This window comes from Phascolarctos cinereus, unplaced genomic scaffold, assembly GCF_003287225.1.
Source record: "Phascolarctos cinereus isolate Bilbo 61053 unplaced genomic scaffold, phaCin_HiC Scaffold_5;HRSCAF=322, whole genome shotgun sequence".
Lineage (NCBI taxonomy): Eukaryota > Metazoa > Chordata > Mammalia > Diprotodontia > Phascolarctidae > Phascolarctos > Phascolarctos cinereus.
In genome coordinates, this window is record NW_027555958.1 from 269,081,630 (window position 1) to 269,603,332 (window position 521,703).

At 38.9% G+C, this 521,703-nt stretch overlaps 6 protein-coding genes, 1 long non-coding RNA gene and 1 pseudogene across 16 annotated transcripts; 5 read left to right on the forward strand and 3 right to left on the reverse strand.

The window, feature by feature from the left end:
* Positions 1–8,202: 8,202 nt before the first annotated feature.
* Positions 8,203–33,039, reverse strand: EIF4A3 (eukaryotic translation initiation factor 4A3). The gene is made up of 12 exons (XM_021000786.2): positions 32,698–33,039; positions 19,599–19,671; positions 19,015–19,081; positions 18,614–18,676; positions 16,149–16,281; positions 14,113–14,193; positions 11,902–12,043; positions 11,342–11,480; positions 10,497–10,612; positions 9,000–9,107; positions 8,783–8,910; positions 8,203–8,620 (listed from the first exon to the last, which is right to left on the reverse strand). The coding sequence occupies exons 1-12, from the start codon at positions 32,864–32,866 to the stop codon at positions 8,604–8,606; spliced, it is 1,236 nt and encodes a 411-aa protein (XP_020856445.1). The 5' UTR covers positions 32,867–33,039; the 3' UTR covers positions 8,203–8,603.
* Positions 33,040–35,435: 2,396 nt separating this feature from the next.
* LOC144457722 (uncharacterized) lies at positions 35,436–87,730 on the reverse strand. Its single transcript, XR_013487157.1, has 4 exons — positions 87,643–87,730; positions 57,038–57,167; positions 42,904–42,931; positions 35,436–35,998 (listed from the first exon to the last, which is right to left on the reverse strand). It is a non-coding gene; the product is annotated as an uncharacterized LOC144457722 (long non-coding RNA).
* Positions 80,729–81,800, forward strand: LOC110218217 (very long chain fatty acid elongase 6-like; annotated as a pseudogene).
* On the forward strand, positions 85,750–137,864 carry CARD14 (caspase recruitment domain family member 14). The gene is made up of 20 exons (XM_021000782.2): positions 85,750–85,963; positions 87,708–87,845; positions 103,177–103,502; positions 106,446–106,598; positions 107,903–108,022; positions 108,489–108,614; positions 109,255–109,404; positions 109,979–110,089; positions 110,854–110,990; positions 111,568–111,662; positions 113,768–113,831; positions 114,094–114,286; positions 118,044–118,170; positions 119,141–119,378; positions 122,093–122,156; positions 123,147–123,258; positions 123,521–123,694; positions 129,283–129,404; positions 129,918–130,033; positions 132,105–137,864. Exons 1-20 carry the CDS (start codon positions 85,753–85,755, stop codon positions 132,310–132,312), a joined length of 2,985 nt encoding a protein of 994 aa, XP_020856441.1. The 5' UTR covers positions 85,750–85,752; the 3' UTR covers positions 132,313–137,864.
* SGSH (N-sulfoglucosamine sulfohydrolase) lies at positions 137,856–148,841 on the reverse strand. The gene is made up of 8 exons (XM_021000773.2): positions 148,745–148,841; positions 146,054–146,214; positions 145,307–145,412; positions 143,485–143,635; positions 142,480–142,636; positions 141,900–141,981; positions 140,267–140,470; positions 137,856–139,062 (listed from the first exon to the last, which is right to left on the reverse strand). The coding sequence occupies exons 1-8, from the start codon at positions 148,839–148,841 to the stop codon at positions 138,503–138,505; spliced, it is 1,518 nt and encodes a 505-aa protein (XP_020856432.1). The 3' UTR covers positions 137,856–138,502.
* A 187-nt stretch (positions 148,842–149,028) lies between these two features.
* On the forward strand, positions 149,029–193,590 carry SLC26A11 (solute carrier family 26 member 11). Its single transcript, XM_078155846.1, has 18 exons — positions 149,029–149,118; positions 149,522–149,651; positions 152,779–153,008; positions 154,408–154,600; positions 156,026–156,111; positions 157,406–157,485; positions 158,770–158,900; positions 161,466–161,653; positions 162,561–162,633; positions 162,830–162,880; positions 166,385–166,445; positions 168,057–168,112; positions 170,923–171,063; positions 175,176–175,303; positions 184,680–184,779; positions 185,553–185,686; positions 187,771–187,843; positions 188,556–193,590. The coding sequence occupies exons 3-18, from the start codon at positions 152,826–152,828 to the stop codon at positions 188,576–188,578; spliced, it is 1,701 nt and encodes a 566-aa protein (XP_078011972.1). The 5' UTR covers positions 149,029–149,118; positions 149,522–149,651; positions 152,779–152,825; the 3' UTR covers positions 188,579–193,590.
* A 31,273-nt stretch (positions 193,591–224,863) lies between these two features.
* On the forward strand, positions 224,864–395,552 carry RNF213 (ring finger protein 213). Its single transcript, XM_078155847.1, is given in 71 exon segments — positions 224,864–224,978; positions 226,200–226,335; positions 231,669–231,826; positions 252,320–252,976; positions 253,136–253,237; positions 254,931–255,118; positions 255,988–256,146; positions 259,073–259,272; positions 267,942–268,228; positions 270,951–271,189; positions 274,270–274,470; positions 281,647–281,866; positions 282,381–282,436; positions 285,691–285,841; positions 287,915–288,079; positions 289,620–289,718; positions 293,027–293,134; positions 295,619–295,799; positions 312,737–312,910; positions 313,647–313,796; positions 314,108–314,697; positions 316,212–316,374; positions 319,707–319,924; positions 320,548–320,688; positions 322,029–322,193; positions 322,949–323,108; positions 323,111–324,106; positions 325,103–325,296; positions 328,052–328,207; positions 330,773–332,143; positions 332,145–333,014; positions 333,016–334,374; positions 334,921–335,057; positions 335,380–335,475; positions 335,738–335,856; positions 342,892–343,011; positions 343,565–343,701; positions 344,750–344,903; positions 345,790–345,928; positions 351,703–351,894; positions 352,082–352,227; positions 354,965–355,119; positions 355,401–355,613; positions 356,172–356,353; positions 362,034–362,154; positions 365,504–365,604; positions 365,723–365,905; positions 367,051–367,217; positions 367,311–367,416; positions 369,902–370,013; positions 370,663–370,882; positions 371,129–371,319; positions 372,392–372,514; positions 373,368–373,478; positions 374,104–374,346; positions 375,209–375,290; positions 376,082–376,116; positions 377,586–377,680; positions 378,723–378,882; positions 379,733–379,913; positions 382,128–382,219; positions 383,633–383,884; positions 385,030–385,165; positions 385,535–385,618; positions 386,295–386,475; positions 386,782–386,983; positions 387,364–387,441; positions 388,337–388,531; positions 390,079–390,168; positions 390,288–390,469; positions 393,618–395,552. Coding segments are annotated over 70 exon segments (15,642 nt in total). The 5' UTR covers positions 224,864–224,978; positions 226,200–226,238; the 3' UTR covers positions 393,772–395,552.
* An 8,548-nt stretch (positions 395,553–404,100) lies between these two features.
* On the forward strand, positions 404,101–468,641 carry ENDOV (endonuclease V). Of its 10 annotated transcripts, XR_013487163.1 has the most exons (14): positions 404,101–404,258; positions 406,869–407,040; positions 422,386–422,520; positions 423,437–423,476; positions 427,373–427,485; positions 429,709–429,777; positions 430,426–430,554; positions 451,208–451,281; positions 461,675–461,763; positions 462,392–462,498; positions 462,866–462,925; positions 465,070–465,200; positions 466,957–467,184; positions 468,153–468,641. XR_013487163.1 is itself a non-coding variant. In XM_021000874.2 (9 exons), exons 1-9 carry the CDS (start codon positions 404,203–404,205, stop codon positions 457,636–457,638), a joined length of 906 nt encoding a protein of 301 aa, XP_020856533.1. In that variant the 5' UTR covers positions 404,101–404,202; the 3' UTR covers positions 457,639–462,329. The 10 variants fall into 10 exon arrangements, 2 of the variants coding, with proteins under 2 accessions (XP_020856533.1, XP_078011974.1); XR_013487158.1 differs by lacking the exon at positions 462,392–462,498 and having other exon boundaries at positions 457,521–461,763; XR_013487165.1 differs by lacking the exon at positions 465,070–465,200.
* Positions 468,642–521,703: the final 53,062 nt, after the last annotated feature.

Sequence of the window (521,703 nt, forward strand, 5' to 3'; positions counted from 1 at the left end):
AGACGCAGAGAAAATTTATATCTCAGCTTTGTGAACTTGGTAAATTACTTTTATGTTTCTGGGCCTCAGGTTTCCTCAGCTATAAAAATTAAGGGATTGCATTAGACTTTCTAGCTCTATGATCATATAGGACTAAAACCCAGTTAAAAATCCAATCAAAGAACTCTCTCTCTTTGTCCATCTTGGAAATCAGTCATAAAAGGCCTCTGTTGTTTCCATCAGGCATCTTTTGGAGCATCTCATTCAATAGCAGATTTAATCCCTATGAAAGAGATACTGATGGCAGATAGGGATTGCCTCACTCTACATCTATGTGGATTGGGGTCAAATCATGTGGGTCCATATTCACCAACAAATGTATTAGTTAGCTTTTTATTCACCTACACATTTATAAACTGGTTCTGGAGTACCTGCTTGTAATTATACAAACTCTGCTCTTGTGACTACCTTCTGAGAAAGCTGGGAGTTTGAATCATTTGAGCAAAGTTAAAAAAATCAGTTCAAATCCCATTTTATGCAGGAGGCATACCAGCCCCCCTTAGCTCCTAGTGCCTTCTGTCTGCCCTGTTGTTGTTTGTCCTGCATTCTCAAAGAGGACCATGATGTCAGGGAGGTGATACTGGCAAGTGAATTGGATTTAAGTGAGGGAGGGCTATACAAAGTCACCAGCCTCACTTTCTCCTCTGGAGGCATCTGGGTCAGTGGCGAGGTATAGATCAGGACGACTGGAGATGGTCCTGGATGCAGTGGAAGACCCTGGCCTTTTTAAAGCTAAGATCTTTAACATGTCTCAGTTTGACTGAGGCAACACCCGTTCAGTGAGTAAGACTAGGTAAGAAATGAGACAGAGAATGGCCTCTTTACCTCTATCTTATATGTACATAGTTATTTACATGTTATCTCCCTCATTAGAATGTGAGCTCCTTGAGGGCAGGCACAGTGTTTTTTGTTGTTGTTGTTTTTCACTTTCTTTGTATCCTTAGTGCTGAGCACAGAGCTGCTATTTGCTTCTGAACCTGTTCCTTGCTCAGCACACAGCTAGGGCCCATGACCATGACTGCTCCTCCCTGCCACCTGTAGCTATAAGTCCCATCCTCCATCTGCCCTGGATTCATGATCTGGAACTGGATAGTGAGTGACAGAAGTGCCAGAAAGCACCCATTTCTGCCCCATGTACTAGTTTAGAGATCACCTGAAACTTCGTCCTGTCCATATGCTTCCTGCCAGGTGCCTCTTATCGTCCCTGGGCGCTAGAATGCTCCAAATGCCTAGAGCTTCTGCCCAGACCCTGTCCCTACTGTCCATGACCTCTTTTGTCTCCTTAAGCCAATGTGGGCTGAAAATATAGATTTTTTTTTTCTTTTTTGGATCAGAATTTGTGGAGGAGAAGGTATGGGAGAAGTGGGGCTGTACTTCCTTCTACTTTCTACCATCTTGATTCCCTCTGAATCTAAATTGCTTTAGCTCTTAACTGCCAAACATACCTCCATCCTGCCTGTTTATCCTTGAACTCATTCTTTCCCATTTTCTTGATCAGACTTCATTTCTCTTGTTAGGCAGAGAAGTATTTCCTTTTAATTTCTTTTTAAAAAGAAGTATTTCCTTCTCATTTTTCTCAGTTGCTATTCATAGTTCTAAAATTTGAGGTCACCTTCTTCCCAACACCACCAACTCAGAGGTTGCTGCTTATGAATGACAATCAGAAGAAAACAAAATCCTCTCCCCACACACATTTTTTTTTGGGGGGGAGGGCCCCTACAAAACATTTCTAAGGTTTCTATGTTACCATGGAAATTGCTTCCCTGTGGCAGGTGAGATATGGAGAAGGCTGAATGGGAGCTTGTTAGATGTTATATCAAGCAATAGTTGTACTGGCATATGGGGACGTCAGAGAATCATAGTTGAGGAAACTGAGGTACAAGGAAACACAGATAGTATGTGGCAGGGCCAGGATTTGATCCCAGGTCCTCTGACTCCAAAATCCCCCCAGCACCCTTTCCATGGTATCATACTGCCTCATCAAGCCTACTTTGTTTGATTCCCAGGATCCCATGTGTGGGATCCCATGCTCTGGCATTCCAGGAGTTGGCTGAACCATAGAACCACAGATCTAGACCTGGAAGATCTCAGAGGCCACCTGGTCCAAACCACTTATTTTCCAGATGAGGAAACTGAGGCCTTAGCTACTCCCTCTCCACCTATGTACCAGAGAAGGCAGAATAGCAGGGAAGGAGGTATAGGGCCAAATGAGCTGAGTGACAACTCTTGGGATGATGGTAGCTGCTGATTTATTCTCTTAGGAAGGGTGAGGGCAGGACTGACCCTAAGCAAAGCTTTTGAAGTAGGTGAAGACTATAGCCTCCCATTTCCCTGTCTATGCTTAGCACCTAAAAGGTGGCCATTACCTATATGTTCCTCAATATGATGCCTATCGATTATAACATCATATGCTCCAAAATTACTTTTATTCATCCTTTATTTTCACATCCCATTAAATTAAAAAGAGGCTGAAACCTCTTCTTCTTCCATCAGCCCATGAAGCATCAATTTTTACTTTTCTGCCTAGCCCTAGGTTCCTGCTTTTCCCTTTCTCACTTCTTGGCCTCCTCCTTCTTTTCTTCCTTACTGGACTCATCTGCAGTTTTCACCTCTACTGGTAATCAAAGAATTAACCCTTTCATGATGCTCAAATCCCCAAGTCAAGAAGTCAGGAAAACCCTGCTTCAACATCAGCCCCAATTACATACTAGGTATGTGACCACAGGCAATTTTCTTAACCCCTGTCTGCCTCAGTTTCCTCATCTGAAAAAACAGGAATAGCAATACCTGTCACCCAGCTTTGTTGTGAGGATCAAATGAGATAATATTTATAAAGTGCTTTGCCAATTTAAAGTGCTACATAAATGCTAGCTATTATTAAACTACAGAGATAGTGCCTGGATGTCCACTGTGATTTCAGTAGTGGAGGGAACCCTTGGCTGAGGAAATTCCCTCTATCAATACAGGTTGACACCTTTTCTACATTTTTAAAATCTAGGATTGTCAATGGCACTAAGTGATTAAGAAACTTACTCAGGGTGCCAAGACCATATCTCAGAATGGGACTTGGACCCATGTCTTTCTTGCCCTTGAGGCTGGTTCTCTATCTCTATGCTATGCTGCTTCTTCATTGAAATATGAGTAACAACCTAATGTAATTTGGTCTATTTCTGTAAATTCAAGATTAAAAGAAAAATATGTCCTGAGGGCTTTTCCTTGTGAATAGAAAATAGATATGCACCTCCCCCACCAACTTCCCTTTCCTTCAATACTTAATTTGATAAAAGTAATTTATACCAGGATGAGAAAAACTAAAGCTGCCTTCTTCCAAACTGCAAAGAACCCATAACTGGTAGAATTTCACATAGCATAATTTTTCTGTAAGGGGATTTTCCTAGTGCCCCTTAAAGAACATTATTCTTCTCTTACAAGTAAGCCTTAAAAATATACCTAGGTGGGTGGTGTATTTGTGGCTTCACTCCCATGAGTTTCCTGGCTGGGGTCTCAGATCTAATCTGTCATAACCTGTATCCTTCACAGAATGGAGGTGATTCTCATAGCAGAGGGGCAGATACTGACCTCTTCCTTAAAAATGTTAATAACTACAAGATTTCAGAGTTTTATAGATAGATAGATAATAACAAGCATTTACATAGCCTTTGAAGCAGGGGCCATTATTATCCTCATTTTGCAGATGAAGAAACTGAGACTTGTCTGGGGCCACACAGTTAAGTGTCTGAGGCAGGATTTAAACTCTGTCCTTCCTGACTCCAAGTCCAGCACCATGCCACTCAGCTGCCTAAGGAAATAAATAAAACCACTAATTTAGAGGTATGGACTTCGGGTTTTAACTTCTCCCTTAAAGAATAGGGAGGTCCGAGTCAATGTGGGTTATAGATCTGAGAGTAACTAAGTTGGGAGGGAGCTGGGATTTAAAATAGCTTCCTGTGTTTTTGCTTGCTTCATAGAATTTAGGGATAGGATCTTGGAGATCCTCTAGTTAAGTCACCTAGTCCTCTTTTTCTACTCTGAGATAACCAGCAATACTTTCTAGATTCCTAGAATCTTTTACTGTCTGGGGGACTGTAATGTGATGACAAATTTGCCCAGTCTACTGCCTAGTATAAAGCCCTGAGACCTTCCCTTGGCCTCCTATTCTGTTAAAGACACCTTGGGCCCTAGTCCTACACAAAGAATTCAAAGCCCATCAGATGAAACAGGGTTGGCTTCTTGGTAGTTGGGATGTGATTGGAGGGCTTAGGACACCAGCATAGCAGAAATCACCTCTGTTCACACATATTCAATATTGATAGTTTATTGTTCATTTGGTATGGTCACCTGCTCACAAATTAGAGAGATGGTGTTTAAATTATAATCTTTCTAGGTTACAAGCAAAAATGTCTGCAAATGACAACAGGAAGCCAAGAAAGTCTACCTGATAGAGGCTTTACTTCTGGTGAACTAGGTTTCCAGACTGAAATTTAAAAAAGAAAAAACTCCAAAAGCAATTTTGTACTCCCTTAATTAAAACCAGGCCACTCTTCTAGGCCAGGAAGATCATAGTGTGAGATTAAGCAACTGTATCAAATTAAAGATGAATTACATTTGTAGGCCCATTCTATTGCTGACCATTTCCCCTTCCCATTTTAGTCTTCTTTCTTTTTACAGAAACCTGTTTCCCACTTACTAGTTGTATGACCCAGGGCAAGTCACTTAACCCTGATTGCCTCACCAAAACTAAAAAAAAAACCCAGATCTTCCAAGATACTGCATGCCCTCTTTCTTCAGCCCCTGGACACAATGGACCAGGAGGAAGTCATGCTTCTGCCTTCTCACTGCCACTTCAGATCCTCCTTCAGCAATCTTTCCTCCTCTGAAGTTGTTACCATCTATCCACATCACCCTATTCAGTCATCTACCAGCTTCTAGGTCATTTTTTTTTCTTTAGAGTTCAGTATTTGACCTTCCTTTCTACTCCAACCTCTACCTTTTTACTTAGACCCTGGCATACAGTAAAGCACTTAAATATTTGTTGACTGAAGACTTAAATATACATGCTGATTAATGTCCCTTCAAACACTCTGGTCTCTCAGTTCATCAACCTCTACTCCCATCACTTTTATTCCATCTAAGCCACAAATTCAGACCCTAGGTGGTGAAATGGAGATAGGGTGATGAATTTGGGGACAGGAAGATCTGAGTTCAAATCTGGCCTCAGACTTACTGGCAAGTTACTTAATCTCTCAAATTGTTTCCCATTTGTAAAATAGGGCTATCAATAGCACTTACCTCTTAGAGTTGTTTTAAGGACCGAATGAGGTAACAAATGCTTTGTAAACTTTAAAGTGCTAAATAATTGCTATTGTCATTACTACCCTTGATCTTACCATCATCATTGGCTAACTTCCACGATCAAAACCTATCCTTTCTGTCTTACACCTAAACACATTCTTCATCCTTATTATGACCTCCGGTTGCTTTATACAGCCCCTTTATCCTAGGCTTGGCTCTTACTTTTTTCATGACTCTATTTAGTCAACCACTTTGATCACACACCATTCTCAGCTCTCAAATCCCTTGCCCTGTTGCTGCTTGTCTCTTGCTTAGGGCTCATTCCAGCTCAAGGGAGGTATCTGACAGTTATAGCTTGAAGTTGTAATTGCAGCCTTTATTGAGTACAGCTCAGTGGGAAAGTTGGAGGAGCAGTCCCAAGCAAAAGTAGATGTGGTGACCTGCAGGCCTACCCACAACAGGATGGAGCAGGTGGAGGAGAGGGATTTTTTGGAGGACTGTTTTTTTTTTGCTTTTTTGGTGAGGCAGTCAGGGTTGTGATTTGCCCAGGGTTACACAGTTAGTGTCCAGTGTCCAAGGCTGGATTTGAACTTAGGTCCTCCTCCTGACTCCAAGGCCAGAGTTCTATCCACTGTGCCGCCTAGCTGCCCCAGGGATTTTTTTTTTTGGCCGAGGCAATCGGGGTTAAGTGACTTGCCTGGAATCACATAGCTAGTGTCAAATGTCTTGAGGCCAGATTTGAACTCAGGTCCCTCTGACTCCAAGGCCGAAGCTCTATTCACTGTACCACCTAGCTCCCCTGACAACTGCTCTTGAAGAAGCCAGGTCTGGTTTAAGACAAGCACTAAAAAGGGTTCCTAGGGGACTTCCCTTTATGAGTGGGTTTATGGACTTGCAGACTTGTGGTGGAAATTAAGGAAAGCTCTCGAAATCTCTTTGCATAATTATAGCTCAGGTGGGATGTTTGGTGCTTCGGTACCCTTGGGGGCGGAGTGGATGGGATGGGGGAGTGCTTGAACCACTCTATAAGGGTTTATCTGTATTAAGTAATTGCTCATCCCAATCCTAGGTTATCCCCATTACCCCAGTCTCTCAAAGCACTAGAGGCAACTGTTTCCTTTGATGGATCGTTATCCACGGCCCACCCCCATGAATGTTAGCCTATTAGGAACGTCTGGGAGGCCTTCTTTTCTCATGAGGTGTTATGGGCTTAGTTATCATCTCTATGCAGTAAATGCACGAGTTCATTCTTTTCAGTCAGATTCCTATCCCTTCTCCCCCTTATCCACACTCCACTCACATTCTTACCTTTATCTGTTGAGGGCAACATAATCCATCCAATCACCCAAGTCTATGACCTTAGAATCATCCTCAACTCTTACCTCTTACCCACCTCTCATATCCAGTAAGTCGCCGTCTTGTTGATTCTACCCTTCACATCTTTCACACCCATTTTCTCACCTCCACAACCACCCTAGTATTTCGGGTCTTCATCATATCCTCTCAGCCTGGTCCCTGCAGGTATCTTACATGGGAACAAACCCTGGATAACAGGTCCAACATCCTTACCCTCAGTGGGCAATCAAACTTCAGAGCCCTGGGAGTAGCAATACCACCATGCCCCACCCCAGACCAACTGTACTCCCAGGCTGGCCCTCAAAGCCACCATCCAGGTGAGTAACCCTTGTGAGGCTGGGACTTATGAACTGTTTCTATGTAGCTGCTGCAATACCCCCTTTTCAGCAGCCACAGCTATCAAAGAACTAGACAAGAAAGTTCTCACCACAAAGTTCTTGGCACTGTCAAACGTTTAACATCAGAAACTGATAGGATTGTCCATGAAAGTGACACTGAAGATGCATCAGTATCTGCTTTGCTGCTGCCCTCTAAAGACTACTCGATTTTTCCATCAGACTTTCAGACTAACACCCCTTTTACATGTCTTCCCTATTAGAATGGAAGCTCCTATGTGGACTAAGCTTTTTTTTCCCCCTATTTCTGTCCCCAGCACTTAATATAGACCTTTGAACATATTAAGCACTTAACATATTTAAAAAGGTCATTCATCATCTTTTCCTCGGAATATAACATAATTACTCTCTCTGCATCTAGTTTCTCTGATCTTCAATCTAGACTCTAAAGAGTTGCCCAAGTGACATCCCTTAAAGCACGTTTAATTATATCACTTCATTCTCAAGAAGCTCCTATGACTTCCTCCCTTCTCTAGGATGAAATATAAACTCTTTTATTTGGCTTTTAAAGTCTTTAACAATCTTGCTCAAGTCTACTTCTCCAGGATTATTTCACATTATTTTTCTTTAGAAACTAAATGTTCTAGCTAACCTGGCTTATTTGCTATTAAGAAGGACTGGGTTTAAGTTCTGCCTCTGAAACACACAGAAATCATTTAACCATTCAATGTCCCAGGCAACACTCCAAGATCATAGAGCTGATCACGATGATCTAGTAGAGGGAGTTACCTCCTAAGAATTTCCTATACTGGTCTGGTCCAAGTATATATGTGATACTTGAGCAAGACACTGGATAAAGACCAAAATGAACAATTTTTATGCTTAAGGAATTTTTACTGGTTATTAGGGAAGTTCCTTGTCTGGTTGAGGAATTGAGATTCTTCTCAGCAGAGAAGCCTTCGAGCCATGACAGGACCCAGGGCTAGAGTCATGGGGCACACCAGTGGAGATTAGAGGACCTTAAGAGAGAGAGAACTCTGAGGTGAAGAGGTGGGACAATTATATTGTCATCTTTATGATAATATGATCATCTCCATGAGCTACATGGGAAAACTCAGATCTAGAAAAGTTAAACCTTGCCTGAAATTACAAAGACTGCAAGTTAATGGAAAGACCAATCCTAGCTCCATGTTCTTTTTATTACTACACCAAGCAGAAAAGTAGAATTCCATACTATGTGAAGCAACCAAAGGAAAAGGTACAATGTGTATTTTTATAATACATTTTCTCTACTACAGTAATTGCTACAACCTTAAAAGAAGTGAAGTCAATTGGAATTTATGTGAAAATTTCTCATTTTTTAATAAAAAAAAAAAGACAATGCATAATTTACACGCAGGCAGGCAGAAATCCCACAAAGAGCAGCTTGTGGGGCAGGAGTTGGGTAAAGAGCATTTAACACAAATAAACCCTCTTATTAAATAAAAGTTGTACTTATATGGCATACAGTAAGCTCTTCAACTTCCAAATGTAGTATAAAACTAGGGAAATAGGTTCCAACTGGTCTTCAAAGTTGTTTCCTCAGATAAGATCAGCAACTAAAATAGAAATGAGGTATAAATGAAATAAGGCTATAAAAAAGCGAACAGAATATATAATAATTAGACAATAACACTGCAATTTTCTAAAAATCTCAAAAAAATCCTATACCATAGATCAGGGATATAAAATTTTTGAGGCTGACCTCCTGATATACCTACCATTCATGGGCATTTCATCAATCTGAGTTGAGTAGTACTGTTCAATATCTCTGAGAATACGGATGTCATCATTTTTTACAAAATTAATCGCAACACCTTTTCGGCCATATCGACCTGATCTCCCAATTCTTTAAGAAGAAAACAAAAAAGATTTAGTTATAATTATTCAGTAAACATATCAATAAGAAAATAATAAGAAAAAAACACATTCAAGTACCTGTGTATGTATAATTCTCTGTTATTTGGTAAGTCATAGTTAATGATAAGAGAGACTTGAGGAACATCTAATCCTCTGGCCCAGACATCTGTAGAAATAAGTACTCGGCTGAAAAAAAGAAAAAATAATTTAGTTGTATAAAATATGAGCCTTAACATAAATCTTGGTTGGCTTACACTACTTTTAAAAGAGCAGGGCAGATAGCTTAAAAAAAATAATTCTTGATCTAGTAGAGACAAGAAAACTGAAAGCATGTTTTAGAAGAATTAGGGGGAAAGCTGTGCTGTGACAAGTTTTTTTCCTATGCCTCTAGAACATCACCTAAGAAACTTTATTTGCCTATTCCTGTTCTGTACGACATAAGATTCCTTTTAAATGTGGCTATTCAGTACTAGTCTCCTTTCATTTCCTGAGCCACTGCTTTACCAAACAATGGAAAAACAGCACTTTATTTTATTATTCTCAATCCATCACCTATGTATATAATTAACTAACCAGGTAGACATGTAGTTCCAGTTTCTTTGAAATTCAAACCCACCTTATCCCTTCATATTCTTTTCTGTCTACATAACTTTAGTTTGAAGGAAAAGGGAAAAATAACTTCTAAAATAAAAGTATAGAAGTTGAGAATTAAAATATAGAGAATATAGACGATAAAGGAAAAAAAACTAATACGGGCTGGTCCTAAGCATAATTATCATCATCTTCATCATCATCATGCTTTTAAGGTTTACAGAGAGCTTTATAAACATTTCATTTGACCTTCTCACAACCCTGGGAGGTAGATGCTATTATTACTCTCATTTTACAGATGAGGAAAGTGAGGCAAAGAGAATAATTGACTTGCCCAAAGTCACACAGCTATTAAGTGTCTGACACTAGATATGAATTCAGGTCTTCCTGACACCAGGTGAAATTGTGAAGTCTGACATTCTTTTATCTCTTCTTTTTGTACCCCTACACCATACTAAGGCTTTATGCTGTCCTCTAGTATGCCAAGGACTTCTTATTGCAAAGTTTCCACCTATATTAGCTTTGGGCCTAACCTCACCCTCAAATTATTAAATCCATGTTTCCCACAGGGACTTGTACGTTATCTTGTTAGTCTCTGACTGGTTTTGATCTTGTAGATTTTATTTCTCATTTCACATCCAGACTCTTTCATGTTGCTATCTCTAGTGTCCTAAAATAGGGCCTTATTTATAGTATGCACTTAGAAGTTTACTGAACAATCTAGGATACAGCATGAATAAATTTGTTTGTTTATTCATCCTTATTGCTGGAGGGCATCTTAAAAAAAATTCCTGGACACATCAATGCTTTAGTCCAAAAGACAAAGCAAAGATCTCCTGAAGGGAAAATAGGCACTGTGATACTCTGAAACGATAAGAGCCTCTCAGGAGGTGCCTCAAGTCACATTACATAAGCAATCCCATCGTACCCTACACTACTCTTTAAAGTTGTCGGATCGTAGCATTTCTGTTGAATTATGCTAACCTTGCACCAGATCTAAACTCTTTCATGATAGACTCTCTCTCTTTTTGAGGCATGTCTCCGTGCATTGATGAAACAGTGAAATTGGCTTCTCTCATCTTCTCAGTCAGCCAGTCTACCTATAAGCAAAATAACCAGAACCAAGGTTAAGCTCATAGATATATGGTTTAACCAAACCTGAGGATTTTAATTCAGTGTTAGCTTGGCAACCAGTAGAGTCAATAAAAGAATGGTAGAAAAGTAACCTTTCTTCATAAAATAAAAACTGTATTGAATTTAATTGGGGGTTTTAGAAAATGTAATTGTGCCCAGCTGCTGCCAATCAGAATATTATTTTGTGAGACCTGCGAGCTCATGTAAGCTCCACACAATTTTGTGGTTGGATAATTATTTTTATGGAAAAATGAAACTATTGCCACTTGGCATTTTCCTTATTCTGAAATGAACTGGAATATAGTTCATGTCATTAAAAGGTCTCATGAATATTTCCAATACTACAGAGTCTTAAAAAATGAGTTGATTTTATAATCCACAGAAATCACAACCAACCCTCACCAGGAGAAGGAGATAGAAGTCACCTACCATACACCCCACATAGCAAAAGTTAATGGATTTTTCTTTAGAAAGTACTGGCACTGCAACACTGCTTTTGGGTAAATACTGAGTTCCCATACCTCAAAGTTAGAGAAGATTAAATGAGTTTTTTGGAAGCAGATAAAATTGGGCATGTCTTATAAGGGCAAATTAAGAAATGACTACTTTCTTGTGTCCCTAAACATCATAATTAAAGTTAACAATGGAACCTGCCCCCAATTTTTTCCCAATTAGGCAAAAAATGAATAGTATACCTTCCTCTTGGTATTACAAAAGATGACTGCTTGAGTGATGGTCAAGGTATCATAAAGATCACACAAAGTGTCAAATTTCCATTCTTCCCTTTCCACTGCCACAAAAAACTGTTTGATTCCTTCGAGAGTCAATTCATCACTTAAAAAAGAGTTAAAAAAATTACACAAAACTCGTGAATGCTGATCAAATTTTAAGGAACTGTAATCCCTGCAAAATCTCTTACCAACACAACACCAATTCAACTTGAGATAATTTGGCACATTACCAACTGACCTTCACCAGAAATGTCACTAAATAATAAAAGCTTAAAACTTTCCAGCATAACAAATATTTCAACATTATACAAGCTTTACAACTGTGTATTGTCACCACATATAAATGTGCAATATTAAGTATTTTACATTAGAACTGGGTTAGATGAACAACCAAGAGAGTTCTCCTAACTTAAGAAAACAAACCTGAATATTACATAGTTAACATTAATAATTATAAATGGTCCAAATCATTAATGAGTTAGATACTATACTAACCAGGGAAAATTAATTCCAAGGTCACTTACCGTTTTACCAAGATGCGAATTGGATCAGTCATGAATTTATTGGTCATTTCTAAGATCTCATGAGGCAATGTGGCACTGATCAAAACTACCTGGGTAGCTGGAGGCAGGTATCTGTACACATCATAAATTTGTTCCTTGAACCCTAGTAAGAAAAATCAAATCATTCAGGAATGATATTCCTTCTAATTTTTCCAATGTACTGTGGGTGTAATGGTTTTGTATTCTTTATTTATCACATGCTAGCTGTGTGTGACCTCTCTAAGACTCTTCAGTTCCAGATGAATTGATCTGCATTCTAAGATTTCCCCAAACTCATAAAATCACACATACAGATCAAAAACTTTGTGAGCAGATGACCTTGAGTAATACACCTAACAGAATGTGCATAAATGAACATGCATTAGTTTTGTAATACAAATGGAACAAATTAAAATATGTAAATAGGCATCATAATTATTACTGTGCTTCACGGTGCATCTATTTAGAGCTGAAAGGGACTCAGTGGACTTCTAGGCCTATTCCCTTATTTTAAAGATGAGGAAACTGAGAACCAGGGAGGGTTAAGTGACTTACCCAAGGTAAGCACAGTAAGTAGTAGGCATAAACGAGTTAACTTCTGGGGTCTCTTCAAATCAGAAAGCTAAAACAAATTTTTACAGCTTTAATTTCTGATAAATCTATATGATTTGTAGAAGGGCTATAAGAGATTATCTGGGACAAGTCTCTCAAGGCAGACTGGGGTAAGGAAAAAGCATTTAGACCCAGGTTATAGTCTTTAATTTGATAGCGTAACTACCAACAATTCACATAATCTTCTGGGGCCTACCTTTTCTCAGCTGTAGAATGACCTTTATGCATACATTTTGAACTGGAAGGGACCAAAAATGCTATCTAGTCTAAGGTAAATAAATGACTTGTCTAAGTGGACCCAGATAGTTAAGTGGCTGAGCTCAGATTTGAATCCAAATACCCTAAATTCCTATTTAGCATTCTCTCCAAAATACCACATGTAACCTACCTAAGACCTAGGGAGATTAAGTGGCTTTCAAGGTGACAAAGACACTCAGTGGCACTACCTAGACAAGAACACCTTGGCGTGCCCCCCCCCTTCAAATCTAGTACTTAAAATTTTTCTCAACCACGTGTATAGCTGAATCTTTAACCAAAGAGGCAGACAGACAGACACACACCCATTTACCCAAGGATCCCACATCTGACTCTTAGAACCAAGGTTAACAAAGGCATTTAAAGGCAACAAAGGTCTAGGGGCACTGGTTATAGGGCTGAATGATTGGGTCCACCACTAATTTATGCTATTTAACTTCAGATGGGTTCTTAGTGACACTTCTTTAGTACCTTCCCCACTATGGTGCATCCAATCTTTTTCCACAAACCCAAAGCCCACAACTCTATACTGCCTTCACTCTCAGATTAATGTTTCTTCCTACAAGCCTTCCTAAGAGAAGGAAGTATCTCTCTTCTTTGCTAAAACTATGATTCTGATCCATCTCCTTTCGCTACTGAGATTTATCAATTATTCTTCCTTTCTCTTGCATAATGGCTCACACACAATTTACCTTTAGCCAGGTACAAATAAATAGAACAGAATCATAAGAAATATTTTTGTCCTCTGAGGTTAAGTAAAGAGACAGAGTTTATTGGGAACAATGCTAAATAGATGAATTTGCAAACAAGAAGCTAAAATAGATACACAAAAATATCTAAATATGGATTTTACTACATCCCACCATGGTATATCAAGGAAAATAAAAATGTGTTGTCCTTCACAGGGAATATGTTGACTTGTTCTTCCAACATTTATACCAATCCATATATACTCCAAAGCCCAGTGCCTCTTTTTGAACAATATTAGTTATTTACAGAATAGCTAGCTGGCATTAGCTGGATATGATGTACAGGCAAGAAAAAAATAATGCAACTAGTGTAAATCAGACTTAAACCGAAAGCCTTGGTCTCATCCTAATCTATGTTTTTAGCCAATTGTGGTAACAAAACTAGCAATACTAAATCTGACCAAATAGGACCATATACTTTCTGACCATGATAGTCTCAACCTGTTCCATGTAAATATGAACATAACCCATAGGTTTATGTCCCTAATTACCCCAAACTATTTTTCAAGTTATTAAATACATTCACAAATTTAGGAGGGTACAAAAAGCATTATTCTTTACCCTTAGCCAAGCATACCTTTATTAAGCATTTCATCGGCTTCATCCAAAACCAACATCTTGATAGCACGGGTTCTTAAACTTCTGCGACGAATCATATCTACCAAATCAGCATAAAAAAGATAATACTGAGAAATACTTTTGTCCTTGTTATTCCATGTTAAACCAGATAAAAACCTAAGATGTTAGCTGATTAACCAATGACTTGAAATATCATTTAAGTTCATCTGTGAAATACCATTACCAATTTATTAATAAATACTTATTAATGGCCTATTATGTGACAGGCACTGCGGATACAAAAATAGGAAATCGTCTGTCCTAACAGGCTTACAATCTGTCGTGGAAGACAACATATAAAACACACACACACACACGCACACACACATGCACAAATACATATATGAGAGTGAGAGAGGAGAGAAATGTTTTTAGGAGAACACAGCAGCTTAAAGAAAAACAGGAAAGGATTCTTATAGAAGTGCTTGAGCTGAACTTTGAAGGAAACCAGGGATTCTAACAGGTAGAGGTGAAGAATGTGTGCATGCCAGGTAAATGGGGGACAGTCTGTATAAAGGCATGGAGAGAGGAGATGGAGTTGCCACAGGTGAGAAATGGCAGTAAGGTCAATTTAGCTGGACTGAATAGTGCTTGAAGGAAAGTAACCTATAATAAGGCTGAAAGTTAAGTTGAAGCTGTGAAAGGCTTTAAATGTCAAACAAAAATCATATCAGTAGCTGTATAGTAAAAAAGGGAAAAACATGAAGCAGGACAACCAATTAAGAAGCTATTACAGGTGATGAGAATCTGAAGCAGAGTAATGGCTAAGCATGAAAAGAAAAGAGCTATATTTGAGAATGTTGTGGGAGTGGATAGATTTGTTAACTGACAATTATGTGGGGTAAAGGATGATGAGCTGAGAATAATTCTGAAAGCTATGAACTTGGGTGACTGAAAGGACAGTAGGTTTGGAGGGAAAAAGGAATTCTCTTTTGGGCATGGTGATGTAAGAATGAATCAATGAGTGTGTGTGTGTGTGTGTGTGTGTGTGTGTGTGTACACATATATGTCTGTGTAGTGAGTTCCCTCGACTTTCACTCCTTAGCTCCACAGTATAATGCCCTATCCTTTCCATTTCCTTCTTCACCTAAGACCATCAAAACAGAATAAAACCACCACCACATTCTCTGCCTATCTTATTTAATTTTCTCTAGGGTCAAGGGATATGAATAGTTTCTAAAATAAGAGTTTTACGCTATTAATAACTCTATGAACGCAAATGTAAATGTAAATAAAAATTGAGCCTTTAATTCACATCAGGCAAATTGGCCAAGATGACAAAAAACAGGAATAGTCAATGTCGGAGGGGCTATGGAAAGACAGGCACACTAATATACTCTTAGTGGAGCAATAATTTGAGCCAAGTCTTCTAGAAAGCAATCTGAAATTGTGCTAAAAGTGACTAAAATGTCCATCTGAGATCCCATTGCTAGGCATATATCCCAAAGAGGTCAAAGACAGAAAGGCTTTATATATATCAAAATATTTTTATTACCACTTTTTGTAACAGCACTTGAAACAAAGCAGATGCCCACTGACTGGAATTCAAACAAATTATGAATGGTTTTTTCTTTTTACAATGATTTATCAAAAATTTGCACTGTAATTTAAAACAATAAATAAAGAATTTAGAAAAAACATAGGAAAATATGAAATGACAAAAAAAATGTAAATGGAAGACAGAAAAAAATCTGGTAAAATGAACAATGTATAAAACCAAAATATTACTAAAATTATTTTAAAAACAGATCATTGATAACTTTAGAGAAAGCAGCTTCAGTTTTCTGATGAGTTGGGAAGTCAAGAGTTTTCAAAGGTGATATGAGTGAAAAGAAGAGAAGAGAGGCAACAAAAGTAGAAAGTTTTTTTCTAGTAGTTTGGCTGTGACAGGAAGGACAAAATAGTATGACAGTTTGAATGGATGGTAGGATCAAGAGAAGATTTAAAAAACAAAACATAACATGGAAGAAAGTTGGCATGGTGCGACATGCTTACCAAATACACGACCTGGTGTACCAGCCACAACATGCTGCCCATAATCCAATTTCCTGATATCTTCACCAACATTTGTCCCCCCAATACAGGCATGACATTGGACATTCATGTAATCACCAAGAGCAAGAAGACCCTGAATACAAGGGGAAAAAAATTAACTTATTGCTTTATATTCCTAAAAATTCTCTACAAAGGCAGACTTTTAAGTTTACTGAATTTAAAAATAGACTGCTCCTTTTCTAGAAGAAAAATAGAGCTGGAAGGAACCTTAGAAATCATCTAGTACAATTCTTTCATTTTACTAAAGAGGAAATTGAGGCCCAGAGACATTAGGAGACTTGTCCAAGATCACACAGTAGCACAGTCAAGATTCAAACTCAAATCCCATGACTTCAAGTTCAGCAGTCTTTCCAGTATACCACACTGCCTTGAAATTATTCCCTTATTGGACTGTGAGCTCCTTGAGAGCAGAGACCTTTTTTTTTTTTTTGCCTTTCTTTGTATCTCAAACACTTAGCATAGTGCCTGGCACATAGTAAGCACTATAATAAATGCTAGCTGAGTGCCTGTACAATGATGGCTATTTTATCTTTATGATACAGCCATCATTATAGAATCTCATAGGCCACCTAGTCCAACGCCATACCTAAACGAGAATCAACTCGACAACGTATCCAGTAAGAGGTTATCCAACCTTTGAAGACTTCTAGTAAGAAAAAATCCACTGCCTCAGCAGAAATCTCACTATACTTTTGGGTGGTCCTAATAGTTAGGAAGGTTTTTCCCCCTTACATCAAACCTAAACACAGTACTTTAAAACTTCTACCCATTGCTCCTACTTTTGTCCTCTGAGGTCAACAGAATAAACCTAATCCTCTTTTCAAATGACAACTTTTCAAATACTTTAAGACAACTATTGCTACTCCTTCCCCAACCCCAGGTAATCTTAATTTTCTTTAACCCATCTTCATATAGCATCTGAAGACAGCAGTCCTGGAGTCAAATCCTTGCTTTACTGCTACATGCCCTATTTGTGTGGCCTTGGGCAAGTTACTTAATATCTTTGGGCCTCTATTCTGGGCCTCTATTTCCTCACCTGTAAAATAAGATGGTTGGACTAAATCTAATGATTTCATGCCCTGGTGAGTGGCCTCTAGACATTCTCGTTATTAATGTGCTTCCTAAAATATGATATCCAGAAATGAAAACACTCCAGATGTTGTCTGACCAGAGAGAGTAGCTCTCCTAGTCTTAGACTCCATATTACTCTTGATGCAGCCTACAATTACAATAGCTTTTTTTTTTACTGCTTATCAATTTGATTTTGCAGTCCAATGAAACCTCCATATCTTTTCCCAGAAGAACTGTTATCAAACCACACCTCCTTCACCTTGCATTTATGAAATTGCTTAACTCATGTGTAAGACACTTATCCCAATTAATTAATTATCACATCTTATTACATTTGGAGGAGAATGTCAAGACCTTTTATTATCTTGACTCTGTCATCTAATAATTAGCTATATCTTCTACTCTGGCATTAACCTACACATTTAATATGCAAGCTACCTATGCTTTTATCTAAGTCATTAATTAAAAAAATATTAATAGATCCATGGGGCATTTCACTAAAGACTTCTTTCTAAGGTAACAAGAAATCAGTAATTGCTATTCTTTGGAGGCAGTCATTCAACCAGTCCAAATTTACATAGCTATACAAGCTCAAATCACATTTCTCTATCTTTACTATAAGATTAGCAGGAGACTCTGTCAAATGTTTTGCTAAATTTTAGGCAAACTAAATGCATAACAGTCCCCCTCACCCTCTAGTTTAATAGACCTATCAAAAAGAAATGGTTGGTCTGGCACAAACCCTTCATATTCACTAACAACTGCTTTAATTATAAGTTCTAGTATTTTTTCCAGAAATTAAAGTCAAACACACTGGCCTATAGCTTGCAGACTATATTCTTCTCTGTTTTGAAAGTTCTATTTATTTGCCCTTCTCTAGTCCAGTAGCATCTCACTGTCTAAGATATTTCAAAGATTGTGGACAATTCAGTAAATTCCATCCACAAAAAGCAAAATTTTCATTTGCTTTTCAAAGTTCAGCTTTAAAAGCTATAAATAGTATGGTGTTATGCTAAGTATGTACGCATAGCTATTTTAAGACAAATATAACACATTTTTAGTTTAATCACCATTTGACTTTTCTTTCTCCATCTTCATTTTTTAATGGAAAAAAAAAAGAACAAGTCATTTTACAAACCAGTAATATAAAATTACAGACTTATTAATAAATATGTAATAATGTATAGCAACTAACAGGAATCATTAAAGGATCACATTCTTTTTTAGGGGAAAGAAAAATGCAATCAGAAGATAAACACTCCAGCAGCTGTATTTCTAATTAGAATTACAAAAACAATAATTGCTAATTTACTGACTTTTCTCAGTGTTCTCACCTTTTGAATCTGTACAGCCAATTCCCTGGTCGGGGCTAAGATCAAAGCCTGAGTTTCTCGCACCTATTGAAACAAAATTTAACTTAGAAAACACCACAGAGCCCTCAGTACCTTTAGCAAAGGTTCTAGAATATCAAAACTCAGATGTCAATATTTTAGCTATATGAATTTATATTTTATTTCCAAAGGAGACAAATTTTACAAATATAGATACCACATCACAAACATTTTAATTCCAATGACCTAAAACAGAACAAGAATTTTCTTTTTAAAAGCTTCTTGTTCTTTTACTGGAAAACTGTAAATTCATTGAGGAAAAAAGAGTACTTAATTTCTAAGACTGAAAATGTTTTGTTACACATTAGTAGATAATAGTATATATTTAAAAGGTGATGATCTACCTGAATATCCAAACACTGGAGAACTGAAATGCTAAATGTTGCTGTTTTGCCTGTACCAGATTGAGACCTGTAGAAGCAGTAAAATGAGTTTTTTGAGCATGAGAAAATCCTCAATTATTTCAATGATATTCCAATAACTAAAAATACAATCTCAAATTCTCGCTTTTAAATGATTTCTATATTTAAAGAATCACTAAATTTAAAAGTTAGAAGGGACCTCAGTGACCATTTATTTCAATCCACACCCTAAACGAATTATTATGATAACCCAATTCTATATTGGATAATAAGTGTTATATTTTCCAAAGGACAAAGGAATTTTCAATTCCTAGACACTGCTTCCCCAACTTCATCATTTCAAACTTCTAATAGTCACTTTCCTAAAAGAGATACCAAAGAAATAGGTACTTTTTAGCCACCCACACATAACAGAATTGGCAAAATAATCACATATAAGACCAAAAAGACTTTCACCAGACAGCAACGACAAAAGTAAAAGAAATCTGCAGTTAAATTAAAAAGAGAAAGCTGGTTAAAATTTTATCAAAATTGAGTAAAATTATTAACCACATAAATTAACTTACTGTGCAATGACATCTCTTCCTTTAATAATTTGTTTGATAGCACGCTGTTGGATAGCTGACGGTTTCTCAAAACCTGTAAAATGAAATATTTAAAAATGCTTCTGACTTTGCCTCCATCTGAAATGCTTTCTTTCTGTCTTCCATGGCTACATTTTCTTAAAAAAGCTAAATTTTTATTTGTACCTTCTATTTTTATATCACAATAATTTCAGAAAACACTACCTCTCCTCTCCCATCCCAATCAAACCATCCCTTGTATAAAAATGACAAAAACAGTTGTCAGGCTCTTCAAATATTTATATTTCTTGTCTTTGGCCACTTGGCTACTTATTAAGATTTCTATTTGTCAATTTTTGATGTTGCTACAATTTAATTCAGAAAAAATTTCAATTATCTTCCATTAATGAGCAATGAATTATCGAGGATAAGTGAATTTTCTAGATTAATGAAGGTTATAATTACCTTTAAATATCAACATTTAATTTTACTATTTTGATAGAAAACTTTTCTTTTAAATAGTATTTTATTTTTTCCAATTACAGGTAAAGACAATTTTAAACATTCATTTTTTAATAAAATTTTGAGTTCCAAATTTTCTCCCCTCATTAGACAATAAGCAATTTGATATATGTGCAGTCATGTAAAACATTACCATGTCGTCATATCGTGAATGAATAAACAGAACAAAAGGAAAAAACCATGAAAAAATAAAGTGAAAACAATGTTTCAATCTGCATTCAGACTCCATCAGTTCTTTCTCTGGATGGTGGATAGCATTTTCCATCATGAGTCTTTTGAAATTGTCTTGGATCACTGTAATGCTGAAAAGAGCTAAGTCAATTACAGCTGATCATCCTATAATGTTGCTGTTACTATATACAATGTTCTCCTGGTTCTGCTCACTTTACTTCACATCAGTTCATGTAAGTCTCAATGGAAAACTTTCTAAAGTATGTTAGATACTTCCCTGTCTTAGTAAACAGAGTATATTAGGAAACTTTTAATTGTTTTCTTGATGGTTCAAGGATACTGTCATGAACTTTCATATTGGACTGTAATATTGAGATTATCTAATTAGTTATCACTGTAATTCAGTGATGACTATTAAGAAGTATAAGACTGTCTGTCCCTGTGCTACAGGGTCATATTTCCAGACTACTGTGTTTTTTCTACCTTTTAGCCCTCCCTTGCTGTCATTTTCAGGAACCAAATCTACTATTAGCTACAAACCAGAAAAAAACTGATAGCTGTCAGAGGAAAGCTAAGATTTAAAAACCTAATTTTATACAGAATACTTCTGGTCTGGACCTGTGATTTCACTGGTAGATGGAACTCCATTTTGAGGTATTCTCTCTAGTCATTATACAGAAAAACTAAGGCAATAAAATGATTTTGGTCCATGGTAGCCGAACTCTTTTCTGGGAGTGAAAGCTCACAGATTTATTTTGATGACAATTTTCTCTGTTCTGCTAAAGGCCTTTTCACTTATTGTTCTTCCAAGTTCAAGGCCATGTATAGACTACTGAGTATCCAGATGTCAGAAATCTGACTACTGGATAAACTGGGGATCGAATAAAACTATGCATGACATTTTTGGCTTCAATAAGATATCTTTGCTCATGCTAATTCCCTCCTTGAAATGTGCTGAAGCCCTTCCCTCTACCTATTTTAATTCTACCTTCAAGGCATTCTATTACTACTTCAGCTCTAACTAATCTCTCTTCTGAACTTCACTAGCAAGCCAGATATGCTGTTTAAAATCTATTGCTCATTTAATCATGAGCTGAATTGAATGCTAATTATCTTGCATACTTTAGTTTCTCTTCTTTGAGTTAGTAACTATGCCTAACATTTCTATATTTCCCATATAAGAGTCAACAAATCCTTGCTGAGTAAAAGGGAATCAATCCTAGACACAACTGTCCATGAAAATAAAATGGGTAAAATGGGATAAAATTAGCTACTGGTTCTGTCCTAAACCCAAATCATTTCAGGGAGGGGAATCATAAAGAGTGCAAAAAGAGCCACACTGCAAGCTGAGGGACTAGAAAGGAATGAAATGATAAATCCTCTTGCTGGGGAGGGGAAAGACGCAGGACCACATGGAAATAAAAAGTTAAAGGTGAGGAGAAGAGAAGGGCCAGCCTAACAAAGTTTGTCTAGGCTCTAGAATCTTTCTTTCCTACATCCTTTAGGTACCAAATATCTTCATATTATCCTTTACTTGGTTGTCCAACTCTGTTCCTTCTTGATGCATCCCATAATCTAAAATTCAAGCTAGGCAAGGCCTAAAATGGCCTCTGGATAGAGCAAGGTATCTTGCATATTTATTTCTTTAATTAGTATCTACTGAATATGTACTATTATGGGCCTAGTGCTACAGGACCACCTTGAATTTATTCTATTACTGACTCAAACACCAGGTTTGACTAAGGAATGATCTAGGAAGAAATTATCTAGAGTTGCTCTGTCCATAATTAGCCCTGCTCTAGTTTCCATCTGTAACTCTGAGGATGGAACACAACAAAGCAAACTCCCAGAGTTAACGATCTCAGCTAGCTACATTTTCTCTACTATTGTTACATGAGCAAGATTACTCTATCATATTCAAATACCATGGAAATCTCCTGGGAAATATAGTTCGCTATCACTGTAGGCCTTCAAACAGAATCTGGATAACAAATAACTAAGAATATATAGGCCCTAGAATCTGGGACCACCCTTTCCCCACTGTTTCAACCTTCCCATTTAGCCTCCTATATACAAACTCAGGGCTACACTGCTTCTTTGCTTCTCAACAAAAGATAACCATTCCAACACTGCCAATACAGACAGGTCTTCAAAACTACTAACAACAGTTGGTATTTACACAGCATCAGGTCAGTCATGACTCTCAACTTCTTAGGGGGAAACATCAACCAGGAGCTTAAAACATCTTAAATAAAACATCTATACCAGAGACATCTCTTAACAGAAAACAGATAGAATTGGGGTCCACTGAGTTATAGATTTGGAGATCTTTTAACCCATCTTAGAAATGCTTGCTTTGTCCACTAAAAAAACCAACCAAACAAAACACACTACACATGTGAGCTGCCTCTAACATACTCGTTATCGGTAAACAATTATAATTATACATACATATAAAATTAAATGCAACATTATTAAATTTATTATTAAATCAAATACAGTATTAAATCTTGTCCATGTACAGTCTTTAGCCATTTATAATTTTACCTAAGTTCAAGTTATATTTCTACTATATCTGAAACCACTTTTTTCATTTCCTCCCAATTGTCCTCTTCCTTCTCACTTCATTGTATGTATCAGTGACACCATCATTTACTCAAGTCTCCTTATATTCAAAATCTTGGTGTTATCTGATACCAGCAAAGACCTACCAGTTACCATCTCCTATCGATTCTATTGCCACAACTTTTCCTGCATCCACTTTGATCTCTCTACTACTACAATCTCAATGCTACCACTATATTACAAAAGATATTACTATCATACAGACTCCTTTTTCCCACCTCCAAACCATCCTTTTTGCAAGAATTATATTGCGTAAGTCTATATTTGCCATGTTTTTTTGCTTAAAACCCTTCTTATTAAATACCACGTAAGGTTTAAATTCTTTAAAATTTGGCATTCAATGTCCTCTCCACAATCTGGTTTTCACCCAACTTTTCCAAGTATATCTCCTACTACTGGTTTCCATTCTCAACACTCCAGCAAAAACTGACTATTTGCCATCATCTAGACACCCTGTGCTTTCTTCCTTGGGTCTTCCTTTGTTCATGCTGTTCCTTATACCTGGACTTCTATCCTTTCCCTCTACCTGCTCAATTACTACTAAGTCTTTCAAGCCCTCCTTTCCCAAGTAGCTACTCTGCTTATAACGCTCATGTACTTGTGAAAAATTACAATAGTCACCTTACAGGTTTCCTGCTTCTAATCTTTTTCCAATCCAATCCCTTCTTCATATTGCTTCCAGAATAATTTTTACTATGAACAGTGACTAATCACATTGACTCTTCTCTCAAAACCTTCAGTGCCCTGTGTCTCCCAAGTTCAAAATTCTCTGCCTGACATTAATGTCCTCTACTATCTGGTTCCACTTATCTTTCTAGTCTTCTATTAATCAATCATCCAGCAAATATTTATTCAGCATCCACTCTGTGACAGGTGCTGAGGACATAAAATAATTCTTACTTAGAAGGAGCTTACATTCTAATAGGCGAAGAAAGTATATATAAAAATATATACAAAAATTAAATGCAACGTGGTTGTGGATGAAGGAAGACCAGCAGTTGATAGCATCCAGATAAAATTCATGTAGAAAAAAAAATTGTGAATTCAATTCTGAATGATTTAGCTATTCTCAGCAACACAATGATCCAAGACAATTCTGAAGGACTTATGATGAAAAAATCTATCTCCCCCAAACCCCTGCAAATACTCATAAAAAATGGCTCTAAACAAATTCTGAGCAGCAGAACCCACAAAAAGACAGAGTGAAACAAATTTCCAGCCCAAGACAACCTGGATGATGGACCAGAAAGGTGTATCGCGCCGGGCTGGGAGTGCAGCGCAGCGTGGTGTGGGCGCACAGGCCGCAGTGAACCTGGAGCAGGCTTCAGAGGACTGAATCTTGGCCAGCTGTGGCAGTTTCCAGATTCCTCAATCCACAAATGCCAAAGACAACTTAGAAGGTCAGTGGGAAAAGTCTGTTTCTGCAGTGCTCAGAGAGGAAGGCGGGGTTTCAGCTCCATTCCCCAAGAGCCTGGTCCTGGAGGGAGGGCAGCTGCTTCCCGAGCTTCTGGCCCACATACTGAGGGGGAATCCAGTGGCTGATCAGAGAGAGACGGCAGGGATCTCTTTGCCAGTGCTGAGGCAGGAATCTCTTGCTTTGCCCATGTTTGGATCTGGGCCACAGTTCTGGGCAGTGGTGCTGGGGTGAGGAGGAGTGCTGTCATGGAGGAGCTTGTAGTGGCTGTGCAGAGGAGCCCCTCCTCACAGTTACAGGACAGAAAGGAGTACTTGTGGTCACAGGCCAGGAAAGGAGTAAACACCTAGCCCCTTATCATACCACCTTGGAAGAACTGAAAATTTACAGGTCCCTACAAGTATCTCTGAAAACAGCTATACAAACCCCTGAAGCTTGGGACGATACACTCTCCACACTGGAAACCTTAACAAAGAGTGTGAAACTCAAGTAATTGGCCAGGATCATGAGCAAGCAGCTCAAAAAGAGTCAGACTGTATTATCTTACTTTGGTGAAAAAGAAGATCAAAATATACAACCAGAAGAAGACAACAAAGTCAAAGCTCCTACATCCAAAGCCTCCAAGAAAAATATGAATCAGTCCCAGGCCTTGGAAGAGCTCAAAAGGGATTTTGAGAAGCAAGTAAGGGAAGTAGAGGAAAAACTGGGAAGAGAAATGAGAGCGATGCAAGAATATCATGAAAAACAAGCCAACAGCTTGCTAAAGGAGACCCCAAAAAATACTGAAGAAAATAACACCTTAAAAAACAGCCTAACCCAAATGGTAAAAGAGGTCCAAAAAGCCAATGAGGAGAAAAATGCCCTAAAAAGAAAAATTGGCCAAATGGAAAAGAAAGTCCAAAAGATTACTGAAGAAAATACTTCCTTAAAAATTAGAATAGAGCAATTGGAAGACAGTGACTTTATGAGAAATCAAGACACTGTAAAACAAATCCAAAAGAATGAAAAATTAGAAAACAATGTGAAATATCTCATTGGAAAAACAACTGACCTGGAAAATAGATCCAGGAGAGAATTTAAAAATTATTGGACTATCTGAAAGCCATGATCAAAAAAAGAGCCTAGACATCATCTTTCAAGAAATTATCAAGGAAAACTGCCCTGATATATTAGAACCAGAGGGCAAAATAGAAATGAAAGAATCCACAGATCTCCTCCTGAAAGAGATCCCCAAGGAAAACTATTATATTATAGCCAAATTCCAGAGTTCCCAGGTCAAGGAAAAATATTACAAGCTGCCAGAAGGAAACAATTCAAGTACTGTGGAAACACAATCAGGATAACACAAGATTTAGCAGCTTCTACATTAAAGGACCAGGGCATGGAATATAATATTCTGGAGGGCAAAGGAGATAGGATTACAACCAAGAATCACCTACCCAGCAAAACTGAGTATAATCCTTCAGGGGAAAAAATGGTCATTCAGTGAAATAGAGGACTTTCAAGCATTCCTGATGAAAAGACCAGAGCTGAACAGAAAATTTGACTTTCAAATACAGGACTCCAGTGGAACATGAAGAGGTAAACAGGAAAGAGAAATCATAAGAGACTTATTAAGATTGAACTGTTTACATTCCTGCATGGAAAGATGATATTTATAACTCATGAGACCTTTGTCAGTATTAGGGTAGTTGAAGGAAAAAAATATGTATGTATATATAGATAGATAGAGGGCACAGGGTGAGTTGAAGATTAAGGGGTCATATCTGGAGAATAAAATTAAGGGATGAGAGAGGATATACTGGAGAAGAAAGGGAGAGGTAGAATGGGGTAAATTATCTCACAAAAAAAAACACAAAAGAAAAGTCTCTTACAGTGGAGGGGAAACAGGGGAAGGTGAGAGGGAATGAGTGAATCTTATTCTCATAGGATTTGGCTTAAGGGGAATAACATACACATTCAATTGGGTATGGAAATCTGTCTTACCCTACAGGAAAATAGGGGAGAAGGGGACAAGAGAGCAGGGGATGATAGAGAGGAGGGCAGATTGGGAAAGGGGTAATCAGAAGAAATACTTCTGAGGAGGGACAGGGTCAAAAGAAAGAATAGAATAAATGGGAGGGCAGGATAGGACTAAGGGAAAGAGTTAGTTTTTCACAGCATGTCTACTATGGAAGTGTTTGCATAACTGCACATGTATAAACTATATTGAGTTGTTTGCCTTTTCAATGAGGATGGGTAGGGAGGGAGGAAGAGAGAAAATTTGAAACCCAAAGTTTTAAAAACGTATGTTTTAAAAAAAATGTTCTCACATGCTACTGGGAAATAAGAAATACAGGAGATGGGGTATAGAAGTCTATCCTGCCCTACAGGAAAATAGAAGGGGAAGGGGATAAGAGAAGGGGAGAGAGATAGAAGAGAGGACAGACTAGGGGAAGGGATATTCAGAATGCATGACATCTTGGGGTGGGGGGAGATGGGGTGAAAATTTGGAACTCAAAAACTTGTGGAAGTGAATGTTGAAAACTAAAAATAAATAAATTTATATATATATAAAAAGAAATGTCAGCTGGAAGAGCGACTAGCCTTATTCAGTTTGGCCACAGAGCAGAACCAGGAACAATGGATAGGGCTTACAAAGAGTAAAATTCAGGCTTGATGTCAGGGAAAATTTTCCAAATATCAGTGCTACTGAACAGTGGAAAGGGCACTGAGAGGTAGTACTCCTCTTCACTGGAGATCTTCAAGTAGAGGCTGGGTGATCACTTGTCAGATATAGTGGGGGTTCTTTTGGTTATGAGTTGAACTAGATGACTAGTGAGGTCCCTTCTCTCAAATTCTGTGATTCAAACTGGCTGGAACACCAGTGTTCACACATCTGAAAGGGAACGATATGAAATAAGTCTGAAAGGTGAACTGGAGTGAGATAGTGGAGGCCTTTCATTCCACAATGCTTTGAACAAGTTGAGGAAGCAGTGAAGAACTACTCAAGATTTCTGGGCAGATGATGTATATTAGTCAACAAGCATTAACTAAGTGCTTACTAAGTGCCAAGCTGTTCACAACAGTGTGAACAGTGATACACTGGGGGACAAAATGAGGATAGGAAGGACAATTAGAAGGAAATTACATAGAATGGATGAGAGAGGATACAGATCTGAATGGAGGAGGGTCAATGGGAATGGATGGAAAAGGGGATAATTCGAGAAATATTACAGACCACAGGATTCACAGATTTGCTGGGTAGAGGCAACAAGGGAGAAGGTAGAATCAAAGATAACTAAGAGGATGATAAGGTCTTTAGCTTGCAGGGCATATGCTTAAAAGACAGTAATTCAAAATGCTAATAGCAACAGAAAAATGCAAGAAGCTAAAGAAAATCCCTTTCCTAGCACAGGAAAGGGTAATTGCTAGTTGCATATAGAGAAGAGTCATATTCAGTTGTGGGTTGGACTACTCAGTCTGGGAAGTATCTTCCAACTCTGAATTTATGCCTGTGTCTCCCCTCCAGGGCCTAGTAGTGTTTTGTACATAGTAACTGCTTAACAGATGTCTGTTATTGTGTATTATAATCATCTGTGTATGACTCATGTCTGCCCAACTGGACTAAACCTCATGAAGAGACTTTGTTTCACTCAAACTCCTCTCTCTGTGCATCTAGCAGTGCTCTGCATGTAGTAGGTGTGTAATAAATATTTGTTGAAATGAACTGGTACAATGGAAAGAGCAGTCTAAGGATTATCAGAAGCCCTAAGTTTTATTCTTAGCTTTGCCACTACTTTGTTGTGTGACTTTACCTAACAGGTACACAACTGGATAATTTGAGGGAGAGAACACTGAAAACTAGAGGAACCTTAAGAAATGAGGTGACCCTTGAGCTGAGCTATGAATGAATCTAAGGGCTTTAAGAGGCAAAGATAAAAAGAGGGAGCAGACATCCAAGTATGGGGAAGGAGTATGTGTGAATTCATGGAGATGGGAAATGGAGCATTATTTTGGGAAATCTAGATGAGTCTGGTTGGAAATGTAGACTTTCATAAAGAAGAGTGATGTAAAATGTGTCAGGCTAAGGAGTATTTATTTTATGGGGGGGGGAGTAGGAAAGTGGCAGTTTTGGCAGCTGTGCGGAAGCTGGTTTGGATAAAAGATAGACTGAAAACAAGAAAACCAATTAGGAGGCTTTATAATAGTCCAAATGGGAGGGTAATAAGAGCCTGATTTACTGCAGTGGTTTTGAATGGCAGAAAGGGACAAATGTGAGATACTGAGGAGATAAAAATATATTTTCATTTAAATGAAATTGCTTAAAAACAAGAAATTTATATATCCTGTGTTCATAATTATTCATTGAGAAAATGAAAAAAAGTCAGAAGTTAAAAACTCTTAGCTTACCGCACTGATAAATATACCATCTATTTCTGACAGTAGAAACTGATAACACTGAATGTTTGGGGAAAAAATTATGGATGCTGAAAGAACAAATGACTCTTCAGGGATTACCCCATGTCCACACTTTTGCACAATCCTAATCCAAATAAGAGTTTATATGAGGGGCCCCAAAACAGTGCCATATCATAGCAGATGCTGTAAGTCAGAAGTTCAAATCAAAGGCTAGGAGAATTGAAGAACCCTGAGCCATCATGATACCTCAACTAGGCATTAGATCTGCCTAAGTTTCAATGAAGCATGAAATTCTTAAACGAACTGTCAGCTTTAGAAAGACTAAAGTTCATAATTTAACTTTTTCTGAAAATGATTCTTTGGTAAAATTTCAACAATCCTTCACTTCTAGACCTAAGTTTTCCTCATATTCATGATCCTCTCACTACCATGAATATTACAGCCTCCCTTTTCCTCCTCACCTACATTATGTAGCTCACATAATATAAATATTCTTTACACAGATATAAGTTCTTTACTTATTACATGTATTCTATTTCTCAACTAGACATTAAATATTTTAAGGTCAGGGACCACATCACTCCTTTGATATCCTCCCACAGCCTGGTAGAGGAAACTGTATAAGTTAGAGTTGACTAACAATGATAATGGATGACGTTTACATAGTGTTTTAAAATTTACACAGCACTTTGCATATATGATTTCATCTAAATCCAACAAAAATCCTGAGGTAGGTATTACAGGTATTCTTATAACACTAAAGATTAAGAAAGATTCAGGGACTTGTCCATGGTTAGACAGCTTGTTTTAATTGGGCTTCAAACTCAAGTTTTGTTGGATCTCAAGTCTATCAGTCTTCCCACCATATAACATGCTCAGAGCGAAAGAATGCTGGACTAAACTTACCACTGAGTCTTAGGATGACTGAGACAATTCACATAGGCACACAATTGTGCGATGGGTACTAGTAGCAGGGACTATACCTTTGGTTTGCAAATGTTCACTAATTTGAATTCCAATAAGCTATCATTTGTAATTCAATCAATATACGTTTAAGTACATGTGTACCAGGCACTTTTTGGGAGATCCATAGTCAAAAATTAATACATAAACATTTATTAAATACCCAGTATGTGATAGACATGGTGCTAAGCACTTACAAAAAGGGGCAAATGACAGTCCAGCCCTCAAGGAACTCAAAATCTAATGGGCGAGACAATATACAAACAAATATATATAAAGCGAGCTATAGATAGGATAAATAGGCAGTGACTCATGGAACTGCAAGGAGGCTAGTGTCACTGGATTGAAAAGTAGGTGTAGGGAATGAGGTGTGAGAAGACTGGAGAGGTAGGAGGGAGATAGGTTATGATAGACTTCAAATACTAAAAGAGAGCATCTTTTATTTGCTCTGGGAGGCAATCTGGAGCCACTGGAAGTTTATTGCTCAGAAGTGTGGTGGTGGTTTGGGGGGGGGGTGTGATATGGTCACACCTTTGATAATCACTTTAGTGGTTGAATGGAGACTAGATTGAAGCAGAGAGAGACTTAAGGCAGGCAGATCTGACTGAAGTCCAGGCAGGAGGTGATGAGGGCCTGCACTAGAGCAGTAGTAGTTTTAAAAGAGGGTGTATTCCAGAGATGTTGCAGTTGTAAAGGTGGCAATGGCAGCAACAGATTAAATATGGGGGGTGGGAGAGCGAATGAGGAATTCAAGATGACTCCAAAGTTGTGAGCCTGTGGGAGTAGGAGGATGGAGAAGGTAGGAGGGTTGAGGGTTTAGGCCCTAATTTTAGGAGAAAAAATAAGTTCCATTTTGGATATGTTGAATTTAAGATGTCTACTGGATATCCAGTTCAAGATGTCTTATAGGCAACTGAAGACGTGAGACTAGAAGTCAGCAAGAGTTCTGGGCATGAAAAGGTGGATTTAAGTCATCAGTACAGAAAGGGTAAAAATCCATGGGACCTGCTGAGGATAACCAAGTGAACAAAAACAAAATTGTTCCAGTCCTCCAAGATATTACATTTTATTAGGTGAAAACATGTACACATATAAGCATGTATAAAATATACACTATACAAAGTATTGGGGGGAAGGTGTTAAACACTAGCAGCTTAGCTTAACTAGATTGAGAGAAGTCTCCTGGAGGAGGTGGTGTCTGAGATGAGCTCTAAAGAAAACAAGAGAATCTAAGGGGCAGAGGTGAAGAGGGAGTACTTTCCAAACACGGGGGACAAACCTATGCAAAAGCACGGAGAAAGAGGATGGACTGTCTCATGTAAGAATCAGCATAAGTCAGTCTGCCTGGATCACAGTGTGGGTATGTGAATAGGAGTAAATATGATTTTTTTTTCAGGCAACTGGGGTTAAATGACTTGCCCAGGGTCACACAGCTAGTAAATGTCAAGTGTTTGGTCTGAGGCCGCATTTGAACTCAGGTCCTCCTGACTCCAGGGCCAGTGCTCTATCCATGCGCCACCTAGCTGCCCCAGGAGTAAGTATGATAAAGACAGAAGGTGTTCAGTCTATTAGAGCTAGCTTGTGAAGAAGTTTTAAATGCCAACCTGAAGTTCATACTATTTATTGAATACAAAATTCAAAATATTTTTCCTTATGAATTTTCAAAGTCTTTTGAATCACTTAGCATCTACACTAAAATCAGTAACTTTCTCATGTTAAGATAGTGAGGATTTTTTCCACTTCAAATCTGTCCTCAAACACTTACTGGTTGTGTGTGGGCAAGGCATTTAACTCCTGTTTGCCTCAATTTACTCAACTTTAAAAAAGAGATAATAGTTGTACCTACTTCACAGGATTTCTATGAGGATATAATGAGATAGTATTTGTAAAGTACCTACATAATGTCTGGCACACAGAAGGTGTTTAATAAACGTATGCTCCACCCTCCCTTATATATTTCACTTAAACAAATATTTATTAATTACTAGTATCTGCTTCTTTATGACCTTGCAGCAGGAGCACTGAACTTGGGAGTTCAAAGACCAGGATTTGACCCAACGTTAGAGCCAAGAGACTGAGCAAAAAGAAACTCTAAGTCTCAGTATATCTTTAACTGTAAAATAGGAATAATAATATTTGTACTATTAACCTTGTGCGGATACTGTGAGGAAAAACCTTTGTAAAGTGAACTTTATATAAACTATGATTATTATATTGAAAATTTTATGTAAATTTTCCCCATCACCCTAACCTCACTATACTTTTATAGTGAGTTTATAGGTGGTTTACAGAACTGTAAAGTAGAAACGATTTATAATGTTGGTATTCTAGCTAAAGTAGATTGTGTCACTTACCTCTCTGAGCTACCTAACTTTCAGTGTTAAAACATTCCCAAGAAAACTTTTGTTAAAGTCACATTTCCTCATTTGTAAAATGAGGGGAGTTGGACTAGGAATCGATCATCTCCCAAAGAAATAAAGATACAATGCAGAATGATCTTAGGATGGAGGGAAGAAATTTTAATTGGTGGAAAGATGTCATTAGTCTAGGGAGCTTAAAACAGTTAAGAGCCATTAACTGGCTGTGGGACTTCTAGAGCCTCAGTTTTCCTTGTCTGAGAGATGGGAGAGTTAAACTAAAACCTAGTTACTAGATGGTTTCTCCAACTCCCCTATTCCGCTGATGGGGGTCTGGGAAGCGTGCTCCCCGTCTCCCTCCCAGGGCTCAGTAGCACGCTCAGGCAGGAAGCTCGAGGACTCCGCGAGGGAAGCTCCCAGGCAGGCCTGCCAATGAGGTCACCACGGGGCGGGGCTGGAAGCTACTTAGGCTGCCCGTTGCCCGAAGGCCTACAACGACACCCGACCTAACCGACGAGTACCTCGTTCTACCGGCCCCGAACACACTCTACCCTTCTCTCCCAGGCCCGTGCCTCCTTCCCTCCCAGCCGCGCGCCCGCCTCGGCCGGCCGGCCCCCTACAGCCCCGTCAGCCCCCGCGCCCTGCTCACCGTAGGCGTAGATGCCTCGCAGCAGGTCCTCCCGCAAACCCATCGTGTCGAAGGTGGGCGTCACGTCCACCTCTTCACTGGTCTCGAATTCCACTTTGGTCATGTCTTCTTCCTTCAGCAGCCGCTTCCGCGCAGAACCTGAAGTAGCCATCGTGGCTGTGCCAGCCATACTGCCCGGGAAGCCGGAAAGGGGGTGGGGGAAGGGAACTGCGCGCGCGCGCGCACGCCTAGGCCCTAGAAACACTCGCAGAGAAAGAGCTAATAGGCTGCGCCGTCATTCACCACCCATCGCCGTAGGAAAGGTCAGGGGTGGGGGGGTGTGCTTCCGAACGTGCGCAAGCCCGTACGCGCAGGGCCGTACGCGCAGGAACGTGCGCCCGGGTGGAGCTGACGGTTCGTTGTCCTCTCCAAGTCACGTGACCGGGGAAGGCGCCGTTCGCTTTCCGTTGGAGTGGGGCGGGGAGTGGAGGGGGAAGTAACCTTAGGCCCCGGGCCTCAGTAGCGTCAGCCTCCTATGGGTTCTTTGAAGCTGAGCGTGAACCCCTGAGTATGAGAGAGAATGTGAGGAGGAAACTGTTTCAGTACAGGACTGGGCTGGGGAAGAAGTCGCGGCCTTGGTTCATAGTAATTGTTTGAGGGCTTTAAGACCCGGAGTTGGATGTTTGGGTTCGGGTTTGCTTTGTGGGAACGCCAAGGATCCTCCCTACTCCCTTAGGGACCTGCACCTGGCAGCACCTGCCCCTAGGGGAGCGTCTGGTCCGAGAATTGAGGGTGTCCGTTCTAGGCACAGCAGAGGGGGCATTTGTATAGAAAGACACTCACTTGAAGGCGGAACAGGGCGGCTGCTGCTGAGAAGGGCTGTGGAATCAAGATTCTCTTGGACTCTGGCAGTCAAGAGTCTAACTAGGGAGAGGAGCAGACCCTCTTTACTCGGCCGAGCAATCCTCCTGGCTGAAACATTGCACTGAGGGGTGGATCTCAGGTTCCCGAAGGAGAGAGGACTTATAGGCTCTGGAATTCTGAGTTACTTTGTCCACATATGGACCTGATAACCATTGTACTATTAATTGTATGTCAGCTCTCATATTGGACATTGTGGGAGAGTATATTCTAATTTTAGAGGAGGAATTTTTGTAGTTACTGTTTTTACTATGCCGTATTAGTAAATGCCTTTGCTAAGAACTAATTTTGTCTACTGGTTGTTAACCATTAGTGGGGGCTTGCAAGCTTGTTAGGAGTGGGTACCTACTGGATACCTTCCTAGAACTTCTTGGTGGCAGCTGTTTTCTCAGGATCCAACCCATGAGTGCAAGTGCAAGTTGAGGGAGCAGCCCAGGATGGATGTTACATATGTATTTGGTAGAAAGGAATTATTCATTTAATAATTCCTCCTCAAATTAAAGAAGTGTAGCACTTGCTGTTATGTAATTCTAAAGGGCAAAACCAACTTCTTATACATAAGAAAGGAATATAGAACTTCAGAGACCAAACATGAAAAATATTACATAAGTTAGGAGGTTTTATGGACCTTGCTATGCTTCACCGTAGTCACATAGCCATTATGTGTTTGAGAGATGTCTAAGTCTTCCTTCATCTTGCCACATTGCTTCTCATAGGTAACATGTATGAAATAAACATTTTATTTCAGGTAAAAGACTGATATATGTGATTGTGTGTATTTATGTAAATCAAAAGACATCACCCACACCATTTTACCATTTTTACCTATTTCAAAGTCCTGTGGCAACAGGTAAGTGACAAAACAGCAGGTGCTGTTTAACTTCTGGTGTGAGGAAGGGGCTAGAAAAGGTGCCCTAAAAATTGTCTGCTTTACCCAAGCCTGGCCTGCTTATTGTGGCAGACAGGGATCCTACCCTGTGGTTAAAAAGACCTGAAAGAGAATAGTTCTTGTTTAGAGAAAACTTAGCAGTTATCACGTAAGGCACAAAATTTAGAGACACCTTTACTACAAATTTGTACCTGACCTGTGGTAAAGTGTTTGAAGTTTCTATTGATCTGATTAGCCACAGTTGGACACCCTGTACATTGATTCCAATAGAGTGATGTCATTTTGGTCCTCTTTGAGAACAGACAACAACCATTAATTTGTATGAACATATAGAAGATTGTGAAAGGTCGGGCTGGGTGATCACTTGTCTCGGTAACATCTGAGGTCTCTTCCAGCCTTGAGATTTTATATTACCTCTGGCCGAAGTTTTACTGGATCTGGCAAACAAATGGTTATTATACGCAAGGCACTGCATTCTCAGCCTAGTGCTGGAATAATTGTTTACTGTGACTATATATCTTCTCTACTACTTTTACATGCTGCTAAACACAAATGGAAGACATCATAAAATCTTGTTGACTGGGTCTACTGTAAGTTTGTGTTATCTTGTCTCAACTGGTCCCTCACTGCTGAGCTCTCAATCTTTTTATTCTACCTGATGAACTCTATCACAGTCTTGAGAGTCTGTTCCAAAGTATATCTTCTTTCCTCAAGCTGTGCATACCCATACCCATACCTTCCCTATTCTGTCTTAGCAGAGAGCCTTGTCTAATACTTTACCAAAAAAGTCAAGGCTAGCTTTCAGGAACTCCTTTTCTACTTATATTCCACACTTCAAATCACCTCAGCATCATCTTCCTTTCGATCTTTCTTTGCTCCACTTCCAAATGATACAGTGCCCCTTTATGGCAGCTGTAGGTGACATGACTGAGGAAACAAAGACTTGGGCTTCTGAGCATTTCAATTTATTAAGCAAAGCATGCTAATTGTCTAACAAATTGGGACCAATCACCTTCCTCAATTTTGGTACTGGACCCCAAATACAGATGGAGACACATTTTTGTACATTAAAAACAATCAAATAAGACCAATTAATTAAAAGGAAACAACCAGGATATAACATTAGGTAATCTGACTTCTAATTGGAGGAAAGATCAGGGACTTTTCAGGTTGGGAAGAGGAGAGCAAACAGGTGGAATTCTCTGAAATAAAAAAAAAGAGATATTCCACTCCCCCCACATATCTGTGAAAAATCAATGGACCATGGAAACAATAACTGTTTGATCAGTATGGGGCCAGTTTTCAGATAAGATATTGCTTGAGATGTATAATTGTGAGAAAAATCCTTGCATGAATTTTTTGGTCTGACTGGGTTTCTGGTCAGCATAATCCAGTCATTAGTTAAGGGTCTCTAAACAGCAGGTAAAGGTGGTCCAGCTTTCCAGCCAAGCAGGGCTAGGTTCAAACAAAGCAATAGAGTTTTCTCCCAATTCCTGCAACTGAAAAGTTTTCCTACAAGACAGAAATTGGAATAGACCCATAACTGAATAGAAAGGGAATTGAGCTGGCTGCAGAATTGATTCACAAGATGGAGTTAGTGTGGTTTACTCAGTTCCCACAATTAACCACTTGCTGTCCTTGTCCCCTCAATTCCTTCAATTTCCCCCTTTTCATTCATAAGGGAGTGGTAGTCCATTTCCCCATGGACCACTTATCCATAAGCCAAATCCGTAAGGTTTTTCATATATTCATAATCAGAATTACGTAAGTCAGGTTACAGATCATGCTAATTAGAGGGCTTACAATGGACTAATTTTTGAGATTTACATTTCACCAAGGTAACCATGAAAACTTAAATATAAACACCGTGAAACAAAAGGCTAAAGCAATACAATAATGATCATCAATATTATCTAAAATCGAGTCTCCTTGTATCCCTGGTAGCCCATTCCTAATGTTCATTTAATCAGCACATTTTGAGTACCAGATGTCTCTTGTCTGATCCCTGGATATCTTCTCTTGGATATTCTGGAATACCACCTCATTCTCAGAGCAGCTCTAAAGGGTACAACTTCTCTGGTTCCAAATAACTTTTAAAGGTTCCTAGATAATTCTGATAAAATCTGGTAGTAATAAGACTTCATGTAATTTAATAAATATCTTAAATTTGGTTTTCCAATCCTGAAACTTGAGAGAATTTCAGTTTTTATGTACCACTCGTCATTTTTATCTTTACATAAACCTTGTACCTCATATAAGAAGCTTTAAAAATTTATAAGGGTCTAACTTGTTTTTTTCTTTTTTCTTTTGCTCTTAATAGTATTTTGTTTTTTCAATTACATATAAAGATAGTTTTCAACATTCATTTTTGTAAGATTTTGAGTTCCAAATTTTTCTCTGTCCCTCTCTTCCCTCCCCCCTCCCCAAGACAGCCAAGCATTCTGATATAGTTTATACATATACAATCATGTTAAGCATATTTCCACATTAGTCATGTTGTGAAACAATAATCAGAACAAAAGATAAAAACCATGAGAAAGAAAAAGAAAAAAAGTGAAAATAGTATGCTTCAATCTGCATTCAGACTCCATAGTTCTTTCTCTGGATGTGAATAGCATTTTCCATCACAAGTCTTTTGGAATTATCTTGGATCATTGTATTGCTGAGAAAAGCTAAGTCTGTCATAGTTGATCATTGCATAATGTTGTAGTTGCTATGTACAATGTTCTTCTGGCACTTGCTTACTTCACTCAGCATCAGTTCCTGGCATAGAACACTCCATGCTTTTGCACTGGCTTTCTCCCGTGCCTGGAATACCCTCTGTCTTCACCCCTACCTTTTAGCTTTCTTGGCTTCTTTCAAGATTCAGCTCAAACCCTATCTTCTGGTTCCTCCAACCTTCCCCTCTGAGATTAATTTATAACCTTTGTATATATCATGTATGTACTTAGTAATTTACATGTTGTCTCCCTCATTATAACGCAAGCTCTCGGAGAGCAAGGACTATTTTTTAACCTTTCTTTGTATCCTCAGCAATTGCACAGTACTAGATACATAGTAAGCTCTTAATATGTTGCTCTTGACTGACTCTGTGCTCCTGACAAATTGACCTGCTTGCTACACTTAACATTGTTATCTCCGTTCTTATTTTTGCACAAGATATCATACATACATAGACACTATATAGTGTGATATATGCATGTATACCTGTATATGTGTATACAGGTATGTATATACATATATATGTATGTAATGTATGTATGCACACACATATGTAATACACACAGCTGTCCCAGTAAGCTCCTTAAGGGAAGGAACTGTTCCACTTTTGTATTTGTATCACCAGCACTTTATTATTATTTTTCACTGATGTTAACAGTCACTAGCTAAAGTATTTCCACATATACAGTAGGAAAAAAATGACAAAAAAAGATTATATATGAAACTGCAAATCTCCATCCTGTAGAGCTTACTTTTCTTTTTAAGTATATAATAAATTTAACATTTAACTTTTAAAGCTGTTTTTATTCGTTATTCCTTCTGTTCTCCTGTGCATTGTAAAAAGTGATTGAATGACCCTCTTTTCTTTTTTCTGTTTTTTCTCTTTTTTTTTTGTAATCTTATGTCTTGCTTCATTTTTTCTCCCAATTCTTCTCCTCCCTAATGGAAAAAACAAACCCAACCCTTCATAACCAATGTGCATAATCAAAACAAACTCCCACATTGGCTGTGTCAAGCAATGTATATCTCATCTTGTATCTTCCATTAGACTGTAAGCTCCTTGAGAGTAGGGTCTGTCTTGCCTTTCACTTTATCTCCAATTTAGCACAGTGCCTGGAGCATAGAAAATGCTTAAAAAAATTTAGTTGATTGATTGACATCTTCTCTATCAGGAGTTGGGGTAGCATCATTGAATTCTTCTGAAATCATTGAATTGATCGGAATTCTTACAGCTTTAAAAGTTGTTTGTCTTGGAGGCGGAGCCAAGATGGTGAAGTAAAAGCAGTGACTTGCTTGAGCTCTCCCCCAAACCCCTGCAAATACTCATAAAAAATGGCTCTAAACAAATTCTGAAGCAGCAGAACCCACAAAAAAACAGAGTGAAACAAATTTCCAGCCCAAGACAACCTGGATGATTGAACAGAAAGGTGTATCGCCACAGCGCAGCGTGGCGGCTGAATCTCAGGCAGCTGTGGCGGTTTCCAGACTCCTCAATCAACCAATGCCAAAGACAACTTAGAAGGTCAGTGGGAAAAGTCTGTTTCTGTCGGTGCTGAGAAAGGAAGGTGGGGTTTCAGCTCCATTCCCCAAGAGCGAGGTGCTGGGGGGGCAGCTGCTTCCTGAGCTTCTTCTGGCCCACAAACTGAGGGGGAATCCAGTGGCTGATCAGAGAGGGACTGCAGGAATCTCTTGCTTTGCCCATGTTTGGATCTGGGCCACAGTTCTGGGCAGCGGTGCTGGCGTGAGGAGGAGCGCTGGCTTGGTGGAGCTTGTAGTGATTGTGGAGAGGAGCCCGTCCTCACAGTTACAGGACAGAAAGGAGTACTTGTAGTCGCAGGCCAGGAAAGGAGTAAACACCTCACCCCTTATCATACCACCTTGGAAGAACTGAAAATTTACAGGGCCCTACAAGTATCTCTGAAAACAGCTGTACAAACCCCCCCAAGCTTGGGACAGTACATTCTCCACACTGGAAGCAGATTTGTACCTTAATAAAGAGTGTAAAACTCAAGTAATTGGCCAGGATCATGAGCAAGCAGCTCAAAAAGAGTCAGACTGTATTATCTTACTTTGGTGAAAAAGAAGATCAAAATATACAACCAGAAGACGACAAAGCCAAAGCTCCTACATCCAAAGCCTCCAAGAAAAATATGAATCAGTCCCAGGCCTTGGAAGAGCTCAAAAGGGATTTTGAGAAGCAAGTAAGGGAAGTAGAGGAAAAACTGGGAAGAGAAATGAGAGTGATGCAAGAAAATCATGAAAAACAAGTCAACAGCTTGCTAAAGGAGACCCCAAAAAATACTGAAGAAAATAACACCTTAAAAAAGCCTAACCCAAATGGCAAAAGAGGTCCAAAAAGCCAATGAGGAGAAAATGCCCTAAAAAGAAAAATTGGCCAAATGGAAAAGGAAGTCCAAAAGATTACTGAAGAAAATACTTCCTTAAAAATTAGAATAGAGCAATTGGAAGATAGTGACTTTGTGAGAAATCATGACACAGTAGAACAAATCCAAAAGAATGAAAAATTAGAAAACAATGTGAAATATCTCATTGGAAAAACAACTGACCTGGAAAATAGATCCAGGAGAGATCATTTAAAAATTATTGGACTATCTGAAAGCCATGATCAAAAAAGAGCCTAGACATCATCTTTCAAGAAATTATCAAGGAAAACTGCCCTGATATATTAGAACCAGAGGGCAAAATAGAAATTGAAAGAATCCACAGATCTCCTCCTGAAAGAGATCCCCAAAGGAAAACTCCTAATATTATAGCCAAATTCCAGAGTTCCCAGGTCAAGGAAAAATATTACAAGCTGCCAGAAGGAAACAGTTCAAGTACTGTGGAAACACAATCAGGATAACACAAGATTTAGCAGCTTCTACATTAAAGGACCACAGGGCATGGAATATAATATTCCGGAGGGCAAAGGAGATAGGATTACAACCAAGAATCACCTACCCAGCAAAACTGAGTATAATCCTTCAGGGGAAAAATGGTCATTCAGTGAAATAGAGGACTTTCAAGCATTCCTGATGAAAAGACCAGAGCTGAATAGAAAATTTGACTTTCAAATACAGACTCAGTGGAACATGAAGAGGTAAACAGGAAAGAGAAATCATAAGAGACTTATTAAGATTGAACTGTTTACATTCCTGCATGGAAAGATGATATTTATAACTCATGAGACCTTTGTCAGTATCAGGGTAGTTGGAAGAAAAAAATTATATGTATGTATATGTAGATAGATAGATAGAGGGCACAGGGTGAGTGAAGATTAAGGGGTCATATCTGGAGAATAAAATTAAGGGATGAGAGAGATTACTCAGAGAAGAAGAAAGGGAGAGGTAGAATGGGGTAAATTAATCTCACAGAAAAGAAAAGTCTCTTACAGTGGGGGAAACAGGGAAGGTGAGAGGGAATGAGTGAATCTTATTCTCATAGGATTTGGCTTAAGGAGGGAATAACATACACATTCAATTGGGTATGGAAATCTGTCTTACCCTACAGGAAAATAGGGGGAGAAGGGGACAAGAGAGCAGGGGGATGATAGAGAGGAGGGCAGATTGGGAAAGGGGGTAATCAGAAGTAAATACTTCTGAGGAGGGACAGGGTCAAAAGAAAGAATAAAATAAATGGGAGGGCAGGATAGGATTAAGGGAAATAGAGTTAGTTTTTCACAACGTGTCTACTATGGATGTGTTTTGCATAACTGCACACGTACAACCTGTATTGAGTTGCTTGCCTTTTCAGTTAGGGTGGGTATGGAGGGAGGAAGACAGAATATTTGAAACCTAAAGTTTTAAAAACATATGTTTTAAAAAAAATGTTTTCACATGCTACTGGAAAATAAGAAATATAGGAAATGGGGTACCAGAAGTCTGTTCTGCCCTACAGGAAAATAGAAGGGGAAGGGGATAAGAGAAGGGGAGAGAGATAGAAGAGAGGACAGACTAGGGGAAGGGATATTCAGAATGCATGAAATCTTGGGGTGGGGGGAGATGGGGCAAAAATTTGGAACTCAAAAACTTGTGGAAGTGAATGTTGAAAACTAAAAATAAACAAATTTATATTTAAAAAAAGTTCTTTGTCTTTACAGTGTTACTGTGTGAATCATTCTCCTGGTTTTGCTCACTTCACTCTGTATCAGTTCATATAAGTCTTTCCAGGTTTCTCAGAAACTATCTATTTCTTTAAAATTTCTTACTGTGCAATAATTTGTTTATCCTTTCCCCAATTGATGGGCTCACCTTTAGATTCCAGATCTTTGCTGTAATAAAAAGAGCTGCCACAAATATTTTTGTACTTATTAGTCCTTTTTCTCTTTTTTTTTTGAGCTTTTTGAGGGTATAGACCCAGTAGTTGTATTGTTTGGGTGATAGTAGTATGGACAGTTTAGTGACTTTTTAGGCATAATTCCAAATTGTTTTACATTTATGAGTCTTATATATTTTAAACATATCTTTTTGTGATAGAAGAAATAAGTAACTATTCTATAGCTGTGTACTACTCTGTACAGTGAGTAATTTTCTTAAAGGGATCCTATTAATCACTTTTAAGGGAGACCCTAGACATGAGCCATATCTAAGTATTGTTATGGAGATTTCCCTTACAATTTCAGGGTAGGGGCATAACAGTCAGAGACTGCAAAGAAAGCCTGACTACCCTCTGTTTGTAGTTGGACTATGTCAGAACTGAACTTCGTCTAAATGAGTCCAGAGCTGTGACCCTTTTGTGGGAAGGGACCTCTAGATAATAATAATAATAATAATAATAATAATAATAATAATAATAGGCACTCTTTTCAGAAGAGATGTATTGTGATGTTATTGATATTGATCTGGTGTATATAGCACCTTGCCTTATAATAGTATTTCAGTGATTAGAAGATCCAGTGATGCAGGTGTGGATAGTCCCTGTACAAACCCAAATTGCAACCCACTAGGATTTGGCAGAAGGTCTTTAAGAGTTGTTATAGCTGTTGTTATACTATAGTTCAGCAGTAGTAAGACTCTCCACTTTGCTAGGGGTGGTTTTCATATGACAGATATGCAAGGCAGGGAAAAGATCCATTACTGGCAAAAGAATAACAATGATGAATTATAGTTCACAAAATCAAAGATTTCTTGTCAACTAGCCTGGTATTCTAGCTCCCATCTTGAAGAATGAGTCCAGTACTGCTAGGGCCTACCATAAGGGAAAAAAGTCCTGGTGCCCTCTCATTTCCTTTCCCCTTCTTCCTCAGAGGTCTAGCAAACTCCTGGTGGCGTAGGAGCCGAACTCTCTAGGTAGCATATTACCTAGACTTTCCCTTCCCACACTGGACTTCCAGTGCTGGACTTCTCTCTCTACCCTCCCCCTATAAAAACTTGCTATATATTTCTTTCTACAGGAAGTTGCTCTCAGCTGTTACTTGGACAGGATCTGATAAACTTATTCATGTTAAGGTTTTAATAAATGATGTGTTTCCCTTTATATCCTACAATTACTCATTGTTTGTATATCTATCATATCTACATTTGTGGAACCTCTGTTTTAACTATCTCACAGAGACTACTGATACTATTATAGTAGCTTTAAGAGCTCAAATGGAAAATTGAGGAAAGCAGTTCATGCTGATCATTTAGGAGAGTCACTTGAGGAAACAGTTTAATGTGATTTTCCCCTATGGAATTACAGAGAAAGATGTGTCTTACCTATGATCCATGAGGATATATGAAGAATCTATAAATAAAACAGGATAGAAACAAGGTGAGGAAAAACTTCTTCCTTGTTGAAGCTATTTTAACCAAGGTATTATAAAGTTTATAAAAAGAATTTTATGAAGAACCTCTGAGGAACTGATAAATATATTGTATTTTTGAAAAACTTTCTATAATTTATGAGAAGATAATGAAAAAAGGGATAAATTTTGAGGAGAAATATTAAGAAGTTGTTTAAGAAACTGTAATCACTATCTGGAGTGAACTGAATGGAGTAAGACTGAGTTTCCAGACAAGTAGAGAGGACTCAATTACTGTTACATTAAATGCATGAAATGACTTGGGCTGTGATTTGGGTCATAGCCAAAATGTAAACATTTAGATATATCTTTATGTTTAGTATTGCTTTCATTCCTTAAATTACAATGACTGTCTATATTCAGCAACTTTAAAATTTATCTCATTTTAGATAAGAGTAATTATTATTAGGAAAAGTTTCTCCATTTCATTAAATATTTACTATGTAATGAACTAGAGTGGAGGCTATAGCTACTTAATTAGTGAAAAAAGATCTCAAGTTTATTTATGAAAAACAAGTTATCATAACAAACCTCTATATTATTATATAGCTCAGGAAGATAAAATTAAACATATAGCAATGAGTCAAGTATAAGGCTGAATTTGAGTAGCAAAAGAGAATGAAGTGAGTGCCTCAGATTCATCACTACAACCTTGGGATAGATGGTTTGTTCTGGGGAATAGAGGGAAATAAAGATTAAAAGGTAGATTGATGTTAGCTTGTGGAGAACCTTGAGCATTAGGCTAAGGAGTTTGGTCATCATCTTCTAGACAATGGGAAGTCAATGAAGGTTTTAAAGCAGAGGAATGGCATAATCAAAATGTAAGTAAGTAAGATTAGTAAGATTAGTTTGGTGAAAGTATGTAGGATGAATTAAAAAGGTTTGATGTAGGAAGACCACTTAAGTGGCTCTTGTAATTGTCTGTACATAAATTGATAAGTACTTGAACTATGGTGATAATATTGAGAATAGAAAGGAGGAGATAAATACCAGGGATGTTGGTGTAGAAACAATCAACAGGACTTGCACTGATTAGATATGAAGGGTGGAGTGAGAGAAGAAGGAAGAGTAAATGATGACCTCAATAAGTAAATAATTATTGGGCACTTACTATAATGTATCTAATACAGTTTGTGGCATAGTGGAAAGACCAGGAGTCTGGAAATCAAAAGACTTGGTTTCTAGTTCTCTTTTGTTCATCAGTTATGTGATTTTGGACCAACAACTTAAGCATCAGTGTTCTCATCTATATGTAACCCCTGTCTCAAAGCTCATTGGTATGGGACTCCTTTCTTTTGGTGAGGATGAAGGCCCTACCCTGCATGAGGCGATAGAGAGCTTAGGCTCTTTTTTTAATTTATTAATTAATTAATTAATTTTGATTTAGCAACAATCACTTCCGTATGCTTTTGAGTTTAAAAATTTTCTCCCCTTTCCTCCCCACCACTCTCCCCAAGATGGTGCCCAATCTGATAGAGAATGTATATATATATATATATGTATGTATATATATATGTATATATGTATATATATATATATGTATGTATATATGTATATATGTATATATATATATATATACATTCTGATTAAGCATATTTTCAGATTAGTGATGTTGTAAGTAAAAATTAGAACCAATAGAAAGAACCACCAGAAAGAGGAAACAAAACTCAACAGAAGAGAAAAAAAAATAGCAAATAGTATGCTTCTTTGGATGTGGATAGCATTTTCCATCACAAGACCTTTGGAGATGTCTTAGATCCTTGTATTGCTGGGAAGGATTAAGTTTATTGATATTAGTCATCACACAACATGGCTGTTATTGTGTACAACATTCTCTTAGTTCTGCTCACTTCACTCAGCATCAGACCATACAAGTCTTTCCAGGTTTTTCTGAAGTCAGCCTGTTCATCATTTCTTTTAGCACAATAGTATTCCATTACACTCATATGCCACAACTTGCTCAGCCATTCCCCAATTGATGGGCATCCTCTCAATTTCCAATTCTTTGCCACCACAAAAAGAGCTGCTATGAATATTTTTGTACATGTGGGTCCTTTTCCCATTTGTATGATCTTTTTGGGATATAGCCCTAGAAATGCTATTGCTGGGTCAAAGGATATGCACATTTTGATAGCCCTTTGGGCATAGTTCCAAATTGGAGAGCTTTGGTTCTCAACCAGTCCCCTTTCTGGACTCTTCAAGGTGAGTACCCTTTAGGTACTTATCAGATTTCAGGTCTTCAAGTTGTTGTTGTTCATTCTTCTTTCTCGAAGAGAACCAATGACATCTGGAGGGTGATGTCTTGGTCACCCTTGGATTTAAGTGGGGCAGAGTGGAAGCTTCCAGTCCCAGCCTCCTGCCTCCCCTCCTACAAGGTGTAGACATCAGTGTCCTCACCTCACTATACATATAGGGCCCTCTCTTGTTACATATACAAAGTGGGGATAATAATAATTTCTCTGCCTTCCTGTAAGATTTATTGTAAAAAAACAGGATTATGTTTGTGTAAAGAATACATTTTAGCACAGACTTCACTTTCCCCAATACTTGGGACTAAGTGATCTTTACTACCAGGTGATGTCATCATTCAAGGGGCTTAAACACAGCTTTCTGGGAAATGTAGCCCAGAGAATTTCCCCTCCTTCCAGTAAGTAAGGTTCTCATCTTCAGGCTTTGTCCATGAAACATCATCTGTATTTGTGAAAATTCACGCAAACTTTAAATACTATATAAATAAAAGGGATGCTGCTGCTGCTAAGGGATGTGGCCCCTTACTTAGAGAAAGACTCTTTCGCCACTTTTCTGCTTTTGCTTCTCTTGTGCCTCTTAATGTGCCTTCTTAATTCCAGACTGTCAGTGTGGTAAGGAACTGTCAGTGCCAGAATTAGGTATTCCTGCTTTCGTTGTAATAACAGTTTTTGTAACCTCTCCTTCCTTTCTTCTCCACACTTCCCTGCCCATCATATCTTAATGCTGGAACAATGTCTTTGAATCTCCATTGAAACAGAACGTCACAAAGAATTGGAAACAGAGTAGATGCCCATAAATTAAGGGATGATTAAAAATAAGCCAGGTACCTGAATTTAATGGAATATTTCAATAAGAAATTATGAATATGAAGATTACAGAGAACACACATGAACTGATTCAGAGTGAAGTGGACAGAAAAATACCTACAATAACTAGAACAATACAAATGAAAAATACCTCAGCTGCTTCCCAGAAAACCCTGAAATTGTGAATGCTGAGTAATTATAATTACCAAGCTCAGCTTCAAAAAATCAATAAGAAAATGGATCTCCTTCCCATCTTTGCAAAGATGGGGTACTATGGTTATAGAATATTTCATATGCTGTCAGATTTGGTTAATGTGTTGGTTAGTTTTGCTGAACTGAATTTTTTTCCTCTTTTTTTTTTCTTTTTTAATGAGGAATGGTCCTAAGAGAAATGCAAATCTTTTACCTGGTACCCTGCAAATTGGCAAAGGTGACAAAAGATGAGAATAGTCAATATTGGAGGAGTTGTGGGAAGAGAGGCACACCAGTATATTATTGGTAGAGTTGTGAATCAGTACAACCATTTTGGAAAGTAATTTGGAATTATACATATAAAGTGGCTAAAACATCTATATCTTTTGACCAAGAATTTCTTCTACTAGGCTTATACCATAAGGAGGTTATTGATAAGAAGAAAATCCTCTTTTATACCAAAATATATATATTTGTGATAGCAAAGAGTTAGATATTATGTAAATACCCATCACCTGGAGAAGGGCTAAACAAATTGTGGTACATGAATATAATTGAATATTACTGTGTGCTAAGAAATGACAAATAAGATAAATACAGAAAAGCATAGAAAGATCTATATGAATGGATGCAGAGTAACGTAAGCAGAGTAAGATAAGCAATATGCATTATGACTGTAACATAAATGTAAAGAACTGCATAAAAATCAAAATTCAATGTTTCAAATTAAAAAAAAAAAGCATAGCTCAAAGGAAGAGATATGAGAGGACACCCCTAAAGCACCTCTTTGCAGAGGTGGGAAGTTCACAAGTGGTTGCATGTTGCACATATTTTCAGACTTTTTTCAATGTACTGATCAACTATGCTGAAATCCCCCCTTTTAAAAAATTATTAAAAGTATTAAATAAAATAATAAAGCAATAACTTTTCTTATAATATTACATGAAGATAAAATAATAAAATTATTAAATAAAAAATCAAATTAAAATCCCCTTTTGGAAGAGAAGGAGGAAGGTTACTGGGATAAATTATGGTGATTTTTAAAAAATCAAAAAAATATTTTTACAAAAAAACCCAACCAAACAATGGTGCTCTGGGTAAGGAAGAGGGGAAGGGTTTTACTTGTAAATGAAGGTGCCATAAAAACAAAAGACAGCCAAAAAGATTTTTTTTAATTGTGAAGAAAGAACTTCAATATGGGCTAGAAATGGAGAATGGTAATAACTTTTATGGCTCTCTTACATACTCTTTACCAGTAGGTCCTTGCTACAGATGACATCTGCCATGCTAACCATGTTGCCCTTAGAAACCTCTTTCTCAGACTTCCAGATCAGTAGTTAAGAATCTATTCTGAGTTTCCAGTGAGGGAATTGAGAGGATTAGTACAGCAAGTGCTTAATTATGGGAGTTGAGTGAACCATACTGACTCCATATTGTGACTCAATTCTGGAGCTAGTTCAGTTCCCTTTCTATTCAATTATGGGTTTACTCCAACTTCTGTATAGTAAGAAAACTTTATTCAATTGTGGGAATTGGGAGAAAACCTTATTATATTATTTGAACCTAGCCTGGCATAGCTGGGATGCTGGACCACCTCTACCTGCTACTTAGAGACCCTTAACTAAGGACCTAGGCTATGCTGACCAGAAACCCAGTCAGGACCAAAGATTGATGCAAAGAGTTTTCTCACAGTTATGTATTTCAAGCAATCCATATGTCTTATTTGAAAACTGGCCTCATATGGATTAATTGGTTATCATTTCCACGTTCCTTTGATTGTATACAGACATGTGGGGGGAATGGGACATTTCTTTTTCTGATTTCAGGGAATTGCTCCTATTTGCTCTCCTACTTCCAACTTGGAAAGTCCCTAATCTTTCCTCCAATTAGAAATCAGATTACCTAATATTGTATTGTTTCCTTTTAATTAATTGGTCTTATTTGATTGTTTTTAATGTATAAAAATCTTTCTCCCTGTGTATGTGGGGTCCAGGCCTAAGCTGAGAAGGTCTGGTCCTGGTTTGTTGAGCAATTAGTATGCATTGCTTAATAAAATGAAATGCTTAGAAGCTCAGTTTCCTCATTCATTTTTCACTTGCCTCATCAAAAAGGATGGCGAGACATCTCCATTATTATAATTTTCTGTGAAATGAAATAAAGGCTGTCCCAAAACCCAATTTGCATTCACTACCTTAAATGCTTATACAGGATCTGGGGACCTTGCTACCCACATCTAGAGACACTGAGATATGAATTCTACCATTTGTATATTGGAGATTTTTCTATAGTAACTCCAAGTGGGGACAAGAAGCCAAAGAGAGAAAATGACCATCATTGAATCAGTCCCTGTGAGCTAATATTCGGCAACTATGGGCCATGAGCTGTGAATATACGTGTGTGTGTGTGTGTGTGTGTGTGTGTGTGTGTGTGTGTGTGTAATTTACTAATCTGTGTACATGTTTCTCCCAAGTGTAATGTATGCTCCTTGAGGACAGGGACTATTTTGTTTCTGTCTTTGTATGTCCAATGCTTAGCATTGGAACATTCCCAGTAAGTGTTCAATAAGTGCTTGTTGAATTGAATTGACTTGCATGTGACTTTATTAGTCAGCTATAATCACAGAAACCCTCCATTGCTCCCCCTCACTGAATCCAATACAACTTTCCCCCAACATTTGAATTAAGCCTTTTCCAGTTTCTCCAAACTAGTGGAGAATCCTGAATCTTTCCTTCAAATTAACTTTAGTCACTTAATTGTGTATTACCTCTGTTCTATTTTCCCTCAAGTCCCCACTTCTGACTTTAGGAATAATTCCTTGAGTGGGATGATAACCTGAGTGGCCAAGGTAAGTTGGCTCTAAGCTTCATCGTCTGTTCATCTGGTTCTTAGGCTTCCCCTGCTTTTGGCTGATGCACTGATTTACTTTGATTTACTCATTTCACCCTTCTTATCTTGCCTTGCTGATTCAGGAGTCTGGCTTCAGGCCCAGAGCAGCTGAAGAAAGTGGATTCTTGGTTAGCCCAAAGATTTGGGGATATAGAGAATTGTTTGATTAATGTCTTGGTCCATTGCCTTGTGGGAACTGGGATCAGCTTAATTTTCTCTCTGATGCTTCTTGATAAATCTGCAAAATGGGAACCTGATATAAATCCCCTTCTCTTCTAGACTGGGTGGGAAAAACACCAATGTTTATTCAATATCACTTAACTCCTAACTGCCTGATTTATTTTAACTGGATCAAACAGAGGTGTTTATATTCTTCTCATGTTTGATTTTGACCTCAGAAGGACCTCAGAATTTATTCCAGTCTCATTAACATCTGGGAGACAACTTCAAACTGATCTGTTAACAGTCTCATGGTTGTTCGGGTACTAGCGTGCCAGCTTTTCTTACTGTTCCCTTCATATGATTGTCCTCAGTTAGCAGCCCACAAACAAGCTCCCATGGCCCATAGACAAGACAACCTGTGCCAGTGTTTTGGGATTCTGTCAGGAGATCCTCTGCCCTAGCTTTCCTGGAAACAAAGCTGATATGCCTGTCAAACCTGCTTTTCCACAGCTGTCTGGGCAACACTCTCGTCCCAGATCTCATTCATGTTCATCTCTTCAGTACAAGGAGGAAAACAAATGTCCAGAACCTGTGCCTTTAAGAACAGGTAGTGCAACTGAGGGTCGTGGGGAAGTGGTGGGGATTAGGAGGAGAATGATGGTGGGGGTAGTGGAGGAATATTTTTCAGGGCAGGGAGGTAACAGGGTCTCTAAGTGAGGAATTCTCCTCCTCTTGGAGGATTGACGGCTTTGTATCCTGGGAAAGGAGACAACAGCCAGATCCCAATCCTCTTTTGTTTGTACCTGTGTGAGTAGAGGGAACATAGATAGCTCTGAGTGCTGGAGTTGTTAAGAGGGTATTATAAGCCAGGTAAGAGTGAATAACTTTTTTTAAAGTCTTATCTTTGAGTTAAGTGAAAAGTACTCTGATATGAAGAGTAAAACAAACTTCCTTCATATTACTTCTCCATGCCTTTGTACAATTTCCCTCTCATGTTTGGAATCTTCTCCCTCCTTTCATCTGTCTCTTAAAATCCCTAGTTTCTTTCAAATCTCAACTCAGACGATCCTCCCAGCTGCAATTGCTTCCCCTGACCCAATGCCAAATTATCTTGGATTTTTTTTTTTTGGTATATGTTTTGTGCAAGGTTATATGAGTATATGCTATCTCTCTATGAATAGAATCTGAGTGCAAAAGACTTTGATTTTTGTGTGAATATCCCCAGATAGAGGTACCTGAGATATAATAGGTACTTAATAAATTCTTGTGGCTTGATTGATTAATCTATAGTTTCTCAGTAACTTCCAAAGAAGGGAATAAAAGGGAGAGTTTTCAGATCCAATTCAAGCCAAGTATTTATTAAGCATCTACTATGTGCTAGGCACCTGGTTAAAACAAACAGTAGCTCTTTCCCTCCAAGAAGCTCACAATCTAATGGGGGACACAACCCATAAAGAATATATACAAATGACATATACAAGATAAATTGGAGATAATCTCGGAGAGAAGACACTAGCTTTAAGTGGGACTAGGAAAAACTTTTTTAAATTAAATTTTCTTAAGATAAAAAAGATTCACCTTCCCTCCTTCCCACCTCCCCCACCCCACCCCAATTTAGAAATCAAGAAAACCGAAACCTCTGTTAAAGCATGTATAGTTAAGCAAAACAAATTCCTGCATTGGCCATGTCCAGAAAAATATATCTTAATCTTCTTTCTGAGTCCATCAACTCTCTATCAAAAAGTGAGCAGCATTTTTCATTATGAGTCCTTTGGAATTGTGGTTTGATATTTTATTGATCAAAGTTTCCAAATCTTTCAAACTTGGTTATCTTTATAATGTTGTTGTGATTGTATAAATTGTCCTCTTGTCTCTGCTCACCTCACTCTGCATCAGTTTATACAAATCTTCCCAGTTTTCGTTGAAACTGTGGAAAAGGCTTCTTGTAAAAGGTGGGATTTTAGCTGACAATTGAAGGAAGCCAGGGAAGCCAGAAAGTGGAAATAAGGAGGGAGAGAATTTCTTCCATTTCTCCCAGGTAAAAATGCCTAGAATTGGGAGATGGAGTGTCTTGTAGGAGGAAGACCAGAGTCACTGGGTTATAGAGTTCATGGAAAGGAGCAAGATGTAAGAAGATTGGAAAGTTAGGAAGGGGCCAGGTTATGGGGAACTTTAAAAGCCAAACAGTGGAGTTTATATTTAATCCTGAAGGTAATAGGGAGGAACTGGAATTTATTCAACAGTGAGGTAGCATAGACCTATACTCTAGGGAGTGGAGAATGGACTGAAGAAGGGAATGATTTGAAGTAGGGAGACTACCCATCAGGATTCTGCAGTATATTGAGACATGAGGTGTCACAGGAAAGAGTTGGGCATATATGAGAGATGTTGCAAAGTAGAACTGACAATTTTAGGCAGCATATTGGATATAGGGGGGTCATAGTGAGACATTAAGAATGATACCAAGGTTGTGAACCTATGGGACTAGTGTGCTCAGCAATAATAGGGAAATTAAGAAGAGGAGATATGTATAAGGGAGAGATAATGAGTTCAGTTTTACATATGTTGAGTTTAAGTTTTCCACAAGACATCTAGTTTGAAGTATGAAGGTAGGTGTGTAGTAAATGTTTATCTAATGATTAAAAAGGTCATTAGATTAGGCAAATAAGAGATTATTGATTAATTTATAGAGACCAGTTACAGTTAAATGATGAGGTCAGAAGCCAGACAGCAGAGAGTTAAGAATTGAGTGAGAGGAAAGGAAATTAAAGCATTTGTAAATGACAGCAGATGATTCAGAATTGCTAGGATGGGCTATGGCCTGGAAAGGAGTTCAGACAGGTTGTCATTGTGCCCAGGGGTCCAGGCTAGAGGATGAACTGAGAGTGGAGAGCGAACAGTGAGGCTGAGTCTTCTCATAATGTGGAGGTTACAGGCAGAGACCACCAGTCACTGAGGGGCTTCAGTATGGAGTCTTTACAGGGCCCTGGAAGTGGGTGTGTCACTGAAAAAGGTGGAGTAGGTGGTGATAAGTCAAACAAGGGGTGTGCTATAACTGTAGTAAGCTAGTAGGCTTGGAAAGTTGACGAAATAGCTTATTCAGATAAGAACCTCACAACTGAGAAGGGGAGTGATATAGTCAGATCTGTAACACCATTACAATAATTAGCTTGTTTTTAACCCTAGCAATAATATAATGGCATCTAAGGTCCATGGCTATCTACGCTGTTGTATTAGCAATTGTTTTTCTGATTAAAAGTTAGAAGTATACTCACAATCACTCCAAGCTTTCAGCTAGGAAAATTCCTAACATTTAGGTAGAGGTTTGGTTCTCTGCTTTAATTTACATTTATCTCTAGTTAACCCCCTTTGTGGTTGAGGCAAAATTCAGGTTACTAGAAATGTTTGGAGCAGTAGATAATAATTAATAGTGTCTATTGATAGGCACAACCAGGGGAAGCTGGTGAAAGAGCAGACCTCTTTCTTGGAAAAGGTCTTCAGGTCCTCAGGCCTAGAGTTGGTGGTTACAATGGGTGGCAATCCTACAGTCTTCTGATCTGAATATCTGTAAGGCCAATGACCTTCCTTGATAATCTCCCTTCTTTGCCACAGCTCAAGACTACATTTTATTTTATTTTTCTTTTCACTGTCTACCCCTGAGCAGTCAGTTCTTTCTAGCTTAGTTATGGATATTCTCTTTCCTCAGAATCTCTCTGATAGCTCTTCGTTTATTTTATACAGGTTCTTTACCCAATGCCTTTGATTGATCCAAAGGAGTGTACAGGCCTTGTTCACAACCAGTTCTGATTGATAAATTCAATGAATAAGTGTTCTTACCTTACCTAGGTAATTACTTCTAAGTAGGGTAGAATTATCACTCTTGTATATATGCGAGGAAAACTACTTTGGCAGCAGTAGACTGGCAGACTGAGGGAGTAGGGAGACCAAGTAGGAGGCTGTTGCAACAATCTGTTGCAGTGGCTAGGCTATATAGTGGGTAGAGCACCCGGGCCTGGATTTAGGAAGATCCATCTTCCTGAGTTCAAATCTGTCCTTAGACACTTACTAGCCATATGACCCTGCAGAAGTCATTTAACCCTGTTTGCCTCAGGTTCTTCATCTGTTAAATGAGGTGGAGAAAGAAATGGTAAACTCATTCGGTATCTTTGCCAAGAAAACCCCAAATGGAGTCACAAAGAATCGTATAGGACTGAACAGCAACAAACAACAGGTAGAGCCAAGATGGTAGAGTAGAGGCCAGGATCCAACATTTCCCTTCCAAACAACTTTAAAATAGCCTCAAAACAAATTTTAGAGCAGCAGAACCAACAAAAGGTCGGAGGGAGACATTTTTCCAGCCAAAGACAACTTAGGAGGTCCTCAGGAGAGGTCTATAACACTGGGGTGGGTGTAGGCCCAGAAAAAGACATCAACCACCAGTGGTGGAATTACAGGCAGCCACAGCAGCAGGAGCAGCAGCTTTGGGAGTTCTCAGCCCAGAGACAGTAAGGGGGTCAGACAACTGGTCAGAAAGAGATTATAGGAGACCCTTTGCTGGCACCGGGTACAGCTGATTGGTAACTGTTGCCGATAAGCAGTTCTGGATCACAGTTCTAGGATGGAGAGGAACACTGGTGATCGGTCATAAGGAAGCAGGGGCCCTAGTCTCAGTTCTTAGGCAAATAAGAGTGCTAGCACTTGCAGCTACAGGAGAGCAAGGGACCTGGTCATAGTTCCAGGGCCAAGAGGAGCACTAGTACTTGTGGCTACAGAGGGGCAGGAGTACTTCCTGGATAAAGACTAGAACACAGACCAGAGAGCGGTGACTGTACCCCTCCTAGAATAACACTACCTTGGAGGCACTGAAAACTTGCAGACCCTCAGAATTAGCTCTGAAAATAGCAGCATGAAAAACCCTGAAGCTTGTCACAGTACCTCCCCACCCCCAAGTGAGAAAAGCCCAACTTTAACATAAAATTCACAGTGAAGAAATAGGCTGGGAAGATGAGCAAACAACAGAAAAAGAACTTGCCTATAAAAGCTACTACTGTGGCAAGGAAGATCAAGACATAAACTTAGATGACAACAATGTGAAAACAGCTATTTAAAAAAGTGCCAAAGAAAAATGCTAAATTGGACCCAAGCCTAAAAAGATTTCTTGGAAGGTGAACTCAAAGAAATAAAAGTAGTAGAGGAAAAAATGGGGAAAGAAATGAGGGTAATGAAAGAGAGTTATGAGGAGAATTAGCAGCTTGGTAAAAGAGGCACAAAAAATACTGAAGAAAATGTCACCTTGAAAAACAATTGGTCTAATGGTAGAAGAGGCACAGCAATTCACTGAAAAAGAGAACTCCTTAAAAAGCAGAATAGGCCAAATGGAAAAGGAAGTGCAAAAATTCATTGAAGAAAAGAACTCCTTAAAAATTAGAATTGAGTAAATGGAAAAAGAGGTACAAAAGCTCACTAAAGAAAATAATTCTTTAAAAATTAGAATTGGACAGATGGAAGCTAATGACTCCATGAGGCTTTAAGAAACAATAAAACAAAGTCAAAAGAAGAAAAAGAAGAAGAAAATGTGAACTATCTCATCAGAAAAACAACTGACCTGGAAAATAGATCAAGGAGAGATAAACGAAGACTTATTGGACTGCCTGAGAGCTATGGTCAAAAAAAGAGCCTAGACACTATTTTCAAGAAGTTATCAAGGAAAACAGCCCTGATATACTAGAACCAGAGGGTAAGGTAGACATTGAAAGAATCTACCAATCACCCCCTGAAAGAGATTCCAAAATGAAAACTCCCAGGTATATTATAGCCAAATTCCAGAGCTCCCAGATCAAAGAGAAAATATTGCAAGCAGACAGAAACAATTTAAGTATCATGGAGCCACAGTCAGGATCACATGAGATTTAGTAGCTTCCACATTAAAGGATTGGAAGACTTGGAATATAATATTCTGCAGGGCAAAAGAGCTAGGATTACAACCAAGAATAATCTACCCAGCAAAACTGAATATAATCCTTCAGGTGAAAAAATGAATATATAACAAAATAGAGGACTTCCAAGCATTCTTGTTGAAAAAGCCAGAGCTGAATAGAAGCATAAAAAGGTAAACATGAAAGAGTAATTATAAGGGACTCAATGGAGTTAAACTGTTAAACATTCCTATATGGGAAGAGAATACATGTAACTCCTAAGAACTTTATCATTATTACAGTAGCTAGAATGTATCTGCATAGACAGAGGGCATGGGTATGAGTCAATTATATTGGGATGATCTCTAAGAAAGAGAATGTAGGAGTGAGAAAGAGGAATGCCTTGGGAGAAGGGGGAAGGAAGAGGTAAAGTGGGGCAAATTTTCTCACCTCATAAAAGAGGTATACAAGGAAGAACTTTTATAGTGGAGGACAAAATGGGGGTGTGTGGGCAATGCTTAAACTTCACTCTTATTGAAATTGGTTCAAAAAGGGAAACACACACAAACACACACTCAATCGGGAATAGAAATCTATCTTACTCAATAGGGTCCTCTAGTCTTTGCTAACTTTCAAGCACTACATAAATGTCAATATTGTCAGTAGCAGTAATAAAATAACAATAATGACAATATTAACATTTATGTAGTGCTTGAAAGTTAGCAAAGACTAGAGAACCCTATTGGGTAAAATAGATTTGGTCCCTACCCTTCGTGAAATATCAGCACAGGAATTAACCATAAGCCCTTAATACCTAAGCTTCCCTCATCTTCATGCTACCAGCAGAGGGCAACATTTATTTCCTTCTTTGATTGATTGAATTAATTTTAAATATAATTATTTGGTTCAATTCCATGAATTTGGCTCTATGGAGAAGGGAAGGAAAGGAGGGCTTAGTTGTAGAACTGTGACCCAAGAATTGATCAATCAACCAACAATCATTTATTAAGTACTTGGTGCTGTGCCAGCTGACATACAAAGAAAAAAAATGCTGCAGTTAAACCTTGAAGGAAATTAGGGATTCTAGGGCAGCTAGGTGGAACAGTGGATAAAGCTCTGGCATTGGAGTCAGTAGGACCTGAGTTCCAATCCAGCCTCAGACGCTTGACACTTACTAGCTGTGTGACCTTGGGCACAGGTTTGTGACCCTGATTGCCTCACCAAAAAATAAAATAATAACAATAAAACATTTATCAATTCATTTAAAATAACAATAATAGATTCATTACATGCTAACATAAATAACAATTATATGAAAAATAGCTATATTTGGGGCAGCTAGGTGGCATAGTGGATAGAGCACTGGCCCTGAAGTCAGGAGGACCTGAGTTCAAATCTGGCCTCAGACCAAACACTTGACACTTACTAGCTGTGTGACCCTGGTCAAGTCACTTAACCCCAATTGCCTAAAAATATTTTTCAAAAAAAGCAATTAGGGATTCTAAGAAGTGGAGGTGTCTAGGGAGTACATTGCAGGCATGGAGGGACAGCTAGTACAAAGAGTACATTAAGTCAGGAAGTGCAATGCTGTATATAAAGAACATTTGGAAGAGTAGATTTGTTAGATTTGTTAGTGAGAAGATTGCATGGAGGGGAGATATGTAGAAACATGGAAAGGTATGTTGGGGAAGGATGGTAGCTCTCTCAATAGAAGTAGTGTAATTTTGATGAGGAATGAGTTCAGAGGAATAGGGTCATCTGAAGAGCACTGGAGTTAGGAAGCAAATAGCTAGCTGCCCCTGAATGAGACTATGTAAGTAAAACAATTCGCTGTTACCTGACCAGGTTTTCTTTCCGTTTCCTCCTTCCATTTTGGACATGTTGTATTTGAGATGCCTATGAGACATGCTAATGTAGAGATGTTCACGTGATGGGCAAGGGGGAACTCCCTGGAGAGTCCTGTATACCTAGGAAAACAATTTTCAGGTTATCACAGGTGTCAGTTATAGAGAACAAAACTAACTTGGTCAGGAAGTGGTTTTTTTTAAGTTGTATAGCTTTATTGTTGCAAAGTATATTACATACATTATCTCATTTGATCCTCACAAAAACCCTATGAGATTGGGAATACAACTTTTATTATCCCAGTTTTGTCAACTGAAAAAATTGATCCTCAAAGAGTCAACTTGCCTATGGTCACATCTCTCCTGACTTTAAGTTCTGAAAGTGTTTTTTGGAATAAGGAACTAACTGGCAGCAATGAAAATTAGGAGGCTGTGGACAAACAGTGATGTCTCAAATTCAGGAATATCCTGCTACTTACCCAAACCTGGTAGGATATAATACAAACATTTCCATGGATTCCATATCATTTAGAAGACTGGACACTGTTCTAGATGCCATTTTTTAGCAGCTAAACTGTGAATCTTGTAGCTATTGGTCCCTAAGTTCTTGAAGAAAGGCAGTACTCTGCACAATAATCAACATAATCAGTTTCCTAAAGTAAAGGTCCTGGCATTCCAATCCAATCATCTACAAAGACTATACTATTCCTCACTGCCTAGAATTACCCTTCCTCTCCTTAGCCCCCCATCACCGGTAACAATAACAAGAATAGCTAGTGTTTATATAGTTAGCTTTAAGGTTTACAAAGCACCTTGTAAGTATTATGTCATTTGATCTTCACTACAACCCTGAAAGGTGGATGCTGTTGTTATCCTTATTTTACAAATAAGGAAACTGATGCAGGTAATGGTTAAGTAGCTTGCCCAGAGCCACACAGCTAGCAAATGTCTACTTCTGGGGTGGAATCTGAATTCAGATCTTAATCTTACTACTCTTTCATCTCAAAAGTATTCATATTTTCCATGAGGACTGAAAGGATATGGAAAAACCTAATGGAAAGCAAAGGAATGAATTTCTGAAAGTAGGTTTCAGGTATAAGTGAAATCTTGTATTCTTTACATTTTTCAGTGATTTAAAAATGTAGTTCACTGCCGAAGATCATCTATTTTCTTCCTCATAATCTTTGATTCATGTATAGATAACTTTTATAGAGATTTTGTAAAAATGGAAGAGTATGTATGTAAGTTGGAAATTATTGATATTCTCTTGATCTTTTTTACTTTTGGTATTAATAATGTCTTAGATTATCTGCCACCCCCTCCCCCATACCATTTCTTTAGTGCTTTTCTCTCCCTCAGAGAGGTGCTATAATCCCTCAATGCCTTCACATTTGTGTCACCAGCACTTCTGTCCTCTTTGTACACTTGGTCCTGTTTGGCTGCTTTTCCTGTCTTTGTTCTCTTTAGTGTCATTTCTACCTCCCTCTAGGACTGTGATATTAAGTTCAGTCAGGGGTTTGCTGAAGCCAGCTCAAACTGACTCTCAAGAGCCCGCTGTTAACATTTTAAGAGTCAGTATTTACACCGTGAAAATCTACAAATAGTACAAATCAGTGTTTAATTTATTGTTTGTTGATTGTTTAGATTTAAGAAAGTAATTGAGAAAATGTTAATAATTCAGATTAAACTTGAAAGTGTGTTGTGGGTACATTTTTTTTTTTTGGTCAGAGAATTGGTTGTTAAATATTTACCAGCATTCTCCTGAATTCAGGTTTGGTGTTTCCACTGTCCTTGATGGAGAAAACAATTTGCTAAAAATAAATTTTACAAATCTTTGTATTTTTCTTCTGTTTGTTTTCCTCTATCCATTTTCTTCCTTGAATGCCTTTATGATGACTTTGCTTAGTTGGATTTTTTGACAAGCTTTCTTTAAACTAGTTTTAGTCTTCACTACTTTTCCACTACTTCTTTCTACTTTGAGATGCTGATACTCAGAAATCAGCCATCCTCCTTTTTTCATGTTGTAGTCTCCATGTTGTAGTAATTAGCTAAATTAAACTTCATCATAAAATTGGTGTAATAAAATTATATTTGGCATCAGTCATTATGTTGTCAATTTCCCATTTTTTACTGCCAATAGCTTGCTTTTTAAATGAAATTTTATTTTTTTCAATCAATGAAAATCTACCTTCTCTCTCCCAGCCAAGAAAGAAAGAAAAACAAAGCCCATGTATAGTTGAGTGTTGGCTGTGTGGCTCTAAAACCAGCATTCTTTTAGTTCAGCTTCTATTTGGGACAAAATGAGGAGCTAGGAAGTCTTTGAATCATAGGCAAAAAAAGAGATTTACTTTGCCCTAACATAGGAAAGATATTCAACAAAAAATACATTGGCATTTATAAGCTTCCAAACATCAATTCATCAGGATATGGTGATTTGAGGGGCTGTGGGCACTACCCAAATCTGAGAGGCTTTGACTACTTGGCTGGTAATTTTTATGTCATTGAATGACCAGGAAGCTGGAAAGCAAGGCCGGTTAGGTCACAGGAGCAGGTTTGTCCTGAGCTTACCCCATGTAGGCTGGGGATTATGATGTGGGAGCAGACAAGCAGCTGTGTCAGGGAAGCCAGGGTGGCAGGGAAGGAGCAGCTCTGTCTTTTTTTAGATAAAGGCTTCCCATGTTGTAGGTAGGAGGAAAGAAGTTTCATCAGACAAACACTGGCCCTATCACATCAAACAAAACAAATTCCTGCATTGACTCTATCCAAAAAAAAAAATGTCTTGATCTATACTCTGAGTACATCGTCTTTTTATCAGGAAGTGGGCAATATGTTTCAGTATGAGTCCTCTAGAATGGTCAGTTATTGAATTGATCAGAATTCCTATGTCTTTCAAAGTTGTCCATAATAGTGTTATTGTATAATTGTTCTCCTGGTTCTGCTCACCTCACTGTGCACCAGTTCATGCAAGTCTTCCTAGGTTTTTCTGAAACCATTCCCTTTATCATTTCTTACAGCACAATAGAATTCCATTACATTCATGTACCATAATTTGTTTAGCCATTCCCCAAATGGTAGGCACCATCTCAGTTTTCATTTCCTTGACACCACAAAGAGATGCTACGAATGTGTGTGTGTGTGTATGTGTGTGTGTGTGTGTGTGTATCCTTAGAGTTTGTTTTGCTTGGGATTAACCCCTTTCTTAATCTATCCTCTCCTTTATTTCCCTTTCTTCTTTCTTTTCTTTCCCTCCTATTTCCCTATTGAGTAAAATGTATTTCTATTCCTGACTTTATGTGTGTGTAGTCATCTCTCCTTTGATTTCAAATGAGAATGAGGTTCATGTGTTATCTACTCCCCCCCATCCCTTCCTCCTAGTTTGTATAAACTTCAACTTGTGTATCCTGATTATGTGAGATGATTTCCCCCATTTTTCCTCCTTTCTTCCCCACTAGTGTATTCCTTTTCATCTCCCTATCCTTTCTTCTTTTAAGATCATCAAAACATAACAGAATTACTTCCAGGCTCTCTAATAAGACTCCTTCTATGACCCCCTTAAGATGATAGGACTCTCAGGAGACATTGTAGGCATTAACAGTAACATTGTGCAATGATCAACTATTATTAACTTAGCTCTTCTCAGCAATATAATGATCCAAGATAATTCCTAAAGACTCATGATGGAGAATGCTATCCACATCTAGAGAAAGAACTGATGTAGTGTGAATGCAGATTGAAGCATACTATATTCACTTACTTTGTTTTTTGTGTTTTTTGTTTTGTTTTGTTTTTTCTTTCACAACTTGACTAATGTGGAAATATATTTTACATGATTGCACATATATAGCCTATATCAGATTGCTTGCCATCTCGGGGAGAGGGGAGGGGAGAGAGGGAGAAAGAAAAATTTGGAACTCAAAATCTTATAAAAACTGATTGTTGAAAGTTGTCTTTACATGTAATTGGGAAAAATAAAATACTATTTACATTAAAAAAAAAACCCTAGAAACCAAAGTAAAAAATACTATAGGGAACTAGTAGCATCTTTCTATAGTTTTACTTCAACATATCATGAGTTCCCTTGTATTCCATTATAATCTTTATGAGGATGATGATTTCCAGATCCATATATCCAGTGCTAGTTTCTGTCCTGAGCTCCAGTCTCACATCACCAACTACTTTTTGGACATCTTGAACCAGATGTTCCATAGATACATAACGCCTAAAGAAGAAATCATTATCTTTGCTTCCCTTTCTTTACCAACGCTAAACCCTTCCCTTTCTCAACTTTTCTATTACCATCAAGAGCACCATGATTTTTCCAGTCACCCAGGGCTTGCAAATTCAGTATCATATTCAACATTTCACTGGCATTTACTCCACATATCTGATATGTTGATGACTTGTTATTTCTACCTTTATAATATCTCCTTTATGTGCCCCTGAATTCTACTGACACAGCTACCATCCTTGTTCAGATGCTCATCACCTCATAACCGGACTATTGCCACTGCATTTTAGTTGGTCTCCCTGTCTCAGATCTCTCCCCATTCTAATCCACTATTCACTCAGCTGCTGACGTGATTTTACTAAACTATGGGTCTGACCAAGTCACACCCCCATCCCAAACACATCACTTGATAAACTCCAGTGACTCCCTTATTATTTTCAGTATTAAATATAAAATCATTTTCTTGGCATTTAAAGCCATTCACGATCTCTCCCTTCCTCCCTTTCCAGTCTTCTTATACTTTACTCCTCACCATTAGTCTACAGTTCAGCATCTTCTTGCCACTCCTCAAATGTGACTCTCTATGTGTACCATTTTACTGTCTCCTCCATGCTTGAAATGTTTTCCCTTCTCACCTCAGCAGTTAATATCTTCCCTCTGAGATTAACTTCTATTTACACTGAATATATTTTGAATGTATGATTTTTCCGTGTTGTCTGACCCCCCATTAGAATTGAGCTCCTTGAGGTCAAGGAACGTAAGTTTCCTTTCTTTGTATCCCCAGGGCTTAGCATAGCATCTGTCATGTGGTCAGCTTGTTGACTGACTTTTGACTAGTAATTAGCCCTGGCAATTAAGAGTAGGGTTGTGGAAAGGAGCAGGCCCCAACAGTTCAGCTAAAAAACCCAGCAGAAACATTTCTCATATCTCTTTTCAGGATCCAAGCTTGTTCTTTATACTTTTGCAACATTCACTTTTGTGGTTATTCATTCAATTTATATTGTTGCAGTAACTGTGTGTATTATTTTCCTTGCTTTTCTTACTTCACTTTGCATCAGTTCATGTAAATCTTTCCATGCTTCTCTATGTTCATCATATTTGTTGTTTCTTACGGCAAAGTAATATTCCATTGCATTCAAACAACTTGTTTAGCCATTCAAATGTTTCTAACATGTCTCATCTCATAGAATTTGCTAGATTCTGTTTCAGTAATGAAAAACGGGAAGATTAATGTTTTTGTAAGCCACTGAACGAAAGATCTGTATTAAAGAACAGTACTTCTTTAGTCAAAGCAATCTGGAAAAGTTGCTTAAATGCAGTGGCTACTTTGAATGGAATAAAAGGATTCCAGGATAAGGTTACAGAGATAGCACCATAAATCAACTTCATTCACAAGAGTAAGCTATTTGCAGTAGAGAAATTTAAGCTAGAAGTACTCAGAGTGCTACAGGATGTTTTTGATGTGGTTTACTTTATAAAAAAAAAACCAAAACAAAACAAACAAAAAACCCAAGTCCTTTCAATAACAGAATCTTTTCAATACTTTGCAGTGAGGTAGGGAGTGACTTTCAGCTTTTGTATCACACTGAGATTTGCTGATTATCTCGTGGGAAAAACTTAAAGTTTTAAAGAACTTAAAGATAAGTATCATGATTTAGTAAGCACAGCTAACAAAGTTACACTTTCTTCCAAAGGTATGTGGATCCATATATCTCTGTCAGTTATCTTTTTAGGTTATGATAGTCATTAAAATCAAGCAACTAAAACGAACTTGGAACCAAATCTCCAAATTTCCATGTTGCACAAAGTATTATGTCAAGATTTTCAAAACTTGAGAAGTATATCCAAATGCATTGTATCACTTATAAACTTCATTAAAAATATTTCATCTTTGCCTTTTATTTATTTATTTATATTTTGGCTAGGCAATGGGGTTAAGTGACTTGTCCAGGGTCACAGAGCTAGTAAGTGTTATGTGTCTGAGGCCAGATTTGAACTCAGGTCCTCCTGAATCCAGGGCCGGTGTTCTATCCACTGCGCCACTTAGCTGCCCCATCTTTGCCTTTTAAAGTTTATATTTTATAATCTTAATAATCGTTACATAAACACCAGCCGTAATTTATAAATAAATAGATATAACTTAAATTTATAAAAGTAAATATGTATATGCTAGAGGTGCCTGCATGAACTCTTCTTACTGATAGGGGTGAGCAATCAAAACAAAATTGGCAGATACTGGTGTAGAGGATAGATTGAAGAGAAGAGAGACTAGATTCAAGAAGACTAATTAGGAAGCCATTGAAGTAATCCAGAATAAGAGATGATGAGGGCCTGAATTAAGATGGTGGCTATGTGAGTGGAGAGAAGGGAATAGATGTGAGCATTGCTGAGGAAGTGGAACTGATAGTTCTTAGTAATTGATTGGGTATGAGAGATGAGTGAGAGTCTAGTTGAGGTTATAAACCTGAATGACTGGGAACAATGATGGTTTCCTCTGTAGAAAGAGGGGAGTTACTAGGCCTGATGGGTTTAGAAAGAAAGACAATGAGTTCAATGATGTTGAGTTTGAGATGCCTATGGGGCATCCAGGTAGAAATGTCAAGCAGGTATTTGAACATGTGTGGGCCTAGAATTCAGGAGAGAGATGAGGGTCTGTTGTATATTTAAGTTTTATAGTCATCTACATAGAGATGATAATTGGACACATAGGATCTGGTAAGATGACCAAGAGTGAGTATGGAAAGAAGAGGAGGGTAGGACAGGGCCTTGGGGTTTACCCCTGGAGAGAGAGAGAGATGCTGCTGCTATGAAGGAGACTGAGAAGGAAAAGAATTAGAACACCATCAAAGAAGCCATTATGTGTTTGTGATACAGCTTTTATAATACAAACATACTGATAGAGTGTGTGTATGTGTGTGACTTGTATATGTTACCTGAGGACTAGCTAAGCTAAGTGTGGAGAGGCTCAGCCTCAGACTAGCTGTGAGGGGAATTTTCTGGCCATAGCAAACTTCACATACTATTTTCCAAGGGAAAGAGATTGCAGCCTCTTTCCACCCTGCCTCCCATGTATGCAATCAGAAGTGATCATTAGTCAGCAATCTCCTGATGCAAAAATTGCCATAAATAGATTTCACACTTCAAAAACTCTTAACAGCTTCCAATCTCTTACTGTTTCTTGCTTTCTCTCCCTCTACTGGATCAGGTAGTAGCATGTTTCTTGTGTCTTCAGTGTGCCCCTCAGGTGAATAATTGTATATTCATAGAATTTAGAAGCTAGAAAGGAACTTATATCATCTCTAGATCTAGAATTTTATTGATGGAGACTCTGAGACTCAAGGAAATAATACCAAGATACCAGAACACTGTTGACCCTTCAGTTGTTAATTGTACCCCATAATTCACAACTTTCCCAAAAAGTTTTAAAGAAAGTTCATCTGATATTTCTATAGTCATAACACCCAAGGAAATTTCAATGAGTCCAAAGGCCTTTCAACTCATTTCCTGGTTAGAGTTTTTTTTTTCCCCTGTGCTTTAAAGTTCTGTGGCTGCTGGACTTTGAAACTTGGAGAAAGTCCCAAGAACTGAAATATCTGTGTCAGTTCATCACAGTGTCACAGAAGATTCCAACAAACCACCTGGTGCTCTAGCATTTGTTTTCCCACCACCATCTTGCATTGAGCAGCTTGTAGGGGAAAAAAATAAACAGCCCCAGTTACAAAGCTACTTCCATTCTCTCACTGGGAAGAGGTCAACCTCTGCTGTTCTAGTAGGACATTGTACTACATCCCTCTGCAAGGAGCTGCTGCTTAGACCAATCTGAACTTCTGCCAGGTGAGTGCCTTTCAAGGATTCAGGACCCTTGGACAAACTACATGGGGTCAGGAAGGAGGGAATGTTCTCCAGACAATTTATTTCCCTTTCCTCCTAAATAGCATTATAGGATGTAGAACTGCCAGGGAACTTACATGTCATCTTATTCAATTCTCATTTGATAGATGAGGAAACAGAGGTTCAGAGAAACTTTGACTTACCCGAGACACAGGTCAGTCACAATCAGTTAAGAAGCATGTATTAAGGTCTTACTCTGTTCCTGGCATTGTGTCAATCACTGAACAGGCCCTTTCCCCAAGTAGCTCATATTTTAGTAGGGAAGACAATATGCAAACAATTAGATATTTATAAGGTCTATACGGAATAGATGGAAGGTAATCTCAGAGAGGAAGATATTAGCAGCTGGAGTGAATAGAAAGGCCTTTGCAGAAGGTAGGATTTGACCTCATTCTTGATAAAAGCCAGGAAACTCAATAGGTGGAGGTGAGGAGGATATGTATTCCAGGTTTGGGGAGCAGCAATTACTAAGGTACTAAGATAGGAGGAGTGTCCTGTGTGAAACAGATCAGTCTAAATGCTGGATATGGAGAAGAGAGTAAAGATTAAGAAGACTGGAAAGGTAGGAAGGGAACAGGTCAAATAAAGGAATATATTTGATCCTGGAAGTAATAGGGAGCCACTGAAGTTTATTGAGTTGGGGTTATATGTGCATTGATTCATAACAACATTGCTTTTTCTGATACAGTGCTTTTCAAACAAAAATAGTTGGTTAATAGATCAGTAGATTCCACAGGGAAGCAGAAGGTGCTGTGGATTACCTATTTGCCATATCTACTTCTGCTTATCTTGCTTCCACCACCAAAATCACCATAATTAATTAGTGTAATGATGACAGGCCAGTGGAGGGGAGAATTTTCAGCAAGGATAAAGTACAAGCTCCAGTTTTCTCTCTTGTCTCCATATGGAAACAGATCTGAACAGAGAAGGGTGGGGTGTGTACTCACAGGGCAAGGGGACATTCTGGTAAGTGTGAAGGGCACAGTAACTTTATGGGCTATCTTTTATGCCTTTGGGTGACGTGAAAGCCTTGTCAATGGCTCAAATCTTAGTCCCTAGAACCAAGTAAGTCTTGAGGAAGGTTTAAATGCATTTTTTAAAAATAAATTTTTATTCATATTTTCTGTTTCTTATATCACCCTATATTAGTCAGGCACTGTGCTTTCCAAATATTATTTGATACTCACAATGACCCTGAGAGGTAGGTGCTCTTATTATCCCCATTTTGCAGATTAAGAAACTGAGGCAAACAGAGGTTAAGTGACTTGCTCTGAGTCACACAGGTGGTAAGCATCTGAGGCAGAATTTGAAGTCAGATCTTTCCGACTCCAGGCCAGGTGTTCTATCCACAGCACCACCAAGCTGCCCCTAAATTTGTAGTACATTAACTTGTAATATCCCTTTTTGGAGCTACTCTTCATTGAGTAGCTACTACCTTGAGATTCAAAGGGTACCCTGTGAGTACCTACTCCTAATACTATAGCACATCATCCTCCTACTAGTTTGCTTCCCATTAGCAGTCAGCTAGCAGACACAATTGAGTCTTATCAAAGACATTTACTAAGGTGGCATAGTATCGAAACATTTCCTGACACAAATCTGACTCTCTCACATATACAGTGTCCATTGGAATAGTAGGCACAAACTTAGAATACAATGGTAGTGAGACATTCATCTAGGGAACCCAAGTGGCCAAAGCAGCTGACAACTCCATAACATCAGGGTTGCAATGTTCTTTCTTTACTGATAGTGTCATCACAAAACTTCCAGGGCTAACTCTTTCTTGGGTCCATAGCTGACTCTCTTCTTTGCTGCCAGAGGTCACTCTCCTTGAAGCTACTTCCTGTCTAGAATGATTACCATTTTTTAATCTGTCTGTCTGGAGCATGCATCTCTGTTCCCTCAACTGTGCCTTAAACTCTTTTTAACTGATTCTCCAGCTGCTGTATGGAGTATCTCCCTTGGAGGGAGTAGCTCTGTTATTAGAGGGTAAGCTAGGAGAAAAAAAATGCATTCCTCTCTCTTTTTCTAAGAGGTGAAGAATTGGGTTCTTCCCTGACTTCTGAATTCTGCTTCACTATCTCTATCCAATTGACTTATACTGACTAGACTGACCAGACTTTTTTAAAGTCACCTGGGCATGTGGCCAATAATTGTCATTAAAGTCCTATTATCTCTGATTATATCTTGTGGCTACATCAACTGAGCATGGAGGAAAGGGGAAGATACCAAATCTTTCTCCCTTACATATTAGAGTCTCCATTTTATGATGAAAAACTAAGGCTTATTGATAGGTTGAGTGACTTGTTCACAATCATATAGCTATTAAGTGGTAGAAGGGGGACTCAGTTCAGTTCAATTTCTGATGGTCATTTACTTGTTCTTCAAGCTCTTTAGAGGCGATTATACAATCTCCTTAAATAATATTTCCCAAAGCCTAACAATAATAATTCATGTTTATATAGTGCTATGAGGTTTTCAAAGCCCTTTTCTCATAACAACTGATTGATACAAATAGAGTGAGAGATGTGATTTGTACTGTAAAGCTTAGGAAACCAAAGCTGTGATATAAAATGACTTTTCCATAGTCATACAACTACTAAAGGTTAGAGTCAGGTTTTGAGATGAGATCTGACTCCAAATCTAGTGAGCTTTCTACTACACTACATTGCCTTCCAACAACAGAGAATCTAGATTTTCTATTGTCCTTGGGAGAGCAAACAGAAAAAAGGCAATTATCTCTATTTTCTTTGTTTTTTTTAAAATTACCACAGCAAACAATATGTTGTCTGTAACTTAAAGTCTTAGAGCAAGGATTCTGAACTTTTTTTTGTGTCATGAACCCCTTTAGAAGTCAGGTGGAATCTATGGACCCCTTCTCATAAAATGAAATATAGAAGATGAGAAAGGAAACCAGTTACATTAAAATACAGTTATCAAAATATTTTTCAAAATGAGTTCATAAATCCTGGATAAGAACTCCTGTCTTGAGGGTTGCCAGGGATGCCAGGAGACCCCTGTGAACCTGTCAGAGGCAGAACTTGAACCCAGGTCTTCCTAACCGGAAAATTGTCCTGCTATTTACTAGATATGCTGACTCTCATCCTTATTAGACAAGTGAGAGTTGCTGAGCAGCCACAAATGCAAAAATAAATCCAGTGTTTATCCATAAATCCTTGAACCAGTTTTTCATGCACTGACTGCACATTCCGGAGAAGTAAGAAATGATTAAATAATTTAAGTGGGAAACTCAAACTAATTTGACCAGACATATAGTTTTGCTTTTGTGGAGATCAGTAAAGTAGGCATGGGGCTCTTGATCGGTACTTCTGAGTTATAGTTGTTTTTAGAGTAGGATGCATGGTCTAAGCCTAACAAATGGTCTGTGTACTGACTTACTCAAGTGGCTCCAACAGGATGTTTTTAATGTCATGTTTAGTTGACACCACTTTAAGTCTTATTGATTCTTTACTAGGACTTTTTCTTATGAAACATAGTTCTTCAGTTTTTGTTTTGCTTATAACTCCTAATCAGAAGCAAGGTATGGTTATTAGTTACCCATGTAATGATACTATACCATACCATCATTGGTATAAGAAATTATTAAGTAAATCAGCATATAGAGAAAATGTACTCACAGATTCTAGCTTTTTTCAGTGTGAGAAATTAGTCTTAGAGATTGCTTTGGAGGAATTTATCCAAATACTCAAGTCTAGCCTCTTCCTGGCTTAAGTCCTTTTCTGTTAGGCTATTTGCAAGGAGAATTTTCTTAATTCCATCCTATTTCTACTCTAAGTCCAAACCAAATTTCCCTCAAATTCCTTTGTCACCCAAGACAATAGGTTCCTTCTTACCCATGTGATCTTTTCCCTCACCAACATTTAAGTAGAATGATTTCCCAGGTGTGATTCTCTGGGGACTCTAAAACACCACCCTATACTAATCCATAACTTTGGCAGAAGACTTCCTTAACTTCTAATTTCTCACTAATATTCTCACTCTCCTAATTTCTCATTAACTTATGCCTGTGCAACAGTGGGGCTCCACTGATTATCACATCACACTTAAAAGAAACTTTTAAGTAGGATTTTAAACAGGGACTGTATGTCTCCTTGAATCAATCAAAGCCACCATGTGAGAGAGTTGATGAGTTCCTAAAGAATATGTATAAAAGGCAGGAGCTATAGCAAAACTAGATAAGAGGTAAACAGAGAAAAAAAAAAGGTCATACAGAGCTGAGACAGAAAGAACTCGTCAGCAACCAATGGAAGAAAAAAGAGAAGGTAGGACCTAATTGTGGCAGAAAATTGAGGATGTCCATTGGCTTTATAGGCATCTCAGTTCAGAAGACTAGGGTGCCACCGGTGCACCCACCAGCTCAGGAAATGAAAGCAGTCTCAAGAGAAGGTCTACTCTTTCCCCCATTTCCCCTCTTGGTGCCTGTCTATAAGTAGACACCGTAATATAATCTACTGATTGATTACCAACATGTTTCAAGTAAACTGAATTTTGATGCAATTACAAAGAAGCCAGAGCTTAACTAAAGATAAAAATAAATATAAACTAAGGAAGAGAGCCAAACCTTTCCCTAAATGTTAGGAATTTTCCTAACTAGGGGCTAGGAGCAATTGTGCTTAAGTTTATAACTCTTTACCTAAATTAGAATAAACTCTTTAAAGCCATAAAGGAGGGAATCATATGAAACTTTGGGCTATGATATTTTACTCCTAGGCTTAAAACAAGTTAATTATTGTAATAAGGTGTAGCAACTGCTTCTGCAGGTCTGGTGAAAAGAGTGTTGTAATCAGAGAATTGGACTCAGTGTTTGTCACTTGCTACTCAGTACCTCTCTGAATTTGGACAAATTACTTGACCTTTCTGGCCTCAGTTTCCCCATTTAGAGAGAGAATTGGATTAGTTGATGACTGAGGTCTCTTCTAGGTCTAAATCTTCTGAATACCAATTTTTAATTTTCTTCTTGTTCTGATCTTTTTATTTTTAAATAAGTATTTATTAAGTACTTACTATGTGTCAGACAATGCACTGAGAGTTTAGTATACAAAGAAAAGTACAAACAATCCCTCCTTTCAAGGAGCATACATTCTAATGGGGAAGACAACATGTACATAAATAAACACATACATGATACATATAGAGCATGTATCTGATTCTTTTTTTCTTTCTTTTAAAAGTTTTTATTAATATATTTTGTTTTCTCATTACCTTCATTTTAAAAATATGGTGCTACCACTGCCTAATCCATAGAGCCGTTCCTTGTAACAAGAATAATAAAGGGGAAAAAAGCATTCAAATAAAACTTCCAACATATTAATCATCTTTGATACACAATATTCCACAAATAGCCTTTTGCATGTACTTCAGTTCCTACTCTGAAGCCAATCAAAAGTTTGTTTGTTTTTTTCACTGTATAACAAATGATCAGGAAACAGGTACAACACATCTGCAATTGCTCTAAGGTAAGAATAGAGCCCTCCATTCTGCAGTTATCAAAGCAGTTTCATCAAAACTTCACTCAAAATGACAGCAGTCAGAGTATATCGCACATGCCCCGAGGATGGAGCCCCCTAGTGGTCATTCATCTACACTTAATTTTTCTCAGCCTCAATTGAATCAGCTGGAAAGTGAGAGGAGTGGACTTGTCTCCTAGATTCCTTCTAACTCTAAATCTATGCTCCTATAATACTCTGGAAATGACAAAATTATATCAACAGATGCAGAAGAAACTTTTGACAAGATACAATGCCTATATATATTAAAAAATTTAAAAATCAGAGGAATAATTGGAACTTTCCTTAATATGGTAAATAGTATTTCTATAAAATCAAGGACTAGTATATTTGTAATGTAGAAATACTAGAGGTCTTTCCAATAGGATCAGAGGTAAAGCAATTACTAAGATTATTGTTGGTAATCATTCTTACCATTCATGTTTAATATTATTTTAGAAATGCTAACTCTAACAAAAAGACAAGAAAAAAAGTGAATACAATTAGCATAAAATGATCACTTTTTCAGCTAATTTGATGGCTTAATTAGAGAACCCTAAAGATTCAATTCAAAATTAATTTTTTAAAAAATCTAAGCAAAGTAGCAGGATATGTAATTACCCCACAAAACCATCAGCTTTTCCACTAATGAAATCAATAGTTAGAATTAGAAGAGAAACAATTAATCAGGGGAAAAAAATCTTTGCAGCCAGTTTCTCTGAAAGGGTCTCATTTCCAAGATATCTAGATAATTGGTATGGATATATAAAAACAGAAGCTATTCCCCAATAGATAAATGGTCAAAAGATATGAAAGGGCAATTCTCTCTTTCAAAAATTTTTTTCTTTCAAAAATAATTTATTTTCTTTTGAGTTTAAGAAATAAAACAAGCATTTTCATAACAAAGTGGGATAGAAAAACAGAATTGCACCTGAAATTGCAGATCCGTTATGTATAACTTGCTATTCATTTCAAATATATAACAAAATTATCCTGTGACTTTCTTTTTTTTCCCCTTCTTCCCCCTCTCCAAACTTTGAAATGACTACCATTAGAAATAAATCTGTATATGTATACAGACATATTCATATATGTACATACACACACATACATAATGTCAATTCTTTTTCTGGATTCAAACAGCATCTTGCTTCAATCTTTGCAGTTAATTTTACAGCAGTATTTTAATAGTCAGAATGACTTGGTTGCTCAAAATTGTTCTTAAAACAGTACTGCTGTTATTGTATATAATGTTCTCTTGGTTCTGCTTATTTCACTTCTCATTATTACGTAGAGGTCTCCATGCTTTTCTAAAATTAGTGTGTTCTTCATTTCTAACAGCAGAGTAATATTCCACCATAAACATATACCACAATTTGTTTAGCCATTCTCCAATTGATGGGCATCCCTACAATTTCTAGTTCTTTGCCACCACAAATAAAGCTGCTATAAATACTTTAGAACATGTAGGTCCTTTTCCATTTTCCCTAATCATCTTGAGAAACAGATCTAATAGTGGTATTGCTGCATCAAAAGGCATAGGTAGTTTAATAACTCTTTGAGTGTAATTCCAAATCTCTGTCCAACATGGTTGGATCAGCTTACAGATCCCGCAATGAATTAAGGACCAATTTTGCCACATCCTCACCAACATTTGTCACTTTCTCCTTTTATCATTTTAACCAATCTGATAGATATAAATGATATCTCAAGGTTGTTTTAATTTGAATTTCTCTAATCAATAATGATTAGAAAATTTTTTCATATGACTATAAATTGTTTTGATTTCTTCATCGGAAAACTGCCTGCTCATGTTCTTTGACCATTTATCAATTGTGGAATGACTCACATTCTTATAGATTTGACAAAGTTCTTTATATATTTGAGATATAAGACCTTTTTCTGAGAACTGTCTATAAATTTCCCCCCCCAATTTTCTGCTTTCCTTCTGATCTTGCTGCATTTGTTCTATTTTGACAAAAACTGTAATTTAATGTGATCAAAATTATCCATTTTATATCTCACAACACTCTCTATCTCTTGTTTGTTCATAAATTGTTCACCTATACATATGTCTGCTAGGTAATATGTTCCATGTTCTTCAAATTTTCTTGTAATATCTCCTTTTATATCCAGGTCATGTATCCATTTTGGTAAATGGTGTAAGATATTGGTCTATGCCCAATTTCTGCCATACTGTTTCTAGATTTCCCAACAATTTTTACCAAATAAAGAATTCTTAACCCTAAAACTAAAGTCTTTACATTTGTCAAACACTGGGTTACTATATTCATTTGCTGCTGTTGATTGTCTGCTCTGTTTCATTGATCTACCTTTCCATTTCTCAGCCAGTACCAGACGGTTTTGACAATTACTGCCTTATAGTTTAAGATCTGGTACTGCTAACCCTCTTTTTTTTACATTTTTTTCCCATTAGTTTCTTTGATATTCTGTACCTTTGTTCTTCCAAATGAATTGTGTTATTATTTTTTCAAGCTCTGTAAAATAACATTTTTGGTAATTTAATTGGGATGGCATTGAATATATAGATAAATATTGGTAAAAATTGTCATTTTTATTATATTGGCACTGCCTGCCGATGAACAATTAATATTTCTCCATTAATTTAAATCTGATTTTATTGGTGCATAAAGTTTTTTATGTTGTTTTTTTTCATTTTTCTATGTAACAAAGTTTTTTCGTTCATATAGATCCTGGGCTTGTTTTGGTAGGTGTATTCCCAGGTATTTTATATTATCTAGAGTTATTTTAAATGAGGTATCTCTAGCTATCTCTTCCTGCAGGATCCTGTTGGTGACATATAGGAATATTGATGGTTTATATGGGTTTACTTTATATCCTCCTACTTTGCTAAACTTGTTAATTATTTCAATTAACTTTTTAGTTGAGTCTTTAGGGTTTTCCAAGTATATCATCATATCATCTGCAAAAAGAAATAGTTTTATTATGTCATTCCCTTTTCTATTCCTTCTATTTCTTTTTTTTCTCTTACTGCTATTGCTGGGATTTCCAATACAGCATTGAATAACATTGGTGACAGTGGGCACCCTTGTTTCATACCTGACCTTACTGGGAAGGCTTCTATCTTATCCCCACTATAAATAATGCTTGCTAATTGTTTTAGGTAAATGCTTCTTATCAATTCAAGGAAAAGTGCATTTATGCCTAAACTTTCAAGTGTTTTTTAATAGAAATGAGTGTTATATTTTATCAAATGCCTTTTCTGCATCTATTGATATTATCATATGATTTTTGTTACTTTTATTATTGATATAATCAATTATGTTAAACCATCCCTGCATTCCTGGTACAAATCTTGCTTGGTCATAATGTATAATCTTTGTAATGTATTGCTGTAATCTTTTAGCTAGTATTTTATTTAGGATTTTTGCATCCATATTCATTAATTAAATTGGTCTATAATTTTCCTTCTCTGTTTTTACTTTTCCTGGTTAAGGTATCAGTATCATATTTGTTTTATAAAAGGAGTTTGGTAAGACCCCTTCTTTGCCTATTATTCCAAATAATTTATTTAATATTGGCATTAGTTGGTCTTTAAATGTTTGATAGGATAATTTTTTTTAATGAACAAAAATCAACTTTCTCTTCCTCTTACTTCCATCCCCCAAGGGGGAAGAATCAATAAAACTTTTGTAACAAATATAATCAAGCAAAACAAATTCCTGCATTCACCATGTCTAAAAAAATATGTATCTCAATCTGCCATCCTAAGTACATCACCTCTCTGTCAGGAAGTGGTAGGATGTTTTGTCATTCATCTTTTGGAATCAGGGTTGGTCATTGTGCTGATTAGAGTTCTTAATTTTTTTCAAAATTGCTTTGTCTTTACAATATTATTATCATATAATTTGTTTTTCTGGTTCTCTTACTTAAATCTGCATTAGTTCATACAAATCTCAGGTTTCTCTAAAACTATCTCCTTCCTCATGTCTTATGTTGCAATAGTATTTCATTATATTCATAGACCATGATTTGTTTAGCTATTCTCCACAAGATGGATACCTTTTTAAATTTGAGTTTTTTGCTAGTGCAAAAAGAACTGCTATAAATATTTTGTACATATGTATCTTTTACCTCTCTTGTCAGCCTCTTTGGGATTAGTAGTGGTATCACTGGGCCAAAGAATATGAACAGTTTACTGACTTTTTGGACATAGTTCCAAATTGCTTTCTAGAATGGCTGTACTAATTCTCAGCTCCAACAGCTCATTAGTATGTGTGTTTTCCTGAAGCCCTTCCAACATTTGTCATTTTCCTCTTTGCCAAGGTGTGAGGTGGAACTTCAGAGTTGCCTTATTTTGTATTTCTCTAAATTTAGTGATTTGGAACATTGTTTCATATTGCTATTGACAGCTTGGATTCCTTCCTTAGAAAACTGCTTTGAACACACAATTCTCAAAGCAAGAAATCTAAGCTATCAGAGCCATATGAAACAATGCTGTAAATCATTAAATATAAGATAATGCAAATTATAGCAACTCATATTCTTCTTCATACTCATACGATTGGCAAAAATGACAAGGGAGGAAAATAATTTTTGGAGGGACTGTGAGAGGACACTAATGCACTGTTATTATAACTATGAATTCACCTAACTATTCTGAAAGCATTTTGAAGCTATACCCCCAAAGTTACTAAATTCTGCATGCCCTTTGGCCTAGTAATAAAACCACCAGGCATGTACCTCAAAGATACCAAAGACAAAGTGAAAGGACTCATTTGTAGAAAAATAATTATAGCAAATTATAGCAAAGTACTGGAAACAAAGTGGGTGCCTAGCATCTGGGAAATGGATGGACAAATTATGGCATTTTAATGTAATGGAATATTATTATACCATAATGATAAAATGGAGAAATTCAGGGAAGACTTATATGAACTGATTCAAACCAAAGTGAACAGAACCAGGAGAACAGGGGCAGTGAGGGGGCGCTGTGGATAGAGCACTAGCCCTGAAGTCAGGAGGACCTGAGTTCAAATCAGACCTCAGACACTTGACAATTGCCTAACAACAACAAAAAAAGAACCAGGAGAACAATTCATACAATGACTATAAGAATGTAGAGGGAAATAAATGTGAAAGACTTAAGAACTCTGCTCAATGCAATGACCAATCTTGACTTCAGAAAATTAATGATAAAGCATGTCTCCCACCTCTTGGTGGAGAGATGATGGACTAGAAATGCAGAATGAGACATTTATTTTCATACATGGTCAATTCATGAGCTTGTTTTGGTTGGCTATTCTTATTTCTTACAACTGAGGACTTCTAAAGATGGTGGTGGTGGTGGTGGTGGTGAGCATTCAAGGCAAAGAGAGGGTGGAGAAAGAAAAGAAAAAGAAAAGAGCTTCAAAGAATACACAGAAGGAAAAAGAAATTCAAAGCAGGACACAGATAAGCAGACAGTATTGGTACTATTGTGTTACATAAAAAGATCATGCTGAGTGGCAGCTAGGTGGTGCAGTGGATAGAACACTGGCCCTGGAGTCAGGAGGACCTGAGTTCAAATCTGGTCTCAGACACTTGACACTTATTAGCTGTGTGACCCTGGGCAAGTCACTTAACCCCGATTGCCTCCCCCAAAAAGCAAAAAAAAAAAACCAACCAAAACAACAACAACAACAAAAGCCATACTGAATGTGATAAAGACTCAGTTTCATATACAATTCCTTTTTTCTGTTCTTTATATATAGAAATATTAATTTCTTGATGTTTAAGTTCATAAATTTTAAAAATAAAACAAAAACAATGCAAAGCATTAGAAATAATTTCCTTTTGTTTTTAAAATGCACTGTCATTCATTTTTGGAAGCTGTTAACCTTCCTGGAAAATGTTGAGTTAATTTTAAAAATCAGTATATACTCTTTGAGTACATATTGGCTGATTGATGAAGGGAGACATCTGGGATGGTGCTAGGAAAGTTGTTGGATCAAAAATTTTCAGAAGAGTGTAATTATAATTACCAAGCTCTGGAGAAGACTTGTGAAAGTTCACCTCCCTCTGTCCTTTATAGAGGCAGGGAATTCTGGGTGTGGAGTATGGCATATAGTCAGACTCAGTTGCTACCTTGGTTAGTGTTGCTGAACTTTTTTTTCTTAATTTATTATTCTTTGTTATCTCTTTAGAACCCTCAGGGTAGGGGTGAGGACTATACTGAAAATGAATGGAATTGAGATTGTTGGCTCCCATTCCAAGGTGATGGTGAAGGTGGAGCTCTTGCCTCTAGCACTAGCAGTTTAACCCTTCTGGTATCAATGTGACTCACATGAAAACTTTGGTAATTAATGAGTTAAGTCAAGGTCATGGAAAATATGACCCTCCTCTTGGTCAGGGCTTAGATATTAGCTCTAATGTTTTCATTGGCAGAAGGGTGTCTTGTAGCTAGTGGAAAAGGGCTCAATGAGAACAGGTTGAGGTGGCTATGCATGTCTTAAAGAGTGGTTGTGACAGGCTGGACTTCTAACAAAGGAGTAGGTGAGGTGGCCAATTTTGCTGCTTTTTCATTTGTGCCTGCCATATTAGCAACTCCATTAGGAGCTTTTGTGTGTGTGTGTGTGTTCTTATAAGTGCCATTCTTTCATCATGTTTTTCTAGCTTTAATGGTTTTTTGTCTTTGATATTAATTTTTGTGATCGAACCATAATGTGAATAGACTTGTTTACATAGCAATTTGCTGTTATTGGAATATTTTCAGTCTCTTGTAGTAAGAGCCTGGGAACTGCTGCCAAAATAATTTTTTAATTTTTGGCTGGGAAGCCTATGCTGAGGCCCCTGCTAAACTGGATAAATCATAATAATAGCTAACATTTATGTAGTGGTTACTCTATGTTAGGTGCTAAGTGCTTTACAATTATTATCTCATTTCATCTCCACAATAACCCTGAGAGGTACATGCTATTGTTATTGCAATTTTACAGATGAGGCAACTGATTCTGCCTCATACTCTGGGTAAGTATAAAAATCAGTGATTTAAACAGAGTCCTGGATATATTTAATCCATTCATAGTGACTCCAATATATTACATATTCTTTACTATGTCTGTTTTAACTTGTTTAGCTGTCCTTTTCTTAGAGTGCCAAAACATACCTGTTAACAGCACTACTGAGACTTCAAGTGGTTTCCTTACAATCATTGTAGGAATCTTTTTTTTTAAATATATCAACAATGATGTGAGTTTTGGTCTAACAAGTTTTAGTCTAGTGTACTGTGTATCCTTCCCCCCAAAAAAACCCAAAAAGGTAATGACTATCTGTCCAACTTGTATGAACGTTTTATTAGTAATGAAGGAAGCTTAAGCTGCAGAAGTGAATAGCAAACTAGTGAAAACATCTTTAGAAGAAATGTAAATCTAACATCTATTTTGACAGTAGATCGTATTTTTAAAGGGATTATTCTGTAATTCTGTTTTTATTCTATCCAAATTTACTAGTGATCTCTAAGTTGCCAAACTAAGAGGCATTTTCTCAATCTTGTCCTTGACTTCTATATAGCCTTTGGTGCCATCAATCACCCCCTTCTCATTGATACTTTTTCCTCTCTAGTTTTTCTCAACACTATTCTAGTTCTTCTGTCTATCTGACTGTTCTTCTCTGTCTTCTTTGCTAGATCTTCATCGGGGTAGAGCCAATTAACTATGGGTGTCTCTCAAGGGTCTTTCTTGGGCTCCTTTCTCTTTATTCAGAGCAACCCAAGAATCTTGCTGCAGTTTTAAATTTTAGTAAACTTTCAATTTCCTTAGTGAACTCATCAGCTTCCACAGATTTGTTTACCATCTCTAGTCAAATGATTCTTGGATTCATTTATTTAGCCCTAATTTCTCTAATGACATTTAGTCTCACATCTCTAGTTGCCTATTGCATATCTCAAACTAGATGTCCTAATAGACATCTTAAACTCAACACATCCCAAATGGAACTCATGCTTTTTCTACTCAAGCCCTGCTCTCTTCCTAACATTCCTCATCACTGTCCTCTCAGTCTCCCAGGTTCCCAAGCTTGGTGTCATTCTCATCTTCTCCCACTCTCTCATACTTCATATCTGATCAGTTACCAAGTCCTTTCCCTTTCCCCTTGGCAACATCTCATGTATAAACCTCTTCTCTCCTCTGACACTGTTACTCTCCTGGTATAAGCCCTTATCACCTCATTCCTGGACTATTGCAATAAGTTTCATGTTGGTCTTCCTGCCTCAATCTCTCCTCACTACAGCCCATCCTCCACTCAGATATTAAAGTGATCTTCCCAAAGTGAAAATCTGACCATGTAATTTCCCTATTCAGTAAGTTCTAGAGGCTTCCTTTTACCTTCAGGATCAAATATAAAATCCTCTGTTTTGCTTTAAAAGACGCCCTTGATAACCTGGCCCCTTCCTATCTTTCCAGTCTTGTGCCCTTCCATGTATTGTATGATCCAATGACCCTGGCCTCCTTGCTGTCCTTCAATAAGATACTCCTCTCAACTCTGTGCATTTTCTCTGGTTGGCTACTCCCTATGCTTGAAATCCTCTCCTCTTTTGTCTCTGCCTCCTTGCTTCCCTGGTTTTCTTCAAGTCTCAGCAAAAATCCTACCTTGTATAATACATATACACATAAATTTATGTATATACCACACACACACACACACACATAATTTGAACATAGTTGTTTGCTTGTTGTCTCCAATAGATTGTGAGCTCATTGAGAGCAGGGATTGTTTTTGCCTTTCTCTGTATTTGCAGCACTTAGCATAAGGCCTAGAACACAGTGGGAATTTAATAAATGATTATAGACTTGACTTTTGCTGTAAAATTTTTGTTGTTGTTTAGTCGTATCTAACCCTTAGTGACCCCATTGGGAGTTTTCTTGGCAAAGATAACTGGAGTGGTTTGCCATTTCCTTCTCCAGCAGATCCATTTTGTCAGGCACTTGGAGATTAAGTGACTTGCCTAGAGTTGCACAGCTAGGAGGTATCTGAGTCTGGATTTGAACTCAGGTCTTCCTGACTCTAGGCCCAGTGTTGTCTCTGCTGAGCCACCAAGCTCTTGCTGTAAAATTAGATTGTCTGAGAATAGAAATTGTTGTTTTAAATGCTATATTTTTTGAAACGAATTTTAAAATGATTTCAGTTGTTTAGACCAAGAACAATAATGATTTTACTTTTCTTATTGGTTTAATTGGTTTTGGTTACATTAGCACTGTATAATTGTATAATTATTTTAAATTTAAATTTAATTTATTTAATTGTAAATATTAATTATTTTAAATGTTGAATCTTTAATCCTTATTACACTATTTTAATTATAAAAATGAAATGCTTTATATTCTTTGAAAAAAGAAAGTAGGGGACAGCTTAGTGGCATAGTAGATAGAGCACCGGCCCTGAAGTCAGGAGGACCTGAATTCAAATCTGGACTGACACATAACACTCACTAGCTGTGTGACCCTGGGCAAGTCACTTAACCCTAATTGCCTAAAAAGTAAAAAAAAAATATATATATATATGTATATATATATATATATATATATATGAAAAAAGAAAGTAATAAAGGTGATATAAAAACAAAAAATAAGATTAAAATATTGCAGATAACACACAGTAGATCATGTGTGTATAGCTATTTAAAGGTTGGTTATATTTTTATGCTCTTAGACAATTAAGTAATTTTTAAATATTTAAGAGGTCTTGAAGAATGTAAAGAGAGAATATATAGAGATACTTTGCCAACTCTCTCTTTAAAGGAAAGTCATGAAGTTAAGTCCCCTTGGCTCAGGGTAGATCCATGACCAGTCCAGGCAGAGGAGTTCTATACCATTCTAAAAGACATGCAGTCAGATGCAGAAGGAAAATAGGAAGGAGGAAAAAGCAATGATAAATCAAAGACAATTAAGAGAGGAAGAATGAGAGAGACTGAGCAGGGAGAGAGACTGAACATAGGAGACTATGCTAGAGAAGGACCAGAGAGAATAGTAGAAAGGATTAAAAAATGCTTTTTACATGTTTTCATATAAAATACACAGGGACTCAGAAAAGCAATTCCAATGACTATGTCAGTGTTGACTTTGCAAGGATGTAAATTTGAAAAGCAACTCAAAAAGAATTCAAGAAGTCATCCCCATGGATGCAAAAGAATTAGGAGAAATCATTCTTGTTTTTAGCTCTGTAAAGTGACTTTATATTCAGTGATTAGCACCAAAGAAGCAAAGTTTGAACTGAGGAAGCTACTTGTGCTCTGGTCCCTGAGCCTTGTGGTTTTCAGTATATTCATTGTGCTTTGCACTGGTGTTTATATCATCTATATTTTGGTGAACAAAAGCCTGAGTCAGTTTGTGATCAGAATTTTTACAGTGGACCTGCCAACCAATTTTGGGTTTATGCATTTGTGCTAAGCAAAGCACCCAAACCAGGAGATATGTATTTATTATTCTTAGGAAATAGGAACTTGTCTTCTTGCAATTGTACCATCATATTTCTGTGCTTCTCTACTCTTGGTACTTTTCTGAGGATAAAGGTGCTAGAGGTGACTTATAAGAACATAATCACCAGAGTTTGGCTCATGACTGTGAACAATGAGAGCATGTAATGAAGTGCTCCTACTATGCCTTGCAGGTAGCAGGCTTCAGGATCTTGTGGAAGTTTGCCATGTTCATCACCTCGTTCCGTAACTCTCAGATGGGGATGGATAGATAATTAAAGATTGCTAGGTAGCACAGTGTATTAGAGCACTGGACCTGTTGTTAGGAAGAACTGAGTTCAAATCTCTCCTCAGACACTAGATGTGTAACTCTGGGCAATGTATTTAACCTCCGTTTGCCTCAGTTTCCTCCCCTATAAAATCAGGATAATAATAGCATCATCTCTGAGTATTGTTTTGAGGACAAATTGAGATATTTGTAAACTGTGTGGCAAAACTTAAAGCATTATATAAATGCTAGCTATTATTATTATTGTTAATAATTATTATTTGGTCTTTTACTGGATGCAGGAAGACCAATGCCATTCTCACATTCAGAACATCATCTGCTCCTCACTCATGTGCCTCAGCTACTTTTCTGTCATTTCTTCTTTGAGGCCTACACCAACAAAATGAGGAAAGCAAATAAGGCTGAATAGTATCAGAAGTGAGAAGGAAACTATAACTCAGGATCATCAAGAAAAAACAGACAAAAGTAAAAGGCACAAGAATCATAAGATAGTGCAGCTAAAAATAATAATTAAAAAAGAAAACTTGGCAGTTTAGGGATAATTAGGCTGATATAACTCAGTAACTTTGTGATCTTTATTTTGGTGAGCATCTAGAGCTCAGCACTGATTTTTTCCCCACTAGACTGCAAGCTCCTTGAGAGCAGGGACTGTCTTTTGTGTTCTATATCCTTAGTACAATGCCTGGCACATAGATGATGCTTAATAATCTTTTATTGACTGACTGACTAATTCAACTCCATCACAAAGGATTGCTGCTGAGAGACTTTATCCCTCTTGTACCTGTCAACTTTAGAAAGAAAGAAAGAAAGAAAGAAAGAAAGAAAGAAAGAAAGAAAGAAAGAAAGAAAGAAAGAAAATTTTTACAGAGATCTGTTAAGAAAGAAAGAAAGAAAGAAAGAAAGAAAGAAAGAAAGAATATTTTTACAGAGATCTGTTAAGAAAGAAAGAAAGAAAGAAAGAAAGAATATTTTTACAGAGATCTGTTAATAAAGAAAGAAAAAGAAAGAAAGAAAGAAAGAAAAAAGAAAAAGAAAAAGAAAGGAAGGAAAAGCAAATGAAAATTATTAACAAATTTCTATAAAAATGTTCTATATTTCCGTAAGGACAAAAGACTTTTATTAAAAACAAAACAAAAAAGCAAGCTAACTTATTTCTATATCCTTTCTAACCTTTTTTGACATCAATCTTCAGTCAACAAAAGAGTCAAAAATGGAGATGTAGTGGGTATGTCTATAGAACTAGTGCTTTCACAGAAATGAAAAACTTCCTTGGGAGAGGTTGATAGTTTTAGTCCAAATGAGAAAGATATCTTGAAGGCCTCTAAAAATATCTCTAAGTAGAGCAGCTAGGTGGCACAGTGGATACAGCACCGGCCCTGAAGTCAGGAGGACCTGAGTTCAAATGTGGCCTCAGACCAAACACTTCATACTTACTAGCTGTGTGACTCTCAGCAAGTCACTTAACCCCAATTGCCTAAAAAAAAAAAAACCACCAAAAAAAAAGTCTCTAAGCTATGACTTGATGAGTAAGAGAAAAGTTTGATGTTTCCCACTGTAAGCTAGAAATTGTGTGTAACCCTTTGGACAGTGAGTGTGAAAAAATCAGCTGGGGTATGATACTTTGACCAGATTTTTAATGTGAGGAATGAAAGACAGCTACCAAGTTCCAAATGGGAAAGAATTTGTCCAAGTGCATTTCCAATAGAAGTTCAGCACTTTCTACTATTGCATAATATATAAAGGGTTAATCTTTATTCTCTTCCCTGAGCCTTTTTAAAAAAAAACTTGGGAGGGAAGCAGGAAGGAGTGAAAAAGGGAAAACCACAACTGGAAAATCTGAAAACTGGTCCTCTACTGGCTAGAAAATGGCTAGAAGAAAAAGAAAGTAATTCTGAGGAAAAGAAAAATAAAAACAAAATTACATAGGTATAAGCAATATCTATATTCTGTTCTATTTCTTTCACATACAGAGCAAGCCTGTGATATGGCACACATTTTATATTTTTACATTATATTTTTTAATTTTTTATTATTTACTTTCAAGAAGAATAAATAACTATACGACCATAGTGAGTATCGTGTTATCACTGTTTCTACACCTGCCACACCTGCTTCTTAAGCAGTGTAGAGTTGCTTAAAGCGCCCTCTTCTGGTCAAATGGAGAGACTACAAGGAAACAAATTTGGCCTTGACAATAGAAATCCAAGGCCCAGGAATATTTAATCTCTGGAATTTAGAAATCCATAAAATGGCAACCAGTCCACTGATCACATACAAATCAGTGTCAGGAAAAAAAAAGGGCGGGGGCATCTACTCTGGAACCCAGAGAATCATTTCTGAAGAGCCATATGCCTCGAAGTACATCATAATATTTCAGTCCTCTTCAAGCCAAATATGTCAGTCAGTCAAGTAGTATTTATTAAGCACCTACTATGTGCCTGGCAAAGCTAAGCGCTAAGTGCCTGGGAACATAAAGAAAGGGAAAAGACAGGCTCTGTTCTCAAGGAGCTCACATGTGGAGACCACGTGTAAGCAATTATGTACAAATTAGATATATACAGGATAAATTAGGGGTAGTCTCAGGGGAAAGGCACTAAGATTAAGGAGAATTGGGTAAGGCTGAAGGTGGGACTTTAGCTGGGATGTGAAGGAAGCCATGTGTAAAAATTCTTGCCATTTCTAAGGAGCAGTTAAGTAAAGCCATCTTGTGATGCTACAGTGCTCTAAACTCCATTGGTCAAGTACTTTAACAATTAGAAAAAATGAATAGATTAAGAGATTATATCCTATAGAATACACACACACACATACACACACACACACACACACACACACGCATGCACACGCTCACACTGTTATGGTTGCACAAAACTAGACTGCAAAGTCCAATAGAGTAGACACATCTTGGCTATTAGATGTGACTATTTTTTATGTGACTGTATTTCCTCATTTTGCTGGTATAGGCCTCAAAGAAGAAGATTAGGCTATTCTTGGCTATTAGAAAAGATTGTCATTTATCTTCTTGCTTTATTTAAAGGTATATTGTAGGAAGGATTTTTCAAATCTAAAATAACACATAGCAAATCATGCTTCAGAAAGCAGAACAGGAAGACTAGTGGTAGATGTTAAGACTCTCTAAGAGGGAAAGTGTGTATAGTAAGGCTATGGGGATGAATAGACAAAAGAAAACTAAAGGGGACACAGAGAGTGATTGATGAGTTGTTATGGGCATTTTGTGCATTGAAATTGATTTGGTGGAATGTAAGTAGTTATAAAGTGTATTGAAATTTGTTTTGTTGATGTTTGCTGTTACATTTAATTCATAATAAACATTATTCAAAGGGGCAGGAAGCTTGAGAGCTGCCCTTCCCAAAGAGGCCATCTTTAACCAATCCTCCTTCAAAACAGAGCTATACAACAGGAGGTCAGTCAATCAGCGCGTATGAAGTACTTGCTATGTTGCATGGCATTTGATATGAATGGTTTTTAACCAATTAAATAACAAAAAAGATATCCAGAATATGAAATTTAAAAAGAAGAATAAAGTCACATGCATTCCATGCAAGTTGTTTTTTCCAATTAAAAAAAAAACCAAGAAGAAAAGACATCCAGAAAAGGAAAGTATACAACCTCTCTCCCTCAGTCATTCAATTGGACCTCCAGCCTATTTCTTCTTGTCCTAGGTAGAGGAGACCTTTATAAAGACTGTATGAAATTGCCTCACTCTCATCATCTTCATCAAAATTAGTGACACAGAGGTGAACATAGAAATCCATCTTTATTGCACATTACTCCTCATTGGGCACAAACCAAAGAGGACTTTTCTTTCTGTTCCACACACAAGACATTCCAACTCTTATCCCTCTTCCTTTTCACAGTATGTGGAATGCACTCTCCTAATCTTTGCCTCCTAGAATTCCTAGCTTCCTTTCAAAGTTCACTTCAATGAATGCACGCGACCTAAGGCCTTTCCTAATTCCCTCCCCCTTTCCTAGCTGCTAGTAACTCCCCCTGACAATATTAATTTTTATTTACTTTGTATTTTTTTGTCTATACTTATTCATGTACATGTTTTCTCCTTTGATAGAATGTAAGCTCCTTGAGGGCAGGAACTATTTTGTTTTTTGTCTTTGTCTCCCTAGTGGCTAGCACAGAAAGTATAAATGTCACCAATTGTAACCCTTGGCCCCTGCATCAGTCCTTTCCTTTTCTATTTCAGAAATGCAGAGGAAGAATTTGAATAGCATGGACTGTAATTGTACAACCGTCCTACTTCCTTAATGTTGTTTTATTGATGCTGGATCTCCTATTTTTACTTCTTACTCTTGTGTTCCTTTGTTGTTTTTTTTTAGCTTCCAGCAATGGCAGGCCTGTGCCCCACAGACTGTGAGCTAACAACCCTGGATGAGGAGAACTTGTGGGAGATAATGGAGAACCACCGATTTAAGATTGTCCGCAATGTCTGCCCCAGTCGACTAACTCCCTACCTCCGACAAGCCAAGGTGCTGGATCAGCTGGATGAGGAAGAAATTCTGCACAGTCCCAAGTTCACTAACAATGCCATGAGAGTAGGTGAGAGTCTGGGACTGGGATCCTTCTCACAAGCCAGGTCAAGCCCATGAGTATTTATTTTGTCTTTTGTGTGCCTAGCATTGGGCTCCACAATTCAGGTCAGTTCATGAAACTGTTATCATTCCAGGCCCGGCATTGTAGCATCTGGACATGATAGTGTGGAAGGGAATGGAATTTTGTGTACAAGACTTCTGGGGACATGGCTTCTAGGAATTGGTAGCATATTTTGCTTTAGATTCTACATTAAGGCTACAAATGTGGCAGCTGCCCATTGCTACTTTGTATTCCATCTCCCTGAAATAGTCTATCTAGGCAAATACCCTTGGAGGTATTTCAGCTATGCCTAGAGAATTCTCTGTATGCCTAGGTCAGTGGCATAAGCAGATAATGATACATTAGGGAGTGGACACTATTTACTTTTGGGAGGTGCATTTAGACATGTTGTAAATAGAATGTCTATGTTCTTTCTTCTAAGTCCTTGTGTGTGTTTAACATGAAAATTACAATATTTTCTCCTCTTAAAATTTGAAGATGCAGCTCTTGGCATTATTTAACATATATTTTCACGTTTATTATAGTATAATTTTGCAGAGAACCTAAATGTATGCTGAATAAGATTGATTAAGGAGGCAAGTAGGTGGTGCAGTGGATAGCGCACCAACCCTGGATTCAGGAGGACCTCAGTTCAAAGCCGGTATCAGACTTACTAGCTGTGTGACCCTGGGCAAGTCACTTAACCCCATTGCCTAGCCAAAAAAAAAAAAAAAGATTGAATAAGCAATAGGATCTACAGTGATTGGATCCAGGTCTGATACTGAGAGTCACCTGCGGATCTGAAATATTTCCATGAACTTATAGTTTGAAGTGAAGATCCTAAAATGCTGAAGCAAATGAGGAAATGTTGCAAACCTGTTTACTCTAGACTGGAGGTTCATCTCTAGTAGGTTAGGAAATCAAAGAATCTGGGTCAGAGTTCTCTTATTAGTAAAAAATGGGGTTTTGAGAAAAAGGTACTGCCCAGTGCAATGCAGAAAAAAGAGGGTTTGATTTGGAATAAGAAGTCCTGGGTTTGAATCCCAGCTTTGCTACCTATTACCTTTATGAATTTGGGACCATCACTTAACCTCTCCCAGGCTCAGTTTCCTCATCTGTAAACTAAGGAGAGAAGGAGTGGATTATATGACCCTTGGGCCCTTTCAGCAATTAAAACTATAATCCTAAATATATAATATATTAATATAATATATATATAACATATATAATTAATATAAATATATATAATATAATCCTAAAATCCTAGGATTATTCCTTGGGGATTAAGAATGATACCCTTCTGTATGGTATGGGAAAGCAAACATGTATCTGATACAATTCAAAACCCAAGCATTTACCAAGATAGTACTGTACATATAAGTATAGCAAATATGAAAGTATAAGTAAGTATAGTGAGAAAAGTAGCTATAAAACAATTCCCGTGATAAACCTAGGGTGAACTGTCTCGCAGATACACAGCACCCTTTCTGCCCCTTATTTTCTCTGGTTACATCAGCTTGCTGGGGAGGGTAGACCAAATCCTGACCCTCCCTTATACAAGAATAATAAGGGGACAGTATGGTCCCCTTCCAGGGACCCTTCCAGATCCATCCCTTTCACCCCCATCAAAGACAAGGTTCTCTTACCTTATTCATTCTGTAGTGAGACTAGTCCATGCTCCTGCCTATAAAATGGTCCTTCTGTTTCGTAGGATACTTGCTAGATGTGCTGAAGACTCGAGGAAAAACTGGGGCCATTGCCTTTCTGGAGAGCTTGAAGTTTCATAATCCTGACATTTACACCCTGATCACTGGACAAGAGCCCTCTGTTGACTCTGACAGTTTCCGTGGTAAGATCTGGGGCTTTTCTCAGGGATCCATACTTGAGAGGAACTTCCTAGAAATGGATTAGATGTAAGTTACATCCCCTCCTCCCAATCATGACAATGGCAAAAATACCCTTTGGGGAAGTCCTATTCTGTCAATGAACCATTCTAAGCTTCATAGATAGGATCACAGGTTTAGAGCTGGAAGGAGCTCAGAGACCATCTGTTCTACCTTGCTAAATTTACAAATGAAGAAAATGAGGCCCGGAGAAGTTGAGTGATTTGCCCAAGATCACCTAGGTAGTAAGTTGCAGACCTGGCATTTGAACACATGTTGTCTGACTCCAAATTGAATGCTGAGAGGCTGTTAGGTGGCCAAGTAGATTGCATGAGGGACTTGGAATCAGGAAGACCTGAGTTCAAATTTAGCCTCAGATCCTACCTTTGTGACCCTGGACAGGTCAATTAACCTCTGTCTGTCTCTGTTGTCTCATCTGTAAAATGGGTATAAAAATATTATCTCCCTCCCAGGGTTGTTGTGACGAACAAATGTGAAAATACTTGTTTTGCACGCCTTGAGTCTCTATATAAATACTAGCTATTACTATCCTTATTATTTCCACCAGATGCTGATTTTGCTTTTCTTTAAACCAAGGAATCTGCACCTGCAATAATTTTATTTTGCTCCTTCTATTTTTCAATAGTCTAGAAGTAAACCACCCTAAAGGAAGAACATGGGAGAAAATATTTGCAGCAGCAAGTCAGTCAACATTATCCTTTGTACATTCACTCTGTGCAGGGTCCTCTACCAGGGACATAGAAAGAAAAGGAGAAGCTCAGCCCTTGCTTTTGAGTCATTTAGCATAGCTGCCACGAGGAAGGGAGGGACAACATAGTCCCAGGCATCCAGGGAGAGACACTGTTTAAGGGCCATGAGGGTTGGTGTTCCCCCCAAAAATAGAAAAAGAGATTACAAACCAGATCCTACAGCTTTGCAAATAACTCTTTATTCTTTTGCTCACCCAAGTCAAGTTTAATTTAGATGTAGTTAATACAAAAGAAGTTTTACTAATTTTTGTGCCTGTTGGCTGGCAAAACATTTGAGCCATTTCAATGATCATTTAGATAGTCATCTCTCAGTTATCCTTGTTAATAAAGAGGAGCAAGGCCTAGCTAATTCTAGATAGTGGGTAGTATGAAATCCTTTTTAATTTGACTTTGCAGAATATATATATATATATATCTCCTTATGTTACAATAAATTTGCATTCTCTGAATATGCACCAGTTGATGACAGGAGACAATGACCTGGAAATGTGGTGGGCATCAGTGGGAAACCAGCCAGAGACTGACAATTTTTTTGTAGATTATCCATAGCATGGATAATCTACAAATAAAGGAAGATCGACTATAATTTTTTAACTAAACTTCGCAGTTATGGAGGGTAGGCTGTTCCTTTTGCATTTTCTTGACCTTAATGAAATTTAACACAATTTATTCAGTATATACAGTATGCAACACATTATGCTAAGCCTGGAGATACAAAGGTAAAAATCAATACAGTCCTTGCCTTCAAGAAGTATCCAATATTATAGTCAACATTAGATATAGGCGTACATAGCTTCAAGATAGAATATGACAAAAGTAAAGGAAGAGAATGGATAAACTGCTGTAAGAAACATTTGTCATAGAAAAAAAATCTAACAACTCACTAAATTTAGAGTACATGTCAGATAAAGAAGCTCTATTTTTTTTTTGCAAGCCATGGAAGGGAGAAGCACCAGTTGATTGGCAGTTTCCTTTGTCAGCCAATATAAAAGCCCCTTTCTACTAGTATTTATGAATGTATGTTTTATACACACACACATATATACACATATATGCATATATACATATATGAATATATATTATATGTAATCAAATGAAGAATAAAATTGGGCAAAAATTAGTATGTATGATAAACTATATACAACTGTCATTGGAAGCAGAATAGAACACTTTGTTTCTGTCAAGGAAAGAACAATTTGTTTAGTAAATTGTTAGCAAATTGTTGGTCTCAAGGGCAAGGATCAAGGCAACTGCTTTTGTTTTGTTGTTGTTGTTTTCTATCATGGTCTTTCAAGTGGATTGAAATGAGGGCAAACTCAAATACAAAGAAATGTCTGCTCATTTTTGACTGAAATAGAGGTTAATCTCAAGGAAGAGTCCTTCACATCAACAGAAGAGGAAATGAGGTCTTTCTTTTTGAGCTTCCACACTTTCTACTTTGAAATGTTAATACTTTACTCAATGACATCCGTTTTTGATAGCTCTATAAATATAGCATATATAGTCTTTGGAACAGCAGTTAGGGGAGTAACTGGATGGTGCCGACAGCCTTGAGATGGCAGAGAGCTCTGGTCACATACCTCAGATATGGATCCACACATCACATTACAAAGCAATCCAACACTTCTTTCTGGAGGACATTGGAGACTTGTAAGATAAAGGGAAAAAAAGCAAAAAGCACAAATGAATATAGAGATTAACACTTGGATGAAGTTGCAGACCCAGGACTAGATGTCTAAATTATAGCTTTTGTCTTTCGTTGTTATGTGACTTAGGGGGTGGAAGACTAAAGCAAGCAATGTGTCCATTCTGAATTTGTTTTCCCTTTGTTCTAATGGAGTACATTGGTGCAGGATAGGAGACAGAGGTATCTGATTGCTTTGTAGTGTGATGTGTGGATCCATATCTAAGGTACATGTCTAATGGACTTGACAGTAGGTAGTAATTTTATTGGTATTGGTGGGTCCTGAGATCCAGCAAGGCTAAAGTGTATTTTTCCCATTGATGGGCTTTCATGTAGACCTGGTCTCCTGGCAAAAATTTTGATAACTGTTAGTGAATAGACTTAATACATTTCATTAATGCCTGACCATGATTCTTCTCTCATCTGTTCATTGGAGATCTGTTTGGTATGGGGTAACTGGAGGTCAAGGTGTCATTTGCATCCGATTCATCATGAAAATTTCATGTGGCACTAGGCTCTGCTTTATGTTTGCCGATTTCCCCATACACATTGGAGTCATGTGAAGAGCATCTGGTCACTTAAATCCAGGGTCAGCACAAATCAAACCTCTTAAGAATTTTGTTTTGTCATCCAATTGCTCCCTGTAGACTCAGAGTATAGAGGACAATGAAAATGCTGTTGGATCTTCAAAGCCTTGAATATTTCCTTTGAAATTTGTCCCATAAAATGGGCAGCTCTGTCACGACTGATAGAAAGATAACAAATCAAAAAATAAATTCTTTTAGTAACAGCATAGTTTTCTTCTAAAGGAAAGCTTCAAACCATCCTGAATATAATCAAACGATTACAAATAAATATTCAAAGGACCACCATTTTACAAAAGGTTTCTATGGTGGGAGATGCGCTGCTTGTGTCACTTCTGCAGGCTTCTCAGTGTTAGTTGCCTAGCACACAGGGACAGCTCAAGCAATAATATTAAATTTCGAAAGGAAATTTGAAGCCGCTAATGTTTTCTAACTGTTTCAATCACAAGTATTCCCCCTTTGCTCATGGTGCACCTAAGTATGGCTCTGAGAGGGAGGATGGAGCAAAGAGGTCCTTGAATCAGTACATGTCTTTAAGGTCCTCTGAGATGGGTTCATGGACCAAGATTCACCTGCTGTTTTTCTTAAATAAACTTCATGCTATGGTGCAGCTAGATGGCACAGTGCATACAGTATCAGCCCTGAATTCAGGAGGACCTGAGTTCAAATCCAGCCTCAGACACATAATACTCCCTAGCTGTGTTACCCTGGGCAAGTCACTTAACCCCATTGCCTAAACCAAAAAAATAAAAATAAACTTCATGCCTGTCACCAGCATTTTTGAGGTTACTAAAATGTGGGCACAAACAATAATTAGAAAATTGAGACAGCTAGGTGGTGCAGTGGATAGAGCGCTAGACCTCAGATACTTACTAGCTGTGTGATCCTGGGCAAGTCACTTAACTTCTCTTTGCCTCAATTTCCTCACCTGTAAAATGGTGATAATAATATCAACTACCTTTCAGGGTTTTTGTGAGTATCAAATGAGATGATAGTCATAAAGCACCCAGCACGGTGCCTGATGCATAGTAAATGCTATACAAATGTTAGTTTTTTTTTAATGGCTAATTCCTTTAAGAAAGTTATTCCACTCCTGTATTCTCATCATTGTATATTTAGATATACATAGTAAAACAGAAAGTTATTGTAAAGTGTATGGGATGTTTCCCATAATATAGGAATATACTGAAAGAAGGGGAAGGAGAATATTTTTGTAATTAAATCAGTTTGATCAAGTCTGCATCTACAAGTTATAGATTAACCTTTTTTATCTATGTAGGGATAAGCCTGTCTCAGCTGTTTGATCTAGGGTGAAGGTCAGAAATATTTTTGGAATAGCTGATTGATGAATCATAACTCCACACTATACAAGGGGTTTAATAACCAGACCCAGAGGTTAACAGATGGGAAATGTTTCCATTCAAAGACTAGCAGAACCATGGGGAAATATGTCAGCGAATCTCACCACTGTCTTTGTGATACTATCACCCCAAGCTTTCATCAAGTTAAACCTACCCAGGATTGAGTGAACATGGGGACACGCAAGGCAGCACCCCCTGTAGACTACTGTTAGCATCTTCCTTTGCTTGGTGGATTGTTGATGTATCAGCATAAATGCTTGTACCAGTATCAGAGTGAAATTATAATAATTGTGAATTATTATAATAATATATAATTATAATATGTTATCTATAGTTCCAACGTATTCTACCTTACACATTAAGTTCTACTGTTAACAATTTAGAATTGAGTTGTTACTCTTTTAATGTTAGTAGTACAAGATGTTCGCCTTTTTTTTTCAGCTGAAGCAAAATCATAATAATGTAACATTAAAAACTTCTATTCTTTGTACCAATCAAGTCCTTGTAAGATGGTTCAAAATGCTAACTCCTTTCTTCCCAGTCTATTAACTCTATCTTGCATACATATATTAACAGATCATTCTACTCATAATACATTTCAAAACAAAGGTCAATGAGAAACATTAGCAGACATAAAGTTAAAATGATGATGTGAGATCTTACAAAAAAGATGATAGGGCTCACCATAAACCAGAAAATAGCTTGTTTATCATCTTTTTAAAATTTAATGTTTATTATGAATTTTACAAACACCAACAAATATGAGCACTTCCATATACAAAGAATAGCAGAGTATTATATATAAATGATACCATAAATTTCTATTACACATAACTTTTTGAAAAAAAGGATACATCCAACTTAACATGGTATTTTCAGCACTGTGCTGCTTGTCTGTATCCCCTTCTGAATTTCTTCTACTCTCTTCTGTTTTTTCTGATTCTTTGCTTTTTTTTCCTTTCATTTCTTCATTTTTTTTTTCATATCAATACCTCTACCCCCAGCCTCCCACCTCCCACTGGTATCTAACTCCTCCTCAACCTTCCAAAGTCATCCCTAATAACAAATAACAAATAGTCAAGGAAAACAAATACACACATTGGTCATTCAAAAAATGCCTTATGCTGAATTTTGAATCACCTTTCTGCCAAGAAGGGAAGAGCATGAATCATCTGGCTCAGTGACTGATTATTGCCTCAGAGTTCTTAAGTCTTTCACAATTACTTTCTCTCACAATGTTGTAGTCATCATCTATATTATTTTCATGGTTCTACTTAACCCACCCTGCATTATTCCATACAGGTCTTTCCAAGCCTTCTCTAAATTTGTTGCCTTCATCATTTCTTACAGTACAATAATATTCCATCACATTCCTATGCCATGATTTATTTAATCATCCCCAAAAGGTAAGCTCTCTCTTAGTTTCCAGTTCTTTGCCAACACAAAAAGAGCTGCTGTAAATATTTTTGTACATATACATCCTTTTCCTCTTTGTATCTCTTTGGAGTAGAGATCTAGCGGTAACATGGCTGAGTTAAACAGTACGCGTGCTCCGAAATGGCTGTACCAACCCATAGTTCCACCAATAGTGCAGTGATATGCCTGTTTTTCTGTAGATACTCCAACATTTGTTATTTTCCCTATTTGTCAGCTTTGCATATGGGGTGACTATGAGGTGGAACCTTTCAGTTGTTTTAATTTGCATTTCTTTAATTGGTAATGATTTGGGACATTTTTCATGTACCTATTGATAAGTTGGATTCCTTCCTCAGAAAACTACCTGTTCATATTCTTTCAATATTTATCAATTGGGAATTGGTTCTTGTTCTTATGAATTTGAATCATTTCTCTACATATCTTAGAAATGATATCTTTATTGGAAAAAACTTTCTGCAAAGATTTTTTCCCATTACTTGCTTCTCTTTTAATTTTAACTTACATTAGTTTTGTTTATGCAAAAGCTTTTTAATTTTATGTAATCAAAATTATTCATTTTACCTTCTGTGATCTTCTCTAACTCTTGTTTTGTTACAAGCTATTCCCCTATACATAGATCTGGCAGGTAATTTCTTCTTTGCTCTTCTAATTTGTTTATGATGTACCCATTTGGAGTTTATCTTGGCATACTGTGTGAGATGTTGGTCTATACTTACTTTTGCCTGACTACTTTCCAGTTTTCCCAGAAGTTTTTGTTAAATAATTTTTACTCTGGTGGCTGGGATCTTTGGATTCATCAAATAGTAGTACTATTTTGCTGTACTACTTTGCTTTTGTATATTGTTACATTTTATTTTTCTAATGCATTTTCTCATTTTGGATACTTCCAGATTGATCAAGGATGTAGGCACAAAACTTCATTAATTAGGACCCATACTTAATAGTAAATAGTCAATAGTCAGTAACTATTAAGTGCCTGCTATGTGCCTGGCAATGTGCTGAGCCCTGAGTATGCAAATCCAAAAAAAAGAAAGAGTTCTTGCCCTCGAGGAGCTTATAATCTAATGGGGGAAGACAACACTCAAAAGGAAGCTTGAGAAGCAGCAACTGGGTTGTTGGGAGAGGAAGTAAGGAATCAGATGCTGGGGCGCTATGGAGAAGTTAGAGAAATACCAGAACAGTGCAACCAGGTAAGAAATGAGGAGATGTCTGAGTTGAGCTCTTTTTTTTGGGGGGGGGGTGGCAATTGGGGTTAAGTGATTTGCCCGGGGTCACACAGCCAGTAAGTGTTAGGTGTCTGAGGATGGATTTGAACTCAAGTACTCCTGAGTCTAGGGCTGGTGCCACCTAGCTGCCCCAAGCTCCCTTTTTAAATACAGATTTTGGAGTTTATAACTCCTCTTTCCAATCAGAGGGGCAAAGGGTGGTGATGAATTGGAGTACCAAGACTGATGGTATCTTGCAGGAAACAGAGAGAGAGAGAGAGAGAGAGAGAGAGAACATATACATATATATGGTCTATATCATATGCAATTTACTACCACAATTATGGCCTAATATAGTCTACAGATTTATCATCTTATGTTTTAGAACAGCAACATTGAATGTAAACTCTGATTACCTTTATCTAAAATTCTATTTAGGCTGTTAAGAGGGTGAAATTGAAAAGTCAGTCATAATTTACCACTATTTTTCTGTAAAGTCTGATATGTTAATGAAAAGATTTGCAGTTCCACTTTATGGATATGCCTAGACAACAAAGACAATTTGTTTTTGGAGGTTTAATTTCATATTGTATAGCAGATTAAATTGACATTAAGTAGCTCTGTTGTATATTAATTTTGAGTTTTACTCCTTAATCTGTTTTCTCCAACATTTTTGACATATTTATATCACAATTCATAAATTCCAATCCTTTAAAAATCAAGGCAGTAAAATACAATCTAGGACTCATATAGCAGCTTTGTTTTAAATATTTCTGAAAATCAGATTTTTGTTGAAGAAACTCCTAACAGAATGTAGATGAAGCCAAGCATATATATGGCTTGAGTGAGCAATCAGACTTAGCAACTTGAATAGTAAAGATATTTGACAGAGTACATACTATGTAGCCTGCACAGACTGACTCAGCATTGTCTTTCTGATGGGACCCATCAACAAACAGAAAAAGGTCCACTAGGTTTGTCAAAGGGGAGTTTTTGAAATTAATGAAATTTTTTTCATAGATCTGTGCGTTAACAAAAATGTGTTTGCATGAATAGGTGGTGGCTGTAGAATTCTGATTCTAGGCAACAAATCACCAAATTAATCATTTATATACTATGTAAACAACTTATTTACATTTTAATAAGTATTCCTAATTCTAATGAACACCTTTTTCAAAGGTGGCACTATCTAATGATTAGTTTAAGAAAAATCAACAATAATAATAATAGCGCTTTTTAAGATTTGCAAAGCACTTTACTAATATCATCTCATTTTACCCTCACAATAACCCTGGGACATAGGTGCTATCACTTTCCTTGTTTTACAGATGAAATTGAGGCACAAAGCGATTTGCCCAGGATCATACAGCTAGTAAGAGTCTAAGGCTGGATTTGAACTCAGAACTTCCTAACTCCAAATCCAATGCTCTAGCTGCCTAGACAATTTGAATGAATTTAGGAAGAAAATAATTCTCAGTAACTGCTATAAATTACTATCTTTCCATATGTGGTGGGAAGGGAGAAAAGTCCTTAAATATCTTTTGTATAGAGGGAAATTGTCTAATCAGAGATGCTCATATCTATATTGTCGTTTAAAAAACCCCCCAAAAGACCCACTGTTCTAAGTTTGGGTTACATGTTAGAATTTAAAACAATAAAAACAATTATTTATTGATGTTATAAGCCATGGCAAAGCAAGGAGAAGTCAGTTTGCCCTAGAAAAAGTCTCAATGGAGAAAGTGGATTCTGACTACAAGATACTTCCTCAATCAAATATACAAAATAAAATGAAAAAAGCAAAGGCAAGTTGCCAGATAATAAACCTACTAAGATAATGTTTCATTGAAAGAGAGATAGAACCAAATATACAGCTCTCAGATAGTTTTTGTGAAATCTTGAAACCTTATTCATTGTAGTGAAAAGAAGGATGCTGGTGGTGATGAAAACATTTTAAAAGGATTTAAAAATTAGGAAGGGAAGAAAAACAGACTAAGAGTAGGCAGTGTTGCTAAATCTATACTGAAATGGAGGCTGGGTCTAAAATTGTTACCTTGGTTCAAAGAGGCAACTCTCTTTATCTCCATTGTTAGACATAAAAACTGGAAAGATTCAGATAGCCTTTGACAATCTAAAATTTTAGAATATAAAACCAATTTTCTAATGACCATTTTTAGAGGATCATGAATTTCCATAAGAACATAGGGTCATTCATGATTTCAATTTGCTTTTCAGTTTAAGATACTTGAGGTTTCCTTAAGGTTTCTTTCTTAAGGTTTTCTCAAAGACTTTTTGATAGACAAAAAATAAGATTTCTGACTTCCCAATGTCTCTTGTGTTTTTGTTAGGACTGGATAATAAAGCCAAAATAACTCTAGAAATACCATGTTGTGCACATGGAAATATTAGACAATTATTTCCCAAAGTGGATGAATGTTGCCTTTTTTTCTGCTTGACAGCACTAACATTTATGAGATTCAGCATAAATGCTTAGAAGTTTTATTAATTTTGGGGTATTGGAGGATATTGGTTCAAAGTAAAGTTCCCAATACATTGTTGCAAAAAATAGGATTTTGTGTACCTGAAAACAGAAGAAAGTTTCAAGCTGGAATGTACATTTTGAAAATGTAACATAAATCAGTATGATTAGATATATAGCATAGTAGAGAGGTAACTTAAGAAGCTTCTAGTAATGTTTGGGGGTAGTAAAACTATAAAAAAGTGACTAACAAAATAGTTTTTATTTCTAAGGATCAGCCCTTACCAGGTTGGCTGAAAATATTTACGTTTCTTAATTCCTAACTAACAATAATAAATAATATAATATATATTAATAATATATAATAATAATATATAATAATAATAAAACCAGAAAACTTCATTTAATCTTTATTCTCATTTTAATTTTCACATTTGTATTCCAAAGCTCATGCCTGTTGGTTTTTTTTTTTTACCTCTTGTGGAGTTTTGAATTTGGCCTCATCTTATCTTCAATAAATTTCAGGAATGACAGAGAAGTTTTCTCTTTGTTTATTTCCCATTATCCTTTTTTACTTTGACGAGCCATATCATAATGAAAAGAATAAATTAAATTTCTCAAAATTGGACTCAAATACCAGCCAGTTTGGAATCATAAAAGCTTCCTACTAAAAGTTATTTTTCATTATAAAACTGGCTCAAACTAAATTTAATATAATTTTTTGTCCTGACTGAACCAATCCTTCCATGTACAAACAGACATTTAAATAACACTTCAAGGTTTGCAAAATGCTTTACAAATATGATTTCATTATATACTTCCAACAACTCTGAACTAGGAGCTTTTATTATTCTCATTTTACAGATGAGGAAAAAGAGGCAGACAGAGGTTAAGTGGTTTGCCCGGAATCATATAGCTAGCAAATGTCTGAATCAGGATTTGAATTCAGATCTTCCTGACTCCAGGCCAAATGTTCTATCCATTCCACCATCTTGCTGATTTATAGGTAAAAGCAAGAAAAATGAAAATTTTTGTTGGCATTTATAAATTTTCACATTTAAAAGCAGAGACTGAAGAAAAAAATAGAGGTGCCGTTGCAAGGCGTAGTGTGTCATTCGAAGAAAGCTTCCCATTTTTGTTTTCGCTTAGCACTGTGTGTTGTAAGCATTTATGTTTCCTTTTTGTTAAATATTGAGATCAAATGTTACTCCTTCAAGGAAATTATCTAGTGGGAGGTTACCCCTTTGCTTGTCCATAAAATAAGTCTTAAGAGAATAAGGAATCACAAAGACAATGGAGATTCCTTAGAGGAAACTGTAACTCACTTAAAAATAAGACTTGTCCCTGTCACATATCTATGGGAAAACAGGGGAAGGCTTATTCAAATACTTCTTTCACTTACAGCTCAGCCCATGGCCATAATAGCTGCCAAGGTGGCCCTCTGCCTTCAGGAGGATCCTGCTGAGGTGGAAGTTAGAGTTCTGCTCTTAGCTCACCACCCACGCTGGTGAAGAGAGAGGCTTAGCCTCTGCCCCTACACAGGCTCTTGGAAGGTGGGAGTCAGAGTTGCAATAGATGACTCATAAAACACCTCAAGAAAGGAGGATAAAGTGCCACAGAGGAGTATACTAATCTGCAACACTTATACCTTCTGAGTCATTAATACAAGACTGTGATGCGTTCACAGCAGGCAGCCTGGTGGCTAATGATTGCCCCCAGGGTTGAGTCTGTGGAAGCTTCAAAACCTTCTGCAGATCCCCTTAAAGGGACATACACACTTGGTCTGGAATAGGCAAATAACGCAGGTCATGCCTTGCACAACAACAATCTATACTTCTAAACCTGGCATATTGTTTTGAGTGCAGGTGATTTAAACAAGATTCTTCCTCCCATATTCCACTTCCAGGAACCTGCCCAGACAGAAGACAAAAACAAGGCTCCAGTAAGAATTCAGCTGGCACAAAACACAGCAGAATGGGATTCTAATTCTGGGACCCAGCCAATCCAAAACAGAAACAGCCCTGAACAGAATTAGAAGTAAAGGGTCTTACCTGTTTAAAAAAAAAAGAAGAAACAAATGAGAGATCTAGATGCCTCAGACAAAGTGCTAAGCTCATGACATCTCACAGCTTGTGTTTTAGAATCTCTTAGGTAATGAACTATGGAAAAAACTCCCCAGCTCTCAAAGTTTAGAGAATATAAAGAAGCTTTATTGTTACTGAGCAGTGGTAGGAGGAGGCATCTGCTGACTGACAGTTTTCTTTGACAATATCCTTTGTTAACCAAGCAGGCTCCGATTACAAGCCATTTCCTACTCGTGTTTATAAGTGTAAAATAAAAAAGAAAAATAGCAGACAGTCAGGCAGGATTATAAACTTCTTGCAGCTGTCCTTGGAAGCAGAACAAAGCAGTTTGTATCTTTCAAGGAGAGGATAGAAGCTTGATAATTTGTAAGTGGCCTGTGAAATTGGAAAAGAGTAACTTTGCTGCTCTCTGTGGCGGGTCTTGAGAGTGAACTGGGATTGAGATAGACCCAGATATGAGGAACTGAATGTGTCTAGTCATTCTATCTAGGCTGATTTCAAGATTGAGCCACTCTAAGAAATAAAAGAGATATCTCTATATCCCTCTATTTGATCCTGCCCATATTCCAGTCCATCATAGAATCTGAGATGATAATGAAATGGATCAATAATGCTGATCACAATCTATTTAAAATTGCCCATCTCCAGTGACTTTTGTCTGTTTCCTTACAAGTTCCAGGGACTCCACCTAACATGGTGGAGGCCTTCCTCAGTTTCTCTTAACATCACTAGGATATCAACACTACACTCGGGTTTTCCATCTGTTATCCCTTACTCTCTTTGTTGTAAATGTTTTTTAAATGGTATTTTCTTTCATCTTTTATGCTGTTTCTCCTGCATAATTCCTTGTAAGAAATATTAGATGGGAAAAATTACTTTTAGCTAGGGGCTCAGGCATCAAATAACTAGTATTGTTTCCATCACTGAGTCAGTAAATAAGCATTTATTAAGCCCTTACTATGTGCCAGGGCTGAGCACTAGGCACTGTATGAAACACTAGGGATACGAAATAAGGTGAAAACAACCCCTGCCCTTCTAATGAGAGAGTGGATAGAGTGCTGGATCTCAGGAAGACCTGAGTCTCAAATCTGACTTTATATTCTTGCTAACTGTGTGATCTTGGGCAAATTACTTAATGGCTCTCTCCCTCAGTTTTCTTAACTGTGAAATAGGATAATATGTTTACTTCCCAGGGTTGTGAGGATCAAATGAGGTAACATTTGTAAAATACTTAGCACATTAGTGGTAAAGTGTTTGACACAGTAGGCACTTTATAAATGCTTATTTCTTTCCTTCCTATGAATATAGAGAAAGAGATATATATGAGAGATATTGTAAAGGTAGAAATAACAAGAGTTAAGGGGTCATTGGATCATAGAATGTAAAGAAGTGTAAAAAGACCTGGGAAAGGTAGGAAGAGGCCACATAATGAAAAGTTTAAATGCTAAATAGAGGGCTTTATTTTTGATTCTGAAGGTAACAGGGGGCTACTGGAGTTTGTTGAGGAGGAGAGATGACATGGGTAGGCCTATGCTTTTGGAAAATCACTTTGGTAAATGATTGGAGGATGCACTGCAGTGGGGAGAAACTTGAGGCAGGGAGACTAATTAATAGGTTGTTGCAATAGTCCAGGTAAGAATCAATACGGGCCTGAACCAGGACTGGAGCCCTGTGAGTGAAGAAAGAGGAACATATGTAAGAGATGTTGTGAAGGTAAAAACAAGATTTAGCAACAGACTGGATATATAAGGTGAGTGAGAATGAGGAGTTAAGGATGAATGAGTTTGTGAGCCTAGGTGACTTTGAGATTGATGGTACTCTCAACAATAATAGCAAAGTTGGAAAGAGGGGAAAGAAAGATAACAAATTCTGTTTTGGGCATATGTTTGAGATTCAGTTTGAAATGTTCAATGGGCAGTTGATTTTGTGGGACTGGAGCTCAGGAGAGAGACTACTAGGACTAGATAAGTAGATGTAGGAATCATCTAGATAGAGGTGGTGATTGAACCCATGGGAGCTGATAAGGTCGCCAAATGAGAGAATAGAGAGATAAGAGAATAGGGCGCAGGGCAGAGCCTTAGGGATGCCCATGGTTAGGGAACAAGACATGGATGAATAACCAACAAAGGCGACAGTGAAACAGATTGACATGAGGAGAACCAGGAGAAGTAGCATCATGTATAACTTGAGTTTCAAAGCCCTTTGCTATGGGACCCTCATCTATTGGTAGAGATCAATGCCCCATGTCTGCTTGAGGGGAGGAAAAAGATGGAGAGATCAAGAGAGGTCAAAGGAGATCCTGGGTTCTTCTAGCTTCCAGCTTGGAAGATACACAATGCCAACCTCTCTGCAGGTCTCTGAAGAGAGAAACTCTGGGAAGAAGATGATGTGACAGGAGCTGGCAGTCTCCATCATATCCCTATCCTCAGATTGCTACACTAGAGATTTCAGAGAATTTTACCCTTGAGTGAGCTCAGGGACACTCTCTCTCTTTGTTCAGCTAAGATGTCTCACTCCCAGTGGGAGAACTCCTTCACTTTGTATGTTTTGGTAGGATAAAGAAATCGAGGAATTACGTCCAGGCAACAATTTATTTAGCAATGCATGTGGTTGCAAAACAAACCAGGTCCAAGGGTCTTAGTAGCCAAGGACCCAGAAACTTGGTTTCTCATAGTTAATATATAATTTGGAGGGAAAAACAGGAGACATAAGGTTATATAGATTGAGACATTTGGTTTTTCACAGATGGAAAAGGGGTTGGGAGATACCACAGTGAGAGGAAGAGGGGTATTCTTGTGACATTCTTTAAGTCAGATGCCTCTTGTGAAACCTCCTAAATCAGGTGACTTACATGGAGTTGAAACTTAACTTCACAAAATGGTAGATAAAAACAAAATGGAGTCATTAATACTAATTTTTAATGCAGCATGTACATATTCTCATACATACACTTTTTGATTTCTGTTTTACTATCAACTTGGATAAATGGGTTTCTTTGCTATTTGTGCTCATCGTGTTACTGGTATCTGGTGGAGTCAGGCCTTGGATGTAAAACTTGGACCTTTCCTTTCAATCAGTTTAGCTTGAACCTAAAAATGGTATCCCCTTGCCTAATACTATTTAAAAGAACAGAAAGATATAATTTTATCCCAGTACCCTCTCACTGAGGAGAGCAAAGCCTACCTTTAGCCCCAACCTCCTCTTTTCCCTCTGGGCAGTAATTAAAGTCTCCCTTGGAGAAGGGTAAAGGGAAAAGACACTAGAGATGTCTATTCTTGTCTCCCTAAGAGCCACATTGAAAACAAAAAGAAAGGAACCCAGGCAAGCACATCCTAAGGGAATGCAGAGTGGGCTTAGTAGTAGAGAGGCATTCCAGGGAAGAAGGCATCACAGATAACAAGATAGGAGTGTGGTCTAGTGACCTGCTCTAGCTCTAGACTTATTGTCCAGAGATCCCATGAGAGAGTGAACATAGCTAAGAATAACAACTGGCATGGAAGGTGGTAGGGTGGGGATGGAGGATCAGGGGAGAAAGGGAATTGATCACTTGGGCTGAAGCCCTGGTTTATATAGGGGAGTAGCCAGAGATGAGGTTGAAGAAGGAAGTAGGCAGAGGCCAGATTATAGAGGGAATTGCACGGGAATCCCAAAGTCAGGTAAGAAGGCCTCCTTCCCACTCAATGACTTTTCCCTTAGGCCTCATTGATACTTCCAAGCTGACTGAATGCCTGGCTGGAGCCATCAACAGCCTCCAGCAGGAGCTGTCACAGGAGAAGATGAAAAGCCAGGAACTGCAGCAGCATTGCCATAAGCTAAAGGAACAACTGTGTAAACTGGGGACCCAGAATAAGAGCCTAAGGGACATGGAAGCCGAGCACAACCGCATGAAGAGGGAAGTCAGCACCCAGTTCCACCAGGTGCTGAAGCTGAAGGATGAGATGTACAACTTGTCCATGAGGTACACCAATGCTCTGCAGGACAAGGACCTGGCCATCTCCCGCTGCCAGAGTCTGCAGGAAGAGGTGAGGAAGAGAGAGTTCACACCAACTCTTATCTTGTGGTTTGTTGGTTTGTGGGGGTTTTTTTGTTTGTTTGTTTTTGTTTTTTGTGAGGCAATCGGGATTAAGTGACTTACCCAGGGTCACACAGCTCGTAAGTGTCAAGTGTCTGAGGCCAGATTTGAACGTAGGTCCTCCTGATTCCAAGACTGGAGCCCTATCCACTGTGCCACCTACCTGCCCTGTTTGTGTGTTTTTACAAAATGTTATTGTTCTCTCTTCTGTGACCTTTGTCATCTAAGGATATGTTCACAACTCCATTTTCCTGGACTCACCCACTAAGGGCATCAGATCTCTTACCCTAGGCATAAGCCATCAGCATGGCTCAGATAATTAAATACTAGCCACAGATCATGCCATCTCTCAATTCTATGGGCAAAGGGAGGGGAAAAGGTATAGATAATACAAAATAATGGAAAATAAAGAAAGACTTGATAATGAGCTTAGAATATATTCAAAGTCATGCATTTACCTACATAGTCAGTCTGCTCCAAGACTTTTCTTCCCAAGTCTATCAACCAGCCTTTTGAATATCTGAGTACAGGGACTCTTACTTAAGGGTATAGAGTAAGGTAGATCCAGTTTCTGGTTTCAAGAGCCTTATCCCATATGACAATTCCAAAGGACTCATAATGAAAAATGCTATCCACCTCCAGAAAGAGAACTAATGAATTCTAAGTGCAAATTGAAGCATTTTTAAAACTTTCTTTATTTTTCTTGGTTTTCCCCCAACATGGCTAATACGGAAATATATTTTTATTACTTCATATGTGTAATGGGTATCATATTTCTTGACTTCTCAATGGGTGGAGAAGGAGGTGCAGGGGGAGAATTTGGAACTGACAATAAAATTAAGAAAAAACTTTAATAAGGGGAGACAAAACAGATAATACAATAATTATGGTAGCTTTGGGAGAAGATGAAATCAAGTTAGAGAAGAGACTGAATTAATAAAGGCCAACTTTAAGCTGTAAAATAAAATTTAATTAAATTCAAAAAGCATTTATTAAGTATCTACTGTATGAAAAGAGACTCGAGTTTTGGTGGATTGGACAAGTTTCGTCTTGATATAGAGCTGCTTGATCTCCTCCTATTTGCTAGGTATCAGAAAGGTTACCTGTCATTTTTCATTTTACAAGAATGGAATCATTGAAGTGAGGTGTGACTAAAAGAATCTGTGCCTGAAAGGGATTCCTTCTCCTGTCCCCCTACACACATTGTCTCTTTCTTCATTTCCTACTGCATAAATTAATCACCTACCTCTACGACTCCTAGTTTCTGCTGCAGTCAACACAAAAGGCCCTTTACTGCTAATTGACCCCACCAAGACATTAATAGCTGTGATCCGCTCTTGTTCCACATTCTTGCAAACCCTATCATGGATCCCTCATACTCAGATATTTCATTTCCTGGAAGCTTGACAGTGCAAGAATCTGCCCAACTTGCTTAGAAGTAGCCACACCCTCATCTTAAAAGAATGCCAGGACACCAAACTGACCTCTACAAATTAGGTGGTGTAAATTTCCATTGGATTATCCTTGGTTCCTTCCTGCTCAAAGTACAGAGGGTACAGGTTAATCTACAGACCAATGGATAAATGCTTCAGTAGTCTTACCTTGCACAGGTTGATAATCAGGGCACCCAAGAAAAGAAATGAGTTAATTAGGATCAAATAATATCTGAGATTATAGCTTAAAGTCCCTCAGTTTCCAAGTATGATTTAGCCCCCCCCCCCCAGCCTAGAGATATTTACTGGAAGGACAGATCTGTTATTGTAAGAAAGAGTACAAGGTGTAGTCTCTTGGCTTGGTCCCAAGAGCAAACTCATGGACTCTGCCCATAAATATACAGGCACTTGCTTCATGCCTCACTGGAACAATTTTCCTTTTTCTCTCAGTTGCACCACATCCATTGGTAGTATAGAAGCATCCCAGGGAAGAAGGCATCACAGATAAGAAGGCAGCAGCGTGGTCTAGAGATCTGGAGCCACTGAGAAGCTGTCATCTCCTCGAGGTCACACAGCCAGTATTTGTCAGAAGCAGGACTTAAATTCAAGTGTTCTTGACTCTGGGGCCATCCTGTCTCTAAAGCCATAAGCATTCACATATAACTTATTTCCAATATGTTTGAATTAAGTAGGCAGTATATTATCAGTTCAAATTTTGAGTTCAAATCCAGCCTCAGACACTTACTAGCTGTGTGACCCTGGGCAAGTCACTTAACCTCTGTGTACCTTAATCCACTGAGAAGCAAATGGCAAGCCACTCCAATATCTTTGCCAAGAAAACTCCATGGACAGTGTGGTCCATAGGCTCACAAAGAATCAGACACAACTGAGTATCTGAACAACAATGTATTATCAGAGGTGGCTCTCAAGTTAATGCACTATTCTGATCCCCTTTCAAATCATTTCTTGACATTTTCATGATTCCATAATTCCTTGTATTACAAACCTTGGGAGCTACTAGGTGATGTCTAACATCATTTATCATAACAATGCTGGTTGGTAACCAATGGGTAAGTGAGTAGAAGGAATCGAGTTGTTCATCAGGACTCATGGATTGCATTAACAGTGGTCTCAAGTCCAATTGCATAATATTTGTGCTTCACTTACAAGACAAAGCAAAGAATATCTTGCCCTTGTCACGGGGAATTGAGACTATTCATTAGTTGACACCCCTAAAAAGATTCATATCTATGATGGGAAGGCTCCTGAATTTTATAACTATCATTATTAAAGGAGAATAAACAATACAAATGATTTCTGGTCTAGTTGAAAAACTTTTTTTTTCAAGGTGAGTGGAAAGAGCTCTATTCTTCAGGGCTGGCCAAGTGATTGTTTATAACCAACTGCATTCTATCATGGAGGCCAAGGTTTTGATCTCTATACTTCTCTATCTTGGACAGTTGTATCTAATGAAGCAGGAGCTACAGCGGGTCCAGATGACTTCCTGCTGTGAGCGTGAGTCTAGAGACAGATTTAACCTGGAACTCCAAGAAGGAGAGGTCAATAGGCTCAAGGAGGAGAATGAGAAACTTAGGTCTCTGACTTTCAGCCAGGTGAGTAGACCCCAACCATCAGGGTTGGACTGGTTAAATATTGTCATGGGTGGCCTAGAACATGGAACATGCTGGGGCACGGAACTCTTGGCATATGGGAACATATTGTGTAGTATCCCTACATGACACATGATGGAGAAGGTTGAAACTGCTATTCTTTACTTGGTAATATGAGAATGGTTAAGTTCAATAGATTCCAACATCGTTCTTGATCTGTGTCCCTTGGACCATAAAAAATTGAGCCTGAGGTGTTTGTTAGCTGTGTGTGTGTGTGTGTGTGTGTGTAGGACTTGCATCTCATTGGCGTGGGAATTTGCTCTACTGAGAGAAATTGCATGAGAGAAACCTATCCATAACTTCCACAAGAGAAAACTCAAATGTATTGGAAAGAGCTCTGGCTCTGGAGTCAGAAGAGCTAGATTCAAATCTTACCTCTTGAACTTACTTATCTATATAACCTTAGGCAAGTCAATTAATGGCTCTGAGCCTCAGTTTCCTTGATTGTAAAATGTGGTGGCTAGACTAGATGTTTTCTAAGGTCCCTTCCAGTTCTAGATCAATGATCCTTTCTGAGGTCATTGTTGTTGTCCCGTCATTTTTAGTTATGATCAACTCTTTGTGACCCCATTTGGGGTTTTCTTGGCAAAGAATGATTTGCTGTTTCCTTCTCCAGCTCATTTTACAGATGAGGAAACTGAGGCAAACAGAATTAAGTGACTTTCCCAGGGTCACAAAGATAGTATATGTCTGAGGCTAGATTTGAACTCAGGTCTTCCTGACTCCAGGCCTAGCTCTCTATCCACTGTACCACCTAGCTGCCTAATATATACATATATGTATATGTACAACCAAATTTGTAATCTTACAGAGTCAATGAAGGCTCAGAAAGGTTAAATGAAAGCCACATGGAAGCCACATGGTTACACAGCTTGTAAGTGTTAGATATAAGATCTGAACTCAGGTCAAGTGCAACATTTTATAAACTATACCTGTCTCTCTCTCTCTCTCTCTCTCTCTCTCTCTCTCTCTCTCTCTCACACACACACACACACACACACACACACACACACACACACACGCATGCGCGTGCACACAACCTTCCCATAGCTTATTTCCTTTTAAATTTTGGGCTGTAAGCTTATACTAATTTACATGATATTATTTCTTTTTCTGCCCTGAATGAAATAATGACATTCTTAGGACTTTACTATTGGCAATATTCCCTGCTCCCTAGGGAGGTAGGCTTTGGGCAAGGTGGGGGTCATTGGGCTGCAGTACTCCGCGCTGACCTCTCCATGTCCCAGGTAGAGAAGGACATCTTGGAACAGAATCTGGATGAGGCACTGGATAGCAAGCAGGAACTGGTGGATCGCATCCACTCCCTGAGGGAAAGAGCAGTCACTGCTGAGAAGCAGCGCAAACAGGTAACTGACATCCTCTCTATCTTCTACCACCTTTGCCCTTCCCGAAGATATGCCCACATTGGTAAGTATGGAAGCAGGACTTTCTGGGTAGTCAAGCTATTTGTATGTAGGTGGAAGCCAACTAATTCTTTGTTGGGCTGGGTTTGCTTACCTTGAATCAGTGACTTTAACAAGGAAGGGAAACTTCCTTCCTGAGAAGAAAGAGGCTGGGGAATTTTGGGGGGAAAGGCAAGAAAAGTTTTATATTTTGAGATATTAAATAAACATGATGCAAATACATAGAAATTAACCACCTCATGTAAATGTGTAAGGAAAAGAGAAGCCATTAGCAACTTCGACATTTTAAAAATTGAATAGTAATACTATGTAAGATTCTACTTTCATTTAACCTCCTCTATCTACCCCTGTCCCCCACCCAGACCCCTGCTGATATCAGTAACTTGTCTGTTTTCTTACTCTGGATCAGTACTTGGAAGAAAAAGAGCAGACCCTCTTTCAGTTCCAAAAAATCAAGGTGGATTTTGAACTCTACAAGGAGAAGATGAATGCCCTGCAAAGTCAGGTGGTAGAACTCCGGAAGGAGCGAGACCAGGTATCCCCTGGGAATGAAAGAAAATGTTTGTACTGGAATTCATCAGTTTTCAGCTCATCTGGTTTCATTTCTAGAACCTAGATGGGCTAGAAAAAGAAATGTAATTAGCTTACTGCTTTTCTTCCTGGGGGACATGGAGGGAGGGAGACCACCCAATGTACCCCCACTTTTGTAAAACTTGCCACTCTAATCTTGGCTCCAGCTTGCTCCTGATTTGGAGAAGCTGATAAAGGAAGTCACCCCCAAAGGAGCTATGGAACAGTTTTTCTCAGGAAGGAAGAGGGTATTTTCAAGCTCTTTCTCCCATCAACCACTGTTATACCCTGACTCCTCTGCCCTTCTTTATGCCTTAATATTTTGTTGAAAATCTGTTCCATATTTCAAGTGATTTGATTGAAACTGAAATAGGTAGCACTGAATTATTTTAAACTTCTAGACTTAGAGTTAAAAGTTCTTTGATTCCAAAATGCAAATGATGGTACAAATTAATTAAATTCCAGAATATCCAAGGCCATTAATTATTATACAAAGCCATTAATTCCTATGGAGTTGCTCCAAGCTTTAGCTGTCTTTTCTATGCCTGCCCCATGGGCAGAGGACGCTGCTTCTGGGTGATGCCTGATCTCTTGGGTTCCCATAGGCATACAGTGCAAGGGATCTGGCCCAGATGGACATTTCGCACAGCTTGACAGAAAAAGACTCCCTCCGAAGAAAAGTGTTTGAGCTAACCGAAGAGGTCTGTGAACTGCGAAAACAACTCCAAAAGGTACAGGCAGAACCAATGAGTGAGGTAAGGAAGGCGGTGCCTGTGGTGAGGAACAGGAAGAGGGTTGGAATGCTAAGAGGGAGGGAGGTCACTGTACTTACCTTGGCTTGGGAAAGATGAGGATGGGGAAGAGCCAAATCTGAGGCTGGATACGTGTGTCCAACAAATAATTTTTCCAATCTGAACTATGGCTCCCATTTTGACCTTTAATAATAAATACCATGTGAATTATATGCAAATCACATATAGATGAATAATTTACTACTTTAGTCTGTATCTGAGGTGCCATTTCTATCACATGATCTAGAAGAGCTAGGTTAGAGAAAAGCATAAGATTTTGATTCTTTCCCGCTCCCTCCCAAAGGAAATAAAATCTAGGAATCCAGTTGCAAACCAGTCTCTGGTTGTCTCAGGGGTGGGGATGTGCCAGGGCCTCATTGATTGTGTCCAAGGAGGACTCTCAGGATATGAGAAGAAAGAACTGGTGTTTCCAGGAAGGGGGTGAGAGAACAGCTTGGGGTAGTTTGACTAGAAGTACAAGAGCATCCAAGATAAACACCCTGAAACCAATGAGCTTGTCTATTCCATTCTTTGGCAGACCAAAGAGAATGCTGGAGAACCTTCAAAGTGGGGGAAACAGAGGCTCATAAGGATGCACGCCATCAATCCTCAGGAGGACAGTGACTTCAGCTGTGTAAGCTCCACAGAGGTACTAGGATCCTCCCTCATTCTCCTGCTTTCTCAGAGACTGAGTTTGCTTCTAGTTAGAGGGCATTAAAAGCCCATCCATCCCTGACTTCATTGGTGGACAATGTAGGATAATTTTCACCAAACAATTTAGGTGAGTGCTTGGAATAATAGGCTTCTGGGAAGTTTACAGGACCTCAAGCCACTAATGATTTCCCCTCCTGTATCACTGGTAAACATTTGCTTTCTTTGGTAGTCCAATTCTGTTAGGTTATAATGGTGTCCAGGAATTCAGAGAGACAGGGATTAGGGAAAGCATTGCCGTGAGACCCTATCAAGGGGTGAGGAGAGGCAGTACTTGTGTTTGGGGCACATGAAACTGCTACTAAAGTTAACATCCTTCCAAAGAACTGTCCTTTAGCCTCCTTCTACCTCATCTTGGTCTAGGAGGGAGGGGAGAATGGAGGAAGGACATTACATGGTCTTGCTTGAGAGACAGGGTGTTTGGGGAAAGGTATATTTATATTGTGTGTGTGGTTCTTAAGTGCATGTGTGCATCTATATGCAAATGTACAGAACTCAGAGTACATGAGATATCCACAATTCAAGGACAGGTTTAATTTCTAATGTAGCTGTTACTTGAGCATAGATGAGTACAAATGTGACTATCAATGTAATTTGATATTTAAGTATAACCTGAGTACATGTGCAATAGGAAGGTAAGTATTTCTTGACATGTGCAGAGACACCACTGATCTTTACCCTCTGCCATGCTTACCTGGGTAGCACTGGCCAGATCTGAGCGCTGCCTCAAACCAGGGGCTGATGGGAAGCTTCTGTTCCAGCAGCCCCGTCCCTCCTTGCAAGCAATCTCTCCATAAGCGAGTCACTGAGGACTTCCAGGAAGACCCCATTTCTCTAAGGTATGTGGCTGAGGAAGGCTAGGGGTCACTATGTCATGTCTTTTTTGGGTTGTTTATGGCAGATTGTAGGTGTGATGGAACACAGCTACAAGAAAGTGTGCAGAGGGAGACTACCAACCTCACGGGGTTGTGAATAAAATACTTTGTAAGCTGTAAAATATTAGACAAATGTAATGTAATCCCATTCTTATCTTTTTCAATGGACTTCAGCTAGAAATGCTTCTGGAACAAGTCACTGTCTTTCTATTATTCTTTTATATTTAATGTTGTTTGGACAGTTATAAAGTGGACAAAATAGTGATGTTTTTGTAACTAAATCAAAATATATAGACATAAACTCATCTTCTATAGACTCACTGAAAGCATCTTTGGGACCTCTATGGTAGAAGGCAGGATCACAGGGATGATATGTAACTCATACTGTTAGCACATTATTTTGACTACCTCTGTTAGATCTCTATAGTTTGAAAACCTTTCATGTTGTGTAGATGATAATAATAATGATGATAATGATAATAATAAACCTCTCTGGTTTGGGGAGAAGTACTCTGAAATCCCAATTCCTTTTTCTCTGTAGCAGCTCCCAGGAGTTTCTCCATAAAGATTTTGGCATCTCTTCAGGAGAGAAGATAGATGACATAGAACTGGACTATGAGGTGGTAGACATGGGAGGTAGGTAAAACCATTGTTGGATAATCTCCCCCAGTTAGCCAGGCAATTTCCCATGATGCCAGATCATTTTTGGATTAAGAGAGTAATGAGAAGGGACTTTCAGGGACATGGTCCCTGTGGCTGCCCTCCCCACCCTTGACCTAGAAGAGTTTAACTTAAATCACAGTAGCAAAGATTTCAATCTAGGAGTGACTCTAAGTGATTTGCCCAAAGTCAAACAGATAGTAAGTAGCAAAGTTGGGATTTGAATTCAAGCCCCCTGACTCCAAACCCAGCACTCTTTCCATTGCAGTACTTCTGGTATGTCATCTATGTTAAAATTCATTTTCATGTAGTATGATTCTGTTTACTGGCCTTTCTTTTTCTTTTCTTTTCTTTCTTTCTTCCTTCCTTCCTTCCTTCCTTCCTTCCTTCCTTCCTTCCTTCCTTCCTTCCTTCCTTCCTTCCTTCCTTCCTTCCTTCCTTCCTTCCTTCCCTCCTTCCTTCCTTCCTTTCTCTTCCTTCCTTTCTCTCTCTTTCTTTCTTTCTCTTCACTGGCAGGCTGAGAAATCTGTACACAGATAGCACAAGTTCTATTCTCTTTGTCTCTGTTTCTGTCCCTGAAATAAACTGGAGTCAGACAATCTTGATTTAAACCCCGACCCTACCAATTACCAACCATGTGACTTTGGTGAGTTACTTCCCATTTCTAGCCCACAGCTTCCTCATCTGTAAAGTGAAGGGTTTGGCTATGTGGCTACATAGTTTCTGAGGTTCCCTTTGGTTCTAGCATTCTGTGCCACTGATATCTTCTCTCTGGCTCTGGAAAAACTTGTCCTTCCGCTCTTTGAAGGAGGGCAATAAGCTTGAGTCCTCAGCAGGACATGGGAAATTCAGGACATAAGACATAATAATAATTGTTTACATTTCTATGGTAGTTTGCACACAGTATCATTAGGAGGCCTGGAGAGAGTATTTAGCTTGAAGGGCTGAACTTGACAGTAGCAGACATGAGTTCAAATCTCAACTCAGTCGCCTATGTGGCCTTGGGTAAGTCACAATCTCTGGGTCTCAGCTTTCTCATTTGCAAAATGAGTGTGTTGGACTAATCTTATGGCTTGTGGTCCCTTCTCAGATCCTATGACCCCTATAGCACCCCTGTGATTTAAAGGGTAACGTGTAAGACAGCATGATAGTTTCCTCTAATGATCTAAGGGCAGTGGTGTGCTGAATTCCACTCCTACCAGAGACAGACAACCAATTGTTAAATTTTCAGTGTGAGCATTTACACCTTAGAAATCAGCAAATGCTCCAATCAGGACTTAATTTATTATTTAATTGACTGTCTATATTCAAGAAATCAGTGGAGAAAATGTTAATAGTGCAGATTAAACTTTAATAGTACATATTTCTTGATTGTATTGGGGACAAGGGAGTTAGGGAGATGATTGTTAAATATTTAACAGCACACCACTGTCTAAGGCCAACCAAGGTATAACTGCTGTGAGGTGGAAAGATCATCACATTTCTGGTATTCTTCCCCAGCACCTGCCTATCAGGGATTCATCCTTATGGCCACGAGGTGGTGCTAGTGCACCATCAAATTAGTAAGCCCCATTGACCAGAGAAACTGGACTTTTAAGGATGCTAGAAGCTTTGTGAGAAAACCATAGATCACTGAATTTTAAAGCTAGGAGGTTCCTTAAACATCATTAAGCCCATTTTACAGGAGAGGAAATAGAGATATAAATAGGCTAAGTGATTTAATCAAAATAACAAAGCTGGTTAGTGGTATGACTGGGATTAGAACTCATTTCTTTTGGCTTCCTGGCCACGTTGTCCAATGTCTTAGGGAGACAGGGGAAGGACCTGCACCATTTTCATTTCTCCAGGGTGGTATGGATCAGCAGTTGTTCTAAGCCATAAGAAGTTCTTCCTAGTGTTTTGGCATCCTATGGGAGAAGGCAGATTGGGTGAGCTACAGAAGACAGAAAAGAGGACTTGGTGGAGTTGGACTCTGGGGTCCCATCCAATGTTAGTTATATAATCCTATGATCTTTTTTCAGGTATGATTGTCTCCATCTTGGTCTAGTCTGGTCTTTATTCACTTGTTCTATATTTCTTAGTAGGTCTTCCTGGAATGGAGAGTGTCCCAAAGGTATTTCCCCCAAGTCCCTGCCCCCCAGAAAGGTGAGTTTCTAGGACTCTTATTGTCATGGAGTTGAGGAGGCAGGATAAAGGGAAGAACTCCCGATTGTATTCTCTATATAGGTAGGGCAAGTGAGATGATAGACTCTTTAAGGCAGGCTTGTATTTCAGGCTACCTGGTAGGTCACTGGAGGTAGAAATTGCAGAATCCTAAAGCCAGCAGGCCCCTGAAGAGACCAACTTGATTTGCATCTAGGCAGGGCTTGTACCAAGGAAGAAAAATCCTTTTTTTTTTTTCATTCAGCAATGTTCTAGTGCGTCGACGTCCTGCCCGGAAGATCCTGAGTCAGGTAACAGCCCTGGCCTTCCAGGGTGACTCCTTGTTGGATCAAATCAGCATCATTGGTGGAAATCACACAGGCATCTTCATTCACCGTGTCACCACCGGCTCTACAGCAGATGAGATGGCTTTGCGTTCTGGCACCCAGATCATGATGGTATGTATGTCTGTCATCTGATCTCTGGCTGTGTGAATAACCTGATTTTCTGATGTATGGAGAGGAAATAGTACTGTAGATAACCCAAAACATTAGATAATATTTAAGTCTCTTTTATTTGGTTTTATATCTGTCAATCTACTTGCCTATCTAGCTATCTAAATAGCTAGGCATATGGGCATATGTAGATTTATATAGAGAGTACATCAAGTGTGTAATGCTAGTGTGAGGCTGTCCTTATGGATCAGGTTCAATCTTGGGATCCTCTTTTGAATAATAATTTCTATGGCTCATTTCATCTCCTCCTGCGTTTCTCCTGGGAACATAAGAATATTTCTCTGAAAGGGCCCTTTCGGGTCTTCTGCAGACATTGAGTTAATAAGGAACTTGAACATAAGACAAGTTTATTTAAGAGATGATGATGAACAGAAAATCCTTAACAAAGCAATCAGAAGAGCTCTTTCCTCTGCCTCTTAAGCTGTCATCCTGGGTCTCATGACCAGTTTAGTCTATTCTCTGGCACTCATGCTCTTCTTCCTTGGATCTGTGTGCTTTGGTGTCCCCTAGGTCTCTGATGGTTCTGTATGGATCTGGTTGTTGTCAAGAACCCCATGGGGCATCCCTCATTGTAGTACCAGCAATCTGTGTCATCTACTCACTTTGTTCCATGCTCAGCCTCACTCCTCTACTCCTTTACATGACACCTCTCCTCTGCTGTTGGACATACTTATTTCTTGTATGAAGTCTCAAGCTGTTCCTTCCCAAGTGGTTGCTGATTTAGAAGTTTTTGGTGCTTTCTAAGCATTAGGATCTTCCTCTTTTTCTATAAAAGATCTGAGTGGGGAAGAAGGAGCACGCTATTTTCTTTTTTCATGGAACTTTTTTTTTGTCCATTAATTTATTTATTTCTAGTTTTCAACATTCACTTCCACAAGATTTTGAGTTCCATATTTTCTCCCCATCTCGTCCCTCACCCAACCCCAAGACAGTGTGCATTCTGAATACCTTTTCCCCTAATCTGCCCTCCCTTCTATCTCCCCCCCCCATCCACTTCCTCTTCTATTTTCCCACAGGGCAGGATAGATTTCTATACCGCATTGCCTGTATATTTTATTTCCCAGTTGCATGTGAAAACAATTTTTAAACATTTGTTTTTAAAACTTTGGGTTCCAAATTTTCTGCCTCCCTCCCTACCCAACCACCCCCGTTGAGGAGGCAAGCAACTCGATACAGGTTATTGTATGGTATATGTGTAGTCATGCAAAACACTTCCATAGTAGTCATTGTGAAAAACTAACTATATTTCCCTTCATCCTATCCCCCCCCATTTATTCTATTCTCTCTTTTGACCCTGTCCCTCCTCAGAAGTGTTTGCTTCTGATTACCCCCTCCCCCAATCTGCTCTCCCCTCTATCATCTCCCCCCCTGCTCTCTTATCCCCTTCCCTCCTATTTTCCTGTAGGGTAAGATACCTTTCCATACCCAGTTGAGCGTATATGTTATTCCCTCCTTAAGCCAAATCCAATGAGAATAAGATTCACTCATTCCCTCTCACCTTCCCCTACTTCCCCTCCACTGTAAAAGCCTTTTCTTGTCTGTTTTATGTGAGATAATTTACCCCATTCTACCTCTCCCTTTCTCCTTTTCCTAGTATTATCCTATCTCACCACTTAATTTTATTCTCCAGATATCACCCATTCGTCTTCAACTCACCCTATGCCCTCTATCTATCAATCTATCTATACATTTAATTTTTCCCCTCCAACTGCCCTAATACTAACAAAGGTCTCATGAATTACAAATATCATCTTTCCATGTAGGAATTTAAACAGTTCAACCTTAATAAGTCCCTTATGATTTCTCTTTCCTGTTTACCTCTTCATGCTTCTCTTGAGTCTTGTATTTGGAAGTCGATTTTCTATTCAGCTCTTGGTCTTTTCATCAAGAATGCTTTAAAGTCCTTTATTTCACTGAATACGCATTTCCCCTCTCTCCCCCCCCCTGAGGATTATACTCAGTTTTGCTGGGTAGGTGATTCTTGGCTGTAATCCTATCTCCTTTGCCCTCCAGAATATCATATTCCAAGCCCTCTGGTCCCTTAATGTAGAAGCTGCTAAATCCTGTGTTATCCTGATTGTGTTTCCACAATACTTGAATTGTTAGCATGCTATTTTCTGATTGGCACATTCCCTCTGCGTGTGTGTGTGTGTGTGTGTGTGTGTGTGTGTGTGCGCGAGCGTGCGCCTATTTGTCTTTCTTCAGACTTACAGAGGTGGGTTCCCGTTGAAAGAGAAGTTATAATTGAATTATAAAATTTATGTTTAAAGACATCCGTGCATAGATTAGTTTTGTTGTTGTTTAATCATGTCTGACACTTCTTGACCCTATTTGGGGTCTTCTTGGCAAAAATACTGGAGTGGCTTGCCATTTCCTTTGCCCATTTTTACAAATGAGGAAGCAAACAAACAGTGTTAAGTAACTTGCCCAGGGTCACACAGACCTGAGGCCCTATTTGAACTCAGGTCTTCCTGACTCCAGGCTCAGTACTCTATCCACTGGGTCACCTAGCTGCCCGTATAGATTATTACTTACTTCCATTTCTGTTACTTCTTCTGATGAACACTGTGAGTCTGAGAGATTTTTGAATTAAGTAAGGCTGGAATGGGAGACAGCTGTGGGACAAGCTGTGGCAGGGGTTAGCTTTGCTTTGAAAATAATGGCAAGGAAGTTGGATTTTGTCACATCAGGAAGAATAGCTAGTTTTATACTGGAGCAGCTAAGTTGCTGCCAAGGGTCTGAATGAAGAACAGAGTTATCCCCTGTCCCTGATAGATATACTTCTACCAGTCTTGGTCCTTTATCCTAAAATTTCAGATGAAATGAATTTCATCATTGCCTCCATTTTGCCCTTTCTCTCATTACTATAACCATTGAGACAGGGCAATTAAACTATGAGGTTAGAAGATAGCAGCTGTTTCTAGTGGTCTATAGAAGGATATCAGCTTTTCTCCTATTCTGCAGGCAGTAGATAAAAGCACTGGACTGGTGTTTGCTAAAGGATGGTCCATTATGCTGAAATTGACAGCTAGTTATTTGAGAAGAAAAGCAAGAGAGGGGCCTAATGAGACCTTTAGGTGACAGAGCAATATGGCTCCAGGGGTCTATCGTTCTTTAGCATCTTTCTCTGGACATGCCTGTTTTTTCCTTTGGAAACTGCAGTGTGTGGGTTGTCCTGTGAACTGCCTGAGTTTCTGGTTTTATAGAATGCCAATGAGTTTGAGTGATGATGGCTCTGAGTCACAAAGTCAACAGCAGTAGTGTTATTGAAAATAGCATCTAAGCTCTTCACTGTTCTCTTGGACATGCTTGTGTTAGAGACTCGAGAATGATTGCAGTCAGAAGTCTTAGGCCCCTGCTATTTCTTACCCTGCGAAGAGCATAACAAAGGTATGGTTCATGTTTGAGTTCTGCTATGGCTAAGGATGTGTGAACAGCTGGGCAGACAGGCTGCCTTTTTTTAACAGGCCATCATCTCTGAATCACCCCTGAATCAGGGAGTTGGTAGAAGCCAACATCAAAGGACCCTTAGAGGACAACAATAGCAACAAAACACCTTTCATTTTTGTACTAGTAATGGTTAATAGTGCAAAACCTCACACATAGTAGGCACTTAGATATTTGCTGAATTACATTTAGTAAATTCTCTTGCACACTTGAGCTGTCTTCTTAGGTTAAGTGTTGCTGGCTTCATCCATAGGTGGATTATGACTCGAAGGAGATCACATTCAAGGCTATTCTGGAGGACACAACCCTGGAGCAGGCAATAGGGCTTCTCAAGAGGGTGAATGGCTTCTGCTGCCTATCTGTGAAGGTCAACATGGAGGGTATATATTCCTTTCAATCCCTTATTTCCCTCCCAAAGTTTTACCACACTCCTATTTCCTACCCTTTACCTTCCAGATATTATTCTTCATAAGATTCTGTTCCTTTGGTCATTGCACACTCACTACTCCCCACTCAACTTTAGAGTCAGAAACAGAATTTAGAGCATGCCAAGATTTAGTCCACATAGGCAATCAAGGTTGCTAGAAATCCTTTTTCTATTGTTTAGTCTTTTTCAGCTATGTCCAATTCTTTGGGACCCCTTTTGGGGTTCTCTTGGTGAAAATACTGGAGTGGTTGGCCACTTCCTTCTCCAGCACATTTTATAGATGAGGAAACTGAGGCAAACAGAGTTAAGTGACTTAGGGTCACACAGCTAGTAAGTATCTGAGACCAAATTTGAACTCAGGACTTCCCGACTCCAGGCTCACCACTCTATCCAATGTGGCACCTAGCTGCCCATTTCAGTAGAAATCCTTCTACTGATCCCAACTCTAATGAACAGGAGAAAGAATATTGGTTCTAGAATGAAAGGACTTTGGTTCAAAACCCACCTCTGATACTAAATGTGTGACTGGGCAAGTCATTTAATTTCTCTGTACCTCACTTTTGTTATCTGAAAAATGAAGGGTTTGGACTATACAGTCTCTATGGTCCTTTCTATCCCTAAAGCTATGATTCATACTATGATTATGTGAGATGCTCAAGTTTAGAAACATCCCCACTCCAAATGATCACATGGACTATTTGTGACTGACCTGTGGTAGAGCCTTCTGAGCTCATCTTGGTCTGATCAATCACAGTCAGACACATTTTGGTCCTCTCTGAGCACAAAGGAAAACAACTATAACCATCTTTTTCTCTGGAGTGTTGAGTTCTCTTCAGTTTCTCTAGCATCTCTAGCCTCCAGTCTACAGTGTCACTGCTCTTTCACATTTTTATTGTTCTTTCTTCTCTTACCATTATTGCCAGGTTACAAGAAACTGGTCCAGGACATAGAAAACAAAGTGACCACTTCTGGGGATTCATTCTATATCCGGGTCAACTTGGCCATGGAGGGAAAAGCAGGTGGAGAGCTACAGGTGCAGTGTAATGACATCCTGCATGTCACTGACACCATGTACCAAGGCCAAAGTTGTTGGCATGCCCATCGAGTCCATTTGTATAGCATGAAGGACACAGATCATGGCACCATCCCCAACTACTCACAGTGAGTTGCTTGTCCAAAAGTATGTGCCACTCATTCATTCATTCATTCAATAAAAATTGATTGGCTGCCTACTATATCAGTTCAGGAGAATGGCATAAGTGTGGTGCATCCCTGAAGAGTATTTTCTGGGCTTAATTTTGCATAACTTTGCCCAGAATGTGCTATGTTACACACCAAGGTCTCTTTAGGATGATACAAGGTTTCCCTTTCCTATCATAGTCTAGCTAACTCTAGGCTATAAGCTAATGAGGAGTGATGAATTATCACAAAGGATTAAAACAACTTTCTCCATAAAGGATTTTTTGTTAGACTTGTTACCTATAAGTACCTGTTAGTAATAACTTTCTCCCTTAGACCTCACAGGGTACTTTTTGGGGCACCTTTGTAATGCATTTATCCTATATTATTGTATAGTATAATTATTTGTGTATGTATTGTAAGCTTCTATAGCCTTCAGTTCCATAATGTCAGGGCAGATATAAATTCTGTATCTTCCCTAGCAGCTAGTAGGCTAACAGGAGACATTTCATGATTTTTGTTGTTGAATTCTTATGAGTCTTTCACATAGAAAGATCTGTCATAATAGAATCATAATAGATTCTGTTGAGAATGCATTTCTAAACTAAAATCACTCTATATTACTATGTTTAAGGATACTCAAGTAAAAGGTCAAACACTACAATGCCGTATGTCTGTTCTAGAACAAGAAACAGCAATTTTCTGAAGCAGTGGACCATGAGACTTTTAATGCTGTATACATTTATAGCAAGGGTTGCAACCCATGGAATATGAATGGGGATGGACCTATAGGGGCTAGACTAGGTGCAAAATCTCTACTGACAATTTCCAGGAAAATGAGTGGTTTAAAAGGCTTGGCACTTTGAAATGATGAACAATTCCCTTCTTGTCCACTAAGAAAAGCCACTGACTCAGTAGACCTTTAATAAGGCATGATCCTCAGTCCCTTTCTCTCTTTCAATCTGCTGAGTGAATCAGTACTATTTGAGCCTCTCTCTGGAAGGCTGAAAACAGGATCAGGGCCCTTCCCTCTACCCCCACTCCTGAAGCATGTCAACTGCTCCCATGCAGCATCTAGAACAGTGGCTCATTTAAATAATCTTGAACCTAGACTTTTAGCTGTCTTTTTTTGCTTTATGTTTCTTTCCCAAACTGAAATAAGTAACCAGACAGTGATTCCAAGATGGACATTCCCAGTGTTGGAGATAGCCTAGTGAGTTCAAGAAATTGGAGCTCCTGAGTCCTTCAGTCAGGGCTGTGTGGCAGCAGGTAAGTGTTCTGCACTCCAGTACTTTTTGGAAAACATGACCACTAGCAAGAGGATGGGCCCTGTACTTGGTCTGGTTTGCTAGAAAACACAAACCTGTAGGGAATTATTTGGATGGTGAAAAGCCCCTATGAAATCTGAAGTGATGATTTAGCAATCCCACAAATTGTTTCACATCCTGATAATTTTAAGTAACCTCCCTAGAGAGTACAGCAGTAGTTGTTGGACTGCTACTGCCTGTTTAATTTTTTTATGTTGATGCAGGCTTGTATGTCTTGTGTGTATTAAGCATTTCTTTTGTGTAGAGGAAATAAATAGCTGTACTATACTTGATACATACTGAACACTGAATACCTTTCTACTCCCCATTTTGGGGAAGCCCAAGACAAGAGGTGAACTTAAGCTTTAAGTAATATTTCCTGGGGCTCCAAAGTGGGGTCGTATAGAGCCAGATATAAGAAGTGAAGAGGAAGAGGATGAGCACCTCAGCCCTTGGATAGATCCTGCCCTCTGAAGAGAGTCAGGTTCTTTTGTCTTGTTGTGTCTAGCTCTTTACAACCCTGAGGAAAACTATCAAGACATGAAGTAGTCTGCAGCATTGCTAAATAGTTATTTTAAATTTCACCTCAGCTTTGTGCGGTCCAAACAATTCTATCCAGGTCTCTGTTTTATGTAAATCCTGACCAGGCATTGGGCTCATATTCCTGCTGGTGATCATCTTCTCCAAAAAACACCAGAGTTACAGAATATTCACTTGCTACCTGACAACTCTGACTGAGGGACCCAGGAGCTCCAACTTATTGAACTCACTAGGCTGGAAATGTTCATCTCAACATCACTAGTCAGTCACCTAATTCAGCTGAGGAAAGAAAAAGGAGATAAAAAGATAGAGCGGAAAAGGCAGCCAGAGACCAGGTTCAAGCTCACTTAGCTCACCTACCAAATCAGTCACCACACAGGAGTAGTTGCTATTCCTCAGGGGTAGGGATAGCGTAGTACTGATCCACTCAGCATGTTGGAAGAGAGAAGGGGACTGAGGTCAGGATCGTGCCTTATTAAAGGTCCTCTGAGTCAATGGTTTTTCTTACTCAGTGAACAATAAGGGAATTGTTCATCATTTCCAAACGCCAAGCTCTTTAAGCCACACATGTCCCTGAAAGTTGCCAGGGGAGCTCCTACACATTATCCATGTTATGGTCTTTATAAGCCCACTCCCATGCATGCTAAATGACATGTAACTCCTGCTACACAGGGGTGTGCTATACCTCACTATGTTTTAGAGTAGACTGGATAATACCCCATCCTCTTATGTGCCAGTCTTTTTCCCTCAACAGGTTCTTTTTACAGCTCCCCATTGAGAGTGGTTACAACAACACCAGAGTTCCTGATGGACCAGTCACCAACTCACTCTCTTCCGTTTTTGTGGCAGGGCTCAGCAGCAACTCATCACCCTCATCCAGGACATGACTCAGCAGAGCACAGTCACCCGTAAGGTGAGGAAAGCCAGAGGGTCAAGAACATTTAAGCTAACTTTGGCTGTCCCTGTTCCCAGGTGGCAAAAAAAATCTATAGGTACAGATTTGGGACACAAGGCCCAACTTTCCCTTGGGGCCCTTTCCTCTTGTCCTACAGTTATTCTGCTCCTGATCCATTTGCTGATCTAATCTGAAATGGGGTACTGGAGTGGTGGAGGCAAAAATCAGACCCACAATATTTTCCCTTTAAGTGGGTTCCTAGGGTGGAGCTTGGAGCTTTCTGTAGCATAGCCTTTATGTGAAGAGGATAAAATTGCCATCCTAAATGACGGTTTATGTAAGCTCCTACACTCTGCCCTTCTGTATCTTTTCATAGCTGTTATTTTCTGGTTCCAGAGCTGGTCTCCTGAGTCCTGACAGTGACTACCTGCATAGATATACAAACATTATTCACTGACTCAACTCAATGCATCTGCATATAACACAGTCTTTAATGCTATCATTTCCTGGTTTTGTTTGCCCTCAGTTCACCATTCTCTAGCTACTCTTCCACTCTATTTTTATTTCATTTGTTTTTGTTTTTTCTCTCTCAACCCTTCCAAATCTATACATAAGCTCTTTGAGGGGAAGGACTGTTTTTTTATTCTATTTTTGCATCACTAGCACCTAACACAATGCTTTGTACCTAGAAGGCACTTTTTAAATGTTTGTTGGATTGGATTGGAGGCAGTCAACCTGTGAGGCTTCCCTCCTGCCACCTCTCTTTGAAGCCCTTTTCCTGTAGATCCTCGTACTCCTATCCTTATACCCACCCCGTGATAGTGTGGAGACTTTCAGGTGACCTGTGGGATGGGGAGGGAGGGGAACACAGGAAACTAATTCAGTGGAAGGTTGGCCTTTACTCTCCTCGTAGGTTTTCTAGAGACAAAACTTTGGGACCCCTCAACTCTCTGGAACTTTAACCTCCCTCTCTTCCTTTTCTTTCTCTCCCACTCACCACTTTTGCAGTCATCTGGAGGACAACAGAAATTAGTGCGCATAGTCAGCATGGACAAGACCAAGGCCAACCCACTGTGTTCCTCCTTTGATGGGAGCCAGGCTGAGCCCAGCAAGTTGGAAGGTGTGGCCAGGGTTCATCAATGGCAGAGGGAGGCCCGGGGAGGGTGGCTCTAGGGTAAGCAAGGGATCATTACCAAAAGTAAATCTTATCATGGAGGCACCATTCCCCTGTGACCAACTCTGTGTCATAGAGAGGACCATGAAAAACAGAATAATAGAGTTAACTAAAGAAACTGGAAAACAGGATTAAGATGAGAAAAGCTTTGGGGAGGGATGATGGAGTCTTGGGGACCAGTTTTACCCACTATTTTTTCCTTACACAGATTCATCTCTGGTATGTTTTTGGGCAGAGAGCTGTTTTACACTAGTGCCTTACACACTGGTAAAACCCTACAGACCAATCAAGCCTCGACCTGTGCTCTTTGTGCCTACGGTGGTTGGGAGAATCCTGAGCGAGAAGCTGAACCTTCTCAAGGACTTTGAGAAATGTCCAATAGGTATGTCCCCCTTCTTAGCATCTGCCTTCTTAGCTAGGTGACAGGGCAGTGCCAAATATAATTTCCTGGGATTTAGGCCACTGTTGCTACCTCAGTGCCTCTCTAATGTGAAGAAAATACATGTTACAAGGGGCCAGTGAATACATGTCTAATTGGGGAAGTCCTACTTCTGAATAGGATTAGACAGATACCTGCCAATTAATCAATCAATCAATTAACTAGTCAACAAGCCTTTATTAAGCACCTGCTATATGCTAGACACTAGGAATACAAAGACAAAAATGAAATCATCCCTGCTTTTAAAGAGCTTACATTCCAACAGGGGAGACACAATGCACCCATATAGTTTTATACACAATATATGCAAAATAGATAGATGATAATTTTAGAAAGCAAGTTATTTGCATCTGGAGGGAATGGAAAAGGCCTCCTGCGGAGGTTACCCTTCAGCTGAGCCTCAAAGAAATCCAGAGATTCTAAGAGGCAAAGTTGAGGAAGAGCATTCCAGGAATAGGGGAGGAGATGTATATTGGAACAGATGATAATCATAGATGATAATAGATGGAGTACTGAGTGTGAGAAACAGGAAGTAAGACAGTATGACTAGATCATAGAATGTGTGACTCTAAATGTAGATAGTTTTTTCAAGGAGTTTAGATATGAAAGGAAGAAGAGATAAAGGAAAGTAATGAGGTTAGTAGCATCCCATAAAGGTTTTTTAAGGATGGGGAAGAAATGGTATTGTTTGTAGACAGCAAGAAAGGAAACAGTAGATAAGGAAAGCTTGAAGATCAGAGGGAGAGGTCATAGTAGGGGCAATATACTGGAGAAGATGGGAGGCAGTGGAAGCAGAAATATATGTAGTAGCATTGGCTTTGGTTGGGAAAAAATTCACATCTTCTTTAGGGATTGCAGTAAAGAAGGAGATTGTGGAGCATGATGGCAGGAGATGCATGATGAGGAGAGAGGGGGAAGAAAGATCTCATGGAAAATGGCCTTAATTTTCTCTGTGAAGTATGAGGTAAGGCCCTTGACTGAGTGAGCAGGGGAGTACTACGGGATACTCAAGAAGAGAAGAGGTTTGGAATTGCCATGGGGTGAGTAGGACAGAGAATCAATTAAGGAGGAATAAATGATTTGCCTTACCACAATGAGGGCCACTTGAGATTAGATAACAAATTTGTTGTGGACCCAACCACCACAGCTGCACTATTTTTCTCAATTCCCTTCATTAATATGCAAATATGGGTGAAGAAGGCAGGTGATAAGAATACTTCACGGTTAGGATTTGGTAAGATGTGAGCAGCAATAGGACAAGAGAACAATGGATTCAAAAGGCTTGAATTGCATAGAGTTGAACTGGATCATTAAAGGATTGAATTTGTGAAGGAAGGAAGTATAGCCAGAGCAAGGGTGATGGCCTGGGAAAGTACTGAGGGACATAGAGATTGGAGGGCATAATGAGGACAAAGAATAGTTTTTGGGAGAAGTAAGGAATAGGAAGAGAAGGAATGATAGGAGACTGTGATTAGGTAAAAAGAATTTCAGAATTCTTGTTCATGGAAGTGGAACACTTGTAAGTGATGACAAAATCACCATCTTTTTGTGTAAGTGAGGTGGGAGTGGAGAAGTAAGTCATGTGAAATGAGCAGACTGAGGACCTGGGGGTGGGGGAAGGGTTAGGGTGTTTGAAAGAACATTGGCATGTTTGCTAAAGTCCCCTAGTATAAGGGTAGGACATGACAGGAGAGGAGGAGTGAGATTACAAGCCAAGAACTGGACTCATTAAGAAAGGTGGGAGAACGTCAGATAGACACTGGAATTTGAATTGGATGATAAAGAAGGAGAGGTTGCTGAGTGCTGGTGGTAGATAGAGAGTCCAGAAATAGAAATCAGCACAAGAGATTTGTTTAGCCCTTCCCATGACCAGTAATTGGTGGGGGGAAAGTATAAAAGAAGCCAGGGTGATGTACCATGAAGATTTTGTGTACCCTAAGACCACTTTGGTAGCAATGAAAGCTTGACAGGAGCCTGGAATGTCAGCTACTCCATTGGCTCAGGTAGTACTACTGATTGGGTTATCACCCCAGCCACTGGGATGCAAGTGGTCCTATGAATTTAAGAAATAGAGGGGAAAGCATATAATTGTGTGCCGACCATCCTCAAAATCACCTTGTAGTGATTAGTTTGACACAGAGGACAGCAAAGTGAGTAGCCCTCCATGTTTTGGTATCCCAAGAAGGCAAAATACATTTAAATGAATCAGAAATATCAATAATGCTTCAATGCAGATTTTATTGACCACTAAAGTGGACAAACCACAAGGGCACATGAAACATGAAGGTATGAATGTTTTTGTTATGTGTCAATATTACATGAAAAGCAAATGGGACATCATGTTCTCTCTTTGTTAACAAATATCCTTAGCTTCAGTTTGGAATGATGCAAATAAAGTGACTAAAATATCTGTACCCTTTGAGTCAAAATGTCCAATACTAGTCATACCCCAAGGAGGCCACTGATAAGAAGAAAGTTCCCATAGAAATATAGCAAAATATCAGCACTTTTTGTGATAGTAAAGAATTGGAAACAAAGAAATGCCCATCGACAGGGGAATAGCTAAACAAACAGTAGTACATGAATGTAATGGAATATTACTGTGGTATAAAAAATAAAGAGTGTGATGAATGCTGAGAAGCATGGGAAGATCCACATGAACTGATGCAGAGGGAAGTTAACAGAAGAAAACAATACCCACAATATGACAATGTAAATGGAAAGAACAACCACACACACATACACACATACACATGCACGTGTACTTATGTATATACACAAATCAGAAGTGATTGTTGTAAAATTATAAAGAATGAACAGATTTTGAAAGAGATGTGGGAAAACGCTCCTACCTTGCCCCTTGGCAGAGGTGGGAGGTCCACAAGTGTTAAATTTTACTTATACTTTCATTTTTTTGATGTATTGATTAGTTATGCTGCTTTTCCCCCTTTCCCCCCTTGTTTTTGTCCTTATAAAAATACTCTTTGGAGTATAGGTCTATGGGAGGAAGAGGGAGAAAGATAGTTGGGGAAACTATGATGATGTACAAAAACCATAATAACTCTTTTTTTTTTTTTGGCGAGGCAATTGGGGTTAAGTGACTTACCCAGGGTCACACAGCTAGTAAATGTCAAGATCTGAGACCAGATTTGAATTCAGGTCCTCCTGACTCCAGGGCTGGTACTCTATCCACTGTGACACCTAGCTGCCCCCAAAATCATAATAACTCTTATTAAATTAAATTAAAATTAAAGATTTATATATTAATTAAAAGAACTAGGTGAAAATATAGGAGGAAATGTTATTACTAATCTAAAGAAGAAAAAACAAAAGAACCTGAAGGCATTGAAACTCTATATTTAACACAAACCTTAGAAATATTACCCAATAACGAAACAGATGGCAAAAATAACATTGATGTTTGGAATGATTTTGAAAAGGAGAGGAGTGCACTTACACTGGAATTTCAAAAGCCCTTTTTGAGTGTAATGATACAAATCAAATTAATAGACTGATCATACCAAAACAGAGTAATTTTTAAAAATCTGGTTATCAACCATAGCATTCTCCCACAACATTTGGCAGAAAAGATAAAAACATGTCAAGATCTGTACACAACAGTATATGCTGTAGTCATTGCCATGAGAAGGGATCAACAAATGGTAAAAGAGAAAAAAAGTAGCCAGGGATACAGTAGGAGCAAGTTCAGCTACTTGAAACGCCTGCAGAAGCTACCACATTACCAAGGTCAGCATGCTGCTGGGGTAGAGAAGGCCAATCCTTACCCAGCCCCTCACTGGAAGTCTCATGTTTACATGATGTCACTTGGAGTATGGAAGCCAGTTACATGTATAATTGGTGCTATCCCACGGACCATGGCCACAATTGCCCTTCTATTTTCTAGCTCAAACATGTGAGGGCTTTGGGGCCTGCTTCTGGCCATATATGCCTCAGAGTTGAAAACTTTGTACTTTTAAATGATAAAGAGTAGCTTTATTGGCTGCTGGGCTGGAACAGCGGATTACTCAGTGCATGTTGAAAAGGGAACCAGACACAGAGCTCTACTTGCCACATGGGAGAGTTGAAGCAAGGAACAGGAAGCTGTCTCTTCTTTTAACTAACACAACACCTTCATCATGCCCCACCCCACCAACCTGCTGTTAATAGTGGGGGAATATCAAAGGACCACTAGTGGTTTGCCATGTCATACTAAAATGCCCATTTAATTTTGGGTCAAGAATAGAGAAGACTACCCTTATTTCCTTTTTGGACAGGATTGTTAAAATAATAGATCGGAGGAATGATGTATTAGTTGTTAATGGTCCCATGTCAACTTGACAGGAGGTATCCACTGGAGTGCCTTGGAGATCTGTTCTTGACCCTGTGCCGTTTAACATTTTTCTCAATGACTTGGATAAAGGCATGGATGCTTTTCAAATTTGCAGATGATGTGAAACTAGGTTGTTATTGATCAGTCATCTTAGTGGTGTCCAACTCTTTGATCCCATTCAGGGTTTTCTCAGCAGAGACAGTGGAGTGGTTTCCCATTTCCTTCTCCAACTCATTTTACAGATGAGGAAACTGAAGCAAACAGAGTCAAATGACTTGCCCAGGGTCATGCAGCTAGATTTGAGCTCAGGAAGATGTGTCTTCCTGATTCAAGGCCTGGCATTCTATCGACAATGCCACCTAGCAGCAAAGCTGGAAGGGGTGGCTAACACACTAGATGCCAGGTCCACAAAGTTCTCCAGGCTACAGCAATAGAATGAAGAGAAGACTCATCTTAAACAAAGCATAATGATGGCAGTACCTCTACAACTATTCCACGTTCCTCCCATCTGGCTAAAATTCATTTCAAAGTCAAGTGGAAATTATTTTTGCATTATTTGTTACTTGAGATTATTTGTACTTCTGCTCTCCTCCACTTGTATAGATAATTTAGCATTCACAGCTCTGTGGTATCAAGCTTCAGGCTATTTCCTATCTTGGAGCAGAGCCCAATTTATGAAAGTGGCATATGGAGAGAAAGATCTTTGCAAACTGAGGAGCTTTCTGTGAACAGACTCTTCCCTGAGGGATAAACTCAGTCACAAAGAGGAAATTTTGCATCTGCAGAACTGGTTCAGTCAAGGCAATGTGGACTTTTCCTTCAGGGAATTCCCCCCAATGCCCTCACAAGATTTGGAGTGGGGATTGGGCAGTAGGTAAGGCTAAGGAGAGACACACAACAGAGCAGTTGGGAGTAGCAACCCAGGAGTGGTCCAGAGGAGGATCAAAATGTGAAGTGGGTTGTGGGATCTCTGAGGCAAAGACCTCATCACTCCAGACTACTTAAAGCTCTGCCTGAAGCTGTGTGTATAATACTCTCTCCTAGGTTATAACTACACTGGATATTGTCCCATCTGGGAAGGTCCCTCATGCATTCCTTGGCCTACTTACATTTTTATGTGTCCCATTAATACAGGCCCCTTTTGTACAAAATTCCTACATTTATATGGCCCTTTCTTTCCCATTCCTTTTTACCTCCTCAGAGTATCTGAGTCAAGAAGAGTATGAAGCACGGAGACAGAGAGGACACATAATCTATGAGAAGGAGGAGCCCAGCCACCACAATTATGTAACCTACCAAGCAGTAGAGTCCTTGATGCATAAGGTAAAGGAGAACTGTTCTATATGGCAAGAGGGAGAGTGGAGAGAAAGGCCACTGGATAAGTGAGTGCAGAAGGTCTTTGCGCACAGTAACACACCAAGAGGATTGAGTTGAAGACCCTTCGAAACCTAACTCCCTAGAAAAGCTTGGCTATTTGGCAACTAATTTCCTCATTGCAAATGGCCGCATCAGTGGCCAAATGAAATCCATACAGGTGATAGCTTTGTGCAGGTGATAGCATCTTTCCCTTTGGAGTTGAATTATATTTCTCCAATTCCTTTCTGTTGTGTCCTTTCCTAAGGAGTCTGAGTCAAGATCCGTTATCTGCCCTTCACAGGGTTGGTTCAATTAAAGCCAATAAATATTTATTAAAGGTTTACTGTGGGCAAGACCTTATGTGAGGCACTGGAAATACAAAGATACCATCTCAATCTTTAAGAAGTCCATGATGGTCCTGAAAGTTCCAGTCATTTTTCCCCTGATGCCAATAGTCTTAATTTTCTACATTTTCTACAGAATATACACTGCCTCTTGGACATCAGGCTGAACTGTGTGCAAGCCCTGCACAGGACTGAGATCTTCCCTATCATTGTCCACATCCCTGTCACTGAGAAGAATGCCAAGAAACTCAAGTATGTACACAGCTCTGGGCATGGGAGGGGGTAGTAACTTTACCCAGAACTGGAGCCCCTTAAGATTTCCCATAGCATGTATTTCAATGATTCCTAGGGGAACATATAAGAATTCAGATTCCTTTTGCTTCTTCTTCACACACACACACACACACACACACACACACACACACACAAAAGAAAAACAGTACAGATTCTTTAACCATTTGCAAAGGGCAGATCTTCCAAGAGGGCAGTTCTGGGTAACATCATAACTAGGGCAGGGAGATCAGGGCTTTGCCACAGGGCGCTGAAATTTAAAGAATGATGTTTGCACTTATACTTTTAGCATTGTAAAGACAACTAAATTTAGTGCCCAATTACTGAGAATAACTAGCTAAGTTAAGAAGTTAGCAGTTGTCATGCCTCTTCTCCAGCTGAGCTCCTCCTTCCCTTGGCCTTGCTCCCTCTGCTTAAATGGTAGCCTGCCCAGTAGCAGTATTATGATGTCCTGTGTCCTAGGCTTTCTCTCACCATGGGGCCTTATATACTGTCTTTCTTCCTGCCCCTCAACTGAAGTTGTCTTAAGAATTTGATTTTGTGCTGTTTGTCCTAGGTATAGGACAAAGAATCCTAGATTTTAGGTTAGAAGATCTCAGCTCCACCACTTACAACCTATGTGAACATGGTTAAGTTGCTTAATTTCTATGAGTCTGTTTCCTCATCTTGAAAATATAGGGAAGGGTGATTGAGGACCTCTAAGGTCTCTTCCCATCTGTAGATCTATGATCCTATGAGTCTTGTGAAGCTTGAACCAGGTGCTAAATTTTTTAGTTATGGCTCTGGTTTTTACCCTGCAACCCCAGAGAACAACTGTGAAAGAGGAATCTATCTTAGACCTGTCATCTCTATACCAAAGACATTTCTTGGTCACTGTTTTTCACTCAATTTGTCACTGTGACATAATGGATAAAAAGCTGGCTTCAGATCCACAAAGACCTGATTACAAATCTCCATTCTGACAAAAACCAGCTGTGTGACCCTGGACAAGTCACTTAATCTTTCTTTTTTTTTCCTCACTTAATTGTTCTTTAGTGTCTGTAGGCAACTTTCTAAGACTCTAAGATGCAGATTTATAGAGAGAATTTACTTGTCTGTGATTTCCCTTTACCAGTGAAATCACAGATCTGGTCCCTATTCCTATCCCCATCTTGGTTAACATGGATAGTCTAAATTAACTCGATACAAGAATAGAACAAATATTAGAAACTTTTATTTTAGCCCACAATATTGGGGGTATGGTGATTTCCTGTCACCAATCTCTATTTTAAGACAATAAACTTGATCCCTCCCCTAAAATTTCACTGGAGAAATCATCTGGGGCCCAGGTTCAGTCTGAGATAAATTTCTATTCCATAGTTCCATAGGGAAGCAATTAGATGGTGCAGTAGATAGAGCACTAGACCTGGAGTCAGGAAGCCTGAGTTCAAATCTGACCCCAGATACTAACTAGCTGTGTGACCCTGGGCAAGTCATTTAACCTCTGCCTCAGCTTCTCCAGCTGTAAAATGAGGATCATAATAACAGCTACCTCCCAGGATTGTTGTGAGGGATCAGATGAGATAATATTTATAAGGTTTTTAGCACAATTCTTGAAATAAAGTAGGCTCTATATAAATGCTATTAAATTTAAAAATTAAACAGCCTTCATCATATGAAGCACCCTTTCCCTATAGAAAACACAATTTAATGAGTGACACCTCTGTCTGTTCTGTTTGTATTTTTTTCCTGGGGGCCCAGAGGAGCCCTTGAACACTTTGCCCAGTATCCCAGAATGCTGGTTCACTTATCCAAGATGCTTTAGGAAGAACATCTGAGCTTGATCTATGGAGACCTTTAGATTTGGGCATCCTCCAAATGAGTGGTGAGATGATACCCATATCTTAGGAAGTGATTTATGTCACTTATGTGAAATGATTCCAAATGTGCAAGTCCCCCTCCCCCTCCCACCCCAATCCCCTGCCCCATTTAGTGTTCTAGGGGTCTTATGGCTCTATCTGGGTCCATCCTGTTCTCTATTTTATTAAAACAGAAAGGCCCTGCAGAGACTTGGAACTACAGAAGAACAGATCCTGGAAAAAGTCAAGCGTGAGGAGGCTGAACTGGACAAGGTCCCTTGTTTATACACCAGCCTAGCTCCTGATTGCTGGAGTGATGTGGACTCTCTTGTCAATTGTACCCGCTTGGCCATCACTGATGAGCAGAAGAAATTTGTATGGATAGAACAAAGCCCACGATAACCTTCCCATTATGGGCTTCTTCCCCATTCCTCCATGAGAGATGGCAGGACCCTCTACATTTCCTACTCCAATGAATATTTTTTGCAAGTTTTTTTCAGCCTTTAACTTACTTTCAAATCAGGATTCTGGGTTGGAAACAATGAAAGGAAGGAGAAACAAATGGAGATTTGCAATGAGATTCAAGTGGGTTTGCGGCTGTTCTATCTCTATTCTGCCTTTGGTGGGTATTTGAACAATCAATGCAAATTCATTTATTTTACCTTTCTTTTTGTGCAAACTAACATATAAGGCAACTTCACTAACTCTTTCATCAAGACTTTGGAATTATCTACATGATAGACTCTGAAATCTCAGTTTTAAAATCTACTACCAGGGGCAGAGCCAAGATGGCAGAGAGAAGAAGGTAGGGACTCACCTGAGCTCCCTGCCAAACCCCTCCAAAGACCTTTAATAATGCCCTGAAACAAAGCCTGGAGTGGCAGAACCCACAAAAAAATGGGGGTGAAACAATTTTCCAGCCCAAGACAACTTAAAAGTTTGGCGGAAAATGTCTGTCGCACTGGGGTGAGAGTGTAGTGCAGTCCAGTGCAGACCAGGCCTCAGCAAACCAGGAACAGGCTTTGGTGTAAATGAATAAGTAGCTGCAGTGGCCGCTTCCAGAGCTCTCATTCCACAGATGGGAAGAGGATCAAACAACTGGTCAGAAGGAGATTACAGGAGTCTCTTTGCTGGCACTGGGGGCAGGACTCTATGGCTTTGCCCATATTCAGATCCATGTTGCAGTCCTAGGTGGCAGTCCCAGGATGAGGAGGAGCACTAGCACATCAGACTTTGCAGCTGTCGTAGAACAGGGACCCTCATCACAGTTCCAGGTCAGAAAAGAGTACTTGTAGTCACTCATAGACCAGAGCACAGGTCAGAAGAGTAGTAAACACACTTCTCCCTACTTAGATCATACCACCTTAGAAAAACTGAAAACTTGCAGATCACTAAGTATCTCTGAAAACAGCTGCACAAACCCCCCTAAAGTTTGGGATAGTGCACCCTCCACCCTGGAAGCAGAGCCCCACTTTAGCAAAGAAGTTAAAAGTCAAGAAATAGGCTAGGAAAATGAACAAATAACAGAAAAAAATTCTGGTCATAGGAAGATCGAAAAACCTACTCAGAAAAAGACAGTCAAAATTCCTACATCTAAAGCCTCCATGAAAAATATGAATTGGCCTCAGGCCAGGGAAGAGCTCAGAAGGGATTTTAAAAATCAAGTAAGAGAGGTAGAGCAAAAATTGGGAAGAGAAATTGAGAATGATACAAGAAAATTATGAAAAAAGAATCAACTGCTTAAGGAGGCACAAAATAAGCCAAATGGTAAAAGAAGTACAAATGAGGAGAAGAATGCCTTGAAAAGCAGAATTGGCCAAGTGAAAAATGTGGTACAAAACCTCACTGAAGAAAGTAATTCTTTAAAAATTAGAATTAAGCAAGTGGAAGCTAATGACTCTATGAGACATCAAGAAACAATAAAACAAAACCAAAAGAATGAACAAATAGAAGACAATGTGAAATGTCTTATTAGAAAAACACTGACCTGGAAAACAGATACAGGAGAGATAATTTAAAAATTATTAGACTTCCTGAAAGTCATGATCAAAAAAAGAGGCTAGACAGCATCGTTCAAGAGAATATCAAGGAAAAACTGCCCTGATATTCTAGAACCAGAGCATAAAATAGAAATTGAAAGAATCCACTGATCACTTCCTGAAAGAGATCTCAAAATGAAAACTCCCAGGAATATTATAGCCAAATTCCAAAGCTCCCAAGTTAAGGAGAAAATATCACAAGCAGCCGGAAAAAAACAGTTCAAGTATTGTGAAACCATGGTCAGGATAACACAAGATTTAGCAGCTTCTACATTATAAGATCAGTGGGCTTGGAATTTGATAATCTAGAGGTTAAAGAAGCTAGGATTACAATAAAGAATCACCTACCCAGCAAAACTGAGTATAATCCTTCAGGGGAAAAACGGACATGTAATGAAACAGAGGACTTTCAAGCATTCTTAATGAAAAGATTAGTGCTGAATAGAAAATTTACCTTCTGTATACAAGACTCAAGTGAAGCATAAAAAGATAAACAGGAAAGGGAAATCATAAGAAGTTTAATAAGGTTAAACTGTTTACATTCCTACATGGGAAGATGGTACTTGTAACTCATAAAAACTTTCTCGTTATTAGTGTTGTTAGAGGGAGTATATATAGACAGAAGGCACAGGTGTAAGTTGAATATGATGGGATGATATCTTTAAAAATAAAATTAAGTGGTGAGAAAGGGGAATGCACTGGGAGAAAGGGAAAGGGAGAGGTAGAATGGGGTAAATTGTCTCACATAAAAGGGGCAAGAGAGAGTGAAGGGGAAGATGGGGAGGTGGCGGGGAACATTTGAACCTTGCTCTCATCAGAATTGCTCAAAGGGAATAACATGCATACGTAATTGGGCATAGAAATCTATCTTACCCTACAGGAAAGTAGGAGGGGAAGGGGATAAGAGAAGTAGGAGACAGTGATAAAAAGGAGAGCAGACTGGAGGAGGAGGTAGCAGAAGCAAAACACTTTTGAGGAGGGACAAGGTGAAAGGAGAGAGAAAGAATGGAATAAATGGAGGAAATAGGATGGAAATACATACCTGTGAAAACCATTTTGAAGCCGGTTTCTCTGATAAAAGCCTCATCTCTCAAATATATAGAGAAATGAGTCAAATTTATTAAAAAAATGATCCATTCCCCAATTGACAAATGATCAAAAATATGAACAGTTTTCAGATAAAGTAATCAAAGCTACATATAGCCATATGAAAAAATGCTCTAAATCACTACTGATTAGATAAATGCAAATTAAAACAATACTGAGGTACTACCTCACACCTATTAGATTGGCTAATAGGACAGAAAAGGAGAATGATAAATGTTGGAGGAGACATAATAAAATTAAGACAGTAATGCACCATTTCTGGAGTTGTGAACTAATTCAACCATTATGTAGAGCAATTTGGAACTATGCCCAAATATTTATAGCAGCTCTTTTCTGGTGGCAAGCAATTGGAAATTGAGGGGAAATTGGGGAATGACGGAACAATTTATGATTGTGATGGAAAACTATTGCAATATAAGAAATGGTGAGGTTGATGCTCTCAGAAAAACCTGGAGAGACTTACATGAACTGATGCAAAGTGAAATGAGCAGAACCAGGAGAACATTGTACATAGTAACAACAATATTGTAAGATGACCAATTGTGAATGAGGTAGCTATTCTAAGCAATACAGTGATCCACGACAACTCTGAAGGACTTATCATGAAAAATGTTATCCATCCCCAGAAAAAGAACTGATGGAATCTGAATACAGATTGAAGCATTTTTTTTACTTCCTTTATTTTTCTTGAGTTTTTATTTGGCCTAATGTTTTCTTTTACAACATGACTAATATGGAAATATGTTTTGCATGATTACACATGTATAACCTATATCAAATTGCTTGCCTTCTCAATGAGGGGGGCAGAGAGAGAGGGAGAGAATTTGAAACTGTTTTAAAAATGAATAATGAAAATTGGTTTTACATGTGATTGGGGAAAAATAAAATATTAAATTTAAAAAGGAATTTTTTTAATTTCAAAATTTACTCCCCATGTGACCTTTAATTTTTCTGGGTCTCAGTTTCCAAATTTCTAAAATCATGATCTGAGGCCCCTTCCAGCTTTCTTATCTATGATATGATTCTATATTGGGGAATCCTTAACAGAAAGAACCAAACAGAGATGATAGTAAAACAGAGTTTGATGCCAAAACAGAGTTTAGCAGACATGATATATAAGATTGTGAGGAAGGTCTCTTAGAACCACCGCCAAAACAGAGAGACCTATGCCTATTATTCAACATAAATCTATTGCATGGAGATGGGGACAAATACATGGGAGCTGATAGGAAGGAAGGCTTTAATGGAGACTTCTGTGTCTCCATTCTGTATCATTACTCCCACCCTATACCAGTGAATACTAGATACAAGTGCAAGAGACATGCCTATGGTCGTACAAATAATTGAAGGCAAAGACAGAAGTAGAACCCAGGTCTACTGACTACCAGTTTTATATACTTACTTTTTTCTTGGTGGGTTTTTTTTTCCCTCAAACACCGTAATCATTTGCCTCTCCCACTGAACCCTCCTTTGTAATAAAGAAAAACAATTAGGTATAATTGCCCAACAAAGCAACAAAGTTTGAAAACATATGTACCATTTCATATCCATTCACTTGTCTGTGAAGAAGAGTGATGTATTTTTACGACACCACAGCATATAAAAATTTCCACTGCTCCATTGAGGATCTGTGGGGTAGGTAGTAGGTTCTTCCTGTTTACTAAGATGGGGATGTGGAGTAAGGAACGACCTTCTGGAGCTTAGTTTCTCCTTTTCCCTACCTCCTAGAACCATTGTGGCAGGAAACAACAACCTTGCTTCCCAGGGGAGTAGGAAGAAGGCAACTCTTGGTAATTGTCACAATGGATTTTAAAGACTGAATTTCTGTAAATTTTGCTAAATTAGAGCAAACTTTTTATAAATAATTCATCTTTGGACCTGTGGTACCCATGGTATGAGGCTTGACCTTTCCCCTCCCATTCCATTTGAGTCTTGGACTCCTGCTTTAGGAGAGAGAGGAAGCAACATTGGATGGATATAAATTCACTGTAGCTCTAGATCAGGAGTTCTTAACTTGGGTCCATGAACTTTAAATCACACACACACACACACACACACACACACACACGCACATATATATGACTACATTTTAAAATAATTTCCTTTTCAACCTTAAGTATTTTATGTATTTAAAAACATTATTCTAAGGAGTCCCTAGGCTTCACCAGACTGCCAAAAGGATCCATGACACCAAAAAGTTAAGGACTGATATTCTAGATTTCTACCCCCAACCCCCCAGGATCTTTAGGAGTACTTCTCTGTGGATCAGGGGAAGCATAGGTCAACTCATGTCATAGATGTTCATCCTGATGTTTATCCAAATAAATTAAACGATGTCAGAGGTAAGGAAATTTTCATCTCCGAATGGTGGTGTCTTTGAGTATTTCTTAAAAAGGCAGGATTTTGCATATATTTTGTATTTTCTTACCTGTGTACATGTTATTTGCCTCCAGTATTTGAGAGATGAGGCCTTTATCAGAGAAACTGGCTTCAAAATGGTTTTCACAGTTATGTATTTTCATCCTATTTCCCCATTTATTCTATTCTCTTTCTCCTGAAGGGTAGGGATTGATTCACTTTTGTCTTTATATCCTCATCACCCAGCACCATGTCTGGCACACAGAAGGAGTTTAATACATGCTTGCTGAATTAAACTGAATGCCTTTACAATAAAGATAAACTACTGAAAACAGAGAGCCTAAAAGAAATCTCTGCTAGGGGTGATGAATTTGACAGTGGGGAAAAATATGGGAAATGCTATCAAGCTCATGCTCACGCAGCTCACAATAAAAATCCAAGTTATCTCTATCTGAGAGTTTATTGAAATTAATACATCATCTTCTCACCCTGAGAAAGTTTTATGTGAACCACCACAACAGGCAGATGCAAAGACCTGAGTCCTCTCAAATTCCTTCATCCTGTAGAAGCCTGTGAGTGGGTGGGTGGCTACCTCTTAGGCATACCAAGGGTAACAGAGCCTTGATTCCCTTTTTCTTTTTTATTTACTAGATTTCCTCAAAATTTCTTATAAGAGAGGCTCTGTCTAGAGACGTAAGGTTCCTCCAAACTTTAAGACCTAGGACCACAGGAAAAAATAGGACCATTTTGACCTATAATCTGACTTTCACCATGGCTGCTAGTAACCCTGCTTCCTGCTAGGGCCTCTGTTTAACACCCTCACCTTACAGTTCACTTGTGTCCAAGTCAGGTACATTGGCAGTGGAGCCTCAACCATATCCCTATGGTGACTATGGGACAACTTAAAGGGTCAGTACAGGGAATGAGACTTGTACCTCGCTTGTCTGACCCCATAATAATGCTCAGTCAGAGATAGAAATGAGGATTTAGCGGGGCTTATTCTTCTTAGGACAAAAAGATGCTCTCCCTCGGTCCCGCTCAATCATCAGCAAGGCAGGACATTTTGGGAGAAGATGGGCATTAAAGGCTCATAGTTCATTATGGAGTGGCTGACACTGGGGAGAGAGCTTCTCTTCCAAGACACCATCTGGAGCACATACCCAGGGGTCATTAGTCTCCCACTGCCACTTGGTCAGCTGAACTTTCAGCATCTCCAGCACCTCCACATAGTTGGGGTCAGTGGCTAAGTTCTGGGTCTCCCAGGGGTCTTGTTTCCTGTCATAGAGTTCCCATCGATCGCGGTAATAATAGTGGTGGAGGTCCTTATACCAGTTTGTGTGCTGGCCAGACCTGGTGCGATTAAGCAAGTCCTGGAAGGTAGGGGAAACGTAGAAATCCTGATCGATAGGGAAGGGCATCTTGAAGTTGAGGTTGTGAACTAGATGGAAATTCTGATGGAGCACAGAGCGCATGGGGTAGTACATTGTGACTTCATGGTGACTGTGGCTACTGAAGACTGTGGCCCAGGGTGGCTCTGCTAGTAGTGCAGGCAAGAGAGAGTGACCAGTGAGATGGACTGTCTTGGTACCAAAGATGCGATAGCTGGGGTATGGTATGGAGAACCAATCCAAGATGGTGGGCACGAGGTCTTAAAAATAATAATGATATTAGTTGACATTTGCACAAACTTTCATGGTTGCAAAGCACTTTACATACATCAGAATTGATTCTCACTACAACCCTAGTAGGTAGGTAAAAGTAGAATAACAAGAGAATGCTAGAGTTGGAGTCAGGAAAAACCTGGGTTAGACTCATGCTTCTTGCCACTTATTAGATGCGTTACCCAGGGCAAGTCTCTTGGCCTCACTCTATTTCCTGTATTTCTCTTGCGAGGATCCAATGAGTTGATGCCTAGAAAGAACTTCGCACATCCTAAGTGTGTGAAAGGAAGCAAAATGACTTCTCCAAGGCCACAAAGCTAGAAAGACTCCAACCCAGGTCTTCTGACACCAGTGCAACCTCTGGAAAGGAACCAGAGGTAACAATGTCCAGTGGAAAGGCACTGGATTTGAAGTCAAAAGACCTGGGTTTGAACTAGATAAGATTCTTAACCTCTCTGGGTCTCAGTCTCCTTGTCTCTGTAATAAGGGAGTAGAATTAGGCCTCTTAGGCCTCTTCCAGTTTGAAACTATGACCCTATGAATTCAGTCTGGCAAAGACCTAAACAAGTTACCAGGAGCAACTTTCTACTACCTTCATGTGATATTGAATTAAAACTATACCAGAGAAGTAGATGCCTCTGGATTGGGGACACATCTCACAGTTTCTTAGAACCTACCTTAGTGCTCAATAATTTTCATTTTCAGGAAGCTATCCCTCCTGCCTTACCTAGATCCCCATGCTACAGCTGAAGCCTGTCTCTTTGTCCATTTGTCATGTTACTTTCTCCTCAGACTCTAAAAAAAAAAAATCTCTTGGGTGGCAGGTGGGTGTGAGCCAAGAAGCCACAGAGAAGAGCCCTATTCTCTGAACACATTGCCTGGGACCCAGTTGGTTCTTAATAAGAACTTCATGCTTGACTCATGAGAATATCTCTTACCCAGAAGCTGTAAGAAGAGAAAAGAACTGCTCTTCTCTCCCTAAAAGGCAGGGATCGATCTGGGAACCAGGCAAGCAGAATTTTACTCTCCTTTCTCCATCATGAGTTACTACAAGACTTTTTGATCAATCCCAGTTTTCCCAACTATTATAAAATTAAAAGGCATCTCAAGGTCTACTTAAAGGTAAGTGCATGCCTTCAGATTCCTTTGCAACAAGGAGGCAGATGGAGAGACAGTCAAATGTGGCCTTACCCAAGAGGCTGACAAAGGCCTCGCTGACTTGGCCCCAACGGTTTCGGTGCTCTGGAGAAGACACCAACATGGGCTCGGCTATGCCTGACCAGTATAGGTTGGTTCTGCCACTAGGGAAGGGGATGCCATTGTCTGAAGTGAAGATCACCAGGGTGTCATTCAGGAAGCCAGCTTTATTCAGTTCTTCCAGCACCAGTCCAATCCCTGTAGGAAAAGTCAAGAGTGAAGAGAATAGGCAGCACAGTGACTTGTAGAATTCTCCCCCTCTTCCCGAGCCCACCTTGTTGCCACTTGTGAGCCACTATCAACACTCCTACCCTCACCACTCCCTTCTTTCAATGCAGACCTTTTCACCCATTTAAAATCCATCTCTTTCAGAAAGTCTTCCATGATTGACACTACTAGCTTTGATTCATCACTCTGGCCTTGCCTTGGCATTTTTGTGTACCTCCCTGTACGACTAGATTCTCTATGACTTTGGGCATCTGTCTTCTGTGGGTGCTCAAAGGGCCAGACTTTGAGGCTAAATGATATGGCTACCTCTTTCTCCCTTCCATCACCCATCCCAGGATTTGTAAAATGAGCCAGAGAAGGAAATGGCCAACCGTGTCAGGATCTTTGCCAAGAAAACCTCAAATGGGATCACGGAGAGTCAGACACAATGGAAATGACTGAACAACAAAAAATCGTCAGAGCAGGCGCTACAACCTGACTCCTAAGCCAGCATTTTTTCAGATAAAGTGTTGAAATATGGCCTCCTTTGAGACAACAGGGGCACCACCTCATTGAGACCAGTGGCCCAAGGACAAGCCTGAGTAAAAAAGGGTGGTCCTTTAGTCATTTCAGGTCCCTCCCACTCTGACCCCGGCCAGATGCCTTTCCCGTGAAGGTTTGGGCTGCTTGGAAGGTGAGATGTCTGGGATAAGGAAGATGGAGGCATCTTTAGGAAGGACGGTCCTGCAGCTGCGTTACTGTTTCTGTTCCCTCACCTAAAGGTGAGTGGTGGGAAGGGGTCCTGCTTCCCTTCCTCACGCTGCCCCCTTCCCTGGAGTGACAAAATGGCCCTAGAGGGCCAATGCTGTTCATATTAAAGGCACCAATTTGTCAGGCTTCCCGTCCTATTCTTAGGCTAGGCCAATTTGCAGGTCCCAACTATTATGGGCTCTCCCCTTTCTCATCTCTCAGCTGAGGAACCTGATTAAAGAATAGAACATCTTCCCCAGCTTCTAACCATTTCTCATGCTCTAACCTTGCCTCTCACCTTTTTCCTTACAAGAATACAAGCACTCCACCCCCTCTTTTTAAATTTCCCATCCTGGGGCAAAGCTGGAGTCACCTCACCCTAACTATAGTTTTGGTTCCAACATCACTGTGAGAATGGGAGCTGCCTAGGACAGGCAATCATGTTTTGCAATTTTTTTCCTTCTGGATCCCGCCCTGGCAGGGTCTAATACAGAGGTGTATACAGATGGGGAACTCAGTCCATGGTGGTGATTCACACTCTCTGTCTGAGCTAGGCTGCAGTTGCGCTCGCAGGGAAGTCTGGACCTAGATGGTGCTTGGGGTAACCCCTCCCTGTCTGAGACAAAGCAGAGAGCCCGGTTAGGTTCCTAGGCCCTGTTCTTCCTCATACCTTGGTCCATTCGGCCAATAGTGGTGTACTGAGCAGCCAAGTCAGCTCGGGCTGCTGGGGTGTCAGGGATGAAGTAAGGGACCTAGGAAAGACAGGTAGGTGATAGGTCATAGACAGAATTGGGAGGGTTGGAAGAGACACAGACTAAAGTCTAAACTGGTGCTATGAACAGGAGGAATGGGTACAACTGAACTTTTCTAGAGAACTTAGACTGATAGGGATATTATTGAGGATTCTTAACTGAATATGGGTTGAACTAGATGACTTCTGAAGTTCCTTCCAATTATGAAATCCCATGATTCTATGTTTTATTCTTTATGCACATTGGTCTTAAAGGTTTATTGTCTTATATGAATAAACCGTCCTATTTCCTTAGTCCTTTTATTACCATTAATAAGAGTATAGACCCAGGAGGCAAGGGTTAACTTGGTCCTTGGGTCCAAATTCCTCTGGCACGGGAGCTCTTCTGGGCTAACCACACACCTGCTTGGAGCATGGGTCGCAGGCTCACAAGGAGGGTCTGAGTCCGATGGAATCCCTAGAGGTAAAAGGAGTTGAGATAAAGGAGGTCCTATATTACCTGTACATCCTCTGGGGCATAAGTTTGGGGCACCCAGTCAGGGATCCACCCCATCCCACTCTCTCCATTGCCAAACTTCTCACAGAAGGGTCCATACATTGGCTGAGAATGTCCACACCGGTGGGGATCATGGAAAGCAACATAGAGGAAGAAGGGCCTGAGAAGTGGAAGGAATGAATCAAAACCAGGGTCAGGACAAGGATCCTCACAGGCTCCTCACAGCCCTTTCCACCCAGCTATGTCAATGTTCCTGACTCTTAACCTAGGTCACTCTGTTATGCCAGCTTGGGTCCCCCTCATAGCACTGCCTACACCCCTCTACTCAACACCCCTCCAGTGTTAGAGCCTCCCTATGCCCCAGTTTCTAACTGGGACCTTATATAATACATATAACATTTATCAAACACTTAACACGTGTTAGGTATTATGTCAAGTGCTGGGGAAGATTTAAAATTTAGATAAATCTTTGCTTGGCTTATTGATTAATTGCATGCAGTCCAGGAAGGGATTAAGACACACATACCAATATGTATATTACAAAACCAGTGCATGGTAAGTGCATCAGTCAAGTCAACAAGCATTTGGTAACCACCTACTATGTGCCAAGCACTGTGCTAAATACCGGACAAGAAGTGGAGGGAGGAAAAGAAATAAATACTTGTTGATTAATGAGTTGCAAAGCAAAGTTCTATGTTAAATTAGGGGAACAAAGTAGTTACCTACTAGGGGAAATTAGGAAAGACTTTTGAGAAGAGGAAGCATTTGAATTGGACTTTAAAAGATGGACATAGATGGGGAGTAGAAACTTTCCAGACACAGATAAACACCTGAACATAGATACTTGAGCATGACAACATAGTGTATGCTCGCACACACCTCCTCTCCCTCCTCCAAACCCAAGCAGAGGTAATCTAGTAATATAGATTTATAAGAATGAATCTCAGTGAAAGTTCTGGAGTGACAAGCTAGGAGTCTGAGGGCTGGTGGAGGGACAAAGGCTCCTACCTGTCATCCTGGGTTTCCAGGAATTTTCGGACCAGCAGCTTTATGCGGGTGATGTTTCTCCCCACCTGAAGGATGGAGCCATTCTCCTCTGTGTAGGCAAAGTCAAATGGGTATACTGGCTCTGGTCCAACATGCTTCTTCCCAATGATGCCTGGAAAAGACAGCCCAACAAGCCCACAGTCAGGAGAAAGAGCAGAAAGGGAGAACCTGGGGTGCCTCACTTTCCTTACCTAAAAAGTGAGAAAGTTGGACTAAGTCATTTCTTCCAACTCTAGACCTATGATCCCATGATCCATGTGATCTCTCTTCTCCCTTAAGCCTGCTGCCTTCTAATTACTGCTGCTGTGCCAGGAGTCAGCCAGGAAGCTGTGTACACAGCCACATACACAGAGGGAAAGCCTTCACTGAGAGCAGACATTGAAGAGTGTGTGCCAAAAACCTAATGTGATTTTTGACATGTTAAGAATATAAAAAAAGTAAGGGACAGTTCTCCTGCGCTCTGTCCTGTTTGTACCACATCTAGAAAACTGAGTTAAGTTCTGGGTGCCACATTTTATTTTATTTATTTATTTATTTACTTTGGCTAGGCAATAGGGTTAAGTGACTTGCCCAGGGTCACACAGCTAGTGTCAAGTGTTTGGTTGAGGCCGAATTTGAACTCAGGTCCTCCTGACTTCAGGGCTGGTGCTCTATCCACTGTGCCACCTAGCTGCCTGGCTGCCACATTTTAGAAAGAATATTGATAAGCAGGAGGGCATTCAGAGGAGGGGCAGCTAGGTGGTGCGGTGGATATAGCTCTGGGTCTGGAGTCAGAAAGACTCATCTTCCTAGGTTGAAATCTGGCCTCAGACCAGTTGGGTCTGTTGGGAAGGTGGGTGACCCTGGGAAAGTCACAAGTCTGTTTGCCTTGGTTTTCTCATCTGGCAAATGAGCTGGAGAAGGAAATGGCAAACCACTCCAGTATCTCTGCCAAGAAAACCCCAAATGGGGTCATGAAGAGACAGACATCACTGTAACGACTGAACAATAATAATCCAGAGGAGGGTTATCAGGACAGTGAGGGGCTTGGAAATCAAATAATATGAGGATAAATTCAAGGAAATTGTAGGATCATAGATTTGAGACCTAGAAAGGACCTCTGAGGCCATATTCATTCTTCTCCAGGCTGTACTCTGGAACTGGTTGGTTGGATCCTTCCAGAATACCCATTTAAGGAGGGCACCTATTGCCAATTATGTCTCATCCTGTTCCAGATGACAAGCTGAATCAGAAGCAAGGTCTCTATACCTAGAGCTCTTCAAATGGAAACGGCATGATCATTTGTGGAGGACGTTATAAAGGACAGTGCTACTTAAATGTGATTACGCCTGGATATCCTCTGAAGTTAATTCCAAAACTGAAATTCTATAGTTCTCTGTTGTGTTTGGCAGGCAGATTAGTGTAGTGGACAGAGGAGATGGCTTTAAAGTCAAGAAGAAAGCTTCAAGTCAAGCCCATGAGACATACTAGTTGTGTCATCCCAGGTAAGTCACTAAACCTCTCATTGTCCCAGGTGACTCCAATACCACAAGCTGAAACACAGGTGCCAATTTACCTTGCCAGAGGGAGTTTCTCCCCCAGGAGTTCTGTAAACCAATCAAGTCACAGGTCCAGACCCAAGGACTTTGGTAAGTGGAGGCAGAGTAATTATCTGTGTGACCTCGGACAACAGTTTAACCCCCTTGGTCCTCAGTCTCTCCCTCTGTGAAGTGGGAGGAATCTCAGGAACTATGAGAAGCAGGAAGTAACTACTTCTTCCCCCAAACCCACCCAAGCTCCTAACCTGTGCGGATGTTAGCCTGGCTGAGAAGCAGAGGCAGACTTCGCACCTTGTTGAAGGAGTTGAAATGATGGTCATTCTGATGTAAGCCATACATTCCATTCTGATGCTGTAAGGAAAGCTATTATGAGCCTGAGGGGGCCAGGACTCTCAACCAAGCTGTCTCCATCACTCAGATCAACTATAGTATCCCTCTTCCTAGTTCCCTGACTTGAATTAGAACTTAGCTTGCCAGTGCATATGAAAGTTCTGTGTTTGTACCTTTCCTTCCTCCCTCTCCCACCCGCATCTCGTTTGTCCTGGTCCAGAAGACTTTCATTAGCATGGAAGCACTATATTAACAAACCTCTCTAACCCAGCCTCCCCAGATGGCAATGATCAAGACACAAAACTCTTCCGTATGGCTAACTTAAATGTGGAATCTGACAGTTTTCTGTTCAAAATTATAAAGAATTACAATGAAGACTTACAAAGAAGTAGTTCTGGTGAAGGATAGATATGGGAAGATGAAAGGGTCAGGGAGATTCTCAGAGAAGGTAGCAGGGCATGGGCTTGTTAGGATAGACTGTATTATTAGCACTTTTTTGATGAAAGGGGGGAGCCAACAGCCTATTCACTCCAAGATACTGCCTATATGCCCAGAATCCCAACAGTATACACTGCTCAAAAGATTCTCCTATCTTCTCCCTTCTACTGTTCTCTTTTTCACCACCCCATTCTTCTTCTCCCGTAGCACGGGCATCTGCTTACCTGCGGTAAGCCAGTCAGGAGGCTAGCACGACTAGGGGAGCAGCTGCTGACTGAGGTGAAGGCATTATGGAAGATCAGGCTCCTTTTTGCCAAGGCATCCAGGTGTGGGGTTGAGATTGCACTGTTGTTGTATGTACCACTCTCAAAGCCTCCATCATCCGCTGCCAATGGGAAGAGAAAGAGGGAAGGCACTGTGAGCTAAGGGATGTGAGAGAAATAAAGCTGAGTATGAGGATTCACTATGGAGCTCAAGGATACTGGCATTTGGTATCCTACTGAATTGTAGGCAGATTTGGTGGAGGAATTCTGAGTAAAGCTGGGACTGGGGCTCTGATGTATGGTGTAAGGCATTGTAGGAAAAACTCACATTCAGGTAACGGGGAGATTCTGCGCAATTCAGGGTCTCTGAATGGAGGAGCCAGAGCTCAAATGAGCACTCCCAGAGCCAGTGTTAACCCTGGCTCATCCAGTGGACAGCATATTAGTCTAGGAATCAGGAAAATTTGTGTTCTAATTCCACTTTCATCACTTAATTAGCTGTTTTAGTTTCAGCAGGCCATTTGATCTCTGTCAGCCTTGGTTTCCTCATCTATAAAGTAGGAATAATACCTACAGTATTTATCTCACAGAGCTGTCATAAGGCTCAAATGAGATAATGTATATAAAGCACATTGCAAACTTTAAAATGATACACAAATGCCAGCTATAATAATTGTAGTGATTTCACTAAATATTTTGATTATTAATTATAAATTAATATTTAATTTATTATTATTATGGGCACCTGGCCTTAATGCTAAGTGTTGATCCCATTGGCCATCAGGTCTCAGTCCCTTTGTCATCTACACACCTACTTTATGAGTCCCAGTACTGCTATTTACTATTAACTGGGATTCTTTGAGCAAGACACAATTTTTTTGAATCTTAGGTTTCCTCAACTACAAAATGGAGGTGATTCTTGCACTCTCTATCTCAGAGAAGTACTGTAAGGAAAATTCTTTGTAAACCTTAAAGGGTTAAATAAACACGAGTTATTGTCATATTTACCCTGGTGGGGCAGCTGAAGCTGGGGGGTGGGAATGGTGTGTTGTAAGCAGAAATATCTATTCTAGGTCTTCTGGAAGAATGGCTATGAGTTTTTCTCTACAGCTGGCCTTCCTACCCAAGGTGAGAATGAAGGAGGAGGGAATAGCTTAAAGCCATCTTTACATAGCCTCTTGTCTATCCCAAGTTGTGACATTTTAACTGATGGTTTTTGTCCTTTACTCCCCCCAGGTTCTGAAAAGCAGGTGATTATGATAGAGATTTGGGGTATAGATGCCATAGTGGTTCATAGGAGCCACCCTTGAAAAAAACCTACTTGTCTATGGAGGTGGGGTATGGGGGACTGAAGAACTGTTTTGCAATGAACCGAAAAAGTCTGTCTGGAGGCTCAGAATATGTATTTGTGACACTGATTTAACAGTAGGGATGAGGACTGGCAAGGGGCCAGGCCCAGAAATAAGCTGTTTTGTGGTTTGATTTATCACAAGGACAGAGCCCTCACCACCAAAACAGGAAGTCCCTGAAAAATACATATCTTCGGTAGAATTTCAGATTTTCGGTGGGGAGGAGAAAGAGAGAGAGAGAGAGAGAGAGAGAGAGAGAGAGAGAGAGAGAGAGAGAGAGAGAGAGAGAGAGAGAGAGAGAGAGAGAGAGAGAGAGAGAGAGAGAGAGAGAGAGAGAGAGAGAGAGAGAGAGAGAGAGAGAGAGAGAGAAAGTACATGTTCACCTGTAAGTGTACCCTTTCCCCCCGACCCTCCAAGAAAAAAAGGAAATGAGAAAAGGAGATTCATGCCCAACAGCAGATTCCTCCGTGCTCATGTTTGGACAGATCTCTCACCCAACTCTGTTATCTCTATGTCATTATCCTGCTATCAGAACCCAGAAACCCAAGTGGAGTGAAAAGAGCGTAGGCAAGCAAGAGCTCCACTTTCAAACATCACCCTAACTTGGGGGTTCAGTTAGGATAAGGTGAGTGGGGCTGCAGGATGTGTCTGGAGACACTCTCCACCCCGAATATCACGTGTGGGGCTTACAGCCAGAAAGCTGCTTACTGTGGGTGTGACAGGGTGGAGAAGACATCTGAGAGGAGAGGAAGAGAGGGGAAAGAAGGAGAAAAGGGTGAGAAGAGGGGAGAAGTGGGAGCATGGGGGAGATTCAGTGCAGTACAGAGGTGAACCGTGATACTGAGGCTCAGATGTGCCCTGGAATAGGAACTCACAGGGAGGAGGGGAGGGGAGAGGAGAAGAGGAAGAAGACAAAAGGAGATGAGGAGAGGTGAAGGAGGCACCGAGTTCTTAGTGGGGGCCCCCAGACGTGGAAGAAATGGCGTCAGGTACCGCCACATTCCAAGCAGTCATTAATGACCTTTGTGCTAGCAGGGACAGGAGCGGTGTTGTGTGTGTGGAGGGGGAAGGGGAAGAGATTGGGGAATGGGCAGCGACATTACCGAGGTAGTAGGTCTGACCCCAGCGTAGCTGCTAGGATTGCACGCTTCCGGGGTTGCGTTACAGGCCCGATACAGGAGGTGACCTTGGAATGAAGGCATGCCCTGCCCCTGCCTGGGTAGCTAAGAGATGCCCGAGGCATCCCTGGGATTGCCAGGTTTGCACTGAGGAAGGGTCAGTGGGCCGCCAGACCGTTACTCACCCAGGATAAGCAACACGTTGCGGTGGCTTTGTTGCAGCCCCAGGCATATGCCGAGAGCTAAGAGAAAGAAGCAGCCGCCAAGCTCGGACCGGGGCATGGCGAAGACCCCAGGGACCGCATAGGCAGCTCCAGCTCCTCCTTCCAGCCCCAGCCACGGCCCTCTCCGTGCTAGCCTCGGGAGATGGGAGTGAGTTTTGTCTCCAGGCCCAGCTCCTCCTCCTCCCGCGATCACATGAGCAGGGCCCAAATCATCCAGTCAAGTCCACTCTCGGCACTTCTTTGTCCCTTCCTCCCCCCTCCCTTCCACCTCCGTTTCCCAGAGCTGAATCCTCTGAGCCGTAGACTGAGGCTGAGAGCTCCTGGAGGGGCGCAAGGTGAGTCCCCTACCTGGCAGTCCCCGATCTTACGGAGAGGGGGCAGAAGGGACTTGGCAGAGAAGTGGGGACGGGACTGAAAGAGTTTGAGGACTTGGAGCCTGGCAACCCACGGGAAATGTGGTGTTCACCTGGAGGGGTTAAAGTAGAGTCCATTCTCAAAAGCCTCTTTCCCCCTTCCCGTGGATAAAGTGCTGGACATGGAGACAGAAAAGCCTGGGTAGGCATTCTGCATGGTAGTGACTAGCTGTGTGAGCATGGGCACTAAACCTCTCCGACCTTTGTCTATAAAATGAGGATACTAATACCTTGTAGGACCTGCCTCTTTGGGTTGTTTTAAGGGTCATATGGATAATGCGAAGCAAATTCTCAAGTGCTATGTTATTATTATTAATTGTTCTAGTAACTCTAAAGAGATCCTGCCGTTGCCGAATGAAGTGTACCTGCCAGAGCTGCCCCAAAGTGCTGGAACCTGGGGGCTCCTGGACTGGAGTGGAAGTAAATTCTTTGGACTGCTGGGGAGAAGCCTCAGAGTGAGTACAAAGTCCATTGATGGATTTACCATGTTTAAATATTGACCACAGCCCTAAATTTGGACTACATACTTCATGTGTACAACACTATATATGTATGTATGTATGTATATATGTATGTATTTATGCAACACATTTCATTAGGGCATGCATCCAGGGAATTTAAAATTTTTTAGGTGAATATTTATTCAATAGTCATAAAAGACATAATTTGTATTATCAAACTAATGTAAGTTAAAACTTAACTTAAAAAAATTAAATAAACTTTACTTTTAAAAGACGCAGCATGGTGGAAAAAAAAGGTTGTTTTTTTTTAAAAGGCTTTGGAGACAGGAAGACCTGAGTTCAAGACCCACCTCTGACCCATAAAGCCTGTGTGACAGTTGGCAAATCACTTAGTTGCAGAGGAAGTGCTGACTGCTGTGGTAGTGGGACTTTCTGCATCCAGGAATTATTCATATTAGTAAAATCGCAGCTCCAGTTCCTGTCCCTTACTTTAAAAATATAAGCAATAGGAGCAACTAGATGATACTCTTGCAAAAAAAAATACATATATATGTATATACACATATACATATGTAAACAATAAAACAGAAAGTGCCAAAAGGGAAAAGGACCCACATATATAAAAATTTTTAAAGCAGTTCTTTTTGTGGTGGCAAAGGATTGGAAATTGAGGGGATGCGCATCAATTGGGGAATGGCTGAACAAGTTGTGGTATATGAATGTAATGGAATACTATTGTGCTATAAGAAATGATGAGCAGGTGGATTTCAGAAAAACCTGAAAAGACTTCCATGAACTGATGCTGAGTGAAGTGATCAAACCAGGAGAACATTGTACACGGTAACAGCAGCATTGTACGATGATCAGCTTTGATAGACTTAGCTCTTCTCAGCAACACAATGATCTAAGACAATTCCAAAAGACTCATGATGGAAAATGCTATCCACATCCAGAGAAAGAACTATTAAGTCTGATGCAGATTGAAGCATACTGTTTTCTCTTTTTTCTTGTTTTTTTCTTTCTCATGGATATTCCCTTTTGTTCCAATTCTTCTTTCACAACATGACTAATGTGGAAATATGTTTAATATAATTGTACATGTATGACCTATATCAGATTGCTTGCCATCTTGGGGAGGGGAGAAGAGAGGGAAGGAGAAAAAAATTTGTAACTCAAAATCTTATAAAAGTGAATGTTGAAAACTTTCTTTACATGTAATTGGAGAAAATAAAATAATTAATAGGGGGAAAAAATGCCAAGGTTTTGAAAACAAGGTATGCCTGAACACACCCAGGATACTCTGTATTCACACCTATGATATCCATCCATTCACTCATCCATCCATCCATTCATCTATCCATCCATCCATCCATATATCCAGACATTGGTCTATCCATCCATTTGTTGTTATTCAGTCATTTCAGTCATGTCCACCTCTTCATGACCCCATTTGGGGTTTTCTTGGCAAAGATACTGGAATGGTTTGCCATTTCTTTCTCTAGATCATTTTACAGACGAGGAAACTGAAACAGAGTTAAGTGACTTGTCCAGGGTAACACAGCTAGTAAGTATCTGAGGCCAGATTCGAACTCTGAAAGATGAGTCTTCTTGCCTCTATGTCTGGCACTCTATCCACTGTGCCACCTATCTGCCATCTATCCATAGATACACACATATGTACACAACAGGATCCCACATACATATGAAAGGCAGTATAGTATGTAATTGAAAAGCTGACTTTAGAGTCAGGAAACTGGGTTTACTCTTCACTCTTGACACATACTCGCTATGTGACTCTGGGCAAATCACTTAACCTCTGAGAGTTCCGGGAAACTAATTATAAGTTGCAGAACAGTTGCTGGTCTGCATTAGTGGAGGGACTCTTCCTCACCAGTAGTTCTCTGCATTTTTGAAATCACAGGTTCAGTAAAGAAAGAAAATATATATGTGTATATGTATGTATTAATGTATACCTACACTGAAAAATAACACTGAGACCCTACTCAGGTTTAATACCAACCAAATTTAGGTGGAGAGATTTGGCCTCTATTAGGATCAATATGGTAAACTGCTTTCCTCCTGAGACCAAAGCTAAAGCTTCTTAGAGAAGAAGGGGCCCTATATTTGGTATCACATTATTTAGGATCAAATCCTGGCGCACATGTCGCTTCCTAACTCTGTGACTTTGGGCAAATCTCAGGCCTCATTCTCATTCGTGAATTTAGGAAGTTTGATCAAATAGCCTTTAAGACTCATTCTACTCTTAAAAATTTTACAATTCTGATCCCATGGTGTCATTAATGGGTAATGGGGAAGGCAGTAAGGAAACAAAACTACAGGGGCAGGTGACAGAAGCGGGAGATAGGATGACTTTCCAAAAGCAAACCTGAGGGGTTGGATGTCAGGGGACTAGGGAGAATGATTAGGGAACTCAGGCCTCCAGTTTTCTTCTTCTAGGACTGACCTTTTGTACAGGGAGGAATGAGTGATTTAAAGGAAAGATGCCATTGAGGTCAACCCCTCATGTTATAGATGAGGAAACTGAGGCACAGAGAGGTGAAATAACCTGGCCAGGGTCACATAGCTAGTAATTATCTGAGGTAGGATTTGAACCCAGCACTTCCTAACTTTAAGTTCAATGCTCTATCCACTATGTCATGTTGATTGGGGAAACACCAGTGAAAGAAAGAAAAAGTTGATAGTGTGGAAGGCAGGTTTGTCTACTTCATAGCTTTTGCCTAGTACCAGTGTTTCCTCTCAGCCTTTGCCCCTACCCCCACCTCTCCAGCCTGGACAAATGCAAGTGATTTTTGTTAGGCCCCCCAGATATATATATGAAATACTACTGAGGTGAAAGGTGTAGCCTACTTACCTGTGTTATATAGGACACATTCTTTAAGGGCTTATAACCTCTAGGAGGCTCATAGTTTCTAGAGACCTTTTTGTTTCCCCTTAAACTGTAAATCTGGACCTAATAGTACTTGGATGACAGAGGAGCTAGAGTGAGGTAGCAGGGATAGCAGGCCTACCTGATTTCCAAAATCACTAGTAGTAAAGACCCCACTGGAGGTCCCTTTTGCTGCAGTTCCTCTGACTGTTTGTCTGTGTTTGTGTTATACAGGACTGTCCACTGTCCTCAGAGCCTAGGTGAGATCATCAGACTTCAGCATGACAGAGAGAACCTGGTGCTGCTCTCTAGGAATAGTTCAGAAGAGGCTTCCTATCCTGGGATGGCTTCCCCACTACTCCCTGAAGTGGTTACAACTGGACAGCATCGCTGGGTTAACTGTGGGGCTGACTGTTGTGCCCCAGGCTCTGGCCTATGCTGAGGTGGCTGGGCTACCTGTCCAGGTGAGATATCTGAGCTCAGGCAATAATAATCCATTCCATCCAGTACTGTGGCACCCCTCACACACAACCCATTTCTGTTGTGGCCTTCAATCCATATTTATCCAGCAACAGGAGCAGAAATATGTGGAAATAACCCTAGACATAGAAGTATACTTGCATACACATGATAACATGAACTGACACATGTATGTACATATATACACATATATATGCATATACATATACAATGCCCATCTGTACATTTGTGATTATGTATAAAAACAGTACATGTGTATATATACATATATAATATAAATACTGTATGTCTTGGTCAAGGGTTTTTAACTTTTTTTGGTTCATTACATCCCTTTGGCAGTCTGGTGAAGCCTATGGACCACTTCTCAGAATAATACTTTTAAGTGCATAAAACAAAATATGTAGAATTGCAAAGGAAACCAATTATATTAAAATAAATTTATTGACAATTTTTTTTAAAGTTCATAGATCCCAGGTTAAGAACTTCTAATATAGATAGTTATACACACACACATACACAAATACACACACACACACACACACACACACGTAGTTATAGGTATATAACTATATAAAACTGTCTGGCTATTTGTAACTATAAAGAGATATGAAACTATGTAGCTAGCTAGGTAACTGTCTCTCTAAATATGAGTATAGAGAGGCAGCCTCAGAGTCAAGAAGACCTGGATTGAAGTCCCACTTCTGATAAATACTGTATAATCTTGGGCAAATCATTTAACTTCTTATTAATTTCCTCAGGGTACTTTTTAAGACCATAGATTGTAGAGAGGGTGCTAACGTGTACTAGTAAAGGGCATCTGCTCATCTTGGAGATCCCTATACCAATGAAATCACAAGTCTAAGACCTCTCTGTCTCTGTATGTATAGTTGGACAGATAGATAGCTAGATAACTCCTAACTTTAAGTTTTAAAAGAGGGAAACAAAGGCACAGGAAATCCAAAATCATGTGTAGTAACTAGTCTTTGGACTGCAGTCAGGGACACACACAAACATACCTACACACAGATTCACTTTCCTTCTTCCATATTCAACGCCAATTCTAATTGGTTCTGCCGTACTATTAGCTTTCTTAGCCCCAGCAGGATGCTGGTGAGGGGGGAACCCTCATCCCTGCCAATCACTCTAAGTAATGTACTTGTGGACACCCGGGAGCTATCTGTGCATATTATGCCCCATGTGTGGCTGTCTGTATTGATGGCACACAATAGGTGTTTAATAAATGTGTGTTCCCTTGGTCATCGCAACTACATGTGCTCAGATATCAAGTACTGTTCACGTATGTAGGTACACATGCCTTAGTCACTGGCTGATGGTTTTGACCACTTATTCTTCTTGTAATCCTGTCTCTGTTTCTCTGAGCAGTATGGCCTCTACTCCTCCTTCATGGGATGTTTTGTGTATTTTTTCCTGGGCACCTCCCGGGATGTGACCTTGGGCCCCACAGCCATCATGTCCTTGCTGGTTTCCTTCTACGCCTTACACCAGCCTGTCTATGCCGTGCTCCTGGCTTTCCTCTCTGGCTGTATCCAGTTAGCCATGGGGATCCTGCACTTGGGTAAGATATCTAGAACTTCCTTCCTGGACTCTCTGGATATGTTTGGAAAAAATGGTTACAACTTTTCATCCCTATCTCATTAGCTTCTGCCTTCTGTACTCAATGGTCCCCGCCTCTATCTTCTCCAAAAGGATGGAGCAATCTCTTCCAAGTCAGGTCACTGGGCTGGATATTCAGAAGCTCAAGACACCTTTCTATCTCTTAAAGGCAGTTAGGTGACACAGTGGATAGACTGTTGGAGTCAGAAGATGTGATTTCACACATTTACAAGGTATTTGACCCTAGGCAAGTCATTTAATCTCTGTCTGCCTGATTCTGCATCTGCAAATTGGAGATAATAATAGCACCTGCCTCTTAGGGTTGTTGTGAGGAAAGAATGAGAAAATATTTGTAAAGCACTTTGTAAATTTTGTTGTTGTTGTTGTTGTTGTTGTTTATCCTTCATTCCGAAGAGGACCATGACATCAGGGAGGTGATGCCATGCAAGTGAATTGGATTTAAGTGAGGGAGGTCTGTGCAAGATCATCAGCCTCACTTTCTCCTCCAGAGCCATCTGGGTCCAGTAGCCAGATATGGATCAGGACAACTGGAGATGGCCCAGGATGCAATGGGAGACAGTGGCCTTTGCAGGCTAAGGGCTTTAACAAGTCTCAATTTGACTGAGGCAACACCCATTCAATGATTAAGATTAGGTAAGAAATGAGGCCTCTTTATGTAGTAAAAAAAAAAAATCCATCTGGGAGGGGAAGACCCTCAGGGTTTCTGGCCATAACAGAAGCAATTGATATTTATATTCATCCTGAGCCAATCAGGACCCAAACAATGACCAAATAAGGCTTGGCCTAGGACGCATTTTCAGGCAATCCAAGGGAATGGGTTAGAGTTTTAGAAAGAAAAAAAAGTTTCTGAGATTAAAATTTGCATTCCCTTTGGGCAGAGCATCCACTGGTAGGGCATGATACTCTATGTGTACTGGGGGAAGGGAAAGAAAGAAAGAGGGGGCAGCTAGGTGGCGCAGTGAATAGAGCACCGGGAAGTGCTGAAGTCAGGCGGACCTGACTTCAAATACGACCTCAGACCAAACACTTGACACTTACTAGCTGTGTGACTTAACCCCAATTGCCTGAAAAAAAGAAAGGAAATTTTGAAGCAGTTATTGAAGTTTAAAGTACTTTGTAGCTAGCGTTTATTATAATAACAAACTACGTAGCTACTGGCTATAATAATTATTTCTTTCTCCTTTTCCAGAAGCACTATAAAAAAATTCAGGATAACTCCATTCTTTTCTATAACTCTACCCATTACTTCCTCACCCTTTGCCCCCACCCCTGCTACTTGCCACACCTCCACTTTCTGACATCTCCTGGGAACCAGAAACTGCTTAATTTAAGATGTCACTCCATGACTTTCTTTTGTGTTGGCCAGGGTTCTTGTTGGACTTCATTTCCTACCCTGTTATTAAAGGCTTCACGTCAGCTGCTTCGATCACCATTGGGTTTGGCCAGATCAAGGTAGGAATATCATCCTTCATGGTGCTGCTACCCACTGTTAGATGGTTTCTATGGGGTACCTGGTGAGCAAGAAGCCCAGGTATCTGAAGGGCAGTAAATCCCCAGATCTGGTAATAGTAACATGCCAAGTTAAAGCAAGCTTTTTTTCCTAGGAACTCAAAGCACTTGACAATTATGGTTTCACTTGGCCTCAACAAATAAGGACATAGCTAAGAGGGGGCTCTCACCAACCTCTGTCTTACAGAGGGGACACAGGGAGACATAGGTTAAGAACTCCTGGCCTAGAGCCTTTTGTCCCTCTTCTAGAATGGTGCTTGGATGATTGGTCCTAGGGAAAAGTCTAAAAATCTTCTGAGTTTTCTTTTTACTGGAATTAAGAAAAATTCAGAAAATTAACTTGCAATAAACTTTGAGAAGGATCTTTGCCTCTGAGGGAAGTTGAGAGACTGTTTCTGGAATTCCTAGGAGCAAGAAGTGTGTCTTATTTGGCTGGGATAGTTTCCAGTGGTTCTGAAGGGACAGAGAAAAATGAGCTGACCTCTTAAGCTCCCTTCTGATCCTGGGGTTCTGCAGCACACTCATATTTAATACATTTTGGGGGGCCAATTTGCCTTGGAGATTTCCAGTCAGTTGATAGGAGGCAGAATAGCACCCAGCAGGGTGCCAAGGTCTCTCTGCTTGTGCTGTCATCTGGCCCCAACCCCTTACCTCTTGGAAGGCACTACTCTATGTGTGTGAATTGGGGGGGGGTGGATGAGGAGGAGATTTGGAGGAAGCAGACATAGTGGGAGGAGATGTCAATGAAAGGATGGACAATAGGTCTGTTCTTTTAATCCCTGCCCTTGATAGGGGAGAGCTCTGGTGCCTCTGAGATAAAATGCAAACACACCCCTTTGCTTGGCAATTAAAGCCCTTCACAACCTGGCTGCCACCTCCCTTTCAGAATTACTTCGTGTAACTCACCTTCACAGACTCCACAATCCATCCAAACTGGCCTGTGTGTGCTGTTTTCTGGAAGTGACATTTCCACCTCCCACCTATGTACCTTTACACAGGCTGTTCATAGATGCACTCCCTTCTCACCACTTAGAATCCCTAATGTCCTTCAAAGCTCAGCTCAGGTGTTAGCTCCTATGTGAGGCCTTTCCTCATTCCTCCCCCAGCCGCTAGTACCCCCCTCGCCCTTGAAATTACTTTGTAGTTACTTATAACAGGTGTTTAATAAATATTACTTTGTTAACATTTCATTATTTACTTAATTATTTGTTTTGTTAAAACATTGGACTTTGCACAGAACCTCCTGGGTCTGCATGACATCCCTCAGCAGTTTTTCCTTCAGGTGTATTATACCTTCCTCAGAGTTGGGCAGACCAGGTAAGCCACTGGTCTCCTGCTTTTTATTTGCTATTGGGAAGAGAGGGAGGGAGGGAGGGAGAGAAGGTTCTTCATCCCCAGAAGAAACACTGTTCAGAGGCTCATAGACTTAGAGCTGTAAGAGACCTAAGGGGCCATCTGGTCCAACCTCTTCACTTTACAAATGAAGAAACTGAGGCCCAGAGAGATGAGTTAGCTTGCCCAAGGTCACTCATTCAGTAAGTGGCAGAGCTGGGATTTGATTCTGGGTCCTGTAACTCCAAATCTGCTTCTCTTTTCACTGTAACATGTTGTTTCCCAATTGTTTGCTGTTGCAGTTTCCATCTTGGGCCCCGATCCAGGATAGATTCCAGCCCTTAGAGCAACTGAGAAGTCAATCACCACCTATGGTTAATCACCAATGTCATGTCATTGTTTTTGTTCAGTCATGTCTGACTCTTTGTGACCCCATTTGGTGATTTCTTGGCAAAGATACTGGAGTGGTTTGCCATTTCCTTCTCTAGCTCATTTTACAGATGAGGAGACTGAGACAGCATTAAGTAATTTGCCCAGGGTCACACAGCTAGTAAGTATCTGAGGCCCGATTTGAACTCAGATCTTTCTGACTCAAGGCCCAGTACTCTATGCACTCTGCCACCTAGCTGCCTCAATATCATTGCTCAATATTGGGCACTTAGAGGAGTGGGTGAGCACTGGGCATTGGAGGAGGGTGATAATGATAAAAGAGGAGAAAGAGGTAGCCCCTGTCCTCAAGGAGGCTAGGGAGACAGAACATGCATGTGCAGAATAACTGAAGAATACAGCAGCATGCCAAAAAGTAAAGATGAAAATAATACACAAAGAATGTACCCTACCTACTCTACCTCTGGTAGAGATGAGTGATCAGAGATAGATTGAACTAATCAAAGAAGGCTTAGAGCTATAGATGGTTAGAGCAGAAAGAGCCCTTTGGGAGCTAGCCCCTCTCATTTCACAGAAGGGCAAACTCAGACCTAGGGAGGTAACTTACCCAAGTCACCCAAGTCACAAAGACAGGTGATACCTTAGGTAGGACTAGAACTCAGGGCTTGTGACACTCATTCCAGTGTTCTTCTCACTATACTTCTGCTTCACTTTGGAAAAGGTTATGAAGGGAGGCCAGGGAGGAGCGAGGCAAGGGTTGATAAAGATGAGGGAGGGTGCATTCCGTCTAAGGAGAATGACACACTTTAGATGCGGGAAGGAGTAAGTCAGGCAGCTCTAAACATGGTGTCTCACACTGCCCTTACAGTTTGATTCTCACAGGGTAGGAGATGCTGTCTTAGGGTTGGTCTGCATGGTGCTCCTCCTGCTGCTGAAGGTGATGAAGGACCAGGTGCCACCCCTCCACCAGCAGATGCCATGTTGTGTCCAGCTTAGCCACCTGCTGGTCTGGACCAATTGGAACAGGTGAGCTAGCCCCCCAGAGGGAACTGACTATGGCGAAAAATAAACTGAAAAAACCCTCAGCTCCTGATTGCATCCAGAAGCACCAGGCCATCATCTTATCATATGGACTTGCCAAAAGGATAGAATTAAACGGACTGACTTAGAAGTAATAAGGAACTTAGGAAAATGAATGTGTAATGAGGGCAATTCTGGGCAGCTAGGTGATGCAGTGTATAGAGTGCCAGGCCTAGAACCAGGAAGACCTGGGTTCAAATTTGACCTCAGACACTAATTAGCTGTGTGACACTAGACAAATCATTTAATCCTGTTAGCCTCAGTTTCCTCATCTATAAAATGAACTGGAGAAGGAAATGGCAAACCACTCCACTATCCTTGCCAAGAAAACCCCAAATGGAGTCACAAAGAGTCAGAAACAACTGAACAGCAACAACACTGAGGGCAATTAGCTAGTTGTATAGTGTCTGCAGAAAAGTGGAAACTTTTGGTTCCACTCTGAAGAAACAGTAAATTTCATTGTTGAGGTTTTTTTCTGGTTAGTGACATGCAAAGATCTTAAAAATACATATTTCTATAGCACGATGTGATTTATAAACTCTTTCCTCATAACAATCCTGTGAAATAGGTGATATAATTATTTCCATTTTTATAGCCACTCTTGATACTTAAGATTTGTTTTTTTAATGTCACACAGTTGAGCAGGGACAAGACTTGAACCCAGGTCTTTTGTCTAATTTTAAGGCTCTTTCCATTGTATTCTGTTGCCATTCACTTCTGAGTCAACCAACCAGCTGAGCTCCACCCAAGGGTACATGGGATAAGATGGTAGCCTGGTGGGATCCACCCTGTACTTGAGCGAGGGGTGGGGAAGAAGGTAGAGATGAGAAGGGGAAGGGAGAGGGAAGATTGATCTAGCTCTCACTGTCATTCCCAATTGATCTGGGAATTATTCTGTTGCTACCTCTGTCTGTGACTTGTTGTCTAGAATCAATGAATCTTAGAGACCAGATGTCTAATCCAGTCCCTCCTCTAAAATATTAGTTACAGAGTAGTATAGGAGAAAGAATACTCAAGGCACAGGACTGAATTTTAATTTCAGCATTGCCCCTCATTAGTTGTCTGACCTTGAGCAAGTTGCTTCATTCCTTCAGGCCTCAGTTTCCTCATTTGTAAAATGTGGGAGGTCCCTTCCAACTCTAGATTTTTGATTCCTACAATATCTCCAACAAGTGGTCCCAGTAAGTGGTACAATATCACCATCCAGAGTTGGGAAGTTTTCACTAGTTTACTTACCTTATATTGAGTAAATCCAGCACTCTCAAATTCAGTGCTTGCTTTCCCAAAGAATGGACTACAGGCTGATTTTAAATAGTGAGCTCTCCTTGTGCATTTAAAGTATGATTCAGCTTTTGTAGGAAGCTCAGTGGTCTGTTCCTGATTCCTGCTCCCCATATCCCTAAGTCTCCAGTCTCCATATTGCAGACTTAAAGTGATGGACCTGGGCTAGTGGATGGTGTCCCTCCTCCCTAAAACATGTAACATTATCATCAGTGAATAGAATTACCGAGCACCTCCAAGGGATATGGCCTCATTTTAGATATGAATGAAATGAGTGGAAATGTCCCTGCTTTCTTAAAGCTTACAGTTCAAAGCAGATGGTCATATAGCCAAGACAAAATCCAGAGAGGCATATCTCTCTATAGTCATGTTAGTGAACTTTGTTTTCTGTGGGATTTCTGTCTGTTTCTTGGGTCATTCAGTATCCTCTTGTTTCTTTACAAAACAATTTCTAGTAGGGAACTCAGAAGTCCACAGTTCGGACACAGTGTTTAAGATAAACTCTGATTTTAAAGCTTTTTTTGTAATTTTTAATATGTCTTGAGATATATTTTCATATGGAGGGTGGAGGTTTCAGGGGAGGGAGGAGTAGCTCTGTCCCTGTGCATGTTCTTTCTTTTATTTATTTAGATGGCCACCAATTTATTTATTTGCTTATTCATTTATTTTTGACATTCATTTTAAAAAATTTTGAGTTCCATATTCTCTCCCTCCTTCCAGACCTTTCCCCCCACATTGAGAAGACAAACAATGTGATGTCAGTTACATATGTGAAGTCATTCGAAAGGCCGCATTTGAGGGCTTAGAGGGCCTCAAGGCTGCAGGTTCCCTATCCTTGGTCTGATCCATCCCGTTTGTTTTACAGATGAGGAAACTGAAACCCAGAGAGGAAGAAATCAACATATTTAAAGTCATACAGCTTATAAGTAGTAGGGCTGAGGCTAGAACTCATGTCTCCAGCCTGCTAATCCAGATCTTTTCTCACTATACCACGATTCACACATGGGTGTAACACACATGGATTCATGATGTACACACAATAGCATGATGCACATGTATATGTTGAACATCCAGTGGGTATGTGTTGAATCATGGAAAAGCAGCAGTAAGCTGATTGATGTCTCTGGCAATAACACAGGGAAAACAAGACTGACTTTGTTCTCTCTTTGCATGCTAATTCTTTTTGTCTGGAGTAAAGTTTAACTGCTGCCGTTTCCCCTGTGTTCTAGCCCGCAATGCTCTAGTGATACTGTTTGCTGGCCTGATTGCCTACTCCTTCCAGGTGATGGGATCTCAGCCATTCCTTCTGACTGGGAAAACTGCAGAAGGTCTACCTCCATTCCAGCTTCCTCCCTTCTCTGTGGCCACCCCCAATGGGACTGTGCCCTTTAACCAAATAGTGCAGGTGGGTAGACATTATGACCATCCTAGGCTACCATGACTTCTGTGTCTGCTGCCCCCTGGTGGATGCAAGAACCCCAGTGGGTCCTAATGCTGTTGTTTGGTGATGAGGTCCAAGTTCCTGCTGAAATTTCTGAATTGTTAGCAAGAAGGTGGAGATAAGGCATTGCTTTTTGGAGAAAAGATATTGGTAAGAGAATTCCAGGCTGAAAAAGAGTCTGGTGAAGTGGTTCTTTTGCCTCTAAGCAGGAAGATACCAAAGAGCTATTACTTCTTTAAAGACCTTCAGAGAAAAAAGATTCAACATCCCTCCCAGTCATTCCTTCAGAATTCTTCAATTTTGGCACATGGGGAAAACAAAATAAATTGACTCTCAAATAAATTTTGTAATTTGTAATATGAAAAATAATATAAAAAGCAATTAAATCATATTCACTCAAGCAGGGAGAATGAATTATTATAGATTTTTAAATTTGGGTGTTAATAAATACCATTTAATAAACTATGTCACCTGCTAGCTTCCTATTTTAACTAATTATTCTTGCCAAATAGGTGCCTAGCTCAGCTGATGCTAAACTACTAAAAGAAGGCATGTTTTAAATTTTTGCACTCTATATTTTGGTATCCTGGATCAAAGCTCCAATCCGTCTGCCCCAGGCTCCACTTGTCCCACAAGTTATCTCACAACTCTCAGTATCAAAAAATCCTTCATTCATCTTTAACTTAAGTCTTATATCATGATATGGTTAAAATGTGTTTCCCTCTTCTCTGAAGGATAGCCCTTGTTTAGCTGTCTGAGTCAGCCCTTCCTCATGGGATGTTAGGAAGCAGTGGATCCTCTAAGCTATAAAGATATGGGTCCCTAAGGCCTAGTTGGTGAAAATATTCACATTTTCCTTCTCTTCTCCCAGGATATGGGTGCTGGGCTGGCTGTGGTGCCCCTAATGGCCCTGTTGGAAAGCATCACTATTGCCAAAACCTTTGGTAAGGTCTGCTTGCTAAAAACACCCTTTCCTTGGCATGTCCCTGAATCCAGGCCTCCCTCTGTTTGGGATTCGTCTTTATAATTCCTCTAATGCCCTGGCCTACCCTTTACCCCTTCACTGGGACACATTGGTTGGAGGGGGTTCCAAGGACTCATTCACATTAATAACTGTTTTTTTCTCTTTGTTTTCTTTAGCATCTCAGAACAACTACCACATTGATTCCAACCAAGAGCTGCTGGCCATTGGTAAGACTTTAGCCACAGATTTCCATAGATGGTCTTGTTGAGTTGTTGAATTAAAGGAATCTTCTAACTTAGGCTGGACCAAGAATGGGACTTATGTAAACCAGGAACGCACAAGCATTTATTAAGTGCTTCCTATATGCCAAGTACTGCGCTAACATTTGATTCTCACAACAAACCTGGGAAGTAGGTGCTAACATCCTGATTTTACAGTTGAAGAAACTGAGGCAGATTGAGTGCTTTGCCCACTGTCACACAGCTAATAAGTATCTCAGTTTGGATTTGAACTCAAAACTCAGCTCCTTCCGACTCTAGGCCCAGTGCGTTATATACAGTGCCACCTAGCTGCCTAGGAGGAGATTAAAGAATATATTCTTACCACATTAACATAATTTTAATTAGATTTTTATGAGTTCATTTTAAACATGGAACAGCCTTGAACCTTATGGACTTGGCCAAGTTTAGGCTTAGCCCATGACATTTGGCCTATGAGCAGAAGTGAGATTTTTTTTGGGGGGGGAGCGGTCTGTTTTTTATGCTTGTTGTCGCTATTGTTTGTTTTTATGATGGCTCCCTGGTTAAATTAATTATTTAAATGAGGAACAGGTTAAATTCTATTTTTTTAAATGGAAAAAAGCAAACACTAAGTAATGGGGTGGTTGGAAACATTGTTGTTCTTTTTTCGCAGTTGTAAAAACTTCGATTAAAATATATGGAGGAACAGAAAGAAAGTTTCTTCTGATCCATTGAGATTATTGAGGTATCTTGTAAAAGACAGTAGCACCAGAAATGCCAAAAGTACTAGCTGGCTTGTTCTCAATGGAAAAGCAAAGAGAACGTAAGTTGTCTTTAACGATCAGGCAGTTAGAGGGCAGAAGCAAATCAGCTTTAAATTGCTGGGCTGGTTTTCTTGTTTGTTTGTTTGTTTTCTTTTGGTTAGCCAATGGGGTTAAGTTATTTGCCCAGGTTCACACAGCTAGTAAGTGTTGTGTGTCTGAGACCAAATCTGAACTCAGGTCCTCCTGAATCCAGGGCCAGTGCTCTATCCACTGTACCACTTAGGCTGCCTCAGTTTTTTTTTTTAAACATGCACTGAAGTTGGAGGACCATTTAATTGATATGTTGATTACTAAGGTGAAGAAGTCAATGTTAATGAAGTTTGGCACTAATCAGCTATAGGAGAAAAGTATACTTTTTGATCCAGAGGTGTTTTGGGGGCATGCCTTGGACCCTAAGGAGTTGAGGGTTATAAATGGTTAAGAGTGGTTGTAGGGTTAAGAGTGATTAAGAATTAGAGAAAGTTCTTTTAAAAAAACCCTCAAGTTTAACCTATTACTACCCTGAGGAATGCTACTTTCCAAGGAGCAGCTTCTAGCATAGGTAAATAAGACAGTATTCTGGACTTTTAAGGAATATGGATGGTTGTAAGAGAAGACTGGGAGAGTTTACAGACGATTTACTTTTGCAAAATCAAATCAATCGGTTGCTGGATACCAGAGCAGATAGAGTGCTGGATCTGGAGTCAGAAAGACCTGAGTTCAAATGCAGCCTCAGGTACTTGCTAGCTGTGTGACCCTGGGCAAGTCATTTAACTTCTGTCTACTTTAGCTTCCTCATCTGTAAAATGGGGATGATAATAATAGCACCTAACTCCAGAGGTTAATGGACCAAATGAGATAACATTTGTAAAGTGCTTTGCACACCTTAAAGTGCTGTATAAATTCCAGCTATCATCATCATCATCATCATCTTTGGTTCTAAGTTTAGTTCTTTTTAATTAGTAATTTATCATAATTGTCCCCATTCACTTCTAAAGAGCCAGTGGTAAGCAAATCACCACCTGCTGCATGGGATTATTGCACATGAGCCTAAGTTGAGGCATCTTGGCACCTGTGTGAGTTTGTTCCACTGGTGCCAATAAGTCCCAGCATGGACCTTGATTCTTATAGAGACTGGATAGCTTCATGAAGAAGTTCTGTGTCTCTAGATCACCGTCCTTGCAAATATAGGCATTGGCTCCAAAAGAGACCAGAGGAGAGAACATGGCTGGCTCAGTGCAGCCCATTCTTACATCTCAAGAGTACAGCATTCTGGTGGACTTGATGGTGGGTCAGGAGTGCCATCTTTGTATATGAAAATGTGAATTCACTAAGATTTCAGCATGAAGTTATACATAGATAAGGCAATACATACAGGATAGAGAGAGAGGTCAGAAGTAAGAGCAGGCAGGGAACAAATAGAGACTGTGAAACTTAGAAAACCAGAGATAGAAATATTTGGAATGAAGGACTAGTAACTCACCTAACTGGAACAATTAGTTTTTTGTAACTAAAGCAAAGGAGTGGCATCAACAGTTTTGAATGGAAATGCCCGCATTTGGAACTGACACAATCAGTCTGTGTGGATTCAAATCTCCATCATTAATGTCCTAACACATAGACTGTAACAATGTCTTCCTGAGAGATCAAAGCTGGAGTTATTCCTTTGTTGACCTTATTCTATTTCTCATGTTTCTCCATCTTGGCTTCTTCTTGGTGTGGAGTTTGGGGCAGATTAAATGCTGGCCCACTTGATCTAGCTGTGCCGTGGGTATGGAGCTTTGTCTCATGCTGAGCTATATCCTAAGCAGGACACAAAAGGATTACATTGTATGTGTGATCATGTGTGGCTGTGGCAGCTGGGAGGGGTTTGTAGTTTGAAAACTGGATCCTAGTTTGGGCCAGGTTGAGGTTATTAAAAGTCAGACCTGCAGTTGGTTAGAACCTGTGGCCCAAATTATAGATCTGTACAGGTCAGGTATCTTTGCATATAGAAAAACTCCATCTTAGTAATAGGTGTTATATCCTTGATCTTGGACAGGGAAGTTACTAGAATATAATTACCATGAAAACAGGAACCATTTGTGAATCCTTATTTTCAAGGATTTTGAATTCACTTCAAGGTGATCTTGACAGTAAGTGGCTGTTAAGTCTGTTGACACTTGTGATTATCCCTGTCTTAGCTGTCAGAGAGGCAGTGTACCATAATGGATAGTGTTAGTCTTGGAGTCAGGCAGACCTGAGTTCAAAGTTTGCTTTTGATACTAATTGTGTGGCCATAGATAATGCACTGAACTCACCTGAGCCTCAGTTTCCTCATTTGTTAAAGGAGAGGCTTGGATTAGATGGAGATGGCCTCTTGGGTCTTTTCCATCTCGAAATCTTTTATTTAGTCTTTCTATTTCCCCCAATGCTCAGCACAGTGTTTGTTTAATGAGGGTCTGAATCGGGAGGCCAGACATCTTGTAATTGTGCATTCTTGGACACAAAGAGAACCATGTAAGACTAGAAGATGCAGCTCATTTCCAAAACAGTTTATATTTGTCACATACACATTTGTATCAATCAGTCCTTATTACATTTCTGATTAATGCTCCTTGGCCAGCCACAGTTAGTTCCCTACTCTACCTCTACCTCTGGAGATGCTCCTTACTCTCACTAACCAGATTCTCTCCCTTTTTTCTTTTAGGCCTCACCAATTTACTGGGCTCCTTTGTTTCCTCCTACCCTGTCACAGGCAGCTTTGGACGGTGAGTAATCAGATTCCTACTTTTCCTTTGGCTCCCAGTGTCCTGCATCCCTAGTCTCTGCCCAAGCAGAGGACTCCATGGCCTGAAGACAAGCAATCCACACTCTTGTCCTCTGCAGCCTAGGGAATTACCTCCCAGCTCTTAAGACGGGTAGAAGCCTTGTCACTTAGGCCTGCCAAGCCCTTGGCCAAGATTTTGGTATTTTCAGAAATGATACATGGTAGGGACAGAGAAATGGCCAGGGCCTTGTTGTAGAGTCTGAGTTGGGAGACATAACCTAGTCCCTCACAGATGCTTTTGTGCACACTTTCTCTGGGATGTCATCCTCTGTCCTTTCCTCTTTTAGTTTTTTTGGATATCCAAATGCTACCCAGCCCCTCCCAAGATCATCATAAATCCCAACTTCTTTAGAAAGCCTCCTCAGACCTTCTAGCCCACATTGATTTCTCCTGCCTCTGAACTCTTGCCCTCATTATCTGAATGTTCCCTTTGCCAATTAATCTTGCAATTCTTTGTAATATCATTCTTATTATCATATATTATTACTTAAATCTTATATTGTTGCTTCATTTTTAACAAAATAAATATATCATTGTCTCTCCTGTGTGGTTCACAGCACATAGCAGGTGTTTATTACAGGGGTGAGAAACCTGCAGCCTCAAGGCCCCATGTGGCTCTCAAAGTCCTTCAGAAGTTTGGATTCAGGCAAATGGCCACCCTTGAGGACCTAGAGGACCACATGTGGCCTCAAGGCTGCAGGTTCCCCACCTGGTTTATTAGATTCTTCAAATTTCATTCATATAATAGAGAGACTGGTTTTAAAGCTTCTTCTCTTCCTCATTTTCTTTCCTTGGAACTTAAGTATCCTGATTTCTAGGCCCTCTACTCTAATATACCAACGTACTGCTGCTCTAGGATCCCAGTTTGGATTCTGCTTTTGTTGACAGCCTAGGAGAGTTACTCCAAGGGTCAAAGGTCTTGGGTTTTATTTCACTAAGTCTTTTCATCTTCTCCCTACTCCCAGAATTCCTTAGACCCTCTCCCCTTCTCCCCATTCTATCCTATATATGTTGGTAGATTGTCTCTCCCTAGTTATAAGCTTAGCTTCTTTGGGTCAAGGACTTTCTCGCTTTTGTATACATTTTCTCAGTGCTTAGCACAATATGACAAATAATAAGATCTTAATAAGTGGTTTTTCATTCATTCATTCCCAGAGCTCTGAATCTAGCTTTTTTTTTTCTGCCTCTTAGTCCTTGGCCACCAAATGAATTTTTCTCTTTAATAAAAAAATAGCACTTAGGGGCAGCTAGGTGGCACAGTAGATAGAGCTCTGGCCTTGTAGTCAGGAGGGCCTGAGTTCAAATTCAGCCTTGGACACTTGATACTTACTAGCTGTGTGACCCTGGGCAAGTCACGTAACCCCAAATACCTCACCAAAAAAGAAAAAAGCAAAAAAAAATTTTTTTTAAAGATAGCACTTAGCTTGACTCAGATCAATAAGCATTTAACTAGCTGGAGAAATAACCTTCAGTTTAGAATTCCTAGTCTGTACCCCACCTCCAAGCATCCTCCAACATTCTGTAGGGATTAAGCATTTGAATTGCCTTTCAGGACAGCAGTGAATGCCCAAACAGGGGTATGTACTCCAGCAGGAGGACTGGTGACAGGTAAGGAAGTCTCCTGGCAGGGATGCTTCTTCCATCATTGCATTGGTAAGCAAGTATGACTTGAGGGAAGGGAAAATTTTGCGGGGCATCCAAGAGATACTTTTGTTATTGACTAAGCCTGACTCAGGCTGGTTTGATAGCTCAGGATCAAGATTGAAACAAAATGAGGAACTTAGGGAACATTTTTAGAAATTATTTTTTAAAATAAGTTTTTATTGGTAACATTTGTTTTTATATTGGCCATATTCTCACTGTAGCTCTCCTCCCACTTCCCAGAGAGCCATCACATATAACAGATTGTATTTTTTAAAGAAAAAGAGGAAGAAAGAAAAAAAAACAGCAAAATTTATCAATACATCTAAAAAGCCCTGAAAATATATGCAGTGTTCCACATTTGTTGACTTCCCACCTTTCTCCTTTGCAGCTGTGTTTGTTGCCTGTAACTTTGTAACATTCATTTTTCTTTTTTTTTGTTTTTGTGGTTATGCTCATGAAACACTTAAAGGAGGTTTACTTAGCCATTGTGGGAAAGGGATACCTAGCAAGAACATAGTGCTTGACTTAGGTAGATGTGGCCTCCCACATCTCTGTACAGAAATTCACCTGGTCTGCAGGGGAGAGAGTGATGCCTCTTAAAGCTACACGAATTCCCTTAAGTCTGAAGGTCTCTGACTCCTCTCTTAGGCTGGCCTCTTTTATGCCTTTTTGGCAATCTGGAAGTGTCAATGACTTGAACCTTAACCCCTAGAACCAATCAGGTCTTAAGAACAAATTTAAAAAAAATTTTTTTTGGGGGGGAAGAGAAATGGAGGACCCTAACCTAGTCTTCCTGATGCGGACCCTGGTAGATAGTGCATATTACACCCTTCCATAATATATCCAACTAGTTGTTATATAGTAATAGCTAATAATAGCTAACATTTACATAGCTTTTACTATGTGCCAGCAACTGCACTAAGCACTTTACAATTATTAATTTATTTGATCCTCACAACAACCTGGGAAGGTAAGTGCTATTATTATCCCCATTTTTCAGATGAAGAAACTAAGCAAACAGGGTTAAAGGACTTGCCCAGGACCACACAACTAGGAAGTGTCTGAGGCTAGATTTGAACTCAGGTCTTCCTCAGTCCAAGCCCAACACTCTATCCACTGAAATATCTATATGGTCTCTACTTGAAAACTTCTAATGATTAGAAATGCTCCCTATCTTTCAAGGTGACATTTTTCAACTTGACGCAATTCTAATTATTAGGAAGTTCTTTCTTATACTGAAATGAAATTTTGCCTCTAAAATATCCAACAATTTTTTTTTAGTTCCGCCAAAAGAAATTCATTGCTACTTTCTCTTTGCCAAAATTTTGTTTAACATTTTTGAATTAATATTTATTTGTGATATTGGTTTATAGTTCTCTTTCTTTGCTTAATCTTTTCCTAGTTTGAGTATTAGGATTATATTTGTCTCATAAGTGGAAGTTGATAATGTTTTTTCTTTTTCAATTTTTGAAAATAATTAATATAGTGTAGGTAATAGGAGGACTACAGACAAAAGAAAAATGGAAAAGATTTGCAAAAAACATTTCAACAAACTTTATTTCCATCAAAGATAACACATACTTGGACCCTAACATCACAGTCCCTGACATATGTGTATGCATGTGTGTGCATGTATATATACATATGCATATTTACAAATATACATATATGTCATCCTCATAAAAATTTTGAATAGATAAGGCAGTAGGCACATAGGTTGCTTGTGATTTCTCTTGGTTACCTTCATATGTATGTATGTATGCATATGATACACACATATGTATATATATATACATATATATGTATACGGAGTTCTAGATGAAGACTACACTAGTGATTTTCCTCCTGGTTAACATTGGTCCATTAATCAACACTAAGACCAGATTTTCAACCAATTCCAAATCTAGTTAACTGTACCATCTTTTTTCCTTGTTAATCACTTACAGTTTTATCATCAGAATTTTATTTCTGAGAACTTTCCATCCCTTCTTTTTCTATGATCTCTTTCTGAATCTCAGGCCATTGGATTCTATCTCTTTGTTGTATAAATGCATGGTCCATGGGGTCACAAAGAGGCAGACGTATCTGATTAGCTCAACAACAACAACAACAACATAGAAACATCCTATTGGTGTTGTCCAAAAATAGAACGAGGGGCAGCTAGGTGGCGCATTGGATAGAACACTGGCCCTGGGTTCAGGAAGACCTCAGTCACATAACAGTCACTACCGGTGTGACTCTGGGCAAGTCACTTAACCCCAATTGCCTCACCAAAACAAACCAAAACAAAACAAAACAAAAACCAAAAATAGAACGAGCTACCTTCAGAGATGGAGGGTTCCCTCTTCTTGAAAGTCTTCAAGCAGAGGCTGGCTAACCCCTTTTCAGGTGTGTTATAGTAGAAATTCCTTTGGTGTACATGGATTGGACTAATTGGCCTCCAAGGTCCCTTCCAACACTCAGATTCTGTGATTCTGGGCCCGAGCTTCTGGAATCTTCGCCTGTTAACTTAGAATCACGTGTATTTTGTCTCCCCTATTTCTTTTTTTGTTTGTTTGTTTGTTTGTTTGTTTTGTTTTTGGCTAGGCAATGGGGTTAAGTGACTTGCCCAGAGTCACACAGCTAGTAAGTGTTATGTGTCTGAGGCCGGATTTGAGCTCAGGTCCTCCTGAATTCAGGGCCAGTGCTCTATCCACTGTGCCACCTAGCTGCCCCTTCCCCTATTTCATAGTGGTCATTCATCCTGTTTTATTTTTGCTCTCTTGTCTCCCTAGGAGTCCTGGTAATGCTATCTCTCGCTTACTTGACTCCACTTTTCTACTATATTCCCAAGGCTGCTCTGGCGGCTGTCATCATTACAGCTGTTGCCCCCCTGTTTGATGCGAAAATCTTATGGACGGTCTGGCGTGTGAAAAGTATGTATTTCCACTCTTTTTACCAAATCAGTTCTAGGTATTGAGATCAAGATTAAATTGGAGTTTGTACTAGATCAAGACTGGGGCCTGGTGGTTCACAGTTCCAGGGGGTCATCAGGAAGGTGTTGTAAGCAGGGAATTTGTTTGGGGAAGGGATTTGCATGATAGAGTCCTACAGGGAAATAGTAAGAGGAGAGCTCCACATTCCATGGGTGTGACCCACTCTCAAGGGATCCCTGGGTAAATCCGCCAGCTCTTGACCCTTCAAAGTATTCTCTTCTACTCCTTCCATCCCTCTCCTGCCATGCCTTTAAGCCAAAGGCCCCTACCTATGGGCCAGTACTTATAAGCATTCTTCTGAAGGCCCAGGCCCATATCTCAAAGAGATAAGATCAAGAAAAGAATTCACATGTATAAAATTCACAGCAGCTATCTTTGTAGCAGCAAAAAACTGGAAACTAAGGGAACTGGGAAACAGTTGGATAAATTATGGTAAATGTAGTGGAATATTATTGTGCTATAAGAAATGGCAAAAGCAAAGGGTTTAGAGAAACCTGGGAAGACTTGTATAAAGTGGTCCAGAGTGATGTGAGAGGGACCAAGAGAACAATTTATTTAATAACTACATCATAAAGACAACTTAGAAAGACTTAAGAACTCTAATCAGGGGGGCAGCTAAGTGGCACAGTGGGTAGAGCACTGACCCTGAAGTCAGGAGGATCTAAGTTCAAATCCAGACTCAGACACTTACTAGCTGTGTGACCTTGGGCAAGTCACTTAATCCCAATTTCCACCCCCCCCCCAAAAAAAAGGAAATCTGATCAGTACATGACCGGGGGATCCATGAACCATGCTACCCACCCCATAACAGAGAGGTGATGAACTCAAGTTGCACATTGAGACATAAGAAGAGAAAAAGAATGCACACCAGGGGAGGAGAAGGAGGGGGAGAAAAAATTTAAAACTCAAAATCTTATGGAACTGAATGTTGAAAACTAAAAATAAATAAAGTAATTATTTAAAAAAGAAAAGGAAAGGAAAATTGCTCCCTTATAATCAATTTACATAATGGCTATGTCTGAAAATATATGTTTCACTCTGTACATCTAGGTCATCTTCTGTGGAAAGTATGACTCACCATCAGTCATCTGGCGTCATGACTAGTCACTATGACGATCATAGGTCTTAAGTCTTTCACTGGTGTTTTCCTTCACAGTGTTGTAGTCATTACGTGAATTGTTCTCTGCATCATTTTATACAAGTCCGCTAAGGTATACCTGAATCCATCCCTTATGACATTTCATATATTGCCTTAATATTCCGTTATATTCATTTACCATGATTTGTTCAGCCATTTCCCAATTTATGGGCACCAACTTTATGTTGTGGTAAAGAGCTGCACACAGAGAGCTGCTATAAATATTTTTATATATGTGGGTCCTTTTGCTCTGTCTTTGATCTTTTTCAGGATATAAGCCTAGTTTATTGTATTTTGGGGATCTAGTTCCAAATTGCTTTCCAGAATGATTGGAACATTTAACAGCTCCACAAACCATGAATGAAGATGCGATAATCCATGGCAACTGGCTCTGTCCCTGCTTTTGTTGTGATAGGCCGGTGTTGGGAATCTGGCTTAGGGTCCCTGATTATTAGAGTTTGCAATGACTTATGGATCCTCCCCCTCTCTTCTGTGTGTTTTCCGCCACCTCCACCCCTCACCACTTCCTCAGACCCCTGGGTGGTTGGTTTCATTTTTGTTGGCCGAAGCTCAAACTTGCTTCCCTGGTGTAGTTCTCTCCATATTTTTCTCTGATTTCCACTTGGATTAGCTGAGTTCACACTGGCTTCTCTGGGTGTGACCCTTCTCTTCACTGCTACTGGCCTCCCCATTTACCTGTATGCATGTTGGTTTCCCTGGAAGATAACTTTAGCTACTTGTACCAATTTCGGGGGGGGGGTGTTTTAGAATTCATAGAATCTTTAACAGAGTAATGCCTGGGACAAGGAAAAGGAAAAGAATTAGGATGCAAGATATTTAAATTTCATTTTAATTTAACTGAAACTCCTTTATGACCTAGAAAACAAGCATTGACTAAACAGAAATTTTAAATTATCTTTTTTTTAATTTCATTTCCATTTCTGTACATACCCCTCCCTGCTTCCCATCCCTGTGAGCCAACCCTTGTGTAACAGGATATTTAACACCCCTGTTGGTGGGGCTGAGATGGTGCTAAAGAACAAATGAGGCGAGGAATTTGCCAGCTAAGTATTCTAGGAAGTTGAGTCCGGTACCTCAAGAAACAGCATGATCTCCAGGGCCTAGGAGAGAGACATCAGGACATTACATTCACTCAAAGAGGTTTGAACTAGTCTATAACAGGAGTCAGGGGAGACATATGGACAGATAGATGGCAGAGACAGAGAATAGTTTTGAGCATGTCCAGGTTCCACCAGGGAGGCCAGAGTTTTCATCTACTGGAGACAGGCAGGACAGCAGTGACTGACATGAGAGGCAAGCCCAGTCATTAATGCACTTTTCCCTGACCAAGAATCTAACTGGCTGGGAGAATGTCTTCTCCCTTCCATTTTCTTTTCCCCTTTCTTTTCTCAATCCAAAGCAGGCAAAAGTTTAGATCCAAAGCTCCTAGTTTCTTTTCAGGCCGATTCCTACTGTCTCCATGGTACTTTAAATCTGTCTTTCTCTAGACAGTGGATGGAATAGATGTCAATTATTTTATATGTACATCTTTAACTGTATTCACAGTGTGTAAACAGGAAGAACTGATTGTTAGATGATCTAGATCTTAACAGGCTAGGAAGCTTCCTTTATAACATAGAGCAGAGATCCTGATCTCTGGCTAGTTGTTAGAAGATCCCTAATTGGGTGCACAATGAGCTATTATTGCATTTTATTAACTATACTAATTTATAATTCTATAAACTTCTCTAGACAGAGTTTTAAAACTGAATCTAGGGCTATTGCCTGTAGATTACTGAGTCTGATGTGTGATCTGGGTGTGGCTTATTAAATTAAATTAAATTAAATTGAGGTTAACAACCAGAATAAGGTGGAAGGGGGAAGAAGAAAGTCGGTCAGTGAGGCAAACTGTATCTCCTTCACCTCTTCCCTCACCAGAAGGGAGGGAGAGATCAAGAATAAATAGATACAAGAAGGGAAGATCTTGCCTTTGTGGTGGCCAATGATTAAAAATAGTCTCAGTCTGAGAGGATTCCATTCTGCCCTTTTCCCTTGAGGGAAGTGGAAAGAATGAATGAGCTAACCTGGCTCTCCACAGCACCATGTACTGGTTACCCTTGTAACAAAAAAATAGAAAAGGAAGGTTAAAAAAAAAAGCAGTTTAGCAAATCCAACCTTAGTCTGACAGTATATGTAAAGATCTCCTCTCTAGCTCTGCAAAGAAGGGAGGGAAGTACATTTTCTCACATCTTTTCTGGAGCTTTACACAGTATTAAGCTTCAGGTTTTTGTTCTTTTCCTTTTAAATCGTTGTAGTTAATGGGGATGGGGCAGCTAGATGACTCAGTGGATAGAGTGCTAGGCCCAGAGTCAAGAACAGCTGAGTTCAAATCTGGCCTCAGACACTTACTAGCTATGTGACCCTGGACAAGTCACTTAACCTCTGTTTGCCTTACTCCACTGCAGAAGGAAATGGCAAGCCACTCTAGTATTTTCCCCCATGGACAGTATGGTCCACCAGGTCACAAAGAGTAGGACATGACTGAACAACTGAACAATGACAAAAATCACTGTGAATATCATTTTCGTGGTTTGGCTTATTTTGCTCTGTATCAGTTTATATGTCTTCCCATACTTCTCTGAATTATTCCTATTTCTCATTTCTTATGAGTACTTCAGTTGGAATTGACTTTCAAAACCACCATGGTAAACACTTGGGGTGGAGATGAATCTATTTTTCTAATATGTCAGAGGCAGCGATGGAATTTTGGTGGCTAGCAAGGGAATGGACTAGTTCTAGGATCAGAAAAAAACTATCATCCTATCTGACTCAGGCATTAGGTGTGGGGCAGACTAAAACCAGTGATATTCTCCCAGTACCCACTCAGCTGATCATTTGCATCTCTCTTTTCCAGGGCTGGATTTGGTGCCATTGTGTGTAACTTTCTTGCTCTGTTTTTGGGAAGTGCAGTATGGCATCCTGGCTGGGATCCTGGTGTCTGGAATACTCATACTTTACCATGTAGCCAGACCCCAGATTCAGGTAATGACCCTAACCAAGAAGTAGGATGGTTTTTCCTCCTAAGCTTCTTTCTCTTCTCTACCTCCCATCGCCTTAGACATTAATAAGATGGAGGTGTTCCTGTAGGAGGCAATTAAAGTAAGTGTTGCTGGTAGGGAAGGCAAGTATCAATGAAGCAAATCTATGTACATAAAACCTTGCCCTTGTAAGTTTCTGTTATATCTGCATCTCTCCAAAATTATGCTAAAATGGATTATCACTGTTGTCCCTCAGGGAAATAGACAACCTTGAAAGGGATTGTAGATTATCTATATTAATAACATTTGTTTTAAAAAAATAATAATAGCAGCAGCTGCTAGGTGGCACAGTGGATAGAGCACCAGCCCTGAAGTCAGGAGGACCTGAGTTCAAATCTGGCCTCAGACCAATCACTTAGCACTTACTAGCGGGGTGACCCTGGGCGCATCACTTACCCCCAATTGCCTAAAAATGAAAAAAAAACCTAGAATATGTGTATACCTACATATATATATATATATATATATATATATATATATATACATACACATCTGTATGTACATATTTACTGTATATATACATATGTATGTATATACACATTCTGTAACAGTTAAAATTAAGGTAGACTGAGGCACAAAGTTCTAAGCACAATTTATTAGTAAAGCATATATTTACCAATAAATAGAATCTCAGCTTCCCCAGCAAAACCAAGACCCCAAATGAAGGTCTTTTATAGCTCTCTTTTATGAGCTTTCTTTTATATTTGAGGAGTACAGAAAATAGCAAGGCTAGCACCATAGATGGAAGAAAAAATGATTGGATAAAAATTGGGAATGAGGGCTAGAAACAACTCCCTCCTTCTTTCCTGTGACTAAGAAATGCTCATTGTTTGAGTTCAGCTACATTGGCAAGCACAGAGATAACAAACAAACCAGACTTCTTGAAGAATAGCTTGGTGCTCTAAAGATACTAGACCAGACTCCCTATTGTCCACCTGCATCCTTTAAGGGTAACAGATTTCCTTGACACAAGAATAGAACAGTGATTAACAGGCAAACTGGATTTCTAAACTTAACTCATTACAGGATGACTGAATTTCTAAACTAAGTTCATGATTTCATAAATTAAGTTCATAAGTTCTAAATTAAGAATCATGACTTAGGCAGTTACAGGACAAAATCAATTAACTACAAATAGAATCAATAAAAAGACACAGAATCAATCTGATAATTTCTTTTTATTTATTTACTTACTTATATATTTGTTTGTTTGTTTGTTTTTTGCTCTCAGCATTCACTTCCATAAGATTCTGAGTTCCAAATTTTCTCCCCATCCCTCCCCTCCCCCTACTCCAACATGGCATGCAATTTGAGACAGGCTATCATATACATTCATATTAAACCTATTTTCACATTAGTCATGTTGTAAAGAAGAAATCGATCCAGTAGGAAGAACCATGAGAAAGAAGAAACAAATGAAAAAAAAAAGAGAGAGAGCAAATAATTTGCTTTGATCTGCATTCAGGCTCCATAGTTCTTTTTTTGGATGTGGACAGCATTTTTCATCATGAGTCTTTGGGAGTTTTCTTAGATCCCTGCATTGCTAAGAAGAGATAGGTATATCAAAGTTCAATCTGATTATTTTAATTCTATACATATATTCATATATATGGTCATATATACACACACATTTATGTGTATGTGTTATACATAATACTTATATATAATATATTACATATACTATATGTATAATGTTTTATACACATACACATATATCTAAGGTTTGCAAAACACTATACATGTTGTCTCATTTGACCTTCACAGCTGTGTGAAGGGGTTTTATTATTATTCTCATTTTACAGATGAGGAAACTTCAGGGTCACACAGCTAATAAGTGTCTAAGCTACTTCTTTTTTTGTCTAATTAATGTCTTTTGTTTTTGTATTACTTTTATTTCCAAATATATCTCTCCCCACCCCTGCGTACCCAGGAAGCCATCCCTTCTGACAAAGAATAGAGAGAAAAAGAGAAATTTAGCAAAATGAACACATCAGCCAAAGTCTGACGGGATATGCATTATTCTATACCTATCGTCCCCCACTTCTGCAAAGAAGAGAAAGAAGTGAATTTTCTCATCTTCCTCAGATCCAAGCTTGGTCATTATAATTACAGTGTTCAGTTTCATCATCATCATCATCATCATTAGTGTCGTCATAGTAGACCAATTACTTATAAGAAAATGTGCTCAGTTTGGTACTATCTTAACCCCTTGTGGTGGTGACAGCTCTTGGTACTGATGGACCCACCATCACAGTAGACAGGAGGAAATACAAAGAAGGGATTGGACGTGAATGGGGGGGGGCAGTTAATGTTAAGCCATGTTGCTTATCTGTCTTCTTCTAGCTCAGAGTTTTCCAAACTAATTTGTCAATGGAACACTTTAAGGCTTGAAATTTGCCACAAGGTACCTAAACAATGGCCTTAGAGGCCTGGGATTATAAAATTCTCCTAGGATAAATAGGGTTTGAGGGACATTTTGGAGCAACATAGGAGAAATTGTTTACCTTCATACTGAGAAATTGTTGCACATAAATATTTTGGACCCATACACAATTGTATATTTCATATTTTTCCATTTTAATGGTTTTTATTTTAGGTCTATTTTCAAAATTATATATGGAGATTTCATTATCCATTGTTGAAATGCATTTATACAGCATAGATTCAGACCCAGATGAACCATTATAGACTATGCTTTCTAAAGCCAGTATTCCATCACTATTTTATGGGCTTTTGAAACCTCAGTTTTAAAATTAAGTGACTCTATTCCAAGTGTATAGTTGTAGACAAATATTGTATACACTTGTAGATGGTTTTTTTCCCCCAAAATTAACACAGCAAATCTGAACAGTGACACGCCTTATATAAGAGCTGTACTGAGAATAGGCTAGAAAATGGTCATTAACAGATTTAAAAATACAGTAGAACCAATACAGTTTTCTCTCAAGGAAGGGAATAATAAAACCTAGGGATAATCCTTTTGTAGACTTTGGTAATATTTCATTCCCTGTGAAAGCCCTGTTATTTATCTATTTGCTTCTACCTCAGTATTTCCCTTTTTAAAAAGCTAATTTGATATGTTTAATAAGAATGTATGTAGAGCCTATATCAGATTGGACACCATCTTGGAGAAGGAGAAGGGGAGGGAGGGGGAGAAAATTTAAAACTCAAGAGCTTATGGAGGTGAATGTTGAAAACTAAAAATAAATTAATTAATTTTAAAAAGAAAGCTAATATGAAATTCTAATCAGTTCCATATAAAAGTCCTGTGTATCAATGCCATTCATAATAGCTAATCACTTTAAGATTTGCAAAGTATTTTACAAATATTATCTCATTTGACTCTCAACAACAGCTCTGAGAGGTAAGTGCTATTATTATTATTATTATTCCAATTTTACAGATAAAGAAACTGAGTCACAAAGACATTAAATGATTTTCCCAGAGTCACACAGCTAATAAGTATATGAAGTAGGATTTGAACACAGGTCTTCCTAACTCCAATGCTAGCCCTCTATCCATTCTGTCACCTAGCTGCCTTCTTTTTGTAAGCAGGGGAAGCAAAATAGGGATGAGGTTTGGACCAGTGATTTCATTGTTTTGAGAAGTGCCTTGTAGTGAAGCTGCCTTCACTGATGCAGGTAAATGACTCATCTGTAACATATAATGAAAGAGAGTTGCTCAGGGCATTGAAAGATGAAGTGAGTTACTCATGATAACGCATGTCAAAGCCAGGACTTTATTTAGTGCATTTCTTCCTCACTCTAAGATTGTCCCACTGTATCATACTGCTTCTCTCATGGGAATTCTCATGGTTCCAACTTAAATGTTTTATTTCAAGGAGGAACAGTTCTGGAGATGTAAGAAATCTTTTGGAGAGGATAAATAGATGTGTTAGCTGTTTTAAAACAGTTAAATTTTGGAAACGCTTTTTTGTATTTATCAGAACTGGGATCCGCTTTTAAAAGTGCCCATCCAACAGAAAAGAAACTACAACTTGTTTTGCTCTTGAGGAACTCACTACTTTCATTTCTTAGACTACCCCATTACATGAACCCTCTTTTTCACTTGTTAAATATAACAACAGTTTTTTTTTCAATATTTTCACTTCCAGAGAAACAAAAGACAGAATGTCCTAAAAGTCAGCACAGTTTTAAGCCCTATAAATGAAAATACTGACAAAGTTCTAGTGTTAAATTTAGCAAGCATAAGCTTTCATAACTTACAACCACACTAAGACTTTTGGGACACCCTGTGTTTTTTGTCCCTGACTTTCCGTGTCTATGTCATGCATTGCCATGAACAAGCACACTAGGCCAACAGCTTTCAAGAGGCATAGCTCTGTTGTGATGCAATAACAGAACAGTTACCTCATGACCAGAGAAATTCCCTCTTTGTACCACAGAAGAGAATAGCTATAATGCGTGAGCAATACACCAAATTGTTTGCACTAGAGATTTTCCAAATTTCCACTTAGTAGAGATACCCAATGCATTATCACTAAAACTTCTCATTTTAGTCATTGTGAAAAAAACTCCCCAAACCCATGTTCCCAGTTAAAGCCCCCAGATGATAACCAACTAGTTTCTACCATTCCATTTTCCTCACCCTTTGAAAAAATGAAGCATTTAAAGTGGAAACATGTAAGAAGCCTTTGATTTAAACTCAGACACTTTGAATTTCCTGAAATTGCATAGCTCCTTCTCCAAAATTCCCATTTATAAGCTTGCTTTCAGATTCACACTCTGATACACACTCACACATGTACATGCTCACTCAAGTGGGATACTTTTTGTTTGTTTATAAATTATGAGGAGGGCAGCTAGGTGGCGCAGTGGATAGAGCACCAGCCTTGGATTCAGGAGGACCTGAGTTCAAATCGGCCTTAGACAAATAACACTTACTAGCTGTGTGACCCTGGGCAAGTCACTTAACCCCATTGCCTAGCCAAAAAAAAAAATTATGAGGAAAATTATGAATTAATTGTATACAGATTAATCAGATGTTTCCATAATAATGTTTGTATGATAACCCCTCTGGGATTCTCTTCCCAACTTATACTAGAATTCATGAGTTGAGTCTCTAGAGTGTAGCTGCTACTTCTGGCATGAGGGGTAGGAATACTCCATGGGCGGCTATTTCTACTAGTATAAGTCATGAGCCCTCAACAGTTCCTTATCATTACAAGTGAGCCAGTAGACCAAACTGGTGCTTAGCAAAAGCATTTACTGATAAAGCAAAGTAAAATCAGTAACTAAAAAATTCTCCTCCCCAGTTAAACCTTGGCAAATGTGCCCAGTAATACACACAAAGTCTATGGGAAAAGTGGTCATTAACTCAGGATACAGTGGTAGTAGGGCACACATGTAGGAAACATGTGGTCAAGGCTACCCACTTCTTGTACTACATGGCCTCAAAATCCTCTCTCTCTGTATGCAGTCCTCTCTGTATCTCAATTGCCAGGGCTAGCTCTCTCTTGAATCCATAGCCAGCTCCTTTCACTGATGCCGAAAGTCCCAATCCTAGAAGCTTCTTTGAGTGACTACCTCTCCATAGCTGTGTATATCTAGAGCAGCTATTCTTAATATTTTTTGTGACATGGATCCCTTTGGCAGTATAGTGAAGTCTATGGACTCCTAAGAATAATGTTTTAAAATACATAAAACAAAATATATAGGATTATAAAGGAAACCAATTATATTGAAATAAAATTATCAAAATGTTTTTTAAAATAAATGCACAGACTCCAGAATAAGAACCATCATCTTAGGAGAGTTGCTCACATAACTCTGTCAGAGGCAGGACTTGAACTTAAGTCTTCCTGACCTGGAAAACTGTCCTGCTGTTTACTAGCCCACACTGTCTTTCATCCTTATTATACAAGTGAGAAAACTGAGGCAGAGTGAGAAGTAACTTGGCTATGTTCCCACTTGAGTAAGATACAATTCAGTATTGGGACTAAAGAATCTTTGACTATTAGAGCTGGACTCAGCACCCTTTACTTTTTCCTTTTCTGATTACATGTAAAAATAACTTTTAACATTTTAAAAAAATGTTTGAGTTCCAAATTCTCTCCCTCCCTTCTTTACCCTCCTTCCTCATTGAGAAGGCAAACAGTTTGAAATAGGTTATATATGTTCAGTCATGTAAAACATTTTCATAGTAGTCATGTTGTGAAAGAAAACACAGAACCACCCTCCAAAAATGAGGAAAAAAAGTAAAAAATAGTATGTTTCTATGAGTTCTTTCTCTGGAGGTGGCTAGCATTTTTCATCATGGGTCTTTTGGAATTGTCTTGAATCTTTGTCTTAGTCACAGTAGCTAAGTCTTTCACAGATAATCATCCTTACAGTATTGCTATTACTGCGCACAATGTTCTTCTGGTTCTCCTCATTTCACTTTGCATGACTTCATAAAAGTCTTCCCAGGTTTTTCTGAGAGCATCCTGCTCATCATTTCTTATAGCACAATAATATTCCATCACAATCATATACCATAACTTATTCAGCTGTTCCCCAATTAATGGACATCCCCTCAATTTCCAGTTCTTTGCCTCCACTAAAAGAGCTGCTATAAATATTTTTGTATATATAGGTCCTTGTCCTTTTCCTTTTTTAAAAAAAAATCTCTTTGGGATATAGACCTAGTCCAGCATCCTTTTCCAAAAACAATAGGTCTGTATTAGAGATCAAGAAGTCCATGTCTACTCCATTAATCTACAGAGAAGCAAAACCGTACAGATGGTCAGGTGGTTTGAGTATTTCTACCTTCCTCTCAAATACCCTTCCAGTGAGTGAAAAATGGATATAAGGATTATTAGATGAATATTAAATTTTTTTGGTATTTGTAGCTTTATAGGTACTGTCAGGCTATGCCTTGACTATCTCAAAAGGGAGCTATCTTTTGATAAGATACTAACCTCAGAGATCAAGTGGAATTTGCACTTTTCTACTTGGGGAGAAAATAGTAGTTGTCTGAGCCCCTGGATATTCTTCTTAGAGGCCTGGCTGCCTTCAGATTGTACCAGGATTAAGGGTTTGAAAAGATTGTTTCATCCAACTGGCTTAATGAACATGGATGAATGAACAATAATAGCCTTGGTCCAGGATGCCCTGAAGAATGTGATGTTTACTTTGGGAGAGTCTGTGGAAGAGAGAAGAGCAGAAAGGACCGAGCTTTGGAGATTGGTCCCTGTTAGGAGAAAGGAGGAAACAGGTCTCCAGAGAAAGGAGACACTGAAAGGGTAGACAGAGGATGGGGTCCCTATCACTTCCTGGATCAAATATAAAAGCCTCTCTTTGGTGTTCAATACTCTTAATAGAAAGAAAGAAAGAAAGAAAGAAAGAAAGAAAGAAAGAAAGAAAGAAAGAAAGAAAGAAAGAAAGAAAGAAAGAAAGAAAGAAAGAAAAAAGAAAAGCTTCATAACTTCCTACCTTTCCAGTCTTTTTACATTTGAACTCTTCCACATACTCTTCAATCCAGTGACACTGGCCACCTTGCTGTTCCTTGAATTAGACACTAGATCTAGTGTCTAGAAAAAAAGCTCTGCATTTTTATTGGTTGTCTTCCATGCCTGAAAATCTCTCTCTTCTTATCTCTGCCTCCTAATTTCCCTAGCTTCAAGTCTCAGCTAAATATTACCTTCTGCAAGTTTTTCTTGATCCCCCTTAATTTTAGAGGGTATTGAGGAAATTAAAGAAGAAAAACAGAAGACTTGAGGTTGGACTGATTCTGTTTTGAGGTTTTGAAGAGGATAAAGAGAAGGGAATAAAAAAGAAGGAATATACCCATGTAGAAAAGAGGAAGAAAGGAGTTGAATTTGCTCTTTTGCATAACTGGAATTCATGAGAGTATACAAACATGAAGAATGATATAGGGGGAGTGGGTAACAGATGAAATTTCTATCTGAAATGTACAAAGGAAGATTTCAACACAAACATATATGTACACACTTAGTTCATACATAATAACAATCCTCATTTTCTTTTCATGTTTGATCATGGTTGTCAAGTTCAAAATAACAAAATTTTCCTTTTTTTTTTTTAAAGGAAGCACTGGGTTTGAAGTCCATAGGTGCTGGTTTCAAATTATAATTTTGCCATTTACTATCCATGTGATTGGACTTAAGCTGCTCAGTCATTTTTCAATCATGTCTGACTCTTTGTGACCCCATTTGGGGTTTTCTTGGTAAAGAGACTGGAGTGGTTTGCCATTTCCTTCTCCAGCTAGTTTTACAGATGAGGAAACTGAGGCAAACAGTGTTAAGTGACTTGTCCATTGTCACACAGTTAGTATTATCTGAGGCCAGATTTAAACTCTTGAAGATGAGTCTTCCAGGCCTGGCATTATCTACTGCACCACCCAGCTGCTCTCTGTGACTAGACTAGTGATCACAACTTCACTGGGCCTCATTTTCTTTATCTATAAAATGGGAATGATAATAATAGCACCTATGTCTTAGGGTTGTGAGGTCCAAATGAGATAATAATTATAAGGAGATTGTCACCATGCCTGGCACATAGTAAGCTCTATATAAATGTTAGCTATTATTACTACCTATGTGATTGGACTAGTGGTCACTTAACTTCATTGGACCTCAGTTTCTTCATCTGTAAAATGAAGGAGCTGGATAAGATGACTTCTAAGATCCCTTCCAACTCTCAATCTATTATCTCTAAGGTTCTATTTAGCTCCAGCATCCTACGGCTGAGAGACAGTATAGTGTAATAATAGAGTTGAATTTGAAGTGAGGAAAATCCTGCTTTTGCTACTTACCAGGTGGGTTGTGGTGAGACCAAAATAACATGTTATAGGTAAAGAACTTTGCAGAACTTAAAAGTGCTCGATACACATACATATACATATATACATACATGTATATATGCATGTACACAATATACATATATACCTATATACTTGTATTATATACTATGTATTATATACACATACTATGTATTATGTACATATATACTATTATATGTACTATGTATTATATGCATATATAATATGTACACATATATGTACATGTAAAATATATACGCAAAATATACACACACATATAAACATATACTATGTATTATATATAAACATACTATATACACATACATATACCACATATACTGTATACATATATGCATGCATACATACATACATACATACATTATATATTTATACACACACTATTGTTATTATGGTTCTGTGATGGGATGAGCATACTTGGTGTGCTCATCAGAACCCAAGACAAGAACAGAAAGAACCTAGGACTCTTATCTTCCCCCATCCCCTCACCCCTTGGTCTCTCTTCTCCTGTCCATCAGCAGGTATCAAAAGGCCCCGTGCTTATCCTGCAGCCCATTAGTGGCCTTCACTTTCCAGCAGTTGAAGCTCTTCGGGAGACTATATATAGCCAGGCTTTCTCAGGTAAGGCTCTAGAGACTGTGGGTTGGTGTGGGGAGTGGAACCAGTTCCCTACATTCCTGTTGCTTCCTTCCATCTATCTCCTCTCCTCCTTCAAGGAGGCTATATGCTAGAACCTGAGAATCTAGGCAACTAATTCTCTTCAGGTAAGTTCATCTGGGTCTCTGATGTAGAAATTTCTACTGTATACCAAAGTACAAATACTTACCTTACCTCCATGTGTGCATTTCTACTGCAAAGGCTCCACCAGTGGTTCCCAAGTGGTTTCATTCCATTTTATCCCACTTTCTAGATTTTTTTTGGGGGGGTGGCTAGGCAATGGGGTTAAGTCACACAGCTAGTAAGTGTTGTGTCTGAGGCCAAATTTGAACTCAGGTCCTCCTGATTCCAGGGCCGGTGCTCTATCCACTGTGCCACCTAGCTGCCCCTACTTTCTAGAACCTTCCCAGGAATTGAAACCAAGCTTACTAGCTTGTGGTTTGCAAGCACTGTTCTCTTCCCTTATTTAAAAATTGGAACATTTGCCCTTCTCTAATCTGTCACACTTCTTCCATTTTTTGTGATCTTTCAAATATCACTACTCAGTAAACATATCTGCTGGTTCTTTCAGTACTGGTAGGGGTAGTTCATCAGGGTCAGATGACTTGAATTCCACAAATGCAGCAGTCAGGTGCTACTTAGCACCTTAGGGAGGGATTGGTTAGGCATTCCTGAGGCTTAGAAAATGTTTGTTGAATGAATACTAACCAAAACTCTTTCTTGATTGTTCACTCCAGCATCACCCCCATGTTGTACCATCTTGGACTGTACCCATGTCAGCAACATTGATTATACAGTGGTGACAGGACTTGGGGAATTGCTAGAGGAGTTTGGAAATCGTGGGGCCTCCTTAGTTTTTGTCAAGTTACAGGTATGTTTTTCATGGGGAGGCCAGGGGTCATCCCACAGAGGGGACTGAGGCTATGTGTACAACATAATCAGTAATCAGCAATCCTAAAAAAAATTCATGATAAACTGAATGACTGCTGACAAAACAAGCAATGACATATTAATAATTGTTAAATATTTAATTAATATTCATGAAATAAGGAATATAATTTTACATAAAACTCTGGGCATTTAACAAGATTTGTTGTTCAGTCATGTCCAACTCTTTGTGATTCCATTTGGGGTTTTCTTGGTAAAGATACTGAAGTGGTTTGCCATTTCCTTCTCTGGCTCTTTGTACAAATGAGGAAACTGAGGCAGCCAGTGTTAAATGACTTGCCAAGGTCACTTAACTGGTAAGTGTGATTTGAACTCATGAAGATGAGTCTTTCTGATTCCAAGCCCAATGCTCTATCCATTGTGCCACCTAACTGCTTTTGAACAAGGTAGAAATGAATGAGTTGAAGAACTCTTCTAATGGAAAGAGTTCTGGATTTGAGAGTCAGAAGATGTAGGCTGAGATTTCAGCTCTGCTGCTTATTATCTGTGTGACCTTGGGCAAGTCACTAAAGTTCTCATAGGTAAAAATGGTGGGGAGAGAATGCAAGGGATTATCCTACGTGACCTCTAAGATCTTTTCTAGCTCTAGGTCCTGATTTATGAACAATAAATTGTTAACAAAATATATTTGCTCCATGTCTCCTTCCAGTTCTGTTTGACCTTCATTATCTCTGACTTTCTTTCCTTTCCCTTTCTTTTCAGGGTAGTCAGTGTGTATGGACTTTAGGTTCTGCTGATCTCACTTTTCATTACTTCATATGGATCTTAACGTATTTCCTTGAGTACTTCAAAGTTAACCTTTTTATATTACCCCAATATTTAATTACATTTATATTAATAACAATAAGTTTACTTTTTCAGCCATTCTCCAATTTTGGGGTCATAAAAGTTACTTATAATTTTTTTTTAGAGGCAACTAGGTGGGTAAGAGTTCTGGACTTAGAGTAAGGAAGACCTGAGTTCAAATCCTGTCTCAGACACTTAATAGCTGTATGATTCTGGGCAAGTTATTTAACCTCTGTTTGCCCCAATTTCCTCATTTGTAAAATGGGGATAATAATAACTCCTACCTCTCGGAGTTGTTGGGAGCATTAAATGATATAATATGAGATAAGTGCTTTGCAAAACTAAAATGCTTATTTTGTTGTATTACAAATATGGCACCTATAAATAAGATCGATTATAGGATCGCAGAAGTAGAATTGAAAAATTGCTTAGATGTCATGTAGCTCATTTCTTCATTTTGAAAATAAAGAAACATTGTTTGGGGGCAGCTGGGTGGCCACAGTGGATAGAGCACCGGCCCTGAAGTCAGGAGGACCTGAGTTCAAATGTGGCCTCAGACCAAACACTTGACATTTACTACCTGTGTGACTCCCTGGGCAAGTCACTTAACCCCAATTGCCTAAAAATAAAAAAAATTTTTTTAAAAAGAAACATTGTTTGTACAGGTACAATTCAACAGGCCTTTATTTAACATCTGTATCAAGGAAAGTACTGGAATAAAAAGACAAAACTGACATGGTCCAGGCTTTCAGCTCCAGTGCCTCCCTATTACCTCTAAGATCAAATATAAAATCCTTGTTTGGAGTTGCTGAAGCTACTTTCTTTATGGCCCCAGCACTTGAGACAATGCCTAGCACATAGTAGGGCTTAATCAATGCTTCTTTCTTGCTTGCTTTTTTTCTGCTGTGGATGGGGAGAATACTACATGTACATGGATAAGTAAGAATTTTAGTAGAGAAAGGGTACTAAGATCTTGGAGGGCTGATGGTCAGAAAAGGCTCCATTAGGAGGTAAGGCTTGAAAAAAGCTGGAGAGGTCACAGAGCTAAGAAATGTCAGACACAGAATGTTAATCCAGTTCTTCCTGAATCTAAGTCCAGTACTTTTTCCATGATACCTCACTACCTTTTAGAAGTAGTAGTTAAATCCAGCTCTCTGCCTTACTTTATGGATGAAAGAATTAACTACATTCCTCAACTCCTGGCCTTCATCTCTTCCTTAGGCTCCTGTTCTTTCTGACCTTCTGTCTGCTGACCTGAAAGGATTCCAACATTTCTCCACCCTTGAAGAAGCAGGTTGGTGTGATTCAGCCCAACGCTACATCAATGTACTGGCTCTCTCTTCCATTCTCAGTGCAAGCAGAATAAATTAAAATAGGTGTACAATACATTGGGGCAGATTTAAATTAGACAATAAAATGGATTACTGAGTAGCAGAACGAATTGCCATGGGAGGGCTTAAAATCTCCTGCTCCAAGGTTTTTTAATGTAAGATGTATACATGCCTTTGTAAGATGTGTAAATCCACATGAGATGTCTAAATGGATAAGTAAATAGTTTGAGGGGAGGCATTGGTAGATGTCTCTATAATCTTGTCTTCTGTTCTCCAAGAGAGACTATGATTCCAGGCCATGAATCTGGCTACTCAGTTTCCCTTGGAGAGAGGGATAGTAAACTAGAATTATATCCACATGAGCCTCCCTAAATATTGATGACGTAGGGGCATAATTGGTTCAGAACAAATCCACTAGAGTCCCTGGTTGCTATTCCTTAAATAAGTGGGGAGGGTAGCCCTTACCTTATACTCACCAGTTCAACTTCTTCCCAGTCTAGAGGCTTTTTTTCTGAACCAATTGTACCTCTAGATCTTGGAGGCCCCTCAGCGCCAGGCAAAGGAGTCAAAATCCTTTTCAGCATGAAGACCCCAAGAGAGCCATCTTATCTAATTGAGTGCCTTGACCTTCCTCTATTCTCCCCAAATCCCTGTGATCTGTTGTCTTCCTTTCAGAGAAATACCTGAGTGAAGAGTGAATGTCAATGAAGACTCCACCAGAACCAGATTGTCCCACTAATGCTAACCAATTGGCCTTATTCTATGGCAAGAGATGATGAAAAGACCTCTCTATCAGCATATGCCATTGATCTGTGAGCTTTTCTTGTGATGTCTTTTGGACTGGTGTACCCAAAGAAAACCCCAGTAGGTGGTGCTATGGAGAAATGATGGAAGAAAAACCTATTTATCTTAAAATGGACTAGGACCTTTGGGGAGCAGCACTTGGAGCATCTGGCTAGGATGAGTGATAATTTCTAATTGAAAATGGTTCTTGTTCCTCTTCTCACTTCCTTGACCCACTCCTTTTACCACTCGTCCACATTTAGATTACCTATTGCAACCAGCAAGAGAGCTTCCTATCAAATCTCAAGCAATACAAGGGCCTTCCCTTAAGCTTTGCCCTCAGAATCGAGTCATGTAGATATAAAGAGATCCCTTAACCTAGGGCTTTGGTTGGGTTTTGGACCTTGGAAGCTGTATTGAGAAGGGAACGAGCATGGGAGTGAAGGCAGGAGCAGACTCCATCAGGGATGATTCCCTGAGTCTATTATTCTAGCATTAGAGGGAGGATAATGACTCTCCTTGATAATAAAATCAGAACTGGAAAGGACCTAAGCAAATGTCTAGCCTGTCCCTCTCACTTTACAGGTGAGGAAAGTGAGGACCAGAGAAGTTAAGGAGTGACCCATCCATGTGACTTTGGATAGTAATTATCAGAGCTGGGATTAGAGCTCAGATCATGGCACAATGGATAGAGTACCGGACCTGAAATTAGAAAGACTAATCTTCCTGAATTCAAATCTGGCCTCAGATACTTCTAGTTGTGTGACCCTGGGCAAGTCACTTAACCCTGTCTGCAACAGTTTCCTCATCTGTAAAATGAGTTAGAGAAGGAAATGGCAAACCACTCCAGTATCTCTGCCAAGAAGATACCAAATGAGGTCATGGAGAGTCAGACATGACTGAAAAGACTCAACAGTAACAATAACAACCTCTTACTCAAAACCCAGTGCTTCTACAACTGGTACCATGCAGCCTTCCATAATTAACTGCTATGAAAAAGTGAAGCTTTTCTTTTTTCTTTCGTTTTGCCTTCTGTTCGGGGCAGACCTGACTTAGTCCAGCATGCTACTAGTTTAAGTTCAGTAAGTTATTGCACAGTTAACAAAAAGAGGTTTATTTAGCCCTGACATAGAAATGATATTCAACAAGGATAATGTAGCACTTTGCACTAGTAAATGTGACCTCCCTGTCCCCTCCCCCCCATCTCTTTATGGTCAGCTGGTCACAGTGTGATGGCTCCCCCAGACCTTAGACATCTACCAACTCTGAAAGGCCATTCTTGGTGCGCTTCTCGGGTGAGCTGTTTTATGCCTTTAGGTGACCAGGAAAACACATTGATACAGCCAGAGGCTACCAGGAGGCTGCTCGAGGGAGGCACAGCTTGCACTTTGCCCCAGCCCAAGTCCTGGCTTTGGGCTCTTTTATGGAAAAGCTGGCCTAGTCATATTGGGGAATAGGGAACCCTTGTAAAACACTGGTCCTTTGGACTGATGCACCTTCTGTCTTACTATATCCCACTGTCAAGGGCTGTTCCAAAGCTCCCCCTTAATCCCCCAGCCCCACTTCCCACTCACAGGTTTGGATATTCCCTTCTCACCAGCAAACTGCTGCTGTTTCTTATCCCCCTACTTCCTCATCCTGTCCTGGCAGGAGGAATCTCTGATGTAAAGAAACAGCAGGTGACACAGTGGGGTAAGAGCAGTGGACCAGGAGTCAGGAAGACCTAGGTTCAAATCTAGCTTCAGACACTAACTGTGACTCTGAGCAAGTCACTTCACCTCTACCTCAACTTTCTTATCTGTAAAAGGCAATAATAATAGCAGCTTCTATCTCCCAGGGTTGTTGTGAGGAAAAAATGAGATAATATTTGTAAAGCACTTTGCAAACCTTAAAGCTCTATATAAATGCTAGCTATTGTTATTCTTTGATGCTTGGTTGAAGGATTTAATCCAATTGCCTTCTTTGCTCTGATGAAAGTACTTAGATTGGGGAGGGCACAGCAGTGAGGAAAGACCACGTGTGGCCCTTAATAAAAGGATTTGTTCTGTAAAACTTGAACTGAGGTCAAAAGGCCACACCCAAGGACCTAGAAGGCCAGATGTAGCCTCCAGGCCACAAGTTCCCCACGCCTGTAGACTAGAGTATTAAAGCCTAATAATAGTACACAGGAGAGAAATCACCACTGTGAGGATCTAAAGTCATAATGTGAATATGAGGAGTGGGGAGGGGAAAGTTGAGCTGCTGAATTCTCATTTCCTGCCCAAGAGGGACAAATATCCTATTATTATAACAAACTTTCCCTCCTTCCTCATACAATGGAGTCATTAGGAAAAATGACTTTATTAGGAAGAGAAAATGGTGGAACACACTTTCCTTCTTCTAAGCCAGTTCCTCACATCTCTCCCCTTTTTTCTATCTTCCCAGTTTCTGTAAGGCTTTGGGGGTGGGGATGACTAGAATGGGAATCTGCTGCCTGTCTCCATGCTCACAGGCCCCTGTATATGTTTGATAGGTTTCAAACCTCCTTGGAACAATAAAGATTCCCCCACTTTTTCCCCCTTGCTTTCTTGCAAAGTGTTAGGTGGGTGGTTTGAGGGCAGGATTTCACAGAATTATGAAACTTATGTTGCTTGGCCCCAGCAATGAAAGTGAAAGCAAAGCTTGAAGTGAAATGTCATGCCATTAAAGGTGTCAACCATTTATCAAAAGTTTGGTCCAAAGAAACAAACAGAATCAGTTTTCCCCTTAACCAAAGGTTTGTCCTAAGAACAAACAGAATGGAGTTCCCCCTACTGAAAGTTTGTTCAAGAACAAACAGAATGGGGTTCACCTTACCAAAGGTTTGAACAACGTACAAACAGAATCAGGCTGTACATGTGCTATAATGTACTTGTTTGTTCTCATTAAGCCAGAGAATCATGCATGATGGAGTCAGAAAATAATTCTGAACTCAGAGGTAAACAAACTGAAGGAGATCTTTTGTACACTTAGAGCAATCCCAACTCAGGAAGCCTGTCAACCAAAATTATAGCCTCCATATGTGTAAAGGAAATTTGAGAAAGAAGATTTCTTAATAGAATAGGTTATAAATACAGTAAGATACCAGAACTGTCAAGGTGTCAATTGAATTACAGATCCAGGATGTGTGTTTCTTTTATCATTAACATGACATAATATGATGTAAGAAAAGTCCCATTATTCAAAGATAGCATCCGGTTCAAGGTGCCTTTTCCTGGACAGTCATAAATAGAAGAATACTCCTGATCAGCTTCATCCAACCTTGTAATTGCTGACACAGGAAGGGGAATTTTGGGTTCACTCAGAGAGCAAAGCAAAGCATGTCTGTTATGCCAGAGCACAGAAAGCATTATGGTGCAAAAATGTCTTTCTCCTGATTAGCCAATCCAGGTTTTAGGCCTTTCTCAGGTGAGCTCATAATGGTTCACAAAGGCAACGATCATGTTTTGCCTACTTTGTTTAAGACTCTTAGGGGAGAAAAGGAAGATGCTTCTATCACAGACTACTAACTGATCCAATAGGAAGGAATGTTGTAGGAACCTGATTTGATCCATTTCTTCCCTTACAGGATTCTTCTGTAGATATTGGATATATGGGTGTCATACTCAGATAAACCTATGAAATTATTGATTGCACTCCCCTCTCCTCCCTGCCCAGCTTCGTTTCAATAGCTGGAGCTTTGATAATAAAACCATAGAATATTAGAATTGGAGGACTCGGGGATTACTGGAAAGGTGAGGAAGTGAGGCCTAGAACATCCCACTGAATGATTGTGCCGACTCAAAAAGAAGCTGCCAGGATAGGATCTCAACATTTCTAAGGCTTGGCGTTCCTGTATTTCTGAACCCTCTATCTCAGGCTCCATCTCAGCATGTGGTACCTCATCTCTAATATCAGTTTCCCCTATTTCCAGAGACAGGCATGATGAGATAGTGGAAGAAGCACCAGAATCTCAGAGTGGAAAGAAATCTCAGGGTTTATCTGATCTAACCTTTACCTGGAGAAGAATCTGTCCTGGGATGTACCTGCCAACTAGCCATCCTGTCTCTGCTTGAATCTATTTCCTCCAAAGGCAGCTCAGGACACTTTGGGGACAGCTCTAATTGTGAAGAAGTTATTCAAATATCAAGCCACATTTACCTCTTTGCAATTCTTGCCTATTGTTTGTAGTTCTGCCCTTTGTAACCAGGCAAGAAAGTCTAATTCTCTCTTCCTATGATAGCGTTTCAAATATTGGAAGATTGTTATCCCCACCCCCACTCCGAAGTCCTCTCTTCTCCAGGATAAATGTCTCTACTTCCTTCCAAACAAATCTGTATTCAATGTGATCTTGAGGCCTCTCACCATTCTGTACACTGTCCTCTAGGCACAGCCCAGTCTTTCCTAAAATGTGGCTTCTCCTCATCTCTAACTCCGGACTTCCTGGATTCCTTCAAGTGCCAGCTAAAATCTTAACTTCTTTAGGAAGTCTTGGGGCAGCTAGGTGAAGCCGTGGATAGAGCACTGGCCCTGGAGTCAGGAGGACTTGAGTTCAAATCTGGTCTCAGACCAGGTACTTGACACTTACTAGCTGTGTGACCCTGGGCAAGACGCACTTAACTGCAATTACCTCGCCAAAAAACAAACAAACAAGCAAACAAACCAAAAAAAAACCAAACTTAAAAACAAAAGAAGTCTTTCCAAATCCACCTGAATGCTAATGTCTTCCCTGTGCTGTAATCTCCAATTTATCTTGTCTCTGTCTTGTTTGTACACAGTTGTTTTCATGCAATCTCTCTATTAGACTGTGAACTTGAGAGCTTTCTATATGGAACTATCTTTCACCTTTTTTTGTAGTCCCAGAACATAGCACAATGTCTGGCATGTGATAAGCACTTAATAAATACTTATTGGCTGGCTGACTGACCGACCACTGGGCTTCTTGATTTCTTGAAAAGGCAATTTATTTCAAAGCTTTACCACATAGGTTCTTCTATTAGAGATAATATAAAAAAACAGGCACTCCAAACTTCCTTACAACAAAGAATCGACACAGAATCTGAGTTTAAACAGCTACTTCCTGTTAAGGGTTTCTAAAAGATTTAAAGCCTCAAAGGCTGATTTGTACAAATAAATAAACTTACATAGTGATCTGATTCTTTTGGAGCCATACAGTAATTACAGCAACTGTTTCATTACATTACAAACTAGTGATATAGCATCAGAAAGGGAAACAACTTTAAAAATAAATTAAATGAAAGGCACATTCCAAAGCAAAGTATACAAAAAGTTCATTTTTTTGGTTTTGTTTTCTGAGGTAGGAGGAAGGGAGATGGCCATAAAGTCTTTCCAAATGAAACTGTTTCTATCAGGCAAAGTGGAGAGTTTAAATTGGCTTCATTTCTTTCCTTGGCTTTTGGAAATGTGATTAGTTCTTCAAGTGGAAATGATATACCAGCGTCTGGGACAAGCAGTTGATAAAATGGAACTCGGCTTCTGACAAAAACTGTTGGGAAAACTGGAAAGCAGTTTGGCAGAAACTAGGTTATAGACCAACAGCTCATGTCATACACCAAGATAATGTCAAAATAGGGTGATATTTTATTTTTTAGGCTTTTATTTAGTAATTTATTTTCCCCCAGTTACGTGTAAAACAAATTTTAACATTTGTTTTTAAAACTTTGAGTTCCAAATTCTCTCTCTTCTCCCTCCCAACCCCCCCAATTGAGAAGGCAAGCAATTTGACATAGGTTATACATATGTAGTCATGCAAAACATATTCATAATAGTCATGCTGTGAAAGAAAATATAGACAAGAAAAAAACTCAAGAAAAATAAAGTAAAAAAAAAGTATGCTTCAATCTATATTCAGACAGCAACAGTTCTTTCTCTGGGAATAGAGAGCATTTTTCATCATAAGTCCTTCAGAGTTGTCTTGGATCATTGTATTGATGACAATAGCTAAGTCATTCACGGCTGATCATCTTACAATATTGCTGTTACTTTGTACACAGTACATTTCACTTTGCATCAGCTCATGCAAGTCTTTCCAGGTTTTTCTGAGAGTATCCTGCTCATCATTTTTTATAGTACAATAGTATTCTATCATAATCACATACTACAACTTGTTCAGCCATTCCCCAATTGATGGGCATCCCCTTAACTTCTAATTTTTAACACCAGAAAAGAGCTGCCATAAATATTTTTGTACATATAAGTCCTTTTCCTTTTTGTCTCTTTTGGGATACAGACCTCGTAGTGGTATTGCTAGGTCAGTCAAAGGGTATGCATGGTTTTATAACCCTTTGGGCATAAATCCAAATTGTTCTACAGAATTGTTTGAATCAGTTCACAACTCTACCAACAATGCATTAAACTCTCATTTTTCCCATATCCCCTCCAATATTTCTCATTTATCTCCTCTGTCCTATTAGCCAATCTAAAACAAATGAGGTAGTAGCTCAGAATTGTTTTAATTTGCATTCCTCCAATCAATAAATAGTGAGAGTAATTTTTTCATATGGCTATAGATAGCTTTGATTACTTCATCTGAAAACTGATCATATCTTTTGATCACTTATCAATTAGGGAATGGCTTTTATTTTATAAATTTGACTCAGTTCTCTATATGTTTGAGAAATGAGGCCCTTATTAGAGAAACTTGCTTCTAAATTTTTTTCACAGTTACTATTGCTAATTATATTTCCCTCCCTCCTATCCCCCCATTATTCTATTCTCTCTCTCCTTTCACTCTGTCCCTCCTCAAAAATGTTTTGATTCTGACTATCATCTCCCCCAATCTGCCTTCCCTTCTATCACTCCCCTCCCTCTTTCTCTTATCCCTTTCCTCTCCTACTTTCCTTTAGGGTAAGATAGATTTCTATACCCAAATGAGTATGTGTGTTATTCCCTCTTTGAGCCAGTTCTGATGAGCCAATTCACTTCCCCTCACCTCCCTCTTCTTCCCCTCCACTGCAAAAGCTTTTACTTGTCTCTTTTACATGAGATAATTTACCTAATTCTACCTCTCCCTTTCTATTTCTCCCAGTAGATTTCTCTCATCCCTTAATTTTATTTTTAGATACCATCCCTTCATATTCAACTCACATCTGCGCCCTCTATCTATATATGTTCCTTCTAACTACCCTAATAATGATAAAGGTCTTATGAGTTACAAACATCATCTTCCCATGCAGGAATGTAAACAGTTTAAACTTATTAAGTCTCTTATGATTCTCCTTTCCTGTTTATCTTTTTATACCCCTTTTAAGTCTTGTATTTGAAAGTCAAATTTTCTATTCAGCTCTGGTCTTTTCATCAAGTACTCTATCTCTTTGAATATCCATTTTACCCCCTGAAAAAGTATACTCAGTTTGGCTGGGTAGGTGATTCTTGGTTGTAATCCTAGTTCCTTTGCCCTTTGGCATATCATATTCCAAGCCCTCCAGTCCTTTAATGTAGAAACTGCTAAATCTTGTGTTATCCTGACTGTGGCTCCATGATACTTGAATTGTTTCTTTCTGGCTGCTTGCAGTATTTTCTCTTTTATCTGGGAACTTTGGAATTTGACTACAATATTTTTGGGAGTTTTCATTTTGGCATCTCTTTCAGGAGGTGATTGTTGATTCTTTCAATTTCTATTTTATCCTCTGGTTCTAGAATATCAGGGCAGTTTTCCTTGATAATTTCTTAAATGATATCTTGCCTCCTTGTTTTGATCATGGCTTTGTGCAGCTGTTTTCAGAGATACTTCTAGGAAACAGTAAATCTTCAGTTCTTCCAAGGTGGTATGATCTAAGGAGAAGTGTTTACTACTCTCCTGGCCTATGCTTTGGTCTGTGAGAGATCACAAGTACTCTTTTCTGCCCTGGAACTATGAGGAAGGTCTCCCTTCCACTGCGGCTGCACACTGTGCTATTCTAGTGCTCCTCACCACCTCAGGACTGCTACCTAGGACCCATATCTAAGTATGGGCAAAGCAACAGAGTCTTGCCTCAGTGCTAGCAAAAAGATCCCTGTAATCTCCTTTTGACCAGTTGTTTGACCCTCTTACCATTTGTGGGCTGAGAGCTCTGGAAACAGTCACTGCTCCTGCTGCTGCTGTTTCAGTCACTCCCAAGGCCTGCTCCCGGTTTGCAGGGGCCAGGGCTGTGTTGGTGCCACCTGTGCTAGACTGTGTTGCACTCACCTAGGCATGAGGGACCTTTCCTGCTGAACTTCTGAGTTGTCTGTGGTATCTGTGGGCTAAGAGGTCTGGAAACTGCCACTGCTGTGAGTGATTTAGTCACCCCAAGGCCTGCTCTGGCTTTGCTGGGGCCTAGTCTGCACTGACATGGCCTGCGCTAGACTGTGTTCCTCTCTCACCATGGCGCAACAGACCTTTCTTGCAGACCTTTCAAGTTGTCTTGGGCAGGAAATTTGTTTCTCTCCATCTTTTTGTGAGCTCTGCTGCTCTAGAATTTGTTTAGAGCAATTTTTAAAAGGTATTTGGAGGGTTCGGGGGAGAGCTCAAGTGAGTCCCTGCCTTTACTCTGCCATCTTGGCTCTGCTAATTTAAGCAAATTAGTAGATCATGGAATAGTTTACCTGTCAGATCTATGGATAAGGGAAGAATTTATGATCAAGCAAAAGATAGAGAGCATTATGGGATGTAAAAAGGATAATTTTGGTTACATTGAATTAAAAAGGTTTTGCAAAAACAAAACCAATGCAGCCAAGATGAGAAGGAAGGCACAAAATCAGGGGGAAATTTTTACAATAAATTTCTCTAATAAAGGCCTTATTTCTCAAATATATAGAGAACTGAGTTAAATTTATAAGAATATGAGTCATTCTCCAATTGATAAATGGTCAAAGGATATGAACAGGCAGTTTTCAGATGAAAAAAAATCAAACCTTTCCATAGCCATATGAAAAAATGCTTTAAATCACTATTGATTAGAGAAATGCCAATTAGAGCAACTCTGAGTTACCATCTCACACCCATCACATTGGTTAACATGACAAAAAAGGAAAATGAAAAATGTTGGAGAGGAACTGGGAAATTTGGGACACTAATGCACTGTTGGTGGAATTGTGAATGATCCAACCATTCTGGAGAGCAATTTGCAACTATGTCCAAAGGGCTATAAAACTATGCATACCCTTTGAACCACTACTAGATCTGTGTATCAAAGAGATTTAAAAAATGACTTACATGTACAAAAATATTTATGGCAGCTCTTCTTGTGATGGCAAAGAATTGGAAATTGAGGAGATGCCCATCAATTAGGGAATGGTTGAACAAATTGTGATATATGATTTTGTTGTAATATTCTTGTGTTATAAAAATGATGAGTAGGATGCTTTCAGAAAAATCTGGGAAGACTTACATGAACTGATGCAAAGTGATGTGAGAAGAACCAGGAGGACAATTTACACAGTAACAACAATATTGTATGATGATCACCTGTGAATGACTTAGCTATTCTCAGCAATACAAAGATCCAAGACAATTTTAGAGGACTTATGATTAAAAATGCTACCCACTTCCAGAGAAAGAACTGATGGAGTCTAAATGAAGACTGAAGTACTTTTTTTTTTTTGCTTTTTTTGGCAAGGTGATCGGGGTTAAGTGACTTGCCTGGGGTCACACAGCTAGTGAGGGTTAAGTGTCTGAGACTGGATTCCTCCTGGCTCCAAGGCCAGAGCTCTATTTACTGCACCACTTAGCTGCACCAATGCCTACTTTTTAAACTCCTTTTTATGGTTTGTTTGTTTTTTTGGTTCTGTGTTTTCTTTAACAACATGACTAATATGGAAATATGTTTTGCATGACTGCACATATATAACCTATATCAAATTGCTTGCTGTCTTAGGAAGGGGGAGAGGTAACAGGGAGGGAGAAAATTTGGAACTCAAAATTTTAAAAAATGAATGCTAAAAATTGTCTTTACATGTAATTAAAAAAATAAAAATCTTTTAAAAATGAGAGCAGTAGAGAGAAAACATGGGAAAAACAAAAGCTAGGGAAGAAAGCTATGAAAAGAAAATTAACAGTTTGAGAAAAGAGATACAAAATCTTACTAAAGAAATTAACTTCATGAAAATTGGAATTGGCCAAATGGAAATTAATGACATGATGGTACATCAAGAAATAATAAAACAAAATCAAAAGACTGAAAAAAATAGAAGAAAGTTTGAAATATTTCATAGGAAAAACAACTGACCTGGAAAATAGATAAATAAGAGATATTTTAAGCAGCATTAGACTACCTGAAGGCCACGAACAGCAAAAACAACAACAAAAGTCTAGACATTACATTTTAAGAAATCATGAAAAAAAACTGTCCAGATACCTACAGTAGAACTGAAAAGAACCCTCCAGTCACCTCCTCAAAAAAAGCCTAAAATAAAAACTACCAGGAATGCTATAACCCAAACTCAAAGATGCCAAGTCAAGGGGAAAAAATACATCAAGCAGCCAGAAAGAAAGAATTTGAGTACTCAAGAACCCCAATCTGGATCACACAATATTTAGCAGTCACCACTATAAAGGAGCAGAGAAATTGGAATATAATTTTCCAGAAAACAAAAGATCTAGGCTTACATCCAAGAACAACCTAACCAGCAAAACTGAGCATAATTCTAGGGTGAAAAATTGATCTTTGATGAAGTAGAGGATTTCTGAACATGCCTGATGAAAAGATCTGAGCTGAGTAGAAAATTTGACATACAAATATGAGTCAAGAGAAGCATAGAAAAGTAAATATGAGCAAACAACCATAAGGGACTAAACAAGGTTAAACTGTTTGCCTTCTTATATGTGAAGATGATGCATGTAGCCCCACCCTCTCAGAATTTTATCATCACCAGGGATCTTAGAGTCTAATTAGACAAAGGGCCTGAGTGTGATTCTATTATATTTGGATAATCTCAAAAAAATAATGAAAGAATAGGAATTGGGAATGCATTGGGAAATAGAAGAAAGGAGAGAAAAAATGGGGGAAATTATCTAAAATAAATGGGATGCACGAGAGGGAGTTTATATAAGGAGGGAGCAGTGTGATGGGAGTAAGGGACACTTGATCTTCAGTCTCATATGAACTAACTAAAGGAGGGAAGAATACACATACCCACACAGTTGGGCAAAGAAGTACAATTCACCCAATAGGGAAATAGGAGGGGAAAAGGTTAATGGAAATGGGAGAAGAGGAATCAGCGGGAAGATAGGTTAAGGGAGGTAGTAGTTAGAAGCAAAACAGAATCTTAAAGCAAGGATAAAGGAAGAAAGAGAAAGAAAAGTATAAGAAATAGGATAAATGGAAATACAGTCAGTAATTATAGCTGAATATGAGTGGGATGAATTCACCCATAAAATGGAAGAAGATAACAGAATGAATTAGAAACCAGAATACAATAAAATATTGTTTACAAGAAACACATTTGAAAAAGAAAGATTCACTGAGTTAAAATAAGGACTGGAGCAGAATCTGTTAAGCTTCAGCAGAACTAAAAAAGGAAGAAGTACCAATCATGATATCAGATGAAGCAAAAGAAAAACAGAATTAATTAAAAGAGATATAAGGACACTACATTTTGCTTCAAAGGTACCATAGATTCAGAATTAATATAAAGACTAAACATACACACACATATGTGCATAGCATCTAAATGCTTAAAGGAAAAGTTACATGAGTTATAGGAGAAAATAGACAGTAAAACTACAAGAGTAGGGAACTTCAATTTACTCTTCTTGGATCTAGATAAATCTAATCATAAAATAAGAAAGAAGTTAAGGGGATGAATAGAATGTTAGAAAAATTAGATATGATAGACTTCTGGAGAATTAGTGAATGGGAATAGAATTTATATACACACACACACACACACACATTCCAGCTGTGCATGATCCTTTCATAAAAATTGACCATATATTAGGACAAGAAAACCTCACAACAAATGCAGAAAACTTAAATATTAAATGCATTTTTACTAGCCATAATGAAATAATAATTAAATTTAATAAATGATTTTTGAAGCAAATATTAAAAATTAATTGAAAGCCAACTTAATCCTAAAGAAAGGGTAGGTCAAAAACAAATTGTAGAAACAGTCAGTAATTTCATTAAAGATAATGACAACAATGAGACAACATACCAAATTTGTGGGTTGTAGTCAAAGTAATACTTAGGGGGAATGTTGTATATCTAAATGTTTCATCAATAAAAAAAAAAGAGCAAATCAGTGAATTGGGCATACAACTAAAAAACCATAAGAAACAAACAAATTAAAACTCCCAAATAAAACCAAAATAAAAATTCTCAGACTCAAAGTAGAGATTAACAAAATTTAAATAATAATAATGGATAAAATTAGGAGAATGGTTGGGAAGTATTTATTGAAAAAAAATAGGGGATGTCTGTTAATTGGAGAATGACTGAACAAGTTATGGTGTATGATTATATTGGAATACTACTGTACTGTAAAAAATGATGAGCTTGATGATCTCAGAAAAATATGGATAGACTTGTATGAAACAATGAAGAGTGAAATGAGCAAAACCAAGAGAACATTGTATATAGTAACAGCAATATTGTTTTAAGAACATCTTTGAGTAAATAAGTCATTTTAATTATTATAAAAACCAAAATCAGCTACAAAGGACATATGAAGAAAGCTATTATTTGCATCCAGAGAAAGAACTGATAAATAGAAGTATGTATAAAATGATTTTACATGTGTATGTATGTATATATATATATATATATATGTATGTGTGCGTGTGTGTGTGTGTGTGTGTATGTGTATGTATACATATTTGTATCTAATGGTAGCCATCTTTGGGGAAAGGAGAAAGGAAAAAAATTACATGATAATTTTATTGTATATTTAAAAGGAATAGCAAGTTGTATATAATAAGTTTGCAGTTTTATGTATAATAATCTTTTTTATTATACCATGTTATGGAAATGCTTGTTACATTCCATAAATTAAAAATAAAATAAATAAAACAAACCACAAAAAAAGAAACTGGGGTGGGGTGGAACTAGTGTGTCAAATGCATAAAAATTTAAAGTTGACATTATTTGTATGCTAGGAAACATATGCTGTGTAATAAAAAAAAATTTTTTAAGTGATGGCCTGTTCCTCCTATAAGCCAGCTTTGTAGCTAGGTTTATGCTACACGATTCTTCCTTTTGCTTCTCTCCTAGGGTCCTAGATGCCTGCAGCTCCAGCTGGTGGACAGAGACAGGCACCCTGAAGTCTGAGTCAATGTCTTTAACCCAGAAATCAATCCTTAAGAATTCAGAAAAGAATATACAATTAAGTGCCCTCCCAAAGGGGGGAAGGAGGAAATCAGACAAGAAAAAATCAACTAACTACTGTGAGGATCCAAGAAGCATGTGAATTCACTGAGTGTAGGACAGGATTTTTGTGAAGCTTGCCAGGAGCAGACAGCAGCTTTCTTTGTTCCTGAGTTATTATGCGAAAGCTGTTTTTCAGGCTTGTGGACTCCTGAAATGCCGGCTTGCTACCAGCTAACATGGATTCTAGCTGCCCTCAGAAAAGGGAAGATCAAGAGGAGAGCAAAGAAGGCTTTCCCCTCCTCCTGTGCTGAATAAGGATCTCTTTCATAACTATAATAATGAATTAACTTCTCCGGACCTTAATTTCCTCATTTGTAATATTATGAATTAGACTAGGTGATCTCTAGGGTCTTTTTCAGCTCCGGCATTCTATGGTCTACGAATTGATGATAATGGTGATAACTAATAGCACTGAGCATTAGGTTGATAAATTAACCTAATCCCTTTCCCCTCCCTAGAGACCAAGGTGGTACGGGGGGAGGAGGATCATGCCTCCCACACATTGGGGGAGTAATTTTTGTATATTTGTGATTGATTATACCTTTTGAAGTAAACATGTACTTGTAAAAGCTAACGTGACTGTCAATGATTAAATGAAACTGGGTTGCAGGGGATGACCTCCTACACCTGGGGGAATACCAACAGTGGGAACTGGAGCCATTTGCAGAGAACTTAAACCCACCCTCCCCCAAACTTCCTTAAAAGTACAATCAAACCTACCTGGCCTTCAGGTAGTGGCCTCCTGTTAGGGACTGGGGTAGCCAGTGTCAAACTATATTCATATATGTGTGTCAAGATACCTCCTCAGAGGCTTATGATGAAAGGTGCTGTCCATCTCCAGACAAAGAATTAGTGAAGTCTGAATGTATATTGAAGCATACTTTTTCTTTACTTCCTTTATTTTTCTTCAGGGTTTTTTTTTTGGAGGGGGGAGGGGTTGTGTTTTCTTTCACAGCATGACTTACACGGAAATGTGTTTTGCATGACTACACATGTATAAGTTATGTCAAATTGCTTGCCTTCTCAATACTCGGGGGAGAGGTGGGAGGGAGAGAATTTGAAACAATTCGAAAAAAAGAATATTAAAATTGTTTTTACATGAAATTGGGGGAAAAATAAAATATTAAATTAAAAGAGATACCTCTTTAGGGTACTTAACATTACCCCTCCAGTTTGCTTGACAGTCAGAAAGAGCAAGTTTTTTTGCTTCTTCTTAATATGGTTTAAATTATTGATGTATTTTATTTTGATACAACAGACCTTTTGACATCCAAACATCCTACAAACTGTATTCCCAGAAAAATTTATCAATTAACAGAAAGACAGGACATATTGGAAGGAGAAAGCTTTTTAGAAGCTTTTTAGACAACTGGAAAACAGCGAGTCTGGCAAATTCTATTAGATCATGTCACCTCTGACATAATGGTTTCAATTATTGATTAGTCAAGAGTCCTAGAAATTTCAGTAGCTAATGTTTCTTTTTAAATTATTTATTATGCTGAAAAAAGTGCATAAGGAATTGATACCAATTTACAAGAGTAACACTCATTTTTCATCAAATAAGCAGTCAAGGGATATGAACAATCTAGATGCTAGGGATAAAAAGACAATATGAAAAATCGACCTTGCCCTCAAGGAGCTTACATTCTAATGGAAGAGATGGAGCAGGTGTAGAGACAAACAAATACAAATTGAGAAAGGAGAACACTGATGATTAGGTACTTTTCGGGAATGCTTCCCATATGAGGGAGTGCCTGAGCCAAACCTTTAAAGACACTGAGGATCCAAAGAGGTGGAGTTCAGCTCAGGGAAGGGCGGAATCCAGGCATATGGGATAGTCTGTGCAGAGGTGAGGAGGGGATAGGAATGCTGAGTTGGGGGATTAGCAAAGAGACAAATTTGGCCGGAACGTATTGCAAATAGTTCTTTCCTTATATAAATTTGTATTACACAAATCCAACTTTGCATAAAATAACAAAACCAAACTAAAAACTAAAAAAACAACAAAAAAAACCATCCAAGAAGGCAGAAGGATGTCCAGACAGACTATCACCACAGTAGGCACCTCTGGATCAGGAGTTTGGCTTGAAACCTCCTAGGTTGAGAAAGGAGACCTTTGCCCCACTCTACTCAACCACCAGTCTATCTTGGTGGGGTATCTGTCCTCCCTCAGTTTGGGCTCGGGTACCCTGTGTCTGTCCCCTGTACTGTCTTCTCCTGTCCACATCTGACCTCCCAAGTATCTGTCCCCTCCCCACCTTCTTCCTCTCATTTCAGGCCAGGCCCTCACATGGCTGAACCTGCCGCATATTCTTCCTCCTGCTCTCACTTCTTTGTCCCCAGCCCTGTGAATCTTGAGCCATTCCCCTCCCTCCACCTGTGCCAGACTCCCTTCCTCCCTTCCTCCCTCTCTCCCATCCCCATGTCCCTGGGCAAATTCCTATTATGTAAAAATTGCTTTATGTAGAGGTCTGCAGAAAGGTCCACTTACATAAAAAGAGAACTTTCTGTATCTATGAAAGGGAAATATAGCCTGGAACAACTCTTTGAAGGGCTTTAAACAAAAGCTGTATTTTATCCTAGAGGTAAGAGAGAGCCATGAAAGTTTGTTTCCAATGGAAATTACATGGCTTAAAAGTTGTCCTAAACCTCACTGAATCATAAATTCTCTCAAAAATCCACTTTCAGGATGGTATGTTCTATGACTTGTAGCTATATACTACAGCAATACTGATGTTGGAGAAATGAGATTTTCAGTACTTTTTGTGGGAGCAAAGAACTTGAAATAAAGAAGATGCCCATTGATTGAAGAAGGGCTAAGGGTCCATTAGCAGCCCTCAAATTTTTTGGTCTCAGGAGCCTTTTATATGTTTAAAAATTATTGAAGACCCCAAAGAGCTTTTGTTTAAGTGGGTTATAACCGATGATATTTACCAAATTAGAAATTAAAACTGATAATTTTTACAAATATTTATTGATTCATTTAAAAACAATAAACCTATAATATGTCAATACAACATATTTTATGAAAAATAACTATTTTCCAAAATGAAAAAAAATAGTGAGAAGAGTAGCATTGTTTTACATACTTTTGCAAATCTCTCTAATGTTCGGTTTAATAGAAGACAACTGACTATTGTGTCTGCTTCTATATTTAATTTGTGGCAATCTGTTGTTTTGTTTGGAGTTTATGAAGAAAGTCTAGCCTCATATGTACATGTTGTTGGAAAATGGAGGACTATTTTAGTAGCCAAATAATATCTTAGTATTATTAAGAAGGTAGTTTTGACCTCAAGGATCTTCTGAAATGGTCTGGGGGACTTCCAGGAGGTCCTCCAACCCACACTTTGAGAACCACTGGTGTACATGAACATAATAGAATTCCTATGCCAAAAGAAATGATGAATATGAGGAGTTTGGAGAAGCAGAAACAGGAGAAAATGTATGAAGTTATGCAGAACAAAGCAAGCAAAGTCAGGAAAACAAGATATGCAAAGACTACTACGATATAAGCAGAAAGATTAACAGAAAGAGCAATAAGATGAAACTGAAAGCAATCTAATTTTCATGAGCAAGCTTGAGTACAGAAAAAAAAATTGAGAATATGTATTTCCTTTCCCTCTTTACAGCAGCGGGAGATTGTGGGTATGAGATATTGCATAACGTTGTAGACACAGTTGATTAGTTTTGCTGAACTGCTTCCTCTCCCCCCTTTCTCTTTTAATCTTATTTTTTCCTAAAAAAGACAGATCATTATGCAGGAGAGGAGGGAGGGACATATATGGAGATGAGGGTGATGTTAAAAACTCTCAAAGAAAAGATGTTAATACTAATACTATACTGTGATTTAGGCTCAAATGTACTAGAAACAGTTATATTTAATTTATCATTATTCTATATCCAAGCCATTTCTAGCACTTTTCCCTCTTTTACTCCTGTCTAATGTAAAGTGGCTTTACTCCTTACTAAGACTAACCCCTTTATGTATTCAAGTCATCCCCTTCCATCCCATTCCCTCTAAAAGACTGTCCCCTTTGTCATCCTTACTCTCACTTATTTTCAATCTCTTCCTGCCTAGAGGCTCATTTTCTTCTGCCTACAAATACCCATGTCTCCTTTATCCTGAAAAAACTCTCACTTGATCCTTCCACCTCTGCTATCATACTATATCTCTTCTGCCCTTGTAGCTAAACTCCTCAAAAAAGCTGTCTACAATAGATGCCTCCACTTTCTCTCCTCTCACTTACTTCTTAACCCATTATAATCTGGCTTCCAACCTTATCATTCCACTGAAATAGCTTTCTCCAAAGTTACTAAAGATCTCTTATTTGCCAAATACAATTATCTTTTTTCTTTTTTAAATTGCTAATTTTTTTTTATTTTGGCACGGCAATTGAGATTAAGTGACTTGCCCAGAGTCACACAGCTAGAATTGCTTTTTTTCCTATCTTCATTCTCCTTGACTTCTGTGCAGCCACTGACGTTCTTGATCATTCTTTCCTCCTTAAAACTTTCTTCTCTCTAGGCTTTTGAGACAACACTTTCTCCTGGTTCTCCTCCTATTATTAGTCCCAAGAACATATCCTAAAATCTGAAATGGTTTCAGAAAGAAACTTATTTGGTCATTTGGCAGAGGAGAGAGCTAGAAGAAGGGGTAGCTCCCTATATAGTCTCCAAGAGGTTTATATTACATAGAGTTCAGACAAGGGCATAAGAACTTTTGCCTGATTTGCTTCACATAGGCAGTAGGTTGTCTCTAGAGAAGAGTGGTTTGAGGTTTATATCAGTAGGTAAATCAATCTAATTTGGGGAACTCCAAATACAAACTTTGGGTGGAACCCAAAACACATGATTTGAGTGGACCCAAAACAAGGTGCCTGAACCCTCACCTCTTCCTATCTTCCTTGTTACTGTAGAGGGAAACATTATTCTTCCAGTCCTTCAGGCTCACAACCTAAGAGTTAACCTTGACTCCTCACCATCTCTCATTCCTTCCACATCCAATCTTTTGCCAAGGCCTATTGATTTCACTTTTGCAACATCTCTTGTATACTCACCCTTCTCTCCTCTGACATTGACATTCCTTGTAGTCATCCACTTTGCCTAGAGGTCCCTGAGGTCAGTCTGACCTCTACAGTAAGCTTTTGGGTTAGACAATTTTCTAGTCACACAAAGCTAGGTTTAAATAATATTAATAAATGGTAAATAATAAAATATTTTTCTATACTACCTCTCTGACTGCTATGAAAATAAAAATGTATCTTCCTTCTCTGTCTCCTCTGTAGGATCCTCTTAGGTGTCCCTCAGGTTTCTGTCCTAGGCTCTCTTTTGTTTTTCCTCTATACTACTTCACTTGATGATCTCAGTAACTTCCATGATTTAATTATTGTCTCTATGCTGATGATTCTCAAATCTATCTATCCTTCCCCAATCTCTCCGCTGACCTCCAATCTCCATCTTCAATTGCCTTTCAAATATCTTGAACTGGAGGAATATAAATAGCAATTATTTCTATTCTGGCCAGAAACTCTGATGGCCTTATCTCCCAGATTAATTCTTTTGTGAAGGCAAATTAGGCCATCTTTTGCCTCAATTCTTATCTAGGCTTTAATTACTAAGTGGGCTTTGACAAACTGAGACCTGGGCAAGACCTTAGCTTAAAGAGGTAAAGGTCTCCCACTGCTTCTGGGGGGCTATCACCAGTCATCTTGACCTGTATCTTACCACTGGACTCTCATTACTCTGGAGAAGAGAGGCTGATGACTTTGCACAGCTCTGCCTCACTTAAATCCAGTTCACTTGCAAGTCAAGACATCACCCTCTTGATGTCATTGGCCCTCTTAGAGAATGAAGGACTAACAACAACAACATCTGGAACTGGATGATAAGTAGACATTTTAAACTCAATATCTCTAACAGGGAACGCCTTATCTTTCCCTCTAAACCTTCCCCCATTCTTCCCTTTCTTACTATTATAAAGGACAAGTTCCCAGGTCCTCAGGCTTGCAACCTAGCAGTTATCCTCAAGTCTTTACTATCTCTCATCACCCCTCATTAAATCTGTTGGCAAAGCCTATTGATTTCATCTTTGCAACATCTCTCCAATATGCCCCTTTCTCTCCCCTGATACTGCCACCTCTACAGTGAAGGTCCTCATTACCTCACACCTTCATTACTGCAATAGCCTACTGGTGGGTTTGCCTACCTCACGTCTCTCCCCACTCAAATCTGTTGTCTGTTCAGCCACCAAAGTGATTTTCCTAAAGTACAGGTCTGATCACGTCACATATAACCCCCCCCATTCAATAAATTCCAGTGGCTTCCTATTGCCTCCAGGATCAAACACAAAATGCTTTCTTTGGCATTCAGAGTCCTTTATAACTTAGCCAGAGGGGTGGGGAACCTGTGGCCTTGAGGCCACATGTGGCTTTCTAGGTCCTTGGGTGCTGCCCTTTGACTGAGTCCAAGTTTTACAGAACAAATCTTTTTATTAGGGGGATTTGTTCTGTGAAGTTTGGATTCAGTCAAAGGGCCACATTTGAGGACCTAGAGGGCCACATGTGGCCTCAAAGTCACAGATTCTTCACTACTGAGGTCCTAGTCCCTTTCTACTTTTCTAGTCTTCTTACAGATTACTCTTTGACACATACTCTGTCCCAGTGACACTGACCTCCTGACTGTTTCACAAACAAGACATTTTATCTCTTGGTTCTGGGCATTTTTTAGGGTTGTTCCCCATGCCTGGAATTTCCTTGGCTTTGACTAGACCTTCTTGACTTCCTTGAAGTCTCAGTTAAAATCCCACCTTCTCATGAAGCCTTCCCAAACCTCTCTTAATTCCAGAACCTTCTTCCTATTAATTATTTCCTATTTATCTTGCATATCACTTGTTTTATATATATGTATGTTTGCATGTTGCCTCCCTGATTAGGTTGTAAGCTCCTTGATGGCAGAGAATGTCTTTTGCTTCTTTTTGTATTCCTAGCGTTTAGGACAGTGCTAGGCACATAGTAGGTACTTAATAAATGTTTCTTGATTGATTGTAGAGATGTCCAAACCGGCCTAGTCCTCTGCCTTTGCTCTCTGACATGACTCTCTGCCTCAAGAAAATTTCAATAACATTTATAGGAATCTTGAACAAGGAAAAGATATCTTCAAGTAGAGTTCAAATTAACATTTGTTAATTTGTCAGGTATTTGTCAGAATTTGTCAGGTATCCAAATTGCTAGCTTAAATTCTATTCTTCCCTGACCACTTGCCTCTAGAAATCAATCAGGTCCCTCTCAGAGGTCTACAAGGAAAATCTAAATTGCACTGGGAGAAGCCAGAGTGCCTCACGGACTATTGCTGATGAGGAAGGAAAATCTATGATTTTTTCTGGACTAGAGTTCAAGTTATCACCTCTAATCCATTTCCCTAAGAAAGGACTTTTTGTCCTTCACCTATCATCCTACATTAAAAGAGGCTTTTCCTAGAAGTCTGGAAAGGGTTTTAGAAAGAAATATTCTTTCTTAAATATTTCTAGGAAAACTAAAAAGGTGGCATTTGAATATACTCTTATAAGACAAACAGAACATTCTGATAACAAGGGTGTTTTCTCTCCACATTATTGATGGATAATATACAAAGCAGAATCTTGCATGCTCTGTACTTTTCAGTTTTGTGTCACTCCGCTCCACTTATATAGCTACACCCCTAGTTCAGACTCTGATCATTCCCCGTCTCCCTTTTTAAAAAGTACGTGGTAAGATGTTTATTTGCTCAGAAAAATCCTGTTGCAATCTGCAAACATTCATCCACTGTTCTGTTTGGCTGCCAACTTCTTGTCTGCTCTGCAGTGATGAGACAGATGCTTTTTCCTCAGGACAGAGAAATCCAAGGCCTTTACCGACAACAAAAATATTGGAAAGCCTGGTGGCAAAGCTATTACCATTCACCTCCCTCAAAGTGGAGTACACCAAAGGAACCTGGATGTGTCGGTAATAGGTTTTTGGAGGCGATCGGGGTGAAGTGACTTGCCCAGGGTCACATAGTTAGTAAGGGTCTGAGTTTGGATTTGAACTCAGGTCCTCCTGACTCCTAGGCCAGTGCTCTATGCGTGCATTGCTGGCGCTCCAATTGGTAATATGTTAAGAGGATTTTCATATTGAATCCATCGCTGCCGTTTGACAAGAGTCACATACTTAGTTAGAACATGCAGAATTTAGCTGACACCAGACTTTAGCTCTGGTGATTGGCTTGTTAATATTAAGAGAATTTCGAGCTCAGCTTTATTGCCTCTGTTTATGGGAATTTTTGATTTCCTTTTATTCTTCCTGCATCTTTTGGTTAATATTAACTTCACTCGACCAAAACCTGTCCCTTGGGACGTGAAAAATTATTTAAGAGCTTTACACATTCCTTAGATAAGAAGCCAGAGGAAAAATCTCAGCTGTCCTTGACCCCTTGGCCACATGTAAACTATGTAAACTCTTCTCCTTAACCAGTCTATTTGTTAATCCTCTAAGGTCGTTTAATTTGAAACCTGACAGTTTACCCATAGTTTCTTTAACAAAGTTTGTTTCTTAGGGGATGTATGAGATCTGCTTAACTGTTGAAATAAGTTTGTTCAAATTTTATAACATTGAAGGAAGTATAGGATTATGGATCTCTCTTTTCTTTAACTTTTATGGCCTAAAAGGAATGTACAGATTGCAATATATAAATGAATTATTTCTTTGTTGCCTTTACACAATTTTGCCGATGAGAAGGCTCTTTAGAATCCTAATAAATCTTCAGGTTTTTGTTGAAGCCTGAACCTATGCTTAAGCATAATAAAACCTAGGTTGTTATCTCCATAATTTCTGTGTTGTAGTAATATATATATACATATATATATATTATATATAATATATATATAATATATATATATATATTATATATAATATATATAATATACACATATATGTATATATGTACACACATATGTATGTGTATATATGTATATATGTATATATACAGCAGTAATTACCCAGCACATGAACTCAGAGAGGAGATATTTCTCCCATAACACTTAAGATGAATATGTCAAGTAACTAGGTATAGCTCTGGTATTAATGGTTAGTCTGCAAATTTCAGTCATATCCCTAGTGTTTACTGACCAGTCTATAACTTTACTTGATACAGGTCTTCCACCTCTGCTATCTGTTCTTTGACGTGTAAACCTTTACCTTCCTTTTCTGCCCTCTGTATAATTCCATTGTACCTCCCCTGCCTATGTAACTGAAACCTATACAAGGCTGCTGAAAATGACTGCTCAGGGCCCACAGGTCTTTGTATACTGTAGGGTGTATGTTGGCCATATCATAAGCTGGTTATGTAGAGGTCATATTCACACCGGCCTTTCCATCAGTCTTGAGGAAGCGCATGCATATCTTACCCGGGCATTCCTGAGTCAATTTCAGAGGACAATGATACGTGGGAGGCACTCTTCAGCTTATGGGGGCCCTCTGGTTAGCTCATCAAGCGTCCAATGCTCGGGGAACCCCAACTCGTCCTCACTTAACTGCAGGGGCGGTCTTCCTAAAGCATACATTCAGCCATGGCATTCCCTGCCTCAGTGAGCTCAAGTGGCTCTCTGTTTCCTCCACGATGATCTGCTGTGATTGGCATTTAAAGCTTTTCATAACCTGGTCCCTTCTTATCTTTCCAGTTTTCTCATACCCGCTTCTGCACGCTTTATGATCCAGCTATGCTAGCCTACATCCCAAAAACTGCTCAAACACCAACACTCTATATCTTGTCTCTGTGTCTTTGTTCTGGGTGTCCCCTTATGCCTGGAATGTCTTGCCTTCTAGCCTCTGCCTCTTTTCAGTCTTCTCCCCACCTCTTTCAATGCTTATTTCAAGCCTTACCTCCTGCAAGAGGCATTTCCTCATCATCCCCGCTCCTAGCACCCTCTCCTTTCACATTATACTCCATCTACTCTGCATACATCTTATATGCATGTACCTAGTGATTTACGTGTATGCTCCTCAAGGGAAGAGATTCTTTTTTGTCTTCCTTTGCAGTCCTAGAGCTTAGCACAATGCCTGGCACATAGTAAGTGCTTAATAAATACTTGTTGACTGACTGAGTATGGAAATATGACCAGAGGGAAAGAGAAGAGAGTGGATGATAGTGCTGAGAAATTTTGAGTAATGAAAGAGAGGAGCTTAGAGAGTTCTGGTTGCATTGATTCAATCTTTTCAGTGAATTAGGAAGCTGAGTCACTGTTACAAGGGTATGTGGAGGAGTAGGGGAGAGAAGTACATGATCTTGTGGGCTTGAATAGAGAGGAAATGGTTTCTAGTTCATAGCAACTGTGAACAATGAGATGGGGACTTTAAAAGAGTCTAGGAAAATGGATTGTTAGGCAGCAATGATGGCTCGTCTGAAGTAATGCCCCATCTACCTATTTGAGTGGGTGAAAGCAGCTGAATTTCATGACTTTCTCTAGAAATGGTTTTTTTTTCTTTCTTTCTTTCTTTTTTTTTAGTATGGACACAGGAACATCTAAATCTGATGGGGAAGATAACACCAGAATGAGAATAAACATGTCTGTAGCAGTGGAAGGTCAGTGGAACAAAGAGTTCTGTAGCAGTTGTTGAAACATTAAAGTGGTAAAAAAAAACACAGTCAAGGCCAAGTTTAGAGATTAGTGAGGTTAGAGTGGGGGAGATTAATTTAAAGAACAGGGAGGAATCAAGGGAACAGAAGAATAGATAAAAATAGGTTTAATGTGAGTAAAAGAATGGGGGAAGTAGAAGGATAAGCTGTCATAATCAAGGATAATGAGAAAAGAATGATGGAAATGCAATCATAGGATGGTGGTTCAAATCTCAGCTCTACCATTAATATTTTATGACCTTGAGCAAGTACTTTACCCTCTCTGGGCCTCAGTTTCTTCATTTGTAAAATTATAGGGTTAGACTAAGATAAAGCATAGGGTCCCTTTACTTCTAAAATGATGCTCTATACTAAGGATTCTTTTTTTTTCTGTTTTCCTTTCAGTTCCAAATTCTCTCCCTCCTTTTACTCCCTCCCCCACCATGGAGAAGGCAAAAAATATAATACTCATTATAGTTATAAAGTCATGCAAAACATTCCCACATTACCCATGGTGGGGAGGGGGGAAGAGGAGCAAGAAAATTAAGAAAGTGGAAAAATATGCTTCAATCTATATTCAGAGTTCATTGATTCTCTTTTTAGAGGTGGATAGCATCGCCTCCTCCCCTCCCCTCCCCTCCCCTCCCCTCCCCTCCCCTCCCTCCCCTCCCCTCCCTCCCCTCCCTCCCCCTCCTCCCCTCCCCTCCCCTCTCCTCCCCTCCCCTCTCCTCTCCTCTCCTCTCCTCCTCCTCTCCTCTCCTCTCCTCTCCTCTCCTTTCCTCTCCTCCCCTCTCCTCTCCTCATATCAGTGATTCTTAACCTGGGGTCTATGAATTTATTTTGGATTGATTTTTCTTTTTAGAATATTTTGATAATTGTATTTCAATAAATTTGGTTTCCTTTGTATTCCTTTGTATTCCTATGTATTTTATTTAATGCATTTAAAAACATTATTCTGGGAGCCAAATGGCAGGGAAAAAGCAGGGACCTGCCTGAGCTATCCCCAATTCGCCTTCAAATGACTTTAAATAGCACCTCAAAATGAATTCTGGAGCAGAAGAACCCACAAAAGGATGAGGTAAAATAATTCTCTAGCCCAAAATGACTGCAAGAAAGATATGTCTCACTTGGGTAAAGGAGAAGTGCAGGCAGCAGAAATGGTGTCCAGGCAACCCGCAGTAGGCCCCTATCCCCAGTACATGTCAGCAATTGAGGCTCCATGGTGCTGGCACAGCCTGCCAGCAGCCAGACCTGGCAGGCCCAGTGCAGCAGGTATAGCCTAGCCCAGCAGCAGGCCAGAGGCCTTGGCACAAGAAGCTTGGGACAGTACCCCCTGTGCCTCAGGAGCAGAGCTCAACTTTAAAAGTCATGAAATAAGCTGGAAAATGAGCAACAAACAAACAAAAGAACTTTGATCATAGAAAACTACTTTGGTGACAGGGATGATCAAAACACAAATTCAGAAAAAGACAATAATCTCAAAATATCTACATACAAAGCCTCAAAGAGAAATATGAATTGGTCTCAGGCCCAAAAAGAATTCCTGGAAGAGCTCAAAAAGAATTTTAAAAACCAAATAAGAGAGATAGAAGAAAAATTGGGAAAAGAAATGAGAGTTATGCAAGATAATTGTGAAAAAAGAGTCAATAGCTTGGTAAAGGAAGCACAAAAAATGGGAAAAGATGTGCAAAAATTCACTGAAGAAAACAACTCTTTAAAAAGTAGAATTAGAGGCAGCTAGGTGGTGTAGCAGATAGAGCACTGGCCCTGAAGCCAGGAGGACATGAGTTCAAACTCGGCCTCAGACCAAACACTTGACACTTACTAGCTGCGTGACCCTGGGCAAGTCACTTAACCCTAATTGCCTTAAAAAAGTAGAATTAGCCAATGGAAAAGGAAGTACAAAAATCCACTGAAGAAAACAATTCCTTAAAAAGTAGAACTGGCCAAACAGAAAAGGAGACACAAAAGCTAACTGAAGAAAATAATTCCTTAAAAATTAGAATCATGCAAGTTGAAGCTAATGACTCCATGAGACATCAAGAATCAATCAAACAAAATCAAAAGAATGAAAAAATAGAAGAAAATGTGAAATATCTCATTGGAAAAACAATTGACCTGGAAAATAGATCCACAAGAGATAATTTAAGAATTATTTGACTCTCTGAAAGCCATGATCAAAAAAAGAAACCACATTAGACATCATCTTTCAAGAAATTATCAACTGCCCTGATGTCCTAGAACCAGAGGGTAAAATAGTAATTGAAAGAATCCACCTTCTAAAAGAGATCTCAAAATGAAAACTCTCAGGAATATTGTTGCCAAATTCCAGAACACTCAGGTGAAGAAGAAAATACTTCAAAAAGCCAGAAAGAAGCAATTCAAATTGTGGAGCCACAGTCAGAATTACACAGGATTTAGCAGCTTCTACATTAAAGGACTGGAGGGCTTGGAATATGATATTCCAGAAGGCAAAGGAGCTTAGATTACAACAAGAATCACCTATCCAGCAAAACAGAGCATAATTCTTCAGGGGAAAAATGAATATTTAATAAATGAGAGGACTTTTAAGCATTCCTGATGAAAAGACCAGACCTAAACCGAAAATTCTATTTTTCAAATACAAGATTCAAGAGAAGTATAAAAAGGTAAAATGGAAAGAGAAAATACAAGGGATTCAATAAGGTGAAACTGTTTACATCCCCACATGAGCAGATGATACTTGTAACTCTTAAGAACTGAATCACTAGTAGGACAGTTAGAAGGAATATACATAGACAGAGGGTGTTGGTATAAGTTGACTTTGATGGGATGATATAAAAAAATTAAGGGTTAAGAAAAAGGATTGCATTGGGAGAAAAGGGAAGAAAGAGGTAGAATGGGGTAAATTATCTCACATGAAGAAATACACCAACCTATTACAGTGGAGGGAATGAAGAGGGATGAGTGGGTATCACTTGTACCTCACTCTCACCAGATTTGGCTCAAAGAGGTAATAACACACTCAGTTGGGTATTGGAATCTATCTTACCCTATAGGGAAGTAGGAAGGGCAGTGCAGTGATGGGAGGGCAGATTGAGGGAAAAGGTGGTTAGAAGCAAAACACTGGTGAGGAAGGACTAGTGGAGAGAGAGAGAGAGAGAGAGAGAGAGAGAGAGAGAGAGAGAGAGAGAGAGAGAGAGAGAGAGAAACAATAAGATGTAGGGAAATACACAGTAATCATAACTGTTTTGGTGAGGCAATCGGGGTTAAGTGACTTGCCCAGGGTCACACAGCTAGTAAGTGCCAAGTGTCTGAGAGGCTGGATTTGAACTCAGGTCCTCCAGACTCCAAGGCTAGAGCTTTATCCACTGTACCATCTAACTGACTCAAATTAGAGGTTTTTTCCTTTTGCTTTTTGGTGAGGCAATTGGATTTAAGTGACTTGCCCAGGGTCACACAGCTAGCATCATGTGTCTGAGGCCAGATTTAAACTCAGGTCTCCTGCCTCCAAGGCCGGCTATCTATCTACTGTGCCACCTAGCTGCCTCTCATAACTGTTAATGTGAATGGGATAGACTCACTCATAAAATGGAAGCAGATAGCAGAGTGGATTAAAAACCAGAATCCTATGATATGTTGTTTACAAGAAACACATTTGAAGCATAGAGATACACACAGAGTAAAGGTAAAAGCCTGGAGCAGAATCTATTATGTTTCAGCTGAAGTTAAAAAAAAAAAAGAGATGAGGAATACGTCTTGCTAAAATGTATCATAGACAATAAAGTAACATCAGTACTAAACATATATGCACCAAATGATATAGCATCCAAGTTTTAAAAATAGAAATTAAATGAGTTACAAGAGTAAACAGTAAAATTCTACCACTGGGGGATTTCAACTTTCTCCATTCAGAACTAGATAAATCTAACCACAAAATAAACAAACAAACAAAAAGTTAAGGTGAATAGAATTTTAGAAAAGTTAGATAGATCTCTGGAGAAAACTGAATAGGCATAGAAATGAATATATCTTTTCCTTAGTGGTACATGGCACCTACACAAAAAAATGACCATGTATTAGGACATAAAAACCTCACAATCAAACGCAGAATATCAGAAATATTAAATGCATTCTTTTCAGATCATAATGCAATAAAATCACATTCAATAAAGGGCAAGGGAAAGATAGATTTAAAAATAATTGGAAACTAAATAATCTAATCCTGAAGAATGAGTGGGTAAAAGAACAAATCAAAGAAACAACTAATAATTTCATTAAAGAGAATAACAGCAATGAGACAACATACCAAAATTTATGAGATGTAGCCAAAGCAGTACTTAGGGGAAATTTTATATCTCTAAATGCTTGCATCAATAAAATAGAGAAAGAACAGATCAATAAATTGGCCATGCAACTAAAAAAAAACTAGAAAAGGAACAAATTAAAAATCCCCAATTAAACAGTAAACTAGATACCCTGAAAATCAAAGGAGAGATTAACAAAATTGAAAGTAAAAAAACTTATAAATGAAACTAGTAGCTGATTTTATGGGAAAAAACAATAAAATAGATAAACCGTTGGTTAATTTGATTTTTTAAAAAAGAAGAAAACCAAATCACCCATATCAGAAATGAAAAGGGTGAATTTACCACCAATGAAGAGGAAATTAAAGCAATAATTAGGAGCTTTTTTGCCCAATTATATGCCCAATAAATATGACTATCTAAGGGAAATGGATGAATATTTACAAAAATATAAGGTGCCCAGGTTAACAGAAGAGGAAATAGAATACTTAAATAACTCCAAATGGATCCTATCAAACATTTAAAGAACAATTAATTCCAACACTATATAAACTATTTGGAAAAATAGGTGAAGGAGCACTATCCAATTTCTTTTACAACACATTTAGACATAAAGGGTGATACCATAAGCAAATTAGGAGAGCAAAGAATAGCTTACCTGACAGATCTATGGAGAAGGGAAGAGTTTACGACTAAACAAGAGATAGAGAAGATCATGGGAAGTAGAACAAATAATTTGGATTACATGAAATTAAAAAGCTTTTGCACAAACAAAACTAATGTAGCCAACATTAGAAGCAAAACAAAAACATAGGAAAAAATTTTACAGCAATTTTTTTCTGATAAAGGCCTCATTTCTCTAATACATAGTAAACTAAGCCAAATTTATAAAAATAAGAGCCATTTGTTTACAGAAGAAGAAATTACAGCTATCAATAATCGCATGAAAAAATGCTCTAAATCACTGCTGGTGAGAGAAATGCAAATTAAAAGAAATGCAAATTGGTATCTGAGATACCAGTTCATACCTATGAGTTTAGCTAACATGACAGAAAAGGAAACTGATAAATGCTGGAGAGGATGTGGAAGAATTGGGACAGTCAATACATTGCTGGTGGAGTTGTACATAGGTCAACCATTCTGGAGAACAATTTGGAACTATGTCCAAAGGGTTATAAAACTGTTCATACCCGTTGACCCAGCAATACCATTACTAGATCTGCAACAGAAAGAGATCAAACAAAAGGGAAAAGGAACTATTTGTACAAAAATACTTATAGCAATTCTTTTTGTGCTGGTAAAGAATTGGAAAACAGGGATGCCCATCAATTAGGAAATGGCTGAACGATTTACGGTATATGATTATGATGGAATACTATTGTGCTTTAAGAAATGATGAGCAGGATGGTTTCAGAAATACTTGGAAAGACTTGTATGAACTTATGCAAAGTGAAGTAAGCAGAGCCAGAAGAACATTGTACGAAGGAACAGCAATATTGAAGGATGATTATCTGTGAAAGACTTGGATGCTTTGATCAAGACAATGATTCAAGATAATTCCAAAAGACTCATGGTGAAAAATGCTAGCCACCTCCGGGGAGAAAGAAAGAACTGATAAACTCTGAGTACAGATTGAAGCCTACTTTTTTATTTTTCTTGCTGTTTTTTTTTTAGGTAGTGTTTTCTTTTACAATATGGAAACATATTTTACATGACTTCACATGTATAATTGACATAAAATTTTCAAGGTGGGGAGGGGTGGGAGGGAAAGAATTTAGAACTCACAATTTTAAAAATGAATGCTAAAATTTTTTTGCATGTGATTGGGAAATATTTAATAAAATAAATAAAAATATATTTAAAAAAAACACTTGCTCTAGACCAACCCTCTCATTTTGTAAATGAGGAAATAGGCCCAGACAGCTAAAATAACTTCCCTAATGTGCAATAGAGCAAAGATAGGAAAAAGTGGCAAATATTTCCTTTACATCTGGGTTAGGTAAGAGAGGAAAGGGAGGCATGATATGAGCATTATATGCTCCAAGAATAAGTGTATAGATCTTCTGATCTGCTTTAGCTCTTTTTGTCTAGGTCTTGGCTCCTTGTTCCCCTCCACATTCAACAGGCTAGGTTTCTTTGCCTCAGTTTTTTCCTAAATCATCCATATATGAGCCCCACATATGAAATATGAAACCTGGGATGTGAAAACAGGACGCTTCTGCCATGGGGTCTATCCTTCGTTCTCCACAACGTTGTTTTTCCTTCACATTTTAAAGATACTTGGTAGGGTATCTTCTTTCAGGATATTTTCTCCCTCTCCTCTGCTGAATAGGGGAGGGAAGATAGGACAGAGCAGGTCATTTTCTACCCTTACTATGGGAATAACCAACCACTTTCCTCCAGGGCAGGATAGAACTTCAGCAGGCTTTCTGTGTCTCTCTTCTCCCTTTTCAACCATCTCTAAAATTAGAGTGAGAAATTTAGAAGGACAGATGTCACATGATCACCAGGTGGAAGTAATTAGTATGACTGACTGAGCCATGCCCTGAGCCAGAGACCTAAAGGATGTGTTCATACAATTCCTTCTCTCCTTTAATGGTATAAAGGCGTGCTTGTGTGCTGTGCTTTGCCTACGTAGCTTATTATGTGTGTCCACACAACTCTGTCTAGATGTGGCTCATTAGGGAGGGATGAATATCTCTTAAGTGTTCCCATACCCCTTACAATGGTAAAGTCTTCCTTTAGTAACCACTCTTCTTTCTTCAGATCTAGGGAGGGCTGTCAGGGCAAAGTATAGAAATGGCAGCAGCCATTCACCATCTTACCTACCCAGGGCTACTGAGATTGTGAGTTCTGAGGACTGTTCTTTTCCTCACATAAACTATTATTTTTCCTAATGGTTGGTTCCTTGTACCTCCAACCAACTGCTCTGAAAGTGCTAACTTGGTTTGTATAGAAATACCACCTCCTCCCTACCTACTCACCCTTAAGATCTCTGCTCCAGATTTCTTTCTCTGTATCCAAACTCTTGTGTATATTCAAATAAAAATGTAACCAACATAGACAAGATAGCTATTTTTATCTTGAAGTTCCAAGAAAGCACCATAAACCCTTTCCTCCTAAAAAAAAAGTACTGTGAAAAGAGGCAAAAGTTGTAAGCTTTGCCTGTATAGGCAGGGGAGTGTGGGAGAGACGAAGAACGAAGAGGAAGAGGTGGCTATATCATTGTGAGGCTGGGTGAAAACAAAGAGATACTAAGGTAGGTAGGTTAGGGCAGGGATGTTCTCTGCTAGAAAACATGAGGTGTATTCTCCAATGTCAGTATCACTTTGACGAACAGGTCAGGGCAAGGTTACAAGCCTCTGAACTGTCACAAGCTCTGCATCCAGAATATCTTTGTTACTCAAAAGGTTTCTAAACCCAGCAAAGGGGAAATGAAAACTTTTAGTGTGCCCTGAGCTCTCTGTCTTGCAACATCCCACAGGCTGCTTTTGTTTTAGATGACAGAGAAAAAACATCCTATATGCATCCATCTCCTTGGTATGTGGCCAAGTTAGTGCTACAAAGAGAAAAGGCCATTTTCCTCATTTGTACTGTAGATTTTTACATCAAAGACCCCTTAATGTGCAGGAAAGCATAGTTAAATCAAAGTTCTGAAAACAATTCAGTACATATCTTCAACAAAGACTGAATGCTTTTTATGTGTAAGGCTCCCCACTAGACTATGTGATTGTTGTTGTTTGTCCTTCGTTCTTGAAGAGGACCATGGCATTGTTGCAGTCTGAGAGGTTGAGACCCCTCAAAGACTGGAGTATAGGATGGGGTCTTCTGGAATGAGTTCACAGACTCAGGCATTCTTTAAGTTAAGTTGGCAAAAAGTTTATTGTTATGCTTTTCAGTGGTCAAGGATTCTTAAGAAACCTTTGAGAGACTGAGGATAGAGCTAGGGTTTATGTGAGAAAGGGCATGGGAAAGGAATGCCAGGGATACTGATTAGGTAATCTAAAGGTCCAGGTGTCTTTGGGAGCTATGGATGGGAAAGTGTAGGGAGTATACCAGACAGGGAGGGAGATGTCAGCGGCACAGATCTTGGGAATCTGGCAGGAGGAAGAGTCCTTGGGCCAGCCAGGGACAAAACTCCTTGGCCCAGACAAGACACTCTTCTCTCTCTGTCCTGATTAAAGAATTCTCTGCAACAAGGGAAAGTTTTCTCATAAGACGGGAGCTGACAAAGGAATTGGGAGGCTTCCAGATACATGATCTTATGGCTGGAGCCTGAGCAGCACTCTCTCACCCAGCTTTGTGTAGCTGCACCAGGGAGAGAGATAAGGGTCTTGCTGGGGCCCACTCATGAGTAATTGCTAGGCACAATGTCCTTGGGCTGGGGAGAAATTGTCAGAGACAATGTTTCTGAGACTAGGGAGAAATTGGGGTCCAAGTACAAGCACAAGCACCGAAACACAAGCACCTAAGCACCCCATCAGCATTAGGGAGGTGATGTCACGACATGCAAGTGAATTTGATTTAAGTGAGGGAGGGCTGTGCGAAGTCAACAGCCCCACTTTTTCCTTTAGAGCCATCTGAGTCCAGGGGCCAAATATAGATCAAGGACAACTGGGGATTGCCCAAGACGCAGTGGAGGACCTTGGCCTTTTCAAGTTAAGGTCTTTAACAGGTCTCAGTTTGACTGAGGCAATGACCATTCAGTGATTAAAGCTTAATAAGAAATGAGGCATAGAATGGCCTCTTTACCTAGCAAAAAAAAAATTATCTGGGAGGGGAAGACCCTCAGGGTTTCCAGGCCAAAACAGAAACAATTAATATTTATATTCATCCTGAGCCAATCAGGATCCAAACAATGACCAAGTAGGCTTGGCTTGGGACCTATTATTGTCAAATAAATGAGAGCCGAGTGATTTGGGGTTAAGGCTCGTCTTTAAGAAGAAAAAAAAAGGTTTCAGGGATTAAAGTTTACATTCTCTTTGGGCAGAGCATCCACAGGTAAGGTTGTGACACCCTAAGTGGGAAGGGGAAAGGAAGGAATGAAAGGAAGGAAGGAAGGAAGGAAGGAAGGAAGGAAGGAAGGAAGGAAGGAAGGAAGGAAGGAAGGAAGGAAGGAATTGTTGGGATCAGAGTTGGGAGAGTGGTTCAGGTATGAAAGAATTCACTTAGATTCTCTTAGCTATTCATTGGGAACTTTAATTAACATGTAAGCAACACAGGTCTCCTTAGCAAGAAAACTAAACGTGACCCTGATATTTGGGGGAGTTGCGCTTATCTAGTGGTTTCAGAATGATGATGTAGTTTTAGGGTTTTATGATGGTTAAGGATAAGGACAGGGTAAGGGAAGATAGGGGAAATTTTATATTATAGTATTTCAAGATCAGAGGAAGAAACTTTGGGATGCCCTCAAGCTCAGGAGGGGCCTTACAAAGGACTGGAAAAGCAACCCTAATATCCTTAGGATACTGTTTGTATACACATCATTGTGGCATTTTTTGCCACAATGGCAAAGGTCTTTTGGATTGGATGGGTCTTCCTAGAACCTCCATCTAAGGAGGTCATGCCTGACTTCTGCTACTTGCCAGGTACCTTTGTTTCCCATCTCACTTCCTCTCCAGCACAGCTTCCTTTTATGTTTTGTCTTCCTCTATTAAAATATAAGCTCCTTGAGGACAGGGAGTCTTTCTTTCTATTTCTATTTGTATTCCTGGCACTTAGCACAGTGCTTGGCATATAGTAGTCTTAATAAGTACTAGTTAACTGCTAATTTCTGTAGCCATAGGCCTACAGGAAATCTTTTGAAAAAGGTTACCTTCTTCAAACTGTTTTGCTTGAAAAGATAATGGAACAGGGAAATGAAGACCATGGCCTCATGTTGTATTGGAGATTGTGGTGAATATGAATAAGTTTAGGAAGAATGAAGTTAGGAGTGAGAGAAATTATTTCTCTCTCATATTAATAACCAATTATTAAATTAGGACAAAGGCTTTTTCCCCATCCTATTTCCTCATTCAGAAATCAGCCCCTATTAAGTTATCCAACCAGCATTTGAAGGGTAGGACTGAACACAAGATGAAATATTGGGCAAAACTGATCCAACTGGGTAAATTTAGATCTGATCAAAAGGAAAAGAAATTCTAGTCTAGGGAAAGTAATGAATTTGGACCCACTGTGTTTTAGTGAGATAGGTCTGAATGGAAGTGGATTTGCTCTTTAGTCTAGATTGTCCTACCAATGGGGAACCTGTGGCCTTGAGGCCACCTGTGGCCCTCTAGGTCCTCAAATGTTCTAGGAAGTTGGATTCAGTTAAAGGGGGGCACTTGAGGACCTAGAGGCCATAGGTTCCCCGCCCCTGCCCTAGACTGATGGGGGGGTGTGGGTCTAGGCAACCATAGGTCTTTGTCCAAGATTGAGAGATAAGTCAGGTCCCCCAGACCCTCATTACAATAAGCCCAACTCTCATTATAACATTCATTTTTTCATTACTTGTTAACCAATCAGAATTGATTTCCATTCTCAGGACCACTCACTCTTCCAAGGGCATATAAGCTGTTGAGTGGGTTCCATGAGGTGCATAAGAGACTGCCAAATGACTGTGCTTTTATTAATCACTCACTAGAAATAATTAATGCAATGATTAATTAGACAGAAATTATGCTCTCAAACTTTTTATACATCACAATTGACTTTGGCTGCATGACTGCTGGCTGCATAGGTTCACCTGATTTGGGTTTTTTTTGTATATATTTACATATAGCTGTGGTGGGCTAAAGCGGTTATGGGCTACTTCCATGAACACTTATTAAGCATGTGCAAGTTACATACTTGGAAAGAGAGGATGGTTTAGTGGAGAGAGACCCAGTTGGCTTTGGTGTGAGAAGATAGATCTGAGAGTCAAGAAATGTCTAGGTGCTGTTGATCCTGGCTTTGCCACTAATACTTGCATGTGACCTTGAACAAATCCCTGAGCTTCAGTTTCCTCATCTGTAAAACGAGAGGTCATAAAACTAGAAGGGGCCTCGAAGGATATCTAGTGCGCCACCCCAGGTATTACAGATGAGGAAACAAGACTCACGGAAATTATGTAACTTGCCTAAGGTTACCCAGGTAATGAACACCAGGGGTAGGATTTGAACGCCAGAAAGCCTCAGACTCACGAGCGCTTGCTCCTTCCACTGTACTATGGCGCTTCCCGTAGTTCTTCACTGACTAAATCTAGATAGCACCGTGTATGGGGTTTGGTTGGTGCTAGAACCGAGCAGGTGCCCAGCAGGTGGATTAGCATCCTCTCTTCAACCCTACAGTACAAAGGAGGAAGTGAGTCTCACATTCTTTACAAGTCAGATTACATCCTCTGGAAGCAGAAATGCCTTTTGCTGGAGTCAGGTTTCCGGCCGGGACTTTCCATTCTGGGATCTCCTTCTCTCACCAATCCCCGCACCCTTTAAAATGTGTAGCCCTTTTCCGACTGGCTGTTGCTAGGATACGGATCCAGGCACCAGCCGGAAGCAACCCGGTCTGACAGATTGTTGATTCCGCCTCTTCCGTCGCATCCCCAGTCCGGAGGCGGAGGCGGGGTCGGAAGGCGGGATCGGGGGCGGGCAGTTCTAGGAAGTGCGGCTGGCTTCAGGGAGTGGAGGAAAACGAAACCTAAACTGCTGGGTTAGGAGCGGGGAGGAGGGGACGAGGGGAGGATGCTCCGTGGGTGGGGAGCGGGGCTACTGCGTCCGCACTGAGACCCCCCTTGGGCTCGGCGGAGGTCGTTGAGGCTGCAGCTGCAGGGATCTCGCGCTGTTCTCTCCCCAATCCCCGACCCCGGCTCAGGTGAGGGCGCGCGGGGCCCGGGGCTGAGGGGCGCGTGCTGCTGAGAGGAGGCGGTGAACCCGGCGCGTGCCCGAGCGCTGAGAGGGAGGCGCGCACTGGGGCGTCTTTCCAGTCTCTCCGCCCCCGGGCTGTACGTTGTAGCTCTACGCTTGGTGCCTTTGGGACCCAAGCTACCTCGCTTGCCTTCCGACCCCTGGGGTTTAGCGGTCCTGCGGAAGGGCGAGTTGCAGGTGACTGAGGACGGATCGCTGTTTATGTTTTGCAACTGGAGGCTTGGCTTCTCTTTTTGTTAGCCATCTCCCTTTCCCCGGCCTATCCCTGCCCTAGGATAGTTTCGTTTTCTTGAAGCGCTGACATCTGACAGACCCTTTCTGTATCTCTCCTAGTGTCTGGAGTGGGTGTGGGGCAGGTGTTGGTGTGCGTGAGAGTGGGGGGAGGGGATTAGGAGCACTAGTCCTGTTCTGTGCTTGGTGCTTTCGACGCTATTCCGGCCCGCGGAGCAATCCCCCCAGGGAGCGAGGTGAAACTGCAGCCCTACTTAAGTGCTGCTGGGATCATAGGATTTTAATAGAGTATCTTCATTGTGTTAGGAAGAGGAAGTATGTGTGACCTTAGGCAAATCCCATAACTCTCTTTGAGCCCCTCTTTTCATATCTGAAAAGGAAATTATAATACCGGTAAGTATCCCAGGATTGTGCTGAGACACATGTAACACAATGCATGTAAAGTACTTTACAGATGTTGATTATTATCTGGAAGGTTTTGCTCTAGATGCTGTGAGAGCAACGAAAATGAGTAATTGTTTCTCACATGTATATAGTGCAATAAGGTTTGCAAAGCACCTTCCTTACTGTAACCCTCTGGGAGAGGTAAGGGCAAGTATTCCCCCATTTTATTGATGTTATAGAGTCTCAGAGGAGTTGACAATCTGTGATCATACGGATGTCAGAGGCAGGGTTGTCTTCACTCCAAACCTGTCCCTCTTTAAACCTGTCCCTTCCTACCTCCCCGGAAGAAAAAAACCCTTTTAACAAATCTAGTTCTTTTTTCAACCACACCTTGCTGGTTCTGTCTCTGTTCTCATGGAATGTATGTATAGTCCAGTGGGAGAAATTAGACTACACACATATCCCTGCCAGTTCTAAATCTGTGATACTGTAACATTAAATGGGTATAATTAGAGGTAAGATGTGAGAGTGCCTTATGAGTTATGAGTTAAAAGGCAGGAGATAGGACTTCCAGCTGAGAAGTATGGAATGCTTCCTTGATTTGCACCTTCTGAAATGTGCTGTAATTGTTAACTTTCAGTTTCAGAATAGAACGAACTGATTCTTTGCATAGTTTTATTTACTAAGAAATGAAACTTAAACTAGTAATGTGATCACATGACATTAGTTATTTAGCTGACTGTCCTTCCTTATCATTCTTTCTCTTCTTTGCAAACCTTCTAGGGGTAAACCTGCTCTTTGAGGTCTTCTTTCTGCTGGAACATGAAGTGCCCCAGTTGTCACCACATCTCCAAAGATGAAGCTCCCAAGTTCTGCAGCAGCTGTGGGTGTAATTTGGTTCCTACAGTCAACCCAAAGAGTAAGGACAAATGTGTCATGGTTGGGGTGGTCTGGAATATGCTAAGTATTGAAGTGGTTGAGTAGTGGCATGGAGGAGTAATTCCAGCCTTTTTTTTTTTAAATTTTGTTTAGAACATCTGACTGAACATGTACTACTTTGCATTAATCTAGAATTCAAGATTGAGAATTATTTTGGATGGATAAATTTATTTGTAACAATGTTTCATGATTCCTATCTTCTTGCAACTGATTATAGAAAAAATTTTTTTTCTCTTCACAATTTTAAAATTTCACAAATCCTTGGAAAGAACTTTCTGTTTTACTGTCCAAATTATTTGAATCCTTGTATAGTTCCTTAAATCAACACTTTTCAGTTTCATTTGTCTTTTACCTCCTGGAGCTACCAAAGATGTACATAAATCTTACTTGTTATTTAGGATAGGGAAGTTTCCCCAGCAAAGGGCTTTTGTGAAAAGGCCGGAAAAGTCAATCAGATTCAGATGAGCCTCAAAGGAGTGTATGTGAATTCCATCAACAGACATTTACTGTGTGCCAGGTACTGTAAGTTAAAATAAAATTAATTAAAATAAAAATAAAGGTTTTGTGGCAATTGAGCCCTCAACCAAAAATGGGTTCTTACTTGTAGAAGTGAGTTCTAAATTGGTGATGCTACGTTCCTAGATGTAGAACAACTTGCCAGGTGAGGGGAGATAAAGGGGTCAATTAGAGAGAATTGTGTGTTTGAACACAGCTAGACTTAAAAAAAAAAGGGTCCAAACTTATCAGATAGTTGGAATATAAGCTGACTGAATTACTAACTTGTTCTTTTGTAATAATAATAGCGAATGACTGACATTTATATACTGCTTACTGTGTGCCAGGCACTGTGCTTTACAGATATTATTTCATTTGATCCTCACAACACTCCTGGAAGGTAGATGCTATTAATTATTATACCTATTTTACAGTTGAGGAAACTGAAGGAAACAGAGGTTAAATGACTTGCTGAAGGTCACAGAACTTGTAAGGGGCAAAAATAGACCTTGAGCTCCAAACTCAGTAGAGTTTTTGCTGTCTCAGGAAGAAGAATGCTAATTAAATCCCTGCTGTCTCAGGAATTTACTGTTACCGTCTTTGACATTAGAACAATATGAATGTGACATCTTACTTTATTTGACCTGCTGCTTTAATACCACTGATAAGATCTTATTAATAAATTAAAGCTTCTCTAGAGGAAGGCAAACAGAATTGTGAAAGGCCTTAAAATTTTGCAGTTTTATAGTTTAAAGAACTAAGGGTATGTCTTCTGCAGAAGAAAAGATATGAGAGCCATTTTTATGTATTTGAAGCTTTGTTGTATGGAAGAGGAGTTAGGTATAGCTAGATGTTGCATTGAATAGAGTATGAACTTGGAGTCAGGCAGACCCACCTCAGGTACTTACTAGCATTATGATCCTGGACAAGTCATTTTACTTCTCAGCTTCAACTTCCTCATCTGTAAAGATAAGTTTAATAATAATATCTGCTTCATAGGGTTATTGTGAAAACCAAATGATTTAAAGATGTAAGACACTTTGGCCCTAGAGAGTAGCACTGGAAACGTTTGGAAGTTACAAAGAGAGAGATTTGAGCTTAATGTAAAAAAAACAAAACAACCCAACAACTTTTTTTTTCTTGAGTTGAGCAGAGCCAACCCCAAGTATGTCCCCAAGTAGAGTGGGCTGCTTCAGGGCCAGGCAGTTTTTCCTCTTTGATAGAAGCCTTAAAGCAAAGGCTGGAGAATTACTTACTGTAGATTTTTCTTGTTCAGGTGTAGGTTGGACTTAATGGCCACTGAAATCCCTTGTATTTCAGAGATTCTTTCACATTTTATAACTTAATGAATAAAAGGAAAGGTTAGTGCTTTGGTGACAAAATAACAACATCTCGACCCAACTTCCTGGTTAAGGCCATTGTGAAATAAAATTTAAAGGTCAGAAAGGTTTCTTATGAGTTTGCTGAGTAATCATATCCTTATCCCTCTTTCCATTCTTATTATTCAGATTGAACCCCTTGGGGTCTGTGCCATTAGTGTCATTGTTAGGTCAAAGGGCATGGACAGTTTAATGATTTCTCTTAAATAATTCCAAATTGTATTCTAGAAAGGTTAGATAATTTGTGCTTGTCTTCCCATAGTCCCATCAACACTGACTAGTTTCATTTTGCTATTATCTTTCAAAGGATTTAAGAGATACTCACAAGATCATTATAAAAGACCCTGATGTTGGGAAAGATTGAAGGCAAAAGGAAAAGGGAATGGCAGAGGATGAGTTGGATAGATAGTGTCATGGAAACAATGAACATGAACTCGGACAGACTTTGAGAGATACTGGCGAATAGAAGGACCTGGCATGCTATGTATGGTCCATGGGGTCATGAAGAGTCAGACATGACTGAACAACAAACAACAACACAAAGCTTTAATGTACATTTCTCTTAGTTTGTCTTTTGGAACAACCTTTGATATGGTTGATAGCTTACATCTTTCAAAACTATTTGTATCATATGACCACTTATTTATTGGGGCTCAATTCTACTTCTGAAATATATCTAACACATTGTTTTCTCTTTTTTCATTGGCAGTACCCTAGCCCCTTATTACCGTCAGATTGGATGCAGCAAATGGGATGTTTCCTCTGTAGATGAATGTTACCCCAATTAGAAAGCAATCTGCTCAAAGATTTGAAAGCTGCTATTCTTTTACAAAGGGCTCCAATTTCCTTTTCCTTTTTCCTAATTGGACATTATCCTTTTTTTGTGAAAGATGGATAAAATGAATTGTACTGTGTATAGTTGAATATTCTACGAATATTTGTGGGAATGGGTACCTTAACTTGGAAAGATCCAGGGAAAGCCTAGAAATTGGTTTTGAGAGTAGGGATAAGGGAGATTAAAACTTAGTGATTCACATGATCTAGAGAGGAATGGGAAACTTGCCTAGAAGGGGGAAGTTGGGCTTTTTCAGTTCAACTCACCCAATATCCTCCATACTGGGGGATTCAAAGATGAGAAGTAAAACATGCTCCAAAGAAGTGGATAGATGTAGTGAAAAGAAGTAAGACCCATGTCTTACTAAATGGTTATACCATAAAAGAGGTGATGATAATACAAAATCCACAAATAACTGTAATACAAAATAAATACTGCTATCATATGCATAGTAGGTGTTGAATTGATTGAACTGATGGGTATATCATAGAAGTACTGAATGTTTAGAGAGATTCAAAACTTCCTGTGGCACACTATTATGGAAAAACTTGAGTGTTCTATGGAGGGAGATGGGATTAGAATTGAGCCTTGAAGGAAAAGTAGGATTTTTGCTTTTGAAGATGGAGAAGCGTGGGGTAGGGTACCTTCTGTCTGTTGCTCCTGTTTGACCCTCAGAGGCTGAGCAGAAAGTCTAATCTGTCTAACAGAGTTAGCCTTTCAGATACTTGAAGAAAATATCTTTTTTTTTCTTCTGGCTAAACATCCCTAGTCCCTAACCCTAACCCTAACTGATGGTCATAGGTCATGATCTATTTAAGTTCTTTTCCTTAGATAAGCTCTCTGACTTATCAAAGTCCTTCCTAAAACATGGCAGCTAGAACTGAACATGATTTTTCTAGTTAGGGCAGAGTGTAATAGGGATAACATCTTCCTTGTTTTGAGCTCTATATTTCTCTTACTGTTTAAAATTTTTTTTTCCCTTCTGCTTGTCTTGATGCAGCCTAAGGTTGCATTAGCTTTTTTTTTGCCTACTACTGTTGAATAAAACTAAGCTTGCAGTTCTCTAAAACTATTAAACCTTTGTCTTCCAAACTTTGTTTAATCATTACTTTATGATCCTATACTTCACTGATTTAAAAACAAAAACAAATGTAGGACTTTATGTTTCTGTAATTTACATATTAAATTTCATCTTTATTAGATTTGGCCCAGTGTTGTTGCTTATTTGGGATCTCAGTTCAGTTGTACAGTATTTTAGCTTTCCCTTCTAGCTTAGTGTCACTGGCAAAAGCAAACAGCATACCATCTAAGCCTTCATTTAATTCAACAAAAAAACTTGAACAGATCAGAACTGAGCATGGATTTCTGGGGACTTCCAGACCCCTCTAGGTAAATATTGATTTGTGTCCTGTCATTCATTCAGTTCCGAATCTACCCAATTTTATCAATACCTAACTTGTATGTCTCCTTGTCCAATCTGTGAAATGTCTTGCTGAAATAAAGTTATACTATATCTGAGGGATACTCTTGATCTTATACCAATTTAGTAACCTTATCAAAAAGATAGTCATGATCCTGTGTCTTCTTTCATCTACCTTTTTGTCCTAGTATGACTTTAGGACTTCTCCCCATTGTTTTTTTTTCTTTCAGTCCTTAGCCTTTCCTGTTAACCTCAGAGCTTTCATATTCCTGAAATTATTCCTATAGGATTACCTTGTACTTTTGAATCCATCCTTCTTTGTCTACCTTAGCTTCAGCCATCTATCTTTTAAAAGTTGTAATTGTATGAGTTTAGTGTGTATTCACATCAGGCTCTTTAGACCATTCACCTCCTTTCCCATCTCACCAGTATTGAGAAAGGAGGTTCCTTTAATTTATTAAATAATATTTGATGAACTAGGGTAGAGGATTTGAGATTCATTGATGAAATTGAGAGGCATGTTGAAATTTTATTGAGGAAATAGACAAACCTTTTGAGCATGGATTACTCAAGAGCTAAGAATGATAAAATTAAATGTAAGAATGAATCAAATAGTCACTTGAGGGTTGATTTACAAGTGAGGTTAGTGATCCAGATCAAGTTAAGTCAACAAGCATTTATTAAGCATCTTTTATGTGTCAGGCACCATATGAAGTGTTGGTTATACAAAGAAAGGCAAAATCAGTCTGCTTTCAGGGAGCTTGAAATTCAGTGGGAGGAGACAATATGCAAATAACTATATATAAATACAGTATTTACAGGTTAATTTGAAATAACCTTCGAAAGAAGGCACTAACATTAAGTGGAACTGAGAAAGAACCCTGTTATACATGAGGGGAAGGGTTGGCTAAATTATTAATTTGGCTACATATATGTATTTTGTATCCATTTGTGTCTATATGTGTTGTTTCCCCTGGTAAAATGTAAGCTCCTTGAAGGCAGGGACTTTCATTTTTGTCTTTATAGCTCTGGTACCTCATACAGGGCATAGCACATAGCTGCTTAATAAATGCTTCTTGATTGATAGAAGATGGCATTGTTGGTTAGCCAGTGAAAATTTTGTATTGAGAATTTTCCTGAGCTGATTTTTTTTCTGTGTCATAATTTGTCTATCTATTCTATAGAGAATGGTGAATCCCAGCTAACATTGGAAGTGGAAATAGAATGTGGTAAAGAACTTAAAGGCGAAGATGCTCTTCCTTTGGTGACGGATACTAGTGATGGAAATAAGGAGGTCCATCTAGATAATGCCTACTCAGACGTTTCATGCACTACACAAAAAGTGAGTATGATTCTACTCTGTTCTGTAAAGAATTTTGGCTTATCTCCAGAGAGTGCCTTATATTTCTCCATTTATACTTTCTTGGTAAGCTCATTCACTGATGTGGTTTCTTTCTTTCTTTTAAAAGCAAATTTATTATCTATTTTTAACATTCATTTTCAATAAAATTTGAATTCTGAATTCTCTCCTTCCAGTCTCTCTCCAACCCACTGAGAAGGCAAGCAATATGATATCAGTTAGACGTGTGAAATCATGCAAGACGTATTTCCATATTAGCCATAACTGCAAAAACAAAACAAACATGGAAAAGGAAGTGAAAAAATTATTCTTCAATCTGTACTCAGAGATCATCAGTTCTTTCTCTGGAAGTGTAGAGCATTCATGATGAGTACTTTGGAATGGTCTTGGATCATTGTCTTGATCAGAGTAGCTAAGTCTTTCGCAGTTGATCATCATTACAATATTGTTGTTACTACGTGAGTGTTCTCCTGGTCCTACTTTCTTCACTTTGCATAAGTTCATAGAAGTGTTCCCAGGTTTTTCTGAAACCATCTTGTTTATCATTTCTTATAGCACAATAGGATTCGGTCACAATCATATGCCACAGTTTGTTCAGTCATTCCCCAGTTGATGGACTAATGTGGTTTCAATAAGCACCTGAGCAAGATAAGCCTTGGTTATTGAATTCTTGTGCTAATGTTTTTCTCTGTGACATTCATTCACAACAGGTTGTCTCCACTTGGCCCTTTTGTTGTCTGCTAAAAAGAAGTGTTAGAAGCAGAGCAGAATATCAGTAGCACCATTGTTTCCCCCATTTTTTCATCTTGAAATCTCTGTGCCTTTATCTTGAATTATTTGATCCCTGTAGAGCTTTGCTTCCTACCACCCTAAGTCTTTGAACATGATACTTCTCTTTTTAAATTCAGTTTTATATTCAGTTCTGAATTCTCTCCCTTCTCCCTTTCCTCCCTGTTGAGAAAGCAAAAAAATCTTTTACAAATATGTGTATTTATGCAAAACAAATTTCTGCATTAGCCATGTCCAAAAATAAAAAAAAGAAAGAAAAAAATCTGGTTCGGTCTGTATGTTGAGTCCATCAAGCATATTTCATCATGAGTCCTTTGGAATTGTGGTTGGTTATTGTATTGATCATAGTTACTGAAACTTTCAACGTTATTTATCTTTACAGTGTTTTTGTTATTATATAAATTGTTGTCCTGGTTCTTTGCACTTCACATTGCATCAATTTATACAAGTCTAACTAGATTTTTCTGAAATCATCCCCTTTATCATTTCTTATAGCCCAGAAGTATTTCATCAAATTTATAAACCATAGCTTGTTCACCCATTCCCCAACTGATGGCCATCTCCTTGGGTTCCACTTTTTTGCTTCTGCAAAAAGAGTGCTATAAATATTTTTGTACATGAGTCCTTTTCCTTTGTTCTCTTTAGTACATGGACCTAGTAGCATAGTGCTGGCTTAAGGGTTATGCACAATTCAATAGCTTTTCGGGCATAGTTGAATGGCTAACTCACAGCTCCACCATCACTTGCCTTAGGGTACCTGTTTTCCCACCTCTTCAGCATTTGTCATTTTCCTTTCCAATCTGGTGGGTGAGAGGTAGTACCTCAGAATTGTTTTAACTTGCATTTTTTCTAATTGTCTTTTTTTTTCATTACCTGAGATGATAGCTTCTTCTGCCTTTTTTATTTCAGCTTAAGCACATTAGATTCTACTGGAGCCCCTTATTTTAACTCTGTGTGTATCTTTCTGTTTCAAGTCTTTCTTAAAAACAAAATATTGTTGAGTTCTGATTTCTAATCCACTCTGCTTCCTCTTCCATTTTATGGGTGAGTTCATCCCGTTCATACTCAGTTATGTTTGCTGTGTATTCCATGCATTCTATTTTATTATACTTTTCCTTCTCTTTTTTCCCCTTCTATCTGCTCTTTAAGGGTCTGGTTTTCTTCTGACTAATTCCTATCTTAATCTACCCATGTTGTTATTCTTCCTCTCCCTTTCTCTCCTTATTTCCTTGTTGGATAAGTACCCAATTGTATATGGGTATTATTCCTTCCTTGAACAAGTTCAGATGAAGGTGAGGTTCAAGTGTTGCCTGCCTCCTTCCTTGTTGTATAAAGTTCTCTTTGCACATCCTATTTATGTGAGATAATTTTCTCCATTCTTCTTCAGCTTTCCTCTTTCCTAGGGTGTTCTTCTTCCCCACCCTTTCCATTCTTTTGAGATTACCAAAATGTAAAGAATCCCCGTCTCCCTCCATGACCCCTGATGATGGTAGAGTTCTGAGGGGGTACATGTATCATTTCTCCATATAGGAGTAGTTTAACCTTGTTTAGTCCCTTGTGGTTTCTCTGTTATGTTTACCTTTTTAGATTTCTCCTGACTCCTGTGTTTTTATGTCACATTTTTCTGTTCATCTCTAGTCTTTTCATTAGGAATGTTGAGAAGTCCTCTGTTTTATTAAAGGATGTTTTTTCCCCCTGAAGGGTTATAGTAAATTTTGCGTGTTAGATTATTCTTGGTGTAAGCCTATTTATCCTTTGCCTTCTGGAATATTATATTCCAAACTCTCTGCTCCTGTGTAACAGTGGCTGCTTGATTTTGTGTGATCCATGTGGCTCCTTAGTATTTTCTTTCTGGCTGCTTGTATTTTTTTTTTTCCCCTTGACTTGGGAGCTCTGAATTTTGACTATAATATTCTTGGAAGTTTTTATTTTGGGGTTTCTTCTAGAGGTGACCAGTGATTTTTATTTTTTCCCCTGGTTCTAAGGTATATAGACATTTTTCTTTTATGATTTATTGAAATGTAATGTCCAGACTCTCTCTGTTCATGGTTTTCATGTAGTCTGATGATTCATAGATTTTCTCTTCTCAATCTGTTTTCCAGGTCAGTTGTTTTTCTTGTGACATATCTCATATTTTCTTCTGTTTATTTTTTCAGCCTTTTGACTTTATTTTATTATTTCTTGATTTCTCATGGAGTTATTAGCTTTCAGTTTGCCTATTCTGATTTTCAAGGAGTTAATTTCTTCAGAAAGGTTTTATATCTCTTCCCAGGCTTTTAAATTTTCTTTTTCATATTTTTGTTTCTTAGCTCCTGCTTTTCACAGTTTTTCTTCTACTACTCTCATTTGATTTTTAAAATCCTGTTTTAGCTATTTTCAAACTCTTGCTTTAACTGTTTTAAGAAGTCTTTTGGACTTATGTCCAATTTGTGTTTTTCTTTGAAGCTTTGCTTGTAGGTATTTTTGAGTCATTCTCTTCTGTGTGTCTTAGCTTCCCTGTTGCCATGATAGCTCTTTATAGAGGGATTCTTTTTGTATTTGCTCTCTCTTCCAGCCTATTTCTGAACTTTGGTCTCTATATTACTTCATAGTTCTGAGGGATATGTTTGGTCTTAACTTCTCTCCTTTCATGGCCCATTTCTCCTTTCACAGATCAGTCTGGGGGCCTGCAAACTTTCAGTGCTTCCACAGTGGTATAGTCTGTGGTAAGATCTTTTCTCTGGCCTCTTGGTCTAAGCTCTGCAAGTTCTTACAAGTCTCTTGACTTTTCCTTGTTAGGGATTGTAATAGACTACTGCTGGAATCATTCCTTATTAGCCTATTAAGAGACTTTTTAGATTCAAAGTGATTGGTTTCCCTTTGGTCTGGGATTCCTGCTCTGTGTATTCTATTACAGGCTCATACACCACACAAAGGGTAGGGAACCTGCAGCCTTGCGGTCACATGTGGCCCTATAGTTCCTCAAGTGCAGCCCTCTGATTGAATCCAAACTTCAAAGGATTTTTTTTAATTGAGGGAATTTGTTCTGTGAAGTTTGGATTCAGTCAGAGAGCTGCACTTGAGGATCTAGAGGACCACATTTGGCCTCGAGGCCACAAATTCCCCTGGTTGCCATTTGGTTCCTGGGTTCAGAGCCACCTGCTGCTTTCTTCTTCCCGAACTTGTTCTTTGCTGAGTACCTTAATAGGGCCAGTATTTGCAATTGCTCCTCCCTGTCCTAAGTCTGTGACCTGGAAATGCTTAGTTGGCAAGAGACCTTCCCAGTGACACTCATTTCTGTACCCACCTCTTGTTCAGGGATCTCTTGGGACTTTTTCTACCCTGGTATTCCTGCCCTGCTGCCCTTTTTCAGCCCCTGGCTAATGAGTGTTCCATGTACATTCCTGGCCAGGTCTCATCCCCTACATCTCTCTGTCTGTCTCCCTGGGCTGCGTTTTTTGGCTTTCCTGATCAAAATTCTGTCTAATGCATTTTCTAGATCTTTGTCAAAGGTGTATAGTGGGTGAGTTAGGTTGTAATACTTCCTCTCACTTTGCCATCTTTATTCCATTGCCAGAGAACATGCCATTTCCAGTGCCTTTCTATCTTTCTACCAAACTAGGACCTTTCTACTCATCTTTGAAGATATGGAGATTCATTTCCATGATGCCAAGTGATGTTCTTTGACTTGACTATTGTATCAGTCTCATTTTCCATCTTCCTCTCTATGCTTTACATTCCTCTCTGTTTACATTTACCATTCTTTGAATTTTCCTAAAAATGGATTTGATGATGCATAGATTTATGATGCCTATCTTTGAAAAATACATGTACTTATTTGTTCTGTATCATTTCTCAATTAGATTAAATAGGACTTGAGGATGGTAATGGGGGAGGGGACATTAATTTTTTTTCCTAACTTTCCACAATGTCTTTTCATAGTGAATGTTCAATCAATATTATTAAAGTTGGATGGAATGGTCACCACAGTTATTATAGTCTGATCCCTTGACTGATCCCTTGACTCATTATATGACATTTTGCAACATTAGTTAACACTTTAGCTACATCTGGAAGCAAAATTGTGTGGGGTATCATTTGAATTTGTTCAATTAGAGAATTGATGGAAGAGGTCAGTTGATTGCTATTTGCTCTTTACTTCAGTAGGGATAATCTAGAAAGTTTTGATTAGCTTATGCTGCCGTTACTGCAGTTTTAGCCCCAGTAGTATCCAATATTTTGAATTTGGCATCCGTTTTTGGTGACAGATATCTTTTGAGAGGTGAAAGGATAAAGCTAACTTTTCTGTATTTTTATCTTTGTCTCTAGTTTGGTTCCCTAGGTGTTTATTTCAATATTTCCTTCTTTGCTGCATAAGTAACTGTCTTGTTTTTTAGTGTTGCTTTGGGGTAAGATTAAAGAAGAATGACATTTTAAAAAATTATTAAAAGTTTAATCCCCTGAGAGCACTATCTCTATCTGGAGTGACCACCAACCCGTGGTAGAGGATGATATGTAATTCTTCACAATTTTATATGCAATCTTTGAAACAAGTAGGAAATAAACGGTGGAGAAGATAAACTGTAGAGTAGCACTATTAACTACCTTGTGAATCTTTTGATCATTTTCTGATAGCTTTATACTTCAATGACCTTTCCCTAATTGCTCTCTTTCTTTTCCCAGTTGTAATTTGTATTGATACTGTGATTGAAAATGGCATATTCTTTGAAAGACTTTAAATGCTATAACATGGTGTGACAGTGTTCTAACCAATTTTGAGTGTTCATAGGAAAAAATCATATAAAAGTAGATGAAGGAATATTTGTGAATTCTGTTCTATTCAGTTTGCTGTGGTATTTTACTAGGAGAACTTCATGTAGGAAGAACAAAGGCCTGAGGATTTCACTTTCAGGAAATACTGCTAGCTGGGAAAATTTTGCAGTAATACACATAAAATGAGATTTTAGTATTTCTGCCATAGCAGAGTGGCTGTTATCTGTGCTCAAAATGCAGGCCTTTCTCTTGCAGAAGAGAAAAAGGCTCAAGGAATGCTTTTCTGCTATCCAAATAAAGAGAATGAAGTGTTTTTTGAGGAAAAAAAGTACAAGTGCTTTCATGCTAGAAACCAAGAAGTAAAAGGACCAGCAGAGGCGGAGGGGAATTCTGACCATTGTCAGAGATTAGAGGATAGAATAAGGTGTCACAGAGAATTAGAAGATTCCTGAATATTTGTAGCTATGTAACATGTGAAGCTTGTAAAATTTCTTGTAAAATAGGAAAGAAATGGATGCTCTGAGAAGCAAACAGTTGCTTGTCCTGTAAATTATGATGGTGTGGAACTGTAGGTGTCGAGTTGAAAAGATCATCTAGTAAGGATTAAAAGAAAAAGAAACTAGTAGTGGTGGTTAGTTATTCCTTGCTGAACCATTCATGTATTAACAAGATAATAGTACTTTGTTCTCTGCATTTTCCTGACAGTAATCTCTCCTCTTTTTTTAACCTGTCTAACTGTGTCCATTGCTGGATCATCATCAATATTGTACCTTCTAACTGTAGGTATATTCTCAAGGATCTGTCCTGGACCCACTTTGCCCTCTCTCTTTTTATTTTCTCATTTGGTGACCTTATCAGCTTCCATAGGTTTAAAAATCATCTCTATTTAAATGATTCCCACATTTATATATTTAGTTTTAGTCTCTCTCCTGAGCTTAGTCCCACATCACTAACTACCTGTTGGATATTTTAAAATGAATATTCTCCAAAAGCATCTCAAATGCAGAGTGTCTAAAATAAACTTCATTATTTTTTCCCCCCAAACCCATTCTTTTTAAAAAATTTCTCTGTTTCTCTTAAGGGCGCTCCCATACTTCCAGTTACCCAAGTTCACAAGTTTAATGTCATCCTTAACTCCTCATTTATATAGTTATCTGCTAAATCTTGTCATTTCTGCCTCCATATCTCATATCAATCTTCTTCTTGTTACTTGCAAAATCACCACCCTAATATTTGTTTATTAATTACTAAAATTATAACACCTCTTATTATCTCAGAAGTCCCAATCCCGTTTTTTAGTTCATAAAATAAAAGACCCTCTTTTCCCATAAGCATATATTCAACTCTCTCCCTCCCTGTACTCCCCCCTCTTATGTGTGAGTGTGTATATATGTGTGTGTGTGTATGTGTGTTAAAAAATATATGTACCAACATACATATATATATATATATATGCACACACAACCTGATCTTTTAGGTTTAAATATAGTTAACTATGTAATTTGTTAGCACAGTAATAAATATTAGCCCAGAGATATAGATAATTACAATATTTTAGTGTTGAGAAAGATCATAGCCAGAATTAGCTCAAATTATAACTCTAACTGCAAAAGACTTATAAAACCCATGCCACCTTTCTATTCACTCAGAGTACCAAGTCAGGTCTCTTCTCAAGAATTCTCTTCACGCTCTTTGCAAGAAAAAGGTTAAAATAGTTGTCTGTAAAAAAGAAGTTCTCTTTAACTTTTTTCGTTCTTCTCTTTTCCAATTTCTTTCAAGCCATTGATTTTAATAGGTTGCCTACCAATGACTTTTCAAAGAATGGCAGTTAAAACTACCCCTTTCAATATTTTTTCTGGAACGGTGAGGTTCCCTCAGATAACAGGACCTAGGAGACTGAGGTGTTTCTGTACCTCCTCTGTGGGCCCCCCCCCCATTCATTTGGAGGCCCTGCAGGGACCAACAATATCTTGGTGTTTCCCTTTCTACCACCCCTTCCATTTTCTCCCGTAGGAAGTGAAAGCTTGAATATTTTGTGTTTGACAGTGGATGTATGCAGAAGACAGCTCTGTGTACATGGAGAAAAGAAAACTACATTAGGCCAAAAACGTCCAAACAAGCTTAAGGAGTTCTGAGCTGCGGTACGGCTAAAGCCAATTGGGTGTCCGCACCAGCTTGTCTAACTCCGATATGGTGAACCTCTGGTATTAGAGGGATACCAGGCTCACAACATCAGCAGCTCTGTCTGGCTTTGACTCCACAGAGCACTGTACCCCCTGGTAGCCTACCTCCTTGTTAGCTTCCCTTTGTAGGTTGTCTTCCCCTATTAAGTTGCAAGCACCTTGAGGGCAGGGACTTTTTCCTTGTTGCTTAGCACAGTGCCTGGCACAGAGTAAGCACTTCATAAATGTTTATTGAATTGAATTATTGAATTTAAAATATCACTCACATGTAAGGTGAATTGGTGATCCTAATGCAGATAGGTATGATAAGATCCATGACTTGAAGATGGCTCTGGAAAGAACAGGATATTTAATAACGTAAACATTGTATTTTTTTAACTAGGTCTAGACCTAAAATTGACTGGTCTAGGGGACCCCCAGTAGGAAACTCTCTATACCAATGTTGCTTTGCAACATTTTTGTAACTGTTCATCTTGGAAAAGTTCTGGGGTGCTGAGAGGTTAAATAATCCATATAGGGTCACACAGCCAACATGTGTCAGAGGCCAGACTTGAACCAGGTTTTCCTGATTTTGAGGCTGCTTCTCTATCCGTTTTACAATGCTGTCTCTTGCATTGTATATTAAGGACATATAGTCATGTAAGGAAATCCAAGGCTGGGGATCAGGGAAGTATGGCGAATACTATTTGAATGAAGATAAATAGTGGTAGAAACAAGTGATACTTTCATAGATGTATATTATCTGGGGCAGGAAGAGAAAATAGGTGAAGAGCATGCCCGGGAGACATGATTTAGTAATGGTAAAGGACTCCAAGAATTTGGATCTCTTTACTTATCTTTCCTAAAAGCCATGTAGCTAATAACTTCCAGAATTGCTGTTAATAATAATTTTGTTCAGAGAGTAGAGGAAGAAACAATGGGAACTTTTGGGCTAGATTCTCTCTCTTTAAAATCTTTATCTTTTTATTCACATTTTTATATCACTTACATTGAGAGACATAACGTCTAGGCCTGTGTTTTCCTCTGGTCTGACACCATCTGATGTATGATGTTTAGTTCTGGGTGCCACATTTTAGAAAGAATGCTGGTAGATATTCAGAGGATAGTGACCAGGCATCCCTTGAGATCATGCCTTGTGAGGATTGGATGTAGGACCTAGTAGTGTTCAGTCTACAAGAGAGAAGACATGACCAATGCTTTTGAAGTGTTTGAAGGGATGTCATGTGGAAGAGGAATTAGACTTGTTCTGATTGGCCCTAGAGAGTAGACCTAGAAGTAAAGGAAATGTCTAAGTATGGAAAGTTTAGTCTGATATGTGCGGGTAGGGTGGGTAGGACAAAAGTCACCAGCCCTTTTCAGCCTTTTTGTGATTTATATAGAATTGAGGAACATAGTGAAGAAAGGTTGAAAGCTACTTCCCCACCACAATTTCATAGTACCATCCCCTCCACACTCTCTCAGCTCCCATGATGGAGGTGACTGACAGAGCTTATGGCCCTCCCAGCCACAGACAGCAGCCCTGTGAGCCCTAAAAATCACTTTGTAAGCCTTTGATCATTCTCATGGTTCTATATAGCAGAGATGTTAAATATGCTGCTGCATGAGGTACAGAATGCTGCTGAGTGCAGCCCAAACCAGATTAAAATGTATTTAGGAAATATTTAATAAAATAAATAAAAATATAACAAAACATAGATAATATTGGCCTGTAGGAATCCTTATAAATTGATTAGTGGCCCCAGTTTCTGTTTTGAGTTTGACACCACTGCTCTATAGCATCCTCTCCTCTCTAAGAGATCCATATCCTACTCAATGTATTCAGAAGGCAGAGTTGGAAAACTGAACTCAGATGGTTAACTGACAGATCTATCTATAGATTAGTCACATACAAACTCTGCAAACCCATTTGTCTCACACTAATTCTGCCCTTCCCTACCAATTGGAGCAGAGACTGATTCCCATAGGGAGAACAGCAGAGATGAGATGCCTCATTGGGAGCAATTTGATGATATCACCAGAAGACATTAGTAGCTCTAAAGTGTCAAAAGTGGGAGTTGCCTCAGCACTCAAGTGCGTTGCCTATGTGTATTTCCCACCATCTTATGCTCTACACCTGATCTCTTAGCATGTTCACTTTCCTCATTGACGGTTTGTGTATTTGTGGTAGAGTGAGCTTCTGGTTTATTGAGATAAATTTCTCTTATTGATTTTATTACTATTATAGTTAATTAAATGCTTTTGCTTTGAACTAGGTAGGTTTTCTGTCTAGCAAAAGAAAACACAAGTGGAAGTTTATGACCTATGATTTAGAAGCTTCTGACTTAGAGCCATGTTTCCTTGATTGGCAGGAGGCAGTATCCACAAGTGAGAGGAGCAAGCCGTGGATGTTTGCTACATAAGCAAAAACTTTCTAACAGTTAGTTACCTGAAAGGAGAATGGGGTCTTCTTAGGTGTAGTGGATACACCTTGATTAGAGTTCTCTAAACAAAGCTTGGATAACACTTGTTGGGCATGATGTAGAGGGGATTCTTGTTCAGGTACTATCTGGCTTAGATGGCCTCCAGGGTCCCTTCCAGCTTTTGATCTTTGATTCTGTTAAATATTGTTAATTCAGAAAAGTTTAATTAAAAGCTATCAATGACTGGTCAATACTAGCTGTTCCTTTGATTAGGATATTTATTTTTGATTAATAATGAATGAATGAAAAAGCAGTTAAACCCAAACTGTATACTAAATGCTCATCTTTAAAACTGGCAGCTTGTTACTTCTGCTGATTCTTACTTTATTGGGGGTAACCCTTAAGAGTGTGGGATTGGGTTACACTCAAACCTTCTCTTGCTATTTCCTTTGTTCCAGCTCTGAAGTACGCTTACTAGGGAGGTTTTAAGGGAAGAGCAGTATTAGTTTGTGGCAAGTGGTTAGCTATGTTTTGGGTCACTGACCTATGAATCTGTGAGTTAACAGTTAAAAGTTCAGTTTTCCAACTCTGCCACTTGGAATACTTTGAGCAGAATTTGGATTTGTAAGGAAGGATGCAATACATCAGAGACTTAGAAAGCTTTAAGCTTAACACCATTACGTTTAAAGTCAGGCTAAAACAGTACAAAAAGGAGAAGACGCAGGGCAAGGCAAAGTGAAGTGAGGTTTGTCTGGATCTTTGATGTCATTGCCAATATGAAAACTTCATCACTAACAATAGGCAGTTCATCTACTACACATGGTGGACATCATCAGTGTGTATCCCCAGTAGAACTTGAACACAGACCACCAAGATTCCTCTAGAAGTGAGATAATCCTTGAAAATGTACAAATATGTAATATGATAATTACAAGATAAATTAATGAAGATGAATTATTTTTGTTTTTCATGGAGAAAAAATGTATAATGAACTCAGTCTGCAACATTGTGAATGTGTAAGTGAAATATTATGACAATGTTTTTGGTAGGTCACTAGAACACTGGTATGATCTAACTAGGGTAGCTGGGAGCTTCCTTTGTTAGAGGTTAGATAAGCTAGTCATCTGATTATAATCAATGTGAATGCTGCTATCTTATAGTAACCTTGAGGTCGAAGCCTGCTTATTTACAAAACATTTATTTATTTATTTATTTTTTGTTTTCAGTATTCACCTTTACAAGATTTTGAGTTTTAAGTTTTCTTTCCCTCTTTTCCTTGCAAACTGATATAGGCCATACATATACAATCATATTAAATATATTTCCACATTTGTCATGTTCTAAAGAAGAATTAGAACCAAAGAAAAACAATGAGAAAGGAAAAAAAAAAGGAAAAATTGTATGCTTGGATTTACATTCAGACTCCATGGTTCTTTCTCTGTATGTGGATAGTATTTTCCATAGTGAGTCTTTTGGAATTGTCGTAGATCATTGCATTGCTGAGAAGAGATAACTGTATCAAAGTTGGTCCTCCCACAGTGTTGCTGTTACTGTGTACAGTGTTTTCTTGGTTCTGCTCACTTCACTTGGCATCAGTTGATCCAAGTCTTTCCATGTTTTTCTGACATCTGTTTGCTTATTATTTCTTTTGTGACAACAGTGTTCCATTACACTTATATACCACAACTTATTCAGTTGTTCCCCAATTTATGGGCATCCCCTCAACTTCCCAGAGTCTATTTCTTAAAAAATGATTTTTATGAAAACACAAAAAATGAAAAATGGGATTAATTAGATTCAACTAATTCAGCTTCAGGAAGTTATTTAAGCCATAATAGCTTCAGCTTATTTTCTTACTGTTAAAGTTTGGGCTACATAAAGCATTTTGTGGTAGTTTTATTATGCAGTGTTATTGAATTCCACCTTAACTTCCAGATAGATCTAACCCATGTTGTATGAGCCTACCATTGTTGAATGTCCAGGTTAACAGTCTCTTAATTTAGTCACCATTCTTTTGAGAGAGGGATATGTGTGGGACTTTGTCAAGGCATAGGAGTATTTAGAATTTTGGAACTGGGTAGGAGGAATACAGAAAGAAGTACAGAAAGAAGTTTTGTGAACTTTTATCTGAGGATCTCTAGGTAACCTTCATTTTAATTTTTGTGTACTTGTGCTCAGTCTTGTACTAAATGAGATAAAAGAAATGTAACTTATGAAGAAAACTTTATCATGTGAAACATTGAGTTATACAGTATATAATCAAGTACTAAACTATGTGACATAGACCATGTAACTTCTATATAGTTCACAAAAGATGATGAGGGTTAGAAGAGGTAGGATTTGAGTTGAACCTTGAAGCGTGACTAAGATTTGATTATATGGTCGTGTAAAGGCATGTCAGGATAACGAAGTATTTAAGAAGGTAAAATGAACATGAATTTATAGGATTAGTTGGAAGTAGGAGAGTCTTGGATCAGAAAAGAAAATTAGGAAACAATAGTAATAAATCAAAGTATAGATTTAGATTAGTATCAGATTCTGGGAATGGAGAGGAAAGGGCAGGCATGAGTGACATTTTGTTTTTGTTTTGTTGTTTTAATTCATTATTTTATGTTGCAGATCTGAGTTCATATAACTTGTAGACCTTTCTTTAAGAAAAACACGGTATAAGCAATCCAAATTTAGATTGACCTCAGTTAATATATATCCCATATTTACACCCTATTTATTGGGTATGGATGGTGGTAAGAAGTCCCATTACCTCCTGTTGCCACAGTTTGAAATTTTATTTCCTTCTTTCCTCTCATTCTCTAACATCATCCTTGTGTCTCAGCTTTGTTCCAGGGCCAATCCAAGGTGAGGTCTTAGCATTGAAGAGGAAAAGGGAGATTAAACCCTTTTGGTTTATGAGTGATATTTTGAGGGAATAATTGACAGGATGTAGTGCCTTACTTAATGAAGGAGATGAAGAGGGAACAATCTCAGTTTTGAAATTTGGATTGAAGGGAAGATGATAGTGTTATTGACTGAAGTAGGCAACTTGAAAGGAAGAAGATATTTGTGTGGAAGAAAACTTTAATTTTGGATATGTTGAGTTGTGTAATAGCGCTTGTTGTAGCAATGATAGTTTGAGCCATGGGAGGTAAATATATTCTTTGAAGGAGTGTGTGTAGAAGAGAAGGAAAGAAAGATGATGACTCAGCTTTGGAGAGTGGTTACTGTGAGGGGGCCAGAGGAAGAGGCAAGTCCCCTTGCTTCTAAAAAAGGAAAGAGGTACATAGGGTATCCCTGTTACTTCCAGGATCAAATGTAAAATTCTCTGGTATTCAAAACTCTCCATAACCTGACTTCCTTCTGACCTTTCCAATCGTGTTATACCTTAATCGTCCCATGTACTCTTTGATCCAGTGACATTGGCTTCTTTGCACTTAGTCTTACAAGACATTTCCATACGCAGTGTATTTTCTTTAGCTTTCATCTCCTAATCCTTAGTTTTCCTCTTCCTTGTCTCTGCCTCTTGGCTTCTTCAAATCCTAGCTAAAATCCTACATTTTACAAGAATTCTTTCCTTTTCAATGCTCAGTCCTTGCCTCTGAAACCATCTTCTCTTTAAGATCCTGTATATATCCTGTTGGTACGTAGTTGTTTGCATGATGTCTCCTCCATTAAATTGTGAGTGCTTTGAGAGCAGAATCTATCCTTTTGTCTTTCTTTGCATCTCCAGCCTTTAATACATTGCTTCTTGACTTGACTTGAATGAGACTCAGGATAGTGTTACTTCATAAATGCCTGGTCTCAAATTATTCTAGATGAATTTAGTATTGTCAGTTACACTGTCTTGGATTGTAGTGTCTTATATCAAGCCTGGGAGAATTTGAAATAATAATAACAATAACAAAAACTGATTTCTTGTCTATCAATGTCTCTAAATAAATGTTCCTCTTCTATTTTATGTAATAGGGAAAAAACCCAAGCAACTCACATGTACTTGGCTTGTATATCACATTTCAAACTATGTTATGAAGCAGTAATCGTCAAAAAAAAATTGATACTGTTTAAAAATAAAAGGTAGAAGAAATAAAAATGAGAAAGGTTTATCAGTGAAACAGATTAGGTACAAAAGACCCAGAGGCATTTGAACTTAGTAGCATAGTGTTCGATAACCCAAGGATACCAACTACTGAGGTAGGGACTTACTATTCAACAAAAACTGTTGGGAAAGGTATATAACAATCTAGCAGAAGTTAAGTTTGGACCAGTCTTTACTATATATCTTTACTATGTACTATAATAAGCTCCAAGTGGGTATATGACATAGGTTTTAAGAAGTCATATTTATAAACAAATTAGAGAAGAGAAAATGATGCCTTTCACAACTAAGGGTAGAGTGGGAGGGATTCTTAATATACAAAGATGTGCAAAGATGTACAAAGATGATCACAAAAAATAAAATGAATAATTCTGATTGCATAAAATTGAAAAAATTTCATACAAAGAAAATCTATGCTGTTGAAAGTAAAACAGTTAATGGGAAAACTCTTGGCAGCATACTTCTAACGGTTTGATATCTAAGATGTATGTAAAATTAAGGAAAGCCATTCTACAAGGCATTCCTTGAGGGAACAAATGTAAGCTATCAACAGCCATATGAAAAATGACCCCAATAAGAGACCCCAATAAGAGAAATTACATCAGAATAACTTTCAGGTTCCACTTCATACCTATCAGATTGTCAACAGTGATGAAAAAGAAAAATGACAGGAACACTAGTGCACTATACACTGTTCTAGAGCTGTGAATTGATCCAACCATTTGGGAAAGTAATTTGGAGTTATATACAAAAAGTCACAAACTGCTAATGAATACTCTTTGACTCAAAGCCATACCACTACCAAGCAAAGAGAGGCAGAGGACCCATAGGACCTATAAGTACCCAAATATTTATTGCTTGTATGTCTTATTGTAGCAAAGTGGGTATCCAGTTGGGAAGTGGTTGAACAAATTATTGTATGGGAATGTAATGGGTATTGTTAGGCTATAAGTAATTATAAAAAGGATGAATTCAAGAAACCAGGAAGTGCTTGTGTGAACTGATACAGAGTGAAGTGAGTAGAACCAGGAGAACACTTTAAGTATACACTTTAAGTAAAAGAAAAGGATTTTGAAAGATGTAAGAATTTTGTTCAGTGCTGGAACCTGTCATAACTTCAGAAGATTGTTGATGGATTATCTTTACCACCTTTTGACAGAGAAGTAGAAGGCTTAAGAGGTAGAATGAGAAGAGAAATAAGTTTTTAGACATGACCAATGTGTGACATTTTTTGCTTGACTTTACCTATTTGTTAAAAGGGAAGGCTTTTATTTTTGGCTAAGGAGATTTGTGAGAGTGAATTGGGGAGGAAGTAGTAGTAGTGATCCAAAATGAAGGTCAAATAAACATTTAAAAATTTTACAGAAAAGCAGAAGGCACTTCAGAAGGGAATAAGTAGGATAATATTGGTTAAATTTAATATGCTTTTTGAAAAACTAAGCTTTATATGATAGGGATTCATGGTTTCATATACAAGTTTTGGAGAGTTTTTGTTTGTATTTGGAAATGCTTATTAAGATCATGGTTAAAAAAAAGAAAATTAAAAAAGTTTTCCCCCTTGTTGGGGACATATAATCATTGGATGAGGGGAGTTTCTTCACTGAGAATTCCCTACATCAATGAAATAACAGATCGAGATCACTTACCCCCTCAAAAAAATTGTCAGAGACCATAGCTCCTGTATTTTGAATTTAATCCTTGATGGTAATGTCGTATAAAAAGACTACGCCACTACTTGTCAATGAGCTAATGCTTTTTTACTTGTTCTTAAAGACTAAGCCCCATGTCATTGCTGTCTCATTTTTCTTTTTTAAAATTAATTGACATCTTTTGTTTTTACATTGCCTATATTTTTCAATATATGTCTTCCTCAACTTTTTCCCAGGGAGCTATCCCAAGGATGGAAGGAAAAAAAGAATCTTGAATAAAAAGGAAGAAAAAAATCAATTCATCAAAACTAACCAACTCGTTAATTAAGATCAACATTTTATGTAATGTTCCACCTCCATAAGACCTCACCTCTGCAAAGAAGGTGATGATGAGGTGTATTCTTGGATCTTTTATTTCTGAATAAGCACAGCTGTTATAATTTCAAAACTTTTTTTTTCAGTTTTTTTGTTGTTATAGCCATTGTGTGTAATTTTCCTGGTTCTATTTACTTCTCTTTATATCAGTTCTTATAAGTCTTCTATGCTGCTTAGCATTCATAGTTTTCAGTTACATTTATGAACCACAGTTTGTGTCCATTTCCCAAGTTAATGGGCATCTGTTTTTTATCCAGTCCTTTGTCAACCACACAGGTAACATTTCATATTTCTAATAAGTTTGATGTAGTAACTGCTAATTTGGTTTGCTAAATAAAACTAGTTGATTTAGTGTTCTTGTATAAAGGAATCATTTTTGAGGCAACTGTTCCCTGAACAGGGTGTGGTCGCAATAAAAATTCCCCCTTTTATTAAGTTCTTTAAAAAATCAAATTTATGAATTGGTATTTTTTGTATATCTGGTATCCTTGTTGCTTTATTTTAGGAATTTCCACAAAGACTTGATACTTTTCTTTTATCAGTATTTATCAAGGACTTGTGATTTCCCAGGTGTGATTTTTGCCAATTTAGCTGTTTCAGAGCACAATAAGTGCTACTATAAGTATTCTGGTGCTATGTAATTTTTCCAAGCACACACTGAGTATATGAGGGTTTTGGTTTTTTCATCTGGTCCTATTATTAGCGTGAAGAGCTCTTGTAAAAACTTTCTTTGCTCTCCTTTCAGTTTGTAATCTTAATTGCCTGGGACATGGAGAGCTTAAGTTCTTTTTCAGCATAGGTCAGAGGGAAGACTTGGGACTCAGTTCTTCCTGAGTAGGACAGCTGTCTTTCATTAAAACAATTTACTTGAATTATTTTTATCTTGATTACTGTGAATTGGGAAATAACTTTTTCAGAAACTTCTTATTCTGATTGTTCACAAAATATTTATTTACTTAGAAGATCTCTGAATTACAAGTCAATTAGGAGATAGGTTTTGTTGTTTATTTATACAGTGGTCCCCTTGTCTTTGATTTCTAGGTTTTCATCAAGATGCTGAGCCTTCCCAGACTTTAGTTTTTGATGACATCATTAGACAAGAGTCATGTGTCCAACAGTGAAATTAAAAAATACGACAGCTTCCTCTGTTGGTTTATTTTATACCATTTAGCTCTTCACTCAAACTTGTAGAAAAAGATCTTTACACTCATCCTTTCTTCTTCAGCTTAGGCCAAATAATTCTTTTTACCTTGAAATTGTGTTCATGTGTAATGCAGAACATTATTTTACCATTTGGGTAGTAGGGCCCTTTGGGCCATGGAGGCAGAAATTGCTGCTTAATCTTGCCCCAGACCTCTTTCCTCCTAAATCTAAACAATAGTGAAATGTACTCTTGCATAGTTTAGCACAGCACATACCTCCAGTGCAAATGGATAAGAAAGCTTGCAATATAATTGGTTTGTGTGATCCCTGAAATTATGGGGTGCTCGGGTGCTTGTGCTTATACTTGTGCCTCAGTGTCTCCCTAGTCTCAGAAATACTGTCTCTGACAACCACTCCCCAGCCCAAGGACGCTGTGCCTAGCAGTTATTCATGCATGGGCCTCAGCACAGCCCTTATGTGGGCTGCTCAGGCCCCAGCCCTCAGATCATGTCTCTGGAAGCCTCCCAATTCCTTAGTTGTGAGAAAGCTTTCCTTTGTTGCAGAGCATTCTCTCATCAAGACAGAGGGAGAGGGGTGTCCTTGACCAGCCCAAGAACTCTTCCTCTTGCCAGACTCCAAAGATCCATCCCCCTCCCTGTCCGGTATGCTCCCTGTACTTTCCCATCCATAGCCCCCAAAGACACCTGCACCTTTGGATCAGTGTTCCTGGCATTTCTTTCCCATGCTCTTTTCCATATAAACCCTAGCTCGACACCTAATCGGGGCTGCTTGATTTGGATGTGCATACCCCTTGCAGCTGCGCGCTAATAAATCCACATGTTAAATTACGTCTGGGTCTCGCTTGCTGATTTCTTGGTACAACAATGCATCCTGTTAGTTTACATAATTTGATATCTGTCTTCTGTGTCAGACTTCTCTAACTACTCACCCATTTCAAGATCATTTAGATTTCAAGCATCTTGAAATATTTTCATATTTTCATAAATATTTAGCTTATTAAATAGTAGAAAGTCATATTGTACTCCTTTTTTCTCAGAAAAGTATAGTTCTTGGTCAGTGTTGGAAAGTATTTTCCTTTACAATGTTATCCTTGTATAATTCTATTTACTTTATTCTACATCAGTTTATACTCTTTAAGAGTCTTTGAAATCATCTCTTTAGTCATTATGGTGCAGTAATATTCTTTTTTATATTCAGATCATAATTTGTTCAGCCATTCTCCAAATGATGGGCACTCCTTAGCTTCTTTTTGCTTCCCCTTCCCCCCTTTTAATTCCTTTCATTTGGTGTCAGAAAGGTTTTGTTTCTTACATATGACTGTTCCCTCCTCTCCTCCTCAACACCATTTTTATTACCTTATTTCCCTTTTGAGTCTAATGTATTCTGCAGGAATGTATGTATGTATGTATGTATGAAAAACTTAAGAACTCTGATCAATGAAATGACCAATCATGGCTCTGGGTGATTTTTAATGAAACATATTAATATGTCAGAAGGTGTTGATAGATTCAAGGTGTAAAAAAGAGGTAAACATTTTCAAACATGGCATTGTATGGATTTGCTTTGCTTAATTATGCTTATTTGTTATAAGGACTCTTTTTTCTCCTCTTTTTTAATTGAAGGGGGGAGGGTTGGAAGAAGAGCGTGGGCTAGCAACAGTGATACAAAAAAAAAAGTTACAGTTCTAGCATTTTAAAAATATACAAGAGAAAACAGAAGGAAATTTAGAAAGAAGCCTCAACAAGCAGGACAATTTTGATAGTAATATGTGGAATTTATTTTATACTTAAAAAGAAATGGCATAAAATAAAGATCAGTAGTTTTATATATAATTTCTTGTGTTCCCCTTTTTATTTTTAATTTTAAAAGTTAACTTTTTTAAAAAGGATGTATCTTTGTTCTTCATTCTTCTAATTTATTTTCTGAAAAGGAAGACTGGAATTGGAGTGGGATAGAATTCGGGCTCCAGGGTCATTATGAAAGGAAATATATTTTAGAATTTACTGTACATATGTATGTAAGAAATAAATTTAAGACATTAATTGGATTCCATTGGAATTCAATTCAAAATATTCTCATCATATCTCTGCCCTTTGGGAACCCTTGCCTCTAGGGAAGGAGAAGGGAGTTCTATATTTGTCTGACTCTTCTGATTTTATTTTGCCCTTCATTAATCTTTTGGTCTCTTGAATTTTTTTTTCCTTCAGGCTTATGTAAGGAGAATATACATATTAAATGTCTTTTGCTCTGGCTACCTAGATTTCTGCCATGCAGAAATATGCGTCTCTGTCTTTTTGGTAATGGAATGTATCTATGAAATGATGCAAGCATTTTCCACTCAAAATGCATTTAATATGAAGTTCACAGTTTCTGTTGTCATCTAATACAATTTTTCTGAAGTTATCATGCTAAGGCACAACACAAAAGTTGTTGCATTCCTAAGAGCTAGAGACAGTGCCTTAGATAATTTTTTTGTAATGAACTTGCCACTTCATTAGTAGGGAACTTGTGGTGAAGAAACTCCCTCTACCAATGTTTATGGGCAACTACTCTGTAATGACTGTCAGGAGTTTCCTGGGCACTGCTATGTGACATAGACCCAGTGACTTAGAAGATTTGAACCCAGGTCTTCCTAACTATATGGTCACCTCTACCTACCATGCCATGGCTGTCTCTTGCTTTTGTCTGTTATAGACAATAACTTTTTTATGGTTTGTTTATTGATAAAAAATAAAAAAATAAGTAAAATGAGAGAGTTGAGCTAAATGTTTTTTGAGGTCACTGCTTGCTTGAAATGTATATTTCTTTCCTTTTAGAAGAAAAACCAGTAGGCTTGAATATTTGAAAGGATTTAAGTATTCCTCTACACCTCTTTCACAAGTAGCCATACAAACTAAAGAGGATTTTCCTAAATTGTGTCTAAACCCTGGTTAGCACTATTATTTTAATGTTTTAAGAAAATCATTCCAGTGATTTGGACTTATCAGTAGTTATACTTACTAATGATATTTTTCCTTTAAAAATTAGGAAAAGAATACAAAGATGCTAACTTGCCATTCTTTTTTTCTATATAGACAAAGAAGAAGAATAGAAAGAAGAAAAAAAAGAAAGATCAACATCTTCTTTTAGAGGACTCTTTGTCGCTGTCTCATTCAGCCCTATCTAGCCTGAGTTCTCTTCCGAGCCTTGGATTGATGGATAATAAAACTACGCCAGAAGAAAGCCAAGTTCAGGAGGATGGTTTAACTAAGTCCCTGGTTGATTGCAGTGGTGTTCAAACTGGAAGTAACCAAATCTCATTTCCTTTCGTTGTTGAGAGCCCCAACAACAGTCATATTGGTGTAGAGTCAGAAGAGGGTGGAACCAAAGGAAAGGCAATTCCAGATTTAGGTGCTCCAGTGGAAAAGATGGAAGTTGATGTACATCCTGAGAGTAGTCAGTTAGACAGAAGACTAGAAGGAGTCAATGAGAAGGAAAATCATAGCCCTGTTGATTTGGTCAAGACTCTGGAACCCACTTCCACAGAAGGGAAGGATATAGAAGTACCCAAGGTAAAAGATGACCGTTGGGGGTCTTTGCCTGAACTGATTTCATGTAAAATTGAGGAAACTGATCCTTTACATACAGGTCCTAGTCAGAAGGTCCTTCTACCAGAATCAAAAGTGGACATTCCTAATCAAAGGAAAAGAAAAGAAACATCTAAGCCGCAAGTGAATGCCTCGCCTCCCAGAGTAAGTTGTCTTGTTAAGTGGTGACCTGTGGTAGAATTGCAAACCCTTCCTGCTTCTGATGGGCAGTAGGATTTTACTGTTACTAAACTCATTGACTCAAACTATCTCTGTTCCATTTTGCTACCCTGGCTCTGATGTTTGGGACTTAATTTTTTCTAGGAAGCTAAAATTAAGTCAGCTAATCAAGTAAGGGGATCAGAAAAAGAAGTTAAAAACAATCAAGAATTGAAGAAGCAGCGAGCAAATGAACCAGCTACCAGAGTAAGTTTTCCAGTATAGCTTCTGGTAACTATCAAGTTTTGGTGTTTTTTTAGGGAGCTTTCCTTGATTAATCTCCCATCTCTATTCTTCATATCCCTTTATTTTCATTTCTTGATATGTTGTTTTGTAGTTGTGCTGAAGTAGTTTCATGTTTATTCATTCTGTCAATAAGCATTATTATTTAAAATAAATGTTTGATTGAACCCCTATTCACATCATTGTCACTTCCCCAGACCAAGGAGATTTGTTTTGTTACAAAGAAATACACTTAAGTAAAACCAGTGAACCGTAGGCAGTATCTTAGAATGTGTGTACCACATTGCTTATATATAATTTATCATCTTATTGCTAAGATGAGGGCTGCATGCTTAAACATCAGTCTTCTGAAGTTATAGTTGGCCATTAATTTGGTAATAGGTCTGTCTTTCAGTGTTGTTTCCCTTTATTGGAGTTACCCTATAAATTGTATTCCTGTTTGTAAACATTTATAAAATACCTGCTACTTAACAATGTGCTACACTGAGGGTGATTTGTTTATCAATTCAGTTTTCCCAAATCATTTCTGAGCTACTCTACCAGAGTGGTAACATGTTGTTTGTTTTATGTCTAGCCAGGCTAGACATAATGGGTTGTGTATGTTGTAGGCAGTCAAGTTAAGTCAACTAGCATTAATTAATTCCCTGCTTAATTAATTAACTAATTAATTACACTGTGCTAAGTGCTGGAGATACAAAGAAAGATGAAGTTAAGTCCCTGGCTCACAGACTTAATGGGGAGACAACATGAAAATGACTATGTACAAACAGATATATCCTGGGAAAGGCTTCTTGCAGAAGGTGAGAGTTTAGCTGAGGCTTGAAGAAAGCCAAGCCTGGATTTGGAGAGGAGAAAGTGTTCCAGGGATGGGGGCAGTGAAAATGCACGGAAATAGGAGAAAGAATACTCAAATGATTGTTGATTTACTGCTTTAGACAACCCATACAATTATTCATTTGTATTGAAATATGTTGGAAAATTTTGCATAGCTACTTAAGTTCAACAAATTTTTGCCTTTTTATTTGGCATGAAGCGAATTTTTAAGACATAACCTGGGTGCCCAGATTTTTTTGTCTTCCCTGCAATTTTCCTAAACCTTTCTATTTGGTATTTTTTTCCCCAAAGACTTAGAATTCATTCAACTTCTTTGGAACTTTAGTTCCATTTCATGTCTCTAAAATAAAATAATAAGCCATTTTGGAAGTAATTTGAAAATAACAGCATTTCTAAACCAAAACCACAAATAATACAGGTGAAAAAGAAAAAGCAGAAGTTCCAGAATATCAGTGGAGTTGTAGATTGAAACATCAAAAAGCTAAACATTAGAAAGTGTATTAGAAAGTTGAGTTACATCAGTGAATTGTTTCCTAGGCTGGAGTTATATGTGAGGAGGGAATCTGTGACTACTTTTAACAACAAAGAAAAACAGGATTTCTCTAGTAAAAAATGAGTGATTTTTTGTCTTGGCACATAGGATTGTGGATTTGTTTTTAAAGTAAATGAAGGTTTTGACAGTTCTGTGGAATGGACTACAGAGTCCCTCCAAAAAACATAGGACTTTTATCAAGTTAAACTCTACTACTCTTACCACCAAAGCAGACTTCTTCTGTTATCTCATGCTAAATATTACATTTTGAGATTTGCTTGTGTGTTCTAGGAAGTTGAAACTCAGGAAAAACTTACCAATCAAATGAAGAAAATAGAGGAAAAGGATAAAAATAAGCCTGAGGATATGAAAAAGCAAGAAGGGCCTCTTGGAAGTTGTGTTGATTCTTCTTCAAGAAGTCTGGGACCTTCAAAGGAGCAAAGAAACCTGACTGCCAACGGAAAGGATTTAAAGATCAGGTAAAAGCAAAAGCAAAGGTTAACCATTAACAAAATCCAGTGCATAGATAGGTTTCCCAGAAGAATCTTCCCAAAGCACACATGGCATTGTTGCCAGTTTTGATACTCGTATTTGCCTATTTCCATCTTTGATACAAAAAAAAAAAATTGATGAGTTAGAAGGAACCCCAAAGACCAACTCGTGCCTTTGCTTGGAAACTTTTTAGTGAGAGAAAACAGCACTCTTGTATCCTGAGGCACTCATATTGTCCATTGCTAATTTTGTCCTCTGTGGCTAAGTGAGACTAGTCTTAATCCTTTTCTAATTGGGATCCCTTCATTTACTTGAAGGCAACTATCATGTCCCCCATAAGTCTTTTCTTCTTCTGGCTAAATATCCTTAATTCTTTTAACTTAATTTCCAAATGATATGGTGTGATCTCAAATCGTGGTTAACCTTCTCTAGATAGACAATATAAATCCAGAATGTGGCACTCAGAACTGAATGTAGCAATGCAGATGTGATCTAGGTGATTAGAAACCACTTGGGCATTATTTATACCTTCTTATTTGACATAGTTGCTTTATTATATGACTCTTGGTCCCAAGCAGCAAATACCACATGGCAAATCTACTATAGTGTAGCTCTAGCTCTTTCTTACTTTCTGCCCAGACTGTTTTTCTTTGTTGCTTTGGAGGCCAGTTCCTTCAGATTCTTCCACTTAAAGTGGAGAAAAGTAGAATTTTGTTTGCTTAAAGACTGATCTAGTCATAAATATGTGATCAAGAAGTACCTTCGTTAGTAGTGTATGTATGTGAAAACACATTTTAAAAGAATGACTAAATTTTAAAATAATTGTTGTATATATGTGCTTATATACATATTCTAGGACGTTAAATCTTGGTGAAGGAATCAGAGTATACTTCCATGCAATTCTGTCTCGGAATTTTTCATTTGATCCTAATTGTGATAAAGTGTTCATAAAAGGAGGAGAAGGCTTGGGTAAAAATGCTTGGAGTAGTTATGTCTGTGAGATGAACTGCACAAAGTAAGTACATTTTAAAACTTTTTATCAGAATCATTTTGAAGATGTGGCTAAATAGGAATCTTAAGAGGGAGATCATAATGTACAAAACTAGAAAAATAGAGAAGCTACACTACGTCAGCTATATTATTCATTATTGTTTTAGACCAGGCATGCACAACTTGCTGCCTGTAAAAAGATTTTGGGCCACATGCAAAAAAATATAGAGGATGTAAATACAGACCTGCTTTGGTAGGCTGCAAATGGCCCCGTGGGCCATGTGTTATGCAGGCCTATGTTAGAACATTTAAAATACCTAGACGGTATAAAATACCTGAGTGTATACCTGCCAAAAAAAGACATAGGAACGATATAAACATACACATAAAATACTTTTTATACAAATAAACTCAAATCTAAATAATTGAAGTAATGTATATTGTTCATGCATAGATAAAGCCCATACAGTTTTTAAAATGAAAGTTTTACTTAACTAATCTATTTATTCAGTGTTATCCCAATTAAATTATTAAAAACATTTTTACTAAGTTAAAAAAATTAATAACAAAACTCATTTGGAAGAACAAAAGATCAGGAACTTCAAAGAAACCAGGGAAAAAGTACATAAAGGGAGTAAATTCAGCAGTTATCAGACCTTAAATTATGTTATAGAGTTGTTGAAGTATAAAAAGGATAGAATCATTTTCATTATTTTAAATTAAAATTTTCTTATATAAATAAAACCTATGTAGTCAAGAATAGAAGGAATGTAGAAAATTGGGGGGAAAAACTTTCATAGACAATCTTTCAAGTAGGATATGATTGGGTTGGAATATGATGGGCTGTTTGATTTAGAAAAACATGGAAAGACTTGGACTGATGAAGAAATATTCTGTCCACCTTCAGAGAAATAGATGATAGGAGGAAATAAGCGTAGGACGGTCTTACATATATGCTTATGAGTGTATATATGTATGTTTATAGATATTTATATATGTGTATATACATCTACATATATATCTATATATATCTCCATGCTTAATTGTAGCCTTCTTTAGAGTGGTGAGGGGAGGGAGGAGGAAAAATAAAGTAAAAAGTGCACAGCAGAGAACACAAGAAAACCAACAAAGAAGTAAAGAAAAACTGGGTAGCTTTGAAAACGTGTACTATTTATTATATAGGTTTTCTTGAATTGGAAATTTATTGTTTTATATTGAATCCTCTCTTATGTTCAGCTGTGTACATGGCAATTTTTTTTCCTTTTCTCATTTTATATTTAAGTTTAAAATGAAAAAAATTGCAAAAAACCCGAAATGTTAAAAAATTGTTTTAGCATGTAATTGGGGAAAAATAAAATATATTTTTAAAAAAGAATTCTGGGCAGGGAGGGAAATCTTTAATTTTTTATCATAGTAACAGATATCAACAAAAATGTGATATCACTTTATAAAGCTTGGGGATTTTGACAGCAATATTGAAATCACAGTATTTAAGCATTCCCTATTTCTTTTTTTTTTAACCTTTTTTAAAAAAAAATTATTTTATTCTTAATTCATGAAACAAAACAAGCACTTCCACAACATAAAAGATGATTACACACAAAACCACAAATCCACTATGTGCAACTTGCTATTCTTTTAAAATATATATTAAAGTTATCATCAACAGTTCTTTTGTTTTTGTCCGTTCTCCCCCTGCCCCTGCTCTAGAGATGGCTACCATACACATAAGTATATATATGTAAAATATTCTGCATGCACTTTTCTTTATCAGTTCTTTCTCTGGATGCAAGTAGCATCTTTGTCTATATGTCCTTTATAGTTTTTGTTAATTTGGGTATATATGATAGTCAAAATGACTTATTTGTGCAAAGTCATTCTTAAAATAATATTGCTGTTACTGTATATTGCTCATTTTGCTCTTCATTATTTCATGAAAGTCCTTCCATGTTTTTCTAAGGTTGAGCTCATCATTCTTATAGCACAGTAGTATTCCATCACAATCATATATCACAACTTGTTCAGCTGTTCCCCATTTGATGGTCATCCCTGCATTTTCCAGTTCTTTGCCACTATAAAGAGAGCTGCTATTAACATTTTAGACAATAAAGGTTTTTCCCTTTTTCCCTAATCATCTTTGGAAATAGACCTAGTAGTGATATTGCTGGGTCAGAGGTATAGGCAGTTTAATATTTCTTTGGGCATAATTCCAGATTGCTCTGCAAAATAGTTGGATCAGTTCACAATTCCACCAACAATGAATTAGTGTCCCAATTTTTCCACATCCCTTCTATCCTTTTAGCCAATCTGGTAGGTGTAAAATGTTATCTCAAGATTGTTTTAATTTTAATTTCTCTAATATTGTATATTATATAATTATAATATAAATTATTGAAATTTTAAAAATACAAAATTGTATGAAGTAATTTCAAGGTGGGAAAAAAACACTAAGGACTAGGGGGAATATAGGGAAAGCCTTGTGTAGATAGTGACAGGTACTTGATTTGAGGAGAGCAGGGCCTCTAACAGTAGCTTTTTATGTTTTTTTAAAAAAATATTTATTTCTAGTTTTCAGCATTCACTTTCATGAGATTTTGAATTTTAAATTTTCTCCCCTTCCTTCCCCTCTCTCCTCCCTAAGGCGGTGTGCAGTCTGATAGAGGCTATACATATATAGTCCTATTAAACATATTTTTACATTAGTCATGTTGTAAAGAAGATTTAGAACCAAAGTGAAAAACTATGAGAACCCCCCCCCAATAAAGGAAAAATAATATGCTTCGATCTGCATTCAGACTCCGTTGTTCTTTTGTTCTTTCTCTACATGTGGATAGCATTTTCCACAATCAGTCTTTTGGAATTGTCTTAGATCATTGCATTGTTGAAAACAGCTAAGACTATCAAAGTTGGTCATTGCACAATGTTAGCAGCTTTTTATGTTGTGCTTGTAGAGAACTGGATGAACATGGATTCCTTATAGAAGGTGAAATGATGGTTTCCAAGGACCAAGTGGCCAAACCTATCCCTTACAAATATTATATTGTTCGTGGCTCAAATCAGGAGTATGAATTCATATACAAAAAACCTACTAAGTCTGGACAGTACGTCAACCGCTGTTTGTTCATAAAGGAACCATTTTTGAGATCTGGAGGTAAGATACCAACTGATCTTTTTGATCATCCCTGTGAGTTACAATTTGTTAGTCACTTGGCTACTTTTATATTTTCAACAAAGTCTAAAGAATTGATTTTTAGATTATCTTTGCTTTTTTGAACATGGTATAATGGACAGTGTCAGGAGTAATTTGATTTGGAGTCAGGAGTAATTTGCTTTTGCATCTAGCCTCTACCACTTAACATGTTTAACTATGAATAAGTTAATTAACCTCAATTTCCTCATATGTGTAATGGGAGTAATAGTGTGTATACTACCTACCTCATAGCATTGCCTTCCCTAATACTCTTAATGTTAGTGCCTTTTTTCTGAGATTAACTCAGGGTCATCATATAGATATCTTATTTGAACATGTTGTTTGCATGTTATCAGCAACATTAGACTTGATATAAGGGACTGTCTTCTGCCATTCTTTATATTAGTAGCACTTAGCACATATATTTGTTTAACAAATACAGTAGACACTTAATAATTGTTGGCTTGATTTGAGTTGATCATTGGTCTAGAAATTCAAATTCCATTCTCAGGTACCACCTTTTTAACCAGCATTTCATTTCCCCAATTAATTTTTCTCTTGCCTTTTAATGGGCAACAATGAGGAAAACAGCCTGTGCCACTTTGGTCTTTAGTTTCTTGCCCAAGATTTCATACTCATTGGCTAAACTTTTTAGGTTCCTTAGCCAGCTCTGTTTATTAGGGCAGTCCTAAGTAAAAGGGACCATGAGTTTCAATGGGAAGGATTTTGATCATGTGAGACATGGGAAGGTTTTTGGATTATTAAAATTGATACCCATCCTCACCCTTGTCCCAGGTCTCTGGTGTATTTCTTTTTTATCTTTTGCATATCAGCCCTTGTAACATGCCTTTATAAACCTTCCTACTTGCTCCTTCCTTGCATGTACTGTCTGCCTGCTGATGGTTTTTGAGCTGTATATCCTGTCTGAAGTGACTTCTAGCTATTGTGATGTTTAAAAAGTTTGGGAGACATAGTTTCTGGGCAATGAATCATTTTATTAATAATGCTGACATATTATTAATAAAAGGGTCAGTGACACTCTTGAATGCCAGAGAACCTACATGGAACCCACTCAATGCTTATATGTCCTTGGAACGGAATATATAAATAGTAACAGACAGGCTACAAGGCTGAATACTCCATTACTTAGTTGTTTGGAATATAGAAAGGACTAAAATTCTAGGGTGATTAGCTCAAATCTTTATTTTGAAATTTATTTATTTTTAGTTTTCAGAATTTACTTCCGTAAGATTTTGAGTTTTAAATTTTCTCCCGCCTCTCTAGCCACGCCCCTCCCCAAGGTGGCATGTAATCTGAAATAGGCTCTCCGTATACATTCATATTAAACATATTTTCACATTAGTCATGTTGAATTAGCTCAAATCTTATGCCTGCATTTCACTATAGTAACTCTGAAGTGCTCCAGTAATAACCTGATTAACTGAATAATTGAGCACCTAACATGATTATAGAAATTTTCCATGAAAGAATCAGGGACATAGCTATACAGTAAAGAAATAATGCTTCCCTAACTTCCTGTCAATTCCAGGCAAAAGTTATATAGCCAATTGCATTGAACCAGGCTTAACAGGCAACCAGGTGGGATATTTTCCATTCAAGAGGAAAGTCATTCTAGGGCAATTGTGTCAGGATAATCCTACCGCAGCCCATGCCAAGAGTTGCTCTCTCAACCTCTCCCAGCCTTTCTCAACTCCACCTGCAGTTCATGGACATCTACCCCATAGGGTTGCTGGCATCATGGATTATTGGCTTAATAGCATTCCTTGATGATTATACCTGGAGTCAGACTCAGAATAGTATCAGTTATAGTGCCATAAGGTCTCAAACAGCAAGTTTCAGTAATCATAGCTTTGGGTAGATTTCAGCTCTCAAGAGTCACATATCCTTAAAAGCAAATATTGATTATAATCTCACATTGGTAACAGTAAGAGATTCGTTGTGAAAAATCACAACTTATCTTGGTGTAACTAGTACTTGTGGTAAATTGATTCTTTTTCATCCCTAGTCTCAACATTACACAAATAGTTTCACTTAATAACAAACAACAAAAGACTTGGGATGGGATGTATAAATATAATAATCACAGATTGTTTACAGAGAATAGCTTATATGAGAATTTGTCTGTAGTCAAACAGGTTCAGTTATTAACTGAAATCAAATGGACATAAATACAGACTACTGGTCTCAGAATCCCTTTAAACAATGGGAACATCTTTAAGATAGTTTAAGTCAGAGGTCTCCAAAGTTATTTAGCCTACCACTCTCTTTTTAAAAAAAATTACTCAGCACCCCACTGGAAATCTCCTTTAACCCTTTAATGTTTTTTTTTTTGAAATTTGCATCATTTCAAAAGAATAAAATTTTTTTTTTAAAATGGTGCATCTTAAATTGAAGAATTTAATGTAAATTTGTGGTTTTTTTCCATAAATAGGCTAGCATATGGAAGTAGGTGGATAGATTTCTTGTATGGAAAAATGAATTAAGAAAATCCAGGCCTTCCCAAGGTAATCTCCTTACCTTATTCACAGGGACAGATATTCACTAGCTTTATATCCCAGATGTAGCTTCCATTGAGCTGTTGACTGCTGACATTTTTTTCTTAAAGTGCCCATTTAAAGTCAGCTCAAGGACATAACAAACCTAAGAATGAAACTCAAAAACAATATTCAGGGTCCTAAAAAAGCTTTCTCCTCAAACAGTAAAGTCTCAGTAATCACAGTAGGCCTGGACACAATTGTTAGCAATACCATTAAATTATTGCAGTAAATTAGCTTACAAATAAAATTTATCAGGCTTTCTAAAAATCACACAAAAGTGTTTTATTTAAACATGTACACGGAAGATTTTTTTTACTTAAACATTCCTTCCTAAAAGTATTTCTCTTTCTTAAAAACAGCTTAAAATTTACCCTGATGTAAAAAGGGATTCATTAGAATCTAATCCCAGTGAAATGGGAACCTATAAACTTTAGAAACATAATTCTCTTTAAATTACTTGTAAAAATATCAAATAACAATTAAAAAGTCTTCCCTGATTACTCTGTGCAATGTGATCTTGTATTCTATCCAAAAGATATATCAAGATCACTCTTTCTATTCTTCTCTGCTGTCTAAAGTATTCTTAGCTTTCCAAGAGTGATGAGCACACAAACTTTTCTTATATATCAGGAGAAACCAACATAAAAGATCCTTTTTCAACAGCAAGCATTTATCAAGTGCCTAGTATTTGTAAAGCACTATACAAGGAAGTGGTAATAAAAGGCAAAAAGAAAAACAGTCCCTGTACTCAAGGTGCTTATATTTATTGTACTAGGGATATACAACATATACGTGGATGGATAATTACAAGACAGTCTGAAGGGGAAGAGAACATTAACAACTAGGGGGAAAGGGCTTCAAGTAGGAAGTGGTGCTGATGGGGTGCTTGGGTGCTTGTACTCAGACCCCACTTCCAAGATCATATTTCTCCCTAGTCTCAGAAACACTATCCCTGACAGTTTCCCTCCAGCCCAAGGACCCTGCTTCTGGCAATCATTCATGAGCGGGCTCAGTGAGGCAAACTATCTCTCCCTGTTACAAGAAGCTGACCTCTGTAGAATTTCCCTTGTATGAATATGACTGTCTTGTACCAACAGAGCTATCAAGTACTGATGCCCACAGTTATGTATACAATCCAGAGGTCAAGCTATAGACGTCAACTCCTAAAACTATCTTGTTACAGATATAGCAGACCAAAAATATACCCTTTAGGACCCTCTCTTCCCCCTCCCTCTCCATGGTTTCCTGTAGTGAATGATGTAGTTGTAAGTTATCACCTAGTTAGCATACTTGGCACATAATCCATTACTTTTCATATATAAGCTTTAGCATCATCCCTGTTAGGTTGCAAGTTCCTTAAGAAGCTCTGTCCACCATGGCAGGTTCCTTGAGAATCCTTGCCTGCTGTATAGCATAACAATAAATCTTTGACACCTTGACTTAAAGAATGCTTGAGTCTGTGAATTCATTCCAGACGACCCTGTCCTGTACTCCAGTCCTTGAGGGATCTCTACCTCTCTACAGCAGCAGTGCCTGAGTGAAATCTTGAAGGTTACTAAGGATTCTAAAAGATTTAGATTCACAAAACTACAGTGCGATCCAGGGATACAAGACAAACCATGGTAAAGGAAAAGAGGCAAAAGATGAAAGGTTATGTTTAGTGAAATGTAAGTAATTGAGTTTGGCTAAAAGTTGGAAAATGCTCTCCAAGATCAAAAGTTGCAGAGAATGTTTCTGCATTATAATCAAATGAAATCACAGATTTAGTCTTTATCTCTACTGAGACGGTTTCAGTCCTTACAGAAGGAAGTATACGAAACAAGTCTAGAGCCAAATATAAAGGGCTCCAATTGATAAAGTGGTTTGCATTTTATTCAAGTTATAAATAGAGAATCACTCAAACTTTTGACTTTGAGAGTGACTTCCAAATTTACAGCTAGCTCTTATTCAACCTTAAAGGAAAAATAGATCCTTAAAATTGGAATTTATCAAAACTAAGTTGATCTAAATTGTCTTTAAGTATCTTAAATAAATCCCCGAAAGTACCATAACAAAATAAATTCCTAATTACCACCCCCTTCTAGTCAAAAACTGTTTGCAATGGGGAAGAGACTTAGTTTTTCTAAGTGAAGCAAAGTAAAAAATATACCCAATTAAATTAGCCTTATCCCAAAAAGTTTACCAGGCCTTTAAAAGTTTACTCAATATCCTTTACTTCCTTTGCCTTCTCTTAGCTCCTAGAGTATGAACTCATTCATATATGTGTGTGTGTGTGTGTATATAATAAAATTTTATATTTTATTAAAAAAGAAAAAATATATTTTGTGCAAGGATTATTTGTATCCCATTTACTCAGTAGGAATTCCACAGCACAGAAAACACTTGTATAGGATGATATAACTTAACAAAAAAATTTTACAAGGCCTTTTCTTTGTACCTTTTCTCACAGATTAATCAATTATCAAATTTCCTTTAAAATACTTATGTAAATACTTGATAGGTTTTAACATTGTAACAATAATTCCAAATAACTTAGTTAACAGTCTCATAATTTTCAAAAGTGAGAGCCAAATAATTTTAGAAGAAACTTTCTCTTAAGTATATGCAAAACTGGAAGTTTGTTAAGTTCTTAATTATAGTACTTCAGAATATTATAGCATGTGGTCAGCAGGGCTAATACAATGACCTGAGAGCTTTCTAACCCATTTTTAACCTTCTTTTAACAGTACAATTCTTAATCTAATAACATCTAGATTATAAGAGAAGTTACTTTTGTAACAGCATACCTGAAGTAGTAGTTTACCAAATTTCAGAATATAAGAAAATTTAGAGAAATAACAAAACCATAAATAACATTGTGTATTTGAAACTTGAAACAAAACTCATTACCAGTCAAGTGGCCTCAGTTTAGTTGAATGCATTTCCCAGTTACTTTACACTGAAAATCATTCATCTCATCACCATTGGCATTGTATACTGATCCCTTAGACGTATACATCTAAAACTCTATTATATAAAGTTATCAAGTATGAAGCAATTACATCTAATTAAAGAAATAATAAAAACAGTTAACAATAATATAGCACTTGCTGTATAACAGGCACTGTGTTAAGCATTTTATAATTATGTGATCCCCATAATGATCCTGGGAGGTGGGTGCTATCATTATCCTCTTACAAAATAATAAATTAAGGTTTGTTATTTATAATAAATAGATATAAAGTAACTTGCTTGGGGTCATACGGGTAATAAATTTTTAAATGCCAAATAGCAATTATCTTTTATATTATGTTTTGATTTGTTATAATTATCCTGATAGGAGAGCACATTCAGACCACATTCTGATTTCATTAAGGACAAATTTCAGATCAAATCAAATCAAATCCAGATTTATAATTGCTAATGGTAATATTTAACTCTCCAAGGCCCAGTACTTTTAGCATTTTTAAAAAAAATTATTATCCATAAATTCATGTTTCTTTTTTAAAAATCATGTGATGATGATTCGTACCTCTCTATAACTTTGTTCTCTACTTCTTTAGGAGCTATATAAATTCTCAATCCCCTGTCTCCTTTACTTATCTTTAAGACTTTTTCAGATGAGGGGCTGATCTAAGTATTCAGCCTCAAATTCCCAATATAGATGTGTACTTAGAAATACATATAAAGTTTTACATACAGTTTGAATTCATACCTGTTATCATTAGGTTAGCTTAAAGTGTGCCGGGCTCAGTGTTGTAAGTTATTGCTTTTGGAATTTCTTACCCTAAGATTCTGGATTACTGATCTCTTTTACCAGGCAGATAGCTCTAAGGTGTTTGCTGGAAAGATGTGACCAGTTATTGCAGGCACAGCCTTTTTGAGCTTTTCACAGAATGAGTTAATGAAATAATTCTCAGTTTGAACAGTACAAAGAAACATCTAGGGTCCTATATAATAATCACAGATCAAAATAACCAATAATTTTACCAAATCCAATACTTATATAGTGTTAAATTTAATATGGGCCTGCTGTAGATTATCCTGAAAGGTGGATCTTATCTGACCTTACTCATAGACCAAAGCTGGTTAAACACTGATTTCTAAACATGTTTTCCTTTGCAATTTCAAGTTATTAACTGAAATCAAATCATTTTCCTTTAACTTAAGTATGGAGCTAGATCCTGAAATCTTAAAACATTGGCCCCCAAACTCAGTTACCGATATGCCACAAAAGCAAGAACTCAATGTTACTGATTTTTTTTTCTTTATAGCGTATTTACTTCAGTCTGTTTAACAATTAAATCCATATTGGCTTTCAAATCAATTTTTATTGTAAATCTTTCTACTTACACAGGAATCAAACTGGCCCATCTGAAGCTGGTACATATCCAAGGCAATTTTTCAGGAACAAGAGGGGCTTGCAGCATGTGGCCCTGATATTGCCCTGTCCTCCATTTTTATTCTTAAGCCTGTTAACAACTTACAAAAGGCTTGACTGCCCACTTAACAACAGAGATCTGTTATGTTGCCTAAAAAACAGTTTTCCAAATTAAGTCATACTCACTTTCCTTTCTTTCCTGCTACTTTTCACTTTTTTAAATCTGGAAAGTTAACACTTACAATTTACAAATTAAGAGAGTGGTATTTCACATCTTTAAAAAAATTTTTTTAAAAATGTATTTTGATTTATTAACAATCACTTTTATGAGCTTTTGAGTTTTAAATTTTTCTCCAGCTCCCTCTCCTCTTCCATCCCCAAATGGCGTACAATCTGATATGGGCTATACATATATTTTCTTATTAAACATATTTTCACATTAGTCATGTTGTAAGGAAGAATTAGAACCAATAGGAAGAACCACAGGAAAGAGGAAACAAAACAAAACCGAAGAAAAAAATAGCAAATAGTATGCTTCGATCTGCATTCAAACTCCATAGTTCTTTTTCTGGATGTGGATAGCATTTTCCATTAGAGTTTTGGAGATGTCTTACATCTTTGCATTGCTGAGAAGGGCTGAGTCTATCAAAGTTAATCATTGCACAGCATTGTTATTATTGGGTACAACGTTCTGCTGGTTCTGCTCACTTTACTCAGCATCAGTCCATACAAATCTTTCCAGGTTTTTCTGAAATTTGCCTGCTCATTTCTTATAGCACAATAATATTTCATTATATTCATATACTACAACTTATTCAGCCAATTGATGGGCATCCCTTTAATTTCCAATTCTTTGCTACCACAGAAAGAGCTGCTGTAAATATTTTTGTACATGTGGGTCCTTTTCCCATTTTTATGATCTCTTCGGGATATAGCCCTAGAAGTGCTGTTGCTGGGTCAAAGAATATGCACATTTTTATAGCACTTTGGGCATAGTTCCAAATTGTTCTCCAAAATGGTTAGATCATCTCACAACATTTGTCATTTACTTGTTTTGTCATGTTGGCTAATCTGATAGATGTAGTATGGTACCTCAGAGTTGTTTTGAGTTGCATTTCTCTAATCAATAGTGATTTAGAGCATTTTTTCATATGGCTATAGATGGCTTTAATTTCTTCTTCTGAGAAATGCCTGTTCATATCTGTTGACCATTTATCAATTAGGGAATGACTTGTATTCTTATAAATTTGACTTAATTCTTTGTATATATTAGAAATGAGGCCCTTATCAGAGACATTGGTTGTAAAAATTCTTTCCTGGTTTTCTGCTTCCCTCCTAATCTTGGTTGTGTTGGCTTTGTTTGTCTTACATCTTTTACCAACATTATTTATAAAAACAGCTTTCACAATGGTAATATACTTTTTTAAACAAATTGCTGAAATCCTAAATTGATTGCATTTAAGGCTGTGATAGAAAAACCATGATCAAAATGTCTTAAAAGACAAAAAACTTATTTTTGCAGTTTTAAACACATTGTTCTGATGTCAGATATATTGGCTCACCAAAGACAGTCCTCTAGATTTATTTTAAACATAATCTACAAACTTTTTCTTTGGGATTAAATTAAACCTGAATTAATCTAACTTTGGAGTAACCAAAAAAAATTGCTCTTAATTATATTTATTTACCACAGTTCTTTCTTTTACTCACAGAATGGCACCAATATGATGATATAATTTGTATGAAGCTCGATAAAACCTTTATGACGAAGGTGAAGGATTTTTTCGGAGAAGACAACACAAAGAAGATTGTAAAAGGAAAGTTCATTGCAGCCAAAATTATGGTGGAGAATATCTTCAGTATCCTCAGCTCCTGGAACACCATTAATTTGAATAGCTTTTTCAACCAGTTTTCTCAGTTTCATTTTGTGGTCAGCCAGCCTATGGTTTATGAAGACCAGTTAACGCCATGGTCATCTTTAGGATATGGAGAAAAAGAGGTATTCAATCACGTAGATTTGCATTTTCTAGATTAAGTGTAAGCTTTATTCTTAGCTTTATGCCACTTACAGGAGTTCCACTTTCCTCCCAGTTGTCACCACCCAATATTTCATTCTTTCTTTCCCCCCTTCATATTTCCTGTTTGAAGTATCGACCATAGGACGCCTCCTTCCTCATCCTTAGCTTTGGTTTCTGCTTTCTGCCTTTTCCAGGGTTAAATTTGCTCAAACAAAATTATCAGGAACGGGAAGAGAATCCCCTATAGCTGCTTTTTCTGTTCCTACAATGGTGGTCTAGCCTGAACCTTGAATGACCAGCATACTGAATATGGATTTTCTTTTGAGATGTATTTGAGTCTTATTTTGGACTTTTGTTTACCTAATAGTGGAGCATTATCATTATGTGTGAATGTCTTTCCTTACAGATTCTAAAAAGTTAGGGTTAGGGAAAGATTAACTAGTATTCAGGGTCAGGTCAGGTGTAAGAAGCATTTTATTTCTTGTCTATTTTTCCAGCTATTGCTTGCTGTAAAAACTCTTAGCAAACCTTAAGGTCATATACATTCTCCAGCAGCAGAAAGGAAATGAGGCTATCTAATGTCCAGTAGGGGCTTAAGGAAGGAGAGTCTCTGGTCTGAAGCAAAAGGTGATGGCAGTAGAGAAAAAGGAAAGCAGGAAGGCTATTTTGTGGGGCCCATCATAGTATCAGGACAGGAACATAGCATGTTAGAGTTGAAACTGACCTTTCGCTACTCTAATAGATCTCTTATTGTCTATTTCTGAAAACTGAAGCCCAGAGCAGGGAAGCAACTTGCCCAAGGACACAGAAGTGATAAAATAGCAAAGCTGGCATTGGGACTCCAGGGTTTTATGACTCCCAATTTCAGGACCAAAGGGTAACCAGAGAACCTGGATGAACAAATGTCTTTCTCATTTCCAAAGGCATTGGTATTAGACCTCAGCTCCTCACTATCCTTATTCCTCTCAGTCCCTTCCCCAAGCCATGGGAGTCACCCACCAATAGTAGTGAAGAGCAAGGTGAGTCCTTGATCTGGTGGGGGTGATGATGGAAATGTGTTCCCAGTGGTGGATGAAAATATATTTTCCATTCAAAACATAATGGTTATATTATACCATTATAATTAGTATAATAATTTACTTTAGTTACATTTTGCATTAACTAGACTTTTGCAGGCCAGCTTGGAAAACTAGTCATTATGTGTTACATTGTTGTTATGGGAAAATGGGTTCTGAATTTCTAACCACTTACAACTTTTTGTGCGCCACAAGTTGGTTTGTAAATTCAGGACTGACAGATTTTGTAAGGGAACAGAGATTAAGCAAAATTCACCACTGATTAGAAAGATTACTTTGAGCCATAAGGTATAATTTCTACTATATTATTGCATACATTCCAGATTTTCTCTTTTTTTTATTCCAGTTCTCAGACCCCAGGGCCATCCTTACTATAATAGCTCCTCAGGGAAGAAGTGAAAGTTACACAGCTTATTGGTGCTTTTGAGAAAGGCCAGGAAATAAAAGGAGACTCCGAGTTGAATTCAACTTTTGTACACTATATGTAATTATCTGTGCTAATTTGGAGGGACACAGAAAAAACAACAAAATCTCTGCCCTTAAGGAACTTTCAATCTAATCAACCTTAGATGTACAGATATCTAAAACACTAAGACACCTTACTAAAACACATACCTGGTTACAATTTCCCACCTCCTTCATGTTTCTCAGGCTGCATGTGTTCCTTTGGGAACGTCTCCATCTTTGTTTCATAATGACAATATAAGTCACAGAGTAGAAGCTAGAATCCATATTTCTTATCTTCCAGTCCAATGTTGTTTTTACTTAGGTGGGATTCTTTTTCAGAAATGGTTGGGGGATGGGCTATTCAGAATAATGTTGAATATTTTCTTTAATTTTCTTTAATTAGAGTTACCGTAGTGCCTTATATAGATCACTGCTTTTGGTGTGCAGTAGATAGAATTACTTCTACATATTTTTCACCTCTTAATGGTCAATGTTGAACGTACCAAATAATGCCCAGATTTGCACTTATGCTACCTTTTTGACCTTGGACAAATCATATAACTTCTTTGAGCCTTAGTTTCTTTCTCATTAGGTTAAGGTATGATTTATAAAATTTCTTTCAACTCTTAAGTTATGTGACCTATGATCTTGCAGTACATGGATTTGAGCCCTTCTAGATCAACTCGACTCTTATAGTCACTTTACCTAGATAGAATGTGGCTTGGTTTGTTTGTTGTATCTCCACTTACCCAATAGTAAATGAGTGGAATCCATAAAGATTCTCAGTTTGGTAACAGAGTGAGGCATCAGTTCTTGATATTTGGAGTACCCGTCTGACTGTCCTCTGTGGCTGGTTAATCTATAGCTTCTGGTGTTACAAGGGCTTCCCTTGCTGTTCCTGCTATCCCGATTCTCAAGGATGATTAGTTTGTGGGGAAGGAGAATGTAGAGAAAGGGGAGGAGAGAGGTGGCATTAAGAAGGTGTATCACCCCCACTTAACTATCTGGTGACCTGGCATGGCATATTATAAAGGATCTGTGAGTTAACTAACTGCCAAATTGACCTGCTTGGGGTCTTATCTCAGTCAACAAGAACCGTAATGCAATTAGTTAACTCTGAAAGAAAATACTGATTAATTAAACTATATCCTTGTTTTCTTTTTTCCTTTAATGTGATTAGATGAATAAAGAATTGTGGGAAATCCTGAAATCATTATTTTTGGTCAAGAACAGTGATTCTTTTTGGCCATTGAAAAGCAAATTGAAGATGGGAGTAATTATCCTCATATTAGCTGAAGAGTATAAATTCCCTGCACTGAAAGAAGACCTCATCTCACTGTGTAAACTTCTTTGTTTCGACTCAATTTCAAGAACTGACCTTTGCCAAGAACTAAAGGACTTTTCAGAGGCAGATCAGAAGTATGTAATATGTATGCATGTGTGAGCTGTATGTGAATGGTCATCTGTCTGAAGAGCTTTGCTGGAACCACTTTTGCTCTTGAAATGATGACTTGTTATCCCTTTAATCTACCTTTCCTTTTTCATTGGTATAACTTTGATCCCTAATAACCATTTTTTGAAAGTATGTTTGATTTGATGGGGAATGGAGCATAGCCTTACAAGAAATATTGTTAGCCAAAGTCAGCAGTTCTAGCTTACTTGTATTGGAAAATTTAGAAGGCCACCAAACAAAGAGTATATTTGGAAAATAGTGCACATGTGTGTGTAAATATGTTTATATTTATATACACGTTCTACAGGCAACTCGGAATATCAGGGTGTTGCCATGTTGTATTTTCTACCATTATGCCATTCTAAGAGTTTGGTTCAAAACTTGTAGTAATTTGCTTTTCATTTAAACCAAAAAGTGGTAGGGATATAATGGGTTGGAAGTACCTCCTAGAACAGGACTTCTTAACACAGGATTTTGACAAAGGGTTACCTCACAGGAACCTCATGTACCCCAGGTATGCAGTTAAACAGTTTTGCCAAGAGGGCAGGCTGAAAATAAGGTAGATTGAGATAGATATGTGTAATCCAAAAGGTAAAGTGACCCAAAACAAGAATACTTTGGGTGGATCCAGGGCCTGGGGGAATCAGAAATACCTTGTAGCCATCTCTGGCTTTCCTTAGAGAGTTACTGGGATCCAGTGACATTCTGGGTGTGGACAACCTTTAATCACATAAGGTTGGATTTAAAAAGTATAATAATTTTTTCCTAAACAGTATAATAAATCATATCCCCCCACCTTCAGTTCTTTAAAAACATGATTCTGAGAAGGAGTTGTTCATAGATTTTGCTAGATCCTTTGCCAAAGGGATTCCTGACACAAAAAAAGATGAAGAATTGCTGTACTAGGCTAAGTATTTTAATCCTGAAAATCCTCAGATTGAGGGGATTGAGAATTTTCTGTGCTGAAACACTGGTAATCTTTATTTCCCTTGTCTTGTTTTTTGGTTAGCCTATCTTTCCTGCAGGCTTAGGTTATTTTTAGAAGGAATATTGTTGGCATTGGAAAAACCCTGAACTAGGAGTCAAAAGATCCATTTCGACCTTTTACTAACCCTCTAATCTTGGGCAAGTCATGTAACTTTGTTGTCTGTATTTACTTATTATTATATATTATTATATATGTAATATACAATTATATATATATGTGTTACTTATTATGGAATTTAATAAAACCTCTCTGGCTGTCCCATAGAGTTGTTATAAGAGTTCCCATAGAGTTGTTATGAGTTTCGCTACTGCCAGATGTTTTACAGATGTCAGGTTGTGATGGTGAGTTAAGGCTAGCTTTTCTAAAAGAAATAAACTGTGGCTTTGGGGTCTAATCTCTCCTGAGTAACTAAAAATGAAGAGAGAGCTCCTTTTAAAAATTTAAAAATTTCTAGTTTGATCTGCTTTTTCCAAGGATCAGGTCTTTCCATTCAGAAATAGCACAGTTCCAAAACTAAAGGTTTTTCAAATATCATTTAGTATCTGGGTTATGCAAAGCAGTCAGCATCTAGAGAAGATTTATCATCATAAGAATAGTGATTGTGGACATATACATTATCTTGTAAACATTAAAACACTTTGGGTACCTAATTTCATTTGATCCTCATAACAGTGTTGTGAGCTTAATACCGTGAATATTGTTGCCTCTTTTCTAGATAAAAAAACAGGTTTGTAGAGGATAAGTCACTTGTCCAGCTTATATAGGTAGGACTCAAGAGGTAGAGTTTCATCCCCCTGAAGTTTGTGCAAAATGTTTAAAATCCTTTGTGAAATTATCATTTATTTGCAGCTATAAATTATTATTATTATTTTGAAGCTTGAAACTGTGAATTTGAAACCAAAATTTATTCTGTTGAATATATATTCACATTGTTAGGGTATGTTCAACTGCCCTACATTGGCCTCTAGAATCTAATTATGTCATTAAGGCACAATCTAAAAATTTTTTTGAAAAGGCTAACTAATTGGTGAACCTTTGATTATCTATTGAGTGGAGTCTTGCCAACGGTACATAAATTATTTTTACACACATACCTTGGCCTTTCTACATACTATAGTGTGCTGTAAACCTGAAAATGGTCTTGATCACTCACATTTATTTAAGTGATATAAAAACTTCCCTTCTCCCTCTCCTCTTTACTACTGCTACTGCTAATACATAACATATGTTATTGCAGATTTTAAAATTTCAAAATTTGCTTAATATAAGTTTTGTATGGTACATATATCATTCACTTACTAGACAAAACTTACCTCTTCTGCATACTAACCTTAAAACTTCTTGAAATTGGGGCAGCTAGGTGGCACAGTGGATAGAGCACTGGCCCTGGAGTCAGGAGGACCTGAATTCAAATCCGGCCTCAGACATGTAATACTTCCTAGCTGTGTGACTCCAGCTGGGCAAGTCACTTAACCCCAATTGCCTCACTTAAAAAAAAAAACCAACAACAAAAAACACAACTTCTTGAAATTGCAAAGAACTCAACCCAAAAGGCTTATATTGAAGGGAAACTAGATATTCATGATTCCTAACTTGCTTGGAATTTAGCCAACTTCGATGTTCAACATGCTCTAATTCCTCATAGCAATGAACACTGTTGAAAACAAAAAAAGTCTGGGAGCTACTGCTCTTAATATAAGTAAATAGATGCAAGTATTGATGGTAAAGCTATGAAAATGGAGGATTCTGGAGCAACCGTTATTCATCTGGTTTCCACAATGCAGTCAGCCAGGCAGAATATACATTTTCATCATTCTATATACACACACGTATTATGTATTTTAGACTCGACCTTGGGGAAGTCATCAGATTTTTTAGTCTGCTTCCTCATCTTTAAAAAGGGGGGGTTGTACTGGACGATCCCTGAGCTTCCTTCAGTCTTCAGATCAGTGGATCTTTTGCTCTAGTTCTAAGTAGCAATACTTTTTTGAGGAAAAAGTGTTGGATGTGTCAGTGGTTATCTGCTACTTACTTTGGTATGTTTTTTTTCCTTATTAGCTTGGAAAAACACCTGATAAGTATGTGCCAAAAGTGTATTGAAAAAGGAATTTTCTTTTGGGTGTGGATTCTCCCTGTTTTGCACCATTTTGTGGAGTTTGTTGACCAAAGAAAGGATACTCGAATCCAGCCTCAGAAGACTTGGGCTGGTCTTGAGAACCTCCCCTTTTGTGAATTTCAGAAGATGTCATCACATAAGGCGTAAGTTATGTATTAATGTTTTCTAGAAAGTGATTTTCAAAGTGTGATCTATGCTCCACTGGCAGCCCAAGATAATATAGCACAGTATCTATGGCTATACAGTGTACTGTTTTGATTTTGGCATGTACTAATAATTTACTTGTAATATAAATAAGAACAATTTGTTACTTACCTTGTTAAATTTAATATATACATAGATAGAGATTGGACCTGTGATTTTATTGACATAGGGAACCTCCCAGATGAGGAAATACCTACTATAAATGAACTTCCTCTGCAACTGATAGTCTTACAGAATTGCCTACAGTATGATGAGCTTAAATGACTTAGCCAGGGTCATACAACTTGTATTATAAGAGGCTGAACTTGACCTCAACCAAGTCTTCTTGGCTCCAGGGCTAGCTCTCTATTCACTATGCCATACTGCCTTAAATGTATATACGCAAATTTATTTTTACTGTTTTTAAAAAACTCTTATATATCGTATATAACAGAAGTTTCCATTTTCTTACATTATCTTCTGTCTTGTTCTTATGATCATGTTTTTTGATGACTTAAGTATAGTAAGTCTAATAAGGAATTTAAATAATTTAGACATCATTCCACTGATAATTAAAAACAGCATCTGGGATGTGGGTGTTTTGTTTTCATTTTCAGTGATGGCAAGGAAGGAGCAGATGGTTTGGTGGTCAGTGGAATTGCTGTCAACATGGTCTATAGAATTGATAATTTGGAGAATCATTTCCTAAACAAACTTTCTTGACCTTCCTTCATGTCTTTGTGTTTTTTTTTTATTCATCATTTAGTTGTGATATGAATTTGTAGTTGTAGAATTCATCTTCCCTTTCTATTTCCTTGAGCCCTATTGTTCTTTATTTTATTTTTTCTGTGCTATTTTATTTTTTAATCTAATATTTTATTTTTTCCCAATTACATGTAAAAACAATGTTAGCATTCATTTTTTCAAAGTTTGAGTTCCAAATTCTCTCCCTTCCTTTTGTTCAGCCCCCTCCTTCCTGCTATCGAGAAGGCAATTTGACATAGCTTGTACATGTGTAATCATGCAAAACACATTTCCATGTAAGTCATCCTGTGAATAAAACACAGACAAAAAACTCCCAATAAAAATAAAGAAAAAGTATCTTTGATCTGCATTCAGTCTTCTCCAGTTCTTTCTCTGAAGATGGACAGCACCTTTCATCACTAGTCCTTCAGAATTGTCTTGAATTATTATATTGCTGAGAATAGCTAAGTTATTCACAGTAGGTCATCATACAATATTATTGTTACTGTGTGCAGTGTGCTCCTGGTTCTGCTCACATACTCTTCCCTGGTTTTTTTAATAGCACAATATTATTCCATCACAATCATATACAACAGCTTGTCAATTTCCAATTCTTTGCCACCACTAAAAGAGCTACTATAAATATTTTTGTACATACAGGTCCTTTTCCTTTTTGTTTTTTATCTCTTTGGGATACAGACCTAGTAGTGATATTGCTTGGTCAAAGGGCCCCGACATTGTGCTTTGAAAAACAAACACCTTTGCTTTCTTTTTTCTTTTAAGTTTTTAATTGTTGTCTTTTGTTTTTACATCATCTTTTAATTTTATAGTTCACTTTTAATAGATTTTTGTGTTTATTCATCATCTATTTCTTCTGTATTGCTTCTTTTCCTTCCTCCTAGAGAGCCATTTATTATAAGTTTTTTAAAAAAATTTTTAAACAAATTCCTTTTTTGGAAGAAAAGCAAAAGCTCAGCAAAGTCAAAGAACATACCATTTATACATTGTGTTCCATGTCTGTGAACTCCCACCTCAGGGGTCTTAGATTTCTGTGTCATTCAGTTCATATGTGTTAAGCATTGATATTATTTCATAGCATGTGGTGCCTTTAAGTATAGTGTAGTATCCCTGTTTATCTCTTTTATCTATGTCCATTTTTATTGTTTCTTTGTCTGAGCTCATAGTTGTTAGGCTTGTAAGTTGTAAGTGTTTTTTTACTTTACCTAAGATATAATAAAGTCTGCTCCAGTCCCATATTTTAACTCTTTGTAAACTTTTACATTTCAAGAGTTTCTGGTGGACAAAATGTTGTTATACTCTTGCCTTCTAATCCATTTTGCTATTCTCCTGTTTTATGAGTGAGTTAATCTCATTCATGTTCATGGAAATTATGATTAATTGTTTATTTACCTTCATTCTGTCCTCTTGAATTTTATTCTCTTTACCTTTTCCTACCTTCCTCCCCCTACCTACTACAAAGGAGAAGCCATTGGTGAAAGAAAAGGATTGTCAGCACTGTTGATGACCATTAATTGGATTTTTCTGCTTTTGCTACATTGCCCCCTCCTCTTTTCTTGGCCATAATCATTAGTTCTTTCACTTATTTTTTTCCTTTTACTTGTTACATGATCTGTTCTCTGAAGTTGAACTTTGTTTTGCTTTAATTAGTCTCCTCCCTGATACTATCCTTCTTCTTAAACTCCTTCTCCCCTCACCCCTGTCACCACCTATAATGTATATCATCACACTTTTTGTGCCTGACACTTTTGTGCCTGTTTTAGATAAGAGTGAGGTCCATCTGGTACCCTCTCTCCTTACCCATTCGTCCAATGTTCCCATTCTTTTCTTACACACGATTATAAAAAATAAGTTGTTCCTTTCTAGGCCCTCCTTTTTCCTCCTTTTCTATCCTGATATAGTCTCTCCCTTTTTTTCTCTTTTGACTATCAAAACAAGACAGATCCATCGCCAGGTACTCATTTGTCTTATTTAATTGCCTTTAGCCTCATATATTAAAGTTCTTAAGGGAAACTTGATTCTTCTCTCCTTCTTAGAACATCAGCACTTTATCATCATTTAGCACCTTCCATTTGCTAAAATATATTTCCTTTGTATTTTTTTCCTAACTCCTGTGTTTACATTTCAAAGTTTCTCCTCAGTTCCATTCTATTCATTACGAATACTTGCAAAGCTCTCTTTTCTATTAAAGGTCTGTATTCTCCTCCCCCTCCCCCATTATTCTCATTTTTTCAGAGTGAGTTTTTCTTGGTTGTAGACCTTTATTTTTTGCCTGCTGTGCTATATTCTAAGATCTTCTTTGTAGTGGTAGCTGTCAACTTTTGTGTGATCCTTGTTGAGGTTTAGATGCTAGGGGTGCTAGGACCCCAAAATCATGACACATGAGTCCTGCCCAAAAGAATTTGACCCAAGTCTTCTTTCAGCCAAAGACAAGGTTTATTAAAGATGAACCATACAGGCCAGACTCTTAAGGAATCTGAACATTTGTGGTGCTCATAAGGACTAGTGGGCATGAGGAAGTCTCAGCCCCTAAATGGCGGCCAGAATGGATCTTAGATACAGCCAAGTAGTTTGGGGTGACGGGAACTGAGCACAGGCTGCATCCAGGGGATGATGGGAAGGCATAGGCTGGTAACCCCACTTGCTGCCAGCTGTAGGTGAATGGCCTGAAGTCTGAAAGACACAAATCTGGCAGGCAAGTCTGAAGGGCCCAGGTATAGGGAGAGGTAAAAGTGCAAGAGCCCTATTAAAATCATTTACATTTGACCTGCAGGATTATCTGATCTTGTTACTTTCTCAGAAGTTAAGTAACAGTTTTGCAGGTAGAAGTTTTTCACTCCTGGGTTCAATAGTTGTATAAATGAATTTGCCAGAGACTGACTTTTACTTCAATTATAACAAAATACTGAGGAGGATACTTAAGTAATGATTAGGACAAATAGGTTACCTCCCTATAAGAAAATTGGTTGCACAGAAATTCTCTTTCCCAAACCAAACTGAAGATGTTTCAGATTTAATTTCAGTTGTTTGGGGTATGGAATGACTACACATTCAGTTCACAACAGCAAGATCTCACACACTTGTATTGTGCTTATCTCTTTTACTGACCATTTGCTCTAATTCTAGAAATCTGCTATAAAAGGATGAAGCAGGGACAAGATTTATACTGAGTATGACAGGATAAAACATCCTTAGAATTCAGGTAATTCACAGTTTTCCAGTCATGCAGTATCAATTCCACCTTATAGCCAGACTCAGGAATAGCCAGGTGGGTAACATTCCTTTTCAAAGGAACACAATGGGGAAACCGAGCCAGGAGGATCCCATCTTAGACTGAGGCTAAAATTATCCTCTCAGCTTTCCCCAGATGCAGACCTCCCACCTGTATCACATTCTCTCTGAGTAGCTTGTGGCATTTTCTTAGGTGGCAGATTATTGACTATTGATTATGGATGGATTATTATGATCCATTAGACAACTCAAAATAAAATCAGTTATAGTCCTGAGAGCTTTTACTTCAGATGGCAAGTCTTATTAATCACAGCTTAGGGAAAAATTTTTCCAGGATTTATGTTTCAAATTTAAATTTGTCCTGGTGTAAAAGCCAGTCATTAGAGATAATTTCTATATACTTGAAAATTCTCAGCACGCCAAGTTCATTGTTTATGCTATTGATTTTTGAAATCTTTTTTGAGCTCTTCCAGGAATTCTTTTTGGGCCTAACAGAAGTCACTTTTTATTGGAGACTTCACATGTTTTGACACTGTTGTCTTCTTCTGAGTTTGTGCCTTGATCATCCTAGTCACCATAGTATCTTTTTTATGGTCAAGTTCTTTTTTTACTTTTTGTTCATTTTTCTAGCTTACTGCATGACTTTTCACTTTACGGTGAAGTCGGGCTCTGTTCCTGTATTGGAGAGGGCACTTTCCCAAGCATCTTATGTTGGGCCTTGGGGCCTTGCACACTGTCACGGGGGCTGAGGGCCTAGTTGCTCTTCTGTGCTGGGTGTGGAGGTGTCATGGGTGGCTTTCCTGGGTCGGGTCCTTGTTGCTGGTTTGCATTGGGTCTTGACTTTCCCTGCTGGCTTGCACAGGTTACTTGGTTGGAACCTGATTGGGACCTCTGGCTTTCACTGGGGGTGCAGGCGCGGTCTGCTGCTGGCCCTTCCTGCATTGGATCATTTTCTCTTCCCACCTTCGTGAAATAGACTTTTCATGCTGAACGTCTGAGCTGTACTAGGCTAGAAATCTGCTTTACTGTTCCAAAATTGGTTTTGAGATGTTAAATTCTAAGGTTATTTGGAGGAGTGTTTGGGAGAGTTTAGGCGAGTTCCTGCCTAACTCTGCCATCTTGGCTTCAGAAATCCATTTAAAAAAAAAGTAACGATCTATCCATGCTTTCTTTTTTGTATTTGTGTCATTTCAGAGTAGCTTGTGCCGCACAGTAGAACTCTGCCTTTTAACAGACTGGTCATGTGTGCCTCATTTTACCCTGTAGTACAGTTTATATATTTGAGAGGGAAGAGATATGTTTCATTATCAGTCCTTTGGAGCAGATTGGTTTTTGTACTGATCTTAGTTCTGTTCCCTTTAAATGTTGTTTTCTTTGTATTTTATAGTCATTGTGTATATTGTTTTCTTAGTTTTGCTTACTTTTTCTGCATACAAATTCTAACAGCATATTAGGTGTAGGATATATAAAGAAAAATAAATCACAGCTTCCCCTGGAAAAGTTTTGTATTCTATGCCATTATATTCATATACAATGATTTGTTTAGCTATTGCCTTATTGAAATGTAGTGCTTTTTGTGGTTATAAAAAACTGGAAGCTAATGGAGTTTCCTGTACAGATGAAATCATAGGCCTAGTTCTCATCCCCTTATCCCTTTCCCACCCAAAAAAAATGTTCATAAAAAACAATTTTATTCCTCCTCATTGAACTCTGGTTATAGATTTGTTCTGTTTAATTTATGGATCTGAAAAAAACGTACTTGAATTAAATTATATAACTAAGCTTTTTCCTTCTTTCATTTCTAAGTCCTTTTAACTTTGGATCACAACTGGAATTTATGTGTAGACTTTCCTAGGAAATTTTATTTATCATAGTTATTTATATTTTATTAACTTACTGTTTTACTGACAAAGATCCCTCTTTCTATAATGATACCCCTTTAATAATTGTTGGATTGTTCTTGGTTTTCTTTGCAATCTTTAGTCACTTCCCTACTATCTTGTTGTTCCTTATGTTTCCTTTTATTAATCCCTGGTAGGAATAACTTTCTGATCCGAGGCAAATTATTTACCCTCTTTGTCATTTTCCTCCTCTTTAAAATAAAGAATGTTTTGAAGTTTCTTCACTGGACTGACTTGAATCTTTTTTGAGACTTAGTTTAGTGCTCAGTTCCCTTTGTGAGTTCTTTGACCTTTTAATTTTTTTAAATTAAAATTTTGTTGCCTAGTTAACTCCCCTTTTAGTTTGCTGTACATGCCTCCTTGCTGAACAAAATGCTTTTGATTCAAAAGCACTTAAATACTTTATTTTACTAATTTCACATAATCAATAAGTATTTATTAAAAAGGACTATGCTAAGGAATTGGGGATACAAAGACAGCTATGAAAATAGAAACATCCCTCCCTTCAAGAAGCAATGTGGAGAAATATATAAGAACATAAGGTCTCATGTAGTGTAAGAGGTGAGTGAGCTGAGTTTTGAATGAACCTGAGGGTTCTATGAAGAAGAATTTAGGAAGTACTACATTGCTGTCCAGTTTGTGTAAAGGCATGAATATAGGAGATGGAATTTTTTTTTATTAGTAACAAAGAAACAAAAAAGACAGTTTGGTTGCACCATGGAATCAGAGAAGGCAAGTATTGTGTAATAAGACTGGAAAGGTTGTGAAGACTTTAAATGCCAAACAGAATAATTTATATTTGGTCCTAGAGGCAATAGGAAACTTTTGTAGGTTCTCAAGCAGGGGAGTGATGTGATTAAATAGATACTTCGTAAAGGAATATAACGTGAGTAGCTCGGTGGAGGATAAATAGGAGAGGGGAGAGACTTGACTCAGGGAAATCATTTAAGTTTCAGTGGTGCAGTTGAGAGGTGGGTGTGGGGGATGGTAGCCATGTGAGGATAGAGAAGGAGAACCCTATGTCAGAGGTGTTGTGGAAGTAGAAATCCCAAAATTTGGCACCTGGTTTGATTGAGTCAGAGAGAAGAGATTGGTAAGGCAGAGTTAAGTGTTGAAGATGACTCCAAATTTGAGAAGGTGATAGTGCCCTGTATATTAAGAAGAGGAGTGGGTTTTGGGGGACAGATAACAAATAGTATTTGTAATATTATATTAAAGTCTATTCTGTTTTTATTTGCATAGGAAAGGACTACTTGAGTGCATGAAAGAAAAAAAGCATTTGCTGACAGTAGATAAAAATTTATTCCGGTCCTGGTTTTGCTTGATGCCTCTGGGGAGCTTGGTTGACTATTTGGATAATTCATTGGAATACTTCAGTAATTTTCCTGCCAGCATATTGGATTGTCTTCAAGGAACTTACTATCGGCTTCAAGAAAATGGCATTTCTTATACACAGCATAAGGTTTGTAATTTGGATTGGCTTGATATTGTCTTAGCAAATGCCAGTACGTTTAGAATTTTGAGATGTAGGAGACGTCAGCGGTGTTCTGATCCATCTTCCTCATTCTGTAGATAAGGAAACCAAGGCCCAGAGTGATTAAATTGATGTCCTCAAGGTTATACAGGTAGTAATCTAGGATCATTTCCTGGTTTAGCCACTTACTGTTGTGTACCTTTGAAATAAACACTCTTTTGTTACTTCAAAGTTTAAAAAAAAAAGCTGTTTATTGTGGATGTTTATGTAATTTGTAACTGTTCATTTTCAATTTAGAGCATTGAGAAAATAACCAAAATTTAAATTTTCTTCTCTAGGAGATATAAAATTGGAAATTCAGAGTTCTTTTTAAACTTGTAGGCACAAATATCCTCAATAGTTTTCTTGATAGTTGACGACTTTTCAGTTTTGTTTCCATAAAGCAATTAATCTAAGCATACTTTTGTCATGTTTTTCTTAATTTTTTTCACTACTACCACAGGTTTTAGAGAATCTCTTCAAAAAGCTCTTGAACCTCCTGAATGCAAATCAGGGCAAGTAAGTAAAAAAATAGTCAATATTGACCATGATAATGGTAACAGTAATTAACATATTTAACTATTGTTAAAGAAAGGCAGTAATGGATATGTTATCATATCATTTGGAATTTATAAAATATATATGTGTATGTATATATGAACATATAAAGATATACACACACCCATATAAATATATAAACATTTAGACGTGTGTGTGTGTCTTTAAATGTTCATGGTCTGTTAACCTTCTAGAACCTGTAGCCTTGAGCTAGATGCCCCTGAATTTGATTACATATGTACAGTGGCATAGAGATACATGAATGGACTCTGAGGCACTTGTTATAAGGAGTCTTTGTAAGTCTCTTGGAGTGCCAAATATATTTTCTTTACTTTTTTCTCTCAGAGTATTCCAGCAAGGAAGAAGGGAAAGGTGTTAAATAAGTTAAATACGTTTATTTCAGTTATCTTTAAAAGTTAAGTGATGGAAGGAAGGTCCTATATATGGTAAAATATAGCAACACTTTCTGTATTTGCAAAGCCGTGGATACAAAGTAGATGCCCAGTGATTAGAGAATGGCTGAATAAGTTTTGGTCCACAGATTTAGTGGGATCATACCTGGGCTATAAGACGGTCCTCAAAGGCTCACTTTGTGTCAGGGAAAACAGTCTATGCATATATTAATATAGAGAGATGGGAATGGGGCAGTGAGGAAAAGTGGAAAAGAGGTGGCCTCAAAGATAGGAAGGCCTAGGTTCAAGCCCCAACCCTGCTCCATCTTGGCTGTGTGACCCTGGGCAAATCACTGAACCTTTCAGTGCCTCCAGCAATCTTCCAAAACTGTCAGGTTGTGGAGAAGGTGCTGACATGTATCCATGGCATCCTGGGTCATCACCAGTTGTCTTGACCTTTTTCTTGCCAATGGACTTCCATGACTCTGGAGGCGAGATGATGGAGGATGATGACTTTGATAAGCTCTGCCTCACTTACATCCAGTTCAGATGCAAGTCAGATGTCATTCTTGTGATGTCATTGGTGCTTTTTGAGAATGAGGGACTAACAACAGTAGCAACAACAACAAGGGTTTTGCATGAAGTCCCTACACAGACAGAAGGATTTCCAGAGCAGGTGTTGTGAGTTAAACCTTGTCACACATATTTCTTACACATGTGCCTCAATACTGGATTTAATATTCTTTCAATGGATGCTGTGTGTATTTGTGGGAAGGAGTGAACCAGGTCATTAGGAGAATGTTTTGTGTTTACTGTCTTTACTATGTTATCTGAGAGTAGTAGTAACTGCCAATTTGAGCAGAAGTTGGGGAGCACTGCTATTTTTCCTTATTAGTGTTCTTCTTATTCTTGTTCTTCTTCATTGTCTTTTTTTGTTTATTTATATTATTTTTTTCAAAAATGTCCTATGCAGTTTTCATTTTTTATTTCTTGAAATATAGCTCTGAAAACACAAGCTTTAAAAAAGACCATTGTGTTTTAAATGGAGCTACTTGACTATGCCTTTAAATCCAAATCACCCTGGCATTCATTGACTCACCAGTAAATCACCAAAGCCTCAACCCAGGCTTCTGTGGCTCATAGTTTATGTTTTGAACGGCATAGATTGAGTGTCAGAAACTCTGAGGGTCTTTCCCTCCCAGATTGATATCTTTGTGATGATAAATTAAGCCATCTTTTGTCTCAACTTTTACCTAGCCCTTAGTCATTGCATGGTCCAGGCCTCAGACAAACTGAGACCTGGAAAAGACCTTAATTTAGAAAGGCCAAGGTCAGCCACTGCATCCTGGGCCATTGCCACCAGACCTTTGTTTTGTCACTGGACTTTGATGACTCTGGAGGAGAGAGTGAGGCTAATGATTTTGCATAGCTCTGGCTCACTTAGATCCAGTTCATGTGCAAGTCCAGATGTTATCCTCATGATGTCACTGGTCCTCTTTGAGAAGGAAGAACGAACAACAGCAGCAATGACTTGCGTTCATAGAGGGAGTTTTCTTACTAAGAGCTCCCCATGCTGCTGAAAGCACAGGTCTGGCAAGAAGGAAAGGTAGAAATAATGACTGTAAAGAAAAGAAGGAAGCACAGGAAGATTTAAATGAACTGATGCAAAATGAATTAGAAGCAGGAACACAATATACATGGTGATATAACAATATAAATGGAAAAATAACAGCAAAAATTAGAAACTGAAAGCCGTGTGATTATAATGATGAAGCTTGGTCCTCCATGAGACCATGAGAGAGTATTTCCTCTTAATTAGAGAGGTGGGGGGCTATTGATATGGAACACATTATGTCCTACCATACCTGATTAGTGTGTTCAGTTTTGCAGAACTATTTTCTCTCCTCTTTAAAATTCTTTGTTAAGGATGTGGCTCTGGTTAGGGAAGGAAGATATATTGGGAGAGGAAAGGGATATAAAAACAGTAATAAAACTAAATTTTTTGAGGAAAGGTGATAACTTGTTCACGAAAGTACATTTTAAATGAAACGTTACTGTTACTGGTAGCTCAGATTTCTATAACACTTTACATGTGTTCATTCATTTTCTCTTTATAAGAACTCTGTGAAGTAGGTGCTATTATTACCTCATTTTGTAGATGAAGAAATAGAGACAGAGTGGGTAAGTAACTTTCTCAGGGTCACATAGTCAGCAAGGTGTCTTAGGCAGGATTTGAATCCAGGTTTTCCTGCTTCTTCAGTTAGGTATTTTGTCTATTAAACCACCTTTACATTGCCTCTTCCTAAAGTACTGCTTCAGGTTCTGACTCAGCCAACTCTTGGATTCTCTTGACTGAATTATTGAGGTGACCTGTAATGGTAATGTGTCCATTGAGGTAAAGGGGAGCTTCTGTACTTTCATTTTCATAACTTTTCCTTTTTTCTCTTTGGCTACTTTTTCTTCCTATATTTTCTTAATCATTTTCTCTTATTAAGGTAGAGGATAAAGCCTTACATTTCTGCCTCTTCCTTCTTCCCCTGAACTAAAAATGAACCTAGCAGCCCCGCTCAGAAACATTTAGATGTTCTATTTAAAAACTAAATCTTTTATCTGCCAAAGAAAAATAAAAGGATTTGCTGTATTTATAGGCTGATGAATTCTTTTTCCAGATATTGAAGTATGTGGCAAAATAAACTGATATTCAGACCTAACAAGTTATCTTTTTTATGTAAAGAAGTCTGAGTCCTGAGAACTAACGTTCCATTATCCCATTTTTCATGTTTCCTTAACAATTTCAATCCCTTTTAACTCCTGTTTTGATAGGATTCAATTAGACATGTTAGAACCCTACTTTACTGTCTGCTTAAAATTCCACGAAACCGTCTGCAAAAAAACAGAAGTGTTAAAATTTTATGGATTGCCTGTCTTATCTGCAAAGATTATTTCTATGATGATCAGACTTACATTTTTGGGGGTAAGTGAAGTATTCCTATACCTTACATTCAATATGGGATGGTAGAGATATATCATTTCTTATTTTCTGTCTCTTTCAAGAAAGGGAGTAGTTTGATAAGGATTGTCACAACATTTGTCTTCTTTGTCTCATAAGATGATTATGAGGAAAAGTAAACCTTAAAGTACCATTAAGTATGAGCTGTTGTTTTGTGGAATTGCTAAATTATACTTAGGCACATTTTTTGCCTTTGTTCAGGATACTTTCTTTCATCATGGCTTATCTCTTGCAACATAAGCAATTTCCCCCCCTCATTTATAAGCCTTATCTTTTACAGTATCTGAATAGCTAGTGGACATTGTATCTAGAGAATGTCCATCCATTTAATACAGAATCTATCCTTTTATCCAACCCCTTCATTTACTGTACGAGGCAAATGACGCCAGAAAGGTTAACTGACTTGCCTAAAGTCTTGAAGGATTTTGTTGCAAAGCCATAAATTGTTGTCTTGGCAGCATGATAGTAGTTCAGTCCTATTATTATTCGTGGGCATGATCAGTAGAACACTGGGCTTGGAATCAGGAAGCTTTTTTTTGTTGTTTAGTTGATTAGTAACATCTGACAGTTATTTCAGTCCTGTCCAACTCTTCTTGACACATATCTGCCCTGGAGTCAGGAAGGCTTGAGTTCAAATGTGGCCTCAGATACTAGCTGTGTAAGCCTGGGCAAGCCACTTCACCCTGTTTGCCTCAGTTTCCTCATCTGTAAAATTAGCTGGAAATGGAGATGGCAAACCATTTCAGTATCTTTGCCAAGAAAACCCCAAATGAGGTCATGAAGAGTTGGACAGGACTAAAAAGACTGAACAACAACAAGAGTTATTATTTGTAAATCCTTGGTAATTTAATTTAAATAATATTAGCATATCACCAGTAGTTTTATTTAACATGCCAATTAATTTTTTATCCTATGAATTTTAGAATAGATTTTTCTTTCTCTTATATTTAAAATTTTGGAAATAAGGGAGAAATAAAGAAATAATAAATTAAAGAAATTAAATGAAAAACGTGTTCTGATGACATTTTCATCTTGGATAAACATGGCAAGAAAGTGTTATATTGTTGTTTGCAACTAAAACATATACTAGGCAAATATTTCACCATTATGAGTTGTCAAGCATAAACAAATAACTTCACATTTTTTTAGATAAAAAAGAACCAACAAAATTATGTTGTAAAGGCCACATCAAAGAAAACATATAAGGAAACTTTCTTATTCAAAAAATTCAAGGAGTAGGAGGTGCTCAGTCCAAAACCTAAAAGCTACTAGGCCAGGGCAAGGGGTGAATCTTAATTATCTGAAGGAGAGGATCAAGATCATTGGGCCTGGGATTAAAAAGAGAAAACCATGGTCTGCTTTTAGAAAGGAAAAAAAGGGGAACCCTAGGGATCTTTTTCCGTGGAAACAAGAGGGGGCTGAGAGGTGAAATTGTTTGCCTGTTTTTACCTGATACAACACAGTGGGTGGAGAGGCCTGGTCCTATGTTTCCACTAGTAAGTTCTGCAACAAGTGTAATTAACAAAGTTTCTTGAATTTAGAGGAAATAGGCATATCCTTTTATGACCCCAGCCATGAATGAATATTTTCTCCTCCTCTTCTGGCAAACCCACTTTACTCCCTTCCATTTCAACATTGTTTCCTCAACATTGTAATTGTAGTCCTGAAAGTTTAATGGGAGGAAGTAATTCTAAGGAGTCTCCCCTTCTCTTGGCTGGGAGTTTTGTTTCCATAATATGAGAGTTCACCTCTCTGGGATGGAGCCACCACTATACTTCTTTCCTTTACTTTATATGCCTGCCTATCTTTATTCTCAGTCTCTTTCCATTTTTTTCTTTCCATTCCAGAGGGCTTAATGTATTTTTCAAATTTAGCTGTTTTAATGTGAATGTGTTTGCACATAGATATGTGGGTATAAATTCAACTTTGAGTACTCATTGAGTACCTCTTGAATACTTAGCACTGTATTTGGTGGCATAAGGAATATGAAAGATGTATCTTTAATACGATTCATCTTTATTTCCCGTGCAATATTAGGATCCCAAAGATAAGCTAAACAGTGAAAATGGAAACATCATTTCTGTGAAAAAGCTATTTCAAGAAACTCTGACTACCACCAAAAACTGGTTCCAGAATGTTTTAAAAGAAGGCTTGCTTATGAAATGTGGGTCACTTCTCTCTTATCAAGATGATGAGCCTATGGTAAGTATTTTTGAAGGAGTAGGAGTCAGTGAAGGTTTCCGAATGAGATAGGCAACATCATCAAAACCACATTTGTGGCAAAAGTCTAGGCAGGGGTCTAGAAGTAGAGAGAGACCAGAGTCAGGGGAACTGGTTTAGAAGGCTGTTGGGAAATAAGTCTTTGTGAGGTGATAAAAACTATATAGAGAAAGAGGTAAAACATTTACAATCCTTTTTTGTTCTTTGTATATTGGTATGTTTGAGTTTGTTAATAAGTTCATTATAAAAATACTTTTAAAATATCGAGGATAACAACAGCAACAAAGAATCTATAGAACTTAGTTCCTGATATAAGGAGATAGAGTAAAAATGAAAATAATAGTGGCAGAAACTGGGAGTTAAACACAGGGAAGTTTGAGGGGTTGAGTTACATTCACGTGGAAATATTTATCAAGTAGTTGTTGATGTGAAATTCTGCGTTGGAATAGGAGATGGGCCTGGAGAGAGAGAGAGATTAGGAAATCATTTATGTTGGATGGATAAATGGAATTGCAGGAGATCTCCAAGGAAGAGAGTAAAAAGAAAGAGGAGGAGAGGGCTAAGTACCTTTAGCCTTGGAGGACAGCCAGATGTATGAGTGAGCGGGAGAAAGGAGAAGCAGGAAACTGAAGGCCTAATTAGATAGGTCAGAGGAGAACCAGCCTAGTGCAGTGCCTTCTGCTTAGGCTTTTTAAGAAAGTGGATTGGTCAAGAGTTCTAGAGGCTATAGAGAAGTAAAATAAAATAAGGACTGAAGAAAGGTCCCTATATTTGGTTATTAAGTAGCCTTCCTAAAGTTTGGTTTTAGTAGTCATGGCAGCTGGAAACCAAGCTGAAGGATGAAGTTGTGAATGGGTGGTGCAGAAGGAGTTTCAACACTATGTTTTCAGAAGTCTTTTGAGAAAATGAAAGAAAGTGAAGATATGAGAGTATTTAGGGGTACAATGGGGGGGAGAGAGGACTGTAAGGTTAAGAGCTTTTTCTAGATAAAAACTGTAATGTATATAGATATCGTTCTCAGTTTACACTTCTCAGTGCATATTTACATATATTACTTCATTTACCTTCTCAGCTGGCAAAGTAGTCAGGGTAGGTGGTTATATCTCCTTTTTAAAGATAAGGAAACAGTCTCTGAGAGTTTAAGTGATTTGTTCAAGCTTACATGGTTAAGTAAATGAAAAAGCTGTAACTATAGAACCTTGGCCTCTTAATATCTAGTCAGTTTCCATTTCTGCTATATTGTTACCTTTCCAGGTAAGAGAGGCGTATGCATGTATACTTCTCATTTGTTCTTCTTCCTGCCCTTCCACTATCTAACCTTTTTGAGCCTCAGTTTCTTCTGTTGTAAAATGAAGGGGTGGTACTAGGCGACCTCAGAGGTCCCTTCTGACTTTAGCTCTATGATCATTCAGTACCATGTTGTCGTGCAAAATCGTTAACAGCCCCTCTACCACTCTTTTTTTCTTCTAGTTGTATTTTACATGTTTACCATTGCATACATACATTTCTATATGTTTTGTAGGCTTGGAGTGAATTTGTAAAAATCAGCTTTCCTAATGAGCATCTTTCTGAGGAATGGAAGAAGTCATTACTTAGTGAAATGGAAGGAAGAATAAAACAGGTATTAAGAATCTCCTGGAATTTTTTTTGGAATGAGGGTAATGTGAAGCATTTGAACTAACCAAACCTCTTTGTTGATACAGTCCTGTGGCAGGTTTGTTGTTGTTTGCCCTTTGTTCTTGTAACGTTATAGCTAGCCAAGACCAATATGAAATAGGTAAAAAAAAAAAGCATTGGAGTTTTTCCCCACACTACCAATTACCCTTCTGTCAGAGGATCATTTTCAGATAATCATCTTTTCCTTGAAACTTTTTCCTCTAATTAATTTCTCTGCTATCATGGACATATATATTATTTTGAGTCATTTAGGTTTGGGTTTATCCTTGACTCATCACTCTCACTGTCCCCCCACATTTAGTAAGTTGCTGAATCTTGTATTTTATCCCCATAACATCTCTCATACCCTCCCCCTCTTTCTCCACTCACAAAGTCATCACCTTAGTTGAGGCAATCATCCATTCTCTATCTCTGGCAAAGACTAGTGCAGTAGAGCTCCCTCTCTCACATTTCTTTGCTCACCAATAGTCCTTCAAATAGCTACCAAACAGTTCTTCCGAAGGTACAAATTTAACCATGTTGCTTCCTTATTCAGTGCCTACTGCAGTCCTTTCGTATTACTTTTTGGATTATTTGACTTCTCTGTTTGGCATTTAAAGCCCTGTATAACCTAGGGGTTTTTTTTTTTTTGGTGTATGTGTGTGGCGATTGGGGTTAAGTGACTTGCCCAGAGTCACATGGCTAGTAAGTGTTATGTGTCTGAGGCCGAATTTGAACTCAGGTCCTTCCGACTCCAGGGCCAGTGTTCTTTCTACTGCGCTGCTTAGCTGCCCCATATAACCTAGTTTTAATATACCCTCTAGCTTTATTGTATATGATTCTGTTACATTCACAACTGTAGTACAGCCAGACTGGCCTTGATCTGCACCTCTCTCCTCTCTACTTTTGTATTGATTGTCTGCCATCACTGGAATACGTTCCTCTCACCTTGGTCTCTTAGAATCCCTAGTTGACTTTGAGGTTCAGCTGAAGCACCACTTTTTTTGTGTGTGAAGATTTTCTTGATTCCCTCTGCATCTACTTATGCTTTGCCCTCAGCACTTTGAGATATTTTGTATCTATCTTGCTTTCGGCCAATCTTGTTCTCATCTAGACTGAGCTCCTTCCTGGCAGAGACTGTTTTCACTTTTGTCATTGTATACTTAGTAAATGCTTGTTAATTGATTGATTACTACATATTACATGCCAAGCACATTCTAGGATGTCTATAAATAAATAGTTTACTTTTATTTCCATTCTTGTTTCCAGTTTTTCCTGAGATGTGCAGTTATCTCTCTCTCATATACATACATATTATTGGATAATAGACATCAAAAAATGAGACAAGTTGGAAAAATTAGCTGTTCTTCAGTTTGCATTGTGGCTTTGTAATTTGAGAATTTTTTTTAATTAAATATCACACGAAAGACCTGTATGCCAGAGTGATTCTTGAGAGAATAAATGTGTTCTCTGACCTGGGGGAAGAATGTATCAGAAATCACTTTTCTTCTAAAAATGCCTTTTCTTTGGCAGCTGCCCAGGGGAAGGTATTTGATGCAATCTTCCCTTCATTGTTACACTGACTTTTGTGAAAATTGCTGAAGATACTCTTGAAACTCTCAAGTTCAGTAATGAGTCAGTGTAATACATAGTATTATATTTCTAAAATGGTAAGAATGAAATTGTGAAGAAAAAGGATAAAAAAAATACCAGGAGAGAAATATTTAAAATACATGGTGTACTTAGGATTTAAAAAAGAATGACTGTGTTTTGAAATCTTTCCCTTACAAGAAAAAACAAAAATATTTGAAACTCTTACTTGTGAGAGCTTGAGTATGCCATTGGAAGAGTATTTCTTGTTTTATATAAAAATCCATATGACATGTTCTCATATCATAATAGTCTTGGGTAATGATTTACTCCCTTCTATTCACTGTCCATTTCCAGTCAAACTAGAATACTTTCTGTCTATACTAGAAGCAGCCCTGTCCCTTTTCATACCTTTCCATGTATTTTCTTTTATGTTTTGTTTTGTATTCCATGCCTTTCTTTGTATTTTGTCTCCTGTGTGGAGAATTTCATCTTTCTCCTATATTACCCTCTTGAATCACCACTTATCTTATAAAACCTAACTCAGATGTCCCTACTCTTATAAAGACTTCCTTGATCACTGTGCCCTCTGCCTTCCCCCTCTACCCCCGCCATTATAACTACAACCATCTTTAACATTTGGGTTTGTTTACTTTCCACTCTTTTATTATTGTGTATTATATATGGTATATGTGTCTGATTCCCCCACTACTGCAAGCTACATGAGGATAGGGACAACTTTGAATCTCTCCCACCACTTAGTACAGTCTTCTGCTCTTGAGAGATTCTTAATAAATGTTTATTTAATTCAAGTATATGAGCACATTAAAATGTAAGCAACATACCAGTCTATTGACTTCTCCAGGCTAGCATTCTGTCTCTGATAATGAAAATAAGCAAGGTCATTCTGTGTAAAGCCAGACTCAAAAATTTGAGACATCTCTGAAGTCTTTAATTCCAGTATTCTGGAGTTGGTATTGGGGGGAGGAGGGTGAAGAGTGGGGATGAACAATTCAGATGTTGGAAAAATGCAAAATAAGAAGAACTGTAGTATCAACACTGAAAAAGGAAGTATTATGGACTTACTTCAGATCGCTAAGACATCAATACATTTTTTCCTGGGGCATATTGTTAATAATTCCTTGCTGTTAATTGTTCAGAAGAATTTCTTGCAATGGTAATGAGCACTTTTTAAAATGTTAACATTTTATAGATTTTTTTTACATCTTTCCTTCCCTCTTTCCTTATCCTAGAACTTTCTCTCATAACAGAAGAACAGTTAAGCAAAACAAATTCACAAATTTACCGTACATGCTTCGTTTTACATCCTAATCTAGTGTCTCTCTCAGAGTTTGGAGACAACCCCTTATGTCAGGGACATGTTCTTTAGAATTAGTGTAGGGGATCTATTCATCTTTGAAAAAATTAATAACCTGTATAAGTAAAATTTGCTTGTTTTTTTGGGTTATTTGCATGGCAGAGGAAGGGGGTGTTTATTAAATATATTTGATAAATTAGTACAAAGTATTGGTACTCGGCAGCAAAGGAACTTAAGGGAAAATTTTGGTTAAAAATGAAAATATTGATACTGTAAAATAAGTGTGGTTCATTTTATTTTCAGTCTACAAAATATTGAAGCTGCTATTTCAAATATGCATTAAATCTCATTTTATGTTCTTACAGGAGAAACCAATTCACCAGATCAACTTATACTGCAACTGTTGTGTAGACAACTGTATTGTTAAAAGCTTTGAGACCTGTGCTATTGAAGCTGTGAGCTCAGTCTCTCAGGTAGTCAAACCACACCTGTAATGGGAAAATATTTAGGGATCGTAGCTAGGTTCTGAAATGAAAATATTAATTTATTTTCACCAGTTTGGGTTATTGATCCACTGATGAATTCTCTTTGGTCTGATAGTGTTTCTGGTATATTACCATGCCTTCCTCAAATATGTTTCATCTCTCTTTACTTTTTCTAATCAGCGTTTATTAAATTATCTCTAATGGTGGGAGGCTCATTAAAGATTATGCCTGAAGTACAAATTCACTTCTTACCTCTTCAAATGTGGGATGATTTAAATGTCTAGAGAAGTCCATCCATGAAGAACTTAGAGGTTCTGATGTCTTTAAGTGATAGAGATGGAGAACATGATAGTTTTTAGTTTATTTCTTAGTTGTATTTTTTTTAGTTGTATTTCTTATTTGTTTTAATCATTTGAGGAAATAATGGTTGGCAAATGTGACTTTTTTCCCTTAATGAAATGGAAACTATATTGCATTAAAAAAACATTTATTGTTTTATTTAAAAAATTTTTATTTTCACTTCTGTATTCTCTTTTCTTCCTCCTATCCCTCCCCTACTCATTGAGAAAGCAAGAAATATGATACCCGTTACATATATATGAAGTCATGCAAAACACATTAGTCATTTTGCAGTAAAAAAAGCAAGAAAAACCAAGCTCCAGTCTGCTGAATTCACTAGTTCTCTCTCTGGAGACGGATGGTATTTTTTATCATGAGTCCTTTTGAATTATCACAGATCATTGTATTCATTGCATTGATCACAGTAGTTAAGTCTTTCATAGTTGATTGTCATTACAATATTGCTGTTACTGTGTTCAATGCTCTAATTCTGCTCACTTCACTTTGCATCAGCTCCTATAAGGTTTCCTCAGTTTCCTTTATTATTTTATGAAATGATTGCTACAGTCAAAGAAATTGCTGTGAAAATTAAATTACTGAGCAAACTCTGAAAATCAGCATAGTAGGGTCTGTTTAATTCATTCATGTTAGATAGTCCACCATTCTGTTTTCTATTTCAACTAGGGCGTCTGATGAAGGATATCTTCTAGAGATTGGCCTATGGCTAATTAATTTTTAAAATTTTATTTATTTTTATTTTGCCTTTCGTTGTTTCATCACATTTTCTTCCCCCCTCTTCTACCCATCATACCATTCCTTGTAACAAAGATTTTGTAAAAGAGGAAAAAAGCAATTCAGCAAAACCTATGAATAACTAGACTGTTTCTGAGAGTACATGCAGTATTCCATACCAGTAGTTCACCAATGCAAATAAGAGAGGGGGGGAATGTTTTCTTCACTATTCTTCAGAGCAAAACTTGGTCAGGTTTCTGTATTTGGTTGTTCTTTCCATTGACATATAGTTATTGTGCATGTGGTTTTCCTACTTCTGATTGCTTTATATCAGTTCAGTATGTCTTTCTGTGTTTCTCTGAATTCTTATTTGCTGTTTCTTGTGGTATAAGAATAATCAGTTAGATTTGTATATTATAATTTATTAAGCCATCTGTTAGATGGATATTTACTTTGTTTCAAGTTCTCTGTTAATACAAAAAGTGTAGCTATGGCTTTTTTTTTTTTGGTAATGAGGGCTTTTTTTTCTTTAACCTCCTTCCTGTATATGCATAGTAATGGAATTTCTGGGAATTTATGGAAATTTTAGCCCTTTGAAAAAAGAAATATAATTCCAAATTGCTGTCCATAATAGTTGACCAATTTACAGCTCTACAAAAATGTATGTATTAGTATGTTTGTCCCCAATTTCCAAACAAAAAGGAGGCCGGTGTCACTTAATTGGGAATTGAGGGTAGGTGGGGGAAGAGTGAGGTTTAAGAAGCCTGGAAAGGTAGGTGGGACCTAGTTTGGTCTCACGTAGAATTCTCTTTGACTTTTTAAACATCAGAATGCAAATTTATTTTATAGTAAGAGAGGAAATTTTTCCAAAATTTTGAAGACAAATTTGAAGAGTAAGGTGGAACAAGAGACAGAAATTTGGTAAAAGTTAATATTAATTTTTAGTTTAAAATACTCTTCATGTATTTAAAGTCATACATCATAACAGTAGCTCATTCATTAAGATGATCCTATTTAATAAGCAGGAATACCCAAAGAAAAACCTCTAAATATTCAATAGAGAATTGCATGTGTTTGTTTTTTCCATTCTTTTGACTCTTTTTTTTGACTGGAAGGTAGAAAATAAAGATAGAAGTACTTGAGATGATTATTTTTCTCCAAAATGATATTTTTTTCCTCAAGCCTTCATATCTCTAGTAATAGGAAGGAGGGAGGGAGAGAGGCAGCATGCATAAATAGGTGAGTTAAAAGCAAGCAAACCCATCTTACTTTCCTTATGGATTATTGACCATGTTAAACAGGTTTTCTTTTAGACTCCTGAATTGCTGTAACTTCATGACCTTGCTGGGGTATTTCTAAGATCTACTCTGTTTTGTCTTCTCTGTTTTATTTCTTTTGTAGTCTCAGACCAGCATCCTTGGGCTGTTACCTCCTCACAACCTCAAGAAATTTGGAACTCTTGTTTCTGCTGTCATCACTAAGTCCTGGCCAGAGAAGGATGGGGAAAAAGTGGATGATTTGGATGAGGTTTTGCGTCACCTGCTCACCTGGCCAGATATCAAACATCTCTTCAACTTATATGGTATGTTCTAACATGTGCTTTGTTAGCTTAACATTCTCTTGCCTGTTAGGGTAAAAAAAATCTTGTCCTGATGCATCAACATGGTGATTTTTTTGCTGATAAAGGGAGGGATTAGTCCTAAGCAAAACAGACTCTTAACTAAGGATGGACAAAAATATTTATAGCTTTTTTTTGTGGTGACAGGAAATGGAGGAAATGCCTCTTGGAGAATTGTTGAACAAATTGTAGTATATAAATGTGATAGAACACAGTTATGCTATAAGAAATGATGAAGGGGATATTTTCAGATAAGCCTGGGAAGAAGTGAAGAGGGAGATCATTTCTGCATAGGAGACAGCCACTAAAAAGACCTGGAATCAAGGAGATGGGAGTGTCAAGTTTGAAGACAGCAAGGAAGCCAATGTCTCTTGATTGTAGAGTATGTGGAAGGGAGTAAAATATAAGAGTTCTGGAAAAGTTGGAAGAGACCCGGTTGTTAAGGGAAATCAGGAAAAGCGTCTGATGGGATTTTAGTTGAGTCTTGAAAGAAGCCAGAAAATCCAGCAGGCAGAGATGAGAGAAAGGAGAGTATTCCAGTAATGGGGGATGGCCATGAAAATGCCCAGAGTTTTGGAGTGTGCAGAGAATAAAAAGGAGGCCACTGTCGCTGAATTGGGAATTGGGGGTGAGTGGGGGAGGAGTGAGATTTAAGAATACTGGAAAGGTAGGTAGGGCCTAGTTTGTGAAGGTCTTTGAATGCCATACAAAGGATAAAGTTGACTTGGTCAGATTTGTTCTTTAGGAAGATTAGTTTGATAACTGAATAAAGGATGGACTGGAATGGGAAAAGATGAGTCAGGGAGACTAACAGACAGGCTATTACAATAGTCAAGGCACAATAGCATGAGAAACTGCATCTTGGGACTTGGCAGCAGATTGGAAGGAGGGAGTGAGTGAGTGAGGAATCAAGAATGATGCCTAGGTTGTAAGCCTTTGTGATTGCGAGAATGGTGGTGTCCTCTATAGTAATTGGAAAGTTAGGAAGAAGGAAAGATTTTGGTGGAATAGTAATAAGTTCAGTTTTGGATATGTTGAGTTTAAGATGTCCAGGAGACATTAGGCAGTTGGAGATGCGAAACTGAAGGATAGGAGTTAGTTTAGAGCTGGATAAATCAATCTGAGAATCATCTGCATAGAAATGACAACTAAATCTATGGAAGCTGATGATATCAGCAAGTAAAATAGTATGGGGGGAAAAAGAGAAGTGAGCCCTGTACAGAACCTTAAGGGACACCTGTGGCTAGTGAGTAAAATCTGGATCCAGCAAAGGAGATTGAAAAGGAGTAATCAGTCAGACATCGAAGAAGAGAACCAGGAGAAAGCAAAAACGTGAGAGAAGTAAGTATCAGGGAGCAGAGAGAGATTAACTATGGCAAAGGCTGCAGAGAAGTCAAGAAGAATGAAGGTTGAGTAAAAGCCATTAGGTTTGACAATTAAGAGACCATTGGTAACTTTGTATAGAGCTGTTTCTGTTGAATGATGAAATCAGAAACTAGACTGCAGAGAGTTAAGGAAAGGGAAAGGAAAGGAAGTAGAGGAACTAATTGCAGCCAACTTTTTCAAGATTATTAGCAATGAAAGAATTGAAAGATGGGATGATAGGTATAGGTATTGGGGATGGACCAATTGGGTGATGGGGTTTTTTGACAACTAATTAATTTATTTTTAGTTTTCAGCATTCACTTCCATAAGATTTTGAGTTTTAAGTTTTCTCCTCTCCCACAAGACGGCATGCAATCTGATATAGGCTCTATTTATACATTCATGTTACATATATTTTCCCATTAGTCATGATGTAAAGAACAGTTACAACTAATGGGAGGAACCATGAGAAAGAAGAAACAAAACAAAACAACAAAGGAAAAGGAGAGCAAATAGTATGCTTCTGTCTGCATTCAGACTTCATAGTTTTTTCTCTGGAGGTGGATAGCAGTTTCCATTGTGAGTCTTTTGGAGTTGTCTTAGATCCTTGCATTGCTGTGAAGAGCTAAGTCTATCAAAGTCAGTCATCTGTGGCTGTTACTATGTACTATGTTCTCCTGGTTCTGCTCATTTCACTCTGCATCAGTTCATGTAAGTCTTTCCAGGTTTTTTTGAAGTCTGCCTGCTCATCATTTCTTATAGCGTAGTAATATTCTATTACATTCATATACCACAACTTGTTCAGCCATTCCTCAGTTGATGGGCATCCACTTAATTTCCAATTCTTTGCCACTATAGAAAGAGCTGCTGTAAATATTTTTGTACATGTGGATCCTTTTCCCATATTTAGGATCTCTTTGGGATTCAGACCTAGAAGTGGTATTGCTGGGTCAAAAGGTATACACAATTTTATGGCCCTTTGGGCATAGTTCCAAATTGCTCTCCAGAATGGTTGGATCATTTCACAGTTCCACCAACAATGCATTAGTGTTCCAGTTTTCTCACATCTTCTGCGATGTTATCATTTTCCTATTTTGTCATGTTAGCCAATCTGATAGATGTGATGTGGTACCTCAGAGTTGTTTTGATTTGAATTTCTCTAATCAGTAGTGATTTAGAACATTTTTTCATATGACTATAGATAGCTTTAGTAAATTATGGGTTTTTTAAGGATGAGGGAGAACTGCATGTTTGTAGGGAAGCAGCCAGTAGACAAGAAGAGATTGAAAATTAGTAATAGAGTGAGGATGATAGAGGGGAGCATTCTACTAGAGAAGAGTAGTTGGAGATATCCAATAGGCAGTTGGAGATGAGAGACTGGAGGTTAGGAGAGAGGTTAGGACTAGATATATAAGGAGATTTGAGAAACATCAGCATAGAAATGATGATTAAATCTGTAGGATGAGATGAGATAATAAGTGAAATAGTATAGAGGGAGAAGAAAAGAGGGTCCAGAGCAGAGCCTTGTGGGGTGATCATGGTTAGCAGGCATGACCTGGATGAAAACAACAGCAAAGAAGACTGAAGAGGAGTAGTTATATAGATCATCAAAGAACCAAGAAAGAATAGTGTCGTGAAAACATAGGGAGAAGAGAGTATCAAGGAAAAGTTGATTAACAGTGTTAAGAGGTGATCAATGGTAAGAATTTTTTAAAAATCCATTAGATTTGGCAATTAAAAGAAGATAGATGCTTCAGTTGAATGATGAAGTTAGAAGCCAGACTGCAGAGAGTTAAGAAGAGAGTGAGAGAAAATGTGGAGGTACTCATTATAGACAGCTTTCTTAAAGAGTTTAGCCACAAAAGGGAAAAGATATATGGGATAATAGGTAGTAGAGATGGATGGATCAAGTGAGGGGTTTTTGAGGATGGGAGGAGACATGGACACGTTTGTAGGCAGTAGGGAGCTAGTGAGTAAACAGGAAGCAATTGGAAATTGTGAGAGAGTAGGTCTGATTAATAGGAGGCAGTCAGCTGGAGAAGATGGGATGGAATGGGATCATGTGTTCCTGTAGAGGGGTTTGCCTTAGCAAGGCCCATGTCTTCTTGTGAAACAGGAATAAGGGAGGAGATAGTGGTAGAAGGCAGCTGGGTGATGAAAGATGAAAAGGAGAAAGAGGGAGCTCTCAGTGAATAGCCTCAAGGTTTTCAGTAAAATATGAGGCAAGCACAAGGTTCTTAGCTGAGACTCTGGAAATTGATGGGGGAACCAGTGGGAGGTTTGAAGATGAATGAAAAGTTTTGGAAAAGCTACTGTGGTAGATGAGATAGTGTGTTAATTATGGAGGTATGAAAAAATTGCCAGCAGTATTATAAATTTGGTAGTAGACCAATACAACACAACAACAGCACAGTTGCATTGATTTCTCTACTTTTGTTTATTAGCATGTGTATAAGAATGAAGGCAACAGGTAGTGAAGTGATCCAAGGCCAAGGGTTAGCAGGTCAAAGTTGTAATATAAGGCAACAAGGGAATCAAGAGAAGAGTATTGATCTGGTTTGTCAAAAGGTCAAGATTGGGAAGGGAGGGGCGATGGCCTGAAAAAGACAATGAAAAACAGCGTTGTTTAAAAAAAAAGAAAGAAAGAAACTTTGAAAGATTTAGGAACTCTGATTGATATAATGACCAACCACAATACCAAAGGACTAATAACAAAACTTTGATACCTACCTGCACACAGAGAGATGACAGACTCAGTGTAGAATAAATTTTTTTTTACATAACCAGTATTATAGAAGTTTGTTTTGTTTGATTAAACATGTTTGTAACAAGGGCTTTATTTTTCTTTCTTTCTTTATGGGGTAAAATAAGATAAGAGGCCGAGATGGTAGGTAGATTTTTTTGCTGACTGAAAGAAAATTTTGAAAAAAGTTAAACATAGATTTTATGTTTGATCCTGTAAATAATATTAAACCATTGATTTGGCAATTAAAAGATGCTTGTTGATTAGTGTAATGAAATAATTAAAGATGAAAGTATGTCGAAGTCTTGGCACTGCTTATTAGACTTATGCAGATGTTGATCAGGATATGTATTAAATGCTAAGCCATTATAGATGGCATTTAGAGATTACCAAATACTGTTATTTTCTCTCATTCTCTGAGATTTTTTGATGAATAAAGGGGGAAATATGAGGATAGTTTAATAGTTCAATGTTAAACATTAGCCATATATGGGTGTATGTGTATATATGTATTTGTATGTACACACATGGCTATAATACATGTGTACATACACATATATGTGTATCTATCTTTATATCATATACACACATACATCTTTCACGAGTGCAAATCTCAGTTGATTTACTATTCATCTTTTGTGATTTCCCCCTCCCCCCATCTTCCTATCAGTCCAACGTACTGGAATATATTGTCTAAATCTTTTCATATTTCCTGGATATCAGTGCAGCACACAGGCACTCAGTGAATCTGTCTTGCTCACATTACATGACAGTTTCACCTCCTTTCCTAAAAAATTTCATTATGGCATATAGAATTAACTCTTTGAACTCTTCATAGGACGTTTTCCTTGACAGTGAAAAATACTGATTGATTGATATATTGATATGCTCAGTTTTTAACTGAGCGTATATTTCCTTTTTCTTAGCCTCACTTGATATTCATACTCAAAAGATTGTTGAATAAATGTTATCTTCGTGGTTGCATCCATTAGGAAATCTTGTATGGTCTTAAAGTGTACATGGGAGATATCTTGTTAAGATATAGCCTTCAAGGTGGAGCCAAGATGGCGGAGTGAAAGCAGTGACTTGCTTGAGCTCTCCCCCAAACCCCTCCAAATACTCATAAAAAATGGCTCTAAACAAATTCTGAAGCAGCAGAACCCACAAAAAGACAGAGTGAAGCAAATTTCCAGCCCAAGACAACCTGGATGATTGATCAGAAAGGTGTATCGTGCTGGGCTGAATCGTAGGCAGCTCTGGAGGTTTCCAGACTCCTCAATCCATAAATGCCAAAGACAACTTAAAAGGTCAGTGGGAAAAGTCTGTTTCTGTCGGTGGTCAGAGAGGAAGGCGGGGTCTCAGCTCCATTCCCCAAAAGCCTGGCCCTGAGGGGGGGCAGCTGCTTCCCGAGCTTCAGGCCCACAGACTGAGGGAGAATCCAGTGGCTGATCAGAGAGGGACTGCAGGGATCTCTTTGACAGTGCTGAGGCAGGAATCTCTTGCTTTGCCCGTGTGTGGATCTGGGTCACAGTTCTGGGCAGCAGTGCTGGGGTGAGGAGGAGCGCTGGTGTGGTGGAGCTTGTAGTGGCTGTGGAAAGGAACCCCTCCTCACAGTTATAGGACAGAAAGGAATACTTGTGGTCACAGGCCAGGAAAGGAGTAAACACCTCGCCCCTTATCATACCACCTTGGAAGAACTGAAAATTTACAGGTCCCTACAGGTATCTCTGAAAACAGCTACACAAACCCCTGAAGCTTGGGACAGTACACTCTCCACATTGGAAGCAGACTCTTACCTTAACAAGGAGTTTAAAACTTAAGTAATTGGCCGGGATCATGAGCAAGCAGCGCAAAAAGAGTCAGACTATATTATCTTATTTTGGTGAAAAAGAAGATCAAAATATACAACCAGAAGAAGACAACAAAATCAAAGCTCCTACATCCAAAGCCTCCAAGAAAAATATGAATCAGTCCCAGGCCTTGGAAGAGCTCAAAAGGGATTTTGAGAAGCAAGTAAGGGAAGTAGAGGAAAAACTGGGAAGAGAAATGAGAGTGATGCAAGAAAATCATGAAAAACAAGTCAACAGCCTAACCCAAATGGCAAAAGAAGTCCAAAAAGCCAATGAGGAGAAGAGTGCCCTAAAAAGCAAAATTGGCCAAATGGAAAAGGAAGTCCAAAAGATTACTGAAGAAAATACTTCCTTAAAAATTAGAATAGAGCAATTGGAAACCAGTGACTTTATGAGAAATCAAGACACTGTAAAACAAATCCAAAAGAATGAAAAATTAGAAAACAATGTGAAATATCTCATTGGAAAACCAACTGACCTGGAAAATAGATCCAGGAGAGAGAATTTTAAAATTATTGGGCTATCTGAAAGCCATGATCAAAACAAGAGCCTAGACATCATCTTTCAAGAAATTATCAAGGAAAACTGCCCTGATATATTAGAACCAGAGGGCAAAATAGAAATGGAAAGAATCCACCGATCTCCTCCTGAAAGAGATCCCCAAAGGAAAACTCCTAGGAATATTGTAGCCAATTCCAGAGTTCCCAGGTCAAGGAGAAAATATTACAAGCTGCCAGAAGGAAACAATTCAAGTACTGTGGAAACAATCAGGATAACACAAGATTTAGCAGCTTCTACATTAAAGGACCACAGGGCATGGAATATAATATTCCAGAGGGCAAAGGAAATAGGATTACAACCAAGAATCACCTACCCAGCAAAACTGAGTATAATCCTTCAGGGGAAAAAATGGTTATTCAGTGAAATAGAGGACTTTCAAGCATTCCTGATGAAAAGACCAGAGCTAAACAGAAAATTTGACTTTCAAATACAGGACTCAGTGGAACATGAAGAGGTAAACAGGAAAGAGAAATCATAAGAGACTTATTAAGATTGAACTGTTTACGTTCCTGCATGGAAAGATAATATTTGTAACTCATGAGACCTTTGTCGGTATCAGGGTAGTTGGAGGAAAAAAATTATACGTATGTATATGTAGATAGATAGAGGGCACAGGGTGAGCTGAAGATTAAGGGGTCATATCTGGAGAATAAAATTAAGGGATGAGAGAGGATGATACTCGGAGAAGAAGAAAGGGAGAGGTAGAATGGGGTAAATTATCTCACAAAAAAAACAAAAGTCTCTCACAGTGGAGGGGAAACAGGGGAAGGTGAGAGGGAATGAGTGAATCTTATTCTCATAGGATTTGGCTTAAGGAGACAACATACACATTCAATTGGGTATGGAAATCTGTCTTACCCTACAGGAAAATAGGGGAGAAGGGGACAAGAGAGCAGGGGGGTGATAGAGAGGAGGGCAGATTGGGAAAGGGTAATCAGAAGCAAATACTTCTGAGGAGGGACAGGGTCAAAAGAAAGAATAGAATAAATGGGAGGGCAGGATAGGATTAAGGGAAATAGAGTTAGTTTTTCACAACATGTCTACTAAGAAAGTGTTTTGCATAACTGCACATGTACAACCTATATTGAGTTGCTTGCCTTTTCAATGAGGGAGGAAGGGAGAAAATTTGGAACTCAAAGTTTTAAAAACATGTTTAAAAAAAATGTTTTCACATGCAACTGGGAAATAAAAGAAATACAGGAAAAAAAAAGATGAAGTCAGAAAGAGAGTCTGAACCAGAAAAAGAAATCCATCTCATAGAATTATTCAATTTTGAAAGCACTGAAGGATTTATTATAAAAATATTTTTTAAAAAGGAGGAAATTTGAAACAATTGGAAAAAATCGTGGATAGTACTATTACTAAAGGTAGTAAATACATGAATAACTTTAAATACTACTGACCAATATGTCCTCCTTTTAATTTCTGCAAAATTTTCATGAGAATGATCTATACACATATCAAAAATACCCTTGATGAAAATATGAAAAGGGAATGGGTAGGCAGTAGACCCCAACTTTACAGACCAACAATTGCCTGAAAGACATAGAGAATAGAAGATCCCAATGTATTTGTTGCTTGTTGATATAAAGTGTGCATTATTAAAATAGCATACAAGATTTATTTATAGATTCAATCAAAGAAATTACTTTGTTCAGTGATACTCTCATTTGTAGTATTAAAAATAACATATTACTCCACTTTTAAAAAATCACCATTTAGATCTAAGACATCTCCAGAGGCCTCAGGATGGAAAATGCTGTCCACATCCAAAGAAAGAAATATGGAAGTTGAATCGCTATCACTTATATTTACCTTCTGTTGAGTTTTGTTTCATCTTTCTGATGGTTCCTCCTATTGGTTTTAATTTTTATTTACAACTTCACTAATGTGAAAATATGTTTAATAGGAATGTAAAGCCTGTATCAGACTGTGGCGCCCTCTTGGGGAGGGTTGGGGGGGAGGAAGGGGGAGAAAAACTTTCAACTCAAAAGCATATGGAAGTGATTGTTGATAAATGAAAATAAATTAAGATATAGCCTTCAAGATTATGTTTTATTCACTAAATCAGATCTTTAAAATAATCAGCCAACAGCAGGCATAATGGGATTTTCTGTACCTTTTAGTCATTTGTATTTTTGTAGTGTGTTGTGGAAAATCATTACCAAAACCCTACTATAGGTAAAGATTCTTTGATATATCTCACTTTGGTAAAGGACACCTTTAATACACATTGATTATTCTCATAAAAATTTTATAGAGGTGGATGGGCTAGAGTGGTAGAGCCAACAAAAGATCAAAGAGAGACATTCTTCTAGCCCAAGACAACTTAAGAGGTTGGAAGGAGAGATCTATGACACAGAGGTTGAGGCTGACCCGAAGGCCACATGGCTGAATCGCCAATGGTAGGACTAGTTAGTAGTGGCAGAAGTAGCAGCAGGTTTGGGAGCTCTCAAGCCAGAGACAGTAAGAGGGACCTGGCAACTGGTCAGAAAGAGATTAGAGGGGTCCCTTGTAACCAGACACAGTTTGGGAATTCCATTACTTATACCCACTTCTGGGTTGTAGTTCAAGGACTGAGAGAGAAGCACTTTAAGGCAAGAGGGAGTAGGAACCTTGAGGGGCAGCTGTTTACCTGTTACCCACTTTGGGGTCATAATTGAAGGGTGGACAGGAGTACTTTTAATCAAAAAAGAGTGGAAACCCTGGGGGACAGTATTATTTTTTTGTCACAAGGGTTCAAGGACCCTGAGGAACAGTATCAGTTATAATCCCAAGGATCAGGGGCCCTTCCTAGACAAGGACAAGAGTGCAGAATAGGAGAGCAGTGACCACACATCTCCCCAGATCACATCACTTTGGAAACACTGAAAATTTCCAAACCCTCATGACTAGTTCTCAAAATAGTGCAAAAAATCCTGAAGCTTGAGATAGTTCCCCTCCTTCTCACCCCATCTCAGCCTCTCCCTCCATCCCCCCCCAAGCCAGAAACAGAGTCCAGCTTTAACAGAAAGTTCAACATCAACAAATAAGGTTGAAAAAAAGAAAACAACAACAAAGGAACCTGACCATAAAAGGCCACTGTGGTGACAGGGAAGAGCAAGACAGAAACTCAGAAGAAGACAATGCAGTCAAAACAACTACAAGCAAATCCTCAGAGGAAAAAAGTATAAATTGGACACAAGGCCAACAAGAAATTCTGGAGGAGCTAAAAGTTGATTTTCAAAATCAAACAAGAATAGTAGAGGAAAAATTAGGTGAAGACATGAAAGCAAAGGAAGAAAATAATGAAAAGACAATCAACAACTAGGTAACAGAGGCACCAAAAAAAATACTAAAGAGAGTAACACCTTAAAAAATTGAATAGGCCAAAGGGGAGAAAAGGCACAAAAATTCGCTGTTGAAAATAACTCTTTAAAAAGCAGAATTGGACAAGTGGAAGTTAATGACCCCCTGAGACATCAAGAAACAAAGTTAAAAGGATGAAAAAAATAGAAGAAAGTGTGAACTATCTCATCTGAAAAACAACTGGCCTGGAAGATAGAATGAAGAGAGATAATTTAAGAATTATTGTAGTACCTGAAAGCCATGATCAAAGAAACAGCCTGATTATCATATTTCAAGAATTTATCACTGAAAACTGTCCTGATATCCTAGAACAAGAAGGGAAAATAGAAATTAAAAGAATCCACAGGAGATCTCAAAATGAAAACCCTGAGGAATATTCTAGCCAAATTCCAGAGTTCCCAGGTCAAAGAGAAAATATTTCAAGCAGCCAGAAAGAAACTATTCAAATACCATGGAGCCACAGAAGATTTAACAGCTACCATGTTAAAGGAGCAGAAGGCATAGTATATGATATTTCTGAAGGCAAAAGAGCTGGGCTTATAACCAAGAATGACCGACCCAGAAAAACAGAGTATAATACTTCAAGGGAAAAAAATATGGGTAACTTTCAGACATTCCTTTTAAAGAGACCAATGCTAAATAGGAAATTTGACTCTCAAATACAAGACTCAAGAGAGGAATAAAAAGGTGAACGTGGAAGAGTAATCATAAGAGAAGCAGTAAGGTTAAACTGTTTACTTTTCTATATAGGAAGATAATAAATGTAACTTCTAAGATCTTTTATCATTGGAGCAGTTAAAGGATTCAAAATAGGAAAAGGGCATAGGAGCAATTTTATTTTATTTGTATGATATAAAAAAATGGCTAGGCAAGAAAGAGGAATGCACTGGGAAAAGGGGAAGGGAGAAAAGAATGTGGAAAATTATCTTACATAAAGAAAGCACACAAGAGCTTTTACAGTGGAAGGGAAAATGGGACAGCAATGCTTGAAACTTACTCTGATCTAAATTGGTTCAAAGAGGAAAAAAATATGTGTATTTATGTGTGTATATGTGTATATGTATATGTATAGACAACATTTACACACATCTAGATCTATATTTTATACACATACACATATATACATAAATACACACAATATACACACATGCACAAACACGTACTGAGTAGGTGACAGAAATCTATCTTAAACCAATAGGAAAATAGGAGAGAAAGGAGATAAGGAAACAGAGAGTGAGTGAGAAAAGAAAGCAGTGGTCAGAAGTAAAAGAGAATTCAGAGAAGGGATAGAATAAAAAGAGAGAGAAAAGGATAAATGGAAGGAAATAGGATGGAGGGAAATGCACAGTTTGTAATTATAAATGGGAATAGGATGAATTCACCCATAAAGTGAAAGCAGGTAGCAGAATGGATTAGAAACTAGAATGTAACAATATGTTGTTTACTAAAACTGCATTTGAAACAGAGACACAGAGTGAAAATAAGAGGCTGGAGCAGAATCTATTAAGCTTCAGCTGAAATAAGAAGAAGGAAGGAGTAGCAATCATGATCTCAGACAAAGCAAAAGCAAAAATAGACCTAATTTTTTTTTAGTTATTTCCCACAGTTACATTTGAAAACAATTTTTTAACATTCATTTTTTAAAAAGTTTTGAGTTCCAGATTTTATCCCTCCCCTCTTCCTTCTCTGACACAGTAAGTAATCTGATAAAAGTTATACATGTACAGTCATGTAAAACTTTCCCATATTAGTCCTTTTGTGGAAGGAAAGAAGGAAGGAAAAAGGAATAATAGTATGCTTCAGTCTGTCCTCAGACAACATAATTTCTTTTTATGGAGATGGATTCCATTTTTCATCAAGAGTCCATTGGGATTGTTTAGATCATTATATTGCTGAGAATGGTTAATTCACTCACAATTCTTTATCATACAATTTTGCTGTTACTTTGTACATTGTTTTCCTGGCTCTGCTCACTTCACAAAAATAGATCTAATTAAAAGGAATAATCAAGGAAACCACATTTTGTTAAAAGGCACCACAGACAAAGAAGTTATATTAGTACTAAACATATATGCACCAAATGCCTAGCATCTGAATTCTTAAAAGTCAAATGAATTAGGAGAGGAAATAGATGGTAGAACTGTACTTTTTTTTTAATGGTTTCTAGTAAAACTTTACTAGAGGAGCCTCAACTTTCTTTCCTCTGTCAGAGCTAGATAGATCTAACCATTAAATAAATGAGAAAGAAGTGAAGGAGGTAAATAAAATCTTAGAAAAGTTAGATATGATAGACCTCTGGAGAAAACTGAATGGGAATAGAAAGGAGTGTAACTTTTTTCTTAGCTGCACATGGTACCTTCATGAAAATTGTCCATGTATTGAGGCATAAATACCTCATAACCAAATACAGAAAAGCAGAAATATTAAATGTACCATTTTCAGATCAAAATACAATAAAATTATATTCAATTAAGGACCATGGAAGCATAGATTAAAAATTAATTGGAAACTAAATAATCCTGAAGAATGAATGAGTCAAAAAACAAATCATAGAAACAGTCAATAATTTCATTAAAGAAAATGACAACAATAAGATAACATACCAAAACTTGTGGGGGCGAAGCCAAAGCAGTAGTTAGAGGAAAATTTATATCTCTAAACCTGTAAAAGAGAGAAAGAGTAGATAAGTGAATTGGACTTTCAACTAAAAAAAAAAAACCCTAGAAAAAGAACAAATTAAAATCCCTCAATTAAACACAAAACAAACCCTGAAAATTAAAGGAAAGATTAATAAATTAAAAGTTAAAAATAAAAACCTTTGAACTAATAAATAAAACTAGGAGCTGGCTTTATGGAAAACAGTTCCAATAAAATAGATAAACCCATTGGTTAATTTGATTTAAAAAAAGAAGAAAAACAAATTAATAGTATCAAAAATAAAAAAAGGTGAATGCAGCACCAGTGAAGATAAAATTAAATTATTAGGAATTATTTTGTCTAATTATATGCCAGCAAAACTGACAATCTAAGTGAAATGGATAAGAATATTTACAGAAATATAAATTATCCAGATTAACTGAAGAGGAAATAAAATACTTAAATTACTTTATCTTAGAGAAGGAAATTGTACAGTGGATTTACATGCTAATTCTAGAAAACTTTTAAGGAACAATTAATCCCAATACTATAGAAACTATTTGAACAAATAGATAAAGGAGTCCTACCAGATTGTGTTTATGATACAAATATGTTTTTGATACCTAAGCTAGGGAGAACAAAAACAGGAAGAAAACTGTAGACCAATTTATTTAATGTATATCAATTTAAAATTTTTAAATAAAACACTTAACAAGGAGATTACAGCAATATATCAACAAAGCTCATACTGTGACCAGGTGAGATTTATACCAGGAATTCAGGACTGGTTCAATATTAGGAAAACCAGCAGCACAATTGACTATGTTAGTAACAAAACCAGCAGAAATGATTATATCAGTAAATGCAGAAAAAGCCTTTGACAAAATATAATACCCATTTCCTTTAAAAAACACTAGAAAACAGGAATAAATTGAGCCTTTTTAAAAACAAATGGTAAGTAGTAAGCTTTCCCAGTAAGGTCAAGGGTGAAGCAAGGATATCCACCATCACCACCACTATTATTCAGTGTTGTACTAGGAATTCTAACTATAGCAGTTAGACAAGAAAAAGAAATTGAAGGAATAAAATTAGGCAGTGAGGAAACAAAAGTATCACTGTTTGCATATGTTATGAAGGAGTATTTATAGAAACCTAAGGAATCAACTAAAAAACTAGTTAAAACAGTCAACAACTTCAGCATAGTGGCAAGATTTAAAGTAAACCAACATAAATGTCCATCATGTCTATATACTATCAACAAAACCCAGAAAGAAGAGTAGAGAAATTTCATTTAAAACAATTGAGGTAATATGAAATACTTGAGAGTCTATCTACCAAGACGAAACCCAGGGATTTTATGAACACAGTCATGAAACACTTTTCACACAAATAAAAACAAATTTAAACAGTTGGAGAAATATTACTTACAGGTAGTCTGAGCCAGTATAATGAAAATGACAGTTCTACCTAAATTAATTTACTTATTCTGTGCCATGCCAACCAAACTACCAAAGAATTATTTTATAGAGCTAGAAAAAAATAACAAAATTCATTTGAAAGAACAAAAGGTCAACAATATCAAAGGATTCAATGAAAAAAAGTGTGAAGGAAGGTAGCTTAGATGTTCTAGGTTTCAAACTATATTATAACAAAATGTTACTCATTAAGATAATCTGGTACTGGTGAAGAAATAGAGTGTTAGATCATTGATTAAGTACACATTACACAGTAGTAAATGAGCATAGTAATCTCTTATTTGATAAACCCAAAGATCCAAGATTTGAGGATAGTACCATCAGCATTTGACAAAAACTACTGGGAAAACTGGAAAGCAATTTGGCAGAAATTGTGCATGGACTAACATCTCATATCATATGCCAAGATAAGGTCAAAGTGAGTAAATGATTTAGACATAAAGGATGATATCATAATTAGTGGAACATGGAAAAAAATGTACCTGTCAGATCCATGGTTAAGGGAAATGTTTTTGGCCAAAGAAAAGACAGAGAGGATCATAGGAAATAAAATAGATAACTTTAATTATGTGAAATTAAAAAGCTTTTGCACAAAAAAACCTAATGGAGCCAAAATTAGAAGGAAAACAGAAAACTGGGCAAAAAAATTTTATTCAGCAAGTTTCTCTGATAAAGATTTTGTTTCTCAAATATATAGGAAACTGAGGCAAATTTGTAAAAAAATTTACCAGTTGGTAAATGGTCAAAGAATATGAACAGGTAGTTTTCAGAAGAAATCAAAGCCATGAATAGTTGTGGAAAAAAATGCTCTAAATCACTACTGATTAGTGAAATGCAAATTAAAAGTACACTGAGATATCACCTTACATCTATCAGATTTGCTAATGTGACAGCAAAGGAAAATGACAAATGCTGGAGAAAATATGGAAAAATTGGGAAGGTAATACGCTGTTGGTAAAGTGATCTATTTAGAGAACAATTTGGAACTGTACGGGCTATACAACTGTGTATACTCTTTAACCTAAAGATACCATTACTGGGTCTGTAACACAGAGAGATCAAAGAAAAGGGAAAAGGACCTATTTGTACAAAAAATATTTATAGCAGCTCCTTTTAGAGTGTAAAGAATTGGAAATTGAGGGGATGCCAAGTCAGTTGGGGAATGGCTGAACAAATTGTGATATATGGTTGTGATGGAATACTATTGTGTTATAAGAAATAATAAGCAAGATGGCATCAGAAAAACCTAGGAAGACATATATGAGCTCATGTGAAGTGAAGTGAGCAGAATCAAGAGAACATTTTATACAATTGCAGTAATATTGTAAGGATGATCAGTGGTAAAAGAGTTACTCTGATCAAGACAGTGATCCAAGACAATTCCAAAGGACTCATGATGAAAAAAAAAATGCTTTCCACCTCCAGAGGGAGAACTGATGAACTCTGAATACAGATTGAAGCATATTTTCTTTTACTTCTTTGTTTTTCTTGTTCTATTTTCTACTTTCTTTTGCAACATGGCTGTTATGGAAGTATGTTTTGCATGACTTCACATATGTAATTGATATCAAATTGCTTGCATTCTCAAGGAAGGGGTCAGGGTGAGAGGGCATTTTAAACTCAAAATTTTTAAAAATTGTTAAATATTTTTAAAATTTAATTGGGAAATATTTAATAAAATAAAGATTTGTTAAAAAAGATTTTATAGAGAAAGAAGACATATGGGCTAGCATTGGCTGATGTCTTGGCTTCCTTATTTTCTTAATAACACCATCTATTATATTTTCTGTTCTTTTAGAATCTTTCCCTTTTTGAAATGATGAAATTTAATATCTAATTACCTTCAAAATGATAAGCACAAATTTCTTCTCTGTGTAGTTGATCTGACCCTACTACTCCTTATGACTTCATCTTAAGTGTCATTTCAGCTTACTGATAGAATCACTTACTAACATCCAAATGTCATGATGCCGCTGTTATTGATGAGGATGATAGATTGCTATACAAATGCTGGCATGTCTATATAATTTTGCATATTATTTGTTGTCCTCTTTCCAGTTTCGTCTAAAAAATATTGTGGATATCATCTGACTTAGTTGAGTTTTACAAGAAGCTTTTCTGTAGGCTGTTTTCCCTTTTGCTGTTCTTTGCTATTTTGTGAGGAGATATTACTAGTTGGAAGTAAAAGCTTGAGGCTTGATATGTAGATCTGGTATTACGGTGGGAACTGAAGCCAGGGGAATAGATAGAATCCCCAAAAGAGAGGAAGTAGAGAGGTAGCAAAGAGGATGTAAGCACAGTCTTGGTGCCTACACTTAGGTTGCAGGAAGGAAACACTGAGCCAATAAAAGGGCAGTTAGTCCAGTAGGAGAACTAGCAACAGAACAGTGTCGTTGAAGCCACGTAAGAGTCAAATGTTTGTGAGGTCAACAGTGTCCAGTGCTTTGCAAAGGTTAGGGAAAACGGGAACAAAGAAAAAACAATTAGATCTGACATTTCAGAGGTAATTAGTAACTTTGGGGAGAGAGTATTTTTATTCGAGTGGTAGAGTCAAGAGCCAGATTGCAAAGTGTTGAAGTCAGTAAATGAATAGTAAAGTGAAGCTAATGTGTATGGATCTTTTTTGTAGGAGTCAGATTTGAACAGAGGGGGAAGTTTGATATTTAAATTTTAGTGTTCATTGTTCTGAGTATACAGTTTATTACACTGCTCTCAGTTTTTACCATTAGAAAGCATTACCTTGATGAATAGGGAAATGGCTAGGGAAGTCATTAAAGTCTCTACCTCATGGATAGAAGTGGATAGGTCCAGTGATACAGTAGATAGAGAAATGGCTTTTAAACCAGAGGATTCAGGTTCATATCCTGGCTCAGCTTTTTTGAAAATCCTGCCTTATTTAAAAATTGCCCTTTTTTTGGACAGGAAGTGATGAGAAGATGCTGGAAGAAATGACACCAGATGCTAAGAAGTTGATGGCCGTTGCTGACTCTGTGTTTATTAAAATTACTTCTGATCTCCTCAATGGAAAGCTTTTAGTTAGACATATGGACCTAATTGAAAAGTATGAGAAACAAATTCTTCACTTATGGAAATTAAGTAAGTATGAATTTAAGATGTGGGTTTAGGCTTGATAAAAGGTCACAAAGCATCTTAATAATAATGGTGTTCTCTGGGTATTAATAATGCAATTTGGCAAATATTTATTAAATGCCTACTATGTGCAAAGCACTGGAAATACAAAGAAAATTAGTTCCTGCTCTCAAGGAGCTTTATTTTTGCTGAGGAATACAACATATATACAAGTAAGTAAATACAAAGTAATAAAATTAATTTCCAGAAGTAGGGAGTGTTAATAAGTGAAGGGAATCAGGAAGGAGCCCATGGAGGTGGTGACATCTGAGCTGTATTTTGAGGAAAGCTAGAAATTCTACAAGGTGGAGGAGATGAAGGAGTGTATTCTAGACCTGGGTGACTATATCTGCAGAGGCATAGAGTGGGAAATGAGATACATGGGGTACAGTAAGCAGGCTACTTGGACTTCCATGGAGAGGCATGAGGAGAGCTAATATGAACTAAGGACTGGAATGTATTCTGTGCTCTCAGCTATTCCTGGTTTAGAGGGTGATGCTTATGATGTTTAGTAGACTCAGGTCAGCAGTGGCTCGTTGCTGGCTACATGTGCTTGGATTGAAGTAACATAATGACCCTTGAGAAGCTGTTGTTTCTTGCATGTCACTGATAGTGTATGCAAAAGAGGGGCAGAAATTAAGCCATAATTGAGAAGAATTAAAGGATGTATGTGTCTGTTATTATTGGATATTTTATTTTCTAGGGAACAATAATCTTTCACCCCAGGAGAAAGAATTTGATTTAAAAGAAGTGGTAACATGGAGAATCTGTGAATTACGATATTTAAAAAGACAGCGAAAATTTGTGGAGAGTTTCCTGAAGTTGTGTCGAAAGGTGAAAGAATTGATAACAGGTGATATCCTTGATGAATTTATATTTAAAAAAAAATAGTCTAGAGGGCTAGAGGATTAAGGGTAGATATAATTACAGAGTTTGGTTTCCATAGAAGTAATTTATCTCAAAAGTTGAGGAATAAATCAAGTTTTGGAAAAGAAGGTTGTTTCTAGTCTATTCAGGGAAAAAATTCCTAGAAGAGCTTTACTCATTTTAAAATATTATTGAATTGATAGTAGGTTGACAGATAGGACAAATATAACTAAGTATTATCTCATAATGGTGGTGAGGTTTGACTTCTGAACTTTAATTTTTGTTGTTGTTCTAAAGTGGACTTTGGAGATATTGAAAGGAAACATTTGGAAGATGTTAGTGGGAAGAGGATGGATGAGGCAATTACAGTGAGGCTTTTCCATTCCCCTGCTGTGTATGAGTACAAGACCTATTACAATCTGAGCCCCTGGTTACTGGAGATGGCTGAAAAGGTGAACTCTTTAAAAGATAGCTACATCTTCCAAGTCTGCTGGGAGAAAGAAGCCCAGTCACTTGGGGACAATGATGACAACTCTGAGAAGCTGATTCTGAACCTTGAGAATGTATATGAGTTATTATATTCTCCTTCTCACAGAAGATTTGATAGACTTTATAAAGATCTGAAGTCAGGAAAGCTCACATTTGCTGAAGTCCATTCTGTTTTCAAAAACTTTGTGAACAAGTATGATGATCTTACTAAAGACCTCAAGATCATGTGCAGGCTGGATCCTGATGACAAGCAGGGCTGGATCAGTAAGCGAGTTGGGCAGATCAAGGAATATCACCACCTGCATTTGGCTGTTGATTCAGCCAAGGTCATCTGCAAGGTGAAAGAGGATTTGGGTTTGACTGGTGACTTCAGTGTGCTTCAGATATTATTAAGCTTTGTAAGTATGCATGGAATTAGTCCAAAAACTGTTGCAACGTATAGGCTTATGGCTCTTTAAAGCCTCCCATTTTCACAAGCTGATCTTTTTGTCAAGAGGCTTTCCTTAAGAGTATTGGGATTTCCTTTCTCTCTGATACCACGTTTTCTGCTCAAAATACCCAACGGGTTTTAGATTTTTAACTCTGAATAACATTTAAGAATTTAAGTAACTGATCCTTGGTTGGTAAAATGTAGTTTATTGGGAAGAGGGAATATTGGCATTGACACCTTAGGAAAAGAAAAGGTAATTTTTTTTCTGTTAGGATTTTCCTAGATGATGACCTTAACACTTTTCTTAGAAAGTTTTCACTTTTGCTTCATCAAGGAGGGGAACTTGATTCCTGAAGATCATGCCACTAGAGTGTGAACTTGGTGGGGCCTGTCAAGCAGAAAAGCCTCAGAATGGAGTTCTGCTGACACTCCATTGTTTGAGGACCAGCCGAGCTAAGTTCAGAGAAGTACCTTGTGAGGAAGCGAGTCTCCAGGTGAAAATTTTGGCAGCTAGTGGCATAGTAGATAGAATGCCAGGCCTGGAGTCAGGAAGACCTGAGTTCAAATCTGGCCTCAGGCACTTATAGTCTGTGTGACCCTCAAGTAACCTCATTTTGCATCTTCTATGAAATGACTATTATAATAATAGTACCTACTTCCTCCAAGAGTTATTATTAGGATCAAGTGATGTAGCATTTTTAAAAGCACCTCGCAAACCTTAGAACAGTATAGGAAGGCTAGTGATGATGATCATGATGATGTACCACGTTCTTCATTGTGAGGGCTTTAGAATTTCTATAAGGGAAAGGAATACTCATAAGATTGAAACATGGATCTTTGAGTAAGTCTATATGTTATTTAGGAAGATTGTTGTTGTTCATTCATATCTTCGTGAGTCCATATGGGGTTTTCTCGGCAAAGATACTGGGGTGGTTTGCTATTTTCTTCTTCAGCTCATTTTACAGATGAGGAAAGTGAGGCAGACAGGGTGAAGTGACTTGCCCAGGGTCACACAGTAAGTGTCTGAGGCTGGATTTGAACTCTGGAAGATGAGTCTTTGTGACTTTAGGTCCAGCACACTCTTCACTGTGCCACCTAGCTGCCCCCATTTAGGGAGATAAGAACAGCTTAATTTCTCTCCAATGTAGTAAAACAATTTACAGATGTAATATTTATCTTCCTTGCATTACACTAGCTCCTAGGCTGTGCTCTGGCTCTATCCAAGAGAGCATTTGATATGATAAATTATTTGTTTTAGATTTAAAACAGAAAAAATCCAGGAGACTTCAAAAACAACCCCATTCTCCTTCTTCAAAGATGAGGCTCTCTTTCTCTGTTTCTTTTGGCGTGGCATCTTACAAGATCCCTAAAAGTTCAGGAAGTTCAGAGAAGGAAATGCCATGTGGTAGACAAAGCTACCAGCCCCTGTCTAGTATTGTATGTGGTCCGTTCCCAACCTGCAGCAAGATTTTTGCCTTACAGACTGATGAATTTAACGCTGCCAATGAGAAATTGGATCGAATCAGCAATCAGCTCATACAGGCCAAACAATTGCTACAGGATATTGATGAGACCCGGCGTCAGTGTCTGGAAGAAATCTCACTGAGGAAAGAATTCATTGGCTGGGTCAAAGAAGCTCTTGAAGGTAACACTGAATGAATTTTTGGATACCAGTAACCCAAATCAAATTTTCCTGATCCACTAACCTTTTAGTTAATTAACTATGTGATCATATACTTCTCAAGGCTCACTTCTTTGACCATGATAGACATCATTTTACAGGCTCTTAGATTTGAAAGGCTAGCTAGTTTAAACCTGTACCTGAACAAAAGTCCTCTCGCCAACATACCTGCAAGTATTCATCTAGCCCTGGGGTGGGGAACCTGTGCCTCAAGGCCACATGTGGCCCTCTAAGTCCTAAGTGTGGCCCTTTGACTGAATCTAACTTCACAGAACAAATCCCCATAGTAAAAGGATCTGTTCTGTAAAACTTGGATTTAGTCAAAGGGCTGCACTTGAGGACCTAAAGGGCCACATGTGGCCTCGAGGCTACAGGTTCCCCATACCTGATCCAGCCTTTACTTAAAGACATCCAAGGAAATCCCTTCAGGTTCCTAAGGCAATTCATTCCACTTTTGTAGAACTCTTAACCATTACAGAGTTTTTCTTTACATCAGGTCTAGAACCATCTCTTTGCAACTTTGCACTCTTCTTCTCCTCACACCCCATTTTTTCTAGGCTAAATGTCCCCAGTTCCTTCAAGTCATCCTATATGGTATCATCTCAGGGTCCTTTACCATAGTATTTGACCTCATCTGAACACTCCGGATTATCAGTGTCCTTCCTAAATAGAGCATCCAGCAGTGAACAGAATACTCCAGCTATGGTCCACACATCCTAACCTTGTACACTATACTTCCTTCAAGGTAGCCCAAGATAAATTAGCTTTTTTGGATGCTATTTCATCTTGATTCATTGAGCGTATAGTCTGCTGAAGTGCCAGATCTTTTTCACGTGCATTTTTCTGTATACAAGTCGCTGATAAAATTGTTCAACTTTACAAGGCCAAGCACAAATCCCTGGAGTACTCCACTAGAGATCTCCTTTTGAGTTTGTTGGAGCATTCATTTATTTATTACTTTTTTGGGCCTGAGATTTAGAACTATAAGCGATTTCTATTGGTATCTAGGTCAGCGTCCTTGTTTGTTAGATGAAGAAACTAAGGCCCTCAGAGGAGAAGAAGCAAATTGACCAAGGTCAAAAGCACAGAGTAAGAGACAGAACCAGTATTCAAACTAAGTCCTCCAAAAAAGCATTCTTTTATTATACCACACTGTGAACCTTAATCCACTCAGATGGGCTATGTCATCTATTCCAAATTATCATCTTGTCCACAAGAGTAGCATAAGTGCCTCTGTGGGATGCTCGTTGCTAGGATCTGGATAAATTAGACCCCAGGCTCACTTACCATTCTAATAATCCTATCAAGCAAAGAAGTGACATTAGTATGTCAAGAACTGTGCATCATGATGACATAGTGGATCTCTGTGATCATTCCTTTTTTTTTTTTTCTAGCTGGTCAGTAACTTCCTTCAGCAATAATCTAAAATGAACTTAAGTTATTATCAAGCTTGCTAATGTACAGCTAGCATGAATATGACACTTACATTCATGATTTTCAAAAGTGGGAAGAACTGACGTTTCATTCTGTATCATCTCGCCTCTTTTAAGTGCTTGCACTTTCCTGGGATATAGTTAGTCTGGATCATCTCATCAAGGGCAGCAGAGTGCTCTCTTTATCTTATCTTTTCTCCCTTCTTATCGTGGATATCAATGCCTTTTTAGTCATTTTCTCCTGGACTTTCTAATTCATAGATCATTTTCCTTGACAGAGAAAACAAACAGGAGTTGAGTCATCCTGCCATTTTTGGTCATGTGTTATCTACCCAAACAATGGTCTGACCCTCATGAATCTTTCTCTTTTCTCCAGGGTAGCTAAAGTCAGATATTTGCTGATTATCATCTTTCTATCTGTGGTTTATGTATCTAAGAAAAAAAATTTAGGGTCATTTTTCACATAGTCTTCCTCCCCCCATTTCCACAGTGACACTTTTTAAAAATCCCAATTCCCCTTACAATTTATGCCTTTCTTTCATGTGGGATGATGTTTTATAACAAAATTATTTATTATTACCTTCATATTTATTTCAATTTTTAAAAAAAATTATATTAACATTAACATTGAACATCATTGTAACTAACTAAGCTTTCATGGTAGCTATTTTGATTTTAATTAATTTCAATACATAAAATATCCTAACCATTTTTTTTGGTCACCTTTTCTAGTATTGTAGAAGGATTCTTTATGTCTGTCCTCATTCATTTTTCCTGTTATGGTTGTAACTAGTGTGTATGGTTTTATTCTCATTCTGCATTTTTCACTGTGCATTAAGGGTCTTCATTGATTTCTTTATATTCTTTGTATACTTGTTGGCATCACAGTTATAGTATCCCATTATCTTAAAGAACCACAGTTTATCTCTGCATTTCCCTGATGTTGGATATTTACAATTTTTTGGAAATTATGTGTGATATTTCTGTAAAAATATTAAAACATAGCTTTCTTTTAAAATTTTTAATAAAACTTTCAGGGAATCCCAACAATGAAAGGATTATATGGAAGGGTATGGGTCACTCATTGTCCCTAAGTACTATCAGCAGGACTAAAGCTTTGATTGTGGAGGATGGAGGGAAAAGAGAAAAAGGAGAAGAGGAAAAAAACAAGACAGTAAAAATAGTTGGAGATAGGAATAAACGAAGTAAAAAGAGAAGGATATGTCATAATGAATTGTAAAGTGTCTTTAGTAGTTGACTCCTGTGTTATTCAATAGCTCCTATGCTACTTAGCAGTTACTCTTTTTTCATAGTCTCAGTGAGGTTTAGAAGCTATATTTGATTGATCCACAGGATTCCTATGTGGTAGATAAATAAGACATAAGCAGTTTTTATTTCTGCTTTTTTTGGGGGGGGGTAAGCGATTGGGGTTAAGTGACTTGCCCAAGGTCACACAGCTAGTAAGTGTCAAGAGTCTGAGGCTGGTTTTGAACTCAGGTTCTCCTGACTCCAAGGCCAGAGCTCTATCCACTGCGTCACCTTAATTCTGCTTTTTTTAAGCTGATGATACTAGACTGACTTGTTCAAGGTTTTGATGCATTGGTAAAGCTGTAAAGAGAATCCAGAAGTACTAATATTTTGTTCAATGTTGTCTACTCATTAAACTGCACTAAGTCCCACAGTCATCATAATCCCTTTGTCATTTGTACTTTTTCTGGAATAAAAAAATCGATCAACAGCTCTCTATTACTTATTCCCTATCAAATCTCCAAGCCAAATGTGTTGTGAGGGATCATTGCATGAGCTTTTGGTATCGCCAAAGAAATTAAGTAATTATGCTGATTCTGGTATTTTCTTCCCCAGATATTAATGAGCTAAAGGTATTTGTGGACCTGGCCTCCATCTCAGCGGGAGAGAATGACATGGATGTGGACCGAGTGGCCTGTTTCCATGATGCTGTACAAGGCTACGCCTCAGTATTATATAAGCTTGAGGTTCAGGCAGGCTTTAAGGAGTTCATGGAACAATTGAAGGAACTGTGGAAAGCTCTGGAAAATGACCAGCATCTGCCCAAGAAACTGGTAAGTGTTCATTTTGGCCTCAGAGAAGTATAACCCATTTCTTTTCTGTAATTTTAAAGATTTCCTCTTTTTGGTTCTTGTTTTGGGCTTCTTTGTCAGTGTTCTTAGGGGGGTTTTTATGCATGTTCAGTTCATTTCAGATGACTTATCTGAAGAGTGAATCAGAGTTCTTAATACACTTGGAACTGTGCCACTTGATAGAACAGTGAGAAATGTTTTCCAGCCTGATGAGATATGCAGTGGATGCTGGATGTCTGTTTGGCAGTTGGGAAAACTTAAGAAGAAATATACTTAGTCATTTCCATTTTAGCCATTGAAAGAAGTCCAAATGAAACTCTGACAAAAATATAAGACATCGTAAAACCATTGATTTAATTCTCTCTGTTGTGCCTAGTGACTAAAAAGAGTACCTACTATTTTTGTGTTGTCCTCTCATTTATTGCTCTTCTCCATTATTCCCAAGGCCACCATATACTAATTGGCTTCCAGTTTTACAATTCAGGGCAGCATGGTTGACTTCAGGAGGTGAACTGGGATTGTGTCAGTCCTTGTGTTTGTAGGTTTCTTGGTCAGAAGGTGATCCTGTGGATTTTAGTCCATATTCTCAATTATTTTCCTAACAGCGTGATTCTGCTCGATACCTGGAGTGGCTAAAAACAGTAAAGGATAGTCATGGATCTGTAGAATTGTCATCCTTGTCTTTGGCAACAGCCATCAACAGCAAAGGCATCTACATTATCAAACCTCCCAAAGATGGGCAGAAGGTAAGAGAGCTGAAGTCCTTATCCAATGGGGATAAATGATAACATCCTCAATATAGAGATTTCAAAGGAGGTCATACCTCTTTCTGGATTACAGTTAATACCTTTTCTTTTACCTTAGAAGCACCTATTTGGGCATTTTTGAAGATTGTCTAAGCCAGTCTGTTTTCTTTTTAGTGAATACTGACACTATGCTTTTTTTTGGTAATCATAAACTTATTCCTCAGTTTCTCTTGGATTCTTTGATATTTTTAGCCACCTTTGCCTCATTTCCCGAGCATCTGAGTTGCTTCTTAGATATTCCCACAGGGGTCTGTGTAGTTTAGTGGTACATTACTTCTGATCTCAAAAACTACTAGAAATTCGAATGAGGTTCGCAGTATAAAACTTCCTTGTTTAAGTCCATATTTTAGCTCCCAGTACAGATTTAAACTAGGATAGTCTAGTGGTGTGGATCCAAGTACCTGAAAGAGATATGGGCTGAAGGAACATTTAGACACCAAATGTACATGGCTACCTCCTTTAGAAGATTGAATATACTTTAAGAGGCCAGATATATAGGGTTAGTAGTATGGTGCTTGGGCTTTTATTTTCCTTGAGCTTTGAGGCTGTGCCTCTCAATGAAGCGAGTTCTGTTTTGTAAGGTCACATTGTTTGTATTTTTTTTTGAAAAATATTTTCAAAAGTAATTTTTGTTGAAATTTCTTGTTTTAACATCTCTTTCATTTTCAAATATATCCCTCCACCCCTCTCAGTGAGCCATTCAATGTAACAAGAAATAAAAGAGAGGGAGGAAAAGTAGTTCAGCAAAACAAATCATCATATTAATTGAGTTTGACAGTATATGCAATGTCCCATGCCATAGTCTAACACCTCTACAAAGAAGGGAGAGAAGCTTATTGCTTTTTACCAATCCCTTTTTCTCTACATTGGGCTGCATTTATGATAGCTTATCTTCTCATGATTTCCCCTCAGTGGTTTTTCCCTTGCCTATTAGCAAATTAGCTAGAATTTTTATTTGTCTGTGTAACATTTTGTTGTTTTTGTACACTTATCTTATTCCCCTAATAAAGATTTTAAGTTCCTTCAGGGAAGAGACTGTTTTGTTTTTGTCTTTGTATTTGCTTATGACTTTAATATGGTAAGTATTTAGCAAAGAGGTAGCAAAGTTCTTTGTTAATGAGAAATCAGTGACTTATTTCTCTGGCATTGAATAAATGCCTAAGAAATCAGAAAGTTCTAGGCTGTACTTTTTCAAGTCTTGGTTGAGTAGTAGATAACTTTTCTGCATTAACCATAATGGTTCTGCAGGAAGAACTATATGACCTTAGTGCCTTTTGTAGGTTTCCCTGGACACAGTATTACATTTGAGCCTTCTTGAAAAACATGAAGATCATGAAGAAGTACGCCATTATTCCCTAGAGGAACTGAAGGAACTTCTTAACAAGTTGATGCTGATGTCTGGCAAGAAAGACCAAAATCATATTGAAGTGGATAAATTCTCAGAGGTTAGAATTCTGTATCTGTTATCGGGCCATCACCTGATGTATTATTTATCGTCTTTGCTATGTGGAGGGGTATACATTTTTCAGTTTCATCTCAGGTTGAGTGGTTTGGGAAACTAAAAATAATGATTCATGTTTTTAATTGATATTAAAAGCAACAGAATATGAAGGCTACAAATGGTCAAAGTGGATTAAGCTGGAGTTTGTATCTCCATGGTGTGATGTGTGGTTGGCCCTTTGGTAGGCAGTTTCCTTTTAAGATCTTTTAAGTGAATTTTCCCCTTGTTTTCTCAGGGAATATATCTATATGAGATGGAAATAACACACTAGGAAGTCCCTGATGGGAAGGCTAACTTGTTCTGTTCTCTGCTACATTTACTTTATGATTTGGCAGAGAATTCAGAGTGCCCAAAGATTCAGTTGACCATTATTTATGAAAGCCATTTTCTTATATACTAGTCTTTTGTTTTAATGCAAGTCCATTCTGGGAAGGTGTAAACATTTGACAAATAATATGTTATCTTCCCATCTATTTGCTTGGAAGGGGCTTATTAGACTCATTCTAGTTTTAGCTTTTTTTTTTTTTCAAATTAGATGAGAAAGGTGAGGCCTTTTTTAGGGAAAGAACAAAGCAGCTAAGTTAAGTGGCAAATACAGGAATCTTTCCCTGTTATTTTTAATAACAACAATAATAATATCAGGTTATACTGACTTAATATTCTCCTGTAAAAACTACTTCTTATTTTCATCTTTGCTAGGTATTTTGTAATATCCAGAGACTTGCCCACGCCTTCATAAACCTTTATACTGCTGGAAATGTGCTATTCAGGTCTTGGACAGCTATGGTATATTGCTCCCCCAAGAGTCATATTTCCATACAAATGAACTTCTGCTTGGACACTGTAGGACAGCTACTGGAGATGGGGAAGTGACTGAAGTCCTAGCATCCCTGTGTAAGCAGATGGAACTCTTCCTGGGGAACTGGAAAATATTCATGATTGAGAAGAGGTCTCAGTACTTTTATCTCAACTATTACACTGCTGAACAGTTAGTTTACCTGTGCATAGAGCTCAAGAAACAAAAGCCCAGTGAAGCTGCCTTAGCTATGCTATCCTTCATCAAAAAAAATTGCACCAAATATGATGTCTTAAAAATTTTGAGTACGTCTTATGGAGTACCATCTAGACACCATATGAACCAGGTCAACTTAAATGAATTACAGTTGGTGCTATCCTCTGAGCCAGACCTCATGAGCAAGGTCAAGGTAGTATGGGACTTTTACATGAATTGCATGAGTGCCCTCCTACCTAATTGCTTGAATATTGACTCTCTTGGTCGTTGCTTGGCTCACCTGTCAGACATGGGAGAGGCTCACACTGAGCGGCATCTCCCACAAGGCTTGCAGGTTGGCCAACCTAACCTCATCACCTGCCCTCATTCTGATGTGCTGGCTGTGGCCCTGGCTATCTACATGGAGACTCCCCTCCAGCCCCTGCCCACATATGATGAGGTGCTGCTCTGTACCCCTCTGACAACGTATGAAGAGGTGTCACTGTTCCTGCGCCGTTGCCTTACCGTAGGGTACCATGGGCACAAGGTCTACAGTCTGCTGTATGCGGATGAGCTCAGCTATGAGGTGAGCTGTCAGGTGGAAGAACTGTTTCAGAATTTGTGTGTGCAGTACCACAGGGAAGACTACCAACTGGTGATCGTCTGCAACAGTGATCGGGATCACTGTTATATCCCCTCTGTCTTCAGCCAGTACAAAGTCCTCGTGACGCCTCAGCAGTCTCTCACGGACATTCAGGCATATCTACAAAGTCATTACCAAGTCTCACATCAGACCCATTCAGCAGCTTCGGTGTTTAGGGACCGTGTTTGTGTGAAGGTCGTGACCTCCAAGAGAGCAGGCGTTGGTAATGATTTATAACTTTGATTCATACTTTTTTTTCTGTTGAGAAACTCAAGTATTTGACATATTACCTTGACATATGGTTATATTTATTTTGCTGATGGGGAAACTGAAGTCCAGAAAGCTTTCTAACTCTATGCTACATATCAGTACCAGTGATAGAAGAGTGTCTCCTTCTTCCCACTCATGACTCCCAGTGTTTAGTTATTCCTGTTAGCTCATGTTGCTTACCTCTTCTATATGAGACTTTGCCTTTCAAATAATGTTTTCAGTCTCTTGCTTATATACAGTATGTCATTCTACTTTCTCATTTGTAATCTAAAGAAGACTCTGTAACATTCCCTGGTAACTATCACATGCAGCATGGGGTAGTGGAAAGAACCTTGCACTAAGGAAGAAGACCTGGAAATCTAATCCCTGCTGTCCTGTTTTCTAATTGTGTGACCTTTGTCACTTCAACTTCCTGGGTTAGACCAAATGTTTTCTAAAGTTTCCACAGTTCTGACATTTTAGGGTACTGTTGTTGCCATCTTTTACAAATGTGGACTGTCAGGATCAAAGAAATCTTGACTTTTCAGTTACTACTGTATGCTTTTCTTTTTGCTGGCAGTTTTGATTTTTATAGAAATAGGATTGATACTAAAATATTTGGAGGGAAATAAGTTCCAATTATCTCTAGCTTCATTCCAATAAGAGCAGTATCATGAGCCTTCAATGAATGAAAACTACCTCCACGGAAATACTTCTTTTGCCACAATTGCTTTTTCAGATTTATTTAGATTCTTGTTGAGAAAGTAGTATGGTATACTGTATTTAAGTAAGATATTGAAAACTCTAGGGCTATGAGAAGGCTTTTATCAGCTTTTGGTTTGTTATATATAATACTGTGAAGTTTGTGCATAGACCTTTATCTTTTGGAATTCTGCACACATCTGTTTTCTTTTTTTCATTTTCCAACAAAACAACTAGAGTTCTAATTCATTCTATTTCAATGTCGTAGGAAAATCCCTTTATGTAAAGAGGCTTTATAGCAAACTGAAATATGAAAATTCTGGGGAGGAAGTTCCTCTGAAGACCATTCGATTGATTGAACCCCAGGTGAATGAGAGCAAAGTGCTAGCATCTCTCTTACCTTTCTTGAATGTGAAATACCAGAAAAATCCCATGCTTATCCACCTGGACATCACATCTTCAGTAAGTGCTTTGGCTTTTAATGATTTTAGTGGCTGAGTAGCCAAGATTTTAGAAAGACAAGTATCCCACTAAATAGCTTAGATTTTATTGGTGTTTTTTAATGTGTTTTGATTTGATTTAATTTTCAATTCAAAATTCTTTCACTCTTCCTCTTTCCCCCCACCCATTGAAAAGGCAAGAAAAATCAAACTCATTACAGATATGTATAGTCTGCATTAGCCCTGTCCAGAGAGAGAGAGAGAGAGAGAGAGAGAAGAAAGAAAAAAAGAAAGGAAGAAAAATATGCTTCAGTCTGTACTCTGAGTCCATCAGGTCTCTGGATAACATGTTTTATCATGTGTTCTTTGGAATTGTGGCTGGTCATTGTGTTAATCAGAGCTTACTGTCTTCAAAGTTTATTATCTTTACAATATTGCCATTAATATATGTTGTACTTCTGGTTCTGTGCACTTTATTTTACTTCAATTCATATAGTCTTCCCAGGTCTTTCTGAAACTATACCCTTCATCATTTCTTATAGCACAGTAGTATTCCATCATTTTTATAAACTGCAACTAATTTAGCCATTCCCCAGTATATGGGCAACCTCTCAGCTTTGAATTCTTTGCCATTACAAGTGGAGCTATAGATATTTTTGTACATTGTTAGAGTATGTTTTGCTTAATCAATGTCCCCCTTAATTTTTCTTGTTCTTATTCCTCATTCTGCCTTCTCCTTTTTACTTCCTGTTTCTCTGTTGAATGAAATATATTATATCTAAACATTGTATGTATTTTTCTCTACTTTGACAATTTCAGATGAAGTAAGATTCAAGTATCAACCACTCCCCTCAACTCTTTCCCTCTTTGCGTAGATGTCTAATTGTACACCCTGATTGTGAGTGATTTTTCTTACCTTCTTCCTTTCTCCAACCCTGATTATATTCTTCTTTCTCCCCCTTTCTGTTATTTCAAGACATAATAGAACCACTCTCAGGTATTGTGTCTAATTAGACTCCCTTTGTAATCCCTGATGATTATAGGTTTCAGAGGGGACACATTAGAATGCATTTTATTCTTTTTCTGTGTGTTTATACTTTCTATGCAGTTCTGGTCTTTTCATCAGGAATGTTTGAAAGTTCTCTACCAACTTTTTTTTTAATGATTTCTTTGAATATGATGTCTAGGCTTTCAGGTAGTACAGTGTATTTTAAATTTTCTCTCGATCTATTTTTCAGGTAATTTTTTTTTGTTATGACATAACTTATGTTTTTCTTCTGTATTTTCAGTCTTTTGATTTGATTTTTAATATTTGTTGTTGATTCATGGAGTAACTAGCCTGTATTGGATCCATTCTAATTTACAGAGTTTGTTGCTTGCACAAGGTTTTGTTATCACTTATTCCAAGCTCTTAATTCCCTTTCCAATTTTTTCTTCCATGGTTCTTATTTCCTTTCTTTTTTTCCCTCTAATACTATCATTTTATTTATAAAAACATTTTTAACTTTTTAAAAAAACAAACTCTTCATATCTTTTAGGAATTCTAGTTGAACTTGTGTCCAAGTTGTAGTTTTCTTTTAGCTTTTACTTAGCTTGCTTACTTATTCACATTTAGCTTATTTACTTATACTCTCTTCTTTTGGGTTTATGTTTTGTGTGTCCCTGTCACCATAATACCTCTTTGAGGTGGAATTTGTTTTTTTGTTTGCTCATTATTCTGGCCTAATTCCTGACTTTAGACTGTCTTAAAGCCAGGATCTTTGTACTTCCAGAAGGTATGTTTGGGTTCGTCTTACTGCCCTTTTCTTGAGGTACTCAGTATTAGGTTATTCAAGATCTCAGGAACAGCTCAGACTGGGGCCTTTGTCACTTCAACTTCCTGGGTTAGACCAAATGTTTTTTAAAGTTTCCACAGTTCTGACATTTTAGGGTTCTGTTGTTGCCATCTTTTACAAATGTGGACTGTCAGAATCAAAGAAGTCTTGACTCTTTTAGTGCTTCCAAAGCTGTTCCAGGGCAAAATCTGATCATTTCCCCTTTGTTGTGAACTCTACAAATTCCTTCCCTGTATTGTGTCTGAACAGTAGGCCTGTTGATTTTTACCACTTGGAGTTTCAGTAGGCTCTTGCTGGGCTCAGTTATTATCTGACAGCTAGAAAGCTCTGCTGGTTCAGTGCCAAATTGTAGGCTTCTGTTAAGTCTGAGATTCCATTAACTTTAATCTTGTCTAGAAGGTTGATCTGAGACCCTGCTTCCCCCCTGGGTTCCAAGTCATGTATTAGCTGCTTGCTTCTGAACTGTCTACATTCTTAATATACTCCCAGAATGCCACTGCTAGATAGAAGTCCTGTCCTCAATCCATCATGGATCTGTGAACTAAAACTGAGTAGTGGGTGACAGAACTTATATTTGGCACTTTTTCGTGAAACCATATAGAAGTTTAGGCCCTTCTGGGCTGGATGTGAGACCTCTTCTTGCCCTAGTGCATAGCTCCTACTTGCATTGGAATGTTCCTTGTGCCTCTGGCTAGAACCTGTCCCCATTCTTAGCAGACCTTCCCTTTGCCAATTTGGGCTGGAAAAATTCCCTGATAGAAATTTCCTAATTAGATTTCTTAATTAGGATGTCATCTGATGAATTTTCTAGATCTGTTTGGAAGAGGTGGGAGTTTGGGTAGTGGCGGAGTTTGCTGTACTTCTTCCTGCTACTTTGCTATCTTAGCTTTGCCTCTTTCATAGATTTCTTTAATTTTACCATGTGATTCTCTGTGTGCTTAGGTACAAACTGGAATTTGGGAATTTCTTTTCAAGCTGCTGATTTTACAGTACTTGATGGATACGAATGGGAAAATGTGGCCTCGACATAAGTGCCATTTATATATCATTGAAATCTTGGAAATGATTTCCACAGTACCAAAGAGGCCATCAAAGTTGGTAGGTATCCAAAACATTTTGTTAGCATTGCTCTAAGAGGGCTTGTTGCCTCCTCCAGGTCTGATTGTGTATTAGAGTTCTTTTTTCCAGAATGAAATTTGTATTTAATAGCTATAAAGTAAAAAAAAATGTGCAGGAGATTTGTCATGGAATTTCAAAGCCCAAATATCTTTTTCTTGAGTATATAAACTGAAACTTTCTCTATTAATGTATATTGGTCCTAATTTTTTTTTGAGTTTTGTCTAATTAGAATTCTCTTTATGTCTATATTGGATGTCATGCTGTGTTTGGTATTCTAAGATGTCATTCCATTAATAGATAGTACAGGATTCAGATTTCATAAAACCAGCTAAAATTTACAAGAGGCTTTAGTCCCGTATTTTTATAGCTTAAAGATTTGAAGTTTGTATAATACTATATTTTGGTCAGTTAAGGTAAGAAATTCATTTTCCATGCACTTATGAAAGAAAAGAACTAAGAGTTAGGTATACTAATTACATTGTATATTCTCTGACAGTCTATGAATGTTTGGGAAAATACCAAGATTTTATTGTGAATTGAATTGGAACTAGCTTACACAGAAGTGAGCCTTTTTCAAACCATAAAATTTAATGTCTACGAATCAGCTTGGTGTGATGGACCACTCTTTAGAGTCAGGGAGATCTGGAGTTCAAATCTTGCTTTTACATATTAATTGTGTGATAATGGCAAGTCAACCTCTCATTGACCATAATATTCTCTAAGACTGCACCATTAATGTGAATTTATTTTTAAAGACATATTCTTTTTAAAAAAATGTTTTACCTTTCATCTGTTATTTTTACACTTACCTTCATTCCTTTTTTAAAATTATCTCTCCTTTCTACTGCTCCCTGCCCCCATGTGCTTTGATTAGTTGGGTGAAAAAAATCCTTCATAACAGATAAGCATAGTCCAGCAAAGCAAATTCCTATATTGTCCATCTCCAAAAATGCACATCTCATTCAGGATTTTAAGTCCATCACCTCTCTGACCGGTTTGGTGCTATGATTCATATTCATTTCATGGACTTGTGGTTTTTCATTGCATTAATTAGAGTTCTAACATCTTAGTTGTTTTTCTTTATAATTTGTTATTGTGTAAATTATTCTCCTAGTTCTACTCATTTCACTCTGCCTCAGTTCAGAAATGTCTGCCCAGTTTCCTCTCACACTGTCCATTTTCTCATTTCTTATGGCATAATAATACTCTATTTCATTTATATAACACAATTTGTTTAATCATTCCCCAGTAGGCTTCCTTAGTTTTAAGTTTGGGACTTGTATAAAAAGAGCTGCTCTTGATATTTTTTACATATGAGTCTTTTCCTCTTCCTTTGATTCCTCTGGAGTATAGGTCTGGTAGTGCTATTACTGGTTTAGAGACACTTTAGTAACTTTGGAGGCATAGTTCCAAATTGTTTTTAGATTACTTGGACCAAGTCTCAGTCCCACCAACAATGCATTACTATTCCTTCTTTCTTGCAACTCCTCTGTTTGTCATTTCCTTTTTTTAAATAAATATTTTATTCTTTTCCCCATTACATGAACAATTTTAAACTTTTTTTAAGCTTTGAGTTCCAAATTCTGTTTCTCCCTTCCTCCCCTCTCCCTTCATGTAGGTTATATGTGTGCAATCATGAAAACATTTTCATATTAGTAATTTTTTACAAGAAGACTTGAGAAAGACTGAAAGAAAGAAAAAGAAAGGAAGACAAAAATAGTATGTTTCCGTCTGTATTCAGACATCAGTTCTTTCTGGAGGCAGATAGCATTTTTCATCAGTCCTTTGGGATTGTCTTTATTATTGTATTTCTGGGAATAGCTAAGTTATTCTGATACAGTGTTGCTGTAAATTATGTACGTTATTTTCATGGTTCTGCTCACTTCACTTTGTATCATTTCATGTAAGTCTTTCCAGGTTTTTCTGAAATCATCCTGTTTGTGATTTCTTATAGCATGATAATATTCCATTACAATCCATTACAATTGCCTTCCAGAATGGTTGGATCATTTTATAACTCCACCAACAATGCATTAGTGTTCCAGTTTTCCCACATCTTCTCCAACATTTAATCATTTTCCTGTTTTGTCATGTTAGCCAATCTGATAGGTGTGATGTGGTACCTCAGAGTTGTTTTGATGTCTAATCAATAGTGATTTAGAGCATTTTTTCATGTGACCATAGATGGCTTTAATTTCTTCATCTGAGAACTGCCTGTTTGTATCCTTTGACCATTTATGGATTGGGGAATGACTTATATTCTTGTAAATTTGACTCAGTTCTCTATATTTCTTTAGAAATGAAGTCTTTATCAGAAATACTGGCTGTAGGGCATGTCATTTTTTAAAGGAGGTTTCCACACTATAAATTCCCTGTATTATTGACATTACAGTTGCAGAGAACCCCATTTCATCCTCTACTTCTGTGCACTATACCCTGTAATTTAAAAAAAAATAAAGTAGGGTTAAAATAATGTTAAGGATTTTTTCTGAAAGCTGTTTAAGTTTTAAACATTTAATTTGTACATTTTTTTCTTTTTTCTAGAATACACATGGCCAACAGTTCAGTTTTCTTGAAATCTTCCCAAAAGTCACATGCAGACCTCCCAAGGAAGTAATGTGTATGCCTTTGATTTCTTCTGTAAGTGAAATGGAACCAAGAATGGATCGAGAAGAGTTCTGTAGTGAATCCTTCCAGAGACCTTTCCAGTATTTAAAAAGATTCCATCAAGGCCAAAACCTTGATATGTTTCAGTATAAACCGGGCTCCATTGAAGGGACCCCAGAAGAGTGCCTCCAGCAATTGCTGATACACTGTGGTATGATGGATCCTTCCTGGTCTGAACTTCAGAACTTTTCTAGGTTTTTGAATTATCAACTCAGAGACTGTGAGGCCTCTCTCTTCTGTAATGCTGCATTTATTGGGGATACTCTGACAGGCTTCAAGAATTTTGTAGTCACATTTATGATTCTCATGGCCAGAGATTTTGCAACTCCATCACTCAGCATTTCTGATCAAAGCTCAGAGAGGCAGATCTTCAGTATGGATGGTGTCAGTGAAGAGGACATTGCTCCTTTCTGTCTCCGAAAGAGATGGGAATCTGAGCCCCATCCATATATTTTCTTCAATGATGACCACACATCTATGACATTTATAGGCTTCCATCTCCAACCCAACCAGAATGGTGGCATTGATGCTGTCAGCCACTTGGATAGAAAAGTTATCAAGAGGAATGTCATGTCACAGGAATTATACAAGGGATTACTCCTTCAGAGGGTGCCCTTCAATATTAACTTTGACCAGCTAGCCAGAAGTAAGAAGCTTGAAATACTTTGTATGGTTTTGGGAATCCAGTGGCCCTTGGACCCTGATGAAACATATGAGCTTACTACAGACAACATCCTAAAAATTCTTGCCATTGAGATGAGGTTCCGGTGTGGGATCCCTGTTATAATTATGGGAGAAACTGGCTGCGGTAAAACCAGGCTCATTAAATTCCTGAGTGATCTGCGGCGTAGTGGAATTGATGCTGAGAATATGAAACTAGTCAAGGTCCATGGTGGAACTAGCGCAGACACAATCTACTCCAAAATCAGAGAGGCAGAAGCGATTGCTCTTGTCAATAGGACCCAGCATCAGTTTGATACTATCTTATTCTTTGATGAGGCCAATACAACCGAGGCTGTAAGCTGCATCAAAGAAGTTCTGTGTGACAGCACAGTAGATGGAGAGCCCTTGTTAGAGGGCTCTGGCTTGCATATCATAGCAGCTTGCAACCCATACCGAAAGCACACAGAGGAGATGATCAAACGTTTAGAGACTGCTGGTTTGGGATACCGTGTTAAAGCAGATGAGACTGTGGAAAAGCTTGGCTCCATTCCTCTGAGGCAGTTGGTTTATCGGGTCCATGCTCTCCCCCCCGAGCATGGTCCCCCTAGTGTGGGACTTTGGGCAACTAAACAACGTGGCTGAAAGACTTTATATTCAACAGATTGCCCAGAGACTTGTCCGCTCGATGGCAATCACTCAGAACGATATTCATGTGATCACAGAGATACTTTCTGCTTCCCAGAGTTACATGAGGAAAAGGGATAATGAGTGTAGTTTTGTCAGCCTCCGGGATGTAGAGCGTTGTGTGGAGGTCTTCAGGTGGTTTTATGGCCATAGTAGATTGCTCTTGAAGAAACTGAATGTTTTTCTCCAAGAGTCAAATGTCAACAAAAGCAATTTTGAGAGAGATCCTGTTCTCTGGTCTTTAGTATTGGCTATTGGAGTGTGTTATCATGCCTCTTTAGAAGAGAAGGAGGCATATTGGGAAGTTATCTGCAAGCTCTTTGAAGGGCCTTATAGTGACATAAAGACAGTTCTGGATGAAATAAGTCAAATACAGGATCTCTTTCTTAGTGGTGTGCCTCTAAGAAAAACAATAGCCAAGAATTTAGCTTTAAAGGAAAATATCTTTATGATGGTGATATGCATTGAACTCAGAATTCCTCTCTTTCTGGTTGGAAAACCTGGAAGCTCCAAATCCCTTGCTAAGACTATTGTGGCAGATGCCATGCAGGGACAAGCTGCTTACTCTGAACTCTTTAAAGAGCTGAAACAAGTACATTTGGTGTCTTTCCAGTGTAGCCCACATTCGACTCCCCAGGGAATCATAGGCACCTTCAAGCAATGTGCCCGCTTTCAACAAGGGAAGAATCTGCAAGAGTATGTCTCAGTGGTGGTCTTAGATGAAGTTGGACTAGCAGAAGATTCTCCCAAAATGCCACTGAAGGCACTGCACCCCCCTCCTGGAAGATGGCTGCATTGATGATGATCCTCTCCCTCATAAAAAAGTTGGCTTTATTGGCATCTCCAATTGGGCCCTAGACCCTGCCAAGATGAACCGGGGAATTTTTGTGTCACGGGGAACCCCAAATAAGAAAGAACTTATTGAAAGTGCCAAGGGAATTTGCTGTTCAGATACACTTATTCAAGAAAAAATTAAAGATTATTTTGCATCTTTTGCTGAAGCTTATGAAGTAGTGTGTGAGACCCAAGACAAGGAATTTTTTGGTTTGCGTGACTACTATAGCCTCATCAAAATGGTCTTTGCTATGGCTAAAGCTTCTAATGAAGAACCTACCCCTCAAGAAATTGCACAGGCCGTCCTTCGAAACTTCAGTGGCAAGGATAACATTGATGCATTGAACACTTTTACAGCCAAGTTACCAGAGGCAAGATGCTCTGAAGAAGTCAGCACCATCAGTCTTATCTGGCAGAACATTTATGGTGATAGTGAGACTAACCAGCAGGCAGATGCTGAATGCCGCTACTTACTTGTGCTGACTAAAAATTATGTGGCTTTACAGATTCTCCAGCAGGCCTTCTTCAATGAGAACCAGCAGCCAGAGATTATCTTTGGCTCTAGTTTTCCCAAGGACCAAGAGTATACACAGATATGCAGAAATATCAACCGTGTCAAAATCTGCATGGAAACTGGGAAAATAGTTGTGCTCCTAAACCTGCAGAACCTCTATGAGAGTCTCTATGATGCTCTCAATCAGTACTATGTTCATCTTGGTGGTCAGAAATATGTGGACCTTGGTTTGGGAACTCATCGTGTCAAATGCAGAGTTCATCCGGACTTCCGCTTGATAGTCATTGAAGAAAAGGAGGTTGTCTATAAACAGTTCCCTATCCCACTCATCAACAGGCTAGAAAAGCACTACCTGGATATCAATACTGTTTTGGAGAAATGGCAGAAGAATATTGTGGAAGAACTCCAGACATGGGTAGAAGATTTCATCAATGTGAATGCAGACCGGTCTTTTGCCAGGCACAGTTATAGCCCTTCTGATGTGTTCATTGGTTACCATTCAGACACGTGTGCTTCTGTAGTACTACAGGTTACCAGTAACCTGAAGCAACAGGAGTTGACTGATGAAGTTTATGCTGGCGTATCTGATAAAGCCAAGTACATGCTTCTGAATTGTGCCACGCCAGATGGTGTGGTCCGGCTCTCCAGTTCCAAACTGGGGTCATTTGCTGCAAAAACTCTTGCACAAAAGTACTATTGTGGTCAGCAACATGATTCCTTTGCAGACTTCCTTCAGGACCATCTCCAAAGGATGGCTTCAGGTTGTAGCATCATCTTTACAGAGGTGACTTTCTCTTCTCAAATTTCCCTTTTTATGAAACTTAAATTTAAGGAATTTAGATGAATTTCTAGTCAGTCTAGGTCCCCAGTTGATAGTTAAGGTATGTACTTCAACTCTATCTTAACTGTCAGGCAGCATGACCATAGTGGATAGAATGTTGGACTTGGAGTTAGGTAGACCTGGATTCAAATTGCACCTCTGATACCGGCTGTTTTCCCAAGTCCATGGCACTTAACCTTAGCTTTATCTCCTCATTTATAAAATGAAGGGACTTGACTAGATGGGCTTTACAGTTCCTTCTAGTACTTGATCTGTCAACCTGTGATCCATAGCAGTAGGGGATGTGTATTCCATGGAATCTCCTTTTTGAGTATCTACTCTTAGTATCTTCTGCTTATACTAGTTTGAAAAGAAAAAAAAATTATTCTTAGGAATTTGGTAGAGACTTTGTCAAATTACATGAAAGTTATATATGTTTTCATGCTCTCAAAATATAAAGCAATTAAAACTACTTGTGGAAAAAAAACCCTCATTTCCTCTGTTTTTCAGATCACTACTTTCTCTAGACTATTGACTAGCCATGACTCTGAAATATTAGAGACTGAATTACAGGGTCTAGCACAAAAACCTAGGATACTCTGGCTACAGCAATTTGATACAGAATATTCATTCCTCAAAGAGATCCGGTGGGTATCACATTCTTTATTGTCATTACAACTTACACATGGCTAGAGTAATTGTTGAAAGTGTACGCAGATGTACTTGAACACAGGAAACATAAGTCAGGAAAATGTAATTGATGGTACTATAACATTCTTTCCATTGCTGTTATCACCTAGAAGTTAGCAGCAATCATAAACATGCTTCCTGAAGCCAATTATTTTATAGGAGCAGGGAATGTGGCATATTACTGCTCTCATTTTTCTGCTCTGAGGTCCGTTGCCATAATCCATGCTGCAGGTGACTCCTTTTCTCCAACTGAAACTTTTAAAATTTTCTTTTCTCTAGGAACAGCTTGGATATTACAGCTGGAAACAAAATCCTGATTATTCAGACAGATTTTGAAGATGATCCTAAAAGTGCTCAGCTTATTGCCTCAGCCAAGTATGTTTACATGTCTTGGGATATGGGGGACAGTTAAAAGGGCCAATAACATGAAAGAAAAAGGGTATGATATGGGGAACAGGACCCATATTATTTTTTCATTAGTTTGCTGAAGATTATGAGGAGCTTGCACTTCAGAATTTGTTTGAGAGAGGAGAAATTGTAATTTGGAATAGAATTGCTAACAGGCATCCCAGGTATAGCTGGTTAATCTGTGAATGAATTCCATGAAGATTACTTTATAATTTTTTTTCATTAATAGATATTCTGCTGTAAATGAAATCAGCAATTTTCTATTAGACAAAGGCCACATCTTTGTCTACTTTATCACAAAACTGTCTCGGATGGAAAGTGGAACTTCTTATGTAGGATTTCATGGAGGTAAGGCCAGTTACAATACTTAAAAATAATATTCTTTCATATAGCTTGTAAGTAGTTTCTATGTACATTTTTTCCCCTTGTTGATCATTTTTTATTTGGATCCTGATTTTTTTCTCATCTATTGTAAAAATTTTGCTATTAATTTGCTAAAGGAAGTGAAATACTTGCAATTTGGAATTTGTTGGAGAGAGAAGAGTGGTAACCTTGGGCTTCAGAATCAGAGAATGAATCAGTGAGCATTTATTAAATGTCTGCTGTGTGCCCAGTGCTGTGTGAGTTGCTGGGAATACAATGAAGAAAGTCAAACAGCCCTTTCCCTTAAGGAAATTACATTCTCTTAGAGGAGAAAAGCGTATATACTTGTGTAGATATATACAAAATGATAAGGTAATTTTGGAGGACCCAGGAAAGACTAAATCTGGAGGGAAACAAGGGATTCTAAAAGGTGGAGAAGATGAAGGAGTGTGGGATCAGACAGTGCAAAGGCACAGAGATCAGGGATGGACCCCATTTGTATGGGTGACAAATTACGTGAAGGTATAATAAGACTGGAAAGGTAAGTTGTAAAAAATGAGAAATTTATATTTGATCTTACAAGTGACAGAAAACCACTGGAGGCTGGATAAGAGGTGACATAATCAGAATTATACTTTAGGAAAATCACAATGGCAGCTGTTTTCAGGATGGGAAGATTTGTGGGTAGAGCGCTGGACCTGAAGTCAGGAAGATCTGAGTTCAAATTTGGCTTCAGACACCTAATAGTTATGTGATCCTAGGCAAGTCACTTAAGCACTGTTTGCCTCAGTTTCCTCATGTGTAAAATGAGAATAATAATAGCACCTCCCACTCAAGGTTGTTGTGAGGATCAAATTAAATAATTGTAAAGCATTTAGCACAATTTCTGGCACATAGAGCTTTAAATAGTGCTATGTAAATATTAGCTGCTACTGCTGTTATTTTCATTGTTGTTGGTAGTGTTAAAGAGACTGGTTAGAATGCTGTTTCAGTACTCAGAGAGAAAGGTAGAGAGGGCCTAGACCAGGAGAAGAAGACAGATATGAAAGATGATATTGTGGAGCTAAAAATGATAATTTGCAACTGATTAGGTATGTGGGGTGAGAGTGAGGAATTGGGAATGACAACAAGGTTGTGAACCTAAGTGACTAAGAAGTAGGGCAGTCATTGATCCCAGGGTCAGCAGCTGCTGTATCAGTGAGGGATACCAGTTTGGCTAAGCAACGTCCATGTCTGTGTTTTGAATGGCCAGTGCTTCATGTAACTGCTCATGATTCAAGGTACCATTGATATATGAACTCCTTCCTACAGAAGTGAGGCATATTGATGGAATTGGATCAGTTTATTACTTATATATTGAAACCATTAATGCTATTCTCATTTGAGGTGGGTTTTTTCCCCTTTAGGAAACAAAACAGTTGTATTTTAAAAAAATAGGGAAGTTTGGAAGATGAGGGAATTTTGGTGGAATTATGAGTTCTATTTAGGACATGTTGAGTTTGAGATATCTTCAGGTCATCTAATTTAAAGTAATTCAGCAGGCCAGGGGTGAGGAACTTGTGGCTTAAAGGCCACATGTGGCCACAAATTCCCCACCTCTGCAGAATAGTCAATTAATGATGCTTACCTGGAGCTCAAGGGAAAGGTTAGGTCTATAGATCTGTGAATCATCTTCTTAGAGGTGATAATTGAACTTATGTGATTAGATAACCAAGAGAGAGAGTAGAGCAAGAGAAGATCCAGGCCAGAGCCTTGGGGTACATCCATAGTTAGGGGGTGGGTTATGGAGGATGATTTAGCAAGGGAGATGAAGAAGGAGGAATTTTTAAGTAGTAGGAGAACAAGAGCAATGTCATGAAAACCAGAGGACAGAGCATCCAGAAACAGAGCGGTCAGCAGTGTCAGTGCTGCATGAATATTGTTGTTTAGTAACTTTTCAGTCATGTCCAACTCTTTGTGACCCCTTTGGGATTTTCTTGGCAAAGATACTAGAGTGGTTTGCTATTTCCTTCTCCAGCTAATTTTGTAGATAAGGAAACTGAGGCAAAAAGGCTCAAATGACTTTGCTAGGGTCACATAGCTTATAGCTGTCTGAGTCCAGATTTGAATGCAGGAAGAGGAATCTTCCTGACTCCAGACCCTGCACTCTAATCCATTGTGTCACCTAGTTGCTCAGTCCCTAGCAGGGATATTAGGAAAAAACAATTCCGGAATTGGAAAGGACTTCAGATGCCATTTAACCCAATCCATTTTTGATAAAAACAAAACAAAGCACCTCTTTAGTGTACAAATCAAATCTTCATCCAGCCTCTGCTTGAAGAAATCTAGTGAGAGAACTTGCTATATCTTACAATGGACTATTCCACTTTGATCAACTCTCATGTTAGGAAGTATTTCTTTTTTTTAAACTTTGAACTCTTTCTCTGCAGCTTCTTCCTGCTCCTGGTTCTGCCTTCTAAGACTGAGCAAAATAAGTCTAGTCCCTTTTCCATGTGACAGGCCTTAAAATTATCAGACAACTATCATGTGTCTCTGAAGTCTACTTTTTTCATGGCTAACCAGCCCCATATCTTTTTCAGATGAACTTCTTTATATATATATATATATAGATATATATATAGATATATATATCTATATATATATATATATATGTATATATATGTATACACATACATATACATGTACGTGCACGTATACAGACGGGGGGGAGAGAGAGAGAGAGAGCGTTGAAGACCATTTTCAAAGCTGATATGGAACCATTAATGACTGCTTTTTAGGTCTGGCCATTCAACAAATTCCAAATCCACCTATCTCTATTGTCACACCATATTTCTCCATCTTGTTTGCAAGAACTGGCTGAGAGTCTTTGTCAAATGCTTTTTCAAAGGACTGATTTATCAGAGTGACATGGCCTGTTATAAAGATGTGCTAGCTCTTTAGTGATCACTATTTCTTTTTCTAATTGCTTACTAACTGTCACTTTAATAATATGTTAAAAATTTTTCCAGAAATCAAAATCAAATTCACTGTCTGATTATAGACTCCTCTCTCTCTCTCTCTCTCTCTCGGTAAGTTAGGACATTTGCCCCACTCCAGTCCTGAAATGCTATCACAGTCTCCTCTATGATATTTTGAAAATCACTGATATATTCTTCACTGGCAGGAACAGAGAAACATCAAGCCATGTGTTATGCTGAGGACTGGCACAATTTCTAGATTTGTTTCTGAAATAACTCAAGAATTTTGCCTAAAATGCTGGTGGGAATAAAATGGAAGGATATTAACATCCCTCATAGGCGTGCTTTACCAGTGCCACTGGGCTTCTTGGCAGAGCTGTGTACAAAGTATTTGAGTAAAATAAGTAGCACGTAGTTGGTTATAGACACAGTATTGTTTTCTCCCAGATTTAAGCAAGCCAGTCTGTTAGCTAGGCATGTAGGTCATCACATTATTCAGAATTGTCAGCCCAGTAGTATAACAGTGCAGAAGAGACCAGATAGTGTGTAAAATCAACTAGTGCTGCTTCTCAGCTTAATGTGAATATTTCAGAGATTTTACCAAAGCAAGCAGTGGAAATTGGAGCATTTTTGATCTACATTAGCTCAGTTTACGTGGTTGGCAAAACAGCCGTTTTATACTGAGAACACTTAAAATCTTATGGTAAAGCAAAACTTAGAGAAAAGATGATATTGGGGAACAGTGTTAGGTATAGCAGTTATATGAATTCCTGCTCTATATGGAAAAATGTAAAAGCTTTAAGAAAATACTGCTATAATTATGAATGAATGAATGATAAAATATTTATTAAGCACTTAATATGTAATAGACTGTGTTTGATAAAGTATAGGTCAATAACAAATCTGCTTATGTGAAACACTATAGCAAAAATTTCCCTCAAATGTTAAGGATATTTGCCATTAGTTGGAAGAGAGTACTGGAGCCTCCAATCAAAAAGAACTTTATAATTATCTGCCACTTAATATGGGAAGCTCAGTTAGAAATGGCATGTGCTTTGTAGCCTTTCCAATAGTCACTTAAGACCAATCACTGACACTCAGTCTTAGCAGGTCCACGTCCAAGAAATGTGCAGCTCGGCTGTTCCAAATCAGAAATGCTGGTCATTGGCTGACAAAACACTGCTGTTTTAGTCTAATAATTAACTTTGGAAGCATTTTAACTAGATAGGAACAACAATATATCTGAATTTCTGATACAGTAAAAAAAAAAAAGTTAAAAAAACAGCAAAGATCACTGCCAGTTCTTTCAGTATCCTGAGATCTAGTTTGTCTTCATTAGTATTTGTGCAAGAAAGAACGTAAACCCTGGTTCTTCTAATTATGTAGCTGGTTCACTATCCATTATGCTATGATATCTCATTGATGTTTACTTTATTTTTAAATTTAAAAAATTATTTTTCAATTTTACTTTATTTTCAGTTCTAGATTCTTTTCTTCCAGTTCCCACTCCCTCCCTCCCATTGAGAAAGCAGGAAATACAAATCCCATTACCAGTATGAAGTCATGAAAAACAAATTTCCTCAGCCATATTTGAGGGAGAGGGAAAAAAAACGAGAAAAAACACTAATTACTCTACACTCTGAATCTATCAGTTCTCATCTAGAGGTGTGTTTTGTGGCAGTCCTTTAGCATAAGGGATTTTCTTCTTGGAGGACATAGGGAGTCCCCTATAGACCTCTGTTTTCTACAACTGGGCTTACAATCCCCCTACTCTCCCAGGATAGATATAGCTGTCAGGTTAAGTCCTTGTCAGAGTACCCAGTTTATGTCTAAGGGAAGACCTGAGGGCCAGCTAGAGATGTGAGGGGAAAAAACCCCTTAATGAGTTCAGATGTTAAGAATAACATGTAAAATAATGAGGGTCAATTCAACACAAAGGTTTACTATAGTCAGTGAGGAAGAGGGGGAGAGGAGGAAGGAGGGGGAAACCTGACATATAACTCAGGCAGATGCACAAACATAAGAGTATAATTCACTGAAGGGCAGTGCTGCATTGGAGAGCACAGAGACATGGGTCCATTCAGGATGAAAAGAGTGCTCCAGCAGGAAGGTATGTTACTGTTGGAGGAGAGGGTGTGCTCCAGAGTGCACTTCTGAGAGTAAGATTCTTATTATTTTGGATGGCTCCCTGAAGCTGGCCAATTTGAATGTCAGAGATCGGGCCAAAATATTATTTTTTGGGGGGGTGTTACTAGAAAAAGCAAGCTGGTGTTAGACAAAATGTTATTTTGGGGTTTTGCATATCAGAAAGAAGAGCAAGCTGGTGGTAGACAAAATATCATTTGGAAGATGTAGAAGTAACTAGCCTAAGAAAAATGTTGTCACTATTTTTCCATGAATATGTTCAATAAGCTTATAGTCTCACTTAAGGGGAGACTGTCATGATGGCCTCAAGACCAGCAGTCCTAATCTTAGAACAAAGTGAATATCATTTTTCATCTTGAGTTCTTTGCAACTATGGTGGGTCATTGTATTGATCAAAGTTTCTAAGTCTTTCATAGTTGATTATTTTTACAAAAATATTGCTGTTACTGTGTAAATTGTTCTCCTGAAACGTTGTATGTAATAATAGCAATATTGTAACAATGATCAACTGTGAAAGACTTAGCTGCTCTGATTCATATAATAATCCAAGACAATTCCAAAGGACTCATGATAAAAAATGCTGTTTCCAGAGAAAGAACTCTGTATGCATTTTGACGCATAATGTTTTTCACTTTCCTTTTCTTGCCTTTTTTCTTTTTTGCAAATGGCTAAGAGAAGTATGTTTTGTCTGACTTCACATGTATACTGGGTATATTTTTTGCCTTCTCAATTGGTGGCGGAGGAGTTGGAGGGAGGAAGAGAATTTGGAACTCAAAAATTTAAAAAATGAATGTTTAAAATAAAAGGTTTTTTTTTAAGGGAGAACACTTTTAAAAAGGTTAATTGTTCTCTTGGTTCGGCTCACTTTACTTTGCATCGATTTATAAAAGTCTTCCGAGATTTTTCTGAAACCAACCATTCAGTCACATTCATATATCATAACTTGTTCAGCCATTTCTCAATTGATGAGTATCCCTTTATCTTCCAATTTTTTGCCAACACAAAAAGAGCTGCTAGAAATATTTTTGTACATATGGGTCCTTTTCCTTTTTCTTTAATCTCTGAGATATAGACCAGTAGTGGTATTGCTGTGTTAAAGGGTATGCACAAAAAGCTTTTTGGGCATAGTTCCAAATTGCTTTCCAGAATAGTTGAACTAGTGACATTAATTTTAGTATTAATTAGTTTTCACTATATAAAATTGGGATTTTTACTATACATCCAAAACAAGTAATGTGGCTCTGTCAGTAATTATAGAGATCTTTGGATTTGAAACTTAAGTAATGCCCTTTGGGGAGATAGTGGGAGGTGGTTTCAGATTCCAGTAGTTCCATTGGTGTGGAACTTCCGGTACCTGTAGATGAGGAAAACCTTCACGACCAATAAAATTGTTCTACAACTTAGAGTTTACCTAAGTCAGCCTACGCTCTTAGAGTAGGATGTAATCATTTTTGTGTTGTGGACATCTTGGGCAGTCTGGTGAAGATTGTAGACTCCTTCTCAGAATAATGTTTCTAAATGCATTGAATAAAATACATAGGATTACAAAGGAAACAATTATATTTAAATACAGTTATCAAAATATTTTTTAAACCCATGAGTTCATGTACTTTAAAAACTTCTGTTTTAAAGAGCTGCTTCTGTGGTACTAAGAAATTAAGGAACTTGCTCAGAGTCACATAGATAGCAAGTATCAGTTAGGACTTGAACCTAGGTTCTCTTGACTTTGAGGTCAGCTTTCTGGCTACTCCTCCACACTACCTTGCTCCCATAGTAGAATAATACCGGTAGAATTACAGATTGAACATCAAGCAGTTAAACTATTCTCATTTGCTGTTGATTTTTAGGTACCTGAGTGAGAATAGAGATTAAGAAAGGGATGTACAGTGATACTGTCTGGTTATATTTTCCTTCCTAGGCCTTTGGCACTCTGTGCATATTGATGACCTACGAAGACCTACCATTATGGTTTCTGATATGACCATTTTACAAAATGTCTCAATCAGCCAACTGTTCAAGCCAGAGGACATATGTGAGTGTAAGTCGCATATGCGAAGGTCTGAAGAAGAAGTTTGAGGATGTATGAATGTACAAAAGGAGGGATGTGGGGATGATAGTTCAGACCTGGGGAAATATTGGTGCTAGATAGAATGCTCCTGACATTGATTACTGGGAGGATTGCATTAGAGAGAATATGCCAAGACCCATTTTGCTTGATTCATATCTGCTTTGCTTTGGAAAACATAGCAGAGCATGCTTAAAGAATTAATATTCACATATAAAGGATTGACACAATGGGGTTGTTGGCTAATTTGGGCTATAACATGAAAAAAGTTTTAGCATATTCTGGATAATTGCTATCAGTTTGTGAGTCACAAGTGGTGTCACTAGTGTATTAGATTGAATGATGAGTGTCTAGCTGACCTGTTTTGGCATTGACAGAGCCAACACAATTTGAAGACCCCCATTGAAGTCAGATTCCTCAAAGTAAACAGGAAACTAGGACTTGAGGTCCTTTGCCTTCAGAGAAAAGTACTGCTTCTCCTACTTCTACTGTTAGAGCACTGAATTATTTCCTCCTCTCGCTGTAGTTATGCAGCCCATGGCAATGGAGGTGGAGCCTGAGTCAGAAGCAAACAATGAAGAGGACGTTGAAATGGAGGCTGATACAATATCTTCTGGTGAAATGGAGGTGGAAAACGAAAGCTCAGAAATGGAAAAAACTAAAGTGAGCTCAGGGTCTCTTGTCCACTTTTGCTCTGTTGATGAACACTTTAAGCTGCATCTGATCGGCACTTATATTTTCCCTCTGAATTGGAGGTGTTAGCATAATAATATACACTTTTCCCTTTGCTGTGGCTTTTCCTTACAGTTTATTTAAAGTATGGTACAAATGGGCTCAAAGTTTTGGGTTCTGTTCCCTTGTGTGTATGACAGTGATAAGGGAAACTGCAGATAGTATGGTTGCATCCAGCACAAATAAACTCACCATCACTATAATAATATCTTGAGGTATGTTCCCTACCCAATGGTCAATAACATCTTTATATGTTAAGAATGGCATTTAAAAACCCTAGGATTCTAAAATGCAGATCACTCTTTCAGTCAATAAATATTTATTAAGCACTAGGGATTAAGTAAAGGCAGAAAGTCCTTGCTCTCTAAGAGTTTACATTCTAATGGAAGAGAAAATGTCAAAATCTTGTGGAAGTGAATATTGAAAACTAAAAATAAATAAATTAATTTAAAAGAGGAGAGAAAATGTATAAGTGATTCTCAAAGCACTCAGGGTAGAAACTGTTCTCATAGTAATACTAAAATGTTTTAATTTCTGATATATGTCAGTAGGAATAACATAAACAAAACCTTTTTGGGGTCCTCAGTAATTTTAAGAGTGTAAAGGGGTCCTGAGACCAAAAAAATTTGAGCACCACTGATGTAAATGAATAATGAGGAACATACAAAATATAGAGTATATGGAATTAATATAGAGAGTCTGCTAGCACCTATACAGAATATGAAAGTCCTTCTACTGAAGGTGGGATTTGACTTGAGCCTTGAAGGAAGCCAGAGTATCTAAGAGGCAGAGGTGAGAAGGGAGAGCAACCCAGGCATAGGAGATAAGAGATGGAGTATTGTGTTGGAGGAAGAGTGAGTATGCTAATGTAGCTGGATCATAGATTGTATGGAAGGGTACAAGAGGACTGGAAAGGTAGGAAGGTAGCTATCCTTTCCATGGGAGTGACATATGACTTGTTTTGTTTCCATGAGTATAGGAGCATACCCAGGTCCTAGATACCACCAGCCTTCTCAGAAGCTGTGTACAGAGTTCTGTGGGAATGTTAAAAGACCAGAATGATGCTTTTAAACGTGCTACAAAGAGAGTAGAAATTCTTCTCAGCCTCTTAACTGAAGATGATGATATGAAAGGTATGTGAGGCACTTCCACCCTGTTTTTATCTTTTACTCAAATAGGTTTGTAGGCTTTAATTTGACAGCACTTAAAAAATTATTAAATGCCTGCTATGTAGCAAGAGTATGTAAGTATGTAAGTGCTTTAAAAATACTACTGTATTTACTCCTTACAACAACTCAGGGAGGTAGGTTCTTTTGTTATCTGCATTTTACAGTTGAGGAAACTGAGGAAGACTAATTAGATGACTTGCCCAGGGTTACATAGCTAGAAGTGTCAGGGACCACCAGATTTTCCTGACTACAGACATAGCACTCTATCTACTTTGCCATCTAACTGCCTCTAAAGTGTGTGTGTGTGTGTGTGTGTGTGTGTGTGTGTGTGTGTAAAACACTTGATAGTTTGCAAAATGCTTTGCAAATATTATCTCATTTGAGTCTCACCACAACCCTGGGAAATAGGTGCTATTATCATTCTCATTTTACAGATGAGGAAACTGAGGCAAACGGAGGTTAAATGACATGGCCAGGGGTGGATTTAAACTCACATCTTCCTGAATCCACATCAGTATTCTATCTATTGTGCTACCACTCTGTGTAATTCTTGTGGTTTTCTACTCTTAGTCTTTTAAGGAGTGGAAAACCTCAGTAAATGCAACAGGGAAACTAGCAGAAATTCTCTGTGGTTTGACTAAACCAAGTTCTAGGCTCTCAAGCTACTTGTTGACTGAACAATAAATTTGGTATGGGAGCTTTGACAGCCCAGCGCAGCATCTTTATTAAGCACTTTGCTTACTGATGGAGTTGAGTAGAGATTATCTAAACAAGCCCATTTGAAAGACTTTTTAAAAACTAAATCTTATAGTCTCAGAATTTTTAGATTATGATTCTTTTCTATTTGCAGCCTCTTTTTTACAGGTTTTCAAGGCTCGTCTGTACTCTCTTTTGAAGAAACAAGAAGAAAACTATTTCTACAATGTGAAGCAATGGGTAGTAAGAGAAGCTTCCAATCAGAATGCCCTCCAGGAGGCAGGAACCTTCAGGTATAGATGCTTTAAAGGGGCTTTGCCAGAAAATGTAACAAACCAAAGGATACAGAGCTAGAAAACCTTGAAGGCCATCAGTTCCCATCAAGCTTATCCTTACATGAGGATCTGAGGCCCAAGGAGGTGAAACAATATACTTAAATGCACGCAAGCAGGAAGTAGCAAAGTTGGGATTGGATACAGTGCCACCTTTAGTGTTTTTTCCACTAAACCACACAACCTGTGTATTTTTTTTTCAGCCAAAGACAAGGTTTATTAGAACATCCATCATATTGGGCAGACTCTTTTTTTTAATATGAATTTATTTATTTTTAGTTTTCAACATTTACTTCCACAAAATTTTGAATTCCAAATTTTTACCCCATCATGCCCCTCCCCCCACCCCAAGATGGAATGCATTCTGAATACCCCTTCCCCTAGTCTGCCCTCCCTTCTGTCTCTCCCTCTTCTCTTATACCCTTCCGCTTTTGTTTTCCTGTAGGGCAGGATAGATTTCTGTACCCCATTTCCTATATTTCTTGTTTCCCAGTGCATGTGAAAACATTTTTTTAAACATTGTTTTTAAAACTTTAGGTTCCAAATTTTCTCCCTTCTTCCCTCCCCACCCACTCTCATTGAAAAGGCAAGCAACTTAATATAGGTACATGTGCAGTTATGCAAAACACTTCCGTAGTAGACATGTTGTGAAAAACTAACTCTATTTCCCTTAATCCTATCCTGCCCCCCCCATTTATTCTGTTCTTTCTTTTGACCCTGTCCCTCCTCAGAAGTATTTGCTTCTGATTACCCCTTTCCCAGTCTGCCCTCCTCTCTATCATCCCCCTGCTCTCTTGTCCCCTTTCCCCCCAGTTTTCCTGTAGGTTAAGACAGATTTCCATACCCAATTGAATGTGTATGTTATTCCCTCCTTAAGCCAAATCCTATGAGAATAAGATTCCTCATTCCCTCTCACCTTCTCTCGTTTCCCCTCCACTGTAAGAGCCTTTTCTTGTCTGTTTTTTGTGAGATAATTTACCCCATTCTACCTCTCCCTTTCTTCTTCTCCGAGTATCATCCTCTCTCATCCCTTAATTTTATTCTCCAGATATGACCCCTTAATCTTCAACTCACCCTGTGCCCTCTATCTATCTATCTACATATACATACATATAATTTTTTCCTCCAACTACCCTGATACTGACAAAGGTCTCATGAGTTATAAATATCATCTTTCCATGCAGGAATGTAAACAGTTCAATCTTAATAAGTCTCTTATGATTTCTCTTTCCTGTTTACCTCTTCATGTTCCACTGAGTCCTGTATTTGAAAGTCAAATTTTCTATTCAGCTCTGGTCTTTTCATCAGAATGCTTGAAAGTCCTCTATTTCACTGAATGACCATTTTTTCCCCTGAAGGATTATACTCAGTTTTGCTGGGTAGGTGATTCTTGGTTGTAATCCTATCTCCTTTGCCCTCCGGAATATTATATTCCATGCCCTGTGTCCTTTAATGTAGAAGCTGCTAAATCTTGTGTTATCCTGATTGTGTTTCCACATACTTGAATTGTTTCTTCTGGCTTGTATTTTCTCCTTGACCTGGGAACTCTGGAATTTGGCTACAATATTCCTAGGAGTTTTCCTTTGGGGATCTCTTTCAGGAGGAGATCTGTGGATTCTTTCAATTTCTATTTTGCCCTCTGGTTCTAAATATCAGGGCAGTTTTCCTTGATAATTTCTTGAAAGATGATGTTTAGGCTTTTTTTTTGATCATGGCTTTCAGATAGTCTAATAATTTTAAAATTCTCTCTCCTGGATCTATTTTCCAGGTCAGTTGGTTTTCCAATGAGATATTTCACATTGTTTTCTAATTTTTCATTCTTTTGGATTTGTTTTACAGTGTCTTGATTTCTCATAAAGTCACTGGTTTCCAATTGCTCTATTCTAATTTTTAAGGAAGTATTTTCTTCAGTAATCTTTTGAACTTCCTTTTCCATTTGGCCATTTTTCTGTTTAGGGCATTCTTCTCCTCTTTTTGGGCCTCTTTTGCCATTTGGGTTAGGCTATTTTTTAAGGTGTCATTTTCTTCAGTGTTTTTTTGGATCTCCTTTAGGAAGCTGTTGACTTGTTTTTCATGATTTTCTTGCATCACTCTCATTTCTCTTCCCAGTTTTGAGCTCTTCCAAGGCCTGAGACTGATTCATATTTTTCTTGGAGGCTTTGGATGTAGGAGCTTTGATCTTTGTTGTCTTTTTCTAGTTGTATTTTGATCTTCTTTATCACCAAAGTAAGATAATATAGTCTGACTCTTTTTGCAAGGTTTGCTCATGATCCCAGCCAACTACTTGAGTTTTAAACTCTTTGTTAAGGTAAGAGAATGTACTGTCCCAAGCTTCAGGGGTTTGTACAGCTGTTTTCAGAGATACTTCTAGGGACTTGTAAATTTTCAGTTCTTCCAAGGTGCTATGATAAAAGGGCAAGGTGTTTACTCCTTTCCTGGCCTGTGCTCCGGTCTTTGAGTGACTAACCACTAGCACTCTTTTCTATCTTGAAACTGTGAGGAGGATTTTCTCTCCACCACCACTAGAAGCTCCACCCTGCCAGTGTTCCTTCCTCACCCCAGGGCCGCCACCCAGAACTGTGACCCAGATCCAAGCATGGGCAAAGCAAGAGATTCCTGCCTCAGCACTGGCATAGAAATCCCTGCAATCCCCCTCTGATCAGCCACCCGATTCCCCCTCAGTCTGTGGGCCGGAAGCTCAGGAGGCAGCCGCTGCCCTGGGGGCTGAGCTTCTCAGGGAATGGGGCTGAGACCCCACACTTCTCTCACTGCAGAAACAGACTTTTCCCACTGTCCTTCTAAGTTGTCTTTGGTTTTCGTGGGTTGAGAAATGTGGAAACCACCACAGCTGCCTGCAGTTCAGTCCTCTGAGGCCTACTCCAGGTTTGCTGCGGCCTGCACACCCACACCGCACTGCACCCTTCTCCCCACCCAGCGTGATATACCTTTCCAATCAACCATCTAGGTTGTCTTGGGCTGGAGATTTGTTTCACTCTGTCTTTTTGTGGGTTCTGCTGCTTTAGAATTTGTTCAGAGCCATTTTTTACCGGTATTTGGAAGGGTTTGGGGGAGAGCTGAAGCAAGTCACTGCTTTCACTCCACCATCTTGGCTGTGCCCCTAATGTGTGCATTTTTTAGGCAGCTGGTGGTACATTGGATGGAGGGCCAGATCTGGAGTCAGGGATACCTGAATTCACAGGTAGCCTCATTTACTTACTAGCTGTGTATTAGCCACTGTTATCATTACCATTATTATTATTAATCTTCTGTCTGTGGAGAGGCACATCTAGGGTGGCAATGTCAAGCACTTCCATATTTAGTGCAACTAATTAATTGTGAATGCTTGATATGGCATCTGTAAAGGCACAAAGGTCAGAAACTCAAAGCTTTCAAAATCATTTTTCAGTCAAGTATCTTAGACCATCCCTGCTTTTAGAGCATCCAGCATCTCCATTTTGTATATCAAGAAAATAATTTGAAGAGAAGTAAAGTTATTTTCTTAGGCCTTTTTTGTGAGGTGAGAGTTGAATCTCACACCCATAACCATGGATCTTCCTCTCTGTACTGTTCCATTAAACCTGATTTTTAGTCATCTAGGGTTTCTTTTGCTTCTTGGAGAACATAGTCCTGTCATCATTAGTCAGCATCTCAGTGATCAATAGAAGAAAAAAATATTTAAAATGATTAAAAACATAAATAGTAGATTTATAAATAAAGATTTCTTTCCTCTGACAATTTTTTGTTTTTCTGCTGATGCTCAGTCTCATGAGCATACATGTAGATATTTAGCTTATAGTAATCCATCTCTGTTTTTTGACAGCACCAAAAGACATGTTGTAAGGAAGATGTGGTTCTTTTCCATATTGTCAACCTCGAAAGGTTAAATAGCATCTAATTTTTACTTCCTGTTTTAATTCATTATGAATCAGTATATATTTGACTTTATCTTGACCTGGCAACCTCTGTTTTACTAAGGAAGGTATACTGTCTAGAAGAAAAAAAAGGTTATAGTCCCTCTATACTTAGCTTAATCAGACTGGAGTCTGGATCTGGAGTGTTGGATGCAATATTTTAGGAAACTAGTGAGCATCCAGACGAACACATCCACTGATAACTAGTACAGATTTGCTATAGGCCACCAGTAAATGTTCCTACTGGATTCTTCTCAAATTATGTTCACCCTTATTTTGTGTTATTCTTGGGGCCACAGGATTTAGATTTGGAAAGGATCTTTGAGATTTGTTAGTCCAGTCTTTTTAACAGATTAGGAAGCTCCTTAGTTCTTTTTTCCTCCAGTACCTGAATTTAAGAATGGGATTAGGAATTAGGAAATGTAGGTTCAGATCCCAGATCTGTGACTTAACTAGCTTTGTGACCTTCGAAGCAAATCATTTAACCTCACTTAAGCCTTAGTTTCCTTATCTGTAAAATGACAATGACTTACTCATAAAGTGTTGTAGAATTAAGTGAGAGAATAAATTATAAAAGCACTTTATGGACCAAAGTGTTTTGTCCTTGTAAAGTGATCAAAGTATTTTTGATAACTTTGGGATGAATATATTGGATTTTCATTCTCCCACCAGAATGTTGAGATTAATTGTGTCTAATCATTGTTACCTAGTGGTTCATCCAAAAAATATATCCTATTTCTCCATTATAACATTTTCAATAAATTTGACTAAGTCCCCTAAGTTTCCTTTCCTCGTCCAGTTCAGAGAACACTTATTAAATATTTATTATGTGTCAGGCATTATGTTTGGACATTTGTGATGTGAAGACTAAAGTTAGTTGCCCCTGAGAAGCTTACATTTTAGTGGGACGAAACAACATATAAACAGATGAGTAAATAAAAAATGTCTACAAAGTCAATACAGAGTAATTCCAAGGGATGAGACAACAGCACAGACAGCCACAGGAGGCTTGAACTAATGAGTCATTAAGTTACTCGCTCCAGGAAACAGTCATTTGTCCAAATAAAGAATTTGGTCTTCTGAAAACATAATTTTGCAGCTAATTGTGACTTGGAAGATTTTTTATTTCATATTTCAGTTAATGAACATTTATTTTTCCAACTCTTATCAATCCCAAATTGAAAGGAAAAACAAAATTCTTTAACAAATATGCATAGTCAAGCAAAATAAATTCCCACATTGTCAACATTTAAAAATGTGTGTCTCATTTTGCACTTGAGTCCTTTACTTCTCTGTCAAGAAATAGGTAGTTGTACAAAGTTCGTAAGGCTTTCAAAGTTGCTTGTCTTTACAGTGTTGTTACTGTTGTACAAAGTTTTCTCCTGGTATGTTCTGTTCACTTCACAGAAGTCCATAAAAATCTTGTCAAGTTTCTGTTTCTCAAATCTTTTAGAGTCTTTTGTCTTTGCTGTGTTGTTGCTACTGAATAAATTGTTCTCCTGGTTCTGCTCTCTTCACTCTGCATCAGTTCTTACAAGTCTTTCCAAGTTTCTCTTTCTCTTTCATTGTTTCCTGTGGCATAACTGATTGTGACTTATTGAATACTGAACTGAATTAAGTTCTAGTTCTGCCTCTTATCTTTGAAAGACCCTTTTCCTCTGTGGAAAAGTGCTGATCCTAATCTGAGTTTCCAATCTCTCATCTGTATTGTAGTAACTGGTTGACTAATGTCCACAGAAAGTTTTAATGGCACTGTTGAGTGGTAATTATGTCATTCCCCCCACCCTTTCCCCCCAGGTTTATCTTTTTCTTTTCTTACCACAGGCATACCTTGTGGAAACGGGTCCAGAATGCCGTGATACCTCTACTGGCTGCTGTGGTATCCTTTATTGACAGAGATTGTAACCTTGACTTGTTAGTCTGCCCAACCTCTCCACCATGGGTGAAGGCTCTGTGGATGTTTATTTTCCAAGACCTCAAGTTTCTGAACATACCTCTCATGCTCAGCAATGCTAGGTAAGCTCTGGAATGCAGCATTGAGACAGTGTAGTCTGTTTTTGTTATCCTCTCACCTTTCTCACTGGTTGGCATAGAAGGGAATTAAGAACAGTGATGGAAGATAATTTCTAATTCTGTTTTTCTTGCATCGTCGTATGGCATTTTTTACTGATTGTAGTCTTTGTCCTCACTTGCTTTGCTATAGTTTGAAGGCAGAGATGGCACCCATCATGGTACAGAACTATATGAAGCTATCAGAAAATGTTTCAAATGATGTCCCCTTCTCTTGGAGAATCAAGGACTATTTGGATGAGCTTTGGATGCAAGCTCAGTACATCACAAATACTGAAGGTGAGGTCAAATAGTTTTTGGCACAGACAAGTTGGACTCTTTTACTTAAGGAAAAGTTATGTTAGAGGGGAACTATTCTGAAGTTGATTTCAAACTAAGCACTCTGTTGTACCTAACAAGCTCCTTATCTTTTAATCTCCAACAAAATCTTCTAAAAACCAAGACCCACAGTATAGCAGGGATTGGCAAACTATGGTACATCAGCCAAAAATAGATGTGATTTGATTTTAGGGGGGAGAAGGAGTAGAATTTTGTGAGGAGGAAGAAAAGCAAGAATATGTGGAGTAGGAGATGATAGACCTCACTCTGCTGGCCCTGCCTTTCTTCTTCATTAGCCATTCTCATTCCAGGGATCCTGGAATACTGTGGGCACAGACCATTCCTGACAGTGTTTGCCTACAATTAAGATTGCTACTTTCTCAATTTAATTTAGCTAAACTAGATCTTTAAAATTTCTACCTAGCTTCCTAGCCTAAATTAAAATTCTCTCTTTGACTTCTTGTCAAGTGCTCAAAATTTTGAAAAGCTACATAGACAATAAATGCAAATTATTATTATTTTTTTAAATTTAGGGGTAGGGACTGCATCTGTGACTCCATTGGCAGAGGACGTTCCCTGTAGCAGTATAGATTAGCACATGCTCAGCAACTTAAATTCTGAACTTTAAATTCAGCAACAAACACTGAAAGGTTAAATGTCCTACCTAGCATCAGAGAACGGGACTTGAATGCAGGTTTTTCTGGCTTCCATGCTAGCTTGCTAGTCTCTATGCCAGGGTGCTTTAAAATGTTTTTTAAAAATTGTTGATGCATTTTATTTGACACACTAGAATTTTCCCAACAAAGCCCCAAACAAGTCCCTTTACGGGGTGCATTTCCTAAAAGAGAAATTGTTTTTTTCATTCTTTAAAAAAGGAAAGAATACCATCCTTTTTGGGGCTGGGGTGGGATTTGAGGTTAAGTGACTTGCCCAGGGTCACACAGCTAGTAGCTAGTGTCAGGTGTTTGGTCTGAGGCCGGATTTGAGCTCAGGTCCTCCTGACTTCAGGGCTGGTGTTCTAGCTACTGCGCCACCTAGCTGCCCTGTCTTTTTAGTTTTTTTAGACTAGTATATGGTTAAGAATTTCTAGTAAAACCACATCTGATGTTTGTAACTGTCTGCTTATTTATGGATTTTTGTATTTTGTTGTGACATAGTGATTTACAAAGAAACTTAGTGATCCTGTTAAGGTTATTGTTTACCATTGGAGTGTGAATAAAACCTAGTATTTTCAAGGGGAAAAAGTATTAACATCAAAATTTGACCAGAGTTCTGTTGCCTCTCCAGGTTAATTTGTACATATTATTCTTTCAGCTATTTCTTCACTCTGTATCATTTCATATAGGTCTTCCCATGGTTCTCTGAATTCTTCATATTCATTTCTGTTATGGTTCCAATAATAATCCTGTTACCTTAAAATACCCTAATTGGTTCACCCATTACTCAGTTGATGGGCCTATGTTTGTTTTCAAGCTTTTCACTATCATAAATAATGCTGCCATAAACATTTTTGTACATTTGGGTTACTTTCTTAATGAAACCTATTTTAAATTTTGTTGATATCTTTTGTTTTTATGTTACTTCCATTTCCCAGTTTATTTCTCTTCCCCTTCTAGAGAGTTATCTTTTTCAGCAAAGAATAAAAAAGAGGGGAAAAATGGACTTGATGTGTAGTATTTCATATTCATAGCTCCTCATCTACAAAGAATGGGAAGAGGTGGCTTCTCATACCTCTTCTTTGGGATCAAGTTATCAAACATGATTCTATTGTATTCAGTTTTGTTTCTTTTGTTTATTGTTTTTTATATTTACAGTGTTGCAATCATTGTGTATATTGTTTTTCTGGTTTTGATTATTTCATTTTGTAGCATTTCATATGAACTTTCCATGCCTCTCTGTCTTTATCCACATTCATCTTTATGAGCGTGTGTGTGTTAATTACAGTAATATCCTATTACATTTACATACTAAAACTCTTTTAGCAGCTCTCTAGTTACCAGTCATCTACTTTCCAGTTCTTGGCTTTCACAAAAAGTGCTGTTATAAATATTTTGGTGTCTGTTTGATCTTCCTACAGTGCTGATCTGACCACGTCATTCCTCTGTTCAGTAAACTCCACTGGATCCCCATCACTTACAGATTCGAATATAAAATCTCCTGTTTGATGTTCAAAGCTCTTCATAATGTGCCCCTTCCCTGCCTTTCCAGTCTTCTTGCACCTTATACCACTAACCCCTACCCCATCCATATTCTGTGTTTCTCTAAAAGGACACTTCATTTCCCAACTCCAGGCATTTTTACTGGTCGTTCCTTAGTCTCTCTATGTACTCCTTCGTTATCTCTGCCTCCTGGCTTTCCTCATGTCCTTCAAGGCCTAGCTAAAATCCTACCTTCTACAGAAGCCTTTTTCATTTCTCTTTAATCTTAGTGTCTTCTTTCTTTTGGTTATTTCCAATCTATGCTATATAAAGCGTGTTTTTACATAGTTGTTTGCATGCTGTCTTTCACACAAGAGACAGTGAGCTTCTCAAAGGCAAGGACTATCTTACCTTTCTTTATAGCTCAGTGCTTGGCATATAACAGGCACTTAATGTTTATGGACTGAGTAATATCAGTGAAGTACAAATAGCTTGACTATATGAGGAGATTCATAAATCACTTTTCATTCAAAGCTTCTTTTTGGGTTCCAATCTTTCAGGATTGTCAGAAAAGTTTGTAGACATCTTCCAACAGACCAACCTGGGCAAGTTTCTAGCCAGTCTTAATAAGGAAGGGCAGCAAATGCTCCTTCGTTCCTACTTGAAGGACTTCCTCCTCTTGACCATGAGTGTGTCTACCCCGGATGAATTACAGGTTAGTTTGAACAAAAGACCCCTCTGTAAAGCTGGTGAAATATTGCTTCATTAAAGACCATAGTGTTTTGCCAGAGATTCTTAGAAATAGTGCTATTTTACCCATAAAACACAATGTAGTTACAAAAATGTTATTGGACTAGCAGGATAAAATTAAATGCTAACCACTAGCAGGCTTTCATTCCCACAGAGCGCCCTACAGAGAGAATTTGTGTTGCATGAAAATTTAAAGAAAAACAAATGCTCTGGTTTCTTCCTAAACCTTTCCCCTTAAACTTCTAGTTTTTACAGATAGCGCTGTGGTCCTGTATTGGGCAACTCAAAGCAGAATCAGAGGACTTAGAGGAAGGACTCTCCTTACCTTGGGTGCATCTCGCCTATCAGCATTTCAGGAACCGAATTCAGAACTTTGCTAGGATTCTAGCCATTCATCCCAGTGTTCTGGAGCCCCTCCAGCAGGCAAAGAATAATTTTGACTTGGCTGGATCTGAAATGGTATATGGCTTTTTGGGAATCTATGTCTTAGTGTGTTAATAATAGCTTACAGTTATAGAGTACTTTAGGGTTTACAAAGCACTTTATATCATCTCCATTTTACAGATAAGGAAACTGAGGCTTTGGGAGGTTGTGATTTTCCTGTGGTCAAACAGTTAGTGGAAGTTGGAAGTAGGACTCAAACCTAGACCTTTTCTAACTCCAAGGTCAACCTTTTTTTTAATGGCAGTACATTGCTACTCATTTAAAGCTATCTGCTTAGCACCAGATCTGTTGCTCACCTTTAATTACGATGTGATACTTTAAAGTTCACTCTGAGAAGTGTAGAAAAAGTCTGAGTAGTGAATAGAAGAGTCTATCTTAGCAGATTATTGAAGATTTTCACAAAGCAGTGGGCGTATAGATGCCAAATATATCTTAATGATGTCATATTTGAACCAGGTAGATTTTGATAGCTTAAGAATATGGTATTTGGCCAAAACCTGCTGCCTACTTCTACTGAGCAAATAGGGGGAAAGCTACTAAATCATTTTTGTTGGTTGGCCTTTGTTTTTCCAGGTGCTTGATGTGTATGCTGCACTGGCTTGTGCTGAAATGTTGAAGAAGGATGTTTTGAAGCCTAATCCTCAAGCTTGGTTGCAGATGGTAAAGAATCTTCATATGCCTTTTGAGTTCCTCTGTACAGAAAGCTATATGCAAAGCTGTGGAACCATGTGCAGAACTGTGCTTACAGTAATCAAGTGAGTCCCATGAAGTTTAATTTTGGTTGCAAATCTTTCTTTGCTTATTTGACAACTGTAGAGTAGCCAGCTATGTGTCTGGCACCAAGCTAGGTATTGTAGGTGATAGAAAGAAACAAAGGCCGTGAGCCTTGCCTTAACAGGGCTGGCAGTCTAGCTGGAAAAATAAGAAATGCACACATAAAAAGTTTTAAAATAATAATAATGGTAATAAGGAGTGATTAAGTACTGCATAGGAAGTGATGACTGGCCCAGAAGGAAGTCTTTAGGGACAAGGTATGATTGAATTAAGCTTTTAAGAGTGAGTAGAATATGGATAAGTAGAAAAAGAGGGGAGGAAATCTGGGCAAGAGGAACAGTAATATCAGTTGACATTTGTATGGTGCTTTTAAGGTTTGTAAAGTATTTTATATGTATTATCTCTTTGAGCCTCACCCATTTTACAAATGTAGAAATTTAGGCTTAGAGAAATTATTATTTTGAACCTAGGTTTTCCTTAGTACAATCCCAGCCTTCTCACCTTTGCGTTACATGACTGCCTTTCTGATGTGAACAAAAGTATTAGAGGCAGCAGTGATTGTTGTTTTTAGTAGAAAGCAAATCTGACTGAACAGAGAGATCACAGTGAATGAATTGTGATGAAGGGTAAATTGGGGCCAGATTATAAAAGGCCTTGAATTATATTCTAAATAATATGAACATTTTGTATACATTGGAAAGCCATTAGAAGTCTTGAGGCAGAGGAGTGACATGACTTTTTTTTTGATTAGCATTTTAAGATTGGTCTGGTGACGATGTTTAAGACAGATTAAAAGGGAAAAAAATCAAAAGCTTTTCAGACATTATTGCAATTATCAGAGTTAAAACAATTAAGGGGATAGACTAAGTAAGGTATTTACCATGGAAATGAAAAGGATGGGTCAAATGTGAGGGACCCAGGTGGAGTTGGCATTCTTAATGTATGCTGTTGGTGTAAAATGTCCTCAGTTACCTTACCAGTATAACTGAGGAACAGCAAGGAGGCCAGTATTACTGGATCAAAGAGTACTTGGAAGAAGGGAGAGGCAAGTAAGATGTAAGAATACTGGAAAAGTAGGAAGGGGCCAGGTTATAAATAGAGGATTTTATATTGATCCTGAAACTAATAGGAGCTACTGGAGTTGATTGAGTAATGGGGTAATATGGTCAGACCTGTGCTTAAGGAAGATCAGTTTGACAGATGAGTAAATAGTGAATAGAAAGAGAAGAGGTTGTGAGACCAGCTAGCAGGCTGTTGCAGAAGTACATACATGAGGTGATGAGGGCAGGCATTAAAGTGATGGCAGCGTCACAGGAAAGAAAGGGGGCATATAGGAGAGATGTTTTGGTAATAGAATTGACAGCTGATTGGACATGGACCTGTTGATCACCTGCTTTTCATTCAAAGCTTCTCTTTGAGTTCCTTTTAGTTTTTTAGACTAGTATATGAGAGAGTATGGATGAGAGGTCAAGGACAACAATTAGGTTGCAAACCTGGGGGACTGACAAGATAGTGGTGTCCCTTGATAGGGAAGTTTTGGAAGAGGGAAGAAGAATCATAAGCTATTACCTGTTCAGCCATTCCGCAATTGGTAGACATCTCCTCAATTTTCAATTCTTTGTCACTACAAAAAAGCGCTGCTATGAATATTTTTGTACATAATAGATCCTTTTCCTTTTATCTCTTTGGGATATAGACCTAGTAGTGGTATCGTGAGTCAAAGGGTAGGCACAATATTATATGATATTGTTTGGATATAGTTCCAAATTGTTCTTCAGAATGGTTGGATCAGTTCACAACTCCATCAGCAGTTTATTAGTGTGCCTATTTTTCCACATCCTCTCCAGCGTTTGTCATTTCTGATAGGTGTGAGGTGGTATGTTAGAGTTGTTTTAATTTGCACTTCTCTAATCAGCAGTGATTTAGAGCATTTTAAAAATATGACTTTATGGAGCTTTTTTATATAGCTTTAATTTCTTCTGCCTGTTCATATCCTTTGACCATTTATCATTTGAGAGTGGCTCTTATTTTTATGAATTTGACTCAGTTCTATACTCAGTATATATTTGAGAAATGTGGACTTTATCAGAGAAATTTCCTGTAAACATTTTTGATATTACTTCACTGTCTAACTTTTAGCATAATATAGTTTCCCTGATTGTCTCTTTTAATTGTCTATTTTTGCTTTGTCTGATATCATTATTGTTACCCTTGCCTTTTTAACTTCAGCTGAAGCATGTTAGATTCTGCTCCAGCCCTTGGTTTTGATTTGGTGTGTGTCTTTCTGTTTCAAGTGTGTCTTTTGTACACAACATATTATTGGATTCTAATTTCAAATCCATTCTGTTATCTGTGTCTCTTTTATGGGTTAATTCATCCAATTCTCATTCACAGTAATGATTTTAACTATATTTCACTCCATCCTATTTTCTTCTGTTTCTTCTTCTCTTTTTCTTTTGAACTTGTCCTTCCTCAAAAGTCTCTTTTACTTCTAACCACTGCCTCCCTTAATCTTCTTTAACTTTTATTCCCCACCTCCCCTTTCTCCTTTCCCCTTTCCCTCCTATTTCTCTATTGGTTAAGTTACATTTCTATACACAACTAAGTGTGTATATATAGTCTTCCCTTTCTGAATCAGTTCTGATGAGAGAGAGATTCAAGCATTGCCTGCCACTACCTTCTTTCATTTTTTTTTCTTTTTAGGCAATTGGGGTTAAGTGACTTGCCCAGGGTCACACAGCTAGTAACTGTCAAGTGTTTGGTCTGAGGCTGGATTTGAACTCAGGTTCTCCTGACTTCAGAGCTGGTACTCTATCCACTGTGCCATTTAGCTGCCCCTCCTTCATTTTTCCCCCCATTTCAAAAGCTCTTCCTTGTGTGCCTCTTTTATGTAAATAAATTTCTTTATTCTACCTCTCCCTTCCCCCTTCTCCCAGGGCATGTCTCTTTCTCCCCCTTTCATTTTTTTAAAGATCATTCCAGCATAATTGACTCATAACCATGCCCTCTGTTTATAGAAACCCCTTTTAACTGCCCTAATAATGATAAAGTTCTGAGGAGTACATATATCATCTTCCCATATAGGAATGTAAACAGTTTAACCTTACCAGAAACAGCTGCTGAGGCTGCTGTTGCCATGGCCCCATATGTGGGCTCTAGACAGGCCTCTACCCACATGTCACACAGCTTTCCTGCCTAGCGCCTGAGTTTTTTAGGTCAGAAAAATGTCTTACCCAATTTTAATTGGTTCTATAGCTCCAAAATTTGATTCAAGGTGTTATTTCAAAGCTGTTTTAAGGGTAATATTGGGAGAGTTCAGTTGATTACCTGCTCCTAACCCACCATTTCAGCTCTACTCTGTAAGGTATTTGTACTATGTGGTTTATAAATATGAATTCTTATGATCTTCTCTTTCTACAATTTTCTTTCATGTTTATCTTTTTATATTTCTCTTGAGTCTTGTGTTTGAAATGATTTTCTATTCAGCTGTGGTCCTTTCATCAGGAATGTTTGAAAGTCTGCTATTCTATTAAATATCTATTTTTCCCCTGAAGGATTACACTTAGTTTTTCTAGGCAGGTCTTTTGGTGTTTTTTATTTTGCTAGATAGTGGGGTCAAGTGACTTGCCCAGGGTCACACAGCTAGTAAGTGTTATGTGTCTGAGGTCGGATTTGAACTCAGGTCCTCCTGACTTCAGGGCCGGTGCTCTATCCACTGTGCCACCTAGCTGCCCCTAGGCAGGTTATTCTTGATTGTAATCCTAAATCCTTTGCCTTCTGGAATATCATATTCCAAGCCCTGCACTCCTTTAACTGGAAGCCGCTGAATCTTGTGTGATTCTGACTGTGGCTCCATGGTATTTAAATTATTCCTTTCTAGCTATTTGAAGTATATTTTCTTTGATTAGGGACCTCTGGAAATTGGCTAAAATATTCCTGGGAGTTTTCATTTTGAGATATCTTTCAGGAGGTTATTGGTGGATTCTTTCAATGTCTATTTTATCCTCTGGATCTAAGATATCACAGTAGTTTTCCTTGATAACTTCTTGAAATGTGATATCTAGGTTCTTTCTTTATCATGACTTTGAAGTAGTCCAATAATTCTTAAATTATCTCTCCTTGATCTTTTTTCTAGACCAGTTGTTTTCCCAGTGAGATATTTCACACTTTCTTCTATTTTTTTTTTCATTCTTTTGACTTTCTTTGATTGTTCCTTGATGTTTTGTGGAGTCATTCGCTTCTACTTGCCCAATTCAGAGTTTTAAGGAATTATTTTCTTCAGTGAGTTTTTGTACTTCTTTTTCCATTTGGCCAGTTCTGTTTTTTAAGTAGTTCTTTCCTTCAGTGAATTTTTGTACCTCCTTTTCCATTTAGCTAATTCTGCTTAAGGTATTATTTTCTTCAGTATTTTTTGTGCCTCTTTTACCACGATGTTAATTATCTTTTCATAGTTTTCTTACATCACCCTCATTTCTTTTCCCGGTTTTTCCTTTACTACTCTTATCTCTTTCTTTAACTCTTGCAGGAATTCTTGTTGGGTTTTTCTTTGAGGTTTTTTTGATAACTGTTTTCACATTGTTGTCTTCTGAGTTTATGTCTTAGTCTCCCCTGCCACTATAATAGTGAATATGGTGAAATATTTTTTGTTGTTTGATCATTTTTCCAGCCTATTTTTTTTTTTTACTTTGAACTTTATGTTAAAATTAGGCTTTGCTCACCTAGGGGTGAGGAGACACTGTGCCAAACTTCAGGCTTTTTCGTGTTGCTATTTTCAGTGCTCGTTCTGGGGGTCTGTAAGTTTTCAGTACTTCCAAAGTGGTGTGATCCTGAAAAAAAGAATGGTCAATGTCCCAGTGTGTGCTCTGGTCTTTACTCAAGAAGGATCCCCTATAGCCATAGGCACTAGTGCTTCTCTTTATTTTGGTACTGTGACTGGGGCCCCTGTTCCCTTGTGACTGACCCAAAACACCCCTCTCCATCTTGGAACTGTGACCCAGAACTGCCTATGAGCATCAGAGTTGTCAGTCAGTACCAGCTGCACTCACTGCTAGTGAAGAGTTCCCTGTAATCTCTTTCTGACCAGTTACCATCTCTGGGCTAAGTTCTGGAAGCACCTGCTGAGGCTGCTGTTGCCATGGCCCCATATGTGGACAGGCCTCCACCCCAATGTCACACAGCTCTCCTGCCTACCTCCTAAGTTTTTTTAGGCCAGAAAAAATGTCTCACTCCGACCTTTAATTGGTTCTGCAATTCCAAGATTTGATTCGAGGTGTTATTTTAAAGCTGTTTGAAGGGAAATATTGGGAGAGTTCAGCTGGTTAGCTGCCCCTAATCCACCATTTTGGCTCTACTCTGTAATGCATTTGCAATATGTAGTTTATAAATATGGATTCTTATGATCTGCTCTTTCTACAACAAAACATATATTCCAGGCCAGATTGCCTTGTTTGAAAGTTTTACAAAGTAAAAATCTTATAGATAATAGAGTCACTTTGAAGGTGGTATAGACATTATACCTACATGCATTTACTATTGCTCTTTTCCAAATATTACCATTCACTATGTCTTATGTACCTATTCTTTTTTCCCTTTACCTTCATCACTGTCCATCTTTGTGGAAGAGGAACTAGGGCAGTATAACTGCTGTTGCTCTATTTGCAGGATCCAGTGGAATCAGATCTTCTCCATGGCACTCTTTGTGGAACATGTGCTACTGGAGACCAAGGCTCGGCTTCCTGAATTACAGGATTTGGTGATTGAGTATGTTTCTCAGTTAGGCAAGGTAAGTACCTTATTTCAAGCTTCATCTTTAGTTGCAAATCTGTATTTACACAAAGGATTCTTCTCTTTCTAATTTGACAAAAAATGGATCTATCACTATGAGAATGAGTTTATGCATAAAAAGCATAGAATATCATGTTCAAGGAACACCAAGTATCCCAGTTTAGCTATCTCGTAGACTATGTAAAGTCTAAGAAGGAAAGTATAAAAAGAAGCAAAATATAGGGAGTAAAGTATAAGAAGATGAAAGGTAGAAAGGGACTGGTTTGTGAAAAGCCTTAAATACCAAGCAGAGTACTTTATTTGACCCTAGAAGTAACACAGAACTGCTAGAGTTTTTTTAGTAAGGAATGTACATAAGACTTAAGCTTTGGAAAAATCACTTTGGCAGCCAAGCAGAAGGTAGCTTGGAATAGGGGGATGATTTGAGTCAAGGCAACCAATTAGAAGGCTATTACAAAAGTCTAGTCATGAAGTGATTAAGGCTTGTTCAAGGTGGTAGCTATATGAGTCTACTCACATAAGGAGTATATATAGGAGAAAAGGATATACATATGCATAGGAGAGTTAAATGTAGTTAAAAATGGTAAGATTTGGCAATAGATTTAATTATGTGAAGTGAGCGTGAATGAGGAGTCGATCAATGCAAGGATAACATTACTAAGGTAGTAAGCTTGAGTGACTGGGGAGGACGATAGTACCCTCAGAAGTAATAGGAGACTTGGGAAGAGGAGAAGGTCTTGGACAAAAGAAAATGAATTTGGTTTTGGACATGTTGAATTTGAGATCCCTGTGGGACATCCAATTTGAGAATGTCCAAAAGATGATGATGCAGGTCTAGAGTTCAGGAGAGAACTAGATATAAAGACTAGATATAAAGATCTGGGAATCATCTGCGTTGAGATGGTAGTTGAACCAGTGGGAAGTAATGAGATCACCAAGTGGTGATTATAAAGGGATAAGAGAATAAGACCTAGAACATTACCTTGGATGATACCCACAGTTAATAATTGTGACCTTGATGAAGTTCCAGCAAAGGATACTGAAATGAAGTGTCAGGCAGGTCATAATAGAACCAGTGAGCAATATCACAAAAACTAAGAGAGAAGAGATTATTTAAAAGGAGAAGGTGATTTGATAGTGTCAGAAGCTAAGAGATGAGGAAGGATAAGAATTATGAAAAGACCATTAGATGTCATCATTAAGAGATCATCCGTAACTTTGGAGAGCAGTTTCAGTTGAATGATTAGATTGGAAGCCAGATTGAAGAAGATTTAGGAGGGTATGAGAGGAAAGAAAAAGGAGGCATCTAGTGTAGTCAGCTTTCTCAAGGAGTTTAGCCATGAAGGGGAAAAGAGATATAGGATAATAGCCATAGGGGATGATATGACCAAGTGAGAGTATTTTACAGATGGGGGAGAGATGGGTGTATTTGTAGGCAGCAAGGAAATACACAGAGAGTAGAAGGCAAGAGGTTGAGCAGGGATGCCAATGGGACAATCTGATGGAGAAGACACCCAGGAAAGATCAATGGCACATGTAAGAGGTTCCTATTTTGTCAAGGAGAAGAGGCCACCTCTTCATTTGAGATTGGGTTGAGGGAGGAGAGAATGGGGAAGTGTCTGAGTGGTGGGAAAGAAAGAGGGAAGTAGAGGGAGTTCTTGGAGAATGTCCCCATTGTTTTTTTTTGTGTGTGACATATGAAGTGAAATTCTCAGCAAAGATGGTTGAAGGATGGAATACCAAGATGGAATACCAGGCTAGGCTTGCAGAGAGATGAAAAAGGTTCAGAACTGCCACTTAATGGATCAATTAGAGAGGTGTAAGAGAATTGCTTTGCTATAGGGAGGGTCCAGTTCAGATGAGCTTACCTAAATTTGTAGTGGAATCAATTAGTACAGTTTTGTGATGTCTTTTTTTCTATCTCCATTCAGCAGCATGTGCATAGGAGCAAAGGAGGCAAGATGGGAGGAGTAATCCAAGGTTGAAGTTTGATGAAGTGTGATCAGCAAAGCAGGACTAGGAGGCAAGGGATTTGAATGTACAGGATCTGGTAGAGTTGAACTGATTGACAAAGAGTATTGATAGGCAGAATAGGAGAGTGCAGTCAGTGTTAACAGCCTAGAAAAGAACTGAGGGGTGGAGAGATCAGAGCTCAAATAGCCCTGACCCTACCCCCCTCAAATCTTAAAAGTTATAGTTTTTCTCCAAAACTTTCATGGAGACAGAGATAAGGGCTCTGTCTCCCTAGGTCTAGGAAATTAATCACATAGGATGGCAGTTCAAGTTAGTTGTTTTATGATGCTTTTCAGGCTGGTATGATGGGGCATATAGCCAAGTAAAAGTGCTAGTTTACCCCGGCCCCCAAATAGGAAGAGGTTTGGAAGAGGTTAGTGTTCATACCAAAGATGCAATCTGTCTACGTGAAGGAGGATGTTGGAAATTAGGAAAAGAACTTGTTATGAGACAGAAGAAATCTTACACTTGACAGAATCATAGATTATCAAAGTTGAGAGGGGACTCTGGGACCATGTAGTCCAACCCATATATGACTAAGAATTCCTCCAACAATATTACCAACTCTGCTCATAGACCTATTGCTCCCCAATGCAGCCCATTCCACTTTGGGATAACTCTCATTATTAGGGACTTCCTTCTTATTTCACATTGAAGTGTCCCTTTCTATAACTTCTATCCATTGCTTCTAATTCTGTTGGATCTAAGTGGAACAGGTTTAATTCATCTTTTTCATGGCAGTCCTTTGAATATTTGGACAGCTGTGTGGTGCATTCTCTTATGTTCTAGCTTATCCATGCCCTTCCCAAAATGCATTGCCTAAAACAGAATACAATTCTCCAGATACATCTGACCACAGCAGAATGCAGCAGAATTAATAACTCTTATTCTGCATACTGTGCCTTCTCATTGCACCCTAGAATAACATGAGCTTTTTTGGCTCTCTTCTCATATTCCTGACTCATTGAGCTAGCAGGCCACTAAAACCCTCAGATCTTTCTCACAGCAACTATTCTATAGTCTCACCTCCTTATCTGGAAATTATAAATTTGAAAAGGATACAGATTTAGGGACAAAAGCTTTATCTTCTCAGGCACAGGCACAAAGAAGGGAATCCTATTCAAGCCCAGGATTTTTTGTTTAAGAGGCAGTTGATTAGATCAATGGAGGGGAGGCATCATCACTTTATCTTGCATAATACAAACAGTCATACCTTTGAACTCTAGCCTTAAAGCAGGAGAGATGTTGCTTTATGTTATCATGAATCATGCCTTGTGAAGAAATCTGTCCTCCAGTGTTCATCAGCCTCATTTTGGTACTTTTCTCCTTTTCAGTGTCTTCAGGATAATTCTGATATCAAAACCCACCGACCTTTTGCTGCAGTGATGGCTGTTCTTTGTGAGTGTAAGGATCAAGCAAGCCAGATATGTATCAAGTAAGATCTTATGTTTCAGAATAACAAGAGAGAAACTTGGGGAATTTTTTAAAAGCCATCACCATATGTGATGGCCAGCTCTTACTCTGTAAAACTGGCTATCCTTTTTGGATTCTAGGTATGGCCTAAAACCTTGTCCAGTTTGCCTCGGAGACCCAAAGGAACCTGTATGCCTACCTTGTGACCATGTGTACTGCAAAAAGTGCATCACAACTTGGCTTATCGCTGGGCAAATGAGGTGCCCCTTTTGTGTCACAGACTTGCCAGACAAATTCTCCATTGCTGTATCCCAGAAGCACAGGTATCACATATATTATACTTGTGATAAGGTTTCTTCATTGGCAAACAATACTAGCTTTCTCTCCTTTCATCCTACCCCACCTCTCTGCCTCAAGATTTAGGGAACTTGAATCTTAGTATTTACTTATTATAAATACCCTTACCAGAAATAATGAACATTGCCCCTCCATGAGGAGGGCAGGTCACTTGTATATCTTCCTACATTTCCAGATCTTTCATTTTCAGAGGACAGCCACTTACAACAGCTTAAGAAGATCCCAGAAGCATTAAAGTCAGTAGGGCCAAGCCTAAAGTTACAAGTAAAATTAGGGCTGTGATGGGAAAGACCCAGGGAATTAAAATCCAACTGGGCTGGCATTCTGATTTTATCCTCAAGATGTAGAAACATCCTATGTGTTATGGGGCCTTTGGATGGAACCAAACTTGATGCATTATGTTCTCCTGTTAGTCTGTGGCCCTGTTTTTGCCAAAAGTTGTCTCTTTTGCATCTCTTCTGAGTCCTCCTTAAAAGCAGACTGTAAGAGTAACCATGGAATAACAGTCTTCTTGGCATGCACATTTATGCATATCCCAGGAACAAATCTCTTGCTAGCCAGGTCAAGTGATTGAACTGCACCAGTGTTTATACTGAAGCTTTTAGGAAAGAAAAGAACAGTATTTCCTCCTGCATCCAGATGTAAGTCATAAAATGTATGCTTCCTTGTGTTGGTGAAGCATAGCTTTAAAATATGTAGAAACTGGCTCTGTCTTTTAAAAACAAAGAAAAAATCTGTTCAGTTCCCAGATAATTTTGATATTCACCATTAACACTGCTCAAGCATATATATCTGATTTGTCTGGCTTTTAAAAGAATACTAATCTTGGGGTAAGAAGCCTGGCTCAAATCGCAGCTTCCTGCCTGTGTGTGACTAGGGGTCAATCTCTTCACTTCTCTGAACCTCAGTTTCTTCATCCAAAGCTTGGGATAATTGTACTAGCATCTCAGAGCATTTTAAAGGTAAGTTTTTTGCAAGTCTCACAGCAGTATATAAATGTAAGTTGTTTATATTATTTCTAAAGCTTTATTTCTACCACAGAGTAATTTTAAAAATTAGTCTGCATATTATCTTTAGTCTCTGTTTATTTTGTTCTTAACTCCTTCTCTAGTGATGCTATTGCAAAACATATACAGTTCCGCAAGATGTGCAACAGTTTTTTCATAGACCTTGTTTCCACCATGTGTTTCAAAGACAACACTCCACCAGACAAGGAAGTCATTGAAGAATTGCTCTCTCTACTCTTTGTCCACAAGAAGCTCTTAAGAGATGACACAAGTAAGTTGTGTCCAGTTAAGTTCTAATGTCTTAAGGATGCTGCACTTGCCTTCCTGTATTTGGAAACTGACGTGCTTTTTTTTAACATATCAGTTTCAGAACATTTTGAATACACAAAGTCACTTTCACCATTTGATGATGTTGTAGATAAAACTCCAGTCATCCGCTCAGTGGTACTAAAACTGCTCTTGAAGTACAGGTAAGAATAATTGAATTTCTGGAAATCCAAGACTTTTTTCTCCACTTGACATTCTTGCTGAAAATACCCTTTTCCTACATGAAGCACTTATAAAAAAGCATTTTTCAAAAGGGGAAGTTTCTTCAGTCATTGTCTCTTGTTTGCATATATTACATGTTTTTTAATATGTTCACATGTGGGAAGAGTATATTGTGTAGTCATATCACATGTTTAAGGAAAAAAAGTAAGTGGCAGCCAGGTGGTGCAGTGGATAAAGTGCCGGCCTTGGCACTTGTCCAGCACCCTCCTCTTCTCCCTCTTTTCTTCTCTAACTTCTCTTTGTTCCTTGTTCTTCTCTTTCATTCTCTGCTTGTTCTCTCCTGTCTATGGAGGCAGCTAGGTGGCACAGTGGGTAGAGTGCCAGGCCTGAAGTCAAGAAGATTCATCTTTGTGAGTTCAAATCTGTCCTCAGTACCCGAGTTCAAATCTGGTCTCAGACACTTGTCACTTATTAGCTTTGTGACCCTGGGCAAGTCATTTAACCCCAATTGCCTCACCAAAAAAAAAAAAAGAAAAGTAGAGATTGGGTCCTCCTCTGTAAAAGGAGGGAGTTACACCAGCCCATCTGCAAGGTTTCTTCCAGCTTTTACGTTCGCTGAATCTTTGGATGAGTAGGAAAATCATCATGAAACTGTAAAAAAGTCCTTATTAGTATGTCCAGAAATGTTTTTATATTTCTATAATTTGAGGATTTCTTAAAAAGTTTCATGAGATTTCTGTTAGAAAATAGATCCTTTTTAATTGGACAAGACGTTAACATTAAAGGATCTGAATTTTGTGCCCCTTCAGAGTACAATTTTTCTTTTGTTTTTTTTTTCTAAATGTTTTTCTACACTGTTTTTTGGTTTTGTTATTCTAGAAGTACTTCAAAAAAGCTCATGTGTGGGGAAGCTCATGTTGTCACACCTGGCCGATGGTTTGACTTGTTCTACTTAGCTGTATTACTTTGCTCACTTGGGCAAGTATCATTGCAAAGTGACCAGTGTACAAAAGGCATCAACAAGTTGTGTGGTTTTTTAAAAAGTTCTTTTGTTGATACTTCTTGTAGGACTGTAGAATCTAGTGCTAAAAGGGACCTTAGAGATGATCTAAAGCAACTGCCTCATTCTACAGATGAGGAAACAGGGAAGGTGATTTGTCCAAGGCCTCAAAGCTAGTTAAGGAGAAGATTTATAAGAAGCAGTGTGACCTAACTGCTTGAGTGCTGTACTTGGAGCAGATACACTTTGATTTATGTGTAGCCTCTGTAACTTAAGCTTTGACTATGAAGAAGCTGCTTCATTTCTCTCAGAATCAGTTTGCTGATGTATATAATAATAGTACCTAGTTTTCATCCATATAATAGTAGTACCTGTTATGCTTGTTGTGAGTGCATGTAAAGTGTTTTGTAAACTTGTAAAATGCTATGACTTGTTATTATTTGATTTTTGCAAAGAACAGATGAAAAAGTAGGTTTTCTTTTTTGGATCCTATTGCTCTTCCTTATATCACAGTACCTCTGTGTTCATAAGCTAGAGGCTGCCCCTTGTCCAGCACCCTCCTCTTCTCCCTCTTTTCTTCTCTAGCTTCTCTTTGTTCCTTGCTCTTCTCTTTCATTCTCTGCTTGTTCTCTCCTGTCTATGGAGGCAGTTAGGTGGCACAGTGGGTAGAGTGCCAGGCCTGAAGTCAAGAAGATTCATCTTTGTGAGTTCAAATCTGTCCTCAGACACTTACTAGCTGTGTTGGCCTTAGGCAGGTCACTTAACCTTGTTTGACTCAGTTTCCTTATCTGTAAAATGAATTGGAGAAGGAAATAGCAAACCACTTATATCTTTGCCAGGAAAATCCCAAATGGTGTCACGAAGAGTTGGACATGACTGAAGAACAACTGAACGCTGTTGAATAAGGAATTAGAAATCTTGATTTTCAATGGTGGATGTTCCACTAAAGGGCCTCAGACAAGTTTATTTCTTTTTGTCTTTTTAACCCCATTTGTAAAATAGTCTATTTCATGGGAATGTTTACACAGTTCATAAATTATTTACTTAAACGCTAAGCATAATAGTGCATACCTGTAATCCTTGCTCCTAGAGAGGCTGAGGCTGGTGGATCACTGCATTTCTGAAGTTTTGAACTGCAATGGACCAAAGCTCATTGTGTGTCTATATTAAGTTGAATAGCAGCCTGTTGAGCCCTTAAAGTGGGGGGGCATGGTTGGTGTGTCAGTAGGCTCTGTTGGAAACAGCAAGTTTGAGCTTCCATGCTCATCTGTCGTAGGATCAGGCTCAAGAGGGCCTACTGCCCTTCTATCCTGGGTGAGACAAGGACACCTTGTCTCAAAAAGATGCAAACAAACAAATACATAAAATGCTTAAGCACTTCTAGGATTCATTATTCCAGCAAATTAAACTCTTGTATTAAACTCCAGACTTGGAAGGTTTTGGTTAAAGAATTTCTCTTTCTACAGCTTCCATGATGTGAAAGAATACATTCAGCATTATTTGTCCCAGTTAGAGCAGAAACCATTCCTGGATGAAGATAAAACTGAGCTATATACACTTTTTATTAACTGCCTTGAGGTAAGTTGACTTTTACTCTACTACCCTTCTTTTGTAAACAGTGAAACCATAGAATCTCAGAGTGGGAAAAGAAGTTACCTGTAGTCCAACAGGGAGACATCATGGTATAGTGGGAAGAATGTTGGATTTGGAGTCATAGGGTCTTAGTTCAAGTCCTGACTCTACTACTTATTACCTTTGTGACCTTGAACAAGCTACTTTTACTTTGTCTTTCCCAAAACCAGTTTTATCATGTATCTAATAGTAACATTTATTTCTTATCTATATAAAAGAAGTACCTATCAGGCTTGTGACCTTTGTGTCTTTGGGAAAATCAGGTAACCTTTCTGGGTCTCTTGTTTCCTCATCTGTAGAATGAGGGGGTTGGACTAAATGGCCTCTCAAGGCCCTTTCCAAGTCTAAAGATCTGATCTTCTGACTCCTGTTTAAAGTGCATTTAAATGCTGGTCTGCGGAAGATCAGAGACAGTTTTTACCTATTCCTTTTCTTATTTGATCCACTGCGTAGCCATTTTTGGTAGTCTGCTGCTTATTTTCCCATCCTGAACGTTTGAATGCATGATTTGACCTGGGGCCAGAATGTAAGTAGGGCTTGAAAATATAGTAACCAAAGAACAGGCTTGTTTTCTTCTTTGTTCTTAAACTTTTAGGATTCAATATATGAAAAAGCTAGTGCTTGCTCTGAAAAGGATGGACTCAACTATCTGAGAGACGAAGGACATTTCCTTGGAAGTTATTCTCCCTTACTACTGCAAAATGAGAGAGAAACTGTGAATGAGTCCTCAGTTGAATACTTACAAGACATGGCCAGGATCCGGCTCTGCCTGGATAGGGCTTCAGATTTCCTTTTTGAATTGCATGAAGCTGTAGGCAAGTCCTCATCTCTGCCAGCTTTAATGAATATATTATTTACAACTATGTTGACCACAGTAGAATGGTTTTATTTTTCAGTTGGTCTGTGTTTGTATTAACTATGTGCATTCTCTTCTGGGTTTAGTGGGTGTCTTCATTCTTTATTTTGTAAGCACCTTGAGGGTAGGAACTCTAACTTTTTACATAGTTTGGGTGCTTGCCTAATTTTGAACCACTTAATTGCTTTTTCCTTGAACTCTCCAGAAGTAGCAGAGGAGAAGCAAAGGTATCTGCAGCAAGTCAAGAGATTTTGCCTCCAAGCAGGCAATGACTGGTATCGAGTCTACTTGGTACGGAAGCTCATTAATCAGCATGGGATGGAGTTTGTACAGAGCCTTTGCAAACAGGACCACCAGTCCCAGTGGGTGTTTCCCAAGGAAATTATTGACCAGCTGGTGAGAGGAAAACCAGAGCAGGCACCATTAACCTCTGCATGCATATTCTGCCATACTATCCTATTGCCACAGCTATATCCTGAAGGCTTGCTTTTGTTAACTCCTCCTGCCTTTTTCCTTTTTCCTTTCCTCTTCTTCCCTTCCTTCCTCCCTCCCTTTCTCCCTTTCTCCCTCTCTCCCTCCCTCCCTCCCTTCCTCCCTCTCTTCTTCCCTCCCTTTTTCCCTCTCTCCCTCCCTCCCTCCCAGGATTACACAGCTAGTAAGTGTCAAGTGTCTGAGGCCAGATTGGAACTAAGGTCCTCTCAACTCCAGGGCTGGTGCTCTATTCACTGCACCGCCTAACTGCCCCCCTTGCCTTTTTTCGATATTGATTGAATAGCATACCATGTGTCTCCTTTCTTTCCCTTTCAATGTTTCTCATGTGTAGAGTTTCTAAATGTGTGAAACTTCTATTTTTGTTCTCATGGTCTTTCTAAGAATATCGTTTCTGACAAAGACTGGCCTAGGGAGACCTGTAGGAATAATGTGTCCGTAGCCTTGACCTTCTAGAAAAAGGTGAATCAGATTGTGGGATGTTTTTCCAGGGGCCTTCTACTAGACTAAGGGGAGAGTCCATACTTCAGGGAAGGAGTAGAAATTGTGGAACTTCAAAGACTTTCTTTGATTTTCTCTGAATTGCAGAGATTAGCAAAGTAACTTTGTCTTGAGTCAAGTTAATGTTAAGCTTTCTGGCCCTTTTTAGTATTGAGAAAACATTTTAAACATTCTGACCTTTAGTATTTTGTTTTAAACTGAAAAATCCAGGAGTATTAGGATTGCTTCCCTGTGGAGCTTTTATTTTCCTATTCCTTTTCACCTTATTTGAACAGGAAGTTCTCTGTGGTGGTACAGTGACTGTGCTACAGTTAGATGTTCCTATTTCTAATGCTCTTATATTCCATCACCCAGGGAATCTGGTTTCTTCTTAAACATATTCCCTTTCCTCTACTGCTCATCCATATAAGTTTAACTTTTGGTATGGTTGATATTCCAGAGGTGAGTTTTTTCCATTGTGTGTCGCTTTTGGTTCTAGCGAGATCAGTCGGGCCAGATGGATCACTACCTGGTATGTGGAGATAGTTACAAGGCCCTTCGTGATGCTTTGGGGAAGGCAGTCCTCAAGTGTGATCCAAAGTGTGTCATGACTGCTCTGAAGGTAGGATTCGCTCTCATGAGATGAGCTATACCTTTCTTACTTCCTTGGGGTTGGTTCTGCTGGAGGGAGATTTCAAAAGGGCATGTAGCTGTCATCATGGCCTTCTTCCCCTGATGGGCAGCTGCAGTGATGATGACTCTAGTCTCAGTAACCTATGCTCTCTGTTATTGTAGTAAACCAGCAATTATGCCTCAATGCAGAGAGTTGTGCCTGGATGATGCCATGTGAGCACACAAATGCAAGGCAGTTTTTATACTGTAATCTTGAACTTATTCATAGGGAGGCAATGTAAGACAACAAGAAGAGGCACTAGGTTTTGAGCCAGAGGTCCTGGGTTCTATTTCCAGCTTTGTCCCTCACCCACTTGGATAACCTAGAACCAGTCACTTTTCCCAAGTTATCCTTAGTTTCCTTATCTATAAAACAACAGGACGTCTAAGGTCCCTTCTAGCTTTGGATTTATGATCTTATGATCCTGGGTTAGTTTATAATGTTTCTTTAGTGTCAAGTATATATATTTTGACCCAGTTTGTAAGCTCTTCAAGAGACTATGTTTCTTAGTATTTTAATATCCCCAGTGCCTTGGTATAGTGCCAAGTACATACGTACTTAAATTCTCATTGAATTAATGGATGAAAAAAGTATTAATAAACCATATGGTCTAAGAAGAATAACTGAGGGTTTAAGTGGTTGTTGGGTATAGTACTTAGAGATAGAGGAATTCTGATCTTATTGGAAGGTCTATAGGGAGGTGTCTGGCTACACTGCTTATCTACCCACAGGTCATCTGAGACTAGAGACTGTAGTTTTGTTCAACTTCTCTAATTTTCACTATGTATCCCTTGGTTTTCAGAAATGCAAGAGCTCAGACTCTCAACAGGCTGTATACCTGCTTTTGGCAATTTTCCAGGAGCTCACTATATCATATAGATCCAATAATGCAAACATCCGCCCCACGCAAGAGGTGAATGAATACCAACATTCAGTAATTTGTTCTTTTAGAGGACTAAACTGTATACGTGTCTAGAGCATGCTGTGATGGACTCCCAAATCACTTTGAGAGAATTTTTCTAAAGCCTTGAAAGTAATACTGAAGTTGAAGGTGGTGGGGATTGTTGGACTTTAATCTTGACATGTAAAATTACTATTGGGTATGACCCAAGCTTCCTCTCTCCCTTCCTTAGAAATATTTCAAATTTTAGGGCTCTTGACAGAAGGCTACTTAGGGACACAATCTAAACAGATAAGTGTATTTTGAATTTAAAGTTAGACTGTTTAAAAATAAACTAGTCCTCAAGCCTTTGTGCAATAACACCTTGTATACATCATAAAAATTGGACTTAGATGTGTTGATTACAACACGTACATCTAAGTGTTCTTAAAGTGACTTGATGAAAGGAATAAAGAAAAGATTATTTTCCTCCAGAGAGTTTTTCTCCCACAGGTGGGAGTTTGTACCATCCCACCTTTGAAATTTGATGCTTTAACATATCAGAATTCCATAACTAACCATAAGATGCCATTGGATCCATCTAAAATTTCTGACCATGAGGATAAAATCATGAGAGTATTTTTTTCTCTTCTATCAGCAATGTGAAGTGGTGAACATGTTCATCAAGGAAGCAAAAGCCCTTTCTTCTCCTGCCTTGAAGGAAATGGCAGAATCCCTGGTGACCAATGCTTGTCCTTTCCTGACTGTGGATTCCAGTGATTCTGGGCACAAAAGTACAGTGACAGAATTAGCTGTTCATGCTAAAGCTGTTCTGCTGTGTGGACAGAACCCAGTCCTACAACCTCTAAAGAACCTAGCCTTTAATCCAGCCAGCATGCAGGTGAGTACATGAGGTAGTGGGGGTGGGGTGATAATAAGAATAATAGCTGACAGTTATAGAGGTCTTTAAGGTTACAAAGCATTTTAAAAATATCTCATTTCATTCTCAGTACAACCCTGGGAGGTAGGTGCTATTATCACTATTTACAGATGATGAATCTGAGGTAGGCCGAGTCACAGAGCTAAAGTGTCTGAGGTAGAATTTGAATTCAAGTCTTCTTGACTCCAGATCCTGCACTTTATCCATTGTGCTGCCTCATTGATTTAGGATAGTATATTAATATATACTGCATTAGTAGTATATCAGATTTTCCATTAATGTCTTTAGCAACTTAATAATACTGTAGTTTGTGGGAGGGTAGATAGCTCTTTAAGGGCTATCCTATGCCTGGTGGCTTGGCATAGGGATAGCCTTAACTAATTCATCTTACAGAATCCTTTCTGTTTCATTATCTAATTTGACATATTGTACAATGAAAAGAATGATTAATTTGGAGTCAGGAACTGGGTTCTGATTCTGGATTCTGGTTTCTTAGTACAGATGTGACTTTGAGCAGTTTATTTAACCTATTATTAGGGTCTTAATGTCTTCATTCTGAAAATGAAATATTTGGCCTAGAAGATCTTTCAGACTCTTTGAAGCTTTCAGTATGTGATCTTCTAACTGTTCAAAGTGCAGTGCTCCTAAAATAGCAGCCTGTCTGCCCAGTGTTTTATGCCATCCAGAGAGAATCCATTCCAAAGGGGATGCTCCAGAAAATCTCTAGAAAATCTGATTTCGAAGGACCAGTCTGTTTCACTAGGTTCAGTGAGGCTATGCTAATTAACGTGTTCATTCATCCAAGTATCTGCTTTTCTTCCAGAATTCATTTCTTCCAACAATGCCTGAAGACATGCTGGCACAAGCTAAGAATTGGCAGGGCCTAGAAACAGTCCACTGGTACTGTAAGTGTTGATCACAGGTGGAGAATTTTTGTTTTTAGCATTAATGATAGTTAATGGTATAAGAAGAAGAATCAGTTTGGATTTATATTCTAATCTTGGTAGCCTAAATAGACTAAAATGCACTAAGATTTTTGCCATATTTGTGAGTCTCCAGGAGATCTAATTTTTATGCCGGCTTTTAGGACCTTATGTGCTTAAGCCTAAGTACTTGGAGGAATTGACATTATGTTGACTTTGTAGGACTGTTTCTTATTGGGAAAATCAGTTGCTATAACCACATTGAGGTAGCTTCTTCAAAGCATTTCATTTCCATGGGGTATGTATCCTCTGAGGAGAATAAAGGACTAGGTCATGAAGCTCATGCAAAGTACAGTTCACATTAAACTAAAAGACTAAAGACTTTCTGAACTATGAAATTAGGGCATATAAAATTACAAATGAGAATATAGTTTGGATTATGCTAGTGTGGGACAGAACTATTAATCCATATAATTAGAATACATTTAAACTTGGCCATCTCCTTTAGCAGTTCATTCCCTCTGCTTTATAATATTCCAAAGGGTTATTCTGGTATATCATCAGTTTGCTAAAGTATTTTGAAACATCTATTGAAATGTGTGTACCATATATTACAAATATTATCTCATTTAATCCTCACGATAACCATAGGTAGGTGCTTTTATTATCCTCATATCTTGGTTAGATCTGAAGACTTGTTTTCCCTTCTAACCATTTAGCTTATTTGGTGTAACTTTATCAGCTAATATAGTACCCTGTTATTCTTTTGACAGTGTGTCCCAATGGTCACCCTTGCTCTGTGGGAGAGGTAAGTCTCTGTGCTTGGGGATTGTTATCATTTGGTTGCAAGCTCGATATACATTATCTGTGATGTGGCTAATGAGGTATTGGCCTGTATTAAGAGAGGCAAAGCTTCCAGGAATGGGGAAGTGATAGTTTAACTGTACTCTGCCCCTGTCAAGTCTCACCTGCAGTACTGTGTTCAGTTCTGGTCATCTCAGTTTAAAAGTGATATTGACTAATTAATTAGGGAGTGACTAGAGGAAGGCAACCAGAGTGACCTTGAGTATAACATATGAGGATCAGTTGAATAGACAGTGCATGAAGAAGTAGGTGAGACATGATACCTGTCTTCCAGTATTTAAGGTTAAAGGCTGTCACATAGAAGAAGGATTAGACTTGTTCTTTTGGCCCCAGAAGGAAGGCAGAACCGGGAGTAATGGGAGCAAGATATAAAGAGACAGGTGTATGCTTGATGGCAAGACAATCTTCCTAATGATGATAGCTGTACCAGAGTGGAATGGGCCTCCTCAAGAGGTGGTGGATTCTCTCTCCTTGGAGATCTTCAGGCAGATGTTAGATGGCTACTTGTTCAGGGGTTGAACTAGAGAACTGCTGAGGACCCTTTCTGCTCTCAGTGCCTATGGTTATTTGAAAGGTATTTGTTAGTACAGCATCCAGCTTTTAGAGGGGAAAAAGATCTTAGAAGTAAATCCTACACATGAATGAAACAATTTGGAATTGTGCAAGAAAAGTCCATTAGTTGTTCATATTTCAGCTACATCCCACCACTGGGCATATATCCCAAGAAGGTCAGAAGACAGAAAGTCCCATATGTAACAGTATTCATAGACAAACTATCTGTAATAGCAAAAAACTAGAAACAAAATGGGCACTCGTCAGTTGGGGAGTCATTGAACAAATTGTGACATTTGAAAGCAGTGGAATCTTTGTGCCTCAATAAATAAATAATGAAAAATTCAGATATAGGAAGACTTATGAACTAATGCAGAACAAAGAAAGTAGAATCAAGAAAATGATACAACTACAATAACATAAATGGCGTTAACATTAAAGTGCTGCCAGACTTATATTAATTGCAGTGACTAATTTAGGGTCCAAGGAAAAGAGGGAAAAACATAACCTTCTTTCTTAGGAGAGAGGCAGAGTGGTAGAATAATGTCACTTAAACCGTCAGTTGCAATCCTTTTTGTGGATTGGTTTTGTTCAAGTTTTTCTTTTCTTTTTCACAAGAGAGGATACAATGGGGGGTGTGTGTGGGGAAATGATGCTGATTTCTTTTGTTGTTGTTTATAAAGGCAAAAATTACAGTTATTAAATTAATTGGGAAAAATAAACTTGAATTTCTGGAAGTTGGTGAGGGGGAGGAGCCTGATTAGAACATCAAGTAATCTCTATTGCAGAGTCAGATTCATGGTTTTCTTTTTCCTTTCCTTTTTTTTTCTTTTCTTTTTTTCTTGGTGGGGCTGGGGCTAGTGTGGTGCCCCAATGGAACGCAGCAGATGTATTGACTGTGGTGTTCGGATTGGAGGTGAAAACCACAGGGCTGTACAAGGCTTTTATGTGGTCAGGTATGTCTTTTCTCAATTTTTCCTTTCAGGATCTACTTAGTAAATAGTAGTGAGCCTTGACTTTTTTGTACATGAAAGTCTCAACCTGCTTGGGGTTACTACTAATAAAACTGTGAAGTACCTGGTGGCGTTGAAGTAGTTAACATAATGAAAATTGACAGGACCCAGCTCACTAAATACTGTCTCCCGGACTTAGTCTATGAGTTTATGGTCAAAAGCCCTGTATTAATGACCTACTTTGATTACATAACTTATTGGTTTAATCCATACTGACAGATTTCAAAAATTCTAGTTTAATGTCTAAATGATTAAGCCTCTTTAATTTTCTCTTACCAAAGAGAAATTCATTAAACACCACATCTTGGAAACCCAAAGAGAATTCGTTCTCATGATCACATAGCTTTACTCATGAATAGGAAGTGTGATTATAAATATATCTGTGAGGTCCTAGTATTTGACTTAGTTCTGTCTGTTTATATTAAGATCCTACTTATCCATATCAACCTGACCACCTCTTGATCCCGAGGAAATCAGCAGGCTTCTGTTCTGACATACTATCCTGCCAAAGGAATAATATGATAATTGACCACAGCTGTTGACCTATTCCATAACAAGAATTTACCATGTTACCATTATAAGAATTGGGCCAGCCAGCATTCCTATGCTCACATGTTACTGATCATTCTGTTAGTTGAGGGTTTATTTATAAAGGGGCCCTTGTCATGTCTGGCCTGGAGTCCTGGTTCCCAGATGCTAAGGATTTAAAGTATTGCAAATTCATCAGCAGTTAAAAAGGGACAGTGCTGCTCTACCCCATGGCTGTCCTCTACAAGTGTGGGGAGAGTGACAAAGGCAGAGGATGAGGCTTTGGGTATGAGGTTTGCCGTTCATAGCCTCAGATTCCTCATCTGTAAAACAGATATTACTATCTACCCTCCACACATTGTTTTTGTCAGGATCAAATGAGATCATGAGTATGAAATCACTTTGTAATGCAGTGCTAAAGAACATACAGTAATTGTTGTTGTTATTGTAATTATAGGGACAATGTAGACAGGACTCAATCTGGTCATGTACTGGGAAATCCTGATGACAGAGGTGTTATGGTGGTATCAGATAGAGAGATATCCCCAGTTGTCTTCATTCTCCTTCGATTACTCACTCATATGGCTATGCTTTTGGGAACTTCTCAGAATGCTCAGGTATGGCAGTTTTTACTTATGTTAAATATAAATGATTTATGGTAGTGTTTTCATCATGATTCTTATTCCAGTTAACTTGGAGTAACTTGCTGGTGCCTCATTCAGAAGCAATCTGTAAATACTCATTCATGTTTTTCTAGTATAACATCTTATGGAGATGGGGCATCTCTTTACCTAGCCATCTGAGATTAATTTTAAATATACCACCCTACACTCATCTTAGGCAAGAAAGAATTAATGAGGTCATTATTCTAGCCATTGTAAGGAGGCTCTAAGGAATTAAGAAAATGTTTACCAATTTTTTCCTAGGTGACTCTCAGGCTGTTAATTCCAATCGAAACCATGTTGAAGTCACTTTTTCCAGCTACTGTTTTGTTCTTCTCTTTTAGTATACAGTTCACTTTAACAAATATTTATTAAGCTGCTATTAGGTATAAAGCAGTGCTGAGTAAAATATAAAGGACTAGCCCCAAAGTTCAAATCTGGCTCCTTTGATACATACTGGCTGTCTAACCATAAGCAAATCATCCCTCTCCCACTCCACCCCAACCCCCATCATATTCTCTAAGACTATAAATTGCAGATAAATTGCTGATCTGCATTGGTGAAAGGAGTTACCACATTGGGAGTTACCTATACCAGTGAAAACATATTCCTTAACAAAGAGTGTTCAAGGCCCTTTTGCTTTCCTTTTTCTTTTTGCCTCTGGTATCTGAATTCACAATCTTATGCTTGCCTTTGGAGAAGTTTTTCTGATCTAGTGCTAATTTACAAATCCAGGGAATCTACACAGCTTTCCATCTTTGAGCACCATCTTTACTCTTGGTCCTTGTTTCTTGGCTTCCTGCAGGCTCTGCTGAAAATCATTAAGCCTACAGTTTGGAATCCAGAAAGTTTTCTTCAGCAACACATCCAGAAGGACCTAGAGCAGCTAATGAAGAGCCTAGGAAGAAGTGCTGATGACACTGCAAATGTGGTTCACCTCATTCTATGCTGCCTCCTTAAGGAACCTCACCACCAGCCTGGCCATTGTAAGAATTAGTGCACAAAGGGGTGTAGAGTGGCAGAAAGGAAAGTGATGGAACTACTAGCCAAGCAGGATTACAAAAAGATCTTATTCTTGTTTTTTGAGACCCTAGATTGGACATCATGAAGCAGGATGGAGTAAGCGACATCAACAAGAGAGCTTTCTTTTTGTAAAAGCAAAGAACCTTTGCTATTTCTCTTTCTAAATTCTTTTTTTATAGAATCAGTAGTTTACAGTGTTAGGTACACAAATCACTTAAGACAAGTAATCCCTGTCAAAGAATAAAGCAACCCATCAGTTAGGCTACGGCTGAATAAATTATGGTATATCAATGTGGTGGAAGACTCTTAAGGCTGTAATAAATGATGAAAGGGATGATTTCAGAGAAACTTGGGAAGACTTGAATGCACTGATGCAGAGTAAGGTAAGCAGAACCAAGAGAACATTTTTTTCAGTAACAACAGTATTGTAAAGACTAGAAACTTTGATGAACACAATGACCAATCACAGTTCCAAAGAACTCATGATGAAACATGCTGTCAAACTCCTGAGAGAGAAGTGATATACATAGAATTCAAAATGAGAATTTTTTTTTGACGTGGCCATGTTGGAATATATTTTGCGTCACTATATAACAGTTTTGTTTTTCTTTTTCAGTTAGGGGTATGGGCAGAGAGTGTATAGATCATTGTAAAAATTATATTTAAAAAGAGAATAAGGCACCTATATAAGACAGATGTTAGAAAGTGACCCAGTAGCTTTTTGGAGTTTATTGTGTCCATTAGTTATTTTCTAGACTTTGGGAAAACTAACTTTTTAAAAAGTTAAATTAAAATTTTTCAGTTGACCAAAATTTTCTTTCACTCTTTTCTCCCCCTCTTATTAAACAAACAAATAATAAAAACAAAATCCCTATAACAAACATGTGTGGTCAAGCAAATAATTTCCCCACATTAGTGATGTCCAAAAATATATGATTCATTTCACACCTTGAGTCCATCATTATCTCTATCAAGAGGTAAGGTAATGTGCATAATCATTAGTCATTTGGAATCATAGTTAATCATTGTGTTGATCAGCTTCCTTAAGCCTTCAAAAATTGTTTGTCTTTACAATGTTATTAATATACAAAATTTCCCATAGTCTTAGTGTAGTTTTATGCTACTGAAGTCTAAAACTGCACTAAGGTTTTTGGGATACTCTATATAAATTGCTGTTCTGGTTCTGTTCACTTCAGTTTTCATTAGGTCATATAAATCTTAGATTTCTCTGAAACTGTCCATTTTATTTCTTCAGCAGAAAAGTATTCAATCACATTCATATAGCACAATTAGTTCATCCATTCCCTAGTTGATAGGCACTTCCTTCACTTTCATTTCTTTGCCACTGCAAAAAGAACTGCAATAAATATTTTTGTACTTATAGGTCCTTTTTCTCTTTTTTTAAAAATATCTCGTTGGGGCACAGGCCTAGTAGTGGTATCACTGAGGCAAAGAGTATATATAGACAGACTTTTGAGTCATAGTTTGAGAATGTCTAGGCCAATTTACAGATCCACCAACAATACATTAATGTGCCTGTTTTTCTGAAGCCCCTTTAACATTTGTTATTTTCCCTTTTTATCAACTTTGCCAATCTGATGAGTGAGATGGAAGCTCGGAGTTGTTTTAATTTCTGTTTCTCTATTACTAGTGATATGGAGCATTTTTTTTTATGTGGCCATTGCTAGCTTCTTCCTGGATGTCTTCCTTTAAAGTCTAACTATATCGTTTGACTTTTGTCATGTGGTGGGAGAATGACTTTTGTAATAAAGTTGACTTAGTTCCTTTTGTGTCTTGGAAGTGAGAATTTTACCAGAGAAACTTGCTGCAAAGACTTTTTCTGCCAGTTAATTGCTTTCCTTGGTTTGTGAACTCTTCCCTTCTCCGCAGATCTGAAAGTTAATTTCTTTCTTGCTCCTCTAGTTTATGATTTCACCCTTTATGTCTGAGACTTGTCACAGCTAGCTTTTCAATAAATTTTCTCCAACTATCTGTTGTCTAGAAGGGCTTTAGACATGGGATCCATGAGACCAAAAGATCCATAGGAGAATTATACTGAGCAGGCAATAGATGGCAACCAATTGATGGAAATTTCTAAAAGCATTATTTAAACTGGAACCCTGCAGCATGGTTTCTGTCCCTTCAGCCCTTACGTGCTGCCTGTGTTTTTCCTATAGGGCCTGTAGGTTTTGATGCCACACTGTCTAGTAAAGAGAGGAGGAACAACTGGGAAAAGGTTGTTGGTGCCATGATTATACCTGAACTGAAGGTAAGGGATGGGGGAAGGTCTGATTTCAAGATATCTCTGGGAAATGTCAGGTCTTCAGAGGGCTGTGTTAGGTGCTAGGAACACAAAGGTGAAAAATCAAAGCTTACTATTTATTTTACATACTTGTAAAAGTGTGAGCTCATTTTCTGGGGCATTAAATCAGCACTTCATGTTCCAGTCATTACTCAGTAACTGGAATAGCTGCTCAAAGCCTCTGAATACCTCTTTCTACTTTGGGATATACTCTACCTTAATTCGTTCCAGTTTTTTAGTGTTCCCTAAGTGCATATTGTTTCCTTTTCAGAACTGTGCTGATTAGTCTAGTTTGAGGAGTACAGAATGAGAATGTTGCAAAATTTTTTTGTCATTCAGTTCTGTCATTTCTGACTCTTGGTGACCCCGTTTGAGGGTTTCTTGGCAAAGATACTGGAGTAGTTTGCTATTTCCTTCTCCAGCTCATTTTATAGATGAGGAAGCTGAAGCAAACAAGGTTAAGTGACTTGCCCAGAGTCACACAGCTGGCACTCTATCCACTGCACAACTTAGCTGCCCCATTTATTTTTGTAGTAGGCATCTCTAAATGAGAGGCAGCTTGGAGGAGTGGATAGAGTGTTGGACTTGGAGTGAGGAAGACTTGGGTTCGTATCCTTCTAGGTACATACTAGCTTTGTGACCTTCAGCAAGTCACTTAATCTCTGTGTGCCTTAGGTTAATCTTAAATTTATCTACTATTGTGATCTGCCTTAGTTTAGAGAGTCATATTCTAAATATCACCTGATAATATCAACAGTATTTCCGATACTTCATCCTCTGAGAATGACAGTGAACTACCCCTGTATACAGTGGGTCCTCAAGAAACATGCTTGATGAAAGATTAATGGCTCATTTAATAAATAGAAAATTAAAGTAAGATCACATATTGACGTAATGGAGGCGTGGAGATAAAATTTATTCTAATCTCACTTGTTAGTTTATTTATTCAGGAAGTATTTACCAAGTACCTGCTGTCTGCCCTGCACTATACTACTTTGAAGAATGCAATATTAATATAAGATACAAGCTCAGTCCTCAAAGAGCTTATTCTATTTGGACACACACACATACATACACACACACAAAACCAACATCATTTGATTGAGTGCCAAATTCATTGGTACAGATTCTTAAGTTCTCTAGTATTTGAGTGAAAAGTTGTCGATCTACCCCCTAATTTTACAGATGAGGAAACTGAGATATAGGAAGATTAAGTTGATGGCAGTCAGGATAAAATCCAGTTTGTTTTTGCTATATAATTCTCAGCCATTTATGGATTCCTCAGTCTTTCACTACTGTGACTAGAATAGTTTTTTATCTTGAAGGGCTTTGCTATAGGAATCAGGAATTAGTAAGTATGATTTTATTTATTTTGTGCAGTGTCTGGATAAAACCCTTCTGGAAGCAAATATCCGCATCAGCCAGGATGAACGCATCAGCTCCAACCCAGTGGCCAAAATCATGTATGGTGACCCAGCAACCTTCCTGTCCCATCTGCCTAAGAAAAGTGTTGTGCACTGCTCCAAGATTTGGAGCTACAGGAAGAAAATCACTGTCGAATACCTCCAGCATGTGGTGGAACAGAATGATGGAAAGGACACAGTGCCAATCCTTTGTAGATTCCTGCAAAAGGTGAGCCACCTGCTGATAGGGTAGGTAGGCTACACATACTGTGTATGAGAATATCTCTTTCTCAGAATCTGCAATATTTCTGTGAACCTCAAAGTCCCAAATCTACAGATGGTATATAATATCATTAAATGAAGTTAAGAAATGCTGAGCAACTGTATCTTGAACAGTGTTTGTGGCAGAGTCCCAGTGAGGAGGAATGGCTTCCCCATGTCACACTGGGTCTTTGAAACATTTGAGTTATGGAAGAAATGCACATGGTGGCTGACACAAACACATATTGCTGGAGTTCCCAGGGACCCAGAGAGCTATTTGTCCATCATTCTGAGAAGCCAGGAAAGAGGGTATAAGCAACTCTTTGTCTCTGAATTTCAGAGGTTAAACTGGATTGTTACAACCCTAATGTTAGAAGGAGGATGTGGTGTTCCTAACTTGAATCCACTTGCATTTTTATTTTCTCCGTCATGTTTTCTCTAGAAGTCGTATAAAATGAGTATGCATTCTGTCATGAGAAATTAGAGGAGGCCTGTTTCTATTTGAAGAAAATCCTCAGACACTTTAGCTAATAAATCTCCCCATTCACTAATCCCATGGTTTCTTGCTAGCACACATAGAGAGGCTGTGTGGCTTCACAGAGAAAAAGCCAACCTCAGAGCCAAGAGGGCCTGAGTTCAAGCCCTGCCTTTTACCCATCCTGGCTTTGTGACCCTGGACAAATCATTGAACCTGTCAGGATGCTGGCCAAATTTCTAAGACAATGAGTTGCAGAGACGGTGCTGGCCTGTGAAAAATTGCAGATCTGGTCCCTCTGCCTATTCCTACATCTAGCTTTAGGAGAATAGTGGCCCTTCATCACCACTAATAGATCTTAATCTCTATCTTGCCATAGCAACAAAGAGTGCTTAAACCCACTTCTGCATGATTACTATCTCTCTTTGATCTCCTATTTCTTTCACAGAGCTGAGCCACTGTACTGGCACTTTTTTCCTAGTCTCAAGCAGGCCTTCTGTGACAAAACATCATACCAAGTAGCATATTTATTCAGTTAATTGGTTAATTAATTAAAATTGGTCAGCCTCAGAGTATCTCTTCTTCACTATAATTGTCAGGTGACTTAGACTGTTCCTGGTCATCTTCTCCCTTTCCAGGAAAGAGAATTGAGGCTGGTGAAATTCTTACCAGAGATATTGGCCCTACAAAGGGATTTGGTGAAAAGATTCCAGAATGTTTCAGATGTCGAATATGACACAATCAGAGGTTTCCTCGGAAGTTACTACCATTCAGGTTAGTGTCTTTTCTAGGAATAGGCCAAGCTTATGTTTAGGGAATCAAAAATAAAAGAATCTGATAGTTGGGGCAGTTCAGAGCTAAAGGATACTCCTGTCTTCTGTTTTGTAGAGATACAATGTATCTTGATTCCTGCTTAAACAGTCAGGGTTTTCTGAGTAGCAATCAGTACTAGGTTAAGAAGCATTAGACTTTTCTCTCATGCAGTTTTAGTTCCTCATCATTGAAAATTTTGGTGGTGAGTGTATCATGGTGAAAGGTCAAGGATTGCTATGTACTTGTGCATAATTGGCTTGTCTTGCTCTGAGTTGCCCTAGTATGAATAGGTACCACAGTGGAGCAATCCATTTGTTAAATGTTTTATAGAAGGATTGAAGCGCTCATTTCAAAAACAAATTGAGGTCTTTCTGTCAACATGGAACAAGCTGAGACGATCGCTTTATACCAATGGTGAGTCATTTTTGCCCTTTCATATTTAGCTCAAAAGGTATCCATGCACATTGTCAGCCTTTCTCTCTTCTGAGTCTCACTTCACCTGCCCTTGAGCCTGAAAACATGATACTTTTGTATGTACAAGTTCTAAATCCACAATTGTTGGTGGTCATGGTTGGTACCACACCAAATAACTGAATATATCTGAAAATCTCTGAGCTCTTCAGAACATAGTGATTTGAGGTAGAATGCTAGAAAAGAAAATGAAAGCAATTTGAGATTCATTGTCGGAGGAAAATCACAGGATCATAGGTTAGACCTTAAAGGTCATTTAAGTCCAAGTCTCTGCTAACTCCTTTCCATTGAAACCTGGAGAGGGTTCAGTGACTTGCCCAAAGTCACATAGGTTCTATATAGCAGAAACAGGCTCTAAACTTAGGTCTTCAGACTCTACATTGATTGTTCTACTGTATCTACAGTATCTGTACAGTGCTGTATCTACAGGTTAAATAAGAAAAATAAGTAGAGTTTCTCAAGATGAATGGATTGTTTCCAAATCTGCAAGCTCAATCTTTAAAAGTACAATGTCTCTCCTCCCAGAAACTGTAGCGCTGGTAAACTCGATAGAGTTGTTGCTGGGGGATGGTATTGTGGTCAGATTCCTCTTCTCTAAGACTGTCCTTTTCTATCAAAGGTGAAATTAAGCTACCTAAAGAATACTGCTGTGTTGACTTGAGTATGGAAAATGAGTTTGAGGTTCTCCTCCCACGTCGACGGGGCCTGGGCCTGTGTTCTACTGCTTTGGTTAGTTACCTCATTGCTCTTCACAATGATTTGGTCTATACAGTGAGAAAATACACCAATGAAAGCAGTAGGTGAGTATACAGCCCTATGGGAAATGATATTGTTCTGTTTATTCACAGGTTGGCATTCCCCCCAACCCCCACCACGAGACAAGATCCTTAGGGCTTGTGACAGAAGACAACTTGTATTACAAATTTTCTTTCAGCTTTACTTGCTTGCCTCTGCACCATGCCCCAATATTTGTGTGTTTCAACTTTATTTTTTAAATTGTAAGGGCACTAAAAAGAAGAGTCTTTAATCTTCCAAATCATGACAGACACATTTATTGATCTCAGTCATTAAATATTGGGGGGAATTGTGTGTCTTTTTTCTTTCAGTTATTCTATCAACTCCTCTGAGGTGACTGATCTTCATGTTATCAGCTATGAAGTGGAGCGGGACTTGATGCCTCTAATTCTGTCCAACTGCCAATATAGTGTAGAAAAAGGTAGAGAAACATTACAGCAGTTTGACCTAGAGAAGATTCAGAGACAAGTGACCAGCCGATTCCTCCAGGGGAAGCCACTCCTCACCCTACAGGTAAAGGAAATGCTTTCAGAAAGTAGCCCCTGCTTCTGGTCCAGTTCAGACTGTTGACACTTGCGGAGAATTTTATGTCATTATCCCTAAGCTTCCTACCTCTTCCATTTATATAGTTAATGACCCACAACAGTTCTAGCATGCTGCATTGAAATCTCTGCCTGGCTTCTGGAGCTGGGCTTTATGGTAGGTCTTGGTTTTCACAGGTTGTTTGACTAAATATAGAAGCCACGTGGCAGCATTTATCATACTGACATAACAATTGGGTCAGTGCTGAAAAGTATAAATTTTAGAGTCCCTCCCTACAAAGAGCAGTATCTGTCACCTGATTGCCATCTTCATCATTAATATCTAGCATATTCTCTCCTTTCTCCACTTAGGGACTACCCACACTGGTCTACAGACATGACCGGAACTATGAACATATCTTTATGGACATTAAGAACAAAATGTCTCAGGTAATACTGTTACTATTAGAAATAATATCTTAAATTTACATAGCACTTCAGTTCTTAGTGCATTTGCATTTGTTATTTCAATTTAATCTCTCTGTGACTGTGTGCCATTAAACTTGGGGAGAGCAGATTTTATTTCCTCCATCTTACAGCTGAGTCTCAGAAAAGTAAAGGGACTTGCTTTTGGACTTTTACACCCATTGCCCTTTCCCAATATCCATATTTAAACAAACAAAAAAACCCAGAAGCCTTCTTGTTTGCAAATATTAATCAGGTAAAAGGCTTTGATTAATTAACAATGTCAGGCTATACTATCATATTTTTGCCTATCATATAAGAGCTATTACTTCAGTAGGGATCTGCAACTGTTAGTATTTCCTCTGGTGATACAGATTTAAGACCTTTCATGTTTTAATAGGTGGTCTTAAGAGTTGGTGGGATCAAAAAATTCATCATCCTTTGCCCAACTCTTCCAAACTTATATAGGCTTGTCCTTGAGTGACAGATTCAGTCTATCACTGGGTCCATAAATAAAATCACTGATAGTTGTATAGTGCTTTAAGGTTTACAAAGTGCTTTTCATACAATGTCTCATTTACTCAGAGTTTTCCCAGCTGAGCCAAATCTGCTAGGGCCTGGGCTCTGCTGACACAACTTTTGAGAATGCTGGGTCACCTTCATGCCACAATGAGGCACTGAAACTGTTTTTCAGGGTAGTAGTATCATATTTGCTGATATGAAAGGATTTATTAATCTCCCACTGCTTTGAATTCTGTATACCATTCTTAGGCTCCCTTGTGGAATGTCTGACCCAAACGAAAGCTTTAGTGGGATAAAGGTGGTAGGGATCTATATTATGCATCAGAAACAAGCTCCCATGGTGTGTTCTTGTTTCCAGAAATCTCTCCCTAACTCAGCCATCAGTGCCATCAGTGGGCAACTGCAGTCCTATAGCGATGCCTGTGAGGCCCTCTCTGTCGCAGAAATTACTTTGGGATTTCTAAGCACGGCTGGGGGGGACCCTGAAATGCACCTAAATGTGTACATCCAAGACATCTTGCAGATGCATAGTCAAACAGCTCCTGTGTTAAAGGTGAGTCTTGGACTTAGGCTTGGTTGTCCCTAAGCCCCGCCTAGCAAAAGCATTCCCTGTCATAGGTGCCACCTTAAACCAAGAGTCCCCTCAGAATAGGCAGACAGGGACAGACCCCATCCATAGTAAGCCAACAGCATTAGTTACCCCTGTGCAGCGTCTCAGCCCTTTTGTATATCAAGTGCAAAGAGAAGATACAAAACAGACCTTGTGGTTAATTATATTGGAGTTGACAGGCCAGCTGAGAAGATAGACAAGCTGCACTGGGTACTGAACATAATACTATGTTCAGAGGGTTTTTTCATTGGACTTGTAATATATTTGCTATAGGGAACTCCCAGTGAGGAAATTCTCTCCATCTAAGAGTTTTAGAAAACTGCTTGGGCCTCTGAGAGTGACTTGCTTAGATTCACAAGACTGTTATGTGCCAGAGGCAGGATTTAAATCTAGGTCTTCTGATATTAAGGCTAGCTGCCTATCCATTACACCACATTTACAAATGGAAACCATGAATGCTAAGAGGACTTGTTGTAAAGGGAATCTTTTATCAGAATCTGTGGGGCTAGTCAGTGAAATCTTCCTGGGAGGAGGTGGTCTACTTGCTGATTCCTGAACTTGTCATTTGACCTCCTAACCCTCTACATGTAATGAACTATCTCCCCACTTCTACCTCTTAAGCATCTCATGCTTCCCACTTCTTGGTAAATAGGTGATAGACTGCAGATACAGAATGAAATATATGTTTTCAGATGGGACTATTACAATGGAAGTTTGTTTTATTCAACTGTATTTTTGTTAGAAGGAGTAATTTTATGTGAGGGAAGGGTGGGTGGGTAGTAAAATGACAAGTGAAAAGGGAAGAGATGAAAGAAGAGCATCGAAACATTTTTAAAATACACAGAGGGGTTCAGAGGGACACAAATAAGCAGGGCAGTATTGGTATTACTACATTTAACTTGTGTATATTAAATGGAACAAGCTGTATGGAGCAAATTTGGAATTTCATGTACAATCCCAATTTTCTGGTTTCTTTTTGTATGGAAACGATGGAGTATGTTGATTTTCTATTTAGTTTTTTAAAAAGCATCCTTAGCTATTGTTAAGGTTCAGCATAGGCACTACTTTCCAGGTTTTCCCCTCTTCCCTCTCTCCCCCCTTCTTAGTAGAGCTCTTCCTCCCTCCTCAAGTAGTCAGTATTTATCTGTTTATGTGTTGTATCACCTAGGAGAACTGTAAGCTCTTGAGAACAGGGGCTACTTTCCATTTTATCTTTGAGTTCTCTTTCCCTAGCACAATGTTTGGCACATAAACAGAGCCTTATTAAGTGTTTGTTAGACTGGTTTTGAGCCCTGTTTTAAAGGAGCAGTGGAAGGATTAGTGCAGTGAACTGACTATGGCGTTCTGGTTCTGGGAAAAGGTAGGTGGACAGAATCAGAAGGGGGCAAGATATGTATTAGAGTATAAATGTGATGACATTAAGGAATAAGTGTGATGAGCTGAGCTGATAGATGCTCCTTCAATTTTTCTCAAACTTTTTTCTCTCCTAGGCTTTAAGTAGGTGTCAGTTAAAGCACACCATAGCCCTGTGGCAATTCCTTTCTGCTCACAAGTCTGAACAGCTCCTAAGGCTTAGAAAAGTAAGTGAATTATCTTGGATCATTTCAAGGTTCATTTGGCTAAAGTTGGGTAAAGTTTTACCTTACTCTTTTTCTCTCTCTTCATTTTAAACTTTTCATTTATCTCTATTGAATTTTAGGATCCATTTGGGGAAATCAGTGCAGCATACAAAGATGAACTTAGTGTTGAGAATGCTAAACTCCTCAACACTTTCCTAAATCAGACTGGGCTAGAAACCTTTTTGTTGGAGCTCCATGAAATGATTCTCTTGAAGTTGAAGCATACTCATATTGAAGGGGAGAATTTTAACCCTAAATGGAGGTATGGCCTGAACCAGAAATCAAAATGTCTTTTTTATTACTGATCATGGCTTTCCCTCTGAAATTATCTTCATTTTGTCCTTTATTTAGCTGATTGCATGTTGTTTCCCCCATTAGACTGTAAACTCCTTGAAGACAAAGACTGTTCTTTTGCTCTTTTTTATTGTTTGTTCTTTTTTTCTTTTTCTTTTTGTTATATTCTTTGTACCCCCTTCAATTAGCATCATTCCTGGCACATAGTAGGTATTTATTGTTTATTGACTTAAGAGAAAGGAAAAAGCAACCGATCCATCAAAGTAAAAGGCTTTTCACATAGGAATTGGATTCCTGGGCTTTGCCCCTTGACACCCTGGGCATGACTTGTAATTATGGTATATTGCTTCATTTACTTTACAGGTAATGGATTGTACTTCATCTGTGGTGCATTGCCTCTAGTAATCTATGAAAATTAATGATAACTATGTATATTAACATCCTTTGATATATTTCTAATCTGCAAAATAAGGGTGGGTATTGGACTGGATGGTCTTTAAGGTTCTTTTCAGCATAGAATTCCCAAGATCCTTTGGTGCTTATTGAGTGTTTTAATGTTCAACGTCCTAATTGGGAAGCCTACATTCTTCAGTCCTATAAGCCACAAAACAGCACAAAAGTATAGTTTACAGGCTAGGTGGTGTAGACAAAAGACACATTGCAAGGCCTGGACTTTCTATAATCATGTAATTCTGCTTTTAGTACTTCTTTGATACTTCTCAAGATGCATAATTTTTTTATATCCTTCTTCCTGTGGATTGCAGCTCATTCTTGTCCAGCTCTTCCCATAAATTATCTATAAAGGACCTACCCAACATGCTGGAGGCCTTCCCTTGGATCATTTTTATTCCTTCCAGCGTGACACTTGGGCTTATGCGCCTTTTATCTTTCTTGCTGTACGACTGGCCCCATTCCTTTTCTGATCGTACATTTCTAGTTTCATTTATAATAAGAATGTCAGTATTGATATGGTTCAGTTCCTCTACTCATATTAACTTGTTGGTAACTGGACAAAGATCTCATGTTTAGGCTCTAAACAATTACATAAATTAGTATTTATAGATGGTCTAAGCTTAAACCATCACATTTATTTATCCATCTATTTATTTATTTGCTTATTTATTTATTGAGTGATTGATTGATTCACATATGTATGTATGTATGTATGTATGTATGTGACTTGCCCAGAGCCACACAGCTAGGAAGTATTCGTTATGTGTCTGAGGCCGGATTTGAACTCAGGTCCTCCTGACTACAGGACCAGTGGTCTATCCACTGTGACACCTAGCTGCCCCCAAACCATCACATTTTTAATATATTTTCACCCTTTTTCCATCAACATCTCCACTGGGAAAGTGTAAAGTGACTGCACAGAACTGAGGGCCAATCATGTATTTTTGTTTTGTCAGTTGCTGAGGTTTTTGGGGTTTTTTTACATTTGTATAGTAATTTAAAGTTTATCAAGACTTTTAACATATGTTATCTCACTTGATTCTTACAATCCTAGGAAGTATGTGCTTTTATTTTTTAATTTAATTTGATTTTTTGGTGAGGCAGTTGGGGTTAAGTGACTTGTCCAGGGTCACACAGCTAATAAGTGTCAAATGTCTGAGGCCAGAATTGAACTCAGGTCCTCCTGACTCCAGAGACGTGCTCTATCCACTGCGCCACCTAGCTGCCCTTGGTATATGCTTTTAACAACTTTAGTTTACAGTTGGGGAAACCAAGGATTAGAGAGATTAAGACTCATAAGCACATAGCTAATAAGTGTCTAAGGCAAGATTCAAACCTGGATATTCCTGATCCTAGGTATAACACCATCCACTACACCATGGCCAAAGAATTCATCCTAGTGGCCAACCTGAGAGTGATGAGCCCTTTGACCAAGCTGATCCTTAAACAACAATTAGTCAGTGGAACATTTCTAGCTTGGTACAACCTACCAGAGCTTATACTCTGTTGACAGATGTAGCCTTTAATTTTTTATCTTTTAAAATATATTTTTATTTATTTCATTAAATATTTCCCAATTACACGTAAAAGCATTTTAACATTCATTTTTTAAAAAATATTGAGTTCCAAATTCCCTTCCTTTTCTCTTGTCCTCCCTCCCATCTTGAGAAGGCAAGTGATTTGATATCTATTATACACTTGAAGTCATGCAGAATATATTTCCATATTAGCCATGTCGCATAAGAAAACACAGACCAAAAAAAAAAAACCCAAGAAAAATAGGGTAAAAAAGTGTGCTTCAGTCTGCCCTGAGAGTTCATCAGTTCTCTCTTTGGAGGTGGATAGCATTTTTTTTTATCATGAGTCCTTTGGAATTCAGGCATAACCTTTAAATGTCTAGAGATACCATCCCTTGCCAAAGTAGGGCATAAGAATCAGGTTTTTGTAGAGAACTTTATATAAATACCTGCAATATTAGAGAACCAAACAAACCACACAGAATCCCATGCTATGAATCATTTTTATCAGCCCAGCTAAGTCTTTTTGGATCTAGCCTTGATTATATGAAAATTACTTATTTCCAGAATCACATTAAAATGGCCTCCCACTAATTTCATCATTTAGGATTCTATGGGGCTTGTTTGGTACTTTCATATTTTATATTGATGGTGTTTATATAAAAAGGAATCTAATCTGACACATACACAGATGCGCATCTTTGTGAGCTCTTAACAGGGGTATAGGGAAAAGTGCACAAGAAAAGCCATATGCTTTGAACACAAAGTTCTTTGCTGGCATGTAGGACTGTAGCATATAGACTCTCCCATTAGAACATTGACTCTCCTGTTAAATAACTAGAAGAGTCTGTAATCAGTTAATCAGTAAACATTCATTAAGTGCCTGCTGTGTGGGAGGCACTGTTTTTTAAGTGCGGGGGGGATACAAAAAAAATAATTTCTTTCAAGGAGTTTATAATCTACTGGAGGAGCTTACTCTTATTCTCCCCTCACCCCAGCACCAAGCAGGGTGCCTTGACCATTAGTAGATATTTATAAAGGTCTTTGGAATTGAATTGACAGGTGAAAATTTTGTAAGGTTATTGATTTCTTTTAAACTCTTTGTAGGGCTATTTTTTAAATCTTTTTTTCCCATCTGTTTTCCAGCTTAAAAGAGACACTGGTGAGTTACATGGAAACCAAGGAGAGTGAAATCCCTCCAGAAATGGAATCTCAATTCCCAGAAGAGATTCTTCTCTCCCATTGCATTGCTGTATGGAAAGCTGCTGCTGGCTTTAAACAGGATAGCAGACTTACATAGACTTCTTTTTGTAGCACTATGTTTGGAAGAGACTTTTGGAAAAAGGGCAAACTTCCTTTGTCTCCCTCCTCTAGGAAGTGAATTTTGTTGTACAGACTGTTGCCTCTGTGAGTTCTTGGAAGAGAAATTCAGGACCAAGATGTGCTACATAAGCTTGAGACCTTCAATACTCTGGGAGCTAAGCTGTTTGGGGAATGTGTATATTCCAAACCTCCATTCACATCCACTTATGAGCATTGTTCACAGGAAGTTCTGAATTCAGAATAACTTGATACTGGAAATCAGCCATCTTCCTTGACATTTTGGAGTAGACAGGTTGCAGAATGGCTTCACAGCTTTGTACTGATGAATAAGATACCTCTGGCCCTGTAAAGCACACACCCACCAGTTCAGACCTCAGCCGCCCCCAACTACCACACATCTGGGAGGAAAAACTTGTCCTTTTTCAGTTCATTTTTCCACCTCGAGATGTTTTATCTGCACTCACAGAAGAAAGTGGCTTTCATCTCTTTCTCTGGAGTTTCTAACTGCTTTACTGTTTAACTAATTTAGAGGATGACAGTCGTTTATTTCCTCATTATCTTCTTACAAATACAAAACAATCCAGAATGTTTCGTGAGTGCCTTAAGACTAAACAAAATCTGAACCAGACTTCCAGATATAAAAGTACAACCAAGTTCAAATTGGCCATAGCCAAGAATGAAAGCTTAACCGTGGGTCATCATGGGGCAGGTTTGAGTCCCTGTGGGTAATTCTTAATTTTCTGGCAACTGTGTCAAATGAATTCAGTATAGAAACCTAAACTTCCTTTGCATGCAACCTCTTTGGGTCCTGGTTCTCTTCTTTAGTTGAGAGAATGCACCAAACCAGCCAGAGTTTGCAAAGAAGAAAGAAAAAGACTATTAAATTAGCCCTGATGTTGTGCTGCTTTCCTCATCTGAGCTCTCTTCCCCAATTCTTATTTCTTGAAGCTCAACACACATCTTTGCAATATTGAAATCAAGGTTCTGACTCTGGAGTTAATGGCAAATGTGCGCTTTTTAAAGTAATGTTCTAGTTAAGTTCAGATCCTGAATTACTCAAGATAGTTCAATAAATTTAACAATATACATCTTTAATAACAGTGGAAAGAATTGCAGAAGGAACACCACTTTTAGTTAAGTTTCTAATTTTCATTGCTTTAATGCTGTCTTAAGGGTGTTTGAATAACTGGGGTATTCAGAATACACAGTAAAGTGCTCTGATTTGGTAGTAGTAATCTGTTTGGAAGCACTCGGCCATCTACTGATCTAACAATGCCAAGACAATATCATGTGATTATCTGTCTGTACCTCTAATTTCCCACTGGATGTATTCATTTAACTTTGGGGTGGAAACCACCTTGATACCTCAATTAAAATAGAATTAATTATAATTCTTCAGGCCACAACTAGCATCCAATCTGTTTTCAGTTCCTTAGCTTGGTGCTGACCCTACCTGTACTTGTATCATGCCTTAGCTGCAGCCATTTGTTTACAGGTGTCAGGTGGGAGCCTGAGTAATGTTGTTGCACTGAAGACCATTTTTGTTGGATTCCCCTCCTACCTTTTCTGATTTTTATGAAGGATTTTTCTATGAAGAGTTGTATGTTGTTTTTTTTTTAATTCTTCCAAAGCCTTAACTGTCCTGCCCAGCTTAGTCATGATGTACATACAAAAGTACACTTGACCAAGCACATGGCAGAAACAAACTTTATTGTAATTGTTATTTCTGCTTTAATAAACCTGATTTTTTTTTTGCTATTGATTTTTTTCATTTGGAGCTGAGTGCCTGTTGGTGGCAAATGGAAAGTAACTAGAATTCTTGGGAGGATTCCAGTTTTTAGTGGAAAATTCCTTGGATAAGAGCGGGTAAGAGGGAACATAGGTAAATCAAGCTATCTACTAGCTATGTTGGGAATAGTAACTGAAATGACCCATAAAAATTTGCCCCTCCATTACAAATGAAGGCAGCAGGTTGTAGTGAAAAAAATACCTAGACTTGGAATCAAAAAATTTGAGTTTGCATCTTGGCTCTGCCACTAACTGTTTGAATGGCTTGGGGCACGCTACTTTTTTGTTTCCTCATTTATAAAGTGGAGTGGTTGCCTCATAGACAATTACTAAGGTTTCATCCAGCTCTAAGTCATTTGATCCCCACAAAACTAGTTCTGCCATTCACATTCAAATTTTAAAATATCGTTGGGAAAATTTGCCATCTCTCAGCCCTCCAAAAGTAGAAAGTCAAGCAATGAGAGCCAATGAAGGTACAGTGGAAATTGCTTTGGACTAGGGGCTAGACCTGGATTCATCCTCCATTCAGCAGGGCTCATTGTGTGGCCCTGATCAGTGAACAGGTATTAAGTGCCTACTTATGCAGGCCCTGTGCTTGGCACTGGGGATATAAATACAGAAAATGAAACGTTCTCAAAGCATTACATTCTACTGGGGGCAATGACAAATACGTATACAAATATATACATCTCCCGACCCTGAAATGGTAAAAAGAATAAAAACAAAATAGATAAATACAAGGTAAGGAGGGAGGATGCTAATAGTTGGGGGAATCAAAAAAGGTTTCATATAGAAGGTAGTCATATGGCTCTTTGAAGGAAAAGAGAATTTTAAGAGGCAGAGGTGAGAGAATGAATTTCAGGCATGTGGGATGGCAAGTACAGAGATTGGTAGATAGGCGATGAAATGTCACACATGAAGAACACAGAGACCCAGTTCGGCCTTATGGCAGACTCTGAGAGAGGGCTGTGTCCAGTAAGACTGGAAAGATAGGTTGGGGGAAGGTTATAAAAGGCTTTTTAAAAGCTAAAGTGGAATTCATATTTGATCCTAGGGGTAAACTGAACTAGGTTGGTGACTGAATGGTGAGAGGTGGATAGACTTGAGATGCTCAGGAGGTAGAAACAAGATTTGACAACTGATAAGATTTGTAGGGTGAGGAAAAATGAGGAATCTAGGCTGTCAGAGTAAGTGGAAGAGTAGCAGTGCCTTCAGTAGAAATAGAGAAGTTTGGACAGGAGTGGATGGGGGAGGAGAGGAGGGATGAGTTTTGCTTTGGGCATATTGAATTTGAGATGTCTATGGGATACCTACTCTGAAATGCGTTGTAGGCTTTTGTGATGCAAGATTGAAACTCCAGGGAGAGAAATGGGCTGAATACACCGATATTTGATTCATCTACATGAGTATGTTAATACAACTCATAAGGATTGATGAGGTCACCAAGTGGCAGGCTAGGGAGATATTGTATCCTAAGCAGGACAGCTAGGATGAAGATTGTTAGGAAGATTAATCTGCATGTGGTATACACCATAATACTATACACTATTAGAGCTGCTAGGTCCAACCTCCTTACTTTTCAGAAGAGGAAATAGTTCCAGAAAGCTGAAGTTACCCAAGGCTCATATTTAGTAGCAGAGCCAGGAGAACTAAAACATAGGTCTTCTAATTCTAAGATGCAGTGTGCTCTCCACTATATCATGGTGCTGCCTTTTATGTTCACATAAAAAAAGCTAACTGTCTTTAGCCAGTATTTTACCCTAGATCTGAGTGCTTGTAAATTGTAAACTAGATCCACAGAACGATATACTCAGATATAAGATCATAAAAAAGTGATCTGATCCAACCTTCTTAGTTTCCAAGTGAGAAACTGAGGTACATAAAGGTTAAATAGAAATTCTCCTGCCATCCATTCTTGCCAGACCCCAGCCCTGGATTACTCTCATCATTAGCCTTTTCCACTCTTAACTCACTTGTTACTGAATGGAGCTAGAGAAGGTCACACATGTATTTTAAATTCATGTTATCCAACTTTAACTGGACCCTCACTGTAGCAAGGAAATTCTTTTATTCCTTCCTAAATGATTCCTTGACTCCCTACAGATGCTTCGCCAAACTTTTCCTCTCTAAACTCCCACACCTCTTCCCCCTTCCCAGCTGTCTTAGCTGAGGAACTCATTTCTTCTTTTCCTGAGACTGCAGGCCAGCTAATGTGAGCTCTCTCTTCTCTTCCCATCTCAAGATTTCTTAGCATCCTCTCTCTTCTTTTCCTAGATCTCTAATAAAGTTGTTCTCCTTGCCAAGAGCAACTCTTCTACAAATGCTCTGCATCACCTTGTCTTCTTTCAAAGATTACATCATCACTCCCCCACTCTAATTTCTAACCTCTCCCTATTGATCCTTCCTTGCTACCTCCAAACATGACTGTCTCCCCATTCTTAAGAATCTTCACTAGACACTACCTTCTCCTCAAGCTATCATCTTATTTTTCCTCCCTTTCTCAGCTGTAGTCCTAGAAAAACTTTCTACACTCATTTGAATCCAATTCCTTTCACTTCTCAAACCTTCAAAAATCTAGCTCCATACCTCAACCCCTCTTTCCTCCTCTTCCCTGGGTTTTTGCATACTACTCTCCTAGGTGCATGTATACCACATGCAGATTAATCTTCCTAACAATCTTCATCCTAGCTGTCCTGCTTAGGATACAATATCTCCCTAGCCTGCCACACTAAATCTAGATTGTTTCACCTTGGAAATCTGGCCCTACCCTATTTCTTATTCTATGCCTCCAAAACCAACTGCTGATTCCATGGAATGAGAGTTGGAAGGAACTGCTGATTCCAACTCATTTCTGAATATGATTAGGGTCACCTTCACATTACCTGTGGACAAAGTAGTATCTAGTTTCTTGACAATTTCCATTAATTAAGAACTTACTACCTCTTAAGTCAACCCATTGGGACATCTCTAATTATTACTTTGTTTGTTTTTAGGTAATTGGGGTTAAGTGACTTGCCCAGGGTCATACAGCTAGTAAGTGTTAAGTGTTTGGTCTGAGGTCGGTTTTGAACTCAGGTCCTCCTGACTTCAGGGCCAGTGCTCTATCCACTGAGCCACCTAGCTTCCCCCCATGATATCTCTAATTATCAGGTGACCTGCCCTGTTCCCTGTACTAGTGCCTTCTCTTCTAAGGTGTCCTCGTATTTGTTTTGTATATACCTACATTTGTGCAAAATGTCTCCCTTAAAGTTGCCTCATAAGCTCCCCGGTAAGTAAGGACTATTTCATTTTAGTTTTGGTACAATGCCTAGCAAATCCTAGCTCCATAAATGCTTATCATTTGGTTGATCATGGCTTGGTTTCTGGTCATTTCACCTTTGTGGTTGCCCTCTCCTTTACCCCCAGATTATCAAGCCAGCTTCCTGACAGTTGCCCATATATACCATGTAATTTATTTTTCTTTTTTATTAATTTATTTTGAATTATCAACAATCACTTCCATAAGCTTTTGAGTTTTAAATTTTTCTCCCTCTCCCTCCCCACCTCCCTCCTCAAGATGGCGTACAATCTGATACAGGCTATACATATAAATTCCTATTAAACATATTTTCACATTAGTGATGTTGTAAGTAAGAATTAGAACTAATAGGAGGAACCATCAGAAAGAGAAACAAAACACAACAGAAGAAAAAAAATAGCAAACAGTATGCTTCAATCTGCATTCAAACTCCATAGCTCTTTCTTTGGATGTGGATAGATTTTCTATCACAAGGCCTCTGGAGATGTCTTAGATCCTTGTAATGTTGAGAAGGGTTAAGTTTATCAATATTAGTCATCACACAACATGGCTGTAACTATGTACAACGTTCTCCTGGTTCTGCTCACTTCACTCAGCATCAGACTATACAAGTTTTTCCAGGTTTTTCTGAAGTCAGCCTGTTCATCATTTCTTACAGCACAATAGTATTCCATTACATTCATATACCACAATTTGTTCAGCCATTCCCCAATTGAGGGGCATCCTCTCCATTTCCAATTCTTTGCCACTACAAAAAAAGCTGCTCTAAATATTTTTGTACATGTGGGTCCTTTTCCCATTTGTATGATCTCTTTGGGATATAGCCCTAGAAGTGCTATTGCTGGATCAAAAGGTAAGCACATTTTTATAGCCCTTTGGGCATAGTTCCAAATTGCTCTCCAAAATGGTTGGATCATTTCACAACTCACAACTCTACCAACAATGCATTAGTGTTCCAACTTTTCCATATCTTCTCCAACATTTATCATTTTCTTGTTTTGTCATGTTAACCAATCTGATAGATGTGATGTTATATCATGTTAATTCTTATGTCCATACCTTTCTCCGTGCTCTTATTTTCATTGGGAAACTGGCTCCTTTCACCTTTTCAGATCCTATTAATCCTTGACTGACTCAAGCCAACACCATCTCCTTGAGCAACCTCAAATCACTTCAGCCTAGTGAGCTTTCCCTCTCCCTAAATTCCTGTGGAACTTAACTATTAAATAGTTGGTTTTTGTTTCAGTCATGTCCAACTTTTTGTGACCCTATTTGGGGTTTTCTTGGCAAAGATACTAGTCTGTGGTTTGTCATTTCCTTCTCCAGCTAATTTTACAGATGAAGAAACTGAGGCAAACAGAATTAAGTGACTTACCCAGGGTCACATAGCTATTAAGTGAGGCCAGATTTGAACTCAGGAAGATAAGTCTTCCTGATTCCAGGCATGGTACTTTATCCAATGAGCCACCTAGATACCCTGTTGAACAGTTTAGCATTGAATTATTATCTATGTCTTGTATGAGACATTAACTAGACTCAGCTCCTTAGAGGCATATATACTTTTTCTTTGGCCTTTAGTGCTCTTAGCACTGTGCTGAGCACATAGCAAATGTTCAATAAATAGGATGACTCGATTTAGAATTGGAAAGAACCTTAGTATTCATATAGTGAGACCTTCCTCCCTTATTGTACATATGAGGGGAAAAAAGGCCCCAAGGGATTTGATTTGCCTGTGGTTACACAGTCTGTAAATAGTACATCAGAATTCAGGTGCACTTACAGACCAAATCTAGGGCTCTTGACAATCACTACAAGACATTGCCTACTTGGTTGATTGCTATCACTAGACAGAGTTGTGGGCTCCTAACTTAATGGAAATTTGCCACCTTTGAAGCCAAAGTAGGAAAAGGAGGCTATTAGAAAGGAGACTATATAAGACTGCCAAGGCCACAAATAACTATTCTATTTCTGGGAGCCTTTAGCTTTGACTTATACTGCAAGAGCCATGTAGTTATCAGTTCTTTTTAGAATTCCCATTGTGCTTTCTTATTTTTGTTGGATACAAATGATGGTTCTTTTTTCTCCTCAAGTTATTGCTATGTTACTCAGTCCCAAATCTCATTGCACCAACCCAAGCTGTATATTACCTCTAGAAGTAAATGGTTCTTTATACCCTGCCCTAACAGGGACGGCAGTCAGGGCAGGAGTTATGCAGTAAATCTTCAGAGAAGTTCACTTCCCCCTTTCCTTTTAATGAAATTTGTGTATGAATTATTTAGTCCCCATTATGGGTAATGGCATTTGTCGATTTGTTAGCTGACAGAATCATGAGCTATTGCATCTGTCATCATTTTAAAAGGAAAATCCAAGCAACTTCATGTTGGAAACAAATTTCCAGCTATAAACAGCTGCTCTGGAGATAATGTAAGCTCAATAGTCCCTGCTAAGTAGATATGGCATCTAAGTCCAGTCTCACTTAAGGAGCCTTTATAAATATGCAATGTTTTTTAGACACTAAGCTGCAAGTATGAGATTGCTTCATATGCTCAGCCTGAAGGGTGTTACAGACATAGGAGAAAACTGGATGGCTGTATATAATTCACCCTAATTATAATTAGCATTTATATTGCATTTTGTATTTTCTAAACACTTCCCTAAATCATTAACTAACCTCTGCTGTATTTTGACATTATTAATTCCCAGTTTACAGTTGGGAAAACAAGTACAAAGAAAGTAAGTTAATTTGTTCCATGCCAAAGTATCTCAGTGCAAAAGCTGACAACCCAGGACTTTTGATGATCCCCATACCATACAAAAGCACCCTACTCCTACTTGAACATAGTAGAGATCCATGGTAGGACCAAAAAAAAAAAAAGCAAGGTGAGGACAGAGGGGAAAGAGGTTCTAGCTCAAACATAGGAGAGGGCCCTACTTTATCCCAATTTTTAAAAATTTGGTTTGTGTGGGGAGGTGGGAGTCAGAAAGGGGATGGGAAGGTTGTTCAATATACCTCTGTCCAATACAATACACAAAAGATTAAACAATTTGAAGCCACCACAAGTATCTGCCTGCCATATGTTCAGAATCCTCAAATGAAAGATTCTCAGGAATCTTAGAAGTCTTAATAGCTGACATTTATATAGGACTTTAAGGTTGTAAAGCACTTTACATGCAATCTTCACAACAACCAGTCATTATGGTTATTCTCATTTTGCAGATGGGGATACTGAGGCTCAGGGGTCAAGCACACACATGGTCACAAGCTAATATCAGAGACAAGATTCCGACTGAGGTCTTTCCTAATTTCATCTAGTCCAATTGAAACACAAGTAGGAACTCCTATAACATCTCTAACAATGAACTATGGAGACTCTCTGCCTGAAGAGCTTCACTGATGGAAAGCTCATTATCCATCACTCTATCTACTGCCAACCCTGACAAGGTGTTGAATTCCACTTCTGGACAGCTATATTCATTGCTTGTAATTCTACCCTTTGGTCAGGCATGGGTTAGGCCCATCACCTAATACTGGGCCTGACTCATAGTAGGCTAATGATTGTTGAAAGATTGATCCCCTAAAGCACAGTCCCTAGTCCCCTCATTTTGGTCTGCTTCCTCTGGAAGTTCTTATTCACACATTTGAGTGCCTAAGTACCTGACACAGTGTTAGAACTGAAAATAGGCCCTGTCCCCAAGGAGCTTCCATTTTATTGGGTGCATATTATTAGATTATAGAAAATACATGCAAAGTAAATAATATTGGGGCAAGTGGTGGAAGTAGAAGGATCTTTCCTGTTTTGGAGGCCCTTTTGCTTCTCTTCCCCGATTTATCTCCCCTCTGTAATGAGGCCAATAAGTTATTGAGGAATCTTGTCAATGGTTGGGCTGGTGGTGTCCACTGCATCATAGTATCTAGAGCTGAAAATGATCTTAGAAGCCATCTAGTTCAGGTGTTCTAAACCTGAGGACCTCCTGGATAGATTTCATGGTGTCCAGTGAACTTTGACAGGAAACTAATTACACCTTTATTTTCACTAACCTCCAATTGAAATTTATCATTTCCTTACATTATGAATTCCAACAAACCAAAGTGACTCAAAAAAAGCTTAAAACTTCTTGATGTAACCCAACCCTCTCATTTTATAGATGAGAAAATTAAGCCACTAAAAGGGTAATTTCTCCAAGATCAAACAGATAGTAAGCAGATCCATCAACTTCAGAAAGAAGGCTCTTTCCACTATGACGGTCCCATATTAGGTGCTGCCTTTTCAGATCCCTCAAAATGCTAGTGTCTTTCCTCTGATTATTTCCAATTTATCCTGTGACTTCATACATAGTTTTCAAGTTGCTTCTCCACCCCACACCCTCCTCATTAGACAAAGGGTTCCCTGATAGCAGGGACTGTCTTTTGCTTTTCTTTGTATCCCCATTGCTTAGCACTATGTGCCTGGCACATAGTAGGTGCTTGATAAGTGCTTATTGACTGACAAGTAAAAAGAATGAAACAACTCTTACTGGAAAGGAGCTTGCACTGTAATGGGGAAGATAACAAGCGTCATATAAAAATACACACAGCAACAGTGTTAGGTAGGATGGCTCTCTGGGAGCACGGAGGAAGGATACTGGGAAAAATTCTGGTGATGTAAAAAAAAATTATAAAATTGTATTAAAAAAACTACTCAAAATCCATACAACGTAAATATAAAATTAATCAATAAAATTTTAAAAAATTATAAAATTGTATTAAAAAATTACTCAAAATCCATACAACGTAAATATAAAATTAATCAACATATACCAAATAGTTAACTACAAGGTAGTGTGGATGGAAGACAGACAGAAATGGAAAGATAAAGGGAGAGAAGAGGGAGGGAGGTGGAAGGAGAGGGGGAAAGCTACAGAGGAAGGAAGGTGGACTAGGGATAGATACACAAAAGCAGAGACAGTCCCTGCTTTCAAGGAGCTGGAAGGGAACAAGACCCAAAAAAGGAAAAACGGGGACCTGGGAGGAATACTCTGTTTCGGAAAGTTACAGGGAGAGGCCGACTGCCACGAAAGACAACAGGGCGCAAACACAGGTCTGGGACTTCCGGAGAGCTCGGGAGGCCGCGCACTCAACCAGCCCCTCCACTCCGCCCCCCCTCGCCCCCAGGCCAGACGTAGCCCGGCAACAGGGCGGGGCTTGGAGGCCAGAGGGCGGCCGGGACTCGCGCACGGAACCCTGGGACGCAGGGTGTTCCTTCCGAGGAAAGCTACCCCGTGCGCACCTAGCCTGGCTGCCCCTGGAAGTGACGTCCCTGAAAGAGACCGTGAAATCGGACCATGGCCCGTGGGGCCCTTGGGCCGCCGCTGCGGGAGACTCTGTCCCGCTGGGAACGGTAACGATCCTGATAGGGAAGGGCGGAATCACCTCCCTGATAGGCTTCACTGGTGTCGGATTCAACCGAATCCCAGACAGACTAGGGGAAGTCTCCAAGCCTAGCCAGGCCCGTCAGGCTCTGCTTCCGGTGGCGGCCTTAGAGACTTGTGGGCCGTCCCTCCCGCCCCTACCACTGCCGCATCGCCTCTGCGCGCATGCGCTGACACTGGCTGCAGAGGCGCTGTTGGGGGCGTTTCCCCAAGTGCCCCGCCCTCGAAGGCAGGGAGCTGTTCCCACTTCAGTCCTCGAGGATGGTCCTTCAGGATCTCGTTACCTGCCTGTGTTTGGCCCAGGGCTTAGCAGAGCAGGGAAGGGGATTCCAACACTACAGTGTGGCCTAACTTGCCCTTAATAACAATAATAATTAATGATAATAATAATAGTTCGTATTGCACTTTTACAAACGTCTCATTTTGTCACAACCCTGGGAGAGAGGTACTATTATTATCCCCATTTTTACAGGTGAGGCAGACTGAAGTAAAGTGGCTTGTACAAGGTCATACATATGGCTAGTTTAAGTGTCTGAGGCTGAATTTGAGCTCAAGTCTTCCTGAGTCCAGGTCCGGATTTCTCCATCCACTGTGCTACCCGTGTCCTTCAAAGAACGGGGTCCTTGTAGGGCCCTCCCCCCAACTCTCAGGAAAGAAGGAGGGGGTACAGTGTGATTTGTTGGGCCTGAGGATTCCCCACAATAGACTGGTTAAGGTTCACAGACACTGGGGATTGGAAGGAAACTTCACGAATACTATATGTATTCATGTATGTGTGCCTGTACATATACACAATTTCATAAAGAGCTATATATAATACATAAGATTAACAAATGAACATGTACATACACATACATATATGTAGGGTGGATTTTAGTGTGTATAAGGAAGATTTTGTTATTCCTTTTTAGATAATAGTTCCAGGATCCTACATAATATTTCTCACCATCATGGTTGAAAACATCTCCACCATGATTGTGGGGTAAGATATAGGGATGACACAATGTATGCCTGCGCTGTGCTAGGTCATGACAATATTGCTAAAGTTAACCTGTGAGCTTAATGTTGGCAATATGCCGTCCTCTTTGTCTGTTGCCCTATAAGGCAAGGGGGCACTGGTCAGTGAGTGGGGGAACCCATTTTGGGATTTGGGTAATGCATAAAGGGATGCATGTACCTGCCTTGATTAGCCCCCATCAAGACTTTGGTGGAAATCTGTGTGTTTGCCTCAACTGGCCCCCATTGAGGCTTAGGGGATGAGGAGTTATACTCCTGTTCTCAACCGCTACTGTGAGAAGTGTGATTAGGGAATGCTGTAGGAGTTGTTGCTCCCATTATCAGCAACCCTTTTGAGAAGACTAGACTAGAATAAAGTAAGCTTATTTAACCCCTCCGATGCTGTCTTTCTGACTAGATCAAAAGTGAACCTGTGCTAGAGCACCTGTTAGTTGTTAGGAGCCCTCCTGCGTTCTCCTGCCCAATGAATGGTATTAACCTGTGTGTTTACCTGTGAAACAGCATATATACACACAATACTTATATGTGGAGAGGCTACGCAGTATCCTGGATAGCTGTGTGTCCCTTTGCCTCAGTCAATAAACCTTTATTAAGCACCTACTATGTGTTGAGAGATAGAGTGTCCTGTTAATAGAACAGCAAAGAAGCCAGTGTCACAAGATGGAAGAGTATGTGTTGGGGAGTATAATGTAAGAAGACTAGAAAGTTAGGAGAAGGTAGGTTACAAAGGGATTTGAATGTCCAACAGAGGATTTTGTATTTGATCCTAAAGGTAATAGAGATCTATTGGAGTTTATTGATTGGGGTGGGGGAACAGTTTCCTTAGTTGTAAAGTGGGGATAACAGTACCTACCTTGCTGGATTGTTGTGAGGATCAAATGAGATATTTGTGAAGTACTTACTACCGTGCCTGGCTCTTAGTAGGTGCTATGCAAATGCTTATTTCTTTCTCTCTCTCCTGCCTTCCCTTCCCTTCAAGTCCCAGTCTGGCTGTGTGACCTTAGGCGAGTCTGGTTAGCTCTGAGTTGCTATAAAGGTGTATGTCTGTATTAGTAGGGGGAGTTTTTTCACCTGAGAGTTCCCTGTACTGATAAAATCATAGGTTTAGTCCTTATCCTTGTGCAACAATGGAGAGATATGTGAATAAAGCATTTATTAAGTAGTTACTATGTACCAGGCACTGTGTTAAACTCTGAGGATACAAAAACAAGCTATAGTACCTATGTTCAAGCTTATATTCTAATGGGGGAAGGTAGGGGTGCTAAAAAGGAATAGTGGTGGTGGTAGGTGAAAGAGGTGGAGTTAGTGTTCAGGCAGGAGGGAGAATAATCAAAGGAACTAAGAGTCATCTTAAAAAGTTTAATTCTTAGTCCTGGACGCAAGTTAGGGACTTGAAGTTGGTTTTTTAGACCGAAAGGAGGGATCCTTAGATGAATGAAAAATTTTTACTTCATGTGTCAAGTTCTGAACATGGATGGGAGATTTTTCTGTTGTTATTGTAAGAGACTAATGAGTATAGCCTTCAGATCTAGTTTGATATTTCTCTTCTTTAAATCCCACAGGGAGCAAGCACAGCTGAAGACCAGTGTCATTGACTGGGATACAGAAGCATGGCAGAGGGATTCAGATTTTGCTGGTCTGCATCGGGTCGGGGGTGTTGATATGTCCTTCATTAAAGCGGATGATGTCAGAGCCTGTGCCTCTCTAGTGGTGCTCAGCTACCCCAAGCTTGAGGTAACGTCCAGTTGGAGAAGCACTATAAGTCCCCAGCCTGAATTAGGATGTGCCATAGGGGCATAAGAAAGAAAGGCCAGGGCAGCAGCAAAAAGAGTCTGTTTTTTTTTTTTTAATTGAACCCTCTGTTTTAAGATAGCAGGCACTGGAAGACAGTGAGCATGAGATCAACTGGGCACTTTTATATTAATGAGGGAGTTCTGCTTACATTTATGTTAAAGAACAATATGTACATGGTCAGATAAAGCTATAGCAATGAATGAGGCTGCTTAAGATAGGTATGGGGTGGTAGCTCAGAGTTTGTTTTAATTTGCATTTTTCTAATCAGTAGTGATTTAGAGCATTTTTGTCATATGACTAGAAAGCTTTGATAATTTCATCTGAAAACTGCCTGATCATATCCTTTGACCATTTATCAATTGAGGAATGGCTCTTATTTCTATAAATTTGACTAATTTGAGAAATGAGGTCTTTATTGGAGAAACTTACTGTAAATTTTTTTTCACATTTATGATTACTATGTATTTCCCTCCATCCTATCTTTCCCTCTTTATCCTACTCTCTCTCTCCTTTCACCCTGTCCATTTCAATTAATATCAATTAATTATACTTATTACTTAAGATTTTTATTTGTCAGGAAATCACATTAATGTTAAAAATTAATTTGCTAAGTGATAAAATTTTTAATATTTTTCAGGTTTTCTTACGATTTACATTTAGTTAATGGGTTGTATTACACTTCTTGTCTCAGTTTATCATCAGCTATTCTTCACTGCACAGTCCTATGGGACAAATTTCTATTCTCAAAAATACTTTTTTTTTTTTAATTGGGACATAATCCAGAAACTGCAATCAGCAAATACTTCTTTATGAAGTTACCTTCAGTAAAAGACTTTCCAGCAGCAGCAATTTCTTTAGAAATCTGAAAACTAACCTTAGTAGCCACCTCATTTTCTGAGTTTACTTTCTTGAAAAACCATTTTTCCCCACTGAGATTTTTCAACAATTTGGATGCTTTAATTTGTTTTCCATTGGTGTCCAAGTTGCTTGTCAGAATATTTTGATTCGAAATGGCAATGAAGATGTTATTCCTTGGGAATAGCTGTTACTTCTTGGCAAACAGGCACAATATTTTGTCTCTTGTGTAGGTAAACAAGTATCTATTTTTCCACTCCGGATTAAACACTTTAAGTTCTGATTCAATCTTTCTTTCTTTTTTTCACCCATTTTATAAAATCACCCCAAGAACTTTAACTTTAGAACCAAAAAATCTCCACAGCAACTGCTCATATATAAAGAAATACTGAGCTGAGTGTCTGGCCTTGGAGAGAGCACCAGACACTCATGTAACCTGGAGGGTGGCCATGCAGTGAGGGAGGGGGAGAAGCCCTGGTGTTATTGCCACTCGTAGCATAGCGGGTATCAGCTGTGTTGACATATCTGCCCTCACTTGGTCCCTGTTCAATGCCAGTAACAACCAAAAACACAGCAAAAAGATATGATTCTCACTTCTCTGACTAGAGACAGGCTAACGATAGTTAGTTGCTGAGGCTCATGTGACAAACAGGAGAGAGTGTGCAGTGGCAACCCACCAGCCAGTTACATGATGGGCACAGTAGTGGCTAGTGGAAGGTGGGTTAAGTGGGGTACAAACAAAGCACTTGTTACATTTTTACTTTCTTTTAACCCTCTACATTTTTTGAGGGCTACATGAAATCCTTTGGAGGGCTGTATGTTTTACAGGTGTTAGGGTAAGATAGAGCAGGGTAAGATAGATTTCTATACCCAATTGAATGTGGATGTTATTCTCTCTTTGAGCCAATTCCAATGAGAGTAAGTTTCAGGCACACTCCTCCCACCTCTACCACCTTCCCCTCCACTGTAAAAGCTCTTTTGTGCCTCTTTTATGTCAGATAATTTACCCTATTCTACCTCTGTTTTCCTCTTCTCCCAGTGCATTCCTCTTTCTCATCCCTTAATTTAATTTTATTTTTTTAGATAATCATCCCATCATATTCAACTCATAGCCATTCCCCCTGTCTATGTATACTCCTAGTTGCCATAATAATGAGAAAGTTTTTAGGAGTTATACGTATTATTTTCCCATGTAGGAATATAATAATTTAAACTTACTGAATCCCTTATGATTTCTCTTTTCTGTTTATCTTTTTATGCTTCTCTTGAATCTTGCTTTTGAAAAGTTGTACTTTCTATTCATCTCTGGTCTTTTCATCAGGAATGCTTGAAAGTCCTCTATTTCATTGAATGTCCATTTTCCCCCCTGAACGATTATACTCCGTTTTGTTGGTTGTAATCCTAGCTCTTTTGCCCTCTGGAATATCATGTTCCAAGCCCTCTGATCCTTTAATGTAGAAAATACTAAATCTTATCCCGACTGTGGCTCCACGATATTTGAATTGTTTCTTTTTTTGCTGTATTTTCTCTTTGACCTGGAGTTCTGGAATTTGGCTATAATATTTCTGGGAGTTTTCATTTTGATCTCTCAGGAAGTGATTGGTGGATTCTTTCAATTACTATTTTACCCTCTTGTTCTAGAATATTAGGACAGTTTTCCTTGATAATTTCTTGCAAGATAATGTCTAGGTTCTTTTTTTTGATCATGGCTTTCAGGTAGTCCAATAATTGTTATATTTCCTGTATCTATTTTTCAGGTCAGTTGTTTTTCCAATGAGATATTTCACATTTTCTTTTTTCTTTTTTTTAAAATTCTTTTGGTTTTGTTTAATTGCTTCTTGTTTTCACTTGCCCGGTTCTAATTTTTAAGGAATTATTTTCTTCATTGAGCTTCTGTACCTCTTTTTTCTATTTGGCCAATTCTGCTTTTTAAGGTTCTTTTCTTTTCAGTGAATTTTTGTATATCTTTTCCCATTTGGCCAATTCTGTATTCATTAAATTCTTAATATGTGCAAAACATAGTGCTTAGTGCAAGGGGTACAAAGATGAAAAAATGACAAAGTCCATACCTTCAAGGAGATTATAGTCTAATAGGAGAGACAGTGTTTAAAAAAAAAGGCATTTCTATCTTGTATGATACTTATTTGTCCCACGATAGAGATAGCTGAAAGATCCTGACAGAGTGTTTGAGAAAAAAAGAGGAAGAAGTAATTGCTTTCAGCTGGGAAAAATCAGGGAGGGCTTCATGGAGGGAGTGACACCAAAGCTGAATCCTGAAGGATCTCAGCTAGCTAGAAGGAGGGACTTCATTCTAGGATCAGGAGGTGGCTTACACAAAAATACTAATGCCAGAGAATACCGGATGAGAGCAGGATCAGCTAGTAGTCCAGTTTGGCAGGAATATAAAATACATGAAAGAGTCTAGTGTGAAATAAGTCTGGAATGTTGATTTGAAGTCAGATTGTGGAGGACCTTAAATGGTGAGCTTAGAAATGTGTATTTTACCCTATAGGCAATAGGGAAGTAATTGAGTAGGAAAGTTACACGGTCAGACATAGGTGTTAAGAAGGTTATTTTGGCAGCATTGTGACGGATGGATTTGAGAGAGGAAAGACCGGGAGTAGGGAGAGCAGTTTGGAGGCTATTACTGTTGTCTTAGGTGATGAGGTCCTGAATAAGCTGGTGGAAGAATGAACAGGCCTTAGCAACTGACTGGATATGTAGGATTCTAGTCCTGGGTTAACATCAGAAATAGTTGGGGGTGGAGTATTAATTGAGTTCAGTTTTAAACATTCTGCATTTGTAATTCCAGGTGGATAGTGTCACACACACACACACACACACACACACACACACACACACACGCTATCTAACAGATAATTGGAGATGTGGGACTAGAGCTCAGGGAAGAGATTGAAGTTGGGCATATTGATTTGGGATTCATCTGCATGATATATTAGTGGAACCTATAGGAGTGAATAGATCACCAGTGCAGAGTATAGAGAATAGAGAGGGCGAAGGACAGAGCTTTGGGGTACACTCACAGGGGATGGAAGAAGTTGATGAACCAGTGAAGGAGACTGAGAAGTAGTCATATCTGTCAAAGAACCAGTAGAAAAGAGTGTTATAAGAGCCAAAAGAAGAGAGTGTTGAAAAAGAGAGGTTTGCCCACACTGTCAAATGTTGTTTAAGTGAATAAAGACAGAAAAAAGGCTCTTGATTTTAGCAGTTGAGACGTCATTGGTGAATTTGGAGAGAATAGTTTCAGTAGAATGGTGGAGTTGGAAGCCGTTTTGCAAGGGGTTGAGGAATAAGGTAGTGAGGAAACAGAAGTGTAGGAAACTCTGGAAATATAGCAGGGAAAGGAAAGAGAATAGCAGGGCAAGGGGAAGGGTAGGCGGGGAGGAGGCACCAGTAGAGGAGATTAATGATGGGAAAGAGAGAGAAAGAGCATAGTCCACGTATTAAGTTCCTGGAGAGGATGTATCAAGAACATAGGTGACGGGATCAGCCTTGATAAGGAGAGCCATGGTTTCCTGAGACTCCTGGAGCAAAGGAAGAAAAAATGAGGAAGGAATTACAAAGGTCTTGAGCTGTGTAGGGTGGGAGATAAGAGATTTATAATGTTTGACCCGGGTTTCTCAATAAATTACAAAATGAGATCTTCTCCTAGGGGTGGAAGTTGGGTATTTGAGGAGAGAGGTGGCTTTGAACAGGCACTAAAAGGGAATCAGAACTCTAATTTTTATTTGTTTTTGTAGGATAAATGGGTCTGAGGTTGTACTTTAAGATTGTTTCAATTTACATTTATCAAGGAGATACAGCATTTTTCAATTTGTTACTTTACTATTTGGATTTTTTTTTTTTTGCTGTGAATTGACTTGGTATTCTAATTCAACACACCTTGAGCAAATATCTGCTTAGAAAATCCATACAGTTCTAGCCCTTAAAATTTTGTATCCCAGAATCAAAAAGTTAGAGAACTTGTCTGAAGTCCAACTTAGATCTGACAAAGGATTCATTCTATAGCATTCACCAACAGGTATAAAATGGTTTAGGGGGAAGCTTCAAATCACTATTTAAAAATCTCCACTGGGGGGAAACCTAATACCTTTCAAGACAATCTGTTCCACTTTTGGATATCTCTAATTGTTAGGAAAGTTTTCTTTATATAAAGCTTAAATCTTTCTGTCAGCAACTTTTGCTGACTTCATACTTCACTGAAAAAATTAAGGCCATTTTCCAAAAGCTCCTCTTTTTCTCTTCCTCTCACATCAACGAGACATTTCTTCCACTATCTTCTCCTTCCTTTCTGTATCAGATGAAAAGGTAGCCCTTCTCCTTGCCAAGGCTGATCCCTCTATCTGCACTCTGGATCCCATCCCCTTCTCTCTTCTGCAGTAGATTGCCCCCATTATCATTCCATTCTCATTTATCCTAAATCTCTCCTTGTCTACCGACAGCTTACTTGCTGCTTACAGATATACCCATGTCTCTCCTGTCTTTAAAAAACTCTCTTGATCCTACTGTCCCATACTATCATCTTACATCTTTCCTCAGCTAAATTTCTTGAGAAAGCTCTGCTTGGTGTTGCCACTTCATCTCCACTCACTCTGTTCTAAACCCTCTACAGTCTGGCTTCCTGCCTCGAGAGTCAACTGCAACTGCCCTCTCCAAAATTACTAATGATCACCAAAGATCTAGCAGCTAATTTTAAGTGCCAGTCACAGGGCTAGGCCCTAAGAATTCAAGTACAAAGGGTAAAACCTACTTACAAAGATCTTACCTTCTGATGGGGAGATAATTCTATGGAATAAATACAAATGTATATATAGTTAAATACAAGGTAGTTTGGAAGAGAGAGCACTAGCAATTATAGGGATCAGGAAAGGAAGAGAGGGACTCCAAGGTGGAGGGAAAGAGGGAGTGCATTCTAGGCATGTGGAAGAGCTAGAGGCAAAGCATAACAATATGAGTGAGAAACAGAGGCCCATTTGATTAGATTGGAACATAGGAGAGGTGAAGTAATGTCTGATGAGGCTGGAAAGATAGGTTGGGGCCAGGTTGTGTAAGGCTTTGAATGTTAAACAGAAGCATTTATGTTTTATCCTAGCAGGGATTCTTAACCTTCCTGGGGTACATGAACTTTTAAAAAAAAATACCTTGATAACTGTGTTTTGATAGAATTATTTTCATTTGTAATCATATATATTTTATTTTAATGTATTTAAAAACATTCTGAGAAGGTCATAAGCTTTACCAGACTACCAAAAAGTATCTTTTAGACAAAAAGGGTTCAGAATGCATGTCCTACAGTTCCAGAGGACCCATGATGAAAAATGCTGTCCACTTCCAGAGAGAACAGATGAACTCTTGAGTGCAAATTGAAACATATTCTTTTCATTTTATTTTTTCTTGCTTTTTTAAAACAACATGGCTAATATGGAAATATATTTTGCATGACTTTACATGTATAATTGATGTCATATTGCTGGCTTTCTCAGTGGATAGGGGAGGGCATGGAGGGAAAGAGAGAATTTGGAACTCAAACTTTTAAAAAATGAATGTTAAATAAAAAAGAAAAGGGAGGGGAAAAAAGAATGCCTGTTCTGAAGGCATAGGAAGCCACTTGAATTGATTGAGTAGGGGAGTGACATGGTAGGATCTGTGCTTAAGGAAGAGTACCTTGGCAGCAGAGAGTATAAGATGGACTAGGGTGGCTAGAGACTTGAGGCAGGTAGACTAATTAGGAGACTGTTGCAGTACTCTAGGTGAGGGCTGTACCAAGGTAGCAGCGGTGTAGAGGGAAGGGATTGAATGGGATAAATGCAGTAGAAGTAGAAATGGCAAGATGTGGAAACTGATTGGACACATGGTGTGAGGGAGAGTGAGGAATCAGGAATAATGCCAAAATTATTCATCTGAGAGACCGAAAGGATGGTAGTGCCTTTAGTTGAACTAGGAAAGTTTGAAAGAGGGGAAAGTTTTGAGGGAAAGATAATGAATTCAGTTTTAGACATGTTGAGCCTCTGGGATATCTATTTTGAAATGTCCACTCGGCAATGGGTTATGTGGGACTGAAACTAAAGGGAGAGACTGAGGCTGGATATATATATATCCAGGAGTTATCTGTGTAGAGATGCTCACCAGATTACCAAAAGAATATAGAAGGAGACAGAAAGAGATACTGGAACAGAATCTGGGCAGCAGCTACAGCTAGGGTACATGATATGGATGAGGAACAAGCAGAGGAGACTGAGGAGTAGCAGTTAGACAGGAAAATGAGGTATCCCGGAAACTTAAAAAGGAGAGAGTGGTCAGTAGTATCAGATGCTATGGAGAAGTCCAAAGGATGAAGATCAAACAAAAAAAAGTCATAAGATTTGGCAATTAGGAGATCATTGGGGGGCAGCTAGGTGGCGCAGTGGATAGAGCACTGGCCCTGGAATCAGGAGGACCTGAGTTCAAATCTGGCCTCAGACACATAACACTCACTAGCTGTGTGACCCTGGGCAAGTCACTTAATCCCAATTGCCTCACCAAAAAAAAAAAAAAAGATCAATGGTAACTTTAGAGAGAGGAGTTTCAATTGAGTAATGAGGTTAGAAGCCAGATTGCAAAAGGTTAAGTAAATGAGAGAGAGAGAGAGAGAGAGAGAGAGAGAGAGAGAGAGAGAAGAAGAAGAGGAGGTAGAACTCTGTGAACACAATTACAAAACACTTTTCACACAAATAAAATCAGATCTAAATAATTGGAAAAACATCAGTTGCCCAATAAAAATGATAATCCTACCTAAGCTAATTTACTTATTCAGTGCCATACCAATCAAACTACCAAAAAATTATTTTATAGAGTTAGAAAAAATAATAACAAGATTCATTTGGAGGAACAAAAGGTCCAGAATATCAAAGGAACTAATGAAAAGAAATGCAGGGGAAGGTGGCCTAGCAATTCCAGATCTTAAATTGTATTATAAAGCAGCAGTCATCAAAACTGCTTGGTACTGGCTAAGAAATAGAGTGGTGGATCAGTGTAATAGGTTAAATATGCAAGACACAGTAGTCAATGACTATAGTAATCTATTATTTGATAAACCCAAAGACCCCAGCTTCTGGGATGAGAACCCACTCTTTGAAAAAAACTGCTGGGAAAACTGGAAAAGAGTATGGCAGAAACTAGGCATAGACCACCCAAATCTCACACCATATACCAAAATAAAGTCAAAATGGGTTCATGACTTAGATATAAAGGCTGATACTATAAGTAAATTGGGAGAACAAGGAATAGTTTACCTATCAGATCTATGGAGAACAGAAGAATTCATGACCAAACAGGAGATAGAGAACATTATGAAAAGCAAAATGGATAATTTTGATTACATTAAATTGAAAAGTTTTTGCACAAACAAAGCCAATGCAACTAAGATTAGAAGGAAGGCAGAAAATTGGGAAAGAATTTTTACAACCAGTCTCTCTGATAAGGGCCTCATTTCTAAAATATATAGAGAATTAAGACGAATTTATAAGAATACAAACCATTCCCCAATTGATAAATGGTCAAAGGATATGAACAGACAGTTCTCAGATGAAGAAATTAAAGCCATCTATAGTCATATGAAAAAATGCTCTAAATAATTATTGATTAGAGAAATGCAAATCAAAACAACTCTGAGGTACCACATCACACCTATCAGATTGGCCAACATGACAAAACAGGAAAATGATAAATGTTGGAGAAGATGTGGGAAAATTGGAACACTAATGCATTGTTGGTGGAGTTGTGAAATGATCCAACCATTTTGGAGAACAATTTGGAACTATGCCCAAAGGGCTATAAAAATGTGCATACCCTTTGATCCAGCAATAGCACTTCTAGGGCTATATCCCAAAGAGATCATATAAATGGGTAAAGGACCCACATGTACCAGAATATTCATAGCATCTCTTTTTGTGGTGGCAAAGAATTGGAAATTGAGAGGATGCCCATCAGTTAGGGAATGGCCGAGCAAGTTGTGCTATATGAATGTAATGGAATACTATTGTGCTGTAAGAAATGATGAACAGGCTGACTTCAGAAAAACCTGGAAAGACTTGTATGGTCTGATGCTGAGTGCAGTGAGCAGAACCAAGAGAACTTTGTACACAGTAACAGCCATGTTGTGTGATGACTAATATTGATAAACTTAACCCTTCTCAACATTACAAGGATCTAAGACATCTCCAGAGGCCTTGTGATAGAAAATGCTATCCATATCCAAAGAAAGAACTGTAGAAGTTAAATCAGTATCATTTTTTTTCTCTTCTGTTGAGTTTTGTTTCGTCTTTCTGATGGTTCCTTCCCGTTGGTTTTAATTTTTACTTACGACTTCACTAATATGAAAATATGTTTAATAGGAATGTAAATGTATAGCTTATATCAGATTGTGTTCTGTCTTGGGGAGCGTGGTGGGGAGGAAGGGGGAGAAAAATTTTAAACTCAAAAGCATATGGAAGTGATTGTTGATAAATCAAAATAAATTAATAAAATTAAAAAACAAAAACAAAAAAACAAAAACCAAGGAGGAGGAGGAGGAGAAATGTGGCATAGACCAACATCTCATAGTGTATACCAAGATAACTTCAAAATGGGTATACATGATTTAGACATAAAGGGTAATATCATAAGCAAATTAGGGGAACATGAAAAATTTTACCTGTCAGATATATGGATAATGGAAGAGTTTATGACTAATCAAGAGAGAGAGGATCATGGGAAGCATAGTGGATAATTTTAATGACATGAAATGGAAAAGTTTTTGCATAAAAACAAAACCAGGGCAGCCAAAATTAGAAGGAAAGCAGGAAACTGGAAAAGAATATTTAAGCAAGTTTCTCTGATAAAAGCCTCATTTCTCAAATATATGAGAACTGATCCAAATTTATAAAAATAAGAACCATTCCACAAATGATAAATGGTCAAAGGAAATGAACAGGCAGTTTTCAGAAGAAGTCAAAGCTATCTATAATCATATGGAAAAAATGCTATAAATCACTATTGATTAGAGAAGTGCAAATTAAAACAATTCTGAGGTACCACCTCCTACCAATCAGATTGTCTAACATGACGGAAAAGGAAAATGACAAATCCTGGAGGGGACGTGGAAAAGTTGGTACACTAATGCACTGTTGGTGGAGTTGTGAACTGGTCCAGTTATACCACTTTCCCTTTCGCTGTTACCTCCAGCATCACAGACAGAATGCTCTGTTTGGCAGTCAAACCTCTTCATAACCTAGCCCCCTCCTACCTTTCTACTCTTCTCACTTCTTACCTCCCACCACGGACTCTTCAGTCCACTGACAGTGGCCTCATCCTGGCTGTTCATGAGCAAGACAGTCCATCTCTTAGCTCCATGCATTTTCCCTTGTTGTCCTCCATGCCTGGAATGCGTTACCTTTTCATTTCTTCTTACTACCTTCCCCGGCATCCTTTGAGTTCTAACTAAAATCCATCTTCTAAAATCTACAGGAAGCTTTCTCCAACCCCTCTTAATTCTAGCATCTTCCCTCTCTTATTTAGTTACTGTGTGTCTTATGTATAACTTGCTTGTACATATTTGTTTGCTTGCTGTATCCCCCATTAAATTGTGAACTCCTAGAGGACAGACTGTATTTTGCCTATTTTTGTATCTTTAGTGCTTAGTATGGTGCCTGGAATGTGGTAGGTGCTTAATAAATGTTTATTGACTGACGGATTCGGGCACACATAGGAGTGTTGTGGGCCACTCCTCTGGTGGTTAAAGCTCTTTATAATGTAACCCCTTTCTACATTTCTAGTCTCACACTTGATTCTCCTGAATGTACTCTACAACCTCATTGTACTGGCCTACCTGCTTTTCTTTTCCTGTGACATTCTGTCTCTGTGTCTTTGCACTGGAACATCTAGCTTTCCTGGAGCGTGCTCCCTCTTCACCTCAGCCTCTTACTCCCTGACTTCCTTCAAGGCTGGTCAAGTCCTACCTTCTGTAGGAAGCCTCTCTTGTTCTTCACCTGCTAGTGCCTTTCCTTCTAGCAATCTAGTCTACATCTTGTGTGAACTGCCTTATTTACCTGTTGACTCCCCCGTTAGAAAGTCAGCTTCTCCAGGGCAGGGACTCTTTACCTTTCTTTGCTTCCCTAGTGCTTAGTACAATGACTGGTAAATAGTAACTGCTAATTGACTGACTCCATGTTCTGTCCTGGGACCAAGCCGAATAAGAGTTATGACATGACAGCCCTCCAGATATTTGAAGACTGCTTATGTGTGGCCCTTGAGTCTTCTCTTTTTGAGACTGAGCATCCCAGTTTCCTTCACCTGATTCTCAGTATGGTCCCAAGCACCCTCACCATCCTAGCTTCCCTCTTCTGGATATATTCTAATTTGTCATTGTGCTCCCCAAGCGGCCCTGAAATTTTCTGGGTTGTGAGGCAAGAGGAGGTTATCCCCAAGAAGTTCAAGGACCCCTCCATTGTCCATCTCTATAAACTTAAAGGAAGTAGAATGTCCTGTGACAATCACAGGGGGAGCTCTCTCTTAGTCATTGCTGGCAAGATTCTGGCCAGAATCCTCCTTAATAAACTGATTCTTCACCTGGACGATGGTCATCTACCCAAGAACCAGAAAGGCCTTCAGAAAGGGTTTAGGAAGGGTCAGTACAGTGTTTGCTGCCTGACAAGTCCAGGAGAAATGCCAGGAACAGAACAGAGGTCTGTACACAATGTTTGTCGATCTCGCCAAGGCTTTTGATGACTAATGAGGGCTTATGGAAAATTGCTTATGGAAAATTGTGTCAAAATTTGGTTGCCTGAGAAGTTCATCATTATTGTACTTCAACTTCATTACTGCCTGGGTTCTGGATAATGGACGATGATTTCACACTTTCCCAGTCACCAGTGGAGTGAAACAAAGCTGTGTGCTTGCTCCCATGCTTTTTAGCATGATGTTTTCAGCTGTGCTGTCAAATGTCTTCAGTGAGAATGAACAGGGCATCAAGATCAGCTACCACACTGATGGTAAATTATTCAGCTTGAAAAGGCTACAAACCAAGATGAAAGTGAAGGGAGTGTTGGTGCATGATTTTTTGTTTGCAGATGATTCTGCACTCAATGCAGCCTCAGAAGCTGAGATACAACAAAATATAGATCAATTCTCGTACTTGTGCTAATTTTGACCTAACAATACCAAGAAAATGCAGGTACTCCACTAGCCAGTGCCACACCATCCATACATAAAACAATGGGTTACTCTGAATGGAGAGGTTTTGAATACAGTGCTAAGTTCACTTAGCAGTATACTTTCCAGGGTTGTACACATTGATAATGAGGTTGATGCATGCATTGCCCGAGCAGTCTCAGTGTTTGGGAGGCTCTGAAGGAAAACGTAGGAGAGAAGAAGTATTAGACTGACTACCAAACTGAAGGCCTACAGAGCCGTTATGCTGACTTCATTGTTGTATGTCTATGAAACCTGGACAGTATACCCGTGTCATGCCAGGAAACTGAATCACCTCCATTTGAATTGTCCTAGGAAGATTCTGAAGATCACTTGGCAGGATAAGGTACCAGACACTGAGGTCTTTTCCCAAACTAAACTGCCCAACGTTCAAATTTTACTGCAGAGAGTGCAGCTCCAGTGAGCTGGCCATGTTGTTCAAATACCAAATGTATGCTTGCCTGAAAGACTATTTTATGGAGAATTCACGTGATAGTCAGAAAAAGTGATACAAGGACACTCTCAAGGTCTCTCTTAAGAACTTTGGAATTGATTTCATGAGATGGGAGACACTGGCACAGGCCTGCCCAGCGTGGTGTGCCCTCATCAGAGAAGGTGCTGTGCTCTGCACAAAGCAGAATTGAAAGTAGGTCAAAAGTAACAGGAGATGTGCAAATTTAGAGAATCCACCCCAAATGTTCACATGGACTATTTGTGCCTGACCTGTGGTAGAGCACTTCAAGCTTGTATCGGTCTGATCAGCCGCAGTCGGACACATTGAAACTTGCCTCTGACATAATGATGTCATTTTATTCCTCTTCCAGAATGAAGGACAACAACCAAGCAAGCATTCCCCAAAATGTGGTGTCTAGAACTAAACATATTACCCCAACGTGCTCTGACTAGACCTGTCATCTCCGAGATACTCTCACTCGATGCCTGAGCCCATTAGATTTCTGCCCACATGTGACAGTGTTGATTCCTGTTGAACTGGTGGCAGTACTAAAACCCTGGGGTCTTTTTCATACGGAAGCCATCTGCCACTGTCCGTCATTGTGTTCTCATAAAAATGATTTCCCAGCCCATTTATCCTAACAAATCTAATCTCATTAGATTCATCCCCATTGTTCTGGCCTGTTACTCCCTTCCACACACTCCACAATCCCTGACACTCAGAGACATTCACTATCTTGTGAATAGGCAAATCACTTAATCTCTCTAAACATCAATTTCCTTTCCTGTAGAATTTGGATAATTATGCTTGCACTACTTACCTCTCAGGGATGTTGTGAGTAAATTGCTTTGTAAACCTTGAAGTGCCTTATTAATTTAATCTTTAAAATAGTTTAAAATAACCTTTATGTTTTCTCCAGCACTTTTCATAAGATTTGGTTTATTCTGTGTTTTAGCCTTCCTCATACCACTCTCACAGGTTTCTGCTACTGTTTTTGTATGCATCCTTTGTTGTGTATCCATCCATGTTTCATCTTAAAACCTGAACTTATCATAGAGCTTTTTTATCTATGTGGTTTTCCTTAGATACTTTTGTAGAATTGTAGAAAACTAGGTGGTACGGTGGATAGAGTGCTGGGCCTAGAGACAAGGAGACCTCTTCATCCTGAGTTCAAATGTGGCTTTAGACATGTACAAGCTGTGTGATCCTGGACAAGTCACTTAACCCTGTTTGTCTCCGTTTCCTCATCTGTAAGATGAGCTAGAGAAGGAAATGGCAAACCACTACAATATTTGTGCCAAGAAAACCCCACATGGAGTCACAAAGAGTTGAACATGACTGAAAAATAACTGAACAACAACAGAAATGTTGCAGTAATTTTGGTATTTAAAATATATCCTTTTTGACCCATTTCGTTTTAGTTTTTCCACCACTGGATACTGAATTTTTTTTGGGGGGGGCTATGCAGTGGGGTTAAGTGACTTGCCCAGGGTCACACAGCTAGTAAGTGTTATGTGCCTCAGGTCGGATTTGAACTCAGGTACTCCTGAATTCAGGGCTGGTGCTCTATCCACTGCGCCACCTAGCTGCCCCTGGATACTGAATTTTTCTTTGATATTTTTGAAATATGATTTCCTAAAGTCTAGGGTATGTGTCTTCTTCTACCCAGTGTTCCCATTCTTTGTTATTGCAAATTTAAATATGATGTGGTTGTTTCCTTCCAAGGCTATTGTCATTTCCATGACTGGGCATTGTTTCTTTATTGGTCAAAATTAATTCTAAAGTTAAAGTTTTCTTCATTGCTTCTGCTAATCTCCTTGTGGGATAAGGATGACACAATTTCCTCATCTACAAAATAGAGATAATAATACTTGGAATATTTAATTCATATGTTGTAAGGGATCAGATGCAATGTTTGTAAAGTGTCTTATAAACCATAAAATGCTAACTATGAGCTATCATTGCTAGTATTATTTTGGTTTTATCACTATTATTATTATTATCATCATCTGTATCTATGTCTCACTTGTGTGACTAGATTGGGTATATCTAGGAGGAGCTAATACTTTGAAGGCCCCTAGTTAGGGAAGAGTGCTCAGAGTGACCTAGAGCAGTAAACCCCATGAAGATCTTCCAAAGGGCCATATTTAGGTTTGGAGAATATTTAAAGGGACCATATATAGCTTTACATTCGCCTTCCTAGGATCATAGATCTAGATTTGGAGTTTCTGTTCCAACTCTAGCTTTTACAGATAAACAACCTTAGAGGGGTTAAATGACTTACCTTAGGTCATATTAAGTAGCAGAGCCAGAATTTGAACCCTGATCCCTTGATTCTAAATTCAGTATTCTTTTCAGTGTACCAGACTACATATAACTCCTCTGAGGTGATTTTAAGCTTAAAATATTTTTATCATTCTCTCACATTATTTGTGTGTATATGTGCTTTTTCTCTGATTCTTATCATCTACCCATTCACATTGACCTAAATCCCCCAAAGAGGGGAAGAGTAAAGAGAGGCATAGATGGAATAGGGAAGGGTGGGGGAAAGGGAACATGGGATTAGGGAATAGAATAACAGAAGAAGTTGACTAAATTGAGTTTTAGGAACAGGAAAAAAAGATGATAAAGGTGAGGAAAGACCTCACCTTTTCCTAGGAGGAAGGATTTTCTTTCCCCTCCCTTAAAGTGCCCCCACCTGGCTAGAATGTTCAATGACTTCCTTAATTCACTTCTTTTCCCGATGGCAGGTGTTATATGAGGAGTGCCGGATGGTTAACCTAACAGCCCCGTATGTGTCTGGTTTCTTGGCATTTCGAGAAGTCCCCTTTCTGGTGGATGCTATTCAGAGGCTACAGAAGAAGGACCCCAATCTCATGCCGCAGGTAGATACCTCTTTTCTTTTTTTTAAATTTAATATTTTATTTTTCCCTAATTACATGTAAAAACCATTTTTTAACTTTAGTTTTTTTTGAATTTTGAGTTCCAAATCCTCTTCCTCTCTTCCTCCCCTCCCCACTCATTGAGAAAGCAAGCAGTTTGATATATGTTATAAATGTGCAGTCATGCAAAACGTATTTCCCTGTTAGTCATGTTGTGAAAGAAAACACAGCAGGTGCCTCCTTTCTAAGAATGTTTACTCCTATCCTTACTGGGGAGTGAAAAGGGAGAGGACAGAAGGGCCTGCTATTTAAAAGATCCATGCTGCTCTCTTCCTTCCTCCTCTCCCCCCCCCGCCTGCCCACTGTCCAAACCCTTCTGATCCTAACCTGAGAAGAGAAGGGAAAATTTCCCTTCGCCATTCTGTGCTCATGAGTTTGGTACTCATGTCTTAGAACTTCCTCAAATTTAATTCCACTCGGAATTAAATGGACATTGGTGCTCTGAACAGGGGCAGCTAGATGGTACCTGGAGTTAAGAGGACCTGATTTCAAATCCAGCCTCAGACACTCATTAGCTGTGTGACCCTGGGCAAGTCACTTAAACCCTGTTAGCCTCAGTTTCCATATCTGTCAGATGAGCTGGAGGAGGAAATGGCAAACCACTCCACTATCATTTCTAAGAAAACTCCAAATGGGGTCATGAAGTGTTAGACATGACTGAAAAACAATTGAACAATACTATGAACTGGTTCCCAAGAGCAACTTTGGAGAAAAAAATTCTCCTGATAGAATGGTGTGGGACATGGAATAACTAGGAATACACTTAGGAGTTAAAAATCTCCCCCTCCTGTTGCTCCTGAGAACAGCTCCTGACCTGAAGAAGCACTGGTGACCATGTATCTTCCTGTGTTTTTTCTAGGTCCTTCTTGTGGATGGAAATGGGGTACTCCATCACCGAGGTAATCTTAGAACCCAGGGGAGAGGGTTTGGGAAAGGGAATGGTGGAATAGGGAAGAGAGGGGGAAAATTGTGACTGTCTTCTTCACAGAGGGACTCTGCCTCTGTCTTTGCAAGTCACCTTCATTGTGAACCCTTTATCTGGCTCATGTCTCTGGTCCTGAATTAGTTTTTGAATATCAGAGTATCAGCAGATGCGCATGGAAATGTCACATTCCTTTTCTTTACATTCCTTTGTGCCCTCCATGCCTGGACACACATACCCCAAACAGATGTGTTACCTTCATTCATCTAATAAATGTTTATCAAGCATACTTCTATGGTCAGTATTCTCCTGGGGAGATACATTTACACCAGATAAATAGAGGAGGAAAAAAAATTAGGAAAGAAAATTGTCATCAGGAAAGACTTCATGGGGAGGTAGCCTTCAAGCTGACCTTCATATGAAGACATAGATTCTAGGAGGCAGAGGTAAGAAAGTGGCTTCTGGGTATGGGAATAAACAAAAGGAAATAGAATGTCAGGTTTGAGGGATAGTTGCTGGATCAGTTTGGCTGGAATGATGTTTTTGAAGGAGAGAAAAGTGAAATAAAGCTGGAAAGGTTGGAATCATATTGAAGAGAGCCTTACATGTCAGTCTTAAGAAGTTTATGTTTTATCCTATAGGGAATAGGGAGACCCACTAAAGGTTTTTAAGTAGGCTAGTGAGGGTCAGGTCTGTGCCTAAGAAAGGTTATTTTGGCATCTGTGTGGAAGATGGATTGAAGAGGGGAGATACTAGAATCAGGAAAACCAAATAGGAGGCCAAGGCAGAGCCAACGCAGTTTTAACTGCTGCAGTGCTTTCCATATGTCTGGTCTCTGTTGTTCTTTCTATGTGATGTCTTGCTTTTTAAGGTTTTTGTAACTATATGTGCTAACCTTCCTCCATGGATAGAAATGAATTGCCTTCTCTTGCTTGCTATAGAAAGTATATATGGATAGTAGCTATGGTGCTAAGTTTAAGCCTTTTTCATTTTAACTTTAGAATCCTTGTGAAAGTTTGTCCCCCTTGCTCTAGCACAAATGCAGAATCCAAGGAGAAAGCAATAGTTCCTTAAAGCAAATACTATTCCATTCTCCCTCAAGAAGCAAACTTCAAGGGGCAGCTAGGTGGCGCAGTAGATAGAGCACCAGCTCTGGAGTTCAAATCTAGCCTCAGACACTTGCTAGCTATGTTACCCTGGGCAAGTCACTTAACCCCAATTGCCTTAAAAATAAAAAAAATGAATTAAAAAAAAAGAAGCAAACTTCAAAGCTGTCCCCTTGGTCAAGCTAATTAGAGACCAAAAAAAAAAACCCCAAAACAAAACCTTATCAGGATACTTTGTTTTCTCTTAACTTATGCGATTTTGTTATTTTGCTGATACCTCTAAATTGTTGGGAATATCTCTCCCTGTTTCCATAATTGTGATGATGTTCAACACAGTACCCCAATAATTCACTCCATCTTTTGCCAACTATCTCTTTAAACATTAACACTTAAAGGAAGAATGATCTCTTCAAAGGCTAACCACCTATGCAATAAAGAAAGGAAAGGCAAGAGATGATGCTGATAATCCAGGATAAAAGACTGAAAAACATTTGCTAGGCAGGTAGAAGAAGAAACGGGAGAGAATAATGTCATGGAAGCTGAGGGAGGAGAGAGTGTCCAGGATGAGGCAGTAAGCAGTATCCAAAGCTGCAGAAAAGTCAGGAAGGATGAGGACTGGAAAAAAAGCCATTGGATTTAGGAGTTGAGATCTTGGAGCAAACAGTTTCAATTTTGTGGTGGAGTTGGAAGCAAGAATGTAAGGGGCTAAGTGGGTGGTAAAGAAGCAGGAGCAGTGATTATGAATAATATTTTTATAGAAATTGGGCAGTGTATGGGAGGTAATCCCTTTTCAGAAGCGAACCATGGATGTTGGAATATTGCATATAGTTTTGGGTTACTTGGTTTTGCTGAATTGCTGTTTTTCTCTTTTTTTATTCTTTGTAATAAGGATTGCTTTCTAGATGTGTGGAGGAGGGATACATTGGGAAAGAAGTGATATAAAAACAAAAGATCTCAATTTTTTTTTTACAAAAGGGAAGAAGATATATAGGTCAATGTTTTGAGGGATGGCACGATCAAATGAAGGTTTTGGAAGAATGGTGTAAATCTGAGAGATTTTTAAGACAGTTCAGAAAGACCTAGTAGATCAGAGAGACCTGGAAAAATGAGAGCTAGCAAAATCAGTATGGATCAAGAATATGATATAAAAGGAAAGAAGAAAGGGAGGGAGGGAAGGAGGGAGGAAAGAAGGAAGGATTGATTATCTACTAGATGGCAGCTTGCATTTTATAAATACTAACTCATTTGACCATCACAAAAACCCTGGGAGATAGGTACTATTATTATCTTCATTTACTGTAAAATGGGGCAGTTAGGTAGTGAAGTGGGTAGAGTGCCAGGCCTGGAATCAGTTCAAATCTAGTCTCAGACACTTACTAGCTTTCTGACCCTGAGCAAGTCACTTAACCCTGTTTGCCTCAGTTTTCTAATCTGCCAAATGAGCTGGAGAAGGAAATAGCAAAACACTCCAGTATCTTTGCCAAGAAAACCTCAAATGGCATCATGAAGAGTTAGACATGACTGAAATGACTGAACAACAAAAAACTGAGGAAAACAGGTTAAATAATTTGCCCAAGGTCACATAGCTAGTAAGTGTCTGAGGCTATATCTAAACTCAAGTCTTCCTGACTTTAGGCCTAGCATTCCATATGTCAGTCAAAAAAGTTAATGTGCTTTTAGGTTGCATTATAAGATATATTCAGGATTAAGGAGGTGATATTTCTGTTCTTCGCTTTGGTCTGGTCACATATGGAATATTTTGTTCAGTTCTGAGCCGCTACACTTTGGAAAGACATTGATAACCTGAAAGCCTCCAGGGTAGGAGAAATGTGAACAAGTTCATAAGGAAAAAGACATAGCCTCTATAGAAAAAGAGATTGGAGTTCTTAGAGATGATAATTGATGGGGTAAGAACAGCCCATAAAAAATGGAAAGAGCACAGTTTAGCCTTTGAAGAGATAATTCTTCCTTTAAGTCTTAAATGTTTAAAGAGACAGTTGGCAAAAGATAGAGGGAACTATTGGTATACTGAGGAGGAAAATTAAAGAAATTCATATCAGATGACCACAGTCTTTTCAATGAAGTAAGAATAAAATTTATTTGAAAAGAATGATGGGTACAAAAGATAGTGGTTTGAAAAAAGTTTGAAAAATTTGGAATATCTGGTATGGGGAATTCTGTAGGGGGCCACCTAGAAATGAATTAGGGGTCACCAAGAAGCTGAAGTCCACTTGATGCTAGTATAAATTTATAATAAACCATTCATTCTGGTTTTGTGATTTTCTTTAGCAATACTTGCAGTCCAGGAGCAAGAACAGAAAAAGTAGACAGTAGGATTTCCTTTGCAGTGAGAATTGATATGGCAAACTTAGCAGGGAAAATGGAGGGCTTCCAGGATTCTAATGAAAACAAAAACCCTCAACATATGTTTCTATTCTTCTTCCTTTTCTATCCTTCCTTAGCTTCCATCTTCAATGATTAATTTAATATTGATCTTCTTTACCCTTGGTGTGAGTGTGCCAAAGTTCAACTTGGACAGTCACGCAGAGCTTAAAATAGTATTCAGGAGTACTACCTCCCAAGCCCTATGCCATAATCAATAAGCTTCTGTTTACATCTCTCAATTCTGCTTTTTTAATAAAATTCTCAGGTGTCTTGGATTTGTCTTTGACTATTGGACCATCCTTTCCCATTTCCTAGCTAATTTGTTTACTGTTCTCACTTGCCATTCCTGCCTCATGGCTCTTTTCTTTATCTCATTTGCTAGGGTTTGGAGTGGCCTGTCACATTGGTGTCCTTACAGATCTGCCTTGCATTGGGGTGGCCAAAAAACTCCTCCAGGTAGATGGGCTGAAGAATAATGACCTACACAAAGAAAAGGTAAGAACCAAGGACTTGTTAGAATGATGAGGTAACTAAGAGTGATGCCATCTGAGATTCTCAAGTAGGAGCCAAGTTACTGGGAGCTGGAGGTACTGCAGAAAGATTTCATAGTATCATAGACTGGAGAATTCCTGGTTTCTGCTATCTTAGCCTCTGCTGTTTTCTCTGCTGTTCCCTGCGTGTCTTAGATCATAGAATGTTAGAACTGGAAGGGACCTTAGAAATCATCAAGTCCAGGCTCAGAGAGGCGCACTTGCCCAAGGTCAATCAGCTAGTTTGTGGCAAAGCTGGGCCTAGAGCCTGGGTCAGCTGGCTTAAGTCAGTGCTCTTCCTGTTTACTCTCCCAAGGAGAGGCCAGTGTAGTAGTGGTGAATGCTCCTGCCTCCTGACCTGTGTTTTCCTGTGAAGTGGCTCCTGGCTCACAAGGACAGGAGCAGGATCATTTGCCTTCTCCCCTCCTCCCTTCCCCTAGGCTTCAGTTTAGGGCTCTCTGTAATCTTCTCCCTATTTTGAACTCTGAAATATGCCCCTAACTATCCTGGCTCTTAATCAGTCAGTAAACTTTTATTAAGAAGCCACTGTGTGCTAGGGGCTCTACTACATCCTGGTGATAAAGACAGAAAATGAAATAGTTCTTGTCTCTAAGGGGCTTGCATTGTGGAGAATATATACAAATATATTTTATATGTACAGAATATATACAAAATATGTATTTTGCGGGAAGGGAGGGCATTAGGATCACATATTTGGAGTTTGAGGAGACTTAAGAAGGGTCTCTAGTATAGTCTCCTTATTTTATAGACATTGAAACGGATCTAAAGAAGTGAAATGACTTCTCCAAGGTCACACAGCAAGTAAGTGGTGGGCCTGGGCTTTGAACACAAATCCTCTAACTCCAAATCAGGCCTACTTTATGTTGTAATCAGGAAAGGCTTGAGCTGAATCTTGAAGAAAACAGGATTCTAAAAGGGAGAGATGAGGAGCATGGAGTGCAGGCAGTACAGAGGTGTGGAGTTGGGAGAGTCAGTGTCCTGTGTGAGGAATGGCCAGTGTAATGGGGTGGGGGAGAGTGTGGAAAGAAGAGAAATATTAAGTCTGGAGAAGTAACCTGGGGCCAAACTGTGAAGTCCTTTATAAGTCAGAAGATTTTATAATTTTGTCCAGGAAGTAACAGGGAGTATTGAAATTTATTAAGTAGGAGAGTGACATGGTCAGACCTGAACTTTAGGAAAAATCCGTTGGCAGCTGTGTTGAGGGTGGCTTGGAGAGGGGAAAGATGATGAAGGCTGGGACTGAGCCATGGCCATGTGTGTGGGAGAAGGGGATATATGTAAGAGAGGTTGTGGAGACAAAAATAACAAGGTTTGGCAACTGAATGATGGGTGATAGGATGAGGAAAAGAGAGGAGCAAGGATGACTTTCAAGGCTGTGACTGAGCTGACTGGAAGGATGGCTGGTGGCGCCCTTGATAGAAATGGGGAAGTTCAGAAGAGCAGTAGATTTGGGGGAAAGATTATAATGAGTTCTGTTTTGTACATGCTGTGCTTGAGATGTCTATAGGACATCCAGTTTGAATGTCCACTGGGAAGTTGGTGATGCAGGACCAAAACTCAGGAGGGAGGTTGGGGATGAATCTGAGAGTCATCTACAGATAGAGACATAATTAAATGCATGGGAGCTGAGGAATTCACCAAGTAAGAGAATGTAGGAAGAGAAGAGAAGACAGGACAAAATCTTGGGGTACACCCACCCACATAGTCATATAGATGATAATCCGACAAAGGAGACTGAGGAACATTCAGCCAGGTAGGAGGAAAGCAAAAGACTAAATTTCATAGTGACCCAGAGAAGAGACAGTATCCATTGGTCAACAGTGTCCGATGCTGCAGAGCGGTCAAGAAAGGAGGACTGAGAAAAAAACAACCCATTGGACTAGGTAGTTAAGGAATCATTAATAACTTAAGAGAGGACAGTTTCTGTTGAATAAATGTGGAAGTTGAGGCTCTGAATCAAATATTTTGACCAGCACAATGTGAGGTGCTACCTCTCCTTACCCAGGAGTAATTTTGATGGTTTAAAAGCTATTCTGCTGTTCTAAGTAATTCTTTACCCTTTATTTCTCACTAATTATATCATTACCTCCCTTTCTCCAGTTCAACCCATTTTCAACCTACTTCAACGAAGGAATTGTCCACAAAATTTCATATCCTTGTTTTCTAGATTCAGCATCTAAAGATGGGAGGAGATACCTTTCCTCTGATGGCCAACTCAGGTACCATCTTGGGAATGGTAAGTCAGTTGGGGTGCCTTTTCCCTACCCAAGCTTCCTCTGGGGTAACATCTGGGATTGAAGTCTCCTAAATCAGAGAGCCACATGGCCAAGTGGGGAAACCACAAACGACAGACTGTTGAAGGAAGCTTTGGACATTTTAGGCACTTCTGAGTTAGGAGAACTGGAAAGTTTGGTTTTTTTTTTTAACTCTCTCCTCCGTGAACCTAACACCATTCCTGCATCCATCCTTCCTTCCAGAAACCAGTCCTTACCCACAGGGTTGATGTCTGAATAAGTTAAATAGAGATGTTCATACGTATTTTCTTTGTTTATGTATTGTTATGAGGTTCCTCTTTACAACTGACCTCTTCCAAAACCACACAGAGATTGTCATAGAATCTTTGCCAAAGAAGACAGCTCAGGAACTAGGAACCAGCATGCCTCTACTGAGAGCCAGTCCTGTTATGCCCTCTCTCTACCCTTTCCTGTGCCACCAAGAATCCACTTTCAAATCCTCCAGCTAGTGGGATTGGTACCAAGTCCCTTGATCTTTGTTGCTGGTTATCCTTGCTAGGCAGGAGGAAAGGAGGTTCAGGCTAAGTCTTCACCTCAGAGACAACCTCCCTTTTCTTTCTAGTAGCCCAATCTCTCCTCCCATTTCCCAGGCCTTGAAGAGCCACAGCAAGAGCAGCAAGCCTCTGTATGTCTCTGTGGGTCACAAGGTGAGTCTGGGGGCTGCAGTCCGCCTGATCCAAGCCTGCTGCAGATACCGCATCCCAGAGCCCATTCGCCAGGTGAGTAGAAGCCAAAAGAAGGTAATGACTAAGGGACAGATGGAGGGGCAGGAGATTCATTGTTTATTTAATGGAATTAAATTGTTGAGGCCACAGAACAAGGGCAGTAACTAGATTCCCAGGACTAGGATGTGTGTGCCAGGGGGGAAAAATTACATTTCCTGAGCTAACCATAGAGCTGGTAGCAGGACTGAGACAAGTACTGTGTCTTTAAGTCTGACCTATGATTTCAAGATCTAGAGAGATAAGATCCAGGTCCTACTTGTGCCTCTACCTTGTTGCATTCATGAATGAAGGAATGAATGAATGAAAAAACATTTATTAAGCATCTGCACTTTGCTAAGCCTGCTGGGGATAAAAATACAAAAGCAAAGACTATCATTGTCTTGGAGGAGCTTATATTAGACTGGGAGGATATGTAAGGGAGTGGTGGCTAGGAGAAGTATCCTGAAAGTTACCAGGATAGTGAGTGGGATCATAGGAGAATAGATTGATAAATCCCTTTCAGGAACAAGAGCAGAATTGATTTCAAGTTGTCAAGTCAAGAAGCATTTATTAAGTGTCTCCTATGTGCCAGACATGGGCAGTAGATAGCACAGTGGATAGAGTGCCAGGAAGACTTATCTTCATGCATTCAAATGTGGCCATAGACCCTTACTAGCTGTGTGACTCCAGGCAAGTCACTTAACCCTGTTTGCCTCAGTTTCCTCATCTGTAAAAATGAGCTGGAGAAGGAAATGGCAAACCACTCCAGTATCTTTGCCAAGAAAACCCCAAATGGTGTCACAAAGAGTCAGAAGTGACTGAAATGACTGAACAACAACAAAATATGTTAAATACTTGTTTTTCTCTCCAAGACCAACATCTGCGTGTTAACTGTGGATCCCTGTCTCCTTCACCAGCAGATTGCCCGCATTATCATCCCCCCACCCTCAGTAATCTTCACTCTCTCCCTGTCTACTGATTTCTTCCCTGCTGCCTACAAAACATGTTCAAGATCTTACAGAAAAATTCACTTGACCTTACCATGCCCTCAAACTATCTTCCTGTATTTTTCTCCTTTTCTTAGTCAGATTCCTATAAAAGGCTGTCTACAAATTTTCCCTTCACTTTTTCTCTACTCCTTCTTCAGTCCTTTGCAATTTGGCTTCCAATAAAATCATCACCTACAGCATATCCCAGCTGTGGGTATGCCTCATTGTTTGACCCTGCTATATGCACATATGTAGGTACATATCATCTTGCTTCCAGGGGTGTAGAAATTCCTAGTCATTTCTCTGACCTTAATAGACCATGATTTGCTCTCAGTTTCCTGTTGCTTAGAGACTGAGCCCTTGGATTAGTGTTTATTTGCTTATCATAATGATTTTCATGTGATTTATGTGTTGTTCATTTAAAAGCAAAATGCACAGAAATCCTTTTAATCCCTGTTCTTTTCCCTTAGCAGTTCTCCCTAACTTCTAAGTAATGTATGAAGACCCTGCCGAGAAAAATTTATTGGTTGGATTCTGCCTAGATGCAATCAGTCTAAGCTATAGCACAAGGCAATACCAACAGAAGTTAAAATCCGGATTAATTACCCCCTGATCTGGAAGCTCTATTCAACCTGTGGGCTTTTCCTTCCTGTAGGCTGCTACTGAGAGAAACACCCTCCAGGTGGCAGTACCAGCTCACTGTCAGGATCATCAGTATCAGAGCTGCTGTGGGCAGTGAATGATGGGGAGCCAGAGGAAGGGTGAGGAGCATTGGGTTTTGGGCCTGAAACAGTGAGCACAGGAGTTTAAGTTCAGTTATGTGCTCTAGCAAGGAGTTCAGGCTGCCTCCAGTCTGTGAGATATTTCAGCCAAAGGGGAGGAATTTAGGGGTGAGAGTTCAGATATGAAAACACTACACAAAACCCACTTTGTCAGCTTCTTTTCCATATAACCATATCCACCCTCATCTCCATTGACTCAGCTTTTCTTCCTTCCCTTGCAGTAAGTCATTATCCTTTTTACCTACCGATTTAACTATTTGCCATTCTATCATTTCCCTCACCTCTCCTCTACCCCATCCCCCTCTACTACTCTCCCCTTTACCCCACCCCCTCCATTTTGTGTGGTACTAAGTACTTTTGCCTTTCCACCATTGCTTTCCGGAGTCTGAGCACAATGAGGTCATTGATGCCTAAATTCTTGCTACTATTGACTGCAACTACCTTAAGTTAGTTGTTACATCTAACTCAAGGGACCTACTCTTCATTTTGTATGATCAACCTAGGGCCTAGGGAATTGTGGTCTAGAGTTTGAATTCAGGGATTTTAGTTTCTCTTCTGCCAGTGATTTGCTGTATGAAATTGAACTAGACTCTTCTTTCTGGGGCTCAGATTACCCATCCTTTGAAAACATGATCCCTGCTTCCTTCGATGTAGATTGAGATTCTATAAAATGTTTTCAGTTTCTTGTTTCAGGGGAAAGGGAAACTCAGCTACTCATTAAGTAAGAGTCCATATGATTTCTGTTCTATTCTAGGAGCTTCAGAGTAGGAGGTAAAACATATAGGATACAGAGTCCTTGCCCTTGGGAGACTGTATCTCTTTGCAAGGTGATGACAAATGAATACTTAGGTCCTGACTTTTAACCTCTTTTGCTGTTAACTCCATTCCATTTCATAAAAAATGTTTACACAGCCAAGTTCCAGCTTCAAAAGGAGATATCTTTGTATAAAATACAAAGGACCAAGATGGACTGTGTTTTGTATTTTTCTTTCCTTCACTCTTAGCAAGCCTGCTCCAAAGTGATGAAAGCTTAGAGGTTTTGGGATTTTGTTTTGTAAAATTTTATTTTTATTGAGGAACCAGAAGGAAAGAGGGGGAAAAACCTTTAATTTCCCCTCCAACTTTCCATTGCCCCAATCAGGCCTCTGTTAGCTATCTCCATCAAGTCTCAAAACAAATCTGGACCTCACTGTTATTACCTCTCTTTGCTAGCCTCATTATCTGCACTGTGAAAAGGGAAAAGAATTGGAGACTACATCTGTCTTTGCCCTACTTAATTGTGTCTGTCTTATAAAAGAGAGAGGTGTAATGGAAAATGCCTGTTCCTGTAGTATAATAGCTTGAATCTTGCAAAGATGCCTTTCTGCCCCCTTTCCCTCCCCATTTCAAAAAGTCTGAGTAAGATCCAGTCTTCCATTCTACTCTTCCATATCCCTTGTCTGTCATCTCCATTTTTTTCCCTCTCACCCTCTGAAAATAGAACTAGTCTTAGGGGATTTACCACACTTCTTTTAGCCACCCTGCCAATAGTCATTCAGTCCCTAAGTTGTTCTAAGCACTATCTAAGCTTAGAATCTGATAGACTTATTTAGTAGAGAGTCTTTGGAGCCAAGACTAGGCAATTGGTGAGGGAGGAAAGCACACATCTTTAAAGAGGTGACCTAAACCCTGTAGTCCCAGATTAGACCTGTCCTTATCTCTGCTCTCACCAAGGGCTCTTTAGATCTGATGGAGAATAATTGAGAACCATTTTTGCCTTACCACGGTCCCTCTGCACTAGAGTAACACATCTGGGGGGAAGTAAAGATCTTCTACCAAACTGATCTCCGAAGTGTAGGGAGGCTATTCAGAGCCATACCTAGGAATTTTTGTACCTGAAACAGTTTAGTTGGATTAAATGATATACAGGAACAGCAGAAAAAATTGAGGAAATGGCCCATTCCAAGGATCAAATCCTTGTCTTCACAGGATTGCAGGAGTACTACTAGAGATATGGGGTCCTAGAGCTGAGTGCTTGAGGACCCTAGCCAAAGGAGGACCAGAAAGCAAATTGCAGAGACACATTCACCATGGGGAGGAAGCAGGTCTTCCCAACACCACCTATATCATATACTGGAGCAAAGCCTCATTCACCTATGCTCAGCACAGCTTTGAAACTAATCAGATAGTTTACATTAGAGTGTGTATTACTGCCCAGGAAGCTACTGTACTTGGAGTCAGGAGGACTGGGACTAAGTCCCAGCTCTTTTAGTGGCTAATTGTATGATCTTGGACAAGTCATTTCAGTTTTTGAGTTCTTGGCTTTCTTATCTGTAAAATGAGTTTGAACTAGATGATCTATAAGGTTCTTCAAATGCTAACATTCTCTTAGGACATTTCAGCTAACTTAAAATAAAAGCACAAAACCTCTTGGAAGGGAAGTTTTTTATTTTTGTGTTTCACAGAATTGCAGAATTTTAGAGTTGGAAGGAATTTTAGTGGCCATCTAATCCAATAAATGGTCATTCAGCCTCTGAATGAAGACTTCTAGTGAGGGGGAATCTGCCACCTATTAAGGCAGGCAACCCATTCCACTTTTAGACAATCCTAATTGTTAGGAAATTTTTCTTGATATCATGCCTAAATTTGCCTCTTTGTAACTCCCACTCTTTGTTCCCTAATTTTACCATAAGTCTAACACAGCAAGTCTAATCTCTCTGCCACATGTAACCTTAATACTTGAACACACATAATATCCCCCTCAATTATATCTTCTCCAACCTAAATATGCACAATTCCTTCAGCTGATCCTTAAGTGACGTGAACACAAGGCCCTTCACTATCCTTTTCTTCCTCAGTATACTCTTCCCTTTATAATTGTGCATCTTAAACTGTGTAACTAAGAATTAAACACAGTACTCCAAATATGTTCAACTGAGGCCAGAGTACAGAAAAACTATCACCTTCCTCTTCCTGGAAACTGTACCTGTCTTAATGAAGCGGAAGATCATGTTAGCTTTTTTGGCTGCCACATCACACTTCTAACAGTGTTGAGTTTGCAGCCCACCAAAAACTCCAGAGATTTTTAAGACAAATTGCTGTCTTAATCATGCCTCCCCCATCTAGTACTTGTGAATTTGATTTGTTGAACCAAAATGTAAGACACTTATGTCTATTGGATTTCAGATTATTAGCTTCAGTCCACTGCTCTAGCTGTCAAGGTCCTTTTGTATTCTGATTCTGCCTTTCACCTTTGCAGCATCTGCACATTTAATGATTTATCAAGTTATTAAAAATGTTAAATAGCACAGGACAAACATCTCTGGTGCACTCTACTGGAGACCTGCCATTCAACTACTTCCAAATCCATCTAATTGTATTATTATCTTGTCAGTCAGTAAACATTTATTGTTTACTACCAAGCAATCAAAAAGTATTTATTAGGTACTTACTAAGTACTAGGCACTGGGCATAAAAGAATAAAGCACTCCCTGCTTGCAATGAGCTCACATTCTAATGGGGAAGACAAGTATAAATACACACATGTGTGTACATATACGTTCACACATCATAAATATAAAGTGAATAAATACAAATACATGCAAATTAGTCAAATAAAAGGTAGGGAGGGAAGGCATTAGCATTTGGGGGATTGGGAAAGGCTTCATGCAGAAGACAGTGCCTGATGATGCTGCATTTTAAAGAAAGAGTACGACTATGAGTAGGAAATAAGGATTGGCTGGCTTGGAGAGTGGTGGAGGATCAGTGAGGCTGGAAAGATTGGTTAGGGCCAGGTTGTGTAAGACTTTAAAAGCTAGACAGAAGACTTTATATTTTTATTCTAGAGGCAACCATTGAAGTTGGTTGAGTAGAGGAGTCACATGGTTAGATTTGCACTTAAGGAAAATTATGTTGTCAGCAGTGTGTAGGATGGACTAGAGTTGGGAGAAACTTGAAAGAGGAAGACCAGATGGGAAGCTGTTGCAGTAATCTAGGTGAGAGGTGATGAAGGCCTGAGTGAGTCAGCTGAGCAAGTCAGATGTGAGATGTGCTAACATTCTCTAGGTTATTTCAGCTAATTTAAAATAAATAAAAGCACAAAATCTCTTGGAAGGGAAGTTTTTTAATTTTTGTTTGGGCACCTGATTGGATAGATGGGGTATAGGGAGAGTGAAGACTCCAGGATAATGCTAAGATTACAATCCTGAGATGCTAGAAGGATAGTAGTGCTTGTTGATTTTTTCCTATTTATTCTGTATTTAACTTGTTTGTACATAGTTGTTTGTGTGTTGTCTCCCCCATTAGGTTATGAACTCCTCCAAGGCAGGGTCTGGCTTTTGCTTTTCTTTGTATCCCCAGCACTTAAACACAGTGCTTTTACAAAGAGGCACTTAATAAATGTTTATTGACTGACTGATGGATAGAGACAGGAAAGTTTTCCAGGGGGAAAGGTTTAGGGAGAAAATTCAATTTTAAACTTGTTGAGTTCAAGATGTGTCTGGGACATCTGCTTTGAAATGTCCAATAGCCAATTGGTGATCTTCTATCAAACCTTGGTGGAGAGACCGGGGCTAGGGAAGGGTAGGGAAGGGAAAACCAGACTCTTGGACAACACCCACTGCTGAAAGGGTATGATATGGAAAGAGCAGTCAGATAGGTAGAACAGGAATCAGGAGAAAGTAGCATCATGAAAACTCAGGAGAGAGTATCCAGGAAGAAAAAGCTTAACAGTGCCAAATGCAGCAGGTATGTTGAGAAGGATGAAGACTGAGAAAGGACCATCAGACTTGGCAATTAAGAGATGATTGGTAACGTTGGAAAGAGTAGTTTTGCTTGGATGATGAGGTCAGAAGCCAGATTGCAAAAGGGTGAAGAGAATGAGAGGAGAGGAAGTAGAAAAAGTGAGTATAGACAACTTTTTTAAGGAGTTTGACTGAAAAAGAGAGAAGAGATATAGAATGATAGCTTAAAGGGATTCTAGGGTCTAGTGAAGCTTTTCTAAGGATAGGAGAGATTTAGGCATGTTTGAAGACAGAAGGGAAAGAGCTAGTTGTTAGAAAAAGTTGAAAATTTGAGGTGGGGAGATGAATGAGGTTGCATTATGCTGGAGAAGATGAGAGGGGTTGGGAACAAATGAATGTGTAGAGAGAAGGGAATGGCTTTGGAAAAGAGAAGAACTACCTCTTTGTTGTTGAGTTCAGAGCAGGGGTGGGGAGCATGCAGCCTCAAGGCCACATGTGGCCCTGTAGGTCCTTGGGTGCAGTCTTTTGATTGAGTCCAAGTTTAACAGAACAGATCCTTTTGTTAAGGGGATTTGTTCTGTGAAGTTTAGATTCAGTCAAATGGCTGCACTTGAGGGCCACATGTGGCCTTGAGGCCACAGGTTCCCTACCCTTGGTCTAGAGGAAAGGAAAAGAGAGTGGGAGATGATGTCAAAGTAGTTTGATAAAAGAGTTTTTGAGAATGAAAAGAAGAGAGCTCATATCAAATAGCCTCAGTTTTTTTCAATAAAGTAAAAGGGAAAGTCCTCAGGTGCCAGGAGGGAGGTGGGGGTGGGGGGAGAGGGGGAAGGGGACTTGAAGAAGGAAGACAAGTTTTAAAAACTTCTGTGGGGAGTGAGTAAGGAATAAATTAGGGAGGAATAAAAAGACTGCTTTGCTACAATGAGAGCTCAGTCAAGGTTTTTTAACATGAATGTGTAGTGTACCAAGCATACTACTAAGCACTAGGTTTACAAAGAAAGCAAAAACACAACCCTTGCCCTTATGATGCTTACATTCTAATTGGGGAGATAAACATAAACATAACTAGGTAAATACAGGATAAATACAGAGTAGATTGAAGATAATGTTAGAGAGAAAGGCATTCTTAGCTAGGAGGAGGAGGAAAGGCCAATGGAAGGTGAGATTTGAGATGAGTCTTGAAGGAAACCATAGAAAGTAAGAGGCCGAGGTGAGTAGGGAGAAAACTCCAGGGGTGGAGACATCTACTACAATAGCAAGGAGATAGGAGATGGCATGTCACATTTTAGGAACAGCAAATGGACCAGTGTGTGTGGATCTTAGTGTATGTGGAAGGTGATGTGGAAATGTAGGAGCAGAGCACATTGGGAAGAGTTTGAAATACCAGAGGACTTTATAGTTGATATTGTAGGTAATAGCCACTGGAGTTTATTGAGTTTGTATATGTGGGGGTGACTTGGTCAGACCTTTACTTTAGAAAATGGAGAATGGCTTGGAGTGGAGCAGTAAAGCAAGAAGACCAGTTAGAAGGTTATTGGGGATAAGATAAGAGGTCACAAAGGCCTGAACTTGGATATTGGCTGTGTGAGTTGAAAGAAACAGACATGTCCAAGGGGTGTTATGCAGGTAGAAGCAATAAGCTTTGGCAAGAGAGGGAATATGTGGGGTGAGTGAGAGTGAGTAATCGAGGATGACATGAAGGTCCAGAGCCTGGGAGACTGGGAGGATATTGAGTAGATCTGGGAATCATCCTTATAGAAATAATAATTGAACATATGAGATCACCAGGTGAAAAAAGAGGAGAGGAGAATAAGTGTGCTTAGTGAACTTAGTAGATGGCTTTCTCAAGGAGTTTAGCTTAGAATGGGATATGAGATCTAGGACCAAAGCTAGTGGGGATGGTCAGATCAATTTTGAGGATGGCCATGGCACGAGCATGTCCTTAGGTAGCAGGGAAGGAGCTAGTAGATAGGGAAAGATTAAAGATGAGAGTAGAATTTACAGTGGGGGCTATTTGCTGGAGAAGACATGAGGGGATGGGATCAAGCATGCATGTAGAGGGGTTTTGCCTTGGCAAGGAGAAGGGTCATTTCTTCATTTGAGGCAGATGAGGAGGAGGAGATAGAGGGGAAAGATGAGGAATGAAGAAAAAATTACTCTCTGTGAAAAGCCTCAGTTTGTTCAATTTGTGAATGAAGTAAGTATTGAGGTTCTTATTGGTGAGGATGGGGAAGAGGGAGTGTTGTGTGGGAGGCTCAAGAGAGGTATGAGAAGGTTTGGAATAGCTACTATGGAAAGTGAGACATAAGATCTATTAGAAAGGAGTAGAAAGACTTTTGCTGCAGTGAAGATCCAGTTGAAATTAGATACTATAAATTTGTAGTGGACCCATTCAGCACAATTCCATGATTTTTTTCCAGTTCTATTCAGCAGCATGTGAATAACAGTGAAGGAGGCAAGCAAGGGGAGTAATCCAGGGTTGGAGTTTGGCAAGATATGACCAGTGGCAAATAGGAAAAGGGGATAAGATTTGAGAGAAGAGGATAGTGTAGAGTTGAACTGGGTCAAGACAGAGAAGGGAAAGGAGAGTATAGTCAGTGTAGGAATGAAGGCCCAGGAAAGAATGGAGAATAGAAGTAATGGAGGTCACAATGAGGATGAAGAGTTAGAGGTCCTAAGGCATGGGGAAAGATGGAATGATAAAAGATTATGATCAGATAAAGGAATTTCGAACTTCATGTATTTCAGAGTAGGACATTTGTGAGTGGTAGCAAGATTGAGGGGGATATGTAAAATCCCCAAATAGCCCTAGAGGCAGGATTTGTAGTGTGAGCCATGAAGTGAACTTACTGAGTAAGGAAAGAGAACATTCTGGGGATTTAGAGTTAATGACTCCCAGGATCCTCTGGATTGGCTGATAAATTTGGATTATATGAACTTCAAAGGAGGAGTGGTTACATAGTGGTAGAGAGAGAAACAAGAAATATTCTTTCCATTGTCTCATTCCATCTTTTGCACTAGAGTAGTATGAAATATTTTATCAAATGCTTTGCTGAAATTTAAGTGAACTATAGTAAAACATTTCCTTGATCTACCAATGTAGTAACCTTGTCAAAAAAAGAAACAAAGATTAATATGGCATAATTTGTTTATAGTGAAGCCAAGAACACCATTTCTTTTCTAGATATCAAAAAAATTTCCTTAATAATGCAAGTTAAAATTAAGGTAGACTGAGGCACAAAGTTCTGAACATGATCCATTTATTAGTTAATTGCAAATTTACCAATAAAAAGAATCTCAGCTTCCCCAGCAAAGCTAAGACCCTGAGGTGGGGAATGGCTGCCCTTTTTATAGTTTTTAGGGAACTGCAGAACAAAGAACAGAGCTTTGTAGATGGGGAACAAGTTATGATTGGTTCGAAACTGGAAATGAGGGGTTAGCAACAACCCTCTCTTCTCCTCCTGTGACTAAGAAATCTTCATTGTTTGAGTCTGCCTGCAAGGTTAGAGATAGTAGATCAGACTTCTTTGGATTAACAAACCAGAGCTCCTTCAAGGGTAACAGATTTGCTTGACATAAGAATAGAACAGTGATTAAAAAGAGAACTAGATTCCTAAACAGGACTCATTACAGGACAGCTGAATTTCTAAATTAAGTTCAGAGACAAAGAATCATGACTTAGCCAGTTACAGGACAAAATCAATTAATTGTAAATAGGATCAATTAAAAAATACACAGAATCATTCTGATTATTTCAGTAATCTCTTCTAGAATTTTCTCAGGAACCAAAGTCAGTTTACTGGAGTATCACTTTCAGATTGTTTTCTTTACTTTTAGGCAAATTTGGATAATATTTGCCCTTCTCCAATCTGTTGTACCTCTTATCCTCTTTCAAAATTTTACTGACAGTGTCTCAGCACTCACATCCACCAGCTCTTTCAGTACCTAGGCACATTTGGACCATGTGACTTTAATCAGGGGCAGCTGTTCTTTTAGTGCTTTCTTACTATCTCTTTATGATCTTCAGTTTCATTTCTCATTTTTGTTTCTTCATGTCCAATACAAAGCTCATTTTCCTTGGCAGAAAAAAAAAAACCAGAAGCAAAACAATAATTGAGCAGTTTTTCTTTCTCTCTGTTGTCAATTATTTTTGTCCCATTTACCTCAAGCAGGAGTACTTAACCTTCTTTTATCTTCCTCTTTTTCCAAATATAGATGTAATCTGTTAAACCATTAGATTAATTGGCTAAACCAATTAATCCATTAGATTCTGAACTCCTTGATGGCAGGGACTCTTTTGCCTATTTTTTTGTCTCCCCAGTACTTAGCAAAATACCTGGCACGTAGCAGGAAATGTTGAATTCATTTATTAACTGATTGTTATACCTAAAAACTAATCATTTTTGTTGTCCCTTGCTTTACTCACAAACCTTGGCTCATTCTGAACTTTAGCACTGTATCACACTTTTATATTCAACGTTTGCTACATACCCTTTCTTCTATCTTTGTTATACATCTTTTAAAAAAATCTAAGTTGGTGGCTGTGCATCCACATTAATCTCTTCAATTCCCATTTTTCCTCCTCACTAAAATGGTTTCTCTTTGTATCTTTAACACATCATTCGTGAGAGTTTTCCATCTCTCCTGGACTAACTTTCTAAATAGCGTTTTAGTTCATGGAATCCTTCCTGTCCTTCCTCTGGAAAGAGTGAAATCTGATATCCCCAAATCTAGGGTATATGTCAGACTATACCCAAATTTTTATTTCTCTAATGCAAACTGTAGGAGAGGGTGGCTACTCTGTCCTCCTTCCCCTCAAATGTGTTATCATTTCCACCTTGGCAACTATTTCTTCTCCATTAGTGGGGATGAGGTTCAAGTGTCAAGATAATCGACGTCTCCTGTCACTATTATATCATGTCGTTCAGGCTTATGATCCATTTCCTGAACTCTTTCTGTTGCTTTGTTCTATCCAGGCAATCTGTAAAATGTGGCAAGAACAAAATTACTTCTGTTTTTTTTAAATTTTTTTATTTCTTCACTCATGTGCTTCCACTTCGGGTTCCTAGATATACTCACTGTATATTCAGAAGCACAACTTCTGAATATAAAGTACTACCTCCCACCTCTCGCTCCTTTAATTTCACCTGTTTCATTTGAATAAAGTGTACTGTTCTACAGCCACATTCCAGTCATTTGTTTCACTTTACTAAGGCTCAGTAATTCCTATGAAATAAAATTTGTCTCCTTGCATTTGGGTTTTTATTTCCTCTTGCTTGTTGCCAAACCTTTGAAAATTTGTATATAAATATTTGAGACCATAGCTTTTAACTACTGTTTCCTTTCTTGTATTTTGTTTCCTGTGAACTTCTGGTTGTCTCATTTTTATTCTTCATCCTTTGTTGTATCTTCTCTTTATGGTGTTCTGGAGTGATTTTCCCCTTCACTTGCCACTTTTATTTTAAAACTCTTGTGATTAGATTTATAAAACCACAGACAGCTATATCCCTACCAGCCCTTGTGATGTGCACTCCGTTCTTGGCCCGGAATCTGTCCCTCCTATAGTTTAAGCCACGACCCAGAAATCTTCTCAGACACCTTCATCTTGGCTAATTGTTCACTTCTCACATTGAATTTTCTCTTCTACTTCACTTGTTTTCAGTGGTCAACAATGAGCAAAACACAACCTGCTCCCCAAGACTTCATAATCTTTGGTAATAATTTCTTAATTCCTTATGGCACAGTCATCTGTGCCCGCATGAATCACCGTAAGTACAGCATAGTCACTTATTTTGACAAGACTTTGGAGGTTCTGTGTTATGTCTTAGATAAGTGCCTGCAAAAGACAACAAATTTCTCTATTGTTAATCAGGTTGACAGATAGCTGCCTGATAAAGAGGTTGCTAACTATTATTACACTTCTTTTAAACAGCACTGGATGATTTCTTACCTGGTGTTCCTGTGGCTCTATTTTTGTCATTCTTTGAAGGACAGATGGTGACTTTTCCCTGAAAACTTACAGCTTCCTCCTCTTCAGGAAGATTCTCCAATTTGTTTTTTAATTCAGAGCATACAGTTTTCTTTTTCTTTCCCTTCCTCCTCTGTATGACATTCTTCTACTCCCTATCCTCTACTTGCTTTCTACTCCCTATTCCTTTTGCCAATTCAGAGCCTTTTCTTCCCTGCCCCCCCCACTGAAATTCCAATTCAGGTTTTTTTCAGGAGTACTTCATTGTTCCTGATAATTTGGAATGTAGAGAGGCATTTCTCAAGTGTTTTCCCTATTCTTCTAGAAGAGAGACCAACCCGCTCTTGTCTGGCTATAGCAAAAATAGAAGCACCTTATATTCAAGTAAGTGACAGAAAAATTGACTGCTCTTGATATTGATTGAGATTCTCAGCCTTCTTTTTGGAACTACTTGTGGGTGATTACACTTTAACCCCTAAGCACTTCCTGAAGACGTTTCAAACCTTTTATCAAATCTTGACAGCTTGAAAGCTGTATCCAACTTTCTTTTGTTGGTCTCAACAAGAACTTTTAGTTACAAGGCATTTCCTTTCCCTCTTCTCATTCACCTTTTGTTTGTTTCACCCATGTGGTTTACCTACCGCTTCACCAATTTATTTTGTTTACCTTACTTGCCTTGCCTTGACAGTCACCTCCTTTTCTTCCTCTTTGTGTGCTTCTTGTCAGATCCTCACTCCTTCATCTTCTTCCAGTGGGTTGAATCTTTCTTCTCCTTAAGTACAACTTCAGGTCTTTTGTTTGTTTCCTCCTTTCCCAAATTCAATCTTTGGTCTTCACAAATCTAGATTTCAAAAATCATCTTCATGATTTACTTCTCCTTCTTATTTAGCTTAAGCTCTTGCATCTCCTGCAACCTTCTCTAACAGAAATCAGAAGTGAAATCTGGATCTGGATAGTTGTTCTTACATTTTTTCTCTCTGTTTCCAAATTTATCTTCCCCAAATTCAATCACTGGCCTTCTTAACAAGTTCAGACACCTCCAGAGTTACCTTTGCAATGTTATTCTCCTTATTTGGCTCAAATATTTTTTCTCCTCCCAAAACTTTCTCAAGCAGAGGCCAGAAGGAGAATTTCTACATAAATATGTGTTTCTCACTGTGCTTTATGATTAGGTCCAGAAAACCAGTCCATTTGACTAATTTCTGTGAATGTTCAAATTGGGAGTTTATTTTGCTTGGACAGGCCACAGACCAAATCATATGTCTTGAAACATCACTACATAAGATGAGACATAATTAGGTAAAGCAAATGCAATATGAAGGAGGAGACCATTAAGTACCTCCAGTCTGCTGAGTGCTGGGAGATGTATAAAAAGTTTCAATGGACAAGTTATTCTATGGAGTTTACAATTTGAAATGAGAGAAGACTCCTCTATGTGATATTATATGGTATTATGTGATAAGTGCCTTAGAGAGGTGTGATGCACCTTGTGAGATCCAGATAGATTTTGACAGTGGGAATCAGGAGAGATTTCATGAAAGGGTTGGCATTTAAGTTGGGCTTTTACATTTTTTTTCTTTTTTCCTCTCTAAGACCTTACTTGCTATTGCTCTCCTCAGCTTCTAGAGTCCAAATGCACTTCCTTTAAAATTATTTTTTAAAAATTATTATTTATTTTTAACATTCTCTTTAAATTTTGAGTTCCAAATTCTCTTCTGCCCCTCCCCCACTGAGAAAGCAAGCAAAATGATATATCAATTATATATGTGAAATCATGCAGAACATTTCCATATTAGCCATATTGCTAAAAGATAAATCGAGAAAATTATAATTCAGTTTACACTCAGAGTTCATCAGTTCTCTCTCTGGAAGTAGATAGCATTTTTTTTAAATAATGAGTCTTTTGGAATTCTCTTGGATCATTGTATGGATCAGAATAGCCAAGTCTTTCACAGTTGGTCATTGTTACATCATTGCTGTTACTGTGCATAATAATCTGCCAGTTCTTTTCATTTCACTTTGCATTTGTTCCCATAGTCTTCCATGTTTTTTTCTGAAGCCACTCCCCCACCCCCAGTCATTTTTTTATAGCATAATAGTACTCTATCACAATCAAATGCCGTAACTTATTCAGCCATTCCCCAATTAATGAGCATCCCCTCAATGTCCAGTTCTTTGCCATCACAAAAATAGCTGCAGCAAATTTTTTGTACATATAGATCTTTTGCCTTTTTCTCTGATCTCTTTAGGATACAGACATAGTATTGGTATTGTTTGGTCAAAGAGTTTGCACAGTTTTATAGCTCTTTGTTCTCCAGAATGGTTGAACCAGTTCACAACTCCACCAACAGTTTGTTGGTGTACCTGTTTTCTCTTATCTCCTTCAACATTTGTCATTTCTTATAGGTGTGAAGTGGTACCTCAAAGTTCTTTTAATTTGTATTTCTGTAATCAATAATGAGTTAGAGCATTTTATCATATGATTATAGATAGCTTTGATTTCTTCTGAAAACCGCCTGTTAATTTCCTTTGACCATTTATCAGTTGGGGAATGGCTCTTATTTTTATAAATTTGATTCAGTTCTGTACTCAGTATATATTTGAGAAATGAAGCTTTTATCAGAAATTTCCTGTAAACATTTTTGATATTACTTCAGTGTCTATGGTACCATTTAGCATAAAGGATTTTCTCTGATTATTTATTTTAATTGGGTCTGTTTTTGCTTTTTCTTTGTCTGAGATCATGATTCCTACCCCTGCCTTTTTTACTTCAGCTGAAGCATATTAGATTCTGCTCCAGTCTTTTATTTTAACTCTGTATGTGTGTTTCTATTTCAAGTGTGTCTGTTACATACAACATGTTGTTGAATTCTGGTTTCTAATTCATTCTGCTATCTGCTTTTGTTTTATGGTTTAGCTCATCCAATTCACATTCACAGTTATGATTACTAACTGTAATCCCTCTATCCTATTTTCTTCTTTTTCTTCCTCTCTCTCTCTTTTTATCCTGTCCTTCCTCAAAAGTCCATATTGCTTCTAACCACTGCCACTTTTAATCCACTTTAGCTTTTTTCCTCATTGCAGCCTTTCTCTTATCCCCTTCCTTTCCTGTTTCTCTATTGGGTAAAGTAGATTTCTATACCCAGCTGAGTGTGTGTGTGTGTGTGTGTGTGTGTGTGTGTGTGTGTGTAATATATATATATATATATATATATATATTCTTCCCTCTTTGAACAGTTCTAATGAGTGAGATTCAAGCATTGCCTACCACTTTCCACCCCTATTTCCCCCTTCACTATAAAAGCTCTTCCTTGTGCACTTCTTTTATGTGAGAACATTTTCCCCATTCTACCTTTCCCTTCTCTCTTCTCCCAGTGAGAACCTCTTTCTCACCTCCTAATTTTTTTTTAGATCATTCCAACATAATCCAATTAGACTAATGCCTTGTATCTATAGGTTCCTTCTAACTGTCCTTATAATAATAAAATTACTAGGAATTACCTGTATCATCTTCCCATATAGGAATATAAATAGTTTAACTCCATTGAGTCCCTTATAATTACTCTTTCATGTTTACCTTTTTATTCTTCTATTTTGTCTTGTGTTTGAATATCAGATTTTCTGTTCAGCTCTGATCTTTTCATCAGGAATGTTTCAAAGTCCTCTGTTTCATCAGATGTCCATTTTCCCCCTGAAGAATTACAGTCAGTTTTGTTGGGTAGGTTATTTTTGGTTGTAGTCCTAGCTGCTTTGCCTTCTGGAATATTATATTCCAAGCTCTCTACTTCTTTAACATGGATGCTGCTAAATCTTATGTGATCCTGACTGTGGCTCCATGATATTTGAATTGTTTCTTTCTGGCTGCTTGCAATATTTTTTCCTTGACCTGGGAGCTCTGGAATTTGGATAGAATATTCCTGGGAGTTTTCATTTTGGGATCTCTTTCAGGAGGTGATCAGTAGATTCTTTAAATTTCCATCTTACCCTTTGGATCTAAGATATTGGGGCAGTTTTCCTTTATAATTTCTTGGTTTATGATGTCTAGGTTTTTTTTTTTTGATCATGGCTTTCAGGTAGTCCAATAATTCTTAAATGATTTCTCTTCAATCTATTTTCCAGGTCAGTTGTTTTTCCAATGAGATATTTCATATTTTCTTCTGGTTTTTTTTTCATTCCTTTTTACTTTGCTTGATTGTTTCTTGATGTCTTGTGAAGTCATTAGCTTCCAGTTGTCCAATTCTAATTTCTAAGGAATTATTTTCTTCATTAAGTTTTTGTATCTTTTTTCCATTTGGCCTATTATGCTTTTTAAGGAGTTCTTTTCCTCAGTGAATTTTTGTGCCTTTCTTACCATTAGGCCAAATGTATTTTTTAAAGTGTTATTTTCTTCAGGGTGTGTATGTATGTGTAACTCACAACCCTTAGTCCAATTGTATTTTTTAAATTGTTATTTTCTTCAGGGTGTGTTTTGTGTGTGTGTGTGTATGCACGCACATACACACTCTCTTCTTTTATCAAGCTGTTAATTCTCTTTTCATAATTTTCTTGCATCATTCTTGTTTCTTTTCCCAATTTGTCCTCTACTACTCTTCTCTCTTTCTTGAACTCTTTTAGGAATTCTTGTTGGATTTGGATCCAGTTAGCATTTTTATTTGAGGCTTTGGTTGTAGCTGTTTTCACACAGGTACCTTATTCTGAGTTTGTGTCTTGGTCTTCCCTGCCCCTGTAGTAGCTTTTAATAGTTCAGTTCTTTTTTTGTTGTTTACTTATTTTTCCAGCATTTTTCTTGACTTTGAATTTTATATTAAAGTTGGGCTTTGCCCACCTGGAGGTAAGGAGGCGCTGTCCCAAGCTTTAAGCTTTTCTGTGATGTTGTTTTCAGAGCTGGTTCTGTGGGTGTGCAAGCTTTTGGTGCTTTCAAGATGGTGTGACCTGGGGAGAGGTGTAGGTACTGCTCTTCTGGTCTGCACTGGTCTTTATCCCGGAAGTGCCCCTGATCCCCTGCAGCTGAAAATGCTAGCATTCCCCTTGATCCTGTGACTATGACCAGGTCCCCTGATCTCTTGTGATCAACTTGTGATCAACCACAAGTGCTCTTGTACACCCTCAAACTGAGACCAGAACTGCATATGAGCAATGGAACTGCCAATCAGTGCCAACTGTACACAGGGCCAGTGAAGGGTCTCCTGTAGTATCTTTCTGCTCAGTTGTCCAGCCCCCTTACCATCTCAGGGCTGAGAGCTCCTGAAGCTGCTGCCACCACCATTATGGCCACCTCCAATGCCTGCTGCTTGTATTGCCACTGTGTTCAATGCACTCTGGATTGGCCCCCACCCTCGTGTTATAGACCTCTTATACTGACCTCCTAAGTTGTCTTAGGCTGGAAAAATATCTCATTCTGACCTTTTGTTGGCTCTGGTGCTCCAAAATTTGAATTGAGGAGTTGTTTTAAAGTTGTTTGGAGGTGAATGTTGGGAGAGTTCGGCTGAGTTGCTGCCTGTACCCCCTTGTCTTCTTCACTACCATTTCAGTTGGTAGGTAGGACTTTAATAAAGAGGGTGGAAGGTGGGCATTTTAGGTATAGAGAATAACATGAGCAAAAGAAATGGAGGCATGAGAGCATAAGGCATGTTCAAGAGACATTCCAGTTTGGCTTGGAGTATCAAGAGTGTAGAAGTATGTGGTGTGTCTACTATAGAGTTGAGACGACACTAGATTGTGAAGGGCCTCTCACCTCATGCTTAACTGAAAACATTGAAGGCATCCATTGTAAGTTCCTTCTCATCTGTCTCCAAATCTATCCTTCAGATCATCTCAGCCTTTTAATTGTTATCCCTGAATCCAGTCTCTCTCCTCTGCAGTCCGTCTTCCATATAGCTGCCTACTTGATATTCCTTTTTTAAAAAACAAGGATTTGTTTTCTTTGCCTCCCATTTCTTCTCACCTCCATTAAGAAGGAAACAATAATTTGTAATATGTACAGTCAAGCAAAACAGATTCCTGAAATGGCCACGTCCAAAAATGTATGTCTGATTCTTCATTTTGAATTCATTATCTCCCTGTCAGTCAGTGGTTAGCATGCTTTATCACTGGTCCTTTCAAATAGTGGGTCAGTGCTTTAATAAGTTGCTAAGTGTTTCAAAATTGTCAAATCAATATTCCTAAAGTATAGGTCCAGCTGTGTTACTCTTCTGCTCAGGAAGCTTCAGTAGCTCCCCGCTGACTTTAGGTTAAAATACAAATTTTATATTAAATTTTATATTTTATTTTATATGTTTTGTATATTTACTTATAATTCCACAACTTGGCATCTGGCTACAGATATTTCCTAGTTGATTGTATATCACTTCTCCTCTCATACTCTACCACCAAACTGGACTGCTTGTTCCTTTTGTGTAACGTTCCATCTTCCACATCTGTGTCCTTTCAGATGCCTTTAATATTCTCTCTTCTCACCTCTACCTCTTTGAATGCCTCTTTTCAAGGCTCAGCTCAAGTAGCATCTCTTTCAACAGAACTTTGCTGATTTCCCAAATTGTTAGTGTCCCTTTGCACTGGTTCTTCTCCACACTTGGAATGCTCTCCCTTCTCACTTTCACGTCTTAGCTTCCCTTGCTTCTTTCCAGCTCAAATGCTAGCTTCTGCAAGACTCTGATAGAATTGAGCCCCTTACCTGCTAGTAGAGCCTTTGCCTGTTAGGTTTACCTTCTACCTACGCTGCATGTATATTATATGTTCCTACTTATATACATGTTGCCTCCACCATTAGAATATAGGCTCCTTGAGTGCAGGGACTCTTTTTGCCTTTCTTTACATTTCTTTTTCTCTCTAGCATTTTTAGGACATTGTCTGGCACATGGTAAGAACTTAATGAATGCTAGTTAATTAGAAGGATAGTGCAAAGAAAGGCACATAAGAATGGGGATATGGTATTTGTAGGTGGTAAATTGGGTAGATGGGCCTGATGAAAACATGGGATTTATTGGGAAGTGGTGATAGGTCTTAGAGTAAAAGATAGTGATAGAAAACAGTTGGACCCATGATTGAAACTTCAGGCATCTTTGACTCACTTTCCTTTGTTTCCCACATTAAATTAATCACCAAATGCTATCTCTTCTTCCTTGAAAATGTTTAATGTTTCTACATCCTTCCTTAGTATTCCTACTATACCCACTGTAGTTTAGGTTCTTGTCACCCCACATATGGTCTCTTGCAATCGTTTTTACGTGATCTCCCTGACCACAGTATCTACTTCTGACTGTAGTCCTTCCTGCATATTATTGCTGGGAGAGTCTTCCCAAATAACAGATCTGATCATGCCACAAACTTGCTTAAAATTTGTTCGTGGCTTCTAATCATCAACCAAATGCCCTCCAAATGCCCTAGCCTGGTCTTCAAGAGTTTGTATGATATGATTCCAACCTTCTTTTCCATCCTTGTCTCCCACAGTTTCTCTGCATGAACTCTGTGTTTTAGTCAAATTGTGTGTGCATATCCCTCAAATATACTCCATGTTCTTCTCTTATCACCCTTACTTCTGCCATCCCCTATGCTTGGAATACCTTCCCCTCATCCGTCACTATTTTAATCTGTTGGAATCCATGGAAGTCCATCTTTTGAGGCTCCACTCAAATGTTTATGAAGCCTTGGGTTTCCCAAATCAGAAACATCCCTCTCTAATCTAATCTCTCGTTGTACTTTTATCAAGTTTCTTCTATGGCACTTAAAGCATTGCTTATACAGGGCTGAATTTAAGGATATCTTTAAAATGCTTTATTGCAAAAGCATGAACAAAAATGTTGCCAACTTTACATTTGCAGAAACTATGAGTACTACATATTTAGACATAAGTATGTAATGCCTGTGAAAAATGAAAAATCATTTTGTCTGTTGACTCTTAACTTGTTTTTTAACCTAGCTTAATAGTCAGCACCTGAAGGTGGGCACTCTTACAGTATTCATTGCATGAATGGATTAATGGGTGAATAAATGAATGTTGGGGAAAATTAAATTCTCTAGCTCATCTAGTCCCAGATTATACTGTCTTACTTTAATTAATCATCATCGAACATAAAATGAGTCAACATGATAATCTTTTGTTCTTGTGTGTCAGGGTTAGGAAAAGACCTGCCCTAGGAAAGAATTCAGAAAATTCAGAATTTCAGCTAGTTCAGCTCTACTCTTTTTCAACTTAACCATGTATTGCAGGCAGACATTCGATCCCGAGAATATATCCGGAGGACTACTGAGCTTGCCAACTCACAAGAAGCAGGGCAAGAGAGGTAGGTATATGACATAAATGGGAATATATGTCTAGATCCCTCCTACTCCTATCCCCCAAAGGGGAATGACTGTGCTTACTATGTTATGAGATTAAAGAGCCAGCTAGGGTTAGTGCCCATAAAGTGATATTTTTATAGGTTTGCTTTGCTTCACCTTTCTCCATGGAAGGCTGAGGTTCAGCGTGAATACTACAAGGGGGAGATTAGACCAGCAGCGTGGGAAATTTTAGAATGGGCCATGCAACAACAGACCAGCTAGTTCCGTTGTGAGCATACAGATATTACTGTGGTTGTCAAGAGGACGGTGAGCAGCTCAGTACACCTCCACAGTAGCAGTCAGGCCAACTAAATTCATAGGCCTATACAGTCTAGAGCCACAAGGGACTTTAGCAGTTCTCTGGTCCAACTCCTTCATTTTACGGGTGAGGAAATCGGGACTTGGAAAGGTCGAGTGACTTGTCCTAGGGTATACAGGTAGTATGTAATAGAAATTGGAGATGTGGATAAAGTCCCCTAACTCAAATCCAATGGTCTTTTCACAATTCTGTAATGTCCCCTTCCATTGCTGGCACTGCCACCAGCCTATTGTATGACCTGCTGTATGACCTTCAGACCAGAAGCTTGTCTAGTCTATCCCTCTGTCACTAAGAGGACTAAACCTGCTTTATCTTCTCTATTTAAAGATTTCTAGGCAAAGGAGGTTTACTCATTTCCCTAGATAATTTAATCCAAAGCCTTGCTACCTCCTATCTTGTAGTTAATTTTCTCTGCTAAACAATTCCTAAGACAGCGTACTTTGAGGTCCTGAAATGAACAGTACAGTTAAGTTAAAATGATTACATTCTCATAGTGGGATGCCAGATACAATATTTATAAAAGTAAAATTTAGCCCTTTGGGACATTGAGTATCTTCAGAGAAGAGTAGAGGGTTGTGTCCATATGACTGGGATAAAACCATTGCTCTGGTTTGATGAGATGATAATAATGGACAAGAGAGAAGGCTGACCTTCTCATCTCTTATTTTTCTCCTGATTTTCTTTTACTTACAAGGAGAATAATCCTTAGATTTGGAAGGATAGAGCAAAAATGACTAATAGAGAATTGAAACCAAAGATAAGATGGAAAATAGTAAGAGAGCACCTAGTTGCCCTTTGATGAGTTCACTTTATAAGCCCAAGACAAACTATGTTCCAGGGAGGTGAAAGAACTGGCAGCTGTGATTGCTGAGTCAATGAGCCTACCCATGAACAATTGATATTTTTCCACTTCCATTTATATCTGACTTCAGTTGTGTAGAAAATATTTTGTAATTTTGTTCATATAGTTCCTGAGTTTGTCTTGGTAGGTAGACTCCCAAATATTTTATATTGTCTGCAGTTATTTTAAATGGAATTTCTCTTTCTGTCTTTTTCCTGGCTGGTCTTTGTTGGTAATATATATGGATACTGATGATTTATGTGGGTTTATTTTTTATATCCTGCAACTTTACTAAAGTTGTTCATTATTTCAAGTAGTTTTTTAAGTTGATTCTCTAGGATTCTCTAACTGTACTGTCCTATTATCAGCAAAGAGTGATAGCTTTCTTTCCTCATTGCTTATTCCAGTTCCTTTAGTTTTTTTTTTCTTCTCTTATTGCTATAGGTAACATTTCTAGGACGATATTGAATAATAGTGGTGATAATAGGTATCCTTGTGTCACCCCTGATCTTATTGGGAAGGCCTCTAGCTTATCCCCATTACAGATAACTCTTTCTGATGGTCTTAGATAGATGCCACTTATCATTTTAAGGAAAGCTCCATTTATTCCTCTACTTTCTAGTGTTTTTAATAGGAATGAGTGCTGTATTTTGTCAAAAGCTTTTTCTGCATCTATTGAGATAATCATTTGATTTTATTATGGTCAGTTATGCTGATAGTTTCTCTAATATTGAAACAGCCCTGCATTCCTGTTATAAATCCCATCTGGTCAAAGTGTATGATCCTTGTGATAAATTGCTATAATCTCTTTGCTAGTATTTTATTTAAAATTTTTGCCTCAATATTCATTAGAGAAATTGGTCTATAGTTTTCTTTCTCTATTTTAGCTCTTCCCAGTTTAGGTATCAGCACCATGTTTGTGTCATAAAAGGAATTTGATAGGACTTCTTCACCTATTTTTCCAACAATTTGGAATAAATTATTCTATAATATTTGGTAGAATTTATTTGTGGACCCATCTGGCCCTGGGGATTTTTTTTTTTGAGGAGTTCATTGATGGCTTGTTCAATTTCTTTTTCTAAGATAGGGTTATTTAAGTATTCTATTTCATCTTCTATTCACCTGGGAAATTTCTATTTTTGTAAATATTCATCGATTTTGCTTTAGATTGTCAGATATATTGGCATATAATTGAGCAAAATAATTCCTAACAGTTGCTTCAATTTCCTTTTCATTGGTGGTGAATTTCCCCTTTTCATTTTTAATACTGATAATTTGGTTTTCTTTTTTCTTTTCTTTAAATAAAAATTAACCACTGGTTTATCTATCTTAATGGGTTTTTTCCATAAAACCAGCTCCTAGTTTTATTTATTATCTCAATAGTTTTCTTATTTTCAATTTTATTAATCTCTTCTCTGATTTTTAGGAATTCCAATTTGGTGTTTAACTGGGGATTTTTAATTTGGTTTTTTAGTTACAAGCCCAGATCATTGATCTGCTCTTTCTTAGACTGTTTTATTGATGTATGAGGTTAGAGATATGCAGTTTCCTCTAAGTATTGCTTTGGCTTCATCCTATAAATGTTGTTATGTTGTTCATTGTTGTCATTCCCTTTAATAAAATTATTAGATTGTTTCTGTGATTTGTTCTTTGGATCACTCATTCTTTAGGATTAAATTATTTAATTTCTAATTAATTTTAAGTCTGTCTTTCCAATGCCCTTTATTGAAGGTAATTTTTATTGCCTTATGATCTGAAAAGGAAGCATTTAATACTTTTGCCATTCTACCTTTGATTGTGAGGATTTTATGCCCTAGAACATGATCAATTTTTGTGTATGTGTGATATACCACTGAGAAAAAGTTATATTCTTTTCCCTCCATTCAACTTTCTCCAGAGGTCTATCATATCTAACTTTTCTGAGATTTCGTTCACCTCCTTAACTTCTTACTTGTTTATTTTGTGGTTAGATTTATCTAGTTCCAAGAAGGAAAAATTGAGGTCTCCCACTAATATAGTTTTACTGTCTATTTACTCCTGTAATTCACTTACCTTCTTTGAGAATTTGGATGCTATATCACTCGGTGCATATGTTTAGTATTGATATTACTTCATTGTCTATTGTATCTTTTAGCAAGATGTGGTTTTCTTCCTTACCTCTTTTAATTAGATCTATTCTTATTTTAGCTTTGTCTGAGATCATGATTGTTACCCCTGCTTTTTTATTTCATCTGAAGCATAGTAGATTTTGCTCTAGCCCCTTACCTTTACTTTGTGTGTTTCTTTGCTTCAAGTGTGTTTCTTGTTAAAAAACAAACACAAACATGTTGTAGGATTCTGGTTTTTAATCTATCTACTCTTCACTTCCATTTTATGGATGAGTTTACCCATTCACATTCACAGTTATGATTACTACCTGTGAATTTCCCTCCATCCCATTTTTCTCCTGTTTATCCTTCTCTCTCTGCTTTCAACCTTTCCCTCCTTACCTGTGTCTTGCTTCTGACCATTGCTTCCCCCAGTCTGCTCTCCTTTCTGTCAGTCTCTCCCCTTTCTTAACTCCCTCCCCTCCTACTTTCCTATAGGGCAAGATAGATTTTTATACCCAACTGGTTGTGTGTGCTACTCCTTCTTTGAGCCAGTTATGATGAGAATAAAGTTCAAGTGATGCCCACTGTGCCACTCCCCCATTCCCCTCCACTATAACAGATCTTTCGTACCTCTTCATGTGAGATAATTTACCCCATTCTACCTTCCCCTTCCTTCTGCTCCCAATGTAATCCTCTTTTCTTGCTCCTTAATTTTTTTGGGGGGGAGTGATAGCATCCCATCAAAGTCACCTTATACTTGCATCCTCTATGTATATTTCTTTGAACTGCTGTAACAGTGATACTGTTCTTAAGAGTTACAAGTATCATCTTCCCTCCCGTGTAGGGAAGTAAACAGTTTAGCTTTATTGAATCCCAAATGTTATCTCTTTCCTTTTTACCTTTTTATGCTTCTCTTGAGTCTTGTATTTGAAGATCAAGTTTTTTGTTCAACTCAGCTCTGGTCTTATCCTCAGGAATGCTTGAAAGTCCTCTTTCATTAAATAATCATTTTCCCCCTGAAGGATTATGCTCAGTTTCATTGGGTAGGCGATTCTTGGTCATAATCCTAGCTCCTTTGCCTTCTTAGAATATCATATTCCATGCCCTTTGATCCTTTAATGTAGAAGCTGCTAAATCCTGTGTAATTCTGAGTATAGCTCCATGATATATGAATTTTTTTTGTTTCTGGCTGTTTGCAAGGTTTTTTTTTGACCTGGGAGTTCTGGAATTTGGCTGTAATGTTCCTAGGAGTTTTCATTTTGGGATCTCTCTTAGGAGGTGATTGGCAGATTTTTTTCAACTTTCAATTTCTATTTTAACCTCTGGTTCTAGGATGTCTTTGATATGTGTTATTTTGTTATTTGTTATTTTGATATTTGTTTTCTTTCATTTTGTTGTTGTTTTAGTCCTTTTTCAGTCATATCCGACTCTTCATGACCCCATTTGGGGTTTTCTTGGCAAAGATACTAGAATGATTTGCCATTTCTTCTCCAGATCATTTTATAGATGAAGAAACTGAGGCTAACAGGGTTAAGTAACTTGTCCAGGGTCACATAGCTAGTAAATATCTGAGGCCGGATTTGAACTCAGGAAAAATGAGCCTTCCTGATTCCAAGCCTGGTTCTCTATCTACTGCTATCTAGCTACCACCTAGCTGCCCAGGCTAGATAATAGCTCACTTGAAAAAACAAGATCTATAGATTGCAAGCTGTACTTGAATCAGTTGAGTGTGATAGATTAGCCAAAAAAGCAAATATGATCTTTTGAAAGAGACATTGTGTTCAGTACTAGGGGGGTGGTAACCCTGCTGTCCTGTGCCCTTGTTGATCATCCTCATGTAGAGTGTCTTGGTCTGGGGGCCAACTTTTTTTGAATAACATTCATGAGCTGGAGCATGTCCAGAGGAGGACAACCAAGATGGTAAAGGGCCATAAGGGCATTATGTATAAGATAATAGTTAACATTTATCTTGCTTTAAACTGTTGCATAATGCTTTTTTTTTTTAATACGTGCTCTCATTTAAGGATTAATTGAAGGAACTAGGAATATTTAGCTTGATTTTAAAGAAGACCTAGAGGGACATGATATCTCTTTCTAATGAAAGTCTTTCATATAGAGGAGGCATTAGGTTTGTTCTGCTTGGCTCTAGAAGGCAGAACTAACAGCAGTTTGCTAACTATTTTACTATTACTAACTGCTAACTAGAGCAGTTAGGTGGTACAGTGGATAGAGCACTGGGTCTGGAGTCAGGAAGATCTGAGTTCAAATCCAGCCTTAGATATTTACTAGCTATGTGACCCTGGACAAGTCACTTACCCCCTATTTGTCTCAATTCCTCAACTGTTAAATGGGTACACACTAGAAGAGGAGATGGCAAACCACTCCAGTATCTTTGCCAAGAAAATCCTGGTCATATAGAATTAGACATGACTAGACAACAACTAGGTACTACTAATTTTACTAATTACTAACAAATTTACCAACAGAGAGTCTCAGAGGCAGATTTCAGTTAGTATAAGAAAAAAATTCCTAGTAATTATAGTTTATCAAAAAAATAGAATGAACTGCATCAGGAAGTAGTGACAAAGGCTGAATGACTATGTGTTGGGCGATATTGTAGAGAGGATTCTTGTTCATGGAAGAATAAGACCAGATGACCTCTGAGGTCCCCTTCAACTCTCGTTCTGTGACTCAGCCACCCCATGTTGTACCCATGCTGCATGTCCCTTACTTCTCAGTCTAGTCTTGCACCAATCCTGCCTGACAGCTCCTCGGTGCTGAGTAGGGGTTGTCAGTGATACCTAGTTGTTGGCTGGCCTGGTAATGACTGAAACTCCCAAGTTCATTTCTCTTTCCATAAGCAGATTGAAAATAACTCCCTGGATGCCTCAGTATGTTGACTAGAGGTTACTCTCAAATGTCCTTGTATTCTTTTCTGGCTCTTCTTTTCAGGGGTCCTGAGGGGCTGAGGGAGAAGCAGAGCCCAACTTTATCCCCTACGAGAGGCTTAGAGGAGTCTGCAGGCGAGGAAGAGCCTCCTGAGAATCCCAGCCCAGGACATCATTCATAGCTCTATGACCTAGGGACAGGCCTCTGAGATCCTATCATTGGGAACCAAGGATGAGAGGAGAGGAGAGCTGTTGTGGACACTGAAAATTCTGAACATCTCTCTCTGGCAGATGTGGTCGAAGGAAAAGGCAGTTGAGTAGGACTAAAACCTGGCTCTCAGGAAAAGTCTTACAAGAACTCAGTGCTTCATGTGATTTCAGAACCTTGAATAACCACAGTGAGCTTAGCCTGCCATGATGGGAAGACCTTTTGCACAAGTCAGTGTGTTTGGCCCCATGCTCACCAGACACGACTCAGTGTTTGAGTGATTCAGAGCCTTCAAAATAGCCACCCCTCACAAGACATAACACAGGCCACCTAACTTGCAGTAGCAGCAATATTTACCATGTAGGCTAGGCTAGTTCTCCTTCAAAGGTGTTCAAATGGCCCTTGAGACTTGATTGACTAGGGAACCGCGGCTTGAAAACTGGTCTGTTGTCACATCCTGGTGGTCTGAATACACAAAGCCAGCACTGGGGGGGAAAGCAGCACCCAACTGAATCATTTCGCTGTGGTGACCAAGTATAACCCCCTTTTTAAAACTATTTATTAACTGTTGGATAACTGCAGTCTACTAATTTCATTTTAATTCTGAACTGGAAACCCCAGCCTGAATCAGGCCCAGCCTACAACACTACACTAACACTATCATGCTGTGGTCACGCAGCCTTGGGAACAGCCAGTCCATGTGTTCAGCAGAAGACAGATCTCGAGAAGGCAGAGAGCCAGCCTCTCTCTGGAAAATTTGTGAGGCTTTTTTTCATTTGGAGACAAGAAATGGGACTTACTTTTCAAAGAAAAAATTCAGATGAAAAAATAATGATCCAGCTCCTGTCTACCCATTGTTACCTCATAGAGTGGATGACCCATGCCTTCCTGCCTCTTGCCCAGCTCCCTAACACACCATGGACCAGCCCCATCTCATTCCCCAAGGCTGGCCAATCTCTGGCATCTCATAAACACATAGGGGGAGGGGAGAAAGGGAGAGAGTTACCTAATCACCAAGCTCTTGCTGGCTCCAACAGACTGAAAGAGGGTGCCGTGGGTGGGTGGGAAACACACAGAGGGAACTGCACCTGCCAGCAATCTGCTCAGTGAATAAAGTCCTAGTCTCTGCTACCTGAGAATGAGTTTTTAGGCACTTAGAGAGGCAGCCAGGCTCAGCTGCCCTGGACAATGGATGGAACAGTTCCTGTTCTACTTAGAATATTAGGGCCAATAACCCCTTGCTTCTTGTATTCTGTTTTCCCTACTTTGCTGCCTCTGGCCCATTACCCAGTCCCAGAGTTCTGGCTTCAGAACTCATTTCCACAGCCCAAACTTGGCTTTGCTTTTGTACTTTTGCCCAGTGCTTTCCTAGACCAGATAAACACAAGGACTAATAACCTGCCCTGATGCCTACAATAGCTGCATCTTGGGGTGGTTTTGTCACCCCAGTAGGCAAACTCGAAGAAATCACCCAAATGGAGGGTGTGAAGGTGGGATGCAGCCAGAGAAGAAGGGAAAACTCCCTTTGAGTAACTCAGTGCCAGCAGTTGGTGCCTGTGCTAAGCAACCTACCATCCTTCGTGTTAACTGCCTAGCAGAGTGAGGAACTCTGATCCCCAGAATCAACAGTGCCTGCCCTGCCAGCCTGGAGCTAACACAGCTTTGGTTTGGTGCAGTGGGATTTGCCAGCACATCCTGCTTCCTAAAGAGCTGAAAATGGTTTGTTTCTCCCATATTCTTTCTAACTCCACATCCCAGATTTACTCTTAACAAATAACTCTTAAGTATCGAGAAGTTTGTGAGTGTATTTGTTTTGTTAAATTTTTATCTTTGATTTTTTCATTTTAACCTCCCTGGAAATGAATGGTTTGTGAGTTTCATTTAACAGATGGGGAAACTGAGAACCAGGGAGGAAGACTTGCCTGAGACCCCACATAGAATAAATAGGTGTTGGATCAGGGGTTTTAACTCCCCGTCCAGTGTTCATCTTGTCATTTTTCTTCCATTTTAAATGAAGTTTAATAATGAGAAGGGAGCTATTCTGTTGTCTTTAAAAATAGACTATGCAGTAGACTGGAGAAATGGGAAGAAACAGGAGAAAATGAAGAAGGGAAATTTTATGTTTAGGGAATGCCACTTGCTGTTCCCATTTTCTCCTTTTCCCTGGATTTCTCAATCATTCTTTTGTGAAGCCTATTTGTCAGGTTGCAGGGTGTGGAAGATTGGTATGGAAAAAATGTAAATTTGAAGGGAAGTTTGAGCCTCTCTCCAGGAGTACTATGTCATCTTGCATGTTGAACATGTAAAGTTGCTTTCACACTCCTACTTGGGAACTGGTGACCGTTAAAAATGGTCAGGAAAAGCACATCTGTTATGGGATTAAAGTCTGTAGCCTCACAGATGCCCCTAAAACTTCCACCTGGTGAACAGGATAGAATGAGAGGAACTGGGCCTTCCCTTAGACTCTTTTCCTTAGGATTCAGGGGGCTTCTCTGTCTAGGGGAATCCTGCCCCACTGGAGGCAAATGCCTCCTGGGGACTGGATTCAGGTCAAGTGTCACGTTTTAACTTCTTATCCTGCCTGGCATCACATCTTCCAAACCACCTGCAGTGACATATCCTGCCTTTGGCTTGGTTGCACCCTCCCTTTCTCTCCTCTGTGCTTTCCTTAACCCCACTACCCCACTACTTGTTTCTCCTTTGCTCCATTTTTCTTTTTCTCCTTCCACTGTCTTCTTTTGTCTTCTCTCTCCTCACTTCTCCCCTCCACCCTTCTCTATTTCTCCTTTCCCTTTTCTTTCTTTCCTCTAGCTCCTTCCTTATTTTCCTGAGATACTGTAAGTAATCCTAATAGTCAATATTTGAATATCACTTTAGGTTTGAAAAGTGCTGTACATACATATAAAGGTCAGAAACATCCCAAAAGCTGAGGGCCCTCCAGGTAACACAAGCTACTGTACTTCCCCAAATCAGTTTTTCTTTCCATTGTATTTCAGATAGTGAAACCACTCTATGTGCATAGGATTCACCAGGTTTGCCTTTTTGTGCCCTACTAGTTTATCTGAAATCCTGCCAGGCCCTGTAGGATTGCCCTTGTCTTCTGAGCCTTGCAAACCTCCAAGGCCAATCCCCTGAGCATTGTCCTAGACCATAAGAGCCTTAGCCTGATCTTTTTCTATTGGATTTATCTTTTACTTCCTTTCCTATTTCAGGTGCTCTATGGGACTAGGGCTTAACTAGTGACCTCCCACAATCCACAGCAGAACAGAGAACATGAGTCCCCAACCTCACCTTTTAACTCCTCTGATTCCCTCTTCCAGCTGAGCTCTGGGAAGGCATGGCAGGGTTAAGCTTGTGCTATTTAGTTCCCTGCCTTGGAACACAGGGAGAAACAAGAATCACTTACTAATTCCCCTGCCAATACCCAATGTCCCTCCTCAACTCCTGCCTCCAAATCCCTGACCAACAGTGTCTCTGAATCTGCTCAGTTGAGACATACTTTCTCAGCAATGATAGAGGCAGGTACTTTCAAATCGCTTCAGAGAGGAGGGCAGCCCTATTTCCTTAGCTTTGGGGGTTGGAATGGGGGAGTGGGTGGATAATAAGGCATTTATAATCATTTGTTTCTGGCTCTTATGCACTTTAGATTCTAGCCAGAACCCAAAATGTGAAATCTCCTCAGTCCCTGGAACCCAGTAGAACTCCCACCACATTTTAGAAATAGGAACAACCTCATTTCTCTTCCCTGGGTGTCCTGCCCCTAAGACTCTTCTTTGTCTGCAGTTTGACTGGGGCTGGGTTAAGAAATCCCATCTCATCCCTGGAGTGGAGTGGGAGGATACCAAGAGGAAGAGAATAATTTTCCCTTTACCACACTCCTTTTGGCCCCTGCATGGCTTCTCCCTGCCCCAAATGAACAGTCCTAGCCAATATAACTGACATAGTGCCTATTACAGGTAAAGCAGGAGAATCTGCCAACAAGCATTAATTAAATTCTTACTGTGTTCCAGGTACTGTGTGAGGTGCTAAGGACCCAAAGACAAGTGAACCAGCTTCTTTGAGGAGCTTATAGTCCAGCCCAGGGAGACAACATATACAGGTAGATGTTGTACAAAATAGATATATCTCCCTTGGTGAGCTCATCAGCTCTTACAGTTTCAATGCAGATGATTGTCAGATCTATGCATTCAGCCTCTACCTCTCCTGAGTTCCAGTCTTTAATCATCAACTGACTTTTGGACATTTCTAATTGGATGTCTCAGAGGTATAGCAGAGTCAACATGTCCAAGACACACCTCATTTTCTTTTACCCAAAAGCCACGTCTTTTTTTTAACTTGCCTTTTTCTATAGAGGACACCACCATTTAGGTGAATTGAGTGCTGGACCTGGAGTCAGAAAGACCCGAGTTCAAATTCAGCCTCAGACATTTACTACCTGTGTGACCTTGGGCAAGTCACCTAACCTGTGTCTGCCTCAGTTTTCTTATATGTAAAATGGGGAATAGTAGCACCTTTCTAACTTGCTCTCCCTCCCTCCAAACCTTAAAGTGCTATCGAAGTGCTGGCTGGTATTAGTTACCCTTTGAAATCACTTTAACTAACAATAAATAGCAATGTAATAATTATTTAATATGGTGTGTGCAAATAAAGTCAAATTTGAATCAACCAGTTTGGGTGTGATCTGTCAGCTTCACCATGAGGTTAATTGCCATTGGCTCATCACACAGGTGGATTGTTCCATTGCATTTGAACAAGAAATGCATAGACTTGAAGTTAATCTTTCTGTGAAAGTGAAAAGTACCATAATATATATTTCTCAACATCATTTATTTTGGTAAGTACAATTAATAAGCCAATCTCCAGTTGAAATACTCTAAGAATTGTTGCGGGAACATGGCATGTAGCCTGTTGGCTTAAGCCATTGGGCAGTTGCTACCTGTGTGAGCTGAATTAGGCAAGTTATTTCACTTCTTGGGTCTGTTTCCTCATCTCTAAAATGAAGGGGTTGGACTGGATGGGATTGTAACTCGAAATTGATGATTGAATGCTCCTAGACAGTTTAGGATTAAGATGCCGTAGAGGGTAGCGGGGGAGAGGCCAGCGTGTTCTCCTGGCTCTCTCCCTATCTGTTCCTCTGATAATGGATCCTTAAAATGTCCCTCCCTTGCCCTAAGAATGACTCTTTCTATGTTCCTTCCTAGGTAATGGGAAAGCAAGGTCTCTCCTTTTCTTAGGGGGCAGACCCTGGTGGAGAGGAACAGGTGAGTTCAGGAGCAGTGTTAGAATGGTGGTTAGGGAAGGAGGGAAGCCTTAGCAAGTGTTCCTCCATTCATAAAATAAACAGAGAAACTCTGATGGGTGTGACTGGAATGGACTGAAACTGCTGACTAGTCTCATTCTCATCTTTGAGATCAAAAAAAGGTTTCTTTCCCCCTTCACCTTTTGCTCTCAGACATTTTCCATATGATTCTCTATTATCTAATTTATGATTTGTCTTACATAAAATTATGTTGGATCATCATTTTCTGTGATTCATGTCTATATATTATTTTTATACAGGGGTTTTTCAGTGGAGGAAGCCAATAAATAGCTTGTAATAGAGAGATAAAGAGGCAGAGAGGACAGACCTTCTCTGTCTGTCTGGGGCAACAGAGAAATATTTTCTTCCCTGCTCCTCCTCTCAATTTTGGACTAATACAAGTGAGAAAGAATATTATGGTCTTTAGTTTATGAATAATTGTTATAAGCACCGAATAGCAGAGATAAGTGAACCAAATGACTCAAGACCATTTACCTCAGGCTATGGAATAAATGAGTAGGCAAGGGTTTCAGTAAAGTTTCCAGCCTCTGGATTGAGGGGCAGAGAGATGAGAGATGTGGACCAAGGGAAGTTCAACATTTGTCCATCCCACCCCCATACATACACCTCCCGGTGGGAGTAGAAAAGTATGGTATGAAAAGAATGCCCAAATTCTTGGGAAATACCCCAAATTCCAAAGGTTGGGAGGGGGATGGGAAGCTATTCCATAGATCATTTATCAAGCACCTACTATGTGCCAGGCACTGTGTTAAGCACTGGGGGATATAAAAAGAGGCAAAAGACATTCCCTGCCCTCAAGAAGCTCACAATCTAAGAGACAACAAACAGAATTGTGCAGGCAAACTACATATAGGATAAATAGGAAATAATTAAGAGAAGAAAGGTACTAGAGTTAAGAGAGGACAGGAAAGGCTTCCTGTAGAAAATGAGATTTTAGCTGAGACTTAAAGGAAGCCAGGGAAGGCAGGAGGCAGAAATGAGGAAGGAGAGCATTCCAGCCAGAGAAAATGCCCAGACTGAAAGAGGAAGTATCTTGTTTGTGGAACAGCAAGGAGAACAACTGTTGCTGGATGGAAGAGTGTGGGGTGAGGAGTAAGGTGTAAGAAGACTGGAGCAGCAAGGTTATGAAGGGCCTAAAACTCTAAGTTGGGGATTTTGTGTTTGGTCCTGGAAGTGATAAGGAGTCAATGGGATTTATTGAGTGGGGTAGGAGTGGGGGCCATGGCTCTTTAAGAAATCACTTTAGGCTGAAGGGAGAATAGATTGGAGCAGGGAGAGACTTGAGGCAGTCCAGTCCACCAACAGGCTATTGCAACAGGCCAGGGGCAAGGTGATGAGAGCCTGCCCTAGAATGACAGCAGTGTCAGAGGACAGAGTTGGATGAAATCAAAAGATGTTCCAAGGTGAAGTCAACAAGTCTTGGCAAATAGCTTGAATGGGGCAGGGAGTGGGGAAGATGGGGGGGAAGTGAGGAAGCCAGGATGACTCCTAGGTGATGAGCCAGAGGAACTGGGAGGATGCTGCTGCCCTCTACAGTGATAGGGTATTTAGGCCAGGGGTGGGGGGAGGGAGGCTTTAGAGGAAAAGAAAATGAGTTCTGTTTTGGAGAAGAGTATAAGACATCCAATCTGAGATTTCTGAAATGGTGTTGGAGATGCCTCACAGCACCATCTGCTGTCTACATTTGTTATGGGAGAGGGTTCAATTGTGTGTGTGGGGGGAGAGAAGTAGTAGGGGGTTGGTAATCAAGAAAGCTTATTTTAAAAGGTAAAATTAAAAATTAAATAAAATCAAAATTAAGAATACAATTAAAATTAATTTTAAACAATATAATTCATTTCATAGGTACAGTTTGAAGTTATCTAGAGCTGAAATCAGGGGTTACTTTTAGCCTTCTCTCCCTCACTCCCTCCAGCACACTAGGAGATTAATAGGAATTTAGTTTAATTGGCTTATATGCTGAGCAGGTGAAATCTTGACTTGCTGGAGGTTAAAGTGGGATGAAAAGGGAAGGAAGGGAGGAGGGGTTGCAGAAGCAGGCATCTTCTAAAGCTGTCATCTCCCCAATTCCTAATCCATTCTCAGCATAGATATCCTGTGCCACCCCCAGAGAGAGCCACTTGGCTAGTGAAGCATCAGAGCACTGTCTGTCCCATGGTCTCTTCAGGGCTTCCTGGAGCAGAGTGTCAGAGCCTAATCTCTCAGCTGGAAATCTGGTAATTAAAAGGAAAGAAAATTAATTGTTCCTCCAAGACCCAACCCTTCTTAGATAACCCCTTTCAGGCTCAGTTTTTTCCCCCTCTAACATGCATTTATGTCTTGTGAAACTGTCTGGAAGGAGGAACTCCAAGCAAGCTGACTAGCATACCTTTTCCCCAATTCTGCAGCCCTCCCCTCTTAAAGCCTAACACCCACTCTGAATGGGTCTGTCAAGACCCCACTCACCAGGAGTGTGAATACCCCTAAATGCTGTGATATCTTTGTACCTTCCTGCAAAGTCTCTCTTTAAAAAGGCTGTGATGATTTCTGTCTCTCAAAGACCACAGACTGTGTAGGACCCCTAGTGCAAAAAATCATCCTAGAGATACTTAATAATTCAAGTAAGATCAAAATAAATCTTCTCTGCCCTGGGCCTGTTTTCTGTATCACTTCCCCCACTGTTGCTCATACTCTCCCCTATGGATCTCAAACTGCCCCACAGTTCACTACCTTATTAGTGCCTGCCTGCCTGCCTGCCTGCCTTCCTTCCTTCCTTCCTTCCTTCCTTCCTTCCTTCCTTCCTTCCTTCCTTCCTTCCTTCCTTCCATCCATCCATCGATCACCAGGAAATAGGACTGGTTTAAAGATGTTCAGGGGTAAATGTAGTTTGCCTTTTGGTCACATAGCCAATACACAGCTGCTATCAGATCAGTGAGATACACTTGTAGGCTGCCTGTGACACCTGGTGGGTGCCTCACGTGACACGTGGGCTACTGCAGTTGTCAAGCACCTTACATTGACAGAAGGGCCAGCTGAGCACCACTGGTTAACCTGACAGGTAATATCTGCTTTGTCCACCAGGAGGTACTATACTCAAGCCACAGCCAAGTGGTTTCATCACAGCCAAGTCTCTGGTGTGCTTAAGCAGCACCATCTCTATTGCTCTTACACAAGCCTTTTACCCTACCAAGCTGTAGGGCCCTACACAGATTAAAAAGCCCACGTTAGCTACGTTCTGCATTTTAGGCTCGATTTTGAGGCAAAATATTGTCCAAGATTGTTTGGTGATTTTATTGGTGTAGGGAATTCCCAGCAAGTAAATTACGCCTACCAGTGCAGGTCGACAATAGTTTTCCAATTCATAATCTTACAGAACTGCCTAGTACTTAGGGATAAGAAGAGGTCAAGTGGTTTGCCCAGGGTCACTCCTACAGTATTTGCCAGAAAAGAGACTTGAACCTAGGTCATTTTGATTCTGAGGGCAGACTTTACCATGTTGCCCTTTAAGATGACTGAAATAGGAAAATTACAGAAAAATCTTGGGCTGTACCTCTCCCTGCATCTGGATTCTCCCTTCTCTCAGTCTGCCCTGCTCTGCCCCCATTTACAAGACTTAAGCAAACAGTTTATTGTACACATAGGGAAAGAAATGTAACGGGAGATTGGCCAATAAACCCAGTCCTTGTGAGCCCATGCAGAGTGCTCAGGTGAGTCTCCACGTAGACTTTGGAGCAGGAGCAGACACTCTGTAAACCAGTTTCTCCCCTAACCATGGGGGAAAAGAAAGTTTTTTATTACCTGTAGCTTTATAGCCAGAACTGGGTGCACTCAAAAGCTACTAGTGGACAGTAGTCTGCTCCTTCTCTTGTTTTGATGTTTCCTTGCCTGGCAGTGCTCCAGTGAGAGAAAAGAGTCAAATGGGCTTTTTCTGTTGGAGGCCCACCCACATGCAGCCTGAGAATAGAGAGCTGAGCATTTATTCTTTCATTTTAGGTTCAAGGAGATAGCAGGCAATGGCCTTGTGAATTCTGAAAGATCAGGAGAGCAAGCCTCCAAGAGGTCTGGAAGTAGACTCTTTGCCAGGTTTGGCAGCCAGTGCAGCATCAATGCCTCAAGGAGAGAGGAGGCCTCTTCAGGACCCAGCCCAAGGTAGCTGAGGCAAGCACCCAGAAGCAATATCACATTGGAAGGTTGAACTTGGTGGGACCAAGTGTGTAGAAAGTAAGTTCAATCTGGGCCCACTCTCCCAATACTGTCACAGGAGAAAATGTGCCCCTGAAGTGTTAGGGTGAAATGTTTGTACTTCTGTTCTTGCCCAATCTTTGAAGTAAAACTTATAATAATAATAATAATAATAATAATAATAATAATAATAATTAACAATTATATGGTGCTTACGACATGCCAGGCACTCTGCTAAGCATTTTACAATTGTTATTTCATTTGATCCTCATGATAACCCTGGGAGGTAGGTGCTATTATCATCCTCATTTTACAGACGAGGAAACTGAGGTAGAGATTAAGTGACTTGCCCAGGGTCACACAGCTAGGAAGCATCTGAGGCCGAATTTGAACTTAGGTCTTCCTGACTCCAGGCCTGTTTTTCTGTTCACTGAGTCACCTAGCTGCCCCATAAATACCCTTTTATGAAAGCTAATTGATATTAGTTGGTTAAAAAGAACCAGGGCACAGGCAGTTAATCACACCAGAATGGGAAATTAAGCTGATAGTGTTAGAAAAAGATATCCCAGCCTCTCACTGGTATTGGTAAAACCTTGAGGAAGTAAAGTAACAAACAAGCCTTGCTCTGGAAGAGTAAGGCCAGAGTAGTCACTACAGAAATAATAATTATGGTGCTCTGCTTGTATTCTATTTCAGCCATCTCTCAGCTCTTCCCAAATACCCTCAGGTTGTTGGAAGGGGATAAGTGGAAGTGTGTGTGTGTGTGTGTGTGTGTGTGTGTGTGTGTGTGTGTGTGTGTGTGTGTGTGTGTGTGTGTGTGTGTGTGTGTGTGTGTGTGTGTGTGTGTGTCCCCTGCACTCTAACCCCAGATGGGAGAAAGGTCTCTCTCCCCATCTCCTGCTCAGTAGTCCTCTGTTCCGTGAGGGCCAGACAGGTGCTGGCACTCTGGAATTTCCCCTAGGCAATGCTGATCCCCATAATTTCATCAGCTTTAATCTCTTTTCCAGGTCTGAGAGAAGCTCACTGATCTCCCAGCAGTACTTGAGATCACCACAGATGAAGGCTAAAGTCCACATCCTGAGAAATTCGATTCCCCAAACCTGCAGCCCATGTGACAAGTAGGCAACTTCAGCTCCCTGGGCCGAATGGCTGACAGGGAGTGTCTCAAGGGCAAAAAAGGAATGAAAGGCAGAGAGGAAAGGCATACAGGTGTGCCCACACACAAACTCTTAACCTCTCCTGTCCACTCACACAGCTTCATTCCTGTTGGGAACAAATGCTTGGCACAGCCTTGTTTCCAAAGGCTTCATGGTTCATTTTCCCAGTGGGACCCACCAAGACTCCTCCAATTTTCACAAAATGGAAAAGCATTGCAGAGACCCACTATACTGGCTTTCCCCCAAATCCCATCAGTTCAATTTGATAAACAATCATGAAGTACCTACTTTGTACATGATACTATTAAATACTTTGAATATAAAGACAAAAATGCAATATTCCTTGTCCTCATAGCTTGAAAGGGAATATAACACATACATAAATAAATAAATAGAAAGTATATGTAGCATCCCATCTAGGGCTGTTCCCCAATTTGCAATCATACTCAAGGTTTGGGGTTCCTAGAGGGTAGCTGTTACTGCTCTTTTCTCAGGATTGTAAGGATGATCTTAAGGAGTTTTGCTTCTAACACTGTAGTTCCTGAGTCCCTACTAGTGTGCTCCCTATTAACAATCTACCAGGAAGCTCAATCAGTTTTTATAAAAGGTATTTACTTTAGAGAGTAGACTAAGAACATTCACTCCAAATTCTTTGTGCATTCTCTCACAAATGCAGAGGCAGCGGGGAGGGTAGGAACAAATATTGACTACAATGGTAGTGAAGCATACATGTAGAGAACATGTGTGGCAAGCGGATCATTCATAGCTCCTGGCTCTGGAAGTCCTTTCTCCCTTCATAGAATCCATATGTAGCTGTCCTTGGTTATAGCCCTGTGCCTGCCTCTGAGGCTCTGTACATATAGTCTACAGTGGGTATTTCTCTTCTTCATGATTTCTCTCTGAAGTCATCTCTCCTTGGAATATTTCTCTGTTCATGATTCAGATGATTCCTCTGCCATTAGCCAATGCCATGCCAGCAGATGATTCCACAGTCACAGCTGCAGACGTCCAGACCTTTCAAAACCCACAAGGTCAGTGCCTGGGCACTTCTATCTTACAGTACCTATTTGCCTATTACTAGGAAAAGATAAATACAAAGAGACAGAGACAGCCATGTGATCACAGCTGCCATGGCTAAGTGGGAGACAGGGTAGCTGCTCTTCCCCCACCCTGTTCTCAGGAGGTAGCTCACTCGCAGCCAAAAAAGAAAGAGACTGATGGAGGGGCAGGTCAGTTTCGGCTCAGTAATTCCCGAATCATCAGTTCTTGCAGCTCAGGAACTAAATGGAGGATGCTTTGTCATCACATGGTTCAAACTCCTTAGTCATACACTCAGTCCCTGAAGTCCCACCTGGTGGATTAGCACCAGGCAGCAGATATCTGCTCGTGCTCCATGCAACTCACCAGGAAGGGTAATGCTCAATGCCTCTGTCACATATAAACAGATCATACAAAATAATTTTGAGAGGAAAGGATATATATCTTATATCTTATATATCTTATATCATATATCTTATATAGATCTTATATCTCCCATCCTCTTTTCAGTGGAACTCCTTTAAAAAGCCATCTATACTCAGTGACTCCATGTCCTGTCCTGTTCTGGTCTCTAACTTTTGTCTAAACACAATACAGTCTGACTGCTGACCTTTTCATTCAACTGAAAGTGCTCTCTTCAAACTAAGCAATGATTTCTTAATTGCCAAATCTAACAGACATTGTCTCATCTCCGCCTGGATACTCTGTCTTTTGTTTCTTTGTGACACTCCTCTCTCTTGCTTTTACTCTACCTGGATGATTGCTCCTTCTCAATCTCTTTTTCTAGATCTTTATCCATGGCACACCCACCAATCTCGTCCTGGGTTCACTTATCTCTCCACACTCTCTCATTGCTGTACGACAATTGCCAGAGGCACAGAGAGGGCAAGTTACTCAATCTCTGTCTGCCTCAGTTTCCTTATCAATAAAATGAGGATAATAATAGCACGCATCTCCCAGAGTTGTGAGGATCAAATAAGATATTTATAAAGTGCTAATCACAGTGCCTGGTACTTAATAGGCTGTATATACATGTTAGTTGTTGTTATTATCTTTAGTAGTAGTAGTAGTGATCTCACCAGCTCCCATGGGTTCAATTATAGTATCAGTGCAGGTGATCCCCAAATATATATATTCAGCACTATTTCTCTCCTGAGCTCCATTCCCATATTGCCAGCTGCCTGTAAGACATTTTTAAACTATATTTCTCATAGTCATTTCAGACTCTACACACTCAAAACAGAACTCATTATCTTACTTCTCAAAACCAGGGCACCACCATCCTCCCACTCACCACTTGGTGTCATCCTTGATTACTCACTCTCACCCATTCAATATAGCTAATAAGTTGCCAAATGTTGTCATTTCTACCTTTACAACAAGTCTCATATATGCCCCCTTCTTTCCAGTCATCATCCTGGTTCATGCCCATATCACATCTCTTGTATTATTGTCTTCTAATTGGTTTTCCTCCTCATGGCTTTCCCTGCTGTAATCTATGCTCTGATTAGCTGCCAAAGTGATTTTTCTAAAGTATAGTTATGGTCATGAAACCCCTTACACTCCCCTCAACCCCAGAAAAACTCCAGTGCCTGTCACTTATAGAATCAACTATAAAGTCCTGTTTGACATTCAAACATTCTTCACGATATGGCATCTTCCTAGTTTTCCAATCTCTTTCCAGTTTATTCCCCTCTATTCATTCTGTGATTCCACCATACTGGTCTTCTCACTGTTCTTCACACAGGACACTGCCTTTGTCTTGGCTGTCTCCCATGCCTGGAATGCTCTACATCCTTACCTCTTTTAGAATACCATGGCTTCCTTCAAGACTCAGCTCAAATGTCACTTTTTGCAGGCTTTTCTCAGATCAACCAGCTACTAGATCCTTCTTCTTTAAAGCCACCTTCCATCTATTCTCTATTTCTAAGTGTATGTGTATGTTATCTTCCCTATTTGAACGTAAGTTACTTGAGAGCAGGGATCAGTTTTTGTCTTCTTACCTTTTATCCCCAATGATTACACTACTGATTTCTTGATTTGATTTTAGACGAGAGGCACCATTTATGCAAAGCCACAGATGGGAGAGGTGGAATTCTGCGCACAGGGAAATGAGTTTTGATTCTTGGCTTCCTTATGGTTTCCTCTTGGAAAAGGCATTGGGGGAGCTGGGTTCTAGATTTGGCTGTGCCAGTAAGTTGCTTTGTCACCACCGTAAGCAAATCACTTCCTCTTTCTGAGTCTTAGTTTGCTGCTGTCTGATAAAATGAGAGATTTGGTTTAGGTGACCTCTAAGGTCTTAGATTCCTAGGATTTTTTTCATTCGTTCATTTTGTGGTTGTTTGCTTCTCTCCTCAGTATGTTGTTAGTGGGTGTTGTTATTGGGAAGGGAAAGCAGGTATAGTTTTGGTGCCATGATTCCCCATCTCTGCTGTGGGGTACATATTCTTGCTGAGAAACAGAAATAATGCCTGAAGCTGGAGAACATGGGGAGAATCTCTCTAAGTTCATACATTTCTAGGCATTGGAAGGCTTCATTCTCTTCTGGTTGCAACTCCCTCTGCTTCCCTGGGGTTTGGGAGCATATGATTTAGAGCTTATGATAACTTTTTTGTTGTTGAGCTGTTTCAGTTGTATCTGACTCTTTGTGACCCCATTTGGTTTTTTCTTGGCAAAGATACTGGAGTGGTTTGTCATTTCCTTCTCCAGCTCATTTTACAGATGAGGAAACTGAGGCAAACAGGGGTAAGTGACTTGCCCAGTACTAGCCCAGGAGCTAGTAAATGTCTGAGACCAGATTTGAACTTGGGAAGATGAGTCTTCCTAACTCCTCACCTGGAGCTCTATCTACTGCGCCACCTAGCTGCATGATGGTAACATTAGAGGCCCTCATTTCAACCCCATCATTTTATTTTTTTAAATCAAGTTTTATTGATAACCCATTTTTTCTATCAACTACATTTCTCATTGTATTCCTCCTCTGTCTCCCCCAAGAGAGTAATAAAGAATAAAAAAGAAGGGGAAAAAGTTCAGCTACCATATTAGAAAAATCTGATTTTTATATGCAGTTTTCTATAACCAAAGTCCTCCACTCTGAAGCAAAACCCCTTCATTTTAAAGAGAAGGGAAGTGACTTGCTTGAGGTCAAATAGCTAGTCTAGACTTAGTAACAGAGCTGAGATTTACTCATAGGTCTTTTGACTCCAAATTCAATGTTCTTTCTAATATGCCACCATGCTGTCTCTATCTGGCAATACCACTAGCAAAGAGTTCTTTAGGATTTTTTGAGCATGGGCCAAGCCTAGATTCTTTATTCATTTCACCATGACTCCAGTTTATACAATTAGAGCCACTACTCTTTGCCTCCTAGGATATCCAGCCTGGGCATATGCCACACCTTCTGAACTACTTGGCTACTTGAGTCTCAGAGAATACTCAAAGCTCTGAGTCATCTACAAAAGTTCTACTGTAAAAATGTGGGCCTTGCAGACTATATTAATTTCTTGGAGACTCAGCTGCTTCTTAGAACTTATCAAGGGTGTGTTCAGGATACCCCCAAACTGGGTAAATTATTCTCTAGCTCCAGTTACTTGGGGCTAGGTTGGCCCTCAGGTCCAGTAAAGGGCAGTAAAAGGCACAGTGGATAGAGTACAGGGCCTTGAGTTAGGAAGACTCTTCTTCCTGAGTTCAAATCTGGCCTCTGACACTTACTAGCTGTGTGACCCTGGGCAAGTCACTTTGTTTGCCTCAGTTTCCTCATCTGTAAAATGAGTTGGAGAAGGAAATAGCAAACGACTCCATTATCTTTGCCAAGAAAACCCTAAACGGCGTCACAAAGCGTCAGAAACGACTGAACAATCACAGCATCGAGGTCTGTTAAACCATTCTCACTCTGACCCTAAATGAGACTGTCACTTCTGGATTTAGAATGTTCTCTCACTATTCTGAGCTCTGCAACTTGCTCCCTGTGTGACCTTTCAAGTGTCTTTGCATTTCCAGACCTTGTTTTCATCATCCCCAAAACGAGGATCAAATGAAAGGATGATATTTATAAAGCTTTTAGCAGAGTGCCTGGCACACAGTAGGCATTTAGTAAATGCTTGTTCCCTCAGGATTCAGAGTGCCCAGGTGGGTGGTTCCTAGGTATTTCTAAGGTACCTGCCAAACCATCTAGTTGAACCTCTCATTTACAGATGAAGAAGCTCAGGCTCAGAGAGGGTAACTTGGTTAAGGTTGCACAGCTAGTAAGTAGAAAGGTCGGGATTTGAACCCAGGTCTTTAGACTCCAAATCCAATGCTCTTTCTTCTGAAACACACTGGTTCTATGGGCTAAACTCCTTTGTCCATTCTAAAATCCTTAAGTTGTCACCTTGCCATCGCTAAATTTATAAAAGGGAGGTCCCTTAAGAACTAGCATACATTCATGTCATGTAGCTCAGGTCAGGCCTCAGCTACCACAGCCCTAGACATTCTATTCCTCAGCTACCATCTGCTTCATTCAGCCAGAGTAGGATCTCAGAATAGGATAGATATATGCCCAGGAGACCAGACCATAAGACAGGGTAACCAAGAGCTCAGGATAAGCTATGTCTTCTGCCCCAGCAAAGTGCACATGGTCAGTCGCTCACCAGAGTCCCTCAAAGGAGCCTTTTCCCAGGGAAGCCACAATTCTACTCATGCCAAGCTCTTAAATCAGGGAATACTGCCAAGAGAGACAGGGTAGCTGACTCGTCTTGTGTTATAACCTTCTTTAGGGGCATTAGCTCAGGTCTCTCCCTGGCCTATGATTCCTTCCCCCTTCCCTCCCCTTAGACTCAAAGCCCATCACTGTCAGACTCCCCTGGGCAAACCTGGCCACAAATTTTAAGGACTTATTAATTACCGGCAAATTCCGGGTACAGCTCTGACACAGAAATGAATAGTGCTCATGGTAATTAAGAGAGGTACCATCAATGATGATGGAAGACTCATACCAGCCTATCCCAATTTCACCTCCCTTGGCTGAGAGAAAAAACTTATCTCATTTTGTTCCCAACATACAGGGCCAGCCTGTTCTCTCTGAGGAGCAGGGTAGATGGGGGACGTTGGTGGGGAGTGGGAGGGATGCAGCTGCCATGCCAAGGCTGATAAACAGAAGCTGCTGGTAATGTGATGGGGTGATGTTGTATCCACCAGAGGCCCACACATACCAGTGATTAGGGTGACAAATAATCCTGGAGAGAAAAAAGGCTCTCCTGGGGAAAGAGAGGCAGGGTACAAATCAGTGTCCAAGAAAGAAACTACAAGCTGAGCTAGGTCAGTAACCAGCTTTTCTTGGGTAGATCAGTGTCCAAGATCTGAGTCAGAAGTGGAAAGTCAGGACTTACTAGTGCCTTCCCTCTGAGATTACTTCTAATTTACCCTGGATGTGTCTTGCATGTTCATAGTTTTGGCATGTTGTTCCCTTCTCCCATGTAAGCCTTTGAGAATGAAGGACAAACAACAAGAAGAATGTGAGGTCCTTGAAGATGGGGAATATTTTTGCCTTTCTTTGTGTCTAAGGTGCTCACTTAGCACAGTGCCTGCTTCACAGTGAGAGTTTAATTAAATGCTTATCGACTGACAAACTGACTGAACTGGAGGAGAAGCTGTAAAACAAGGAGGGCTATGTGGAAATCAGCAAATAGTGTGCCATGGTCCTGCCTTCCACTGATGTACCACCAGGCCATGAGAGGGCCACTTCTAGACCCTGCCACTGGGGGGGTGGCAATGCTGTGGGAATAGACAAGGAGGGAGGCCACCAGAGTGGCCCTTGCTTGTGGCTAGGGTGCACATGGGCCTGGAATCATTGAATTTAGAGCTGGAACGATTTCATTTTTACAAATGAAGGAACAGAGGGCACAAAGACACAGATAAATCTCAGACTCAGGATTCAAACCTGGGTCTTCAGATTCCAAACCCACATCACTGTGGCCCCTCTGCACTCAAAGCTACAGATTCGGGTTTAGAGAAATGGCTTCTTGGCTTTGTCAGTCAATATCGTCTCAGTTCCTAGCTAATGCTGGAGGAGATCTTAGAGGTCTTCTAATCCAAATCTCTCATTTTACAAATCAGGAAACCAAGACCCAAGAAGTGAAGTGTCTTGCCTAATGGCAAAATTCTTGTTGACATGGGTGACCTAAGGAGAAACAAAATGGCGCATTCATGTGGAAACCAAAAAGACCTAGAGGGAAATCACAACTATAAAAGCTAGGTAAAAGCTGATGCTAGCAGAAGAGAGATGAGAGGGGCAGCTGCTCTTAGAAGCTCTGGAGTGTGGCCTCTACTTAAAACTGAGTGAAAGAAAACATCAGGTGGGACTGAAGTATGATCAGAAGAGCAAGTCTTCTTCTCAAATGGTACTTTCCTTTACAGCATTCCTATTCCAGGAAGGAGGCTAGAGGCAATCGGGCAACCACTCAGTGGCTTCCCTAGGGCTGGCAACTAGAACCAGCCCCTGGCTTTTATCCAGACATTGTGCTTTGCCGCTGAGGTTCACTTGGAGTCTCAGTAAAGGAAGTAGGTGCCTCATTCTCATTTTAGTGGCTCTTTGCTCCCACCCCCACCCTGGTTACACCAAGGAAAGTTCTACTTTTGGCTCTGGGCTAGGGTTTCCTCCAAAAGAGAAGGAAATAAAAGAGGTAGTTAATGCACAAATATGATTTGAGTATAGGTTGTGGTTCAGTTGTTTTATCAGTAGTGTCTGCCTCTCTGTAACCCTATTTGGGGGTTTTCTTGGCAAGGATACTGAAGTGGTTTGTCATTTCTTTCTCCAGCTCATTTTACAGATGAGGAAACTGAGGCAAAAAATTTGCCCAGGGTCACACAGCTAGTAAATCTCTGAGGCCTGATTTGAACTGTGGTCCTCCTGACTCCAGGCCTGTCACTCTTATCTGCTGCTGTGCCACCTAGCTAGCCTTGAGGAAAGGACAGGTGATTTATTCCTACTTGATGAAAGGAATAAGCATAAAAAATCATAGTGTGCATTACAGAGTGATTAGAACATAATTCAGTAGCTTAATTTATTACTACTAATTCAGTCAGCTAGGATGCTAATGATCAAGCCTTACTGGGACATAAGATAGTTTTTGCAAGACTGCTAAGTAGCCATTTCACATTTGTACTGAGAGCATTTATTAATCATTTACTGTATGCCAGCCACCATGCTAAGTGCTGGAGATACAAAAACAAGAAAAAATGATTGTTCCTACTCTCAAAGAGCTTACATTTTAGTAAAGGAAGACAAAACAAAAAGGGAAGGTAGAAAAGGGGTAGGGAAGGGCACTTGGCATGGTCCAATCAAATAGCCACATTTGATCTTTCTGGAGACCTTTCTGCCATGCCTGCTCTTCCCTTGGTGCCAGACCATTCCTCCTGCTGCTTAAGCGCTCCCCTTTCCTTTTGCTGCTCAGAAGATAGGAAAGGGGAAGACGCTGGCTGCCATCTTTCTAGCTCTTTTGATGCTCACAAGGTCCATCCTAAAGGAAAGAGAGGCAAAGGACAGGAGCTCCTATGTAAGCCCAGCTAGTTGATTCTGCTTTCGTGTAGGGGGCAGTGGCCCTGCCACCATTATGTCAGGATAGAGAAGGGCAGTTCTTCTTTCCCCTTCACTGAAATCACATCTTGCAATATCCAGAGGTTAGGGACTCTCTCCAAAGAGCTCTCTCCATATATCATCCTAGAAGAGGGACACATGCAGCTAGGTGGCACAACATGTAAAGGGTTGTACCTTGAATCAGGAAGACCCGAGTTCATGTCTGGCCTAGATACTAGCTAGGGGACCCTAGGCAAGTCATTTAACCTCTCTCTGCCTCAGTTTACTCAGATGTAAAATGGGGATAATAAGTAATATCACTTACTTCCCAGGGTGATTGTGAGGATCAAATGAGGGCATATTTGTAAAGTGCCTTGCATAAAGTGCTATATATATGTTAGATGTTATTATTATTATTACTTATTATAAATGCTAAAATTCTACAGTCCTGAATTATTGGATCTAGAACTAGAAGGAACTCTAGTTGTCCGATCTATTTTACATATGAGGAAATTGAGACCCAGAAATTAAGTGAGTCAACAAAGATAGCTGCAAGTGGTAGAGTCTGGGTTGCCTTTGCCTTTGTTACTGTTCAGTCGCGTCCGACTCTTCATGACTCTATTTAGGGTTTTCTAGGCAAAGACACTGGAGTGGATTGCCTTTTCCTTCTCCAGCTCATTTTACAGATGTGGAAACTGAGGCAAATAGGGCTAAGTGACTTGCCCAGGGTCACACATCTAGCAAGTATCTGAGGCCAGATTTGAACTAGGAAGATAAATCTTCCTGACTCCAGGCAGTGCTCTATGCACTGTGCCAGCTAACTGCCCCCTTGAGTCTGGATTGATAGAATAATAAATTTTGAGCTGAATAGGACCTCATTTAGTCCAACCTCTTTATTTTTCAGATGAGAAAACTGAGGTCCCCAGAGGATAAATTATCTTCCCAAGTTCACACAGATAGTAACGGGAAGAGCCAAGATTCAAACCCTTCATTTTCCAATTCCAAATTCTGTGCTCTTTCTACCATACCATATTGTCTTAGACATCTAAGACAAACAGATGGGTGGATAGACAGACAGATACATAGCTAAATAGAGAGACATAGAGACCCGTAGACAGACCTAGATAGATAGATAGATAGATAGATAGATAGATAGAAAAAAAGATAGAAAAACAGTGCTTACTATATGCCTGGCATTGTGCTAAGTTTCTGGGGAGTACAAATGTTGAGCAAGTTAGACATCGCCAAATGGGAAAAACAACACAGAAGTGAGCAGGAAAATTGGGGGATATTTCTGCCATTGTCCAAACAATGGTATGGATGCCTGGGTCTGGGAAAGATAAGGCAAAATTTCAGAGCCTAGTGTCCCAGGGGAGGATTCCAAGGTTCTGGTAGGGAAGAGGGGAATGTGAGGATGTTGTTTGGAGGGCAAACAGCATGGTGTGGAGATGGGTAGACGAGGGTGTCTTTCCTTGAGTGAGAGAGACCATTTGAGAAATGGATTCATCTGATGAGCAGCGTAGCAGGCTGTCCCAATATGCATATGAAGGGGTTGTTCCTGAGCCCTAAAAATAGAATAACAACACCCTACGTTCCTCCAGGATCTTCTTGGGAGCTCTCTAGGAACCATTTCAGGGAACTCAGTATTTCCCCAGGAAATGTTAGATTCATGGAACTGGAAACACTTGTTAAAGTAGAAAGTTTTTTTTTTTTTATAGATGGTGAAACCAAGACCCAAGATATAAAGTACAGTCTGTGGCCCAGGACCCCCAAGGATTCTGTGCTTAGGACAAATTGTTCCAACTCACTCTACTGTAGGGCAAATATGGTATCTTAAAACCAACCAACCAACAAAAATAAACCCCCAAAATGTGTAAGGTTCCCAGAATTGATCAATAGGCACCTACTTTGAGTCTGATGTTATGTTGGGGACTATGTGTTGAGGATGCAAAGACAAAAATGAAATAGTCTTTGGCCTCAAGGAGCTTACATTCTAAAGGAGGAGACAACATATACACAGATAGCTATGCACACAACAGAAACAAGGCAACTTTGGAGGGGAGGGGAGCAACCAGGAAAGGTAGGGCTTGAGCTGACTTGAAGGAAATCAGGGATTCTGAGAGACTGAGGTGAGGAGGGATCAGATCATTCCAGGCATGGAGGTGAGAGAAATGATTATTAATAACCAGTGATTTGGGGAGATCCAGAGTTTCCCATTTTTTATGTGCTCATTTCAAAGTTCAGTCTCTGAAGGACATTACTGATAATGACATAGAACTAACTCTCTCCTCAATCTTGGTCACACGCCACTGAACCTTACAAGGGATTTAATCTAAGGTGGGGAAGCCCATTGTGCCCTGCACAGGTTTGGGTGGGATAAATAAATTCTTTTATTAGATTGGCCAAGGCTGAGTAATTTAGAAGTAAATGGCATAAAGCTACATCCCCCAGTCCTTCATTAGGATAGGTCCACCTCTCATTATAATATTCTCTCATTAATTGTTAACAATCAGAATTGATTGCCACCCTTAGGAACACTTACTCTTCCAAGGGCATATAAACTATGAGCCTACCACCATGAGTCATCTTTGGTCCAAGAGAGAGATGGCTAAATGATGATTCCTTTTATTAATAAAATACTAGCATTATTACTAAAATGATTAAGTACCCAGAAATTTTGTCTCTCGAGCTTTTTAAACATCACAGAGGACAGCCAGTGCAGCGGCATATAGATAACAGGTGAGCCTATCCAGGAAGGTTAATTTGGCAATTGGAAGTCTTCACAACCCGTCCCCACCTGACCTTTCCAGCCTTATTATGTATTTATTACTCCCTCCTCATACTCCACAGGGATTAGGCTCTTGAGGTTAACTGGAAATCAACCCCTTACATCCTGTGAGAATGTCATGGCTCTCACTGCTAAGATATTGGAAATGAGATAGGGCGTGTCAGCAAGGCCAACTCTCTGGAGAACAAGACTACTAGAGAGAATATCCAGGACTCAGGTTGCTGCTGCTCTCTGCAAATAATTCAAGTCCTTGGCATCATACTTAAATGGGGGCAGGGGGTACTTAGTGAGACATAAGGAGCTACTTGGGTAAACTTAGACAAGTAGCTTAATCTCTCTAGACCTTGATTTCTGCAACTGTAAAGTGAAGCCAATACAGATAACCTCCAAATTCCTTTCCAGCTCTAAATCCTGTAAACACACCCTGTTGTTCTTTGGGGGGAGGCCCATCCTGACTTTCAATGGGCTGGGGAAATGTCTTCTGTGGATTAAAAAAAAATTACTCCTTGTATAGTTATGGCATTTCTTTTAAAAATCACTTTAACATCCACATTTCATCTGCTTCTCAACAGCTCTTGTGGGTGAATAGGACAGAGTTTCTTCTCTCCATTTTACAGATAATGAAACTGAGGCCCATCTCCACAGTTCAGAATCCTTTTGAAGAAGGATGCATTGAGCCTCCTTTCCCCTACCCCAAGGAGCTGGGAGACCTTCAGTTTCTCTAGACAGTGATCAATCTGTCTCCGGATAATTCCATTCTATTGCCAGCGGGGGACGATGTGATTAAGGCTCCATGATTAACTCTCCAGCCTCATTTCTGGGGCACAGAAGCTAGCAGCTTAGGGGATCCAACTGACATATAACTAGGTCTCCATGACAAATTGCTTAGGTATCAGTTAGCTGTCTGGGGAAATGTCAGCTCGGATCTGTTTTGCCGGCAGGGAGTGGGTAGCCAATTAACCTGAAGTGGTTAATCGGATGAATGTCAGGAGCTAGTTTTAAAATTCTTGGCAGATTTATTAACGAGGGGGAAATTGCCTGCTTAGTGCTGTCCCCCTTATCCCCCAAATAATCTGTGCCAAGCAACAGTCAGCAATGGCATTTCCTTTCATCCTCTGATTGACATTCAACCGGCAGCTATCTTTTTATTCAGCAGCATGGTCTTCCCTCCTCCATCTACCTACTCACCTCTGCAAAGAGGATAGTTAAAAACAACCCTACTTGGTCAGACTTCCAGTAGAGTAGTCAGGGTCTCAGAACCCTCTGGCTCTCTCCTTCCTAGAAAAAATATGCAAAGCATTCCTCCTGTTGCTCTTCTGGGTATAGGGGAGGGGAGAGTACAGTTACCAAAATCAAAACTAAAATAAAATGGCAGGTGTTAATACATGCAGTGTGGCCTAATGGAAAGGTCACTAGATTCGGAGACAATGGATGCAGATTAAAATCCCAACTGTGGGACACACAAGCTGTGTGACCTTAGACAAGTCACTGCTTCCCTTCTCTGGGCCTCAGTTGACCTCTGTAAAATGAGACTTCCATTTGACAACCTCTAAGTTTCCCAGTCACTCTAATATTTGGTGCTTCTGATCCGCAGGTGGGAGACTTTGTTTGGTCAGGTTACAAGCTCAGCTCCAGTATGCTGGAGAGACACACAACATAACAGAGACTGTATCATTGGATTTTGAACTTCAAGGGACCTTGGAGATCACCTCGTCTTATGTCCTCATTTTATAGAGGAGGAAACTAGTGACTTGCTCAAAGTCCCAGAGAAAGCAACAGGCAGAATCAGTCTCTTGCTCCAACTTCTGTGTTATTTCTATATAGCACATTGCCTCTCTGGTCAATGTCCAGTAGAATTTTTTAAAAATAGATTTTTACTGATTCTCTCTCTGTCTGTCTGTCTGTCTCTGTCTCCGTCTTTCTCCTTATAATGAAAAATTAAACAAAAAAGAGGAATAAGGGGGAGGGGAATCAGCAAAACTAATCAACATAATGAAAATATTTGATGTTGTGGGATGAATCAGGGAAGACTTGGTGGAGGAGGCAATTTTATATTGGCAAGGAGCAGGATTGATGCCTTTCTGCTTGGGGTGGCAGTTGGGCCTATGGAATCTAGTCCTTTAAAAATAGGCTCTTGGAAGGCCTCTCTGGCAGGTCTGTCTCTGGAATGGTGGGAAGCTCAGACACCACTTCTCCTCCCCACCAGAACTTTAACTAGGGTTGGGCAATCAGTGATTTGCCTCAGGGTGCCCATATGGGCAGTCTTTCTCTCCTTAGTCCCTCATTTCACCAGCTTACACTAAGTGAGTTAGTGCCTCTCTTCCACCTAAGCCCACCTGCTACCCTACCTCCTCCTGGGGTCTCTTGGCACAGTTGCATATGACCTAGACAGATTGTCCTCTGAAAGTTCCACCAGCAACTAAATTTGCCCTGGACACCAAAATTCCTAGTTGAGGCTCTGTCCCTACCCTCTTCTTCCCCTATTGTCCCCCAGAGACCATACCCTATTTGAAGAGTGATTGGCAGATGTGTTTCTCCCACTCTCCTCAGTAGTTCCCAAGCTGGCACCTCATGCCTATTCATGACACTGACATATGGCACCTCTGTTGGGGGAGGGAAGACAGTGAGGGAACTGCCAATTGTAAAAGTGTTGCTTTTCCCTGATAGAGCCCTGGTAAAGAAGCAAATACAAGATATGCGTGAGGGAAGCAGAAGGTGGAAGAGAGAGGAAAGAGTGGTTAAACAAAAACAATGAATAAACTGGGGAATAAAGCAGAAGGCTTAGAAGACCCCTGCTTTGCTGACAGAGATGGAGAGAAATCAGTTCACTCATTCCTTTGCTTCTAGGAAGGACTGTATTTCAGTTATTGTGTAAATATTATATAGACATAGAGGGCATCCTTTGATAGATGAGGAAACTGAAGCCACACAGGCAGGAAGCAGCAGAGCCAGGAATCCAGGACTTCTGAGTTCAGATCTAATATCCTTTCCACTATATGATACTGTCTCAGCTGCTATTAAAGACTACCCAGGACAGAAAGAGCAACACTCCCCTCACTAAGAACAACTTTTTTGTTGTTGATACATTTCAGTCACATCCAACTCTTTGTGACCACATTGGAGGTTTTTTGGGGTTTTTTTTGGCAAAGATACTGGAATAGTTTGCCGTTTGACAGCTCATCCGACAGATGAAGAAACTGAGGCAAATAGGGTTAAATGACTTGTCCAGGGTCACACAGTCATTAAGTGTCTAAGGCCAGATTTGAACTCAGGAAGATGAGTCTTCCCGAGTCCAGGCCCAGTACGCTATCCACCTAGCATCTAATGCCACCTAGCTGCCCCAAGAATAGCTAGGGGTAATGAATTAGAAAACGATCCTTCACAGTATTATTTTTCATATGGGACCATTCTGTGGGAGGAAAGGGGAAAGATAGTGGGAGAATATTTGGTAAACTTAAAAACAAAAGATGCCATAATCTGTATGTTTTCATGTATGAAAACAACAACAACAACAAAAAATGGTCCTTCCCAGCCTGGAAGTTCTATCTGATATTAAGCCTAAGATCTTGCTGCTGCAAAGTTAGATCATTTTTTCTTGCCCTGCTGTCAGTAGAAATGGAGATGTCATAAAGTATAGAGCACATCCCCCCCCTGCCTTCTGAGATTTCCAAGATGTCAGGAGGGAATTCGATTGGCTGATTTGTTCCTCTGCTCTCATCTTTAGCTCATTCCCTAGCAGTCAGCCCAGACCCAAGGGTCTAAACTGTGCTTGGTGTTGTGATAGTGTTGAACCAGTCTCTTCTCCACTCATGGCTTTCCACCATTCAAATGCAGAGTCTTGGATGCAGTTACTTTTAAAATTGTTGATAACTTTTTCCTAAAAATATATTTTGTTGAAAGCTGGGGGTGGGGGGAGGGAGGGCTCTGAACTGAAAAACAACAATAACCCTGAACATTTCCATATGTAAAGAACAGAAAAAGAGGACTGTTTCAGAAACTGAGGCTCTATTATATACAGCTTTTTTAAAAGTTTATATAATAAGTTCAACCCATTAGTTTCAAAGATGTTTTGCTTGTCCATGTCTCCCTCTGAATTCCTTCTGTTCTCTTCAGTGCATTAAAAATACTTCAATAATCTTCTTTTCTTTTCTCTCTTTTTTGGCATCATTCTTATAAGTTCCTCCTTCCCTTCAAACCACCCCCTCATTAAAAAATCTTCCCTTGTAAAAAATGTACATAGTCAAGAAAAGCAAATGCATACATTGGCCATATTAGATAGGTTTATTAAATTGTAATGATTAACACCCACTCAGGGATACTCCCCTAGAGGACTGCTGCTATTCCCATAAGCTCTAGAGTTACCTTGTGGTATTGTACTCCTAAAACTGTATAGCTTATAAGCCCCAATTATTGTGCTTTCCCTTAGCAGTCATCTAGTAGGCACGATTAGCTCTTAGCAAAGATGTACTGTAAAACACTAGCTATAAAACATTATCTTCATAAGCCCTGGGTGCTCTTTCCCAATAATATACTTAGCATCCATGGGATGAGAGGGCACAGATTTAGAGTATGCATGTGGCCAAGGCCACTGACTCCTCTGGTACTACTGTACCTCAAAACCCTTCACACCAGAGGTGCCAGTCCTCCTTGAATACCCCATATACCCCTTTTCAGGGCTGCTTATCCACTTTAGATAAGTGTCCATCTGGCGCTCAACTCTCAACTGTAGCCACACCTTGGTAAACCATCTCAGCAGATTGGCCAAACCAGGTTGAGGATAACCAACAGGTGAATTAGGGGGGTGTCTACCCTGAGCATGAGAAGACTTCTTGTGGAGGAATAGGTGGATGAGAACAGTTTGTTCCAACGATGATGAAGGTGGCTGAAGGAGGCACTGTGGAGCACTTAGAGATTGGTCAGACATCAAAGATGCCAAGGTCCTCCACTCTATCCCAGGCTATTGTCCTGACTATTGTCCTGGACTTCATCCTAGACTTTGATGACTCTAGAAAAGAGAGTGAGGCTGACAATTTTGCACAACTCTGCCTCACTTAAATCCATTTCATGCATGAGTCAAGACATCACCCTGGGATGTCATGGGTCATCTTTGAAAATGAAGGACAAACAACCTCAAAATCTTTTCTCTCCTGGAAAGTCCTCACAAAGCTCCCCACTTGGTACAATGGCTTTGTTGGGCAGGCTGTCCAGTTGGATTCCCAGGGCCCATTCCTCACAGGGCATAGCATTGCACCCCTGGGAATTCATATCTGGCTCTTTTCTCTGCTGCCAAGGGTCATGCTCCTTGGAGATGTTTCTGACTTAGAATGACTGTTTTTTTCTGTATCTCTATCTATTTGAAGAACCTCCTTTCTATTGCTGACTTTTACCTGGACTCTTCTGAACCAGTGAGCCCTTGAACTGCTGGATGAAGTGACTCTGGTCAGCTAGTTTCATTGGCCAATGGAGAAGGAAAGGAGAAAAAAATCCCTTCCTTCACCCTACTCCATCCCTACTCTCTCCCCAGCCCAAAGGTGAAGAGTTGGGTCTACCCTGACTTCTGGTTCTCTCTTCAACTTTTTTTTTAACCCTTAAACTGCCTCTGCCTCTAATGTCCCACTATCTTTAGGGCTTAATTCTCAGGAGCCTAGCTACAAATTTTTTTTTCTTCTCCAGTGGTTAGGCTTCCTTTAATTCTAGCAGGTTTTCACAATTGTAAAGGGATCACTGGGTATTAACAGCTTATTGCCAAATTAATATCTCATTATCTGTGATTATATACTGTGTTTATATCAACTGAGCCAGGGTTGTGATGATGGTAGTCTTTCTTCACTCAGGAGGGTTCAGGTCCTGAAAATGATAGGAGAATTCCATGATATCATTCCCCCTCTAAAAGATTTGGCCTAAATATTCTATTTAATATTTCCCCATCTTCTTGTTGGAAACATTTTCATGCTTCTACACCCGTATTCACTAAAACTCTTCCTTTGCTATTCTTACCCAGTACAGTGCTGATTATTGATGGCATGATTGAGGCAGAGCCAAGCAGGAATGTAGAACTCACAATTAGGAAATCTGCGGTTTTGAACCTATTACTGAATAGGAAAGAGTTTTTGGGCAACTATTCTCTGTAAGGAACTCATGACCAGCTGGGATGCAGCAATGAGAGGGAGGGAGGGAGAGAGAGACAGAGAGAGAGAGACAGAGAGAGAGAGAGAGAGAGAGAGAGAGAGAGAGAGAGAGAGAGAGAGACAGAGAGAGACAGAGAGAGAGAGAGAGACAGAGAGAGAGAGAGAGAGAGAGAGACAGAGAGAGAGAGAGAGAGAGAGAGGAGAGAGACACAGAGAGAGACAGAGAGGGAGACAGAGAGAGAGACAGAGAGACACAGAGAGAGACAGAGAGGGAGACAGAGAGAGACAGAGAGAGAGAGAGAGAGAGAGAGAGAGAGAGAGAGAGAGAGAGAGAGAGAGAGAGAGAGAGAAAATATGTTTTTGTTTAGAGAGGAAGTTAGGGGCAGCTGGGTGATGCAGTGGAGGATAGAGTGGCAGGCCTGGAGTTAGGAAGACTCATCTTCCTGAATTCAAATCTGGCCTCAGACGCTTGCTATGTGACCCTGGGCAAGTCATTTAATCCTGCTTACCTCAGTTTCCTCAACTGTAAAATGGAGAAGGAAAAGGCAAACCACTCTGGTAACTCTGCCAAGAGAACCCCAAATGGGGCCATAAAGAGTTGGACAGACTGAAAACAAATGAATGACAGAGGGGAAATGGAGAAGAATATCCCTAGAAATCAGTAGGGCAGAAAGCTGGTGATTCACAGTAATCAGTACCAATGATACTTTCTTTAGAGAGGAAGGAAGAGCAGTGGTTAAAAGCCGAAGACACTGTGCCCAAAGGCTTAGCTTTCAGGGGACAGGATCCTCATGCTCTGGTCTGGCTACATCCCAGACCCATTAGTCTCTTCCAGAAACACTTTCAAACTCCTTCCTCCTTCCTGCCCTACTCTGAGGTCTAAGGCGCTTCCCATCCTGGTCTCCTGCGTGCTGCACAAATCTTATCCTGTAGCCCGATGCAGAGAGGGGGTAGGGAAGCAGCAAGCCTATGGATTCTGTCTATTTCAGGGTAGAGGGGCCCAAATTCTGGGCTGGCCAGCCCTGGGCCACCCGAAGGTTCCATATACCCGGTCTCAGGGAGCTGCCGAGCTGAGGAGGTAAATGTTCCAATCTGCCACAGGCTGACCTCATTTCAGGCACCACTGTGCATCTCAGCATCTGTTACTTGCTGTTTTGGTGCAGATGGGCTGCCAGTGAGCTAAGTGTGTGCGAGGGAGGGGGTGCCAGAGGAACCCCTACCCGACAGGAGTGTGGGGGCAGAAGAGACAGGCAAAGAAGGGGAAGAGGCAATGGGGGAAGGGAGCAGTTGGGATTTAGAACTGCATACATAACACTCAGAGATAAGGTAACACATGGTACCACATGCTGATTCTCCAGGAAAGTTATTGGGGATAGAAAGACTCCAGAGAGAAGAAAAGGAGATCTGGGCAGTTACATTGCATAGGGAAGCATGAGACCTGGGAGTGAGCTCCAGCTCTACCGCTCACCAAATGGGTGACCTCGAGGAGACTAGTTCCTATTTCTAGGTCGCATTTTTCTACTCTGTAAAGTGAGGAAATTGAATTCGAGGATCTCTGAGATCCTTGTTAGCTCCAACATTCTATGATCCTGTGAAATCAGAAGCCTTAAGTAAACAGATGCCTAACCATCTGTGGGAGCTTTTCTACTGGAGAGTAACTGATAACAGCAGGGTAAGAATAGTCTCTTAGATTAGAGGTTCTTAACTTGGGGTCCAGGGATAGATTTTGGGAGGTGGGTGGTCTGTGAACTTAGAGGGAAAAAAAAGTGACATCTTAATTTTCACTAACCTTGAAGTGAAATTCATATTTTTTTCAGTTGTGAATGTAGTCAACAAACCTGAGAAGGGAGTGATCTATAATTTTCACCCAACTGCCAAAGGGGGTCCATAATACAAAAAGGTTAAGAACCCCTGCCACCTTCTCCTGTCAGCACATTCAGTTTTTTTCTATCTGTAATATCAACTAACCCCTCCACTCCTCCTCCCCCACTCCCTACATAGATAATTCGAACTTAAGTGGTTAAGTTTAGTCATTTTTCAGTCATGTCTGACTCTTTATGACCCCATTTGGGGTTTTCTTGGCAAAGATACTGGAGTAGTTTGCCATTTCCTTCTCCAGCTCATTTTACAGATGAGGAAACTGAGGCAAATAGGGTTAAGTGACTCGCCCAGGGTCACACAGACAGTAAGTGTCTCAGGTTAGATTTGAACTCCAGTTCTGGGCTCTATCCATTGAGCCACCTAGATTCCCCCTTACTCTCACTATAGATAATTCTAATTAAAATGGTTAAGGGAATTTGCTCAGTGTCACATGGAGTGGTTTCCTGATTTACTACCAAAACTACTTCTTCTTGAGGTAGATGATGAGTGTGAAGGCCATCCCACTATCTCCAGCCCTCCTAATTCTATCACATCTTGGTGATGACAATGGCAGAATCCAATCTGGGGTTTTTCTACATGTAAGTCTACCCTCATTCTCCCTGCCTCTGACTAGTTGCTTTTGTTGCACTGCTGCTTACAGCCTCCCAGATGTAAAATTTATCCATGAGAACTTAAGAACAACATTTTTAATAGCTGTTGCCATGCCAAATTCTCATAATTTCCAAGCTACATGGAACAAACAGTTTTCAAAATACAGACACCTAGCAGAGGCAATCAAAATCATGTGGGCACAGGGAGAGGTACATGTCATCTCTGTTGTCCTCTGTGCTGCTGGAGTGGCACCGAGGATGCTGTCATCAAGTCTACAGAGGATGAGCTCGCGTCCTAATACTTTTATTTAGCTACAGAAATCAGTTATCTTATCTACCTATGTTGAAAATAGTCCATAGAACCCTCAATATAAAAGAATAATGATAGGATAGTGTATTGTCCCAGGACAATTTTAATGTAAAATCCATTGAAAAAGATAAGAATGAGATGATGATGATGATGATGATAATGGTGGTGGTGGTGATGATGACAAGCAATTCATGCCTACCACATGCTCTTTTGGAATTTTAAAATGGATCAACACATATTTGGAATGTTTTTTTTTTAAATTCAACCTGTACAATATTAACGAAACAGAGAGCCTGTGGACTTAGGGCAGCCACAGAAAGATGCACACTTCCTCACCCAAAAGGAGGAAGAGGATTGATAGATATTCTGAGAGGTATATGATAAACAAGTAAAAAACCTGCAGAAAAACATTTGGAACAAGCAGGTATCACTACACCAAGTGATTGTAAGGATAATAAAGTACATTCTGTTGGATTTATTGACTGTAACTCAAAGTAGTTTGCCTCTTTGAGGCGGCTATGTGGCACAGCAAATTGAATTTTGGATTTAAAGTGAGGAAGACTTGAGTTTGAATCCTGCCTTAGACATTTGCTAGCTGTGTGGCCCTGGGCCACCTCTTTCAGCCTCAGTTTCCTCATCTGTAATATGGGGATAATAATAGCACCTACCTCATAGAGTTGTTTTGAGGAACAAATGAGATAGCTTATGAAGCACTTTGCAAGCCTTGAAGTGCTATATAAATGCCATTTATTTTTTCCCAACTAAAACTGACTTCTCCAAACTAACCAATGACCTCCCAATTGACAAATATAATGATTCAATCCTCATCCCTCTTGATCCCTCTGCAGCCTTTAATACTGTTAATCACCTTCTTCTTGACCAACTCTTTCCTTCAGGCTTTTGTGGCTCTGCTCATTCTTGGTTTTTCTCCTGCTTATCTGATCACTCCTTCTCAGCCTCCTTTGCTAGCTCTTCGTCCAAGTCATATCTGTGAAGTGGGTGTCCCCCAAGGCTCTCTTCTGAGTCCTCTCCTCTTCTTCTTTACTTTTTCTTTTGGTGATCTCATCAGTTCCCATGGATTCAATTAACATCTCTATTCAGATGATTTTCAGATCTATTTATCCAGCTTTAACTTTTCCCTGACCTCCAATTTCAATTTTCCATCTACCTATTAGATGTCTTAAACTGGATGTCCCACAGACATCTTAAATTCAGCATGTTTAAAACTGAACTCATTGTCTTTTCCCCAAACTGTCCTCTCTTCCTAACTTTTCTATTACTGTTTCTAGTCTCTCTGAAGTCTATCATCCATTAAGCTGTCAAATTAATTTTCCTAATGTGCAAGTCCAACCATGTCACCCTCTCCTACCATTCAATAAACACCTGTGATTACATATCACCTCTCAGATCAAACATAAAATCTGCCTTTCATAACCTAACTCCTTCCCACCTTTCCAATCTTCCTCTATATTATTTCCCTCTCCTCTCCCCCACCCTGCTCCCCCATATACTCTGTGATCCAGTGATAACTGGTCTTCTTGCAGCTCCTCAAAGTCTCATCTTCTGCAAGATGCCTTTCCCGTTTCTTCTCAAACTTAGTGCCTTCCCTCTGAGATGATCTCCAATTTATCCTGGATATAGCTTGTTTGTATATAGTCACATAGTTGTATGGTTGTTTTTACAGTCTCTTCTATTATACTATAAGCTCCTTGGGAGTAGGAACTGTTTTTTGTTTTCTTTGCATTGCCAGCACTTACCACAGTGCTTGGTACATAATAAACTCTTAAAAAATGCTCATTGAATGAATGATAGACACCTTAAAGGTGAACCAGCCTAGTCTATGTAAAATAGAATCTACCCCTACCATACCCCATCCCTTTGTGTCAAGGTCTCAAAAATTTAGGGGGGTCTTCCAGTACTTAAATGGTTTTTTAAAAACTGTTACTAAATAGCTCTGAGCTTTAAGATGGGAGAAACTTAGTACAGGTAGTACAGTACAACTTAGTACTTAGCACAGCAACTTGAATAGTAAGAGAACCTGCACCTACAGAATGCCCAAGGTGTGCTGCTGTCAAACTTGCTATAATGTTTATAGGCTGGCTATAACCTAACAAACCATACTGTTTAGCCAGGGCCATCCTCTTCTCCCCTTCCCCCAAATGACCATGTTTAGGGTTGTCATTCTTGATTTCAGGAAGTCATGGGTTATGTGTAACCCATGTGTTTGTACTGTAAAGTTTAAGAGTTCCCTTATTGGCTGAGGAAATAGAGAAACTGATGACTCAGTGGTTGTACAAAATGGAAGAGCCCAACCCATCACTTCCCTCTTCCTTTCTGTCTGCAAATCTTTACAGGTCTCATCCAAATGATTTCCCAAGAGTCAGGTGGGGGAGGAGAAGCTGAACTTATTCTCTGGCATGGATGAATGTCCATGTAGCCATAAGCACATGGCAGCTAAAGCCCATGTCCACCATGTTAAACCTGAGTATGGTCTTCTTATTTTTGTTCTTCCTTCTTCTTCCTCCTCTATCTCCTTCCTCCTCTTCCTCTGTCTCCTTCTTTCTCTTCCTCCTCTTTCTTCTTCTTTCTTCTTCTCCTCCTTCCCCTCCTTCTTCCTCTTCTTAGATACTGCCATCATCACTGTTATGTTGTGTCATTCCTATCCTGAGATATGGATGACCAGGATTGGAGCCTCCCTTATGAGAGTTCAAGAGGTTCCAAGGTTCTGGGTTCAGTGAGAAGACCAATTGGTTGAGATAGTGGAAGTGGCAGGCTGGTGGTAGAGAAAGCTTCGGTGGTGCAGAAGCTTGGGAGAGGAAAGTCAACTGGCAAGAAGATTGGCCCAAGCCTTGCTGTCTTACCAGCAGAAATGTGCCAAGAGTTGTTTCTATAGTAAGAAGCCAAGGTGAAATGTCAAATGCTTAATGAGCAGTCTTGCAAACTGTTGCATGTTCTGATGAGGTTGAATTGCAGTCTCCTAGTAGATTGTAACAGTAGTTACAAGTTGATACTGAATTCTGTTAATATATTTTTGTGAGTCTTTTATGTGCAGCCTTTCTTGTGTTTGTAGGAATAAATTACCTGTCCTATATCCAATTCATATTGTACGCTGAGTACCTTTTTAGGTCCTAAACTTGCTCCATAAATAAATTCATTCCCAGTGGCACTGGAGTGGAGGATTTAATTAGCTGAACAGTGTGAGAAGAGAGAGCCTCACTTCTTTTATTAGAGAGAGGATCCTCAGAGACTTCCCTTACATCTAAGGCTCTTCTTCTGTTGATTATTTCCTACTTATCTGGTATATAGCTTGTTTGCACATAGTTGTTTGCATATTGTCTCACCAATTACATTGTGAGCTCTTTTTTTTTTTTGGCTAGGCAGTGGGGTTAAGTGACTTGCCCAAGGTCACACAGCTAGTAAGTGTTATATGTCTGAGGCCGGATTTGAACTCAGGTCCTCCTGAATCCAGGGCTGGTGCTCTATCCACTGTGCCACCTAGCTGAACCTTATATTGTGAGCTCCTTGAGGGTAGGATCTGTCTTTTGGCTTTCTTTTTATTCCCAGTGCTTAGTACCATGCCTGGCACATAGTAGGGGCTTAATAAATATTTATTAACTGATTGAACCTAGAGTAAACTGCATACCTGGGTACAGAACGTGAAATAGGCATGACATCCTCTGTTCCCTAGACCTAGCATTAGTTCCTCTAGGTACCTCAAAACATTCAGGAGAACTCAACCAATAAGATGTCCTGGCACTGGACCATTATACAGACTGAACTGCTGGTCATGATCACCCAGACGTAACACTGATAAAATCTTCAAAACAATTTAAACATATGTCACCATACCAATTACACATAATTTCCAAGCTGCATGGAACAGATAGCTTTCAAAATAGAGGCCCATCAGAGGAGACTAAAATCATGTGGGTGCGAGATGAGATTCATGTCATCCCTGTTGTCCTGTCTGTTACTGTAGTTGTGCTGAGGTCATTTCCAGCGAGCCTCCCCAGGAGAAGTCTACATTTGGATTTTTTTTAATGCTATAAAAAAGCTGTTATCTTATCCACCTGTGCAGTAGTGCATAAAACATTAGCTATAAAAGAATAATGAATGAGTGTTTTGTCCTCAAAATCATCATTTTGCCATTGCTCCACTATTGCTCAGGTACTCACAGAGGAGGAGTGAGAGTAAACCTTAGGTAATGACAGCAGGGATCCCCAAATTTCCCTTGTGAAACAGAATGTCCTTATGTGAGGTCATCTATCAAGATGAGTCATTCAGTCAATAAACATTTATTAAGCACCTACTATGTGCCAGGCAGGCAGCTAGGTGGCACAGTGCTGGGTCTGGAGTCAGGAACTCTTCTCTTGAGTTCAAATCCAGCCTCAGACACTTACTATAGCTGTGTGACCCTGGGCAAGTCACTTAACCCTGTTTGCCTCAGTTTCCTCATCTGTCAAATCAGCTAGAGAAGGAAATGGCAAACCACTCCAGTATCTTTGCCAAGAAAACCCCAAATGGGGTCATGAAGAGTCAAACATGACTGAAAAATGACTGATGTGCCAGGCACTGTGCTAAGCACTGGGGATATAAAGAAAGGCTAAAGACAGTCCCTGCCCCTGAGGAGCTCACATTCCAATAGACAATAGAACTTAGAGTTAAAATAAGCCTTCTTTTTAAGCACTCTCCCATCAAAAAGGAAGGAAGTGACATAATGTTAAAAATGATTCCTCTTGGTAATCTGTGTCCTGGAGACTCACAGCTGCCCGCCTGTCAACCTTCTAACCACAGTTCTTCAGAAGGACGTCTCTGATAATGAGATTGCATTGCGTCTTCTTATTTTGGTCAAACTCCAACCCATGCCTGAATTGATTTTATCTACTCAGGTTTGGATGGAGACAGACTTCCAAGACTAGGGGGTGGTATTTCCTTTGATGGCGGGTGATATTGGCCTCTGTGGACTGTGATCTAAAGCACATACTCAAGACCTCATTTTAATATGACCTACCTCCTAGTGTGTCAGCCAATCACGGTTGATTGGCTCCCTTGGGAACACCTACTCCTCAAAGGGCGTGTAATGCTCTATACCCCAAAATCCCAAACTGAGCCAGTTCTGAACTGGACCGTCAGGGGTGCCCAGTTTTGGACTGAGTTCCCATGCAATGCATGTCAAGCTACCTTGAGAAATTAAACTGTGGACATGTACTCCAATTTTGTTTGTCTCTTTCTTAGAGCAGACTGTTTCAAATTGGGGTTTGTGAGGTTCGAGGTTCACAATAATAACAGTAATGATGATGACAACAACAGCAACAGTGATGATGATGGTGATGAAACACAAAGTTCGTGACCACAAAGCAGTTATATAACTTCCTTGTCCAAAAGAATGAAGAGGTTTGACAGATAATCTCAGGGCACATGATAAACGGGTTAAAAATTTACAGAAATCATTTTGAAGCCAACAAATCTCCCTTCACAAAGCCATAGTAAAGGATGACAACAGGTATATGCCACTGGATTTGTCAAATGTAATTGAAGGTGGTTTATTTCCAGATGGAGCCCCTGAAGTGGCTGAGATCCAAGAGTGTAATCCAAAGGTGCTCCATGGGCAATATCCACATGAACTCAACCAACAATATGTCGACAAATAAGCATTGAACAAATGACTGAGTCATGCAGATTCATTTATAGAAACAGAGGGGGTTTTTTATAGCACCTTGGGATGAGGTAATTGCCACTGGAAATGACAGAAAGGTTAGCCTTAAGGAGCCCAGACTTATTGATTGATGGAGATTATGCAATGAAATGGTAGAAACTGTGCAATATGTTATTGCACATTGGAAAAAATTAGCATCTTACTAGATACTTAGATATGTTCAGTTGACTAGAATTATATACCATGGGAATTCTGGCACCCTCTCCCAGAACCAGGCCTACTATATTTCTCTCAGGATTCTAGGGGATCAGAGTGTCTTGTTTCTTTCTCACTTTTCTACTACCATTAATTTAAGCTTCTATGGGCTATGTTCCCTCTTACTGTTAGAATCCAGTGACTAATACCCTAATTCAATCTGACCACTTAACATTGACGAGGGAAGGGAGTTCTTTTTACAAATATTATCGCATTTGATTATATCTGAATAGCTTTCACAAAGAAGATACAGGCAGAACAAAATATAAACATTTCCCATAATTTCTACAAGGCATGCTCTCCCCTTGATCTTTCATTGAATGGCCAACAAAAAACCCCCAGCCCAAGTCTCTCTGGCTCATTGTTTAGTTTTGATGGCTTAGAATGACTATAAATTGCAATTGTTTTCTGTTCTGACCAGAAACTTTGAGGGTCTTCCCCTTCCAAATTGATATTTTTGTGATGGTAAAATAGCCCATCTTTTGTCTTAATTCTCACCTAGCCCTTAGTCAATGAATGGGTATTGCCTCAGACAAACTGAGACCTGGGAAAAACCTTAATTTAGAAACACCTACTGCATCTTGGACCATCACCAATCTTACTGACTTTTGTCTTGCCACTAGACATTGATGACTCTGGGGGAAAGAGTGAGGCAGAGCTGTGCGAAGCTGGACTTTACACAGCTGTGCCTCACTTAAATCCAATTCATAAGCCAGTCAAGACATCACCCTCCTGGTGTCACTGGTCCTTCCTGAGAATGAACAACAGTCTCTAGACTGAGTAGTTCAAAACCTAGGTCAGTTCTTACAGGCACTGATCCCACTAAGTCCATGTCCAGAAGCCACCTGACTCCCAGTAAGCCCTGCTAAGCTGAGGTACTAAAGGTGACTCCTTGCTCCTCAGACCTTTGATGGTATACTAGCTGTAGAACCTGGACTCTGGAAAGTCAGGACACTAGAGTGCTCTGCTGATGACCTTTCAAACTCACCAGGGTACAAGACTCTGCTTCCTTTACCCAGGGAAAAGAACAGACAAAAAATCCAAGGACTGAAGCCTGTAACTCAGGGCCATATGACCTCAGAGGGGAGACCATTCCTTTTATAGCATGGTTTCTCAGCAGACCCAGTGAATGAAGGAAATAGGCCTTATAGAATGCTTCCATTGTGATTGGAAGAGCCTCTTTCCCAGCACATGGTTAGACAATCAGAACTGGTTACAGAATGTTTACACGTACTCCATAGTGTCTCCAAAGCTCTTCCCTTACAAGTAATCGAGATTTTCCTAGCCTGCTCTAGGTGCAGAAGATACATCAGCTGAGCAAGTTAATGATATCTGTATACGTGCTTTGATTTCACTCATCTGTAACTGAAATTTAGCACCTCCTATAATTATTTTAAAACTTTTTCTGAGAAGGCATCCGTAGGCTTTAGCAGACTATCACAGGAGTCTATCACTCCCAAAATAACCCTTGCCATAGATGGTACTCTCTTGCAGACGATATAGCAGTACCTGGCAGACAGCCATGGTGAGCTGCCCTAGGCTCTCACTTCCAGGTGCCCTCCCCAAGAGAGTCATTTTTGCCCAGTGTAGAAGATACAGGCTGATGCCATCATTGCCTTCAACACAAGATGGAAAGTGCTGGAAACCCTCGAATACAGCAGGCTGTGTATGTGGAATGGAGTATCACACATCTTGCTAAACAGGAACACAGAGGAAAATGGGAGGGTATCTCAGAAGCACTAGAGGGAAAAGACAGCAGAATCCAAAGGACAGCAGGCGTACTGATTACAGCTCTGTAAATAAAACCAGCAACAGCAGCAACGAGAGCCATGTTCTTGCTTGATCTTGCTTCTTTATTGCTCCCCTGGCCCTGTCACCACTATGTGCTGCTTCTACTGCTTTGTACCCATTCTGTGCTTCCACTGGGCAGACCAAAGGGGAACAGAAAGCAGAGAGAGGATAAGAGGGGGAGAGGAGGAGGGAAGAACAAGACTGGAGCTGGGGCCAAGCCTCCTCTGCCCCCTCTTGTTTTCCTTTATAAACTAACGGATGACAAACCTCACAAATCCTTCAGATTTTAGCAAATAAACTCTTGAAACTGGACCAAACATTGTGGACAAAGTGTTGTCCACAAACTTTCCAATGTAACATCAATCCATAAAAATGAAAATACTAGTCACATGTAATTAGCACTTTATGAATGTTTATTGATTGATTGGATGCTACCATATTGAATAATCATAATTTCCACATTACGTAGAATGCAAAGCTTTCAAAATATAGAACCATACATTCTATGTATAATACATAGAAAAACATTCTATATAGCACAGGATATATAGAATAGTATATTCTATATAATATACAGAACAGCACAATCTATATAATATATAGAACTGTACATTCTATATATTATATAATACATGGAGCAGTATATTCTATGTAATATATAGAACAGTATATTATATATAGAACAATATATTTTCTATATATTATATAATATATAGAGCAGTATATTCCATATAGTATCTAGAACAGTATTCTATATGATATATAGAATAATATACAGACTAACACATTTTTATAATATATAGACTAATATATATTATAACAGACTATATTCTATATTGCATGTTATATATTTTTATATTTATAACATCATATTTCCATTATAGTAATGTTATATTAATACTTTACTAATTATGATCAACAGTAGTATTAATACATATTAATATTAGTGTATTGTATATTATATACTATTCTATATTCTCTCTATACACATATATATAGAATAATATATAGAAGAAATTAAAACCATGTGGAACCATTTTATTCTTAAAGCACATAATTTTGTTGTCCTGTCTACTACTGGAGCTGTCTCAGAGACTTTTAGAATGCCTGCAGAAGATTGATGCTTCCGATATTTATTTATACAATAAATATTGTGTTTATTGTACATATTGCACATTCTATCTACCTGCGCAACCACACAGTGCACAAGGTAGTACACACACACACACATACACACACACACACACACACACACACACACACACACACACACCCCTATAAAAGGATAACAGGAAGATAAATGATTTGCCCTCTAGACCCCAACAAAAAATGGTGACAGAACAAGTCAACAGTAACATTTGAAGCTGCCAAATTGATGTCCTAAAGTCCAGATCCAGCCATGTCCCTCCCCTGTTTTAGAAGCTTTAGTGATTCCCTAAAGCCTCTGGCTTAATATACAAGTTCCTCAGTCAGGCATTTAAAATCCTTCCCACTCTGCCTCTGGTTTGTCATTCTAGATTGATTTCGTATTACACTTCCTCATATGACCTATATTGCAGGCAGACCAGCCACTTGCCATTCCTCTAACATTCCACCTTGTTTCCATGCCCTTGCACAGGCAGCTTCCCTGGCTTCCTGCCCTCTCCCCCTTCCCTGCAATGTACATGCTCTTCACCTCTGCCTCTTGGAATCTCTAGCTCCTTCCAAGGCTCAACTCAAGGGCCACCTCTTACAAAAGAACTTTCTCAATCCTCCAATTTGTTAATGCCCAGCTAACGTTTTTAGTATGTTTTGTACTGACTCATCTGTGTACATATTGTCCCTCTATGTAAGCTCCTGGAGGGTAGGAATTGTTTCATTTTTGTCTGCCCAGGCCATTTTTGTTTCATTTTTTTACCATGTAAGGCACAGGGCCTTAAGCATAGTATTTAATATTTATTTATATATTATATTATATATCTAATAAGTATTTTAATACATACTTGAATGAAAAATGAAAATGAGTGTTTATATAGTGCTCTTTTCACACCAGCCCTGCATGAAGTAAATGGTACAAGTATTACTGTGCCCATTTTACAGATGAGAAGGCAGGCTCAGGAGGTTAAGGGACTTGCCCAAAGTCATATCACTACAGATATTGGAACAGGGACTCAAATATGGGTCTTTTCATTCTCTATCCAAAGCTGCTTCTCTTACACCACACATCTGGAATTCTTCAAGCCAAATCTGAAGATTTCCAGTCCGGGATTTCATGGAGGGGATTCCTGTTTAGGTAGCTGGCTAAGCAATCGAATGCCTTCTGAAGTCTGTTCCAACTCTCTGATTCTCTGATGCTGTGGCATGGGACAGGTGATAGAACAGGGCTCCCATGTGCTAGTACTGGACAACAGAAACATAAAGGGATGTTGATCAAATATTCCTGCCACACGGGACTTGGACTCCTTCCATGTTAGGCAATGAGGGCCCAACTGGATGAGCAAAGGAGGCAAGACCACCCTTCTCTTCAACCTTGGCTTCAGAACTCAGGAAGTGCAGACAAGTGAACAAACAGTGAATATCCTACCCAGTGCAGATGGACAGCACTTTAGGAGGCCAGATTAGAGGAAAGTGTCAAAAGGCAGAGGCCACAACTAATATCTTTAACCCCAAATATGCAAAGAATTGACCCTGGATCCCCAAATCCCTGAGCTTGGGATCTGCCGCCTCCTTGGGAATCTCTCAGCTGAAAGACCTTTCTGCTAAATCCTGGGATAGACTCTAATTCCCTTCCCTGTTGCTATTCTTGGCCTAGCAAAACTATGGGGCTAGAGGTCTAGGAAACTACTATAGTATTATCGATCTTTGCCTTCCTTCCCCTAAAGAAGGAAGGAAGAAGATAGTTTTTGTTTGATTCCTCTACTTAGACTCTTCAATGTGTCAAGCACATGGATGAGGACTTGACACATGTCATAACAGGAAGTGTGGCACGGTAGGCAGCATACTAGACCTGGAATCAGAGAAACCTGTATTTGAATCTCCCCACTGACACTACCTGAGTAACTATAGGCAAATCACTTAACTTTTCTGAGCCTCAGTTTCTTCATCTGTTAGATGGAGAAAATAATATCTGTAGTCTTTATTTAAGAGGGTTGTTGAGAGACCTGTGTGAAATAATGATGTATGGAAAATGCTTTCAAACTTTAGGGTTTTCTATAATATCCACAAAGCCTTACTCCGATTCCTTGCCATGGCATGGAGGTGACCCTGAGTTCTCTAAGGCTATACCAGAAGAGTATAAGCTTTACCCAGTTTTACCATGATGAGGGTGGTTCTGCCAGCTTTTCAAGAACCAGCCTAGCAAAGTATGGAGAATCTCATCATCATTAAGTAGATCGGCGACTTGGGGGTGAATTCTTTGGCCACAGCAACCCATGAAACAAAGAAAAACAGAAACCAGCCTTTATAGAGTCTTGTGTGATCTCCTTCTGCATCTAGAGTGAAAATGGCCCAATGAAAGGAAAAGTTAGTAGTTGGTACCCTAAATGTGGAGGCAGCTAGGTGGCTCAGTGCATACAGTAGTCAGGAAAACCAGTTCAAATTCAGTCTCAGATACTTATTATCTGTGTGACCCTGGGCAAGTCACTTAATCTTTGTTTGCCTTAATCCACTGGAGAAGGAAATGGCAAACCATTCCAGTTCCCCCACCAAGAAAACCCCACGGAAAGTATTGACATCCTACAGTCCAGGGTGTCATGAAGAGTTAGATATGACTGAACGAGAACCCTTAATGTGAGACTCTTGTCCAGTGACTGAATGGAGGGACCACTGGAGGAACTGAGTAATATCAATCCTAACTACATGATTCACTTCTGGCTTCTGTGAGAGAAGGTTGTGGGAGGAGTGGAAGTAGAGAGAAGTGATGGGGTGATGGGACCTGGACCCCTGAAAGGAAAAGAGCAAGTCTTTGCCCTGAACTTTCCCACGCTGGCGTTTCGCCTGTGGCATCTGGCCCATCCCAGCCTACCTAGATACTCAATAATCCTTTTAACTGTCCTTTCACTGTGGCTCTCCAACCCAGCCCAGACCACTTAGCTCATTTCGTCATCTGCACCTGGCCCACCACAGGCCATTTACCGCTCCTTAATCCCACTCAGATCTCCTCACCATCTTTTTCTGTATGTAAGTGCCAATCTTACCACCTTAAATTGCACAGATTCCCTAAGAATCTCCCCTACTTCTATGGGTGTTACAATAAACCTTGCCACCTTGACTGAAAGAAGGCTTGAGTGCTTGCTTTACAGGCAGATTTGCCCTGTACCCTTACATTTTGGTGTTCCCAGCAACCCCAAACCACGTTGTCAGGGTTCCTAGCACCTCAAACTGCATCAGAGGGACTTGAGCTAAGTAAAAAGAAAGGGGAGATTTTGTAGATGACCTGGAGTGGTTTGGAGTAGTGAAGTAGGTCAGAGGTTGAATCTGAGGAGGAGAAATTTAGCAAAACTTGGGAAACATTGAGGAAAATTTGAAGAACAAGCTCGAGGCCTAGATACTGGTCCAGAATCTGCCTGGGGTTTTAAAAGAAAAGCGGGATCAAACATTAGAGGGGATTAAAAAAAAAGGATTAAGGAAGATCAATGAATGAGTGAAAAATTCATCAAGTGCTTACCATGAGTCAGTCACTAAGAGGATACAAATATAAACAAGCCAGACAGTCCCTGCCTTCAAGAAGCTTATGTTCTAACAGGGAAAGACAACACATATAGAGGAGTGGTAGCTCGGGAGGAGTGTTTTGGACGTGGAAGTGAGAGGAAATGTTGATTAAAGTAATAGTACCGAGTGTAACTGCCCTAAGATTTTGGGGGCACCCTGTACAATTGATTAACATGTCTTTTCCAGCAACAGTACCCTTGATTTGATTACTGTTTCCAGAGCTAGAGTTGGAAAAGTTGAGAAGGGTATGGCATGGAGGTGACAGGGAAGTAGAATGAAGGGTCTGGGTCTGAGTCTGGAGTCCCAGGTGTAGGAACTTCAGTTCCCAGTTTGCAGAAGTATATTAGGGAGTGGAACCCTGTTAGATAGACTCAAGGAGGTAATTGGCAAAATCAGGCAAAGTAAGTGGGGAACAGTGTTTAGCAAGTTAATAAAGTAGACCTGGTAGATGGGGTACGCTGCCAAAACTTGAAGCTGGTGCAAGGCTCAACAGGGAATCGGGATGTGGACAGGAAACTGCTGAAAGGAAGAATTGGAATTTGATCAGAGTTGTCAAGGTAAGAGGTAATAGTTAGCTGCAAAAGTTTTAACTAGATGCTTAGGGGTGAGATGTAAATACCTACAAGTAGTCAAAGATGTCGTAAAATCTCCATTACTAGAGAGCAGGAGAAAATGTGGGGATTCACCTTGAGTGAGCAGTATTTGTATTTCTGACTATTATTTCTATTTCAAGTATAGGCTGACCTCCCTCCAAGAGACGATGAAGGGACTCCAAGAACACTTCTTCATACTTCAGGTTGTAAGGTAGAATGAAGTCTTCCTAAAGAATTACATTTGTCAGGGCAGCTAGGTGGAGCAGTGGATAGTGCACCTGCCCTGAAGTCAGGAGGACCTGAGTTCAAATCTAGCATTTGACATTCATTAGCTGTGTGACCCTGGGCAAGTTGCTTAACCCCAATTGCCAGGAAAAAAAAAAGAAATAGATTTGTTGTTGTTCAGTTATTTTTCAGACATGTCCTACTTTTTGTGACCCCTTTTGGGGTTTTCTTGGCAAAGATACTGGAGTGGTTTTGCCATTTTCTTTTCCAGCTCATTTGACACATGAGGCAACTGAGGCAAACAGGGTTAATCGACTTGCCCAGGGTCACACAGATAGCGTCTGAGGCTGAAACTCAGGACTTCCTGACTCCAGGCCCAGTACTCTATCCACTGTGCCACCTAGCTGCAAAGGGAGACTTCAATGAGAAAAAAAAGGGGATCTGAGGTGTAGGAGAAATGTCTCTTGTTGGGATTATTGGAAGAGCATAGCTGAGAAGAAAGGGAAGGGAAAAGCTGAAGAAAATAGTTTAAAATCAGATCTGAGGCTCTTCCTGAGAAGGATAGAGCTAGATGCTCTTAGAAGGAAGAAACTGTTTATCCTTCACAAGAAGATACAATGTAGTCACACAAGGTACCAGGTGAAAAATAACTTAGTAAGAGTCAGAGGAATACAAGAAGGGAAGTAGTTGTTGGTGATTCCATTGTCAGGAGCACCAAGACAGTCTGAGATATTCATTGCCCAATAACAACAAAAGAGAAATCTGTTGTCTTCCAAGGATGTAGCTTATTCAAGTCACAACTAACTCCTTCAAAGACCTGTCAAAACCGATGACTATTCTTTGCTTCTGGTGATTCACATGGGCACGAAATTACATTTACAAAAGAACCTAAGAAGTATTGCCAATGATTATGAAGTCTTGGGCAAGAAACTGAAGACCATAAGGGTGCAGGTTGTGTTTTCCTCACTATTACTCATTGAAAGAAAGGGATGCTGAAGAGAAAAATTAATTTGGGAAGTGAACAGCTGGCTAAGAAGGTGGTATCTGAGAATAGAAGTAGGATTTCTGGACTACGGCTTACAATATAGGGGTGACAGATTCCTGACCAGAGATGGAGTACACCTCACAAAGACTAATAAGAATGTATTTTCCTAGTATCTCGCAAATTAACCAAAAGGGCTTTAGACTAAAGAGGATCAGAGAAGGAAAAGGCTGCCTATGTATATCCTCCAAGCAGGATACTATGGAAAGTAGCCACAAAAAAAGAAAAACAAAAATAGCTTCTGACACACTCATAAATTCACAGGAGTAGAAATCCAAAAAAAGATCCAGTAATAAAACCCATGACCTCAAATGTCTGTATTCAAATACTCATAACTTAGGTAATGAACAAGAGAAACTAGAGGTTCTAATGAAAATGTGGCAAATTATACCATATAGGTGTAACTGAGATGCAGAGGGATGAAAGCTATGACTGGGCCATGATTCTAGATAGCTACATCTTATTTAAAAGAAATCTGGTAGGTAAAGGGGAGAGGGGTAGGACAGCATTGTAGATTAAGAAGCTATACTCATGTGGGAAAATTTGGGAACCAGAGGGGCAAGCCTAATGAAGAGTGGGTGACAGCCAAACAAAGGAGGAAAGAAGTGGTTTAATCTTTGGAGTGTACCACGGACCACCAGGGGAAAAAAAAGGAAATGGATGGGAAGCATGGGAAACATCACAAGTCTGGAACATCACAAGTCTGGAACAGAGGTTATGATATCATAATAATGGGGAACTTCACTTATGCAGACATCCTCTGGAGCACATTTCTCTCTCTCTCTCTCTCTCTCTTTCTCTCTCTCTCTCTCTCTCTCTCTCTCTCTCTCCCCTCTCCCTCTCCCTCTCTTTGTGCCCTCTCTCTCCTCTCTCTTTGATAAAAGTAGAGCAACTAATAACTTCTTACCTTAGTGATAACTTCATTCTTCAAAGGTGGGTCAACCAGAATGGAGAAATTATATTCTAGAGCTGGTCCTCACTAAAAGGAAGGAACTTGTTGCTTGGGTGGAAATGATATGAACTCTGGAAGGAAGTGACTACTACATTCCAGGGTTTGTGATAGAGGAGATGAAATCTAGTCATAGTTTGATATGAGCACTAAATTTTGGGAAAGCAGTTATCAACGAGTTAAAAGAAATAAAGGGTCACATGTATTAAAATGCTTTAGGGGAAGTCATCCCAGGAAGGATGGAAGAAGCTCAAGAATGAAATTCTGAAGACACAAAGGAAGACAGTTTCAATGAGGAAGAAAAAATAGGAATTGTCTGAAGAGATTGATGTGGACTCATAAGGAACTCAACAGTAAATCAATCATTCAATAAGTATTTATTAAGCACTTATGCTGTACCACGTTTGTGAGCAGTTTTCCAAACTCCTCATCTATTTCCTCTTCACAAACGTGAACTCTCAACCATTCTGGAGAACAATTTGGAACTATACCCAAAGGGCTATAAAATTGTGCATACTCTTTGACCCAGTAATACCATTGCTAGGTCTGTATCCCAAGGAGATCAAAGGAAAGAGAAAAGGAATTATATGTACAAAAATATTTATAGCAGCTTTTTTTGTGGTGGCCAAGAATTGGAAATCAAGGGGATACCCATCAATTGAGAAATGGCTGAACAAGCTGTGTAATATGATTATGATGGAATACTATTGTGCTAAAAGAAATGACAAGGGGGATGGTTTCAGAAAAACCCAGGATGATTTATATAAACTGACGCAAAGTGAAGTGATCAGAACCAGGAGAACACTGCACACAGTAATGGCAATATTGTAAGGATGATCATCTGTGAAAGACTTAGCTACTCTGATCAACACGATGATTCAAGACAATTCTGTGAAAAATGGTATTCACCACCAGAGGAAGAACTGAGGAACCCCAAATGCAGATTGAAGCATACTTTTGAAACTTTCTTTATTTTCTTTTGTGTATGTGTGTGTGTGTGTGTGTGTGTGTGTGTGTGTATGTGTGTGTGTGTGTGTTCTTTTGCAACATGGCTAATATAGAAATATGTTTTGCATGACTTCACATGTGTAATTGATATCATGTTGCTTGCCTTCTCAAGGGCTGTGGGAGAGTCAGGAGGAAGGGAAAGGGGTTTGGTAAGTTCCAGAATTTTGAGTTAAATTTTTAACAATTAATTAATTTTTATATGTATTTGGGAAATATTTAACAAAATAAATGAAAATGCAATAGAACATAGATAATATCAATATGTGGTTTTCTAAGTTAATAGGTAGCCTGGAAGGATAAGTTTAATGGCCCTATTTCTAGTTGAGTTTGACATTATGAGTCTACACTATTATAACCACACCCCCACAAGGGATTTTTACATGTGAAATAGCCATAAAAAGCCTGCTACATGTAAAGTTCATCTATGGAGTTGCTATATATGTGTTAGCAGTGATCTTGCTGTAAGAATAATAATAATAATAATAATAATAATAATAATAATAGTAATGCTGGCTTGGTCCATCATTTTGTCTCATGCTTACAGGTAAAAATCCACTCATCTAGAGCAATTCAAAGCATCAAGTGTTTTGGGAAATACAGTCACAAATTAACTTGAAACTAGATGCTCTGATAGCCTTTGATCCAGCTATACCACTACAGGCTCTATAATCCCAAAGAAATTAAAGAAAGAGGAAAAAGACCTATATGTACACAAATATTTATAGCAGCTCTTTTTGTGGAAATCAAAAAACTGGAAACTAAAGGGCTGTCCTCTTGTTGGGGAATGGCTAAATAAATTGTAGTATATGACTGTAATGGAATCTTATTGTATCATAAGAAATGAAAAAATGGATAATTTTCTAAAGAAACTTGGAAGAACTTTGTGGATTGATGCACGGAGAAGTGAGTTGCATTAAGAGAACAATTTATATAATGATAACAACATTAGAGAGAAAACAACTTGGAAAGACTTTAGAATTCTGATTAAGGCAAAAGAATGTCTAAAAGAATGAAGATGAAACGTGCCACTCTCCTGATGAGAGAGGTGACAAACTTAAGATTCAGGAAGCATATTTCTGGATATGGCTAATGTGGTAATTTGTTTTGCTAGACTAAGAGGGATTTATTTGGGGGGATTAAAATTTTGCTCAGTGGAGAGGAGTGGGAGAGACAAATTAATCTGAAATAAAGCAAAGAAAATAGATATGTTAATTAAAATGATTTAGCATTTTTTAAAAAAGAAATTAAATGCTTTGATCCTGTGATCTTAGATCTGGAAGATTTGCTCAATATTTTATCATTTACACATGTATTTAAGTTAAATAAGGTGAAACTAAGCATATCTACAGAATATTTTATTTTAGAAACAGGAATGAAAAATCAGCCAACTTTATACATTACAGAAACTATGAATAATACATATTCAGATACATTAATGAGGGTTTGTAATAATGTATACTCAAATGCTCAAACAGGACACAGGGAGTAGGCTGGATTGCCTTTGGGAAGTTTATTCCTGTTTCTAAATAAAATATTTTGTAGGTATTCATTTATTGACTCACATGCCAGTTCTGTGGGAGAGTAGGAATGGAGAGAGAATAAAGTGCTGGGCAAATGTTATTGCTGTAATATCACAGGGCACAGGCCTTAGATCTTTAAGAGGACCCATGATTCTATTTCATGAAATGTAAGGCAGCATTCTTGTGATAACTATTGTTAAAATAAAGGACACCACATTTTAGGAAGGATGCTGATAAGCTATCTATCTATCTATCTCTCTATCTATCTATCTATCTATCTATCTGTCTGTCTGTCTGTCTGTCTAAGAGAAGAAAACCTAGATGGTGAAAGTCTTGAGATTATGTCACGTGAGGCCTGGTTGAAGAAATTAGGGATGTTAAGTTTGGAGTAGACAAGGCTTAGAGGAGAAAAGCTAGCTCTCATCCAATAATTTTTGTAGCAGCAAAGAATTGTAAATAAAGTAGATCCTCCTCCTCCACTGGGGAATGCCTAACCAAGTTGCAATACATGAATATTACTGTGTGGAATGGAATGTTACTGTTCCAAAAGGAATGAAAAATATGAAGAATTTTGAGAAACACAGGAAGAGAAACATGAGGCAGTGCAAAATGAAATAGGAAAAACCAAGAAATCAATAAACAAAATGACTACAACAATGTTAATGGAAAGAATTAACAAAAAACCCCCAAATTAAATAGTTATCCCTTTCACATTGTGGATGTTAGGGGTGCTATGCCCCCTGTAATCTGGAAATGCATGTAAAATTTTTTGATCCTGCCTCTCTACCAGAGAACAATTCTGATTTTTTTCTTTTTTCTTTTATGGTTTGTTTACAGTAAAATTTGAGTTAATCATTTGGTCATAAACTTTGTGTCATCTGCAGCTTCCACAAAACTCCCAAAAAATTCCCATTTAATTTTTTATGCTGACCTGTGAGAGGGAAAATGGTGATGTGGAAGGGATAAGTGTACTATGAAATTATAATGATTAAATTTGGCCGCAATGATATGAGAACATATCTCTCTTTTACAGAGGTGGGAGCTATGAGTGTGGAATCTTGCATGTAATGTCAGGCTTGGTTGACGTATTTGTTAACGTTACTGAAAATGTTTCTTTTTTTTCCTCTTTTGTTATTTGTTGTAAGAGATGCCTCTCTGGGAGAGGAAGAAAGATATAAAAAAAATGTATGTGTGTATATATATATATGTGTATATCTATATCTATATCTATCTATCTATATATATCTACATACACACGCACATATATATAAAATGGATGTAAACACATATACATATATAAAATGTATTAAAATAGAAAATATCAGTAATAGGTTTTTTTTTTTGGGTGGGATAATCAGGGTTAAGTGACTTGCCCAGGGTCAAACAGCTAGCAAGTGTCAAAGTGTCTGAGGCCGGATTTGAACTCAGGTTCTCCTGACTCCAAGGCCAGAGCTCTATCCACTGTACCTCCTAGCTGCCTCTGATATCAGCAATAGTTTTAAAAAGAAGGGACAAATATAAGGAATTCAAAGAAACATAATTATTTGTAAGAACTAACACAGAGGGAAGAAAGTAGAGTTAGAAATTCAATATACCCAATGACTACAATAATGTCAATGAACATAATACTAAAAAAAAGACATCTGAACTCAGATTAAATGCAAAGACCAATATGAGTTTCAGAGACAGATGAAGAAACCTCCTTACGTCCTCCCAGTAAAGCGCACTCACGCGCGTGCGCGTGTGTGTGTGTGTGTGATGGGTGATGGTGATGGTGGTGGTGGTGAAGGCTGTTGTTACAATTTATTACATACATTGTAAGACGTGGTCACTGTGTTGACAGGTTTTGCTTAGCTCTTGTTCACTATTGCAAGGGAAGGTCCTACGTAGGAAGTTTTGAGTGGGGAGTGTATTAATGATTGTATTGTAAGATACAATAAAAGCATCAATAAAAGAAACAAAAAACCTATGTTGGGTAACATGAATAAGAAAAAAAGATAAGTACCTCCAAGTACTTGAAGGGCTTTCACCCTGAAGAAAGATTAGATTTGTTCTAAGTCAGGTAGGTGGTACAGCATTGGGTCTGGAATCTGGAAGACCTGAGTTCAAATTCTACCGTATACTAGCTATGTGACTTAACTTCTGAGAAGCCCCTACCAATTAGAGCACCCATTGCTATATCCAGCCTATTCTCCTCTTTCTGTTCTGAGTACCCCTCAAGGATGCACTGGTAAATATTTAACAACCACCTCTCCAAAAGCTCACAACCCACTTGTAAGCTTAATCTGCAATCTTAACATTTCATTACTTGCCGAAGTCTATTCAATCAACAAAATGATAAATCAAACCCTGATTTATAACATTTGCTGATTTCAGAGGTATAAATGCTCACACTGAAAATTTAACAACCAGCTTAGTGAGTTGGTAGGACATTCTTGATATATTACTTATAATTCCCACTGGTCACACTCTTACCTTGGCTGTAGCCTTAAACCTGGCCACTCTCTTAATTAGGAGGGTTCTGGGGGTTTTGATTTCAAATACTCAAATGGATCTATGATGTGATTGATGTGAGTACTCATGACGTGATACAGATTGCAGCCTATCCATACTCTTTTTTCCTCTTCACTTTTTGTCCATGTCCTCCCACAGATTCACCACAGTGGACCCACCCATTGTGCAGGGAGGCCTTTCTTGATTTCTCGACATGAAAAGCATACTACACGGGATGTCTATATTTCACACCACTGCCACTTGACCAATCTATCCTCTTCCTGGAATAAGAAGATGATAGTCCCTTTGAGCAGCAGCTTTAGCTGGTCTAGTGCATAGAGCACCGGGCCTGGAATTAGGAAGACCGGAGTTCAGATCTGACCTCAGACACTTACTAGCTGTGTGACCCTGGACAAGTCACTTCCATCCTGTTTGCCTCAGTTTCCTCATCTGTAAAGTGAGCTGGAGAAGGAAATGGCAAACCATTTCAATACCTTTGCCAGGAAAACCTCAAATGAGGTCACAAAGAGTCGGATACAACTGAAACAAGTGAACAACAACAAAGTCCCTCTAAATACTGTCCTAGTCAAGCCACATCTGGAGTAGCATTCCATTCCTAAGCTCTAGCTTGAGGAGCACATGGATAAGCTGGAGAGCATGATGAGAAAGATAATAAGGATGGTGGAGTATACGGAGTTCATATATGAACATGAAGGAACAGAGTACGTTTTTCTCTATCTCCTGGAGGAGATAAGACTCAGTGGGGATATGATGGCTGTCTTCAGGTATTTGAAGGGTATCAAATGGAAGAAGGATGAGACATATTCTATTCGGCTCCAGAGGGCAGAACCAGGCGCAATGGGTGTAAAAAAAATTGTTAATCACGGGAGTTGTAATACTCTGTCTGGGCTCAGTCTCCTGCTTGAACTCACAGCTCACAGTTTGGGTTCCCAGAGGGTGGCTGACTACCTTGTGTTCCAAGAGTAACCCTGTGGGTCACACTTTTCTAATACTGTAGATCCTGAACCCTGACTGGCATACTCTCTATCCATAGCCAACCGGTAGACAACTAGCTTTTAAGCAAAGACATTTACTAAAGTGATATTATAAGTTGTTACAAAATGTCCCCTTAAAAAAATTTTGGTGTTCACTTTCCCACAAATAAAGAATCCATGGGAGAGAGTGTGCACAAACTGAAAATACAGTGGCAGTGAGGCGTGCATGGAAGCAACACATGTGATCAAAGCAATTCACAAGTCTGAAATTGCATGGCTTCAATACCTTTCTCTCTCTGGAGAATTCTCAGAAAATTCTCTTTGGTTTAGCTCTCTGCTAGGTGAGATGATTAACTGGGCTCCAAGGACTGGTTTCCTTCCTAAGCCTAGAGTTCACACTTTAATCTACCATGAGGGATCATGATGGTTCGAGCTACCTATCCTCAAGTGATTATCTCTAATTCTCTGCTGTCTCTCCCTTCTGATGCAGACATTTCTCCTGTTGTCAGCCACTCTCTTTTCAGGAATACCATGGCTACGGACTCCCAGGCCTCTCAGGATCTTTGGGTCTTTCAGAACTCACTAAGTTGCCTGAATTCTCCATCTCTGGTTATTCATTTACTTACAAACAGGAAAGGACAAAAACAAAAGAGACAGAGATGACCATGTGGCCACATAGAGACATGACAGCTGAGTAGGGGAACGGGTCCCCACCCCTCTCCCACCTGGTCTCAGAAGACAACATAAAGCAGCCCTTAAGGGCAGCTAGGTGGCGCAGTGCATAGAGCACTGGCCCTGAAGTCAGAAGGACCTGAGTTCAAATGTGACCTCAGACAAAACACTTGATACTTACTAGCTGTGTGATCCTGGGCAAGTCACTTAATATCCCAATTGCCTAAAAAAAAAGCAGTCCTTACCCTTTGAAGCCAAGAGAGAATGGAGAGGGTTGCCTGCCTCTTTTGTATATCTTCTGAGTTCTAGCTTTATGGCCAATTAGACAACTCTTTGTCATTTCCCTCATAAACTCCTAAGTCATCAAATACTACATATATCTCCTTTGTACATAGTTGTTAGGGTGTCAACTTTCCCCATTTTACAGTGAATGCCTTGAGAGTAGGAACTTTTTGTTTGTTTGTTTTGTGTGTTGCCTTTCTTTCTCTATACCATCAGTGCTTAGTACAGTTCCAAGCACATAGTAGGTGCTTAATAAATGTTAGCTGACTTGACTTAGCAGCAAATTCTTTTTTGCTCTTACATCTCTTGGGTGACAGCTTTTACTTTATTTCTCAAGAACAGGATCCTTTTTCTTATTAGCAGATGTGGTATCTAGAAGAAAGATAAGGACTTTGAGTCTTTCCAAGCTTTATATTTATCTTGAATGTGACCAATTTTGAAGTGAGCGGGACTCTAGTGTTCTTTGTTCTAAGTAAGTTATATAGAGAGAAGATTTAAATTTTTGGAATTGTTGTGTGACCTTGGGCACTTAAAGTACTTAATCCTTGGAGGCCTCAGTTTCCTCAGATATAAAATGAGGGAACTGTAATAAATTGTATTAAAGGTCCCATCCAGCTCTAAATCTATAATTGCTTGTTGTAAAGTGTAGAGAAACCTGTGGGGTGTATGGGGTGTTCAGGTAGGACTAACACCTCTGGTGTGAGGGCTGCTCATCCACCTTTGGTGTCCCCCTGGCAATCAACTCTCATCTGTGGCTCCAAAAAGCTGTAGAATGCACAGGGGCCACATCCTGGTAAACCATCTTGACAGACAGGCTAAACCAGGTTGAGGGCAACCAACAGGCCTCAAAACTGTTGGTGAGTTAGCGGGATGCCTATCCAAGCACATGAAGACTTTCCTTGGCGGAATAAGCAGGCATTGAGAAGCACTTAGAGCTTGACCAAGACATTTCTGACCAGATGTTGAAGATGCCAAGGTCAACCATTATGTCCCTGGCCACCTCCAGTCCTCTTGACTTATATCTTGCCACTGGGCTTTGATGATTCTGGAAGAAAGAGTGAGGCACCACTCTGCCTTACTTAAATCCAATTCACTCACAAGTCAAGATGTCACCCTATGATGTCATTGATCCTTTTCTAAAATAAAGGACAAACAACAACAGAGAAGCCTGCCCACACTCACCATGTACCCCTTCATTGCCCTTTGCATGAGCCTCATTTTCCATTCTTTAGGGACATGCCCATAACATTGTGAAGATTTCTATGCACTGTCTTATGATAACACAAGTAGAATATTGGTATTAAAAAGATGAGCCTTTATTTTTGGGAGAAGTTTGAGTATTTCAGCTATAGATGAAAAAAATGACATCCCTGCTTTAGAGAATGAAGAAGACACAACAAAATCAATAGCTGAGGTTAAAGGTTCACTAAGGGATTTCTTTCGTTGTGAAACCAGGAAAGACCTTAGCAGGTAACAACAGGTATACGGTAGAAAAGTGAGCCCTGTAAGTCAAAACAGACACTCAAGGGAACTGGAACCCTTGGAAAGGCCAAATCTCATTATTTCCCAAAGAGGTTCCTCTAGAACCCTCTAGAACTAGAATCATTTTATAATAAGGAAACTGAAGCCCAGAGAAGGGAAGTAGTTTACCCAGTATCATATATATTTAATGAGTGGTACAGTCAATGCTTGAAACCATGTTTCCAGATTCTCAGTCTTTCCACTGCACCAGACAGACTACTTTTTTCTTTTTTTAAAAAATATTTTATTTTTCCACCAATTATGTGCAAAAATAATTTTTAACATTCTTTTTTTTTATTATTAGTTTTGAGTTCCAAATTCTGCTCCTATCTCCATCTCCCCCTTCCTTGAGTTGGCAAGCAATCTGATATAGGTTACGCATGTACAATCAGGCAAAATGTATTTCCATATTAGTCATTTTGTGGAAGAAAACACAAAAGAAAGAAAGAAAAAGGAAGAAAGAAAAGGAAGGAAAAAGAAAGAAAAAGGAAGAAAGAGAAAGCACAAGAGAGAGACACAGAGAAAAGAGAGAGAGAGAGAGAGAGAGAGGAGAGAGAGAGAGAGAGAGAGAGAGAGAGAGAGAGAGAGAGAGAGAGAGAGAGAGAAATAGTGTGCTTTGGTCTGTATTCAAATACTATCAGTTCTTTCTCTGGAGCTGGATAGCATTTTTCAACTTGAGTCTTTGGGATTGTCTTGGATCATTGTATTGCTGAGAATAGCTAAGTCATTCACAGTTGTTTATTGTACTATGTTGCTGTTACTGTGTACAATGTTCTCCTGGTTCTGCTCACTTCACTCTGCATCTGTTCATATAAGTCCAGGTTTTTCTGAAATCAACCTACTCATTATTTCTTATAGCACAATAGTGTTCCATCAGACAGGCTATTTTTAAAGCTTCAATCGCTAGGAACCACCAGGCTAGGAGATGGGCAGCTTAAACCAACCTTTCTTCCAGGTCTAGTTATAATTAGCAGAAATTTTGGAGTTTTTGGCAGTGTATGTGCTGCAGGGGTGGGGGGAGCTGAAGGGGAGAAGGATCCCTGCTTTGTGGGCTTTGTATGGCTGGGCAATGGGACCTGAAATAGGACAAGAGAAGAGAATATCTGAGAGATTAGGCCCTAAAGATGTCTTTCCCTGTGGTGGAACATGCATGTGAGATAAGGGTGGAGGATTCTAGATAGGAGGTTTGGAACCCAGGTGTTTCTCTTATCATTTTTTCTCTAGGTTTTGTTAGCACTGTATAGAAATACTAATGACTTTTGTGGGTTTATTTTGCATCCTACTACCTTATTCATGTTATTCATCATTTCAATTACTTTCTTCACTGATTCTCTGAGGTTTTCTAAATATACTTTCATTTTATCTGAAAACAAGGATAATATTTTCTCTTCTTTGCCAAGGTGTGTACTTTTAATTTTGTTGTTTTGTTGATATAGCTAGCATTTCTAGGGTTATATCAGAAGATCTGAAATCTTTTAGAGGAAAGAGAGTAAATTGCCCAGAGTTAGCACTGTTTGATGGAAAAGGGAATGGCTTTGGAGTCAAAAGTCCTGGAGTTTGAATACTGGTTTTGCTACTTACCCAGCTGTGTGACCTTGGGCAGATCACTTAACCTCTCTGTGTCTTGGTCTATTGCTTGTAAAACGAAAAACTAAATTAGATCCCTTCCTACTTGAACATTTTATGATACTACTTACTGAATGAGATTGGAAGGTTTGGGGATAATTGCCCCCCAGAAAAGCAAAAACAGAAATGAGAGGAGGACAGAATAGTGGGGAGGGACATTACAAGGTAAAGGAAAATGCAAAGGCTGTGTATATAGAGGGAGGGAGAAAGGGAAGTGGTGCAGTGAATAGAGCATTGGATTTGAAGTCAGGAAGACCTGAGTTCAAATGTGGACTCTGATAGTACTAATTATGTGAATCTGGGCAAGTCACTTAATCTGTCTCAGCTTCAGTTTCCTCATCAGCAAAATGTATGTATTAATAGTACCTACATCACTGGATTTTTGTGAGGATCCAGTGAGATAATATTCTTAAAATGATTTACAAAACTGAGAGCACTTTGTAAATACTAGCTATTATTATGTCCTAAGGGTGTTTACTGTGAAGAAGAAACTCTTCCCCCTTAATTCTTACCTCTCACTACCAGACCAGTCTTAAAGGGTTGGAGATTACCCAGAGAAATAACTGGGGTGAGAAAAACTGACACTGCTGTTTGAGGTTTGCCCTGGGGGTCCTGCTTTATCACCCTGAGCTTGGGGGATGGGCCAGATGGTATGTTGAGACCTTCCAGGGAAGTATGTGAGTTCTGAAAACATCATGAACAAATAATTTGATTTGACTACTCTCAACTTCTTGTTCAGTCCTTTATGACTCTTTGTGACCCCATTTGGGGTTTTCTTGGCAAAGATACTGGAGTGGTTTGTCATTTTCTTCTCCAGCTCATTGTATGGATGAGAAACTGAGGCAAACGAGGATAAGTAACTTGCCCAGGGTCACACAACTAGTAAGTGTCAGGCCAGATCTGAACTCAGGAAGTTGAGTCTTCTTGACTTCAGGTCTAGCACTCTATCCATTGTGCCACCTAGCTGCCTCCCAACACGTTCTCTGGCCCTTTGCAAAAGGACATGATCAGTTGATCCTGGTTTATTCCTTGGTCTCCACGGTGGGGGATGGGGAAACTGTGCCTAAAAGCATTGGCAATTGAGCCAGTCTTCTTCTCCGAGGTCCCTAAAGGGCAGAAAGAGATGACTTTCTTTTTGGGACACATTCCACATCAGCAGTAGCAACTGTGACTATGAAGCAGCGAGAACATATACTTGCCTAGGTGAGCCTGAAGTTGCATTGCAGATTCCTGGCTTCCTTTTCCACTATATTTCTTTCCATAAATACAGGTCATGAAACAGTGATTCTGAGAGATGGGTGTTTCTAACCATGCTGGCTAGACCTCAGGAGCTTGTGAAATTGGGGGTTTCTAGGTGTTGTCTGGCAGTGGGAAATGGTGCCTGCAAACAGGACTTCTTTGAGAAAAGCATGGTTGTCAGGAGGATGAGCCATGCCTGCCTAGTTGGCCAGAAGGTATGGCCCTTCAATTGCTGCTCCAACAGTATCGATCCAAGGTCAATGTGGAATAATCTGTTCAGAAGTCCCACAAGTTGCCTGGGAATACACTTTCCTCTCGAGAAAGTGTAACAGGAGTTACAAGTGTCAATATGTCTTTATGAGGCTTTTTGTTTCAAGCATTTTTTTTCTCGATAAAGATAACATATATCTGCTTGAATCTCACATCCGGGCAGCTAGGTGGCGCAGTGGATAAAGTGCCAGACCTGGAATCAGAAAAGCTCTTCTTTGTGAGTTCAAATCCAACCCGAGACACTTACTACCTATGTGACCCTGGATGAGTCATTTGACCCTGTTTACCTCAATTTCCTCATTTGTAAAATGAGCTGGAGAAGGAACTGGCAAACCACTCCACTATCTTTGCCAAGAAAATCCCAAAAGGAGTCATGAAGAGTTGGATACAGCTAAAACATAACTAAACAAAACAAAAACACCTGAGACCAACTATATTGCACTGTGAGTATGTTTCTTGAAGGGATACTTAATCACTTTTAGGGAGAAGTATGAACTATATTTAAGATTTGTTTGAAATGTTCTCTAGAATTCTATGAGCCAGAGGAACTGAGAAAAAACTTGAATCCCCTCACATCAGCCAGCCTCTTTCTCTGGATCCTTGCTCTAGATAACAAGATGGCACAGTGGACAGAGCTTTGGACCTGAAGTCAAGAAGACCTGTTTCAAATGTAGCCTCAAACACTTACTAGTGGTGTGACCCTGTGCAAGTCACTCAACCGCTGTCTGCCTCAGTTTCCTCATTTGTAAAATGGGGATAACAAAGGCATTTACTGCCTAGGGTAGTTGTGAAGATAAAATGAGATAATATCTATGAAGTGCTTTGTAATCCTTAAAGTATTACATAAATGCTGCCAGTGCTGCTGCTGTGCTGCTGCTGCTGCTGCTGCTGCTGCTGCTGCTGCTGTTGTTAACAACTGGCCACCTCTGCTGCCGTCCTTTCTCAGGAGGCTAGAATATGTACACTTTCCATAGAGGGAAGGAGTAATAGCAGCCCAAAGTTCTTAGAGTCTCCAGAAACTTGCCAGCTTAGTCTGCTCCAATTCTAGGAAACAATATTAGTTTAGAGGGAGGGAGAGGAACGATCAGAAAAGTCATGCTCCTTAACGTCCTGGAACTGCCTGCTTGGCCAGCTGCTTGATCCTGTCGCACCCTAAGAGAGAGGAGGGGGCAGCAGGGATGAGGAATAGCTCCTGGGATAGTCAGAACAACAAATCTGACAGGTCCAACTGCCTAGGGCAGGGGGTCTTAAACATTTTTGGTGTCATGGACTTCCTCGGCAATCTGGTGAGGTCTATGCCTTCCCGGGTTAATGTTTTTAAATAATTTAAGGAAGTGCTGAATTTCACTAACAGATTACTGAAAAATAAAAATGTAATTTTCCCCTTATCCACATTCAGAGACCCCAGACTGAGAGCCCCTGGTCTAGCGGCTGAATATGAAAAGATTGTAGGTAGCCTGCTCCATGGAGATAATCTTCCTGCAAGCCATCCTGGCTTCCAGGGTTAGTGGGATATATGGATTGTGACAAGACAGCAGGTGACTCCAATTGGTGCTTCCTTTCCTCCTGGGGATAGTCTCATTTTGTCTTTTTCCTCCTTAGTTGCAGGAACACAGAACATTCTCAGGAGCTTATTTAGAAGCCAACTAATGGATGGAAGACTCACTTGGCAAGTTTTATTTGGCTTGATCCCGGCCAAACTGGCCTTTCGGCGGTTCCCTGAATTCAGCACAGTCCCCCAGTGTCTGTGTGCAGACTTTTCCCCCAAGGCTTGAAATGTTCTTCCTCTTTATCTCCAAATCCTTGGCATCCTTCAAAGCTCAGCTCAAGTGTAACCTCCTCTGCTCTTTCTTATCCCCCAAATTAATAATACTTTTCCCTTCTCGAGTTGTTTTATTTTTACTTCTAAATATTCACTCAAGCTATATTAAATACTTACTTGTATTTATTTATATTTGCCCCATTCAAACTTCAGCAAATTTTAATTCATAAAGCGCATCTGCAGAGACAATGAGATGTAAGACTGGTGAGAGACCTCACTCTAACTCATGGTGACTCTCCAAACTTCGTTTCTTGTAGGCCATGCTCATTTGTCCAATAATCACCAAAAAGTCTGTGGTTCAGGGTTTCCCCATTTTGTTTTGTTTTTTAAAACTCTAAGGTTCTCCTGTTGGTCTTATGCAAATAAGTAAAAGTACAGAGGCAATCTGTTGTCTACATTAGTCTTTTCATATATCAATAAACTAGTCAACGACACATCCTGTGAGAGGTGTCAGTAAGTTAAAATTGTGCATCCCTTTCTAGGTATAGAATGATCTACTCCCATTGATCACCTTGCAACCTGCAAGGTTGCTGAAATTTGAAAGGGAATTACACTCATCTGTGTACAGCTGTAGCCCTCCAGAAGAATATGAGCTCCTCCAGGGAGGGAATGCTTCATCTTTGTATCACCAACATCATGCACAATATTTTGTACATAGAAGGAGCTTAATAAATTTTTGTTGAATTAATTCAGATTGAATTATAGGAAGGTAGAGATGGTGGAGGCATGAACCAAACTGGCTTCTTGAAACTATACGTCCACATCCTCTCATCCATCCTCTCCTTCCCACTCCCCTCAGACATAATCATCCCTTCTAGCTTTAGGCTTTTGTCCCTTTGCCCAGAGTATGCTGGATAAAGCTTGTCTTCTTGGATGTGACTCAACATTACTGTCTCTCTCTATCTCCCCTCAGCCCTCCAGCCCCTCAGTAATGCTTCTCTCATATGGCAGGACAACTAGTGCAAAATCAATAATGCTGTATTGTCTATATAAGTAGTTTCTATACATAGTCTTCTGGCATATGTAACAGAGTTCATCAAATGTCTAATCTGTCTATAGCTGCTTAGAAATAGGACAGCACGAAGTCCCTTCTGTGGGAAGTGGTGGAAAGAGCATTGGCTTTGTTCTAAAACCTAGCAGAGCTGGGCTTTAATCTTGGCTCTGTTGTTAATTCTCTGTGTGACCTTAGATAAGTCACTTTTTCAAATGAGAAAACTAAGGTGTAGTGAAGAACAATCCTGTGAAGTAGGTGCTATTATTGTCCACATTTTAAAATTGAGGAAACTGAATCAGAAAGAGGTTTAGTGACTCATCTAGAGTCATACAGGCCAGATTTGAACTCAGATCTTCCTGACTCCAGACCTAGTGCTCTATCCATTGCATCACCAGTTAGTTGCCTCTATATGAGACTATATGAGATTCAAGTTCTTAATCTTTCAAGGTTGGGGTATGAAAATCAGTTTGGGGCACCATGAACCTGCCTTCTTTTTCTCTCCAGTCTTCATTTTCTCTTTCCCTCCCTGGATCCCCACATTATTCTCTGAATCCCTTTCTCCCTTTCCATTTTCCACTTTTCCCTCTGCCTTCTAATGCTTAATCGAATTTCTTCTACCTTCTACCCCCACAAGGGGAACAAGGGAGCACTCAGGACTAAATTAACAATCAATCAATCGACAATAATGTATGAAGAAACCACCATGTGGCAGGCACTATGCTAGGTTCTGGGAATATAAATGCAGAGAATAAAACAATCCCCATTCTTACATTCCATTGGAGGTAAGGGGGCGGGGGTAGAGCAAGTACATATACAAATATGTACGTAATACATACAAATAAGTACAAGGTAGTCATTAGGAAGGGAGGCACAGCCAGTTGAAAGGATAAGGAAAGACTTCGCGCAGAAGGAAGTGTTTGAAGGTATGCCTTGAAAAAAAAAAAGGTGGGAGTGAAGAGGAATATATTCCAGGCATTGGGGACAGCCAGTGCAAAGGCATGAAGATGACACGTTGAGGTGTCCTGTGTGAGGAACAGAGACAGAAGGCTAGTCTGGTTGGATCACATAGTATAGGAGGGGGAATAATGTACAATTAGGGCAGAAAGATAAGTTGGGGCCAAGTAACAAAAGGGTTTTAAAGAGGGTTTTGTATTTAATTCTAGAATTAATAGGGAGCAACTGAAATTGATTGAATGGGAGAGTGACACTGGTAAGTTAAGGAATATTACCTGTGCTGGGAGAGGCTTGAGGCAGGGAGACTAGTTAGTAGGCTATTGCAATAATCTAGGAGAGAGAAGATGAGGAGGGTCTGAACTAAGATGACAGCTGCATGAGGAAAGAGAAGAGGCTGGACATGAGTGGTGTTAAGGGAGGAAGGAAGAAAGCAAGGAAGGAAGGAAAGAAGAATTTTTAAGCTCCTACTATGTGCCAAGTGCTGTTGCAAATATTATCTCATTTAATCCTCAAAACAACCCTGGGAGGTAAGTGCTATTATTATCCTATTTTAGAGTTGTGGAAACTGAGGCAGACAGAGGTTAAGTGACTTGCCCAGGATCACATAACTAGTCAAACTCAGGACTTGTGGAAGTACAAATGACATGATTTGGTAACTGACTGAGTTTTTGGAGTAAGTGGGAGTGAGCAGTGTAAGATAATAATAAGGTTATAAACCTGGGTGACTTGAAGTGCCTTTGACAGAAACAGGAAAGTTTGGAACAGGGTGGATTTGGATTCAGACACTGAGTTCTATTCTGGACTTGTAGAGTTGGAGATGTTAAGTTTGAAATATCCCGTAGGTAGTTGATAATGTGATGATAAAACTTACGGAGAGACACTGGGTCTAGATATATAGGTCTGTGAGTCATCTGCCTAGAGATGATAATTAAATCAGAGAGACAGCAGAGCATGGCAGACAGGGCACTGGATTTGGAGTCAGGGAGATTTGAGGTCAAATCCCTCCCGGACACTTACTGTGTGACCCTGGTCAAGTCACTTCCCCTTACCGTGTCTTGGCTTCCTCATCTGTGCAATAAGAGGAGTGGACTCAGTGGATTCCAAGGTCCCTTCCAATTCCAAACCTATGTGCTATGAAACCCACAGGAGCTGATGAGATCAGCACAAGAGTGTAGAAATGGAAGAGAAGAGGACCCAAGACTGAGCTTTGGGGAACATCAATAGTTAGGGGCCATGATTTGGATGAAAAGCCAGCAAAAGAGAGCAAGAAGGAGCAGTGATGCAGGCAGGGGAACCAGGAAACAGAGTCCAGAGAGGAGAGAGCGTCTGGGAGGAGAGGGCCCAATGCAGCGGGCATGTCCGGCAGATGAGGACTGATAAAGGCCATCAGGTTGGGCAATTAACAGATAACTGATAACTTTAAGTAGAGAGATCTTAGTTGAATTTGAGGCATACATTGTTCTCCTTGTTCTGCTTACTTCATTCTACATTATTTCACATACAGGTTTCACTGAAACCATTCCTTTCATCCTTCTTATGGCACACTAATATTCCATTACATTTATATGACATTTTTTTTCAGCCATTCACAATTGATAGGCAGCCTCTTAGTTTCCAGCTCTTTGACACTACAAAAAGAGATGCTGTAAATATTTTGTACATATGGGTCCTTTTCCTTTTTCTTTAATTTCTTTTGGGTAATGGCTTAGTACTGATACCACTGGTTCAAAGAGTAGAATTCCAAATTGTTTTCCAAAATGGCTAAAGCAATTCACAGCTCTACCAACGATGAATTAATGTGCCTGTTTTCCTGCAGCCCCTTCAGCATATGTCATTTTCTTTTTTTTTTTGTCAGCTTTGACAATCTGATGGGTTCCTCAGAATTGCTTTGATCTACATTTCTCTAATTATTAGTGTTTTGCAGCATTTTTTCCCCATATGGTTATTAATAGGAAAATGGAGACTCAATTAACTCTTATGGAAAGCATTTACTCAAAAGGTAAAGTAAGAATAATAATTATATAACATTCCACCCATAAAGGCAGGGTGCATTTTCCCCCAATCACACTTGGTGTCTATAGGGGGAGCAGGCACTAACTTAAAATAATTTTAAAATGATGAAAAAGCATATGTATAAAGAACATATGCAGCCATAGAACTCAAGAACTGTGGGTCTTTGTGTCCCCTTTCCTGGGAACTGTTCTCACAAAGTTCATAGATAGGTTGGATTTCTGTGTTGGGCTGGTGGCTTCCAGCTAAGCTGGAAAGCTCTGATATTTCTGATTTTGGGCAGCACCAATCCACGAGAGAGAACCTGGCAGACCAGGTCATTTTTTTTGTTGTTGTTGTTGAGCTGAGCTGCTGGGTTGGGGCTAAGGTAAGGTGGTTTTGTGCTGTTTCAGAAAGGGAAGAGACTCAGCTTAGGAAGTTGCAGAAGCTTCTCCAGTTTTGCTCTTTTTGGATGGTGTCTGAGTGGTTTCTACTTCCCAGGCAGCAGGTAGCAATGTGGAGAGGTATA

What these genes read in the sequence shown, in the direction of transcription:
- EIF4A3 (XM_021000786.2), bottom strand. Translation starts at nt 32,866, where the DNA reads ATGGCTGGCACAGCCACGATGGCTACTTCAGGTTCTGCGCGGAAGCGG. An exon ending in TCCAGTGTTTGGATATTCAG is followed by an intron (nt 18,677 to 19,014) that starts GTAGATCATCAC and finishes TTGTTTCAATAG; the next exon opens with GTGCGAGAAACTCAGGCTTT. An exon ending in ATTCGCATCTTGGTAAAACG is followed by an intron (nt 11,481 to 11,901) that starts GTAAGTGACCTT and finishes CTCTTTTTTAAG; the next exon opens with TGATGAATTGACTCTCGAAG.
- CARD14 (XM_021000782.2), top strand. Translation starts at nt 85,753, where the DNA reads ATGGCAGGCCTGTGCCCCACAGACTGTGAGCTAACAACCCTGGATGAG. An exon ending in TGACTCTGACAGTTTCCGTG is followed by an intron (nt 87,846 to 103,176) that starts GTAAGATCTGGG and finishes CTTTTCCCTTAG; the next exon opens with GCCTCATTGATACTTCCAAG. An exon ending in TAGAGTCCTTGATGCATAAG is followed by an intron (nt 129,405 to 129,917) that starts GTAAAGGAGAAC and finishes CATTTTCTACAG; the next exon opens with AATATACACTGCCTCTTGGA.
- SGSH (XM_021000773.2), bottom strand. Translation starts at nt 148,841, where the DNA reads ATGCCCCGGTCCGAGCTTGGCGGCTGCTTCTTTCTCTTAGCTCTCGGC. An exon ending in TCCTGACTGGCTTACCGCAG is followed by an intron (nt 145,413 to 146,053) that starts GTAAGCAGATGC and finishes CTTTCCTTACAG; the next exon opens with CATCAGAATGGAATGTATGG. An exon ending in ATGCCCCAGAGGATGTACAG is followed by an intron (nt 141,982 to 142,479) that starts GTAATATAGGAC and finishes TGTCTTTCCTAG; the next exon opens with GTCCCTTACTTCATCCCTGA.
- SLC26A11 (XM_078155846.1), top strand. Translation starts at nt 152,826, where the DNA reads ATGACAGAGAGAACCTGGTGCTGCTCTCTAGGAATAGTTCAGAAGAGG. An exon ending in CATGGGGATCCTGCACTTGG is followed by an intron (nt 154,601 to 156,025) that starts GTAAGATATCTA and finishes TGTGTTGGCCAG; the next exon opens with GGTTCTTGTTGGACTTCATT. An exon ending in CTCAGAGTTGGGCAGACCAG is followed by an intron (nt 157,486 to 158,769) that starts GTAAGCCACTGG and finishes TGATTCTCACAG; the next exon opens with GGTAGGAGATGCTGTCTTAG.
- ENDOV (XM_021000874.2), top strand. Translation starts at nt 404,203, where the DNA reads ATGGCCCGTGGGGCCCTTGGGCCGCCGCTGCGGGAGACTCTGTCCCGC. An exon ending in ACCCCAATCTCATGCCGCAG is followed by an intron (nt 422,521 to 423,436) that starts GTAGATACCTCT and finishes TGTTTTTTCTAG; the next exon opens with GTCCTTCTTGTGGATGGAAA. An exon ending in ATGACCTACACAAAGAAAAG is followed by an intron (nt 427,486 to 429,708) that starts GTAAGAACCAAG and finishes CTTGTTTTCTAG; the next exon opens with ATTCAGCATCTAAAGATGGG.